This window comes from Camponotus floridanus, unplaced genomic scaffold, assembly GCF_003227725.1.
Source record: "Camponotus floridanus strain SB8 unplaced genomic scaffold, Cflo_v7.5 scaffold60, whole genome shotgun sequence".
NCBI lineage: Eukaryota > Metazoa > Arthropoda > Insecta > Hymenoptera > Formicidae > Camponotus > Camponotus floridanus.
Genome location: NW_020229770.1, coordinates 636,902 through 1,213,617, shown reverse-complemented (window position 1 = coordinate 1,213,617; position 576,716 = coordinate 636,902). Strand labels below are relative to the sequence as shown.

The window sequence follows — 576,716 nt, the reverse complement described above, 5'->3', positions numbered from 1 at the left end:
AAAAATTAATATTACTGTCGTATTTATCAATCGTATTAACAAATAATATTCATTGAACAATATTTAAAATCGTGTGAAGAAGAAATAAATTTTAAAAATTCATAATTGTTATAATGATTTATTTAAATTCATGTTATATTTTTAAAATATTATTATGTATAATCGTGATAATATTATCCAATCAAAATATTTGACTTTCATTTCAAATTAGATTCAAGCGATTTTAAGAAATCATAATTTAAATGTTTTAAAGTGTTTGTAATCTTTTCGCAGGCATATGAGTATATATTGTCTGATTGCACATCATAATTTGTATGCTGGAAACATTATCATAAAAATCAAATATACATACTATAGATATAATAGTAAATTTCTTTTTATTTTTACGATTAAATTTATTTTATTTATTTCTAACATTATAATGTAAAATATATAGAATATTCTAGAAAAACCCAATCATTCGAATCATACTTTACAATACAAGCAACTCGATTTTAAGATAAAAAAAAAGATAGATAAAAGAATTAAGAGAGATAAAAATTTACGAATTCTTAGAAATAAATATGACTTAAATTCAACAAACGTATTGCCTTCATGTATACATGTATATCTCGTATAAAACTATTATATTTATTTTCCTTAATTATTATCGCTATATATATTTTATTGCTGTGTCTTTCTCCTGTTTCTTTCCCTTTCTATTGCTTTTGATGTAAAAATATATTTAAGAAAGAAATATATATTGTCTATTTCAAAAAAGTGAAAATTTTATAATTAGTAATAATAAATTAGATCATAATACATGTATCTATACTTTTTTAGTTTAGTCTACCATCAATATGTAAAATGTATCTATAAACATATTTATATATTATTAATTATTTTACAATTTATAAAATTTTTAATTTAATTAATAACTTACTCCAATTCCAATAAGTATTTAATATTCTTTAATAAGTACATTTATCTATTTACTCTAATATTATTATAAAATTATTGTGTCGTTTATTAAACGTGCGTATAAACGTCTCTCTAATTGAAATTATTAATATTTTCAATTTATATATCTTCTCACATTATATTGATTATTGTTATTGATTAACGCATATTCACGTATAAATTCTATTTTTATTCTTCAAGAGTAATAACATATTCTATTTTTCTTTTTTTTAGATTCTAGTTATGAACATCGTAACATCTTTATAATCTAGCGATTATATAGTATAAATCAAACATGCATGTGATAAATGAACCATTACCACCTGCACCACCTCCGTACACGGAGTCACAGTCGAATTATATTTTGAATAGTGCATCCCCATCTTATACTCTATCAGATCAATAACACCGATTGAAACTCCATCCGCAAATATATCTCAAAGTATAATAATAATGGATGTAAAAAACGATAAAAGTAAGTTTAAATAAACTATAGATATTTACTAATCATGATATTATCAAAACTTGATATACATGCAGGAAGCAAAATATTACAAAATTGAGAAAGAAATTCTATTTAAACTTATATTTTTAGAGACACCAAATTTTACGTTTAATTTTAAAATGTTTAAAAAAAATTAATGAGAAATAATTATTCGTTCTTTCCTAGTATGAATAATTTTAGATTCTTAACAAATAATTTATAGTGATTGTGTATAATTGTCATATTAAATAATGACTTTTATTATGATGGATATGCATATATTATTGTCTATCGATGCATTAAATGTGTGTTATTAAATTTGGGAATTTTTAAATCACATGCAAATCATAATCAATTTTTTTCGTCTTTATTTCATTATAACAAAACTTTTTTATGTTTCAGCCTGTTGTAATGCTCAACTTGTTAAGATAATATGCTACATGCTAATTATTATAATGAAAATTATCATATTAATAATAGCTATCATACTTATCACATCATATATTTCTTAATTGTAGTAGTAATTTATATGTATATTACTATCGTAATATGCCTAATTAATGTATATTTATGTGGAGTTCTTAAAGTTTTATATTTATAAAAGAATCTGTCCACACATTATAGCTTTATATAATTTTGTAACAGTTGCTAACGATAGTCCAAAAGATACTGAAATGTGCGACATAAATGATTAATGATCATTAAACAAAAATTTACGCTTTGCTTAATGCTCCTCAATTAACTCGTTTTCTTAATAATGAATATTATATATCAAAATCTTCAACTTCGAACTTTTGAATAATTTATTAAGTTATTATTTTTAGTATGAAATAAAGCAAGAATTTATATTTTTGAAAAAGTGTTATATCTATGATATATATACGAATATATAGTAAATATAAATATATAAATATATAGTAAATGTGTACTTTGTTGTTAATATTAATACTAGCATTATGAATATATTAATTAGTTCTATAATAGTTCTAGAATTAATGTACCGACATTTTGCAATTGTTATATCAATAATTGGAGAAATTGTTGTATGATTTTATATAATTAAAATCACATAATATATAACATAACAAAATATTACAACATCTACTCTAATGTGTAGTCTTAAAGATAATAAAATTGTTTGTGTCTCTGCTTGAGAGACAGTCGAGAATAAATTTTGCATTGCGAACTTCGTATACGTTTGAATTGCGTAATTGTTTTGACGAGTTATTACTTTTTATATTAAGTAATCTATAGTATGTCTCTTAGAATATATATACATATAAATACTAGTTTATACGAGAATAAAACAAAATAATATAATATTCATCGTTTGATAGGTATCACAGTATATCAGATATTAAAAATAAATAGGTATTAAAATTATTTATTTCATTTATTGCTTTCGTACCGCATTTAATTTATCTAGTCAAAAATATAAAATATATTTGCGATAAAAATATTTTATATACATGTACACATTGATTAATACATTGACGAGATGTTAATAATTTACAAATACAATGTTTTATAATTGTTTAGTAAGTGTGCTCGATGTAAGAGAAATATTCCGAAAGACTAACGTAATTAATAATCATTCATACGTTTATCATATGACTCATTTAGATTACAGTTTTCAAGATCGTTTTTCTATATATTATATGAAAAGTAATATTTTATAGATTATATTTTATTTTAAATTAATTTTAAATTAATTTTAAATTTTAAATTTTTATTTTAAATTATAAGATGTATATTTTTTTAATAAATTTATATAGCATATATATTTTTATAAATTTATATTTTAAATAGAAGCATTAAAAATAGGAAAAATATAAGAAATAAATAAGACAAAATATTATTATATTTTCATTGTTATACTTTTCTTATTGTTATTTATATATGTATGTACATGTTGATTTGCTAGTTTCTCTAACCTCTATATATTTACCAAAATATCAATAAATTTTTCAAATTACTATACAAAAGTAAAAAGAAAGAAGAAGTATTGAAGTTCTTTAATATCTTACATATCCTTATAATTATATCCTTTTATAAGTCAATCGTTATTTAAACGTCACAAAAACGTATTACATTTTCATCAATTCATTTTCACTGCCGCAGTTGTTACTATAAAATTATTGCCACTGAAAAAACGATGAGAGAATAGTTTTCTTGTGCACGTAATTCTTTCATTTTCCCATGAATGTTAGTGTAAAATATTGTGTAATATGGAAACAAAGGTAAATAGAGAATGCAAAGGGAAACGGAAGGTCAACGATATCCTTTATCAAAATCGCAGTGCAACAAAATCCCATTTCGCACACTTTTTGGCCTTGTACGTATTTTAGTATCACGAGCATTAAAGATGTTGGTCGATGAGATGTGGGCGACACGTTAAAGCTCGCAGTATAAGTAACGACCATATTTCGCAGCTACAACAAAACGTCACCCACACATGGGGGATTGTGCGCGGAGAGCGAGGTGGAAAGGCCGGCGGGTTGGCTGTGATATCGCTCGCTTTTATTATTAGCGCAATAAAACCCTGGTAACTGAGTAATAATTTAAAAGTTTGAGAGCTGTTCACAGCTCAAGTACCTTCGGCGTCGCGCCGCGCCAATAAGTGCGATCGGTAAAATTCGCGAATATTTCCCACTACAGGATCAGAATAGCGGTAACCAATGGTAGTTTGATTTTACAGACTATCCTGTATTGAACCTGGCCATTTAAAATCATGTTGAATAAATATAGATTTGGGAGACAAGACGTATGCGTTTGAATCTAATGGTCTTTTTATATGACAAATATAGATATAAATACTATAGGAAAAGATAAAAAAAAAGAAAAAATAAATAATGACAACACCCGATATTGATAACACGTTGATGACATTTTATCTGTAGCGACTACATTATGACATTTTATCTATAGTGACTACATTAATTATGTAGTAGATGTATTAGCCTTCAAAATTTATTCAAATTTGTAATAATAATAAGAACATTAGACTAATTTTTTCCTGCAAAATAATGTATATCAAATCATTTTCCTCTCTTTTACAGATAATATATTTATAAAAAATAGAGAAGAAAAATTTACCGTACAAAAATATACAATGAAACTCGTATAGATTCGTTGATGCGCAAATATTTTGATTAAATATATATGTGTAAATAAAATATGTAATAAAATATTTAATTATTATAATTAAATATTTAATTGTTAACAATTGCATACATTTGCAAGCAAAATTATTTAATAATTCGTTTACGTAGAATTTCTCTCACATATATTTTATATAATAATGCGTTACAGTGAAACTATATTTCGCAAACCCCACAAATTTGATATTTATCAAAAATTACGCGAAGCGTAATTAATTTATATACGTACGACGATTGGAATTACGTAATGAAGCTTATCGAAAACTCATCGCGCCGTTCGCTCGTCGACGTTGAATTTACGAAACTGCTTTTGTGCGATTCCGACGAAAATCGATCAGAAAAGCTCGAATAAGTGAGGAGGGCGCATTGTCGAACCGAGCAAAGAATACGGCAATTGTCGTTAGCCCCCCGGTGACACGTCTAAGTTGTGAATCGGAGAAATGGGAACTAGATATACGGTCCAACGTTGAGAGTGTAACAAGGTTTTCTGTTATCGAGTCTAAGATATCTCTAAAAAACGAGCGCCGATCGCGATGCATCTCCACGTTACTACTGGAGAGCCGGGAAAGAGGGGAGAGAAAGGGGGAAGAAACGCCGGGGTTGGAGTCGGGAATGCGAGGAAAACAGGCGGCTCTCACCCTCACTCCCTCCCCCCTCCCCCTCTTCTGTAAAAATAGATCTTCCTCCGGATCTGCCGCGCAGCTGGAATTCGATATCGCTTGTATACGTTGCACTCCGCATCCTATTGTGCGCGTAAAACGAATTAAATATTTTCTCGCAGCGGACGGATCCGGAGAATTCCAATGAAACGATAGCGCCGTACGCAGATTCGCGGGGATTTCGCTCGCAAATTAAAATTAATAGAACGCCTATCGACAGAATGATTGCACGCTCGCGCGCACGTGTGCGTCTACCTTGATGATACGTATACGTACGCGCACGTTTACGCGGTTCGAGATTATCGTTCGATCGTACGATCGATCGAATCCGAATGTATATGTGTATATATATATGTATATGTGGAGAGACGATTTCAAATGACTGTTGGAAAAGCAGGTTTTTCCCGCTTCACTTCGGACTTTCAAGCTCGACAAGCAGCGAGATGCGAGCTCACATGAGCTCAACGTTTTTGCCGCACCTTTTTCCGATAATTAATGTTCGTTCCCGCGCACCCGCAAAGCGAACGGAAGAGACAAACGCGAAAGAGAGAGGTAGATCAGATTAATGATTGTTTTACTCGGCCCGTCATTACGTGAAAGGTGGCGCTGGTTATCGCCAAGCGAGATAGCGAGAAGAAGAAAGGGACAAAGAAAGTGGAAAAAACGTGAGACGTGTCGGACGAGAAATCAAAGAGTGTTGTGCGTCATTTTAACCCTGGGGAAGGAAAAGGAGAAAAAGCCGAAGCGAAAATCGGCAGGCGAGATGACGTTTTCGTTCTACGCGAATTATTTTATAGATTCCTACCGCGGGGAAAAAAATACGATATGTTAAAATACTCTTGCACAAAGGATTTTGTGATCAAATTGTGAATTATGTTTTTTTAATACACGCACTATATGATATTACGATGTAAATTTCACGTTTTATTTGTATATCTTATGATGGTACTTTTTGCCATTAGTTAATTGCTTAAATAATTAATTTAGTGTTATATATTTTTACAGTTAAATTCTTTTTCTATTAAATATTTCTGTTATCTAGATTTCAAAAAATGATAAGACATAAATACATAATAAAATTGCATAATATATATCTTAAATATTTTTATAAAAGAGAAATCAACTAGTACACAATTTGCAAATTTCTAAAGATGTATATCGACAAAATTTCATGCTAGAATTCGCCATCAGACACATTCTCAATTATTGGAAAAGTTATCGGAAACTTGTGGTTTTCGGTTCCAAAGACAGAGAGAATGAGAAAACCTGGTCGAACACAGAAGAGATGGCACGACAAAAGGAGAGGAAAACTATGCGAAAAGTCGGTTTAGATTCCAGAGGAACTTATTTGTCTGAATCTATATAACACCGAATTTAATCAGGAGGTCAGAATCAAGTCAGTGTTTGTCCCAGTTTTCTATCGTTCCCTTTCATGATGAGATGTAATTAGATATCATGCGGCTTTACAATAAGTTGCTTGGAAGAAAGTTCATCTTCTTTCGAAATGTTTTGATATCTAAAAATATTGTAAATTGATTTGCAAAAATAATCAGCTCGTTTTACAAGTGTATGGCCATTCAAAATGAAATTTGTTGGCATTAATTTATGTGCATAATTTTTCTGTAAAACGAATTTTTCAGCTCATTTTATAGATAAGAAAGATTTAATCTCAATAAATAATTCTCTAAACGTGTTTTAATTATTATGGGTTCATAAAGAGATTTATAATAATAATATCTTCGAGAATCATGCAGAGATACCGCAGTCCTCAAGTTAAATTATCCATTATACGCTACTCCATTGCACAAATGAGAAAAGTCCGCATTCCTCTGGCGACGTACATTTTAGCAAAATTTATATTGATGGAATGGTTCCCGGCGGAATTTGTGTGTGCGAGAAACTCGCCCGCGTTAAAGTAACTAATTTAACGTGCACGTTTTACTGCAGACGCTCGGGCGTTCGGGAACTGTGACGGCGAGCAAAGCGGACCCACATCGGAAAATTATGTGCTCGAGAGCGCGACAATAGCGCGACAACGAAAGTGGCCACGTCGCAGCGTCGAGAAAGCCTTAATCCACAACATAAACCGATATAAACCTCAAAACTTATATACCGCTGTAACGGCGTTGCGAGTACACGTTCGCCCCTCGAGATGGAAGTGGCGCGGTCGCGGCGAGTGCTAAAAGGGGTTGCACGGACGTGAGAAGTTGGTAGATGTGGTCGTCGGGGGTGGCGCGACGGAGACCGGGTGAGGGTTTGGCAAAACGTGCCCGCGATCGTTTCTTTTCTTCTTCCCTATCCACACATTTACGCTCTCTTAGCCCTTCGACTTTCGCCTCAGCTCCTCCCTTCCCACCGTTCGTTTTTCTCCTCCGATCTTCCTCTCGTCCCGACCGACGGCACATCGTCGTGACAACCGGAAGTTGAAGAAGCTGCTGTCCTCTCGATCGATACCCCGGGGCGCCGTTTGATTCGCTCGCCCGAACCGCGTGAAAAAAAAAAACGCGGCCGCAGGACGCGACGTTCCAAATTGAGGACGATAACGATAATGCGGCGGGACGGCTTAAAATCGGGGACGACCGAGCACGAGGAAATCATTGTGGATTCTCGCGGCTCGAGTTTATCCGACGAGACGTGCACCGAGCAAGACCGACGAAGAAACGCATTTCTATCGGCCACACGTGACGTGATGTATTTCTTCTTCGCCAGATACTCTTTCCGCATGCGATTTCGATATCGCTTGAAGCGATACGACATACAGACGTATCGAGATGTAGAGATATACAAAATCAATTTTAGCTGTTTAAGAGATCTAAGAAAAGAACTGTTTTGCACCAGATATAGAAAGCATATAATTTATGTATAATCCAGAATAGTCTGAAATTAATTAGACAAAATGCAATTTTTCAAAGATTTAATCTGAATTTATTCTAAATTTACAGTATCTTTTATTTATTCTTTAATTGATATAATTAATCTCTCCTCTAAATTTAATAAGAATTGTCATGTCAGTCATTCTGTTTTTACAATCAATCCATAATTAATTCCGATCCGATTTTTTCTTTAAAAAAAATTTCAAAATCCTTTAAAATAATAAAAAAAAATCTTTAACTCATTTTTATATACTTTTTATTCTTTTTAAATTTAAAGCTCTACAAAACTCTCTATCATCTTTTACAAGAAGTATTATTCGCGATTATGTAAGTATTTCATGAAATTATGCATTCGGCGATTGTTTCACAGATTATGAATACAATGGTTGGAAAGCGTAGGCATTAAAAGTCCAGTTAAAACTTCTCGTCCGCGATTGTAAAAGCGAGACCCTCGGAAGGTCAAATGGAAGAAAGTACTTAAACGAAGTGCTAGACACGCGACGCCCTCGGCAATTTGCATACGTTTCAATTAGACATCCCTTAACAAACTGTTCCGAATCAGCATGATCCCGTTACGCGCCCGATGCTTTGCATAATTTTGCCGGTATGCCAATTTGCATGTGTAATACAAGCGGCATGAAAAAATATCGAGTATTGGGAAATGGATATGGATGGAATCACGGATGGAGTGCGGACAAATTACGATGAATTTGTACGTACTTTGCGAGCGGATTACGATTCATTCGCTTCATGCATACTTTTTCATACGAAGTACGAACGTTTGTCGTTGCACATTGGGTGTATGGTGATGCAGACGAAAGAAAGGCACGAAACTCGCTGGTGAAAAAGAAAGCAACGAGGGGGAAACGTAGAAAAACGTTTCGCGTGTACGACAAGTCGCCAATGCGCACATCATATTTTAAAACTCGATGCAGTCTGTGTCGGTAGACACGTTTACACTTGCATATATGCAACAGCGATACGTACATAGATAAACATATGAAAGAACTCATGTAGCTTGTATACTCTGTCATGAGTTATGCAAATGTGTGAGGAATATATTGTACATGCGCACCTATATAAATGAGTAGTGTACGTGAGCATATCGCGTATAATCCATGATCGGTAACGTAGCTGAATCCAGAATCCCTTGGCAACGACGTATTAAAGTTTACGAATCGCTTTTTCGGTCTCCGAAAACTTTTATCGAAAGAAACATCTTTGAACTGTGATAAAACGATCTCTGCTCGGATCAACGAATAATAAACCGAGAGGTAAATCCTACCGTAATTCGAAATTACAGACTATTAGTATATTTTCATTAATTATAATTATGTAGTAAATGAAGCATATATGGTAAAATTTTAGATAAAATAAAACAAACACATACTTCTGATACATTGTAATAAATAACAATATGATACGCGTCGATATCGATATTTATTATTTGATAATAATCGAGATCAAAAATAATCTTGCGTTTCCGGTAAATAATTCATTATAATAATATAAATATGGGCATTAAATTATACTAATTGGAGTTTGAAATATTTGATTATACATATTGCATAATACAGGGAAGAAACTATTAGCAACAATGCATGATATAACTGAAACTTCTGTCTAATACAATTCACAGTAATACGTTATAAAGGGACAGCGCACAATCAAGTTATATATGAAATTCATTACAAATATGAATACGTAAGTCACATAGAGTAGATGAAGCGCACAATTCTACGTCGCAAAGTTCCAATGCCATAGGCGAGAGTGTTTCACGCAAGTTGAGCTTTATAGACACAGAACTGACACGACGAATGTATCATAGCGATGGAGTTAAATGCTCCCTTCTGACTTCTCTGAATAGTTAAACCGCGGGCAAATACAAGTTCGGAGATAAGTACACAGTCCAACATCTATCTCTCGAATGTCAATGCTAGAGATGGGGATATTTTGCGAAATTATATTCCGCCCGTTGTAATTCGCCACAAAAGAGAGAAAAACACGAAATTCGTGAGAAGACAACAAAATATACGGGCTTTTCTGATAACAATCGTTCATTCTCTTCTGTTGCTAGCGGTGAGTTTATATGCATTTACGTATGCATGATTGTATCGAAAATATTCGGAATTATAATTCACCTGCTGAATCATTCAACTGCCGTATTATTTGCGCGCCAATTAAGTGCAAGCATTGTAATACAGGTTCTATAACTCATTTATTTGATATCCGTATTAGTTGACTCTTACAATCGTAATACAAAAACAAAATTACAGGGCTCTGATATTGAATATCTGATATTAAATTGAAAAATAGGAAATACATTCTATTGAAAGTCAAGCGTGGTAATCAAAGCGCCAGTTAATTCTTTTTCTTCAATGCGATTTATTAATTGCTCAAAATTGCATATTTCGGTCTTTTATTTAGATCATGATCAGCAGTTGAAACAGCATGTGTGTAATAAATTAATTCACAATCAATTACCGTTTATCTATTTTATTCAATTTTTAAACAAATAACAATTTATAAACTATACAGTATATAAAGGAATTATACAAAACAAAAAGTGTAAAGTATTTTACTTGCAATTTAATATTTAAAGCAAGCTTTATAATTATGGATCTCTCAGGTACACTTTTATTCTTTAATATCACAGATTTATACGCATATTTATTGCACTTTTAATACTTCATGAGTTTTTCAGAAAACTCTATTTTAATTATCTTCTAATGTACAAATAGCATTTTTTAACTTTGTTAATTTTTATTATGTTATTATTTTCTTAGTAATTTAATAATTACAGAGAGAGAAAGAGAGAGATTGAAATTGAATTAAAAATTAGAAAAAAAATATGTTTGTACATTTGTGTTAAGTAAGTTGCACTAGATTATTTAAATTTGCTTGTTAAATATTTTAGAAATGCAGAAATAAGTCATATTTATATGTTATTTTATTATATAACAAACACACAGAATATATACTTATTTTTTATATTATATTTATAATTATATATATTATCCAAAAAATATTACTTGTAAATGTAATCGAATTATTATGAGACGACGATTGTATTTGAATGCTGCCTTTTGTTAGACGAGATATGCTTCAAAATCAATAATAATTGTAACTAGTTTATGAATATCTAGATCCTGTTTCGAACTGCGATTGCATGTAATTTTGATTGCGGGCAATTCTGTACTTTCAATATCCGAGATAGAGATGCGGAGATTATAACTACGAGGACATACAATTAAAACACAGTTTGGTAATAGAGCGAACAGAACGCTTCTTCTCGCAATCTATATGTACATAGCATACAAGCCGTAGATATGCGAATGTGCAGCTTCTAGACTGCTGTAAAGCACTGCATTATTTGCATATGTGCATATTTGTTTGATATATCCTAAATATGTGTTGAACAGATGCAGCAATATGTGTTCGATCTAATATCATAGTGTACATCAAACAATAATTTTGTGACGAGTAAAATTTTATTAATTTTATTAATTAATATTTATCGTACTTAATAATTAAAATTATTAAAATATATAAACTCTTTCGGTTTAAAAGATTTAATCAATACATTAACATTATATACGAATAATGTGAAATATTTTATCACAAAACTCAATAATGCTTATTACTTTTTCAACTAATAAATGTTTAAAAATTTTTGTACATTAATTTAATACAATTAATAATAATAATTACACATTTAATTAATCGTCGATATTATTCTAATTATTTATATTGCATCATGTTGCGTAAAGCTTGCCAAACTGCTGGTTGCTTATTCTTTCACAAGCTTACGTAACAGTAATTTCGTAACAAAATGAGAGAAATATAAAAAAATTAAAAATCTACAACATACTTTCTATTTCATGTATTCGTTTTAAATATCAATATAATTTATCCTTAAATGCGTTAAAAAGTTGCACAATTATCTTTATTAAATGCAATCGCGTACGTAGAAAAGTTACTGTCCTCATTTCTAATTCTCGCAAGGAGATTTTCACCTGCACATCGTTGCATTTCCAATGATTGCGGTCGCTTTCATACATGACCACCTGTTTGGCAAGCACAGCGCTATAATTTCTATTATGGTCGCGCCATAGGCTGTGTCGAAATTTCACTTGGTAAGCGCATTACCGTAAGGCGCTTATCCGATTGCTGACCAATGCAATTAGATACATCATGATTAGTCGCCGACACCGGTTAACGACTTGTGACCTGCAAAGACTATGAAATCAAAGAAAGCGTATTTTAAGCTATTTTAAAGAATAAAAAAAATGGGAGAAAATAAAATCAGAAGAATATTTCAGCTCAACTATCTTGTTCGGCGTTAGAATGATAGAGAAAAAAGAAAAGTAAAAGAGGTCTTCATTAAGATCTACTGTTTTAAGAGCAAACAGATAAGAATAGTTAACAATGAGACACAAACGCTGTAAGAGAGTATTGGCAATGTCGACGAAAAAGAAATTAACACAAATTTGTACGTTCTACGTTGAAACAGTTTCTTAAGTGTTTACGCTCGTTCTAGAAAGACACAGAATCAAGTTAAATTTAAAATGAACAATTGAGTATAAAAAAAGAAAAATATCACATTAAATAGAATCGAATAAATTCACTTGTATATGCAAATCTTTTAAAAGATAGAAAAAAAATCTCAGCAGTTGTTTGCTGTTTAAATATAACGCTGAAACGCTCTTTTCATTCCAATTTGCAGCAAATAAGCGATTTTAGCTTTGCAATTAATTAACACTGAAAATTCCGCTATTATAATTTTTTTCATATTTTCATCGAAAGGTTTAAAATTTCTATTTAAAGATTGTGTCCCACTTACTAACGCCACTGAACGGCGCGAGTGTTTCTATGTAAATTTTCGCATTGTATGAATAATGTCGAATAGAATGAAACAATCGATCGTAAAAAGATAAAAGTCACACAAATACCACAGTGACATTCGCCTACAAAGCGTAGACGAGAAATAATTTCCGAGCAACCGGAGAAATTTCAGCATTTTTTTCTCATGCATTATGGAGCAGCGATTATTAGACAAGAGATGAGGAGAGAGCCGGGGTCCGTTTCCGATAGTCTTACTACTTTGCCGTCTTCTCATCGCGGCCGACACTTTTGACGAAATATGTGATTTGAATCTCGGAACGCGAAAGTGCTATCACCCTCCATCCGTCCCACGCCCGTACATCGATTTCCAATTCAGCCAGATATTTTCAATATCGTTGTCGTGTCCGTGCTGTTCGCTATATTCTTCTATCTTGTCTATATTTGACGCAACTTCGGAAACTCGGAGCAACTCGACGAAACTAAGAGATACTTGACTTCTTTTTTCCGTTAAAATTAACTCCCGCGATTCTCGCTCGACGCTTTTACCAATACTTTTAGGATATTTCAGAATTATTAAATCATTCAACAACATATTTTCTCGATACTACCTGCTATTCTGATACTTCACATGCTATTTGAACATTTTAAAATCATATGAATTTTTTTTAACACACACGTATTATTACTTATTTTATTGCAATGAAAAATTGTTGCAATAATTGTAGCAATCTTATCAAATCGTTTCTATCAGAATTACATGAAAAAAGAACGAGAGCCATCCATTAGGAACTATCTACCGGGGTCGATGTAGAAAGCACGCAATCAGCAACATCGCGGAATCGAAACTATCCTACCGACAACGAGACAGAATTAACGTCCTACTGAAGGTGGATTGGGTTTAACCCTGAAGAGGGGAAGGCTCGAAAGAAGCCGGAGGAGGAAGACGCTAGGGTAGAAGCAGGAAAGATAATCACGAGAGAGAACTCGTGACCATGGGCCCTCTCCTAGTTTTCGAGTACTTTACGGCTCTTGCTGGTTAACTACGTACGGCCGACGTTTGCCATCGGCACACGTAAAGTATATATCGTAAAGAGAGCACGCGGGGGAGCGTACGGGGAAGGACGGATGTCCTCGGCCGACTCGCCAGTTCAATCAACTGTACGCCCGGCAACAAACCACCGCCGTTAATTGGATCCGAGCAGACCCGGCTTTACGAGGGCCAATCGCACCGAATTATCCGACCTGCATTTCCCGATCGCCTGCAAGCAGCGGCGCACACCGCCGGATGCACCACTCGAAAGTTAAAGCGCCGACCGCGAGCAACTTCCGCCGTGGGACAAGGAGAGTTCGAGGGCAGCCTAACGGCGGATTAAGTTGCCCTGTGCCGTGGAATGCGAGAGCTGGTCAATGATAGAAACTGCTGCCTGGAATTGGAATTGTGACCGTAATAGGGAAATAAATAAAATATTGATCATGTTTATATATTGCTGAAAATGATTACGTGATGTGATTACATGAAACAAATATAAACCTTTTTCGTTTTATATGAGATTGGAAATTGTTTTGATTGCTGCATGGAACATGCATTGCATTCATAGTAAGAATTTATAATAATTTTGCTGATATATTTTCAATTAGAATAGATTTCTGTTCTGATTCTGTTAATTAAAAAGAATAATATTATTAGAATTATAATATAAATGACAATTATTACTTAATTATTCTTTCTTTAATATTATATGTTGAGTATTTCATATACTTTCTTTGATTTATTTATATTTACTTGTCTTTGCTTTCTTATATTTACAAATTTTTATCATTTTTTATATTCTTTAACTTTTGCAATATTTTTATTAAAAAAAAGATTTTTATTTTCTATTAATTTTTTTTAATCATCATAATTTTTCAACTTTAGAAATACATCCTAAAAGAGGAATTCTAAAAATTTAACGATTCAAGATATAATCGCATAGAAGGTAACGGAACTAATATTATAAGTTGCACGAATAGTCAACTAGGCCAATACCCTGCAAATATCGCGGAAATCGAACGGGAGTCCAAATTTCCGGTATACCCTAAGCCAATTGAGAATGGCGGGGTGAACGAAGTTTCGTTTTATTTTTTTCCGTGAACATACGTATACATATACGAACCGTTTCTTTCCCCTCTCTTCCCCCGCCATCACATCATTCCCCATAGAAACGCTTCCATCGTACGAAGTATCCTTTTTGCAACGACCCTCCATTTCCGAAAACCTATAGAAGGACCTCTTCACCTTGACGAGGCAGGAGGGTACCAAGAAAAACGAAACAACACTCAAACATCTCGCAGCTACCCTTTATTTGCCACTTAGTTTAAACCCTTTTACCCATCCAACGTGCCTTCATACTGAAACATTAGACGGCACATTGTATGCATCGTCGCGATTGTAAGTAACGTGAATAAGTATGCGTAAATATTAAATTGCATTCATATCAATTAAAAAATTCTACACATTTGATTTAAACGAAAATGAAAATGCAAGCTCGTGTGAATTTTGATATTAACGTAAACGATGATTAAGAATTACATTACACATATATGAATCATAGTTCTCTCTTACATTCAAGATCATCTTAAGTATAGTCTGAAAATACTATATGGCTATTTCATTGGCTGAATGGAATCTTAAAACGATTTATGATCATATTTAAGATGATCTTAAATAAAACAGATTGTAAGAATACGACCTAGTATTATTGATCTTTATCGATAATAATATTAATATTATTTATGCTCAAATATACGGAACTTCATAATTTTCTACGAATTGCATTCAACACGAATGGCGCGTAACGCTTAGCTCGGGAATCTTGCTTCATCTTACAGTAGCAGTGGATTTGATAATTGAAATACGATGCACACGACGTACGTTCTGCACTCTCCGCGAAATTACGACCGAGTTGTTTAAAGTGATTTAGTTTAGTATCTCGTGCAAGAAAGAACTCTGCAAATTTCGCACAACGCGAGGACAATTTTGGTCACATTTAAATAATGAATTAGTGTTTCAAAATAATCATGATGAATGATTATGGAGAGTGAAAATGTTTTTATGTTTAAAAAGTTTACTTTGGAGCAACTTTTGAAATGAAATTATCATAAATATGCACATGCAACATTACTGCATTATTAATTTGTGTACATTTATGGAATTTCTTTTATAAAAAGCGATTTATACAAACAAATTGTAATTACGTAATCTCTATGCATTTACATTATTTATTTTTTAATAATTATATTTCTCATTTAGATTTATAATAATGTGCATATTTTTATATAGTAAAATAATTTCATATAGTAAAATTTTATGTAGTAAAAAAAATTAACGTATTTATTATATATTTATTTATATAACTGCAGAAACTACAAGATATAATTTTATATTTGATAATATTTTTTAAAATAATCCAAGAAATTAATAATGCAAATTAATAAAGATTAATAAAGATAAATCAAGATTGGATAAGATGGGATTAAAGAGAGTAATGAAGATCTGAACCATTTTTTGACAGTAAAATTTTTACTTAATGTACTTGTATATATATAGACATTCTAATAAAATTATAATTTTATTAGACTGTCTATTATTCGTGACATAACATAATTAGCGTAAGTACTAAGGAACGGCTGATATAAAAAGGGATAATGTTCACCTTCTTATTGTTATTATCGCTTTTCGTCTCCTATCTCAATCAACCTCCATATTTTTCCCAAAAATCTGATTTATAGTAACAATACAATATTATGTGTTGAAGAACAGTAAGACTTAATTCTCTTTTGTTACTTTACAACATATAAACAATGTATATTGGGAATAATGTCAGGATAATAGAGAATCTTATCTTATGCAAATACATTTTGAAATACGATTAATAAAAATTCGAATCTTATTTAAAATTATGTTTAAGTACGGTCGATTATATCAAAAGTTATTTAAAAATTAATATAAATTAATCTTTAATAAAGCTTTATTTGGCATATGTTGATTATATTGAAAACTTTTATAAATGTTTTAATACAAGTGTACTAATAGAATTTAAAAAGAAATTCGAAAAAAGTTCAAAGCATGAGAAAAAAAATATATTTAAAAGCGATGGTAGGAAAAATATGGAAGAGCATAAAAAAGAAATTAAAACTAAAATAAGAATCTACAAACAAGTTTCTCTTTGCAGTTATATTGATTTATTTTCCACCTAGCAAAGATAAAGTTTTAAAAATATTTCAGATTATGTAATCGAAGCTTTTAATAATTACAGAATTGGAACGATATTTCCATTTCCAATAACAATGTGTGTATTTTACTATCAATCATGTCATTGTATAAAATGCCAACATATTTCCATCTTATAACAAAGACGGTAGAATTAGAACATAGAAATGACATGCAAAGAATAATCATTGAAAACAATAAATAAATTTAAAAAATGAGAGAAGAATAATTATTGAAATAATAAAGAAACTTAATTCTCTTGTCTCTGAAAAATTTATTTATCTGATAATATCGAAAAGTCGAAAGCACCGCGTCAGCCATGCGCCACAAGACGCGAGTACCTGGTGCGGAATTGTTAATCACCACTGGTACAAGCCAGCACTCACAGACCCAGGGGAGCTTCTTCGAGAAGGTAAGGACGTTCCCAGGAGCAGTCGGGGAGAGATTGTGAAGGTGGATCTCGGAGCAGAAGGGTGACAAATCAATGGCGGATGGTAGGGTAGGTAGCGGCATATGAGCGCTGGTCTCCTATCTTATCAACGCATTATTCAACGGCGGAGGCTGCTCGGGACTCTAACTGCCTGCATTTGCATAAATCCATAGATCTCCCGGACCTGCTCGGCTGCCCGGCCGTGTCTATCCATCTCTGGATGCATGCATACAGCAAATTACAGTGCCCGCAAGCGGAATTGTGGGTGGCGGACCGGTATGTTTCTCTCTCTCTTCCCCTCTCTATCCGTCTCTCTCATCTCTTACCGATTCCCCCTCATCCCCTTTCATGAAAGGCCGAAGGGTACACTACAGAAGTGACATCCACTCTAGTTATAGCTTTGTATTGGATCGTTAACGACACCTTGTTGTCTTCTCTTCTTGCCTAGCCCAAAAATATCAGCACATCCATATCTTTTAAAAAGTTACATACACAATATGATATAAATTTTAAGGCAGAGCAATTAAAGAGATTTTTCAATCTTGTAATTGTTGTTTAATAGAGTACAAAAAAATAAGAAATATTGCAAGAAGTAAATGTGCTTCTTGTAGCTTTGTTACAGAATATCTTTGTGCCTAGAAATAGAAATCGTTATTTATAAAATTTACTACATGTGATAACAAAATTTGATCCTGCTTTGATGATGTATTCAAGGCACAATTGTCGTCAAATCACTAATCAGTAAGAGAAACAAAAGGATTGCTCCAATGTATTAAGGTGCTGCAAGGAACCACCGTTTCACGGTGTCAGGATTGCAGTCGAGATTCCTGCCATGGTGGTTCGTTAGCAAAAGGAGACGAAACTATGAGTTCTGGTGCAAATACTGTCGATTACGTGCCAAGCAATAGTCTCGATCTTTAGTGGATTTTCGTGCGAGGGCGATATTGATTGTTATATACGTGAGTTCCATGAAATCAGAAACCACTGACTTATCATGTGCTATATATACAGGCAACTCACTGAATCATTTCTCTACAATTATGTAATTAATTTGCACCGGGAGCTTTCCCGGGAATGCAAACCCTTTGAAATGCGCCTCTTCGGAATGTAAATTAATACGTAACTTCACATATACATCTATCAGCGTTTCGGTCGTCGTTAATTAGTAAATTTATATTCGATGTAAATTTTAATTATACCATATTCGCGTGATATTTCGTAATTTTATTAGAAATTACATTTTCCGTTTTTTGAAAACATATTATTATCATTAATAATCATCTAATTGCCTTTCCGTTATGCAAATGCAATTAGTAATGCGTGAAAAATATTAGAAAAACATTTGACAGAGATAGAAAATTTACGTATGTTGAAAGTAATAAAATCTACAATTATTAAATGAACAGCGAAACTTTCATTAAAATTTATAAAGCGGAACTTGTGCTCATTTCAACCCACCGCCTGTTAAAAGTTCTCATTTTGTTATTTGACCATTGGATGATCGCGCCAGTTTCGAGAACGACTGAAACCGATTCTCGACTTCTCTCGTGAGTGGGGTGCAACGGACGCGTAATAAATTCCAGGTTTACCTATTCTGCTTGCGACAGGAATTATTCGGCGAACTCGTAGGTGTACGATCGATTAAACCAGGAGAGATGAAATACGGGGGACGCACCAATTCGTTGTGCCGGTTCAGTAGTTCTACGGTAATCTACGATTATCTCTCAATCCTCTTCTGATTGTTTCAACGGACCTTCTCTATTCCGGCTTTACGCTTCGTCCATTGTGATTGCATTATCGATTACATTTCATAAGTTAAAGCGACATTTATTATATATTAATATGATTCTCTATGTTTTCCTTATTGCAGCGAAAAATAAATTAATTATTTATCGCTGTATAAGAAGACAACAGTTTCATGTCTCGAGATAATCAAGTAAATAGATGAATATTATAGAATAGATTTATATTATCAAATAATCATTCTCTAATTTACTAGGTAATGAGATTTGTCGACGTCGTGGTGTTATTTTTTATAAAAAAGTAAAACAAATTATTTTCTTTTTTTTTATACGATTATATCCCTCCTTAAACGCCTATTCAGGTGCAATATGGAAAATGATGAAATGGGCCGAGCAAGTAGTTCGCACTCCAATTTAATGCAGCACGCTCGAGTTCGCCAACAACTCGCGGGAAAAGCCGCATCGCATTTTCCCGAGCCCACGTACGTTACATCGCGCTCGAGGGAACACTTCCGCGAAAGCAAAGTACGGGAAGGGCCGGCGGCGGAAGTTGCGCGCTTAGTCGGAGGTTTAAAAAACTTCGTTTTGCCTTTCCTCTCGGTGTATCATCAACAAGATATCTTATGAGCGTTTCAACGAGCGGCGGAATGACTGCGGAGTGGCCAACTTAAGTCGAGTCCCTCTCGAATGTCCCTGACGGCGACGGGACGAGCAGTTAATTAACACCTCCACTTCCTGGCAGTTGGTGGCAGCCGCAGCAGACTGTCGGCACTTCTCGCGAGTACCGCCAGTCTTTTCCACCCCCTTGGAAAAGCTTCCTTCTTCCGCGAAAAGGCCCTACTCGACGCGCTTTCCTTTCCCTTTCCGTCCTCTTCGTCTATTCGCTCCTTTCTGGTAGCACTTATCGAGTTTCTCCTTCTACGCTAGTATTCGTCGCTTTCGCAGGATCGGTTGGCAATTAAGATGCTCTCGCGGAGTAAAAAAAGGAAGTCACCGACAAGCACGAGACAGATTCTCATGTATTTTTAATTTAAATAGTGCCTCTCTCACCATTGCACCGTTCGTGCCAAAAAGGTGAATAAAAGACCATTCGCAAGTAGATAAAAGAATGTACTTTCAATTAATTTCATTCCCAAATATTTTCTGTTCATAATTTCCATATTGTTTTCAGTGATAGATTTTTCTTTCTTCGAACTACAAGACAATCAATCTTGTGTAAAAGGAGCTCAATCTATAGCTCATCCCAAGGAGAGAAACATCTGCTTCAGAATTATTCTTCCCTAAGAAAATCAACAAAACCAATACATGTCACCCTCGAAAATGCTGGAACCGCCGGCGATAAAAACTTGTGTCTTTGCATACGATATTAAGGAATAATCCAGCGTGTCTGGATCCCTTCGCGACGAATTTCAGGTGTCCACGACATAAATATTTCCGAGGGTATTCGCGCGCGCAGTTGGGCGCAAACAGACGTGACAAGAACGATAATATTCGGGCGTCTGGGCTCTACTGCTGCGGCTCGTTATCCGAGATGTTAATGGTTTTATAATATCGAGATGCTTGAGACGCGCCAGTGGCAGAGGTTCGGCATCGAATGCATTTAGCAAGGGGGAACGCAAAATCGCGCGAAGAGATCGGTAAGCTGTTGGAAGGGGACGGACGGTCTTTAATCCGCTGGCAACGCTAGACGTCGTAGCGCTCTGAATAGATCCTCGCCGGAGGATATATCCAGACCGGTTATCGGTTTTCGATCTGTGCGACGAAGCGTGAGAAACGTCGAGTGATAATGCAGCGGCGGCTAATATCGTAAACGATAATTTAACGGCGTTCACGTCACACGCCGGCGCGCTCGGACCGATTCTTTCGACGTTGAAACACGGCGCCAGGTACGATTATCGTTGCCGATATTGGTTAGCATTACAACTACATTCGCACACAATTTTATAAAAAAAAAGAAAGAAATTTTTTTTACAAAAAAGAAAATAAAGAAAATTTGAAACTACCCGGAAGAAAAAGAAAAATTTTCATACGATAGAATCTAAAGTAGAAATGCAGTTGAGAATATTTATGGTATATTCGGAATCTTTTACACGTGTTTCTTACATAAATTCATGCATTAATGTTTGGTTTAATATTTAATGTTAGAGATTTTAAAGAGTAAAAGTTGGAGACTGTGTTTAATTAACATATGAAGAAAGTTTTGGAGAAAGTAAATAATATATAATAAATATGTTTTATATAACATATAATAGGCGGAATAAAATAAGTAAGTAGAAAAAGACAGTCAAACAAAGACGATTTTTTTTGTTTTAATTACATATAATAAAACAAAACTTGGATATTTTTAAATTTTATCATTTACATAATTTTGCGTATTTTTCGATATCATTTACATAATTTTGCGTATTTACAGATGGTATTTTTTTCAACCATGTATCATGTATGGGCAAAGCGCAAAACCATTTATGCAACTCGTTAATTGGTGTAAACGGAAATCGCACATGTGTAGGTTTATATATAAGAGAGTAACAAGCAACATTGCTATAAATAAACTATTGTGGTGCATCTGCGCGTTATAATTATGTGTTAACTATCTTCTAAACAGACACTTCATTCTGTAATGACGTCATATAGGTCCTGCTAACGACGGGATAGCAATATGCGCGTCGTGCACAATACCAAAACCAGAACATGTTACAGATCACTTGCATTATCTTGTATCACGCTCAGTCTAGGATTATCATCCATCCCATTCCAATTTCATTGCTTTCAAATAAGCAAATGAGAAACTCCTAGTTGAGTAATATAATTACATATTTTTAAAAATTTATCAATAAGTACATATATATATATATATATGTACAACTAAATAATTATTAAAATAGATTGCCCTTTATATTTCAAATTTTGAATCATTTTGATAATTGTTTATTGCAAATCAATTGCAACAAAACAAACTGAAACAAATTGAAATATTGTATAATGACAAAGTATCATCGCAAGATATAATTTATTTTTAGCCTAAACTTAATTATTTAGACTGAAAATATGATTTATTTATTATTAATTTTCAGCCCAATGGTTCATTATTTTAATTATTTAATTAAATAAAGTATATAATTATTGTATTAATAATTTTATTGTTATATAATCACAATTAAGTGTTGAATGACTACATTGTAAAAGCACGATGTAAGCGATTCAAATTACATTTATCGAAATTAGAAAATTAAATATTTAAAACATTGATTAATATCTAAATAAAGATTTGAACATACGGCAAATGTCAATGGTCCTTCGCTATCTAGTGGATGGATTAAGAGCACAAAACCCAAATTTTATAAATCAGTCGATCCATTAGTCAATCGTGGATCCGGAGTACACTTTCAAGTACAATACCCGCATCGCTGGCAAAACTGACATATCCCGACGTAAAGAATTCTCGCGTGACGTGCTGCGAAATGCAATTTCCACGTATACATGGCGCGTCGATTTCCTACACTGCAACGCGCTTAAGTAATTACTACGCGCGCAACGTGCAACCCTCAAATCGGATTCGACGCATCCGCCTCGCGTCCCGTTTATGTCGCCTCGCAATCCTCCGCAACCTTCGCATATAACTATAACGATAGATAGACAATGATTCTTTGCTTAATCTCTCGAACAATAATTCTCCTCGATGTTCGCGGACAGTATCAATCGCGAGATTTTCAATGTAGAATCGTCAAATCGCGATCGCCGATCGTAATCGCGGATTGGTTAGAACCACATCATTCTGCGGCTGCCAGGTATTCCACGTCCATCCGATGTAATCACCCTTGCACAACCTAGCCCACTGCTACCCCGTGTAGCACGGCCGGCGTTAATTGATCAAATTACAGGACCGTGAGCCGCCATCGAAATTGCAGGACTGACGGACGCCACGTTTTCGGACCCGTTCTACTCCGAAAGGGGGCCGTCATGAGGGTACACCCGCGTGATGCTACGTGAATTTCAGCCTCTACCTCCGGATACCCTTCTAACCGCCCTCGAATGACCCTCCGTCTGTAAGCGGAAGGGGAAGATCGAAGCGGGGTGGAGGATCACTTCAAACCGATCGGGATGATGTTCCACGAGGCTGCTCGACCGGTCAAGTGTTCATTGCCGGTTCATTCGTGCGAATTCCGCTTTTAATTAATGACTACCCAAACTCAATGATTGATCGACAGTATCGTTGATTGGCGGCATTGCCGCGTTGGTTAGAATTTATCTCCTACTCGACAGAATGATCTTATTGTTGAGGACTCTCCTTCAGCGCGTCTCGTTATTTGTCTTCTTTAAAACTTGGTACAAACAACGAAATGGAATGGAATTAACGGATTATTAATATATAAATCAAGTCAAGTTTTGTTGAGATGTAATTAAATACAGCATAAACATATGTTTTTTAATTACACACGTGATAGAATGTTATAGTCGTATCATGAGTTTAAACTGGAATTATCTGTTGTATATAATTAAATAAAAATTGAGAGATATCATTATTTTCATAAGAGCTTATGAATTGTATATAATATACCAAATTCGTTGAATTTTTACGAGCACTAATAAGATTAATGTTATTATCCATAAAAATATATTATTTATATTTATAGAATAAATGCATCAATTAGGTTTATGCTAATTAATGTTGCATCTACAAATATATTTCCATTTTTAAATAAATAAATAAACTAATGTGTGTTTTCAAAATAAGTGTCTGGATATCTTAAATTTTTGATTTACTTGATATTTCGTGAATGATAAACCATATCAAATGGCTTGACATATCTCGGAACACGTTCGTTGCCGATCCTTTAGTCTGGTAGACCACTGGCCAACAACAACCAGAATTTGTTGCAACAGTGACGAGGGTCGACGTAGTTATATATGATCGACTTAGAACGAGTACCGTCAACGCCTGTACTCATGTATGTTTATAGTTGCCACCGTTTATAGTTGTTTCGGACCTGTCGTGTTTGTAGGAAAGAGCGCAAGCAAAGCTTAAAGCAGATTGCAAAGCATGTTCAGTTTTCGACAAAATTAAAATCACATTTTTTCTCAACACGTTGAAATAAATAATAAATAATAAATCGCAGAGATTTGAACTGCATTTTCTCAACAAATTAATATTTTACGCCCGAATGCTTGATGCGTAAACAAAGACGAATAAATTTTCCAACGAAACATATAATTTTACAATCAAGGTTTATATCATTTTACGTTCCGTCTAGCCTCGAGATTTCTATTCTTTTGCGTATAAACTTGGTCGGACATGATTTCGTACAAATCGTACGGTAAGATGGTCGGCCTCGAGCAATAGATGCGCGCGTTCGAAACATTGATTCGTACTACTCGAAACTCCGCGAACCGCCGCGAGACATAACTTTCACGGATGTTAGGTACACGAATGTAGACGGTCAATAACATTGAAAACTAGTCTCTGCGAGACGAAGGGAAGACCGAAAGGGAAAACTCTGACGTAATGAAATATGACCGACGTAGAGCACGCGAGTGCCATCGCAATGGAGTTATCCAGCTTGGTTTTCGCACAACGGGCGACTTGGTTGAAATATCTGTGCCCCGTCGACGTATACGCGGCGCGTATAACACGTCAAACGCGTAAATATTGATTCGGCCGCTGTCGAACTCTTCTCTGCACGAGTTATAGATTGGCGTGTAACGCGTGACACACGCGACGAACGTTTTGCGAGCCGAATTGTTATGCTCGTAATCAATGATAGCCAGATGACCCTCTCAAGTATGACAGGCCGATGACAACTTCGAGGTCATCTGCCCAAATAGCTCGATCAAAGCAACAGCGTTTAATTTTTTTCCACAAAGCTTTGCGCTCTCCTTTGTAATATCGTAAAAATTGCGTGGGCGAAATTGCCAAAAATTATTTAGCCTATGGCGAATAACGCACAATTGTGCATGACATTAAAGTGATATTGGATATAAGTTTCTCTGAAAAAATCGAGAATTGTAGCGTAAATCAATTTATTGATTTTTATTTATTGATTTTTTACTATTTATTAATCTCTATAATAATAATATGATAAAATTATCTATCTCTACAAAAGAATGAATAAAAGGATGCACATGCTTTCTGCGCGAGCAGTTATTAAAAACAAAAAAAAAATTAGGCAATCAACGCAGGCGCCGACCCGATATTTTCGAATCGCATTAAACAATTTACATGACAAGCAGCTGAATAGGAATATACGAGTTTCATAACTCGATTCCCCTATTGCGATACAAACGAAATCATTCGCTTTTCGAAGTTTCCCGGGCCAACGCGACCGGAAGATCGCGCAATTCCCGGGCCGTTTATCTTCGCGAATGTACATAGAGAAACGCGAGCGATTGAAGTCGAGGGGAAGAGCAAAGAGTAACAGGGCTCGTCAAGGGCTAAATCGATTTGCCTGCACGTGGAAGCCGCCGGCGCATCCATCTCCTACCATTGGTGCCGTCGACTTTTATTTGCCGGTTCAAGACGGTTCTGCGCACATCCCTCGTCTTTGTCGTCGTCGTTCTCGTCGTCGTCTTTGCCGTATGTGTACGCAAGTTTTTAAATTCAGTGCACCGCGCACGGAATACAACGCGAAAGTCTACGAGAAACGGCGGACCAAAGGGAAACGATAAACGCAAAGAGAGAGAGAGGGAGAAATCGTGTGGCAAAGAGGATCCAAGGAAGTAAAAAAGAGAAAGAGGTAGCGAGAGAAGGGATTGACGGAAAGGAGGGTGGAATCTTGGGGAGAAATCGAAATTACAGGTTTTCGTCGAAATGCTGGACTGGTCAGACGTGACCAAATTGACGAAATAAGGGACGCCGCATCTTCCACGCCAAAATAAATAGGATATTTCGAGATAAATGCTTACCTACGTGCTTTCAAACGGTATCGAGTGCTATCCGAAGCTACCGTGCGCGAGGTACTCTCGATCACTCTCCTACCCTATTCTATGCGGCAGGAATTTACTTACGGGAGAGCTCGAGACACACACACACACACACACACACACACATACACTTTCATGTCGTCACCGTCGTTCTCGCTGCAACGCGAGCATTACTCAGTCGGCGTTCCGAGAATTAAATGAACCGAATAATTGCATAGAGCACCTCGGCGCTCATGGTGCCCCGAATCTCCTTTGCCACCCTTCCGCGCCTTTTCACCCTTTTATAGTTACTAAAGTAACCATTTTATCTCGCACGACCGACTTGCTCCGAATATCGATTCTCGAGAACACGGACGTTTTCTTGAATAGAAGACTTTATTAATCTTTCTTGAAGTCGTCTAGGCGTGTTTAATCAATTAACGTCTATTATTCTTCCAATTTCAGAATAAAATTACTTCATTGTTAAATAAAAGAATAAATTTATTTAAATATAGGGAAAGGAAACTATTATATTATATTATAATGTATATATTGTTGATTGATTGGTTGTAAGAAAGATCTTCGATTCCTCATTGTTGTAATATAATGCGTTGTAACAGAAATCTGATAAATATTTTTAGCATTATCAAATTTTTCACACATGGAAATAAACATTTCTGCAAATAATTTTAAATATTTCCATTATAAATACTGAACGTAAATTTGTCGAAGCAGCGAAACGCATGTTGTTAAAACTTGCTCAAATACGAAGTATTGTTTCTCCGTTATTGAACGAAATTTCAATGCTGCAAAGCGATAGAATTTTTTGTTGATCCGGCATGCGAATTGCCTCAAATTTGACACCTACACACATGCGCTCTAAAATTCTATCACTTTTTTCGAAAACTACAACATCAACAACCATCATTGTCAAATAACGCTTTATACTGTTTTTGTTTTAAGTAATACAATCAGAGTATTTTTCAGTATTTTTATAACATCAATATAATTATCTCTTAAACATTAGGATTGTGATTTTAACGTATTCGATTCTACCATGTAAATATATAATAATATTTTAAAAATCATGCAAAAATTTTTATGATAACAATCTTTAATTTTCATATCTCTAACGAACAACGTATTTGAATTTTTCTGTGGATGACTTAACACAAAGATCGAGTAAACATTAATCATAGTTGAATATACCGGTCATATTGAATATCCAAGAAAAAGTAAAACTTCTCTCATTTATCATTTGACAATTACGAGTAAAATTGAGAAAAAAAATTCTCGGAGAATGTTTTAAAGTTCTTGATAAAAATCGAACAAGTAAATCTTCAATGTTATATCGCAATTTCTTAATATGATAATGTTTCCCAACAAAATTGCATCACCTCTTCTCAAGATCTTTCAACGTCGTTATCTTGTCACTCCTCTATCAGATAAATTTTAAAGAAAGTGACAAACACGAAAAAGTAGTCGCACAAAATTGTTTTATTGTTGCCGTAAGTCACATCACGAAGAAATTTAGGGAAAACCGTCAGTGACGAATTAGTTCTATTTGCTTATTCTTTTCTTAGTGAAACATACAATAAAGCGATATCGAATGATATAGCGTTTTTATTAGATATTCAATTCTTTTATTACATATTTAAATTTTTTCTGTTTTATTTTAAAATGTTATTTAAAATGTATTTTAAAATCTTTTAAATTATATTAACATAAGCTAATATAATTGCTTTTATAATATTCTACTAATAATAGCATAATAATATGGATTAAATTTTATAATAACAAAATGTGTAATAAAGAAAATTAAACTGTTACAATATAATATAAAACAGAAACATTTACCATATTTAATTTAAACAATTGTAAAGGTGATTATTCAGCATTTTTAGTCTCTATAATAATTTATAAGTTTGTTAATAATTTAATTTAGTGAAATAATTTATTTCAATATAAAAAGTACCACAGTTCACAAGAGACAGTTTACAATTTAAAAAATTATTTAAAATACCATGTCAATATATAATAATATTTTAAAAATCGTTTGTAATTTTTTATAATAATCACAGAAGAGGAGCATCAGAATAAATTCACTTTACTTATGCATACATTTTGACGAAAATTATGATCTATTCAAAACGAGTTTGTAGAAGGGATGTGAAAGTGGGAAGGCTAATTGCTTGATCGACAGCGACGTTGCTCGGACCGAAGGAGGAAAATTTCTACCTCGATCCTTCAACGTCGTCGTCAACGTCACGTCAACAACATTCCATTATGAGGCCCGCGACGGTGACAATGTTGGTGTTTCCCTCGATCGATCTTCCTTCTAAAACGATGCACTTTTACTGTCGCGTCGTGCTGACGGGTAAATATGGATACTGCCAAAAATTCGAGGGAAGTGCTCAAACGTAAAACGCGATAAACATAAGACAATTGGATGATTCGTGAATTTTTTACGGTCCTCGGTGACAGTTCGAGCGGGGAAAAGTCCATCTCGTGATGGTTACGAGCTAACACGCGTAACAAAATGCTTTCCTCGGCGAAGCATCTGCAAACGCGATGTGCTCGCAGCTTGAAGAGGCATAAAAGTCGTACAAACGTTTCAAACTCCAAAGAGCATTTTCGGTGAGTGAGTACAAGCTTCGAGAATCTAACTGTGTTGCGATTTATGTTCGAGTATGCGAAAAGTCACAAAATCATATAACTGTTTAAAATCAACGCGAGAACGTTTGCACGAGTAACTTTCGATGGTTTACGGGGAGGGGGACCCTAAATTTTACAGTCACATCAACGCGAAACGACATCTCCTCCGACCAATATTCTTTCGCGCATATATGACACTTCAGAACTGATGCAAAACAATGAAATCTTAAACAACGAGAATGCACTCAAGTAAATCGAAATAACATGTAAAAAATGACTTTTTTTTGTCCCAAATTATATCATTAATAAAATGTTATTCTATTAATGAGAATATATTGTTGAAATATATTTCTAATGCTATTTATATTAATTTATATTTAAATTTCTCGACATACAGATTGATTTTTATAACGCAACGTTATTTAAATCTGCGATTTTTGCACCTATCAGTTTCTTATTTAAAATACATTTACATTATTTATTGTATTGATGACCCTAAGATTATTTTTATCATTTCGCTTCTCTTTTTTTTAATATACAGCCAGCAATTTCGTTGAACGATTTAACGATACCTTAATTTGGTATTCATTCAACCGCGCTTCGTCAAACTTCACATCTTCCCCGGGCGAAACACTTTGCGCCATCGTGGTCGCGTCTTCGCCCGTTTTCGCTCTCGATCGTGATTTCACGGAGGAATATTTGCAATTTAGATAGAATAGCGTATATATAGCGACAGGGACAACGCGGTATTCAGTGCATCCTCTGATGTAACGGGTGTGGACGAGGCGCGAAGGGGCACCAGGAGACAAATGTTTCGGAGGGTAGAAGAGGGGGAGGAAGGTTGGTCGCTTGCTTGCTGGCGTCGCGATGTTAAATAATCGCGTCGCCGGCACGTTTTCGCGTAACGAGGACGTTTATCAGGATCCAGCAACCGGGAACTGATTTACAAATAGGCCCCGAGAGAGGCAGCTTCTCCATCCTCCCCTTTTCGTTCCTCTCCTCTTTCCTACCGACACCTTCCCCGCTCACTCACTCGCGCAAACTTCCCGGCGTCCCTGTTCCTTCTCAATCCTTCTCTCTTCTACTCACCGTTTTTCGCTCGTCCTTTCTCTGGTGGCAGAGACGAATCTGTTTGAATTTTCGGTACATCGTCAGAAAACGTTTTCTATTTCGAGCTTAGTCGTGAAGTTCAACCAACGGAGGAAAGTTTTCCACACTGGCAGCCTACGCCCACTCCATTCGTCAAATAGAATCTTGAAAATGCATTACAATTATATTAGTTTTAGCGTTAATCTTATTATTATTACATGCCTCTTTTAAAATGATATAATTGATATAACTTAATATTATATTGTAAAAAATAATTTCTAAAATTTATTATATTTAGATATAAATATCACAATAAAATAAAACGGAGATTACAATAATAAAAAAGTAATACTTGTTATTTAATAAAATATAATTTATATATGCATATATTTATAGCATCATTTTATTTTACAGTAAGATAAATGTTGCTTATATGTATATTTTTTCATAAATCCATGAAAAAGCAATCTCTTTAAAATGAAAAACAAATGTGCATTAAAATCTTCCATTTCAAGAGATGGGAGGGCGTGAGTTCATTTCGCCGACAACCACAAGTAGAATAACACATTAATTCGTAAGAGTTTATATTCTTCTCATATTTTCGAAGAGAAATGAACAGCAAAGCGGATGCGGTTCTTTCGAGAGATCTGAGGGTTAACCTAAGACGTTCTCCCTTCCCTGGACTCTGTCCCTTCGTCGCGCTGCTCTACCCAGCTTTTCCTCTCCAGGGAAATCATTTTCATTTAAGATCGTATATTACGCCCACACGACGTGAAGCCGAAGATGAACTCTCACTTTCGCCTGGACTAAATTATTTCTCGCACTCGTTTCTTTAACATCGATGTGTGAGTAGCTTTCTCTCAAGCGGAAACAGCTTTTGTTAAGAATTTTGAAAAAATATAAGCTGTTTCTTCAAACGATAACTCACGATTCATGGATTTTTTTGAAAAGAATAGATAAGTAATATTTATCTTAAATTATAATAAAATAATGTAAATATATGCATATGTAATTAACATAAAATTATTTTTTATTATTATATATTATTTAATGTGTGTTAGTTTCTTATTATGCATCGTTGGCGCACATTGTTATCATTTAAATGTCGAATAAGCGTGATCCGAAACAACAGAAAACAGTGGGCCTGCGTGACTGAATGCCACAGATTGCTAATAAATCCCTACGAAACTGTGTCGCGTAATTCTTTTCCTTATAAATGCGTTATTACATCTTCCTTTCCCATCAACGCATATCGAGTACAAAAATAAAAAATTAAATTAAATATTAAAAATATCTTGCAATGGAAAGATAATATAATATAATAATGGACACACGTGCCCGTTAAAGAGTGCAATATTTCAATTATGACACTGAGATATCGAGTGATAATAATCAAAGTTAAACGACGCAAATAAAAGTGCTATCGAATTTATCGTAATCTAAAATAAACGTCCTACAAACATTAAAAAATGTCAAAGTGCGTCATCAAAAATTTAACAGCATTCTCGCGTTCAAAAATCCAGTTTGACACAATTGAACGACGTTTTATTTTAACAAAGTCATGCACGCTGCATAGAACGAGACGAGGCGGTGCGGTTTTTGTGCAAAGAATCAAAAAATACACCTGTCACACACGGCGTGAAATCGGGAAAAAAACATGGTGATCCGAAACAACAGAAAACAGTAGGCCTGCGTGACTGAATGCCACAGATTGCTAACAAATCCCTACGAAACTGTGTCACGTAAAACTTTTGCAGTATCGCCGTTGACCGCGAAATATACGATACACAAGGGCGCACTGGTGCGTCATAATATTGTATAGACATCTGTAACAAAACTGCATTTCAATAGCTATCTGCAATTGTCTCTGAAAGCATAAAGAAAAATTTGCCGTTTCAAAATATATAGTTGAAACTTTTCTAAAATACATCACAATTACTAAACACAATTAATTGTACATTTATATTACAATACAAAAGAATTAATTAAATGTCAGAAATAACAGTTCTGAACAATATACAATAAAAAATGCAATACAAATTTATAGTATATTATTTTATTAACTGATATCTTTTTTATATATTATATATTTTATTAAATCATGTTATTTTATTAATTAATATCTTATTTGTATTATATTATCATTATTAAATTTCAAATCAATTATATAAAAACTCTTGAAATATTTCCCATGTGAAATATATGTATGTATGCATTTCTAATTAAAACATATATTTTTCTAATTATATTAAATATATCTATGTAACTTCATTTTTATTCTTTTTTCATTTTTATATTAAATATTGAATTCATATGATAAGTAATTTCATCTTTATCTCTCACATCTATCACATTTTCTTTTTGCAGTCAGAGTGTTTTTCTCAATCTTCACAAAGATTGACCAAACCGGCAACGCGACCGTCAAAACGATCGATGTTCCCGAATAATAATTCGCCTGTCCCTGAAGATTCGACGGTTTCCCGACAAATCGGTGCGGTTGAGCCTCCGGGAGTACCGGGACGACCATAAAGCTTCTTGCCACGGGGTGAATCGAACGCGCGGTGTCCGCGATGTAAATCTATGCATAGCTTTTGTTCCCCCGACGTACACGCGCCGCCCCGTCGAAAAGTTTTCTTATTGCTGTATCAGAATACGGCAAAGATGTATAAGAAAAGAGATGATATATTTATCATCCTACTATTTTCTCTTCTTTGTAATTTACAATCACGCTCAATTTGCATGAGATATAGTACACATTTTTCGATAAAAAAATACAAATTTTTCTATATATTTAATTTATATTTCCCTCAAGAATCTCACATAATTTTAATTCAAAATATTTTATAATTAATAATTTTTTAAATATATATTTTACAAAAGGCTATCGTCTATTTATTTAATTGAATATTATAAATCAATAAAATGAATGTAAAGTAATACAATTTTTCATTATCTATTTATTTCGATATATCTTTAACAAATATTATAATATTTAAATAATCAACGCAAGTGATTCTTATAATTGGATATATCATAACGGATATATTAATTGTAACTAAATTTGATTTATGAAAAATTGAATCGAAAAGCAATTTTTCTATGGATTTATCAATTTACGGAAACGGAATAACCCATTAGAAGTTTATTGATCGCGCATGCGAATTATAGGACCTGCAACTTTTGCACAGCAAAATAACAGATATTACAGCCTTTGAAACGCGTGGACGAATTACTGGCTAAATCATTGAGTGCTTTCGAGTTGTCGCGTTGACTGTAGGCTGACTGCCGTTTAGTGAACGTAAAATACATGCCACTTTTGACATCATAATGAGATTGAGCGTCGTTACAAGCGCATAAACATGTTCGATGCGCAAAAAGGGATAAAACGCGGCTTAATTATATGCAATTAAACCCGGATGGGGACGAATAGATAACAGACTCCCAGTGGAAACGATTTAACATATCCGTTAATGGATTAAAGTTTAATTTTCTTTTGATACAAACAGCCTAATTCGCCTATTATTGGCGAGTATCATTAACGAATGAATACACCCATCAATGACAAAATAAATGATGAGGCTTAAGAGATACAAAGCCATTAAAATGGTACAGTATTCAAGCTATGTGTAAAGAAATAATTTGCATTGCATTGTGTTTATTTACGTGTAATACTTAATAAAAACGTGATTATCTAATAAAGATAAAATGTAGCAGATTATTATATTATTCTCTATAATTATTTAATGCTAAATGTATAATTATTAATATATAATGTGTGATATACTTCTCTATCAATTGAAATTTACATGTAATTATAATATACTACAATCTCTGTTAAAATATCTTTGTGGTGTTATTTATATGGAATTAATCTATAAAAAATGTTCAATAAATATAAATGTCGAAAAGTAGATTAACGTGAATACCCAATACAAGCAATTATAAAATATCTCGCTGCGAGAAACTTCTCTTACACAAGGATCCTTTACTACTTTACGATCTTGCTGTAAAAGCGCCGGTCGGCATTTGAAATTGCGTGTGCAACGCTTGAAGACTCGAGTGAAGAAACACCGAGGCAGAGTCGTTAAACTTATCGTCGCCGTTAATGAGTAGAGACCTGTAAAGAGACAGCCAACAGCATTTATCTCTCGTCGCGGCTCTTTGTGACGCGGACTGCAATCAGCGGTGTGAAGGAGTTCGGTCTACAAACCCCTTTACACGACTAACTTTGTTACATCGACTTTCCTCCTTTATCTTCCACGCGCAAGAAATCCCGAAAGACATTCGGCATTACGCGCTTAAGAAACTTACGTCTTCTTCTATACAGGCCACGTATTCTCTTGTGTTCTTTCTTGCATTTTGTTGCTTCAGTCACGTCACGTCTTTAATCATCGGATGTAGAGGATAGCTAAAGAAAAAAAGAGCTAACTTTTCTTCGGCTAAAATATTCAGAGAACAATACTAAATCATCCAAGGAACGATTAAGATGCAATTGCACTTTTTGATTATCAATATGAGTGTCATACACGGTTCTTACACGTAATGCTTATGAATATGGACAAATGAAATTATGAAATTATTACATATAATATAAATTCTATAGAATATAAATTTTTTACAGACTACAAAGACAAGTTCCACGACCCGCCATGAAATCCAATAACAATGCCTGTACATTGCAACCAAGTACTTTCCACGATGTTTTTAACCACCGACGGACGCAAAGCCTTTTTATTTCTTTCGTGAATTGATCGCGGCGACGGTGAGAAGTATAAAAGAGCGAAGTAAAGGAAGAGAAGCCGCCGTTCGAAGTCGAAGAAAGACAAACCACTCGGTCGTGACGACTCGTAAGTTTCCGCGCCGGTAGTATCGGGACTCTGGAACGAAACTAATCGAAGAGCATGACGCAGAAGCCTCTCATCCGTGGAGGGTCGTCGCTATTGACTTAGCAAAGTTTGGATTGCCGTGCGGATAAGACGCACGGCAGAGTCAGCAGCCAAGCCGCGAAAGCTTCAGCGAGCTTCAGCTTCGTCCTCATACGTATGACAAACTTTCAATCGTGTACTAGTGGCATCTAAGTGGCCAGCTATGAATCGATAATAATAATGAAAGAATACAAATTTATACTAAGCTGACATTAACATTCGGCTTGTTGCGAATCGTAAAAGTATTAGAGAAATTGAATGCCAATATTTTCCAGCAATCATCTTGGGTACACTTCTTCCTATATTTTTTACAATATGCATAATTGTATATTATATATATATACATATATATAAATTTAAGGGGAAAAAATCTTTTAAAGTCTTTTTAAAAAATCTGTTTAATTAAAAAAATAAACTTATTAAATTAATTATTAATAAATTGTAAAAAAATACGAATAAAAAGGATTCCTTTTTAATTTATATAGAAACAATAATTATTAATGAAATATTAAATGGAGAAATAATTTGGAATTTATAGAAAATTCAAACGAAAGGATAGATATTAATCATCCGCGCTGAAAAAAGAATGGCTTGCAAATAACGAAAAGAATCGAGCCAAAAACGGAATCGGCGACCGTGTTGACATCATTCGCAGAAGACAATACGGGATTCGTTGTCTCGTTAAGTCGACAGAGATCGAGCGTTCGTTTCCTTTGCTTTGCGAGAAAGAACATCCCTTTTCAATACGTCAACCCCATTCAACCTCTAGGGATCCTAGAATCTTTTCTCCAAGCAAAGTGACTCACGTGAACATTTTTTTCATAAAGGAATATGGCTGGCTTTGAGAGAAAAGAAGAAGACTCCAACAAATAATGATGTTGGATAATTCATATATGGAAAATAGCTTCCAAACGTGATAACGATTTTTTTCTATATTTTATTGAAGCATAACAATCTGCAGCGAAAAAAAAATTTTTTCTTTCAAGAATAATGACAAACATTGCAACAAGAAAAATATGATATAAATATTTTCGATATAAATTTAATATTGCAATTTGTATTAATGTTAATCGTACAATTATTAACGTATAAGAATTAAATTGAAATGTACGCATTGGAGCAAAACATTTATACCAATATTTACATCAAATTTAAATATTTTTCAAATTATTAAAACAGATTTACTCATCAATTCTACGAAAGAAATGTTTCTATCATAATTATTAAATTAAAGTTAAAATAAGCCACTTTGGCAAAGCCCAAATCGATCAATCAGAAAGACGCTCAAGAGATTCCTGAGATAAATTACACGGAATAGAAATAGAGAATAGACTTGTCTAGACGTCATTTAGGTCGCAATTCGCTAATAAAGCGCTCGGTATAACTTGATTTTCGTGAGCAGATCGAGGCCTGATGGCGACTGAGCACGTGAAAACGTGGGAAGGAGCGGGATGAATGCTATCATTTTGCGCGATAATGGCCGTAATGACGACGATAATGCCTCAACACACGCGCCGCGCAACCGACGACTTGATATATCGTTTAAATCACGACCGGCGTCGTTACATCGCGCACGGACGCTCGTCGTCGTAACAACGGTTCCTACGGTAGAGAGAGAGTATGCTGAAGTTAAGCGCACCCTATGGAGAAGACGCTCGCACGGTGTCGTTAACAGTGTCATCTCGTTGTCATCATCCACCCACATGAACGGCTGAATATGAAATAAGCGGAAATACTCCAGCGGCGAGTCGTTTGCGGCGATAAAGATAGCCTTGCAGTGATAAACCTCTTCGTTGATAGGGAATTACCGCTATTCGAAGTAGGTACGCACGTAAAATTATGCTTTGTCTCTATTCAGTTGTGGATGGAAGTGCTTTCACTCTTGCTGTTGCTTGTTTGTTACATGTATAAGGTGATATAGATTCGGTGAAATCAGTTGTTACATATGTTTCATAGAGAATGGTTTAAAGTTATCGTCTTCTTTTCCTGCTTTTGATATATTATTATATATTTTTGTTAATTATTTCATCTTCCTTTATGTAATATCGTAATTCTAGTCCTTTACATCATACATTAGTTCTTATTTCGAAAGTATGAATTTCCAAATTATCGAATTATTCTTAATTATAATTTGACATATCTTTCCGTATTCTTGAAAGAAGTAGCCGTTGTTTAAGGCTATTGTAAGATCTCCTACACAAGTAAAAATGTTGGCAAAGATACTTCGAAGAAACTTTATCGATAAATTCGATATGAATTTTCCAACCGAGCGGCGAAAAAGTTATGTATCAGTGTCGAAGACAGACTTTCAATTCCTACAATTAAATATTCAGGGATTTATCGAAAAACGATAAATCCGGCACGCGTGCTGGATGATCTGTCGTTCGTATACAATATTTATTCCGTACAGATAATGGAAAATAATTTATTGAATTTTAAACTATATTAAATATATAATTTTTTTTAATTAACTTTTTATAATTAACTTTAATTTTTTAAACTATATTAAATATATTAAACTATATGTATAAAATTATATTAAATATATAATTTTTTAAATTTTAAGCTATATTAAAGCGCTCTGAAATTATCTTTTTATTTTTTCACAATATAAGACTTAGAAATAGATAATGATTTGATAGCCCGAAGTTGATTATTTTTCAGAAATATTCAATACATAATATGATCAAATATATATTATAGGAACATTACCATTATTTGTTTATAGTTTTTAATAAATACTTCACTATCCATACACATACACGTATGTACAATATATATCTATATAAATGATTAATATGAGAGATCTGCCAAATATACAATATACTTAAATATATTGTATATATTTATATAAATAATTAATAAAAAAATCCATATAGTCATATTTCAACAAAAATTGACTTGTTAAATCCTGTCGATTTAATATCTCTATATTGACTCTTGCCAATGAACTACTCTCGCAATAGATTAAATCATGGCACGCGCGGGCGCGTATATTTCCTCCGACTGAGCGAAATCACGATCTTTCCCGTTTTGGTATTTTCCAAGCGAAGTAAACTTATCTACATTATTCAAATGACACTTCTCTCAGATTTCTCCTTTTAGTCTCATCCAATATTACTAACAATACAGACCGACGACGGACGGAATTCATCGTGTACTGCGGGGATCAGCGTCGCAGTGGATTAAACTACGCGCGGCCACGTCGGGAATGCGTTGATAATATTATGCGCATCTTTTTACCTCATGAATGTCTCCGGGATACGGACGAATGAAACAAGCGGATTTATATAACGGAGGCGAAAGATTCTTCTCTCTCCGCTTTGCGTTTGACAAGAACGTCCATAATATTCATCCTCAAAGTATACGCCTCTTGTAACAAAAGCGAAAAATCAAATCCTACGCTGCAAGTGATAATCGTCAGCTGTCCTTCTTGCCGTCTTATTATCCGCATTATACAAATGATCCTTGCTTCAGCATTGCGATTTGCCACGGCATTACACGTGCGAATCGCGTCGAATTCGACATCGCACGGGGAACGATTAAATTCATACTCGCCGGGCAAGAGAGCGAACTATTCTGCAACTTCTCCTCAGTTTCGCAATTGCAGATTATGCGAGAGGAAATAGACGGGGGGCAGCGAGGAAGGAAATGGCGGGCGATGAGGTCGTTCGAAAATTTCAGGGGTTAGCGGAGCAATCGACGAGATAACACATAAAGCGCACGGTTTAGACTGTATTATCTAAACCGGTCGTCGACGAGAATACGCGCTAATTGCAGTTGACGTTTTAGTTGCTGTATGTGCGTACGCGTCACATTACATAATCGTGTAAAGGAAAGCGTCTTTGCCGGAAGAAAACAATTAAAAAGAGAAAATGCGGCATTTCTAATTTAATCTCTCCTTTTTGTGCAATTTAATACTTGAAAATCTCGTTGCATAATCAATTTGATAATATTTTGTCAAATATCTTATTATATTCGATTAGAAAAATAATTAAAGAAGTTGCAGCGTAACATTGTTTTAATTTTCATATTAATTAAAATTATCTTTTATGCATTTTACATATTTTATGCAATTTTTGGATAATTATTGAATAAACATAATTCGTCAAAATTGTATAAAAATTTGCTCACAATCTTTAATTATATCATTATAATTATAATATTATATTTAATGAGATTTTTTGCGTTTTCTCTATTAAACCGAAGGAAAGGGGAAATTAGACGGCACATTCAATTTATTATACATAATTCCGGTTCCTTAGCTTTTCTATTGCATGAGATTTACAATCTTAAAACCTTGAACTAGTGACATCGACACGAAAATTTCACTGCCGTCTACCTCTATCAGGAATATGCCCGAATGCATTCGGAACCGCGCAATATAGTTACCCCGGGAAAATAGCTTTCATTCGCGGCGGAATAATTGAGGTCACTACCGCACCACCACGATGAACACGGAAATCGGCCGAAATCCGGGGAATCGAATTTTCCACCTTCGCTCCAATTTCAGCCGGCTTTTAATAAGTCAACAGACGGGCTCGTTCGATATTCAGCCCAATATATGTATGGCTCCACGACACGGGCCAATACGTCGAACGATCGTCGTTGTCGTCGTCATCGTCGTCGTCGGCGAAGGTGCGCGTTTAGTACCGACGCGTCACGTGCACGCCGTCATCGCGAATCACTTCAAATTTGACACCGCATTGACGCACGTACGCAGTCGGTTTAAGCCGTGTTTGCACTGCCACTGTTCCGCTAACGAACCTTCTGCAGGCACCCCCGATCCCGTCTAGCGAACCCTTAGCAATCTGACTGACTCCTCGTTGTCGTCGTATCCAGCTGCGCGCCACGTTTCGCCCTCCGTCTCGCAGACCCGCTTTAATGAGACAAGTCAAAACTTCTGATGCATCGAAATCATTTTTTCCGACTCTCAATCGCGAGGCTTTAACTTTGCGCTAAACAAAATTCGAAGAAAAATATTTCTTGATTAAATATATATGTAAAGAGTAACTAAAGTTGTCATTCTTCTTTAATGATTCTACTGTAGAATTATTTAAATCTGTTTCTTTCTGCCTTCTCTTAAAAACAGACATAAATAAAGAATTATTACATACAAAACTGTGCACAAATTATAATTAAATTTACAAGTATTAGTAAAAATTACTCGATTAAATTTTCGATGAACAATTTATCATTTTCTTTTGCATTATAATTAATTTTCTTTAGTTTCGATTTCTAAAATATTACGTAGATTTCATCAATGATAGTTTTAATAAAAAATGAGATATATAATAGTTGCTCGCATTAAAAATTTGCTTTTTAGACTTCAAGTCAGCAAATAAAAAGACGGAAAAATATAATGCAAACAATATTCTCCAAGAGAATCGTATGTACATATTCATCAATTGTTTAGACTTACAGAAGATGTACCCAAAATATATACTTTGAGACGTATTCAAATGCGCGAGAACTGCAGAAACACGGTCAAACAACTGTTAGCATACAGAGTCAGTGGAGAAGAGAAGGTGAGTTGTTCCCTGTCAGAAACAGTTACGAACGCATTTAAGGAAGTTAAATCGGGATGTTTGTTCCTTAACATTCAGTGGCTCGTGTAAATTCAGGAATTCGCGAAATTAGTTTAAGTTTTCGAAGCAATATAATAGCCTATACTGCAAATAAGGAATGTTTTCCAACCAAACCACTATTAATTCCAGTTTACATACAAGTACATTGAATTGTTAACTAATGAAGCGACATTTTAAATCTCTATAATAATTTGAGATATTTAAATTGCACAATTTTATGTTGCACAGAAAAATATCTAATAATCCCAACTTACAAGATAAATTCGTTGTTATAGAATGTAAACTAGCTATAAGCGAAGCGTGGCAGAATTTGGAAGCATCAGGTGTTACTATTTGAAAATAATGTGAAAGGCATGAAAAAACAGTAAATGCAAATGTTGCTGGCCATGTAAGTGCTCTCTCGCGCTTTCTCGCGCTTTCTTGTGCTCTCTTTTTCTTTCTCTCTCTCTTCCTCGTAAATAAAGAAATAATTTATGATCGTTACACAATGATCGTCATAAATCGCATTTCTGCCGGTCGACAGAACGTGCCGTTATGCGAGGAACTCCGCTTTCGCCGTCAGCCTCAACCCCTTGCCGCGCGTTGTCGATATTTTACCGCGGGAACGCAATACACGGCCGGCATAATTTATCTGTTTTCAAATATGCCCGCGCGCCAATAGATTTACATATTTTAATATAAATTCCTAAATACCGGCCTGTCCATACAGACAGCTCTCTGAAGCGTCGAGTACGTCTTTATCGATCATCATCCCGCTGCTCTTCCGCGCTTTAAATCTTGCTCCTCTTAATTCCGCCTCTTCTTAATGTAACAGCTAAAAGCATTTAAAAGCGAAAAAATAGAAACTACGGATTTTAAATTTTATGTAGTTCTCCAAATATGTATAGTAAGTTTAAAATAATATCTCATTAAAACATTACAAGAAACGAAATATAATTACAAAGTTGGAACTTGAAGTGTGCACTTCAATTTTCGGCAAGTCCTGACCATTCGACGTACGCCAGAAAAATTGATTTTTCTTTCGCGGCGACGTGATTTTCCCCTCACACGAATAGCTCTCTCGACACGAAACACGACAGAATTTGTTTGACATCTTAACTATCACTTCAAATGCTGCCCTGGTTGACAATCGAGCTCGATACAATGTGAGCTGCTATCGTCATCGGAAATTCACGTTTAGAAACACGAATACGAATACGCAATAGTGTGTAGGAAACACGCGTTTTGATCGTTCGTGTAAATGCTATATGACATTGCTGTATTTGTCATGCGCCAAGCAGGATGTAACCACCACAGTCACATATACAATTACTTTGTCGGAATTTGAATGAAGCGATAACATTTGAACGTATTAGTGATAACGTTGCAACGATAAGCAAAATATGTCGCAAATTTAAATTTTTGATGTTTCGATGTATCTTTCTAAAGCGATAGTGAAGCATCGCACACCAATAAACACGATAATAAAAAAGTAGAAAGTAGAAATATAGAATAAACATAGAAATTTCATTATTTTCACAACTTTTTGTTACTTCTTTTCACAATAAATGTAATTGTAACTTGTAAATATATATGTGTGTATGTGCGTATGTATATAAAAAATTATATCAGCAAAATATATGTTAGGAAAAGTATATAATACATTTCGAGCACACATACATACATACATGTACACACACAAATTACATACAAAATTTTATATTCATGCAAAAAAATACAAAGCAATACAAATTTATTTTAAATAAAAATCTCTTTATACTATATTGAGTGAGGTGCTAAGAGAGGTGGACATATTGCTAAAAATATTTTTCATGGAAGTGTCCCGGTAGGTTGAATAATAAGTTCCGTAATCTGGAATTCAAAAATATGTGAAATAATGTTTTTATTAGAAAAAAGTGCGAAAATTAACCTCAACTTCCGGTTTTAGTCGAAGAGCATAAATAAGCGCATCCGCTACATCCTCTGGCATTAAATTATTAGACTCATTCAAAGGTATATCCATTTTCAGACAACTAGGACTAATACTCTGAAAAGAACGAATTAGTAAGAATCATAGAAATAAAATTTATATTCATGAAAATACATTTGATATAATTATACACAGATAACACCTGGCATCAATTCATTGTTTTTGATTTTATATATATTAATATTCTATGAAATACTTATTTATGTAACACCTACGTAATACTTATTTTTATATAAAAATTCTTTTTTGCCCTTATTTTTTTATTGCAACATGATTTTTCAATATATTATATTATTGGTATCACACATAATGATTAAAAAACGTATGCGTTTTTATCATTACAATTTTATATTATATATATTTCTACTTAGAGTAATATTTTTATATAACAGAAAAAAGAAATAGAAACAGAAAATAAGAATTTATTTGATCGCAACTTACCGTAACTCGAATAGGAGGTTTAACGCCTTCTACGTCATTTCGTATCAAATGAGTTAAAGTAATACCTGCGCGGTCACAAGCGACATGCTGATTAAAAAGAGATATATATTCTTTATCCAAAGCTTTATCCAAAGATTTTGTTGGAAGGAAATGACCGTAAATACTATGAATATCAAAATTATATATGTTATTTTAATTGCTAATAATAAAAATCATTGTATTTTTTCCACATCTTTGTTTTACTATAGGAAACCAACAATAAATGCTTAACTTATTTATATTAAAAGTATGTCCAAATTTATTTCAACACTTGTCGTAATTAAAGAATAAATTAAATAATAATACCTGTTGATATTGAAAATGTGCCCTTCTACTTGTCGCCTGCGCATAGACTCTATCGCATCATTTATAAACTGATCATATAACGACAATCCTATACCTAAAATTGATGAAGTTTTCAAATCAGTATCTGCAAGTATGATTTATAGAATATTTTAAAACGTGCAACAATATATAAACGTAAATCGAAGTCTTCTAATGTGAATAAAAGTCTCTATTCGCCATTGCGAATTGTACATGATACGTAAAAGTGATGCATGATGTAGAAGTATGCGAGCTCTTCTTTCAGCGATAACATCTTTTGTGTTAGAAGTTATATTTTCGAATGAACCTAATTATAATTTCATGCTCAAAATTAAATTTTCAAATGAGACCAAATATTCCCTCAGTACAAAAAGTATAAAAATAATAAGTGCACAAAAATAGATGCGTGTTTTTTCAAGTATATTATTACTAATGTGTAGCGTTCTTCGATACAGATTAATAACAAAGTGTAATATAAATAATAAATTTAGTGAAAACTGCTCGATCTATACAAAATACTAAATTTCAATACTAAAAGCTTATTTGAGCATGTAAGTTAATAAATATAATTAATACGTTGATAAAAATATTTAATAAACTAAATAATCATAAAACATTTCTACATTGTGCGCGTTTTTTTAACCACATTGAATTATATAAACAAATGTATAAAAAATATGTAAGATGAAAAGATGTATAAAGTGAGAGAACTATATTTTGTCACGGTATTGTCAATATTATTGTTCTTACATTTATCTTATCACGCATTTTGATCATCACAAATCTCTCTCAATTTAAACATATTAATCTATATGAAACGAAATGTCATCCTCAACATTTTCTTGAATTGATTACTCATTCTAGATCGTCCATTTCATAAAAATATCAAATTTTATTCCGTTAAAATTTTGTAATCAATTTGTAATATGTAATCTGTCTTATATCAGAAAAACATAAAAGTGATAAAGAAATTGGATAAATATCAAAATATCTAAAATATGAGCAAAACATTGATCTTGTATGTTGTAATAGAGTGAGTCAAACAAATAAAAGACTTGTTTAACTCGCTCTCTGACACATTACAATATATCTATGTATAAGATCAGTGTTTTGTTTATATTTCTTATATTTTGATATTTATTAAATTTCTGTATCAAATATGATTTGTTTTTCAAATGTAAATACAGACTTCACATTATAAACTTGAAATAAGATTTTAACATAATAAAATTTAACAAATATTTATGCAGCCTGGACAACTTGTAACCAATCCAAGGAGATGTTGAGGATATAATTTCGTCGCATATTAAATAGAAAGTGATTTATGGTCAAAATGCATGATAATACATAAAGACTATAATATTGAATTCTTATATAAACAATATTATATAGTTTTCTTATATTACATAAATTTTTTGGCGGTTAGGTTTTTATTTATGTAATTCCTTTTGTGACTGAAAAAACACAAACAACGTAGAAATGTTGCACGATTTGCTTATTAATCATTCGTCATATTTATTAATTTACATGCTTAAATAGACTTTCGTTATTAAGATTATCAATTATAATATATTGCGTATGAAAATGTTATGCATAAATATATGTGATATATATATATATATTAGTTCGCTGTTTTTAATTAATGTGAAATCAACCAATTATATAACATTGAGATAAAATGTATGTGGGGAATCTAATACAGCAAATTTCGAAAAATCTCTTCCATACGTGTTACACGCACGTTTATTAAAAGGTTCTAATATATTATATTTCTATTGTTTGTTACTAAAAAATACTAATTACTGGTTTGTCATAAATAAATAATTTCTGTCTCTCTCTCTCTCCCCCCCTCCTCTCTACCTCTCCTTTCTCTATTCCCCTCTCTCTTTCTCCATTTCTCATTGTAATATTCTATATAAGTAATGTTCCAACAACGCACGAATACTTACTAAAAGCATTGTGATTATTGATCAGAATATCCACATCCTTCTTGAATGTTTCTTCGATATCCTTCATATAACATTGAAGTTCTAATTTACCCGTATGTGTATCAATTATTTTCATCTTTTTGTATTTCGCGTTAATTTTATTTATTCCTTCCTTCGTATCTATAGCAGATACGTGTATTCCATCTTTCAAAAGAGCGAATGTAATTGCTTGGCCAAGATCGGATCCAGCGCCGGTAACGATTGCGGTTTTATTTGCCCAGCGACTCATAATTGCCTGTCTGCAAATACGACATATCTTACGGTTGACGTGTTACTAATAATACTATCGAGCCGAAAATAATTTCAAGTACGCAAAAAACCCAATTATTAGCCTCTACAGTCACAAAGACGTTGAATTCAACCATAAATTTGTGGAAATGACATTTCTATTAACATCAACAATGTTAATTCATAAATTTACCTATATATCTTTTATTTCCAATTATCGGCGAAACTAATTCATAAGATTTGCTGCAGAAAACGTATGAATTCGCGCAATCACTATCTTAAGTAAGTATGTAGCAGGTAAACTAATCACATTGAAAGTCGACAGGAATAAACTCAAGCAAACTCCAAACTGATTTTGGAGACCTCACCCGACACCCGACAATACGAAACTCCGATCTCAGGGTTACCAATCTGAAAAATAAATTTTCGATCTTTATGGCCCGAATTCATAATCGTTCCCAATCATCTTAGTCTCCTTTATCTCGTCTCTAATCTCAAATTGCAGTTTTAAAATGATTTTTCATTAAAATATTGTAAGAAATAAAATCTAATTATAAAGCTAGAATTTGAAGCGTGCACTCAAATTGTGACAAGTTTCGATTCGACGAACGCCAGGAAAATTGATTTTCCCTCATACGAATAGCCCTCTCGACTTGAAGCGCGACGGAATTTATTTGACATCTTAACTATCTCAAATGCCTCCCTGGTTGACAGTCGAACTCAGTACAATGTGAGCTGCTATCGTCATCGGAAATTCACGTTTAGAAACACGAATACGAATACGCAATAGTGTGTAGGAAACACGCGTTTTGATCATTCGTGTAAATGCTACATGACATCGCTGTATTTGTCATGCGCCAAATAGGATGTAACCACCGGTCGCATATAGCAATTACTTTGTCGAAATTTGAATGAAGCGATTACATTTGAACGTATTAGTGATAACGTTGCATCACAATAAAAAATATGTCGCAAATTTAAATTTTTAATATTTTGATGTATTTTTTAAAGCGATAGTGATGTGAAGCATCGTGCGCTGATAAACACGATAATAAAAATGTAGAATATAGAAATATAGAATAAACATAGAAATTTTATTATTTTCACAACTCATTGTTAGATTACTTCTTTTCACAATAAATGTAATTCCAACCGGTAAATATATATGTATGTGCGTATATATATATATGTATATATAAAATATATCAAAATATATATTAGGCAAAGTATGTAACACACTTCGAACACACACATATATACATATACACACATAAATTACATACAAAATTTTATATTCATGCAAAATAATACAAAGCAATATAAACTTATTTTAAATAAAAATCTCCTTATACTATATTAAGTGAGGTGCTAAGAGAGGTGGACATATTGCTAAAAATATTTTTCATGGAAGTGTCCCGGTAGATTGAATAATGAGTTCCGTAATCTGGAATTAAAAAATATGTGAAATAATGTTTTTATTAGAAAAAAGTGCGAAAATTAACCTCAATTTCCGGTTTTAGTGTAAGAGCATAAATAATCGTATCCGCTACATCCTCCGGCCCCATGAAATCATATAACAATGGCAACTCCAAAGATATATCCGTTCTCAGACAACTAGGACTAATGCTCTAAAAAGAACGAATGAATAAGAATCATAGAAATAAAATTTATATTCATGAAAATACATTTGATATAATTATACACAGATAACACCTGGCATCATTCATTGTTTTTTATTTTATATATATTAATATTCTATGAAATACTTATTTATGTAATACTGATGTAATACTTATTTTTATATAAAAATTCTCTTTTGCCCTTATTTTCTTATTGCAACATGATTTTTTATTATATTATATTATATTTGATATTGATATCACACATAATGATTAAAAAACGTATGTGTTTTTATAATTATAATTTCATAATATATATATTTCTAATTAGAGTGATATTTTTATATAACAGAAAAAGAGAGATAGATACAGAAAATGTAAATTTATTTGATCGCAACTTACCGTAACTCGAATAGGAGGTTTAACGCCCTCTACTCGAAGTCGTACCATATGAGTCAAAGCAACATTTGCGTGCTCAGCAGCGACATACTGATTAAAAAGACATGTACTTTCTTGACCCAAATCATTCAGAGATTTTTTCGGAAGGAAATGGCCGTAAGCACTATAAATATCAAAATTATCAATTATTTTAATTATTAATATTAAAAGTTAACAATAAAAATCATTGTATTTTTTCAAGATTTTCCACTTTTTGTTTTACTATAGGAAACCAAGAATAAATGCTTGACTTATTTATATTAAAAGTATGTCCAAATTAATTTCAAAACTTGTCGTAATTAAAGAATAAATTAAATAATAATACCTGTTGATATTGAAAATGTGCCCTTCTACTTGTCGCCTGCGCATAGACTCTATCGCATCATTTATAAACTGATCATATAACGACAATCCCATACCTAAAATTGATAAAGTTTTCAAATCAGTATCTGCAAGTATAATTTATAGAATATTTTAAAACGTGCAACAATATATAAACGTAAATCGAAGTCTTCTAATGTGAATAAAAGTCTCTATTCGCCATTGCGAATTGTACATGATATGTAAAAGTGATGCATGGTGTAGAAGTATGCGAGCTCTTCTTTCAGCGATAACATCTTTTGTATTAGAAGTTATATTTTCGAATGAATCTAATTATAATTTCATGCTCAAAATTAAATTTTCAAATGAGACCAAAAATTCCCTCAGTACAAAAAATATAAAAATAATAAATAAAAACGCATAATAATACATAAAGACTATAATATTGAGTTATTATATAAACAATATTATATAGTTTTCTTATATTACATAAATTTTTTGGCGGTTATGCTTTTATTTACGTAATTCATTTTGTGGCTGAAAAAATACAAGCAATGTAGAAATGTTGCACGATTTGCTTATTAATTCATCATTCGTCATATTTATTAATTTACATGCTCAAATATACTTTTGCTATTGAGATTATCAATTATAATATATTGCCTATGAAAATGTTATGCATAAATATATGTGATATATATTAGTTCGCTGTTTTTAATTAATGTGAAATCAACCAATTACATAACATTGAGATAAAATGTATAGTGAAGAATCTAATACAGAAAATTTCGAAAAATCTCTTCCATACGTGTTACACGCAAGTGATTTATTAAATGGTTCTAATATTACATTTTCATAGTTTGTTATTAAAAAATACTAATTACTGGTTTGTCATAAATAGATAATCTCTCTCTCTCTCTCTCTCTCCCCCTCCTTCCCTCCTTCCCCCCTCTCTCTCCTTTTCTTCTTTCGTACTTCTCCTTTCTCTATTCCCTTCTCTCTTCCCTCATCACTCTTTGTAATATTCTATATAAGTAATTTCACAACAACGCACGAATACTTACTAAAAATATTGAGATTATTGACCAGAATATCCACATCCTTCTTGAATGATTCTTCGATATCATTTATATTATATTTAAGTTCTAATTTACCCATAAGTGTATCTTTTTTATCCATATTTTCGTATGTCGTTTTAAGTTCATCCATTTTTTCCTCCTTGATATGTGTAGCAGTTACATGTATTCCATCTTTCAAAAGAGCAAATGTAATTGCTTGACCAAGATCGGATCCAGCGCCGATAACGATTGCGGTTTTATTTGCCCAGCGACTCATAATTGCCTGTCTGCAAGTACGACGTATCTTACGGTTGACATGTTACTAATAACTATCGAGCCGAAAATAAATTCAAGTACGTAACAAAAGCAATTATTAGCATTTACGCACAGTTACAGTGACATTAAATTCAACCATAAATTTGTGGAAATGGCATTTCGATTAACATCAACAATGTTAATTCATAAACTTACCTATATATCTTTTATTCTCAACTATCGGCGAACTAATTTATGAAATTCACTGCAGAAAACGTGAATTCGAACAATCACTATCTTAAGTAAGTACGTGACAGGTAATCACATTAAGGGTCGACAGGAAACTGGCAAACTGCGAACTGTTATTGATGCCCTCATACGAAACATGATAATGCGAAATTCTGATTTCAGGGTTACCAATCTAAAATATAAATTTTCGGTCTATGGCCCGAATTCATAATCGTTTCTCAAATCTTAGATCTCGGCTCCAATCTCAAATTTCAGCTTTTAGATTTCGAATCTTTAATCTAAAATTTCAGTGCTAATCATTAAATTTGATTCTTCCTGACTAAGCGAGAGTAGAGATCTGACTATTGAAAAATAGAAAACATTATGCATATAAATTAAAACATGCATGCATACATATTAAAAAAATTTTTGATTAAGAACTAGTTTTAATCAAAATGAGAAGTTTATAACAATAATTTGTAATTGTATTTTCAATATTAAAAGATTAATATTGTTACAGTTCGTAAATTATTTATAATATAAAACTTAATATGATATAAAACTTATAATTACTTACTGATGATGATTTTTGATCACAAATAAATTAAACAAGTAAGGAAGAGACGTGAATCAATCAACCAAAATAATTAAAGATAATTTATCACGAATTAAAGAAAATGAGCGAATTGAGAAGCGAGAAAATAAAAAAACATGAATCGTTACAAACACTTTTGCAGCTATGATTTTTAATTTTTCACCATTATTTATTTCAATAGTTAGGTCTCTACATTGAATAAAAGTAATATTCTAAGGATCCCTACTCTCATTTAGTCATGAAGGACTGAATTTGATAATGAGCCACTATCACTGAAATTTCAGGAAGATTCGAAATCTGAAAACTAAAATTTGAGATTGGAGATGAGACCTAAGATTTGAGAAACGACTATGAATTCGAGCTATGTAGAGGTCTATATGAGGATATATGTTTTTAATGTTTTAAAAATTATTCTGAAATTAATATAAAAATGTAACAATTTTAATAATTGAATATATTATATTAAAATTGTTCATCAAAATAACTACATATCAATAATTATTGATTCAAACTTGATTTTTAATATAACGTCTACTCTTTTCTTATTATTAATATTTATGCAGTAATGTAATTACGCGGCGAAATATCAGCAAAATTAATGAGAGGGACAACACACAATCTATATTATAAATTAATCATAATCATCTATATGTTGAATATATTGTTGAAAATATTGGTTTGTGTCTATACGGACGGACGTTAATATATGAAGTACAAGAGAGAAAAATATAGAGCGATAATCTTTCCTTGTCAAACCAATGTTATTATGGAAATTTATTATCATGGTAGTATTCGTAAATCCGTCATTTCTTTTCGAAGAAATGATAATTTTCCATAAATTTTTTTTTAGCATATTTCTTATAAAATTTTGCATTTTGCCTCATAAAAATTTATAATAAATAAAATTCGCGAAACTCGTACCTAGCTACACCTAACCCGTTACTAGGCAAGTGTTTCTCACATTTATTAGTAATTTTATTTTGACTTTTTATCCAAAAATTCGTTCTGTGACATTTTGCAGACGATTCTACTGATTACGGATATCATAATTTTTATATGCTTCTCTCTGTATTTTGATCAAAATAATTGATTAACGAATTGGTAGTTTTCTAGTCTTCATGGTGCCTCCTTTCGACTTTTAACGATATGATGTTTTAGTACAAAATGAGCAAAGAGATGTAATAAGAGAATATTATGAAATTCTACTGGTAGAGAGCAAAGTTAATTTATTTCTTCGTGTATAAAGTGGGGATACTAGCCTCGGAAAACACATCTCATTATTATATAAATATGTATGATAGATTTCTTATAGACTAATTATATGATAATATAATACAAAAATAATATAATAGACACTCATAATTTTTAAATTTTTGAATTTTCACATTTAATATAAAATAAAAATATAAAATATAGAAATCTGAAACAAAACAATCTAAGACATTTGGATTTTATAATGTTTTTAGTAAGATTATTATATTTTTTCTTCGTACACAAAGGAGCAAATATTTATATAATTTATATTTATATTTTTATTAAATGCGAAATTAATAAGCAATATTTATTAATACATTTTTTTATATAAACGTATTTTTATTAAACGTATTAGTGATAATGTTGCATGACGATAAGAAAAGTAAATCGCAAAATTTAAATTTTTAGTGTTTTGATGTATTTTTATAAAATGATAGATTTTTATAAAGTGATAGATAGTGATGAAGCATCGCGCGCTGGTAAACACAATGATAAAAGAATAGAATGTAGAAATATAGAATAAACATAGAAAGTTTATTATTTTCACAACTTTTTGTTAGATTACTTCTTTTCATTATAACTTTAATTGCAACCGGTAAATATATATGTATGTGCCTATATATGTATATATATATATATATATATATATATATATAATATTCTATTATTAAAATATATATTACACATTTCAAGCACAAGTAAAGTATATTACACATTTCGAGCATACACATACATGCATGTACGCACCCACATTACATACAAAATTTTATATTCATGCAAAGAAATACAAAGCAATACAAATAGAATCTTATTTTAAATAAAAATCTCTATAGAATCTTATTTTAAATAAAAATCTCTTTATACTATATTATGTGAAATGCTAAGAGAGGTGGACATATTGCAAAAAATATTTTTCATGGATGCATTCCGGCAGATTGAATAATAAGCTCCGTAATCTGGAATTAAACAACATGTGAAACAATGTTTTTTTTAGAAAAAAGTTGCGTTAGCAAAAATTAACCTGAACTGTTGGTTTTAGTCTAAGAGCATAAATGATCGCATCTGCTACATCCTCTGGCATTAAACTTAATTCATTATTAGACTCATTCAAAGTTATATCCGTTATATTCATTTTCAGACAACTTGGACTAATGCTCTGAAAAGAACGAATAAATAAGAATCATAGAAACAAAATTTATATTGATGAAAATACATTTGATATAATTATACACAGATGACACCTGGCATCATTCATTTTGATTTTATATATATTAATATTCTATAAAATATTTATTTATGTAATATTTATGTAATACTTATTTTTTTATAAAAATTCTTTTTTTCTCTTATTTTCTTATTGCAGCATAAATTTTTCATTATATTATATTATATTATTGATATCACACATAATGATTCAAAGACGTTTGTGTTTTTATAATATAATTTTTATATAATTTTATATTACATATATTTCTAATTAGAGCAATATTTTTATATAACAGAAAAAAAGAAATAGAAACAAAAAATAAGAATTTATTTGATCGCAACTTACCGTAACTCGAATAGGAGGTTTAACGTCCACTACTTGACGTCGTATCATATGAGTTAAAGTGACACTTGTATGCTTAGAAACGACCCACTCATTAAAAAGAAATACATCTCTTTCATTCAAATATGAATTAGGAAGTGTCGGAAGGAAATGACCGTGAATACTATAAATAACAAAATTATCTATGTTATTTAAATTGCTAATGATAAAAGTTAACAATAAATAAAAATCATTGTATTTTTTTCAACATATTCCACATTTTTGTTTTACTACAGGAAACTAAAATAAATGGAAACCAAAATAAATGAAAACCAAGAATAAATGCTTGACTTATTTATATTAAAAGTATATTCAAATTTATTTTCAACTTGTCGTAATTAATGAATAAATTAAATAATAATACCTGTTGATATTGAAAATGTGCCCTTCTACTTGTCGCCTGCGCATAGAGTTTATCACTTCATTCATAAATTTAAGATGTATCGAAAAATGAAAATCTAAAATTAATGAGATTCTTAAATCAATATCTAGATATATAATTTATAGAATATTTTAGAACGTGCAACAATATATACATATATACTCTCTCTCTCTCTCTCTCTCTCTCTCTCTCTCTCTCTTTTTCTTCCGCTCCTTCTCTACCTCTCCTTTCTCTATTCCCCCTCTCTTTTTCCTCATCTCTCTTTGTAATATTCTGTATAAGTAATTTCACAACAACGCACGAATACTTACCAACATCAGCATCGATATTATTGATCAAAATATTTACATCCATCTCGAATATTTCTTCGATATCCTTTATGTTTAGGTCATCATGTTTAGGTTCTAATAATTTACCCGTAAGTGTATCTTTTTTATCCATCTTTTCGTATTCCGCTTTAATTTTTTCTTGTTCTTCCTTCGAAACTATAGCGTAATACACGTGTATTCCATTTTTCAAAAGAGCGAATGTAATTGCTTGGCCAAGATCGGATCCAGCGCCGATAACGATTGCGGTTTTATTTGCCCAGCGACTCATCATTGCCTGTCTGCAAGTACGACGTATCTTACGGTTGACATGTTACTAATAACTATCGAGCCGAAAATAAATTCAAGTACGTAAAAAACGCAATTATTAGCATCTACGCACAGTCACAGTGACATTAAATTCAATCATAAATTTGTGGAAATGGCATTTCGATTAACATCAACAATGTTAATTCAAAAACTTACCTGTATATCTTTTATTTCCAACTATCGGCGAAACTAATTTATGAAATTGGCTGCAGAAAACGTGAATTCGAACAATCACTATCTTAAGTAAGTACGTGGCAGGTAAACTAATCACATTAAGGGTCGACAGGAAACTGGCAAACTGCGAACTGATACTGGAGACTTTGCACGAAACATAATAATGCGAAATTGCGGTTTCAGGGTTACCAATCTGAAAAATAAATTCTCACTCTCAATGCCCGAATTCATAATCGTTTCTCAAATCTTAAATCTCTCCAATCTCAAATTTCAGTTCTTAGTTTTCGAATCTCCAACCTAAAATTTCAGTGCTAGTGACTAATAATCAAAAATTTGCTCTGTGGCATCTTGCAGACGATCCTACTGATTACGAATATAATTTTAATATGATTCTCTTTGTATTTTAGTAAAAATAATTGATTTAGAAATTGGTAGCTCCTGGGTCTGCACGGGTGGTTTTTACAGTGTCTCCTGTTAACCCTTAAAGATATGATGCTTTACGAACTGGGCGTAATAAAGAGAGGTAATAAGAGAATATTATGAAATTCTACTGATAGAGAGCAAAGCTAACTTATTTCTTCATGTATAAAGTGGAGATAGTAACCTCGGAAAGCATATCATCGTAATATAAATATATATGATAGATTTCTTATAGACTAATATTATATAATAATACAATACTAAAATAATATAATAGAAACTCATAATAATTTATAAATTTTAAATTTTCACATTTAATATATAATAAAAATATAAAATATAGAAATCTAAAACAAAACAATTTAAGACATTTGGATTTTATAATGTTTTTAGTAAGATTATTATTATATGTTTTTTTTCTTCATAAACAAGAGAGCAAATATTTATTATATATAATTTATATTAATTAAATGTTAAAGCAATATATATTAATATATTTTTTTATAATAAAGATGATTGATTATTTCTTATGAGTCACAAACAATGAATGGCTACATTACAAATTTTGGTGGTCACTATTTTAATAAAGAATATTTCGTGAAACATGGTAACTATTTTTCGTTGCGTGTATGTCCTGCACGTTGAACATGTATAGGCCAGACGCATCATGTAGGAGGACAGAGATCCTTCGGCTTAAGTTTATCCATTTACCCACTCTGGTGCTTCCGTCCTACGGTTTTGCCGCGGCCTTTACTTGTTTTAAGTGAAGCGCGACGTGACCTGCCGCAATCCCTTCTGTATCCACGTACAATCACATTGGCTTCTGCGTACCGTCTCTGAACCAATCTCTTTCGCGAAGACATCGGGCGGAATATCAGGGTATTTCGAAATCCCAGAGATTCCGGTAGACGACTCTCAGAGATTCATCCCATAAAAGGAGGATCTTATTGTCAAAATATATAATACAAATATCTCAACTTATGACCATCAGAAATTTGTCTAGATGTTAGCTATACTTTATATATATAGAAGGATATTTTATTTTAAAAAGAGAATTTTTTAAATTTTAGTGCACATCTTGAGCATGTATTATACTGTATACATATGAATAATAAAATAGAAATGTCGAGTGATAATTTAATAATTTGTCAATTAATTATTTATATTAAATATTTAATTATTAATTTGTAAACAAGATGACTCAATATTAGTGAAAAACAAGAGAAATCGAAAAGATTTTACCTTATCATCCCTAACGCATCCGATATGTAACTAATCAAGTCCAATGCTTTAGTAGGTTTCCAGCATTAACATAGAATATCATAGAATATCATAGCAGGTTTCCAGCATTAACATAAAATAACATACGCGATTTTTGCCTTCATCATCAGTAAAATGCTCAAATGAAAGCAATTAAATTATCTTATTGTGTTGATTAATTTATCTTTTATATGAACAACGTCCTTATCTCGGATTCGTTACGTCAGTAATCTTGAATCTCGCGAAATGATTCATCTCGCTAGCTCTTGTTCGAGTAAATGATACCCGTTTCCGGATGCAATAACAACATCGTGTATCGATCTTCGTAAACCGACATCTGGTACTGGGTCTGATATCGGGCCGAGAACATTATTCTTGTTCACGCGGGACGATGAGGGAATCAACAAGAAAATCAGAGGAAGCTTCTCCCGCCTTTCTTCCCGGTCCAGTTCAACTCGCCAGATGCTACAGCTACTCGACCATTTCTCAATGTTACTGTGATTACGCGCATCGTTCTGCACTTATCACTATGGCCTCATATTTTTTTCATAGACAGGAAATTACATAACAAAGTGCAAGCACATAATATGATCCCCATGAAATTCACGAAATGAAAAAATATGATGTAAAACATTGATTTCCATGGAATAAACAGTATCATATTATATTTATACATATAGAGAAGCTATACGTATATACGTTTCTTGTAAAATTATTCTGGTTGTTTCCAATAAAAAAAATGTCTACAAAACATTAAATATAAAATTATTTAATTCTAAAAATTAAATAATTTTAATCAAATAAATTTCAGGATTAATTACAATATTTAATAAAAATATTAATGTTTTATTTAATTAAAAAAAATAAAGTTTATGTTTTAATAAAGTTCTAGTTTGTATAACTTTATTAACAAAATTTAATGTTCATCAATTTAAAAAATTAGTATTAATAATTTAAAAAATATCAAATTCATGTTTATTAAGCAATTTTAATTTAAAAAAATTTAAGAAGTTCATATAAGTTTATAAAACACATATTCCTTTAGTAATACGCATACGTATTTTAGATTTTATTTCTAATGTTTTACTTACTCTATGGAATGATTTAAAATCGATGAAAAATGGACGATATTTCTTAAGATATCAGAAATATTCGAGCACATGGCTTAAGAAGTAATGACCTTCGAACCAAAAATATTATTATACTCCGCGCCAGCTGACGAGGAAATCAAAAAGAAACGTGAAAGAAAGCTGTTCTTCGATTCGGAGCGCCATATGCTTCTCTACCTCTTGGCTATTTCTCAACGAATCGTGATGACAATTCGTATTGCTGTAAGCTTTATATGCGCTTTCCTTTCTTATAACATAATCATGAATTACATATATATTACATGTGAAAGAAATTAAATTTATATGTGAGAAGAAGATATTTTTCCTTGTACATTATAATTTATAAAAAATTACTCTTTCTCTCTATTTCTCTCAAAATAGAGAGAAAGAGAGAAATAAACGAATTTTTCATCATAAAAATTTTAATATAAAAAATATAATTTAATATAAAAAAAGATTTATTTACTTCTTTGCTTATATATCCTTTTGCTAATTCCAATAATTTTTATAAAAACATATAACAGTTCGACTTGTGTCTAGAATCTCCGATTTTGCGGAAGTTGGCTTTACACGTCGTTTCCGCCAGCCAGATGTTGAGAAACGACCATTGGGCACTCATAATTTACGAGTTATCGAAAAAACTTCTTCAGATCTGGGGCGAAGCGGGCGCCCGCTGAGAATTTCCGAAACTTTTCTTCTTCGCCAGGTGCAAACGAGATGCAAACAACCCGGCTGTCGGACCATTTCGAACATTCCAAGCGGGTCATCCAACTAGTTCCGCGTGCGGGAAATGCGAAATCAGCCGCCCACGCGTTCGCGCGAGCATCCAATAATTCGGAAACTGACGACGAGAAGGCTTTTAAAATTTTAGCGTGACAAATAAGGCTGAAGAGGAACATGAAAGAAAATTTTGAAAATCTCGACTCATTGACCTACTTCATCTTAAAGTTGAAGTTGCTGATGGCGCGATAAAACGCAAACGAAGTGCGGCGACTCCGCGCAAAAACTCAGAAACTTAAGACCGAGTCCATCGTAAAGTTCTCCATTACCGGTCCTCGGAAAACTGTTTGCGTAATACATAAGACACAAATGCTGACGAAATTTAAGAAAGTTGCTACAAAATTATCTCGCGCCTTTTTTGTTTGTTCGCTTAATTATTTTTCTATTTCTCTTGGGGGAATCCATATTTATTCGATGCGAAAATAAACTCAAAAATCTACGATGTTTGCGGCAAGAAAACGCTAACTGGAAAGCGCATCATCCCAGACAGGGATGAGAAAAATGAGAAAAGATTTGCCCGTTTTCCGCTTCAAAGCACCAGATGTTCCCGCTGCTCGGCCATTTCTCAACGACGCCGTGATTACACGCATCACTTTGTATTGCCGCAACATCATGGATTTCTTTTTTTTTTATAATCACAGAATATGCATAATATGAGTACGTAAAATTTTTTTAAGTTTTTTATCTTGCGCGTTATAATAAACAAATATAAATATTTCTTTAAAAAAAAATTGCACTTTTTACATAAAATAAACTGACATACATTTAATTGCAATCCACAAATATATGATAATTTTAATCATACACAGCATCAATATGCAATGTTATATTTTTTCATAAAACTATAATTGATTTATCTACTTTAGCTAAAAAACTTAATTCAATCATTTTCAATAATTTATTGCTACTAGATTTTTATTGTTTTTCTTTTAAAAAAATTAATTCTAAGTTACTAAATAATGTATCACAAAAATTAGGTATATACAAAAAGTAGGTGTATGGACCATTGAACGAATTACAATAATAGTGACTTTATCTGTATAAATTAAATCGAAAAATTATATAATTTTTAAACTGCAAATGTTAATTTACGAGCAATTGGTAAGATTAAAGGCATACACAGATTATACAAAAAAAATGTCTATAATAATGTCGATTGTCAATATCCGAAAGTATCTTTGATTTCATTTGACCAGGATAAAGATTTCTGTAACAGCACACAAAAAGCTTATTTCTAACAACATAATTAATATTCTGATAGAAGTTATTTGGAAGATAATTTAAAAGTTTAATGAAACTATCGCAAAGAATATAATTAAAAACATAAAGCAAAAAGTGGCATTCGACTTTGTCTGAGGCAATAAATGATGATGGACATCAATGTTCTTCCAAACTATCGAACTAATGTACAAAGTAATCGGTTCGGCATTTTTGTGATATCGATTTTATATATTTACTCATAAATCTCGCTTCTACAACTAAAGAATAAATTAAATATTTTTGCAAATATTTTACAAAAGTGATTATATTTCTAATAATATTAAATATATTTGTACACAAATAGTAAATATTTTTATCAGCTTAATAAAATATTTTTTTAAAAGTTTATAGAAATTATACTCAGAAAAACAGCTGTATGAAAAATAATCTAAATTTATATAATATCTGCGCGTGCGCTTTTGAGAAAATTTTAAAAGAAAGAAAAAATGTAAAATAATTTTTTTACAATTAAAAAGTTAATTCAATTTTCTAAGAAATAACATATCTAAGATATTATTTATCTTGCATATAAATTGTATCAAATATACATATAAATTGTCTCGCGATGATTCTTTTCAAATAAAAAAAATGATTGCAAATTACCATAAAGTTGCCCTAGAATAAAGTGGAATAACTATCGAAATTATATTGAACTCTTTCTATCAATTAAAGCATTGATGAATAGTGCCAACATTTTATTTCGATAGTTTTCTATAAAATATCTTCCAGACATTTAATGACTACCGTCTTAACATTCGTTATTGAATACATTTCGTATTGAACATATTTTACAAGATGCAGAAGGAGCGTTTTCTACTCAATATTCTAATGAAAAAGAACTAGCACAAGAGCAAAAAAATGCAGTATACATATATAATTTTTGATTCCGACAATTCAACGTCAATTTTAATTTGCTACTTTAATTGTTTCCTTATCAGTTTTATTATTATTTATATATTTCACCGGTTATATATGTATATATATTAAATTATCAAAGCATGCAACTATAATTCCTTCCTTATCATGTATAATATATAATATGTAATAATTAATAAATGAAATAAAATTTGATGAAAATAATATATGTAATCAATAATTTAATAATATAATTGAACAAAAACTTGTATATTTAAATAAAGAACATTTGAATATAATATTGTAGAATAAAATTTACAACAATATATCTATAATAAATATTATATCACAACATTATATTATGACGGAAGATGTAAAATACAAGTGCGATACTGTTTTATTTTAGAGGCGATTATTCAAGAAATAATTTAAATAGCCATGCATACCTATAATTAACACTAAATACTTCGACAACTGCGTACCCATGTATTTCTAGTAGCATCAAAATACCTCTTCGGCTGATTATTCCTCTACATATAAGAAGCAAAAAAGAAGACGGGAGAATTGTGCAAGCCCGTAGTTAGCTTCACACACCGCCCGGCTATTTTTACAATCTGCATTCCGAAGTGCGGGCCCGAGACTCTCTTCCACCTGTTCCCAACCCTTCTCTGTTTATCCCCGCGTATAATTTCAGCCGACCGGTGACTCGTTAATTTCTCGGTGCCTCGTTCGCGGTCATTCCCATCCCCTGGAGTCCTTCCTTCCCTTTATGTCCCCGAGCCCCCATATTCGTACGTTGGCGCGTCTAACGACCGGGCGTCATTGCGCGATACAGCCCTGAGGAGCGATCTCGCCTATACATATTCATGAGGCAATAAGCTCGCCGCTGATCTTCCGGGGAATGGAACAACAAGGGAAGAATGGAAAGTAGGAACGCGACGGATGTCGGCCCTGAACAGACATCGTCGAGACTCTCGCCCGCTGGGGAAACGCTCATCAACCCCTTTTCGATTGTTTCGGCATTCTCGCGCGTTTACGGGTTGGCCCGAGTACGTTTCATTTCACGGGTACGTTTTATTTCTTCTAAACGAAAAAACGAGAGATTAGGAGAATCGTATAGCTATATATGTGTATAGAAGAAACTTGCACGATATTGTTTTATAAGCCATTTCGTACATGCACGACAGCGTCCTGCGACGACAGTTGTCTTCCCTTTGAATCATTGAATGTAACGTTCAATCTATATCAATCCAATATCGCGGAGAGGCTGAATTGACGACTATCATTTCTATCTCCGTGATTGTTACGGTTTCAAAGCCACGAGAACATGAATGCAAAGTTACTTTAAATATTTGAAATATCGCATAAATTGGATATTTGACAAAAACAATTAATTAATTCAAATGTAAATTAGTAAAGATATAGATAAAACTAAGAAGTCTTTAAAAATATGAAATTGGTTTTAAACGATACTAACATCATAATTTTAATAGAAAAATTAATTAATACTATAATATAAATAATGAAAAGCAAGAGAGAAAACATTCAATAGTATAAAGAGAATAAAAAATACAAAATATAACGAAATATTTAATAAAGATGGGAATTTAAATCAAGTATATATATATATACATTGCATGAGAGAGGAGTACTTGAAAATAATAAAATTTTACGTATTTCCTCCTTGATATTTTAGATTCTCGCGTTATCGGATCACTATGATGCAGGTCACATAGAAATCGCGAGATATTTCGTGCGCTTGCATTCCGATGCAAATTGAATAAAAGCCGCGCCAACGTATATCTCAACTTTGAATTCGAATTTCGCGCACCGATCGTTCTGCATTAACGGCAGCCTTCTCAAAGAGTCCACACATCGAAAGTATTTGCGTCGCAAACATCGTGTTTGTCGGAGGCACCTCCAACGCCGCCGATCTAACTATCTGCCCCTCACCGCGTCTGTCCTACGCTTTTTCAACATTCCCTATCTCGAGCTGTCCTTCTGCCTCCCACATTCGTGGAGCGTCGTGGTGTGAATACAAAACCGTTTGGTACCTCTGAGCTGAATTCCAAATTCATTCGACGACAATGTGGCGATCGATAGAGATAGCACGGTCCTAATCTTGCCTTTTCATTAACCGTGTTTGTTATTCACGACAGCCCAGTGTTGGCCAAAAATTATTGAGAGAGCGGATGCGGCTTCGAATTAAAGGAGGGAGATGCAGAAATTATGATTCACTCGAAATTTACAATTTGCCTGAACTGCACGATCATTCATTTTAAAGATTCTTTCACACTGAAAATTCTTATATCAATTATTAATGATTAATTATAGCAAGTTACGGATGCGGAAGTGTAATAATCGATCGCTTTTGTTGCAACTCATGCCGAAGAACTCTGAAGAATTTTTCGTGACATGCAATTTATTCCACCCACGTTAGCGGACTTCCCCTGTGGATTTCTAATTAATTTTGTATTAACTGTAAGAGACAAAGTTTAAAATAACTCATCCGATATTGTGTCGATAGCAAGGAAGTCTGTCGTTGACAACTTCTCGTTTTTCCATAGCCAAAGGGTTCTCGACTCGAATAAAGGGCGGTTGTTATCAAGTGTCTGCGACTTAAAGCTTCAGAAAATTTCCTGCCCAGAAAAATGCATCGTTACCATTTTAGAGTTACATCTTAATGCCGTATACAGAGACCCATCTATTACTGTTCCGTTAACTTTATTAGCTACAGAGAAGATAAGAAAAATCTCATTCAATTTTAAAATTAATTAGCTCTGCGCCAATTCTCCTGTTTATCTTGATTATTGCCGCATTTTTATCTCGAGTCGTTTGCATAATATGCTCGATCGTGCGGTTTAACGTCAACTGCTTTCACGGGAAGCTCAATTTTGTTAGAATCAATAGTACTCTTTTTTTTCCGCTCGTTCATTTGCCGTCATTCAGTCTTCCTGAGCAAGACGCCCTATGTATGCATACAATTTTCAATCAGCAGCTTTCCCGCTAGTGCACAGCACAATGCAACGTCATTCATTCAAGGGACAATATATCTCGGATTCCATTGATATAAAACGTGTAAAACTCACTTCGAGGGTTCCCCTTTCTCCGATATGCAAATATTTCCGCATTCTCAGATCGCTCTGCGTATCGCTTTTATTTCCTCGTCGAATTAATATTATAATGTTGCACATTTATATTTAAAGACAATTATTTATAATCACGATAGCTTAACTAGCTACGTAGTCAATAATAAATTACTTAGCACATATAGAATATTTGGAGCATTTAAAAACGCATTTTTAAAAAATATATGTATATATATAAAAGATATATTTTGATGCATTAAAACGTATAAATATGTTAAATCAATCAATTTCTATTTTTCTATTATGGAATATAAAAACATGAAACTCTCTATTCAATTTTTTTATATTGCCAGAAAATATAAATAAAATGATCTACGAACTCTTGTGTATACCTGATGTATATACCTAATACCTTTTGATAGACTTAAATTATAAAATATTTTAACAATTTCTCACTGATTAAATTTATATTATTTTGCGATAGATGTAAATCTCATGTGTTCGACATTTTTTCACAAGTGTCCCGTCTGAAGAACTTTGAAAGTTTCTTTTTTCAAGAAAAAGAACCTATCTTATAGCTCTACTCTCGTCTGGTAACACTCACGATATTTGCCGCTATAATGATGCTCTTGACGAAGCATCGATCGGTCTTGTTCGATTCTCGCGTCTTCGAGTGACGCAATTATGTTGCCACGATTCCTCTGCATGCGGGGTGGTTCACCAGTTGCGGTTTTAGGTAAGGGCTAAGTATAGCTCTACGGCCTTTTCGCACAGTAATTGGTCCTTGGCGAGTGCGGTCTCACTGCTTCATTACGTAAATTGACTGACCGAGTAAATGGCATTCCCGAAAGCTACTCACTCACATTCATGACGTACAACTCTGTCTATTATGTGTTACCTGAATTGAAAAGGATTTTAAAAGTTACACTACATCCTCTTCATAAATATTTCTCCTTCCTAGTCTGCCTCCTATTACCTAAACCTTAACAGCAGTTGTTTTATTCTTGCTTCTACTAAAAATATACGAAACCACGAAAACAAGACTTTATTATTAAATTTCTTATACATTTATCAGCAATTTGTGATTAGTAAAATTATGCATGGGGTTTATAGATTCTTAAAATCTTTAAGAAAATTAATGATTAGATAGATTACTAATCAAATTTCGTCGAAGAATATTATCAAAGCGTCGTATAATAAAATGTGCTTTTAGTAACTGACTCAATGTCAACGCAGTATACCTTCCATATAAATACAAAAATGATTGACATTCGTAATTATCAAGATTACCATAATTATTAAGTATCGAGAAAATAAATGTACTTCCCCGTACTTTTTACTGTGACATTAAAAAATTAATAAGATGTTTCGTAATTAACATAAGCAACGGCCAAGTAAGCCTGCAATCGTCGTCGGACGAAGCAAAAGGAACAGCAAAAGAAGGGAAGTACTTGGAATATCATAAATTTGTGGCTACGGTTGTGCAGCGACCGCGATAACAAAAAAAAAAGCGACAACTTACTTCGTAAACGCGATTTTGCATTAACCACTCGAGGGATAAGGTTCGCGGCGCGTCAAGCGGTGGGAAAGGGTTGGCATGGGCGGACAGGTATCTCAACTTTTCTCATATCGTTTCACGTTCGTTATTACGCGCCGAGTTGCCGCGAGGCGGATGAGTAAAATTAATGGCTCCCATTTGGAACTATTCCCACGTACTTTCGCCTTTTTTTCTCCTCTCGCTACCTTTTGCGCTCCCTCCAGCAGGCTTGCTCTGGCATCTCCTATATATATATATCTCTTGCTCTCTCTTTCCTTCTCTTCGTTATTGTTACACCACCGGGATTTATAATTAATGTTAGCATTCCTCGACTCCGTCGCCAATCGCGAAGTACCGATGTAAACTTTTATCAAATTATTCGAACACAATGCTCTCTTTATTTTGACGTTCGATATTTTATTAAACATTATTGGAATTACAGAAGTATTATATGCGCAATATATATTGCATAATATATTTCGAAGACAATCATTAACATTTCATCTATTATTTTTCCGAATAATAAATTCATCCACCATTTTATCCTTTTGGCTAATTTGACAATGTTCAGTTTAACATTGAAAAATTTTTTGTAATGCAATCTTATCGTAATTTGATTGTGCTTCTTTCTTAAAATAATTTTTAAAAATATTTAAAATGATTATAAAATTCATTTAAAAAATTAACTAAAACATTTTTATTTAATTTAAGCAATTTGATTAATCTCTATTTTTAATTTATTATATTTTGACAAGTTGTTTCATTATCAAAAAATCTATTTTATATTTATTCGTCCGATGGAATACGTAAATACATCTCAAACTAATCGAAATTTACCACAGAGACGTAATCACGGTAACACGTTCACCTTGTGCATCCCGTATAGGTATCTCGCTCATCCAACGCAATTACGAGATATACGTGACAAATTGCTCGCATCGCCGATAAGTTATTTACATTTCATTACCGGCGTCCGAGTAATTTGTACTGCCGGCGTATCGGAAATTTTTTGCTATCGTACCGCTGAGGAAAAAGTACGAGTTGAATAGAGAACAGGTGCAGGTAAGGGGTGACCGGGAACGTTGAAAAGAGGAAGGAACGATCGGCTGACAAGTATAGAGGGAAAAGGATAGTAACATCGATGCGGATGGAGACGCGACACGTTTTTATTAATACCTCCTAGCACACCCTCGTTGGTGGGCACGTGACGCGTCGAAGGAAAAAGTTAACGAACTTCTCGGAGCGTCGCGACGAAGGAACCTGCCTGATAAATAGCGGAGGATGATGGAGAAAACGGCTGCAGGACCGCGCATAGCAGCATCTACCGGGCGAACCAAGAGTGTCTCCGATGATATATAGGACAGATAACTCCGAAGGGTGACTGGGTAATTCATTCGTAAGTCATAAGTCCGCGCGATAAGGGTTATTTATCGATCTTTCTCCGTTCTCTCTCTCTCTCCCTCTCTTTTTTCTTTCCTTGCTCTTACGTAGGCGTGTGTCAAACGAAGGCCAACGGAAACCATCGCTTGATATTGAGTTCGTTAGAGGAGATGAAAAAAATGGGGTAACTTAGACAGCCGGAATCAATCGAAAAGCAATATTGGAAATACTGCTCATTTTAAAATATTAAAGATAAAATTAAATAAGACAGAGAGAGCAAGAATTGTATTCGATGTTGATGAATAATTTATCTATTTAATACATCGGGTTTATTTAATATCAACAAATATTTTTATAATATAATATTAAAAACAAATATTTTTATAATATAATATTAAAAACGTATAGCATTGTTTTAATCGTTACAATAAATTTCTTTCATTTCAATTTTCACAAAAATATTAATACATTTTGTAATAATATAACATCATAATTAGAAAACGGAATAGATAAGAAATGCTTGACAGTAATCCAAGCAGCCGAGGAGAACCGGAAGGATAATGCACGCCGTAAACAAACGTAAACACTATGTTCGTGCTTATTCGTGGACGTATACCGGTAATAAATCTAAATTTAGCACGGGTACGAAAAACTAAATCCTCTGCAATTTCTGCCTCGACGAAAGGCAAAAACCTAGAGAGCACCGACAATGTGTCATAATAACGTTTCTGCAGCCGTTCTCCAGGCACGATAACCATGGGTCACGATCTCGACGCGGTAACTCGTCGTCTTTTCACCATGGAAACCCTTAAGCCTTAAACCATACCGAGACTAAGGAATTTGTGGTTCCACCATGAAGCTCTGGCGACATTGTTGCCTTCTGTCTCCTTCATCCTTCCGCCCTTAACTTTGATTGTCCTTCTCTCAGTGCATCCTGCAACGTGTTTACGTATGTGTACGTGTAAAGAGACAGAAGATAAACGCGCAGCAACTTGAAAACAATGTTTACTCAAAGCCATAGTTTACTCAAGTGACAGAAAGAGAGAGACAGATAGAGTCGCCCAGAAGAAAATTTTATCAAAAAAATTTTTATCAAAACATAACAGAAATCTTGCAGCTTTTGATGCTGTAAAATATGTGTATCTTAGAATGCAATTTTTTTATAAATATATTATTTATTAAATAATAGTTGAGTTTTATTTTAATGAAGTATTATTCACTAGTTATATCGAAAAAATGCAGTATTAGTTTTCCGGAAGAACGCGGTTAATGACGGAGAGATGATTCTTAATCAAGGATCGCTCAGAATAGAAAACCGCTCCGGAGCGTGAATTGATTGGTTCTGGGATGAGGTGGCAAGGTGGTAGACCTGATCGATTGATTTGCCTACCAGGAGTGCCTGTGGTACCTGTGGTACCAGCGGAGAGTGCCTTAATTAATCCTGGAGTGGGGAGATATAGTATCCTGCGGTATACGGCTGGTTTCCAATAGATGAGATTTCTATTTCCGAAGTAGCTCGCGCTGATTCCCTACCATGGAATGACATGTAGTACGGAATTGAACATTCCTCATTGTATGAAGATGCCTAGAACACACGATATTTTCAACCCTGACCTATTTATGAAATGTTATCCCTAGCATTTTAAGCGATTTGTAGAACTCATCGTAAACGAATTTCATATCTTCATGAAGATAATTTTGCAGATAAGTTTATCTAACAAAAACTCGATTTTTAATTTGAAGATACAAAGAATTTTCAATATTAACGAATTATTTTTAATTAACATTAACAATTTTACTACACATATTTATATATTATTCTTGTACTCATTTCTATAATTATATAATACAAACTTAGAAACAATGATGCTTTGCGAGGAAATATTGCGATTTTTGACAAGTCAGATGCGGATCTCTCTCTCTCGAAATTGTTCACCTTTGAAGTATTATTTCAGAATATTTCCCTTCTTCTCTTCTTCTCTCGCCATCGCTCGTACATCTAACTGAAACCGAAATCACCAACTAAGATACTTTTGACATTCAAATAACGACTACTTAATATGCACGATGCCATTCGAAGCCAATCGAATTGCGAAAAGCTCGTTTCCTTAAGTCAAAATCTTTCCACTAAGAACCTTTCATCCTTTTATCTGTCTCGCTAGTAACTTTCTTATTGCCTATCCAACTATCTTGTCAGTTTACTAACAATAAGCTATAGATTTACGTATTCATTTTGAAAGTCGATAATCGAGCTTTATAACAATTAAAATTTTTGCATTTTAGCATTTTGTTATTTTAATTTTAATTTTTTATATTTAATTCATTAAAAAATATATATATATATAATTCACTTTTTCTTTTGCTTTTTCTTTCACACATATAACTAAAAAATTATTACTTGTTATAAAATATTTATTTCAAAAGAAAATGTGTTTATATTATATCATATTTAAATTCTTCTATAATTATTTTATAAAAATATATATATAATATATACTTATTTATTCATATATATGTACATCATTATTAATATTATCTACCTCATCATCAAAGTATCAAAATATTGAATTCCTTACAAGTTGCTCATATCTGTTACAAGTTTTACGTTTAAATAAGAAGAAATTAAAATAGAAGAAACGTCAAGAGAGGGCTTTAAACAAGACACTCTTATCTTCATTACTTCTTACTCGAAGCAAAGCAACGAATCGCACTCCCTTTTCAAATTCTGATTTCATCGTCAAGAGAGAGAATTTGTTCACCGATGAACTGAAAGTGGTTCTTCTCGTTCTCGTTGCAGCCGATAGAGACTCTCTCGGCAAATCGAGCGGCAAATCTGCCCTTTAATCTCGACCCTTCCTGCATAAAGGGTTAAAAATGACTGCCGTTACCCCCGATGGTCGACTTTCCCCTACCGGACCCTTTTGCGAGTAACCACTGCGCCTCTGTGAACGCGTGTAAGTGCGCTCGTACGCTCGCTCACGCGAGCACTTGCATCGTTTCGCCCTCCTGTATGTAAATGAGTAATAAAGTGGACCAGATTGATATGCGAAATTTTATTTTTTTATGAACTACCACTACAAACGCCAAAGAATATCGTAGACGAATTATTAACCGTTCTTTTTAAACTCCATTACATGTCATCGCATATATATATCAAAAATCGATAACTAGTATGTGAATTATTGCGATCATATTGTGATTAGTAATATCAATTGACTGCAGTAAATCTAAATCTAATCATTGATTCTGTATTCCATCCAATAGCTGATTACTTATAGTGTGTTTTATTGTTTTATAAAACATATAGTGCGCTAAGTATTATTTTATCTAATTGTTGTTTTTATAAGTAACTAGCTACCGAATGTGATATATAGGATTGATAATTAATGTACAATTATAAAATGAATCCAACAGCTTTCTATAAGAAAGAGAAAGATAAAGCAAAAATGAAAAAGATATTTGAAAAAGACTATCATTTATTATATAATTATCACAAATCCAGATAAAAATGAATTTAGTAACTTAATCATAATTTAACAGGGAAAGGATTAAATAATTCATTTTATATAATTTTATCTCGCGCCATCTCTCTAAACAGATATTAAATTTTTACATCATGATTATTTCTATAAAACAAAAATTTAACGATAACATGAATTTCCAAACAGATTCATAGCTTATCATTATCTCTCTATTTCTTTTCTTCATGATTCAGTGTTTCTCATTATACGAAGCAGGACGGCAGATCGAAAGCATGCTACGCAAAAGCAAAACAGAAAAAGCTCCAGGCGTTAATCTCTTTACGAGACACATGATAATCGTTTATAACGCATGATGTCGCGAGGTGGGCAACCGGCTCATAGGATGACACGAAGCGCGGAGGCGCATTAATTAAATTAAAAAACATTGTTGTGTATATGTATGTGTATATATTATTCGACGACCGACGAAATACTGAGACTAACTACTGTGAAAAAGTATAAAGAGAGCAATAATGAATGACACAATGATAAAGGAAGGAAGAAAAAAGGCAGCGAAAGGGAAGTAAGAGAAAGACACAGAAGAGATATCTTTTTCACGATTAATTCGACAAGAGTTGATTGCCAGAGGGAACGGAGGGCGAAAGAGTTACAGCGACACGAGCATAAAGGCATTGCAATATCCGTAATGGAAATTAATGAGATTATTGGAACGGCTTCGACGCGCGACGTAGGGAAAAAAACGGAAGGCCTTTCCACCGGAAGATAGGGATCCTTGATTCCGCTACGAGCGAAATTCAGCATCGCCAATATTATTAGTATCCGTTGATTTATTAATTGTCGGAAATTCCTCCTTTTTCCCGGAGCTTCTTAATCGATGAGATTTAGACTGCTGAGAACGTTAATATCTCACCGGCATCGTACGTTTGCGATATCGACATAAATGTACATGTAGGTATCAACATATGTGCCGCAATTTTCTTCTCGCTCGCGTGAGATGCAATAACGTGAGGTAATCTATCAAATTTAGTATGTTGTAAATTAAAAAAGTTTATGACCAAAACTTTTTTAATTTTTGCTACGTTCATTGTGAGATAATAGTTTACATATTTATACCCGCTGCCGCTGCTATTAATAACACGATATTAACATAAAAGATGTTCTCACCCTTTTTATCGTTACGGGAAAAGATTACACGCGCGCCAGACCGCTATCTCCCATGAATATTCCCTCTAATATAGTGTCCGCGAATAGATTTCCTAGAATATATAACTGTACGGAATGTGCGTATGCAAAAAGCAGCTCGATTAATTAACCTTCTTTGACTGCGCTTTGACTCCTGGCCGAACGCGAGTAGTTTTTGCGCACTCTATGTAAATCCCTAAATTTTCGCTGGCGCCGCGATTACCTCCCCATTTTAACGCGGCTATAATGCTCGACGATAAAGTTTGTATTGCACAAATCGAGAATCCTGCATTACGACCTAGACAATCGTTTATTGCTCACCGTGCACAACCATCCCGCATTAATAATGCTAATCGTGTGTGTATGCCGTCGACGCATTAATTAATGCCGCTGGACGATTGTGCTCCGTAAACAATGAAACTCGAACGTGATTGCGAGCAACGTGCTATTGCACGACCATTAATGATTACCTCATATAATTTTGCGCGATCGGGAATCAATAATTTATTTATCATCACGCCGGAAGTCATCGCCAGCCACGTTAACATGGCGGGATGCCGATATTTTTGCGCGGTACACGCGAAAAAAAAATTATATATCTACCATTTCGCAGGGATATGCGCGCAATAAATTCGCGTTGGACGTTTAACCGTCATCGACGGATTTCGCGCGGCCGATTATCCGATCGCGTTTCGCTCTCGATCGCTCTGCGATACGATTGTTTATTCGTTAAACGGATCGGGTTTAACTTTTGGCGCGACACCTTTGACGCCGATTGAATGTTTGATCGGCGTGTACGAGGCAACACGATTATTTAGCGTACACTAGCTAACAATCGCTTTATCTCTCCTTCAACGGGTCGCTCTGTAGTATTTGTAGAGTAGGTTACGAGAGCGTTGAAATTCGAAACTCAGTCGACGGACCACGTATTCGCCCACGCACTATGCGAGAGAGAGAGATAAAGAAAGATAGAGAGAGAGAGGTCGACATATAAAGTGGTTTTCGATGGCGCGCGCGTAAACTGAAATCGACGCGAGTGTGCTCAGCCAGTAATCTATGATCATCAGCATCGGGTAACGAGTACTTGTTCGCTGTGGCCAGAGTACAACAAATCAGATTATTCCCATGGCTAAGTGCGTAACTCGTAAGTGATTTGAATGCAAGGCGCAGAATTATGCGCGAAATTGAAGACACATACACAATGCTAAAGTCATTCATATCGAAGATTATATATATGTTAATTATATATATGTTTTACGCATGGCTAAGCTAAATGGCATAGAACGTGTATAAATATGACGAGAATACATTAGCACTGCATAAGTTCTGCGACTGCCAATAGATTAGCATCTGAAACTGAAAATTGATCATCTATTGATAAACTCGTCGGTTTTCATACAAATGTTGAGCATTATAAAAATGCATTATGCAAACTTTACCTCTGGCTCGCGATGTATTAGTGATGAATTCAATTGCACGTCTGTTTTTTTAACATCTTGATTAAACATTCGGCCGTTATATGACAAAGTGAAATAATACATTTTGCAATCCGCAGTCGCGCTATGTCCATATCGATGCTCGGGACCAGCGTAGAGAAAAAAAATGCTAATAACTTGCGGAATATTAATGACGGCGGAAATTGAATGAAAAAATATTTACATAAAGCGATTCGTTGAGAAAAGCCGCGCCTGGTGCACGGCTCATTAAATGTCCTGTCGTCTAACGCGAATTATTATTAGCATTTACACGTTATGATTATCGAAGCTCCCATTATATTATACATACATACATTAGCAGTTAAGTTTTATCTCGATTCTCCTCTTGTTTATTCGTGGCAATTATGATTCGCGGCAAGATAGCCGAAACGCGATCTCAAAATTCAGCATTCGCCATGTGCGCTCATTGACTCACACGTTTGAATGTCATGTGTATGTGTGTGCGTGTGTACGATGACCCCCGCCCCTGGATCGAGCTTGAAACGGTCACTACTACGGTTCTAGTGCATTTATGATCCGCTCTGATCGACGAACGCTTGGCTTTATTGCCGGACCAAAAGTATTTTCTACCATCGCGTACTGATATTTACAGTGCCGCGACGTTTCAGGAGGCAATAATATCGGCGATGAGCTCCGTCACGGGATAGAAAAGCTATCCCGCATTTACGTCACTCCCAATTCCAGGAGTTTTCTCTGGAATATCGACTGCGTGGATAAAAAAAAAGAGTAAAAAATGTAGAGGAAACTCAGATTTTTTTTTACTTACATAATCGTAGAATCGATATATAATGTTCGATATGATAAATGGGCATGTGACTAAATTGTGTAAAAATAGGGAATATAAAGTTACAGAAATTAAATGTATTTTCTGTAAAAAAATTAATCTATTCTTTATATAAAAAATTAATAATAAATGATAGTTATATATTTTTATTTCATTCAAAAATCAGTCATCTCGTTGGTCAAACAGACTTATTAATTATACAAATAGGCTATTAGAATGGAGCTCCTATTAAAACTTACGCGTATAAATTTATTTTACGCGCTTCTTAGGGTATATAACGACAATGCGGACACTTAAGGGGACGCCGTGAGTTTGCCTTTAAATTTCGACCCGTCTTATCGTCGTCCATGCACGCACCACGTCGCATGGCTATTTGTCACTCTAAGCGGTAAGAGTTATGCGAGAAAACGCACCCCTTTCCTTTGGTGGTTCACGCACGGGATGACGGGGCGTATCGTACGCGCGCGTAAATAAGACTTTGTTTAAGTGCGGCCATCGCGATACGCGAATCCAGTCTGATCCGCGTGCAAACATCAGGTATCATGGTTTTTAGCGGTTAATGCACTGCATATAGATATTCGTAACAAGTATTATCACGGCTACGCCAACTTTGTAGAAACCCCTGTCTAATTTCTTTCTTCTCTTTACGCATAAATTTAATTCGCGTTCGTTATTATAAATTTTAAGACATGTAAAATATCTTGAGCAAACACTCGAGCCAATCAGATGTGAAAAATAAATGTTCAAAAGCATCGATATTTTTGGGAATTAATCAAATAAGAATCATTTGGAAATGTAAAAATATTTTATTAAATTAAACCAAATGCATTCAGTAATATGACTAATCTATATATTCATTAATATAATATAATATTAGTAGCAGCTCATTTTAGAAAAAAAGAGAAAAATCATCAATGATTGATTCCTTGTATGTTTGATATTTAATCATACGTTATAATTTTTTACAGACACATGCCCTAATCATTTCTTGTGCCACGTAAGCTTGGAAAAATATGTATCTAATTATATAGAATATATGGAATTAAAAAAAAAAACTATTTGTCCTGATGCATACACCTGACAGTCACATTTCTTAAGAGATATTTCTCAGTAAAGAAAATATGCGAACGTCATTATATTCGAATGTAAGATTAGATGTAAGATGCGCGAGAGAATGGCATTAGCAGAGTGTCGGTAGTACCATTACGTAATATAGACACGAACGCGCTAATAAAAATTCTACCGGCGTAATTGAAGAGTGCATGACGTTACGAGCGTTAGATGTAGAAGGGGGATATTACTTTATTCGCCGGCGCAGCAATGTAACACCGCGTCGAAGATTATCAAGAGCGCTACATTCCGCTGCGAGTCTCGAGCGTGAAAAGTACAAGAGCAGGCTCCCCTTTCTCTTTTTCTCGCGCAGGATTAATACACTCGAGCGACCGGAACGGGTGAAGAACGTGCTCTTAGAACGCTGTGTACGTGACGTTATTCTCTCGTCTTCCTCCTCTGTATCATCCGGTTCGGATAGTAGCAGCTTCCTCTCCTAAACTTCTTGCCTTTCCATTCGGCTTCTTCACCATTTTACTCCTCTTTCTCCGTTCCCCGAAGATCTACGCTATTGCTTTACCTTGCATTTCGCGCCTTGCACGGTTACTGCGAGTGTCACATCCTCTTCCTTTCCGTCATCACCTCGAGTCATCGCATCTCCTTCTCTCTTTCTCTTTGAGATTAAGTCGTACTCGGAGAATAAGGGGAACGTGAGGACGAACGTTTTCATTTCCATAGCAACAATCCGGGAAGCACGTTTTCCAAATTAACCCACGCGCCGTGCAAAATTAACCCAACCTCCCGCAGCATCCTTGTCCTTTTCGTTATCCCGCCGGACGAGTCTCTCTCTCGTCCTCCTCGCGATTACGACGCGCGTTAATTCCGTTCCTAACGAACGGCGCGAACGCAGCGCACGAATTGAAATCTTTAATCGCCGGTTTAGAACCTTGTCCGATTCTCGCGTAACACAAATAGCATTTAGTAGCTTGCAGCATCTACTACTGGTATCGCTAATTGCGAGTAAAAACAGTTTTACGCCGCATTCGCCAAACATTAAGCAGATCTTAAAGCCTTAATCTTGAATTTCTCGTAAAAGAACCTTCTCTATATAAATATTTAATGAGATTGGCACTTTATATTATAACTAAGTAATAAAAATTTTTGTTCGCATGAATTTTTATGTATTTTTATCCATATTAAATTCAACCAAGTTTATTTATAAATAGTTTTTTTCTCCTAATAAAGTCAATTTATATTAAATTAGAAAAAGTTATAGAAAATCTATCTATGCTTAAAAATAAATCGTGTCAACGTTACGATATTAATAATTATGTAAAATAGTAACACGTAAAAATAACATTTTACTCAATAAGCGTATAAAAGACGGATATCGAAATTTTTCAATGCACACAGATTTTTATACGTTCAATAAAAGGAAAAAGGCAAATGCGAGCGATGGCGAGAAATGGGTTATCGAGCACAGCATTTTGAAGAAAATTCGATAAAACCACCAGCGCATTTTTTGAGATCCTCATCTTTTTCAGATCCTATCGGTCAGAATCGACGATCGAGTAAAATTCACGAAGGACAGTAGAGAGTAGGGTCACTCTCATAAACCAAGTAAGTTGACCTTCTCGGCCAACTTCGAAGCTTTCTTTGTGTACGCCCAGCCTCTTCTAAAGTAGAATGTGAGCGGCGAGAACGCGTTTAGTGGAAGGTATTGGACTGAGATAGAGAAAGGGAGTTGTATTAAAGAGGGACGATTTCTCGACGAAGAAGACGCAGGAGACGGAAGAAAGGAGAAACGAAGGATGCGCAAACACTTCGCCCGAGAAACGACCCTATAGGCTTTCACCTTGCCGGTCTTCCGTGGAGACGATTGATTATTTAAGTCCTCTCCTGGCTTATATATCTAATGTTCTTCCGTTATTTCTCCCGCTTCGGAGACTCTGCTCCTGGGTTGACCCGTAATCCTTTCTTTTTACTCACTACCAGTCGTATATTTGTAAATTCACGGTGCGCCCCCATTCCATCGTGGCGTACAAAGAAACTCCGAGTATCGAAAATCGAAGTCACGCCATCGGGATCGAGATCGAAGACACAATTTTCGCACTCATCGTCGTCCTCGTCGTCGTGGTCGCTACAATTTTACGCTGTACAAAGTGCCACGCCACAATCCTCCCTTTTCTTCTTCGCTAGTCCTTGTACTTCAAGCCACATAATGGTTGCTGGGCTTTACACCAGGCACGTGCTTCCTTGAATTAAAGACCGCCTTCGTACTGGTATGTTACACCTTAACGCAACCGGATCGTATACAAGGTTTCGCAGCCTTAGAAAAAGCTATCGGAATGAAAACTTTAACGCGCGCATTGCACAGTGTGAGCATTTCGCCAATGCACATGAGTGCGTAAGTTGGCGCGAACGCAACTCAAGAAATGGGAATATACACGCGATGACTTGCAAACGCCACTAACTTTTTGGATTAAATATATATGCCAATTTTAGTAGTCAATGCATAGCTTCTTGCAAGAAACGCGATGCGAAAAACGTAAATATTTTATTGTAATTAGTCTATGGCAAATAAGTCTACAAATAGAATAAGAAATTAACGAGAAAAATATCAATGTTTTCTATATAAATTAATTAATGACAAATTATAAAATTAAATTAATATAAATAATTATTGCAAATATACAAGATATATCATTGAATGACATATTAATAACAAAAATTTTAACTTTCGTTAAGCGAAATAGATGTATTAGACTTAGAAAGTGAATGTATTGAGTATGTTAGATATAATATAATTATAATTATAATTTATTTATGAAAATATTAGATTTATATAATAGAAAAATTAATACAAAATGATAAAAATCTTCTATAAAAAATATAATAAACTTCTTCGAATACAGAAACACTCATAAGCCTACTAAAATCTTCAGTTTAATCCGGCAACTTTCCAAGCTACATTGTAGTTTATATATATTCTATATTCCCTATACTCTTTTGCGGTCAACAAAACGGTTAACGGATCTTCCACGGGGCCGCACGACCGAGGGCAAATCCGATTGTTCCGATGGCATCGCGAATCGTAATCGATTATATGTATACAGTACGTATATACATATATCTTGCGGGATCCTTGGATGTACTCTCGTCATATCGGCCGGTTCGCGAGCAACCAGAGCGAGGGGATGGAAGGGATTGGGGATCGGACGAATACATCCGCCTCAAATTGATTGGAATTGTTCCCCGGCTGATATCTCGTTCCTAGTGGTTCGTGGCAGCTTCAGATAGACGGTAGGCTGCACCTTGCAAAGGGACAATGCTTTGCGTTCGGTTAGGCTAGTTTAACCCGGGCTATATCCGTTAGATCGCCCTCGTATGTTTGCTGAAGACTACGGGATAAGCGGGGTAAGGGCAGGCAACGACGAAGGGGTTCTTCCCTGGAATTAATTTTGAAGCTTCTACAGAGAGCACTTACTCCACGCTTATCATATCGCTCGATGGAAGGATGTTAACTTCATCCGCGGAAAATATTGAATGTTTATGTTAATGGATCGTCGATGTATTAATAGATCGACAACGAATCCTCGATTGAGATATTTTTAAAACCAATTGCGGTTGAAATTATACAATCCAATAATATTTCCTAATTGTATTATTTCTCTCTCACATGCAAGATATTTTCATATGTGAAAATGTAATTTTACGTAAAATCTTTGATAAATATATGCATTCAAAATAACTAAATCTTGCATTATATATGTATTTTTTTTTTAAAGACAGACTCTGATTAGAATATAAAATTTATTAATTATTTATATAAAAATGTTCAACACAACTTGTTCAATGTAATCTAAAAGTAAAAAGTTTAAAATAACGTGATTTGTATATACATTACATTAAAAGTTGTTTATAATTCAATAAATCTATTTCAAATAAAATAATGTGTGCGATTTTATCGACACAATTTTAAACATCCGTATCATACTCAAGAGAATAATTCATATTCATAAAGCATGCGAAACATTATTTATAATTGTTTAAACGTTTACGAACGTTTTACTGAGAACAATTATGAATTACTGCACGATAAATTTCCCACAAATAGTATCCATCGCGCCCATCGTTTGTAAACGTTGATACGCGCATTACAAAGTATTACAAGTTTAAAACCGATATCGATCATTCAATACGCGAGATAAATAGACGATAGTCTATCATATATCATTTCCTAAATGTAATTAGAATTATCCAATATCTAGAGGGAGATAAACTCTCTTTGTTATACGAAGATATTTATCTATCAAAAAATCTATTTATCAAAAAGAAATCTATTTATCATTATCAATTACAAATTTTACATAATAAATGTTATATTTATTATATAATTTCATGAAATTTTTAAAGGTAAAATGTACAATAAATAATGAGAGACTTTAAATAGTAAATAATAAGAATAATTAAAGGATTTTAAATAAAATTATTTAATAATTAATATCATATTTATTTTATAAAATTTATAATTGTTTATTTATTATTTTCACTTTTATATCAATTGTTTTGTCACATTATTATTGCAAAAACAATCAAGACAATCAAGCATTGAAGAAATATAAAATAAATATTTGTGCATTAATTACAATAATTTATGCATTAAATTATAAGTGTATTACACATATTAGGACCTTTATAAATTATTTTATTTATGACTGAATATTATGAGCACAATAACTTGAGATTAGAAAATTGTATTGCCTGCTACTGCATATAATCTTATAACGCTGTTCATTTCATTTATTGCTTTACAACTTACAATTTACAATGATAATGAACAATAGGAAAATAGTTTGTTAAAAATTAAGATAAAGGAGGATTAAGATAAAGATTATGGAGATTGTACACTTGGATTGTGCCGATATGAAAAATATGTTGAGTATGCTTTTTACAGTTTTCATTAAGGCACCAAAAGAACTTCTGAGTTAAGATAGTCTTCTTATCGAAAAGATAATAGATCATAATCATACATTAATCATATATAACATATGTGCATAAAATTAACGAATATATATGTATATAAAATTAATGATTATAAGCCATTCATTCGTACAAAGTAATTGATATCATAATATGACTTTATATAATGTCAATGTTGATTTTATCTATGCAATTTCATATATGTGATTGATTTAAATGTTTCAAAAGTTAATAAGTTTTCGGTGATCGTTGATTCATGAGAACGGCTCATATATCATCTATGCATTAATGACATTAAATTGCACAAAACAGGGAAATGCTTTCAAACTTAGCAGCTATCGTATCATCACGACTTCCGTCATACGTCACGGCTAATATGCACAGGCGCAGTCTCTCTATAACCGTAACAATACGCCTGCTTTGCTTTATATTGCCGCAGGCAATAATTACCACAGCAGCAAGGTGAACTCCAGTTTCATGAATCCTCCAAGGAAACCGCCGCTGCATTAGATTAGGTAGTTTGACACTAAGGAGGTGAACGTGCATCCAAGCCTAATCTAGAAAGCAATAGTTCGCGTTTACGTCCTTGTGTATCCTACCTTATAATGTTACCGCGTTTGATATTCAAGAAAGACTTGTTTATCGGATTAATATGAATTACAGGAACTACTAAGTACAAATTAGTAAACGATAACAAAATTAAACAATAACAAGTACATTTATTACTTAAAATAATTCGAATAAAGAATTTAAAACAAATAATGTAAATATATATATGTAACGATTCAAATAAATAATTCTAATTCTTTATAAGAAGAAATTTCAATTTTTGTCAACATATTAAAGCACTACTTGCACAGCCATTAATGTCTCATTAATATTTTAATAAAATAGAGAAATTTATAAATATCTGTTAAATAGATGTAATAATTATATATTTTTATATGTTTTTCTAAAAAAGATATTTTTCTTTAAATTAATTGGCTGTATTTTAATTTTCAACAATCGCGTAGAATACAATGTCCACTATTACTAGATATTAATTAGTAATTGCATTAATGACTGTTTTATCATAACATTATTAGTAAATATACCACTGATTACATTATCGCAATTTGATACTAAATTGCATCGATTTCAATAAAATATACATATAGCTTCACGACCCGTACTTCAATAAAAATCTAATTGCGTAATTAACGAGAATAATAGCCATAAAAGGTATTCGTGACTAGCATCGACAATTATTATCCATTCCTCCAATTAATTGATAGTATATACATACGCATTCGAGTAAATTCGTAAATCTTCCACGTGCGTTAAATTAAATAACATCGTTAATGATATCTTTATTAGTATGTATAATCGTTTAAATAATGTCACCTGCAATTAGGGTTAAGCAGTCGAAGTCATCATCTTTTTCTCGTTTCTCAAGAAAAGGGATGATTCTATGGTACGTTAGAAATACGCGTGAGGGATGGCTTCGGCCATTTTATATGACGTGCCGTAGGTAATCCCCATTGCGAAACGATCTGGGCCACGAGCCGAGGAATGATCTTTTTATTTCTCGACCGATTTTACGGCGAGCTCACTTCCGCATTTATCTCGGCTCTTCCTCTCCCCCTCACTCCATCCTGGTTTTTTTTCCCTCTCTCTCTCTCTCTCTCTTTCTCTTCTCTCCCCCCATCATCTTCCTCTTTTCTTCGCTAGCTCTCTATTTCTCCATTTTTCGTACCTTCGTGCTACGGCTTCTATTGCTGCGACAGGATTTATAACGGTGTCTTCCCCCTTTCCCATTGTCTTACTTACTCCGGTTTTTTATCGAGGAATTCTCGACTATATAAAAGTAATCGACAAGTATCGCTATGCGCGAGAATTAGATTCTTCCGATGGAAATTGCGAACTAATTTTCAATACAATAAATATAAAAGATATATCTACATTAATTTAATGAATTTTAAATATTATTTCCGCGCGTCATAGACGCAGTATGTAATCAATACATTGCACATATATTGAAGCAGTATAGATACCAATGGATGGCAAATTCCAGCATTGGTAGGCATTGCAAGACGTATTCAGCATATATATCCTGTTTCTCTATGTAACTAGCTCGAAGGATTCGGCCAAATGATAGGACGACAACCCCAAATCCTATCTGCGTGTATTCGAGATGAGAAGCTTGTGAAATAGATAGGATCTGACTGTAGGGTAAATCGCACTAGATATCGAAATCATATATAAACAGGTAATGAAATAATTTTATCTTAAAATAAACATCAGCTAAACAATAAATTTTTTTAATGGAGATCTTTACTCTCTTCAAATAATATTGATACATTTTTTAATCAGAGAAATTGAATTAAAATTGTAATCTCATTTAAGTGCATTATAAATACAGAATATCTGAATCACTCGAAAATAAAATAAGTAGAATTAGTGATATATTCTACATCAAAAATAATAAAAATATCAATAAATATCAATAATTTATAAGCAATCAAAATTATTACTAAATATCTGAGAGAGAAATATTTTCTTTATTATTTGCATAATAATATTATGCAAATATACAGTAAACGACTAATTTTAATCATATAATTCGCAATGCTTATAACAAATTGCTCATAACATTTCGGCGATTCATTCTTTTTAGATTGAAGAAGATTTAATGATATGTATCTATCTATGTGTAAAATCAGAGTTACGTTTTAACATCAATACAATATTATTTGTTTCGTTCATCTATCTCGTGCGCGGCGACTATCATAGAATAAAAATGGACATTGCAATTTTTTTCATATAAAAAAAAGGAGAAACGGACGAGCCTTCGTTTTTCTCGATCCGCCACTAAACTAGGCTGACTGACGGAGGGCGACGCACCCAAATACATGACGAGCTAATAAAGCTCGCGCACGACTTGTCTTTATTGTATGTGAAGAAGAAATAAAGCTTCATTTTGCCACGCATAGCCTTGAGGCTACCGCAGTCTCATCGAGGGACAAAAGAGGGACAGAACCAATGGCGAGAAGCGAGGAGGGTGCGATATTATTACGCGATACGAACAGACCTTTTTTGTCGTTTGCTGTTAAGGGCGTCGCAGCAAAAAGATCCCTTCGTCCACAGATTGCGGCTTCTAGTATGCGGAAAAACCTAAGAGCTTAAAGCGATCACCTCGTTGCGTGCGCCATAATATAATACATGTTAAATTCGTAAGCTCGTACTGATGTTAACTAAAAAAGATCAGCTAAATTTTTATATTATTTTAATTTCCTATAGAAAATTCTTTTCTGTATGTGCTTCCCACATATTATTTTCTTTATATTTGCGAATTATTGACTGAAAGAAATTTACTGTGCAAATGCAATTGTAACAAAGTGTCATTAAGTCTAAAGCTTTATTCCATTCGTTTCCTTTCTCGACATAAATTAAATCTTACTACTTTGTTAGAGGCGAGGAGCCAATTAAAATGTACGACAAAGCGTCACTTCATTTGTGATCCCATTATTTTCTAAGATAGTCATCAAAGTTAATACAGTGGTGCCATGATTATTTTAGATCCATAGGAAGTAACAATAAGTAATAAAATTTTAAATAATATTCTTCAATATTACACATGGAATATATTACATTATAAAAGACGCGCATTAAATATTGACGATAATCACGATGATAATTAACGACGTAAAAAGTAATCTTGCAATGTCGCAAAAAGACAATCATATTACAGTCATGATATAAATAAAATTATTATTGTACGTATGATATAAATAAAATTATTATTGTACGTATCATATACAATGACTAACGCAAACTTTTGTTTTTAATGATAAATAGTATCTCATGAAATATTTCTTAAAATTCTGCAATTATTTAAAATTATATAATATAAGGTTACGTGAGAGATGGCGCATTTACACATTTAAAAAAAATCATAAGAAAAAGTTATCGTAATAAAATATTGCAAAATATATACAAAATCGCAAATATTAAAAACATGAGAATTACATGTATGGAAATAAATATGGTGCAATAACTGCATATCGACAATGGAAATCAAACAAATTGACCATTCAGTTGCATCAAAGCTATCAGAAAGTTCGGTTAACTTTTTTTTAATCAAACGATAAATCGAGTGTCCTATACTGCGAACGAGCGAGCCAACAATTTCGCAAACCGAACTAGGTCGACATATTCGAACACACATACACATCATGTACAATATATGTATATATGTGTTTACACATCCAATGCAATATATATATATATATATATATATATATATATATATATATATTGCATTGGATGTGTAAAAAGTGAAAAATCTATTATCAGACAAAAAATATATATTCCATCACGCAGTAACGGAAAGAAAATCATCTTCACTTAATGTTTTTATTATTTCGGATGAAAATTCGGATTTAAAAAATATTCGGATTATTTCGGATGAAAATTCGGATTTAAAAAATGTGAAATTTGAAATTATTCTTTCTTCTCTCATATTTTAACGAAACATAATATCTACATAGCACTTTACGAAAAAAAAATGAAACATAATATTTACATAGCACTTTACGAAAAGAAATACTTGTCGCATTTTCATAACTTGTAATCTTTGTAATTGTTTGCACATTTAAAAAATGAAAAATTTAACATTTCTAAATATTAACGTTTTATTACAATTTTATCATATATGTACCAAATTTATATCAAATATATATTTAAATATTTTATGGACGCTACAACTATCTACTGTCATAAATTTCCCGTGTAATCAAACACCTCCCAATAATTTTACCCTCCCGATATTTCGTTGAATTAAGTCCCTCGAGCTTGAGAAAAGTGTCCATAATAATTATCGATCGGTTAATATAATTTACGAACTTACTCCGAAGTGCGAAGTGGTTTTACGTCGTGTGCCAAAGTCCAGAGTCCGCGTGGATACCCTAAGATTCAATTAGAAGCCGATGGGGTATGCAGTTTACCATCAGCTCTCTCTCAGCCCTCCTCTCTGACTTCGTGAACATTTTCCGAAACCCCATAGAGACACGCGCGCAGAGCCGTTTGATGCCAGATGCTGCCATGGATATTGGATAAAAGTTTCTCGGTTCGCGGAGGAAATAATTTCACAAGCCGCGCGCGGCCAGGGCTGCCGCCCCTCGCACCCTCTTTCTTCGTTGCGCAGCGCTCGTCGTCCTTTTGCAGGAAGCAACGCTAGCTCGACGCTAGGAAAGAAACTCTTGCAAGTATCGGGTAAGACTCTCCTTCGGATTTTCTCGACTTGTCGTGTTTTTCTGTAGACAAAACGGTCGGCGACGCCACCTGGCACTTAACATATATGGAAAAGTCTCCCGTTTTATATTGTGCAATGGTGAAACTTTCCTCCCGACCGATTAAGAGATGCAGAATTCGCGAAGAAGCAATCTCAAGAGACTGTTTATCGAAGGAAAAAGAGGCACTTATATCTGTGATTAGGGAAGAGAACAAATTGGCAAAAAAATAATAGTGCTGCATATAATGCAAAAATATTTATTCGCTCTTAAATATTCTAATAAATTCTTGAAAAGACACTCCTTATTATGAATTAAAAATATGCTTCATATGAATATTTCAACAAAGGATGTTATCTCGTCGTATTAGAGCATAGTCGCTATCTCTCTTCTCTACTAATACAATGTCTTGTATCCAGAGATACAAGTACCATATAATCGAATCTCCAAGACACTATTATAGCAACACCACCTATCCACATTCATGTCCTCGTTAACATGCATTCCGAGTTGCATACTGTTATTTACTCAACACAATTGTCTTATCATTGATAAGCTAGAGCAATTTCGTGTAGAGTATGACAGGAAATCGGAATAGAATCGAGAATGCTTTGTAGCATTCGGTTTATTATTAACAGTAAAAATAAATGTACATAATCGAGAAATGTAATTATCGTAATAAAAAGATTATGACTTGTAAGTTATATAAAATACTATCTTAATAAAATATAATTATTATTACATGTAAATATTAATTATTCAACATATATCATTATTTTCTTTGTCGAAAGTTTGATAAATAAATTTAATAATTAAAATAAAACAAATAATAAAATCAGACTAATAAAATTAATATAATAGAATTAAGAAATTAAGAAGTTATAAAATAGTTAAGTATTGAACAAAATGATATAAAAAAGTTCTATTTAAAAAAAACATTTTGCAAGATATTTCTTTAAAAAATTTAAAAAATTCGAAAGAAATAAATGGTGTTCTATTTCATCTTTTTTTACTATAATTACTTTCATTGAAGGAATAGAAAGATTATTACATATACGAAATACATATACACATATTACGCCAGCTTCTGATAAATGTACGAGTTATATTCGGTAGATTAAAAACCTCTTCTCTTGAAGGAAATCATATAATTTTTCATCTACTATTTTTGAACATCGATGATCTCGCGATAAATACGTCATATCCGATAGATCGTGGATCCCGATCATCTGACGCGATATCGAAGAGAATTTTTCGTTGTTACGGACAATTCCTCGATACACATTTCAGTTTTACGTAGCTGTTCGAACAGACTATTTTTGTTGCGGATTTGTTTTTGAAGCACGATAAACAGCGCTCGATCGGCCCAGCTAAGTGCTCTCGGCAGCAAGCGAATATTACTCTGTCGCGGCGCTTCAATAAGCTACGGGTAGCATTGAAATAAATGTTTTTTTTTTTAATCACTCATAGTAGAAGAGCAAATCGCGATTAAAAAATGATAATAATATATCCGGTGATTTAAAGCGATGTCTTAATATTTTTATTTAAAATATAATTCACTCACAATTATTTTAAAGAGATCCTCTCTCTTATTTTAATGTTGAAAATAATTTTTTTACTGTAAAAAATGTTGCTTTTTCTTTTCTCATAGATCAAAAATAATATCTTCATCATAGATAAAAGATAAAAGATATTAGCTATTGAAAAGAAGTAATAATAAAATAAAATGTTATAAAATATTTTTACAGTTATACTATTGTTACAAATATTTTTCAATGAGAAAAATAAAAAATTTTATAATAATATTTTATTCACATTGAATTCAATTATTAAATCGTAATTACTAATTTTTAAATAGTATATAATAAAATAATAATGATAAATATAAAAAAACTCTCAATATATATTTTATAGATAATTTTTTATCTCTATAAATAATCTCGTTAATATTTATTTTTAATATCTATTTTTTATGCTTAACAATTTAATATAAAATAAAATACAAAATAAATTAATACAAAAATTATGTTAGATATAATTAAATCATAGAAATGAAATAAAAATAACTTACGATAAAATTTTCCTATATATTACAGAATATCAGACGGATGAATATATATCCTCCTGACATTTGTTTACACTAGAGAGCACTGTGTCACCACAATATTGATTTATTCTCTTATTACATATAACGAATCTTTTATAGATTACATCATAAATCAATCTCTCTCTCTCTCTCTTTCGCGTGCGCGGGTGCGTTATTTTTTTAAATGATTATTTTATTTTTTCCAGCCTCAATTTCTCTGTTGCTTCCGTAGAAAAATATAAAATCAGCGTGTAAATCAATTGTATCAGCAAAGGAAAGAAATATTTCACGTGTGTCATCAATATTAAACGATTGCGCAATATTGAATGATTTTCATCTCACGCTTATTCGTTCGAAAAAATATCATTTCAAAAACGATAAAAAAATGTTAAAAAACATGATAAATAGAATAAAATTGATATTCTCATTTATATAGTCTATAATTCTTAAATAAAGCGCTATATAGCTTGAATATATTTTAATTTAAAAAAATTAAGAATTGTCATGGCTATTTTGAGTACTAGACTATATACGTTTTCATGACAAATAATAAATAACAAAAAATTTATTTTTATCAGTTGCGATAAAAGAAATTGTGCGAGATATTTTATTTTTTCATCGCGCAGCAAAGATGATTATTTTCACTTTCATAAGTCTTTAATCTATAAGTTTTCTCAAGCTTTATCGAAAACGTTTCTAGATTTGCGTAAATTTTTCAAATTTTTCGCAAACATTGCATAAACAGAATATATAATATACTGAGTACTCTTAAAAAATAGATTAGAATCAACAAATTATTACAGCATAGATGAAAAATAAAAAAATAGAAATCAAATAAACTGTACTACATTTATGTTAAAATTTTTTTAGATCAATACTGATACGCGATTTAAGATTATTATATAGCACGCGACATGAGATTTAAGATTATTATATGCACGTGACATGCTCATAAAATAGTTTTAGCAACCGATAATTTGTTTGACTAAATTTAATTCCGCAGAAACGATGTTTTGACAGTCGTGTATGACTGTTTTCTTGCTGCGCCCTCGACATAAAGAATATATATCGATATGGGATTTTTACGACAGCTCCGGTATTCTAAATATTTTGCAAGATTTAATATTTGTGATAAGTCTGATAACTTTTACTATTACGTTCTTCCGATTTTGGCAGTTAATTGTCATATATATATATGTACGTATTTAATCTGTGCAGTTGTGTATATCTGATACAAATTTTGCGAATCTAAATAAAAATAAATAATAAATAAATAATAATTAAATCATGAGATTGAGGAAGAAAAAGGATTTTAACAAAATCAATGTACTTAAATCTGTGTCTTTCTTCAGAACTACTGTCAAAAACGTTAAACTCAACTTTTCTTATTGAACTTTTACAGTAAATTAGAATGTTGATCCTTTTTTCGTTCGCGATAAAAAAGCGTATACATCGCATTTTGAATTTATCTTCATTCGTGTATGCCCTTTTCAGTCGAGCCAGTATTAGCATAAACGTGACCAAATCCGTATTCAAGATTGATAATATGTGAATTCGGTCATTAGCAACACAACAGTTATGTACTACTACCTATATTCACCGAAAAAATTATTTCCGTTAACCTATCGCTCCTCTATTAGAAAAAATCAAATTTGGTTATGGCATAATTAAGTATTAATTTATTGCTAATCTATTGCTAATTTGCTACACTAATTCTGAATGCGGACATCAAATTAACGCACGTTTCAACATTTTAAACTATCTCAAATATTGTTTAAAATAAAAAAATATCAAATGTTTTATTTTTAGGATTTAATATTTCGAGAACTTTTTTCTATAATATTTTATTTCATAAATTCTATTATATATTCTATTTCTTCCTCTCTACATATAATTTTAAGAATAAATAATGCAATTTTATCATTGCAAATTTAAATTTTTAAATATTGATATTTGTGATATAATATCATTATAAGATTAAGGAAATATAATTTAACACTCACCAATATATAATGTGGGCAGATATGGAACACAACGTTAATCTGTAAAATACAAATATATTCAAATTATACAGTGTGTCTAATGTAATTAATGTATTGGAAAATAATTATTGCAACTAAATTTTTCAATTATTCATTTTATACAAATTTTATAAAAGAAATGACAGAAATTTCAAAAATAATTTTTTTTAATGCAAGATATTTTTAGATATAAGATGTATCTATGAAATATATATGGATAATATATATAAATATGGTTGATAGATAAATTTAAGTCTTGTATAAATAATCTACAAAAATATTATAAATTTAAATAAGATTTTAAATACATATATACTATATGTATGTGATATTTAAAAGAATATATATAATATTTTATATGTATACATTTTTGTGTTGTTTTAGTTATTATAAATTCTAAAAAAAATACTTTTTAAATAGAAACTTTTTTATAGGATTTATAAGCGTCTTTTTTCTTGAATCTCTCTTGTTTAAATCATTCAAATAATTAATCAAATTAATACAATTTATAATGATTAATATACAAATAATAATGCTCACCCTAAAGTTGTTCTGCCGATGCAGGATACCTCTCCTAGGCCTGTTCCTCCTCTCAGACTATCATAGTTGATCTGTAATAGACAAATAAAAGGCCCAAATTATAGCAGCAAAATAATTAATATTTTAAAAATTTATTATTACGCACATTGAATTTTATATTCGATGTATATAAAAAAAATAGTAGATAAAAAAAATAATTTTACAAATTAAAAAGAAATTATATTAATAATTCTTTGATAAAAATAATTCTCTCTATATATAAAAGTTATAATTATATTATAACTATAATTATATTATAATTTTCTAAAAGTAGAAACTTTTTTACTATAGTTTTCATATATACAAATCTTTTCTTTAATTTTCTCTTGTTTATAATTAATGTAAATAAAAAATCGTGCGTGCGTAATTAATAAATAATTAATATACGAATAATAAATTCACCATGGGGTTGCTCCATCGGCGCTCGATACCTCTCCTAAGCCTCCTCCTCCTCTCAGATCAGCATCCATCTTGGGCGCGCGATACTTTTATCGGCACTCCCGCACTTATACGTGCGATACTTTTATCGCTATCTCCGCACTTGTACGCGCGATACTTTGACGGCACTCCCGAAATTCGGTGCAAATAAATTTTGTATAAAACAAAGTATCTAAATTAATTCATTATAAAATTATTAATTATTATGCACAATCAAATTTTTACCTTCTAAACAAATATTTAATATTGTAAATCGTAGTTATCAAAAGATATTTTTTTAACTATAAACTTTTAATAAATTTTTTTTCTATCAAAAAATCTAATTCTTATATATAAAGCATATAAATAAATAAATAATCATATTATTATAAAATATTTTATAAAATACTAAACTATGTAAAAATAGAAAAAATTAATTACGAAAAATATTTTATTGTAGATATTTGAAATATTTAAAAATATAAAAACTAAAATATTTTATATATGCATTATATTAAATGATAATTTAGAATAAATTATTTTCAAGAAAATGAAAAAAGAGCAAATAATACGTTTGAAAATAATATGAATAATAAATAATTTATGAATTACTTGTCGTATATTTGGTTGCTGTGTATATTATCCATATTATTTAAAATTTACAAAAATATTAAAAAACAATTTCTCAATTAAAATTTAATGTTTAAAAATTATTTTATTATAATTATATTCGAGAATAGATGATGACTTTTAATAACAAAAGAGAGAAAAGGAAAAGAGAGAGAGAAATTTCATGTATTTTCAATTCCTCAATTTCTAATTAATTATTGCTTGTTATATACTGCGTATGACAGTTACATTTTTTCTGTCAATATCAGGAAAGTGAATGCATAATACCTAATAGTAATTTAATTTGTTTAATTAATTGTAAAGCGTAAAATCATATTGATAATTCCTATGAGTTTGAACAGAACGAAAATTGACTTCGGTCTTTCGGGTATAAATTGTATTTCTCACAACTACTGTCATGATAAAAATCATCATATTTATTGTATTTAAATATTTTTAATAAAATGTATGTTAAATACAATAAGTTGATGATGGTCTGTCGGAAACAGAAATCTCGTGTATTTTTCTTCTTTAAAATAGCAGATAAATTAATCGGTTAACAGATATGAAAAAATATTTTATTAAACAATGAATTACGATTAATCATAGCAAAAATTAGTTTGTAAATCACACAAGTTATCCCATTACATATTAAAAAGATTTAAAGATATTAAACAGAACGCACACGCGATATTTTTTCTTGCAGTAGCATTTCACTAACATTCGATATCGTTTTACTCTGATACAATCCCTATATTTCATAGTCATTTATCAATTCTACGCCGCAAACGACGTTAAACCTACATCGATTGAAACTGTCCTGACCTAACCTACCTATCTATAAAAGCGCATAAGATTTTGTCCTGAGGAGAAGACTGCCATCGACAACATTCGTTAATATTGGTATCTGGCGGTGATTGCGAAAAAAGAAAGATGTTTCTGTCACTTATCGCCAGTATATTACGAAATATTTCATCGATTATCCGATGGCGACAAGGTAATAAAGAAGCAATAATAAAAAAAATTAGTCCGGATATTAAAAAATACGATAAAATTAATCCAGGTATTAAAAAATACGAGGTACCGTGTAACACAGATGATGCTCACAATGCAATAATCGATACGATAACACTGCAATCAAAAATTTCATAAACTAAAACCACTTACACTTTATTCCATAAATTCCAGATATGAATGGCGAAACTCATTTTAGGTGGCAACATTTGTGCAAATGTCACAGACGACAATATGCGTCATGTTGCTGCGTTGAATTTCACAACATTGTCATTTGGACCAAAATGCTAAAATCGTTACTAAAAATGCTACAAGTTTCTGCATCGAAAATGTTATTCTCGATATTGATAATTCGTGATGACGGATTATCGAATTTGTCCTAAGGCTGTATTTTGCGGGAATGTTTTGTTGTATAAAAAATAAAAAAATCTATTTAATTAATTCGTAACATGTGTGCAACAGGATGTGCGTATATAACAGGATGTGAATTTGATTCGGCAACCGCAATATCGACAATAGTTACACGGTACAAAATTACTGACACGTGTACTGAGAAATATTTGAATAAGTGCAAATGTGTGGAACATTACCTAGAACGTACGCAGCAAAGATTAGTTAAACGGTCAATGTTTAACTACGGCGTTGTTATACAATTACAATTTGGTGACTTCGAGAGCAAGATAGCAATAAAATTTACTTTACTAAAAGCATAGCCGAGAGAATTAATTTGGACAGACTATTATTCTCCAGTCGGATGTCGCGTCATTAGCGCTCTTCATGCGTTACTATGTAGCTGTACTAAATTATTCGTAAAGCTGTTGCTGACAGTGAAGTAATTAAAGTACAAGGTATACACTTTAATATCTCTGTTATTGTTATGTAATTATTAATATTAGAAATAATATTATTATTATTATAAATAATTGTTATAAATAATATTATTATTATTGTGCCTTTCTTATTATTATACTTTGTTATTGTTATTATTATTATTGTATGACTTAAGATTTTTCTTCTCATATAAACCACATATAAAACGCCGTGCACGTAAAATATGTATATTTATATATACATTTGATGCACATTCTATTTGTTGCCATGTATTCATTCTCATCTGTTTATTTAATGTATCTATAATATGTGTGTTTACAATCTAACGCAAGAAAGAATATGAAAAATCATTATAAATTAAAATTGATTTTTTATAGTTTAAAGTTAGTTATTGATTTGTCAGCAAAATAATTAATAATAAAAAATAAATAAAAAATAAATATAAAATTGCAAAGAAAAGATAAAACACTACTAATGCCTTTGTGTATATATGAAAAAGGAGACATTGTCAAATGCAATGTTGATTTGCAATTAGATCGGTGTATTTTAACATTAGAATGACATAACGTTAATTTAAAAAAAATTATGTTATTATATTATATTTATTATATTCTGGATATTAAAAAATTTATGTTATATTTATTAGGTATATTAAAAATAATTTATGTTATTATATTATATTTATTATTTTTATTTTATTAAAATGTTTCAATTATAATATTACAAATTTATTTTTAAGATATAAATATTATTATTTCGCTAATAATATGAAAAAATGATAATAATTTTATTTTACGAATATTTTATTATATATATATATATATATATATATATATATATATATATATGTATATATATATAAAATATTAGAAAAATAGAGAATATAAAATAAAAACAGTTTCTAACCATTAGTAAGTAACCATTCGAATGCTAGTATGCACGTGACTTTGTTACGAGACAATGCTACTTCCGAATTTATATCTAACTTCCGCCTCAGGAACTCCGAATTTGGATTTCCTAATTAACGAACGAGAGGAGACAAAACGCGATCATCGTTCTAGTAGCATGTATGACTGTCAGATATAATTAATTATACATATTCCAAATACGCGAACCAACTCACAATCAGTATGAATAGTAAATTGAATAGATATATTCAGCAATTTAATTCCTCGCGATTTAATATTTTTTTATAAAAAATTAATATCTGATTGAATTTTAAACCTTTATATTTATTTAATGTGATCAATGAGAAAGTGACAGAATAAATCAATGCTTTTTTAAATACTATTAAAATAATATAATAATTAAAGAAATAATTTAAAAATCTTAAATAATTTAGTGATGTATATATATTGTACGCATGCATCCATGCATGTGTGTGTGTGTGTGTAATTAATGTAAAAAATTAAAAATTAAAAACACTTAAAGTAAAGCTATGTAACATTTCTCGGTATACAAAATAAAATCGCACAAGAGACACGCAATAATTAAACTCAAGATTAGTATAAACAAATGAATTATTTTTTATTCATTTCTTAACAGAGAATGACAGATGAAATGGACGATGTTAAAAACGTTTCTAAACGTCCAGTGGCAAAACGTCAAAAGATCGAGTATCCAGATAACGGTAATTTGAATGCGGTTGTTTGAAATAAAAGGTCACGCAAAAGCAGGACAAAACGGATCTCTGTGTACAGACGACGTATAGCGACTAATGGAAGCCGGAGGAATCACAGGAAGAGGAAGAAGCACAGGGGAACGGGGAAATCAAGGGATAGAGGAAGGATGAGATGGATGGAAGGGGGGAGGAGGGAGACAAAAGGGCCGGGAGTGGGTGGCGAAGCGACAGAAGAGAAGACTCGATTACACGTCACCAGCAGTCCGGAGCCTATTTGGTCGCAATCGGTTTTTCATTACCAAAAGCCTCACCGGCTTTATACCAAATTGTACATTCGCGGCGACCCTTGTAAAACTCATCGAGATCTCACGGATGCACGATCATTGGAATTGCGGGATGACGCATAATTGATCACCTCTTAATACATACATAAATTCTCCAATTACTGCCTATAACTTCCGTCAAATGCGAGATGAAAGAACGTGAATTTCGAGTGTCCTTTACGTCAAAAATCTTCGCTTTGTATAAATAAAAATTATGTATCAGTAAGTACATGATGCATAGTAAATCGATATATATATATATATATATATATATATATATATATATATATATATATATATGAACTCTTTTTGAAATTTATATAGTTTTCACGTTTTTTTATATTATAAGTTTATGAGATAGATTATGCAGATCATAGTTTCTAAAATTTAAATTAATTTAAAAAAATGTGCAAGCAGCACAAGAGAGTTATTCTGCATTGACAAGAGTACTGAAAAATAACGAAAATAAAAATAATATATAATCATTAAATGTATGCATGTACATGTATGTATATTATAAAACATTAAATATGATTATTATATTTTGTATGATTTTGTACGATTTTATATGATTATTATATTTTTCAAGATTTTTGTTATTTATTTCAAGATATTATTGGATTTCAATATTTTAAGATTTTTTATTAAATATCTAAATGTAAAATTTACACGTACATTAAAAGTAATCTCAATTTAGAATCATGACGCAAACTGATTAAACATAATAAAATAAAAAGAAATCTATTGTAATTTAAATATGACAAGAATTTTAGAGATTCTTTTTAAACTTAGGATATGACACTATTACAATTTAAATAAAAATAAGATATAACATAAAGCTATGATTGTATGAGCAAAATGCTTGATGCTTAAAAAATTCATTTTGTAGGTTATATATTTTGTATTTAAGCTAAGGATTAATTATGTAACCTTCATTAACGCGCGTGCACATTCAACTGTCAGCGATATTAAAAAGCCAATCCTAATTATTATACATGTACCTCCATTTATCCGATCCATATTTTTAATGCTCGACTGCATAATGTACAAGATGGCGATGATAAGAACATGCGACAATGATTTTGGATTTTTATGTTGTCGATCAAACATCCAAATACACGGTTACAAACGACACTGCGAATTATAATGCGCGCAAATGTACTTATAATACTTATCACGCATACTGATTAACATTCATTAAACAATCGTACGACACTTTATTCGGCACTACCGACACTTATACACACGCGAAACTTTTTTTTCAACGTGAAAACCGCGGAAATTGCTTGCACGATAACGCGCGGGAAACGTAATAAGCGGCAATGGCCGCGCATGCGCACGCGCACTCTGTGATCACCCGCAGTCCGCTAATTGTAAAGAAAAAGGTTTCTTATTATTGCAGCGTACCTTTTTGAAATTGTATCACGTTACTCAATATTTTAATTGATATTTTTTTACACAATTAATGAGAACGCAATTTAAAGAGAACACAATTTAAAGAGAAGTCGAAGAATATTTTTCTATTGTTTGAAACGGGCTCAGTAAACTTCGTTTAGTACAGCTACCCACATCTATTTCAGAAGTGAGAATTACATATCCAAAATTTCCTACACTGTCGATAAAGTCAATGTTCGGTGTATCATACTGTTAATTTATATTTATAAATTGTAAATGAGAAATATTTCTTGTATATGGATTGATAAAAATTGAATTATATATTTCATTAGCTGTGCACATACTCTGTCTTTCTATTTTATATTCTATGCATCAATATTGTTATTGGAATATTTTGAAGAGATTTCTCTTTGCTCCTATCTCTGTACTACAGATGGCAAAGCAATAGCATTTTATTTTTACAGCTGTGTTTGTGTACTCGTGTTTATATACAACAGCTGATCTTGAACAAAGACGGGATATGTGCAATTTAGTGAAGTAGTAATAAAACATTAGCACATTATTTCGTATTATTAGCTAATTTCATTTATCTATATAAAAATTCTATAGTAAAAATTAGGAGGATTACATGAAACTTAGATACATATGTAAAGAGTGAATTTTAAGAGTAAAAGAGATTGCCTCTTATCATAAAGATATAAATTACGTAGGATTATAAACGCGTGAACAACACTTTAGCAAAAACATGTCAGCCTTATCAGAGAGTATTACAATCAAACAACCTATAAGACGTTTGGAAATTCAAATTAATAATTTCAACGTTGCTATTCCACATCATGTAAATTTATTAAAACGACACAAGAACAATATTAAAAAAGTAAGCATATATACAAATTTTTTTACATTTAAAGCATTTTTCATGTGTGTATGTAAGCAAATTATATTTCTGCAGTATCAAAACCAACATGATTGGGAACGGATGAGGAAAGAACATATTAATGTATCCCGTATTATTAAACAATTAAAGGAATTATTGTATCAAATGGAAACTCTCAGAGCACAGGTTCTTGATGTCGACATTGATAAATTTGATAAGTTGACAAGACATGCACGGACTAGTATCATGTGTACAATTGAGGAATATTTAGGTAAGAAACGTAATACAATATATAATATTCCCTTAAATTAATTTTGGTCAACATAAAAATCTAAGAATCAATATAGATATTAATATCAATTGCAGAAATGGAATTAGATGCATCAAAATTGTCATCTGTACCATCAAAGAATGAAGATCAAGAGACAAAACATTCATTCAATGATAATGATATTCAATTGCAAGTAGAACGAGAAGATTTACAATATCAGCAAACCTGTATACGTGTCTGGAATTGTTTGCAAGAGGAAATACAACAATTACATGAGCTCTTTACTGAATTTAATAAAATTGTGCATGTAAGAATATATATATACCATTTCAATTTGTATTACATAATATAATTTAAGAAAAAAATAGCTCTTAAATTTTTTTCTTTAATTTTTAAAGGTAGAAAAAGCATCTTATATGCATATGCTTTATTATAAGTATGTATATAAATTATACATAAAATATATATAAAATTTTTTTACAGCATCAGAAAGAAATGGTTGACAACATTGAAGAACATGTTGAAGAAACTCAAATAAATGTGAATGAAGGTACGAGATATCTAGGAATAGCCTCCAAATATAAAGTAGCTGCGTATCCTATAGCAGGTGCTATGTTAGGCACATGTATTGGAGGACCAATAGGTTTATTAGCTGGAATGAAAATTGGTGGCCTTGCTGCTCTAAGCTGTGGAATTTTAGGTAAGTATTATATAAATTTATATATATATATATATATATATATATATATATATAATATTAGTAAAATTTTCTAAATTTTCTAAAATTACATAAGACAAATAACAGATAGATAACAGATAGTGAATATATTTCCCTTTAGGTTTTACAGGCGGATCATTATTAAAAAAGAAACAAATAGAATCACAAAAACATGAAACATGTGCAAATACATCAGCAGTCAATCTTAAAAATGTTAAGAAATCTATTTCTTGTCCTGATAATTTAAAAGAAGATAAGAAAGATTTGTGACAGAATTTAACTTGGTCGACATGTGATGTAATCTATTTTAGACATAAAAAGAAGTGCACTATTGTGTAAATTTTAAATTGCTAAAAGATACTTGCACATTTTTTAACTTCTAATATGCAATATGGTTTTTATTTGTACATAAATATGATTTAATTTTACAAAACTACATAGTTTAAGAATTGTTTAAGAACTTTTTTAAAAGAAATTTTTTAACACTTTTAATATATGTATATATATATACTATATTTGTAATTTTATATGCTTAAAAAATATTGACTAGATCTTGAACTTATAATTGGCTAAATAATTTATGAATCTTTGTTAAAATATGCATGGTCTTTAATACGCAACGTATTTCGATAGAAATTGAGTAAATATACGCACACATGGCCAAAATCAGGTTAAGACATATCTTTTTTGTAAAGCAATGACTTTTTTTCTATGCCTTTCACGTGCCTTGTAAATTATTTTAGATTATTAAAGATATACATATACTCTGCGTGCGCAACAGTTTACAGACAACTGCTTATAATTGCTTACCTATAAATTAATATATTTATGGCTCCTAAATGAAACTTAAACACTCACTATGAACATGCATTATGCACATTAAGTGATTATGTTTATAAAATTAAGTTTTTTTTGAAAGTATATTATTTACAGTTTAAATACAGAACCGGATTGTTTTAAAGAATGTCATTTTTTTGCATACTTATTAAGGCAAGAAAATTATATAAATAGAAAAATACCTTACATTGACCAATTGACATACAAATTATTAAACTATTTGTAAAAAATTATTAAAATATTTTAAAATATAAGGTACACGATATGTACTTATAATAATCAATCAAAACATGAATATATTCTGGCAAATAATTATATAATAGAAGTGATAGACATATGTGTATAATAGATAATATGGGATATAATATTTTAAAAAGATTTGAATTCTCTACAAAAGGCACCCAATACAGTATATTTAGCAAGTAATAAAATACATCGGTGTTAGACAACAGTACAATACTGAAATAAGTGTGTTATTAAATGTAATATATACATTTTATTCATAATGGAAATATTTAATTCTAAGGACTAAAGAGTGTTCTACTTAAAAAAATATTAATAAATATCTAAGAACGTGTGTAATATTAAGTGACTATCGGCATATTTTCTTATAAGGTACTATGTTGTTATTGTTATCCAACATCCCTCCATTCAAAAGCAACACCAAACACGCATTGACAGATTGTGGAAAATAGAAATTGTTTACTTTCTTTTGTTTAGTTTTACTTTCGAAGATCGGGATACTCAGCCAGGTGCACCGATGTATATTTATGTTATAATTTAAATTCATGTGTAAACGCAATTGATTTACTTTTGATTGAAAATGATTATAAAATTGCAAATAAGATATAACGTATAATAAAATAGGGTGCATCGGACTGTGCCAAAATTCTTTGTAACACACTCTATGATCTACATCTACACTTCTAAATACTTTAGATTTTTGTCCTCGCACAAAAAAGATAATGATACGAAATAAACAGTTTGGTCACTATCTATAAGGTATACTTACAATACCTTGACAGACCTTGGCATTATGAATGGCTAATTAATCGATTTACTTGGAAGCAGTGTAACAATGCAGAATCACATAATGACGAATAGCTATTATTTCAATGTCATATTTACTCAAATTAAAAGAATTAAATGATATTACTTTAGAAATAAAAAATAAAAGTTTACAAAATGATATCATTTTTTTATTTTAGAAAAATAAAAAATAAAGATTTACAAAATTGATCTCATTTTTTTCCTTCATGGAATATAATTTCGTCTAAAATTGCTTAAAGTTGCAAGTTTATAATTGTTTTTTTTTAACAATAACATGTATTATACTTACAAGGCGGATATCTCTCCGGTTAACCATTATTGCGGATAAATCACGAGCGATTCTGCATAGTTGAACTAATCGATTTATTAATAAAGACATTGGAATATGGAGTGTGGATTGTCTTAAGGCAAGCTTACCATTTTAATTGATCTTAAGCTGTTCCAAAACATTTATCCACACATATATTAAAATAACTTTATTTTTTAAATGTAATAAGAGAGTACTTTCTAACAGAAATTTGGCTTTCGAGTACAGGCCAGAGTTAGATTTACATTTATAATGGATAATAAAAGATTTTACAAAAATGACTGACATGAAAAAAAGAATATATAATACTTTATATATATAATCTGTAAGTAATATATAGACTATTGGTTATATTACTTGTCTACATTGTATAAACTTTTGATATTACATTATATTACAAATTAGTATGTATATGTGCGCATTGATTTGACACACATTCCTGAACATATAATCCACAATCAAAACTTGTTAGATTCATCATCGAGATAGCGTGATGATTAAGGAAAATATATATTTTCTCCAACTTCTGTACGATTCGTAGTATCCATATATTTTCCTTAATACATAGTAAACGCGAACACAATGTGGAGTTAAAGTATTATATTTATCAACTATAATATAAATAAAAGTGTATAAAATTGTCATAAGTTATCGGGGAAGATTCACAAAATTTTCCACCGCTGTATCAGGAATGCCGATGTAAATGAGAATAGCGACCAGTGCATACCATTTATGGTACCATATATACTTCGATAAAATCGTACATCTGATAGAACATATCTCTCTAGCATCGTGTCTTGAGCACGTTGATAAAATAAGACAGAATAAGAAAATACATATTGCTATTACTTCAGAAACCAGATATCAGTGAGCTTCATAAGTAATAGCTCAATAGCTATATGATCACATAGATCTGTGAATTTCGAAGCGTATCAAAAGATAAATTTACAGAGACAGATTCACTTGAAAGTTAAATGTTAAAATTCAGTACCATTTCTGTAGTTATAAGATAAGAGAATCTACATTTATATGTAATACGATTACAAATTCCGTAGCTGGGCACACGTGTTAAGCGTAATGCAGCGACCTATCGGATTGCAGATTTATATTTTTTCATGTCGCATTAAACTATAAATTGCTCACAAGAATACGATGGATGATTCGACAGTATGCGTGTGACGATATACCTCATAATACTTAATTAAATATGCCGCGACGATGTGTTACATCTTTGTAATCGTAACACAAACTTGCAAGTGAATCAATTATAGATTCGCGTTTTCGCGATATTCTCTGTATAGAAAGAGAAATTCATAGATTAATAGACATGTCTTGGTCATAAGATGTGAGATTCGTGTCTGTTGAAGACACGGGAGTAATCGTTGCTGCCGTTCCGCTGGTTGGCGACTGCAGAGGAGTCGAGGTCGTAGGTAAGGATGTAGGACTCTCCAAGGTTGAATTCCAAGGACTTCTCTCAGTGCTGTCACCTCCGTCATCCGACACGATTGAGATATCAGCAATAATACCACTTTCTATAAAATGAATATTAGTATTATAGATTGGTTTGATTGATTATCAAGCTCTCTTCAAAAAATTATTGTAGTCAAAGCATAATACTCACCAACACTACACTGACTGTTCAGTGTGGTACTACGATGATGCGGACGTGGACTCGTATCTAATCCAAGATTAAGTGTAGTAGGAGGGCCGCTACTTCCACCACTGCTCGAAGACGAGCTAACGGAAATTACGCTGTGCGGCCTTCTGCTACAGCGACTGGAGTCCTCTGCCATTGACACCGCTATAGAGTTTCTAAATCTGGGTGCTATGCGAGAAAAATTCAAATTTTTGTCTTAATATTCGAGATCATCAACATAAGCGAATATATTTTCGATAATTTAAATTAGTTATACTTACTCTTCGAAAGTTGAGCTACACTGATAGAACGATCGTTAATCTGATCTGCGCTAGGCCTTATATCTAAACACGGCTTATTTCCAATACCCATGCTCGACATCTCTGCCAGGCGCACTTCTAAAAATGTGATATAAAATATCAATTGTAATTCGCTGCCATACTTTTTTCCCTCAATTAACAAAGCAAATATGATAAATTACCTCTGTTTCTAAGCGCCTGTTTCCATAAAAGGTTGCTAAGTTCCTCAGTCCAGGCTTTCTTGATGTCTTCACTCGCGCATTGCAACGTATATGTGTCACCCGGTTTCCTCTTGCGGAACCAAATTTCGAATTTTGTGGGTGAATCCGCTATAACAGCGGTCAAGCCAATGTCCGTCGTTTTAATGCTATGTTTATAGATGTAAATATCAAGGTTCTGAAAGCAAATATATTTATATAAATAATATCTTTTTCTAATAAACTAAAGATAAATCAACATATATAATTTAATCTGAAACGACATTCACAAAATATTACCTTTCTGTCAGGAAACCTTCTTGCTTTACTGAAAAGTATAAGATCTTCGAACAAAAAGACTTGTCGTAAACACTTTTTGCCTTTTCCTTGCCAAACTAAAAACTCGTTTTGCCGCAATAATCTTCCTTGCTCTTTTACGTTTACCTATGAAATAATATTACAACTTATGTATATTCGTGTATATTCATATTATAAATATTATATTTATGAAGATCATTATCAGAGAACATATGTAAGAGAGATTTAATTATTAAAGTAAATTATTATTATTTTGATATTATTAATTTTTTATGTTCTAATCATGAGAAATGTAACGTACGTCACAATCGCGAAGCGAATCCATTGCCAAAAGATCGTTTCCATGTCGAAGTTGAAATCGCACCATTTGTTCAGCAGCTCTTAAATCCGCTTCACCTTCGACTACGGGTTTCATATTATCCTCCTTCTCTTCCTTTTCTTCTTTACCGGACAGTTGTTCTGATAAATCTGTGCCGGCTTTAACTAGCTGCTGAAGTAACAAGGCATATTTTCCCATTCGTTGGACTGGTTTCAATAAATAGCTAGCCAAGTCCATTTTATCCCCTAATTCTAGTTGCTTCTGTTTGAAGAAGTTTGTGCCGTATTCCGCCATCAATGAATCCGAATTTGGTTTATTTTTATTGTACAAAGCGTATAGGTAAAACTTTTTCTCCTGTAAGATATTTATATATATTAATTATTATATATTTTTAAGATATTTATATAAAATATTATAGAATATTTATAAATATATATTATAAATATTTATAAATATTTATTTATAAGATATTTATAAAATATTTAGAATATTTGAAATATTAAGATGTTTGATATCCTATTGTCAAGAATTGATACATGGTTATATTTACGTGTCTGAGAAAACATTGCCCCACGAGCATAGGCGATTGCTCGCATTGCTCCAATTCGCGTAGAAAGTGTTGACTGTGAAATTCGTATATCTTCTCGACATTCCCGAAGATTACGTTTCTTTGTCCTCTAAGAGCCTGCGGAATATCCTCTCGTACGAGTTCCGGGATGTAGTTCTTCAAGAAGCAAGAAAATTTAAATGTGTTATCCTCAGTATATGCGATAATAAATAATAAAATTACGCATGAATAAACTTTAATAACGCACATGGCAATTACCTCTATTATGTACTCGAGTGACTTGACGTAGTCTCGTTCAGTCTGTATCATCTCCCTCATAATGAGCAGTATTGTTCTGCAAGGTGAAATTCTTTATTAATGGCATTGCGACTGTATAATAACGAGCACGATAGCATAAAGGAAATTTCACGGAAGAACAATGGATGGCTACTTTAGTAAAGTAGTGAAATGTCATGCGTAGGATACGTGCTTTTATAATTTTATCATTTCATTTTACAATTATATTTCTATTATATTCTCAATTAAATTTTAATATTAATTTTTTATGCACATCGAAAATTCTAATTAAAAATTAGTCTTATCCGTGCGAGCAACAGAATAATAGAATAAAAATCTATTTTAAATTATTAAAAATATATAATATATGTGAATATCATACTTTTTTGCCTTCATTCCTGGCGCAATGCTGGCTGATCTGTGAAGGTGCGAATTCACCGGTGGCTTAACCAGTCTTCTCGGAGCCGGGCTTCGCGGAGGTGTTCGCGGTGGCGAGCAGTCCAAAAGTTGCTCAGCACTCTCTCGAAGTTCAGCGATATTATCCAGCACCGGTCGACCACCGCTGCCAGCTGATCCGACGCTTTCCATCGGACAAGCGTAAGAAGCGCTGCTGTCGCTATCATCCCAGGATGTCCCTGGAATATGTTTAATTCCAATTTATACTTTTATATATTTTTTTGCGACGATATAAGAATAAGGAAGAAGGAATCTCACTTTTTGCTAAAGTATCATCCCAAGAGGTCGATTCGGAAGCAGCGAAGGATCTTCTTCTCGCTGGACTTCCCGGGGCAGATGTAGTCCTAGCGATCTCAAGGGCTTCCGCGCACTTATTTCGCGCGATACGACATTGCTCCAAAAGGACCTCGTTGCCGAGCTTCTCCGCCAGAGCCATCATCTCGGTGAAATGTTCGGGTGGCAGAGGTGGCCTCGCCATCAAAAATTGTTGTGATCTTCTCTCGCTTGCTAGCCGTGCCTCCTGCGCCCACTCGTAGGCGCGATCCTGAAGGAGACAGCATCTCGACGTGTCCTCCAAATACTCCCGTCTGTCCTCCAAGCGAGACCCGAATCCTCGCAGATGCTGCTTCAAAGATCTCGCGAGCTCGCGAAGTCCGCTCGCGCTCGCCGCCTCAGCAAGGTCGCTTCCTTTGTCCAGGTGTCTCTGTAACACGAAGAAAGAGAAGACAATCAGTGATAAATAAGTGTACTTGTAATTTCGATCGTAATCGCGAACATTAATCTGGTAAGTTTGTATCTTCTTGCTCATTTACTTTCAGAACTCGGTCTGAAACTCTATCTAGAATTTCATTTAGAACTTTGCGAGCAGTAGGCTATAACGGAAGTCAGCCAAATATTTCATCTACCAACTCATAACGAAGAGCGATAAAGGACAAGGGTCTCTCATCTCTCGAGACGATATCTCGGTATCCCTTCTGGTACCGCAGAACTGCAGGACTCCTGCGGCGCCCAACAGACCCGTTCCTAATAGAGGGGTCATAAATCGACATATGGGGGTAAATAATGTCACGATAAGCCAAGGGGACCGTGCGGACATCACCATCCTGCAGAGGTCTACAACACGTGTTTGCGAAGGGACGAGTAACACGCGCATTTACACGGAAAAGCCTGCGTGCACGCTCGGAATCGCATCTCGACGCGATGATACACGTACTCTCGCATTCGCGTGAGCGTGAAATCCACTTAGACACGGCTCGACTACATCCTGGAACACGGATTGCTCGATCGAGTATCCGTGACGAAAGACGTTCCCTGTATCTCATCCCACGATCGCTCAAGATATAATGGCACGATCGAAGGAGAGAGAAAGAGAGAGAATCGCCGTCGATAGGGAATTACGTCGATATCATACATAATACGTAAAGTGATTGAAAAAGCTTTCACCAGACGAATAATTTATTAGATATAAATAAATGATGCATTAATATGCGATCGAGGACGCGCGAAATGAAATCGGTTGAACGTTTAAGGAAGAAGCGCAAGAAAGGCTCCTGTATAAAGAAGAAAGTATTTCGTCGGTAGATGCAAGATATATGTCATATTGTAACCCTGATAAAATATCATGTGTCCCGCAGAGCTGAGACACTTTAATATCGTAAGTAGAAAGTGTGTGGCACGTAACTGCTTTAGATATATAATACTGATGTGAATTGAAGGAAATACGTAGAGTTCGAATATAAATGATTCGGAGAGGAGTGTCAATTAGGAGACGTCAATTATTAAAAATGTCATTTCACTGCATTCTATATAATGATTTAAATTGTAATGTGTAAACATTTTAAATGCGATTTAAACAAATTAGTTTATCATATTTATATTGAAATGTTTTATTTAAAATTTTAATTTAAATAAGAATGCACATTAATTTTTCAATTGCAGTTAAATAAGCCTTATTAAATTTAAATGAATCGCGTATTCTATAAATATTTGCAATCCTATAAAGATATCCTATAAATATTTGCAATCAATCATAAATTGCTTTCTTGAGAATATTATTACATGGAACGGCTGTATTTATTTTTTAGGGCAACAACTTACTGTATCGATCGTGAACAGTTCGCAGTCCGGGGTGTTTCTCATCTATCCCGATGGCATTCATTTACGTGCACGTGGCTGATTCCCCCAAGATTCTCAAATTATCGGAGCTACTTTTCTCTTGTTGAAGCATGACACTCGTGAGAAAATTTATAACACGTGCAATATTATATTTTTTCACGCTAGTGGCTTAAGTATTGAATAGCATGCTGACATTATTTACACGCATCGATACAATCTCGCATCCGTTTAGTATAAAAAATATTTTATCAAATTAATTTTTTGTATTATTTTATAGATGTAAGAAGAGAGCACATCTTATTAATTTATTAACAACAACACGTTTAATAAAAGTAATAAAACACTTGATTTAATTTTTTATTATTATAATATAAATGATTTGATACTTTTAATATCACTTAATAACAATCAAGATAGAATTTTCAAGAAAAAAATCGTTATTTTAAAGATAAAGTTTTAAATATAAATTTAATTCCATTCCAGCAATTATCGTGATGCAATGTAATTACGCTGATCCAAATTGAATTATGCAAAATGACTGTCGATTATAAATTATTCACGCGTGTCGACATTATTTTTTAATCTCCATGATTTGCGCACTTTTCAATCAGAATATCGCGATCTTTCTATCGAAACAGATCAATTTGCACCCGGTCCATCTTTCTGATTATAAGTGGTTTGCAGAGCGCATAAATTATTGCCTTCAGGGTCGTGAAATGCCATCTTTCTCTCTCTCTCTCTCTCTCTCTCTCTCTCTCTCTCTCTCTCTCTCTCTCTCTCTCTCTCTCTCTCTCCATTTTTCTTCTTGAATCGTTTAATCAGAGGGATCGTTTCGACAGGGTATAATCCTCTCCTCATAGGCGTGCGATTCTCTTACGTACTCGTGGATGCGCGTGCATAGGGGCGATTATTAAATTTCATGTATCTAGATTATCTCGCAGCAAGATCCTTTAAAGATTCATGTAGCGTCGCAGGTGTGTTCATTATTTCCGCTTCCCAGACAGTCCGCATATCTCGCGGTCCTGTTAATTGTTTATCTACACGAGAGAAAACTAACCCGCATTATTATGAAAGTCTGCCAGTGACTTGTTAATTTATTATCGCGCCCTCATTGTGACACGCATATCTAGACCGATGCAAATCCAAGATCATCGTGAAAGTACGTTTATTTTACTATATTTATGTATTTAAAGAAGATTTCAAGAAAGATAAAACACGCTATTTCAAGATTGACATAATTGTATAAACAACATAAATGTAACATAATTGTATAAACACCATAAATTGACATAAATGTGACATAAATTGACATAAATGTGACATAAATGTGACATAATTGTATAAACAACATAAATTGACATAAATGTATAACAATTTTCTCAAATAATTATATGTATATTAAACACAAATAATTTATACGTGTTATCAAGAACGAGTGAGATAATTGCATTTAATTGATATAAAAAGTTAATATCAATATATGCATAATTTATCGAGTATACATAATTTATACAGTTAAAAATATATGTTAGGTCTATAATTATTATACAATATGAAATTATGAGTACAAAAATTCCTTAGTATAGCACGCTTGTGGTTTGTTATTACGATGGAATGTGAAAAGATGCCTCTCGGAGCATAATTGCTGGAGCGTGAAACTAGATTAGCTAAAACGTGACCAACCTCGCGGATACGTAGATTGCCTGCGAATTACCGTATGTGTATATGTTTGTATGTGTGTGTGTGTGCACGCGTTCATTAATTGACACTATCGTTGATTATCACGATAAATTGTCAATTAATATAGAAACTTCGCAAGCGCAAAGACCTCTACAACATTGAACACGCGGTGCCGATTATACTTTCTAATTATGGCAGCAGCACACGAACAGTATATCGTACCTATCGAGGATGGAAAGTCTCGTTGTAGGCAGAGGTTACTTTTCAGTGTCGGAAAGATTCCCCTGTGACATATCTCTTCGAATGCGAGCGTCATGAAAGCACCTAATTAACATACCCTGCGACTAGGATATGCGCGATCTTTCGTAAGCTCGAGCGCGCGTGATTCGCGATCGACGACTGGAAATAATTACATGCGGCGTGCACGATTCCTCGGTATCGTTTGTGAATTGAATTTTATTATAACACGGATATAGGCAAATGCACGGATTTGCAAAAGACAAGCTGGAAAAAAACTAAGAATGCGTGATGCGGTAAAAGTCTAAGTCACGAGGTATTATTACAACATTCTGCGGTATAATTAATTATAGATGAGTTCTATGGACTGGTAGAGCTGGATTAGTACAATGATTCACACCTCGTTTGAACACGGTAGTCTTATAAGACCTGATATAATTGGTCATATGTGTCACACTTTATGCAGCGATGGTATGCTAACAAGTTGAATTCCATTTTGTGATTCAATCACGAGTTATTTGTTTCTATTGCAAACTGCTCGTTTGTAGGCAATGACAAGCGCTTGGATCAGCGGTATTATTATTTATATACATGTATAAGATCATATATACATAAGTCATAATATATAAAAAATTTCAATTATTAAAATTAAATAAATTTTATATGTATAAATTGCTTATCGCGTTAGATTATTTATTTGACTTAAAATTCGCAAAATATTTCAAATGCTGACACTTGTTTTGAATAGTTTGAATAATTTAAACTATGAAATATATAAACGCATGAATTAAAGCAATTCCTTTCGATAGAATCATGCAATGCCAACACATCGTGAATGAGTTAACTGTGTCGATTTAAATCGACCTATCCTCTTCTTGTCTTATATTCGATATTATAGTTCCTATTAATCTTACACAGCAAGAAATAAAACTGACGTAAGACATAGATGCAATATTATCCGATTGTTGTTATATATTACGATCAAGTTTCAAAGCGATTCTCAATCTTCTTCTCTATCAGACCTTGCGTGCTCCATTAAGCAACATTAATTAACCGTTAAAGTAATCATACACTGTCGCTAGTCATAGGCAGACTCTTATGTTAAGCACACTGAGAAAAAATCTGGTTGCATTAATTAGAATTCTGGTAGATTCAACCAGTATGTCTGTTGGAAAATGGACGAACCAGAATTCTTGTAGGAATTACCAGATGAATCTGATTAATTTCTTCCTGTTAAATTTACCAAATTTTCTGGTTAATAATACTAAACTCCCCAGCACCAAGTTGTCTAAAATTTTTTCCATCTAATCTCTAAAGTCTATTTAATTTTCTGAATTCCAACACGATTATTGCATAAATTCAGTCCAAATTATTGAATATTTAATAATTATTTTAAGTTCAGTTTGTTAGAAATTAAACTGATAAACAGTGATGCAAGAAGAGGATGCAGTTCAAACACACACAATCAGAGAGTCTAGCGTCCTCTTTCTGGCACTACTGCTCGTAAAAAAAAAATACACTTTAGATTTAATATTAATACTAGTTCTTTATATACATTTCATGGCAAATATTGAATACGAGTTAAGTTAAGAAGCAAGCAAAGAAATTAATGTAACAAGAAATTTTATAGATCCAAGAAAATACTAATCAAATCCTTATAGTAAAATCTATTAAACGTTCTAGTTATAAAAGATCGAGTCTTATCATTATAACTAGAAATTCTTATTTGATTTAACCAAAATGCTTTCAATTATATATGTCTTGTTGGTACAATCAAACGATTTTTCTCAGTGCATACTTCTTGATTCCGACTTATACTAATTCTTCCGACCGGTATTTGCGATATTTTTCTAACTGTTTAATGATTGATAAGAAGACACCGTTCGCGGATGTGAGCTGACTATTAAGCGGTTTTCCCAGTTCAACCGGCTCTCTTCTCGCGAACAATAGCCGAGAGAACTTTCCTATTGATATGGCTAAACTATACATCGGTTTCGCATCAGCAACACGTTGTCGACCAATGTGGAATGTCACATAAGAAAGTTGCAGATGAGGATTTAACAGAATACAATATATTATCAACAATGACTTTCTTTGCGCACCCGCAGAATACAAATATATGACATGTAAAAATAGAATGATCAACAGATCCTGTTGTGTTGGTTGCAATCAATTCAAAAAGTAGTTTCACGACAATAATCATATAAAAAGGATAGATAGTTCAATGAAGTAGAAAACGGAATTTATTATAAAACAGAGATACTTTCGTTGTATAAATTTTCTTCTGCTGATAAATTCCATGCTGTACATGAAATGAGACAAATTGTCATTATTGAAAGAAATTACTTTCCCGCTGAAATGTGCTGGAAAGCTTATTTGGCCGAACAAAAACAAAAATTCTTGAAGTATATAATTGCGATTTTATAAATTGCAGGTGTAACGTACGCTTGCGATATTGACTATTTATAGCTGCAACTTTCATTGCGATAAATCACGCGAGTATCTTGCCTGGTACTTGTTTAGAACTCTAATAGCATTTGCTATTCGAGTCTCGAAAGTTATGTTAACGTGACTTCCTTTCCTGCGTGACTCAATTCCGGATACAAATTTCGGATGACGATGATGTGCAACCTCTCGTTCTCGACATAGATAACCGAGAAGATTTCGTTCTTTGTATTCAAGGCGACGAATCCAACGCCAGTTTCAGCGGCAACAAATTACCTGTCACGATACTTTCTCCTACTGCAATCCTCTATTGCATATACTACAGAAAAGGTAGAGTTACGCGGGTCATTGCGGCGCACATGCAGTCAGAGATGCATCATCTTATTCGCGAAGCTTCGCTTTGTCCCATTTGACTCGATTTATGATCGGGGCAGATAAGTTAAATAAACAAATCTCAAGAGAGAAGATGAAGTTAAGAGACTATTGAATATTTATGAAATTACAAGCAGATATAGTGATGCTCAGCGTAAAAGACTTAATTATGTCTACAAAACATGTTAATTATGTTAATTTCTTATTGTAATTATTTCCATGGCAATTACATTACTTAACTAAACGAATACGCGAAACTTTATATGTTAATTAACTGTAACGAGACTTTAACTTTTTTTATTTAAAAATAGTAAGATTTGCATTGTAAATACAAGTGTTATTGTTCGTATTATTATAAGTGTTTCATCTAGATAAATGTCAAATTTAAATGACTGCCACACGACGTTAAAAATTTCTCTTGTTGCGTGAGAAAATTGTAACAGAAAATATAACGTAATTAATGCAAATACCAAGGTTTACATATTTTTCCATTAATTCAAAAACGGAACAATCAGGACATAAATGAGTATACGCAATGCATTAATTTGCATGAATTGAGAAGAAAGGTAAAAAACATCGAGCTAAATAAAGTATTATTTTAAATAGGGAAACAAAAACACCAGCCGAGATGTATAGAGTGTTTTATACATAACAGCAGACTATCACTTCGTTTACGCTTGTATATGACGATCATATAATTTATTAAGCAGTAAAATCTGACAGCGTACTCTTAAGCCTGACATTTAAAGGCAGAGAAAGTACTTTATTGCATATGGTCACATTATTTTATAATAGTTTACATTAATGTCTATGTAAATTCTCTCTTTAAGTACGTATTAGATGCATATGTAACATATAAAATATTTTTTGTTATTTTTTTAAATATATATTATACACTTTTTATTTCTCATGATATTTAACATGATATTTTTATTCATGATATTTTTATTTTAATAATAAATGAAAATTATTTATATTAATAAAAAATACATGTTATTATCAATATTATTTATATAATATGATTATATACAGGGTGTATCTTAAAAAGCTCCCACTAAGCAAATAGTGTTATTCCTGATTAAAAACCGAGTCGAAAAGTCCTGAACCATTTTTGTCCATAATGCTTAATAAAGCAGTAATTAATGAGTAAAGTTGCGCCAATAAAAAAACAAACTTCCTCGTTATCAACATATGAAGATTTGGATAAGCAAAAAAATAAACTGTTTTGTGTTAATTTTTAAACAATTCATCTTTTCAGAAATCTTTTTAATCTGACTTAAATCTGATTAATTATTTAATGAATCTTGGAAAAAAAATGGTTCAGGACTTTTCGACTCGGTGTTTAATCAGGAATAACGCTATTTGCTTAGTGGAAGCTTTTTAAGATACACCCTGTATATATTATCACAGATAAAATCTGTTGAACGCCTCATCTGTTTAATTATTCAAAAAAAATATGCATATCAAGATTTTATCATAAATGCGTATCAGACATTGATCAGATCGTTTCGATATCATACGTATTATTCAAAGTTCAAGAGTACTTTTATTACTTTCCCTCCTGCCCTTCCCGATCGACCACTTTCACTTCTTCTCTTCCTGTCTTTTTGAGCGCGCGCCGCGCGATTAGCTGCAGAAATGCAGGTATTCGCGATGAAAACTGGTACCCGTCGCACGTGAAATCGATAATCGCCACAGCCGATAGTCCAAGTATCTTGAGATATCGCATTCCACGGCTCCAAAGGTCGTATCTCTCGACCAGTCGTACGCGTTCGTCGCCACGTGAACTCTCTCCTTGCATGCTCATCTTCTTCCATCAACATAGAACGCTTGCCTTAATCGTCGCGAGACTTTACTTTCTGTACCCGGCAGGTCTTTTACGACCAAACACTGTCCAACTTTAAAGCAAGTCGTAACTTCATTACGGAAAATATGCAGGTTCGAGAAATTACGTGATCTTTTCGAGCCTCGGTAAGAAACTCCAGACACGCGTCATAAGACGCAACCATTAGGCTGAAGGACCATGTAAATAAGGTCTCATGTTTTATTCCCGGCGACTCCTCCTCAGGATTACTGGAGGCGAGTGGCCGCTAAGTTGCAACTTCAACCGCGAGCGGTGAGGTTGATTCTCTATGCTTTTGCAAAGTGATTCGTTGGTAAATTACTGTAATACTCGTAGTTAAACATCGTTTAGTGATTGAAAACTTGCCTGCGGAAAAGCTCTTTAAAAGCATCTTAAAAGAATCTAGTGCGATTTACATTCACAATTTTTTTAATCTTATCAAGAATTCGAGTTAATTTATGTTCGCATAAATTTACATCTTTCTTCATTGATACAAAGGTACAATCAATTCGTGATTGCTTCTGAATATTTACAGCATCATTTATATATTCCATTCTTAGATATCGCTATTTCACTAGAATAGAAATTCCTGAAGATCATTTTCACCGGCAGGAAGATATGCAAGAATTGTAAAGAGTGAGAAAAGATCGATCCGAATCGAATCGAGGTCGGTCGTTCGAAGCATGATCGATCGATCCGATCTATACTTTACTTTATGCGCTTCGCGATTTCCATCGGCTATTTTTACTGTTCATTTTATTGATTGGCCATGATTCTTATTGCCAATACAGATGCAGATAGGAATGCGTATAAATCGTTTATGAGAAGTCTGAGATTCAGTACCTTTGCGACATTCAAAATGATTTTTTATCAAGATATATCTGTGTATATATTCTATATATATTCTATACATTCCACGCGTATATCAAGTAACGCGATCTGGAAATAAATTTTGTGAAACATAATCGCACCGAATGCTGTCATTCATATAAATCATGATAAACAACCTGATACTGTGTCATAAAAATAAGAAAATCTTTTTTTTTTGATCTTACAAAATTAACAAAAATTAAATATTTTTATATAATATGAATATTTAATTTTTATCAAGCCTCAAGAGATTTTTTTATCATTATATATATATATATATATATATATATATATATATTATATATATATATATATTATATATATATATTATATATATTATGTGAGAAAGGGGAGGAAGAGAGAGAGAGAGAGAAATAACAATAAAAAAAAATTTGGTGCTAAAATTATGTTTGCATGATAATAGAAGGTTTTAATGCAAACCACAATCATCAAATTTTATAAATAGTCCCATTTATCTGTTATAAAATTCTGCTGCGAATTAAAAGCCGAAGATACCAACGAGAATCGTGAGAAGTCTAGCACTGCAACCGCAGTCGTGGTCACATTTTTTTGTCGAGGATAACCACGTGAACGAAAGAATGATTTTACGAGAGCACGATCTCTCGCTGAAACGTATATAAAGAGTGATTTATGACCGGACGGGACACTCAGGAAGAAGATGAGGAGGAGGACGCACCCTCAGTGGTTACACACTCGATTCTCGACCTGTGGACCACGCATTATTTATGCACAACACACACGGGGTGTCGTTTTTCAGTCGTGCACCTTTACGGGCTTCTTACATGCACTTTGGACCGGAGGAACCACAAGATTGCATTCGAATGTTTGACTTTCGTGGTTGATTTTGCGTGTCATCACGCTATTGAAAGAATCATCAAAACGACAGGAACAAAGTGGCAAACGAAGATGTATTGCAAGTATCTTAAAGTTAAATATATTCGACCTAACTTTTATTAGATTTCGTTCATATATCGAAAAATATAAAAGAAATGAAAGAAAAATTTCAAATATCAACATTTAATCTCTTTCTACGATAGTCGCCTACTGGACAAATTTTTAATATATTAAAATCTATGAAATTTGTATTTATATTGAATAATGTACATCAAATTAAAAAGAAAACAAATATATATGTAATATACATGGAATCTATTAATATACATTTAAAATCTTATAGATTCATAAAAAACATAATAAGTATTTCATATTCGCATTTTTTTTCATTTATATTAAATATAGTTCTATTTGTAATAATTAAATATTTTTTTGTAATAATATAAAATTTTTTTTTTAAAAGAGTATCTTTCAATATCTTTTTAGAATAAAATTCATGCATTTTATTTTATTGACACTTGAAATATATGTTTGTTTGTCTCGATTGAACTGAATGTCGTACCAATTATTTTTGTACACTCGAAACCTATCATAACTACACAAACGCTATTCTAACAGTCCAGAAAATATTTGGCATTCACAATGAAACAAACATGGCCACAATATCGCATTGATACAATGAGGCATAAAAAACTCTCACATCTGTCATTCTAATTTGCTTTGGGAGGAACGTTGGTCTATCGAAAATTTTGACAGCATGTTTCGTGTTTAATGCGAAAGTTTACAGCTGCCAGATGATCCTTGCACGGAATGAAAAGCGAGAGCTGCTGCAATCGATAGATCATGCACATACATAACAGCGCTAAGAGGCGATCAGAATAAATGGTCGTAAATAATTTTCGTATAAACCACCTCTTAGATTATTACAGCCGTAAATCTTGTATAATGTGCTTATAAACACTCTTGTAGAATTAACTGTATTTTATAGTGAAGTTGTTTGGAATACTTTCTTCTTCTTTATCATATTAATATATAATTTTATCATGATAAAAATTAGTTTATTAGTACATTATATTATTTATTTTATTTTATTTTTTATCAATTAATTATTTTATATTAATATGATGATTAATTACATTTGATGAAAATGTAATAATAAATTATAATTTATAAGAGTTTATATTGCTTTATATAGAAAATTATCGAATATATTAAGAGAGAATGCAGTCGAATAACTATTTAATCGAATATAACTCGAGTAATTATAAAAAAAACATATGTATGAGGATGAAGTATACAATTATCGCTTTGTAGTTTGCTCTACAAGTACCCTCTCTCTTTCCATGTTTAATTCAATGTTGCCCACTCCAGTAGTTAAAGAGTAAAAGCATCGAACATATGTCGGCGCAGCAACCGCTGCGTTGATGGCAAAATATAATACGGAAATCACTCTATGGCATGCTCGAGTTTCATCGACGTGTATGACCATTAATCGTGACCACACCTGGTAACGGTTCAAAATGATTATCCAATGGAAAATAAGTAGTAGTCTAAACGTGCTACATAATACCTTGCTTTCTATAAAATGAGATGTATAAATTGACCTGTATGGTATTATTGCGTATCGTACACCTTGTCTTCATTTTTACATTCACTTACACTTTTATCGCCTCAGAATTATTGAAAAGAATATATGGTATAATTAATATTCGAAAAAGATATAATCATTCGATATCGTATCGTTTTTTTTTTATTTTTTTCAATATATATTCTTAAAATTTCAGTCTTAAATTAAAGTGAAAAAAATATCTCTTCTGTCTTGTAGTAATCTTTTCACATTTTCTTGCTCTTAATTAATTTTGCTATTATTAGTGAATCACTATAAAGTTGTCCATTCTCATAAAAATATCACATTTGTGTCTGAAAAAGACGCTATAACCGAGTCTTTAATTAATGCAATGATGGAATGCGAGATAATATTAATAATTATTGTGGACCACCTCTTGATATAGCATTAGCCCATAAATTAATCATTAGTCATTAGAATTGGTAAAATGTCTTGTAGATGGACAAAATCATATTAATTGTCATTCGCAACTTTGTTACTCGTTTGTAACAATGTCCTATCGCGCACACAGTTTTCTCTCTTCTACTAAGATCTTTCTCTACAAGCTACTAGGAGACAATTCTACGCATCACTCTTGGTTGCACGTGACTTGCACGTCCTATGCATCGCTCGGTTATTCTTAGATCATAAAACGTTTATTTTTCTCGGCTTAAAAGGTTTCGAACTGTGAGGTCTACGCGCGCTCTAATAACTCGACGATGTTACGCACATCATCAGCGATGCGTGTACGGAGGCCATAAATTCCCCAGCCAAGATTCCTTAACACTCTCTCAGTGATAATGAATTTCATAATATTATTTTTTCTTACGCAATTCAATTGCGACAATGATTAATAATCGTGCACGTTTCTCAGTAAATAATTACTGATAATAATTATTTTGACACTTTATATAATAATCATTATTAAAATATATAAAGATCTCTTGTCTCATTTTTTCTAACAATACAGAAATCTCAGGAGGAGAAAGAAAAAAAGAGAGAGTATTATTATAAAATTATTATTACAAAAATGTACTTTTTAATTAATTTAATTATAAATACATAAAATAAATTTAATTAATAAACATAATTGTAGGATCGATTGTTGAAATATTTAATATTGAAATTCTCATGCTTCTCCGAAAATATCACGATAAATCATGTTTGTTTATTCGCGATAATAGCTAAGATTTAATCATTTTTTTAAAAAATAAAACAATATCTTAATCCACACGCATTTAAGAGCTTGTGCAAACTAAAGATTTCCTCTTCAGTTGTGGTGAATAAGATAATATATTGCAATGAAATACATATGCATTATTACGAGACAATAATATCGCGAAGCATCGCATACATTAGATTCAATGATAAAAGTTATATCACTTGCAATAAATTTTCACGCGCGAACGCTCCGTCGACAGATTGAATCACTTCGGGCGTCACGATTGGATTTGCCTCTCCAGAGACTACGATTAATTGAATTTCTAGCGAGTATCACGAAATATTCGGACATGATCAAATGGATAATTCTGCTCATCGATGCTGTCAGTCAAATCGCTGCGTCACGGTTGACAGATAATGTCACGATGCTCTGCTTTCCAATTACATAGCATGCAGTTATTACGGATAGTGTAAAAAATTTCAATAAAATTACTTTTAGTAAAGGATCGTCTTCTATTACTATAATCTGTAATAAATACATTTATTATAATATTTTATAGTGATTTTTGACATGATAATTTACAAAATATGTATACAACATACATATTTTGTAAATTATCATGTCAAAGTATGTAGTATAAATTTTCGTTTCAAAGAGAAACAATTCTCGAGGTTACTTGAATAAGATTTTGTCATATTGAGAAATATTAGTTACACCTTGCACTTTATTTGAATAATTATATGTCTAGAAGCACAAGCAGATTGCAATTACTGCAAGTATCGACGCAAGTATCTGAAGTTGTTGATGCGGATCGAATATAATCGGTCTCGTGGATTCAAACGTGATATCAAAGAATGCTTGAACGTTGCTGAAGGTGAGACGAGAGTATCGACGTTTATATAAGCGTCTCTGATGTAATTGATCACGAACGCGGTGACTCTCTCGGGCGGCAGTCTGCAGATTGCATTATTGTGCGATTTATCCCGCTGGTGATTCGCGTAGGAGGATAAAAAAAGACAAGCATAGAGCGAGCGTGGGATACAATCCGCTCGCCCTGACTTAATTGTCTAGCGCGAAGCAGCCTGTAATCCGTCTCTGATTGAGTTCGGTTTAACGAGCAACGAGCAAAAAAGGCCCCCCAGATTGACCGCACCTATACTACACGTCGCGGAATTCTCAGCCTCGGATAGATGATATTCCGCGAGTGTCCTAGGGCTATGGAATAGTTACCGCTCCACTGGAATCTCTTAAAAGCATCCGCTGAGAGTGGATAGGGTTCAAGTACACCGATTACTTTGCATCCGTCAGACGACGGCGTTGAATTGACGGCAACCGCAACCGCGGTAAAAGCAAGGGCCAGAGGATGATTCGGGATTATGCATTAAAAGCCGTTTCACTTCCACTCGCTCCAGCTCAATCTATTAACTCTCCCGGTCATCAGGAAGCAGTTACTCTTATATCCAATTATGCTTTCTCTGGAGCATGAGTGCTTTAACCTTAATGCAATTTTAGCCTGCAGTCACATCTTCACTCGAATCTTTTCGAATAAATCAACAAATCGCTTTCTTCGCTTACTAAATCATTTATTAATCATTTACTTCTTTAAAAAAAAATTGCAAGGATTTTTCTCTGCTCTCTAGAGCATTTGAAAATCGGTCAATAAACTTCCAACGAAGCATCAAATTATCCGTGACACGTCAAATAGTGCATATCACGATGAACCCATAGATGCTGATTTCGAAAGGGAAAAGATCTCATCACCGGTAGCATTATTATTTCCTGTCTATTGGCGACATATACATATATATATATATATATATATATATATATATATATATATATTTGCCATTTCGATAGTAGCAAGATTTTAACGGTATATTCGAAAACGAGTCACGTGGCCTCCAAGAGGCCTTCGCGCACGTTCGCGGCATACCATACCGATATTGGGGCCTCAGCTCCGGCTCCGTCGCCGTGCCCGACTCGACTTCATGCGACACGAATAATAACTAACGGCAAAGTATATTGCGAACACGCCGGCGTCTGAATATCACGCTTTGTCACGCAAATAAGCACAGACTTACGCGCTAATACGCGCCATGTACTTACAGCGGATACATTTATTACGGTACGCAGCCGCAATGCAGAATGCATAGTGCAACGAGAGAAGGCTCGTGCACGTAAGGAAATGCGTGATTGATGGACCGGTCGAGAGTTATTCGTACCGTCCACGTAGCATGATGGTAATGTGTATATAAAAGTACGAAAGAGAGAGAGAGGAGAGAGAGAGAGAGAGAATACACATTTTTACTGTGCTAAATACCGGGATGAGTCGGGAGAAACGGTTAAAATCGTCGTAGACGGAAAAATGTCAATGTAAGTGATCATTAATGAATTACACCGCTTCATTTCAAGCTTTCATCTTAACAGAATATTCAAGAATTTTTCCTCTCACATTTTTTTATATAAGCCATGTCGCGTTTATAGGAATTATGATGAAATGTATGTATGCATTATTTTATGTGGTAATTTCCATCATATCTACGACTTCTCGCACATCAAATTATTGTCTTATATAATATATATATAAGCAGTTATTATAAATATACATATTTTATATTCAAATGATATATGTATTATATTTATAAAGAAAATAAAATTTCACGTAAATATTATAATAAGATAGGTAGAAAGTATTAAAACAGTTATGTTATCGATGTTCGAGTGAAAATATATTTAAATATTTCTTCTATTTTTCTTGAACATTTTACAGGAAATGATCGAGTGAAATTATTACGTGTCGATCTACACTTTTTTAATCAAAGTCTTTATAACAAAGCTATCTACTCTCGAATAAAATGATCCACCTTCACCCTTCTCTCTCTCTTTTTCTCTCTTAATAATAGGAATCTCTCAATCATTATCCTATACATTACATATCATAATATCGGCGTCAGACATCCTGTTTGACATGATATAGCTCGATTCGGGCATGCATTAATTATCATCGACATGTGCATTAATTATAATTGACAGATAATAGCACTGCCTACAGAGACGGCATGCGATCGGGAACAGGATCACGTAGGATGCTTTTTTTCGCCTTGACATTTCGTAGACACTTCTGAGCGCACTTTTACGATTGAACTGATAATGAAGTATCTGAATTTTATAAATGTAAATGTCACAAGAAGGCATTCCTTTTCATTTATTATATATTATATAAACAAAATAATAGTGTCACATGAAATTTTTATATTTTTGTTATTGCATACATGACACTTAATAATGGGTACACAATTTTATATTCTTTGCCAAAAAAACATTAAAAAAAAAACATTGCACGCCCAAATCAAGATTGATCTCTTAAAGAATCACAAGAACGAAACGGAATGTCCCTGTCGAGCAACAAAATACTTTTACTCTCGTTACTAGGCATCTACGAATAATTAGATGCGTAGATTGAACGTAGAATTACTCATAAACGTCTTTCTCGAGGGCTCGTCATCTCAGCGAGATGCGTCGCAGCATGCATGCACATATGTATGTACACGCTATATTTATCGTGACAGGCGGACAGATGCGTAATAGAAGCGCGGAACTGTCTCATTAATTAGACGCAAAATCGACGGGGATTTCCTTCGGCTGTTCCGTCTGCGAAAACGAAAGCGAAAGGTCGAATTGGCACTGGCGAGGAGACTGTTTCGAAGGATAACCGGCGTATATGTATCCTTAACGATACCGATTTATGCAATTGCACCGGACAAATCGACATGAATTTTAATAAGACTCGAGCAGCACTTGTTCCCTTTTGTATATATTTATGCAACGAATGACCATCTATTACGCGAGGTATAAGCTATTGGTATAATAAAAGTGCCAACGTAAATAATAAATTACAATAATAAATAAAATTATTTTCCTCAACAATTTCTGACAATTTTTAACGACAATGCAGGACGGAATATATCTTATAATTTTATAACATGCTATTCTTATGAATGATCAAAGTATGCAACAAGTTGTAAGCAAAATATTATAAGTGGATTTTAAATTTCGATGGCAAAAGTCGAGCGAAATGAGTTATGAGACTGCACATTGGCAGCGAAAAAAATATTTCCTTTCAGCTTTCGTTTCGACACAAAGATCCACGATGAATCCACGGAAAGATGACGTTACGTCTGACGTTACGTTGCGTTATGTTGGCGCTGTTTCGCGAGCTCGCGTTTAATCATACGGCGCTATTCGCAGTGGCAGCAGCGCGAGAGCGAGTTTACCTTGAAATAGCACGGTGACGTACGCAATTAAAATGTGCGCGAACGGGTGCAATTTCGCGCGACAGCTGCACCCGTTGGTGCGATGGTGCGATGGTAAAGGGAGGACGTGAACCGCGAGGAAAGCGAAGGAGAATAATAGCCGGGACAACGTGGGGAGGATGCGGCGCAGAGGAGAATGTTGACCAGCCGCAACGCTAAAAATATATGGGCGTAAAGCGATGACTCCGCGCCTCCCCGACATCCGTTGCCGAATCCGCTTTTACCCTCGAAATTGCTCTGACAGGAATTTTTGGCACGCGTGCAAAGCGAGCGACACAAGGGAGGAGAATTCCGCAACCTTAGTCCCGAATAGCGGTTCTTGTACGCAAACCCTCAAATATAGTACGCCGCTAAGTCGAAAGGAATCCCCATAGGAGCAGTGAAAAATAATCACTTGTTACCCCCGTTTACTCGACGCATTTATCTGCATCATGAGTTGGTACGATGCAAAAAGAAACTGTTACTATATCATAAATAGTCTCTTATAAATAATGAATAAAAATGAAATTCTTCTTGAAATTAAAACACAAATCTTACAAATTATGTAAACAATCTTAGAAAAATGAATTACTTATTATAAAAAATTTGTTTAGAAAAAGGACATTCTTTTTACTTCAAAAATTCTACAATAGAAATCCCAATAAAATCGTTAATATCAGTATAAAAAAAAAGAAAGAAAAATTAATATAAAATATTTTCATGAGAGTTTCTTAATTAAAATGCGAATATTTTTGAGATATTTCGAATATAATTTCAAACGTAGTTTGACAAATAATTTTTACTATGTCATAGATATCTCTTATCTTGAATTCAAAATTTTTTCTATAAAATAACGACTATATTTTTCTTAAAATTAAAATATTTTTACAAATTAGGAGTAATTGTGAGTAATCTTAAATTTAAATTACTTACAAAAAAATTTGTTTGAAAAAAACAAATTGTTTGCTCCAAAAGCCCTACAATAAATAGAACAAATAATCCGTAATTGCTAATATCAACATAAAAAGAGAAAGAAAGAGAGAGAAATCAACATAAAATATTTTCATGAGAATTTCTTAATTGAAACATGAATTTTTTAGGTGTTTCGAATGCAATCCCAATGTAGTCTGACTAACAACGATATATTGCAAATTTCCGTGCAACGTGGAGCAACACGAAAATTGCGCGTGCAGATACGCTTGACTTTAAAAAAGCGTTGCAATTCCCCTCGTTACGCAAAGGCATTCGCGACATGTACTCATTTACCAGCTCTCGCGTGCGTTTCCTGAAAGAGTGCGGTCTCGAAAGGAGTTTGCCAAGATTGAAAACTCGTTCGCGCGACAGCAAATACATCTGCAATAAGCAATTTGATCCAAAAGGTTGATTGATATAAAAATTGAGCTACGCCCGCGATTCGATCAATGCAATCGCGTATACGCGTAAGATGCAACGAGATGTAACGCAGTTTCACATTTTTGCTCGCAGCGGGGTAACTCGCATAAATCACATGAGTCACGTGCGACTCGTTGTGTAATTCGAAATTACGTTCGGCCGCAGAGGGTAATTGTGCAACGTATCGATAATACCGGACGACCATCGCGACGCAACCGATCGACGTTTTCACCCGTTATTAGACCATAATTATATGTATTACGCAGGTGTATATTTAAAGACGCGCCGTCCACAAGCGTAGAATATTAAACGCATATTATGGAATGTTACAAAGAAATTGAAGATTCCGTGACGTTTATTATTTCCGCGAGATTTTACAACCGATCAGAATTTTCCTGATAACAAAGGAAATTATTTTTGATCTCATCCAAGTTAATAATAAATTAATTAATAATCGTAAAAATGTAACGAAAAGCTAATAAATATTCTAAAAGTATTGAATAAATTATTTAAATGAATGCACTTCGCATTAATATTGACTTGATACATAAATCAAGTTCCTTTCTCTGTCAATAAGTTGTTTCAGAAAAATCTACAGAGCGTTTTTTGCTTTTTATCGAAACGGATTGAAAGATATTATATTTCTTGCAGCCGAATTTATCTTGATGATCTTTTTATTTAACAAGAAAATGTAATTATTTTGGAGAATTTGAGGTAAAATTATATTAAACTTTATCAATAATATTATACTTTTTCTTTCTATCGTATAATATAAAAAAAAATGTATTTCTTCTCCAATATTTCCTTCTTACTTATAAATTCATTGCCTAATTGAATATGAACGAGATAATTTTGCATTTGTAATTTTAATTTTTTTACACAATTTTAATTTTTTTTTCATCAATATTGCAACAACTGAACATTTTTTTGCGTTATCAGCACAAGTTATCAAAAAATTTATTTGATGAATAATTTGCGATCGAAACGACCAAACGAACAAACAAAATGACATTTAAAATATTTGTTTACTCTTTTAAATATACCACATTTTTGACTATTAATTGGCCGAGAAAATCAAATATATTTCATTCAATGCAAAATTTTCGAAATCCTGAGTCGAAGTGATTGCTAGCTTAAGTTTCTTTTTCCTGTCAGCAAATTAGTTCAGAAAGAAACCTGTTATCGGTTATGGGTGCGTGCTGATCCAGCATATCAAGTTTTGTTTTGCTTCGTCGAACTTGCATTATTCCGTTCGATAGACACGTTCTGGAATTATATGTGGATGAATTCGCGGAAGTTAAGACCTATCGTATAAACGTAAAGAAGCGAATACGTGAGCCAAAGCGAACGATTTGATTACTCGAAGATCTCATGGCATGAGCGATATCGTCAGCTTCTTTCCCTATCGGTCGTTATTCATGCAACTTTAACCCTCCCAATGATGGAAATTGCACTGCGTGCACCATGAAGCTGAGTGAAAGTCGCGTATATGGATAAATTATATAAAACTATGGATAATTATAAATAAGTATATGATAAAAAAAATTATTATAAAGTGCGTATAAAAATATCGTTCTTGAAAATTATTTTATTATTTACCTCTCTTAGAATAAATATTGTTTATATAGACGTCTCTCAATAGAAGAAACAAGCAAGAAAAATATGTTAAACGCGATATCAAATATTTTTTTCAGTATTTGCTTTTGTAAAGTCAACAAGATATCTGCATAATGCGATTTTTAGTGATGTTGATATAGGATATTTTCGAATGATGATAATGTAAATTCGCGAAGATCACAGTGAAATTACATTTTAAATATTCCTTAGCAAGGAAGCATAGATCTGATAGAAGAGTTTTTGCGAAATCGAAAGTCGAAGTGTTAAATAATGGAAAACAATTTATTCTCAGCTTATTGCATTGGGAAGGGAAAGTTTTCTTTAAAAACATCGAAACGCTCGACAAACATATCAAAAAACGTCGATGAATTTTTTCATTTATCTTAGCAATTTATAGAGCAATAACTCAAGAATATAAGGCATACACACACACGTAACTCGTAATACTTGGCGAATAAGAAAGAAACCGTACGTCGCTATACCTGCGTAAGCTTTCTCCTGATCAATCATCCTTCCGACCTAATTCACGTAATCCATTGTCTTCGTTCATTCTCGCAAGACGCCTCTTTCGTGAAAGAAAAATGCAGACATGTATAAAAAAACAAATAATTTCGTCTATTGTGAATAAAAATAACCGACACACATACACACATCCATGCACGCATCCATCATTTTCGTTACGTCACTACATACATTTCGAATTTTCATGCAGCATTATGTTGAGATTGCATACTTTCCATTAATGTAGCTGTACTTTTCTCGAGGACATTAAACCGGGTGCATTTGCTTTATCGCTATTTTACGTCATACATCCATGCAAAAACGGATGCGAGATTATTCCCGTTGCAGATAATTGCTGTGTAGCTGTGAACATACATGACCGTTGCTTCGAAATGAGATTTTTATGTCTTTTTAAAATTCAGAGAGATTCCATAAAATAGTAATTATCTACAAAGCAGACTATAAAAATTTTGAATGCATGCATATATATAAAATATAACAGACACAAACAAATATAATATAACAGCGAGAGAGAAAGGGACGTACAATTTCTAATTTCTTTCTAATTTTCTTCGAGATATTGAGGGTTAAGAGGACAGAGCAAGATAAGAGAACATATTAAGGTCGGAAGTCACAAAAGTGCAACGAAGAAGCCTTTTTAGTGATCGCCATCAACAATTACATCCTATCAATACAAATGCATCGTGATATTTGAGATATATTGTGTTAAAAACAAATAATATATATGTTAAAAAATTTTAGTTAAAAAAATTCAAGTATATCTTATATAAAATTAAATATATAATATCCAAGAAATTATTGTAAAAAATTATATATGAATTTATTCTAAAATTAAATATGATATCACAGAAATTTTACATAAAATACATATAGTAATAGTGTAAAAACATTTCACACTGTCATGATCGTAGACTATTTTTCTCATAATCGTTTTAAACGGCGCCAAACCAAAAACTGAAAATTGTTTCAAACTGGATCGGAATGTTAGACCGGTCCTAGAAGCAACACATTATTTTCCCTCGGCCACGAGAAACCACTTCATTGGGCCATTAACATTCCTCGAATGCGTAGCCTGAGATTTCGTCGGCCGGATTTGCATAAAGTTCCGCAGGATCCCCGACTGGTATCGTGTACCAGAATAAACGGCGATAAGCTTGCACGTTGATGATCATTTCATTGGTTTAGTAACCTGGGGCCTTTGCATATACAGCGGTTATTCTGTTTGGCTAAACATCGTATTTTTGTCCGATTAAATTTCGTCCTCCCCAGTCTCGCCGCTTTTTGAGCAGATTTAAAAAGTATATATATAAGCTTAATATTAAATAAAAAATACACGTTGCTAAATAATTTTTTACAAAAATATATTTATAATGCAAAAGTTTGTATTAAAAATTTTGGAAAATTAGCTTGAATTATACGTTATGATACTGAAATATAATAAAATTAACATTTCAATTGCAATTCCAATTAAATATAATTTATATTTCACTTTAAAATGTTACTCGATTATAGCAAATATAATGCAGAATCTTACGCCACAAATTTATAAATTTTTTGCATTTATTAATGTATCTGAAAACACACTATTTATAAAACAAGCGTATATTCAATATTTAGCTAATACATGCGATCGTTAAAATAAATAAAATGGCTTCCAAAAACTGTGAGTCACCCATTGGAGCTAATAAATAAATATAAAAAAAATCTCATTATAAAATAAATTTAATTCAATTAAGCAAAAGTGAGAAACAATCGAACTGAAAGCTACGAGATTGCACTGCCAAATGTGTTCTTTATCCTTAAACAAATATAGTTAAATCCTTTTCACAGACAAATGTTAAATTATCTTTCTCATTTATCTGGCTTACTATCTATAAATGAATGTATTTATGATATCATATTTATTCGCGGTTATCGCGAATTCTTGCAAGTCAAAATTGTTTTATTGATTCGCTGCGTATTTATTTCAACAATAAATATAGCTTGAAATGCTATACATATGATAGCGTGGTATATTAATTGTGTATTTTTAAATAGACTAACGACAAAACAGGAAAGAATACTTGCTCCATTCCACAGAAGGCACGCACGACAGATAATACGAGTGTCAATACATAACTAAAGGAATGAATTTCATTTCGTAACTTTGATAAGCGAACGTGTCTTTTTCACACGTGCAACGCGTAAATGGCAAGCAAACATGACGCAAAAAGCAAGAAATTTCGAACGTTGCGTAATCCTACACGATTCTGCGAAATATGAACTTTATATTTTTAGATCGGGACAATACAGTCTCTGAAAAACAGCTCACCGTCTCATAATGACGCATAATTTTATAAAATTGAAGAACCTGTTTCTGCTGATCGTATGAGACAATGCGTAATAAGAAAAAAAAAAGGAAAAATAGTCATGCGGCAAAGCATATATATCGATGCATTAACACTACGTTACTATATTATCATAATCTTGTTTCAATTAGTTTTATTTTAATTTTTTTTAATAATTTTTTATAATTAACGAAACCAAGATTTATCGTCGCTGTTAATATTAATGTTACATGCAGTTGTGTAAATGTATTCGAAAGTTATTATGCTAATGAAGATAAAACTCTGAAATATTCTAGACATATAATTCGAAATGTGAACGAGTCAATAAAATATTGCGATTAATATAGCAATCATCATAATCGCTCGTTTGCAGATGTAGACAGTAATATTCTTGGTAGCAAAAACGAACACCTGAAGAATTATATATATATTTTCATTTGTCAGGTAGAAGTACGACTAAGATAATAGTTATCGCAATTTTACTATGTCGAAATATATCTAATGCGTGAAAATTTTAATACAGTATAAATACTGTGACAAGAAAATGCGCCTTTCCATAGCATTACTTTACAAATGCGGGTATTATCGGGATAGGCTTTTAATGCCTCTCGCTTACCGACTATACGCAAACGACGTTTCGCAATGCAGCCTTATTAGCAACATTAGCGTACTCGTCGGCGATAAGTCGCATGCCAATGCAGATAACAGACTTGAGGTCAGCCTTTTCAAGCCGTTCGTTTATTGCTCGATGATCGGCCCTTTAACATTTCCGGTATATTTATGAGCTCGCGGTTCACCCACGCATCTAGAGACGCACTTATGAGTTCGCGATTCAAGTACACGTATCCCGCAAAGTACACGTGTTTTGTCAGGTCGGAATTGAAAACGTGCATATAATTGCACGTATGGAAGACAGACATAAACTACGCCAAATAAATTCAAGAAACTATGACACTCGCCGAAGCATCGATATCGAGAAATATTCGCGAAAGCTGAAATAACACTTCGCCGATTGAAATGCAAAACGCAATATATTGATGCAGATAAGTGCATCGCGGAAAAAATGTAACAAGAAATAATCATCATTCTCGAATCAATATTGATTTCTGTGCAAAAACTTTCATAAAAGATAATTTTCCCTTACGATTAATTTATAGAGTCGTCTAACATGATAATTATTGCAATAAATACATCTTGCTGAATAAATTTAATATAATTTTCGTATGTGTTGATTTAAAAGGAAATTAATTTTTTTTTAAATAATTTAATAATTTATGAAATAAAATTCGTTGAAAGAACAAATTTGCTTCTCATTAAAATTTAATTAATACCTCTATTGAAGTCTGATAATTATGCATTAAATTAACGGGACAGAAGCATTTGCAGTCACGATCGAATAGAACGAGAGGATTAAAATATGTAAGAGGTTAATGGATGCGCAATCGCCAACATTTCGCAACACGCGCAAGCTATATTCATCCCTTCCCATGCAAGAAATTCAAGTGCACATTCTGAGCCGGTTGCTAGCAGCACGTTCATGTCAAGCGCTCGCACATCAAGTCAGTCGCGCCAAGCCAGGTAAATTCTCGCTCGGATCGAGACGCTCGCCAACGCAAATACCCGAAGGAGCTTTGCGCAATAGACGAGATCGACTCGCATCTAAATACCACACGTCGGCCACATGTGTGGGTGCATCTTAAAAGCGAGCGCAAATCGCAATCCGCGAGAGATTGACAGCGGGAGGGAACGAGCGTCTTTTCGCGACAATGTATCGCCGTTATTTGCATGTGATCTCGAGAACGCGCCTTCTGAATAGAATCTATCTCTAACGTATCTGCGAAGCGATCCGCCGGAAATAATGCGTCTCGACCTGCATCCATTCAGCCAGACGAGACAGATTCGAAACACCCGAGACAGTCTCGTATCTTATTGAGAGAAGCAACTTGAGTTGTTCAAACGCTCAGTCAAGTATTCTCATGTTTCGAGTGGAACACACTCGGATCGCGGAAGCGTCGCGAAACTTCAACGATAATATTTCATCATCAGGCGAATCCTTCCATTGCGAACGTTTATCTTGTACGATATGTCGTTACTTCTTTTTGCCAAAACCGGCAAGCGAATTATCCCCTACGAGCTACTCAGCGGATTATTATAAATCACGAGCCAGTAAGACGAGTTCTAAGTACTCACTCATGCTGATCGTAATTCGAAAATAATTACCACCTATTACATAGATTGCAGAAATGACATATCAAATTATCGACGCCAGGATGCTAAGATTTTATAAAAGTTTCGAATCTTGCAATTTTTGGGCTCTTACTCTAAAATATTTAATCAATATAATTAAAAATATATTTGAAAAGATATTTTAAATGTAATTAAACTTCGCTAAAAGCAAAATTTAAAATTAACATATATTTCAATCCAAGTATATATAAAATATAGAAAATAATAATAATAATTAGGAAATATTATTTATTATTTTCCTGTAGATGTTATTATATATCTAAAGAAATAAAAAAACAACTATTCTTTTTATATACTTGTGTATCAATATGTCAAAAATGCGAAAAATGTGGCCCTTGCGAACCAATGGCTCAATAATAAAATTACTGACAGCTGATTCGGATGTCTCACTTATGAAAATTTCACTCACTTTTAATCTGGGCACCGAAGCCGATCTGCCGTTGATTCTTCTGCGTCTCAAGATTCTTGCCCGCTCGCGATCCCTCCTAGTGCACCTGACATCTTGCCGCGGCACCAGGCCGGTTTGAGGCGCGTCCTCGAGGGATCGCACTCCGAGCAGGACGCAGCCTTCGTCCTCGCAAACGCCCGCCACGGCGCTACCGCAGTTCCGCATTCCATCCGCACCTGTGTCGCTCGTTATTGTGCACTGAGACAGATCCTCAATGGACCTCGAGGACGTTTTCGCGCCAGGCCGCTGTCTCTTTCGCTCGATCACAAAGGACGAGGCTCTTGTGCGCCGCGGGAGATCGATCTGCGGCGGAACACGCTTAGCAATCAATTGTTCCGTTTTCGTTACGAATTCCTGCGATCTGCTCGACCGCGATTCAGTTCTGGAACGATACCTGGTTGTCTGAACCCCATCGATAATGTCGCGAATCGCTGAAGACACGCTCCGCTCTAAGTTCTCGGAACGAATCTGGTCTTCGGTATCCCTGGTCCTTTCTCCTGGAAACGATTCTCTTCTTTCATTTTGATTCTCGCGCGATTGCTCCTCGATCCTCGTGGAATCGTCCGAGATCTGCTCGCCAGTTCCTGGCGCGGAGGCGGTCCTCCTCAGAGCGCGTCCTCGTCCCTCTGTCTTGGAGGACACCTGGATCGATCGCGTCAAAGTATCGCGATACTGCGGCTTCACCACCGTCGTGTGTCCATCCTCCTCTACGGTATTCCCGCGATTGACAATCTCGTCCGACACTTGCCACGTCGACCTGTCAATCTCTCGAATCAGGATGAAACTCGCGCTTCTTCCCCTGGACCCGTGAACGTCGTAAAGCCTCCGGGAGGGACCCTTCCAGGATTGATTTTTGCGGAATTCCCGCGGCTTCTCCGGAGGCTCGAATGCTCCGATCTTCTTCAGGATGCCCGGCGGCACGATGCGCTTGTTGACCTCCAGCGTCGTCGCACAATCGTCGCCCTCGCGACGCTCCGAATCGTCGACTCGTCGTTTCTCGGGTCGCGACGACGTCTCGCATGCCCCATCGACGTCGACGCACTGACGTATGGAGATCAGACGGCAGCCGCCGCCGTCGTCCCCACTATCCTCCTCGCTGATATACATCCGAAATAACTAGGCGTCGCGCGTCATCGTCGAGCCACGAAGCGACGATATTTTATCGCGAAACTGGACGCACCAACTTCCTTCCTTTGGACAGAAAAATTGCCGAATCTCTCTTCGGAATCTCTCATGTTATCCTTCTTTTCCGAGGTGAAATATATTTGCGCGGAGTTTCGCGGAAGGTCTGCGAAGATCACGAATTCGAAGAACGAAGTTGAAAACGTCTCTCCGCGACGTCCGTGATAAATATTATTTATGACGGGCTTTCGGGAAATTTTCTTACACCGTTTGCTTTTCCTTGATCTTCAGGCCTTCAGCTTCAAACCTCGAACGTCATCAGTGGACGCTGCCGTATGCTCGGGCTATTAATTAACGTCTCGCCGAGATGTCTCGTTTCGGTCGTACGTTTGAATGATCTTCCGTGTAATTAATCAAAAGAAAAGCAATACCTTTCAATATCATCTCTGTTATAATGTCACAGGTTGTCTCTTTGCATGAATAATGTGCAGAATTAAAAAATTCAAGTCCTGAGAATAAGGCCGTATATAAATTACAATTTGTTGCTTTCCCAAAACTAATTAGCGATCATTTGTTTTATTTTTGTCTTTCAAGGTACGTAATATAATAATAATATAAAATATGCTATCCCATTTACATCTCACTTTTACCGTTAATATCTTGATTCGAGACTGCAAGATTGTTGATAAAGAAATATAATTAGCAAGAATTACATATATTACAATTATTCAGGCTAGCTTCCTTCGAAACGAAAATCTCGCAGCATTTTTGAGTCTTGAAATATGACGTTTGGAATCTCGTTCGCGGATACTTCTTTCGAAATAACAACCGTCTTTACGTTCGGCGCAAATTCTCATTGGAATTCGCACCACGTCGAGTTATACGCAAGAAAAAAAATACAGGTGCTTTCAAACGTAAATTAAAGATAATAAAGTCTCCTCGTTTTCTTTACAATTAGCAGATAAGTATGCAGCAAGTATTGAAATTTTTCACGATAAAATGAAGACCTTCAAGATCTTCCTGGAATCGAAAATCAAAAATTTACATTTCTCATCGGCTCAGACAATTGGCTACAGATTTACATGGTAGATTATTTCGCTTAATGATAATTCGCTACATGCATTATCCATCCGAGGATCGTTAGAGACTTAATGAAGGGAGGCAATATTTGACAGTTTAATATACTTATAGCAAGAATTCTAAACTTAATGCGAAAGCAATTTGCCGGTGAGTACCAGCGCGTTCGATCGATCTTCGATCAGAAGAGACAGCGCGTGCTGCGTCACGCGTATAATTGTATTACCGTAATTAATGCTCATTAGATTCCTCGCGACGTCAGCTGTCGTAACGTTGGCGCTTCGTCCGTAATGCAAATCACTATTATAAGGTATATACTCGTGAAAACGTGCCTTACAAACTCGTGAATCAAGCCGGCCAAAGTAAAATAACAGATGAAAAGACTGACGAAATTCATCAGAAGAGAAAGGAGGAAACGTAAACCTTACGTAATACAATTTTTGCAAATAAGATTTGCATTAACACCGTCATCCATTTGATCGTCGCACTCACATAAGAGTCTTCGCTGAATGAAACGTTTCACGTATTAATTACAACGTCGCAATTTTCCTTCGTCGTCTGTTTTGTTTTCAAAGGGTGGACCGGTCCCGATGAATCGAACGATCGAAGGGGGTTCTTCAAGGGTTAAAAGTCTACAAGATCTATCATAACTTTTCGCCTATCGCCGAGGAATTTTGGATTTTTTTCAATTTTTATCTCGATCACCAACAATAAACAGAGAGGGCTAGCACGCCCCCGACTTAGCATAAGTCAGACACGCGCGAGCGGAAAAAGAGACGCACAGGCGTCGAGCGCCGTTGGCCTACTGCGCCGGCACCTAATCCCATAGAGCCGGCACAGTACACCGTGTGCACAGTGCGCGAGCGCGTGTACGTGCACACACACAGACGCGGTCGTTACGCGACCGCGTACGTATACAGGCAAATGCGCGACACAACATATACGCCAACTTCCATTCCATTCCGTTCCATTCCATTCCATTCCATTCCATTCGAGCCGCGCACCTCGCGTCTAAACTCTCACCGGTGTTCGGATCTCTCGGCCACGCCACGCTGCACTGGTTTCATGTCTCTTTCATGGTATGTGCACGCGTGCAGTGTATGTATGCGTGTGCGTGAGTCTGTGTGTATTGACGCTTCGCCGCCGCCGACGTCAGGATCCAATCGGGGACCGATTGCCAGCACTCTTGCGGCCTGGAATGCCTTTTCCTTTCGGAAACCAGCTCGGATCACGGACCGGTTACTGCGCATGCACGCCAGAGAATTATTGGGAATTATCGAAAATTGGTACTAGAACAGGAAGGGTCCAAAAGAGGCACCCCCCGGAGATGCGGATAATGTGGAGTTCGTGCGAAAGTATCGCTTGTCGAGGTCATGTTCCTAGAGAATGTCGATATCAAGAAGTCGCGTATAAAAATACGACATTCCTTAGAGCCATCCTTTAGATAGGACTTTTTATATGGATTTTTCATAAAATTCTGTATATATTTTCTTTTGATTAATATTTCCCATGACGCAAGAAATTCAAAGTTGTTTTAAAATATCATTCTTTTTGTTATTTTATAACATTTTATTGGTCTTAGAAAAAAGTTAAGCTTTAAGAAATATTAATATTGCATATTAATATAAAAATATTCATATAATGTTCGTATGAATTTAATTATATTTACTTTCCATATTATTTTAATTAAAAATATATACGTGTTTCAGAATTATATAAAATTTAAATCATATAGTATAATCTTTTTATATATTTATTATCTTTTTACGATATGTCATTTTCATATATAATCAATAAAGAGATAGCATCTCGAAGAAAGTGTGCATGTTTTATTAATAAAGGTAGCATGTTTTTGCGAAAACGTCAGATAAAGTCTCTCAGACATCATTTTCCATTCGTGGGTTTGCATTCAATGCAAAGTTTCACTTTATGATACATACATATTTGCAGTCATTATTGATCAACCGTGATATTATTTTTGTTAATTTTTTTTTTGGTTAACCACACAAGATGTCCACGAAAGAATGTGTCATACTTTTTATCGAGTTTAAAAAATATCTCACTTTATTTTTTCAAGAAAATTTATTCGCAATGGATATCAAATATTTCTTGACATATATAATAAAAATAATAAAATTTTCTCAAATAGAGAGGAAAATTATAATATAATTAGCTTTCAAGATATTTATACTTGTATCATATTCTACATAAGAGATTTATGCAAAAGGTATATTATACATCCATAATTATGTTTGCTTGATTTTTATATTAATTATTTTTATTATTAAGTATTCTATAAAGATTTACATACATTCTTGAATTATAAGTAATTATAATAATAATGATAAAGTTGCAAGTTATCGCAAATTTAATCAGTATTCTCATCTAATAAAAAGAGAAACGTAATAAAAAACAAATTAAAGTTAACTCAATCATTTTCCAGTTTTTAATTATCATCTGAAAAATCCATTTCTTGGCACAAATTTTCAATATTTCAGAATATGCTTAGTTTATGACGTAAAGAGACCGCTTCCATTTTAATTTCTGAAAGGTACTTAGAATTATTAATTAATATTGACACGCATTTATTACGGTACTGTTAACTAAACTGTACAAAAAAGGGGAAACTTTTCAATATAATGTTTATCGATATATGCCTGATAAAAGGCTTCCGTATAAGAGGCTGCTACATGTATGCACTCCAAGTGAAGAGCTGCAGCGAATGCTCGCACGTGCCGCGAATCCGTCTACGCACGTGCTGACGGGATTTTATTAATTGTTGGGCGCAGACCGCCCATTCGCTTTGACACGTGATCCCACGATGTTCCACCTTAGGATCATATATGTCACCATTAATTATAGTACGAGCAAACATCGATTAATCCATGTGGATAATGAACCCGTGAGAAATAATCGCCAGCTTATACTGAATTATCGTAAATTCCACCACGCTAATAATAATCGTTCTTAATCAGCGTGCTCGTTACCTGCTTCGTTGAAATGTGAAATATTAAAATAATTAGAAATCTTGATGAGAATAAATATTTCAACACGGATTTTATTTTAATAAAAAATCGTTAAATATTGATTACTAAACTTAATTTTCACTAAAATTAATTTTCTTGAGTCTCAAGTAAGTTTAAGTTTATATATATATAATATACATATATACGTCCATCATGATAATTTTAATAAATTTAAACTAAAGTTTGAATAATAAGTTTGAATTAAAAACAACAATAAGTTTAACTAATTGTAATAAGAATTATTATATATACGGATTAAAATGATATATTAAATATAACAATTATATTCTTTTCTATACATTAATGATAAAAAAAATTAAATAATATTAATTACGAAAAATTTCATAACATAATTATATGAAAAATATAGATTAGGAGATAACAAGCATATTCGTTTATGAATTGATGGACGATCGTGTGTTGAAAGAAATTTATGCTTTCGTATAGTCGTGCAGCAACAACTCATCCGCGAAATGTACAAGTCTCATTTAACATGATTAATTAATTTTAACTTTGTATTGTGTCTGATTTAGCCATTCGATAAATAAAGAAATTTACGCCGATTTGTTTGTAGAATTATAATAATTAACTATTTTCTGATGTGCAATAGACGAATAGCTGCTGAGATCACTGTCTATTTATCTAATCTATTGTTGGATATATTTTTCTTCAGGTATATCTGATCGGGATGTATATGAAACTTGGTTCGTTAGTTTTTTCTCCCGTTATCTGACAAAAAAAAGCAGGAAATTCAAACTGCTGTTTCGTCCTTGAATCGATCATGTTGAGTCTGACACGATGCGAACGGCAGAATCTGCTTGATATTTCTATGTCGGAGCTCTTGGGGATTATTATCATGCGATACCTGATGCGACAGTAAAAAAGCTACGTATCCGCATTAATCGGGTATTATCACCGAAACCATCTCACGTATTCCGATACATATAACAGTACGACGACATATACCTGCGACATATTTGTTTTCGTGCATTAAAAAAGACTTCGAAAAATGTATGATCAATAATGTACTTTTGTCTCTCTTGTAATAATAAAAATATTATAAAAATTAAAAAATTGATATGAAAATGAAATGAAAGTTAAAAATTTGACATTATCTTTCCAATCTATCCAAAAAAATGGATGTGTATATATATGGAAAAAAATTTATAAATTAAAAATCAGGAAAACAATCCAGAATTTTGTAAATGCTTTTCACAATCAACAGAATGCGAAATATGACAGATAAAATAAACCGCAAAAAATATTTTTCGAAGCTTTTATATTATTATTCTGGAATATGAAATATGGCAAAAATAATAAACTGCAAAAAATATTTTTCGAAGCTTTTATATATAAAAGCTGCGAAAGAAAACGCGTGTATAATTATTAGAGAATGATAAACTACTCGTTAATTAATTTAATTTTGATACACGTTTACGTTCGCTACGTTCACTTTTATTTCAGGGGAGCGATCAACACCGAGCGTGAAAAAACGCAAGAGTCGCACGGTGTGTTAATGGCTTCTTTTTGCTAAAACAACGCTATCTCGCATTCCTTTGATCGAGCTAACGAGGCGCTCAAGTACAATTCTCCAGGTGGCACACAGGTCGGATTATACGAACGCTTTCATCGCAACTATGCGCCATTGTGTGCATGCGTGAGCATTATATGTTACACGCAGATGCCGCATTATTTCTTCGAGTTAATAAACTGGTGTCATCGGCTGCAACATCAACGCCCTTGAGCGAATCCATAAACGCTCAGCGTTCTCATTACGAAATCGCGAATATCCAACTATGAAATGCAAATGTAGTCTACATCGCATTCTTAGACCTCGATTACCGACATCGATCATATCGGTGATCATTGCTTTCTATGCATTGCGGATTAAAGTGATTGACGGTTGATCTTGATTATCTTGGCACTAGAAAGGCCTGCGTAAGAAGGGTTCCAATGCGGAACGAATCGACCATCTGTGTGTAAATAAAATCGAGTTTTCCAATGTAACAGTAACATGGAATTTTAAAACAGTATTTACATACGACAAAATGCATCAAAATAAAAAGTAACAACATGAAATTTTATATACCTGAAGGTACAAAATTATGATATATGTTTTCGTATAATAAATTTCAATTTTAATTTTCCTACATTTTTATGTTAATAATCAAATAATAATATGGAAAAAATTGGCAAAAAAAACAATGATATGGAAAAGATTATGTAAGCTTATGAGACATAATGCGAGAATTATATCGGACAAGAGATTGGCTCGAGAATCCGGCTTATGACAATTCATGAATAATAACGTCGCGTAAAGAGGAACTCGAGTACAGTTATATTTTCCACTCATTTCTACGCGATACAGGTAGTATACGTTTGAACGGACATATATGCACGTATGTCGGTGCCGCGGGTCACCCACTTCGTTTTTCATGAAGAACACGTATGTAACGTTGCCCGGACTGACCAGTTCAAGATTCCCAAAGTAGTAATAGAATAAAACCTCGGGTTGTAGCACAACATTAGTGAAAAACATACCGAGTTATCGGCAAATCTGTAATTTATTCCGCGGTCTGAATGAAACGATTGGTCAAAGTCTAAAAATTTCAAATCACTTCTTCAGTGTCTAATAAATATTTCAAGGCTGCAAAATAACTAATACTAACAAAAGTCAATTCATTTGAATATACATGTAATATGAAGTTTGAATTCCATGGTTACAGTTACTTCAACACACAATAATAAGTTCTTATTCCATAACAATTATCTAAATGACACGTTACTAACTTACATGTGTTATTAAATTTAAACGTACATTCCTAATTTACCATTTCGTAATGGTGCATGACAAAATCCCGTAATATCACCTCATTCGTCTCGCGTATGCTTAGATTTAAAAATGAGTAGAGATTAAAACAAACTACAATGTAACGATCATCAATCGATTGCTGATTCATGCCAATAATAAATCTGCGATACGGCAAGGTGTTAGACGAATTGAATCTTTTGAAATTATGCCAAGTTACATTGTTATTACATTGTTACGATTAATACGTATCGCAACAACACACGGGCCGCTCGTTTATTCGCTTAAGAGTGCAATAAAGATAGAGAAAGCGCGTTACGCATAGCTGATTACGCGGATAGGTGCGATAAAAAAATAAGATAAGTGCACGCAATGCACTTTGAGAGATATGTGGGTTAATCGATGATTCCAAGTGGAGCGAAAAAGTCAGGAGATGAGACGTTTCGAGATATATTGTATGACCTACGCCGGATGTCACTTAGTGTTTCATCTCCCTTTCTCTACCGTTTGGCACTGAGCCGTGCGTGTGACGTGCGTGAGAAACACGTCTCGTATACGCGGAATGATATTTCAAACACGGTTCTTCCGGACTGCCATCGCCTTGGGCCAAATGGACTACAGACTTGGCGCCAGTGTCTCAAAGCGCCGGTTACTCTCACAGTTACTTTCTAATGTTTAGCTCCCCAAAATTTGTTTTGTAAAAACATTACGTAATTTTCAATAAAAACATTATCATATATTTTATTAATTTTTTTAAAAATCACGATATATTTACTTCAGTTTGTTAATAAATTTAATAAATTTAATAAGCAAATAAAAATTCCATTTATTTATTTAATATAAAATATAATAAAGAATCTATTCATCTATTTAATAAAATATAAAAAAGAATTTATCTAATAAATTTAATTTAACTGACCTATCATCCACAGTTTAGCTCGTATCAGGCTGTTTATTGTATTTATGTTTCTAAATTTAATTTAATTTAATTTAAATTTATTTATCTAATAAATTTAATAAAAAAATTACTAACTAAAATAATTTAATAAAAATTGTTTGCGATGTGCAAATTAAAAAGTCCCTGCTTTTTCTTAAAATATTTGTGATAACATCCTTTTTAAAAAGACAGTTTGCTTTTTATAAATAAATTTTCTATATATTATATTGCTAATCTATGATAAACACAAATATAGTTTTCGCAGTAAATTGTGAGAAGTCAAAACTGTAAAATCGTAAAATTTTATTAACACATTATCGACTTGCTATTGTTCCCAGTTAATGCATCATTAAATTTCAGCACACGCATTGGCCTTCATTCTATTTTTTTTTTTTGCGTAGTCATGTATGATAAGTTTGTTAAATACGGGCGCAAATTTTAGTCACTAGAAATTGTATAATATACTGTCAAGCGATAATGAATCAAATTTATGATAAAAATGATAATTAATGCTTTTCGAAACAAGTAAGATTTCATAGAACTAAAAACAATGATAGCATATTTTATGAGTAAGAAGCCTAATTTTTTCTCGCGCATAATCGTATCGTTTCAGGACTTTCTCGGAAAAAATACTGCTCTCGAACTTTATTTATTAAGTTTGTCACAATCCATTACATTAATATTAATAAAAAAAGGCGCGGTATTTTATGGTTTCTCTCTCTTTAAACATGGGCGTGAACCGCACGTATTGCGTAACGCAACTATTGTATTATGCATCATGAGAAAAAGGTAACATAAGTGACATTGAGCCGCCATTTTTACGGGGACGCGAATAATCAAATGGCTCTAGGAAGGTCGTGCGAACCAGTTTATAATTGCGTCGGGTTTTGAGAACTGTTGAAGAAAATGCTATTTTCGCACAAACTAATTGCGACGCAATTTGTATAACAAACTCGTAAAAAATTTAAAAATAACAAACTCGTATAACAAACTCGTTAAAAATTTAAAAATTCCAACAAAAATTATGCAACAAATTGCGCAGAAATATTGTTTACGCGAATGGTTGCTATCGCGATCACTGATACATATTTTGTCTATAATTTGCAATGAAAAAGAATTGTGTTATCCTTATAAGTAAACTATTTCGTCATTCTTTTATCAACAAAAAATATATGTGCGACTTATCGTTTTATTTGAAAGTCAATTGCAACTTTATCAATAAATTTACATCACGCAATTTTCATCGCGAAAGCCGAAAATGTTGCGAAGCAGCTTGCAACGATTTCTGCAACGTTCCAAATCGAATAAACCACTATCGTACAACAGATGTTGCATTCAGATGAGGGCCATCTTCCTTTTACTGACGATAAATCTATCGTATATTAAGTGGGTGTTACGCGTGGGGTCAAACGCGATTATTAGGCGATTACGCACTTTCGCACTGGTGGGCAGTTCCGCGCGATAAGCGAAATCACAAAGGACACAATAAAAATTGGGGACTATGTAATAAAATTGAAGACTATGCAAAAAGCACCCTTGTACCTTTGTAAACACACCCGATTAAATTCATTGATACCGATCGATCGTAAATAATTGAAACAAGCTAGGAGGACGTTCCTTTTATCTTTATTCTTTTGTAAAAAATATATATATAAACGTTACAGAATAAAATTTATGATATTTAAAATATTAGTAATTCTTAAAGAATTTATTTTTAAAAATAAATTTAAATTATTTTTATAAATTATATAGTTTTTATATATATTTAAAAATTATATTCATATTTTATGTAAACTATAGTAAATGAAACTAAACTGCATCGCAAAATTACTCAATAAAGAATTAATATTTTGATATTTACTTTTTTAGAATTAAACTTGTTTACTAATTTCCTTTTTTAAAGAATTAATATGAGATTTAACTTTAAAACTTATTAGAATACTTAACTATCTGATACAAATTAAGTAGTTTGGTAATCCTCTTTCTGTTTTTGAAAACACTTAATGTATGAAAAAAATGTTTCGACTGTATGCGATACATCATATATCGAACAGCATCGTCGTCTTGATCATCGCGTGACTACCGATTATGATAGAAAGTTGCACCTCGGTTAAAAGAATACGGCGAACTAACAACCATAACCGCCTTGTGCCGATTTGCGCTTTTGCAATCAGATTTTAAAACTGATTTGTTGATCGCGATTCTTGACACGAACCTCAATGAATAAAGAATACTTTGACCGGATGTAATATTGTAACCTATTGGCGGATAGTTTTCATGCGCAGATATCGATGCAATTATTATATCAAGATATACATTTAAAAAAGCCGATTCGTACCAACACTGTCAAATTATTGCGACACTATTGATTTATTATACAAAAGGAAGAATATTTGTAAGATGTAGCGTACTTGCAAATTTATGAATTTAATCTGTAAGATTCATCTGAAAAAAGGCATTTTATTTATAAAAAAATAAATTATATTGACAAATTATAATAATACATAAAACATTTTCTATATTAAATACGCGGTTTTATTACCTGTAATATTTAAAAAATTTTATTGTATAATTACAAATCTAATTTAGCGTTTATATTTGTTATACATTTGTACAATTGATTAAAATAGTCTCAATATTATTTTTAAAATGTGTTTTTTTTATTTTTACTTATTTTTTTGATTTAGATTCAAGATTATTGTCTTTGATTTAAGATAATTTCAATATTATTTAAAAATGTGCTAATTTTTAATTTTTTGATTTTGATTTCTTCGATTTAGATTCAAAATTATTTTTCTATCTTAATTATTTTTTTTCCTTTTTCCATCTTGATTATTTTTACTTGTAAGATCAAGTAATTAATCAAAACTTTAATGGCAAAATATATCATGAATAAGATTCTATTTTCTTCTACATTCAGTTACATCAGCTACATTCAGTTTCAATCGTACGAATTTTACCATTTTTATGATCGATCGATCATAAAAAAATTCAATTAAAAGTCATCAAATTCCTCGGAGTACATTAAACTCAACGTCGGATGTTCAATAACAATCGTGCGCGATCATACTTTGCTTCGCGAAGTAAAGACAGCGGTTTCTAAACTTCTAGAACTTCTTTTCAAATAACCGATTCTGATTTCACGAGTTCGAGATCGTCCCCGCAATAGTTTTTAATTTTTTAATTTTTATTTCTTCGATTTAGAGTCAAGATTATTTTCTATCTTAATTATTTTTTTCCTTCCTCTGAATAATTTTTACCTGTAAGTTAAAGTAATCAATCGAAACTTTAATGTGCAAAGTGTACCATGAATGAGATTCTATTTTCCTTTATATTTAATTATACTTCAATCGCAAGAGTCATTTGTATGATCGATCGTCATTAAATTCCTCGGAGTACATTAAACTCAACAACATGTGATCAACAATCATACTTTGCTTCGCGAAGTAAAGATAGCGGCTTCTAAAACTTCTTTTCGAGCAGTAGAATAACCGATTCTGATTCCACGGGTTCGAGATCGTCCCCGCAATAGGTGGCAACATAATGCTTCGTTCTTATTCTTGGCATGACTTCTTCGCCTTTTTCGCCGATGGTGTGCCATGTAATTGGGTTACGAGAACGGCCGTATACGTTATTACGAGCCTACCTTGATAATATTCCACGACATTATCCTGACCGTATTCCATCGGAACTTTACTAACGTTTCGTACTTTGATCGCGGTTCGACGAGGCTATTTTTCGACGCTTACCTCACTCAAAGTCTACGACGATCTTTACTCTTCTTATCAACGACTGCAATGCGCGTGCTATCTATCGTCACAAATATTTGCGTGCAATCTTTGCTAGAAAAAAAATCGAAACAGACTTGAAGTGGCTGCGAACTGGCCTGGCCTTAACGTAAGATAAATTGATCCCGATTATTATCTCAAGATACCGCGTCTTTTCGAAATAGTTAGATGAGCACAATTTTCATCGCCATTAAACTTACGGCGACTTCAATTGATCACTTTTCGTCGAACAACTCTGTCGTGTAATTATTCGATGCTCCATATACCGTTCGCTCGTCGTGCAGGATCGAAACGCGGATCGTTCAATAATAAATCGCCAATAATTTCGTTCCAGTTCCGTCAAGATGACCCAAATAACACGCTTTTCGACCATCGCGGCAATAATCGGTGACAATTATGACAGCGTGTAGGTAGCGCAATGGGGGTCATTGGGCCGCGAAAGAGATTAAAAAAAAAAGAAAAAAGAAAAAGCGAGGAAAATGAGGGAAGATACGAGGGATAAGTACGTTTTTGGATAATGATCCACGCGCTCGAGCGTCCCGTACAAAAGATAATTGAAGTGGGTGCAACATGATTAATTAATGTCCTGCACAATCGACCGGCTTTTACATCTCGCCCGGATCGTTCCTTTCGCATCGCCGTGAAACTGATTAATTAAGTAACAACTGTCCGTTGGATCATCGAACCTTCGTTGCGCCCTAAAACTGTCTGCGCCGAGACTTGGACATTGCCGTCGAGGAGAGAAAGTTTAGCCTCTCGCAAAAAGGAAAAACACTCGCGGAACTCGGCGATTTCGTTTGCAATAAATTTTCCACGACGTGAGAGAGACCGGTCGTGGACCGAACGTGTTATTATCGCGCTAAATTGTGACTCGTCGCGTAACGCAACGTTCCATAGCATAACATTTAATACGGTCATTCCCGTTTAATTGCCGCACCAAATTTCACGTAATCGCGTTTTATTAACCCGACGAAAATGCACGCTGTCTGGTCGCAGAATTTTTACTTCATTTTTTTTCACGATCATTTGAATATTATCGACTTTACCTGTAATGTAACCGCGCGAATACGGATATTAATATGTAACGAGTAATTATTGTCGACAAATTAAACACGTACTTTCACTTTATGTTATTTCTATGAAAATAGTATCGCAATTATGAAAGAATTGAAGAGAAGTGAGTACCTCTCTGCGCAAATAATTAATGCGTAAAAAAAGAATCTACGACAAATTAATTGCAACTTCGGCTCCAATTAATTGCTGAAAAATTAAAAATGTTGAGGAAAACTGTATAGTGTCAATAATTTTGAGAAAGTTTCGAGAAATCACGCCAGTTTGCGGGTCGAGAGTAGAACAAGTTTCATCAATATACGTTATCAAGGAACGGAAGCAACTTCTCGTAGGCATCAATCGCGTTATCAATTGATAAGAAAAGACATCGGTACTCACTTAGTAATGGAAACTCGAGTTTCACTCTGCTAGTTCTCCTTTATTCGGCTCAGCTGGTAGTATGTATACGGCTCTAATTACGGAACTTATTCAACAAGACGGCCCCTGCGTCCGTAAATTAATGACCACGATCGAATCGGCTCATTAAACAGCGTTGGAGAGATTCTAATTAACTAGGTGCCGGGTGTCAAGAGGAAAATAATTGCCGCTATTTACGACGCGCTGACAGTTCTCGAGCTATTCTAATTTACGCGCCACGCTTGGTAAGTCGCCAACAACTAGCTGCTTTGTGAAACACTCGAAGGAAACCTCAGCAGGCGGCGCCACGCGATTGGTCAATTGACTTACCGATCACAGAGAGAATCCTGATAATCAAATTAGAGATAACTGTTGCTGATCCCAAATAATTTTTTAAAAATCACTCCAACATGAAAGTATGTCGTAGAGGAACAAGATGGATTTGAAATGTTACATATTAATAAAAAATCTGTTATCGACTGAGTGGAGGGATCAGCTTTGTAGTTAGCTAGTTAGGTACCTAACTAAGCAAGTAGACAGGTGTAGGCAGGTGGATAATACAGTGATCTGTTCTCATAGTTATCAGTGCATTGCGGTGGATTTAAAGAACCGTATATGACTTAAAATTTCCCTCTTAATTTTAAAAATCCAAAAAATTATCTCTTTATGTCAGAAAAAATTATCTCTTTATGTCAGAAAAAATAACAGCACAATAAAATTAATAAGTCACTTTATTATGACGTTCTATTATTCTCTAATTCTAAACAATGAGATGAATCTAATATACTCGAGCGAAATATAAGAAAAATTGAATGCATATCTCTGACAATTTTTACAAATATTTTGAATAAAATATTCAACATGTGTTCGTATTTTTTTTCTAGGAAACAATCCATTCATATACTTAATAATTTACACTATATAAATGAATTGCCAAATGAAATCATGGTCGGTTACATTTTTTAAACAAGTATCAGCTTTATGCTGACGACATACGTGTCATATAAATTACGTGGCACCGCCTTCGAGGAACAGTGATAATTAATGCAAACGAATGATCGGATACATCTCATAAAGACCTCAAGCATACCTTGTTTCCACGAACTAACCAGCGAGAGATAAATCCGTCCAAACACGATGGCATAAAACTCTTAAATAAACATTCTATAGGTATGAATGTATAGCTAAAGTTGCTCAATAGAAATATTTATCGCTCCTGTCTTTTATCACTCTCTATTCCATACATTTTAAAGATGCTTTCTTTCGATCTGACCATATTAAGTCTATAGGTGCAAGACAAATAATCATTTTCGTCTCCTTCTCTTTCAGTTTCACGACTTCTTCCACGTTAGTCGTTCTTTTATTTGGCAGATATGTAAAAAAAAAGAGAGGTGAGAGAGTTGGCAAGGGTCTTTATAACAGTTGGCCTGTCACAAAAGAATCTTTTATTATCTCGCGCTTATTGCAACCGCCTTTTGAGTCCTCGACGGAATTTCTTTCGCATCGAAGCGTGACGGGCGACTCAATGGGTCGCGAAAAAAAGTGAAATCGTCTCTTAGGAGAGCGACTCAATTCTTGGGGCTCTCCTTTTAATTCCATTAACCGCTATGGGACAATCGACGCGCGCGTTACTTACCATCGACGTGAAATAAAATTTCTCGAATTCGCGCTCGTGAAGCCGCGCTGACGTCAGATTCGTCGCTATATGTTGTGCGTGCTTCGACAGGACGTCCTCGCCTTTCTTACAGAGCCACGATAGTATCTGTAATTAAAAAAAAAATGTTAGAGCAATATTCTTAATCTTCGTCCAGTCAAACATTAGCAACAACTTTAAAAATTTTACTGGAGAATTTTTTAAAATTTAATTAGTAAAACAACGAAATGTATTAAATGATTGAGGAATATCTTGATAATTTTCAAAATGAAGTACATTCAAAGATATTTAGCTCACACATTCAAGGCTAAATTATTTTTATCTTATTACGATTATTTTCTTCGACGTTAGTTTCGGAAATAAAAGCGATAATAACAAGCGAAATAACAAGCAGAGAAATGTAGTTGTCAGTTGATGGTCTGTATCTGCCTTTCATTCGCACTTCATTTCGCTTGCTTTGCTTCCGTATTCTTGAACAAGCCGTCGAGTAAGTCGCAGACAAAACTCAACGCACATCAAATGATGTTTTAAAGCGTAACCAGACATAAAAAAAATTGAAGAGATTTTACATTGGACGCAATAATAATTTTACACTCTTTCTTTCTCAAGAAAATTCGCAGATTTTCTTCTAATATTCGCGAAATCATATTCTATTTCTCCCTTAATATTTATACCATGTTTGTTAACATCGAGGGGGAAAAATTTGGTTCTCGTGAAACGATGGGCAAACCTATCTCGAGCAACGGTTAAAACGCGAAGCCATTCTCGTGAAAACGATACGTACAGTTTCACCCGACGTGGTGAGAACGTAGTGTCGGTATTTAGTACAGTTGGACAGTGAATAATCGCTGGGCATCCGAATTCGTTGGATAATTAAGGCTCTCTGGCCGGCTGTCCCCGACTTGGCAGCCGCAGGAGAGTTATTTATGGTAGTTACACGGGATACACACATCCGTGGATTATGAAGGATATATGTGTGTCACTCCATTTCAATGTAGATATAATACGGTAAATAGCCGATCGACGACTCCCGTCGTGATTAGTCATGTCTTACGCAATTTCTCCGCAAGAGGATCCCTACCGATGCTCGCGATGTCTCTCGTTACGCAATCGTACAATTCTCATTATGACATAATCGTGATGGCAGGAATGATTCTTTGATAACGATCGAGCCATATTAAACGCGTGCTCTCGCTCAGTATTGCCACATTTTCCGTCATGCTCCAGAACCCTCAAACAAACGATAGGGAATTATTGCTCATGACGACTTAATGCTTGTTTGGTCAACATATTAATTATCTGTACGATGATTCGAACAATATACATTTATAGCATTGAACAATTATAATACAGAAAAAAATTACAGAATGTAATAGATTTAATATTAAAATGTCAAAATATATTCTAGATATTTATTTCTGGATTTATTTGCATGAATGGAAGAAAATGATAAGAAATCAAAGATTTGCACGAAGCGCAGGATATTAAAAATTTGTAATTTGCAACCATTAAATACTATAACTGGACTTAAATATATTAAAATATTTTAGAGATAGCAGCTATCAATTGTCATTAATATTTTCTACTAGACAGAATAAAAATTCATCAATAAATAATAAATTCCATATCATTTAATTTGATATATTTATCTCGTTTCTAAATTGAAGATTAGCCTCATTTACGATTTAACTCATATATGATCTCTGGCTCGATGCCACTTTGCGCTTCTTCATTGCAATAGTTTCACCTGTCACACGCATGCCATTGAAGGCCGAAGCGTGTCTCTTCGAAGGAATCTACAAGTACGATGCGTGCCTCGAAGATCTTACTGATAATTAGACCGCCTGTACGTCGCGCATGATAAATGACTAATCGACACATCATGATGTACCGGCGAGCAAAAAATATGCCAGGTTAATTAACGGCAGCAGAAGCGAAGTAAAATCTATTGCCAAGGGAAGGAGGGCGAGGCAGAGACGAGCAGGAAAATTGTTGATAGAAGAGAGAAGAGAGAGTGTAACAAAAGGAAATTTTACTATAAAAGGCTGTGACTAGAATTAAACTTATGGATCAAGAGCATTATCGATCTGAGAAATATTATTTAAAAAGACAATCCAATATCATTTTTTAATAGAAAAATCTTACAAGTTGCAGTCTTAAAAAGTTCCCGTCAAGAGATAGAGTAAAGTATCTGATATTCAAAGATAATATCTCACGGTATTTTCGAGATTACCATAAAAATTGGATTAAATAGACTTCAGTAATTATGTTCATCATTTGTAAATATGGAGTATGGACATAAGTATACACGGTCATCGGGAAGAAAGCGACACCGCCTCTGCCGGTAGACCTCATCAAAGAGAGCACGATTGGGCTCGAGGAGAAACGGAAACCACTTCGATCATAAGCAAACAGTGTCTTATTTGGGTCACTGGGCCGCGTTAGGTGAGCCGACGATCGAATGTCGTGCATAAGGCTCTACAACACGTCGGTCTTTCGAACGCGCGAGCCATTTGTGGGATAGTCATATAGAGGAGCGAGCAGCGATTTTCGCGTATCGACTTTGATCTTGCACGGTAGGATTTATCTCACGCGTAAATCGCACCCGGGAATCACGCACACCGCCGCGATTTCTAGGTAAATATGCGAGAAACGGACACGCGGATGTGCATTGTATAGATTAGAGGTGATATTTGTGCCTTGTGCAACGGCCATTTAAACGTCATGTTTAATTTAGCCGAGCGCACGTGTCTTGTGTGACGATAATAGAACATACGAAAAAATTATAAAATATTATATATGCTCTAGAAAAATAAAATAATAAAAATAATAAAAGAAATGAAAAATAAAATAAAATAACAAAAATAATATAAGATAATAAAAAAATATGTGCGCGATGAATAACATAAAAAGAATGTAAGAAATAGTTTCAGTAGAATTTAAAAGTAAACATTTCATAAGATGATTAATGATAATTATTCTCCCGTAAAAGTTTGGTATTCTTTTACGAATGCAAATATATCAAACGAACATTGATGTTTCTGCAACTTCTCGTCTTCAAACATTGAGTTATCGATCGATGAGAGAGGCAAACGTGGGAAATGAAAGTTAAATCACGTGCTAACTAATGTACACGCTAGTGCCGGCTATATAAAAAAAAAATTAGAATATATTATCATGAGGGAATTATATGCATTAAAAGTCGCCGGTATTTAACAAGCGAGCACGTACGAATATTTCATGCAACCGTGATGCAACCGAAGCGTGACGTTTAACCCAATAACGAATTTTTCGGGACGCAGATTCTATCGAGAAGCGTGAGGCCACCGACACATCAATATCGATCCAAAGTAGGTATCGGTTATAGAGCAACGCGTGAGGCGCAGACGTGGGAAGTAAAAACTAAATCGCCCGCGAGAGCAAAACGTGCATCTCTCGTGGCCGTTGCAAAATTATTGCCGTAAATCATCACGCTAGAGTTGCATACATCGGCATTAGCGGAGGAAATCACTCTCGACATCGTGCACGCATTCCGGAACCATAAGAAGCGAAACACGCGATGAGCACCTCATTATTATCGCAATATATTTCTTATTTCCTTCCTTCTTTCTTTCTTTACAAATAATATAATACTTCTTGGAACTTACGACTTTCTTCGAAAAGTCCTAATTTAATATCATATTTTTATTATTGTTTTTAGGGACAAAATATATATATATATATATTTATTATATATATAAATTAATATATATAAATAAATATATAAATTAATATATATTAATATATATAAATTTAATATATTATGTAAATTAAATAATTATATAAATTATATATATAAATTTCAAATAAGACTTACTTTATAAACTTGTATAAAAAAATCTTCAGAGACAAGCATGAGATGAATTCTCTCATATCGATACTGTGCGAACACAATTTTGCTATTCAATACAGGTCAGGTGTAAAGTGGAAGAAAGTAATCAAGCATTCACGCACTAGAGAAAGATCACTCGCACTGATTTGAATATTACCTTACGCGATTCGCATTATTACCGAGGCGATCCAGCATGAGATGCAGCAACGCGGGATCCTATGGCGTCCCGTTAAGGGAAAAATTCACGGAAACCTTCTCGATCATAAGCAGACCTTAGGTTATACGGGTCACTGGGCCGTGCTAAGTGAACGACGATCAAATACCGTAAACACGTGTGTGCACGTGTGCGTATGCATGTGTACGCGCGGCGAGAAGGTGAGTCAGGTGCGAGAGCGTGCGCAAACGAACGTTGCACCATGAGAGCCACGTCTTCCTCCACCCTCTTCCCTCCACCTCCTCGTCCTCGTCGCAACATGCAGCGATCTCACGCGCCGCGACCTCGACGTGGACCGCGTGCGTTTTATCTCGCCTCCACGCGCGCCAAGCGTGCAAACGCCTAACGGGCGATAGGTATTTAGGTTCCGTCGTGTGGCTCTCTACTGAAACGCTTCCGCGTGGTGCATCTTCTCACAGCGATCGCTTATCGCTTATGGAAAACGCGCGACGTGTTCGATTCGATAGCGCGGGCTGTGATTGTCGTTATGCGACTCCGTCGACTTACAACATCGGCCAATTACACCGATAGCGTGTGGCGTACGGTTTAGAGAAGAGAATGACGCGGACCCCAAGCAAGCGTATGTATGTATGTGGGAGTGGTGACCGCTTTTGGCCCATAATATGCGCAGGAAGGTTGAATAGGTTGATGCCTTTCGGATAAACGCGTCGTCTGTGACGTACAAGTCTATCTTTTTGTATATCTTCGATATTGATTATTCTCGATAGGAGAACCGTTTGAACGAACGAGTAAAAGACACGTCTGTAATATTGAAGTACTTGTATAATAATCTCCGTATTGAAAGGTTTTCAATTGCATTAAGTCATCATAGTTAAATATCTAAAAATACTTAAAAATGCATTTACCTTGATATGGAACTTATTCACCAATAAAAATAACTTTTAATATAATCCACAAGAAAAAGATTATTTTTTTTGGAAAATATGATAATTGTATATCTCAAAGAAATTTTCGAATTCGATTGAGAAATATAAATTAATTATAAAAAAGAGAAGAAGGCCAATTAGAATCTGGTCACAGTAAATAGTGCGTATTAATTAATAAAATTTAATGTGTTAAAATATACAATTAATCAAACGATCCTTTGTGGATTCTTATCAATGGTGAAAACAAAAAAACGTTAGATTAAATTGAATTGAATTTAACATTTCGGGCTCTAATTGACCCCCTTTTTATGATTAATTGTTATTTATGAACCTTGCATTCTTATTTTTTTTTATTGCAAAATACAAAGTAATCTCAACCAAATTAAATGTAGGTAAATTACTACCCACAACATACGTAATCGATCATATCGATAAAACGATCGTCGACTAGTCATATAAGCATCTCCGCTCTTCGCTTAATTATCTGGGCGTATGCATGCGAAAGTAAACCGAGAGCTAATTCGATCGAAAGTATCCCGAGTTTTTGCCGCGAAGCTGGTTTTATTCGGGCAGTTATGTCGGAGCGAGACACGCGCATGACTCCCGATGAAGATCTCCGTCGCAATAACGACGCACCTTCCCGAAACCTGCGTTTTACGACGCCGCCTCGTTTGAATTTCGGGACGCGAGCCTCGTTTTATCGTCCCAGATTCGCGGCAAGCGCGGCTCGCCACGTCGGCGAACGGAAAGAAAAGAGGACGTCGAACCAGGAACACGTTGACTTAGCTCGGAGGGCTGTCGAGACCCGAATTTTTACCCGCGATGACAGGACTATCAGCCGCGAGGAAGCGGCTCACGCTACTTTCGTGCACGACCGATCTTTGCGCACTTTGCGAATTAACACGTCGCGCGATCGCGATGGCGTCGAGATGTACGAGATTAGCACGTGTCACTTTTGGCAAATTCGCAAGATAGCCACAAACTGAAACTTGTATAATAAGCTTCGGCGGTGAATCCGTTCGCGTACGGGTTGCCAAGGGCTGCCGCTGGAATGGACCGGGGCAATTCTTGCGGCAGGTTGGCTCGATGATTCGAAGGATTCGAATCCTCAAGTTCGACGTACGGTTAATTTGAATTTTCGAGATGCCCGAGATTGATTAAAAAGCGAATGGCGCGGCCGCCGATATTCAAAAGCGGGATTAATTGAAAGTTTCGCCCTCGACAAGTAGCTCCGTAATTTATCTTCGTCCGCGTGACGCACGCGCGTATTCACCATGAATACGGCACGGATATTCGACCAAGGTGCCTCTCGACTGCAATCTAACGAGCAAAATTAACACCTAATTTCTAGTTATACATCTATAAAAGCGTTGTACGTCTATACATAATCAATTAACCCGTGAAAGTTCAGCGCGCATTAATTTATGATAGACACAAGTTTAGGTTTCAGTTAACTGGAATCAAGGATAAGACTGATGGCTTACAAATTATTAGTTATCGCCATAAAGCATAAACAACGCTAATAAATGTGTGTCGAAACACAAAGTCCATTGAAAATGATTAAGATGTGCGTAATTGATGGAGAATATCTCATTTATACATTTATATATAATTAAAGATTAATTATACGATAACATCAACGTTTCTCGCAGTCAATCAGCAAAATCGTGAATCATAAAATGCTAATAAATTCGACGATCGTAAAACGCGCAGTGATGTAGGTACAAAACATTTCTCTTGAAATTCATCCGAGAAAGAACTTTGTAATGTCGTGGCGTCCCGCGGAGTCGGAAAGGATCGATTGTCAATAGAGAACAGAGTCGAGAGGTACCGGGTTCGTCGAGAGGGACCGTGCAGTGTCAGTTTCGACGCGCGATTTATTCGTCCGACTATTTTTCGTATTTTGACGTTGATACCATCTCTCACTCCACGGGACAAGAGGTTTGTTTCTCCGACCTGTACCGCCGAGTCCGGCCAGGATTAATGACTCTACGCCGGTGCGGGTCGCCTACGCGAGAATCCGCGATTCGCTATCATTCAAAGCTTGATTTCCGTTTCACGCGACGTATACCCTGTCAATTGAACCGTAACGTAAAATACGCGCGGATGCTTGTCGGCGCGATCGATGGTGATTGACGTGATAATTTAGATATTAAGTCGTTGCAACACCCAAGTATCGCGAATGACGAATGAAGACAGAGATACGTAATCTAAACATATATGACATTAATAATATATAATCATTGTAATTATATTATGTGTAATATATAATATCTTTATATGCGTATCTAATTTTGTGTAAAATAAAGGACTATTTTGTTAACAGAATTGTATCCCCCTGAAAAAATTTGCGCAATTTTTCATAATAGCTTTAAATTAATTCAAAAGTCAATTAATAATAAAAACAACAATCAGATTGGTACTGAAAATTAGAATGACATTAATCTATATTACTCGATTGCATTTATAAATGTTGATTTGATCAAGATATCAAATGCGTTTTATCAATGACAATGTAACAATTTCATAGTGACATTTGCCACATCACATCATATGTATTCATAAACGGTAACTGTTAATCATTTTCCTGCGACTTGTGTCGTACTTTGACTTACAATCAGTCCTTGAGGAACTCGGAAGATCGAATCGTCCGTCGAATCAAACTCTTCGATGCCACACAGGCGCGTGCTGTCAAGGTGAACGCGAAGTTGACAGCACGCTATCAATCAGCGGGAAGATACCGGGAGATGAGATGTAGGAATATATTATATGAGATGAGATTTATCGACGAAGCTTCGATTATAAATAAAATCTAAAGCGAAGATAGCACGCGCACCAACACATATGCATACAAGTATAATACTTTTGTCTGCTAAAGATTGATTCACCGAGGATTTAATTCTAAACGTTACGGGCGTAACATTACATGTATAAATCGCGAGAGCCAATGATTGATAGAACGTGTTCCACCACGTATTCGTACTAGTCACTGGTCATCGGAGACAAATTGCAATACTTAATTCATGAGGCATTTGAGATTTTTGGAGACAGGAATGCATGTGCACAGTGGGATTACTTCATGCGGTCGCAATTTAAAAGGCTCCTCATCTCGACTTAAAAAGTAGGAGCCGAAATTCAAGTGGACGGTCGGTGACTGAAAGTATCGATGGCAGGGCCGTTACATGTATGTATATGTGTGTCATGCACGCAATCAACGTCTCAATGAATAATCGCACCGCCAAAGGCTGCTTTTACCATGGTCTCTCATCCTCCTTCTCGTCGCAGGAAAGATGGGAGTGCAAACGAGACTCGGCACAGTAATCTGACACATATGACAGTGAGAACCATTTTATCGCCAATATCGATAGAGATCTAAAAAAAAGTCGAACAATAGATCCCAAAATATTACAGTTTGCTTTTCTATCATTTTTCTACTATAAATTATCTATTACAAAAATAATGACACTGAAAAAGTAAAAAATATAATAAAAAATATAATAAAATAAAATAAAAAAATGTATATATACCTGAATATTTTCAATAAAATACATTATGTTAAATCTATTATTACATTGATGAAAATATAAAATATTGAATGTATATACTAATTTGAAAACTTGTTTTAGTGTAACTCGATAATTTAATTTAATTTGTTATTGATAAAAACAGATGTTATTACGAGCAAATTATGGCATTAAGTATCGATTTATGCATGCGAGAAAATAATGTTTTTATCATCATGATCATTACACACATTTACGCAAAGTGAAACGCGTAATGTGCAGTACTTAGTCGAAAACTTAATATGCTATCACATAATATCGATTCTTGCAAGTGTATTCATATCATATACTGCGTAACCTAGTTTAATAAAAATTCCATGACGTCGCTTTCAATTTATATAAAATAAAATATGCCGAAATTGGAATCATATAAATTTGATTATCTCTGATCAAATTTACTAGGTGCAAAACATAAAAAGCATAATAATTTTAATCATGTCAAAACTCATCATCGCTATAATTGTCTCAAGAATTATGCAGGGTGCTCATCACGCAAAAATTTAAATGACATTCCATGTGTAACACGCACATAATATGTAATATTTTCAATGGGCAGATTTGCAATCTTATTGCGGAAAAGTGCGAAATTATAAATCTATTCGTATACATAAATATTACTTATATCACTTATCTCACACACACATATACATAAATTTCATTAGATTTTCGATGGATTATATCTCGCGTCGCGAAAAATGTCATTCCATCGAAATTACCGTCTAACACGGCTTGATTTAATTTTAATGAATCGTCTATAAGATAACCGATAATTACACGATCGATCCATCGCGCATCGCGCGATTACATAGTTTTGCAGTCGATGAGTCGTAAAGTCACGAACAAGCAAATTGATTGCAAGACGTCATACATAGTAAGCAGGTCGGTCGAGGAGACGCACGACAAGCGCCATTCCGATGGGGACGATGCATACGAATGCATCGCGACACGATAGTTATCGGTATCGTCGCAGGATCTCTTTGCAGGTGCGCCACTGATTGGCCGTGCCACCCGATCGCGTTAAACAATAAGACGAAAGCAAGCCGGGAAGTACCTGGCATCACGAAGAAATGCAAGCGAGGTAATGAGGATATTCCAATTTACTCCTAATAAGAAGATACGCATTATATTTTACGAGCGAACTCCCTGCTTCCATGCTGTATATTGCGTCTCTTCCCATAAAACCGTTGTGCATAGAGTCTTGGCATTAAAAGGCGCGAATATCTTAACGAATAGACCCGTAAAAACGACACATTTTGATATTTTTCAATCGTATAATAAAGTCCTTATCTGAAAAATAATTGAATTTTCTAAATTGATATTTTGATATATTTATAAAAAAATATCTCATTTTATGTAATCGCTCTTTGCGCTCTTTTATAAAAACGAATATCACGGAATTATTTTAAATATTTCTATATAATTCTTATTTTTTTCTTCTCTCGTATGAAAACTGGAAAGTTTAAATTGTGAAAAATTCTCATACTTGTATTTTCTACAAGAATTTGATATGTCTGACATATAAGAATCTAACATATGTCGCTATACAAACTAATTATTTAGTGAGGGGAAAAAACTTTTATTCGTTCCAAGACTAATTCTATAGGAAAGATATCGTGTAACGATGGGCGAAAATGCGACTCGCCGAACTCGGGTCATAGATAAAACGGGCTTCCATTAATCGCGCTATTAAACTTCCGGTATCAGCGAGTTTATCGGGGCCTCTCACTCTAATGGCATCCAGACTCTACTCCACTACCGAGTTCACGTCTATCGGTGGGAGCGATTCAAGGGATCTGCGTTTAGTAAAGTAGACGCCACCAACTGATTACGCAGCTACGAAGAAAAGAGTCTCTCTCTCTCTCTATACATATACTGAGAGAACCGAGATTATAGTTATTACTGTAATAAAGATACATGGTTTGTTTGTTCTCCGATCTGAGAAAGAAAGAGCTCCTCGCTCTCGCCGGCGAGATTCGTTACAATTTATTTGCTCGCGAGTCGAGGAAGTACTTGTGTAATGTTCAAATCTCACGCTTGAATATCATCAACTTGTTAAAGTCTTTCTTCCGAATAATTTGTCAAGAGGCTCGTACGCGAGCAGGCGCGTTTCCAGGTTGTATAAAGGAAGGAATGTAGAATTCTGAGGTATAATAGGCGTGTCTATCTCTTCGCTTCATACCTTCACCGTCCGAATGCAGTTGCATTGCACGCAGATACAAAATGAGAACTCGAATTGACTCGAAATGAAAGCAGTATCACGTTCTACGCGAATATTCGCCGAAAGCGGTCTTATCGAGGATTAAGCTCTCGAAGGAGAGAATTGCACTCGCGATACGTTCGAGCTCGCACGTCGTTACACGGGAGCGAGAGTTTTGTTGAAAATCTAATTTACAAGCAGAGATTGCGATCGTGCAGATTACGGGCTATGGATTACAGATTACAGGTTACGGACGCTCGTTACGAACGGTCTGCCGGTTGTTCGCAGGTTCTAATTTGCGGTGCAAAAAAAGACGCCGGTGCCATCTCTGACTCGATGGAAACCGAGTGTTATCCGCAACCGGCACCCGTTAATCGATCGCATTCGATCTGCTTATCGGCACTTATGCCCCACGATCGCCATCCCTGCGACATTTTTCCTCGACAAGTACTTCTCGGGAAATCGTGCCCATAAAATTTGTCGTCCATAAAATGTGCTGTCACTTTGCACGAAATTTACACGCGTATAAAAATTGGTGATATCGAAAATAAGATTCTCTGTCTCCATTTTCTTTTCAATTGTCTCGATATCGCGATCCAATAATCATCAGTCAAAATGATCAGTCAGAGCATCTCGGGAGACAATTAGCAAATAAACATGGAATGAGGTGTTTCCCCGAGAGATTCTAGAGATATCCTATATATAATTTAGGTGATATTAAAGCTTGATTGCATCTTAATGCACAATGTCAAGTCTCGTTCCCTTTTCGCCCGACTATTATTTATGAGGGGGCGGATTAAAGAAGCAATTTCAAGGAACACGAAGCGAGATAGAAGACGCTATCATGCGCGACACAACGTGTTCCTTCGATAAGATAAGACCAGCCTGTAACACAGGACCACTTATGTGACGGCTCTGGAGCGCCGTCAGGGTCGGTGCACGAGCGTGAAAACTAATTACACGTGTACACGCGTTTACATATTCGACACGACGGTTTCACAGCGCTCGCTTTTCCTGTTTACAAAACAGCGCTTAATAAGAATGGAGGCTATTGTTCGTATAGGCGGATGTTGTCGTTCCTTCGATCACGCTATGAGAGGCCTCCTTGTATCGCATATAATGTGCTTTAATAATTCCTTTTTAAAGGAACGCTATGTACAATGATACATGTTCTCACAGAATGACAAAATCAATATTAGGGAAGGAAAAAAAAGAAAATTGAATTTACATCGTAACTTTACTATTCAAATAAATCATCAAACTTTGCAGCTACAAATGCAAATTATTCCGAAAGCGAAACAAAGTATGAATTATTTTTTTTATTCATACTATTCTAGTTACTTTTAATTTTATTTTGATTAATTACTTTTAATATAATTTTATTTTGATTAATTACTTTTAGTATAATTTTATTTTTCTCAAAAACTAAATCTCCTTTTTTCGCAAAGCGTGTTTTCAGATCAAAGTAGTTTATTCGAGATGAAATCACATGTATTGTGAAAGATAATTATCGCCGCAATTATATTGCTCAACCGCGCATCGGCATCAATCGATGTATCGCTGCCTCTAGACGCTACAAATCATAAGTTTCTCCAGAGAGCATGCACATCGGATTCATTTGATTCGAAGATCGAGCCACTTTCGCCATTCGACCAGTCGCTATCCGCGCAGCGTGGGAAGCAGGATGTACGCCGGGAAGATCCGCGACAGCCGGCCATTTCCGATATGATCTATCCGCGAAACATCCGAAACATTAACGCTGGAGCAAGCGAGACACTCGCGTCCCCGACCGGTCACTATGGGCGCCATGAATTATCATCGCGACCCGGCCGCAATATAATTCGCCGCGTGCGTAATATATTGCGAAAATCAAACACGGATGACAGGCAGTTGACTAGACAAAAGGCGCCATTGGCGAGGCGTAAATCACCTTAGGATCCGCGACTCGGAACGAGAGAAAACCCTTCTCCTCAGGGGTCATGCCACAGTCTCCTCTTGTTTCTGTCCATCTTTCTCCTCCTCTCTTTCTCCCTTTTTTCACCTCTTCATGATGCGACTATGCTCGACGTTCCCTCTCCTCCACTCCGCTTTGTTCGGTGACTCCGTCAAGTTTTTTAAGAGACCACACACGATCTTCGACGACCGCGAACTCCTCGGAAAGTCATCGCGGGCCGCCGAGAACGACCACAGACCGGTGGACAGACCGGTCCACGTCGAAAACCGAACTCGAGAGTACCTGTCGCGTACCCCTCGAGAGTGGCGCGATCGATATCTCGTCGGCAATTCGTGAAGGATCTTCGTAACACACTTTTTTCCCCTGAAATACGTCGCCTCGTAACTGCCCGAGGAGAGCCGCGATAAAGGATCGACCGTAAGCCTCGTATGTCGAGAGAGAGATATCTTCGTTTAATGATACTTAGATGTTCCCCGGATAAGCGATACGCGAAGGACGATAAGTAACGGGCGTTGTAAATTGTGGGTCATCGAACGTGAAATGCCCCAGAAAGGAACGCCGAGCGCGATACTTTCCCCATGACCAATTCATGAATGGAACGCGAGATAATGAAAGATTATGCGGCGAATAGAGCGTTATCGAGTATCAATTATGCGCCTATGTTCATGCTTCTTTTTTCTACAAAATAATAATAAACTATACAACCACTTATAATTGAAAGAATAATCGCACAAAGAAGTATTGTGCGATCAGTGTACGGATCGAATGTATGGATTATCAATTTAGGAGCGGGAATTAATCACTGTCAACGACGATCAGAAATGAAGAAGAAAAAAACATGTCGAGAACCATTACTTAGAACGCTATACATATCATGCAGCATGCACAGGAAGATTCTTAAGCTTGGGAAGCTTGTATGAATTATAATCATGATAAGCAATCATTTCGACTCACTTCGATTCACTCGTATCTATATGTGTCAACGGGGAATGTCCGCGAGATATTCCGTGATCCGATCTGGTAGAGACACATTTTTCGATCGTTTATCGCGCGACGTTTCGACAATTTGTTATCCGCTCGCGTTCTATCAAAGTATTGGCACCTGGGAGACCTTGCTCCGAAAAATCATGTTAAAACTTCGACGATGACGGCGACGACGATGTTATACTTTCTTGGACCGATTTCATTAAGGAAGCCAGTTCTAACGAGTACGATGCACTCAATCGTGCGTTTATTGACGATACACAAACAACCAGCTCCAGATTTAATAAGCCGGTTTTCGTCTCGCGGCGCGACACTCGCTACAGTCGGATGCTGCGGCAGAGAAGGAGTTACTGAGCCCGAACTGATCTCGGGTTAAGACATACCTACGCCACACCGGGAACCATACGCCCCACCTATCTATCGCGACATATGAGACTCCGAGCGCGTTGCTCCTCATGCCCCTTTAATTTTCACAGGCAAAAGAGATCAGAAATTTTGCAATTATTATATTTTTCTTTAATTTATAATTGTTTTTCAAGAAAAAAATCTTCATGTTTAAAGAATAATTTAGTTTGTATAATAATTTTATACGATATTCATTAAAGTATGGATGTGTTTGTGTATGTATCGTAATATGTTTTTTTCCCTTAGAATAAATTTAGGATGAAGCTAGAAAAAATGATAAAATGGAAAAAATATTTTAAAAAATGTAAATTAATACCTCATTTAATTTTAATAGAATAGAAACTAAATATTCTTCATTTTATATATAATAGTAATTGTATTTATATATATATATATATATATATATATATATATATAAATCGAAAAGATACCTATTATTCCTTCTATCATAAAAAAGTAATAATAATGATAATAAAATAATAAAAATAATAATAAAATATTGATTTTTTACAAATTCGAATATATAGAATATATAAATAATATATTCGAATATATAAAGAGAAAAACAATGTACTCTTATACACAAAAATAAATGCAAATTAACCCAATGTAGTTGTAAAAACAGCTGAAAATATGCAGAAAGCTATATCGCTTAAACATTATTATCACTGCATTATCACTTTTATCATAATGTTAACGAGGAATATTGTAAAAGGATTGTAATGCGCATATTAACATTAATTTTACTCCACGACATGAAGAAGATTAAATTTAATGTAGAAACAATTTTATTCCCCTGATATTGAGGTGGATGTGCCGTTAAAAATCTTAAATAATTAAAAACATAAGAGATTTCTTGGTCATATCACGAAAACGTAGAGGATAAGGCCGCAGTAGATCACAGGGAGATTAGGTCTCATACTCCGCAAACATCTCGAGACGCAGAGTCGTGTCTGCGGTCTCGGGCCACGCATACTTAATGACGCGACCGGATCTCGTAAAGCTATTTCCTGTAATAAGGATCTTCCAGCGAATGGATCTCGAATAAATATGACCACCGGCGACGAGGATTTCGAGAGATCTCATGTCGTATAATTCACAAGCGAACCATGTTTAATATACAGCATTTTTAAGGAACGCTCCCTCCCTCTCTCCTGTTTTCTATTGTATATCTAGTAGAAAAATTCTCCAAATAAAATAAAAATTTTTGAAAAATAATCTGCAAATCGCACATCCATGAAGGTCAAACGCCCTTCTGCGTGAGATTCGCATAGCGGGTGCTTTACTCCCTGAGAACGAGCGTCTCATTGTTAACACTTCCGGCGGCCGGATACCTCACCAACGTTAATTAGTCTCTCGTGAGTGATTAAACGCCCGCGCGGGAATTTTAAGATCGCAACAAATTTTCAACACGTCCCTCGATTCTTCTAATGAACACTAAAATCTTTGTTCTTATCACGTATTACATGTATTATTTGTTTTGGAGCATGAATTAAACATTGTATCGGTAGGTTGTTAATGCAACTCGTAAGTCGACTGTGCAACGATAATATACACCGAGGGAGATTTCCTCGGATGATCGTCTCGAAGTCGCGAGTGTGCATACGTAGCTTTGTCTGCGATGAAATTGCAGATGAGGCTTATGCACGATGACGCAGCGAAACCGACCGGCACCGCCGATGAAGATCGGCGTCGATTAAGATCGGCAGAGACAACACCAAGCGCAGAAGCAGATAATAATGAGCTACTTGCTGCCGATACCGTCGGGAATTTGTCACAACCGACTTCGTGCATTCCACTTGGAGAGATTAATTATGATAGTATCGTTGCTTGCAATGAAGAGAGCTCCCCTCACGAGTAAATCCTCGTGGCTTCCCAAGCGCCTGAGTGTTAAGAGCGCGATAGCATCATAATTACAATTGCGTTATCAATTAGATACCAACTTTTCTATCAATAGCGAAGTAAAAATAATAATAGATAAACGAATATAATCTTTTCAATTTTTTTCTTATCACTTGTTCCTCTCTTGATTTTTCGAGACCAAAAATTTGAAAGAAATCGGAAATGAATCTCATTTACTTGTCATTCTCTTTTTACTGTCGAGCAAATCTCGTTCACATGCAATGATCTATTCCGTTTATTAATGCATCTAATTAATCATCTTTGACAACATCTTTGACAACAGCTTTATGACGGAAGTTTAAAAACGCAAACTCTCCATAATTTAACCGCATCTTTATGACGAGTTTCGTGTTTCAAAGTGTTTCTCTAAAAAAAAAAGAAATAAAGGCGTATCTAAAAAATTAATCTTAAAGCGTATCTGAAAATTAATAAATTTATAATTAAGGTACAAACTCATCTATTTCGATGTGATATTTTAAAAAGCGTAAATTATGTATATATCGAGATAGATTAAAAATCTCAAACTTTTATCACCAACTTCTGAGGAAACCTAATACTCTTGAGGAGAAAAAATAAATTCTCAGTTATATGATTCCCTTGGAATCTTTGAAAAGTGATAGTTTCGAGTTTTAAAAGCTCGAGATTCATTTCTGGAAAAAAAGAGAGAACCGACTAACCGCAGGAACGACGATAGAAAGAGTCGGATTAGATTATACACGACGTGCTCTTCGCCGAATGGTCACCCTGACTCTGCGCTCAGGTGATATTAATGCGTGTACACGCGTCGTGCATGCATGGAACCCTGCACATACGCACGTACACGCTTACGCACAGGCATGGCAATTAGCATACCAGGGCATTCCAGGAACTAACCAGTCATTCCGCTCATCGCCGATTCGAGAATCGTGCGCGGGTTCGATGACTCACCCTCTCATCGCGTTAATTTGTAAGAAACCACTAATATAGAAAATTCCATCCATTAATATTTTCTTACTGAAATTAAAAATTCCTATAAAAAAAGTCCTACTATTGTTAGAATGCAATCTGATGTGAATTTAATCAAAAAATGCTGCAATCATCAAGCAAATAATTTATCATGTTAACCTGTAAACATATTTCCATCAAAAATAAAAACTTGCTATCCTGAGAAAATTTATTTCATTCGAAAAAATTAGGATTATAAATTCTTTAATTAAACTTTTTTTTATTCATATTAAATTTACTTTATTAAAAAATATTCTCTCGCAATTTTTATATCTAAAACGCTGCATATCTCTCTTTCTTTTTCTAACAATTTTAAATTCACATTCTATCAATATAAACGAAATGATTTCTACGTAATAATAAAACTAAAATTTCTTCAAAGAATCTTTGCATGAATTAGTTGTATATTTTGAATAAGTTTAACATCAAGTGCTCTCCTTATCTTGCGCAACAAATTAGAGAACAAGTTTCGTGTATGAGACACAGCATCCTACGCGAGTTGCAAATGAAAAAGATAGTCGCGGGAGGAGGATAATGATAACTCCCGGCGAGGAATCCCGTGAAAATTACGATCACGCTTTTGCGATTGCGCTCTCGATCGACCACAAGTAATCGCGATATTCCATGCTGAGCAAGAATGTCGCAAACGTTCTCGCGACAAAGTGGACATCTATATATTTATATATACGTGTATATATATCTATACATTTATATACATACGTTACGATGGAGATTACAGTACCAGGCAATAAAAGTCGCTCGCGAAACCCATCGAGAGGGAAGAGAGAAAAGCGAGAGCGAGAACGAGAAGAGAAAGAGAGAAAAGTGTCGCAACGACGACGGATAGAGAAACGTGGATATATAATTTATATACGGGTCTTAAAGGATTGCACAAGAATGGCCGGTCTGCCAAGAAAAACGACGGCGACAGCGGCACCTCGTGATTCGACGTGCCTTATCGTCGCGAAAACAACGTTTGTTCTGTACAGGAGACAAAGGATCGACAAAGGACCGATCGGAAATCGTGAAACTTACCACTGTTACTGCGCGATTGCGTCGCCCGGCAATCGTTATGCAGGTCGACGAACTCGATAAGCCTCCGAGATCAATGCAACGTCCGAGTCATCGATCCAACAAAGCACGCGTGCCATTAAAAGTTCATATACAAATTTATATACATATCGATAAAAGAAATTATGTTCCATAATCGAGGGTACTTTAGAAACCTGATTATATAAAAGAAAATTAAGCATCATTCCTGATACTATATTTTTAAATTCGGTGTTTTAATTTTTCCCCAAAATATATTTAAGAGACAAAGTACCGCTAAATCGAAGTCTTTCAACTCTTGTGTTATTCATTATAAAATTTTACGAAATTTTACGACTAATGAAGAATTATTTCCTTCGAATTTTGAGACGCTTTTTTATCATCAGTTTATCGTTCGATTCGGAGCGATAATTCGCACCTTCATCGTTTCGTACGTTTTCATTTCTGGACATCACACACAGCTGCAGCTTTGCGGATCCGTTTTGCGATAAAGTCATTACGTGATGATTACTGCGGAAACACTATAATCTCATTTTGCAGTACAAGCAATGCGGACGATTCAGATACAAGTATCACATTCGACACGCGGTTACAAGTTTCGCTCGAAACTTATTTCACGAGACGAATTAATAATATCGAGGGATCGATTTCTCATCGAAAGTTAGTGGAGCACAGATGACTTCCCGATATAAATGGAAACATCAACGGTGGACAGCGAGCAATCACTCTGAAAAAACAAGCAGAGCCCCGTAAGATAACGACCGGGATTGCGGACATGTTGCGAATCATCGATTCGACCGCAGGAAGCAGTATTTTCGGGTCCTCTTTTTGCCGCGAACAGCGAGTTACGCTATCGTTGCAGTTCCGCAAATCCGTTCAAGAAGAAAGTCCTCGCAATTATACCGCATCTCGGTCTCCATTGGTAATCCAAGGTCGTCAAGTAAAGCGCCGAGACCCTTAATAATCACTTTCATTCGGTCTTAAGGTTTATTACCTTGAAACCGCGTAATCTCTCTCACAAGGATTACGATCTCGTTACAGCAATCGACTTTTCACTTTTACTCAAATGTGATATGTTTAACAACGCGATGACGCAACGCGAGATTTTACTTAAGAATAGAATTTACTTCTTACTATTTTTCTAAGAAAAATTCTGATAAAAATAATAATTATTTTTATTAGAGTTACTCTTTTCTTAGGCTGCCTCAATAATTTTGCGCAATTAAATTTAATTGCTTCGAATATGAATTTAAAGTCCCTTATTTAAAATGCCTGAAATGTTGCTTATATTGTTACATGTTAAATTATCATATATATGTACATACACGATTGACGTTTCAAAGCTCACGTATAATCAATGCAATACGCATGTAAAAGATTCGGGCCTTCAAAGTGACACGCGTGGTGCTCTCGAAGCGAAGGCCAAATTCCAGCGGTAGTCTCGCTGAGAAAATAATTACAAAGTAACGAGGGAACAGGAGCGGGAGAATGGTGAGTAACGACAACGATACGGCCAGAGGTATGGCGGTTTAATGTCGGCGAAATATCGTCAGGATTATTCATTGGCTCGCGGTGGGCCTGATTGGAGATGAGCGAACTCGATAAGGACCCTCGGGCCTCGCGAAAGAATTTTCAGGTCTGAGAGCAGGTGTCGCGTACATGGCAACCTGTTTCGATACCGGCGAGAGAGAACACGCAGTCTGGTCTTGTCGTCCTCTACAAGCCGCTGTGAGATGCGATCCAATATAAGCCGCTTCGTATAAATTTGTCCAGAGTAATGTACGAAAGTGGACTGATGATCGTAAGTAAATCTCGCGTGATCGCGTGATACTTTCCTGACATTGACAAATCAAAGAAAAAACACGAGTAATTACACCTTTTATCGCAATTGTGTGCTGTATATATAGACATATTTTGCATTCATTCGACCTGCTTAGAAAATCTTTATTTTTAATATTGCTATATTTTCTCTATTACTATTTATCAATTATTTATCATTTATTTAAAAAATAAATTACTATTAAAATAATTAAAATTGTCTATTATTAAAATAAATTATTATTTATTTAAAATATTTTCTCTATATTTTCTCCATTACTATTTATCAATATTTATTTAAAAAATAAATTATTATTAAAATAATTAAAATTGTTCATTATTAAAATAAATTTATTATTTATTTAAAATAATAGATGAGCGCTTAAATAAAAAAAATCTTAATAAATTATCATCAAGTATTATGCTAGTGCATTCACTCTATCGAACGTAAGTAGTTTCATCTTTCAAAATATTAAAAGCGTTATTATTTCGACGAAGCGTGATCATTTTTCCGTGATTTTCATACGTTATGGTAAAGATGATACCAAGGTACGAACTGTATGTGTAAACGGCACACTATACATCATATAAATATTTACAAGACATATGCACGTGCGATATGCTCCGCGAAGTTACGACGAGGCATTGGTAGCAAGCGTGATCCATGGATCGTGCACTTCCTGCAGGATGAAACGTTCGCCTTCCTGCCGAGACCTATGAACTTTTAACGTTTATTTTTTCGTAGACTCGGAGAAATAGATCGGCTCGCACGAAGGATAACATCGAAGATCGAAGACGTGTACAAAAGCAAACGGCAGAAGGAAAATATACAGAGTGCAAAAAATAGGCATCAAAATTCAAAATTTTATGATACATTATTTAAAATTCTCTTTCTCTCTTTCACATATATATATATATATATATATATATATATATATATATATATATATGAAACGTTTTGCAATACATTAAACTTACTTTTAATCAGACATCTAATTTTCTTCGATTTTTAATTTATATTTGATTAAAATATCTTGATGAACTCTCGATTAATATTTTTCAAAAAAAATTAGATTTATACACGATCAATAATTTTTAAAAATTTAATACTCATAGTATATCCTTCAACCAGTGACAAAATTAATAAATGCAAACAATTTTAATTCTCAATATGTATAAATCTGAACTAGTCAAAAGTATCGATATCAAGAGCCGATATATTTCCATCTCTCTATAACGAAATTAAAGTCAGTTTTATTAAAGATTATATTTATATCCTCGCAAACGATGATTTCGCGATTCGAATCGAAATAGCTTCGTAGCCATGGTTCATTTCCGCGCGCTATATTCGAGTCTCGTATAGCAATCGACAAGGTAATATTTATTCAGCCGGTATCAAAATCAAGGTTCCTGTGGCCGAATGATAGAGAATACAGGATGGGATTTATTATTCTGCGCGCATATGAATAAATACATGGGTCTATCATAGGACAATCTTGATGGAGTTACGATAGAAGATTCCATAAAGAGACTGAGAAGAGGCGTTATTCGAATCGACTGGTTTGTATTGCGCACAGTTTATCGCCTTTACGTCTAATTACGGAGTTAATTATCGATACGGACATAATGTATTTCGATGCAGCGCTCGCAGAAGAGTCGGTCGAGAACAAGAGAGAAGGAGAGGGAGAGAGACAGAGCGTTTGCGCAATTATCACAATTAACGATTACATTATCTATTCAGCTTGTCTCTCTCGCTCTAGTATTTACTTTAATGAGAAAACCTCTCAATCTCTCCTAATAATTTTCCTCCTATCTCTCATTTCATTTGACCATAATCAACACTCATAATTTCCTTGTAATAGTCTCTCTCGCTCTCGTTGAACCGGCTCTGTTTCTCTCCGTTGGCTTTATAAACATCTTAAATCAGTAATACAATATTAGTGGTGTCAAAGTCGGATTACGAGACGCAAGAGATAAACTCTCTCTCAAGGTTGGCGTGATCCAATAACGTGGGAATTCGCAAGCGCAAACGTGCCGCTGCGCAATTAAATTGCGCTCGATTCAATTAGCGATAATTGGTAAATTACATCTCACACCGCGCAGTAACCATTTAAATGTCTATTTCGCATTGAAATTACGAGCGTTGTTTCCTTCTCATCGACCAAACAGTTACACTGTGATAAAAAATGCAAGATGTCAGTCTCATGTGAAACGAGTTTCATGAGCAATGATTTATCATCAAAAATATGCAATGTAATGATAATGTCTAATATTATAATATCTAGTATTACAATGTAATCATAATTATAATATGTAATTAAAATATCTAGTAATTACAATGTAACCATAATATCTAAAATCATGATAAAAATATTTTTTTCTCTCTCTTTCACAATATTATATATAGTAACTATCATTTCATTTTTGGTTTCATATATCTTTATTAATAGATTATAAATAGAACAAGATTAGTAAAGAATTTAATTTTACATAAAATTATGTCACCAGTTGAACAAAATTATTAATCCTCCAGTAATTGTGTAAGTCTAGAATCAATTGTAATTCGTTGCGATTCTTTTAAGAGATTCAGTCCCGCGAAATCGCCATTATTTGGGTTGGCGAGAGCGTTAATCCCATTAATTTTCGTTTTGCTCTAATTGCGCGAGGCAGACATTCGATACCGTTTTTTTGGCGTCCCTTTCAGCGTTCCCTTCTCACGAAGAGCTCCGAAACTTGGTTCACGACCTCTTAACGAACGCGAAGGATAATACTTTGGTAAGCGACTGGTAAGTCTAATGGTGCTGACGGTTCTATTACCTAATATCGGCCAGTCACGCTATTCTACCGTTTCCTCTGGTACGGATGCGGATGCATAAATGTAGTTTTCGCACGAACGAAAGAAGCGCAGAAAATATTACCATATAATTTTCTATTATAATATTAATAATATTAATATTGTATTATATCAGAAATCCTATATGAAATATTTTTTTAATTATAATATTATGAATAATCTCGATTTGTGATGACAAAACTGCAGGAAAAATGTAAAAATAATAATACATTTTTTTTAATTACTCTCAAAAATATTTTCATCGATAAAATAATAAATTACTAACAATTAATATTAATAATTTTATTTTTATTACTTTTCAAATAATTTAACTTGAATTCAGTTTTATATATTCGTCAGATAATTTAATTTGTAATTTTTTTTTAAGACTAATTAGAATTTAATTGAAGTTAGATTAATTAGAATTTAATCGAAACGTTGCGCAATCTTTCATCTTTAATATATATAGTCGAGTCAAATGGTTAAGTGCACAGGAAAATCACAATAAATCATTCTCGACATTGGAAGTAACAAGTAATTGATGAAAAAATAGATATCGGCCTTTATAAACATACGATACGCGAGGAAGAGATCAATTTTAATCTAACAGTTTTATCATCGCTAAGGAGGATGAATACTAAGTGAAAGGTAATCACGGCGTATCATCGGGCGGGTTCTAAGCAAAGCTCATAACGTTATTATTCACGCGTAATTTAATGCAGGAAGCAGCAAGGTGAAAATAGAAAAAAACAGAAGTGAGGAAAATTCTTGGAACCCGTTTCTCACGTCTGATTCAGGAACCAAAGGGCACGTGCAAAGTGTAAGGTGAAGTATTCGTTACCTTGTGCTTCCGCAAAAAGAGAAGCCATTCATGAGAAAGTTCTACATTCTGTGTTGAGAAAATCACGGAAGACATAGATCGAAAGAGTGGAAATTACGAAGCACTAAATAAAGTAATCCTGAAGAATGAGACAGTCCTACTTTTCCTCATTTCAAATCCAATATGATGGTCAATAAATAATTGAACTTCTAACGCTGACTTGCCTATTAACGCGATCTAATCTGTTTAAGATTCCTCATATAATTCTTGATATTAATTTAAGTATGCAAAACACAAAAAACTTTATTAAAGCTGCTTATTCCAAAGATTTTTCATATAACTATTAATATTAATTTAAATATATAAAATACGAAATGCAAATTTGATTGAATTTAATTTGAAAAGGGAATAAGATATTAAATATTATATTATTATATTGTCTAATATAAAATAGAATATTTAAAACATAACTTTGGAAAATATACAGATCATTCTTAAAATAGATTATTTAATTTCAACAATTGAAAAAGATTCCAATTGTTGACAAAAGAGAGATAAAATATTTTTCATAGATTTCATAGACCTACAAAGAGGAAAGAGAGAGAGAGCAATTTTTCAAAGTTCACATTAATTAAAAAAGATACAATTACGAAAAAATACATAACGGAACAAAATAAAACCTGCTGTCTTTCTACATGTGTTTCTACGAGGTATCTTCAGAAGAGATTCTTTGCACACGGCGAGTCTGCGGCGAGGAAAGAGAGAGAGAGAGAGATCACGGAAGGGTTATAGGAGAACCACCAGAGGGAATAGGATCCTCGGAAAGGAGACTCAATGACCCGTGACATCCTGTCCTTTGTGGGATCTTTCGTAGAAACGATAAACCGCGAGTCGCGACGTAAGAGAAAGAATGAGAAAAAGAGAGAAGACGAAAAAAAGAACGACACGAGACGACGACGACGACCGACTCGTCGCCACTGTGGCAGGAAATACAGCCTTTATACCTATAAGGCGTTATGACACGCCAAAGAGGTCGCCGCATACTTATTTGCATATGCTTCGGCACAACAATGGTATCAGCCTTACACGAGTCTTGGCTAGATCCTGCGGTGGCCGTGCAATACGAGGGGGACAAGACATACGCTGTCGGTTTCTTAATGGATCACATTTTTCGCCAAAATCATTGAGAGTACTCGAAAACCCGAGACCCCGATGTATGAAATTTGCATTATTACAAATAACCCCAATGTATTTAATCCAATAGTTTCATAAGAATATCTATAAAAATACATATTAATTATTTTTTTAAGAAAATTTTAATTATTTTCATAATTATTTTTTATCAAAAAAAAATAATTTATATAATAGGAAAGAATTTTAATAAAGTATTAAATTATAGAGATATTTCGCTTAATTAAGTGACGCAATTATTTCTTCACATCTCTTAATCATTATTATAAAATTAAAGGATATGCCTTTAATAAGAACAAGATATAAGAACACGGAAGACCGACTAAAATATAATAGTTAATTTTCGTCAATTATTACTGCATCCCCTATTTAACCCGATACCAATCCAACAAATCTAATTAGCTCCAATTTTAGCATTTTTTGAAACGTCAATGTATCAAAATGTATAATCTACCGCGAAAAACGTCTATCTGACGAAAGTTGGAGCTTGGAGGCCGCTATCATCCCAAGCTGCGTAGCGACAGCGAGATAGCGGCTACTCGAGGGGACAACGAAATTGCAGGAGTAACACGACGCTTAGCAATGAAGCAACGCACAATACACGCACAATAGATAGATAAGAACGGCGGGCGGTCGTAAGAGGTATGCGGCCGGACTTGTCTTACGCGTTTATATGCACCGTGAAGCGGCTTGTAGAGAGCAAAGAGAGCGCAGAGGCCCTTCCCGAACGGGAAAAGCGTCCGCCTCGCTTGTGCCGTGCCCGGCGCGTCTCTTTATCTGATGGAAAGAAGCCGCCTTCGGAGACTTTTGCCCTCGCGCGAGATCGAGTCCGAGTCTTCGTGAGTCATCACGAAGCGTGGCACCGAGGGCAATGTGAACCTTCCGCTCCTCGGAGCTCAAGTCCGTAAACTCACTTTCTTGCGCCGCTAACTGTTCAGGAAGATTGCAGTGAAACTGTACGAGTCGGAGCTCACTTTCGTTTGTCCAAGTGGAAGTTCGTAGGTAGTCAAAGTACGCGTTTAGCGCTATTGATTTATGGTGGAAAGGTTAACCATCTTACTTTCTCTCTCTTTCTCGCGTATTGTTACCCAAAAAATGTAAATAAATTCAAATAATCTACAGAAAAAAATTTTAAATCATCAATCAATATGATACTGAAATTTCTTAATCAATGAAAATAATAATCTTTAATAAGATTATTCAGATTGAATGGTAGATTCCAGCTTTACTTGATCTGTCTTCAAAATCTTGTATACATTTATAATTATATAAAAAAAGGAATATTTTTCTCTAGCAATTCTACAAACGATAGATAAGCGAGTATTATTTTTCAGCAGTATCTAACTAGAGAAATCTCGAAAGTTATACCTAGATTGACGATCGAACTCGCATAAATCTTCTATAACTGACACGCTTTTAAGATTTTTCCCGAGGATCACTTTCATCGCGTAAAACTCGATCTCCTTTATTTTCCTTCGATCTTTCATCCATCTTCCAATAACAACAATTTTCATTCCATCTGGCGCTTCGACAGAGAATAGATTAATATCTTCGCATATGATTATTAGCGACGCAAATGTCAAATAAAAATATCGCAGAAATTAGAACGATCCAATTATCGGCTTCTAATCGCGTCATTTGCGATTGGTCGATCGCGGTCGATTATTCGCTAGCGAAGTCACGTCTCACCCAGTTCCAATGGAATAGACATCGTCAATCCGATGCGAGCGCTTATTATCATGGACATGGGCGTTTGACCGTGAAACAGGCCGTTTGCACTAACGATGTCTGTAATAGTCTCCGCGAGATCAGCGTACTTCCTATCATTAAACGAATGCGGTCTTCACTGCACTCTAATGAATTCTCAGATGACCAATATTTATCGCCAATCTAGGTACTAACAGTTTTCTAATGCACCGATATACATCATACTTTGACAATTGAATTTCACGTGGTCAATATCCGTTGCCCCTCTTCCGAATGACATATCTTACGTCAAAACTTTACGATAATATTTATGGATAATACGAGAATTTTACATCATCTTGTAATAACTTTTTAATTAACAGCACGATTTTTCAGATATTTTTTACAGATGTTCGCTAATACCGTCAACATTGAACAAGAAACATTCCCTCAGAGAGCCTTACTCGAGTCAAGATCTTATTAAGTATGAATGTCGCTTTTTTGTCTCTTTTAGTTGCCTTTCAGCACGGTAATTGGATATTTTTTTGGGCGCAAATTGCGAGGCAAATTACTTTACTGCTGCACCGACTGTTCCTTTCTGCATAAAGAGATCGAGCGAAATGGAAAGTTCGAGTTCGAGATGAAAATTTCGCCATATAAGGCGACAAATTTGAATCCGCAATTTCGACTGTCGATATAGTTCTCCATCCGGAAGTCCCGTGCCGACAATCGTGTAAATACGGTGCGTAAGTGGAAGAAAGTCGGCGCTTTTAAGAGGGACAAGAGAGAGATTAGGGTATTATGCAAAGTGCCTGGACGGATTGTTGCGACGCGATCATTTCGCCCGGGCGTGCACATTATTCGCTGTTATTTACTCGCTCCCTGATCGCATCGTGAAAGTCTGCTTTACACGCATCATTTCGAGAACTGTCGGCACTTCCTTATTAAGATTCATTCTGCGGGAATCGCTGGGCCGTGCGTGACGAGAGCGTACGGATTTACACGACAGCTGGAATATCTCTTTAGCGCTGGGCTATATAAAGCCCTTTTGAAGCAATATAAGAGAAAGGATAATATATATTAAAATTGAAAAAATGTATATCATTACAAATACGAGAAAGCAACATATACATATCAATTGACTTAATCATAATGTTGCTAAGAACGAAATCAATTATGCGATAAATCCATGTAAAATAATCATAAAATATAATATTAAAAAATTTTAATCTCTTTTTAAAGAATGATAAAAAAGATTGAATAAAAAAATATTTTAATCTATAAATAATGCTGTATAAATAATTTAATGTATAAATAATAATCTATGAATAATATCTGTAAATAAATAAATAAATAATATAAAAAATAAATTTCTTATAATTTAGAAATAAATTGTTTATAAATTAATATTGAATAAACTTCTTAAGTTAATATTATATTTTTCGATAATATATTTAAAACTGCATGTACAGATGCATATGAATACAATGCGTAATCCTTAGAAGAATTAAATTATGTAATCGATGGAAGCGGGTCGGATCTTTTGAAAGGTAAATGTCGAGAAGGAAAGTTAACCCGATATTTCCTCGGAGATATGAAACAAGGCGGAAACCGAGAGATGGAAAGAGATCAAAACCGGAAATTTGCGTCGTGGATAGAATCTCGGAGCATTTCTCGAATCTCGAGCAAAGAGATCTTAATGCGCCGTAATCGTCAGTCGGGAGGAGCTCTGTAATACTGGCCACCATATCTCTGGCAGGCCAATAGTTAGAGGAAAGTGCGGGTAAATGTAAAACGTGACGCGGTTTCAATCCGTCGCACGTAATTGGGTGTAAAAGTCGATTCACGTCCACGGAGACAAACGAGCCGAACGGAAGGAGCAAACTGGCGGGAATACGCATTTCTCTTTTTCTTCCTCTCTCTTCGATTCGCATTAATTCTGAGTCTGGAAAACCCTCCGCATCATGATAAAAAATTGCGAATGCGTCTAACATAAGAAATGCACGATGATCGAGGAAGATGACCGAGGAAGCTTACATGAAAAAGAACGATAAATGAAAGTTCATTTTTTCAGCAAGCCCGCTTTACTCTTGATACGCGTACATTAGACTGACGTCGGTAATAAATCTTTGTTCGACTTGCTACCTTTTATGGTAGCAGGCTCTATTTAATGGACAATTAAATGTCGATCGGCAGTTTCTATTGTTAAAACAAAGTAGAAAGTTATTTTGAAAGTATAAAGCAAAGGGCAACGAAAGAGTAGCAGGGAAGAGATATTTTACAAAAGGAGAAGACGCGGAAAATTAACAGGATTCTTCGCGGAAGGAGTTATGGTAATGTTTCGCATCTTGCTTCTTTTTCTCCGAGAATAAGAAGCATAATAATCTGATATTAGGTATTCGTATTATGCTCGTGATGGTTTCGCAAAGCGCGCGTTTCCTTTAAATGTAGAATACCTCGTTATATCGCAAACGTACCGTTATAAAAGTTAACGTAGAAATATTTTCAATAAAATGTCATGGTCCACCGCGCGTTTACACATTGTATCGGAAATTTCTCACGTCGATGGACACGCCTTAACACGTGCATAATATGAAATAAATATATCTTAATCTTGCAGAAAATATTCAAAATTATAGCCACGCGCGCATGAAGCGAGTAATAATTCACAGCTACTTTCTATGAAACGGTAAGGAAATACGATCAATTTTATACATGAAGCAAATTCTCCTTGCAACGTTTTAAATACCGCAGTGTCAGCATCTCCGATATTTTCTTATCATTCATTTGTACATTGATATAGGGAAGTGTCAGGAATTTTTCATACACATAAAGTAGATCTGGAATTATTATTCCGCGATATAAAATCCTATTTAAAAAAAGCAGGAATATTAATAAACCATTTAAAAATATTTAAATTTTAATACATGTAATTTTTTTCATACACAGATGGATCTGAAATTATTATTCCGCAATCCTATTTAAAATCCTATTTAAAATCCTATTTAAGAAAAAAGTAGGAATATTAATAAGCCATTTAAAAATATATAACTTTAAAAAGGTTTAGATATAAGGTTTTTGTTATCTATTTTCTTAAACCATTTGAAGTTTAAATTGAGTTTTTTCATTACTCAAAAATCTCGAATGCGAAAAGAGACCGCCTGATGTCAGGAACGAATCAGCACACTTTCCCATACACGTCCGTAATTCCGTACGCGGCGTTCGCTCTCATCGAGAGGGAGGAACCGGTGTTACGGCAATTAATTCGAGTCCGATCGAGTGCGCTCCTCTTTTCCCGCACGAGTTCTCATCTTCTACCGTTGTTGAGAAGACGACGCGCGCTATTTCCGTGAACCAAATACGGCGTTCGGTCAAAGAGGAGCAACAGAGAGTTGCCGACTACCTATCACGCAGCGGCATGAACGATTGATGAGCAGCGTCGGACTGATTTTCTTTCGGATTTTTGACGTTCGACTTTAGCTCAAAGACGATAACAATTGCACGAAGAAATTCAATTAGTTGCATCGACGAATGCTTTATTTAATTGTGTAAACAAAAATGTAACATAGCACTCTTATTACGATATATAAAAAATATTTTATCTGCAGCATAAAAAAAATAAATAAAGAATAACAAATAAAAAAAATAAATAAAAAAATAAATTTTAATTGTTTTTCTATTTTTTATTTATTTATTTTTAATTCTTTGATTTTCTATCTTTTATTTTGGAAAAAATTTTTCTTATTTTAAGATATTAATATTGAAATATAGAAAGGGGCAATGAGGAAGAAGAGATTTTTCGCGAGCCTCCATCTCATCAAAGTAGAACGCGTAATAACGGAATGCACGACGAGATTTTCGCTTCGGGCGATCATCGTGATTATTGTTGTTGTGCGTATTTTCTAGATTTTTTCTCTCGTTCTCCTCCTCCGACAACAAAGCGTGATAATTTTATGGTCGATCGAAAGGCGCTGCCGCTCGCTCGAGGTGAACCACCGATCAATGTTAAACGAGACTACTTCTCTTTTATAGACGAATAGATTCGCACGTATCAATCACGTGTATCAATCATTTGAAATTAGAGCGTCTAAGAAAGAGAGAGAGAGAGAGAGAGAGTGAGAGAGAGAGAGAGAGAGAAAGAGAGAGAGAGAGAGAGAATATTCTATACCTTAGAGGCAAAAAATAAATATCTTATGTCTATATAAATATGTAACAACTGCAGTCTATTGTGTGATAGAAATTTTTGTCGTAACTATGTTTTTATAACAGAATTATTTATTAAGAGACACGACATTGAGAGACAACGTCGTTAAGATTCCGTCGAAACATCACAAGAGTTTACGAAATAGAATATTCTCATTTAGCAATGCTGATGAGGCAACTCTGAATAAAATATATAGATCTCCTCCCTTGATCGTTCGTAACGTGAAAGCGAAATACGCTCGATGGAAGTGCTTCGATCGAACAATTAAACAATTGTCAGAGCCGCCGACCCACTTCCAGGATACGTCGTCCTTCCTCATGCGTGCCACTGTACGGAGCGCACTTTCGATCTACTAAATGGCAATCATCCAGATTAAAATCGCCGATTAAAATTGCGTGCGTTGAGCTTATTTGGCAAAAGAATGATCAAATACAGTATGGTCCTGCATCCCAATGGAAATCCAATAAAAAAAGGGAGAAGAACCAACAGATGTAACAGAAACTGCTATCTCGATAATACATATGACATACTCTCGGTAAAAGTAATATAAATTACTTGTAATAATTTTTCTCTCTTTTATTATAAGTTCTTTTTATAGGCTCATATGAAATTATGAATAATAAGAAATATTACTTGAATTTATCCTAAAAAAAAATTACGCGGACATATAATTTTAACTGACATGTAATCTTTCAAATTATATTATCGAAGCAATCGAAATATATATTTATATATATATTTAATATTATAATATATATATATATATATTTACATATATATTTAATATTATAATATATATTTAATTTTTTTAGACATGTAATTATTATATTATCGGATTCTAAATTTATTCTAAGCTCTTTGCTTTAGATATCACGTCAGGTAAGATGCTAACGCGCTTCCAATCGTAAACATATCAACGTGGCGCTTACGGGAAAATGATTCCGATTAATAATTAATCAGTTCGATAATGTTGTCTCGCGTTATCGCCCGCGAGCCGCTACCTGCTTTCCTTTATTACCACTTGCCTTATGATAGATGGATCGATCCAAGCGAAGCGCGTTAAACTACCTATTACCACTACGCGTTCCTGATCACATCGCGCGCACGCAGTTAATAAGATAATAAGTATCACGTGGGGATAAATAATCGCGATTGGGCGCCATTGCGCCGCCGGTCCTAGTGTAGGTATCCCGCAAAGAGGAGCCCGTTATCATTATCCGTACGTCGCGAGGCGGCGATTAACCGTAGCAATAAGGAAGTGCCTACGTTACGGATTGACGGCCAGCTCCTTTTATGGGTTTTCGTTGCGCCAGCGTAACCAAAGTACGCACTTAGACGACGAATATCGTTGATTAATAAACCGGCCACTCGATCGACGTTTATCACACACAACGGTATTCCAGTTCGACGGGAATTCAAACGTCGGGGTGCGTCCGTTTCGAGAAACTATGGAGGCGAGAGAGACGCGTTTCCTTTCACGAACAAAATCCATCCAAGGACTATGCTTATCGGCGGATCGAAATTATAATCGTGACGTTAAGTAGCGGTTTCGTCAAAGTGAAAGTCCAATGGCGTGGCGACGATCGTCTCGGGTGTATATCGGGTATACGACTTCGCGTACCTCGCAGCATCCGAGCGTTGCACGCATCCCGTATCTAATTATCGAGGAATGCTTTGTGCGTGTAGGAAGGAGCCGCACGCCTCAGCCGTGTTCGGGCTTAACGACTCGATGCAAGAAAAAGAATCGAGAATAGCATGCGAGATTGAGCGGTATGCGATACTATTTGTGCGATTTTTCGATCGATCTCGCACTCGCGCGATCTTTTCTTGTACTGTGCGAATTTTATACATATTGGGAAATATACGTGCATTACTTGCTTTAATTGTCCAACGAATTTGAGAATTTTCAATTATTAATATAATTAAAATTGTTTTTATTTCACCATTCTTTGATCTCCTTTATAATAATTCTACATCTATTTTTTCCCATCCAACAGGCTCCTCTAAGAATCGATGGATACTAAAATAAAATTCCTTTCCATTTTTATTTTGCTATAAAAGGCAATTTTGAATGTTGATTTTAATTTTAATATTCTGAATTATTAGTCTCTTAAATACACTATTCAAAGATCCCAATAATTTTATGCCTCCACAAGTTCTTAGTCATAGTAATTTATATTCATCTAAATGACTTATCTATTCGCTCACGTTACTTTATAATCATTTCTTAATAAACCAGGCGGAATAATTATACTTTTATATATTTAATTATTTTATATATTACGTATATACACTGCTTATATATTGCGTTATTATAATTTGACACCTGGAAAAGTATTGCGCGATCTAATTTGCATCTTCGATAATTTCAAATAACAGAGATTATCTAATCTCGAAATTCGATGAATATTATTACTACGAATACTATTTCTATGTTGATCGTTTTGGACACCCAAATGGCTATGGGGAGATGCGAAAAAAACGGTGAAAATTATACACTAGCGAGCATCGTGAACCGCCCAGGTCATTCATTCACACTCAGGTTCCTAAAGGGCGGGCCACTGCTATTCTTTACATGCGCATGATGGATAATTAATAATTATAAAGCGATCAACGAAAGGGCGGCGTTTGTGTGCGATCCATCGTCGTAATTTCTGATTTGCTTGTGCACAAAAAAATGTGATGGCTCGATTTTATTTTTGCCCTGAAGGACTCGTTTTTAAAAGTGCATAAAACGAATTTAGATTGCGGTTCGTTTTGCGCGATGCAAACGTTGCAGAAAATTACGCGTTCTCAAAGTGCTGTATACATAAAGAGAAGAGATGTAACGTTATTACACGTAATGGTTTACAGAAAATATTACGAAACAATTTTCACAAACATAATGTAAAAATATACTCGTGACGTTTAAAAACAGAAGAAATAAACTACATACAAAAAATACAATCATCAAAAGAATTAATTTTCATTTTTACAAAGCTAAAAACATGTTTAAAAAATTAAAACAATAGTACATCTGAGTCTTCGTAAGAATATATAAGAGAGAAAAAAATGAAAAATTTAGTTCTTTTTAACGATGAATACAAAATAATAAGCAATATAAAACATAAATGTTTCAAAATAAGCGTATACGTTAAAAAAATTAATTCTTTGTGCAAATGAATTAATTTGTATGGGAAAATAGGAGAAAATTTTTAAAAGTTTTAGTAAAGATGTGTCGAATATATGGATTCTGATAACGATTGGATCGATTGGACCTTTCCCGTGATATCATCGCTTCCTAGACTGTTCATCGATTCGCACGATCCTCCCATCACATTATCGATTATACTCGGGTGCGTTAGTAAACGCGCGTCAACCACGTTCTCTTTGGTCGTCATTATGAAAATAGCGAGTGTAATGCATCGAAGAGGCACAAGATTGCGTCCGCCGATCTCCATAGCATCTAATATCACGGGGAAAACACGTTAACACGTGTTTACTTTAAGCATCTCTCAGAACCAGTGATCGGATAATCACTCGGTCCGCTAAAATTGCTAGAGAAAGCATCGAGTGTAATTTAAAATACTTCCATGCAATTAGGTCTACATATTTCTAAAAAAAGTCTCATTCAGACAGAATTGAGAACCCAAGCTCAATTAAAAATCTACCTTTAAGAGTATAATATATATCTTATTTAAATAATGCGTGTAATAGAGATAGAAAACATATCTCTCTAAATAATTATAAATAAATGCAGCCTTCCTCGACGTAGAAAGAGCTGAATTCTCTTGATGCTACTTATACAGTCTCATCGTATTTGCAAAGGACGAAAGAATAACAAGCCTCCGGGTCAGATCGATGAGAGATCGAACGTTAAATCGAGAGACCGTTCGACGATCAGGTATACGCGCCGCAATCTTCAAAACGAAAGCTCGTTCGTGAAAGCGAGAATAGGGAGCTCTTTGTGCGACTCCCCCTTGTCGATCGAGGGAGGCTGACTTGCTGAATTCAATGGACGAATCGTGCTCGACACAAAATGGCCACGCGCGGCTCAGAGGGAGGATGAATCGCGTGTATGCGTCATATAAGCACCGCGTGCAATAACTCCGTAATCGGATAATCGAGACGGGAGAGAGGGCTTTCATGCACGCGGAATAATCAGCGCACACCGGCAATCTTTTTCTGGTTCAAGGCCATCATCAACCCTTGAGCAACCTTCACATCGTGCTAATCTAAATCTTAGATTTTTTTAAAAATAATTTTACCTTATTTAGATAAGGAGATCAATTATTGTGCATTATGTTAGTTAATTCTCCTTCGTAAAATAATAAAAATAATAACATTTTTTTTACTTTTAATTATAAAATTAAATAATGTATATCATTTCGTTTCTATTCCCCATAGCAGATAAATATATTACGCATTTAAGCATATCTCGTGTATTAAAAATATAACTGTAACATGATTAATCGCAATATCTTTACTGATTCATTCAAGCTGATACTAGCATCAGAATTAATGTTGGTTGAATAAGCTAATGATTATGGATTAATCAAAACAGGTTACTTGCAGACGAGTAAAATTTACGAAACTTGTTGGACGACTTGTAAACATATTAATTTTGTTGAGACTTACCTCGTGGGCTTGATCCTCGATGCTCCGTAGAACCGCGAGATTGCGAATAGTCGCGCGTCGCGACTCGAACGAAGACTCCAATCTGGTGGCGGCTTTACCCACCTCCTCCACCAATCTGTGGGCTCGTTTCACCGACAATCTGGAAAGATAAAAAGAAACCATAATCGTGAGACACGCCGTTAGAAATTCACGCAACCATCTCCTCTCGCATCCGAAATATCAGAAAAAATAAAGAAATCAAATTTCGATCAATATTTTTATTTAAAAAAATTAATTAAAATAATTAAAAAATTATATTTCACAAAATATATAATAAAGGAAATAATCCATAGTAGTTGGTATTAAATGAACAATGCATTTTATGCCCCTCGTTATGGATACAAAATTCCTTTACCTAACGTGCTCGATGTGCAAAAGCGGAGCCGCGCGTTCCTCGAGCGCGGCGATAGCTTCTTCGGCATCTCTAGACGTTCTTCTCAATGTGGGGTCCGTGAGGAGCCGACCGAGAGGCGTCAAAGTGCCAGACAGGCTTGCGCATTCCTTCAGCTCCGACATTTCGAGGGCCAACCTGCGACCAGCCGATTGCCACTCCGTCATGAGGCTGTCGTACTCCTACGGGAAATCAAAATACCAATCATGTTGAAACGTCGATCTATCTACTTCTCGATAATATTCTCGCGATCCAAACGAAATATGCCTGATCGACAACCGGTATTCGGAAGGAATGTCAGCGACGTATAAAACTGGGCATGTTTGATACGGCGATTGCGCGATTCAATGAGCCGTAATCGATCAAACATAAATCTTATGGAGAGCACATTGTTTAAAGAGATACGTAATGAATGACGCATAACTGCTGCAGAATGTAGAACAAATAATCCCAACTATATTATCTCGATGATTTCTTAGCTCCAATTATTCCTTCGCTCGAATCGGATCGCGTACACGCAAATACCAATCGCGTTAGATCAACTCGCGACGAATGTATGTTCACCATAGCGATATCAGTTCCCGCTACGATCAATTACACACATACATATCTATAAAACGAGATATATTAATATTGGCTGATATAGTGTCAAGATTGTCTCGCAAGAATGCAAAAAAATAGATTATCAACTTTCGTATATTAATCTAAATGAAATTCCGAAAAGTTTAAATTAAATACATTTATCTACTCACGTATTTGAATATATGTTTTAAAGTTAAAATGTGTAATAAAAAAGCAAATCGATGTGATTCTATTTATACCGATAATTTAGCTAATGTGTTATTTTTGCAAAAGCACACGCTTCCAGATCGATTAAATCGAGATTAATTAATTGGCAAATTTCTATCGCGTAATAAAATTGTTTGTCGTAAAATAATTTGATCGCTCTAGAAGAATGTTCATAAAAAGGATATTACAAATTTAAATTTAATATAGAAATATTAATTACAAGAAATGATCGGTTAAAATTCTCTCTATTCTCTTCACTCGTTCTCTTTTGACTAAGTTTCTTTTTTGCATTATAATTCATAACTGAAATTTTCCAAATTTTCTCAGAAAAATTCTTATTAATAAACTTATTCATAAATAACTTATAATAAAAAATTGAAAATATCAATCTTTAATTACTTATATATACTTATATATACTTAAAAAAACTTGAAAAACTGTTATTTTAAAAAATAAAATTAACAAATCCGAAAAAATATGAAATATGAAAAGTATATGTATTTGTGAGATCTCCATCAAAATTAAAAAAATAATTGATTTTTTAATTCTCTTTTTTTAAATAATTTTAAAAGATTCTAACAATTAGAATACAAATATGAATAATCTTTATGATACGAAGTGCTGACAAATTGATAATGTCATTCAGTACCATAGTCGGACGATAAATTCTCCGACTATCATTGCGGAAGATCATCGAAGCGAACAGAATTATTTCGCTCGAACAATTTCCAACGTGTATTTATTCTGCCAAATCTGCCGAATCATTATCATGACATTAAGCTGATCTAAATGATTTTCGGTTGCATGACGTTAAACGACAAGTTGCGATAACAATTTGTTCACCTTACTAAATATTATCCGCATTCACTTTCGGTCGTTAATCTTTATGAACTTATACAATATGATGTAACAACAACTTAATCTTTTCTCTATTTCTATTATATATACAATGTTATAAATGCAAACTATAAAAAAATTGGCAAAGAGAATTTCTAAAATATTCCAAATAAAAAAATATTGTTTAAATGCAATTAATTAAATGATTTAATTACTATATCGCCATTGCTATTTAAATATCATTGATACGTATATTTATGAAGCGTTTCAATTTTCGTATAATATGTTGGCAAATTTAGACATTCACCATAAAGGCATAATTACCTTGTAAAAAGCGATCCATTGCATCTGATGGTGATTTTCTTCCCGCCTGGAAATATACTTGGCGAGAGTGGCGTCATTCACGACGACGGTCTGAAAGGAAACGTTTATGGGTAATTATAATGTCGCTCAGTGCTCGCATTTGTGCGATCGTAAATTACATTTATCACAAACACCGAGTTCTCCAGCTTTTGTATCGATATTCGTTTCGCGACGACAAAAAAGCCTCGTCTCACAATGGAAACCTCCCGGCAATAATGTACCAAGCGACACGAAGTATGCGTGTATGTGTGTACGAGACGTACGAGTATCCATACATTCGAGAGACCGAATATAATGCACCGTTGAATCTAGACCAGCAGCGCACACAACAAGCAAGCAAGAGCGATTGAGCATTAACTACTTTCTTGCCCGTAAGAAAGTGCGTTCAATGCCGTTTAAAGATCCAATTGTCCGTCGAACTCACCTGGACATTACTAAGAGGTAAGAGAGAATCGATCGGTCCATGCGTTGTTGCGGCATTTCGAAGCACGAGAGTCTGGGCCACGTTGATTCTGCCCTGTAATAGAAGCAAGAATTGCGTGTAATTTCATGACGATAAAGTCTTTATTCGTTCGATCACTTGATACTATTCTTACCTGCAGCAAAACCAACATTTTGTCCATGAACTCCAGACTCTCCTTAGAATCGCTGAGTATGAAGATGGTGAAGCCATCTTTCGTGCGATCGGAGCTGAAAATAAAAGATACATATCAAATATTAAATTATGAAAAAAAATACACAACTCTGGATAATTAACGATTTAGTTACATAATCCATTCGAGCAAAATAGTCGAAATTTATTATATTAGTTTTTTGCGTTATGAGGCAATTTATATTGTTAAAAAAATATTTCCAAGAGAAATATAAAGTAACAGACTCTCATTTGTCGAAGCATCAGCAACATTCAGAGTTAACTTTGCGTGATGTTATCATTTTTTAAAATAGCCGTCTCGCATTAACTGAGTAGCCTGTTGCTTTCGAGTGCTTATTGAAACCGTATCCCGCTTGCATCGGATCTTATTTACAAACGTCGAATTTCCTAAGCAAATATTATCGCTTCCGTCCAAGAATTCTGAACGCACACGTGAGTCATGGCGTGTCACATTAATATACACGTAAAGTAAAACGTGTGTGCGGCTACGATTTCTCCTTCATATCGTCATGACGCGTGTCGTTCGTCGCTTTTGTAAATCGACGTACACGTGCAAGGCCCGTCAAACCAGGCCTCGTAATGTACGTAAATTGTATCGTTTCTCACGACACTCGCAATTCAGTTGACGGGTTAAGATTAAGAACAAAGCGCTCGAATTATACGACTTTATTCTTAAAGTCATATATTGGATCCAATTAAATTGCGAATAAAAATTATATCAGATTTAAAAAATAGATAATATTAATTTTTTTTAGAAAATAGGTAATATATTAATTCTTTTTAAAAATCTGCCTACTCGTGAACGCTAAAGTACGCGAAATACAAGACGATTAAAATATAATTGTATAATCTCTCAATCACATAACGAAATGTTTTATCGCGCTAAATGTGAGTATATTTATATTATTAAACAAATATCTTATAGAGTGAAAAAAAACTGCTGCGATAAAATTTGATCATGTGAACGAAGCAATACTATAGTTATAAGATCGTATCCCCGGTAGCTGAAAAGGTGCGTAAGCGCAATTTCAGCCGGCTAACGTAACCCAATTGTATCGGATATCGCAAACGGCATTAAGTTATGACACGTGGGTGGCTGGCATTAAGCATACGGCGTTTCTCACGCGGCTCCCATGGCACCCACATCCCCCTCATGCTCTCGCCTATACAGTAATCATGCTTCTGCACGGTACAGTGGTGCAGTGTCCAATCACAATGGCGAGCTTTGTATGCGCCATGTGGCGGCGAGATCTATCCTAAATTGTCATCAGCGCGACAGGCTACGCGCATATATTTCTCTGCCTTCGTGCTCTATATTTTCTCCCTCTGTTTACGACTAGTCGGCGACTAGTTTCTTCCGATTTCTCCGTCGCGGTATAATTGATATGCTAAATTTCTCGAGCGAAGGGACGCCTATGTAAATGCTTCGTGACAACCTTCTCAAATTGCACGTGCAACCGAACGTCGCTACTCCCCGTAAAACTCGATAGCGCAAATCATAGAGTTGACCGTGAGCGAATGTATGCGAATCTTGTTGGGGAGGTTAGTGAATAAGATAAAATCAAATCGCTGTCTTAACTTCCTGTCGTTAAACGTCCTGGTGCACAGTCACGGTAGAGGTAACCTCCGAACCCAGGAAGATTATGTTTCTGGATTTCAATGCCGTGAGATATTCGTAATAACCATCTTAAATGATGTTATCATTGGCGGAGAAAGGGTTATCAAAAGATTAAATATTATATCTTCACACACAATTGATTTTTAATAGTATTTGATTATTTGTTTTTATTTTCCATATCGCATATTTTAAAAATAATTTTTAATTAATGTCTAAACTTGAAGTTTAATGAAAATAATATTTAGCTAGAAGAATGGTCCGATAATGGTCCTCAATCAATCATCATCGATGCATATTCGACGCTGCATGTAATCTGCTAGACACAGCTGAATTATTCCCTATTTTATCGCACGATGATCGATAAGAAGACGCGATCGCACCCTACCTCGTCGGAATCATCGCGCAATCTATTATATTATCGAACCGGCCGTTTTCATGTAACCGTAATGACACGTACGCGAAACTCAACGGCGCGGAACAGTTAGATCACAGCAGCCTCCTCGCAACTTGCGATCGTGTTGATAAGTAAATCACTTTGATTCCGCCGAGTTAACATGACGCCCACACGTCTCGGGTTCATCAGCCCGCGATGTAACCGTCCGGTTGACGTATGATAAATATAGGTGTTAGCGAGCATGTGCGCGATCACGTCCCCCCTCGTCCCCCTTTACGAGGCAATTCGCCGGCAACGGAACGAGATCGATAAGACGAGGCCCAGGGGTTGCCGTGTCGACACTGATCGCCCGTTAGCGTGAGTAACAGTTAGCGCTTCGCCTAAATTACACGTCCCACACGTCGAGAGAGCTAATGAAAGGGCGCCGCGCGATAGGTTTTGTCGCTCGCCGGAGATCCCGTTGCGATGTCGAGCGGGCGCTTCCTCTAGTAATGACATTGGTAAACGGAGACTGGATGCTAACTCTCGTGTCTCCCTTTTTCAAGCGGAAGTCAATGTCACCGAAGAGCGCATGGAACGGATCGTAGACGACTTTAATTATAATCGCTTGTGCAATCTAATACATGATTGTCGAGAGAGTTGGCAACATTTATCAATCAATCGCTAATTTCTACTTTCTAGTTAACGATTTGATGGTTCAATACCTCGCGCTTGACGTAGGCAATATGTTATCAAGTATTTAAGTCACTTGGATTTTTGTTGAATAAAATATTCAAATTAAATATTAAATCCTTCGAAACTATTTTTTTCAAAAAAAAAAAAAAAAGTTTACGGTCCAATAAAACAAGACAATCATATAAAACGTACAAAATATCACATCGACTCTCAGAATGAATTTGAACATTAAACGCGTGCAGGCGTGGATTTATCTGACACTGTCGGCGGTCTCTGCCCACTCTCGGAAGAATCTCTCAAGTGTGCATTAGCAACCATTGTCAACCTAGACCCCGGTAGAACCGGCGCATTCGGTATCGCGCGAGTATGTCGCATGTACACATCGCTGCGGAGTCTAAAATCACGACCGCGTCCTGGGTGGGCGAAAGGTTGTCGAATGGAGGCTGCGTCACGACCGACTGTCGGCTCGCAATTGACACTGACAATGAGACGTGTTCTGGTGTGACGACAATTTCGCGACCCCGGAACCGCGCGAATACCATTTTTGCGCTAGCAAGAACGTCGATCGTCATCGTCATCGCCGTTCAACTCTGCTTATCACTGCTGCGACGATCATGTTGGGTAAATTTCTTTTTCCTCGCGAACCGAGAGAAAATACCTGCGGCGAATCATACCCGGAAACATCTTCCGGCAAATGAACGTGAATTATATTACGGTTTCGTGTGGAAGCGTCTAACTGTTATGGCTTTGAGAATCCATGTTTTTTTTCGTCGCGGATTCGATCGAGCCAAAGTTCCATTCTGATGCTTAGTCACGAGCCATAAAGTTTGGATAAATATAGAAGACAGCGTTAGTAATGTCGTCGGCCATGATTTGCTTCGGTAATGATAATGGACAGTGCGTGGTTAGAGCTATCTATTGATCACTCAACTCGAAAATATCTTATATTTTTAAATACTCTAAATATTTTTAAATACTCTAAATAAATATATATAATCTACCTTTGACAAATATTTCATTATGTTATATACGTGAATTTTAAAAAATCCGAAAAGAAATTAGAGAATAATAAAAATTACTGATTATAAATTAATAAATATTTTTCGTCTTATTAAAGGTTGTTATTTTTTATCAATTCATATTCAGTAATATACACTAATTTAGAATTAATTAGAATAAATTATACAGAAATAAATAAATCTAAAATAAATTTGAAATAAATTGTACTAAAATAAATTATATAAAAAATCTGTACGTGTGAAGGATAATAATACATGTATCATATAGTTAAGAAATATGTAAGAATTCATAAAAGAACTATTAAACTGAATCTTACTGTAATATCAAAATATTCGATTGACCGACGATTATAATACGTGATTAATCGCAGCGATTGGTTCTTGAAAGATCGAAAGATCGAGAATTTCGAATTGTTCAAAGAATGAGATGAGCTTGTAGAAAGTCGACAAGACGTTGAGATCGACATAAGTAGAGCATAAGTCGTTCGCGAAACGTCGGTAGGTCGTGTGAACTGACACTAAAAACGGGCAAACCTATATTCGTAATAATATTTTAATTACGTAAATAGTGTCTTAACGATATTAAACATTATATCCCGATTATTAAACATTACATGCCGTTAATCGCTTCGCAAACGAGAGTCGATTACGCAAAAATCGCGTGGCTTTTCCCGCCGAGAGCGAGAAAATGAAGCGAGTTGCAATTATATATCTCGTTATGAAAAATGTAAACCTTCATGTCCACAATAAAACATGTAGACATGATTATATGTTATATACTATGTGAATAAATTTAAACGAATAAAAGACCAATGGAATATAATTTCTGTAAAAATATGCGATCGCGGAGTAAAATTTTCTTATTTTCCTCTTTCTTATTTAAAATTATTATTAAATGCGTTTCTACTTAAATTTTATATTATATTATTATACATAGAATGTCGTAAAACCAATAGATTAATCAATAGATGTGTTTATTCATAAAAATTCCGCCAACCATCCGTTCATCCATCAAATGTTAATTATAATTCATATGAATAAAAATGGCAAAGTAACACAAATCGATTGGCAAAATCACGACGGTTCGCATCGAGACGCGCCTAAATTAAGGAAATAAAAGTCCCGAGAGACATAAATATGATGTTGAAAAAAGAATAAAGCCAGAAAATATACCGAGGAAGACAGGCCGGACAAATAAAAAGGAAGCAATTAAAGAAAGATAAAAGAGTGACACGAAAAACGAGAGAGATACAGGTAGTAGATACAATCTCGGAAGTAGGTCAGTAAACTGCAGTTACGAATCTTCCTCCCGGAGGGAAAAGCAAGCGCGATAACAAGGAGGGACGTTTCGCCGAAGTCGTTACCGTTATCATCGGCTTGAAATAGAGGGTGGTTCGTGGGAGGGAAGGACAGAAAGAGTCGACGATCCCGGCCTCTCGAGACGGAGGGTGAGAAAGAGAGAGAGAGAGAGAGAAGGAGGGCAGGATAAGAGGATTGATGCGCGTCCATAACTCATGCGGAAATGCGGTCAGGTGCACAACTGGATCAACGAGAGATTCCTCGCGATCCTATCGTTCTGCGATTTGCCGCTCGTGACTTTCCGTCCTGCGTGATATACACGATACATACGCGACGGATTGCCAGCCACCGAGATGTTTCTTGACCTACCGTTTGCTCGAGCGATCGTCCATTAATTATCAGTCGCAATGTATCTATAATCGCGGCGAATGCGGACATGCTACTAGACTTATCGATTTTTGCGAATCATTTAAGTTTCAATTCTTGAGAGAAAAAGACAAAAAATTGTCTAGACACCTTTTTTACCATGAATAATTAGGATTGTATAAGTATATCCGATGAATAAAGTATCGCTAATAAAACATGGATACCTATAAGCTACATGTATTTTTACGCGAGTGTCCATCAATTAATTTCTCACCTCCCTCCTTAATATAACGATCAAAGCTCCGATGTTCAACGCTGGACAAACCGGTGATGCGAGTTAACGGTGAAAGACGACTCGAGGTCAATTTCGCCTGGCGATGCATTTGCGAATTACTTTTGGTGATTCGACCTTTCACCGCGACCAATCAAGTTATTACGCGTAACGCAAACCGCGGGAGTCTCGCTTGACGCTTAATATATTTCTCCCGTGTGAGATATAAGCTTTCAAGGCGGCCACTGCAAAAGCGACTGCCGTGAAACGTGACTTGTTATTTCACACTATGACAATCTTGAATTAAGAAAGTTGCACGGATCCGTTACACGTGTATCCTCTTAAGATTGTAGATCCGTCGTTATCTCGTCGAATACATTATCAATTTATTGCTTTTAATTAAAATGATTTCATTTTGTTTTTTCTGACATTATTAGACAAGGATTTAAAATTTATTTAGCAAATAAAAATGTATGTATTTATTATATCAATAATTTTAATCGCATTTTATACTGATTCCGAAATTATTAATACTTTTTTAACAGGAATCCATAAAAAAGTATTAAAAATATTTTAAAAAAGAATATATAAAACTTACAAAAAAAATACGTTCCGTGCAAAGAGTAAAGGTCAGTCTATGTAAGTAGACGCATAAATATAAATGCAACCTCAGAAAGTTTAATTAAAACGGAAACGACTAGCCGATAAGCCGCCTATCTCACATCTGTCGGCAAATTTCAATCAATAAATATCGATAAATATCAGACATGCACGATGAATGCACTCAATGCACGATATCGCGCTTTCGCCACTTCACTCTCCGCAAAAATTAAGGCGCGATCAAAGCACAATTTTTTATTCATTCCACACAGATTCATTTTCCTCTTAAGAAGCGAAAATCGACAATCGATAGTTAAATAGTCTCATCAAGTGTCAATATACTGTTAAAAAATATTGGCGATATTTGTTTATGTCAAAATATCGCTAGCTTATATTCACGAGTATTTAAATATTATGCGAAAATTACGAATCGCGTACATGTGTGCCTAATTGGAGTGCATGTGCGTCCCAGATTCGTAACAAGCATCTATCTACCCATTTATTACGCGCGATTTGTCCATCGATTAAACGCTCTTCCGCGTGATTGCATGATGGGATGAAAGAGTGCCGCCTGTTTTTACGCCTCGTCGACACATTACACGGTACGATAACGCACCAACATAAGTGTGTACACGTAAAGTTGCGTTCAACTGCCTCGTATGTGGAAATTCCGGGGTCAATTTCACGCGAGAGGAGGTTCCCAGACGTTTTGTCGTTTTGTTCGCGATAAATCTGCATCGTCGGATTTATCCACGTGTAATCTGCCACCGATAAACCTGCGAGGCGCTATGTCAACGTCGCGCTTTCCCACCGCGGTCGCGCGAAAAAACGCTAATGAATCTCTCGCGCGGCGCGTACAACCGGCGCGTACAACGCTGATTTATAACGATCATGTTCCGCTTAGAGAGTCATTATGACACCGGCTTTCGTCGCGGATTCCACGCCGGGAGATATAGTCCACGTGCGTATTCGCGCCCGCCTTTCTTCCGGCAAACGAAAGATATCGACGCGTAACAATGCGTATTGTGGCCAGCGCGGGATGATAACTCGGCTGCGATAAATTACAAGTATCGCCCCGGCTCGCTTACACCGATCCTGGGAACGCGAGAGATAAATCGCTTTCGCGAGTTTCGGTATCGCCAGCGCGTTTCTTACATTTTATCGACATGGAAAATCGTCGGTCAGCCCGAATGCATCTCGTTAACGCGATCTTTTCGTCGTAAATTCGTATTAATTCCCGCGCAGCGCGATCGACCAAAGAGCAAGCGATATTTTTCCAGGGTTCCCCTCAATTATTCCCGCGGAGATACATCGGAAAGATCCGGGAAGCCCGCGGGGACGGTCTATCAGCTGCGTGAGTTAAACTTCGCACCGAGGAGATACCGATGAAAGGTATATACATGTATAAACGCGGCTCGGCATCGATGAAATCGCGGAAATTTTCCGCCTTTTTCCCATGAACACCGACGCGGCATCGACGGGGAAGAGTCGCCGACGCGGAAACGACGCTCTGCCTCGCGTCCAAGATGCTGAAAGATAGATCTCGACGGTATTTCTTCTCGTCGAGAAGCACCCCGGGCGTGATAGCGCGCGCTTTTCTCGCTTTCGTCCTTTCTCGTTCTTCCCGCCGCTTTCTTTCTTGCCGTTCGTTTGAGCACGAGATTTCCTTCGTTGCGCGGAAAATCGTAAAGCCGCGGGATGATTGATACCGGTGCGAGATTGCGACTATGTTTTATCGTACGTGTGTTTTACGAGCTAGAAAGTGCGAATGCGCGCGATCAAGAGTGTCGGGAAAATCGCGAATGACATCGATCAAAAAGCATCTCTGAGAAGTAAAAATCGAGAAAATAATTTTTGCAAGAGACACTTGTTAAAATCCTTCCATTTCAATTCACTTTCAAGCCACATTATGACTTTTACGTCGAACAAACTCAAGTAAATCAACGTGACATTAAATTCGAAAGAAGATGGATGTCGCGAACAAGCGCGTAATATTTCATTCGCTCTCTCCTTATCAATCAATTAAATTTAATTTTCGATATTTTAGTTAATTAATGACTCGAATAATTCATTGATAACTATCTTATCGAGTATTAGGTCGCAACATGCATACGTTTTCCGTAATCGAATGAACGTCGATTTGTTTCGAATCGGTTCTCACGGTATCTAATCGGTGTTGCACCGATGTTAGAAAGTGCTATATCGGTGGGCACGTCGTAAACGCGTTAATTGAATAGCTTACAAATGAGAGGAAGCTTCGTTAGAGAGCTTGTAGGACGAGATACGACCAAGGCCAGGAAGAACGGTGAGCCGCGATTTTGCTCCGCATCGGCGATTATAGTGGGCGTGTCCGCGATTTCATGACGGCGGAAAATTATAATTATTACCGACACCGGCGTCGATCACGTTTATTTAGCGGAAAGCTCGCGCGCTCCTTCCTCTCTCGCCGGCACGGGATTAATAAATTGCCAATTCGGAGTCGGATGATTTCAGTGATTATCGGCTACAACGGTCTCGTTGAGGAGCACAGGATGCCGTTCGTAATAAATGGGTGTCTCGCGCCGGCACGCCGCGGCCGTAAAGTGTGAATTCTTCTCCGCGGGTTAAAAACGCCCTTCGCAAAAATGATCGCGGGCCGCCGCTAATCGAATTCATAAATTATAGCCACGGTCCAAGGAGCGCGCACGCGCGCGACTCATCTCCCGCGATATGATCCAGCTGATTTATCGATATCCCGCGACTCCGTAGGCTGATTTCGATGTTCGCCGACGTTGATGCATTATGCGAACGTTATATGAGGGGCGAGATACGTACCTGGGTAGACGAGCGAGGTAGAGCAGAAAAGACGATGTCTCTCTAACGGAGAGGTCTTCCCTTGTGGATACGTTGTCCTCGAATTCGATAACCGGTCTCCCGACGACGTCTATGTATCCTGCAACAGACAGATAGAACAGTCTTGGTCAATGTCTTGTTTAAAGTTCAACGTAGGAAATTTATCAAATATATCGACTTGTATTTATAAAGAAATTTTGTTTGCGCATTGAGAAAAATCGTTTGATTGTACCAACAAGACGTATATGATTGAAGGCATTTTGGTTAAATCAAACAAGAATTTCTAATTATCATAATAAGACTCGATTTTTTATAACTAGAATGTTTAATAGATTTTACTAAGGATTTGGTTAGTATTTTCTGGTTGGATCTATACAATTTCTTGTTACATTAATTTCTTTGCTTGCCGCTAGACGAGCCACTCTTAACTTAACTTGTATTCAATATGATGCTCTCTGATTGTGGGTGTTTGAGCTGCATCTTCTTGTATCACTGTTTATCAGTTTAATTTCTAACAAACTAAATTTAAAATATTTTATTTAATAATCTGGATTGAATTTATCCAATAATGTTGTTGGAATTCAAAATATTAAACAGACTTTTGAGATTAGATGGAAAAAATTTTAGATGACTTGGTGTTAGTGAGTTTAATATTATTAACCAGAAAATTTGGTAAATTTAACAGGAAGAAATTAATCAGATTCATCTGGTAATTCCTACAAGAATTCTGGTTTGTCCATTTTCCAACAGACATACTGGTTGAATCTACCAGAATTCTAATTAATGCAACCAGATTTTTTTCTCAGTGCGCGTACAAGTATAATAATGAAACTGCATCAAAGTCCAATTTGTCTCTCTAAAGAGACATAAAAATTGTTAACGCTCTGGAAGTTGATTTGTTCGCACGTACGGTATTATTTTAATTTGCGTTCCAAGTAGATACATGCGATTGTGCAACATGAATTATTTCAATGGGGCAGTAAATGTTGGCAAGCTCGGTTGATTATAGATCATGATTCGATTCACGATGAGCGATTGCCGATTGCAATCTTCCTGCCCGGTATAAATTATTAAATGACATCCTTTTAGAAGTTGTATCTACCTTGGGAGTAGGTCATCTCTTTCTGAATAAGGTCTTTTAGCTACGGGGTAAAATATGTATCAGCAGTGACATTATAAACAATTCCGTGATCGTAATAGATAACGCTGAGTAACAGTTCGTTTTCATCCGTGTTACCGCGGTCGTGATGCCGGGGTCGTAACCCTGGCTATATACTACTGATCATTAAATACAGCCGACGCCTTTTAGCATTGCTTCAAGCTGATCTATGTTTAAGAACCTAATAATGCTCAAAAGACACCATAGGTAAAAGTCGTGAAAGTTAATTACTAATTGATCTCATACTCTTATTGTCTAGATAAACATTAGATAAAAAGGCATTTATAGAAATCGATAAGAAAAAAGATAAGAAATAGATATCTAACTGTGGGAGAACATCTTGTTAAATTCAGAATACAGAATATTCCAAGATCGATTGAAAACTACATGTAAATTTAAAAATAACATTCTCTTATTGTTATAAATTTATTTATAAATTTAGAAAGTAAACAAATATTTTATCAGAATTACATTTAATACCATCTTTATCCCTAATAGCCTAATTTTTCATATTAAAAAATATTTCCAGACTAGACAAGATCTTGTTTCTTTACATTAACAGATAGTGCGATTAGTTGTATATAAATCACATTGTAAACACAAAATCGATATATTAATACGCGAATCCATTAGTCTCTTACTGGATAGAGATGTGCAGAATTTTACGATATACAGATATAAACGCATCTCGTTGCCAGTTCATAAATACATGCATAATACTTTGAAGCTCTTCCGAAGGTACTTGCCTAAGGCGTGAATGATAATTCGCGACGACATTATTTGGTTGCTTACAATAATATCCAACGGCAAGCAAACATCAGATCAAAGTTATTGAAGTTTTTAAAAACTCAAATTTTACACTTCTTTATTTTTTTGATAATGTCAGGAGAAAATTGCAATTAATTTCGCGCATAAAATTCTCTCTCCTCCTGTCTCTTCTCAATTTGCAGTTATCAGTTAACTTTTCATACAAATAACAGTAATACTATATATAGAATGCGTTCTAATTTTCTACGAGTTTCACCATTACTATCATTATTTATCGCTCAATCATTTTGATCTATGACATATAATCCTACAATTATAAATAATTTTTGAGATGATAAATTAATGAATAACAAAATGATTTGTCAATACACTAAAAGTTTAATTTTAATGTATGTCGAATATCTTAATATGTGTCAAAGAGATGTAACAATATCTTTATTTATATAAATTTCTAATTTCTAATTTAAATTTATAATTTATAGTTTACTTAATAATTTTTATAATTTGTATTGTAACACGCGTGTTATATAATATCATAAAATCTTACACATGCATCATATAATTCACCAAAACAACATTTGCGTTATATCAGAAGAAACATTACACGAAAAATTCAAATATAATTAATATATATAATAATCTTGCAACGAAAAAATCACATTTCTTCTGCATGCAACAATAAATTCATTTTTTTCATAACTTAATTATTATGATAGTATTCATCTTTATTATTTTCTGGCTAAAGTGTCAATCGTTCTATGCAAACACGTGAAATTTCTCGAATCAGCGCATCGCCTCCACGATCAGCTGTGATCGTAGATAGATGGCTGGGCGTTTCTTCCGTGGGTTTCTCTCTTTTCACGCACGACGAGCGACCGATCGCGCACCCGTTGTTGCGTTAATCGAATTGCACGCATCGCGACCGCTTATTGCCGCAAGTACGTGGCAGTTGTACCAGGTATACTGTAACCGCACGGTTGGCACGCAGCTTTTTTAACGATCGCGCTCGACGCTCGCTCGAATTACCATAACCGATCGATTACCGGCACAGCATTGCAAGGGGTTTCACGTGGAATGAAGACGTTAATCCCAACTGCCTGTGCTCGCTGGAGAATATTGTATCGTCTCCGCCATGTGATGAATATATTCAGTAGTACTGTTATACATATATGATGACATTCGAGATAGAATTCAATGGGCCAGCATCAAATTGTAATCGACATTAGATATATAATAGAATATACATATCTCGAGTTGATGTTCCCCGATTCAACTATATAGTTCATATTAAAATTAAATTTAAATTAAATAAACAAGGTCTTTCTTTTATATATTTTGTGCTTAGAGTTTTAAAATTAAAATTAAAATGGTGTGTTATGCTTAAATTAAATAAGCAAGAACTTTCTTTTATTTGCTTCTCTCTCTTTCTGTTTAGAGCTTTAAAACTTGGTTTTAATCATATATAATATATATAATAAAATTAAAAAAATATAATAAACCATAAAATATATATAAATATATATTAAAAAATATAATAAACCATAAAATATATATATATAATAAATTAAAAAACTATAATAAATCAAGTTTCAAAGCTCTAAAAAAAAACAGATACAAAAAAATTCTTGCTTAATTTAAACACAATTTTAATAGATATAAAATATATACATAATTTGAATTTAAATTTTCCACAAATGCATTAAGAATTTATAGTTAATAAAGAATCCGTCGAGGAATTCATTGGAAACGACAGCTGATAAGATTCTATACCACACGTAACGAACTGCTGAAAGACGATTGTGATTGCAATTTTTCTACCGGCATAAAGCGATCTTCTCAAAGCGCGTTTTGTGCACGCGGGATATGGGTTACGATGATCAGCAAGATTCGTTCGAGCTCATACACATAAATATAGATACAGATCCGTTTCGCATATGCGCGCATTCGACGATCACCTCTACAAATCGCCGATCGTTCATCATCATCGTCTCACTCCTACTCGATAAAGACTCAATGCGGGGTCCCTACTCGGCTTTTAACGTAAATCAAGCATGCTTATAGTCGGCGCGACGTCCTCCCTCTCTCTCCTTCTTTCTCATCCCCCCGAGAAGAAAGCCCCGTAGTTCATTCTGGAGGCGTTCGATCCTTTCGTCCCCGCCGCGTGAACGAGCGAGAGCGAGTAGCCGCGAGGCGCGCGTCGCGGATACGGGGCGTGCACGCGATGAGACTCGTGAGAAAGATGAACGATAGCCAGATGGATACGTCAATATGCGTGCTATTAGCCGTTACTTTTTGGATTTATTGCCCGATGCCCCGTAAATCCCATGATTTCTAATTACATGGTCGCGTTTGTCCTACTCCCCCTCTTTCTCCTCCCCGCCCTCGCGCGCTGTTCCTCACGCCTGTTCCATCTTACCTGAACCCTCTCTCTCTCTTTCGTCTCCTAAACTTCCTACTTATTCATCGCGGCTCTACGTCCATCGATTTCTATTGAAATGAAAACATCGAAGCGGGCGGCGGCCGACAACAAGTTTATCGATAATAACTGGGCCATATAACACTTGATTCGATGGATTATTATTCTTCATTTTGCTAGTCTATTTTACCTATACATGGTCGCAATTAATTACAAAAATTAATGCTTCGTATGATTAATTAGTCGATTAAATGGATTATCGAGAGTTTCTGTGAAAATAATGACTTTTAGGTACACGTGATTATTTATGAAATCTTACGACGCGTCTGATCGTTTCAATACATTTTCTCCTTACGATTTTAATTGAGATTTCTCTCAAAATTTCATTCTATATTCTTATAGATGAGTAAGCATATGCATATTCTTATTATATTATAAAAATTAATGTAATGCAAGTAAAATTTATTGTAAAAAAGCGCAAACATGTAAAAAATAGAATCAATGATTCCTTAGAAAAATAATACTAAAAAAGATATAAATTTTTGTCAACAAAATATTATCTCATATATTTTTATTATTTTAGTTATTATCCCTTAATAATAATTCTCTTAATAATTCTCTTAATAAATCTAATAATTCTCTTAATAATTCTCTTAATAAATTTGAGAGAAAATTATGGAAAGCGAGAAAAGAATTAAAATATCTATAAATAATGATCTTTCTTCTTTACTTTATGTTTCCTTATTTATTCCACACACAGACATATATTTATCTATCCATTAATTAAATAAAATGTTTCTCGAGAGTACACGAAAAGAAAGAAACTGCAAAAAAATCGTAGATGTTTCGCGTTTACATAATCGCGAAGAGAAGAGCAATGCTCTTGGCCGCGAAATGAGGTTTTCAGCAAACACGTTGATAAGCAAGCTCGTCGTCGTGCTCGGTTAGGCGCGCAGTAGATTGACCCCCGTGAGCTCAAACAGGCACGACTCGCCTGTGGATTAACACTCGTTAGCTCACTCGAGATGCTATAATCGCTTAATTAGTCGCCTCGATGCACTACCACGTACTTGTTAGGGTAATCGGCGATTATACATTTGCCGCGGCAAGTAGCATCGTAAGTTTCTCGCAATGCAAGTCCAACGAGGAAGTTCCACGATCGTAACTTCGCCGCGACAAATTAATGACCGCGACCAGCTAGCCTCCCGTCGACTTCAACTGTGCAACGTCGAATCATATGATCATCCGTGCGATGAATACTCACTTTTGCCAGCTAATCGTTAATTAAACCATTACTCAAACTTATATATTTATTTGATCTTTGTACTGAAAAAACTATAAATAATAATAGAAAAATTACAAAGAAAGAAATTATAGAGAAATTACAAAAATTAATCCCGCTTTTAAAATTAAATATAATTATATTTTATATATTAAATATTATAATACTGAGGAAGTTACTGCACATTAGGAATTTAAATATGTAATTTATTCAAATTTAGATTCAAATAAAAAACTTGAACCGTTAGGTAAATATAAAATTATTAAAATATATAAATATATAAAATTTTATAAGAATTTTTAACCTGTTCGAGAGAAACAATAGTAAATATATTCGAATTAATGAGAAAACGCACAACAAACAAACAAATCTTGGAGTTACATATGTATCTGATATTTAAATTTATTCAAAAATAATGTAATAATTTGTAAAAATTATGTCAAAAAAAATATATATATAAATTAAATAATATATAAATTAAAATTTTTGATCAAATATTCGGATCGTGTCGCTATTTGAATGTTTCGAATTCCAAGTGTCTACGTTGACACGAAAGGATCAATGAGATACGTCGTTCTCCTTCAGACAAGTGTCCATGATAATGTGGCGAAGAAAAATTTCACCTCTATTAACCTTGAATCTTTCACCTTTCAATGGGCCATCGACTTCTGCATACTGGTCGTCGATCATACGCGATGTATGTATGCTCCAGGTGTTCTAACCGATTGCGGGAACGATCCTTGACCCGAGTCTCTCATGTCGTGCGCTCGCATCGTGTACACTCGTCGCACACATATCGCGACGCTAAAATGACGTTAACCACGCCTCGACGTTATCATTCCATCGTGACCGCTATTGAGGACCCATGGGAGAGATCGGCCGGTCAATTAGTAGACGGCAGGATGGATCTCCGTTAGAAACCCGCTACCGAATGGATCATCATCCGCGAAACCAACTCGTAAGCTGACGTGGCTTACGAAATCTCACATGTTTCAATCGCGTGAGGAGAAGCGCGTCATTAACGAGTCTCAAAACGTATTCATACACCGTACATTTCTACGTATGTCTATTGCAAAGGTAAGCTTGGAGAAGCGAGAGGTCGAATCGCGCAATCTCCCTCCCTTTATCTTAAAGAGGAAAAATTCACGTCGTTGTTAAGTCCCGCTTGTCAACACGTGGAGGCAAACTTGCCAACGAGGACTCACGAAACCGGTAATGAAGTAAATGCAAACTTTACAAGCGTGACCTTGACTCTCGATCGCACGGAACGCGGTTGCCGTAAAGATGGCGAGATCACGCCCTCGTCTCTCGATCTCATCCCAAAGTATTCCGTCGAGCTGGGGTCGAGGCGATACGAAATGTGTATGCGGCGTGTATGCTCGGTTCGTGCGTGGCTAATGCACTTGATCCAATCGTCGACGTGATAACCATAATCACGTGCGGTCCAAGTATACCGGGAATACGTATATGCACGTACGACCGAGCTCGCGTATGGCCGATTGCACGTCCGCCGATGAGGATGCAGTTGCGCTGCGTGATGCAGCGTGATACACGCGCGCTGACGCATCGGGCATAATGCGAATCGAGAAAGCCGAATCATCGTGGCATCCGTCTATTTTACAGGATAATACAGATTTATGTGCCTAGTTACTCTTACGCTATTGTACCACGCATTGCGAAGAAAATAAGTGCCTCTATGCGAAAGGATATTTTCAATTGCATAATTAACTATTGATTAACTTCCTGACGGCCGTTCACTTCTAATTGTGCCTTGAAATGTAATATACATGTACATAAAATACAGTAGGTTTCGTAAATTTAAAAAGATAAATGAAATGATATTAAAATATAAGAAATAAATATAGAAATAATATTAAAGAATATTAATTAAATAATATTAATTGAAATAATATTAATTAAATTATTACATTAAGTTCTTGTTTTTTGAAGAAAATGTACATTTCAAGAAAATTTCGAAGAAGGTTAAACGGATTATAATTTTATTATTACGGACTTTACATTAAAAACGTTGAAGATACAAGCCTATCTTTTGATCGTGTGTTTCCAATTACACAAAGATTTATCAAGACTGTTTCTCGATTTGTTCTCTGTTTGCTTGCCTCTCACTCATGCCATTCCATCAATATTTCTCACTAATATAACGACGATACACCAAGGTCCCTACGGTAAATCTCACGCCCTCGCATCAACATATACCCATTACTATCTACAAGAAAGAGATCGACCAGTCGCAGCATCGTTTGCATATTTATTATTATACATATTTATTTATATTTTACATCCATACACATTCCATTATAAATGCATACAAAACACGTTAAAAAGTGAAAATTTATTGATTCTTTTTTATTGATTCTTTTCTTAATAACATTTTTTTTAATAATCAAGTTGTATATATTTTGAAAAAATAAAAAAAAAACAATATTCAGAAAAAAAAGTATCCATCCAATTCTATATAATTATATTTAAATCAAAGTATTTTAAAAAATACCGTTTTATTATAACTTAAAATCAACAAAGTTCAAAAAATTCTGAAGGATTTTATTTCTTTTGATTCTTTTTCCCATCATTTTCAAAAATAAATTAAGAGCTAATTTAATATTAAAGAAGCAGGTCTATAGGAAAACAATCTAAACATAACTATAAAATTATAAACTATAAAATTTAGAGTAAATAATTTGCATTTTTTTCAGATATGATAATGATTATATAGAGTGGCCATTTTTTCGAAAAAATTAGCGAGCTAACCCGACGAGTTCGTTCGAATCCTTCGTACTGTGGTCACGAATCTTTTCTCCATGCTCGATGCTGGTTACCGTAGGAAATAAGACCAGGTTTCGAGAAGCGACTCGTTCCACGAGCGCAGATCGGTGTGATAAGGGAACGGTCGATAACGGGGCTCTGGCGGGTGGGCGTATTTACGTTTGCAGAAGCAATCGAGAATACCTCCCGGTTATATGCCGATCGGAGATCGTTCGATGTAAGATTATTTGGATCCTTGTTTACGAGCGCAACATTGTGTACGGACGCGAACAAACACTTCGATAAAGGGATGCGTGCGTTCGATCGAGTGTATGTACATGTTGGAGTATCGACAGCTGTTAGTTAAACATAAGTGGCCAGAAGCCCGCACCCGCGTTTCAAACAACAAATCTCATTAATTTCATTGATCTTACTTCAACAGAAATTTATAATTTTTCAATAATCAATATTAAAAACCTTATGCAAGAATTTAATTTAATTTAATTTAATTTAAAGCAAGAATTTAATTTAATTTAATTTAAGGATTCATTAACTCTTAATAGTTTCGGAAAATTTAAAATTAAGAGAGGGAAAAAAGCGAACACTAAGGAATACAATTATTTTAAATTTGTACGTATTATTATTATTATTATAAATTCAACGATCGAGAGAAAATCAGTCGAACATTGTAACATTTAATATCCGTTTTACGATTGTGATTCTCGCGAACTTGTTAAAAGGAGCGGCTAAATATCATCTCTCTTAACTCGTAGATCTTGTTTGCCAATAATAAAGAAGTCAACGGTAAAGGCGAGAGTCCGGCAACGAACGGTTCTCTCTCTTTCTCTGGGGTACTCGACGAATATCGATATTTACGATCCTCTCTGATTATTTCCGATCGAGTCGAGAAAAGCATTAGGACATTAGTTACCACGTAGCTGCTGGTCAGACATTACTTACGTCCATTTGGACATTTCTCATAACAACCGGTCGAATACGCAGCGGCAGTTACTACTTGCATTCCTCGTTGGCGAAGCAGCGACTGCATTCACTACTTTCTCGCCACCGTTTTAGAATCGTATAAGACGTTACGCGCTTACCAGGCGAACCAAATCGCGTATTTTATGTACCTCATCGTCATCTTTATTGATCAATAAAGTCACGTAATAATAAATATATGGCAAAGTTGCTGAATAATATGCTTCGATTAAATTTTCTAATCCGTTGCATCTGTAATCTTGAATTATCCAAACAATAATACAACACTGTTATAAATAGCCTTAGATTCTGTTAAATTCGCGTATCGTTTGCTGAAATAAAGTCATATAATATGAGCAAAGTTGCTGCTAAATACTAAGTAAAGTAAAGTTGATAAAATAAAAGTTAATAAATAAATAAATAATAAACTAAATAAGTAAATAAGTAAATAATAAACTAAAGTTTATTTTAATTAAATTTTACGACCTATTATAACTGCATCTATAATTTTATTTTAAATTATTCGAATAATCCGTATTCTTTTTCTCTGCTCTCGCAATAAATTCAGATTCTGTTGGAATCATATGCATATTACTTTGTTAAATTACGTTCTTGTAATCTCGCCTCCCTTCGTTTTAAAGCTTTTGTAAAAACTTCGTATCAAATTCATTTAATGCGAACAATCATATTTTATGTAAAGCTAATTATCAGGATACATAGCGGTTTTAATACGTTGATAATCCTTCGATAAGCATAATTAACGTTCGATGAAAAATTTATGGTGAGTTAATAAATCATATAAAACATCACAGTCGACGATGATGATTAGAAGCGCATTGATCAGTTATACCAGGAAGGAGTTATCTAAATGGGAGAAATATTGATTGGGCATACTTGTTGCATTGCAAGTTTAATCTGCTATTGCGTTTACCACTTGCATTCCTCTCTGACAAATCCGCGGATTGCATTTATTACCACGCAACTATCTGTATAAATAATATTTTAAGTTGCGAATTTTAAATCAGCGATATACATCTCATGATTAATGATTAAATCTAATGATCAATTAAGTGCTATCATACAAAATAATAAAATTATGCAATTTTTATTATTAGAAATTAAAAAACAAAATAATAAAATTAAGCAATTTTTATTATTAGAAATTAAAAATATCAATCTCCGCGAAATTAAAATTCTTAATTTGTGATATTTTTTCGATAAATGATTCAACTGATAAAGATATTTAATTTATCATATTTTGATAAGTTTATTATTGATCTCAACTTTCTTATCGCGATTTTCGTTAATATATTTAATAAATTACAATTAGTAAATTTTCATTCAAAACGATATTATTTCAAATTATGATATATTTCAATAATTACTGTATTATATTTTTGATTTGTTCATAATAATTCGCAACTTATTCTCTATATTAAAAATTCATATATTATATGAATTTGAAGCAATGTTTTAATATAGAAAATAAGTAGAAATACACACTGAAAAAAAACTTGGTTGAAAAAGACAAAATTTGTTTTGCCCAACTAAAATATATTGTCCGATACGTTCAAATAAATATAACTAAAATATTCCGAAATAATTTGTTGATGTAAACAAAGCTTATTCAAATCATCAAAACAGAGAGTTCAGTACAACGATGTACAGTTACTACAACAGAATATTTTTTTGGTAATATTCAAATTTTTTTTCAGTGCAGAACACAATTTGTGCAGTAAGATAAATACCAAATGCCCAACAATTGAAGCGAAGCGACGAACACGAATTCGCATTAAAGACAGACGGGTGAGCCGTAAAAATTGGCGAGACACACCGTATACTTAATTAATCGATGAATGGGCGAGGAAGTTAACACGGTCAGCTCCTTTATCACCGTTTCCAAGACACTTAGTCTAGTCCGTACGCCTCTGCAACTTTCTACAGGCGCAGCAACGAGCGCGTTCGCACGGCGCGAATAATGGCAGCCGGCCCGTTTCGGGACCCGCGCAATTAGTGCCGCGGAAAATCTGCGCGGCTGTTAATAACGCGAGCCGATAATCGGGCGAGGCGCATCGATCACTCGGGGAGGCATTATCGATTGGCCTCGGCGAAACCTCATCCCGCATCGATGCGGCACATCGTCGTCGTCGGCGGCGGCGGCGGCGATTGGCAACTCCTCTCTTCTCTCTTGGGATCTGGGTCGTACCCTGAATTCAGGCTGCGTGCGCGATATCTACGATTACCGCGTAATTGCCTGCGTGCCCGGGCCGTGGCCTAAAGAGCGGCCTAAAACGAGGGCCGGGCCGTGATTATCGAGTATCGAAAATTATAATCCTCCGCCGTCTCGCGTGCACATCGCCAGTATTAAATGGCGAGAGAATACGATTTCACGGCGATTTTTTACGAGAAAGCTCGCGTCGTGTGCGCGCAACCGTAATGTAGGTACGTTTCAATGACAAAGGTTCTGCGATACTGCCGCAGATTACTGTCTTAAGGTATTAACCCCTCGAATAATGCTACGGTTTCATGTCTCTGCGGTTTTTAGGCACATTGACCTATATTTCGATCATATTTACGGTGAAATGTATCCATCTGTTTCCGTTCGCTTAACATTGAATCGATATTATTAAATTGAGATTAATAATTTAAGTTTTTAAAATTAATATTTTTTTTTTAAAAAGATTGGCATTCTTCAAAATTTCTATCTTCTCTATTGGATAGCGAGATCAATATACATCCTTCATATATATATATATATATAAGTTAAATAAAATTTTAAATGCATGTTACTTTGTATTCTGATGTAAGCATTCAATGTTCAAAAAGCGAAAAATATTCGCATTCCACAAAAAATTAATATATTAGTGTATTAAATATAATTATTAATATTAATACTAATATTAGCATATTAATATTAATATATTAAATATAGCAGCTTCATAAACAAGTCTCATTTTCACATCCGTGTACGTTTGCAGTATTCAAGCTTCATTAAGTTCGCAAGGTTAATAAATAACATCGGAAAAAAAGCAGAAACTAGATTCTCTGCTTAATCTAATCACACCGACCCTAATGCGAGATATACATTTCACGTTTTTGCTATAAACGTAGATTGCGCGAGTACTATTAGTTATTATTACTATTCGTCACAAGTTTATTGCTCGGCTATTGCTATAACGTACATGAGCGGAAAATCAGGATTACACGCAACATGAGTAACATCGCATTTTAAATCATCTTCAGAGACACGTGCGAGAGTTCATCGTTGAAAGACGCTTTATTCCATAAATTTTCTCATTTATACCCATTTTTCAAAACTTACTTTATTAAAACTCTTTATAATTTGCTTATTCTTTTATTTTTATATAGCATTTGTTATCATTATATGTTTTGAGGAATGTGGACGTGTAATGTTTACTAATTTACATATTCGCGAGTAACATTTACTTTCTAAAATTTATTTCTGTTGATCGTGTATTTTTTGTACACTTCACAGAATATATGCAGATTTCTTAGAAGATTTCTAGGATTTTCTAACTTTCTCATATTACGATACGCAAGATTGAATTAAATATGTAATTATATGAATTTTGCTAATAAAATTTTTTCATTTATATTCATTTATTTTTTTAAATTTACTTTATTAAAAAATCTCTACAATATTTATTTATTCTCTAATATTTATATAGCATTTATCAATGACTCCTTACAAATTTTAGAAAACGTTTATTAACACTTATATTAATTTACATCTTCGCGAGGATATGTACGTAACCTTTATTTTTTAAAATTTATTTCTCTCGATCGCCGCGTTTCTGTCACGCGCTTCCCGTGCACTTTGCAGGATGCAGATTTCTTAGGAGATGTCTAAGATTTTCTAATTTTCTCACATCGTGATACACACAAGCGGTAAAGACGTAATTACATGAATCGGGCAATCGGGATCTTCCTAATAATACGAGAGACGCGATGATCGCGTGGCGTAACGAGCCGTTTCTAAATCGCTGAAATCGTAACCGGAGTGTTTTGCCCCGCTTTGCGCACTCGCGTTCAGATATACGCGTGCCGATGAAACGAGATGATGCTTCACAGAGGTGGATCACATACTAGCTTATCGCATGTCGAATGTAACGGAATGTATGCCTATCTTTTTGCGTGCTCGCAGGCACACATGGAACCCCGGCGCAGCCACGCTTCGATATATTCTCAAAGTAACAATTTCGTAATCCCCTAATTACAAGGCAAGCGGGGTTGAATATAGACTGGCGGCCATTAAAGGATATCTTACATGCTAGACTCGAAACGTTGAGGCACACCGTTTTCTCTCTATTCATTTCGAAGTAGCGTACACGTGCATATGTTTACATGCACATGGGGATTTTAAAAAATATAAAATCTAATTTAAAGATGTTTTGTACCTATTTTCAAAATATTGAGAATTTAATGAAAATTGTACAGAATATCCTTACATATGTTTAGAATCTTCAGTACAATTTTTAAATCGATTCACAAGTTATAAGAATTTTAATTTGCACCGAATTAACATGTGTTCTTATGGGAAACGTATAACCATGTTGATTCAAATGACAAAAACACATGGAAATAATATTCAGAATTTGTCTAAAATTTGCAAAAGTTTAGATACAGAGGAAATAATATTATAAATAATAATATTAAAATAATATTAAAATATTTGGTCAAATAATATTATACAAGTACTAACTGGTTAAAAAGATATTAAATATAATTCAATAAAGTTAGCATGTATCTGTCATAAGGCAAAATTCTCTGCCAAAAGTTAATCATTTCGATTAACAAAATTCGGAATATTTCAGTAAAAACACAATAAATATTAAAAAATACATCTCTGTACAGTAGCTAAGATCAAATTGTAATATTCTACACAATTTCTCATATTCAAAATACATCAAAAGTGGATATTCGTTTTATCAATATTGATTTTAGCTACTTTTTGCTGGGATTGTACAATAGAATTTAATTTCTCATGTATAAAAGGAATAAATAAAATATTCATCTAGCAATTTACTGTATGCAAAACGCGTTTCATATTAATGTATCGCAATCCCGTTTCAGTTTACGTGTATTAAACTCCGTAAAATGTAAGTGTGTTAAAAATTATCGCACTGACGATGCGGCGATCTTCGCCTTCTCTTGTTACGTATTTAATTATCATATCGCTCGAAGCGCGTACGCTCGGAAAAACGCACAATGTACCGTAAACCACGCATAACTAATTAGGCTAATAAACCCGAGGGGGAGGGAGTGGACACGATACGAAAGCAGCGCGAAAGATATCCTTTGCATAAACACATCCATTATCGTAATTTGTCCATACATGCGACGTGGCGCACAGGAGATGTAAATTTTCACCGTTTTCTGCGCGTGATAAATTATCGCGACCTCGATATAAGAGTACGGCGATTTTTCCATGGCTCGGCCATGGCGTGTGAGACTCTGGTCCATTCCACCCACGTGAAGGCCAAGAAGCTCTTGTTGTTGGTCAGGTGATACGTCGAGGCGTGTGCGCGTTAAACGACCGTCGATTCATCGCTCGGTGTCACGATAATAAAATACTTCCATGTAATTAGCTCCGCGAAAGTACCGGCCGATATGCTCGACTAGTTAAACGCGATCGATCGATGACGGCCACGAAATGCCGGATATGATGGTACTCAGCTTAAATACCCGCATGTATGTGCACTATTAGCGTGGGTAGACCTTTGTAACGATCAATGGGATTAATCTGGAATCTATCATGAGGGAAAAATCGCGCATGTTTTATTATATTCAAATATATGACCTTAATTGATATTAATGCGAAGAGGGCCTAAATACCACCGCCTGGATTCTTATCGCAGATTGAATTAATCGTTCCGACTGTGCGCAAGCACGTTTTCCCGCTGTATCTACTTAATCACTTTTAGTATATCTTCAGTATCTACCGTTCCAAAGTACATCCACCTATTGCAAACGTTCATCTAGTAGCATCGGCCGTAGGCAATGATATGGATCTTTCGTGCCAGATCCTCGTTTCACTTCCACTTTTACGTTCTTTATACATCCGTATATTAAAAGTGCCTTGCTTGAACAGTGCATGTCTAATCGCATATCGCGATTTTGCTTGTCTTGCAATAAAATAAAATCCCGAAGGAGAGAACGATCGTGCAATTAATAAATCAATTTGCAGAATAAGGAATAGTTTCCCTAACGTTACAACTAAAATTAGAACAAGGCAATGTTTTATATTCTTGCTTTTTATTTAAATTTTAAAATGATTATCTAACATTTATATTATAAATATAGTGTCAATAGTGAGTTATATAAAAAAAAATAACAGTTGGTTTAAAAATAACATATCGAAATATTTCAATGACACACGCATAAAATGCAACTAATTGCATTTAAAAACTTAATGGATTTAATATGCGGATGATAGAAAACAATCTAAACGATAATAAATAGCACAATCAGACGTATAACTTTTAATTAGATTTTTATAAATAGTCGCACAATCCATTGAAATTAAAATTAAAATTACAGTTAACATATGATACAAGTAAAACCGGTCTTGAACGCGTATATTTACCTTTTTAAGCGTGTAAATAATAATCCTGCATTACGCTAAATTCGCCGTCAATTGTGCGTATTACCAGGTCAAGATTAGTCTCGGCCAAGTCACTGCGACGACTTTATCGTCGAGCGAATGGTCATAAATAGCAGACCGCTTTCACGTGCACGCTCGAGTTTGAGTTAGGTGAATCGGTTTGATCTGCGCATTAGCTTAAACTCCGTGAACAAGGGGCGCGAGCAATCGTCTTTATCACACGGCACATCCGACCTGCATAAAATCGTAAATCACATCGTGTGTAAATACATGGACTGTCGCGATTCACGCCGTTGCTCGATTCACCTCGTCGTTCGTTTAATTTAACGAGGATATCCAGCCGCTATCCGTCAGCTGACATATTGCGCTCTTTAGACAACGTACTTCTTAATTTTGCATCCAAGTTTTCATTTATCAAACGTTTGATCGGATCGGAATATCTCTCTTTGTTGCACGATCAAGTCTTGCATACACGGAAAAAAAAGAAGTGCCAAATCAAAACTTATATACTTAAACTAACGCGTTCATTGTTTCGTATATACGCAATAATTTATAGTCTTCTTAGAAGAATTTAATAATTTTAAATTTCAACAATATTATAGTCTTATTTTAATATTGTAATTGTCACTTCAAGAATATATAATTATTTAATTCTACTTTAAGAAAATTATAATCTTTGATTTAAAAATGTTATTTTCTATCCGACATTGTTTCTTTTCCATTCAAGAAAATTAAATCTTAAATCATAAGAATATATTTTTCTTGATTCAACTATATAAAATGGCTTCATTCAAGTAAGCAATTATATTTTTCTTTAATTAACGCAATATAATCTCATTTCAAGATTTCCATGTTAAAACTAAATATTTTCAAAACAAGAATGTCCTTTTTTTGTGTAATCATACCGTCGAAATGTATGTGTAATTAACTTCTATAAATAAATAATTAGCTTTTTTTTGAAACTCAATTGCTTATGTTTGAACGTTAAATCTTCTTGGGTCGAATTTTGTTTTGAATTTTCGGGCAAGAAAATGATTTCAAATCTATCGAAAAATGCTTTTGAAATTCAGTGTAGGCTCGCGAAACACCCTATATAATTTCTCACCGCCTCTCTCGAAGATTCTATTACAAGCTCCATTCATCGGTTGCGACCGTGTACGCGTCATGCGGTGAGCTACCTTATAAATCTATGATTCCTGACATAAATCCAACCGAAGCGATTTCTCCCGACGTGGTAACATTTTCCGATAATTTATGCGAGCACGCCTAATTGAGCCTCGACGAATGTCCGTGCCAACGAGCTTGGTAATTCGAACCATCTCGCACATCGATTCGACTTAATCACACGCGACGGCGAATTAGAGATCGCGATCGCGAAATTTATCACGCACGCGATTCTCGCTTCTGTGAAAATCCCCGCAGCTGCGACAAAAACGGCGATAAGAAAACAGAACGCCGCCAAAGAGGACGTCATCGCACTCGGGGACTCGTTAATGCTCTCCAATCCCCGACTCTCTCTTGAACTTCGGCCGCGGTCGTTTGTCGTATTTGCACTTCTTTGCCCGGCGGGCGTAAGCGCGACTCGATGCAGCATCTCCTGCGCTTCCTCTTCCTGCTCGTCCCGCCTCTTTTAGGCGACCGCGCGGTGCAACGTCAGCCAGCTAATCGGCGACAAAGCGGCAGCTTCGCCAACTACGGGATTACAGTTAGGTACTCGGTGATCTCCCCAGCTGGGAATCCATGGAAAGAGGAAAGAAAACGACAGGGAGAAAGAAGGGGATATAACGAGGGGATCTCCAATTGCTCTCTTCAAGAACGCCGAGAATCAATGACGAGGAAGCAGAAGCATGCTCGGATGACGGATCGAGGAGATCCATATCATACACTAAGAGACTTGTAATACTAGACAATGCCTTTAAAAAAAGGTGGATACTCGTGCAATTTTCAACGCGAATTTTTTTATATTTTATACTTTATATTTTATACTAATATGTGAATTCGCAAAATAATTTGTTTGCAGCAAAAAATAAATAAATTAACGATTTAAAAAATAAATTAATTAACGACTAAATCGATTTTACACTGAGAAAAATCGTTTGATTGTACCAACAATATTGTATTCAATATTTGTTACGAAATGTATATAAAGAACTAGTATTAACATAACTAGTATTAACATTAAATCCAAAGTATATTTTTTTTTCTTACGAACAGTGCCAGAAAGAGGACGCTAGCTCTCTGATTGTGGGTGTTTGAGCTGCACCCTCTTCTTGCATCACTGTTTATCAGTTTAATTTCTAACAAACTAAATTTAAAATAATTTATTCAATAATCTGGATTGAATTTATCCAATAATTTTTTTGGAATTCAGAATATTAAACAGACTTTTGAGATTAGATGGAAAAAATTTTAAACGACTTAGTGCTGGCGAGTTTAGTACTATTAACCAGAAAGTTTGGTAAATTTAACAGGAAGAAATTAATCAGATTCATCTGGTAATTCCTACAAGAATTCTGGTTCGTCCATTTTCCAACAGACATACTGGTTGAATCTACCAGAATTCTAATTAATGCAACCAGATTTTTTCTCAGTGTAATATATTTCTTAACCACATATTGTTCTTAATATTACAAGTCTTGTAATTTTATATAATTTTCGAGGAGAAAATAATTTTCAAAATTACAAAAATTTCCATTACTTTTATCTTAACATGTAACTTCCAACTGTCATCGATTTTCATATGTATTCAATGATTTACCGGGTCCTTACGTGCATTATTTCGAGAATAAATAGCCTGACTCATGCGCATAAAATCTTCGCGTCCTGTGCATTTCTCCATAGTTTGCACAACAGATGATTACCTAAAAGACCGAATTTACATTTCTTGAACAGACAGTGCACTTGTGACGGATTATCAATGGACTTTCTCGTGAAATCCTACGTTCTCATCGCGTATCATACCGACATTAGGGAGGAATCGCACATGCAATGCAAGTCTGTAGACATTAAAGTGTAAAAGCTAAGTGACGTGAAACGGTCGGAAAATCTCGCCAAGATTACTCGAGACGGGTTGGAAACTTAGCCGCGAGGCAGCTCCAACAAGATCCCACGAAACTAAAACAACGTTGCGCTTTGTTGCAATCAAGCTGCGGAATGAAGGAAGTGAACACGACCAGATGAGGAGAGCACCGCGAGCATCGAGCTGTTCAAGGCAGAATCGATGGATGAAGAAAGAGGAGCAGGAGGAACTTAACGAGACACGCGAGGAACTACTACCAGGAAAGAAAGACAATATAAATAGATACTGGTAGGAATGTATGAGGATACGTGGGTCGAGTCAAGGTATAGTCATCGATGCTACCGTATGAATATGTCTTGAAACGAATTTGCGGTAAATTGCACGCAATGAAAAAAATTGAATCGTATAAATGACTTTCAGAAAAAAAACAGAAAATACGAATATATTATTTTTAAAAAAATATAAAATTATTTAAATATATAAGATTATTTAAATTACTTAGATTATAAAATTTTTTTAGAGAATATTACATATTGATTTGAAGTGTTGCGTAATAATTTATAAATTAATTCCACTAATATATTTTTTAAAGTCACATTAAATTGTGCTGTTTTAAATAAATCGCTTTTCTGTCTTTTAAACGCCTTGATTCATTCATTGCATTTAGTTTCATTCTCGCGAGAGATCGAGAACCAGAGGTGAAAACTGTGTAAATTGAACTTTTACTTATGGAAAGCGATTAGCTCCTCGATAAAAAAAAAAAGACCGCCTACACTTTATTAATTAAAATTGACAACTCGCGGCATGATGCACTTTTTTATCGTTTATTTTCATCGTTCAACCCATTGGTTCCTCGCCCATCGACTTCCTGCCCATATACCGGTCAGTTAATCGGCGACAAAGCAGCGGCTTCGCCAACTACGGGATACAGTTAGACATCCGTGGATCCGGCCAGCTGAGCGAGCCACGAGGATGAGCGGAAGAAGGGGACGAGGTAGAGCACGAAGCTCGAAGGGAGCACGAACATTGTGAGGCGATACCGGGAGATAGGAAAAGGTAGCGGGAAGAGTGTATGAGATAGTATACGGAAGAGTGTACGGTACATGTATGAGATGTAGAGAGGAGCATTTGGAAGATGGAGAGCGAAAGAGGGATAAGGAAAAAGAGAGGAAGAAGGGACCGTTGGCCCTTTCACGAGGAAAGCCGTATAAATGGACGAATGCACGAGAACACGAAGGCGTGTGAATTGAGCATGTAGCTCATGTTCGAATAAATGGATAGTTAACGTTAATGTTGCTGCGAGGGGTCTCTCCTTTAATCGAGACACAAAAGAGTCGCGCATATCCCACACTCGGTTGTAATTAAAGCGGCCGAGAGTGCGCTTTTCCCTTTCACCCGGTTACCGTTGCAGAACGCCGTCTCGTAAGAGGTGACTGTTACACGAACAACGTCGATGTCGAAAACGCCGAAAAAAGAGGCTGATTTATTCTCGATCCAAAGTAAAGTTCGATAAAGTGATTTCCTTCCTCGTAGTATCGCAAATATTGCCTTTAATCGATCTTTGTAGATTGATATCACCTCTCTCTTGGGCCTATTATTACGAGATAATGTTACGATAACCGTTGTGCTGCTAAAATAAAACAATACTCGGACATATTATTTGTTCGACAGTAGCAGATAGATCTTGTAATTTATCGCGCTGCCCATAAAATTTCAATTCAAAGAAACGCTATTTATATTCTATATACGAGTATCCTCCCCTGCGAAAAATTCTTTTTGTCTCGCTGAATTTTCAGCTTTCTAAAATATACACGCCTATTTAAAACGTCCCAGACGATCATTATATATTTTCTATGGTAATTTCAAACACGTACATACACAAAGCGTGTGTTTCGTGACGCGAACGCTCGCGGGTTAATCTTCGGTCAGACTCCTCAAGTACCGTCCAACGACTACCTTCTTCCTGCCGTGCGCTAATCGACGACAGAGAGTAACAACTGCGCCAACTACGGGAATACAGTTAGACATCCGCGGATCTGGCCAGCTGAGCCTCGCGGAAAGGGAGAGAAAGGGACAAAGCGGGACGAAAGGCAAGGAGAACGGTCGAGAGAGAATGGCGGTACTCGAGAAGGCGGAATCGCGGCGGAGAGGAGAGGAGGGGGAGGATCTGCTCTCTAGGAAGAAGAGGGTATCCGACCAAGTACGTAAATAGATGCACGGAACGGGCAGAAGATGCGGGGGCGTGTGAATCGACCGAGCTTAAGAGCCCTACGTGGTGGGTGTGTCCCAGCTTCCGCATACTCCTACGCGGTCACCGCGCGTTGTTATCTTCCGCGACGCAACGCCAGGGTCGCGTGTTTCTGCCGTTGCGTGTCCCTATGTGGAGCACGGTAACGCGAGACAAAGGCTTACGACAAAAGCGTCAGCCGACCATCGCACCGAAAGCGTTCGAAGATGACAATCTCCGAGCGTTATTTCACTCTTAAACGATATATCTCTTTTAAATCAGCGACTTTCACTTGCGTGTGAATGTGTAGATCTCGGATAAATATTTGACAACTTATGATTTATGTATTAAGATTTATCTTATAAACAATTGAAGATGATTTTGAATTGTGTGTTTCGTTTTCTCGACAAGAGTTTCGATGATTTATATTACGATCGTTTTTAATTGTTAAATTATGGTTATTTTTATTGTGTAATTCTATCTTATATTTCTTTCACACTTACGGGCATCTCAAATAAATATTTGACAAATAAGATTTATCGTAAAAAAATGGAGATTATAATTTTAAATTAATTATTTCTTTGTCTTGACGAGAGTTTCAACGATTTATATTACGATTTTTCTTATTGTCAAATGAGATTATTTTTATTGCATTACTTCTCATATTTCTTAAAAAGAATTTTGTGTTTTATAACTTACCGGGAAGTGACAGGCCACACGTGAGAACGCGCTCCGGTAAGTCGTGAATAGTCCTCGGCAATGCTACTTCGTCGACTCGCTTTTTGGTTCCTGAAACAAGAATATAAAGAATTTCACTACACCTGCATCTTTGTTAACGAGGATATTGAATTTTAATTTGACAATTAAATTCAACATACGCATACACACATACAACAATAAGTAATTTAACCGTGATGTTCATAAAATTGATGGACGGATGTCTGTTAATAAAAAGATCGAGAAATTCTCCCTTGTAATAAACTGACAACTAATGACTAACAGAGCATTTTTAATTATTTAATTTAATCAAACGTTTTAATTCATGATTTGGGTAATTGTTGTCAATAGCGTTTCTGTTATTTTATTCAAATTGCAAAAGTGTATATTGTATATCAAACATAAAATGAGACTCGAAAAAAGAAGTTTATTTTTTATTTTTTTTTTTTACAACTCTGCTTTAATTTAAATTATTGTTGGAGCAAATTACTAATTATTTAATATACTTGCAGGTCTTTTAACTTTAATCTTCTTACAAAAAGCTCAGTCTTTCTATTATATAAAAAACTGAATATTAAAAATTTAAAAAGTCTGGTTTCATAAAATCCATTTCTACAACATATCTCTACAATTAAATATTAAATATTAAGATATTAAGCAATATTACTTAATTTTGATATATCAATTCAAATTTTCATTTCTTTTATTAGGCAAACATACATGTTACGCTACTATTAAAGAAAAACATACATATCTCTGCAGTGAATAATTTGCTTCATCGATCCATTAATCGTTTCTCGATTAATCTCCGTTTCACAAGATCGATCCAAGATGCGCCCTCGCTACCGAAAGCAAGCTCATTTATCGATTAATCGCGATGCGAAACGCGCGTGTATATCGGTGGCACGATACGAACACGTATGTATATACGTGACGCACGTGTACGCATGCAAGGAAACCAAACTCGGACTGTGCCGGCCCGCGAGCTTGACCTTTGCTTGAAAGGCCCCCTCTAATTCCACCTTTTAACCCTCATCACCTCCTGCCAGGGGGACTGGCGAAGCTAAACGGCAAAATGCGCGCGTACGTTCTCATCTCCTCGAGCGTATGCATCGCGATGCATCTCGCGCTCTCGACGAAGCACTTTCTACCTCCGAGACTAACGCGTCGAATAATATGTATCTCACGTCGGCAGTTTTAAATAGCGTTACTACCGCGAGTAGCGAGGCGCGAATACCGGACGTCTCATTCATGACGGCGCAGAAATAATCGAAAGTAAGCGAGTATGAGCGGCGTCTCTCTCGTCAAGGCGCGCATTCACTTATGCAAAGTTCTCGAGGAAAATTTAATCAAGCGTAAATCTCAACGCTGATTAGTTCGCCTTTTCTCTTTCTCCTTCTCTCTCTCTCTCTCTCTCTTCTTTTCATCTTCTGGAGAACGGCGTAATCATAGATTTCAATAACGCTGACACCACTCACGCATTATTAAAATAAGCGATTCTCCGCGAAACGCGCGGAAGAAGTTTGTCGTTTACACCTGCGAACGTTTACTGGCGGTCGTTAAACCGGTTACGGTAAGTTTCCCCGGAGAGTATCGTGACAACGACGATCATCATATTGGGAAGCTCTTCTATGCACTTCGCGCTAATCGTCGGCCACGCGACACCACCGCTGCACGTATCCAATTAGCGGCCGCTATTTGCACACAGACGCTTATTAAGCGATTATAAGATTATTTCACCGCGAATGCTAATTGCAGGTTCGAGCACAGCCTCCCGCGACAGCTCGACTTTATCGCACGTCCCCGCTTTTATTAAGTAAATTGATCGCGAAATCGAGACGACGCGATTGCGCCGTCCGCGACCTTAAACCGATAAAACGCCTGTGTGCTTAGGCAGGTTAAATGTGCCCGAAGATACGATCGATTGATATTCACCGTGAATACGAGAAGTGACGATGGACCATGTTTGTTCCAATGAAAACATATCTTTCGCGAATGCCACGCAAAACGCGCGAGGACCGGTTTGCAACATGCAAATGAAATAAGTTGTATCACGGACGCGATTTCTGAAATTGCTGGCAAAAGTTATACGATACGAAGGAGATTCAGACTTTGATAAAATAAAAATTCCACTTAAAATTAATTGAAATATAAGATCGTTTTACTTGTTTGCATTTCTGAAGCATCTCTTAAGTCACAAAATTTTTTAATTATCATTTTAATTATTTGTGAGTCAATAACTATTTATGTTTCAATATTATCAAATTATTAATTTTTGCTCCTAGTATTACGTAATTAAAATATTACACGTAAAATACATACATGTAAAGAATAATGTAACACGTATAAAACTTGAAGAAATTTTTAACATTGATAATTATTTATATATTTAATTGATTGGAATTATATATTTGATTATATAATTATATATTTATATATTTGATTATATATTTGATAAAAAAATGTATAATAAAAAATATATAAAATTATATATTTGATAATTGTATAATTGTTGCTATTTCCTGTATAAATTCTTTAGATTGTTTGAAAAGCTTAATTCCAAAGTACGTGATCATTGATTTTTGAGGTAGAGACAGATATCCTGAACAAAGAACGTAATAAAACATTCACTAAAGCGTTGTTAAACGAGGAACAATTCCAATCAATCGTCATGACGTTATACTAACTACTCATGCATATCGCCGCGGCAATTACCGGGGAATCCGCAATGACTGGCTACCTACCTCTCCTCGTATGGCTATCTATTCCGGAATTATTCTACCGTAGACTGTATTCAATCGACAATCAATAACTAATATCGCTTTTTTCGCATAACTGAATGACAATCGGCCCGTTATCGGCATTCCCCATCGAAAGTACAATCGGACATTATTCTTATATTTGCGAAATGACGATGATTGGCGCGACACGCGACCCAGTTTAGCTTGCCAGGTGCATTCACACGACACTGTATTCGTATGTGTATGAATAGCTCGGAGGGAAGAATAACTTGGCGAATGCGATTTGCGGTATGTCGGCAGCCTTAGCGAGATTCGCATGCAAATTTTCACGCTCGGACTCATTACGCGGAGGAATGGGGAGTCGAGGGGAGGGGGAAGGGAGGGTGTTAATTACGCAGTTAATGACGTCGATGAGCGCGTGCATTTCGCGAGACAATGAACCTAATATATCAGCACCATCAAAAACCCTCTTGTCTGTGTCGACGCAACAGTGAAAACGAAGACAGCCGCGCTTAAGATGCGCCTGCGAGAAAAAAACCGCGATTATCGGTGATTTATCGACGACGGTTCTCCGAAGAACTCGTCGATCATTCCGACGGGTCCGTAAAAAAAAAAACGCATACGCAGGACTTCTTCCCTCCTCTGCTTTCTTTCTCTGCTTTATCGCCTGCTTCTGCAGAAGACTGCGAAGATGAGAAGTTATTTGAATAAATACGTAAATCTTCATCGCGCTCTTATCTTCGAATTAATGGCCAAGTATTTACGTAATAATGCTCTTTGGATCCAATAAAATGATATACGCGCCGTATAAATGTTGCAGAGAGATTTATTTGTCGATATTTCTTAGCCTCTCTTTAGTTTCATCACTTGGAATGTTTGAGATAATTAGAAACTTATCTTTAGAATATCAGAAATAAATAGAGTATCATAATTCTTACTTTTAATACTTCTAAGTTTTATACATTTATTTTTATTGAATTATATATTTTATTCAAATTTATCATTAATATTATCAATTAGTTGATTTTGTAAAAATTGTATTAATCGAACAAATCAAATTGTCACCGGAGTTTTATGTACATGATTCTGTTCCGATAAAAAAGTAATATACATCATCATACGCGATATCTAAAATAACAATTAATGTACCCTTTCTGCCTAGTTGATTACAATATAAAATATCGCTCCCCTATCCCTGAATTAACGGAAGTCTGTATCATTTTATTTCTCGAGATAGAAACTTCCGTTAGGGCAAGTACAGTTAGTACATTATTATTATTTTATCAAACCATAAATCACGTTCGATCATATATCCATTTTATTACAAAGATACAACACAGTGATGATACGAGTTAGTTGTAAAAATAGTGCCGATGTTTTCCTTGATTTTTCACGATAATAAATGGCGTCGTTCTTCCGCCTGCATAATTATATTTATTCAGCGTGATAGAGACAGAGGAAGAAAGAATGTAACACGAGGTTATTATCGTGTAGCGACCCTAACAATTATACGTTAATCGCCGATAATAATTATAATTAAGGAAAATTCACGTCTTTCAAGGTAATAAGCGGGACGCAATTATCGCTGATAGATCAGTGGATATTATTTATGCAAATTGCGTTTAGCTACCGTCGCGAATCCGCCGCCGCCGTACTTTCGCTTTGTTCAGACAGGGTTTCTAATTCCTCGTGGCTGTCAAAACGGACAAGATTTCAAATTCATTGGCAGATAATCCGCGCTAACAAATCGGCGCTGATCGATACAACGTCGCTCGGAATTGCCGGTTATCACGCGAGGGAAACAGCTGATGAGGCCAATCGCCTCCGTTCGGAGATAATGCGCTTTCTTTGTTCGATGCATCGAAGAAGAAATGATCGAGAGACACGCGACTGCATCTATTAGAGCCATAATTTAGAGTAAACAAATTTATACGAACGAGAACCAGGCATTTCGAGCGGGATTTCGCGGAAGAGAACACGATGGCATCATGTGAGAGAGCGTGCAAAGCAGTAAATGTCCAAGTGATTTGCGATAGAAAATCGCAATTATACCTCTGTTAATAGTAAAAGCGATTAAAAGAGATTACGCGTCTGAATCGAGTGTTAAATTAAAAGCTGTCATATCGTATAACTTCCGCTCAACTTGTTTTGGTATAGACGCGTTATGCAATTCATTTAATTTAAGTTTTAAATAACATATCTAATTCAGAAAAAAACTTGATGTTAGCAAAATTGAAGCAATAGAAAACTATTAATTAGAGCAGATGAATGTCGATGGACATAATCATGTGTATAAATAATCATCGAGACAAATGATAAATGTATTAGCGAGAAATAATTTTCTAACATTATTAATTTGTGTAACGTTGGAATTCACTTTAGCAAATAGTTTTGTACGAACTTTTTTCTCCCGAATCTGAGATCATTGATAAACGAATTAAATGGACAGAAAGAAAAAAGAAAAGAGAAAAGTAAAATATAAGGATGATAAAATGACATAATGAGATAATCGAAATTATATATCGAATATTGCCCGTTGTATCTAAGCTCAACTACCACAACGGGTTTCTAAAAAATGAGGTAAAGAGAGAAGCCGTCTTTTACACTATAATAATTGTCCATCATTCATTACTGTCGACTTTGCGGCTAGCAATTTGAAGATTTGCAAGATCTATTGTATAAATTTTATTGCGGAGAAAAGTCGGTAATATTTTATATCTATCATCCTAAAATTTTCGTTGGCGATTAATGATTGGAAAGAAAAACCAATTGCATTATCCAAGAGTACATCGTACCCATCATAAAATAAATATTAATCGTATTTTTCAGAAAAAAAACAAAATGATGATTGTTTATTTTTAAATCATAATAATAATATGGAAGCACTACAAAGTTCAATTAATTATAAAAATATTTTAATCAAATATTTTTATAATTAATCGAACCTTCTAATTATTTTTTCATACTATTATTATGATTTATTGTGATTTATTTAATTATAAATATTTTAATAAAGTACTTTTGTATTTTTTATTATTTTGCAAAAAATAATAAAAAATACATATAAACTACAAAAAATATTACAATTAGTTTTTGGCAATTGTTAATTAAATATTTTTCTTTCCAAACAAATTTTATACCGATTATTTTTAAATAAATGCGCCTTCCAAATATATGTGCAACAATTTTTTAAATTATTAGATATATGTATGTATGAACGTATGTATATATGTATCTACTATGTGTGCTATCTAATATATATTTATTAAGTACTTATATAAAATTTATATAAAATTAATATTGAATTAAAATTTTAATATAAAATTATGTTAATAATACAGCCGCACTCTTAATCTAATAAAGATAGCGTGACTTGACGTCAAACTATAATAATAATTATCTTCAAGATAATTCTATTTCCCATGACTTAAGCAGATTAATCACATTAGCGTTGGGTCAGTTTAATCCCAGTTTTTAGCCTTTAACTTCCACGCGATTCGACGTGCGCTAGCACGCGATTTAACGTTATAATTTATACCGCGAAAGCGCAATCAAGCGGTGCGCGATAATTTTACTTAGCGAGACCTTTCTTCAAGCACATCGGCCGACGGTTATCACGATACGGGATTATTAGGAATAGAGGATTGAAAAACGCCGTAACAAAATCCATCCGCCATTTTTACGCGACGCGCGAGTTAAAGTGTATCGGCCGGTTTTTCGGTTTTTCCTTAACTCGGTTGAGTGCGCGATGTGTCCCTAATCGCTTCATTTTATATGGTACCTCGTTCTTCGCACGCGACCAATCTACTTCAAGGATCTATCAGGCTGCAGACCGGTCCAAAGCACGAGAACGGAAAAACACTCCGGTCTCGTTTCGCCTGCGGTGGATGCTCTTGTATTTGGGTTAATGCATGTTAACGCATCAAGTCCGAAACCACTCCCACTATCATAAATCTTCGTCCACCGATTTATTGTCGCTGTACTAGACACAGTGTATCATCCTGCGAATTCTCAACGCGAAAATGTTGCGAGACCTGAGGCATTACTCGCCGAATCATTCACTCTGAACCTGATTCTATTTGTATCGTCAAGCTTTCTTATCTTAATTTTAATTAATATATATTCTTCTTTTTATTTTAATTTTTTTCAATTAATATTCTTCTCTGATGATTTTTCTCTCAAACTACTCGCTCCATAAAATATATGAAAAATTTATAAAAACATGATATCTCTTCCTTTGCATGCGAATTAAGTAAATTACACGCAATATGTCAACGAGTCAAGTCATCTGAATGCAGATTAGCAGCGTGTTGCAACTCAAATACGATTCTCTAGAGATTTTATGGCGCGTTTTGCTTATTATGCAATTACTAAAGAAATGAATCAAATTAACCGACAAATAACAGGATTCGGGTTGCTATTGGCAATATTATTTTTAATGTAAAATATTATTTCGTAAATATTTTTTATCAGATGAATATTAATACTATATATATAATATTATTTTTAAAATAAAATATTTTAATATTGATTCTCTCCTTACATTTATCACGTATTAGCAAATCTATTTTATAAATGCAATATTAAGCATTTTATCTCAATTTTAAAATCAACATATTTAATTAAATTTGTAGTTATTTCACAAATATTAATTTATTATATATACGTACAAGAGATATTTACAATAAATTGATTATTTAAATAAGCTATTCAGTCTACATTTATTTTCCCTGATCAATCTATATACACTGTTATTATTTTTAATGAATTATTATATTCGATGAGTTTCGATTAGTGTATTGATATAAATATAAAAGCAAATGAATACATGAATACACGTTTGGAATTTGCATGGTATGTATTATAGTATGCAGTGCATTATAGATTCTCTCGAGTCTTTCAAATGTCATGCATCAGTCGTCTGAGAATTCTAAGAGTTTAATAATCTTCGCAGGTTCATCTTCGATGGCAGTACGAACCTATTTGCGGAGACGAAACCGCCTTTATTAGCATAAAGCGATAGGTGTCGCGGACTGACGACTCGATTGACTTGTAAGTAAAGGTTGATTGGATACCCTCGCTTTACGATGCGCCGTTTGCAATTTAAACGTTTCTATTCGCAACGTCTTGTGGTCTAGCGCAATGTTTCCGCGTGCCTATGCTCTCTCAACATTTTCTCGTCGTTTTTTATTTAGTACTCAAGATTGTACAAGAACAAGACCGCCAACAATTTTAACATTAGAAAAATCCTATGAAATGTTTTGAATCTACGAATATCAGAGACATGATCATATTTCATATCAAGTTAACGCGCGAAAAATTTACTTGAAATAAAAACAGATTATTTAAAGGAAAAAATATAATTATATTACAATGTTTTCATAGATATAATTTAATACCTGATATTTAAAAAAATGTACTCTAATAAAATTATTTTTCTCTTGAAAGCCAAATCTGTTAGATTATACTGTGCATCGCAATAAGTATAATTTAAATATACATTCAAGAATTTCAATATAAAAATTATCACAATAATATACTGTTAAAATTTGCGATAATTTTTTTCTGCAAATATTTTTATTTATTTATTTAAACAGTTATTTATATAAACTGAAAACACGTTATTTATGTAAATTTATGTAAAATGAAAATTTCTAAAACAAAAAATTTTATTTTAAAACAAATTTTTATATTCAATTTATATTTAAATTTTTATACTTAAATATTTTAAATATATATATTATTTTATATACATTGATTTTGAATAATTAATAATTAACTGACCGTTTACACAGTTAAAATATATTGCATTTTTCCTCACATTTATATAATATTTATATTATATTACGTTTATACATCTCATCATGAAAAATATTAGGAGAAAATCAAAGACGCAAAAACTATGATAAAATATGATAGATAATAAATTAAATAAATGATTTAGATTACTCACAGAATGATTTAGTCGTTGCTCGATGCCACCTCTTCCTCTTCCTCTTCATTTATCTTTTTGTTCCTTCATGGCACTCACACAACACTCGTGAAAATACAATTAATTACGATCGCGCATATAAATCAACAATGATTACGCGACATTTTGCACGACACTCCCGTTATATCACACGTGACGAGCAAGTTTATCATATTGCAACGGAGGAAAATAATTTAAAAACTACGATTCGATTGATACTCGAGAAAAACGCGATTAAATTTACGCACTAATATCGCTATATGTGTGTGACAATATTACTTTCATTTCTAACGAACATATACACTCGCATTTTAGGACATTTTCACTCTATTTCGCTATTATAATATATTAAGTAGATAAAAATAGGTTAATGTAATATAATCCGCGGATTGCATACTCGAAAAAATATGGTTGAATTTGCCGAACATTTCACGCGACATACATACGACAGATTTCGATCAAATAAAATCACGAAATAACGTACCTTGACAAATTACAGTGATATGCGAACACTACATTTATGTGGTACGCGAATGATAAATATTATTAACAATTGTCTCTTCTAATTAATCACTTTTGCTTCACTTAAAATCAGTCCGTATTGTACCCGCGACATTTTGCTAGTGACTGGAAACCTAACCTACCATAACCGACAGAGAAAATGAGTCGACTTCACTCTGATATCACGCGAGTCAAATCAACTAATTAAAAGGAATTACTAGTTAAACACGAAGAATCCCTCGAAAATACATAATTGAAATTAAACATCAAGTATAATAAATAACCCAAGGTATAAATCCCGCAAAATATACGTATTTAATATATATATATCGTGCTTTAACCTTACTCAAATTGAAGCCGTTACCGAGACGTTCTTGTCACTTTAAGATGCGAGCATACACTTACTTATCACGAGAATCGATCAATTATGAGATTCGTAATCGTTGATTGTAACAATCGTAGGAAATATTCGTATTCCGAAGAGTAATATAACATTACACACGGAGCGATCGACACCGCTGCCCGCTCGAGTATAAGTGAAAACAACGCGGCGAGACGTAAATCCAGCGGGCTACTGCGACCTTGTTACCGCGCATCTTGTGACGTCACAGACAAGGTCGCATAAAAACAATGCGCGCTGGAATTTACGTATCGCTGTGTGTTTCGTCAGTGTTATATTATATTCGGAACGCGCGGATGTTTCTACAATTGTTTCGCGATTGATAAATGCAAATCCGTATAATTTATTAATGATAAATAGTATACAACATTCTTATCTTCTGATAAATAGTATTACGCTCGCATTTGAAAAATTTGAAAAATTTCATTGACTTCAAATAACGAAACATATATTTATTACTAATAATTTGTGTATATATATTTTTTCTCTCATAGGATTTTTATTTTTTAAATACTGATTGTCTATTTACGCGCGCGCGATATTAAATTTTAATTATATATTTTTTTCTAACGATTCCTCGTGTCTTAATTAGTAATTAACTTGACTCGCGAAGTATCGGAGTGAAGTCGACTCATCTTCTCTGTCAGTTACATTCAATTAAGCTTTCTGGTCACTAGCAAAATGTCGCGGGTACAATGGATCGATTTTAAGTGAAGCAAAGGTGAGATTAATTAAAAGAGACAATTGTAAATAGCATTTATCCTTAACGTACTACATAAATATATTCGTTCGTATATCATTGTAATTTGGTAAAATGCGCAGTTCGCGAGATTTATTTGATCGAAATCTGTCGTACGTGTGTGTGCGTAAAATGTCTGGCAAATCCAACCATATTTTTTCGAATATTGCAATCCGCGGATTATATTACATTAACATTAATTGTTTATATTTTTATCTATTTATATATAATAATGGCGAAATAGGAAAAATGTCCTAAGATGCGAGCATATCTATTCATTAGAAATAAAAGTAATATTGTCACACACACACACACACACACATACACACACACACACACACACACGCAGCGATATTAGTGCGTAAATTTAACCGTGCTTTTTTAGTGCCATTCGCGTCGTAATTTTTGAATTGTTGTTTTCCATCGCAATATAATAATAAAATAATATAAAATAATAATAAAGTAATAAAATAATAATAAAATAGTAAAATTTGCGTGTCGCGTGTGATTAACGGGAATATCGCAAATATCGCATAATTATATGTTATTAATTAGTGCTTACGCGATTATAATTGACAATGTTTTCAAAAACAAGTGCCGTGAAGGAACAATAAAAAGTGAACAAACGAGAAGGAGGAGACCGAGATCAACAATTGCGAAAGAGAGTGAGTAATCCATATAATTTATTTACTTCTTTTATTAGTTGTAAAATTGTTTATTTATCTCTGCGATAATAATATATTTTATCTATTATATTATACACGCACACATGCGCATACGTAATATTTCTATAATAAGATTTATAATTATTTAACTTATTTATATAATAATTAAATTTCTATTATGTTCTATAGAAACTAAATTTTTTTTTTCAAGAATTATGTAACTTTGATATTAAAGATTTAAGAGGACTAAATAAAAAGTTTAAATGTGCGTATAATAATTGTTTTTTGAGATATGAATTATTTTAGATTGTTTTATATACAATTGAATATATATTTATATTTTACAGATTACAACGTGTACCACAACTCTACTGAGATTGTCTATTTATTTCTACATCATATTGGTGAGTGATAAATTTATTTTTACATTATGATTTTTTAAAAGTAATGGATTTATGAAAGTAATTTTGTATGTATAAAAAGATAGCATATATAAAAAAGTACAGAGAAAAATTAAAGTTTTTTTTTGGATTGAGATAGTATATAAAAATTTTAATTTACTATAATAATAAAACAAATAAATTAACAGTAACAACAATCAAATGTGTGTGTATATTTGTATTATTTATTTTCATAAAATCTACTCAATATATATTTAAATACATAATAAGTATATATGTATATAAATTATATTCCTATAAAATTACTATACTTTAAAAATTTATCAAAAAATATATAATATTTAAGTTATCTAAAATAATACAAATAATACAAATAAATATATATAATATTTCATAAATTCATTGTCTCGTACGAAATGCATAATTTTAGATCTAATTAGGAAAGATCAGAAAATTATATATAAATTTATACAGTAATTAGTCTTTCTATATTCGCAAAGGAATTATTCAGTAAATTCATTGAAAGAAATATTTAACTTTGATGAACACACTTGTTAATTTAAAATTTACATATTATATTTTAGCAAAACATGTTATTTGTAAAAAAATATGTAAATTAATTTTTTCTCACATACGTATAAACAAAATAATTTTTTTCGAAACGCTATGCGTAATAAAAATCTTATTCACAATAAGTTGCAATAATAGGTAATAATAAGCAATAATTAATAGCTTCATGATTATAATTGCTGCGATTTATACGAATAACGAGTGAAACTTAGAACTATTACTTTTCAAAATAAACATGAAATAGTAATACACGATCTTTAAATATACATAATTTATATTTCGTCGATCGTAATAAAAATTGATTCAAATTCCTATTAGTTTAATTCAAATAAGAGAAACATATTTCTATTTGAATCTTTTGGACAAAACACCACATGATACGATATTCATGCGCATAATTCGCTAAACAGTTACTTAGAATATTATGATAAACGATGTTCTTGTCAAATCCGGTAAATCAGATACTATAGCTCGTTGGGTGGTCTTAATCTTTTAGTCTGTGCGTTTTCATAGACTTTGCAATTTCCTTCTTGCAATCTCTTCGTGATTCCACTGCCATAGAAATTCGCCGTGTATGTATTAGAAACTGTTTACGATCCTTATACGGAGTACAGTCTTATATATCGTAGTATAATTGAATAAAACGTTATTGTGTTATCAGATATTCCTCTGCATAAAGCTTAATGTGAAATGCACGAAGCGTCACAAATAAATAAATATTGCAACTTGAATCCCCATAAAATAAGATATTTATTTTATAAAAATAATGCATGAAATTAATTTTGAAAATTTTGTTTTGATATAGATATATAAATATTATTTAATTAACTATGTATATATTTTTTCTATAAATCAATTATTTTATTTTATTTGTAATTTGATTCATGCTAATATTTTAATTATTTACATAAATATATGAAATTAATTTAATTTATTATTTTTAAGAAAATCTGTTATTATAAATATTGTTTATCATTTAATAATTAACAAAAAATATACAATCAATATAAACAATGTAGCGTTGCAATTAAATTCTCAATATGACCTGAAAGGATCGGTATTTTCGATTGAAAAATAATATAATAAGATTTATCGCGAGATAAATCGGTCAGGTTCAAGAAATTGAATTGACAATGAAATCTAGTGCAACCGACTGCTAACGGAAATAGTTAATGTCACAAATGGAAACTAGAAACGATCTATTCAAGAGTTGGCTTCCAATCTTGGGAATCTTTCTGCACATTGATTTCTTCACAATAATGTACTGAATAATTTTCCTTTGCGAATATAGAGAGAAACTAATTACTGTATAAACTTCCATGTAATTTTCTGATCACATTCCTAATTACATCTAAAATTACAAGTTTTATAATCTAGAAGTTCAATCTTCCATATTTCTTCATTTGTTACCTTATAATAACTGTTTTATCGTTATATAAATTTTATCTCATTTTATCTCGACTAATTTAATGAGTAAATTGTAGATTTCGCAATTAAGTTTCAAATATATTCCAGATAATTTTTCTGCCATGATTTATGTCTGATTGAAATAGATTTATCAACTATTTCATTACAAGTCTTCTTTTTCGAACAAAATTTTGTTACTTTAGATATAATTTTTATTTACTTATTTTTTTAAATAAAATATCTTCTATTAAAAAAACGCGTAATATAAATTTTATTCAACAAATCCATAATAATTTTATAACAAAAAACAAAATAAGCCTAAAATTTAAAATATTTTAATATTAATAAAATTTGAAATATTTTATTTTATTAATTACATCCACATCTCTATATTAACTCGTAGTTTACTTGTATACATATACATTTGCATGAAAATTATCGAAAGCAATATGCACATAAAATGCACATAAAATAAACAATAAGAAAAATGATAAAGATTATGTCTCCCACACACATGTAGTATAAAATTATAAAAATTATGTCACACATGTAATATATCCCGCGCTGAATACTAACTATAACATTTTATTCTATTCGTAAACGTTGTAAACTTTTTTTACACGTGCATATTATGGCTGATGCCAATCAGGTAAGAGATTTTTTCCGTACAAAAAAGACCCCGCACACAGGAGGCCGCGTATTAATAAGAGGAAGCGTCTAATGGACTTCCGCTGCGTTGTTCTTTATTTTCTATAGTATACGCGGCGTTTGTAAATAACATCATGGCGTAATGGGCCGTGTAATGTGACGGCATTTATTCGGCTCGTTGAAGATCGTTTTATTCACGGTCGGATCAAAAGATCTACCGGCGGCTGCGCTACCAGATTTTACGATGTCGTGTGTGATGGCAATTTGATCACTATCTGCATTATGATTAATAGCGACAACTTCCCTTTCCACGATCCAGGATGCATTTTGACAATTGATAATACGGGAGTTTAGTAAAAGTAAACAGAAGATGATAATCAAAGACTTGACATTAAAAAAAATTTTTAGAAAATTAAAAATTTTAGGAATATGCAAAATAAATTTTTCTAAATAATATTCCACATTTTTATTCCAAGAAATGTAGAAAAGACTATTCTATGCATTTATTTTGTATATATTATTAATATTATCACGTATTTTAATAATGTTAATCTACATAGAGTTTTAGAATTTAAGATATACATAAGATTATTTTTATTTATGGAATATTTTCTTCCTATAAAGATAATTTTAAAAAAATACATGAATGTGATTTTTATATATTTCTTTTTATATTATATTTTTGAATTAAAACAATGATAGACGTCATATATTTAGGATGAATTTAAGAATATACTATATTAAATTTTTTAATTATAATATTAAAATTTAAAATTTTAATTATAATATTTAAATTATAATAATTGCAATTTTTCCAAAGCTTATAATCGGCAATAATCTAATAGAAAACATCACGGTAATGATCTAAAAGACGACATTTACAACAAATGACTGCCGTGAAGCGAAGCTCATTCAACTCAATCATCGTTGACAAGCGTAATAAAACTCGGAATTAATCGAATTATCTTGCACCATAATTGAATTGCGTAAGGAACGAAAAATCGATAATCGTCTCGATAGACAAGTACAGTCTTGGGCAAACGGCTGGCAATCATTCTGTTAGTTCGTGCAAACAAGCGATCCCGCGGGATTCGACACGATGAGTGTAATCGGGAAGTACGGATTGTCCGAACGAATGATTCGCTTTCTCGTTCTACACCCGACGTGATGTAGCGCGTCGAACGACCGCGAGAGGTGAACAGCCTCCATTGTGGAAGCCGCTTGATTCCCGCTTAAGTAGATATGATTGAGGGCCGCAGTGGGGACGATCAATGAGCTACTAAGTATAGCCGATCCGTATGCTCGGGAGACGTTCAATCAACTCGCGCGCAACATGGGTCGCTCGTCTGCTCCGAAACGCTTTAGTCCGATCGCAAAACCTCTAGATATGCACGATGGCAATGCAGAAACTCGCAGCGATACCTCACGATTCCTTGTTTATTCCCCTTATCCCGTAAAGTCGCGTTAGACAAAAAAATATCATAAGTCGCGATCAAGTAATAAAATAGAAAAGGTGGCAATTTGACGAGAGAAAAAGGAAGTACGTGTTTGTAAATGTTGCAAATAAAATCATAATAAGTATAAAGAGACATAATTTTACTAAATAAATAAAACTAATAGCTTCACATATTGTCATCAATTTGATATAAAGTATATTCGATAATATTTCTTTCAATGCAAAATATTATAAATTTTAAGAGTTCCAAGACAATATATTCCAACTGGAATATATTTCACAAAAAAAGACAATTTCTTTATACGAGTAAAGGTTAATAACGCGACCAATAAATTAATACGACAATCAGTGGCGATGATAGAAAAACTCTTTTAAACATCGGCGGCTTCAGAGACTCCGACATTCTCTTTACGGGAAGAAAAAGCGTGAGAATGGTCGGTCATTCGATAAGTACATCTCGATAGCGAGTTCCATAAAATTTACTAGCTTTCACATGCCTCCAACGACACCGAGCAATAAAATTCCGCGATGGAGCGCGAGAAACAATAAAATGGACGAACTAAGTTGCATCTTCGGTAGTTTCTCTTCAGAGTATAATAATCCCCTGTGAAAAAATGACGCCGCATCGATATCAGCTGATCGTTAACACCTATTTATATTTCGTGCTATTTCTCGCTTTCGCGCGAGAACCTTTGACTCTAAACCTGCTACGAGGAGCTCAACGTTGCTCAGCAACTATAATTACCGTTATTGCAAAAGCACGTTTTGATTAAATTAAACTCATTTAGCTAATTGATAAGACTCATTCCAGCTATTTTAAATGATTTTAATCATTAAATAAAATTGACCGATTAGCTGTTTTCCTAGCTAAATTATTTATTTTTAAATTATAAATGTAGATAATGTATAAGCAATAAAAAGTAGGCCAGTCATGTAAATTTTGCTATAAACGAAAAAAAAAATATCTTTAATTTATTATTAATTTCGTATTATTATTAATGATTTTATAACCGTTAAATTTTTTAAACTTTTTTTACATTTTTATATAATTTGAATAACATTCAATAGATATCAAAGAAAAATAAAGACATTGGTTGGACATTTTATTTTATTTTTATTATATATAAATAAAGTTTATAGAGAATTTTATAGCATCTTCGTAATATTTTTCTAGAGATATTAGTTAGATGTAATAATGATTACGTAATATTCGTGCCCTCTAAGAAAAAAAATAGAGATGAATTAGAAGATAGTGAGAAAGGACATTTTCTAGTTCCATTTTAGGAATGGAAGAGAATTTCTTCTCAACTTCCTTTCGCCTCGCTACTCTTCGTTTCTTTTTTCTGCCGATACGAAGAGTATGCTTTGCGGTTATTGCCGTTGTTAAAGTCGATGATTTTCTTGGGTCGGTCGCGACAACGCTAGATAACTCGCCGCATTCTTCCTGCTCGTGTCTTGTCGACTGTCTGAGAATTAACCGCCGCGATACGAGATTGTTTCTTGTGAATCTCTCGCGCAGAGCAACGCGTTCAAAGAATTTCCGCGAGTCGCGAATATTTCCGTCTAGACTGGGAAAATGCGTATCATGAATAACCGTAAACATAACTTGAACTCGCGAGAGAGAAATATTCGCGAATGAAAACAGTTTCCAGAGACTTGTATACGAATTGCGAGGCAGAAAACACATGTCACGGCGTATCGAATAAGGTCGTCGAACTTGGAAGAAGGATGTGAAAATGTGAGAGTTTCCCAATATAATCTCGTAACATCAATCTCTGGTATTGTAAAAATGGCAAACTTCCAATAAATCTGCTGCAAATGGAATTCAATGGGAAAAAAGTCATTTTATAAAGACGATCAATTTTCTCAAAGAACATTCAAGGGGTAGTAAATTTTTCCTTTTATTTTTCCACGGTCTTCGAGCCGAGGTCGAAGGAAGCTAAATCGAATGCATTCCGCGCTGTCACGCGCTGTAACTCATTCCCGATGGTATTCTCCTCTCTTACCCTCGAGTGTGGGCATTGGCATTTATATCCCACAACGGGCAGATTATGTTCTGCGGTTCATGCCGACAAACCTGGGCGCGAAAACGAGTGGGTCGCGCCTGACGAGACCGAGCTGCCGTCAATGAGATGTCCACATGCTAATGAACACGACAACCGGCGCAAAGTCATGTCCGATCGTGTGGCAATGGTGTGCCATAAGTGTAACCATGTCGGCTTTGCAGGTTACGAAACGATGACAACAAAACGGACGTTCCGAGCGAGAATAAGAATAACGACCGGTTCTCGGTACTTGATCATCGGATGCCAAAATAGAGATAGGGAAATACAGATAGAATTATTGATGCTATACCGTTATTAGTCACTATCACGACTATCTTAATTCATTCATTATTTATCTTATTTACAAGCTCGAAGCATGTATCATATCCGCGTGCGAAAGAATATTTTCTCATCTCTCACTTTGACAATCGAGAAAAAACTTCAACTAAAATGGAAGTATATTTTAATATATTTTCTCTATAAATATAAGTAATAAATTAAAAAGAGATATAAATTTCAAAGAGATATAAATAAATTTTCATATATTAATATGTAATTTAATATTTAATATATGTATTTTCTCTTTGATACTTTTGATTTATTGCTTATATTTTTTTCTTTCGTCTAAAAATATTTTCTTGTTCGCATTTATAGAATCCATTTATTTGACGAGAAATCCTAAGCTAAATTGTTTCGATTGAAATAATTTGTGTTGTATTGAAATCCGCATCTTCATTATAAAATTTAATTTAATATTTTCACAGTGTTCATTCGCTCGATATTAATTCATTTACGCAAAATCTATTTAGATAATTTATTTAGACAATTAAATTGCGAAAAATTGATTATATCAACGTTGTTCATAAATGTATCTCGATTCCTCGCTAACTTTTTTTTATCCGATGGTTTGCTCTCAACGCTGCAGAAAAATCGCCGCTTTGTTGCCGTATGTCATTAGCACGAATACTCATTGACGAGTTCGTTACTCCGTTCATTCACTGTCGGAGCAGGTCGCTCGCCTCTTGCACCGCGAACATAAACATCGCTGACACACGTCCAGCACACCAGCCGCAGAAAAGTCAGGAAACGTGTTCGAGCATATATACCGGAGCTGCCAATTGCAAGCCGTAACGGACGCGCGATTCGGTCGTAATAGTACGCAACGGTCCGCGGTATTTGCGGTTCGCCTTTGCCGCATGTGTGGAGGGACTTAGGAAGCCGCGAACTAAAAAATAATTGTTACGATGATTACTCGCGCGTTTTACGCGAGTCATTCCTACGACGAGTATAATCGACATGGTATTGTAACATAATATTCTCGTTTTCCATTCCGCAGGAAAAGGGAGAAATCTTGATTCCGAGTGTTCAATTCATTCAATGAAATTCCATTTTAATAGGAAGAATTATATTCTTTATAACATAATGTTACGTGTTTTTTATAGAATCATATCTCGATCAAATTTTTTGTATTTAAACCATCGTAATATATTTTGTGAAAAACATTAAAATTGACTTCAAAGCGATAAATATTTATTAAATTTGTTCATAAACGAGCTAATATTTATCGAGAAAAAAATCTGAATTTATTATAAAGTGATTGCAAAAATTGTGATTTTCATGTTCATATAATTTCGTATATATTTTCGCATGAAACTGTTTTTTATTCTTGATATTTATTTATTAAATCACGTTGTTTTAAATTATATTTAAAAAATCACAGTTCAAAATGTCTATAAATTAATTTTAAACTGACAATTATGACTCTAAACCATGTATTTGCACGTGACAAACGAGAAAGAGATAGATTTATAATTGAGAACATTAAGAATAAAGAATCCGCTTGTAAGGTGACAAAAATTACGCGGCATTGTGTAAAATGTCCCGTAACGGAACGACGAATACTGTAGGCTCACTTTTAACGTCGACGCCGCCGACGTGGCGACGTTTCGGATAAAGGCTCTTGACTTTGCAAACCTGTCGGCGCGGCAGTTACCAAAGAGGCGCGCCGAGACGAGCGTGGGAGGACGCGAAAGGAGATCGGCAAGAGCCGCGAGAGACTTTAAAGTCCGGTCCGACTCGGCCCGTCCGGGCCCGCGAGTGATTCGTTTGGCGAGTTCCACGACGAAAGATCGAGTGACAAGCGAGCGCGCCGACAATTTGCATACTCGTCCGTTACAATTACGCCTGCGTCGCCGACGCGAGAGTCATCGCTCGTTAACGATGCCCCGGGGAGACGGATTAAACCCGGATTGTGACACATGACTTGAAAATTTACTGCACCGACAGAAAGAGAGACAGAGAGATTCTCGACCGATTTAAATAAGAAGCTGTATTATTCGGCTTCAATTGTTTGACGCAATTCCAGAGTAAAACAGCATGTACCTTTCTAAAGATTAATTGATAACTGTTAAATGCAAAAGAAAATAAAATGCAGTTAAATAAAATTAGGGTGAAAAGACGGAATTGAAATATCGTAATAATATTTTTTTCCAAATCCATCTTTTTATGAACATTGTTATCTATCAATTAAAAAAACAATTTTGTTAAATAATAAGTGAAAATAATAGTTGACGTTTTTTTTGTAAATAAAAAATTAACACATTTGTGTTCTCAAAACCTAATTAACTACATCCACATGTGTGAAGTCGTATATATGTTATATTATTGCGGTATAAATTACGAATTAACATGGAAGGCTCTGTTAAACACACGTTGCGGCTTTTCGGTATTTTATTCAGCAGGAAATATTTCCATCATAAATTTCGTCGCAGCTTCGGGCTGTAAAGGCGCGTATTTGCATGTCACGCGAGCACATGCATATCGGAATATAACATCACTAGTACACAACGATTCTATTCACACGCATTGGAGTCTCTCGCTGCGGAACTTTTTCACACCGCTACAAACGAAGTGCAAGCACGCCGATTCGGTGCACAAGTAGCATTCGGATTTTTCGATAGACGGCATGACATGAAGTAGCCACTTTACAAGGTACGCCGCCTACGCCGTACTTCGACCAGAATTTCAAGTTCGACGTGCTGCGCGAGTTTAGTTGCCGCTAAATCATACACGCATGCACACACGTGCGTCTCGGTGCATAAGAGGGTTCATCGAATGCGAGCAGCTGAGCTTGGCTTGGCAAAAATCATTCCCGGGTTTTCACAAACCGCATACGCCGGATAAACCGCGGTTCCGGAAATGAAACTTTGCATCTGCGAACTCTCGACTATTCGTTAATAAATCATACGAATAAAAAGAATCTACTTTTTTAAATAAAGATATTATTTGTGTGAGAGAAGAATATTTCATTATTAAAAAAATAGAATTAAATTGTTATTTAAATCATTTAAAAACAATTAAAATTGAGAATTCGAGGCGTAAAAAATTCTCATTGTTATTTCACATAAGGTCCGTGTAAAATAGAATTCAAAAGATTCAAAACACTGATGATTACTTACCAAATCCCATCCGAACTTCCTCTTCGTCGTCACTATCGATATGCTTGATTCCTGCCACTTCGAAGCTCTTAGCAGATTGTTCTTTCCGTGAGACGAGTAGAGAGGAAGGACAGTCGCAGTTATCCTCGTCATCGCCAGCGCATCTGCATCCTAAGAGCGGATCATCCGTGTCTATATTCCTACACGCTGGACAAGGGAACGTCATATCGTCGAGGGAGACTCTCTCGATTTTTCTCTCGACGGTGACAAGCAGACTGCCTATGTACGCCGGCAGATCTTCGTCACTGACGTCACCTGGACCACCTACGTTCCGTAATCTGTCCTCGAGATCCTTCGGCGAATCGTTAGCGCCGTTGTTTTGCCACAAAATGCTTTCTTCAAATTGCAACGGGCTCTTCAGATCTTTCGGCGCGATCGATCTGCTGCGCGTCTCGCACCTGCTGCTCTCCTTCCACTTTTCCATCACTGTAGAGGAGACGACGTTGGCGCACCGCTTCACTTTGACGCGACTCTCGTCGCCAGTGGGACTAGAGGAGTTCTTGGAATGCGCCCTGCGACTCGAACCTCGATCGAGTTCGCCGTCGAGATCCTCCTTCCAAGCGTCGACGCTGGATGCGGACTTGGACTTCATCACCGTGTTGGTGTGACCGGATTTGCCGATCGTGCGATTCTCACGACAAGATTGGTGCTCGAGCCTGTCGATGGATCTGGCCTCCTCTCGACGATGTTCAGCGCTGCTGGTCTCGCGTGTCCTTGGACGAGCATCCTCGCGCGATCTTCGGCGCGGACGACTGGTGGCCTTCATCACGCCAGAGGATTGCGCCCCGCCGAGATTCGCGCTCGTCGTACCTGCTGACGAGCTCGGCTGACCCTTGTTGGTCAATTCCCGCCAGTCCATGAACTCGTCCTCACGATCCCAACCTAAGATCCCCGGAGCCCTCATCGACGTGGTTCGCCAGACTACTGCTATCTGCGAACAGCAGTATATAACTTTATTTTTAGCTCTTTGCATTTTACCTATTTTGCTCGTTAGCAGATAATTAGCACAATTTACGTCAAAAAATTCTTGATACTATAAATTGGTTAAAATTTTAATTTAAAGTTCATTCTTTTCCTATAATAAGAATGTTAAAATAGCAGTAGTTTCCCACAGTTTAAACTATTAAATGATTTTTCACTAACTAATAGGATTCTGAATAAATGAAAAAAATCAGCTATAATTTATCGTCGCGGTAAACCGGCTTGTTCGGCACAATTCTAAGAACGGGAAAATGTTATAAGCGTGACAATGTCGCCTCGGCGTTCTTAAAGAGACATGTCTTTTATTGCCTGAGGAGGAGGCCTAAACGGACATCTAATAACGCGCGTCCCATTATGTGCCTGTAATCCGCGTATGCATGACTGGTATTTATGCTGAGGATCGATCACTGGAAAGAACGCCAGGAATTTCAGTCTTCGACTCGGTCATTAAGACAAAGTTGTCATTCTCTCGCGACGACACTACTCGGAGGACATCACTCGCACGATCCTTTCGCGACGACCAGGAATAGAGAAGAGAGAAGAGGGAGAGAAAAAGAAGGAAAAAGGACGTGACTCACCTCAACGGTATTTTGCTCGGCGGTTTTACCGGCAGTCTTAACGCCGTTGACCGACGAGGTGGTTGCAGTTGCAGTTGCAGCAGCCACGCTGCGTACGCAGAGGTAACATTCCCCGAGACGTAGCGCGGACGCTTCGAGCTCACCCAGATGCAGGATCAGACCGCTGCCGCCTAATGTTAGGGGCCAACCTTCCGGCACCACCGCCTCGTTCCCCTGCAATCAGATAAATGGATCACGTTGCATCTCGTTTCTTAGTCAGCCTTAGATGCTTTCGCGCTAAATATCGTAATTTTCATCGTACATAGAAGTGCATAGAGTAGAATCTCTTCCTGCAAATGTAATTTTTATCGAATATTCTGTAAGAAACTTCTTTTCTTACAAAGAAAAAGCATAAAAAGAAAAATACAATTGAAAATAAAAAAGATACACATGATAGCAGATACAGTGCGAATTAAGCTAATTAAAATTTTCGTAAATAAATTGCACACGAAAGTGAGAAGAATTACAACACAACGCACGTTAATCATGCTAATTGCAGAATAATTCACGCTGTGCGGATACACCCAAAATTAAGAGAACGTGCAGTCAGCCAGTGACCGTCCGTTCTGCCTTTCTCTACTAAAGAACGCGCCCTGATGAGTAAGAACGCGAATAAAATTTAAACGAAGTCAAAGCGTTTCACATGCGAAAGAAGGTGCAGAATATTTCGCGCGGAATGTCGGAGATTGCATCGTGAAATACATACTTTTATACATCAAGATGTTACAACATGGACCGCAATAAACCCGACGATTAGATAGACAATTAAATTATGTAATAATGCTTGAATATGATTTGAAATTTTAAAAAACATTGAATTTTTTTTATATAATTATTCTAAAAAATAAACTTATAAAATATATTATTTATAACTTATAAAAATAAGTTATAAATAATATATCAAATTTTTTATTTTTAATAAAGATGCTAATCAATTTGATTATAATAAAATACGTATAAATAAAAAATACAATTACATTTACTGTGCAAATAAAAAAATGAAAAAGAAAATTTATGCAACAATGAAATAAACGCAAATGAAAAAATAAACTAATGAGCGATCATTTCTATAGTAACGTAACATGTTCGCAAATATATAACTGTCGGCAATATCGGAAGTGTTATCGCGATTTATTCCTAGGCCACCTCGATGTACTGTAACGTTTAATTTAATATCCAGCTTCACTGCTCATATCTTCTCATCTTCGAAGGAGAGAAGATCGTCGAAGGTGCGAAACTCTCTCGAGACTTGCACCTTGCAATAACGCCTACATGTGTCGGCTCGTGACTATGTGGTCGTGTAAGTAATTAGATGGTAGGATAGCGCAAATAAAGGGCGCTTAACGAATGAATACAGTATACTTTGTGTTCGTAATTAAAAGCGCGTAGCAAACGGACTCGTTCGGTCGTCCGCGATTTTCATTATCGAGAGGCGGAGGATGCGTGATTGCATTCCGTAGCAAAATGAAACTGTACCAAATAAAGTTAGTCGATTAAAAGATTTGACAATCATCGATTCATCGACATAATATTAATTAACTCGCAACAAAATAATAATAATATTGATTGCGTAATTTAAGAGATTTAAAGATATTCTTTATTTCATTGTTTTATAATATTTTATTTTTTCATATATATATATATATATATATATATATATATATATATATATTTAAATTTTTGTTGTATATAACATATACAACATTAATATTTTACTTTAAACATTTATTAGTTTATAAAAAATATTTCTAATTTTAAAATATAATATCGTATAAATTGTCATTTTATTTTATTCGAAAAAAAATATTTTTGATTATATAAACAATGTACCCTATTTTTCAGAAATATCTTTAAATTATAATTCTGAAATTGCTCGTATTGTAGTGTAAGCCTAGCATACATTTATGTATACACAATCTACAATCTGTAGATGATATCTACAGTTCCTGTTACGAAATCGTAACGGACAATGTATTCCATTCATATTTACTAATCAAGTCTCGTCAATAAAATTTAAAAATGTTTCGATGATATCTGGTTTTTCAGAAAATAAACTGATAAAATAGCATTTTAATTAAATATAAAATAGCATTTTAATTAAAACAATAGCAACAAAAAATTAACAATAAAAAAACTTTATATGAAGGAATTTCTTTGCGATAAATTATAATCTATATACTTTTATCTAGGATTTTTTATTTCGAGCAAAGAACGAAAGCACAATAGAAAACTTTTCTGTGTATACATTCTGCAAGAACGTATATCTGTGAAAAATATATGTACAGTAGGAGCTTTACACACAATATTGCATACAGCAAGATTTAAATAGTAGCAAAAGGTCAATAGCAACATAATCTAGAGCGGGCAGAAAGCATTGAATTTAGACGTAGGAACTTTTACACCTGGCATTGATTTTTCTATTTCATTAAAGCGGACTTGCATGCGACTCATGTCGCGTGCCACGTATCGTGACTCGTTGCATGTTCATTGAACTGCGATGTACAAGAACACGAGTTGCCCCAGTTAGATATCCTCAATTATAAAAAGGATATGCATGCGAATTTTATTATACTTACAAAAGTTCTTCAAAGGGACAAAAGTTCTCCAAAGACGTAACAAATACAAGAATAAATCGAGTTGTGCTCCGACAGATCGCGTGAAATAAACTTTCAGTTACATTAAAATGTCACGCAACAGATTATATGGTATGTTTTCTTTTTGGCACAAATTGTCAGCTGCCGTTGATAATATCAGTAATACCGTGAATACATAAGACCATTGCGCATTTTCAACGGAAATCACTCCGAAATAAAGTATCAAATCACGTAATGAAACGCAAAATAAATATGTCATAAAACTAGATAAAATAGCGACGATATTCGAAGGCAAACACAGTACGAGGGGAAAGCGCGATATCGCGAAATTTCATCGAACGTCCGGTACCGCATTGTCAGCGATCTAATTGTAAGACCAATAAGTGCGGAGGCGACAACGAGAGAGAATACAAAGCCAGTCTGACCATGACGACAGAACGGACGTTTATGATGCGTGCGATAAGGAGCCGGCGACCATCTTGCCTGTCAACCATGTGTCTCATTAGCGGTATAAAATGTCGCGCGGGAAATATATCTAGCGCCGAAACTAAGCGACTTTCACTGCGTGATTTACGGACATACCTCTCCCCTCGATTTAATTCGTACGGTTAGGCTTACGCTCCGCACGCGGAAAACCCGTGTGTGTTTTCAGCGATCGGCATAAAACGGGAGATTCCGACGAGAGCGTAAATCAGAGCTTATCGCCGAGGAATTCGCATCAGGCCGTTAAGTGCGAACGCGGATACGTTAAATTTCATCGATCTCGATATCACTCGTTTTTTGCAAACTTTATCGTGCGCGTCGCGTAATAATTTCAATTTTATCAACGATTTTTCGCGACGCGATTGCGTGCTCCGTTATGTGCGACTAGGACGATCGCGCGTTGGTACGTACTACTAGTATATATTAAGACTAGTTTGAAAGCTGCGTCTCAAAGGACATTTCACCAAATTAGAATCGCTCTCTTTTTCATTGACAAACGTCGGATGCAAAAGAAGACATAAATCATACTTTCTACTTTTATTTAAAAGAAGCATGAATACATTTGAAGAAATAAGAGACTATCTATTATTTATATACTAAAATAAAACATGTATTCAAGGATCAAGTTATGTATTTTGGAAATCGATTCGAAAAATGAAAAAAAATATATTTTTATTAATTATGTGAATTAACCCATTCAGACCCTATGCACACAATTATGCACAAAACTTTAAAATCATGTGAAATATTTATTTTTTAGAATTAGTTTCCCTGCGATCTCTCGATGGACTGGGAAACTAATTCCTAACAGTAATAAATCATAAAAAAAACCCTTAGCATCAATAAAAATTAATTCAATAATTTACAAACATTACGAGAAAAAATTCAGGTCTGAATGGGTTAAAACAGATTCATATACACTTGCATGTTTCTTGATTTCTAAAATCGCAAATATACGTGACTTGGAAACAATTTCTTTCCATTCGATTTGACAAGAGTAACTCAAGTTTATTACAAGCCATATTATAATCGCCCATAAATGAATTAGCTCACATGCGAGAGCAGCACGTGGTTGAACACACGTTCCCCGATATCCTTGATCGGAAGAAAAAATTCATAATGGACGATTAAGGAAGAGAGAGAAAGGTAGACACGAGAGACGCGGTGGCTGCCGTACCGGATGCTGTCCAAGTGACAGACACACGTGCACGCGACTGACGAGGGCTCATTAATCGCTAGCCGCGCTACACGGTGTACGCATCGACGCGTCTGTACCTACTTGATCCCCCCTTTTATACACACATACACGCAACAAAAGCGCTCGCGAGTCGAGTAACACGCGCGGAAGTAGCGGAGCGGGTAGTACATCGAAACATACATTTCGCAGCGGCCCGATCTGATGAAAGTCCCGGCAAGACTGATTGCGATCTGGCTGCCGCGAGGAAGCTGGAGCAAGAGAGAGAGAGAGAGAGAGATTCACGAACTTGTTACATGAACCCGGTTGAAAAACGCGCACGCGCCCCGCCGACCGCCCGTGGTAAACACGCTGTGTGCGCGATCAAATTAATCGGCATGACATCGTTACTTCTCCGAGTCGGACGTCTTTCACTCTGCGCTCCCGAGGCGTCTCTCGCGCACCGAATAGGGAAAATAAGTCTTAAGCCGCGATATCGTTCTCGGGGCGAAAAAATATAACGGTTGGGAGGTGCAGAGGCTAAGAGAGCTAAAAGAGAGAGCGAGCGCGGACTTACGGTGTCGAGTTACCGTGCATACATGAATTGCGATTTACGTAAATTCGCGTGGCACGCGCGATGCGACTAATTTTTAAAGAGCACATTTTCGAAAGTATTGAGAAATCGCGCGGTTAATTGGATGAATCGCATCGGTTAATGAGACGAAGGAAATTATGAGCACGGCTTATATGGAAAACGATAGAAAGCCAAGACGCGGAAGGAATGATTTGTCAAATGCACGTGAAAGATGTTTAGTGCGAGCAGATTTTATCGGATTTAAAATACTTGAACCATAAACGATATGCCTTATTTATCATCTTAAAAATAACTGAATCGTATAATCAATCGAATCAATTGAATCGTTTAATCAATGTATTTATTCCAAATCATATCATAAATCAATAATGATTAATAAGGCTGAATGATCCAATAAACAGTGTCTATCCAAATCTTGCAAAAATATTTTCTGATCTTCCAGGTATTTTTGTTTAAAATTGCAGATAAAGAAAATACTTTTTAAGAATTTTTTAAGTATAATTTTCTAAAAATTTTTATATTATATGTATTTTATAGCATTTTGCACTCGTATGAAAGAAAAGTATAGAGTCTCTCTTAAGATTTGTAAATGTATTAAAAAATATCTAAAATAATTTTCGTTAGAAAAGCATCTTTTACTTACATAAAATTTTCATTTTTGATCACTAAAAATTATAATAAAAAACATGTATTTCTCATATTCAATACTTGTTAGGATATTGAATATAGAAACAAATATAAAAATATGTATTCATAATATATTTTAAACAAAAACATATACTTCATTTAGCTTGTTGACTACAATATAAGAGTCTATAAAATTATCAAAGGAAAGATTAATAAAATAAACATTTCCTGATTTTTCCAGAGAAAAAAGAAACTAAGAATTTTCAGGTTTTCCATTTTTTTTCTAGAGAATAGATACCATGCATAAAGCACCAAGCAATTCAACGGAATTGTTAAATCCTCTCTGCATCAATTAACATAATGTGTTAATTGGAAGCAAGAGATAGAAATCATCATCATTCGCATTTCGCATAAAATATTTCGGAATATCCATGCGAAAGGGACCTAACTCAAGGTGGAACGCGCAGAGATGCGATCTATCCAGCCTGCGGACATGGCTTGGGGATCTCGGATGAAGCAACGGATGTGTGTATATATGTATGGGGCTCTCTGGCCGGTAACACGCCGTGAATACAGGCGTGCACAGACCGATTCCCTCTTTGCGCGCTGTGGCATGGCTCGTTTAAAATGCAGATTAAACCCTACCCCGGCGTCCTTTTAGCGCGAGTTGCCGCCTGGCGTCAATGTGCCAACGGCACTGATCACACAATATTCGGCGTCATAAAACAGCATCTACAATTAAGCGCGTAGATGGACGGACAAAGAGAATTTTATTACACTCTAGAGGAAAATCCATTGAAATAAAAATAATAATACATGAAGCAAAGCACATTATTAGCTAGAAATAATAATAAAAACAGCATATACCGTATGCGTTGAGGAAATCGAATAAAAATACAATGAAAAGTGAAAAATAAATTGTATGATCTACATCCAAGAATTTATTGTATCGTCTCTTAATCGTCAATTTCGCAAATTGAGAAGTAATTTGGTGCGTGAGCGTGCATTCTCTATCCAACTCATTTCGCATGTAAAAAGTGGCTAAATAGATGCAACGACGACATTCACATTGCGGTCGCACGAGCACGAAATTTCTTTGAGTATAAGACAGAGACCGGTTCGAATCGGCTCACGCTACGTTCGCAAACGTGGATGCAATTGAAGGCCGTGGCTTTTAATGTGGTTTCACAATGAACCTTGTGGGACTAAGGCACGGAAGTCCTTTTCGGTAACAGGCGCCGTTGTTATTTGCGTTTTTTCTCGGTGTCTGCCACGCGAAGCATTTACCAATCGATGGCATAACGTATCGACAGAATATTCCTGTAAGCAATATAAGAAACGATCGCTTTGATAATTTTTTAGATTTTCAAATAAATAAATTTACGTTCAGCGCATATATTTTTCCCATCTTTATTTGTGATTATAATATTATTTTCTTGCAATTTCGATTAATTTTTAAATTTGCTTCTTCTTTTTATTTTTTTTTAAATGGTTCTTCCTTTGAATCGTTCAATTATATTTTTGATAGATAATATCTCGTTACTAGTGTTGTTGAATATATTCATGTATCATATAAAAAATGCATAAAAATTTTTACACAACAGCTCGAAAGAATAAAACATCATGAATATAATATAATCTATGTGTGTCCAACACACGTTTTATTTATAAAACGTTAACCAATCATCAATATACATGATAATGAAAAAGACCCGTTTTACATTCATCTTTCTTTCTCATTTTCTTGACAGGTTCAAGACTTATTTAGACTTTATTTATTTTATATCCTAAAGAAAATATTCCGCGTAAATAGAATTCAAAAATGAACCAGAGAGTAAATATTTCTTGGCAATCAGTTAACAATGTAGGATCCTGAGGAAAACGCGAAAACGAGCCCGAGCGGAAAGAAGAAGTCTCTCCATCTTATTCGTGTCTTGTCTGTCAAGATATCTTGACTGGCGAGCTCGACTCTGCCAGAGGTCGATCTCTAGTACAGCGCTAAACGGTTTTAGAGAAAATCCCCGATACGAGTTCTTAATTTTTTTTTACTATATCTTTTGTGTTCTCTCTCTCTCTCTCTCTTTTTCTTTCTCTCTCTTTTCCGTTATGCAAAATAAGGGGATTTTTAATATAACGGGATTGATAATTTCCAGAATTGTAATTATGCATACGTATATATGTTATTTTTTAAATATTTAATAATTTTATACGATATATATAAAAGAAAAAATTAAATATTTCATAAATTATTATGAATTGTATATTCTCTCTATATAATTCATTTTAAATTCTTCTTACGCTGAATATTTTATCCAGCATGTAATAAATAAAGTTTAATAATAAATCTAAATTGATTCAAATGTCCGTCTGGGAATATCTTCTTTTTGCGGTATAACTTCCGCAAAGGAATTACGAGATCAATGCGCACTTTATTGCGTGGAGCCAAAGGTTCTCTCGGCATTCTCTAACTGTGATTGGCCTATGACCGGCGACAATAGAAAGCTGGATACGCTCGTAAACCCGACGGCTTTTGAAAACGTCACTCGGGAAGAATCATGGAAATAGCGAACGGATTGAGGAAGCGTCCACCAGCGAAAAGGTTCGAGGAACCTCGCTGGTTGACGGTCACTTTCCTCGAAGATCGTCCTTTCACATGTGTCACGTCGCAATCACCTGCGCGCCACGAGTCATCGCCTTTGCCATCTACGAGAAACAAACTCCCGCAACTGTTGTGCGAACATCATCCACCTGGATGGCAAAGCGCCGAGAGGTCGATATTACGGTATCGGACAATGATTTTCTGCGGGATGAATGCAACATCAAATGCGAAGGAAAACGACGAGGAGAAATATTCACAGAAAATATAAAATCTACTAGAATAATTCGACAATAAAAAAAAACAAATTTAAAATTGTGATAGATACAAAGCTCAACATTTTTTCCGCATACTTTATTTTAGAAATGAAATAAAGAACAAGATAGTATTTTATTATTTATCAGATCATATCAACAAGCTGATATTCCATATTTATTACATCATATTTCTAAAATCACAGATCAATAAGTTTATCGCAAAAATTATTTATAAAATAAAACAAGAATTTGATAAATCGTAGGAGTATCGTAGGAGTATCGAGGAATGAATTAATTAATAATCGCATGCGTGAAATAATCGAGACAGAACGCATATTTCTCAATCAGGCAACTCTATCGAATTAGAGCGCGAGCAAAGATCGAGAGGCGGTACTTTTCGCGTTTATCTATCTCCGTGCAGCTGCATTGTGACATCGCATCTCGAGCGGTCATATCGTCCATCGGGATACATGTTGCAGATTCTTTCCGGCTTCTATCGCAACCTACCATTATCTGATGTGACATTTCATGAAAATGTGTGACGGCGGCCGTTTGTTATTACGCGGCTATCCGTGAACGTCGCGTCGTGCCAGCAAGTAATTATCGGTCTCACGGTGTAATTATCGCAATTGTTATCCGATCCCGGGGCGAGGCCAAAAAGGTCAGAACTAGGGGAAGCCTCAAAGGGACTTGCGATGTAGATCCGTCTTCTCGATCCTCGTCTCGCTATTGTAAAAGCACGGCTAGTTAATAGGTGGAAAATAACGATACGAGCAAAAAGATGGAATAAAATTTGCTTAATTAAATTTGAAACATCTATTACTTTAATCTAAAAGGTATACTATAAATTACTTGAAAAATACCTTGCTTATAATTAGAATATATTCTTCTATATAAAATATACTTTCTTTATCGTGAATTTTTCTTGTCTTTTTTCGAAAGAAAATTTGAAATACACAAAGACCAAACGACAAGGAGACTTTACCGACTATTTCTAGAGAAATTACGTGTCTCGCCGATCGCAGATTATGGATCTAAATATAGCGAACGTTCATAAAGTACATCGTTTAATTAGCTAACTGTCAATCATTTCCTTATCAATGTACTTTGTTAATGTAGCACAGTATGTACGGTCTCTCTCTAGAAAAAAAAAACGCATCCCGTCTCCAAAGCCTCTCTGCTTCTTCTGAGCAGAGTGGCAGGTTCGTATCATCACGACGTTAATCTTCGAAGCGTTCTTTCACGATGCATATGCGAAGAAATCGACGACGAAATTACAAATATCGTTCGATACGATACACAATGCGTGTACAAGACAAGTATATAATTCCTCCGTTATAATTCATCGTGAGAATAGGAAATAAACGGCTCTTTCTCGGCGTGGAAGAGAGTAGCGTCTCTCATTTGCCGGTTCAATGAGTTATCATTGGAAGACCTCCCCAGAATCGCCGGAGGTGTGTTGTCGTATCTTTTAGACGCACACGCGCACATTGCTATCCCGCGCGTAGTAATTATGATAATGTCGCGTGAGTCACGATTACAGGGGAGCGCGACAGCGGAATTAATAACGAAGATTCACGATAGATCCGAAGACATGTCAATTTAAGACAATCGCAACCGACGCAGAAATAAGTAAACGCGCACAGGAAGCGAGGTGGAAACAGGTACTTGGAGGACGCCAGGTATCTTAAGAGCGAGGTATCTTAAGCGCACGCGAGTCTGCGATCAACGTCGACGACCGAGTTTCTGCTCTACGTGAAACGACTCAGCGGTCACCAATTTAAACATGCATAAGTCGAGCATAAATGTATCAACGCGACGAGTCGCTAATGTTGCATGATAGCACAAAATTTTATTTTCAAACGATCCGGATAATAGCTTTAAACTTTCGCAAATAATTAACAGCTTAATTAAGCGTTTTGATGTTATGAATAAAGTACTGTTTTCCCAGGAAATAATAATAAATATTAAAGAATAATATTTTCAAAATTGCGCAAAAATACCTCACAGTATTCATTGTGATGTAGCTTATTTATTTCTGATTTATATTATATTTAAATTTAATTCAATATAATTTATTTCGTATTCTCCATATTTTGTATATTTTGAGCCTTAATTAAAAAATGAATTTTTTTCAAACAAATCCCAGCAATTGCAGTTTTATCAAAGCATTATAGTATTATTTATTCACTTGAAATCTTGTACAAGTAATGGTCCTTGTAAAAGACTTTAACGTCGAAATATAAATTCAAGATAAAAATCCTAATACGCGTCGGAAAGGTAGTGCCAGTATCTCCGAGCATCACGAACGTTTATCTCGTGCCTTCGTGCATAATTCCGCATACGAGAACTCCAATTATCCGGTACTTGCACCTCGAACATCCTCAACAATGCATCCATCTAAGAGACTATTCTTTTTCTCTCGCCGATACCGTAAGACAAATATTGCTTTCGCCTTCTTCTCTCGAAAAATCATCTTTCGATTAAAAATGAAATCAAATCTCGATATATATTTTCTTAAATAAATCTAAAGTATTTAAGTATAATTCAATAAAAATTTAAAGAGTATAGAATAACTTGCATGTAAATTTAATAAAAATTTACAGCGCCTTTATGAGAAAGCAATCAATTTTAAGTGCATCTAACAACAATTCTGAACCAGTCATCGTTCATTGGTGCAGCGCCCGTTTGATGCCGATCGAAGCACGCTTCATTAGATTTCGATAGCGCAGCAAGTAGTTCATTTATTTCCTCAAGTCTACCGCCATGTGTTGCGAAACCGCTCGCGAAGGGTTTGATTCCATCTTTAGTCTCGAGCTAACGTCGTTCCCGACGGGGGATGATGCTGCGAACTAGTCGTCCGGAGCGTTATCTCTTTCCCGACCGCCGTGTCGGTCACCCGCGGGCTACTCTTCTTCCAAGTGCACGCATGCATCTTACCGTGCCTCCCATATAGTCATTACCAACACTTGCACCGATTCGCCGGGCGTATGAGTGCGTGCGTGCGTGCGTGCGTATGCGCGTGCTACCTCGCCTAGCCGCCGATGCGTGACTGTGTCGGAGGAGAGTAGAGTCTGTCAAGATTATTATGCAAGCTCGTGGTGCTCTCAGGTTGTCGGTGCTCCGGGTTCCGGGTCCGATTGTTCGTTCACTTGGACGCGATACGACACCTGATGTTAATATCGAACGCGCAGCATTCCTCTGCTTATTTGCGTATCATTTATTATACTTGCCTCTCGTATATTTCGATAATGTCTAATATAATTAACTTTTTTAAACTTTATTCATTTATTTAATTCTCATGCTTAACACGAAAAAATTTTGTTAAGGATGTTTTGCACCTATTTTCAAAATATTGAGAATTTAATGAAAATTGTACAGAATGTTCTTACATATATAAAACAAATAGACAAAAAAGCAAGTAAGGCCACCGATATTAAAGGTTAACAAAAAAAGATTTAATTGTAAACGCGTGTTAAATTACAATCATGTTTAAAATTTCAAGATACAATAATTAGCGCAAATTATTTTATCACAATTAAATCTTTTTTTGTCAACCTTTAATATCGGTGGCCTTACTTGCTTTTTTGTGTATTTGTTTTATATTTATTATTCGGCGCCACCTATTCTTATAACATTTGTTATTTTTTTTGTTCTTACATATGTTTAGAATCTTCAGTATATTTTTAAATCGATTCACAAATTATAAGGATTTTAATTTGCACCGAATTAACATGTGTTCTTATGGGAAACGTATAACCACGTCGATTCAAATGACAAAAACACATGGAAATAATATTCAGAAGTTGTTTAAAATTTGCAAAAGTTTAGATACAGAGGAAATATTAAGTCAAATAATATTATACAAGTACTAACTGGTTAAAAAGAATTAAATATAATTTAATGAAGTTAGCCATGTATCTGTCACAAGGCGAAATTCTCTGCCAAAAGTTAATCATTTCGATTAACAAAATTCGGAATATTTCAGTAAAAACGCAATAAATATTAAAAAATACATCTGCACTATAGCTAAGATCAAATTGTAATATTCCATAATTTCTCATACTCAAAATACATCAAAAATGGATATTCGTCAATATTGATTTTCAGCTACATTTTGCTGGGATTGTACATACAAAACATCCTTAAGCAAATGTCAAATAAAATCATACGTAAAATAATACAGTTAAAAATGAAATTTTATACGCTTATCAATTGTCATGATAAAATGTTACGTCAAACGCGTGTCCCACGTTAAATCCAATCTATATTTCCAACAAGCGCAGCATCCCACGGCTACACGTGCGATGGCGAAAGAGAATCACTTATTGTGATTTAATATGCTCGATTGCGTCTGTGTCGAGAGTTGTTGGCATGCATTATACGCAGAGCGGTTCTCCTTGGTCGCGTGCAATTTGTCATTACGCGTGTCATCCTCCCGGTAGAACTGTCGGGCAAAAAACGCGTCCGTCAGGACGGCGATCTCTCGTGCGCTCGTCAGCGCGCGATGAAAGGAGCTTCATTATTCATCAGGTTCGACCAACCGTGCGAGCTATGGGCGGTGTATATAAATACTCGGTTCTCGTTTACAGGGAGAAGCTCGACGTCTCTCGGCGAGAGTTTCGCAAACTATCATTCCGCTTACGCAAGCACACCTACGCACGCAGCTTACGCGAACGGGTTGCACTGCCTCTCGCATTTCGCGAGATCGAATCGATATACTTTCTCTCCTTCTCCCGCGGATGATCGTCCAACGTTCGAGCGACATTAAGCTTTGTTCGAGTTATTTCAGCGATACCATCAGGAACTTGAATGATACCTCGAGAGATAAGATAAGCGAGATTTTATCGCGTTAAACGTGATCGCGTTAAAGCTTCCCGCTACTGTACTATTTTTAGTCGTATTGATAATGGATCTCCTCTCAATAGCATCGATAGATTATTGTTACTATGTAGAATATTGACGATATTACGGAGATAATTAGATTATGATCGATTGATGATGAAAATGGAAGAAAATTACGAAATTATAACTTATATCGAGAGATTTGTCGAAGGAAAATTATTGAATTGTTTCTTTTTTTCTTTTAATAAATCAAATTTCTTGAAATCAAATTTCTCACTTCTAATAAATATCAGTTTCTCCTATTTCCCTGCCACTAAACAATAGCAAAGTTAGTACCTATCATACGCACACGCGTGCAATCGGCGTTTATAACCGGATCCGGAGAAAAACGGCGTGCACCGACTGCATTTTTTTGCTATTATCGCCAGCTGATTTACGAGGGAATGAACGAGCGACAATCGATATGTCGGTTTTACGATCGGCGATGGTGATACGTGCGAGTCACAGGGCTGTCAACCGATCGAGCCGGTGCCCCGTCTCTATAAACGTCTTCTCCCCCTTTTTTTTTTGCACGCTCGTCGAACGACGGACACGCGGATGTATTATTAAGCGCAGATGCTGCCGCTGCAGCTATCGTTTAAAGCTTTATTTACGTCTGCGGGCAAAGCGATAAATTTACGTAGGACCGAAGACTTCCTGCAACATCCTGCTCGGGTCGACGCACCTGTTTCGTGCCCGTCTATATCAGAAAACACAACGCGTAATTTACGAGCGATTCGGGAAAGTACATTTAAGCGCGACAAAGATCTCCGCCCCGCGCCGTCAGTAATTTATCGCGAGGATAACAACCGTACGAATACGGCATTACATTATATCGTAATAAAGTAATCGTATTTGATCTTAAGCCGCTTATTAACTATCGTAAATTAGCGTTTACGCGGATGCATTAAACCTAAATTGACCGTAATTAGAAAATGAAGATAAATCTTCTGCGGAGAGTTTCGATGATTTCACAAAAATTGAGAGCTCGATAATAAAATAAGACAACATATGAGCACAAATGCAAACAGTTAATCGTATCAAAAACTTTTTTATGAGCTTGATAATAATTATCCTTTTCGATTATACCCTTAATTAATCATATGCACTCTAAAATGTTTGTATCATTTCATACTTTGTATTACGCAGAGGTCTCGCTTGGTTACACAGAGAAAAATATCATTCTACTGACACGAAAAGCGATTACTCAGTTTATTTTTCTTTTTTGAAGTAATAGTTATCTTCAATAAAGAATATATTGTTGATAATAATCTTAAAATATGCTCATCACAAGTGTTAGAAAATCTCATTATCGTGTACTCGAAAGAAGAATTTTCTCTTCAAAAATATTGTAAAGTTGTATCAAAGAAAAATCAAACTTACTTTACGTCAACTCTTACAGTAAGCAAACCAAATTTTTGTTTTAATTTAATATTCTTGACTAAAATACTGTACTTACTAAAATTCAGAATATATTCAATTAAATTTAATGCTTGTGATAAACTTATGATATATATTTGCGGGTATACAAACTTATGATATACTTAAAATAAATAATATTTACTTGAATACAGTATACATTTTTCTCTGTGTAGCTAAAATCTATCATTAAAAATTGTCATTAAGCAAAGGGATAATTACAGAGATACACTGTGTTAAATCAATGATTCGATGCAAATAAAAAGAAATGAGATGCTATCGGCAAAATCGACTGGCGCAATGCGCTTTTACGTGACTTTCGTAATGCATCGGTTAATCAGCTTAATAATTGCGTTCCTTATACGTGCGCGAGGATAATTGTTTTTGCATAATCGAGATGGCTTCGATCTCTCGTGGCACGTTCATTTGGTGCGCGAAAAGAAATCGGACTATACGTGTGCATGTATGCACGTGTCTATATAAAGGAGCTATATACACGCCGATTACATAATCCTCAGTGTAATTACACGCGATTCGGAACAGATTTTGATGCCACATACGTAATTTCCCGTGTGGGATGATGGTGATGACCTACGAAGTAGGTCAGTCAAGAAATAATTACTCGCTGATCGATATTGTATAGGTGTTTTAAAACACGTCTGTCTAATTATCTCACTACTTTACTGCTAGATACTTGTGAAATAACCGGAAAGTTTTTATCAGAATGCAGCAAGAAAAATTAACAGAATCGTCTTTTTAAAGCAAATATATAATTTTGAAAATCATTAGCATTCATCAATTAACGAAATATGAAAAATTAATGAGCAAAATAATATATATTAAAGGAATAATATATATTAAAGAAAAGAGTATACATGTTCACAAAAATATTTATTTTCATATATATAAATAATTTACTTTCATACATATAAACTATGAAAATAGTTGTCTATTCATAGACAAGAAAAAACGGTTGTATATTTTTATGATGTCGCTCATATGAAAATTACATGTGTAACAGACGTGAAGCCCAAGACTAGAGCCTTCTTCTTCATGAATGATAAAATATTGATATAATAACGAATATAGATATTCGCTAAGTTTACCAAGTATGGTTGTAAGCAATGGTAATAATATCTTATTGAATCTTTCAAAGCAGTTCAGAGACATCATATGTTATCTTGACAGATCGTCGATAGTACAAAAAATGTTGCTAAAAAGATATTCGTCTGATAATATCAGACTTCATTGTGAACTCTTGTTCTGACGTTAGGAAAAGCGAAAATGTGGCATTATTGCATTGTTAGTACAAAGCAGCGCATCAATGCTATATAGCACGTCATCGTAATATTTCAAAAGAGCTGTCATGGTTTGAGCTGAGCAACGAAGCTATTCAAAGCGCCGGCATGAAAAATGAGCAGTTTATATGATGCTGAAGCTGTACTTTCATCTTCTCGCGGATCCAAATTAGTTAAAGGATTATAGAGAAGTAAATTGATTTTCAATGTAATAATTAATTATGCCTTTAAGGTGCTTTCTTGTATAATTCGAAGAAATGATTTGTCATGCATAAATGTATATGAGTATTCACGAAATAAAGTGAACGATAAAAACTCTGGCGTACAATCGAAATAATAAGAGAAAGTTAATAAAAGCCAAAACGCAGGTGCAAGTGGTCATTTATTTATAGTTCTGAAAATGAAAAAAAAAATTATATTTCGCTTTGAATTCTTTTTTAGTGACTAAAAAAGATTGAGAAAGAAAAATCAGAAGAGAAAAACTGTACTTGATTTTAATGAAAATACGAATGTGGCTGTAAGAACTTTCAAAAAGAGAAAGTATATTTTGTCTCTTCTATTTTTAATTATTTATTCTACGTCAGAATATGAAGACATTTAACCGCCGCAGTTCGCTTAGATGCCGCCGGGATTATGTTTCGCGTTCGTCGTGAATTCCATACGTGAAGAAGCCACGCGACGCAAAAGCGCGAGAAAGTGACGGCGGGATTGACAGCGGGAAGAAATACCTGTAAAAACGAAAGCGGCGACCGGAAATTTAATCAAGTGAGTTGATAGCGAAGGTCCTACCGCCGATGGCCCATCCGGTGGTAGAGAACTTGGCAGCACGCGCTAAATTACAGGTTTTGAAAGGCACTGGAAGAAATCGCTGTCTTCCCTGTGCGCCGCGCGTACTCTCGCACGAATTATCGATCGTGCGATCGAGTCGCCGATCGTCGTGGTCGCCAATCAGAGGCGATTTTCTAACGACAATGAAAGTGCTCGCTCGACGAGCGATTTTCGTGCGGAAACCGTCGCGGAAGGAGTCACTCTGGAGAGGTTGACGACACGCGATTGACCCCCGCAGGCTTTACATTCGCGTGGATTTATCGAGGGAATTTAAACTGTTGGAGCTCGAAATGAGATTAAAAAAAAAATGATCGATAGAGTATAATATCGAAAAAAATATTTTAGCAACATGACCATTTTCGTCCCTCGCACGTTATTTCTTTATTTGATTCTAAATTCAACTACGCAAGAAATCGCAGGAATTGATTGCCGTGGTAATTCGAGAGACTATTGCAATGCAACCATAAGAGTAAACACTAGTAATTTTCTACGATAGATTACTTTGACGTAAATTAGAAAAGCGTATTATTTGTACCGTGGCATCAAAGTTACACGTATACTCTAATTTATGCAATTGAATAAGTTTTCTTCGGAGTGCAATCACCGTCCAGGGTATAAATTTCTTCGCATTTCTCGTTAAAAAATTAACATGCACAGTTTATAAATCGCGACATAATTAGGCAACAAGATGTAACAAAATACATCCGAACTTTCACGCTAAAATTTCGCTAGAATACGATATAACTTTCTTTTTCCGAGAAAAAAAAAAAAGAAACGTATAAATACAGCAGCAGCAGCACGACTGTCGATGGTATCGATTGCAATCCCGCGTGCAACGTGTAATTTGGGGGCGTATATATGAGCATGCGACGTTAATGATAACGTTACGACACACGTCGTGCTATCGATCGGGGGGGTTAAACAGGTGCGTTCGATTATCCGTCAATTATACCTTTCTGCTCCAAATGCCGCACGATCGCGACGTGGATGCGTTAAAAGACAGAAATTGACGTTTGATCTTTCGCTTGTGGGGAACGTGAGAGGCCGTAACCGGCCCCCGGCAGGCCACGAACGGTCGCGTGGGAACTCGTCGGTTCGCTTATCCCGGACACCCTTTCTTCCCTCTCAGAAAATTGAATGGTACGACGCGGATGAGTATAAGCGATCGTTAGGTGTCAGTTTTTTAATAATAATCGTCGTCAAATGTGATACGAACGTCGATAACAAACAGGAAGTTCGAAGTCCGATTCAGATTTCCACATTTTCTTCCGTCTGTCAATCTTCTTAATCTAAAGCGATTAGATAGATTTTTCTTTATCGGCGTTAGTCGTTCTCCTAAATTACAAACGATTAAAAAATTGAATTATTTCAAGTTTCAAACTAGAAGTAGCGTTGACCAGATCTTATTTTATATTTAATAAGTCCATGTGGACTTTTTACTTTAACAAAACTTTGCTTTCTCGATAGGTTTCTCGAGGACAATCAATATAATCGGCGGTATATAATATGGTTACCATATATAGGAAGTAACTACAGGAAGTAACGGTCCGTTTTGCCTCAATTGCACCGAGATCGTCCGCGAGCATAAGCCATATCGCGCGCCTCATTTTCGGGATCGCTGATCTGGATTCCATATAATGGTCTCTTAACGAGCTCAAATTTAGGAATAACCGTGCAACGATTTATCAACGAGAATTCTTGTATTTGATAGATCCTTTTAAAGGATCTGCTTTCGAAATGCTTTCGCAAGGAATAGCTATTTAGCACAATACACAAGTATCTGATTAAAAAATATTAAATTCTGTAATTCTGTACATCCATAAATTTTGACTTTATTTTTAAATGTATTCAATTGCTTTAAATATTGCGTAAAATTTGTTTGTTTGCAATCATGGAATATTTATTAAAATTATGAATGAATGAGAAAAATATAAATCTAATCTCTACTATGATTAGATATAAGAAATAACACCAAATTAATCATATAACATAAATTCAATCTGGTTAAATATTAACTGATACTTCAATTTCTAATGCAATGAATGCATTTCTATTCATTTTATATTTGATATTATGAGATTTATTTATGTCTCCATGTTTTAATTTAGTAAAAAATAATTAATATATAGGCAGAGCATTAATGAATGCTTGTCTTCATGTCGATGCGATTTTATTGCTTAATAGGAATAATATGAAATATTATCTTTTTTTATCCCAAAAATTTTATCAATATTATAGATTTCGGGGGAAGAAATAAATTTAATATATAAAACAAAAGGAGAAATTAATAACGTTAATAAAAATTGGTATAACAATTATGCCGTTAAAAATTGTAAAAATTATCCTGTTCAAATATATAGCAACTTGTCAATTTTGAAATATTTAGAATTAGAATTTAGAAATTTAGAAAATCACTAGTCCTTAGGCGAACTTGAAAGGTATAAAATATTGATATTCAAGAAAGGCCTGCGCAAAACGCCATAAAAGAATGGAGATTTTTCAATGCGTGATATCAATATGATTGTACAATAATATAAATATTATACATCGAAAAAACTTTTACATTGTAAGTTCATAATAAAGACAAGATCCCCTCATCGCAAAGTCGCACGGTATGATATGTGGAGAAAGTTACTTCTATATATCGGCAGCAAAACGCGCGAAATAAGTGTGGCTTATTAACCTTCGACCGTTCATTTCTAATTATTATTCTCCCGTATAACGGATAATAGCACCGAGTTAATAATGCGAAGAAAACCATGTGTTTTCTCACTTGTATGATACCTCGAGAGCAAGAGACAATCGCGGCCAGGTAGAAAGTATAATGAAAGAATTCGTGCAAATAGCATGGGAAGAATTTCTTGCAAATCTCTACGCTTCAGGGACATCGCGTTAAGTTCTCCTTTTTGCAATGAATTTCATAAAATTTTCTCGACATGCTTAAGCGATATCTCGAACATGATGGCGCGTGCACACGCTATGCGTTCATAATAAATCATTATTTGCGATTAAACCGGTTGAAGATAACGCGAGAGTACATATCAGTAATAGTATACATCGTATTTATTGGTCGGCAAGTGCAAAAGTATCGTAAAATACACGACGAAATTCATCGAGAGTACTTTCAAAAGTACCATTATTCGCTTCGTTATCCCCCTTTATACTAATCGCCCAAGATGTTTATGACGTCTACTGCAAAAGATAACTATTCGTTCGATCGCGCTGCAATTTTCGACGAATAAAAAATCATATTTTAAGAAATATATAGTGAAGTCTCGCTAGCATAAAATAAGAATGCAAATATCAAGAGTGCATAAAGTATAATGAATATTATAATTAAGATTAAAATATTTGTGAAAACTTCCAATTTTACTATTATCATAAGCAGAAAATACATAAATATGCATATATGTAAATTTTTAATGAAATATACTTGTCAAACAAGTCCAAAACAAAAATATAAAAATGATGAAACAAACGTAGAAAAATTAGCGGATTTTCGCGGGCCGATTTCTCTGCCGAAAGTGAACCTCGCCGGAAAGTCGCCCGTGAAGTTTACGTAATGTCATCGTTCACAGGCGTCGCGCTGAGACGACAGGACACGAGGGAGAGACGCGCCGAACAAATTATATAAAAGGACCACACACGGTGTACGAGGGGGAGGGCACAAGTCGCCGAGGAGTACGCCAGCGTGTGGCGCGAGCGAAATATATACGACTTCGCCGTGACTATGCCGGGGGATTTACCTTACGTCCAGCTTTGAATCGCTCGTTTAGAATGAAAAGGATCGGTGGCTCGACGGCCTCGTCCACGTGGGTGGTGGCGCGAGACTGAGCCGAAAGGGTCTCCGCACGCGTGCGGGGGTTTAGGGATTCGTCCAGGTTTAACTCGAGCCCACACCTTTTTGATTAAGGGACGACTCGTTTAACATTTTCGAATGCAGCGATCGTGGCATTAATGCGATGGCACTGTGACACCATGAAGTGGAAATCAAAGGAAAATAGAAAAATTCCATTTTAATTTGTGTTAATTTTCATATATATAAAATGTATAGTTCATTTTAATATTTAATATATAAAATATAATTTCAGAACGACACTATATCGGTTGATATACACTGTTTTCTGCGTTTTTTGAGAAGTATGAACACATTTTTGAAATTTTTTTATGCGTTATGGGTGCTGAAATTACACAATTTGTTAAATTTATTATTTGTGTCAACAGAAATTTTTATAAATTTTTAATATACTCGTAACTTTTTAATGTATATTAAAAACATAGAAATGTTGTTTTTATGATTATAGTCAAATGGTTAATTTCATATATAAAAATGTATTCACATCTGAGACACGCTTATACGTGTGAAAGCAAATGAGAGAAAAAGCGTCATAAGTCAGATTGATTAATGATCTGCGGAATCTGATGCATAATTTCATGCAAGATTATTTTCAAGCGAATAATATTCCCGTTTACATAGATTACACATACTTGTATTCATTTCAATACAGTATTGCATGCATCCTAAATAAAGTTCATACATAAAGATGAATACATTTTTTTCTTTTCTATTATCAGGTCTGATTAAACGCACTGTATATATGATATAAAACAATTGGAAGCGCAATAATAAATTCACTTTACATTATTGAATGATCTAATAACTTCCATATACACATTATATATAAAATTATATATAATTGTTTCTCTTTCTCACAAATTATATTATATTATAAATTTATAATTTATAACCCCCATGGGTACACCTTAACGCGGTGGGGTGACTCACTTGGATGGTGCCTTGAGGTTTATCTTAAATTTTTTTATTTAAGATAAATCTTAAGGAGTGGTACCGTCAACGTGTCACGGACGGCGACGTTTCGTTACCGTGTTTTCGCGTTGGACCTTCTCGCAATCCCACTAACGCACAGTGTGTGTAACCTTTTGAGACTGTGTCGAGTGGATTTCCTTAGATACGATTTTCGTTCAACGAAAAAGCCTCCGCTCCATGATGTTTCTATATTATTTCGATCAAAAAAGGCGTTTAAAAAATTCTATCAATTAAATAAAAATAAAAAATTGTAACGAAACATTCTTGAAGAGCGAAGAGAACGTTCGTCGGTGAAACTTGAACGCGACGCATAAAAATTGGTCAATAAACGCCTTGAGATCCGATCTGATCTTCCGAGCCATAATTTTCGTCTCGTCGAGCAAAACGGATCGAAGGGGAGCCTCCTTGTCGCGCTCGGCGACGCGCCTGCCGCAAACTCGTGTCCGTTCCTCTCGAATATAGGTATTCGCGCGGGAAAGCACGAGAGATTTCGCCGATCGTTCGATAGATCGATCTATCGCGCCTCTCTCGCGAAAATGCAATTACACTCACGCGTGAAATTTCTCTTCCGGCCACCGCTGCGACTCCGTCCCTTAGGGGATCTCTCTTCTTCTCTCTTGCGCCAAGCGAGTAGCTACCTACTGACAACGACTAACGGACATAAAGTTACACTCGGAACATGCATAATAATTACTGTATTAGGATTTGATTGCACAGTGCAGCGCCGGTGAGCGAGGAGATTGTAGTCGTTACGACTTGTTGTCGAACGTGGAATCACGGTCAGAAAATGACGACAATCCCCCATGGGCTGATCCTATTATATTATTCGTTATTAACCCCGATAAACGTTGAGTTATTTTATGACTCGACGTGAGCATTCACGCTGTTATTACCGCTCTCTCAGTCGCTAAAACGGATTTAAAAGCCGTACGTATTTAAAGGGCGTTACCATCTTTTTCTATTCTGCTTTTCTCCATTTCGTTGTAATTTTTTTCTCTATCTCCGTTAAACATAATATTATAATTATTATAAGCCTGATATAAGCGTGTATAATATATCAATCTTAATCATGTACGATCTCTATATAATTGCCGTAATTAATTTTCATATAATCTAGAAATCTGCTTATAAATCTTTTATTTTTCAACCTCAAAATTATTGAATAGTGAACATAATCAGCTTTTGTTAAATTTAGTATTAAAATCATACCATTATCCAGTTTTTTTACAGTTTAATTCGTATGTTTATTTACCGAAAATGATTTTAGATCGATATAAATTTTACGCAAATTAAAGAGGTTACGATTTAATTTAAATCCCTCCGTACGATTATTCAAATGCTATTGAAAAGAATATAACCGGAAGAGAGAAATGGGCTATAGCCAATAATAAATAAACGTAATGAGATTTACGCGTAGTTTCGCGATATTATTAGAACAATGTTATCAATATATTCCACATCCTATTGTCTTCCGGAAATTAAGCGAAATCAATCGAATTTGCCTATTGACAGTGACGGATTTCAATTTCAAACCGTAGAAAATCGATAGATGAAAGAATTTAAATTTTAATCATATTTAATATACATATGTGATTACCATATTATTTATTTTATTTTAGATTTTACAAATATTATTTCTGCATTTAAGATTCACAGTAAATATAGATAAAATTGTATGATATACAATTTTACACAATAATATACTTTTATTGTAATATTCGTATGTATCATTTATTCATCTATACTTTTATCTACAATTATCATAATAAATATTAAATACAGAAACATGTAAAGCTTATAAAAACCGAAAAAAGTCCAAATATTTATTCAGATTTTTTCATAATATTACTGCTCCAAAAATATCTAAATTTCTAAATAATTTATCTCTACACTTGTGTCAATAAACTTGCTTATTAAAAAATTCGCCACCGTGTCGGTCAAACTTTCCTCATCATAATGCATGCAGCGGATTCCAGAGTCCCGGCTTTCCTTCGTACCTTTCCTACCTTTCCGCCTACTTCTCGTACGCGCGTGTAGATTTATTATCCGCGATCCTCCTCGCGTGCGAGTCGCAAGTATGAGGAGAGATCCCGGCCGGTCTCACCCACCCACTGCCGGCGCAATATATGCATGCACGCATGCATCGCATCGCATCGCATCCGTTGCACCCATCCATGCATATTTATACGTGAAACCGCGTGCGAGGTGCATTACGCTTCTAATTGAATACCGGCCGAGCCACTATTCAGAAGAATATTGCCGCCAGTCTCCGTTGGCTCCCGAGACTCTACGCATCATGCATGATATAATACATTGCATTGTTGAGAGATTATGCACGCGTAACGAGCAAGTCATTTGTAGTGCGCTTCGATTACATCGGCATTAAAGAAAGTCCCGTAGTTCTCGATCAAGTGCACGCGATTATGTAATTTTAGTTTTAATTGAAAATGCACACGTATATAGCGTTCATTTATCTGTAAAATATAAATCTTTCAGAATAGTTTATACGTTGACACATCGATGACGCGAAATAACAAATATAATTGTGAAAATATTTCAAGTTATAAGGCTAATAAAATCTATTCTTCCTCATTTAAAATCTCCAAATAAAAAAAAATACCATTCCTCAAAAATAAAATTGCACATTTAATCAATTGAAAGCGGAGGATAGCATGAAATCAATGCCTGCATTATCGTACATTGCGAATAATGAGCGGATACTCGGATCAGCGACGAAAGAATCTGTTCGCGAACGCTTCCGCTACAGGTACGAACGCGGTGTAAACGCACCTTTAATCGGTATACAACACTCGGCAATCTGCTAGGAAATCTAAAACCGACCGGAAGGGGAACCCGATGCGCGATGAGAGCTGGCGGCGAGTACAGGCGCATCTTCTCGCGCGACTCGCCGCCGTCCGCGCGCGCGCGAGCGCTACTATTAGAATCGCATTAGGTGAAGGTACGGCGCCGCCGGCAATGAATCATGCCCCGCGATCTTAAAGGTTAACGGCCGAAACAATTTCTTAATTGTTTCAGAGTTCTCGCGCGCGCGCGCCAATCGTATACTTAAAGAGCCCCGCACGTTTATCCTTCTCCTCCTCCTCGCGCGCGCAAACTCGCCGCTAATTATCCGAGATACATTGTATGAACTGACTAAGTACGATGGTCATGACCGCAGTTGCATTAACCGTTGTAATAAATTCTTTCTGCCCCTCTTATGTCGAGGTTGTTATCTGCGAACGTTGACTATACTCCGTATTTATTGCGAACAAATTTCATTTGAAATGCCATAATTATAATTAATAATTATATCTATTTAAATGCAAAAACTGATACATACATGTTTTGTGTATATAAATTCATAGTATATGTATGAAATTTTTATTTACGTAATTAAAACATAACATGTAAAATATATATTTACATACAATATTACATAATTACTTCAAGGGATACAAATACATTATTAGGGAATAATATAATAATTAATTATTACTTATAATAAAAATTATGACACAAGATAATAATGTAGAAATAAATTAGATGAATAAAATGCTGTTTTATTCTCTCTATTTATATTATTACAAAAATTTAATAAAAAAAATATTATATTTTTAAATTACAAAATAATTATATTTTTGAAAATTGTGATAATCAACAGCAGCAAAGGATTGAGGGAGAGCGAGAGAACGCACACTCTAATTAATACATTTATAAATCTCTTAAAAGATTAACGAGTTTCCTGTTTTTTGTACAAGACATTTCATTAGTGTTTAAATATCCAAAGACAATTTTATTGCGCGGAACAAATCTCAAATTAACCAGCGGAAGCGCTTCGTATAATTTCTTGATTGTCTTTAATATATGGCATCCCTAGTGAAACGCCTTCTTTCGAGGTGGTTACCTTCCCACGATATATATGATATTTTTACGAGAAACTTAAACGCGCAAAGTTTTACATTTGCGGATTGAGAAAGTTTGACAATTTCTCTATTTTTTGCGTTAATTTATCGCGACTATTGTCACGAAACGGTAAACACGATTATATCTAATTTCAGAAGCGTGTATAATTTGCAAACGAGAAAGATTTAAGCGAATAATTTCTTTCTTCTTCTCTGTTTTTCTATAATGTTTTCTTCGAACCACTCGGAGAAGCACTAGAGCGTATACACCTACACATATACATTGTACATAGCATTGTCATCTTAGCGGTACCTCGAGAAAATGAGGAGCACACGTAGTTACCGATCGCCAGCGATCATATAACTAGGCAGAAAATACGTTAAAATTGTCGAGAGAAATCACTGACCTATACGTCCTACGGCATTACATTAGAAAATGTCCTGTTTTCTTCCATCATGTGACTTACCCTCTGAAAAATTATCTCTTCTCTTTAAAATAATCGCGACTCGACGATTACCGCTCTTATACCTGTCTTCTACATCATGATTTCTGTTCTGTAACCCTGACCATGTTGTCCATTCTCGTTTTCCCATCATTTGTGTGACTGATTCTCTTAACCATAAACAACAATTTTCAAATATATATTCCACCTATTATTTTAAAAGTGATGTATGTAAATCAAATCTTTTTTTTTCCAAATCTTGTAAAATTGACACATTTAATTTGATATGTATATCTTATGCAAATTCATATACTTTTAAGCCGTATAAATTATCAGATATTACATTATATTATATTATATTATACATTATTGATATATTTATAAAAAAAGTGTTAATAAAAATAAGAAAAAAATATTAATATATTAAAATATAAAAAGAAATATATATATTAATAATTACAATTAAATTGGAATATAATATAGCATTAATTTAATTTAAAAGTCAAGAGTTTTTTTTACCTTTGTTAATATAAAATTCAAGCTATTTTAATGCCATAATTTATATGCGAATGTTGAAAAATTGTACAATTACTTGTTTCTAAAGACAATCGTAATATTTGTGCTAACCCACGCATATCTACAACTAACAATACAGAGAAACTTCGCAGACATGCTGCAGATTTGCCAGATTGCAATGTCTTACTTTACGTTCATGCAATCTTACATTGTCCCAACTATCGTACGATCATACGCAAGAAAATCCCATCGAGACACTAATTATCGCTAATACACGACGTTCTCGCGAGACGGCTGTGCAATTAACATGTTCGATCACGAAGAAGCGGCTCCGCCGAGGACTTCCGTTAACGAAGGAAGTCCGTCAGAGACAAGGCGTTGATCATTTAACCGGCACGTGTAATTGCCAATGAACAGGAAGTCGAGTCGCTTCTCAGAAGCCGATGACAAGTCTAATGTATACGATCTTGCCTGAATTATGAATATTGCATATATTAATATGTGACATCTATACAATTTCTTTCTTCTACGTTAAGTACTAAATTCAGTCATAACTTTTTATGTTACAAAAGATACGAATATAAGAAAAAATATATTAATAAATATATTAATAAAAATATATTAATATATTACCATTAATAATTAACATTAATATATTTCTAAAAATAAGAAAAAATGTTAATAGAAGAAAAAATATATTAATATATTAATATAAGAAGAAATATATATTAATTTAACGCCGAACAATGCGTTCCTTTTCCTTTTACGTTTTTTGAGAATAAAAATTATAACGATTTCTAACAACATAATTCTTGGTGTAAGGGTGTAATTTTTTTTAATAACATAAGAAGAGACCTCTGTGGTAATTCAAGATGATGAATCTCGCAGAGGGTTAAATCGCGAGCGATGTTATATGAGACTCGCAAGGCAATTTCGCGATCTACCGGATCGGTCCGTCATAATGGCGTCCAAGTGGTTTGTATAAATCACGCGTCGATGGTTATGTGTTTGTTCATTAGTTTCTTTCCGGCGGCATGTGCATCATACGCGATTATCTAAGCGATTAATCTCGCCGTCGGTCACAGCCGCGAATCACCCCGCGGCACCAAGATTCCCGACGTCCATCGCTAGAGCAAGAACAGCCAATGTTATTCTACGACTCGCAGGCAAGAAGAAAAAGAGGGTTGACTGTACAGATATAGAACATTCGTCACCCCGAACATTCTTATGCTTCAAAGTTACAAAATGAGTTGTTACTCGCTCGCGTTATTATAGATCCGATGCAACGATACGTGCAGAACGTGATTCAAAAGTAATTAATACGGCGAGGACAAATGATCCAGATGGTCCGTACGAGATAGAATCATCAAGATTGAGAATTTATTCGATTCGCGCTCGAGCAAGGAATGAGGAACTTTTCATTGAACGGAGATTTTCGATTTATACGATTTCTCGCCTGACACGCAAGAGCAGTGATTTCAAGTTCCGATAATACAGCGGGCGGTGCCAGGTTAATGAATATCGCAGATAAAATCTCGGTTCGTTGCAACAGTATTTAATCGTTCAATGCACTCTCGGTCGCAATAAATTTCGCGCCGTGCGGGTGCTCGATCGTGTTCGGCGAGAAATATGGCATGGCTGATTATGCGTTATTGATCTCCCCGAGAGTGGGTTTTGTCGGTAACCGAATTTACATTAATACGTTAATGTCAAGATGCAACAGAGGTTGATGCTTTATCGAGTCATTCAAGGTCCATGAGTCGCGAGATTCTCAGGTACAACGTGATTCTCAAGTAACAGATGAGTGACGCCACTCCTCTCTAGCAATGTACAACCTCCACTAATAATTACTCGGTGAAATGAACGAGATTTTTTCGAGCTTCTTTCTCTTTTTCCGTCTTATCTCCTCCGAGATATGACAAGCTCGTACGCACAAGCGCAAACTCGGACGCGCAAGAAATCGATCGGTCTTTTTCATCAATCGACGTTGGAAAAAAGACATCACCGGTTAAGGGCCACCTTGAACTGATTCATCGTCGCGCATTAGTTTCCGTGGAAAAGTTAATAAGCTCTCTCCACGAAAGAGCGCGTACGAATAAAGCAATTATTATTTCCAACATAACTATCATCCCTTCTTCAGCTCGCACGCACATATCGTTCTCAAGACAGATTACTACGCTGCAACGTATTCTTACTATAATTTCAAGTCACAGAACGTACATCGCGTGTGTTCTTAGAGTCCTATATACAATAGCGACGACTCCGTAATAATTGATCATGTTTTACAGCGATAATTGCTCAATTCGTATAAATCAAGAAACAAAAATATATACGTAAATAATAATTAACTCGTAAATAAGAATTAAAGTTCTCTACGTTCATCAATGTTGAATAAGTAGCATCTTAACGAAATCATCGAAAATTGATCCAACATCGAAAAATTTCGCGATTAATCGAAATCGAGATGGGACAGTTATTTAAGATTGAAAAGAAACAAGCGACGATAAGAAGAGATATTGAATGAGATGATGGTCACCGATCTTGGGATGCTTCCCAAGAGATTTATCATCGCCTCAAGGCCCACGGATTTCTAGATGAATAGTGCCGTTGTCGGTTTATTTGCATCTCGTTAATCCCGACCCCATCGTTTATAACTTCCTTAATTCTCGATCCAATCAATTTTTCTCGGCATTTTACACTCTATCCACGTCAATTACATAAGTCTACAATAATTGATTTCAATGCATTCGTAACTGCAAGGGGATTTAAATTTGCTACATTTTTTATATATATTACTTAAATGTTTTGAAATAGCATATATATATATATATATATATATATATATATATATATATATATATATATATAGAGAGAGAGAGAGAGAGAGAGAGAGAGAGAGAGAGAGAGAGAGAGAGAGAGAGAGAGAGAGAGAGAGAGCATACACACATACACATACGTTTTATTTAATATTTATTATTTTATTTTTTTATTTATTAAAATTATTTTTCTGGCCTTTTAAAATTACTTTATCTAATTTTGATATTTATTTTTTTAAATATTATAAATGCATAACTTTTTTTAATCATCTCTATGTTTAATAAATGACTCAAGAATGCATTGAAGTAATATATAATTTTAAAATTTATTAAATCTAATTTGAAATCTCCTCTATATCATTTTTCCTTACAATATGAGAAAATGTCAAATAATCAAGAAACTTTGTATGGAAGAAAAAATTAACTGTTTTGAAACCGAGTAGATCGGAAGCAAGCCAACTAGAAAATTACATCCTGCTTCTACATGAAAAGGGAAACGCGTGTAGACTGAATTTAAAAAAAAAATGCACGTTTGTAACCACTGAAAGATAGTGCACGGATTATAATGTCACAAAACGATGGTTGGAAATATGGAGTAGCTTTCAGAAGATATGCAAATGAGAATTTTTTCTTCGAGTCTTCGTTCGCACGACTCGTCCTTAAAGAAGCTTACGCGCCAGTTAACGTGTTAATCCGCCAACAGTTAATCTTGGCATTAGATGCCGGTGCGCTATGGTAAGCAGCATGGTAAGCAGCTTAAATCATCGAGCATCGTCGAGCTCGCGTTCTTTCTCCCTCTCTCGAAATAGATAGAACCAGTTTTCATAAAATTCACATCGAGCTCGCAAGAACAAGTTGTTGCGGCCGCAAAACTCGTGCGCGACACGAATCTGTGAGAAATTCATTAATGCCTTAATAAATCTCTATCATGCACTATGCGAGCGTATTTCTCGGCGACGAATTAATTCGGTTGTTGCGATCATGACTTCCCGTGCGGATTTTAAATCAAATAAGTCATCTTCTCACGACGAAAAATTAATTAAATTATTAACTAATTTAATTTAATTTAATAATCTTTAGCTCTCTAAAATACATATCAATTATGGCAATAAATGTACATTATTTAAAACATTGATGGAAATTAAATCAATCAATTTTCAGAACTGTTATCAATCTTGATATTAAATGCTGACAACATAATATTGTCGCATTCATGATCTTTCTAGAAATGTACGACAGTATAATCGTGAAAACATCCATGGCGAAAATGTAAACGGCTTGTTCTCTTCCGTCGTGTAAGCTACGTTCTCTGACGCGAACTCTGAACTACGAGGAAAGGTTGGTCGATAGGTAACTGTATGGGTCATCAGACAATTTTCATTTTTTCATCCTACGGTGCTCGAACGGTGCTTTTCTACGAGCGTGTTTATACCAAAAGTAAAAATCGATTGTGTCTAATCATGACAACGGATCGTAAATAAGTATATAAGAATCTTTCCATTGTCTGTTATCAGATTTTATAGCTCTTGAAAAACATATTCGATGATGAAATTTAGATAAATAAGTTCGTTATCAAAAAGAAGTGTTTTAATGTTGAAAATAACGCTATCTATGATTTAAGATATTCTTTAAGATGAAAGCATTATGATAAATTTCTTTTAAATTGGATTGAATTTAATCATTTTTTTCATGATTAAGATTCTTCTAAAAATGAGAACTGATTAAAGTGTTTACATTTTAAAACATTAAAATATAGTAATTAAAAAACTAAATTATTAAATATTTTTATTCCTAAATAAAATATATTATTTTTAAATAAAATTATATTATCCTTTTATATATATATTTATATTTCCTTATCTTTTTTTTGCTGTGCACTTTATATTTTTTTAAATTTGATTTAATCTCGTCTTAATCCCTCTATATTTGTCTTTTAGAATTTGCATAATTGCACGAAGGCAATTCATATGATTCGTTTCAATATGTTTAATAATCTTATTAATTGAATGCAAATGAATTATAAGGCTTAATTTTTTTAATGATTATTCATATAGTTCATATAGTAAAAATATTTAATAATTTAGTTTCTTTTTATTTCAATTGCAATGTATGCAGATATGCTAACAAAAAATGAGAAATAATAATTTTAATAAGTACAAAAAATACATGAAATTTAAAAATAAACAATTTTATTTTAATATTAATATCTTTTTTATTCATTATTTTTTATATATTTTTACGTTCAAATTTCCGATATCCAAAAGCAATAATTTTAATCTTAAATCAAAATGTTTTGTGAGAAGCTACGAGATTAAATAATGTGCGATGATGGATAAAAGCGTTTTAATTTTAAACATGTGATATGAATCACACGTAAATGTTACCTTCGTACACTGATTTAATGAAATGACGCTCGAACAGATTAAATAAAGCGACTATCGCGTTATAAACAGCGCTCGTTCTGCCGTAATTAATCGCCCTCGTTAATAATCGACTGATAAGCAACTACATTTGAAACCCGTTGGCTGAAGCTCTCATACCATGTTTGTTAATAATACATAATAACGATAATAACATTCGTGAGTAATGATATCGCGCGATTGAAGGAAGCATCACGATTTTTCGAATAAATGCACTCGAGAGAGGTCCGCTCTCTCTTTCTCTCTCAAGGGACGATAGTAGTGTCGTACGATCGTGCGACTGTGTCTATATTCTACATATCCGTGCTCTTAACCCGGCAAGGGAAAGGTCTCGACCGGCGATAGTTGGGAAACGATTTGTAAGCGTCGCCACAGCGCAATAACCATATCACTTGCCTGTTACCTTCGTGAAATGTTAATCACAGTCGTGGAAACTAATCGACGATTGCTCACGCGCATGGACACGCTTTCGTTCGCGTAGGAAACAGTTCCTTTCTTAATCCCAGAATGCTGACACGACCGTCGTGATTATCGTTCATACGTTACCCGTGATACTTTACCCGTGAAACAAGGAGATTAGAGGTAGACAAAGCTTGATCATTTGACAAAGTGAAACTTTATCACAACAATGATATGAGTGAGATAAAAATAGATTGAAATTTCAGAGAAATAACTACCGTTAAGAGTTATTAAAGAAATTAAGATCTAGGAATTTTTTAATAATTTATATACATTTATGTTTGACATTTCACTAAAATTTTATTATCAATATTTATATACCTATTTAATAGAAAATTATATTTATTATCTTTATTATTTTCATTTTCAGAATAAAATTAAATGATATGAAGAATAAATGATGTTATCGATAAAAAAATGAGGAATTTGTATTATATAATTGAATAATTTCTTTAAATTTTATCTAAATAGCTTATAAATTTAAAATTTAATATTGTAAATATTAAGAAGACATATAATTTATTTTTAGATAGGACGCGTGTAAGTAATTTATAAATAAAAATATTATTTTTATAATAAAAATAAATATATTTTTAATAAATTATAAATAATTATTATTTGTACAGTTCCACCAGCTGTTTTATCTGATAAATAAATTGTATATTTTAAAAATTATATAAGTGTTATAAATTATAGTGAAAGGTGATAAATTTGTTATGTTATAAAATATCTTAATAATAAATTATTGTGCGGTATTGATAAAATTTCGAAAGTGGGTTTACTTAGAAAATAAATGGCATTACGGATAACAGAGAGATCATCAGCAAAATATCATAAATCATTGATTAATTATTCGTGTACATAATTGCGGGGAAATACGCAAATAAAAATAAGCGCGCGAAAAACCTAGCACGTCCTCGTAAATCAGAGCGACATGCAAAAGCATACGTGTCGACGTGCTAAGAGACACTGTAAGAGCTGTAATTGAATGTAACGCAATTATTAAACTCGCGAACCGCGTGAGAATCGACACGGGGCGAAATTACTTTATCGCAAGACTTAACGGATCATTAAACAAATGCCAGACACCGTATTTCTCATCCGAGTGATAATTCTCCTATCCGGATTACACATGTGTACATAGGCTTCCACACTTGTCGCGAAAGAGAGAGAAAAAGGGAGACGGCGACAAAATCCAGCTTCTCACCAGCAGCTTTATCGCACAGTCTCACTTTAATTTCTCGTAGGCGATTTAATTTAATCAAGAGACATCTCGGCCCCGCGCGTGTCCACTTTTCACGAGTGTCACCAGCGCGTACCGTGTACCTGCAACCAACCGGGTACCGGGCCTTATCGGCGATCATGTCGATTATCATTGAAGCATGGGAAAACGTGATTTATTAAGCGACCACTTCGTGGTCCGCGTGCTCACTGACCTGCCCGCCTCGTTATCCTTATCGGAAAAAAAATATCGCTTATCCCGCGAGGTCCGAGAGCGGCGACTTCCTGCTTCGCCGCAGCATCACGTAGCCGCGATCGCAATTTGCCTTTGCAAAGTCGACGCGTAAATGCGCGCGTTTTTCTTCGTCATCTGTCGTCCATCGGAACCCGCTCTCGCATGGGCGCCGCGAAACCGAACATAAGAAAGTACATTTTTCATTCGGCAAAGAATAAGATTTGTGAAAATGAAAGGTTCAAAGTCTTTTTAATTAAGATTTCTTTAAATTTCATTTACTATATCTCTTGATAAATAAATAATAAAGTAAATTATTTTCGATATTAAATCACAAGCATAAATATGTATCTTTAATGTATTAATAGAAATAGATTTTTCCCCTAGGAAAATTCGATTCTATAGGTATTCGGTACATTTGCTATGAAAAAGAATGATGATACTGACGCTCATGGATACACAAAAGTTTTGTTTATACGCCCGGAGATGTGCACATATGCATTCTTTCCTCGTTCCATGTGCGGGACATGAGTAAACGTCGGCAAACGTGTCTCGCATAAGTACGACCTGAAAGAAACTCGTATGCGAGTCACATGAGGTACCAGTTTGGTGTCTCGCGTGAGTGACGGTCTATCATGCAATACTAAATTGCCATATTCTTAATTAAATTCGTCGGTAAAGCTTAACTAAAAATCAAAGTTTTACTCGTAGTCAGATTTAATTCATGATTAAATACTTTTGTAATTATATCGATAAGCCCCTCTCCCCGATGGTAAAATTAATTAGTCTACAGAGACCTATTCAATCTACAAATAGAAATGAAAAGGAAATTTATTTTTTAAAACATAGATTTTAAAATAGTATCTCTCAGAACTCGATTCGAGCCGAATACGTTCGCGCTGAATTGAAATGCATAAACCCAGAGTCGCTAGTTTTCTCTTCATTTCGATGATGTGACGGTGCGTACAGGACACGTCTAACTTTGATCGTCGCCGTCCTCGTCATCATCGTCGTCGTGTTTTGTGAATGCAAGGCAAACTGGTATCGCGATATCTCGCAGCGGCTGCCGCTATTAAGCGCGGATTGCGCTCTCGCGGTGGTCTACCTATGGTCGGGTTATTACCGACGACCTGCCACCCAGGATCTCGAGGTGGGTGTGCCGGGTATTCCGCGACGCTCCGTTATGCTAAGCGCAACACACAGACGAGGATCTCTCGTCTGATTCTCGCGATTCCACGAGAGAACCGCCGGAACCGCTCCGGAAAAAATCTCGACATCGATCGCACTCTCGTATGTTTCTAGCTCGTTCCCTTGACTCTCCCGAAGGTACTTCGATACACGAGACCACGAAGACGCGACGTTTATCGCTCGAACGTCACGCGCCACCCAAGATGTCAGCGTCTACGTCTGACATTTCGTGCGTTCGACGATTTCCTGCGAGCATCGGGAAAATTAGTCTTACATTTAATGCGATTAAATAAGATAAGGGCATCTGAATCGCGGTTTTCTTCAAGAAAATAATAGTACACACATGCGGAAATAAAAAAAAAATCACATATAAAAGTATTTAACATATAAAAATGCATTAAAATTTTATTAATATTAATTGCGACAAATATTTAATAACACACAATCTCTCTCAGTAATAACATTTATTTACGCATATTTTTATAATAAATATTAAATTATAAATCAAACTTAGCTAATCTGATTCAATTTACTTCAAATTAAATCTCCAAAGAGAAAATCTAGAAAATTAAAATTTTTTTCAACAATTTCACGAAATTTAAAATGTCGCCGTGCGAATCGCTACGAGATATAATTATAAAGACGTGATATATAAATGCATGTCGGTTCTCTTAATTTAACGACAAGCAATCTAAAGAGAAGTCGCCGAGACATCGCGGAGCAACGTTCTAATAGCACCGTCTAAAACCGCTGACCGATGACGTTTAACTCTCGCGTGCGCGATTCGCCGCGGTCGACAGCGTGTCCGACGAATTCCGTAGTTGCACGCACGTGAATAATGCGCGTACGCCCACGTTGCGACGACGCGCAAGAAGAATGCGTGCGTAATGGACCGGCGTGAAAGGAAGAGGACGATCGTCACAGAACGCGAGTCGGGACGACTTATCTTTACGCGTAGGCGTACGCCAATAAAATCGCTCTGCCTTCACGATCGAGCACGTGTGCGTCGGCCACATGTCGCTGGGTTCTCGTCTAATTAACGCGCGTTACCAATCGCGCCTTAATCGTTCTCTCCGCCGGCGATGAGCTTTCAAATAACAATGTGACGAGCGATTTGTCAAAGACAATTTGAAGAAACCGTCATATCTGTATTCTCCATATTTTTTACGATATGTCCGTTTGATTCAGTTGAGATCATTTTCTATAGACGAAGATATGTTATTTATAGACTATAATTTTATAAAAATTATAAGAATAAAAATTGAGAAATTTTATAAATATAGCTGCTTATCTTCAAACATTTTATAATCTTGAAAAAGTTCCTCTAACAGACATGTAGGTAAAGTTGATAAATGTAAGCATTATTTGAAAGAAAAAAAAAGAAAAAAAAAGAAAAAGAAAAAAGAAAAGAAAAAAAAAGAGAGAGAATTAAAATCAGAGTTTTTGTACGTGATATTAAAATGTTCGTATTTAAGCCATATCTGTTTATTTTCATAAGACATTACAACTTTGATTAAATAAATATATCAATGAAATTAATGATCGATCTCGATCGACTGTTTGAAGCGGAGCGATTTGAATCGATCTTTCTGATAATTTTGACACGTTCCTTTCTTTATTAAGACAGTTGACTTTACATTTAGCAAGAACCGGAGTTATAGTCTGCTTAATATCTTAGAAAAAATATGCAAATAAAGGCAAATCTGTCCAACTGGTATCTAAAGTATCACGTACAGCCATCTGAACGACACACCTGTGCTTAATCCGATTATCAAGTTATATGAGTATATATATATGTGGGATCGACATTTCTGGTCGGTTTACGATCACGTTCTTAGTTATCTCGACAAAGGAGAGTGATATTGAAGTTTCAGATCATTGTTCAGTCTCATGCAGGTGCAGCGTGAATTATTTTCGGTAAACTTTGATAATACACGTAGCAAAGAGAGATAACATCGGAATGACTCCAGAAACTGTCATAATAAAATTTACAGAAATTATAATACATTGATCGAAAATTATTCAAAGAGCAATGTCGTATTAAATAATGTGAGATTACTATCTACAAATTGCTCTTATTATTCCTGTTATTACAAAAGTATTTATATTTTTAATACATTTATATATATTTTTTATTTTTTCTCAAATTGTGCATAATATAAAGGATTGAATCTCTCGGATGTAACTGATAACTTAAAGAGTACATGTCGAGAAATTAGCTATATAAATGACTTATAATATCTTTTCGCAAGAATAATTATCGATGAGACTGGAAATAAATTTCACGAGCGTCCACAATTAATCATTAATGACAATTTCCTCCCGGAAACTCAGTGTGTGTTTTTACACCCGCGGCAGTCGCATATACACGTAAGCGTCACAAAGGTCATCGAGGGAGGGATAGGCGCATTCATGGTATGTCTAAGGGAATATACATGTTCAGCTACTCTATCGCGCTTTCTATCGTTAATCATCCTGGCAAATTAAACGGAAACGATTCATCTACGACGTTCCTAGAAACGTCGGGGAAGCTTGGAAGACGAAACACTAAGCCGCCCGTGTGTCAGGTCGGTGCGAAGAGAGGGCTTTATTCGTGACAACAAATCGAGATTATGCGTCCCCCTGTTCTATGATCCCGCATTTTACCCAGCGAGATCAAATGGCCGGCCGAATTTTTAGAGGCGACGCGAACGTCTCATTCTGATCCGACGCGGCTGGAGGACTTCCGGCGAATGGACCACCCGCTCGAATGGGAACAGGCATCGGATCTCTACCTGGAACCGCTACCTGAAGAGCAGCTCGATGACTAATGGACCTAGTCGACGAGAAACGTGCGAGCCTATATCGTGGAAGATGCCCGACAAACGGCTCTTGGTTTTCGAATTCATTGAGCGGCCGCTTGGCATTTACTTGCGACGACGACCTTTCATTCTCAAGTATTAATGGAGTCTGCCTATGTATACCGCAATCGCGGGACGTGTTTCTGTCGGTTTTGTTTCGCGGAGTCGCTCCCCGGATTCGTCTCGGATGAGCGATCGTGATTCTTGATTCTCGCGGCAGACGCATTCGTATCCTGCAAATTCTATTATATCCTGGCGCGTCGCTCAAAGGTGATTGCCTCGAATGCGATTACAATCACTTATGCCGCGAGTATTATGTATATATTGAAGAAAATACCGATCTAATCATACGCGTGATAAATGTAGACATCTGTTTTTCTACATCTAAAATTGACATATACTTCAGGAAATATTACAAGCGAAGGAAAATACGTATATATGTAAATTTTCTCTTTCAGTTATTTAAAAGGTGTGTGTAAAATTATTAAATAATTAACAAAAGCTCCAGAAAAATCACAAAAATTTACGTGGCATTTTATGTCCAACTTTTTCTTTCACATTTTTAGAGTCGAACTCATACATGCTGTGGAAAATCGTGCGCTATCGCGGTAATGAAAGAGAACCAGCGCCCAGTTAACGCGATAATCGCCGTTGAAATCGCAAATGCAGACGAGAACTCAAGAACTGTAATTCCACTTCTTCGTGCATTTCTAGAAAATTGGAATAGATGAGAAGAGGGAGAAAAGTGAAAGAAGAGGGACGAGGTCGATCTCCCGAGGATAAGAAGTCTCGTGGATTCTCGCACCGTTAACGAAGCGAGAGTGAAGACCAGACCTCGTCACGGAATCATCCACGATTGTATTATGTAATCGCCGCAAAGATAGTCTTGTCACCACTATTTTTGCTCCGACGATCAAAGCGGCTCCGGGCATCGTCGCCGATATATCGTAGAGTTAACGACGAGAATAGAGTGACGTGAAATGACGTTAAGCGCTTTGTCTATTACTTCGTGTAATCTATCAGAGACTTCAAACGTCCCGAGTCCTAGTCTCTCGCTTTTGCGGTTAATTGACGCGCGCCCTTGAAATCTTTACAATACACATTGCATTATGCAGCCTAAGGAAGAAATACACGAAAGTCCAAGAACAGGGCTATTAAAATATGATTGGCGCTGTCACGTTTGCGAAAGCATGCCGGCATGAACGAATGCGCAATATATTTTTTCTCAATCTCGTACAGCTTACTGATACACAGTTATTCATTTCATTTATATACAAAATACCTCGTATAAAACCATTAAATATTAAAATTATATCTAGCATTATTTCATGCTTGTTTTTTAATAATACAAAACTTGGGCTAAAGGCCAATGACAGCTAACAGCTGTTGACAAATATTATGCGTGTATATTAAATTGAAAAAATTATCACATCTAAACGTTTCAATCTTGCGATTTGCATGTATACTATTAAAAAAAATGCAAGAATGCAACATTAAAAAAATAATTACATTAATTATTCTTAAATAATTATATTAATGCTTGCAAAAATATGAAAATGAAAATATTAGAATCTTTGTTTACGTTTCAAAAAATAGTTATTCGTATGGCTAGCATCAAAGGATAGATGTTTCCAGATATATCCATTTATTTAAAAAAATATTACATCAATCATCATACAACAAGCACACATGTATTTGTCCAGATCATGAAATACTAATGCCCGCAAAGTACGTGTTTTCCAGGAACTCTCATGTCGGACTTTAAAGAGGAAGAAAACGATGGAACAAAAGGGTGAATAGGATATGGAGAGGGCGAGTGTAAAAAATGAGGAAGACGAAGAAGAAGGATATACTGACGTGTTCTCGAGGCGTCGGGTCGCGTGGCCTTCGACGTGCATTGAATGTGATGAGCGCTCCGCGATTCTAAAAGAGTGGAATGGAAGAAAAGGAAAAAAGGGACTTTCTACGGATGATAGGAAATAGCCCCGGGATAGTATCGATGCGGGAAGGAGGATCGAGGGATCGAAGAAAATCACCAGTTCGTCGATGGTAATTAAATCCCTTCGCTCGAGGAAGACCCTCGTCAGGGTTCTTCGCCACGATTTCGCCGAAAGGAACGCAAACGTAAAATCCCATCGTATATAATGAGAGATTTTATATTTAGAAATGTGAAAATCACGACTACAATTTTGTTGAATCGAGATTTTGATGCTAAAGATAAAAAATACAAGTATATATTACTGTTTCACTTTCAGTAAAGTATGTACGACGACTAATCGATGAATGTTAAAATAAGAGATCTGATTTTTTTTATTTTAATCAGCTTAGAGAATATTATCTAGAAAATATTATCTTGCAAAAATTAATCACATCGTAAATTATTAATTAATATTAATTATCTAAAATAATTTTTTGCGATTTTTTTAATGACATGTGAAATTGTTTCGCAAAAAGGATGATTCAATTATTAAAATAGAAATATTAATTTTAGCCCAGCGGCTTAATTCCTTAATCCGGTGCTAGAAACATCACGTATAGATTATCCATGTCTCTTGTCGTAATTACTCTCCCAAGAATGCTTAATCCTACAGAAATGCAGTAAAAAGTATGTTGACGTAACCCTGGTTTTACTGATTGAATATCAGCAAAGAGTAATCATGCAATATGTATAGAGCAATCCGTCATCTGGAGCCGAGACGCCGCAATAGTCGAAGTAATGAACCGTAGAAATGCGAGCCCGTTTTTATATCCCTTGATGAGTCGCTGAAGGATCCGCTCTTTTTATTGAGCGCGAGGACTACTGGACCTGTTTACAAATTGATTGCATCTGACATCTGAACCCAAACATATGATGACGCGTTGCGGGCGTCGATTCTTTGAAATTGATCGTCATTCATCATGCGGAAATGTCGCGTTAACGTCGAGATAATTCTCGTGATGTGCTCCATTAATTCGTAGAGTTTGATCCCCTTATCGAGATTTCACTTAAATCGTCAATTGATCGATGAATAATAAATTATTGACGTCATATGTAAAGTACGCGGCTCGATTTAATTATTCAATTCACATAAAGTGGAGATAAGGATGGCGAGATAAAATTCTCATATATTCGACGAGAGTTCGAGGAACCGATCGCGTTAAAGATTTACGATCGTCGGCCTCCGTAAATTCGCGTTTAATGCTGTCTGCCAATTGGATAACGCGAGATCCGAGAAGTCAGAATCTCGAGCGAACCGACATTATATTATCTCGCGACTTACAGTGAACGATCCCACTGTACTTTCACGAGCGTTCGTGAATTACGGAATTTCACGTGGGCGGCGACACTTTTCTATCTATCCGCGTGCGAATGTTGCACGAGCTCGTTCCTCAACGTTTAATTGATCGTCCCACTTCGATTAAAAAAAACTTGTCTCTGCAACCGGACAGCTTTCGCGGCGTACGTCATTTGATAAAACATTTGCATGAAAATATAATTACATTTACGAACCCGCCTGGAGGTGTTTTGAGATTTTAAGACTTCCAGTAGGTTCATTGTCAGGTCATAACAGATACACTGGCGGAATAACAGATACACGCGCAATGAAGAATATATTGATAATGTGCAATTCATGCATACGTGTGCAATCTGCTAGCTAATATAAGATCTAGAAGGAGTCGGCGAGTATTAAATCTAGGAGTCAAAGGTTCCGTTATTTTTTTCAACTGGCATTTCTCGCAACTGTACTTTCTCCGGAAACGACAGATTAAGTCTAATTAAGTTTATTTAAAGCTTCGAAAAAAATCAACGTCAAACTTATGACACTCATTATCAGACTCCAATGTAACTTAATATAAAACCGTATTAATTATGTTAAGCTTCTTATAACGTTAGATTGCTTAACCTTAAGCTTTATTTCTCAAATTAATTTTAATTCTATAAAGTCACTTAAATTGTGGTTGAAATTAACATCAATGAAATCGAATAAAAACTTGGAAAAATTTATCTCTCTCCCTCTTTATTCCCTAATTATTGACAAGCAATTTTTTTCATTTCTTTAATCATGTATGATCCTATCGATCACTTCTCAAACGAATCAATGTATCAATTTTTCCAGGACGTCAAAAATTGTTCATATCACGCGGGCTTTTTTTTGTAAAAACCCTCCGATTTTTTTTGTAAGAACCCTCCGATATAATTCCAGCTAGCATAGTGTGGTGTGTTTATGAGAGCCAAAGCGCCATGTCGTGGATATGTCATACGCGCCGAGAATCATTGCGACTCTTTCCATTCGCTTCCCTCATTTTCTCGTCGATATTCATTCGTAGACCCCTGCGGCGGCCAGGCTATACGTATCGCGAGACAGGCCGCTTTCTCCGAGATTCCCCTATCGCATCTTTATTGGTCGATCGAGTCCAAGTACCGCGCCAGGTGACATTAAACACATCGCGCCTTGGCTCTCTAAATGGAATTACGTATAGTTCTGATGATCGATAACAAGCGTCGCTTTTATTGTGCCATTAAAAGCAGAGTTTAAAGTTTAGATTACGAACTTTGTCACTTTTGGGCTCGATTATCGATTAATTATATGCATGTGTCGAGTAAATGGCTCAACGACTTGAAAAGTCTTAACGATATTAATTAACTGTTAATTGACAAAGACATTCTACTTAATAGTATTATGCTTACACATAAATAAAATGCAATATGTAACAAATGGATGTATATTTTATCTTGCAAATAATTTTTAAATAACTGAACGCTTCTGTATCCAGCAATTATTTATTATAACAAATCAATTTTGTATCGCGTGACATGCAAAAAATGGAAATGTGCATAATATGAAGAGATGTTCAATGTATATAAGTCTATTGTCTATTGTTATTATCTTTTCGAAACAAATTTATCAAATGATTATCTTATTCTCTCTACTAATCAATCAACCACAAGTATTACGCTGACGTTAGATGCTAAACCGCAACAAGCTTCCTGACGATCATAGACATGTGTATGTTTAAGCTAAGTGAAATTTAATGATTGATCGACAATTTTTATTTATCGACATGAATGTTTGTACTATTATTGTAGAATTTGATTGCAGTAATTACAACAATTAAATTTCAAATTAAAATGATGTAACATTCTCTTTCTCTCTTTTTCTCTCTCACAATTATCTAGCTTTCAAAATTATTTATGAGATGAAATATCGATTTATTAATTACATATTGCATTGAGAATAAAAAAGGGTTATTACTAAAATTATTTATTACTGAGTAAAGCTTATTTGTCAATAATAATTAATTAAGTTAGTACCATTAGAATTTTTCAATTTTTCTTTGACTCATCAATTTTTGACAGCAATTATATTTAAAAACGTATATATTGATTTAAACGATAGAATGCGTTTCTAAAAGAATAATTGAATAAAATATTTATTAATCAATTACATCTCGAAGCAATGACATATTTTGACATATTTAATAATTATTTTACATAATTTTATGTATATATAATTTCAGCATAAATAAAATAAATTAGTCACTAAAGTCTCCAAGTTAAATGCACAAAAAGTGCAATCGTGAAACTGCATCTACCGCGACGCGTTTTACGTCGAAAGAGGATTATCGAATCGTGATAAATCTCTTGCCTCCTACACATCCTGATTTCGATCGCGCCCGCGGCTACCGGTCCTAGAGAGGATCCCTCGCCTTCTCGCGGAGCGGAGAGGAGGGTCAAAGGACGAAAGGCACCCAGCCAGCGTGGGATCCCGGGTGAGATAAACACAGCCTCCGAGGTTGCGGGAGAGGGAGAGCGGGGGAGCGAGCGCTCGCTCTCGATGGGTCCTCTCGATGGCCGGTTTCTAATGCCAGTCTTTCGAGAAGCTGTGGAACGCTTCGCGATCGTCCGAATATATGAATGCCTTATGAGGGAAGGACACCGAGAATGGGAGAAGAGAACGAGAGAGATCCCGGCGGAGATTTGGAACGGCAATGGAAGTGGAAAATCGCCGCGCGAGACCATCTTCGCTTCTGCGATGGCGCATCATAAAGGTTGCGGCACCCGGGAGAATCGGGCACGCTCAATGCAATCTCACTTGTTGCAAGAAAGTTCCTGCTTACTGCTTACTCTGGCAAAAAGCGTTCCCGCGACCGATGCTCGAGGTAATCGACGGACGAACGAGTAGCGCGTTCTCGACGATCTCTCTCCGCCTTCTTGAACTCTCCGCGTCGTAACCACGCGGAAAATGCATTACATACGGATGCACGCGTTCAGGGGTCAAAAAGAGATTGCGAAAACTTTTATGCTCGATTGTTTCCGTGCATACTTTCCATTGTCTGGATCTAATTAGAGATTAAACAGGCCCGTTGCTAGAGAGACAGATGGAGGGACAGAGACCAAACCCATAAGAGTCTTTAATGATCTACGAAAATATTCGCAACCGATCGTATCCGTAATTCTGTCCTCGTATACCGTTTTCTCGTGATTCTCACGGACTTGTCTCGAGACCCTCTTTCTCTTGTGGTGCTTCGAAATCGGTCAGAGAAACTAGTGCAGCGGAATAATGGAACAGTGACATAGTATAGACAACAACGACAACAATGACGATCGACGAGCAAGCGAATGGCAAAGGAAGAAGGAACAACGATGCAAGCAACTATGCCATCGACGTGATGATCCCATAATAGTTGTATGGTTCTGTGGCTCATATATATATGAACGGGGTCCAAAGAGCGTTTATACGGCGAGGAAAGGAGGCAGGATCGACAGTAGGGATCAGCAAGATCGAGAACCGTGCGATCGTGTGACGGGCGTCGCGCCGGTCACGGTCTACAATCCCTGCGGGACCAACGAGATATTAGGCTATGTTCACAATGACAAGTCCGTCATACTGTTTTATCGAATCTTAAACTTGCGACGCGGTGCGAAATCATGTAGAATTCTTAGAAATTCCGGGCTAATTTACTATTTTTTAGCTGTAGAAATAGGTATATTTAGCTTGAAGAATTATTTGCTAATTAATTGAAATAATTTTATTAAAATATATTATAATGTGTTTTTACAGTTTTTATTTAATCAAGAAAAATGTGAAAATTGCACCGATAGATCTCGTGCTGTCTCTTATGTTATAGGTACATAGCTTTCTCTTGGAAGTAAAGTGAATTTATAAATTCTTATAGAGAGATAATTTAATAATGTAGAATAAAAAATGGATTATATGAGATAAAAAATATTCTTACAAATAAATATTAATACTTTCTTGCCATTAGAAAGTTGCTGTCTTTTCTAGAGAAATAGGGCTAAAAGTCATCCCTATTTTTACATAGTTTGGTATCTTATTGAGAAAATGAAATATCACGATTTTCTAAATACACATCAAAACCATTAATCAAGGAAGATCGAAACGGTTAATCATATATCATTAAACGGGATAAGAACTGTCTCCTTAAACACTATTCATTCTACTTGCCATTGTATGGATATTATTCGCCTTTGCATTTTGACTTAGAAAATATATCGGTCGCTTTGTTACGAACACTTTTAACCCAATGATATTTAAGCGTCTCGTTATGTATTTTCATGATGTCACGACTACTGCCAATCATCCATAATTATTAGATACGAGGCGTAAAGATCACGTCGGTAATCCGCTTCTATTTTTATCATTTTAAATCTAATAGAGATCATAATTCTCCTTTCCGACTTTGCTCGATCAATGTTAATCATTTATAACCTATACCTTTCTATTTTAATAACATTCTATTATGATGAAAAAGTTTTGTAACAGTAAGTTAAAGAAAAACAATGCAACATTTTTTTATTATAAAATTTATAAGAAAAGTTTAATAATAATAAATTAATAAAAAATAATATAAAATACATACTTATTATAAAATATTTTATATAGAATCTTTTATGATTATTTATAAAAAAAAACTATCTTTATTCTTATTTCGCGGCTATTGCTGTTGCTTGTAATATCCATTTTATTATCGAAAACAAATAATCGATACCGTAAGTATTTTTAATATTAAAAATCAAGTACATAGATATTTTTACATTATAAGAATGCATAAAGGATTCTTCGAGAAGCAGGGACCAATCTCGCTTATACGGTCACGTAGAAAGGCAAAGGCGAAAATGTGCACAGGTGGAATTTCCATCCCACGGTAACTCGAGGAAACTCAGCTGAGAGATCGATTCCTCGGAGAAACCGCGCGCGGATTAGACAGTTATCGGGCGACATTACGTCGTAATTTTCAAAATCGATATCCGCTATGCGCGCATGGGACTACGTGACCAATCTTGATCTCGGGATTCATTATCGATAAACGCGAAGTGACAAGACGTGTGGTTGACTGGCGTGTTTCATATTCGTCATTTCGTACAGGCCGGATCGTGACAGGACTTAAAAACGAAAAGCGTGAACACGTATTTAAGATAGAACGGACTCGGTCAGGATCACGTACCAAGAGTGAATTCGAGAATGCTTCACGATTCATGAGAATTTCACACCCATCTGATACATATTTCGAAATATATACACATATGTGTATTTATAAATATTTTTTTAACCGACAAGGATAGCAATAATATTTTATTATGCAACATAAAAAGTTATTATTTTGTTATCTCTATGCTTAGATATAAATGCCTTCTTCAAAACAATTTTATGTCTACATAGAACGTCTATTATATTTTTCTGGTGTTATAAACATGTAAAAATTTATATTAATATTAATATATTTATATTAATAATATTTATATTAATGATATTAAAATTAAAAAGAAGAAAAACAAAAGGGCCTTGATTGCTATCTCGTCGTCTTGTGTACAACGCGTGGGAAGAGAGGCACGTGAGACTGAAGGTGTTTAACCGGGATCCCATCATCGTGGCAATTGTTCAATTTAACGGCCGTAATGACCGTTCACACGGATTACCGAACGTTGTCTTAAGGGCTGTTAAAGCCGTTACTTAAGTACCGACAGAACGGATCAAGGTCCGAGCAGTATTGGCGGTGCTCGTTACTGCCTCTTAAAAAAGATAACAGTGGTACCGTTTCGGGTCGCAATTTTTATACTCGACTCAGTTGTACGTACAAAAAGTGTGTAAACTCGAAAAATTTCGACCGAAACGTTAAAAGCATGTACGCATTTGCCGAAATATATGTTATGTTCCTAATTATATTCTAAAATTTACGATATATTTCTTTCGAGAAAAGACATTCGAGAAAAGGTCGCTATTAATGTGATCCAATCGTCGTGGCCACCAAAGGCTCTTAATGATTTTTTTCTTTTTTAATGCCGTAAAATACGCGTTGCCGCGCATAAAATGCACGTCGCTTTGGGCGACAAAGCGCAACGTGCAGCATGATACCGAGCAACGTATGTACGTCACGTTCGTATGCAGGAATAGTAATGAAAGCATGTTCTTGTCTCAATGAAACATTTCACGTTCACCGCATATATGATGTAGTGAGGAAAAGGAAAATAATATTCCTCGCAATTAAATACACAAAGTAGTATAAAAGATTTTATTATGATAAACATGTGAATAAATTATGCACCTTTTGAGCGAATTCTTCAATGTTTAGAAAATCTTGCTCAAATCGAAACATGTATCTTATTAGTTTTCTAATTTATATGTTTATTAAATCAAATTTTTCATGTTTAAATAATATTTTAAACTTATTTTATTGCTTATATATTAGATTATTCAAGAAAGTTTATTGAATATATTTGAAAACATTGTTTTATCAATAGTATATTATTTCTTATAGAAGCGATCGTTAATCCTTATGATAAATATTCATAGGCCACAAGGGAATTGCGATTAGATATATGTCAACATCGTGAGTAAACTTCAACCGTTACTATGACTGAAACATTTACGCGATAAAAGAACCATGTAAAGATATATTAGTGCGTGTTTAGAGTACGCAAATAAACATGGAAAGAGTAAATGCATATATATATCCTTGGCAGAATGCCATCTTAGAATAACTTAGGGACTAGTTGAAAAATTGGATAAGGCTAAAGTTAGCTAAAGCGTGGCCTTGAGGACACTGCACCCTGAGTCGTGATATTCTATGCAAGATGTAAACAGTAATCATGCATGTGCATAATTTATTCTGTGAATGTATGATATAAAGATTTTTAAAAAATTAAAAAATCTTGAGTAAAAATTTTTCTATAAAAAGAGAATAACTTTTTTTTCATTTTCAAATATAATGCTTCAATAAATATATGAAATTGTTTTAATTTTTTTAAATAAAAATTATTAATGTAATAGACAAAAATTATAAAGTAACATTAACACATAAAGCTGACGAAAACAATTTTTGTAAAATCGGAGTAGAAAAAAGATGCATTTGTTATATTATGCAAATTCTTTTGCAATACATGCTTTAATTCAATATTGATGACATTAAATATTTCGAAAAAATATTAATATTTATATTTATGACATGATTATATTGATTACAATCTAATGTAATGTCTAATAAATCTACCTATTTCAAGTTAACTAATTGTTAATTTTATTTTTTCTTATTAATTCTTCATTATGCATTTTGATACGGGATTGTACAAATTCATTAATTTTATATGGATTTATATTTCATATGGATTATCTATACTGTGTTGCAAAATTAAATTTATTATTTTATGTTAAAAATTATACATAAAAATAATTATAAATGTTAACTATAAAAATTTATTTTTACTTGACATCAAGCATACATATTAAAAATTGAAAAAGTAATTTATCAATGCAATTATTTAGATTTTTTTATAAACAATAAAATTATTTTTATTTATATATACTTCCATATATATCTTCATTCGGATACGATATAATCCTGTTTCTCAGAAACAGTATTCAGAAATATTTGTTAGCGAATATTTGTAAGCGATTTTTATTAAAAAATATATCAGTTAGTTTTCATTCAACTTTTTATTTCTCCTTCGTATCGGTGCATCCATTTTTTTCTCGCGCTTCCGGATTAAATAATTCTCACAATTAAAATTTTCGTAAAATGTTTTCGTTTATGCTAAATGCTGCATCTCGCTGGTGCAGCGTTCTCGATGTTCACCGCGCAGGTAGCCGTTATCGTTTCGTCGAATCACGTAAATCACGTACCGTTGTAAAACGCGGACCAGTTCTTGCGTGCAGGTCCGGAGGGACGCGTGTGTAGTCGTTTATGTGGCGTACCACGTCGTCGCGATGAAAACGCCGATGCGGAAACGGGAATCGGTACCTGGTCGGCGGTTCCTGGTCCCGGATTCAGAGTTATAAACGGCCCACGTGGGCATCACGTTTGATCGAACTGGTCGCGAACCTGCTGTTGTTGATTATATAATGAGAATGTTGCATTACTTGAAATTAATATTTTTTTCATTATTTAAAATTTATTATTCAAAGCGATGTATGTCTTTGATTAATGCATTTATAACATATCGTTTGCAAAATATTTTAATTCTCTTAAATGTTGGTTCTTTACGTTATGTAATAACTCTATAACTTAAGCTAGAAATATGATTACAAAACAAGTAATCGTGATTTATGAATATAATGGAAACGCTTGCAAGATAATTTCTTTTCTTTACTATTTGACAATTTATCGAAAAGCACTTTAATAGGTTCATAATTCTGTAGCGCTTTGAAAATATAATGAATTTCTAAATCTTGACTTTTACGATTCTACCTGACACTTTGGCAGAAGTTGAAGATATATAGAAAACATTTATAACTCGGAACGTATTACAGCAGGAATATAAATTAAGTATTCTTTCGAACACGTTTTCTCCAGAGTCTTGAAAGAGTTAATGGTACCAACTCTTACGTGAATGTCCCCGGTTCTCACAGTTTCACGATGCTAATATTTCATTCATTTTAAACTCGAATGACTTGGACGTATTTAGTTCTAATTTATTTTTGAGTTGTATAAAAGTTAAAGAACTATGAAATATACATATATTAGTATCGTTATAATATAATATTTTGCAATACATTACAAAAATGCCTAAACGGAATTTGTGTCGAGAAATTAAAACATATAAAATTGAATTTAAGCTGGATAGATTTTGTCTAATTTTTTAATTTATAGATTCGACATTTTTTAATTCTACATGAGCATCTTAAATAATTTCCCAGGGAACACATTTGTCAAATAAATATAGATCAATTAAATTGTGCATATACTATACCGATCTTATTAAGATAATAGTATGAGCGATATAGCTGTAAAAACTTTCAATAATAATGAATCAGCATATCACATAAATATTGAGAATGTACATTTTCTTTGGCATGCATCATGCAAATAAAAATTTAATTCAACATCCGCATTGAACTGAAAAAGAATGTCGACACGTTAAATCGAACGTCATATATTTTTGTTTCGTCAGCGTTAAATTTACGTTTTTCGATATTCATCGTTCTCCAATAAATCATATGGCGTGGTTCACATTTAAAAGTATCTAATTACAGGTATATAATTACAGGTGATTACCAAAGAGAAATTTAAAAGTTAACAGTGCTTGCGTATAATACGTTTTAAGAAGATATAAAACAGCTCTCTCGAACGCATATATATATTTTTTACGACAAAATGGCGCAATAATTTTTTATTACGTAACACAAGAGTTATCATTCTGTTATCTCTACGCTTCTACCCGAAGCATGAAACGCGTTTTATCGTCGGCGATGAAATCGAATCCTGTTTTAGAAGATACGCGGTCACGTCGTGGAAACGATTCAAGACACGAGGTTACTATCGCACAGTCGTGTAACGTAATATAACGAATGCAAATTTTTTCCTCATGTTTTATTCCACGAACAACTGGGCGGCCCGTCTTAAGATCGATTGCTAAATACGCATACGACGCATATGCGTACGTGATGGGGTCGTCGCGGCAATGCAATATGCGGAGCCATAATGAATAGAGAGCATAGTCGCCGAAGACAAGCAGCTGGAAGGAGCAGGAGGAAAAGGAGTGGACCGACGCGGTGCGACGTGATGAGACGCTGCCCTCCTCGTGGTTCCCAGCAAATGAATTCCGCCATGAATATGTATCGACCGCTCGCATAACTGAATTCATACGGATACGGATCGCGTAGATGTACAGCCGACGATTCATGGTGAACGGAAACGGGGAACGGATCTTTCCTCGGAGAAACGTGGCGCATGAGCTCCTCGAACTTGAAGATCGTCGCAACTATGTGTCAAACGAGGACACGAGTGGCGTGACTATGATCTCAAATGTAAGACAGTTGTGTCAAGTCTGTAATTCATTGATCTTTCCGCTATTTTGATTTAAGAGAGGGATACGACATGATTTAGCTTTCAATTTTATACAATATGAGCAAATTACCAAGTTATAGTTTATATTGCATGTACATATGAACTATTGAATAAGTCTCTTTCAAATGAAATTCATGATTTTCATGTCTATTGAATATAAATAATCGATTTTATGATGGTGATAAATATCGCTGTTATAAATTATTGAAAGATTTGAGTTTAATTATTTCTTCACAAATGAATTATCACGAGAAAGGTCAAGAAGTATAATATTTAATAGTCGTTTATTATCATTCTAATGGATTCGAAAATTGATAAATTTATTAGTCAAATATTTCATACTGTTTCACCTCGCAAAAATTCTTGACATTCAATACGCTTATGTAAAGCGGCGTGAGCAACGCATTAGTTTTCATTGCAATGGAGGCTGACCAGCTTTAACTTTCCAGATCGAGCTGCAGATTTTAACACTCTTCTGCAACCGTCAACGAGCAGATACCCGGAATTTCGCCAAGATTATTGTCAAGAATTACGAACCGAGATCCATACACTATAAATTTGCGCTTTTTATAGCTCGATCCGGGTCGTCAAGACATCCGACAGATTTTTATCCGATAGCGTTGCTACATAACGAGCAGTGCAATACATTTAATTGCTATACTATAATAATGAACAGACGCGCCTCGAAGTTACAATGGAATAAAATTATTCGCGATGACATTGAGCCTTGAGAAAAACAAAGAATAAGGTGTCGCTGAATCACCAGACTTTCTCTTATTGTTAGACTGAGAAGAATTCGCTAATTCCTTTATTAACTCTTTCGGTTATTCTCAATTTTATTCACTTAAACATTTCGAAAATTGTTACGTATTTATTTTATTTTAACAAAATAAAAGACGATGATCGCCTTTTCCGTAGCCTACAAAAATTATAGAAAGGAAAAGCTGATATGATTTACAATATTAAATCAAATGATTTGTAATAAATTAGTATTGCAGTGTACTTAATTTATTAATTATCTATGAAATTATACTCTAATCATTAAAGATAAGGACAATAAAGAATAACTGAATCTCTCATTTAATATTTATCGACCGCTGAGCAATAATAGTGAAATTGTAATACGAATTAAACATATTAGGGAAAGTGTGATAAGAGATGGAATATATGATACACTATTGATAATCATGAAAAGAGACTCGATATATTATAATTTTCACGGAGCGAACTATCGCAGACAGTTTTGTTTCTATTTAAAATGTCTCCAATGATGAATACAGTAAGCAAGACTAATCGATATATTCTTATCGTTCAATTCAAGTGAAACTGACTAACAAGATTTAATGCAAAGAGAGAGAAGATTTAATTATCAAGATATTAAAATTTCTAAATCGATCGACTTGAAATTCATCAAAAAATCTAAAATTAGAACGCCTACTTAAAACAAACTAATTTACTTAAATTCAAGTGAAATTTAGCAAAATTTTAATGGAAAGTTTAATTATCAAAATACTAAGATTTGTACATTAAAAAAATTATAGTCTCTTCCCCTCTAAATCTTTCTTCCGAAAAAATCACACACACAACTGGAAACTCATCAAAAATCTGAAATTAAAATATCTATTTAGGAAGACGATAGTTTTGCGATAAACAAGGAAGCATAACAAAGGGAGCTTGATCGCAAGCTCCTCGAGTCAGACGCAGAGATGTATGCGTTCGTCTGTGGCCACATAACCGGCGGGGACCCTTCCGATCCAGCCTTCGAAGAGGTCGCAGGGTCGGCGATGTCGTGTCTCTGTTTTGCAACGCGTAATTACCGATAACGGGCAGCAAGCACGCCGAGTGCACGGCCGAGCGCGCGCGGCATTAGACGGATTTTTATATGCGTAACGAACGGCGTTTTGCATACCCTACGACGACGAACAGCAGCAGCAACAACAGCAGGAGCAGGGAGCAGCAGCAGTCGCCGCCGCGAGCGGACTATGTGTCTTCGTTCGGTAGATGTTACATATGCCGTCGATTTATGCCGTTGTTGCCGTTGCTTCTGCTGCTGCTTCGTCACGCGCGACGAACTGGAAAGTGATAGTTGGCAGTCTTAAAGATACGGCCGATCGTCGCTTATGATCGGGATGATCGATGCGAAACGCGCAGCACGAACACGTGCGCGGGCTCGAAGGATACGCGTGTGATTTACAGTTTAAAATATTTCCCGACTATTATTTCTCCTTGATCAATAGCGTGTCCGTAGATCGTCCGTTAGATATTTCAAAATGAAGATGTACTAATGCGAGATTTATTTCACAATGTGCAGACAGAGTTATATTTTAATACTTCAAATGCATCAGAGTTAAAATAGATTTTATGTAAGTAAACAAGGGTTAAATATATATCGGTAAAATATCAATCGTTGGGAATATTTTTAGATATTGCCTCGCACTTTACTGCGCACTAGAATCCTATTCACATCAATTGCAACGAACAGTAATGCTATATATATAAATCAAGTAAACATGAGACCGAGGGAGACGTTGCGATGATGCATTTACGAATGACTCGTAAAATGTGGAGAAGCAAGGGCGCATTTTTCGACATGCCCATTTTCAAAAATTTCTTTTGAACCAACTAAAATCGTGTAAAAACGGATGTTTCTATAAATACCTTTTCTTATTCAAGAATCGTCGATTGAGATAAAATAAAATAAGTAAAATAAGTATAATAAATATAAAATAAAATAATAATAAATAATGATTAATAAAAATTAATAATAAATATAAAATAAAATAATATAAATTATATAATAATACTATAAAATAAATAAAATAAATATAAGTAATATAATAAAATGAAATCACTGACGCCAAATTTTTATAAGTATAATTATTCGTATCAAGGGGACGTTTGCTACAGAGGAAACATGACTTGATGCTCGAAAATTCGTCGCACTGTCTCAAAGATTCGCATTTAAAAACTCGTTGAGAAATAAGGAGAAAGGAGAAAAGAACACAAGTGCGAACATATGTCGCACGGTGCCGAAAAGAGCGGTCTTCAAAGAACATAAACGTATGACTTATGGCTTGCACAGGCGGCCGTATACCGTGAAAAAGCCCGAGCGCGAGTGTTTTCGCGTCACGTCGACGGAATTTATGCAAATCGTCATACGTTACAGCGCATTACACCTCGTTAAAGGTGGCGTTGATGCGTACGCGAGGCGTCGGTCGTAGTTACGTGTCCGCTCGAAATAGGAGACGACATTCTCCCTGGTGCTCCAAAGATCGTCCGCTATCGTGCGAAAGTTATAAGAGAGCGGGGGAGAGGAGGAGAACGTCATGCGCGAAATACCGTATTCCCGTCACGCCTTCAACTAAATGCGGCTGTACTACGACTCTCATCTTGTGTTGGCATTGAATGCAATTCTCGTGCATTAAGCGCATAAATCTTAGAATCATATGGCCGCACGTAATGTCAAAGGAAACAGTACAATGTCACTGTCAGGAACACAAGCACGCGAAGAGGAATTAAAAAAAAAAACGTATGTAGTAGAGAAAATGATGGAAAATTGCCTTACAATTTCTACAAGTGTTATTTTTTTATTCAAAAATGTCGATTGCAATCTATAAATAAAAATCTATAATAAACGTCTAGAATAAAATAAAAATAATAAATAAAAAAATAAATAGAAAATAAAATAGAAAATATAAAAAATGTAATAAAATAATACAAAATAATTAACTAAATAATATAAATAATATAACAATACATCAATTTTTATATCGATGCTCGATTTTCACGAATTGGACGCTGACAAAGAGATTTCGACTTAATAATATATTTAATTTCAAAAAATCAAAAACTCTCTGGATAGTTAGTCCTTGATCTGAATTTAAATCGCTGGTTTTCACAATGATGCATAATGAGAACATCGACGGACTACAAAGAGTCGTGGCTGACCGTCTAAGATACGAGAGTTCCACAAACTAGAAAATACCGATCAAAAGCGAAAGAATCGGCGACGAAAGTCCGCGTGCTATTTTTACAAGGGACTCGTGTGCGATGGGAGATCCTATTAACATACAATAAGGACATAATTCTCTGGTACTCCTGAGCGTAGATGCCGCAGCATACTGCTGAGTGCTCTTGTTGTCCCTCTTCATCCTCTTGGAATCTTATGGACAATGGACAAAGGAACCTTGCAATTTCGTGAATTGTCAAGAAAATATTTATAGGATTTATGATTGCCAAAATGTGCTATTTTTAAAGGATCGAAGCCTCAACGAAGAATATGTAAAATAAACTTGAAAAAAATAACATCGCAAAAGAAAGATACCTAACAAATATCTTTAGTTAATATTAGAAAACAAAATATTTCATTATATTTTTTAAAAAATTTTTAAACTTTTAAGAAATTGCCTAAAAGTGCAAAGAAATTAAAAATTCAAGAATTTAAACATTTATACGACATACTAGTATGTGAAAGATAGTTTTGTTTGTAATGCGAAAGATGTAAATCAAAACGATAAAACCGATCGATTTTTGCTTTCAAGTTTCCAATGATGATCACAAAGAGACGCGTATCGGTCACTTTTATAGTTCATCGACATCACAGTCATCGAGAAAACGGCCTGCACGAAGATAAAGCGTGTCCGCCGCGCAACAGACGTCTGAAATAGGTGAAGTGCATCTCGTAGCTGGAGACAATCATGAGAGAAGAGAGAAACGAGTTCCAGAGTCCTCGCACTTTGTTATCGGCGTGATGCTATTGACCTCATATCGACAACCCCCTTAGGCTACGGTTCAACATATTTAACGAGCTTGCATACCAACGAGAGAACCGTGTCGAAACCATCGCATAACAAACACTGGAAAACTTATTGTTATTATCGACCAAGCAATGTCGATCGTATAACTCATCATCACTCGTTGAACTCACAACGCGATTTGCAATCTATGCTTTGCGAATACGGGGCACTTTGTTCAAAGAACCGATAAGAAAAATAGATATGGATGATGAAATTTTCCAATATGAAATAATAAGACAAAAATGCGAAGAAATAGAGAGGATACTCCAGCGTTTTGTAAAAATCACAATCTATCTTCAGACTATTATTATTTAAAATTGAAATCAAGCTTTAAAAGCAAAATAGAAAAACCTCCTAACTTTTACCTATTATAATTTTTTTAATATATATTAATTGATATATATTAATTGCATAAATAATTTTAATATATTTAATAAATATATTTTTTAACACTGCATTGAAAGAAAAATTCGCAAATTTTGTGATCTATTTGCTTCACGCATGATTCGAAAAAATATTTTTATCTTGTATCATGTCATGTCGCAATCACGCTCTTGTACGATATAAAGCTAGGGAAAGAATTAATTCTTATCACGATGCATATGAAGTATGTATATGAGATATAGTGCAACAGGGATGTGGAACATCCTGTATCGCACGTCGGGTATCGATTCGACGAATCGATCGATCTCATAAAATCGCGGTGCGTAGCGCAGAACACGTCGTCATGCAGCACCACGAGGACGTAGATGGACTACCTGTTTCTACCGGTTTGGTATCGGCGCCAACGCTCTGAAAGGCGCTGTCTGCTTGTCGCATACCAAACTGTCCGCGTGCACGTTCTTGCGGCAGGGGCAACTCATAAGAAAAAGTCAACAGATAATAGATAAAACGCTCGCGATTACACGATTCTCTTCGAACATGATCTGCGTGTATTATCGAAAAGACGAAGAATCTTGGATAGCCCCCTACAATAGTTCCAATCATCAGCGAATGAAATTATAGCAAAGTTTACAAATTTACATGAAAAGTGATGCAATTTATTTGTATTTATTTATATCGCTAGAAAAAAATTTTATTATTGAAATTATGAAGAGTGCCATATATTTTGCAACATGTAATCATCACTATCTCTTAAAAATCAATTTCATGTAGCTAGTACGTCACGGAATACTTTATGAATAAAATATCACCAGTTCAATACACGACTCGTGATATGATTATAGTGTTTTGCAAAAAATTGCCACAGTAGAATGTACAATTAATACATTGTCTGCTAAAGACAATGCATTTAAGTGACGATTCACGTTGCTGCGCAACCTGCTCATGCAAATGCGTTATATACTCTCGTATTCGGAGAGACGTGCGATAATTTGATAGCGCGTGTGCACCGCAAATAAACGATCCCACGCACATGTACGCGGAAATGCGGGGTCTGTAATAACCGCGTTGCCCTGGTCAGTGACACCGACACCTTAAAGGCCATTGCACAATGAAAATGGCAAAGAGATAAGCGACTTATCCGTTGCTCGCACCGTACGGAGTGCAAAGTACATTAGTCACTCGGCGCACGTTCCCCTTTCTTTAACATCGTTTCGCTCTATCCCCCACCGTTCGATTCAGCGTAATTACATTTATCTCAGTTCTATAAAATTATCACGTTACTCCTTCGTGCGCTCATAATCGCCATTTCAATAAGATTCCGCTAACGCGGAAGAAAAAGCTCTCGAAAGATTTCAAGTGACTGCGAATCGAGTCGCACCCACTTGTCAATTAGATTGTCACGAATTGTAGCGCCGATACGTGGAAACTGTCTAAATGTGCGAAGAAAAGATTAAAGGGAAGACACTCGCTGAAAAAAAGCGCGTATATTCGTTGACAAGTTTGTGGGACACCACGTGACAAATTGTGCGAGGTCTCAAATCGCGTTAACACGTCGGTGGCAAGTGCGTACACGTGTTTTTATCTGATTCCCGGTCGCTGACACGCATGACGTATTTACTCGCGTGCTCGGCGCGAGATGCGTGTCTGCTAAAAAGAGAGAGGGAAAGAGAGAGAGAGGAGGAACTGGCGAGATACATCTCGACTCGCCTCCGAGGAATCGCGGTACGACGTGAGATCCAATTGGGAAACTACGAGAGCGCGGGCGCGAGTGAGAAATGACGAGCGGTGGAATAAATTTTCGATAAGACGCGTGCGCGTCTTGCGACTTGAGTAAAGGATAGACGCGTGCTTAATATGCGCATACTAAAAGAGAGGCGTCGGGGGCCTCTCCCTGATTTATTGGAAATCGATTCAAGTCCGACGCCTGTCCTTAGCACTGTCGCGGCCGCTTTAGCGACACTGACGTCGATTACATAATAATTACGGCCGTGTAAATGAATTTTCTACCTGCTGCTTGCGTGATAAGTGTGTCAAGCAAAGCCGTTTGTGATAAGCGCGAGAGATGAGTGTACTTTCTCTTGCATAAGAATATGAATCTGAGTAATTGATTTTCGCACGCTGTGATTTTTGATAACTCTTACATCTTATTTATTCTGCATGAAAATGAAAATGAGTATTTTAATATGAGCAGAGGCATTTTAATAAAATGCCTCTAAATATAATTAAATATAAATATTTTGTTAAAATGCCTCTGAGTATAATTGAATATAAATGTCGATACATATTTAAGATAAGATATTTTTTTAATATAGCAATTATTATGCGCAGATAAAGAATATTTTAAAAAGATAACTTTTAATCTATTTCTAAGATGTGTGTAGTCTTTGCTATAAAATATTTCCTCAGAAATATTCTGTTGAACATCTTCTAAAAAATATTTTACATTTGAAATGGCAGATTCAATAATTATAAATAACAATAAAATGTAAAAATTATCCAGTATACGTAATATAACATAATTAACTTTTCAAAATTAAGACTATAATTTCCGATATGTTAATATTTTCACACATTATGTTCTTTATGCACAAACATTCTATTCTAATTGAAAAATAACGCTTCTAAATATTAAAATATTCATCAAAAGTAGCTGTTAAATTAACTCGCGTTTAAACAAATGCTCAAAAGCAATGAAGCGGCTCTCCAAAAAACTGAGGGCGATGCGTGAAAAGCGCGTAAAACGCGAGCCATACGTAATAAGCGCAGTGATACAAGATAAGCGACCATGTGCATATATAAGGTAGACACACAATTACGCACGCGCGTCTCTGCCAGCGCATTGTTCTAGAGAAGCGATCGGATGCATTGCGTGTAACAGGCCAGTTTGCAATACGAGACTATCTATGCAAGTTCCGCGATTCGAGACGCATGGAATGTCAGTATAGGTAACATACACGTGTACTACACACGCGTAAGACAATACATAATAGTAGGACAGGAAATGGCGCAACTTTGCCGCAATGTCCCGGGTACATATTCCTGGTCTCCGCGCTCACAAAGCGGATCCTGCGAGCTCCTTGCGCGAGCATTTACGAGGCGGTGGAGTGTATCATATCCCGTCTTATGCAGTTACACGCGTCGCTGACTCGTAGTTCTTCGTGAGAATGGCAAACCGAACTATTCTTGCCTCGGCCATTCGAGTCCATTCCCAATTAGCGTGACTCATTACCCGTTAAAGAACCGCCGCAGCCTCTCGCTGCGGCGATCAAGTTCCTGATCCCTTTCCATCTTGAAAGGAAGCATCTTATCGCCTCGCTCCCTCTCCCTCTTTCCCATTCGCTCTTCTCTCTCGAACCGCGTAGTAATTGCGGTCTTACGTTACAAGTATCGCAAATTGCCGCCCGGTTATACCGTTAGTCTATAAATTCGCGCGCCGACGTCTTTTGCGCCTCGCCGTGTTGCTAACTATCCCAAGAACGCTCATTTTCTCACCTATCGCGATGTAAACGAGACGCCGCGAAGTGACGGGATTATTGAAGACTATTCGTGTTGGGTACTAAAACGCGCCATCGAAAACAATACACGCAAATCAATATCACGAACTATCTCTGACAGTACACGGTACTGTCAAAGATGGACGAGCAATTCTAACAGCTAAGAATCAATCTATTTCCTTGCTCTCTCAACGTTGGTGTCATATGAATATTTTATCGAGTGCTTGGATGCAATAAGGACGTCGTAAGCAAGTGACGCTCTCAGCTGATTCCGATTCCATTGAGATAAATTGTGTCATTCATTGTCGGTACGAAACTAATAAGCCATCGTGCCGCGGCGATTCTTTCTCTCTTTCTCCCCCTGTTGATGCACCGATCTGTTATACACACGGTGCACTCGACCCGAACAATGCATAACAAGCATTGTCTCTTCGCTCCGCCCACCAATTCCATACCACGCTGGCATTGCTTTTATATCTCTTACTCCGGTTATTCAGCTTACACTCCACTTACACACGTGCGCGGTGTATACGGGGGCGCGTAAAAAAATATTATCTATCGAAGTAATGCGGCCGGACAGTTAGACATAAGAATAGACACAACGAATCAACGTAATCTCGAGAGATTGAACTTTAAAGTGAGAAATTTAATATATTTATCGTAAGCAAAAGAAAGAGCTTTATTACAAGTATCTACTTAAATCTTGTGAAAAAAATTCCCTGAAAAATTTCCTGACTTTCCAGGTATTTTTGCTCAAAATTGCAAGTAAAGAAAATATTTTAAAGATTTTTTTACTGTAATTTTCTAAAATAAATTTCTTTATTATATGCATTTTTTAATTCTTTGCATTGATAGGAAAAATATACAAGTCAATTGAATTTCAAAAGTGTTATATATATTTATAAAAATGTACGACAAAATGAAAAAAAAAACTGAATAGCTTTCATAACATAAAATTTTTTTTCATTTGAATATCATTTTCGCTTTTCTTTATTAAAAATCACAATAAAAAGAATATATACTGCATATATATTTTGTTAAGCATTTATATAAATAAAGATAAAATATATTTGATATATTATAGATGCATAATTCATAACTTTGCTTATCGGTAGATTGTTTAATATGAAAACATCATCAAAGAGAATTTTTAAGAAACTTTTCCCGATAAAACTTCATGAGAATCTCCTGATTTTTCCAGGTAAAAGGAAATTCCAGATTTCCTATACTTTTCCAAGGAGTAGCTATCTCTTGTATTACAATTATAGATTCATACAATACCGAGTGTGGAATTTTGGACTCTCGTATCTTTATAATTCTTCTTATATCTCCATCTCTCAAACTATCTCTTCCCTCGTGGCGACTACGTGCCAATCGCTCCATTCAGACAAGCCCATTAACTGCCATGCGCTCGATAAACAATCTTTGTCTTGTCAGTACGGTCTTTGCACCGTAGCTCGCTCGAATGGCAGCCGATCGGGCGACAAAGAGCCGGCGGTGCACACACTCATCCATTGTTGCGCAAAAGTGGTCGTTATGCAGCCGCCAGTCGTTATCGTCGAGCTGATCGAGGCATTCTCGGAATTGCTATTTTTCTTTTTTTTTTCTTTCTCTTTCCCCCTAATTAAAGCTGTTAAGTAATTTCGCTCCCCTCGCGAGGCACGCACGCGCGTTACACGCATCGTTTCGTCGAAATCGATTCTGCCGCACAGTTGCAGTCGCTCGACATGTGTGCGTCTCGATTATCCGGCCATTGTTTAGCAGGCATCCTCTCGTGTACATATGAATTACCGATCAAAAAGGCCCTCGAAAAGACCGAACCGTGCGTGTTTCTCCTCCTTTCTTCCCGGGACTGTCCGTACGCCCACCCTCGAATTGTTTGCTTCATTCATGAGCTCGCGGCTATTATGTACACGGCATGCGTATGTACAACGCATGAATAGCAATTACGATCGTACGCGGCAGGTCAACGGGAATTAGAATTAAGTAATGTAAGCAGTGAATGAGAGCTTTCTTTCTCTAGTGATGTACATGCTTTTCTCTCTGGCCGTTCCCAGAATTTCAAAACCTGACTATTTCCTCAGCATTCATTCATGTTTTCCTCTAAAAGCAATCATTACATATTCATTTTGTTAACAAATTTGGAATTAAATATATATAAATTATTTTTGTTCTTAAATATTTTTTTGATTGACCTTATAAATTTTGGGGTCTTCTTTTTTTTTTAATTTCTCGGTTGAAAGTAAATTTAATAATTAATTAAATTTCCTTAATTTTTTTTTCATTTAACAATTAATGAATTAAAAACATGTTAACAAATTTTAAATTAATTAATCATTAAATTCGCCGAGAAACTCAAAGAAGAAAATTTAAGATCCGTCATTAAAGAATATTTAAAAAAGAAAAATATGCAAAACATCGAGTAAAAAGAAAATCTCGCGCAAAGTTCTCAATTTTGATTAATTAAAAGTTTAATTAAAAGATGCTTGTACACAAGTTTTCACTTCCGCATAATTATAAATTAATTCTTACACAGTTGCACGTTAACCGTTTACATATTGTTTTGCATCACGTTATCGAGGAGATGCGGTTCATTGCGGTTTACCAACCGTAAAAAGCGAGCATGTGTTACGCCGTTTAAGATCGACGCGACTTTTTATTTCCGTTCGCTTCACGGCGTTTCCCGTTGAGCCTTGTTACCAATCGTGTGGACACAGGTGGCTGTCTGTCGATGCATTTTACGTCGTCAGACTCTGTAGACTCCATATGTAAACTCCCAAGTCGCTCGAGCGCCGTGCAAGCAAATGTTAATTACTATCGTCGAGCACGTGCTCGAGGTCTTAGGCTTCGCAGAGATTTAACTCTTTCCGAGTACCGAGCTTTTACTCTTATTAAGAGGAAAAAAATGTAAATTCGCCTCGAGATATTTATATACGTACATATGTGCGACTACATGAGTATCTTAAAAATTACACTAGACTAGCGAATGATTCTGAGCTTGTGTATTTGCGTATCATAAATAAAGAGAAAGCAGACCTGTTTTGTGTCTTTGACCAGAGAGATGCTAGAAGGAAAAAATGATTATCTAGTTTTATGGAACTGCCGACCACTTACTGTCAACGGCAAGTTCACTTTTTCAAGATTTGATTTACATCGTGATCCCGCGATCTCGATATTTCGTTTGTGAAACGCAATGAACCGATTAACGTCGCCATCGAGTCGCGCAATCCAACATTTTAATGGACCCGCGAAATGACGGTTGCCGGCACGTGTACTCAGTTTACTACATAATGAGTGCATAATACTCAACAGGCCCGTTATGAAACTGTTGCTGATTATTGCAGTAAGCGATAGCGCGTAATAAAACAGCAAACGAATGTTTATCCGACAAGTCTCATGTATCCAATCACCGATGTTTTTTGGGAGCCGGGTATAGTAGTTTGATCGATAAAGCGCGGAAAATGTCATTCAGTCGCAAATCAATTATTTTATTTATTTGCATGAGTGTGAAAACGCGAACCGGTTCCTGTCACATCGACAACTATCTCCATTTGCAACAACGAATCTCGACTTGCGAATTCTTTCTCTTCGTGTAAATCTAAAAAATGGCCAAATTTGGACTTCTCCAAGACGGTCAATTATGCAATCGTTGCTTGCACAAGATCAGTGACTCGACCATATATTATTGGCAAAAAAAATGCATCGAGAATAAATTTATTGGAGAGAGCATTCATATTTCTTGCCATAAAGTATCTTCGGTCACAAGAGAAAAATAAGTATTTTCTTATATAATTCCGCTTTAAAAGCTACCCAAAGCTCGACATGTTCAATCTAAAACCTACTGACAGGAAGTCGGCCATTTCTTAATTGTATCACTAATTACCATATATACCTCCTATAGCGTTCGCGATAATTTAATGCAGGCAATAGGTGCACATATACTCCGGCAACGAAACCAACCGGCTTTGCGGTACCGATCGCGCGTTCACGATTTCCATCGATCACCTTCTTGATCTCGTGTCGATCGCGAGCTAATCTTCGATTAGCTGGAGGGCCTTTCTCCCTTTGCCTGCACTTACGGCATTACGACGTGACACGCAAATGCCGAGCAACGTGTTATCGCATACCTGAGAGCGGCGGCCGGGCAAACGCTTGATTCGCTTGCGAAATCTGAAACTCCGGGTCGGCAAACCGCTGCGTGAAAAAAATATACGACCGCTGACCCGTAATACATCGTTGCTTGCATGAGAAAAGAGTGCATGCATTAAAATTTCATTCGGTAAACGTAAGAGAGGAAGGAATTTTCCTCTTCCGATTCTTCCAAGATGCGCATATTTTCAAGATTTCTCTCTCGACATTCTATTTATTTAACTAAAAGTTATGCACAGTAAACCTCTGTATTCTTGAAGAAAATTAAATAGCGAAAATATTATTCAGAAATTAATTATAAATTATTTTATATTATTTATTTATTAATAAATATTATTATTAATTTATTATTGAAAAAATTATTAAATTCCATAAAATTTAATTTTTGCGAAAAAGATGTAATATCTTTTCATCTTTGTGAAAAATTAATCAATTAAGAAGGATTACGTATTGCATCTGTATTTTTCTAATCTTAGTGCTTACAAAACCTACCGTTACTTTTGATATTAATCACTATATACTTTGCAATATATAAAAAACGTTATATTATTTTCACAACGTATCGAGGCGTATTGTGATAAGTCAGACATGCAGAGTTATGTGACTTTCATTAATTATATCTCAAGTATCATTAATCTTTTCATTATATACAATGATGAAATATATATAAGAGGAGTCTCCATTCATCACTAAAGTAATCACTAGCATAATTATGGCAGTCATATATTTATCATTAGTTAATTATCTGAATGAGAGAAAAAGAAAAGAAAAATTACTTTTTATCATTCCATTCAAACATATCTGAAAATAATTGAATTAAATCTGATTACTGAAGCAAGAATGGCGAGAAGAATTTTTTAAGATATATCGAATTTACAGACTATTTTCAGAAACCATCGCATTTTAACCGTTTATTAACGTAATATTTTTAAATGTATTATTATTAAAGTTTTTTCTCGGAATATAAAAACCAGGATTTCCTTCCAGTATATTTCGAATGTATGAAAATTGCGAAAAAAAAAGGAACCCCGCTAACCCGCGACACTCGCATATTATTCACGGGATAATCAGAATTACAGTCACAAAAAAACCTTACATAACATTTCCGTCGCGAGAGAGGACCGTCCGCTTTGTGCGATGGCTGAAGAGAAAAGGACATAAACGTGGCGCCGGGGATCGTGGGCTAAAAATGCTGTTATGACGGTGTGCAATCAATAACGCGGCTAAACAAAGGGAGGCTTTGTGGCGGCGCGCGCGAAGGAGATACTCCGCGTAAGGTCAGACAATAAGTACAGCGCCTTGCAAATGCGCGATGAGGCTGCTATGATAGCCGTTTACAAATTGCGGCGGATCTTTCACGCGGTTCGGGCTGCTCGAGGCGGCCAGCAAAAAGGAGAAGCACGTGAATCGCGCGAGGCAATGATCTATAACCGTAAAAATTCTCTCACGATACCGCGCAATCAATGGAGAGACTTGCGAAAAGAATTGCACACACGTTTGAACTGACGAATATTACGATAGGAAATTTAACCACCACCAATTAGGACAATAAAAATAATTAAAATTTTCATGATTTGTAAATAAAGATTAATGTTAATTAATGTTAATGATTACAAATCATAATAATAACGAATTTGTGAAGTAAATATGATCGGCAAATATACGAAACGTGAAAGACTAGACGTAATACGTTTTTCGTATAAATTGGAATTGTAATACGATATATGGAGAGAAAAATTCCAAAAATATAAGACCGTTATATAATGTATCGAAAAATGATATTACGACGGTGCGCTGTTAATAATATGGCTGAACAAAAAAGCTTTTGTGGCACGATGATGAGAATATTCCGTATAAAGTCCGACAAAAAGTATTACGAAGTTACATTGTAAAGAAAAAAAAAAAACAAAAACAAAAAAGGAAAAGGTTTGAATGATGGAATAGCTATCTCATTAGATGAAAATGTATATCAAGTACCGATTAAAACAAGATAAGTTCTCTTTTTTACAAGCTTCCCTACAATCGTTCCGTGCCCAAAATGATACAATGAACTCTGTCTAATTACTTATGTATCGTAAGCGATGTAATCGTGTTGCGTACAAGCGGATGCATGTATTGACGTGCGGTTCTCGCATGTTACTTGTTAAATCCGAGATAGCGTTATTAATCGAGGCGGTTATCCAGGCGCGTTGATACGATTCATGTTACTCGCTCATTCGATGTAATGCCGTTAATTTGTCAGGAGTAACGCTAAATGTTTCATTATTTATTAATGAGCTGATTGCGATATCAGTCGATAGAGAATGAAAAATTCCGCCGTATCCTGTTTCCTTTTGCAGTTAATTGCCATCAGGGTGGTATCGCGTTTTTATCATTACCATTGATGCACACCCATGGATTCCTACGATTCGTAGAATCATTGATAATGCGACAAAAAATGATAATATCGTATCGATTCGAAGTAAAAAATAAGAAATGTCGATATTATTCACCGAGAAATCGCTATCTGTCGACATATGTGGCTATTGTTTTTCCTTTACATCGTAGTTTTAATACGTGGTCTGCAGGCCATATCCTTCGAATCATGACAAATGATTCCAATTTTATTGAATTATACGAACGTAATATAGAATTATTTTATTTTATTTTAACAAATCCCAATAAAATAGAATACAGACTACTAGAAAAGAAGTCGAACGTAGCTAGTCATATTAAATATTCGAAAACATTCGGACTAGTTAAGGTAAATTTCATATTACGGTATGGTATAGTAACATAACGAGCAGGTGTGACGTTAAGTAGGGGCATGGATACATTGTTCAAGAGGCATTCTAATCCACGCGTAACCATATCCCATGAAATATCGAACCGCGTGCACATGCTGGCCAGTCTGAGGAAGCTTATTTCCATTATGTCGTCAGCATACAAGAATATATAAAACTGTGATTTGTGAGAAGAGTATTATAATAATTTTCATGACAAATTTCTGCTCTTAGTTTTATGGAGCCTTTGAGAAAATTCCACCGCCTCTTCTTAGCTCAAAGACTCCCAGTTGCTGTGAGAACATAGGACGAATATTTTGACCAGGGTTCTCTTTCTCTCAAAGAATTCTTTGATGCGGGATCTTTCAGGTGTACATTAGAAAGTATATATGTATGTGTGTACTCGAGAATTACATAGCTTTAATGAAAAGTTAAGAAAGCTAGAAGAGAAGAAGTAACTATGTATTACGAGTACCTTTAATAAATTATATATCTCTTGTTTGTAGTTCCTAAAAAAATTATAGAAATTTAAGAATAATTATTGCGAGAGGGAGAGAGAAAAGAGAGAAATAATAAATTTAATATTAAATTATACGTTGCGAAATTAAAAGACACGGTATATATAACGCGAATGTACAGTTTGTGGAATCTCCTTTTTATGCAAGATATAATGAACGCATATCTCAAAAGAACGGTACACATTTATCAGCGACCGTTTCATGGAAAAGTCGCGATAACTATAGTTCGAGCCCCTTTCCCTGATTTCCATTTTTTTTTCTCTAACTCAAGATATGCAGTTGCATCAACGAACGATTATAGTGCGTTACGGTCACAATGTGAGAAATTGTCCGAACCGGAAACAGTTGTGATGAGAGACGAACAATGAACGTGCTCGTGGAACATTATCGCATCGAACCAAGAGAGAAATACGATGACATAAATTTAGATAAAATTTACTACTTAGAAAAAATATAAGTGTATAAAAAAGGAAATGGTAAAATATAAGAATAATATATATATAATAAATAAAATTATAATATATATGATGAATAATTATATATATATAATGATATATCAAAAATATATATTTCAAAAATAAGTTTAAATTATACTTTTTTTATATTTCAGATATTCTATTACAATATATATAATTATATTAGCAATAGAAAATGTTGTAGCGAGATATGAAAAGAAGATTCATGGAATTGTATAAAAAAGGCAATTAATAAAAAAATAATTATTTTAATATTAAAAGATTATTCATTATTATTTTTTATTTATTTTTATTATTTTAAAACGCTGAAATTATATTAGATTCAAAATAATTTGTAAATGTATACATTTTGAAAAATTTTAATGAATATTTATATAATTTATAAATTTATATATAATATATAATAAATAAATAAATAAATATATATATATATATATATATATACATATATTTGAAAGACAAAACATACACATATTAAAACATAAAATAGAAAAATAATTAGGTTGTTTTAAATAATACTAGACAATATATTTTTTTCGTTAAATTATTATACATGTATTAAAATAAATACATCTACATATTTATATTAATATATATATTTTTTTATTAAATTTATTATATTTATATTTTCTTCTTTCTTATTTGTAAATTACGAGAGCAATAATAAAAGAGATTAAATATCTGTTGCATTCCGTGTAATATATCTCTCTATAAAAGTATGAAATATATCTATATTATTTCTCTATAAAAGTGTAACACTCTCTAATATAAAATAAGTTAACAATACTACAAAATAAATCCATATATAATTACCAATGACATTTTTAAAATATAAAAAGAGAATAATTCTTTTCATTGCAATTGTTTTATTGCAGTCCAGTTGGCACGAGATTGACATAACGAGAGCAAATCTCGAGCGCTTACACGTCATACGAGCCGCGAGAAAACTCTTGGCAAACTCATGAAGAAAGGAAATAAATGGATACGCAGGATTGCATCCGTATATACCGTTCCCTTTCGATCATTCCACTTGAAATTATGTTAGAGTTATTCCCAGCTAAAAGATATTTATTGTTTTACCTTGCAATCCTTCCTGTTTCCCGACATACATGAGCAACAAAATCCGCGTCCCACAACTCGTTACAACATCATTACAGACCTTCCCGATCGAGGATCGTTTCTGCAATAAATCGAAAACGATAAAAGAAAAAAAAATAGATTTGTCGGCGAAACCGTCTTTTCCACCTGCGCGCAACCTCGGAAATATATTGATGATTGGATCGATAATTGGACGGTCTGCGATTCGTTACTTCCGATCGAGTGGGCTCGTTCGATTATACCAATCAAGGAAACTCCCGATCTCTCCGTGCTGTGTATTCTACCCGATCGGGATAATACAGAAGAAACGAGAGCTTCCGAGGTGAATTCGACCGACCGATATAAAGAAGGAAAAGATGGAAAACGAGAGAAAGCGGAAGCGAGTGGCATGATTTTCTTTGCACAACCATCCGCATCCACAACATATAAAATGCTTTGCGAAGGGTATGCGTGAAATATATTCAGTGTGCGCGATGTACACGTATGTGGTTATAAGTCACGAGACAATCATTTCGAATGATCATTGTGAACTCGAATTCGTCCTAGTGGCTGACTATGATTGTAGAAAAGATCGAAGATCCGTCAGATGCACTTTGCGAAACAATAGCAAACGCATTCAGTGAACAGGTATAAGTATAATATAACAAGACATTCTTTGCAATGGAGAAATACTTTTGTTTTCAACTTGTCAGCAGACATACCGATCAAATTTATTAAATTTGTTTAATTAAATTCATTAATTTAAACTGATATTTTACAAATTTGAGCATCATATTGATCTAATGATTCGATTGATTATTTAATGATTTGATATTTTGGAATTTCTAGAAATTTATCTAAACATCACTTGCTACAGCTAATTCGTTAATTCAATAGACAGATTTTAATATAAATTTTTCACAATTTAGTAATAGATAATAATTAAACGCAATTCTTTTTTATTGATCTTGTTTTTTATTTACATGGGAAGTATCTAGAAATCTTAAAATATTAATCAAAATTATAAATATTAATCAATATTATATTTAATAATCTCGATTATATTATATTATATATAATAATTTCGATTTAATTTTATAATATTTCGTCGAGAATAAATACATTCTTCTAAATCATATAACAAACAAATATAATTAACAGATTATAAGAATTTATAGAATAAGATTAAAAATGTTGATTTTTTCTTAAGGTGCAAAAAAATTCTAACGTGGTAATTGGTTTTTTCAAGATAAAAACTATATCTCTTGTCGACAGAGGATGATATTTTTTGATCGTTGCAATTGCACTAATAGTATCCGAGAAAATCTTTATGACTTTATGTATACATATATTTATATACTCGTATTAAATAGGTCAGTTGTTATTATCAGCTGATTACTTCAAATTGTTATTCTTAAAATTGTTATTCTCAAGATTATAATCAGAAATCAAAGATCACTCTATAAACCACACCAAAGTCCATACCGTTAGATAATCGATAATACATCGTTGATATTATGCAAGCCCGCGGGCAACACAAATTGCAATAATATCATTTATAAAGAATCGCTCCGCAAGATTCGACATATGTATATGTAACATCTGCTACACGCAACACGCGTACACGCTTAATGTACATACTATAACATTTGATTAATTTTGATACAGTCGCTCCTGTTATGATTTAAAATTAAAAGTAATTTTTTTCTCAGTCTTATCTACAATTCAAAGAATAAAAAAATTTCTCGATTATTTTTTGTATTTAATAAATAGTACGAGTTCTTATATTTAAAGACATAGATTTTTGACAAATACAATTATGCTAATTAATCTATTCTAGTCAGACTACTTATGCAAGTTTATCGTGAAATCGATATAAAAGAGGACGAAATCATATATTTTGCCGGCATTATTTTTTCCGATAATTCCAAATTATGGAAATAGCCCAGTCTCCGATTTTACAAGCGGCAAAATCACGGTTAAAACGTGTTCCACTACACATCGTTTATGACAACATTAATATTATTAATCGTTACTTTAATTACCACTGTTCAGTATTCATTAGGCTTGTACTTTTCTCCAATATTAATACGGCTACGAGCGTGCATCTTTTTAACACGTACGAGTTAAAGTAGGGCTCGATGCTGACTTCGACTTTCGCCTTGAAGATTAATTGCGAATTAATACGATGACGAAAAAGCGGTACAAAAATTATTTAAGATGCTATCTCGTTCCTGTGCAATTATATGCGAACGGGATCGCCAATCGCGGGTGTCGTCGTGTATATCGCCCCGATGGCAAAGTCATAACTCTCGAATGTCGCTGAAATAATTACGGCGAATGGCGTGCTTAATAAGTCATCGACGGAAAGTCACTCGAAAGTATCATCGTATTAATTTAATTCAAAGAAGAGTTCATGAATTGATCTCATTAATGCATCGATAATTTTATAGTTTTAACTTGAGATCTTCGACAAATCTTTATCATAAATTTTTATTTAAGAAATGTATAATAAAAAAAAACAAATTTAAATTATTATAATTTATTCGTATAAAAATAATAAAATTATACATAAAAAAATACCGCATGATATCATGATAAATAAAAATCAAATTATTGCATTTATAGGAGATCCAAATTTTTTTTTATTTTTAACTTATGTTAGCATTTAACATGACATTAACATGACGTTAGCATTTTTAACTTGAAGTTTTCGACCAATTTTTATCTAAAATTTCTACAAGAATTATGTGATAAAAAATGTATATTAAAATGATACGAAAATAAAATTGATGACGTTGAGGAAAAAGAATCCTGATGCCCTAGTTTTTGCTGAATTATTATAATCTTTAGAAATACTGCGCGAGATACACGTAAATAAAACAAGCGTGGGAAACGCGCAGAAGTGCGAATAATCAGACTAACAGATCGATATAAAGACAACGAATGTTTCCGAAGGCAATTTTCCAACAAGATGTTTTACGCTTCAATGAGCCACACGCACTGCGTTTTGCAATTCTTCAATAATTCTGCGGAAAGATTTATCCTGAAAAGGATAATATAATATTCTAAAATCTTCAATTCTATTGTTTTTTAAATGATAAAAATAATAGATAATAATAACTTTTTTTTAGAAATATTTGAATGATTTTCTAAACTTTTGAATTTCCATCTCGAATTGAATTTATTTCTCCAAAAGAATAAGTCAATCAGACTTTAATCAATTTTCTATCGTCCGCAGTTCTTAATATCCCACCCGCATCTGAGGGTCTTACTACTTTTCGAGGTAATTTCTTGTTGGAATATCAAATGGTCGCCGATCTCTCGGGAACGCTTTCCGCTTTCCAACAGCAATCTAGAAAGCTTTCAGTTGATTAAATTTTAGTCGCGCGACTCCCAAAATGCTTTCCATCTTCTCTGCAACAGCGACGTTACCTCGGTTGTTGACCCGCCCAATTTGCACAATTTTATTGCTTTGTTTCGCAACAACTCATATTTCCCAACCTTTCGGATCGATGAAGCTGCGCAGCATGTTCCGAAATGTCTCCGCAAAAAGTTGAAGTTGGCGAAGCTCCTATTATTCACTGTCGTGTTGTACGAATAAAATGCGCGTTTTATTACGCGTTTTAAAAAAAGAAGTTGTTTAATCTCCTTGCCTCGCCGTTTAAATCACTTTTTTTACAGCCGTAGAAATCGTTCGTTTGCATTCGCAAAGTGCTCTCGCAACGAAATGAGTTTAACTTCGTCCGTAATTGTAGTCATTGTTCGGCGCAATTTTGTTACATTTTGCGGGGGACGCGCGCGCGAAAAGATTCTTTTATCGGAGGTGGTTCTCGACTCTCGCCTCTTCGTCGATGGCTCGATTTTATGACTCGTAATACGCAGCCGAGACACGCTTTGCGAGCGGATGAAAAAAAAATGACGAAGAGATTGACTTTTAGTGGACACTTCATGCATTGAACGCGTGCATCTTAAGCAACAGACCGAAGCGAGCAGGGAGAGGTAGGCGGAAAAAAGCGATTTTGGTGCCATTACGTCATCTCTTTTGAAAGATTGACGTGCTCGTCCCGCCGTGTCGAATGGAGCAAAGAGCGTGCTACCCTAGATTAGCATAACAAACGTGTACTGGAACACTTTAACCGCACGAAATGCTTGAATGCCGACTAGCAGGATAGGGTTAAAAATATAACTTCGGTCGAGCTTATCACTCGACGTAATTGAATGAGAAAATATCCCAATTAGAAAGTATCTAATTTAGTTTCCAAATCAATTTCAACCTGTCGATAAAATTAAAAGCTTGAATATGAAAGCTGGACTCTATATTTTAAATAAAAATAAAGCATCTGTCTTAATGTTAATGTTCGATAAATAATAAATCGATCATTGCAAGCATCAATAATAAAATTATTGCAAATAAAGTAAACTTTGATAGAAATAAGAAAGTATAAGAAATGTTAAATCTTAATAATAAATTTGCCTTAAAAACGTGTTATATTTATTTAAGTTAATAGATACAGAACAAAAAGCTGATATATTAAGATGATTTATTGCACGCAATTGTTTCTTTGGCAAATTTATTTATCAAGTCTGACTTAACTTTAAAAAAATGCTTTTACGACAGGAACAACATTATTCCATTTGGCGAAACACGTGTTCGCGCCCGACAGCGATAACGAAAGCGGAACTAAAGCGTCTAAAATCGACGATCGGCGAGGCGTGAGATCGAACATCGAGTCCACGATCGAAAAGCGATTAAGGAATCAGTCAAGACTGTATTTCCTCGTCACAACGAGGTGCAAAGGGGCGATTTCTCACGATTGCGAATTATTATTCGCTTGCATATATTCTGTGAATTGTCTTTCATGAGCACTGATCGACTCTTGCGATCAATACAGAAATGATTCGATTGGAAATAGATTTTTCTTCTCGACGGATTAATGAGAGAAAAATGGCCCAAAGCTTTCGATACGTCCAGAGATAAATCTCGTTATTTTCGTGAAACGAAATCATTTCCATGACGAACAAATCAGGAATATTTAAAAAAAAAACGGAAAAAGAATAATAACAATTCTTAAACAGATTAATGATGAGTAAACGAGCATATTACAAAAATATCGGAAATAATTGGCGCCCAATTTAACAAAAAAATAAATAAATAAATAAATAAATAAATAAATATATATATATATATATATATATATATATATATGAATTCTGCTGAAGGCACTATTTATCGTCATTAAGAAATGGCAATCAATGAAAATAAAATATAAAATAATGGCAATAATGGTAATTAAAAAAAAGATAACTGAAACAATATAAATTATATTAAAATAAATGATAAAAATTTTCACTTAATTTTTTTATAGCGATATCCTATCGAAATTTCATCGAATATAATTATGATCAATGTAATTAATTAACACAATCAGATAAAATGAGAGAAGATACGAAAAGAGAAAAAAATGACATATCACGCAATGCCAAAAAAGAGATATTTAATTTACGGATTTTCTTTGATCTAGACGATGATTTGATGCACTAAAAATAAAAGAGATGGGAAGAACGAACAATATCATCAATAAGACTATTTTATTAAAAGATATGGAACATGTTTCTGAAACGCGTTTCCCGAATTTATAACAAATTCAAATTAAAATCTAATATAAATCTAGTAAAGTATTATATTATTATATTTCTTAGTTGAGAATAGAAAATGTAGTAGTGAAATTTTGAGAGAGAAATCCATATTATTTTAAGTTTGTTCAATGAATATTGTTCATTATTTATATCATATGCCATTTAATTTAGCTCCATGTGGAATAATATCCTAAAATATCATCCAGAGTTGACAAATGTTATTATATTTGATAAAACTCTAAAAATAAAATTAACTAGAACAAGATGTATCACAGAGATGTTACATCAATCCCATGTGCTTTGAATGCATTAATTTTTTTTAATAAAAAGCTTTTCGTTTTTTCTACTTGTTTTTTTCTTTCTTATTTTAAGAGAATATATATAATTGCACACATACATACATATACAATTGATTCTGGTCCAATAATTTTATATATGAAATTAAATTGAAATACATCTAATAAAATAAAAAATTAAAAAATTATTGGTTAATTAAAACTTATTAAATGTATTTTATATACGCAAATCTTTACATATGCAAATCTATTGTGTCAAAATAATTTTACATTAAACGAAAAATCTTCTATTTTAATGATAATCTGACTCATTGGAAATTTTTATCGAGTGATATGAAGTAAAATAATTTGATACTAGATAACACACCTGCATCTTATCAATCGATTTTAGAAAAGATAAAATACAAATTTAATTCATATTTTTAATAATTTTTATATAATAAGGAATTATTCATATATTCAATATTAATTTTATATCACAAAAAAATATACATATGTACATTCACACATATATATACACATATATATTCTAAGAGATTGAATTTTTTAAATCTTCAACCATTTAGTATCCCAAAAATATTAAGATTTAGGAGAATTTTCCAGTTTTTATCTCTGAACTGATAATAATTACATACATCTAATACCTGATATTTATCAAAAAAGATCATTTGTATCTAAAATCATTGCATAATTCTGTACATTATTTTAAAAGTGTTTTGACTTTAAATCAGGTACTCGTAGATAATGCATAATCTTATCATCGTAGATCCAATAAACAAGATCTAATTTTGTGTATATAAAGTCGAAAAAAAAGTGCAGAGCATCAGTTTTCGGAATCATCAGTAGAAGTACAGCAGTATTCCGAAGGTAAGCGTCAATTGTCTGAGTAAGACATTTTAAGCATTAGTTATAAATGTAATAATAACGAATAAATAGTTAGCAAAAGTTATAGATGTAATAATAACGAATAAATAAGTAATGTGAGTAATATTATAAATAATTTACTTTCTATTTTAGTTATATTATTTTTTTAAATAATCAAAAAAATTAAATAATATAATTAAAAAACAAAAATATTTTAAGTATTGTACACTATCATAATTTTGGAAATATTTTTCTACTAGAGAAAAAAATAATCCTTTATGTAAAAATTAATATTTAAAATTAATATTTTTTTCATTAATATTTATTATTTTATGATCACTAATTTTGTTTTATTAATTATCAATGATTTCGTTAAATATTTCGAATTGGATTCATATTCTGCATAATAGAGAGAGAACATACATATTTTTAAATGGATAGATTTATTCATTAACAATTATAATCACCAAATAAATAGATTTCTACTTTTATCAGTTCCACGCTTAATTAAACTAACTTATACTTCAAACAGATCAATATGTTACGATATATTTCAATTAGGAGTATATAATAGAAATGGGAATTATGTGAGCAATATTTGCAATTTCCATTTCCAATTTTTATTAATATTTAACCGATATTTGTTGATGCACACAATAAAAATTTATTTTTAATCTAATTGTTGCATAAATCCAGTTGAGTAAAATCAATTTTATTTGTTATTTTCTAGTCAATCTATTAGTTTATTTATATATATATATATATATATATATATATATATATATATGCCCTATATATGTATACATATCAAAATATACACATAAATGCGCACATATTTAAATATATCAATAATTCCAGCGAAATTTATTTTTGTAGATGAAATTCGCATTAGCACTCTTAGCTCTCGTGGCTACGGTTTCCGCTGGGAAGATCGAGCTCCCTAATTTCGGTAGAGGCCAGCTTCATAATGACATCCAAGATTTCATCGACCTGATAGATACGGATAAAGTAATCAACATCTTTCTTCAATACGTAGCTGAAGATGCTGAAGTCAAGGACGCAATTGCATTCTTGGAATCTGATGAATTCAAAGGGTTGGTAGTGAACGTCGAGCATATGTCTGAGGTTAAAACCTTGATGGATTACATCCATCATGCCGGCATTGACATTTACCAAATCGTAAACTTGTTAAACGATTTTCTTAAACTCGGTCATCTGACTCCGCCCGACTTTACTCAACGTGTACATAAACAACTCACCGGTGGAGTCCGTGGACTCGTTGATGACATTCTGGCCGTTTTGCCCAAGGACGAGCTTAACGACTTATACGAGAAGAAGCTGAAGAGCTCTCCAGAATTCGCCAAGTTTGTCGACCAATTGAAGTCCGATAATTTCCAACAAATTGTCAATAAGGTTTACGCTAATCCCACATTCCAAAAGCTCCTGAAACGTGCCGATGAAGCTGGAATTGATCTTGAACTCATCAAAAATTTGCTGAAGGTTCTGTGGGGCATTGATGTTCCGCCCCGCCCCTCTCGTTTTCATGTACGTAGATTCTAGACGCCAGCGCATTGTATAAAAAACAAGAATTTCCACATACTACTATATATATATATCGAATAACTTTCAAAAAGATATTGTAATCTCGCAGAAATTATAAATTCTTTGGTCATGTAATTTTACGCGTACTTTACTTATATGAAATAAAAGCAGCTTTCTATATATTCCTACATTTTTTCCTCCGATAAAAATATTCCCCTTCAAAACTTTTCTTAGTTTACTCTGTCGAAAATTGCTTCGGACATGATCCAAATTACTGGACCATTCATATCGCGCGATGCATTTCTTTTTGCATTGCTCCGGACCGTTCCCACCCGGTCAGGCCAGGTCGAGATAAGCGAGATTATGCTGGTACGACCGGCCGACCTGCCAAACTCGTTTTCGCGCGCTCACGACAGCTTAACTCCGTGAATGGAAGTGAGATTGGGACGAGTCTTCTCCCTTGCGTAATTATCCCGTCTTTTGCGTCTACCGAACATAACATCGGGAGAAGGGAGCAAGGGAGATATTTATTTTATTCTATTATAGAATAAAGACCACCTACGAATAATGATAGAATAGTGCTTAAAGAAAAAATAAATTGCCAAAAAGATTTCATATAAAACAGAATAGCAGAATATACATGTAGAAAATTTTAAAAATATAATCACGCTATATTATAATTTTTATAATATAACAATAACTATATATATTAATAATTTATTAATAATAATTCATCAATAATTTGAGAATAATTTATTAATATTAATTCATATTAATAATTTTAGAAATAATTTTTAATAGTAGGAAAAATTTGGAAAAACAGACATTGATATTTATATCAGAAAAAATTACACGAGGGTGATCTTTGTGAAAAAATATTCTCATTATTCAGCTTTTCTCTCCTGGAATATTTTACCTGATCGATTACGAGAAGTGACAGCTTGTATCGCAGGCGCGCGTATAGACGACAAATCCAAGTTTAGAGCGTCTCGTAAAGATACCACGGAATTGCATATTTTCAAGAAAGGAAAGAAGGGGGTGCTCTACCAACGAGCGTGGCTTTTAATTAATGGCGCTTTAGAGTATACGTGTCGCGGGACCGATTTACGAGCCGGCATGCGCTGGCACGTCGTGTGACTAGGATTTATGGTACCGCACCGGTGTTTCCCGCTAATATTTAACCGTGTTGAAAGAGGTTAGCGAGATGCCGCGGGAGGTACATACTCTACGCGGATCGTGCGTGTTCTCAAACGACGACGATCGACTTTCTCGCGCAACCCATCGGGCGTGCGCTCCTCGCGATGCTCGTCGAAGGCGGCGGCTGCAAAGGATATATCCGCTGATCGGATATTCCCTAGACTATTTAAATAATATATTATATAAAATCATATCAAATATGATTTCGCTTAATTAAATTTTTTTCATTTATACTATATAGGTGACATGATTCCTGCTCGTTGGAGCAGATTTGACCCAGTTTATTAATAAATTTTGGAGTTCTAACAATTTAGCGTTAATATTAACATCTATTTCTTTTCCAATCTGATCATTCTTTTCAATACTCATTAGGTAAGAATGGTAGTAAATGAAAAGAATGAAATATTTTCCGTATAAGCCAAAAAATGGCATATAATAATAATAGTTTATGTAGAAATTCGATAAATTAACAGAATTATTTTAGATTGACGCAGATACTCCATCAATGCCATTTAAATGATTTCGCTTAATTAATTTTTTTTCATATATAATTAAGTAACATATAATTTCTAATTGTTAAATTATTAATCATCGCATTATTAATATTAATAGACTCCAGTTAATCAACAGATAAGCCTTGCAGATAATTCTAATAACTTGACATTAATATTGTCTGTTTCTTCCTAACAGCTCTAATCATTCTTTTTATAGTCAATACTCAACGTAAGAATAATGTTAAATAAAAGAATTATTTTCCATACATAAACAAAAAAGTAATTAAAAGAAAATAGTGTGCATATCTGTCTATGAAAAATACTTTGTAAATAGCATATACCTCACAGAATAATTCGATTTTTACAATAAATGTAATAATCTGTCCTTTCCAAGACATTTTTGACAAGTTAATTACTATTTAAATTATGATATTTTATTTGAAATAATAACGAGGGAAATTGAAAAATTATACGTGCCATATTTTTCGAGCATATTTTTATTTTAACAAAACAAACAACGTTTTAGATAGATAAGACATTATTAAACATTGTTATACAATTATTATTGCATGCATGTTAGACATTAATTCTAGGACTTACCAGATATGATAAACACTTTATAACCCAATAATAGCTCCACGTACTCAATGTAGTGCTTATGAGTTGTGAAATTTATAAGCTTCGTATCTCGCTCTTATAGCACTTATAAGCTTCGAGAAAAACTCCATGCAAATCGAGTTCCATTCACGATGTACAATTGACACTTGTCACAATACTACCCACGAGGTTCAATCGCGTACAGTATGTACCACGAATATAAATAATCTGGTCTCACCTGTCAGACGACTTACATAAACGAATAGCGATATATCGCGAGGAGATTCCAGTGTTCACTTACAAAGTCGATTAGAAAATTCGATAAAGACGATAAAAAAACTGGCCTCCAATGTGTCTCGTTATCGCGTTTCGATACAACTCTGACGCAATTAATATCTGACGTAAGACAGGTTTCTTTCATCAATCGAGCGATTAATCAGAGACAACACTCGATTACAGTGTACCGACCTACGACAAAACTGTTTCGCTTTCGTAAGATGCGAATCACCCTTCATTCATTCTATCGCGCCATCGCGTAAATGAATTATGGAGCAAAGCGTGCTCCGAAAATTCCGACGATTCCTTCTGTATCCCCGATACGCATATCATATGATTCGAATTTCCCGTCCGACATAACAAAAAAGGAAAAACTTGAAGAATGAGGAAAACGAAAGAATTGTTCAGTTTTTCCTCTCGTGCGCTGCATCAATCCCTCACGCACGATCGCGTGCCATCGCGCGACGCACCCTCTCGGGAACCTCCCCTCGCTCGTCAACGCGTATTTGTCGTCATCGAGAGAGGAAGCATTTCCCTGAACAATCACACGCGCACCCTCGTGTGTCCATTATCGCACCCGTAGCACTGGAAGTCGATCACGATTCGTCCCGGGAGGATATTCAGCGCGATCGAAGAACAGAGGAGAAGATGAGATGACAGTCTCTCGGCACGCCAAGATCAACCGACAACACGTGCGGCACGAAGAACAACGCGTAGACTGCGTACTGCGAGACAGCAGCCGGATCGTATCGTACCGCGGCTACGACGGCAATGCCCCCGCGTCGGAGGCTTAAGCGCCGCCGACGCGGTCGGGAACCCCGACTGCGGTCCCCCCACCACGGGGAACCACCGGCCGACCGTTCCCCACCGCCGGTCTCTTTCGGTGACATACACAACACCGGTTTCCCCGGCCTGGTACGTCGACTTGCGCCCGACCGACGATGCGTCCGGGGTGCGCGAGCAGCTTTCCCTGCTTCGGGTAAATCGTGGCGACGATGAGTTTTCGTCTCATGGGATCATTGGAGAAAGCATCATGGACCGATTAAAATTTTACATCATTTTCTTTCTTTCTTAAGTCCACCAAATTCTCGAAAAAAAATTTGTAATAGATCCTAAGACTGCTTCGGATAAATCGTGGCGACGATGACTTTTCATCTGATCATGAGATCATTGGAGAAAGCATCATGGACCGATTAAAATTGTACATCATTTTCTTTCTTTCTTAAGTCCACCAAATTCTCGAAAAAAAATTTGTAATAGATCCTAAGACTGCTTCGGGTAAATCGTGGCGACGATGACTTTTCGTCTCATCATGGAATCATTGGAGAAAGCATCATGGACCGATTAAAATTTTACATCATTTTCTTTCTTTCTTAAGTCCACCAAATTCTCGAAAAAAAAATTTGTAACAGATCCTAAGACTGCTTCGGGTAAATCGTGGCGACGATGACTTTTCGTCTCATCATGGAATCATTGGAGAAAGCATCATGGACCGATTAAAATTTTACATCATTTTCTTTCTTTTTTAATCCACCAAATTCTCCAAAAAAAAAAAATTTGCAATAGATCTTAAAGCTCGGATAGAATCAAATTCACGTAGCTTGCAAATATACCTCGAAATGTCAAACACGAAAATCATTATATAATCAATATTGATCAAGTACATTAAGAAAATGATTTTGTTTCTGTTTTGCGCTTTTTGCAAAAATATTGAAAATCGTATGATTTTCTTGTAGGAATATTTATTATATTGCACATCATTAACTACAAATTTAAGAGTAGAAATTATTAGCTTTGTATCAATCATAAGTCCTAGTATAAATGCTGAATCAAAATGAAGTCCTATGGTATTGATTATATAAACCTCTTTCATGAAGATGTAAGATCAGCGAATGTCATCATGTTACTATATTATTATGTTATTATACTATGTTTGAAATATATTTCATGGAAGTACTCATGAGACATCATTTCACTCATGAAATTTATAAGATGATGAAAAATATACAAGAAATTGTTGAAGATTATTAACGAATTGATACATGCGAATAATACATACGTAACTCTCTATAAATTAATTAAACATTGCTTCTATGAAATATTTTTCTAATTCTAGAATTCTGTACAAGTTTGAAAAATCTAAAATTTATGTTATTCTATTACTAATCGTCGGAAAAAGAGATAATTTTATAAGAGAAATATGAAAATCATTAAACAAGAAAATTTTTTACAAAAGCATAGCCATTCTTACATTTATCAGCTATTTATATTAGCATAGATTATTAGCACATTTGCATCATGACCGATGTTTTACGGAAATATGATTACAGAAATATACAAGTTGCTAGAAATAACTAACAAACTAACAAGCGAATGAAATATGTGCTATCTATCTAAAAATTGAATAAAAAATTGTAAATAATTAATTATTTAATAATACTCTTTCTTGTTTAACGAGAAAAAACAATATTGGCAAGATGTAGTGAGGAAAAAAATATTTAAAAAGGAGAGGAAAAAAAAAGAAAAGATGGATAAAAGAGGTGTAAAAGAAGAAGATGGAAGAAGAATCGTCGAAAAAAGATAAATTATAAATTGAATAAAACTCTTGCAAGAGATCTTTTAATATGGATCTCATAACTATGAAAATTGTTACAAGTTCTTATTGCTTTTTATTGTTAATATAACGAGATAATTTGTTTAGAATCGGTGCAAATGAAACAAGATTCAATATCTATTAAGTACATTATCGCACATTGCTTTTGCCAATATGAACTAGAGAAATGGCTTTTCGATTTCTATGAAAATGCCGGCGAAATATCAAAGAGGAAGTAGATAAAAGCGCGATATCCGACATCGGAATAATTATCGAACAGCAGCATGCCATATTTTTCTTTGGGGTTTGCTGATACCCTCTTCCGTATTAACCAAAGAGATATCTGCCATGAATGAGGAAACTTGAAACTTTCTGCTTGAATAAAGATACCACATACATGCGTGCAGTATTAATTATTGAATAACAATCAGTATCAATATCAATCTAAAATCATGAATGAATTTTTTTCATACGATATTAATACTCGTGTTTTCCAATGCTAAAGAGGAGATGGATTTTTTTATTACATTATTTTTCTAATGCAGAAAAATAAAATAAGTATATAATTAATTTTTATCATAGCTTTAAAGGTTTTTATTTTATTTTATAAACTTTCTCTCTAGGAAATAAAGAGGAGCTTTTAAATTACACTCATCATAATAAAAAATAGAGCTATTTCGAAAATAAATTATAATAAAAAAATGAATAAGACAAATATTTTAAATCATGTAACAAAGTTTAAAACAAGTTTAAATTGTAAAGAAGAAAAAAAATAATTACATTTTAAATAAAATAATAAATATAATTTTCATTTTTATGAAAGCGCGAGATATAGATGCTGAATGATTTTATTACCAATTAATACACGTATAAGATTCCATAAAAATTCCTGAGATTTATCGTGCAACACATTTTGGATGAGACAGATTTTCCATGGCATACGAGAATTAATAATATATCTTTTTACGCTCCATCTTTAGAAGTGCATTTCCGACGACGAGTACCAGAAAGGGCGGTCGGTGCCGCATTATCGGTAATGGTGAAAGTGGCGAGGCGATCGTGAAAAATGACCTCGGAGTACGGCCGCGTCTGGAAGGGTAGTAACCTCCGTTCACCCCGTCGCCAGGACAGCAGACGGTCACCCAGCCTAACCTCGTTCTTCCGCTACATAACGGATGCCGGAGGCTTTAGGAATATCCCGAGAGCCGACGGAGTCCGGGTAGCCGGAACAATTTTCCATTATTCCGGTCTAATGTAGATTACCTCCGCCTCCTTTCGTGATAGAGAGAAGAGAGAACAATGAAACGCGCCTACTCGTACACAAGTCTCAAATACTCCACGTATGAAGGCTTCAGGATATCCGTGAAACAATAAATATAATATAATATAATTTATTTTTAAATAAAAAAATAAGGTAAAATTCAAGACGACAGGAATAGGACAAAAAGCTGTATAAAGTAACTGTCATCATAAGATAAACGTGCCCCACATGCAGTATATAAGCCAAAATACTTTCAGTAAAATTTATTTTAGCCAAGAATACACATGAGATAACGCTAGGCGAAATTAGCGACTAGCTAATGTAAGTGAGTAAGAGGCTAAGAATAAAATTTTATTGCCGCTATAAATAATTCTCATTTCAGAGATTATATATTTCAGGTCCTAATTTTACATGCACGGCGACACGCTAAACTTTCCAACTTTTTACGAAACGATGTAAGTGGAATAAATGAATAGACAGAGGTAAGCTTGGTACAACTTTGTGTTAGGCTGTGCCTTGCATGACCTACTCGTCTTTACGACACGAACATCGAAAAATATAATACTTATATTAAAGTATAGTTATTAATACTATAAATTATTAAAATATATTCATTATTATTAAATATATTATTGAAATATATTTATTATTAAAATATAGTTATTAATATTATAGAAAACTTTATTAGAAAGAAATCAAAAGAACCACGTATAAATTTAGCAAAGTTTCGATAGACAGAATTTTTTTTTAAAATAATACACGTACATTATTTTGAAAAATCGATAGAGAACATTTTTTATAAAACTTTTGAGCAATATACTTATAATTTAATGACAGCTACAACATGTACTTTTTTTCATTGAATTGCGAATTAGAATATAAATCGTAATCTTTGAAAAAGGGTTTAGAGGAGTGCCATTGAGGTAGTTTGATGAATTAATTCTTGTACGCTGTCAATTCTTAATGATACCAATATAATTACGCAGGTCACTACAGAATTAGAATTTGTATTTTTGCTCTTGAAAATTTATAATGAACCTAATCTACTGCTGCTAGTCATGTGTTCTCTATATTTATTGGAAATTCTATTTTTGTTTCTTCAAAAAAATCGGTCTATAATGACCTGTGTGGATGAGCCCATTAATTATGAATATCATGATTTTAATATATAATTCTTTCTGTATTTTGACTCAAATATGAAAATTGTGAATTTGTAACTTGCTCACTGAGCGACAAAAGTCTCTCTTCTGACTAAAATACTTTTTACGTTTTTTATAATATTCTATAGATATACAAAAATGATCATTATGTTGATTCCTGATAAGAACAGTATAATAAATTATAATTTATATCTTATGGAAAAAAGTTGACTCATCGAAATTATATCGGTTTATTATCGATTATAATATAAATCGCGGGCTAACAGTAATTTGCTGCCCACACAATATAACATTATTATATTTTTTACCATAACTAATCTACAACAGCCAATAGTCCGTCCTACGCACTTTCCTCAGCATCAATCCAAATACGCTGCACCTTTTTCCCGAATGTCATAAATCGAGATAAAATGGTGCGGCAATAAAATTGGCATCATCAGTGAAGTAATTAAATCGATATTGCGCGGTATCTTTTTACTAGAGGGCAATAAATTCTTCCTTCTAATGTTTCTCGAAGCCTCAGTCTAATTTATCGTCGATTATACCTCATCGTTTAACGCGAGCGTCGGTCAAAAAAAGAAAAAAAGAAGAAAAGCGGTCTTTGACAGATCTAGATCTTTGCCAGATGTAGATGGAAAAATGGTGGGAAAATCAAATAGTGGCGATAATGGATCCGTCGATTTTTCGTGATCGGGACGAACGACGAGGAAGCGCCCGTGAACGACGAGAAACATACGTGATACGAACGCCGATGAAGAGAGGAGAACGAGCGGCGCTCACACAGTGAAAGCGTAGCAGTAGTTCCAGTTCTGATTGATTGTCAAGGAGATTGAGTATCTCGGATTTATCTCGCGTATGCGCCAACGACGCCGCGTAATGACGCGAGAGCGTATATCGCAGAAATTATCCGCGCTGTACACATGATTACGCCTTATCGTGCGAAAATCAGTTTATCGACGGGCTTATCGGATTTTCCATTAAAGCCGCCAAGACAGATATATGTAGTCGCTACCGCGACTTTGACGACGGCGTGCTCGATAGAAAGGCACGCAAATATTTTCCTCGCCTTATATATCTCTCACTGGCAAGCTCCGTACTTCCTGTATATGGGAGTAATTCGCCCACGCCATGACGAGCAATCCTCTGTGCGTTGCCGGCTAATCGATCGAGAATTTATGCGACATCGCGGAATCGAGTTCTCATGAGCCGCGCCGCGCAACGAAAGTTGTAATTGGAGAAATAATGACGCGGTTGCGTGGGCGCGGGTGGAATCTATGGCTGTCATTGGAGAAAGTGTAACATACGCGTGGCCGACGCCGACCGATTCGATTGCCGGACGATTTTCATGCGCGCCGGAGATTTTCTACACCGGCGTCGAAGTCACGCTTTTCCCGGTGTGTTTCTTCTCGTCTCGCGACCGGGAGATAAATCGGTCGAAAAGTGAAACACGTGCCGCGCGCATTCGAATTTCATTCGTAGGCCGATTTGATTTATGAAAATTAGTATCGATTTTTTTCCTCCCCGCCGAACGAATCACGCTGCTCGCTGCACGCAACTCGAATCAATCTGTGTCCCGAACCTATTATTCAACGCCGCCGCAGTCGTTGGCGGCACAAGTGCGTTGCAACGTCGAGCGACTTCGATGCCGGTCGCGTTGCTTAATAAGGGACGAATTTTTGCTTCTTATCAGCTATTAGTGAAGTCGGTTATTTGAAAGAATTAAAATCGAAATAAATTACTTTACATAACGGAAAGTTAGTAATCGATTTTTATCATAAATTTCTCATCCATTTTTTATGGAAAACTATTGAGATCGTATCCAAATCATACTAAAAAATTAAATAATTATACAATAATTTACACCGACATTTAAGAGACATTTAAGACCGCTAACAAATTCGAAAATTGTACAGAAAACTTGTAATGACTGATACTCAGGAATAATTTAACATAGGGAATATCTTTAGGAAGCTACCGAAGTAAAGAAAATTTTGGTGTAAATATCGAGTCTCATCCCCGATAAAAGAAACGAGAGAGCAGGAAGAGAATTTTAAGATCGGAAAGTGCGACGACCCGAACATGCGCCGCAGTTGTTGTTTCAGCAACGCTGCGCATATCGATTGCCAAGGAACCGTGAACTTTGAACAATTACTGAACGACTGCCACTTCTTTACTATGTGACTTTACGGGCGATACGTCCTCGTTAGAGCACAAGCCAACTCACGCCTAACCCGTCATAAGCAAAGGCAAACAACCGTAAAGTTATGTTTTCCTTTACGGTGGGAAATATTTTGATCATAAAGGGATCGCGGCAAGATTGATTTAATAAATTTTTGTTTAACAAAAACGCCAAATAATATGGCAGATCCTTATGAAAAATACGGATATAAATGTTATTGATTTTATAGCACTCTTTTGAATTCTGAAATGTCACGATAAAAAAATTAAAAATAATTAATGCAACAAAATATAACAGCAAATTTTTGTCATAGTTTGATAAAATTAATAAGCTTTATCAATTTTTAATATTATTCTTGGGTTAAAAGATCGCGCTTATTAGTATAATTTTATTTATTATATAAAGCATCCCCTTTTTTAATCAACACGAAAGTTTAAGATTGTAAATCTTTTTAAATTAATTCACATTATAAAGTCATATTGTTACATTAACGTTTATATCTAAAGATAAGATTGCGATGGAAAAATTATTTGTTGACATTCGCAAAACGCAACAGATTTCATAATTTATTTAACTTGTCAATGATTCAAATGGATATGCGATATGCACGATCTATATCCGATGTCTTATCACGCGTATTAAAACACGTGTCTTCGTTTATCGTGTCTTAATTCGAGAGCGAATCAATTTTCCGGTCGAGGGATCGAGAAAAGTATCGTCGACCGGTCCTTTTCGCGCGATAAAAACGAGGTGGGTCCCGCCCACGCAGTTTCGACGATCGATCGTCATGGTACGTGTTGGATTGAATTTATTATTCGTCCAACTGCCGGAATACCTCTCGAAGGCCACGCGTTGAAACACGGCCAGCACCGAGATATTATAATCGCCATGACGACGTGATACGCAATTAATCCATCGCGCGTCAGCGCTCGCGTTCACGGCGGCGCATACAATAATAACGCGTATCGACACGAGCGAAGTGGATGCGCGAATCGTGCCATGGCAATATGATTAATGATGCCGCCTATCAGTGCGTGAACGCGGCAAAACGAAGACAAATAGCCGTGCCGGGGCACTTTAAAAGCGCTCACCGCGGATCCGTTTCCGTCGAAAACGCGCGCACCGCGCAAGAAGACGTGAGATCGCTCGCCATCGCTACGAAAGTCCTTCTCGGCGAATCAATTAAGCTGCGAACACATATTACACACGATTGAGAGGAATTTCGAAACTATTGTAGATAATTTGAGGCAGTTATATTATCGATCATTTTATAGTAGAGATGTCGGAAGACATTATCGATTTTTTTCGCAATTTTCTGATTCATTAAAAGTAAAATCAATCTAAAAAGAGTTTTATCATTTATCTTAATTTTAATCAACTCTCATTTAATATATTTTAATTCATACTTATAATTCATATATATATAATTTCATTAATCAGTAAAGATCCATTTCTTCTAGACTCATACAATTTTCTAGCTAGATTTTCATCCAAGAATCAATATGACAAGAGAAATAGATTTATAAAATTTATACACATGCGTGCAGTTTTTTTAAAATTCGTATAATTTTTAGCAGTTCATGTACGCAATGTCTCTCTTAACTATTGAAAAGTGTTTGTAGATCAGAAAGGAGCGAGAGTACCTTTCTCGTTCGTAAAACTTAATTTTAGTGAGGATGGATTTATGGAGGGAAATATAATTTCGCTGATAGTGCACAACGTGAGAAAGAGAGAGTTGCGCTAATAGTGTATCGTCTACATCTGCTTTATCGTATTTTGCAATTGCCACACTAATAGACCGTATTATAATCACCGGGACGAACGCGTAATTTGAGATTGCGAGTTATCGTCAATCTTGTGAGGGATATTATTTATTATCGTACTTATCTCATGATTCTACGCCGATGCTACGTACATCCTCTACATGTTTTTACGTAGAGTTATGTAGTTACCTTTATGATTATATATGCCATTCATTCTTCAGATTATTTATAAAAATTAAAAAAAGATTTGTTTACTTATATAAATTATCCGATAATATATAAATTATCCAATAAAATAATGATTTTATGTAACTTTTCTAATATATTTGATACATTAAATTATATTAATATTTATTTAATTTATTTCTAATTTTATAATACATGTAATATTTCCAAAAAAATTAATTTTATTTTGATCAAAATATTTTCGTATAATTTAAAGATTTTTAACGATATTAAATTTAATCGAAAACAAAAAACTATATAAAAGATAAATAATAAATAAATTGAAATTAATCACTCATCATAGAATTTATTCTCGTTTTCGGAATTCTTTATTCGAAGCGTTGTTTGAAAACAACGTCGTTTATTAGCGGACATTAACCTAACGAAAGAACGGTGCTCCCTGCGAAAAGCTCGTTCTATCGTTATAAACGGCACACGCCTCGTAAGCTCCGATCCATAAGGCTCGGAAGTGGGGAACTTTCGCGAGCGTAAAAACCCACAGAAACTTCGAACTTTCGCGGCGCGATGCGAGGCGAGGTGCGCCTTTCTATCTCTACCCTTAAGCGACAGAAGGGCGGGAGAAGGGCGGGGGCAGAAGAGGCTCTGATTGACGACGGCGGACTTTTAATTACTCCGCCGCAAGTTTTAGGGCACGTGGAAGCGAAAGATAAGCTATGAAACGAAATGAAACGGGCGAAAACGGCGCTCCGGCGCGTAAGTTATGCCGCAAATTATGCAATTAAAAGTCCCGCGGACAGATGTGGGTCCCGCTTTTCGCGCGCGCCTGTCTTCCGTACTAACGACTTCCGTTGCGTGGCTACGATCGTGGCGGATGCGTGTTGCCGACAGAAACTCTTTCGGACAAATTTGCAACAAACGTCAGAATAAGTTAGATGCATCAAAACAATAAAGTGCATTCGCGTAATAAAAAAAAAATAATTAAAAGAGATACCAAAATTTGTCATCTTTCCTCAAATATATCATTCTTTTTTAACTTTTCATTAGATATAATAATTCCTTCCTATTTCGATTAATTTATTTATTATTAATTAATTTATATTTGTCTCTTCTTTTTTGAATTTATATCAACGCGAATTTCCATCACAACATTTTGCTACAGATGTAAAACGAATGTTTACCTAAATCAGTACGTGTACTTGCTAATTTAGACTAATCATGCAATCTCACGCATTCGATGTACCGCGCGTCTGATGTGAAAATTAATCTGTCGGAAACGGGGCAAGATTATTACATATTATATGGAGGAGGGTGAAAGTCTCATGGAAAATCGCGTTTCGTGCAAAATGATTATAGAAGTGTTGAAACGGGGAGCTTAACGTTCAACCACTTCCGCATGCAACAGCATGTTATGGCAATTTCTCGAATCGACTGTAAAATATGAATCTCGATACGGTGTACGGCTCGCGCCATAATCTCGCATAATTTATACCAAGGCGCGACGTTACGCGAGAGAATTATGAGGAGTATACCGCGGCGAGAGAGCGGCGGGAATTAAATTGTATACCATTCGCATATGAGATTGCTGCGAACCACTATTGATTCGCGTAGCAATACCCGAGGAACAATGGCTTACGGTCCGCCACATCCGAGAGTAAAAGTTATTCCTTGTCTCTCTGGACGTTGTTTATCCGATTACGACATTGCTATACATCGGACGAGACAGCTACCGAAACTAATTATATCGGTAGCCTTGATATACTTATTGTTAGTCGGTCAAGCTAGTTGAATGTACCATGAGAATTTAATTTATCATTTTAAAGGATATATATATAAAGAGAGAGAGAGAGAGAAAATATATATAAAATATAAAAATTATTTAGAATATATGTATTTAGAATAGAATATATATTTATAATTCAATTATATAAATTAAATTCTAAATTAAAATATTTATAATATTTAAATAAGATATATTTTCATTTAATTATATATTTGATATATTTTGATTAATGGTTTTTAGTTTATTCTAACAAATATCTTTAAATAAAAATCCATCTACTCATTTGTTTTATTAACTATAAAAGAAAATTTGCAAATGTATTAATAAAAATAATAGCCATGCGGAAATGATCTTCCTCGAAGCAGCAGATAATATTCTAAAATTTTTGATCAATTGAAATATTGTAATACAAAAATTTTTGTGATTTTTTTCCGACGATTGCAAATATAAAACTAAAATGTTTTTAAAGGCAAATGTAAAATATTTATCGACGACTAAGAAATAATAATAATAGTGAATACGTTGTAATAAAATCATCAATTATGTAACAGATGAAGGGGAATCAAAATGGCAATATTGCTACAATAATCAATCTTAAAGGAAAGAATTGTTTATGAGCATTCAATATTTAAAATTGCATATGCATGCTGGATTGAAAATTTATTCGAAATCGAAATTTCCATCTACTACGGATATAATTGAACGTCTTCCTCAGCGATTACGGACAAGGTGAATAAAAGGTTCGGCGAAACGAGGCGAATAAAAGGTCTGGTCGATCGATAGGTAAATAGGTTAATCATCGTCGCTATCATTCGTCCTCCGAGCATGCAGTCTCTAGCCGGCAGTTGCATGTTGACGATTGCACAAACGGCCTATTCAGGTTGTCGGCTCAACGGAAATCGCACGGTCGATAGACCCTAAACGTCGACCCCGACCCATTACGGAACGACAGTGGCACGAACACACATGCGTGTATATTTTTCGCGCTCACGCGCCACGCGAGAGATTCGCTTGGCCTTTGTAAGAGCCGCAGCTAATGACACAGCTGGTATGCCATACGATTAAGATGGATGAGGATCTTCCTCGTAAAGAGAAATCAAGAGTCAATGAGATGGACTTAAATGCCCGATCGTCAAATGATAAAAGCATCCTCGCCCATTCGTTCCACGACAATGAACTATTCGACATTCGACATATGCTTGGGATAAATTTAGTGTATTGTAATAAAATCCATTAGCAATTAGTCATTGTCCATTGTTAACATTATTTTAAGCTGCTATCGTGAAAAATATATAATATATAATAAAAATATAAAATAAAAAACATAATAAATAAATATATAATAGAAAAATATAATAATAAAAACATAAACAATATAAAATTTAGATTTTATTATATTTAAAATTAATTATATTCAAATTACTATTTTATTATATTATATTTAAATTCTTTCACATTTTTTTCTAAGATTTTTACGACTTTATTTTTTTAATTTGAGCAATAAATTAATTAAAAATAATTACAATATAAGATTATATACATATGTATATTAAACGCAATTATAAAGATTAATTAAAAATATTAAAATTAATATTTTAATCTATATAATATTTTATTGATACTACGATTGATAAATTTTTTCATCACGTTATAAATAGTTTAACAGTTTAAATCTGCCTGTGATAATTTATGTATGGATTAAACTTATAACCCCCGTAGGGGCCTTCAAAAATTGCCGTAGCCGATGATATTTCACATCGTCATGGCGGGGTATTGGTAAAAGTTTTCAACTAGCAATAATCGCACCTCGGTAAAACCTCATTGGTTACGATATCGCCTCTGCGCAAAGCTGACGAGAAGCGTTCAAGTCAGGCAACATATAGTAACTCTGTTGGATTTCGATTACGAGAAATGTCTGCCTGCTCTTGCCATCTAACGAAGCGCATTGGAAGCTTACTCGGAGTATATATACTCTACTCATTCTATTTTCATTACACGTTCGCCAGTTTTCTCATAATTATAATCAATAACTGAGTCATTTCATTAAACAATACAGTCATTTTTAATAATGGAAAATTGATTGTCTAGAATTAAAATTTTTTAAATTTATTCGGTCAGTTATTAATCGATCGGTGCATTACAATATATTTCTAAAGTACGAGAGAAGAATCAAATTTTATTGAATTGGAAAATTGGATCTCATTTGGAATCATTGGACAGATGTCAAATTATATTTTTATTATTATTAACATTCGTGCTTTGTTCGTAACTAATCAATTTTAGTGAAAAATTTTAATTTTCCTTTCAACTGACACGTCTGGCTTTTATTAATCTCCGGGAGAAATTAAAATTTATATTATTTACAAATTACATATAATCTAAAAATCATCTATCAAAAAAAAAGAAATTTTCTCTCTCTCTTTCGATTACAAAGACTTAGAAGAAAGTAACTTACCGTTTCGGAGACGATACTCTTGACTTCCGCTAATAAAGCTGCAGCAGGTGATAGATAAGCCCGAACAAAGTTCTCCAAGTTACCATGATAAGCGCAAACCAGGATATCCCGTGCTTGTCTTATCAGTAGATCCATAACATTGTCGCCATAAATCGGTCCGAGCAAATTCCGGACCAGGGAAGCGAAGTCTCCACGATCCTATAAAATGAAAAAAAATAATGTACAATTAAAAAAAATCAATAATTAAATAATTTGAAATGATTAGAAAGCTTTAAAATATTTATGAATTAAAAAATAATATGTGGAAAACAACAATGTTTGGTAAAAATCACATAATAATAAATTTTGCTGGATAATGTATATGAGAAAAAAAAAAGAAACTCTTCGAAAAATGTGAAATTGGATCATGTAAAATATATCAAATATTTATGAAATTATTATATATTATTGCAGAATTCTAAATTTTTGTAACAATTTAAAGAATATTAATTAAAATCCTCGAGAAAGAACTTATTTCAGCCAAATAAGAAATATTAATTCGTCGAAATTATTTTTTATTTTATTAAAACTTGTAATTACAAATCAAACAATCCCATTTGATATCGAGTCGCATCGCGAAAATATTACACTATGCAGTAGCCGTACGATTTCGACACTTGTCCAAACACCGGAAGCAATAGAGACAAGAGACCAAACAGTTTCGCGAGTCCATTCGTATCGTTACGAAATCACGGCCATCGCTTTCAAAATCTGTTACTGGCAGTTATCTCCCTCGACGCCAGGATAAACAAGGGGAACGTGATTTGGATTCTGTGACAAAAGCTGGCAGAAATTCTGGCCGAGGGTGCTACAATACCCATGGGAGAGAAACATCAATATTCCTCCCAAACGTATCGCTTAAACTAAAGCTGGTTCTTCTTCAAGCGCATCTGTGCAAAATCGTATAAGCTATATACTATATACACATTGCATATACATTGCATGAAAATATAATATATTTTAGCTTATCATCATCAAAGAAGAATCGCCCGAAGAATGGTAGTAATCTCATTGAACTTTGTTTATTTAATACATAATGGATAGAAATGCACGCGTTCATATATTTAAAATTTCGACATATTTCTTTGATTACTCAAGTCTTTTCTTGATATACATAAAATCGATAAAATATCACAACTTGTACATTCATAAACAAGAATATGCTTAAGTGCATTTTAGCAAAATTCCATTTTCAACAAGCGATTCTTCGCATATTTCCAATAAAAGCGACGCAATCTTTTTTGCGAAACATCGATATTGCATTATTGGCACTGTCTTTCCCATTACTTTCCCACCAAGATTCGAATACCGAGGTGAACAAGTGTCGTCTTGCATTCGATGTGGGTGCATTATATCGAGCTGCATCACCGCATAAACATTGGGGTTTAGCGAGGACATACAAGAAAGTGGAGGAGGAGGGAGAGAGGAAAACAACGCGCCATGTAACCATTATATGTGCGCCCGATCGCCCACGTATTTCCGCCCTCATGGTGCGTGTGGACGAGCGACAATAACGCCAAGTGTTGAGAGCGTGCGAACTTGTATTTTCGGAGGAGCACATACCACTGCCGAGGGTTTCACGTGGGATCTAGGTGATTGAGAGCGAAACCGGATGTGACGAGTACGTACGAGATATGCAAAAAAGTATTACTGTACTATTATACAGTGCCCCAAATAGTTCGTTTAAATTCAAGTGAAATTTGCAATATAATATTATTTCAAGAAGCTTATTTTCCATGATAATTAATATTAAAAATTGAAAGATTGTCATACATTTTCTTTACACAAAAATGGAAATCCAGAGAAAATATTTATTTTAAAAAATTAACATAAAGCTGAATAATTTATAGAGAATATATTTGCTTATGTGAATATTTTCTCGGATATTCTAATATTAAACAATATAATAATAGTAAAATTTTTATATATTATACAAAAAAATACTACAGAAAATATTAGTTTATTAAATATTAGTTTGCCACATATGTAATAAATATTAATTTATAAAATTTATGAATATTAATATCAAATAAATTTGATTGTAAATTTGGTTTTGATTTTACCTAACGAAACTTCAAATTAAAGATTAAGTATAAGAAGTAAATAATAATTTAGCAGTGATATATAAATATACTTATAGTAATTTTACATGTGTGAATTCTAGAAAATATTCTATACCTACATTATATAAAAATTCATATATTTCATTTTCTCTGAGATGCCAATCTAACCGATTGCGGAATATTAATATTATTTTCTAAAAAGTACATGAATGGCATAAATCATCTATCGCATTACAATGCGTTAGTAAATACTGTCAATAATTTTTGTTCTATCACGTGTGTCATCCCACGGGATGTATCGGTCATAACAACAGATCAACCCGTGTCGGTTCATCAGTACCAATATTTGGTCACCCGAAATTTATGGCAAAAGGGTAACTCAGTATTGCATAAAGAGCTCATTAGGGGAGACGTACGTCTCCCGCAGGGAATTCGTCGGGATGGAAATACACACGCAGTCTGAGTCCACATATAAATTAACCGCGATTCACGTGCCGGCGGTTTTAATCGTCTCTACTTTATGGATACACGTTGTTTATTAATGTATTTACTCGTATAAGTGGGAGAGAACCCAGATTTAGTATCATTTATTCATGTACTCGGATGCAAATGCAAAATGCAAAAATCTATCTTAGGCAAAGAAGCTAACATATCCTTTTTCCAAAGAGAAAATATATAAAAAAGACTTTATGGTGAAAAGAATTTTATAAAATTTTATATTAACTATACGTATAAAATAGATTTTTTTTTTTTAGAATAAGCTTAGCGTAAAAGATAGATTAAGTAAATTATGTACGAAGAAACGGATGTCCATTTTAACTCAAAGAAGGGAGAGAAATAATAAAGATATCTATATCTATTAACTTATAAATCTGTATCTAAAATATCTTTTTATTTTAAAAATTGCTAATAATACAATTATATGTTATGATAGCATATCCTGAAATATTTGCTCGAGCAAAGAAAACTGCAAATAATTCTGCAATAATTAAAATAATCAGGCGCATTTTTTTAGTACGATTAGATATTTAGAATCCAATCCGTAAGTATGATTGTAGAAATTTAGTAATTTTTTCTGCTCACTGATTTTATCAAGGGATAAAATTCTATCGAAGATCCTGCTACCATTTTATTCGACATATTTTATAACGTTGAACTATTTTATTTGACATAATTTAATTAAGAAAAAAAAAAGAAAAATACATCATGAGAAATTTAATAATTTGTCAACTGTTCTTAATTTTTGCAATTCTCATTTATGATTCTCTTAATAAATTTTAAATTGTGCCAAAAAATTTAGCTCGTTTTAAGGCTTATCTCTTTGATTAATTGTATTCTTTTCAAGGAATCTCTTGATAAATGTACTCTTTTTACGGATCGATGACAAAGATATATCGATACCGGTTGCATTCGCGAATTCTGTATTGAGACATCTCGTACTCTCGCACCATATGTTTCAATCGAGGACTGATTGCTTTCGTTTTCTCGAGAATAAAAGACTGGAATTGTCGGTCGCAAGGACAGATATTAACCGCAAGTTTATTTCTTGCTTATGTCGCTTGAAGAGCTGGTTTATCTCGCAGCATCTGTGAAAACGTGCTGTATCATGGCATCGAATTGTTCACTGACGTCAATACTTATCGTTTCTCGTTCCAATTGATTGTTGCGTGCGATTGCTGTAAGAAACTCATGTAATCCGTCCTTTTGTTTTCCTCATCTTTTGCACATTCACGCCAAATTTTTTTACTGCAAGAACTGTTACTTTCAATTTTATTTTTTAAATCTACAATAAAAAAATGCCCTCGTAAAAATGCTCTCGTAAAAACACATATTAAAAATGTATATTTAATCATGATACAAATATAGACTTTGAGAATATATTACATGATTAAATTAGATTGAATCCAAAAAGAGATAAAATAATTTTATGTAGATAAAATTGTTTATATTACAATAAATCGTAAATCTTTCGAAACTGCACCGTCATAAATTTTAGAGAAACAGTGGGAATTTTCGTTCCAGATCAATTTGATTATTATACTATATTGTTGTGCAAATATAGCGTCATTCAATGTTACTTTATTACAGTAGTGCACACATTAAGTGGCAATTTAATATTAATAAAAAATTTAATTAAATCATAAAATCATCGACGATTGAAATAATTGTCGTTTTCGCAAATGATATGCGAGACAAACGTGTCACCGAAGACTCTTACTTCGGGAGCCCATCTACAGTCGATTCGCCATCTTCACCGCGGGATCCGACGCCCACGCAAATATTTATATCTCGTGTAACGTCCGTCCATCTCCTCTTGCCATCCTTTCGTCACGTTTTTTCTCATTCGTCCCTTGTATTTTATCGTCATTCCGTGGCGAAAACGTGGCGCGAGATCTGCTCGCTTTTCGCTCTGAAATATCTCTTTACATACGAGAACGACTGGGCTTGTAAAATCTATTTGCTCGGGCTAAACATCCTCCGCGTGTTGATCTACTTCATTCCCAATCTTCATGAATTCTACTTATCAATGTTCTCCATGGTTACGAGGGGGGCAATCTCTCGGCGAGCTATTTCACGTTTCACGTTGTATCACGTTTCTTCCTCGCTGTTGGCACACCTACGTTTATATCTAGGAACAAACGTCGTCCAGTGTCGTAAAACAAGAGGAAGATATCCAGGTCTGAATTGGATATCTCTGGCAATGCTATATTTGAAGTCGGTCTTTACAATAGCATCTTTTTTTGTGTCTATCCATTTGCTCTGAAGATAATTCTTCTATTTTAAGCTATTTTCTTTGTTTTTTCCGAATTCATCACGCAAAAAATGTAACATTATAAGTCTTATATATTTTAAGTATTTTACATGTTAATATATTTTTATAATGTATATTTATTTAAATATTTTTATATATTCTAATCTTTGTATTATAATATACAAAAAAATGTATAATTACATATTTCTATAATCATAAATTATTAATTTTCTGATGGCTGTTCCATTGAAAACATTTCTTTTATTTTCTTTGTCCTTCTCCTAAATTCATCACACAAAAAAGGAATAAAATTTTTGATAATTACTCCATAATTTTAATATTCTAACTACCTCAACTTCTAATATAAACATAAAAAATATAATTATATTTCTACAATTATGAATTATTAATTTTCCGATGGCTGTTTATTCGCATTGAAGGCAATTCTTCTCGTTTTAGAATATTTGTAATTATAATTATATTTCTATAATTATGAGTTATATATTAATTTATAACAATTCATTATAACAATTCACCATTTTTGTATAGTAAAATAAAAATTTAAAAAATCTTTTTGAATCGAAAGCCGAATAGCGTGTGTCTTATATTATAACGCCAGGCGTTATAAATATTATTCTCTAGACGAATACGTATAAAGATTTCTTACACAATTGCTAATATCTTCCCTCTTCATTTTTTAAAAATCTCAACGGAGTATATAACGCATGCAATACGTGACACTCATGATCTCTGTCAGATGCGCTCTCGCAAATATTCGCGAAGAACGGGACTGCGTGGTTAACGTAGGAATGTTGCCAAAGAATCGTAGTAGGTGGAACTTCCTATGGGACGAGACGATAGCACGAAGACATCATAACGGTGCTTCGTACGAACCGATTGACAATGATTGAAGGCTGCGGGCCTCGTTCCGGACCGGGGTCTCAACCTTCGTGTAAACCATCGATATATATCTCCACCACGCTATCCGTTGATCTCCTTCTGCCTTAATCTCGCGGGCGCTTGAACCCTGACGCCGACAACAGAAACGGGAAACGCCGGCCCACGCGTTCGTTATCGCACGATTTCGCGATCGCTCCAAGTGCGATGATACTACCTCCCATGGTGCTTCCGTTTCTCCAATTTTTTCAAGCGTCCATTACTGCGATTCGACTTCGCCTCATTATGACGCTTTTAGCTTTTACCGAATTAAACAGAGCAAACTTTTTATCCGGAGAAGTAGCGTTTATTTCGAAAAAGAATGATAAAAGAAGTAATGGCCGATCAATAATGTCACTTCCCTTTTCACTCAACTCTATCGAAACATGTATCATTCGTTCAGCTTGATGGTCCCGTTTAAGCATCGTGTAATTACTCTACAATTTACGTAATAATTACGAAAGTAATGGAATGCCTGTTTATTGGGGCACTCCTTCGCATAAACCAGGAAGGCAACGGATTACGTGATCGTTTGTTACCTCCGGCGTTGATCCGCGCAAAAAGTGAGACGAATTCTTAATGATACCCTCGGCCATCGTCGGATTGCCAAGCGGATCCGGCAAACGACGGTGCGGTTAGATTTCACGCATGCTATGCGTGCATACGCTCGGGGAACATAGCTATAAAATGCTTAACTACGAGTCGCCTCGATAGAAGATCGTGATAAGATAATCTCTGCCGATTGTCATTGCTTCTCGCGAAGGTAACGGCGAAAATAACGGCGAAAGTAGCGGTGACAACGTGGCGGTGGTAATTGCGAGAAACGGGAAATACACATATCAGTCGACAATTTATTTCCATCAATTGCATCCTACGTTTCATATTATTTTATTTTTTAATTTTATCAGTCTTTCTCTGTGTGTTGATGGAGATGGTTGACATGACAATCTTGACGAAGTGATTTTCTTATTTCTCATGATAGAATAATTAACTAAATTATTTTCCCTCGAAAAGGACCAAAACCATGGTCGAAACATCGTGATTCACTTTAACAAAATTTGCCAGTATGGTCGTTTTTAATTACTTCTTGTATTTTAATTTTATTATCTTATTTTATTATTATATTTTATTTCTTTTTAAAAATTTATTGAATGGATCCCGAACGTTTCTTTTAGAAGTATCAGTTGCATTTTGTGCATCTCAAATATATCTCCGTAAATTCGAATTATATTTACGTATCATACTAGGAATTTTAAATTTAAATAAAGGAATTTTGTGTGAAATAAATATGATTTTTAAAATATATACCGTATCACATTCGAAAATTATAATATGATAAAAAATAAATAATTAAAATAATTAAAATATTATATGCACAGAATAATGTTATTCCATTGTTAATGTTAAAATATTTAATTTTTTTAAAGAGTTTATTGCGCTAAAAAAAAAGATGGCATTATACTTAGAAATATAAATATTCTTCTGAGAATCTAAAAAAAAATTAATAATTAATTTATAATTAAGATGAAATGATAATTTGACGTTTGTTGGTTTTAGCTTTAAGATATCGACATAGTATTCGGCTTTCCTCGGTAAGAAAGCGACGCGGAGAAATCTCAGGGATCGAAGCACTTATACTTTAGGAAGATTGGAACGAAGATTGAGCGGTTTCTTGCGCTTCCCGGGGCGCGCGCATAGAACCGCCCGAGGAACAGCTTCGTGATGTTCCATGTCTGTGCGGCTAATAAATTAGCTTTATAAAACTATGAACGCCGCAAAAACCAAGCGGCTACTTCGTAAGTTCATATAGCCGCGTCGAGAAATCCGCCTCGGACAAGCCGCACGCGAGATATCCGGCGGTCCTACTGAAGGTACGATTTAATTGGTAGTTGGCCTCGTCGTGCCTTTCACCTCCAAGCGCATCCTTCAGCCGTGAATTGCGCTTCCTTAACGAGCGGAGGGGGAACGAGGGAAATTGTATCCATTCAGTTCGATACTGTTCTATTTATAATGAATCCATTTTCAATTCGTGCTAATAAAAATATTAATTGCATTATATTAATATTCTTATTAAGTAAAAGACGAAATTAAAATTTAAATTTTATTACGGTTAAACAACAAAATATTCAATTAAAATTCTATTAAAGAATTCAGATTGAAATGATTGAAAAAAAAAGAAATTAAATTTATTCACATATAACGCGAAATTCAATAATATCCTCATTGATAACTAGATCGAAAGTTAGAGTTTCAGATTGCTCGACTTCGATTATTTTCTGTATAAGAGAGATCTATTTAAATTTTATTAAAAACTTCTCTGATTTTCCAAATGTTTGTTCAAAATTCCAGATGAAAAAAAAGTAAAATATATTGAAGATTTTTATTCAATTTTCTAAAGTAAATTTTTTTATTGCATGCGTTTTCTAATGTTTTTCGCTCAAAAAAAAATAATCTTTTAAATTTCAAGCTAGCTTTGTAATGTACTGAAAAAATGAGTAACTTTCATAAGATTACATTTCTCACTTGCATAACATTTTCATTTTTTATCACTAAAAATTGCAATAAAGAATATGTACTGTATATTCAATACTGTTAAAACATTGAATATATAACTAGAAATAAATATAATATTTAAAATATATTTAATTATAATTCTTGACTTGTCTATTAACTATTTACAATATAAGAGCAAAGTTATCAGAGAGGGAATTTTTTTAAATTCCTTTTTTTAAGTTCCAATAAAATTTCATGAAAGTTTTCCCTGATTTTTCCAGGTAGAAAATAAATTCCTAAGAATTCCAGTTTTTTCAGGAATTTTTAATATCTTTGAATAGCATAGAGATGTGAGATAAAAACAAATACCACAGGGATTAATTACAACTCATTGGAAAGAATTAAAAAATTGAAATAAGAAATTCAATTCCTGACTGACCTAACCAGTTCGAAGTTATCCCGCTTACTAAGGAATTATAAGAATTATAGTTAGGCTGACAAGGCGAAATTCCCGCCGTCATTCTCAGCACTGTATGCTTAAACGATCCTAAATTACCGTCTCGCACACGTAAGGACACATTTTTACGCATTTGCGCGACACATTAGACACCGCGATCCATCAAATAATTACACTGGAGGACTGTGAATAATAATGATAATCGCTCGCGTTATTGCGGTGATATGAGATAATTTTTTTCTGCCTTCGGTGCAGCTCGAGATTTATCGTCGCGTTCTGACTCATCGTCGGTGGAATCGTGTCTTTTTTGGGGTACAACGACCGCATAGGCGGATTATGCGGTGCGTTCCGCCTGAGATAACAACGTAAAGAGATACGTTTACGAGCTTATGAAGTACGGGTGCGGACGCTCAAGGAAAGGGAGACTGGAAGAACACGACCATTGGACGGATTAAGCAGAGGATATTCATTGCATTCGTTCAGTTTACTTCGGCTCGCTTCAGTTCGAGATGGAAAACTTGGCGTGCGCGTTAATCTTGGAATCATAATGTGCTTTGCTTGAAATGGAAATCACAGAGATATATGTATCGTGTACAACCTCGTATATTTTCAAGCCGTTAAAAGATTTTGTAACTAGCAATGACCATGAATCATACATAAAATCAGCATTTATTATTAGAGTAATGCTCACTTACAATATTATTTCTTATAGTTTTTTGTTAGATTTTTCTCATCGTTACTTCAAGAAAATATAGGTTTTTTTTTATTTTAGAATAAATGATAGTTTATTAAATTTATTTTATTTTTCTATATTCGTTATGTTTTAACATATATATCTCTTTTTATTTATTTTTTAAAAACTTTTTATAATTTAAATATTCTGGAATAAAAATCATCTCTTTTAATTAAAAAATAAAATTAAAATTAAAAAATTAAAATTAAAATTAAAAAATTAAAATTAAAAAAAATAATAATGAATGAGCATTAATTTATTTTCGCATTGATGCAGTTTAAGGATGGTTGCAGTTTGCAGCATCCCGAAGAAGCAAACCAACGTAGATTTCTGAGGAGGCGACCAGACACGAGCAATCTCTGACGCGCACACACGCAACGTGCGTACATAGCTGCGAAGAGGGTCGGTAGACACTTTTACGCCCACGACTTACGATCGAAGGAGCCTTTGTACACCGGTACTCGTCGGTACATGAATACCGTCCAACGACAACGGCGGTGATGGCAGCGGCAGCTGCGGCTGCTGCTTAACGACCGAGAGAGTAGAGGAAGTCATAGTGCGTAGCATGCCATACGCACGCACGTATGAGTTGGCACATGTGGGCCTTGCCAAGTCGCGCATCCATAGGATCCGCAGGAGAGACGGTCTCTCGCACTTGTATCTATAACGGAAAAGCTTCCGACATAGCCGGAATTGCAGTTTCCGCGCCCGCTTTCTCATATCTAACGGTTGCCACCGATCGATTCGCCGATTTACGGTAGCTACTTTCACCGATTTCCAATTTGATCCCTCGTATTGTGGCGCGACAGCGAAATATAATGTATCGTGCACGCGGACGATTTTCCACGCGTAATGGATCTCGCAAGGCCACGTAAATCGAATCCTCGTTTGGAAAAGGAAAGAGAAAGAGAGAAAGAAAGAGAGAGAGAGAGAGAGAGAGAGAGAGATTTAATTAAATTTTGTTGGCCGGTTCGTGCGTTTGACAGTTGCAATTGTCCGCTTTGAAAATTAAATCTCGAGATTGCATATAGATTCTAACGTGATATAATTATTTCTGAATTCAACGTTGATGTAAGTACGTCGATAAAATTTCCATGATAAAAATCTCAACTTAAACTATAAAAATAAAAACAGCTCAAGACAATATATCTGAGAAATGACGTAGTGACTTTCAGTCGAAATCTTAAAAATATGCGCATTTACATTCGTGTCCTTTTATTCTCTTTTTTAATTGAATATTATCTAGCACATGTTAGTTTCATAAGCGTTTTCTAAATGTATTTAATATCATTATATGCGTTTAAGAAACTTTTATGAAATCAACATGTGCTATCTCGATTAGACACAATAATTTTTATTCTTCTCTAGCTTTTTATAATGATTAATCGCTATCAAGTTGATAAAATCAGAAAGAGTTTTGCTTCTTTTAATCAGTCTTTTATATACTCTTTAATATAATATTAATTGAATGTTTCATTGTGTGAGCATTAACATTTAAATAAATTTAAATTTGAATATTAATTAATTATTTATTATATTAATTTATTATATTATATTAATTAATATTATATTAATTAATTTAATTTAATTTTTGTATTAAAACTTTATTTTTAATTTTAATTGGAATTTTAATTTGATTTATAGTTGAGATGATTGAAAATGAAATAATTAGAAATAAGAAATATTAGATATATTATGACTTCTATAAAATGTTATTATATCATACCATTTCTACAAAATATTAAAATGCTAAAATATGCAAATAAATTATGAAACTCTTAAACGTCAAATTGCTGAATATTCTTTCATAAAAAAAATTTAATTTTTTCTAACAATAAATCTTATGTATTATTTAAAAGAAAAATATTTTAATCCCTTAATTTTATAAAAAAAAAAAAACATTATTGTAACAAATAATTAATTTTCAAATAATGAAGATTAAATTACATATCTTAATTTTTATGTGACATGATGATAAAGGGATAAGAACAGAGGTTATAGTGCAAAGCCATAAAAAAGGGATTAAAGATTAATGACTTCATTAACAAAGATGCATCTCGGCGCACCATATCAATAAAAGAAAAAAAATGGAGTATTCATCCCCTGTCTTTCATACACTTGATGCACTTGATCCAACGTGATGACGATAAAGCGTTCCGCCCGTGAAATTGGAATCACGCCTTTGTGGGGTAAATTTTGATTAGCCTCTTTGTTTAGTGGACCGCCTTGTATAATCGTGCCACTCCTTGTGAGTCCATTGTACCGTAATTTGCATTTTGATCATCGGAATCTCATTTCTCAAACCACGAAGTCATAGAGAATTTTAAACGGTGGAGATCGGCATTTATGACTAAAAATAATATTCATCGATGAATTAAATAGAAATAAAATAGACTTTTGCAGATAATAAAGAGAGTCTAAATTAATTTAATGAGAATAAAAATTATTTGAATAAAATAAAATGCAAGTAACTTTAATTTCGTTGCATAGTTCATATTAATTTCATCTTCGTTATTTTGAAATTTTTTTATTTATTATTAAATAAATTTTCGAAAAAAGTTATGTTGGATATAATTTTAATAATGGACGTCATCTCATCGGCAATTTTTTATAAATTATTAATTTTTATATAAATTATTAATTATAAATAAATATATATATTATGTATAATTTGCTATTTGAAAATCGAAATGAAGATTTAGAATTGTGAAAATTATTTTTTTTTTACTTTGAAAGTGTAAAAAATAATTTTATATACACACTTTTGATTTTTTCTATATGAATAATGATAGCTGTATGATTCATTGTATAATTATGCAACAGTCATTCTGGATTACGAGTAAACGTATGGTCTAGTAATGTATGGTCTTGGAGAAAATTCGAGCCGAGGAAATGAAGGGGGCGAATCGTTCTTTGTATATTTGAATTAAATCCACTTTTGTAGTTAATCGGGGATGGGTACACAAAATGGTGGGAACTTCGGAAGCTGATTAAACAAGTAAACGCGCCATAAGCGTGTGCGTGAGATGAATTTGACATGTGCCTAGCTAATTTGAAATTCGATGCGCGTATTGTAATGGGAACTCGAGGAGGGACTTGATCAATATTCTAGGGAGAACAAACGTGGACCCTTTCGCAAACTAGATACAGTTAACTATGCATTAAAGTTTAATCAATTGTCGCGTCAGCTATTTTAACATTATTTTTAAAAATTCGTTTGTGTCATCTGTATAAAAATTAGACATAATTTATACTTAATTTTTGATTTTATATAATTAGTATATAAAATGTATGAAAAAAATCTTTCGTTAAAATTTCGTAAATAAAGAATTATTGTATCTCGCTGGATATATTAGAATTAATATATCCAGCGTTAATTATGTGTTTTTCGTATTCGAAGACAAGAAAGTAGTACACATATGTACGTGTTACGAAATATTAAGCCTAGCATGACGTAGTTTTCGACGATATTTTCTCGACTGCTGAGAGAAACCGCGCATTTCCGCGGTCGCGACGCAGCGTCCCGGTAATTATCGAAAAATGCGCGAGGGGCGGCCGTCGTTAATTAAATAGCTACACGAATGCGGGGGGGAACCTATCGGAAGCGAAGCGGTCGCACGCCGTTATACAATACACCAGAAGCAACCGCAATATCCATCAATGCTACGCTCCGTTCGGAGCTACGATAATGCAACGGACCACCACTGCGAGCTGTTAGAGAGAGATTCGCGAAAGGGAAGCTAAGTCGAGAAGAGGGAGAAGAAGTCGAGAGAGGTACGCGAGCATGGAAACGAGCATTAATCAATCCGCGCACGTGGAAAGCCACGGGTTGGCGGGATGGAACGGTGCCTCACTCGCCTTAATAAAGTTGCAAATCGTTTCTGCGCATGTACACGTCGTGATTAAACGCGTGACACGCATTACACTATCCGCGTGTATATCTAAGCGAAGACTGTTTACGCTTGTTTAAAAAGCTCCACGTGTCCGTCCGTCACGTTCTCCACGCGAGCGTATCATCGTACATGAACACCTCTCAGAATCTGCCTGTCAATTAAAAGATCAGTCTACCACGTGTCACAAAAACAAAGAGAGAGAAAGAAAGAGAGGGAGGGAGCAAGAGATGTAATAATTTCTTGGAGTAAAGTACGTCAACAATTTTAATACCCTTCTGTCATGTGTCATTTTTTTTTTATATTTTCTAGAGTTTTTCTCGAAATTGATCGTACGATCCCTAAACGTGGTCATATGAAATTTGGCATTTGTTTATGGTTGATTCTCGAAGATAAAAAATTTTTTCCGAGAGCAAATCCGAGCAGACTGTTTTTGTCGCGTTATAAAGAGATGACGAGTGAAATGGTCGGCGAGAGATTTCGTCAGGTCATGGCTGCTGTACTTGGTGTATAGGACGATGACGTCACCACGGATTGTCTACGGGAACGAAGTGTATATATAAAATGCATCCGGTGGGTGTGTCGCTCCCATACCCTTTGTGACTCCGGCTGGCGCTAGGAGCGACGAGGCCGCTATTATACAAACGCCGCCGTTTAACCGCGGCACGCGGAAAAGGAAGGGGGAGGTAATCGTACGCGCGCGAGACGGAATCCTATTTTGTAAGCTTTAAATTATAAACCTAAATAAGGGAAGAAGCGAGAGAGAGAGAGAGAGAGAGATTAATATAATTTTGCTTTCGAGACTTTCTACGATAGAGTTTTTGATAGTCTTTTAAAAATTACAATTCCCTATCAATTTCATAACTGCAAAGATTGCGACTATATTTGTGAAATAAAAAAAAATAAATTACTAAAAACTCATTTTTAAAAGTGCCGTATATATTATTTTCCCTTCCATATAGATAGAAGCATATATAATATGTGTAATAACATTAACATCGTTTTTCATTATGATGCAATTATGTTAAGCGAAATCTAACTTTGACAATCATGTAAAATTGTATAATTTCTAATTGATTGAATTAGCCTCGAATTTTTTTAAATGTCTAATAAATTGCTAAGTATTAAATTACGCAAAACAACAAAATTTTTAGAACATTGAAAAATTACCGTCGAATTTTTTAAAATAGCCGGTAAACTATTATTAAATTGCAAAATTTTTTGATTGCCAAATAGATTTATTGCAACTCAATTGAAAATAATGCAGTAAACTATCGTTTTCTCGAAATGCGCAAACCTGATTAGAATATCAACTTGTATAACGTTTAAGATTGTTAGGATCAGTTTGTTCCAGAATCCTGCAAACATATATTCAACGAAAATTATATAACATAATTCAAACGAAAATGATGTAATCACTGGATATATTCGTAGAAGACAAGTGAGAGAAAAACGGGACTGAAGAACTAATCGTGAACGAAATAGGCGCTTTAATTCCCGTAATTGCATGCTTAATTTGTGTTACACGCCAAATTGCGTGACGCCAGCGGATAGGGGAACCGATCTCGCATCACACATCGGCAGCAACACTTCCTGAAGAGCGATTCTTCGGGGTCCGCTTCGGCCGCGTTTGTATTCACGAAAGAGAGAAATTTACTCTCAAATTAAACTTACTTTCGGGCGATTTTTGTTGTATCCGTTTGCAAGTATAGTAATTTAAGCGAATACTGCGCGATCTCTCTCTCTCTCTCTTTCTCTCACGATATGATTTACCGCTCGTTAATTAACATTACAGTTGATGTAATACAGACTATCACGAGTCTGCAATAATAATAGACATTTCATCTCATTGACGGGTTAGAAATCAAAGTATAACGGACATAAACAAGAAAGTTAAACGAGAGTGAATCTCTTTGCTCAGGTTTCAGAAAGATCGGAAACTTAAATTTTGTAAAGGCGTTCCGTTTCCATCTTTATTTGCTCGAAAACGATATCATGTTAAGAGGTAATGTAAATTCATATATATTCACACATATTTCGAAATAAATAGGGGAAAGTTGAAAAAAAGTTAAAAACTTCGAATAACAAATAAGCAATAAAAAAATATGACAGATCGTACAAGACACTCATTTACGAATCCCTGTCAATCAACTCTCTCTCCGACTGTTCAAAAAATTCAGGAAGTTACTCGCAAATTTAATTGACAATCTTAATAAGGAAGTCTCGTTTGCAAAAAGAAATATCTCACAGAACTTAATAATAGTAATTTGACCACGCATTTTGTGACGTTGACGAAAATGTGTACCTATATATAAATTAAATATGAATAATTATATATGAATTAAAATTACTATAATTTTAATATTAATTATAAAATTATTTTATTTTAATATTCAATATAAAATTATTATGTTTTTTTTAAATGCTAAAATTTTTATGTAGTCTAAGCAAAACGACCTGAAAAAATTGTGAGACATATCTTAAGCTATATAAGCATATATGAATTCTTAAAGAATTGTTATACTTCATTCTTATCGTTTGTTGCACTCTTTTATCTCTAAGAGTATTCTAATCTTGCCTGATCTAAATCTAAGGTGTGTAAATATAATTACAAAACGTATAGATTATCTCTCTGTATTCTAGCATTTTGATATAATAATAGATAAAATTCACTACATATTAATAATAAAAATTAATAATAGATGAATGCTGAGATATATGCTATGTGCATGAGGAATATAATCCGTACAGGAGTGAAGAACGGGAAGATTCGGGTTTCCATCGTGCATTTTCCGCGAGCAGGGTATCCTCTTTCATTTTTAAAGCAAGGCAGACCTCATCGCTCGAAAGAAGAGAAAAGGGAGAGACTTTCACCTCGGCCACGGCCTCGCGCGCGCACAGTTGGCACGATGATCACGAAGGATTTACTCTCGCACATGAAGGAGAGGATGAATCCCTCGATGCGAGCGGCAAGCAGCTCTTCAAACGGAATAGCATGCGGAATGAAATTCCTCCTCTTCCACTAGCGCAGCGGATCGGCTCGGTGCGCACGGAAACGTCCCTCCTGGCGATTCGTAGGTGGAAACTCGAGTCTCGTGCTCATACGGATCGACCACAGGAGCAACCACCTCTTGAGTGGCATGAGAGACGAGTGCACCGTGTTCACCCGTCCGCTCTCTCGCTTTCGCTCTCTTTCTCTTTCTCTGTCTCTCTTGTCTTTCTCTCTCTCTCTTTTTCTTTCTTTATCTATGTCTCCCTCTTGCTTCATCTGCTCTCTGCTTCTTTCTATCTCTTTCTAGCTTCTTCCGCTTGCTCCGGCTGCTTTTATTAACCCTGAACCAACCGCGCACGCTTCTGACAGCGACGATACTGCAAATATTTGTCCACCGATTCTACGCCGTTCCCGCGCGGGCTGGAAGCGAAAAGGTCGCTGCCCTTCGCAAACATTGATGACCACGATGGGAATTATGAGTAATGAGCCTGGTAATTTTATGTATCTGTATCTTATGTGATCACTTTGTCTCCCCAATTGTTCAATCACACAAATAAACACAAAAGGTTATATCCTTGATATCGATATCACTGTGTTATATATCTAAATTGTTACGCCTAATTTTAATTTTTTTTAATTTTGTTTATTGTCACATTCCCACTAAATATATTTCATCGTTTAACTTTGAATTATAATTATAATAATAATAATTATTTTACACTGACTGACCAAATATTAATATAACAAAATTGACATAGAAATTTTACTGGATTACTGGGACACAGAATCATTCTTATAATAGAGATTTAAATTTTATGATTATGGTCCGCTGCTACAGAAAAAACTTTTTTGATAAATGCAATCTTTTTATAATAAAAAAAATAAATTTTTAATTTCGACTTGCAATAGATATGCGACATGATAATGTTTAGTTCATATTTCTATATATTAGTCTCTTATAATCTTATAGTATATTATTTTTCACCTAGCATTTTAATTCAAATTTTTTTATATTACTAAAGAAACACTAATGACTGCTGAAACATCTCACGCTTTGTATTTCTTCATTGGTACATTTATAAGATTTATTAAATACAATAAATAAAAAGTTTATTAATGTAATCTTTTTATTTAATATAATATGTCATAAAGTATTTTGCAGTGTTTCATACAAGCAACATTCAAAATTAATATTGAAAACTTTACAAAAAATCTCAAAAGATTAAATATATCTGAAAAAAGTACAAGAAAATTATGTTCAAAAAGAAGGCTCGATGGATAATAAGCCAAGGCATAACTTCACTGTTTAGAAATGTTTGTATTCTCAATTCATTTTACACTAAATAAAAAATATCGAATGTTAAATTATTAACCTATCAAAACTGATACTTGTGAATTGTACACCAAGTATCGTGTTCACCAGATGCAGCCTTGACTACTTGACGATCAAACATAGTACTTGGCAATAGCGCTCACTATTTGCGATCGTATAAAAAATACGCGGAATAAATCTTAATCTTATTAATCTTAATATATTTGACTATATTTTTCTTATATTTTAATCGATTTGACAATAAGATTAACTCCTAATTAATTACTCCTTTTAATTATCCAATTTTAATTATCTACTAAAAAAGGGATGATTATCTCCTGCTCATAAAATATTTTAAATTTTCTTAAAATGCACGGTATAAATTATTTCAATATTTTTATGCTTGTATACGGGAAAAGAGAAAGATGAGAAGAGAAGGAATGTTTCTCCAAAAAAAATATAAAATTAAATTAAATTTTACAATGAAATAAGATTTTCATGATATTAAAATTTAATAATTCCAGCTGTTTTATTGAACCGATGTTAAGAAAACTGTTAATTGTCAAAATTACCCAGTTATAGAAAAATATAATAATACATCAATTTTTCAAATGTTAGCAAACTCATTATCTTTGCAGAGATTTGCTTTAATATAAAGTATCTAAAATCTTTTCTCGAGAATGACAAGTCAAAGATATTTATTATATAATTTATTTTTATTTTATTATATCGAAATAAATAATGGGGCATGTTCAAACTTCAGTTATGAACCAGAATTTGAAGGCACTTTGTGACAAAATCTTCTTTGTTTATTGAGTAAATTAATCAGATTTCATCATAAAACTTCGTCAGATTCTGTAAAGTGCAACATTGAGTCAAATTACTGATATAATATCTATGTTGCGACAATAACTATGATTCTTGTTTAAGGTGCGATTAGGTCTAAAATGCGATTACCAATCGCTGGAATATTGGACTAACTTCTAGAGGAGCAAAAAATGGAAACGATGATTAGCAATAATCGCGTGACAATCATAATAATACATTTCTAGTTTCGCCTTACAAAATTATGCTTGTGAGTGAATCACGATACTCAGTTGCGACACAAGATTCATCTTTCATTAGAATTGCTTTATTATGAGAGCAATAACCACTTTTGTGTGGCAAGATGCCTTTGATGAAATCGAATTACTTTTCCCTGACAATCTCGATCGCCTCGATCAAAATTCAACACAAGAAATTCATCAACTGCACATTACAACTTTCCCTGTCCAAACGCTTCCGCATCGACGAGAAAGTTAACACCATCGATGATTCTAATCGCGATATCTTTTCAATAGTATTTTTATCGCGCAAACATATTAAAAATATTTTATGCCACTCCATTTATCTCACGGCCTTGTATTGAGATTGAGATGTTATTAGCTTCCCTGATAGATAACATTATTATGACACAAATCGTATCCCATTGTTGCTCTGCAAAATGTTAGTATTGCCTTGTCTCTCTTTTCTTAACAAGCAATTGCATGCGCGATAGAAAGTCAGAGAGCGATACATATTTTTTTCACGTGTGCATTTACAATCGATGACATCAGCCACTTCTAGATGAAGCGGGCCTACCTCTTCTTTTACAAATGGAGGCCTACGAAATGTTGTATGAAAAAATGACGTCACTCCGCAGGCGTTGAAATTGTTACGCCTCGCGACATTAACAAGAGGATGACGATCGCTCAATCGGAATTTCAATTCATTTACCAGTCTCGGCCTCTCTCTCTTCCTCTTTCTTCTCCTCTCTTTTCCTGTCGGCGCGCCCATTTACGACGTATTACACCTGGTAACGGACGCGAACACACTACAAGAGAAGTACGGGTAGCTCAAGAGAGGCCATTCGCGCGAATAATTAAGCGAGACCACCACCCAAGCGGCGTGTCTTGAGTTCCGAGCGTGCCTCCAGGTCTTGAGAGATTATTAATCAACACCCTTTTAGAGTCGCAGAAAATGAATCGTATATCGGATAAAAAGGATCAAAAATATAAATATTTCGATGTATCTTAAATTTGTAAATTAATGTAAGGAAAAATTATAATCTGTCAAAAATGAAAATCAAAAATGTCAATATTTATTTAGAATTGACGAAAAGCAATTTGATTTCTTGTTTCTTGTCTAGTCTCTAATAGCAAGAATAAAACAATCACTCTTGTACGTTATATTTCAAGTTTGCGAGATGATCGTCTCGCGATGGCAATATTTCGTTTCACGATAACTGATAGCGGCGCGTACGTGTTAACGATCGCACGATAATCGCGCGTATTCACAATCTACAACAGATGATCTATCATCTAGAAGATTATCTCTATTTCTTCCAGTCTTAAAAGTCATTTAAATAAATGAAGACATTACGCCAGTGAATAACAAAGTTATGTTTCAAGCTAGAAAGCGAAACTCGCGTCAGATACACGTAATAAAAATATTTTTTTTTTTTTTAAGAAATGATCATCTTCAGCTTTTTAATCGCTACTGTTTATTATTTCGCCCTGGAATTTATATTTATCAATATGACAATGTTTTATAGATAGATCTGTCGCCGCTAATAACTTTGCAAACAGTCGATCGATTTTTAAGAAAAAAGGAATGCAAAATCTCGTCTCGCGAAAATTAACGCTCTCGCTTCGACGCCGACGCCGCGATTAATATGCGATTAAGTCCTAATTTATGATTGAATAATTTATTGCAATGTACAAAAAGATTTTAATTAATTTAGATAATACATTTTTGATCTGATTTTTGATCTGACATTTTTACACTGATCATTTATTGATTACGTCTAAGTATGCTTCATAATTTGATTGTGTATATTATCTTCTTAAACTAATCTTTGTTTAAAAATTGCGCTAGTTATTGTAACTGAGATGTAATTGCTTTCAAGACTTTATATATAACTTTTTGATACGAGTACTCTCATAAAAAAAGTGCTTTTTGTCGGTTTTGCCACTTTTTGGAACTCGAACGATCGCGAATTTTTGGGTCTTCTAACATCACTTGAGTTTTGGAGAGTAAAAAGATACACTTAAGAATGTTTTGCATGTACAATCGGTGCAAATTAAAATCCTTATAACTTGTGAATCGATTTAAAAATTGTACTGAAGATCCTAAACATATGTAAGGACATTCTGTACAATTTTCATTAAATTCTCAATATTTTGAAAATAGATACAAAACATCCTTAAGAGCATCAGGCAGAATTATTTTATTTTTATTTATGTTACGCTATAAATATATTCACGATGTACATTTCTCGACATATTAGCGCCCACGTGCCATTGCGTTAAAGCGCAACTCCTCGAAGCATTTACAGTCGGAACGATATCATACAAACTCGCAAAGTAACCACCCGTATAAAGTCAACCGCGCATCTACCGGCCAGCTACCGTCGATGAATCATGAAATTACATCAGTCGCACTCTTGTCGTATCTCATTTAACCCCTTCATATATTCTCTAAAGAACGACTACGGTCGACTGACATATTATTACGTTCTCTGTATATTACGAGCGACCACAGTCGTCCGGCTGAAACTAATATCATGTGGTAACCTCGTATGAAGTTCTTAATAACGATAGAATTTTATTCCTATTTTTAGAACAGCTTAAGTATACCGCACAACGTTCTATAGTGACTTTTAATTTATTTTCGTACCAGCCTCTAGCATGATATTAAAAATCTTGGCGATACGTATTTAACTAAAGAATTGCAAACCATTGTTAATTTTTTATTGATAATATCGATATCTTTGCTATCACTTAATTTAGTGAAATTATAATTATTATATCATTTAATTATATTTAAATATATTATTATTTAAATATATTATTATTTAAATATATTAAATATATTATCATTTAAATATATTATTATATTATTATATCATTTAATTTAGTGAAATTGAAAAAATTTTAATAAATTTATAGCACAATATAAACAACATATACAATTCCGGAGATTATTCCAAATTTTTGAAAATAAATCGAAAAATTAATCTACATGAGCGATAAAAATACGGCATAATATTTAATGTATAATATGGCCATTGTCAGAGCAAATTCGTAATTAAAACCCTACTCCGTGATTAAACGTCAAAGTCACTAAGATTAAAGAAGACAGATGAGAACTCTCGGGGATTAATAGAAACACATTCATCAAGATATCTCAATAAATACTTGATAGATTAACTATAAATACGATAAAGGTCAAATCGCAATGGAAATCTCGACATAATGTTCGAGAATTTTAAGAATTAGGTTTGAACCTTGTTCCCAGTGTGGCATTTCTCCAAGACGATTATCGCAGAACCCGAGAGGTGACCTTTAATTGCGGAGCCAGATACCGATGTGACCTCGAAAAACGCCAACTATCGGGAGCTTTCGCGTCTAAAGTAAAAGGTAATAGCTAGAAATGATGAAGAGAAGATAGTACAAGAGGAGGATGTGATATCCCTTCGTTCCAGGATCCGATTGAGCCGTCCAGGTGAACGTTCTGACACACCGGGACGCCAGAACGGACTTTAATGAAGAGAGACATTCAGCGTCGCGATGCTTGACGGACTACAAGCGTTGCTAACGTGGCAGCGATCTCTCTTCCCTCGTCCTCTTATTCCTTTCCCATCTTCCCGCTACTCATCTTCTCCTTTAGTCACCTCCTCTCCTCGGACTTTCGAACGACCCTTCGCGCCTTGGCTGCACGTTTGGCTTTCTTTGCTAAAGAAACCGCTGATGTGCGATCAACTTACTGCCAGATACTTTCTACCGGTCACGTCTTCCGAGCATAAAAAAGGCAAGCGAAGTATCTTGGATCGGAAAAAAAACATGCATATAAATCCCCCTCCTTTTTCATTCTTCCTCTCACAACCGTAATAATCTGCTCGCAAAGGCTTCTTTATCATGCTTTTTACCGACAATAACAAAATTTAAAATGACAAAAGGCAACATACTTTATCATAATAATGCTTATTGAAGTTAAAATATTTAATGAAGCCAATAATTTAAAAGCCATTAATGGTTTTATATGCAATTTTTAAAATTCACAAGAAATTGATATTTATTTTAAACATCAAGAATTTCTAAAAATAATTCTGAGGGATCCATTACTATCCATGAAAATAAAAAAAAAAAACAAATTTATTTTAAATAATTTCCATTAATTGTGCAAACAATAAATGACGAAAGACTTATGATTCGTATCGAAATATAAAATTTGAAGTTTCTATTCAATAAATAATCGCTTGTGCTATAAATTTACAATTACTCTCTTTTTACATCTAACAGCACAGCATTTACATTACTCTCTTTTTACATCTAACAGCCCTTCTTTTTGCCGTCATCGCTTATATCAGTTCTCATTATCAAATATTCGCGTGAATCCAATCGTTTAAGACGCCGAACGCGTGACTGCGCTTTCTATCAAATATTGCATTTCTCTGTTTTAATTCAGAAAAGAACTACAGGCCGCTCCAGTTACAAGAATCACTGTTGAGCTATTATTCGAAAGACATGCAAATTGCAGTCTTGAAACTTTCCGAGACTTTCGCCGCGGCAAGAACAGACTGTATTCCGGCATACCGGGCGATTAGCTTATCGATATTCGTTCCATTACACTCGAAGGCGAAGGCACGTTCCAATTCCCAGGCAACGTCGCGCGAAACATCTGCGAAATTCCATGGCGAAATTAAAGCTCAATTCCATCCGCTGATCATCGTCGAGCGGTATCGGCAACCCTTTGTATCACGGAGATAAATACACCGTTCCACTTTCCTTGCGGCACAATAGCCGCAGCGTGTCTTGCCGTATCGTCGTTTTACCGGGCTCTCCTCTACCGCGTTGCGTCCCATGGGCTTCAATCATAACGGCGGAGATGGCTCCATAAATTTGTCACAATGTGTGGAGATAGCGAGCCGATGTACGCGAGCACGATCCCGTCGTGCCGCCGTGCGAGCGAAGAGGTCGTCGACGAGCAGGACGGCTACGACATGGAAAATGTCATCCTCGTGGCGGAAGAGGAGCTCCAGCTCCGACGTGTGCTCCAAGCGTGGGATGTAGGTCGCGGCGTCTGGGTGTGATCATCGGCGAGAAAGAAGAGGAGATCGAGGCAGGCGGCGCGCGAACAACGGCGTTTATACAACACGCTGGAAAAAGGCGCGACCCCCGGGGACACTCACGTCACGCTAATAATGACCGGTTATCTAATACCCGTGCAAGAGCCAAGCTCGTGATTTCCGATGCCGCATGGACGACGCGTTACCGTTGATACGATACTGCCAATGTCTGACCACTCTCAGTCGACGGTCGTATAACTTCCTTGTCGATATTTTTTATTCGCGCGGATGCTATAAAAAAGCTTATAATGTGCGATTAAAAAATTATTTTCTTATATTATTTTTAAAAATTTTATATCTGGAATATGTGCGGAATAAAAGTCACTCGTAAAGTAGCCATTGCAGTCTCTTGTAATAATTATTATATATTTTTTAAAAATTCTCAAGGGAAAAAATTAAGTATATTAACAAATTAAAAACAAAATGAATATATATAAACCATTACTTAAATCGTATATAAATATTAATTGGCTTTTATATTCCCTTTAAAAAAACAATTAAATGAATTGAAGAGAACCATAAATTCTTTTAAGATTAATTTTAATTTATATCATTTTTTTTGCTCATATCTATTTATTTACGTATATAAACTAACATCTTATTTAAAACTGAAATTATTGATTTTATTTTATTCGCCGCAATTCCATTTCCGATGGATGTACCCGTTCGTTCTGCTCTCGGCGTTGACGTAGGCCATTAATTACCGGAAACGTGACTCGCTCGATGCGCGGCAGTGACACGCGGCAGCAACGGTACGGTACTCGCGTGTGCGAGATCGGATGTGGCTTGAAAGATATCGTCATATCACGACTATCACGAGAGATCCGCACGCGTGTGTATGACGAGAGATGTTTGCTGTCAAATCACTTTCTCCCGTCAAACGCCCCACATTTCGGACAATTCTTTACATTAAAAACATAATATATATCAATATATAAGTTTGGGCATATTTATTCCCTTGTTTTTTTTCTTTATTATTCAGAATATGCAGAATGTAAAATCTTCTCAGTCTTTCTTTCTCTTTTCTTTTCTTTCTATATATTATTGATATCATTCATATTTTATCACATTATATTTTTATCACGTTATGTTTTTATTCTTGTATAAAATATAGAAAAATATAACATATAATATTGAGAAAAAATCAAAGGAATATATTATTTTTAACTATTTTTCTTCTTTTAATATATTTAATAAACTTTTCTCTTTTTCTATTGTACTTTAATAAAAACTATGATTTTTTGTTTCAAATTCTAAGACAAATAAAAATGTCTAAAAACTTAATTCATTAATATATATTATGTTTTTAATATAATCTAAAAAATGTCCAGAATATAGGGAGTTTGGCAGGAGAAAGTGATAACAATTATTATTATTATTATTCATAGGATGACAGGCATCGTATAACATATGGTATAAGACGATCTCCCATCACCAGATACTATCTCCCATAATAATTATCACTACATTATTTTTTAAGATCTTTGACAGAATAAAAAAAATAAAATAAAATATTAAATAAGATATTTTTAAAATAATATAAAATATATAAAGATATAAATGATTTTATGACACATGTATGATTATGTGTACATATTTCTAAATAGCAGTCTTGCATTTTAAGATATCGTACAAAATTGTTTTGTTTCTTGTCAAATTCAAATAAAGTATCAAGTTGTAATTATAATTTTGTTAAAAATACAGCTCTGCATTGTTTACTTGTGGCTAATGGTTAATGTGTGTATTGTACAATATTTGGCCAATTTGGTTTTCGCCTAAAATAACGAAGTATACATAGTTGATTATTTATATGAAAATTTATAGAAACCTAAGTATTTATATAAATATGAATTTATATAAATTATATATAAACGTTAATTAATTTTGTCTGTTCTTTTTTAAACAAAAGAATTGGAAATAAATTAAAAAGAATTAAATTTTATTTACAAACAATATAATTATACTTCAATAATCATACTGTATAAATCTGTTATTATTACTGTTTTTTATTATCTGTTATTTATACATTTATTTTTATTACTGTTATTATTTTTTAAATTTAACAATACAATGAGAAGACAAAAGCGCAGGCTAAAAGGCGCACATGTCAATCGTTCGAGTTCCACTCGCGGCTCTTTCGCTTAATCGAAGAGAAAAGACGCGGTTGGCCAAGCAGAATCAATTACAACGGTCGCATGCGGTAAGCCACGTAGTCGCTTTAACTCGTGCCATGAATACGAAAACAGCCGGTAAACCGCGAAGTTTAATTGGTTATTAGTTCCTCGCCTCCTCTCTTTAGCTCGCCATCGAATAGGAAAAGCTCGCGACCTTGAAAGTCGATTCCGAACCAGCTGTTCTAATCGGCGCGATACGTACAACACGATGTGAAACATATAACACTCCTGCTGCTCCTTGATTCGACTCGAGCCGAAGCAAACACCATGTAAAACATATATTTAACGGTAGTCGGGTACCATAGAGAGGATTGTAATCGTATACGTTTAAAGTGGTGGGTATCGAGTGTTGCTGTTTCGCAGTCGGAGAATATTAATGACGAGAGCGCACAGCCTTTTCGAGAAAGTTCATCGACTTTCGTTCTCTTCTTCTAAGCAAGCAAAGCATATAAAAAATGTAATTACCGCGGCGCAAGGACATCTTACGCAACTAATCTCGCCAGGTGGAAAACAGTAAACGCATCTCATCGGTCGCTAATCATACAGTTCAATTCGAGCGTGCGATAAATAACTCATATTGATTCGTAAAGCTTTAATAAATCTTATATCTTATAAATTATAAATAACAGCGGCTTTTATTATATGTATACCTATTAGGCAAAAGTGTGTGTTTAATTATGGTTACTAATCTAAAAAATAATTATTGATACACTGGAGATCAATTGTACGATTGACAATGACAGTGCAAATTCTAGGAGACAGTTCCAATTAAAATGATATTAAGTTACGTTACAAGAAAAATCAAATACAGATGAATTTGGCCCGCTAACAATAATTAGTCGCGGTACTTTGCGTTTCCTCTCATTTTTTGCGTTGTTTCGAGTGTGAATGTCAATTATTTAGTTTGTCGCTCATCCTTTTTAAATATTCAATAGAACAGATAACCAGGGACCATATTTCTCTAGTCACAAAAAAATGTATAAACTTGTGATCTCACTCTTTTTAAATATATCTATTTTAAGAAAAAAAAGAAGCAAAAAAATAAAAGCAAAAAGCCGCTTTCTTGTTTTAAGTTTCTTTATATATTTAATCCTTGAGATTAATTTCTTGTACATTTAATTTTCATTTCTTTTATCGTTATTTATAATTAAGTTTCTTTATATATATTTAATCCTTGAGATCAATTTCTTGTATATTTAATTTTCATTTCTTTTATCGTTATTTATTGTTTTATTGTTTTATATTTTATTTTTAAATTACTTCATTATTGTATAGGCTTTTATATATATTATTCGAGTGCAATATCGCATAACAATTTTATATTTTACATGAATGTGAATGTGTTGGGAGAAACTTTGTTTTATATTTTTTTTTCGTGTGCGCGTTTTTTGGGATTTTTTAAATCTTCAATCATTGCTTATATTATGGTTATGTTGGTTAGGTAAATAAAATATAAATGCATTGCATCAATCAACCGAAACAATACATTTTCTATTCACGACTTGGAAGAGGCCTTCTTATTTATTTTCTTTGCTTACTAAAGAGGGGATACCCAAATATCTCCCGCCAATAAAGTATTTTTTATCACACGCGACAACAAATGCCATTAAAGTATATTGTACCTGCATTCTTGAAATTAATTAACGTGAAAATAAGCAATATTTGAAATTAATTAACATGAAAATAAACAATATTTGCTTATCCTTTATGACGCGTGCACTAGGTGTGATCTTAATCATTTGTTATGGCTCTCTGCGAACTTGTTGATTGTTCGTTTACTCCGCTCGTCGCAGCATGATTTTGCAATTACAGAGCGAACGATCGAACCATTTGGCACGAGCATAACCCGGAAATTATCCGACATCGGGGGTCTGATATGTACTGGGGTCCGCGAATGTTGACACCTTATTATCGCCGCGCCTCGGGCTGCGATCGTCAGGAAGACATCGGCGCTTTCTGCGATCTTCGCGTTGCACCGCGCCGCGGCGAAAGTCCCGGGAAGAAAAAAATGGCCCGCTAAACTATATACCGATCGGAAGTCACGCGAATAATCCCCGGCTCGGCCTGTCGCTCTTGAGACTCGCGCGCCGCGCGATTCGATCGCGACGTTCGGCGAGTGCCCGATCATCTCGAGCACCAGCCACGGTTCAATAAGAGAACAATTCTTTATTTGACTCTCGTACCTCGGAATATCGAAAGAAAAAAGCGAAAGAGAAACTCGGTCAAGTCTCATCCGGCGTTTCTTCGAGAATCACGGGAACTAATCTTCTCGAGAACGAAGTGTATAAATAAATTGTTCTCTACCCTCGACAACGCTTTTGAAAAAGACTTCAAACGCACTATAGGAATAAAAATAAATTAAATACTTCAAGTAGGTAAATTTTCCCTTTGTATGAAAATTTAAAAATGTTCTCCTTCATCTGGAGACTTTGGACCAAGAGCAGAAAAGTTGCACATCTGCTTATATTATATATATTAAAAAACATTTGAATAAATAGCTTAATATTACTAATATTATTTTTCAATTAAGTTAATTAAATTATTTTTTAATTAAATTTATTTATCGAAATATTTAATATTAAAAATTAATAAGTATTAAAATTCAAAAAAATTGTAACACATTTTATTCAAATTTTCAAGAAATTGTGGAAAATTTCAGGATTCTCCGTATAAATGCGTGCTTTAAATCATTTTTGCGAGAGGGACGAAGCGAAAGATGGAGCAAGGAAAGAGAAATAGAATAAGAGATCGGCAAAAAAAAAGAAAAGTATATGTGTGTGTGTATATATATATGTATATATGTACAGCGAGCATCGGGTAATCATTTTCCACGGATACACTTTCACGACTGATGATCGGGTAGTGTTTCAGCGGCAATCGGCACCGTCAGCCAGCTAGATTTACTCTATCCGCGCGTGTGCGTATACATATGCGTGAGTGCATGCGTGCATAATATCTCTCTCCGCGCGATAACTGTCGACGCGCTCGCGCGCAGTCAATGCCAATGTGTAAGAGTAACCACCTTGTAGATACTATTTCGTCCTTACTCGTCGAGCTCCGCTATACACCGCCTCGAGACTTCGCCGTCGCTCGTCTAGAGACAAGTGGAATGAACTCGCACACACCCATAGGACTTCCGCGTCTTTCCGCGAGAAGCGCGTTAGCTCGCCCATTAATAAAACCGAGTCCCGCTATATGTAGATGATTTGTACGTTGAATTGTAGCCAAACGCCTGACGATCGACTTTGAAAAATGCGCGAAACTGTGTATAATAAAAAAATCCATCAATTATACAAAGAGAGTAAAAAATTGAATTCTACTATTATTTTATCATTTTCAAAGAATACATGTGATTCTTTCAAATCTCGAAGATATCTGGAATTTATGTTTTAACGAATTCATATATATATATATATATATATATATATATATATATATATATATATATGTGTGTTAAAAAATGAATCAATCAAAAAATATATTCTGTGCGAAAGCATTAAGATTTTATATTTGATTTTAAGCTGTGATTAATCACTAGATTGAGATCTCGAGTTTAGTATTGTCATTATAATGCTCGATATATTTCCAGAGACTTTTACAAAATTTTTAATATGTAAGATGTATTCTCAGATTATCATAATTTGCATTTAGTCATTTTTATTTGCAAAGAAAGTTATCAACTTTATATCTGTAAAATAAAAAAACATAAAATAAAAAATAAGAATATTACTAGATTTTATATTGCATACGTTTCCAGTTGTATTTAAATGTAATAGATTGAGGAAAGCTAGCAATGCTAGATTTTAAGAGGCAACTCCTTTGCAAAATTGATTTTATTTTCATCATATAAGCCGATGTAACTCAAGAATTGTATTCATTTCATTCATTATTAAATCTGTAATGTTACAGAAACGAGAAAATAAACTAAGCAGAGACGCCAATCGAACGCTTGCCACGATTTTGCCTCTTGTGAGACTCCAGTAAAGCGGCGTGCACGACGTCCACATCGAGGTGCACGTGGTGACTCTCCAACGACCGCGCAACCAGCCGTGATCCAGATAGATCACGTCCGATATAATTAATGAGCACGACCCGCAATTCCCATACACACCTCCGGCTCGCCGGATCCGCCCTAACAAGTACCTCGGCGAACCTAGACTAACCTGTGCAGTCGAACTGTTTTCCGTTCGAAACGAAGAGGTATTATATAGGTATCTAAGCCACAGTGTTGCGTCCTTAGTGAGACGGCAATCTATGAGGAAGAAAAAAATAAGAAGAAAAAGATATAGGTATATGGATGAGAGAGTCGGCGAGTCTTTCTTGCTCGTTATCTTCACAATAAAAATTGATAGTTATGATGCGGACAATCATACATCAGACATCATCGTCAGATGTATAAATAGAATATTATTTTGTTTGAAATGAAAAGATTTACTATATCAAAAAAGTATTATCCTCATATTTAGTATGATTAAGAATTTGTTGCTCGAACTTTCGTATAAAAATAGAAAAATTTTAGTTAAAAAATAAATTCCATAAAAAAAATACAACATTTTTATGACCAAAATATCGTTTACATTAAAATTACATTTTATGAAAGAAAATCTCAACATGTGGGATCACTTTTTTTTAAGTGTAATAATATTATATATTATATTAATATAATAATATACCATTTGATTTAATATGTGCACATGCACTATCGATTGGCCTTTTTTTTATCTTATTGATCTTTCCACAATTTAAGTTTTGATTTTTAAAAATTGTTAATAAAGCTTCTCAAACTTTGCAAGAGAATAAAAAAAGTAAAATCACAAGATACAAAAAGAGATACTTTTATATGAATTGCAGATAAGATTGATAAAATTAATTTTAATATATATGTTAAGTTTTCACTTTAAATTTACTAATATACGCACTTTTATCTGCAGATCAGCTCTATTTATTGACCCTTTTCTTTACTCTTCAATATCGATTATTGTCAATGTTGATTATTGTCAACCTTTAAGTCAATTGACTTTAGACTATGCGATGTGCATAAATGCGAATAAGTCAAGTAACGCGCAAGAGGCATGTCTCTGGATGAGGTCGTGCAGAGAAAGTCGAGATGCTTAAACTTTCAATCATGTAATAGTGTTAGACGAAAATAACGCTCTATATTCGACATATTCGCTGACAATGAGCCGTGTCTCTTTGCATGAATTACCATTGAAGATCGATAAAGGAGACAAATCCTGCGCATTGCGCCCACATCAAATTTCACACGGCGCACGTCATCAGCTAAATAAAACCGATGTCACGTATGATCGAGCAATACAATTGATATGTATTTACTAATCATGATGATAGCTGAAAATTTAAACTCGTAAAAATAAAAGTAAAAAATAGAAAAAAAGCTAAACAAAGATTATGAAGTATTATAATGTATAAATTATAAATACGCAAAGTAAACGCATCATTAAAATACAAAAAATTTATATTAAAAAACCAATTTCATTACAATCATGAAAATATTATTTATAAACATCACTGTTTCGTATAAGTCTTTCAGGAAAATGAAGAAAAAATCGTAAAAACAAGATAAAGAATAGAGAGATATTTTTTATGTGGACTGCATTAACGTAGATGAGGTAAATGACTTTCATTCTAGACAATGCATAAATGCGAATAAGTCGAGAGAGATACGAGTGGAGTCAGTTTAGATGCAAAATGTGTCGACACAAATTACAAAGTTTGTTAACTTCTATGATAAGAAAAAATGAGACCAATGAGAATGAGGATTGAAAAGTACGGAAGGAAAAGTAATATTAAATAAAACACTAAATAAATACTAAAATAAAGTTTTACAAGAAATCAAAGTTGGCTAAAACTAATTGAAAGTTAAATTGCAGCAAAAAAATTAAAAAATATACAGAGATTAAGTTTCTTATCAATCCTTTTTTTGTAGTGCTCTGTTTTTAAAATAAGAAAATTATTTCATTTAATTAAAAGTAATTAAATTATTGTCACGCGATAAAATTCCAATTAAATGAAAATTTTGAGAAATATTATAAATATCATCATCTCTGCATCGATATAAATTCTTATAATATACGATAAATTTTTTATAATTGTGCGGATGTGATATTAAATTTTCATTTATATTTGATATGTCAAAAATGTGTCCGGCAATTGAAATATCGGATCAATATTGGTACCATCAAGAAATCTAAATGAAGAGAATATATTTAAATAAAACAAATCACAATTTTGATTATCACGCGCAGAACAATGAAGCAAATTGCGACACATATCGTGTATGTGCAAAGGAAGACTGCCCCGTTTATAATTTATGTTCTTGCTCTTAATGCGCTTCTAGCAATTATTAAAACGTAATTTCCACGGATAGGAAGAAATACGGCGCACTTGCATTTTCCTTCGCCATGATTTACGGCGCTTTATTTTTCTTCGTTATGATTTATACCGACGATCGTTCTCTCGCAAACGCTCTCGAGAAGCACCATATCCGGATATTCATCGCGTTCTTCATCTAATAAAACCTAATAGCATATTAAGCGTCAGTCTTCATTTAAAAAAAATCAATATTATATTAATCAACCTTGAAAACAAAACTTTTAGCTACCAAAAACAATCACTGAAATATTCACAATTGTATTATAGATTTTACTATTTGACGTTTAGATAGTGCTCGCAAGGATTGAGTCCCATTTCTGGACTATCCCGTATCTCACCTCACCAACATAAGTGACATGATAACTGGAGCACTTTATATTTTACGCATGAGTCACGTCCTCGAAAACCGCGTATCGTCGTATTTCAGAAAGTGGGAAACCGAGAGGCTGCGGGACGCATTATGAAATCGGAGATATTATGGGAGGAAGTTGTATTCCCGGCGATATTATGGGCGCACGCTTCGCAGGATCGCGGTGTAAAATACCAACGTTATGCGCTGCTTGGAATTGATATTAACCGACAACGGTACCATTGTCGTTGATATTTACTATAAGCTCATTGTTTTACGCGTCACGTTGCAACTAGCCGGATAGTTGCCATTGTTACGGTTATGTATCTATACTTTACCTAACCGTTGCGCTACCTAAACCGATCTAACAGATGATTACGAAAGCGATCGAATGACCGGTCGTGTCGTATCGTTCAATTTACCTTTGATCTGACGCAATTCTTGTGGTGACTTTTTTCATCAATTATATAAATTAATCAGTAGCGAAAGGTGAGCTTATTGTGGAAGAATTTTCCTTGTTGCTTCCTGATGTCAATTTGATAGATTTATTATGATCTAGAGATATATAATAGATCGTACACTAATAGAAATAGCAATGACGACAGAAAACGCGGACAATTAACTAGTCTATAAACATAACTGCTTCTACGAAATAGTACCCGAGTAATAATAGATCGTATATTAAATTTATTACTGTTCCAGATAAATTATCGAAGAGGAAGGAGACATTGACCTTAGTTACAAATTCAACAAGATCTGATTATCTTCTTCGACAATCGTCGATTCCAAAGTGAAAAGGACATAGAATTTCGAAAAACTGTTATTGCAATCACTCACAGAAATCGATTTTCGAGATGCAAACGATAAAATAAATACCTAGTCAAGAAACTAGAAATATTTGTGCGAAATTTCTAATTGAACTTTCTAAAATTTACCGATAAAAAAAATTAAGTTATAGTTCTAAAATAATAATTTTTTCTTATACAACTGCAATTATTATTTTCAGCAACTTCCCATGGAATATCCTACATGACATTTTTATTAGAAATTATTTTTCAGAATTATTTAATCAATTATTTTTACCATCACGTTTGATTCAATAAACATGAGATAGATGATTGTCAAGATTTCGCGATCTCATCTTTAAGCTTTCTTATAAACGTGCGAAAGTTGCAGACGAATATCCCTTGCTGAGTAAATCTTAGCTTAAGCAGAGTTTGCATGTTTTTGCGGCGGGCAAAAATAGCCGCGCGAGCGGATCGACAGCGAGCGGAGCTGGTTTTATATCGTTCCCCGCGAGAGAGGAGAGCTTACGAGCCCGACGAGAGATTGAATCTCCGCGATGATGCGATAACGAGATGAGGCGTGGGAGCCGACTCGGGCTAATTTTTTTATAAACGTAAGCAGCTCTCATTCGTTCTTAACGTTTGTCTCCACCAGTCGATGTGCCATCAAGAGGGAAAGTTCCCTCTTGAGTGTCTGGTCATGTCTATTCTCGCGTTGTCGGCGAAAAATGCGTGCGAAGAACACATGTATGTACAGAATATTTCAGGAGAAATGGACAGTATTCCAGGACATAATTGTACACATCATTTTAAATATATAATTTATGTAAATATGTGTCTATTCTAGACAGTTGTATTCAATCTTGAGAACGGAAATATTTATTATCTTAGTAGAATCAAATTTTACATTTGAAACAATTATTTTAAATCTTAAGCTTATAATAAATTTGAAAAAAATAAAATTTATTTTATTTGTATATTTTATTTTATTTATTTAAAATTTTACTTATTTATAATATAAAGTTTTTTAAATTTGTTTAAAATAAAATGTATAATTATATCCTAGGATACTGAATTCTTTCTTCTGAAATATCTTGTGTATATATATCGAGAAACACACGGAAAAAAGCAAAGAGCAGAAAGCCAATGCTATTTACTGTGTTGCGCAAAACGATCGAAAAGACACGCGGCGATCGATTATCCTTTCTCTCTCCTTCTCTCGATGCGCGATCAAGAGCGCGTTTAGTGCCTTAATCAAATTATTAACCGGCGGCGAACCGGTGCTTTCCCCTCTCTCGTAAATTTTACTCTCGTTTCCCGTGGCGCGACTGTTAAGTACTTTATTACAATGAGATCCGAACCTATTAGAGGGACTCGAAACAACCGGACGCTGACTGGTCGGACAGTTAAATAAGTCGATCGATGGGCCCGTGCTAACTATCTCGGTAATAATAATTATTTCTTGTATGTTCCAACTAGATATACATATATATACGCACATATATATATATATATATATATATATATATATATGCGTATACGTCATGTACGCCATAATTCATTTTCTTTCTTGATACGTGAAATCGACGCGTGCGTTGCGCTCCAATCTGAATCGCCATAACAGCTTGATCTATGGATAAGAGATGTACATATGTATGCAATTGTATGATATACATATAGCTATGCTTGCGCGAAACTCGCTGAAGAAACGGTCGTTTGTAGCCTACGGTAGTTCCAGTAACGAGAAGTCACCGATCGTCAATAAGCGGACATATAAATGGCTACGGTAGTGGATATGTACGATTACTACGCAACGTCATGTAGAGATATCAACAGATACGAGTGTGGATAATTATGCAATTCGGAACTCACAAGCGTACAATGGAAATCATGTTATCGTAAATATAATCTTATGAGATGCATTTAACTCCTGATTAGTAATGCTACGTCAGGATCAAGCGCGATTCATTAACACCGTGTAAAAAATGAAAAAGAAAAAATTTGAAGTTTGAAAAAATGAGATGTATGATTTGTACTTCGACGTTTGTAATCGACGAATTTTTCTCAATATCTATTACACAATTGATTGTATTTTTCTCTTTTTCATTATTGCAAAATTCAGGTGTCATATTATTGAAGTTACTCTCACTTTTTTATTGTATTTAACTTTTCATTTCCATATAATGGCACATGATGTAAAATTAGAAAACACATCCATCGCAATATTTGATATAGATATAAATATAAAATATCGATTTAAGAAAAAATGGATATAATATAAATGTGTTAAGATACACGCGCAAAGCGTATAAAAATACTGTGTATTTGATTGAACTTGATTAATATATTTTTTAACTTATTTTTTAAAATAATTTTAATAAGTAAAAATAAAGAAGAAAAGATAAATTGATAAATTTTTCACTTTGCTCAATAAATAATAAGACTATATAAATAAATAAATATATAAATAAATAAATAATAATTAAATAATACCTGCAAATACTTTGCTCGATATAATTTTCAAAAAATGTTCAGAAAAGGATATCAATAATTCGGTTTCTTAAGAAACGCCATTTATCTTTATTATATATGCGTAAGATAAATCAATGTCTATCTAAATTGACGCACGATATGCGATTCGGGATACATTCTGCGTGAAAGCACCGCCGAACCTACGAGCATCTTTGACAAGGTATGCCGAATCACGAAGGCGCGCAATTAATCTTCGTATCCTCTCGTGTTACCGCGAAGACGTTCGCGCGATGTAGGCAACAATGCTATTTAGTCCGCGGGATAATTTACCCCGGCACTCTATCGCCGTCCAGAAGCGGAACGAATTAGTGTAGGGAAGAGCAGAAGAACGCTTCGGACTTGGACGTAAATCACGGGCAAGATGTGACGTATGGAGAGAAGTCTGACCCTCCTTGTCTCGCTCGGAAGCATCGCCGGTTAAATATCGAATGAAGATTCCATCCGTGTACCTACATGTATGCGGGTATATGTCGTGTATACACGATTAGTATTTCCCCTACGGTCTCGATCTCCTAGACGATGTTACCGTTCAACGAAGCATACCACGGCAATAACACCTACTTTATTACGGCAGCCCTAAGTAAGGGTGACATATTTATCAGCTAGTGAGCCACTGCTTATCTAGTCTCGCATTAGATTATTACAAATTTAATCTGGTCCTTAATGAATATAAATTTCAAGAATTAATGGGAATTTCTCAAAATAATATTCTGATTATCGAAGGTTTTGATATAGCTAGATAAGATAATATTCGTGCATGATATATTAATATTTAAATATGGTTATACTTCGGGAAAATAGAGAATAATAAATCAGATTATTTTCCAATTAGATTATTCGAGCAGGAATGAAAATCGGAAAAAAGAGAAAGGGAGATAAAGTGTTTTGCTACGTGGCTGTTCCCATGGCTGCTGCGCATTCGAGAGCTCGGGTGGAAACTGTGTAGCGCACGCGAGGGTTGCGATCGATGCTAGCCCCACCCCGATGCGATACAACGGGAAGCGGAAGTAGTGCCCCCGATTCGTTTGCACTTGGCTAAACGATGCTTGAGGCGACGAACAGAAAGCTGCGTGTTTTTTTCAAATATAACTTCATGCGGCTCTAAAAATACACACTCGCATACTTTTCACTGATACATACATATATTACATTGTAATAATATATATAATAATATCATGTATCAAAATAATTTTGATATTGTAATACATGTGAAATGTCATAATATTTTTCAATTTAATTTAATTTATATTTTTACATATTTTTATATTACATGAACAGTTTGGTTTAATTTTTTTTACTAGGGTTTTAGCGACTCTATATGCTAATAATTTGGCAGTATTTGCTACTTTGATATTTTATCAATTTCAGTAAATATATATATACAAGTGTGTGGGAATCGATCGAATAATTTGCCAGTCTAATAATAAATGTTTGTTAATGTATTTTTTACAATCTACAGCCACGTTAAGATTTATAAATATCTGTTGTCCGGAAAACAGAAATAAAGATAAAATATATATTATTGAAAAATGTTCAGACTTATATAGCTAACTGCAGACGAACTTATTGATTTCGAACTATATCGACCCTCCTCTCTTTCATTCTTACCCCAGTGCCGGGCAACGGCCGGTTCCATTGGCCTACTTTAAAGCACGTACCAGCACGTCATATCCTTTTGCAGTCACGACTGTAAGGCATCTCGCAATTTACACATTCGACGAAAAAGTCAATTCCGTTCATATTACCATAGAGCGCGAATTGACGTCGATATAATAATCGTCTATTTCCATCGATTTCTATCATGCACCTCAAAGCCATATCACGAAATTATGATCTAAATTTTTCACACGCGTGCAGCTATCGCAATTCTTTCTCTCTCTCTCTCTATCCCTCACTTGGTTAATGAGAATAAACATGGGCCAAGGTGAGCGAGTTAATTTCAATTTGTGGTTGATCGCGGATCTGATAAGTTTTCCATTATCCCGCGTACTGAGAATACGTGGTTACTTTAACCGCAATCCAGATCGACATTGATTATATATCTTGTCCTAAATCTCATATAAAAGATCGTCTTCATCTCGTCGTTAGAGTTTGCAGACTTGGATTGTCGTGATTTAAATATCGGGATATTGTTAAAGCGGATAACGAATAGATATGCACGAATGCGCGAGTAAAGAATATTTATTTTTACGAATGTATTAAGGATGCAAAAATATTTTAAAGCAGCTAGACCTAAGCTAAGTTTAAAATGTTTAAAAAAATTTTCGCAACTATCAACTTTGACATAAAGAAAAACATGACGATATATAATTCTCTTCTCACGATAGAAAAAAAAACGAAATTAAAAATTATTTAAATGAATGCAATGCATATATCATGTGTATTGTCATGTTTATCTTTAAATATATTATATAAAAAAAGATATGTAATAAATTTAGATATTTTACATTAATTTACATTAGTTTACATTAATTTTACGATTTATATAACATAAACAAACCCTTCATATAATTTATATGTATAGTTCTCGGTCACAGTAAACGCTTGTACAATATTATTTTACATATTCATAGTTTGGAAGGGAATTATTGCTCCCCTGACGCATAGTTTCATCGCTCACTAGTCGGGAGGAAGTGGGAGGTGACAAATGTTTCCCGTTAATGAAATATTTTTTTATTGGGCGCGATCAAAGTCGTACAATTGTACCTGCAAGCGAGAAACCAGTTTCGAAACGTGTAATATAACAATCGCATCTCCGCTCCTACGATTCGCGAGAAAAGGAACACGAGATCGATTTGCCATCCGTTGTAGCGAATCAGCACTCCTCTGCAAAATGTCGCAATATTCTTGCAATAGTTCGCTCTCCTGTCTCCACTTTACAACACGGTCTCGTTAATTTTCCATTCTCCTGAGCAAATTGTGTCCCAGAGCGCAAAATAAATAATGCTCTTTCTCTTAACAATTTTCAAATACACGTTATTATCCCACCAATGCGAAAAAGAAAAAACAAAAATCGTGACGATTACTTGATCGGCGCGACGCGCTAAATGTCACGAGATAAATCCAGCCAGAAGATTGATTGTGAGGGAGAACCCATCGTTGATTATGTCTCCCCACAGTAAATACTCGTCCACGCGGAAAATCGCTCTACTTACGAGATCGCGCACGATATCTATCGATTGTGTCTGTTATGTCGGTATGTATTTTCCAATTTTTACGCGAATGACACTTTACGACGCATTAATAACGCGGAGCGCGATCGTCCGACTTCATGTAACGCGTCGTGATAAATGTCGCGCGATTAAGATTTTTGCAGGGAAACCGTTTACGCTCAGAGAACCGACGGCGTTTCGCTATTCGTTGTTGCGCGATTTCGTCGCCAAGTCAATTACACGGGTAAATTAGAGTCAGCGAGCAAATCATCATACACTTGACGCATTCAATGCAAATGATCGGGGCCCGATTGAGCCGCGGGACACGTATAGACAATCCATTAATATGCGCGTATGAATGTCGCTCTTCGGATCGCGCATAACTCACCCGGGTTAAAGTCTTACCGCCGAGGGCGAAAGCCGTTTTTATCAATGGCGATAAAGCGCGCCGATAGCGCAAACAGACAATGCGACAGGGCGACAGGGCGCCATTACGACACGACGGGCACCTCGAAATGCCTCCATCGGGTACGTACGGTAATTACCGGAGACGCAAGAAAGGACCGCGGGGACAGAAAGCCGGACGCATTGATGCCTGAAATTTAATGCCGGCCGCGGTAACGCCTTCTTTCTGTTATGCAAATCCTTCCGAACGCGTTCGCGCCCGTACACGCAACGCAGGCTAATATCGCCGGCGGACAAAACGCAAGTAACTTTACCGCGAGTCGCTGCTAACACGCCGAACAAATATATCGAGAATACACGTCTAATCCAAATAGAGTTCGGTGACGCAGGCGTATTGTATTGTATTCGCGATCCCGTCCGCAATCCGGTACGCGGTTATTTAATTTCTATACAATCACTAATTAAAAATCAGCCTGTTCTATGGAACTATTTTTACTATTTTTTTGAGCAATTGCAGGATAATTTTTAATTAATAGGCATTTAAATAAATGTCTATTAATTACAAATTATTCTGCAATTGCTCGAAAAAATAATTTGATTAATAAATTCATTTTTTAAATGACAAATCTAAATAATGACAAGTGTCAACTCACAGCTGATCGAAACATATACATGATTTGAAAATTGATAGTCAAATATTAAATGGCTTTTCTTTTTTCCATGGCATGAGGGCAAAAAATTAAATATAAATTTAGACTACATATTAAATATATAGATATAAATAGCCATAAAGATAATAAAATATATAACATTAAATATATAGATATATATATAGCTAAAGATATATATAGCTAAAGATAATTTCCGGTACTGATTCGCTTCGTTTATCTTCAAACAGCATAAGACAGCTTTTGTGATCATTTCCAACATCTCTATTATTCGATATATGATGGCAATCATCGCGATGATTAGTATTCGTCCTCACCTCTTATACCCCCCAACAATTATCGAATCAAACTGTCAACGGAAACATATCATTAATCTTCTGATACAGTTTAGGGAATGAAAATGATCCTATTTCTAACCATTTCCTTACATTTTTTCCATGTATTCGCACACGTACCTTAGATATACGATATATGTTAAACGCTAAATAGTGTATCATGACACTACAGAAAGTAACGGAATATCACGAGGTCAAGGTTTTCTAGTTTCGCACGTGTCTGTTAACAATGCGAGATCAGCAGAAATTTGAAAGACAATGACCGTGCTTTCCGAGCCAATGGGAATAAAAACGACGGAAATGAAACTCTGAACTCTATTGGCGCACAAAGTACACGTAGAGAGTGAGATTCTTCATATTTCTCAAAAAGGCAATTCTCCACGTTTCCGGCCATCTCGCTCTCCCGGTGACTAATGGATCGTCATTATAGCGGCACTCGGTGTCTATTATTCTCAACTATACATCCATCTACGTGCGAAAACGAGCAGCTTGCTCTATGATGTACCGTCGCACTAATCTTTCCGCGGGTCAATGAGTCATTTTTTTATGAGTGGCAATTTGTAATCACGACTTACTTATATTCATTATGTTTAGAAATTGACTAATAGCACTTTTAACCCACGAGTACGCGCATAGTTGTTTTTCAACATAATTACACGCAGCGGAAAAATAAGAGATCATATATATTGTTTTCTAAAGATCTTAAGTATACATATATCTAAATAAAAAAATAATGCCTTGTTTTAATAATATACAATATAATTAATAAATGTTTTTAATATAAAAATAAATTAAAAATTATAAAATATTTATACGCGTGCCCTTCTCTCATATTAATATGGTACACGTATTCAATATTTATTTGTACATGAAAAATCTCGTACAAAAATATGCTTATACATATATAATTAATATATATAAGATTTATACTTTTATAGATTAAGCAACATAAATGAAGATCAAATCAAATAAAGCTCAATCTAATATTTGCGCAGCAAAATTATATATCTACAATAAAAAAGTAATTGATGTTCCAATGTATTATACATCAAACTGTCAGAATGAAACATATCTAGAAACATAAATTCAAATCTTCCAAACTCACACTATTCTAAATCTGAAAATTATCTTCGTGCTAACTTTGCGAAAAATTAAGAAGAAAATAATTGACACAAGGAAATCGAAAAATCGCGAGAAATATATTACACTCGATTTAATAAACTGTACCTTCTTCGGTCGCAGTAAGTTCCAATCAAAATTATTCATCCTGTTCGATTCGTCAATCTCTCCTTATCCTCTTTTCTCTTCTTTGCGTTTTTTCGTTCCCTCGAATCGTCATAGACGGACAAAAGAGAGTCTCACTCGACACTCTCCTGGTGAATTTATTCTCACGGGATGCAAATTTGCGATGCAGCTAGGTTTCGTTTATGCGTTTCAGCGAAGCAAACGACGGCGACGATACCGAGGATGACGACGCGAACGAAGGGTAGAACGAGACAACTCGAGTTTTGTATTCCCGCCACGACATCCCGGCATCGCGCAGCCAAACGGCCATTCTGAGATACTCATTGTTCTCGGATCCCGCGCCCGAGGATACGTGTCCTTGGCACGGACAGCGGCATCCGCCCACCTTCGAACGAATGCACCGGGATAGCTTGAAACCGACCGAGAGCGCGGGAACGAGAGCCCGTCAAGGTCCCAAACGGGATTTCACGTTAGAGAGACGCTCCTGACAGATGGACAGTTCCACGTTCGTGAGGAGCGTAGCAGGTTTGTGGCCAGAGCCGCCTAAGGAAAGACCTCCGCCCTTCGCAAGGAGAATCACGAGACACAATCACGTTACCAAAGTCACCATTAACAGTTTCACGACGGAGTGTCCCGCAGCACAAGCTTATTCCTCGCTACATACTTTCGAGTCGCACGCGATTCAAAACCGCCAAGTGTAGAGGCGGCGTTGTTCCGTCAAACCCCGCTTTATGTGATGTACAACACATGTAAACATACGCACACAGGGAGACCCGATCCCGGAGCCGTCGCGCGAGCGCGCCGCGAGATTACTTTGTAATTTTCAGGAAGATTTACACGGCACTTTGGGACGCCCGCGCCGCCGGTGATTCGACGATGATGCCCAGACAGTCAGCCCCACCTCATCGAGGAGGTATACATGCCCGTGAAATCCGCATACTTGAGTTAACGCAACCACCTTCCCGCCGAGCCGTGCGCAAGTCATTCAAACACTTCAAGTCCCGACTACACCCATCTACCACTTGGCTCAAAAACGAGTCGATGTCTTGCTCCGAGACGTCGCGAGGATTCGGACCCGCCGCGCTGCCATTTCTCTCGGCCACCCCGAGAGCAGTAACTGAAAAACGGTACCGTCCACGCGAATCGTGCGAGTCCTCGGGGCGATTCAATTCAATTTATCCGTAATCATCACCTCTTTCTCTTTGCAACCGAGCGAAAAGCTCCGGAATCGAGAACAATTCGTCTCGGAGACTTGGAACGTTGTTCCAGATTAAAAGGCAACTTCATCCGTGCCTCCGTAGCTCGTTTTCCCTTCCAGAGAGGGTACACTCGGGACGCGCACAAACGCTCGCTCGGAGTTTATCGACTGACCCTGTTCCGCGAGCGGCGCTGTTAAACGCGCACGTTTAAGCGGCGCATCCGATGCGACTTCCTCGAGATGCGGAAGATACCGGCGGCAGTGTCGCGGGATCGCGGGCGAGCGAGCGAGAGCGAGGGTGGCCGATGCCGACGTCGACGAGGGTCCAGATGCATCTCGACGCGGAGGATGCAGGGCGGCGTACTGTCAAAATCTCCGTCGGGCGATTCCGCGGAACGAACGAGGGTGCTGGGGAATACGGGCATGCGTGATGACGTTTTCCTCTCGTTGTCGTCGACGTCGACATCGTCGCCGACAACGCCGACAGGGGGATAATCGAACTCCACCGGTGTCGAGCGGCGCGGAACCAGGCAGCCTCAATGAAAGTAACGATGCGACGTATGTACATATATACCTAGCTCTGGATGGAGTCGTTACACTCTCACAATCAGTTTTCTACGCACGAGCGACCGCGTTAAAAATGACGGATAACCATGGGGAGATTGTTCCGGATTCAGCATAAAACAATTAATGCTGTAATTGAGATTATAATATGTACGAATAAAAAGTAAATCAGAATATTGTGATATATGTACAAAAAGGTAAAACTATAGAAATTTAAAAAATTATAATGACATATTTGTTATTAATTAAGCGCGCTTTATACAAATTTTTGTGTTTAAATACTTATAACACATTAATTTTTTATTGTTTTGATTAAAACATGTATAAGTACATGTATAAGTACATACTACGGACTCTTAAATTTTTTAATTAAGATTATTGTAGAAATGTTAAGTTTTGAAATAAATAGTTTCTAATATTCTTGCGAATATAGTAGAAATATTAAATTTTGATCTTCTAATATTTTATTCTCAGATATATAACATTTTCGAATATGTGAAATTAGCACATCTATCCTTTGAAATGGGGAAAAGATACTTTAAATGCAATATGGTAAACCACTGCGCGCGCGAAACTGAAAAATTAAACATAAATAATAACTCAGACAAAAAGTGTTTTATTTGTAATAAAACCAAACATATTTTTATGAAACGTACCTAAAGAAAACAGATAGGAAATCGAAATGTAAAATTGATAAAAAAAAGTAATCAGAAATAAAAAGTTGCTTCTATTTATATAATTTAAAAATATTTTTAAAAATAATTTAAATTTGAAATCAAGTCAGAGACTAAAACACATAGTCACGCGATCGCGAAAATTTATCTTTGATGTGTTTCTTGTGTAACAACGAATACTTTAAAGACTTTTTACAAACACGATGAGAAAAATGATAAATAAAATTAAATAATATTATAAACAATAATGCATCCTGTTGACAAAAAGAGTTCAAAAGGAATATTATATTATTTGATATGAAAATAGCTTTCTTGTAAAAAGAAATAAACGAAACGATTTATATTCTTTCTCCTGAAGTTTATGAATATAAGAGTAAAGTATTCGAATTGAAGAAATCAACACGATCCAAAATAATCACCAATAAACTAGAATAAAAAGTTGACGAAAAATTATAAATAAAATTAAGAAATTTTTTGAAGAAAAAAATTAATACAATTTAAAATAGATCAATGCGTTTTTAACATTCAGATATCGATCTATATTAAAGTAGCTCTTTCTTTCATCATTACCAAATAAAGTCGCAATTATTTTAGTATTAACAACATTGATATCAAAATAAATCTAACTGGAACAATATAAGAACAATATAAGAACAAGTAATCGAAAATGAAGATATCAATAGCATAATGAAAATTGTTAGTTTGGAATACAATAAAATATACAAAATAAAAGACGATTAATTAAAAAAATCGCGATTTGAATAATGCTGATAACTGATCAAGATAAGAACTCTTTCGTAGTATATAAAAGTATGATTAATCATATTTCTCGTTCTTTTCTACATTTTTTTACTAAATTTCTTAAATGTGTATACGATGTATATATTTGGGGGGCTTCCGTTTTTTTATATCTAATATTACATATTTTTTTACATAAAAACTTTGTTTTATTTACGTATATTATTCTGAATTTATCTGACTGTTTAAAATAAAATAAAATAAAATTTTTTTAACAAAGATTTTTATGCAAAGATGTAAATACCAAAAATTAATTTCGAGAAGTGTTTCATATATGCAATATTAACAAAATTGTATGCAAATGATTCTAATAAATTGCAATGCAACTGCATAAGCAATCTGATGCCATCTGTTGGTGAATGCCTGGACTAACGGATCTTCTCGTTTGATCAACAATGTAGAATTTTATATTTTTTAATAAATAAATAGGACTTTAATAACATAAGAACAAATTAGATAATTTAAACTTGACATAATTAAATTGATAATTATTAAGTCAGATGTTCAAACGTATAACTTCATCGAATATAATTTGTTAAATATGTAATATTTATAGATTCTGAGGAATGTAGACAACAATATATGTATATAACCCAAGATAATTTGAGAGATATTTTAATAATTTGCATTTTCTCCAAGAATATCCTTTTACTCGTAATTGTTTTTATTTTATTAATTAAAATTTCAGAATTGATACTACAAACTTCCCTATTATTAAACTGTCTCAATTATTTATATTATAATTTATTAAATTAATTAACATAGCTGTTTCGTTTTCAATTTTCTATAGAAAGATTTTATTTTTATTCACAATATTATATATTTTATATAAAAAAAATCAATCTGAAAATTGTGAGCATATTTTGTAATCAATATTTTTTGCTTTTTAAATAAGCGAAAAAAGAATATTCTTATATCATTTCGATTAAAAAAAAAGAAGCATTATTTCATTCGCAAGTTTGAGAAAAATGTAGAAAATAACAGAAAATATGATTAGCTAACTATAAACAAAAAAATGCAATGGAAACACATTTATATGACGAAAATACACAAGTAGTAGCTTCCTTTATAAATTTTATTATGAACAATGTACTTTTATAAAGACAACAGGTACATATTTCTATGAAGTTAGTTTCTTTTTTAAATTTGAAAAAAAAAATAATTAGAATTTTTTATGTTCCCTAGAAAAGTTCTACAGTTCTCAATTAATTTTAAAAGAGTTTTGTCACTTAAAGCAAATACCATTTGAAAAACTGGGAGGAAATGTTTTCCCGTTATGTAACAAATGCATTTTTTTTAAGTTCTGAGAAGATTTCAGATAATTATATCCATCTTGAACATGATTGATGCTTGAAACCGTGTGAAAAATATTAATATTTACGTATTTTATACAAAATTAATCCGAGGTGAAAGCCGCATGATTAGTAAGAGTTATAATCGCTTTTGCAGCTCATTATCACGGCGAAGCTTACTAAATTTCCAGCCAGGATTACGTGACGATATCAAATTGCTTGTTCGATCCCAACATTGCAAGAAGCAATTGCAGAAGCAAACGTGAAGAAAAATATTAATGGAACGAAAACTCTCAGTAATCGAAAATTAATTACGTGTACTCACGCGATAATGAGACATTCTTGTCAAAAATGTAATAAAACCACGATCATAATTGCTGAGCGAGCCGATAATACGATCGATTTTCATTATCAAGGCCGGATAGACAATCCCGCGTAAATACAGTAGATATAAATATTATAGATAGTGTAAAAAATTTACTCACAAGAAATACTGATCATTAAACCGATGACCAAGTAAAGAATAAACGAAACGAAAAATGAAATAATTCGTAAGGACATAATAAAAGTAGTAATCACAAGACTAACTAACGAAAAAAATTTAATCCTACTAAGCGACGATAAAAACAAAGAGGAAACAAAATAGCGATAAAAAGCTGCAATTGAGTATCAAATTCGAATTCAAAGAATGCACTGCTGGCACATATAAGATTAAAAGCTAATACAAATATCTGGAGATAGAGCGTATCAAAAGAGGCACTGTGGAAAAGATTTCCAAGAGGAGATAATAAATCCTATACAAATAAAAAATCATATAAATATATAAATTACATAATGGGAGCAAACAAATCGATAGAGTGTAAATTTTGTGTATTAATTTTAACAACGGACGAATTGGTTACAATCATGATTGTAAGTCACAATTATTCTCTCGAAAAAAGAGAATATATTCATACATGAAATGCTCTTGATAAGGAGTAAAATATTAAATATAAAAGATATTGCAAAAAGCAAATAATCGAGAATGAAAATGTCAACACAATGAGAATTGTTTGTCTATATACGACAAATGTACGAAATAAGAGAGAATTTTTAAATAATAATATATAATAATAAAAATTCATTTCAATAAAATTCCATAAGAATTCTCGGATTTTTCAGGTATAAAAAAATCCTTGAGAATTTCATAATTTCCTGTCCAGAGAATAGACGCCTTGTTATAATGTACAATAATATTCAAAAGAGAAAGGATGTTTTAACTCGATTATTTACGTGAATATTGAACATTAAAATCATGACCTTTCACGGATGCTTATCGAATGTCACTCCAACACGAAGGATCCCACGTTCTTATTGCGACAAAATCTATTGTGAGAAAATTAATAACTACTTATCATTGAGACAGCGCCGTTATAACGCGCCTATCTCCTACGCAAACAATATCCGCGGCTGAATATCGTCGCGATAAGCGTCGCAGTGCATTATCGTAATGCGTAATGCGATTTTTCGGGCCCGAGAAATTATTTGACATCATTAACGGTACGCCGCGGAATTTACCGTAATCGAAAATGAATGAAGAGCCACGTGTATCACTTTTCATGCGCGCCGCGATGCGAGATTAAATCGAGAAGCATCATCTTCACACGCCTCGCTCGCGATCCTCGAGAATACAAATATTCGGGAAAAGATAGCTATCGCGCGCACAGAGAAAACCCGTGCCCCGAAATACAGGTAAATATATGAGCGAAGCATTAACATAGCGCGGAATAAAATATTGGCGCAGTCGTACAATTCTGGCAAAAAAAAAAAAACGTGTGAGTCTTCCTGAAAAGTGCGATAGTCACTTCCTCATTCTTACGTTCTTCGAAATCCACGAAGGATTTTATTTCGTCGTCAGATGGATACTTTTTCGTTTACTTTAACTTGTACTTTTATTTTTACCGACGTCCTGTTTCGTTATCTTTTAAAAAAATCTATGAATATTTTTATATATAAAAATTATTAATATTTATTTTATATATATATATATATATATATATATAATATAAATAATATTATAAATTTATATAAATATTTTAGTATTTTATTTTTTAAATAATTTTATATATAAATCTGTATTTTAATATTTTCTAAAAAATCTATAAATATTTTTATAGATTTTTTTATAAGATAATGTACCGCAAATTTTTATCTGCTCCATTCTATCTCTTTCTTTCTCTTTCTCTTTTCTTTCCACCTGAAGAAATATAACGGTCATGAGAAAATAGACGATTATTAGCAATTGCATCCATTGTATTTAGCAACTTATTTCATCAATTTCATATTTCGCTTAATCAATCTTAATGTGAGAAATCATTTAACGATGTAATGAATCGTAGAAGGCACACATGCGGATCATGTATTTATACATCACCAAATACAATAAAGTCACAAATTAATAATAACTATGTCTAATCATTATTAGTTTTTGCAATAGTTATTTACGAATCACATGTAATTAACGAATTATGAGAACTTTGGACAATCACATCTGTATCTCCGCAGGATTGTTAATTATCTTTCGCCACATAAAACTGTGCGACATTATACACATCTTGAACCCGTTAAGCCATTCATATCATAATACGCATCCTGCTTTTATCAAATACATCTCTTTTATCTTTACATCATTTATATAGTTAATTAATTTTTTAATTTAAATAATTATGTTAAGGGACAAATAAATGACTTATTTTTTTCCTCAGCTTGAAAGTTAAAGAACCAAAGGAATAATGAGAAATATAATTAAGGAATAGAACAAAAAATATAAAAAAGGCACGTATACAACTATCAGACTAACCTAAGATAAACTCTTCTCTCTCTTCCTCTATAATGCTATAGATTTAAAACAATGGCCATTTCCGTCGTGAAATTATTCTTGTTGCGATTAAAGTTTTTACGTACTGTTCCGGAATTAGTACGTTGGAATTTCCGTTGGTGGCGGAAGATTTCTCTCGCGGAAGATTGTCATACGCTAAAACGATGCGAAACGAGCGGACTTGCGGTGTATGTACTTAGAAAATGGTTTCCACCGTAATTAGGACACGGAATTGTAAATCGTTTTAGACGGTACACGCTAGATCCGCCCGAATAGGGGCACTTTCACGTTTTTGCTCAAACTGAATAGCATTCAGAAACTTTAAAAAAAAGTTGCATGAATATCCGTGGCTAGAAACGCGTGACGTTCCAACATGTATCTAATGATCGAAAATCGCGCATCGCGAAAATACTCGTCTATATCACCGGTATCGAATGACGCTGAAACTATCTAATAAAATTCTCGAGAAATTTCGAATCTAAGAGATCGAAACTATAAAAGAAATAAATAAAAAAAGAAAAAATAATACACGGATACCATTATGACTAAGAATGATCTCTTGATTCAACTAATAAAAGATCTTCAAAATCTATTATCAAAAATGCGCCTTCAAGAAAAAATTTATAAGTATAATATACATATTTCATATATTAATGTAATGCACAAAATACAAGAATTAAAACTCTTGCCATATGAAAATCCGTAAAGTTAATTATAAAAAAATACAAACATAAAAATGTATTTTTTTATATTTATATTTACATTTAATATAAATTTCTGACTCTCTAAATTAAAAATAAAATTATATTAAATTAATTATTAAAAATAAAATTTATATTTAGAAAAAATTTTTTAATTAAATATATTTCAATCTAAACCATTTTCTATATATTGATACGATCTATATCGTATTATTAATACGATCTATATCGTAAAAGCATTAATATCAAATCACATAAAATATTATTTTGCACATAATTTTATTTCGCTCATATTTTTAATTTATTTATATTTTAGTTGTACACAATGAAAATCTATTCTTTTGTTTTAGTCTTGAAAAATAACGTGTCGTATCGCGAAATGCAATTATAGCAACCAAAATAGAAAACGATAAAAATAGAAAACGATTTACACCGTTGATTTTGCGGTGAAACAAAGAAATGGAGATAATGAAAAATACAATTTAAAGGATAAAGATAAACCAAGAGAAAATGATCGCTATTGTATTTATCACTATAGATCCCGAAGTCTGCACAATGCGAAATACGAGAGGGAACCGAACGAACGATCCCTAGAAACGAGACGCGATATGGTGCAGGTAGATTTATGGGTGGCAACGGTGAAGGGAACTGAAGAGGGAAGGAGGAAGGGGGGCAGAGAGGGTCCAGTCGAGGAGGAAGATCGTGTTTGTGTCGCAGGTCAGCCGGATGGTTCACGGTCACGGGGACCGATCGACGACCACTAGCCAACTAACCCAACGTAACCCGACTCAAGTAACCGCAAACTAAATTGCACCCTCGCGTCTCCCTTCCTTCATCCTCCCCCTACGAATGCACTATACCTCCTCCTTGCCTCCCCTTATCTTTCGTTGCCAAAATATTATGTCTCGCGCGTAAATGCAGGCGTCAAAATTTATTAAACCTTCCGATAAACGCTGCTTTATTGATTGATTGCACGGTGACTCATTTTTTTCACGTGGATTAATTAAATAACCGAGATATGAAGATATATATATTTCATGATTTCATGATAAGATCAACAATCTTATCAAAGATCCAATTTTATAATAAGACATTCTTATACGATTAATCGGTAAATATTTAATGAAAAAGAAATATGTGTAAGAAACAAATGCATAATAGAACAAAAAATTAATAAAATTTATACAAAATGTTTTAGCAATTTCGTAAATTTAGAAAGCGTATTTTTTGAGAATTTCGAGTAAATTTTTTAATTATTTAATTATGTAACGCAGATATACATGTAAGAAGTTAGACCTACTTTAACAAAATCAAGTTTTCAATATATGTATAAAATGTTAGATAAATTATTTATGTGCATTTTAATTGACACATATTAATATCTATATGGTAATTTTTATTTTACTCGTTTGCATCTTTAAAACATCTTGTATCATCTTGTATCTCTTGTAGCATCTTTATGACTTAGAATTAAATTTTCGTTTAGTTGAAGAAAATAATCGTCGTATATTAGAATAAAAATGAGCACTATTAATTGCATTTATATACCTTATTTAAAAAAATAAGATAAATAAATATTTAAAAAATCTAATTTTCTTTCTAATTAAATTCTTTCTAATTCTAATAGATATGATTTCAATGCTTTCTACCTTGTGTTCTATGTAATACATCGAATTAATTTTTTGCTTCTTGAACATTCACAGATCAGATTGTTCTCTTAACAAGCTAAGATGAAGGTGTAATTTTAAAACATGTGTTTATAAGTTTTTAATATTTTTAAAGTTAATAATGAGAAAATTAATTTATGATGCATCGTAGAAATAAGTTTACGCACTTTCTTAATATATCTAGAACACAATTCATTAATATTCTTATTTATTATCATGCAATTATGATATATTTATGACCTAACTATCAAGTTTATACCGATTATATATTTAAAATTTCATACAAATAATATGCTCAGCTAAAAATATAAAACACGAATCTCTATTTGTTTAATCATTTCATTTTTTAATTTTATCTAAACATTCGCAATTAATTGACATATATATATATATATATATATATATATATATATATATATATGTCAATTAATTGCGAATGTTTAGATGCATACATATATATATATATATATATATATATTATATGCATCTAAACATTCGCAATTAATTATATATATATATATATATATATATATATATATATTTATATATATATAATTAATTGCGAATGTTTACATGCATATATATATATATATATATATATATATATGCATGCAAATAGTTAAAATAAAAAAAAATCCACATTCTTAAAATCAAAAAATATTCACATTAATATTTTTTAGAAAAGATACGGGATGCTTTAAAGATACAAATGAATAAAATAAAAATTATCACTTGATATTAATACATATCAATTAAAATTATTTATATATTGCTGAGAATTAAAAGAATATACTTATTTCTTACACTCATAAATATTCAGAATTATATCGACGTTATAATGTATATGTATAACTAAAATTATTTTATTTTTTTTTATTTAATCAATTACCGAAAGAAAATTCTTTAGTGCAAGAAAATAATAGTAAAAATAAATAGTAAAAGTAAAAACAGTATAAAATAGTGTAATAAAATGTATAATATAAATTTATGTAACTAATTAAGACATAAATCTTTACGCGATGAGAAAGTCGATACGACATGTAAATAATGTTATTTTACACTTTTGATATGACGTGTTTAGAAATATGGTTGAAAGTGTTGAAAAGTATTGGTATAATTTGTTTCAGTTTTTTTATCCGCGTGCAAAGTTCCCGGAAGCCAAACTGTGCTCGCATTCAAACCTTTTCCAGAAATCAGAGATAAAATAACGCGAGGTTGCAATAAGGATACGAGAAGAAAGTCCGAAACGCCAATAAAATTCGAAAGATTTCTCAAATCGGTAAAATCCGAATTTTCTTATTGAAACAAGAATTAAATAATCTATGATTATTAATTATCGGTCGATGATTTCACAAGAATTATTTAATTCAAATAATAAGAGATGCTATCAAAATCACGAGATTTATTCAGAACGATTATGATTATTGCTCATTAATCGATGTCTCTACGCGGATTAATTAATTAATATACACATTAATATTAAGGACCCGTTTTAAAACTAATTTGGTTCTTGCAGCTCTATTTTCATTTCAAATCATTAATATTTATTCTACTATTTATCGATAAAATTTTATGTAATCATGTGACAATTTAGCAATGTTAAAATTGAATGTGTTACGAATGCGTTTAATAAAATATACATTGTAAATTTTACGCAATTACTGCATCATTTATATTTATGTTGAACAGTGAAAATCACTCTGACAAATTATCGCAATTTTGAGGGTTGCGTTTAGATTGACAAAATTGATTTTATTGTCTAAAAAGAAAGCGTATATAAAGTAATGTAATGTGTTTATTAACAATGAAATAGGCAATTGTGATTTATCGTATTTATCATTCAATTAATTAAATCGATAATTGATTAAATCGTAATTAATGTTATGCTGTAATATTTGAGATATCTGACAATGTGATTTTCATATTATGTACTTCGCATACATTGCTTATGCACAATACTTTAAAAAAATAAATAATGAGAAATTGTAATGAACTAAATTTTAATGAATTTATATCTTTTAGGTATGTTTTGGAATATCACTTTAGTTAGTTATATAAATATTAAAAATTTTCAAACTTATTTACAAGATATAGAATATTTTAAAAGTAAATAAAATAAAAATCACCAAGATAATATTAATATACATCTATTAAAATATTATTTTTAATTATTTAATTTTTAATTAAAATGCAATTATTGCATAATTATTGCACGTATTTTTTTAAATTATTATGTAATTGTATATATATTACATTACAATAATGTATTACTATGGAATTATGATTAATAATAACTATCGAATCTAGGAATATTTAACCTATTGTTAACATTATTCAAAATTTAAAAAAAATAATGATGCACACACGTGTATTTCCTACATTCATAGAAAATTCTTGGAACTAGACCGATCTTATAATCGTATGTGTAAAAAACTAAAATGTAAGAAATAAATTTATGTAACTGAATTGAAATACGTATTTTTTACTTATACATAATAAAAAATTGATAATAGATCGATGTGTAATAAAACATGATATTTTACACTTTTGATGCGATATGTAACATTTAAACAGCTAAAAGTTGTGAAAAAGTAAGTAGGTATTTTGTCTTAAGATTAGTTCTTTTTTCTGCGTATCGAATTCGGAAAAGCTCGTTGGAGCGTGCCATTTTAGGAATCAAAGTAAGATAGATAAGATAACGCGGAAACGTAAGAAGAATATTAGAAGAATGCAAGAAAAAAGTCTGTAACATATTTATACGAGATGTTTCGCGAGTTTTGAAATTCGAATTTCCTATTTGGATCGAGAATCACAAAAGAATTATGATTATTAGCTATCGAATTTGCTTGGAATATTTATCCTATTGTTAGCAGTTTATGAATTATTTAACTCAAAAGATTTTAAAACGTCACATCTAGATAAGATGTATAATATATACAAACATATGCATGTATACTGTGTATATACAATTACTATAATTGAAAAAGATATGTGCAATAATTGTTGCATTAAAAATTAAATAATTATAATTAAAAATGATTTTTATTTATATTTATTATTTATTAAATATTAATATATATATTTTTTATAAATCAGAAAAAAATGTTTATTCTTTCCATATTTTTTCAAATGATGTTTTTTAAAAATTTATAAATATTATTGTTTTATAAATATTATTTTTAATGTAAAAAATATATTTCTTTCAAAATTTAGTTTTGCTTTATAGCATATATATTAATGTATTTGTAATTTAAATATTTTAATAATATTATATTATAATAAAAATATATAATATATATTATAATATATATAAATTGAGAAAAGTGTTTAATGTAAATCTATTAGAGCTAATCGACTTGTATAAAATAAAATTTTTATTCAAGTTATTTTACCTTAGTATATGCTATAAAAGATTTTCAAAACAGATTGATGATGAAATAAATATATTTTTTATATAAAAATAATATTTAAATTATTAAAAAATATATAAATAAAAAAGTTATTAAAAAAATAAAATATATATAAATATATACAAAAAATACATATATACATATGAAGTTAGTACACTTCATTGAATTACGCTGAATTACAAAAACATAGCAAAGACTTACCGGTACATTCCTGATTCCTAACCGCACCTTGCAGTACTTTTTCATAAATACTCGCCACAGCACGTAAGCCATGACGATGATGAAGATGATGATCGACGCCGTTGTCTCGAATATTCCCGCCGTCCTAGACGCCGGCAATCCTTCTTCGACGAATCGGATCTTCTTCGAAGATCGGATGATGGCAAATGTCTGTGGTATCACTCACAAATCGTTTCGACTTCAAAAATTCACATCGCGGACACAACGCGAATACGTGGCTCAAGATTGCAAGGACACTGACCTTGATGCGAACGTTCAGAGATCGTCGTTCGATAAACAAGGTTACGTCACGGTTATAACATGCAAGTCGCACTGAAATCCCGCGACGTCACGCGAACAATGACAGTTACCTGGGCGATAGCTAATCTCGTTTACCGACGTCGAGTCTGCCAAACAGGATCGACGATTCGTCGATGCAAATTATGCTGTTTTTACCACGAATCGCAATTCAAACATGTCGACGACACTGGAAAGTTCGTTTATGATTTTCACGCCCTCTCGTAGACTGTCGCGTGACCTTGTGAATTTAGCATCAAAAGACGTGAACATCGCGCGAGTGACAGAACTTCCGCAAAATGGTGAAATATTATTAAAATATTTAAATCGATATTCACTGCGTCTTTTGATGCAAGATTCACAAGGTCACGCGATAAAAACTCGCGTGAAAATCATAAACGCGTATTTTTCTGCCGCGACAGAAACTAACTTCTCTGCCCTCGGATAGAAAACTGGGTTCGCGATCTCTATTTTGCTCGTCCACGATACTCCAAGATGATCATAACAATCGCGTTTATTGCTCCGCGAGAATCGTTCGTACTCGATGGCCGTATGTCCTTGCATAATCCAATATAGTTTACAGTTTACCCTGCGAAACGCACGATGTTTAAACGACACTTCGCGGACGCGAATAAAGCACTAAAGGCGCGAAGACGCGATACATTCACGGCACATGATTCGCGACTCGATTCACTCGCGTACTTTTCGAGACAAGCAACACTTTCAATCGATCGCCAATTGAATATGAATGAAAAGGATCGACCGGCTCGTTTAGCGCGATGGCAACCAAGATTCTCGCGGATCACTAACTAGACACTAGACGCCCGGCGGCGTTCGCTGCCGCGATATAACTGACACGCGACACACGCAACCCACCGCTCTCGCGACTACCGCCGCCGATGCGAGTCGCCCGGCGAGTGAAGTGAGCGTCGTGTGAAACGACGAAACGGAACGTCCCGAACGTTGAAATGACGGAAACGAAACGACGTCACGTTACGTCACTCGACGTTCAAAATTTGAATGATGAATTCTTTTATTTAATATCAGTCAACATAGGACGCACATGTACACTTTCATGTGTTTAATATTTATATATATATATTTTTGAAGGATAGCTTTATCAAACTACAATCTACTACTTTCAAAATATTACAGATCGCGCCAATAGATATTTTTTGTTATATTTGTTTACATTCCATATTCTATTACGTCAAAATAAGATCGTATATAATGTTACGAAATTATAATGTTACATATAATTAAAGTATATTTCATAATTATATAAGCATATTTTATAATTATTAAATATTTTATTTTACAATTATTAAAATAAAAATATTAAAAGTACTATGAGATGAAACTCTTACTTTAAGAAATAAAATTGAGAATTTTTTAATTAAAAAAAGATAAACATCAATACATTTCCGAATAAAAGAAAGTTAAATGTTAATTTTAATATTAATATTATAACATCACAAATTTCTTATTCATATTCTCAATCAATTCGTATTATAATTCTTTCTGTGTTTATTGAATTCTTATTAAATTTATTTATTATTATATTAATAAATTCTCAATTTATTAATTTTATATTAAAATTTAATAAAATTATGAAATATATAAAAATTAAAATGAATGTATTAAAGAATTGATATTATTACTAACATAAAACTAATTATTTATCAAATATATTTATATATAGTTTTATTTTTAATTCGCAAAAATATCTTTATTAATATCAGTGAATCTAGAATTATTTTAAAGTAATCATTGTTTAAATATTCCCAAATATGTCACATTATAAAATATCAAAATGAACTTTTAATCTTTTAAAAAATGATGATTCATGTATATAAAATGAATTTATAGAAATAAAATAGACTATATTGTATAAAAGACAATTTAGTTTTGTACATTTATACATATTTGATGTTATTTTTAGACATAGGAAATAAGAGAAATAACGTCGCGATGGAATTCTTCTCTCGTCTTTCCAAAGTTGGAAACTTTCGATATGTGCTTCCGCTTCTCCGCACGCTATGTTCTATCGTATTAGATCATAGCGTGCTCTTATTTCCTCATCTTTTTTATATTCAGCCATCGTTTTCGCAACCTGTGACGCCACAGAACAAATACACAGGTATTACAGAGAGATATATGCGGCGTTAAAATACGCTTATACACACGGCACGCATCCTTATCCCTTACCCCGCGAGAAACACGTGGGTGTACTTGCCTCGTACACACCCTCGAAAATGGCTTTCTTGTTGCCCGACGCTCATTCATACAACAAGTCGGCCCAGTGCCCGTGGGCGGCGATGATGACTTTTAAACTCCTTCAACCAAAAGTTCGAGGAGAACCGGGTTTGGTTACGAAAAAAGGGCAGAGAAATGTATGGACCAGTCGTATGTACCGTTTAACGAATTAACGTAAAAACGCTTGACGTATGAAAATGCGTCGCCTCATTTCTGCACGATTTCCAAATATGTGCCTGATGAGATCTCGCGGACATAATTAATTTCCATAAATATATTTTTTTATTACGTCAAAATAAAATGCAACAAATTCAGCTTTATGTTTATGTAAAACTATCTAAAAGTATAATAACTAAAGTACCAAGCTTAACAAATAAAAATACATTTGACACATTAAAGAGTTCAAAATTTATCTTGTAAATTTATCTTAAATTAAAAAAAATAATATATACATAATATATATGCAAAATATATGTGTGTATGAATGATATATTTTTAATATTTATATTTCTCGCTATTATAAATTTTGTTTAAAAAAATTTTTTGTAGTTTTCTTTATATTTATTTATTTATTTTCGTATAATTTAATTAAAATCTTTTAAAATCTATCGTGACATAAAATCATTTAAATAGCTGTGTCTTAAGTCACTTTGTAATACATGATCTCAATTCAAAATGTTCTTGCAATTGCAATATCGATCAATGCGATCGTGCATGCCTAATGGCTGAGCAATCGTAGCTGATTTTCTTTCTTCTCTTTGATCGAAAATCTCTAACCCGGCAATTACTTAATCGACAATTTATTTCGACAGTGATAGACCTCAGATCCAATTATTTTATTTTCCGCTTTCGTGGCGAGCGTGATCACGCACGGTGCGCAAATGCCGCTCGAGATCAGCTCTATCTTATTAATCGATCCCTATCGGACACAACACACGCGCGCTAAAGGTGCACTTTAACAAAGCTAAGTAGATGTCAATGCGTTCCCACGTGTTCGTACTGTCCGTGTTTCGTCCGGCGGCCACTTTCGTGTTCAGGATCGATAGAAAACAGACGTCTTTCATTTCGCAATGACTAGCTATCCTACATAGTGAGAAAGATCTGGACTAGCCAATCAAATTTCGCAAATTGTAATTACTAGCTAATGAATGTTGTACGCCAAGCGGCGCTACGAATTAGATTAATTAAAGAATGTGTCCTTTTGTGAAATGTTTTCATGGGTGTTTTTTTTAATTTTAAGTATTCTATATTCTGGCCATCCATAAAAAATTTACTATTTTTTCGCTTCTATGGTCGTGAGAAATATAATTATCTTAAATCACTTTAGATACTAGATATGGGAAAGAAACCGCGAGTAATTAGAGAACGGATTAAATCTGTCAGACAGATACATCTGTCTCTACTTTTATGTATATATCATATTAAAATCGTAACATGCCACACAAATCATGAATCATTGGTAGGATTTTATTGAGCAAGAGAAATAAAAAGAAAGAGAGAGACAGTTCGTTACGAATGTACATCATGAATATTGACGATAGATAATGAGAGAAAGGATCGCATTATCCCTCAATCGCATTATTCCAGGTTAATCGGAGGGAATAATCGGTGTATATAATGACGATGATTATTATTCAATTATGATTCGAGATTCTAGTATGCATATTGTTATCTCGCAAGGATGCTTTCGCTCATCTCTGTAAAATGCGGAACCCGAGCACACGTGTACGTATATGTGAGTACAATAAGAATGACGATTAGTCTAGCGAGAAGTAAAAATTTCAAATACCCCGAGCTTACGATTCTCATTCTGAGCAGCCTGACTTATGGCACCTTGTACCCCCTGCTGCATTTACAAACCCGTCGTGAGCTGCACACGATGCGCAGGTTTTGCGCGTTACACTTTATACACGTCTCGAGAGCACGGTTACGGCCACGGTTGCAGGTATTTACATCGGCAGCCCTGGTGTAAGGTTACCTTGAAAATAACCAAGAAACATTTACCGCGGACCTATGGCCGGCCTAACAATTAGGATTTACCGTTCGTCTCGTTCTCGTAACGTAAATCTCTCCGAAAACGCGGAGAAATGGCGCCCGGACCGTAAAATCATCTTTATCGACTCCTTCGCGAACGGTATCTCTTTTTCGGAACGTCAAGTCGCATCGCGATGCTAAAAAGGCATGCACGTTCAACGATATGCTCGTCGAATATAAATATGATTTTCCAGCTTTATTTCACGCATTGCTTGTGTACGTGCCAATGTCATCATTCTTCAGCTCTCCTTCTCTTTGCGTTCAATTATCTATTTGTCTTCCTCGAATAGAACACGCGATACCGATGATAATTCATGTTCAAACCATTATATTCAACATGCGACTGACTATAATTTTAATTTCATTATTAAGTATGATTTTTAAACAAATAAAAATTAAAACTCTCTAGAAAAATTATGAATAGTTATATTTTATGTTAAATTTGTCCATCTGATTTGTGTCTTCACAAGAGTTGTTTTGTATTAGAAGAAAAAAAAGTTGATTATTCACATTTTTAGCGGGTAAAATTGCGATGTAAAAATACAAAACTGGATTTTTTAAGGCCTATTATTGGAAACCTGTCAAGGTTAAACACGTAAGAAAGAGTTTCCGCAATTTGCAGCGCGACCGCGGTTGCATCCAATGCATCCGGGGACTTACGCGTGCATGTCAGTTGACTAACGCACTTATGCGTTACCAAGGACTGCATGCGCGAATAAGCGCGTATAGCTTCACGCATCCACGAACCGCGATTATCCGCGAAAATGTCTGCGGCTTCGTAAATGAAGGATCAAGTGGGTAAAAGCGCGTGTCACGTTTACAATATTCTAAGATTACCGACATTAAATTTGCAATTTTATGATCAGCGTTGAGATCTAATGGAGAGAACCTAATACGTGCGGATTATATTCTCTCTCCATTTACGTTTCATATACTTATAACAGCATTCAGAAAATTCTACCACGTGCTACCAAATAAATAATCGCATCGAATTATATACATAATACTGAGAATTTCCTTCCTCTATAGTATTTTTCATTACAAATATTTTTTTGATATAAAAAAATTATTTTTGATATTATAAAATACAATTAGTTCAATTTTTATTATACTTTCTATATATTTTTCGTTTACTAGTCTCTTTAAATGTTGCGTTTAGAAATGCGGCGACGTTATTACCTTTGCTCTTTCTTCCTCATGAAAATATCATCAATATTTCGTACTTAAACGCTACATCTCTCGTCGCGGATTTTTACAGTCGTTCCTATGTCGAAGCAACATTTACGACATGCGTTTCTTGTTTCGTATTCTCGCACGACGTCGTGCCATGCCGACCAAGAGCCTGTATATGCATTCGAAACCTCTTTCAGAGTCTTTGTCTTCTGTACTCGCTCTTGCTCGCGAGAAGCTATTTTCTTTCTCTTCGCTTTCTTCTCGACGCACGCGGCCAAAGAGCGGACACGTTGCATGCGAAAAGAACAGACGAAGCCGCGAGACGAGAAGAAGAGTTAGCCTGGTGGTATAGAAAACGGCGATAAAAGGACAAGATGAAAAAGACGATGAAGAAATGGCGGGAAAGACTCATGGTTGATGACTCATCGCAAAAAGAGGACCGGTAGTCTATCCCGATTCGTGTGTGTGTCCGCAAAGCTTTTTCCTCTTTTTTTCTTTCTCTTACACGTATATCGCTTCCCTTGCCATCTTCTTTCATCCGCTTCTTAGCGACGCCGCCGATCTCTTTGGACGATGTTGCGCTTATGTTAGGCAAAGCAAAGGCAAAGAAAGGCGGAAAATCTTGTGGTGGTAATCAATCTGATAGCCTCGGTTCGATGGATGATCATGAGGCTGTCGCCGATCAGATGCCTCAAGGGACTATGCTTAAGGAACTAGGAATGCATGCGCTGTACAACACTTATCGATCTCACAATCAAATGGATAGGAGATTTTACACGGTCTCAATTTTTATAATATATATGACTTGAGGCTATCCTGCAAAAAGCATCTGAAAAAAAGAATGAAAAAGAATTAGGGAAAGTCTTAAAATTCAAATTTATATCTTAAGAATATTATTTATCTTTTTTTGACACAGCGAACGGAGAGAGAATTTTAACCGCGATAAATGATAGATTAACGTCTAATTTTCATGCATGAAATTAAAATCTTCGAATAAATAATATATATTTTTTTCAAGTAAGTAATAATATTTGAAAAAACAAAGTCTGGCACATAAACTCTGGCTTTTCGGAACGATTTTTGGATAATATTTGAATAATACTACGTAATTATCTTCCTAAATTAATCCGAAATTCTGCATTTTTCCAAAATATCCATGAAAATTAAAATAGCTTCGTTATTATTCTCTGTTGCAAATTATTTCTACTAAAAATTCTAATATAAATAATGTTTCTAATATAAAACTAAATATTTTATATAGGCAAGCCTTCTATAAAATACTTATAGATTAATCAAAAGTTATATTATTTTTTTAATACAGGTGTATATATTACAAATATAATAATAAGAACTTATAGAATAGGAAAATGGAGCACAAGGTTTTAAGATCGAAATCTTTTGAAGGTTCGAGTTTCATAGAATGAACTAATTTATCTGCAGCTATAAAAGTGGCTATACTTTTTATCGTCGTTTCTTCAAAGTCAGAGATATCCATACCTACACCTGAGTCGCACTTTCGATTTCATAGCACCGGTTCCAGTGAGCTTTTTACTTTTTACTTGCTACGTAGGCGAGACAGATCGACGAGTAGGTATCACAGGATACAAATCGTGGTGCAACGGGATAAAGTTTAATGTCTCTGTCCTTGTGAATCTCGTTGAACGGCGCCACGCCCTCATTGCAAATTGGCGTTTGGTTTTTGTACAGGGCTTACATGTAAGCGCGCGAACACACACACACACACATATGCAATTATATGAGGCGATAAAGACGTAACGCTGCACTCTGTTATGGCATTGCTCGTGGGTGTGATTATGTTCCACGTACCACATGGGCACGAATTCATTCCGCTCGAGTCGACGCGAGGTTCTTATAAGGATCGAAATATTGAAGGAAACATGCTCGCTAGCCTATCTCGAATTTCACAATAATAAATGGTCAACAAATCCATTCTTTTATCGTCGAATAATACGATGACTTGAGACTCTTGCTTGATTTTGTTAGAAAATTGTCGCCCATAAAATTTCTGTCCGAGAAACGCAAGAGAATGAGTGCAAACTTATTGGTTTTTATTTTTTGTATGAGGAAAACGAGTTCTATAAGTTACAAGATAAGATCAAATTGAAAGAAGCGATCAAAAATATGTGATGAATATTTGTATTGTTAGTAATATAAAGCATAAAATTTATGTTAAAGTAAAAAATAATTGCCTTAAATTTATAAACCATTTATATTTTTAAATAAAAACTATTTAAATATATATCAGAGATCTATATTATAATATTTGCAAAGAATTTATAACCTAATTATTTCCATTAATACTAAATAAATAAATAATTTATTTATTTAAATTATTTAAAAATATTTTTATTATTTTAAAAGATTATACTTATTTAAAAAAATTATCTGTTAAAAAGAATTTATTTTGAAAGTTATATATAAACGCAAACATTTCCAAATTTCTTTTAGAGAATAAGTTTTTAGACTAATATTTTTTTTACTTTAATAAAATATAGAAATATTTAACATATTTTGAAAAATGTGTATTTTGCATATTTATTGATTTATCGGCATTTTTTATCGACCGATAATTGAATGATTAGTTTGCATACACAAGTGTTTTAAACTAAGTAGATACATTAATAGATAAATATAATTATAGCATCGAATCGCACGATACAAAGACTATCTCGTTGAAGCGGATGTTCGGTCCATAATGGCAGATCTCTAGACAATAGAGATGACTACCACATTTCTCGATATGGAGATAAAATATGCAGGCATTTATACAAATGATAGGAAAAAAAGGAACATATGTGTGCATGTGCGCTTTTCTCGTATATCTTAATGGCTTATGTAGTAATGTTAATAACTTTTATTACTACTATTAATTTTATTATAGTTGTATATATTGTATGAACATAATATTTTACTTTATTAAAAGTGTCATATCTATAACTAATCCTAACACACATGTTATTATTACTTTTAATCCAAAAACATAATAAAAATTTGATATTGTAATGTATAATTATATAATATATATTCTGAAAGATGTTTTCTCACACATATATATTAAATATAATTTTTTAAAATTTAATTTTAATTTAATTTAGTGCAATTTTTTAATGGAAGGACTTTTTAGTAAAATTTTATCAGATGAGATGTGAAATGCATTTAAATATTCACGCAATTAGATAGTTTTGCAAAATCAGAATACTAAATATATATTATATGTAAAAAATATCCTATTATATATAATGCGTTACGCAATGGATATACATGTACATATATATAGTATTTTCGCTGACAGAGTGCTTTCATATAAATTAACAAGATAACGAAAGGGCATTGTTCTCGAATAATATCTCCAGGAAACGTACGTTTTCCAACAACTGACGCGATCCTGCCTGTCAGATTACGTAACGCGCGTTACGCAATAATCGCGAGAACAACACGAGATTGCAGTCATCGTCATTGTCTCACTTAAAATATCGATATTGTCTATGTGTTTATTATCATTTCATTTTGGTCGCTCCATCCCTTCCTGCTCTATCTTGTTCTATTGGTAGTCCATTCTTGATAGGATAGAATAATTATTAAAGATCGATTGTATCATTAAAATGTTGAACACGAATTTTATTTGCATTTAGAAATCGTTGTCATAAATATTAATTGATGAAAGTTTAATTGATTTTCTCCACTATATGATAAAATATTTTTCCTTCTAGAAATATATAAATTTTTTATATTTTTTTAAATAAACGATACATGTATATAATAAATGTAATAATTAAAAATTATTCCTAAATTATATCTTTGTTTTATTTTCTGTATAAAACATATGCATGCACCAGGGGTCCAAAATATTTTAAGTGCATTATTGCAGGCTGATCTACGAAAATAGAATGAATGATTAATAGGGTGGGTTACGATAGGTATTTACCTGCCGTCACGCATCATAGATGAAGTCATTCACGCGGCTGATTGTCGCAATAAACTAACGACATCCTGCAATTAAAGTACTTGCTCTAGTAATATGCCAGGAGATCCGGCACAATGAATAGTCGTTAATCGTACATGATGAAATCCAGACACGTCGATTTCTCATCTGACACCTATGTGACACATAATGTTTCCGGTTGAAGTAAGTAAAACCGGCTATGCAGCTTATGCTGCTGCACGTTTTAAACCGTATGCATATAAGATTGCTCCAAAAATTTTTCCAGATATTATTTCAAATAATATAATTTTATTTTTACTTCGTTAAACGCGGTACATATATTTTAGCGATTTGTTTGGCACAATTGCCTTCATCTAAAAACAAATCTTGAAATTCACATGTGGGCAATCAACAAAGACGGACACCTAAACGCGAATCTTGTTCTTTTCTGCAATTAAATAAACCGCAGAAATGTGACGGCTGGCGGATTTCTCTTAGGAAAAACAAGCTTTCTGCTTGGAACACCTTCGGAGTTATAAATTGTAACAGTACATACACCTGCTGGGTGGTGAGTCTAATTGAGTGAGATCCCCGACTGTTTCTCGCTGTTCTTTCGAGCATTATAAGAGCCAGATAGAAGATAGAAGAAAATTAAACAACTTTAAAAGCAATTTCTGCGATTTCAAAGATTAGAAATCTATTTTGCACTATTAATCTTTTACGTTCATACACTTTCGCTTTTATTGCTTTCTTCGCGTATCAAACTATCTGGTGCAGTTTAATTTTTCAAAACGACATGTCTCTAATTGCGAAACATTATTGTGCTAAAATAAAGAATGGCATTATCATGGTTCTTCGATATTAATAGAACACGTCTTCTCTACACTTGACGTGTTTCGAAACCCATCCGGCTACACGTTTCCGTCTCGATGCACGATCGATCTTATGACATGTACGTACACCACGATAAGGCACTCTGTCGATCTTGTATACGATGAAATATTATCATTTGATATTTCTCGGCTGGGAGCGCACGCAAAGTGCGACCTTTGTCACGCGAATCGGCGCTCGTAAAGGGATTTCGAAAGACCCGTACACGTTTGCCTCGCACGCTTGTATCTGCTTGACCGTGTATCTCATTTATCCGCTCTCACTATCCGGGAATGATAGCCGTGTGCGTAATTTACGTACGGACGTCGTGTGCACGCGCAATTTTGCGTGCGATCGTATGCGTGCCTGTACACACGTGGATGTATTCGCGAACACGTAGATCCTTGCAACGTCGAATCCGGTTAGATCATCGTCACGGTCCGTCTAGGTGGTCCTCGTGAAAAGGAAACTGCATATAATATATGTACGCGCGGTTTATTGCGACACACGTATGCACGTACGTACACGTGCATACGCGTGGTCCGAGACCGCGATTATGCGTGCACGGCACGAGTTCACCGACACGTGAGTTTATCTCACGCGTCTCCGCGTTCTCCGCCGAGCGTAGCATAGATTATAGCGGAGGTAGCGAGATTGTGTCTAGCGATGGCAACAAGACGTTTTCGATTTTAGTTTCAAAGACAGTAATAAACAACATGGGCATAAAAAGGATATAAAAATTCTGCCTTGAAAAGTTTATTGCATATGCGTGTGCGTGAAATCCATATATTCTGTAATTTCTTTTTATCGTTTTCTTTCAATGCGACTCAGTGTCACTAAACTGTATGTAATTTTTAAAATGTAATCTGCTCTCATGAGTAAACTTCAGTAAAAATATATTATACAGAGATAATATAATATTGTCTTTTATTATTGATATATTGCCTTTTTTCAAAAAGATCGCGTTTGTAAAAAAATGTTATGAAAATAACATACACGTTCATTAATATTAATTTAATAATTTGTTATTAAGTATTTTCTAAGAAAGATTATTGTGAATCTTAATAGATATTAATTTGCAACATTAAATTCTTTTTATTTTAAAATATCTAAATTTATGTAATATCAAACATTATTTTTTCATAATGAATGGAAAAGTTTCAATAATAGATAATAATTATGATATCTCCATCTTATTATTTATTTTTCTTTTATTAATTTTTCTTTTAGCAACGTTTATTTCGACTTTCTAGTTTTCTCACATTTATAATTGAAAAAAATTTCCTTACACTTTTAATAAAATAAAAGAGCAGCTGTTGATTTTATTAAAGAAGCTTGCTCATTAAATTCATTTACTCATTAAATTTTATCCTTTCTATTTTATTATAAAATTAATCCTATGATTACTTATCGGTTTTTTATATCACACTTTTAATCTGCAGTTAGGAAAGTCTCTAAAATATGAATATTAAGAGATAATAATGCGCGTGCGAGAGAGAATTATATTAATATACAAAAAATAAATTGTGTATGCATGTAAAATTAGAATGATAAATATCTATATATCTTTTTCGACGTTGGAAACATTTATATAACTTGTTATAGTATATAATGTATGTAAAGATATATATATTATGTATGTATAATTTTTCAGGTAAATTTACTTAAGACATAGCGCATTTTTAGAGATCAATACGAGGGAACTTTGGAAAAAACTATAGTTTTTTTTAACCAGATCTATAGGAAGAAATTTCCAGTTGATTCGTGCAACATCCTTACCTATGTACAGAGCGGCTCGCCAGGTAAAGGTGAGGTCGTGGGAGGCCAAGAGAGTGCATTCGCGTGGGCCTGTACCCTGTGTCACATCCATTTGTCCCCGTGTCTGTTTCGTTTGTCGACAGTAGTATGTATGTGCTGTCGACCCGAGATTATCTCTCGGTCAAAAGAGAGTTTACTCCGTAAATCGTTTTCAACATTACGATTCTTTAACTAGCCGATGATACACAACAAAGCACTTTCACTCTTCTTAATCAGAATACTTGCCATTGATAATTTGCTGAAATTGAAAGAAAAATAGAAATAAATAGAAAAAAGAACACACAAATTTTACAATAGAGAAGGAAAAATGAATTTACAATAAGTTTAAGATTAAATCGTTAAGATTAAATCGTAAAACTCAGCTTCTAATTAATTTATCTTTATATATATATAAAGATATGTATGTACATCTTCATTGAAACATGGGTCACGCAATTCACGTCGCGTGTTTTAACGCTTTAAATACATCCCCATGAACGAAGGGAAACTTGCCTATGGGGTTAATGACCAAGGGTGCATTTGGGTGTGGTCTTTTCTAATAACACTAATAGAGGGGAGTGTAAATATAGATTGGTAAACGTTGCCATTTATTGACAAACGTGAGTAAAGTAATGTCGATAGAAAGAGAAGATCAAATTACAAATTTGAAAGCTCAGTGAATCTCAATATTCATTATGTCACTTTAATTAATCTTAATTAATTTTATTCTAAATTATTTCTTAAATTTAAATAATGTCCGAAAAGAATAAAAAAATTAAAAACGTAAGAATGTGAACACGACGAATGATCGAAATAAATATTATCGATGACATAATGTTTATTATTGAGAAAATGTTACACCGCTTTTTTTTATTCTTTGGGATAATGTAAGAAAGTGCAGAATTTTAGATAGCATATAGTAATTAATCACTAAATTACAATTGTACAATTTGTATGTAAAAAAAAATTATACATACTTTTTACAAGATTTATTTCGTTACCTTGAATTCTATAAGGTAAGCGAAATAATTTATTTCATGAGCAACATTGTACGAGTATTTAATTACACACTGTTCTTCATTTTGACATATTTATATAAAGATATATATTTCCTATCGCTTTATTAACAAGACAATTATTAAAAAGATCCGATCGATTTTATTGGAAAATTGTAATGTTTCCAGTGATAAAAAGACATGAGCTTATAAAAAAAGAAATCCATTGTTTCAAGAATCATTTTGTTATACTACTTTTATTAAAATTAAATTGAAATCTCTCATGTATGTGCTCTTATTTTTAATTATTTTAAAGGAAATTATCATGCCTCTAAATTAATTTGGAAACATTACGTGCGAGGTTGTGATTATTAAACAGTATATATGTGTATTAAAGACTATTTAAATATACAAGATATGAATTACCTCGCGACAATTTTATAATATACATAGAGCACAAATCTAACAGTAAATTTGCAATATTAATTTTTTCCTATAAATCATGTTTAATCTATTATATATATAAAATGATATAAATAGTACACATAGAAGTTTGCCAAAAAATATTATGCAAGACTTATTAGCGTCTAATTAACGAATGACAAAAAAAATGCATTGTTTTTTTTTTCTTTTTTAACGAACTTAGCTAACCAAGAATAAAAATATTATATTTTTTACATATAATATATCAATCTCCCATGAAACCAATATATTTCAATTTGCATAATTCTATCTATTTCTCGATTTTTAATATAAGAAAAGATTACATTATAGATAGATAATATAAAATATTTAATACAATTTTTAAATTATTTCCTTCTTAATATCTCGCATTTGCGTTGAAACATTAAAGTGATTTCTAATTCGAAATATGACAATAAGCATTTATTTACACTGCAGCCTCATATTATTCCCATTAATTGGAGTTTTGCGAGCTACTTTTAACAGAACTGTTATTCGTTCTATCCATTCATTTAGCTAAAGTCGTGATGAGCTTCTATTTTCATATTCATAATTATAAATAAACTTAGAAATATTATGCCAAGATATCCTATTGTTTTTCCTTATTATTAACATATGCAATCTTACCTAATATTCTTAATATTTTTAAGAAATATATAATTATACATATCATAATTGTACATTTGCTTGATATTTTACTAAACCACAAAACTACAATAATTTTATAAATTATTATGTGTACCTAATGCACTAATGGCAAAAGAAGTTCTTGTACCATGTATGTGAATCACACTGCAGCTCTCTATTAGAGATATGCAAAGTATTTTGATAAACAAAGTTGAAGATTCTGATATTAAATATCCACAAACAGAAACGGGCTAATTGAAAGCCAGGCGCGGTAATCGAAGTAAAAATTCTTTTCCTTTCTAATATAATTTATTATTTAAAGGCGTTTCGATCTCTTGGATCATCATCAGCATCAAATAATATAAGCTATAATATATAAAAATACATAAAAATCCCTTTTTAAAAAAGATATGTTACGTCTATTAATATGTAATACTCGAAAATCTCGAAGTTTATTTAGTATTGTTGCCTCTTTTTCGCGATGCCGATTGATTTATGCGACTTGCTTCATTCATATGATTTGTGGCTGTCAAATCAGCTATCAATTTTGAGTGTGAAATAAAATTATAATTAAAAATGTGTAGTGAAAAAAACTAAATGGCGCGCACAAAACGCGCGCTTTGTATGTTATTCTAATAATATAAAAAATAATAAAGTATAAATTATAAAAATAAAAATTCACAAAAAATATAAAATTACACATAAATTATATTAAAAAGTGCAAAAAAGTGTGTTGTTCTGTATTTTCGAACAAACACAATATGCTTCCCTCCGGCCAATATTTTTATACATTGATGACATTAATGATGCCAAGTTTAAATTTCCAACAAATTTTTTTTCATCCTAAAATACGCGTGTAGGCTTTCCTTATAATTCTGAAAGCTACTTTTTTGTCTTTTATGAATATTATCTCCGATATTAATCACTACCATAGATAGACTTTTCATTCAAGATTTCGTCGTTCCATGTAAATTCAGCTTGTAGTCAGTGATAACAGAATTACAAAGAGATTTTTTTTGTAGAATTTTGAATATAAGAGCCTTTGTTTATTAAGCCATAGATCACTGTATCTTAGCAAACATTCGGCATAGTAATAAGCTCTCTACTCTCTTCAATCATAGCAAATATCACGCTTACAAGACTTGGAGATGAGGATGATCAAGATTTTTCTTATTATTCTTTTATTATAAATACGTAGGCGATGTTGCATTAATGGTTTTTTTCGATGTTCTCTTTTTCTCTTTCTCAATATCATTTTTAAAAATTCAACTCATTCCATTTAAATGATAATGAAGAAAACTAATGATTGATGTTACGATGATTTTAAAAAATAGTTTTATACAATTTCACTTCTTTTAAAAGATACTTTGAGTCTCAACATTTTTTTCTACTAAAAGAGATAGTCATCAACCTAATTGACAAAACAAAATCTTAAATTTGTAATTGATACATTGTTAAATAATAGATATCTGTTCTCGTTTATAATCCAAATATTACAAATGCACTATTTGAAATATATAGCAAAAAGAATTAAATTTAAATATATCTAACGCGAACAATAAAAACTAAATATCTTTTATATTTTAACATCTTATACATTTTTATATTCTTTGAACAATTCAAGTCTGTGATCTACAGTTTGTACACAAGTCTATCATATATTAGAATTAATCAATTATAACAGTTTATTCTTATATATAAAGATGCTCTACCAAATGAACACAGCAATGTGGTATATAAGATCTTCCGTAAAGATTGCGATGTTTCATATGTTGAATAGACAAGTAGACTCTTAAAAACACAATTGGTTAAGTATCACAATCACATCATTAGAAATATATCGTAACATTACGTTCTCATGGATCATAATTGAATAATTAGTTCGCACGAGGTGGAAAGCGATTGATGTCAAAAACCAATAAAATAGCTTAAACTTCTAGAGTTCAAGAAAAGTTTGCGCCATATATCTCAATAGAGAATTTATCGAAAGTTAAACTTGACGTTTGTCGTAAAAAATGTTGACTTATGTTTGTTTATACATCATCAATATCATATTATTGTCAAAGTTTTGTTTGACTGACAGTTGCATTCCGATTCATGTGATTTTCGGTGTTTCGTGATGGATAAGTCGTATCCTTTTAACATTGAAAACCAACCTTGGTTTCATTTTTTCTCTCTTTATGCTATTCCTCAGCTTATAAAATGATTTGTCGATTGTTTTGGCAATGCTTCCGACTATTGTCATGTATTTCCTTTCTTAACAACTGGAACTGGAGGGAAACATATTGCGCTTGTCGTGGAGGTTGCTGAGATCACAAAAAGGTGCTTGCACTTTTTAATTTAATTTATATATATAATTTTATTTGTAAATTTTTTATAATCTACGCGTTTTTATAATCTACGTGTTTTACATGTTATCTTTACGTATTATTTATATATTATTGAACAACTGTCAATTATGATTCAATTAATAGACTAAAACATGACTTTAAGCAATTAATAAATCACATTTTAAAAGAAAAAAAATTCAAATTTCAATTATCATACCTGAATCACAATTAGTGTCATTTTTTGGATATTTTTAAATAGCAGTACACTGCACTCACAGTTTTTTTCTGTACACAGTATATATAATTTTTTTCGGTTTTAATGATTTTTTTGGGGGGTACGTACACTAACACTGGGACCAAAGTAAAACATTGGACTATTAAATAGATACATTCTTCTTATATTTGTTATTACGAAATTGTCTGTAACATGTTTATATTACTGCTTTCTTCTTCTTCTTCCTCCTAAAAAAAATAAATGCCATGGTAACATGTATTCATCTATAAATAAATTCACATATCTTTTTCTCTTCATGAGTATTGTAAGCAAGTTTTCAAAAAATTAATCAATTAAAAAACATGAAACTATGAAATTAGAAAACATGAACTTACTTCATCAAAACCAAAACAGGTTTCCATTTCCTTTTGCAACTTTGGATCACTTTGTGTGTTTTGTGTAGAAGATTTAGGTGGACTGGAGGTAATAGATTCTATTTTTAAATCTTGCATTTCTATATCTTCATCTGCTTCATCAACTTCTTCTCCTGTTTCTGCTACTATACCACTTTCTTGACTTAAAGGATCTTGCATTACTAATTCTCCATCTTCATTTGCAACTACAGCCATCTGTTATAAATATAAATGTAATCATACATAATTTATTCCAAAAGATAAATTAATCTTTCAAATTATTTTGTGTTTGACAATACCTGATCAGTTCCTTGATTGTCAGCTAATTGGATAACTTCAAGTACAACATATTGTTGACCATCAGTGCCTTGGACTGCCATCATGTCATCTTCATCTTCTTCCTCTTCTTCATCTTCATAACCTTTAAGTTTAGAAGCTAAATCACCTGTTGTCGCAACATAACACATGGATATTAGTCAATGATCTACATTTAGATCATATCGTAAGTGACCCTGTGAGTGTAATGTTTTTATGTACATATATCATATTTTATGTACATATATATATGTTTTTATGTACATATATGATTAATATCACTAATATATTAATAAAACCTAATTTCTAATTAATTTTTCATGTGGAGAAACAAATATAGATCTTTGTTAAAGATATACATCTTCTAAAAAAATGAAAATATATATCTTCATTAAAGCATAGATTATTCAATTATATGCTAAAATAAGATAAAATATTAAAAAAATTACATTTTATCAATAAATGATGTAAACTATAATGCATCAGATTTAAATATTTATAAGATATTTTACCTGTCATTACTTCAACACGTTGACCATCAATAATTTGTATTTTTTTCTGTCTGCCAATTTTCAAAGCCTGCTGTTTTTCTTGAAGAGATGACTCTGGATCATGAACAGCCATATGTCGAATAAGATTACCTTTGTGTCTATAGGACAAAAATATATTTTATTAGAAAAAGTTATATCAATTTAATATTTTATATCATCAATTGTTTCAAGTAATCACACACCTAAATGCTCTTTCACATTCGGGACATTGATGCGTTTTTTCTTGTGGTGGAGGAGGAACGTACGAAGGATTATGATAGAGATTGCAGTGCCGTTTGAGTAACTGTTTTTGCCTAAATGATTGAAAGCAATGATCACATTGATACGGCTTTTGATCGGTATGAATGAGCATGTGACTCTCCAAATGACGCGCCGATATAGACGCATACGGACATAAATCACACTTGTAACATTTCTCTCCTTCATGAGTTTTGCTATGCAATTTATAACTATATCTGCAATGTATAATATCTATGTATTAAAAAATATAGTTTACTGTCAGATGCACAATCATATTATGACTTTTTTCTAATTCATTCATATATATTTGCTTGTTCAAACACATACACATTATCACAATATAAATGAAGTTTTATTAGTCAAAGAAATTATTGACATACCTATCCGGGAATGTTTTTCCACAACGTTTACATTTTAAAGGTTTATCAGAAGTATGTAATTTTTGCACATGGATCCTGAGATCCGTTTTCCTGCCACATGTAGCTGGACATAATTCACACTGAAATACTGGTTTATCGCCTACTGTAATATACATTATTAACATGAACAAATAAGTTTTAGCAGATAATACTTAATTTCTATACATAAATGATACAAGTCTATACAAAATATAAAATAAGTAGTATGCATATAATACACTTATATATATAATTTACCATTATGAATTAATTTATGTGCTTTTAAACTGTTTGATTGAGTAAATCTCGCTTGACAAAAATCGCATTCATATGGTTTTTCTCCAGTATGAATGCGAAGGTGACGTTTCAATTTAAATGTATCTGGACTTGCATATGTACAATGTGGACACTAAAAAAATAATTAAACATTATATTTTAATTAGTCAGCAACATAGAATTATTTTGTAAGTAAAAATTTATAATAATTTTATATATTTAAAGATATTAAGTACAAATAAATTTTTTTCACAGATAGAATAATATAAATAATTATAACACTTAAGAATAATTGATCAGGAAAAATTATATAGAAAGCCATAAGTTATGTGTTAATATTATAAAAACTACAAAATAATAGGAAAAAAAAATAAATTTCACATAGATGTTCTCAGATATATGTAATTTTCATATTAGCAATCAATGTTCAGTTGTAGCATAGCCTCCCATGTGTGTACATGCAATTGTAATTTATTTTCTCCATGCTCTCATGCTCATATCATTACAAATAGAGCATTTTCATGTGCATGTTTATATTGAATGTTATGTTATGCATGTATGATATTAAAAATAAAGAAAAATATGATAAGATATACCTGATAAGGTCGCTCGCCTGTGTGACATCTAATATGTCTTTTCAATTTTGATAGCTCAACAGAGGCATAATCGCACTCATGACATTTGTGAGGTTTTTCATGAGTGTGTCTGTACCGAACATGTCTTACAAGTTCACCTGTATAAAGATATATTTAATAATTACTATATTTTCTATAATTACTATACTTTTTATAATTTCTAAAATTACTATACTTGTGCATATATTTGACAAAATAAGATATTATAACTCATAAATTTTGAGAAAATTAAATATTTTTATTCTATTTGTGTAACATAATGATTTACATATTATATTATATTATATTATATATATATATATATATATATATACATATACATATACATATATATACACACGCTAATTTTGTAGATAAAATTTATATATATAAATTTTATCTACAAAACTTTCATTCTCAATATCTATTTTAATGATACAAATAAAAAAGTAAATAACATTAAATTACATACCAGAAGTCGTAAATGCACTCTCACAAAACTTGCAATGATGAGGCTTGGTCCCAGTATGAGTATTCACATGATTCTGAAGCGAAGCCAAAGTTTTAAATCCTCTCTCACAAACACTACATTTATGTGGTCTTTCCTCTGAGTGAGATTTCATGTGCCGTGATAAAAGATACCTGTTACATATGAAAAGGAAATTTAAAAATATAAAAAAGAAATTTTTCTTATAAACAATTTTTCTAAAAGATAGTTTTAATATATAACAATAAATTCAAAGATAAAAATTAGAAAGATTATAGCGTAATATGAAAAATTTAAAAATAATATAAGAAACATAAGAAAAATATAATTATGTGTGAAAGCAGTACCGTTTTGGGCTGGTGTAATTGCAGTAGTTACACATATGGGCCTGTGTTATAGTTTGAGATTTTTTAGGAAGAAATTTAACAATTTTCGTCTTATCATCTTCCGCTTCGGATTCAACTGGAGCTTCATTGTCTTCATTATCTTCAAAATCATATACAGTGAGATCTTGTTCACCTTCTGCCTCTTCTCCTTCTGCTGCGGTTGCTGTTGCTGTTGTTGCTATTGTTTCATTTTCTGCAGGTTTACTTTCTTTTTCTTCAGATTCAGGTTGCTGAACTATCAGAACATAACTAACTTCTCCAGGATTTGTGTCAGATGGTACAATCGTGACAGTTTGATATGCATCAGCAGAATTAATTACAACTTGATTGTTTTCATTAGTGGCTACTTGTCCCTAAAATTTATTCTTGTATATAAGATATGTTCCTTACTTTAAAAATATAATTATACCACAGTTTTCTTTTTTAATATTACTTACATCTTCATCACCATCGGCATTTTCAAGCTCTTCAATTTCATGATACTGTTCATCTTGATTTGCTTCCCCTTCATTTTGTACATCAGTTTCTTCTACTTCTTGTATTTGCACTTGTGTCATCACAGGCGGTTCATCGCTATTTGCCTGATAATAATATTGACCAGATTGATCAACAAAGTATGTTCCACCTTCTTCTCCACCAGACAATCCTTCCACTTGTTGTACTATAAGACATAAGTATATAAGAGAAGTTAGTAGTACTAAATCAGTATTAAGAGAATAAATATTATTTAACATAATAAACATCTACAAAACAAAACTATCATGGAATACCAACATTGCACATGCAGTTGCTCTCCTTGTCCTCCCTCTATTTCCTTATTAAATGTTTCTAAGTAAGTTTGTATCTCTGTGACAGATTCTTGTTCCTCTTCCAACTTTATCGTTGCTACATTACTCGTCATGATTGAAGCATTTAATTCGTACAGTAACACCTATATTCATTAATCTGAAACACATTAATAACATTAATATATTAAAACATATTCATGGGTCAACTTAAAGATACGTTTGATATCATTCTAAATATAATCAATGTTAATATAAAATTTGTGTCAACAATTACGCATACATTCTAAAAATAAAGTTGGCAATGTCAAGTATACATTATATATAACATATAATGTATATTTTAAAAAAAATTGAATTCTTTTCAAAAATTTGTGAATTTTTCCTCCTAGAAATACTAATTGCTACTGACAAAGCAAAAACGCGAAGCAATTTCATTTTTCAAGATTTTAGGGGACAGGAAATTTGTATTAATTTAGCCTTCTACCTTTCATCATCCACCGGTTTTGAAATCTATCTTAAATACCGCGAGTCTACATCGCGAGGAAACGCCGAGCGTGTCTAGAAAATAAACCATTTCGAACATCGACAAAACTGAAAACATCCCCGTGGCACGTCGACGACGACGTCGTTCTCCCCGGAGCGCGTCGTCCGTTACACTCGCGCGAATTAAGGAGAAAAAAATCAATAAAGCGACAATCACAACACAAAAACGGGAACTCGCACCGCCGAGGCTCGGCGCTCGACGCTCCCCGAGTGTCGGCGTCGCGGCGCCGATTTCTCGGCGCGCGCGACAAACATCAGGGGTGCACGCGACCACGGGGGACACGACGAGCGCCGCGGAGGCGACGCGCGCCACATGACACGAAACGAGACCGAGGCGAGAGGACGCGCGTGGCGATCAACGGTGCTACGGGGGATGACGAGCAACGCCGTGGACCGCGGGAGAGAGAGAGGCGTGCGATGGCGCGCCATGACGGGCGACGCCAGCGGCCAGCGAGGCGAGACGACGAGCCGCGTGGAGACGCGGGAGATACCTGGGGGGCACCGTAATCGCGGACTCTCGTAGCACACGGCGGGGGCCCCACGAGGTCGCGCATTCTGTCGGGGAGCTTTTAAGACAACGCGGGTGCTTTCGATCTCAGGACACAGGGGGCATTAACGACAAAAATTTCAGAAAATTATCACCGTCGGCGCTGTCATCAATATGGAGGACATGGGGCGACGATGCCGCCGTGCCGTTGCGTCGCGTGTCACCGACGGCCCATCGATCGTTCGCGGACACTCCGGCCACTTCCGACCGGTCGGATTATTCGAGTAGACTCACCGCTCGTAATCGCAGGACAGAATTGTGCGCGCGATGCGGCACGAGGCGACGCGAGGCTTCGAATTAATCACATAAACCCACGTTCGTTCGCGTGAGGGCGTTGTGTAAGAGGCAATATGGCCGATCGAACTGCGACGGTTCAAATGCTGCGCTGGGATGCGCGTTGGCAGCTGCGCAGTAGCACGCTGCGCATCGCTCTCTCGTGCTCTCCTCGTGTTTGTATACCTCCTTCGCTATTTCCGAGTGCCGTCGTAGAGGCCCTGTGTCCCGAGCTCTCGTCCTGGATTCTCGACACGGCTCTGCCATTATTTTCGAACCTATCTCCGCGTATTTGCGTAACCACGCGTCCCCTACTTATACGAGCGAGAAATCAATTGATGGCCTGTTCAAGGACAAAGGAGCGTTGAAAGGAAGTCGCATCGCTCCTTGCGTCGAGCGCATGATTGTTTATTTTTTTTTATGCGTATCACGGCTATGTAAATACGTCAATTAGCCTTTGCCCTTTGATGAATCGTCGAATTGTTGTAATTATGTACGGAATGTATCCTGTGCGTAAGAGCGACACGATAGCCAATCGGTCTCTCGCTTTTGCTAAAATAATAGTACGTAATGAAAAGTGATTGGCTATCGCGTAGTTTCTACAACAATTGGTTCATTTTTCCCTTCGTGTATATACGTCATATTGCGCGCATCTTCTGAATAGACCCTAAAAATTCTATTGGTCGATCAAAATTTGCGCGAAAACTGAATCTATTTGAATATTTGCTTCCCACCGATTAATTTTTATACAATTAACAAATATAAAAAAAAAGATATTATCGATTCTTGTATAATACTTGACAGATTTGCTCGATTTTTGCTATTATCACATGTCGACAAATTTATCAGAATACATAGATAAAAGTGCAATTGACACACTGATGTATTACAATTATTGAACTATATAAGACTCTATGTTAATTGAAAAAAATTAGTGATCAAATTCGCTGCTAAACTGTTCGTATATAATTTTGTCAGGCAAATATGAAATGTGTTGAAAAACTAAAAGGCTTTCATCAGTTTGATTAAAACATTTTTTCAAGTTATACATATTTTTAAAATTGCTTATCTCTTAATAATTAACTACAACCATGTATAGCAAACAATACCAATGATTAAATACAACAATGTCCAAAGCAAAATCATTAAGAATATATACAACTTACATATATACATACATTAATCCGCATTTAAATTTAATACATAATTATCAGGGTAGTTTTGTAGTTGTTTTCTTGTAGTGTGTATAAAAGCTTACAAAAATAGTGTAGTTTTATAATATAGTTTTACAATATTGTAAAGTTAATAGGTATAGTTATGCATATACTCTTTATGCATTGTGTTGCAGAACACAATGGTAACCATAAAATTACCACAATGGTAATAACTTTTAAAAAAATAATATACATATATATTGAATGTTACATAAGAAATTACAAAATTAATGCCTATAAAAACACAATTGAATATTTATAGACTTTTATGGGAGAGAGCAAAATAATAATTTAAACATATTAATTATATTGTGTATGGTATAGATTAATTTTTATATATTTATATGTTAGATTTAATTAGAATAGAAACATTTGTTAACATTTTTTTTCTCATATATCAAAGTTGTAAATGAGTATTTTAAACCATGAGTATTTTAGTTACCATGATGAATGTGGCAGTTTTGTTGATCCACTAAATTTTTAATATCCATTTTCAGAATATAAATCAACAGCATTCCTATTACGATTGTCAATACCATATAAATTAAAAGCATGTATCTTACAGTAACAATTTCATCACGCAACTTTTTACAATTTTCTTCAAGAAGATTTATCTGGAATTATGAACGATGAATCAGCATAAAAAAATTTAGTTTAATATTTATATTTTTATGAAATATATGTAAATGTACATATATATATATATATATATATATATATATATATATATATATGTGTGTGTGTGAAAGCATGTTACATTTTGACTTAAATACCTTAGAGAAAAATGCATCAATATTACGATCATTTCCTGTAGAAGTTAATATAGAATGAGATTTTTGGACTTCATTGTTTTCACTGTTACCATCACAACATCGTAGTCTATGCATTTCTGATGCTTTTTCAGACTATAAAGAAAGAGAGCACACAACAACGCATTAGCATCTTAATGATCTTGTTCATAAATATAATTAAAATTTATAGTTGTTGATACTTTACATAATAAGATATAATGAGATAAATATTGAATTAGAGAATAAAAAAAAAAAGAAACAATTTACCTTCCAGAGTGCAGCGAGTTCCTGTGGTGTAGTATTTGCATTTTTTAATGAAAGGCACATGACTAAAAATCTATCATTATGTAAAAGACCACGTATATTATAGCCAGGCTGTAATACAACCACAACACTTCGTTGCTCAGATGGTTGTAAAATTCCAGAACTTGGTCTTACTCTAAATTTTTCAGGGGATGTTGTCTTTATCTACAAATTATTGTACTTGTATGTCATATGCTATATATATTTGTGTATTTGGTTTAATATATCTTCATGAATCTATTTTAATATAATATAATGATAATAAAATAAATATATATAAGATAAAGACGGAATAGAAAATAATACCTTATAAGATAAAGACTTATCAGTTGTAATATTTTTAAGAGTAATTGTTCCTGTAATGTCATTTCCATCCTTATTAAATGTAATTGCTTCCATAGGTTCTATGGATAATACTAAAACAAACATAATTTAAAGACGTAGATATTTTTTATACCATTAGTGTTAAATCTTAATAAATGCTTGATTGCATAATAAATTTGGTACATACACTGTTCTTCGTTAGTTTGCTCTCCAATATTTGGAGATGGGCTTTGTTCTGTAATTGGTGAATTTTCTGCGAAATGCACCTAGAAAATAATATATAGCATGCTTAGAAAAGAAATCAAATAAAATTTCTAAAAATTATTAATAATTTGATGTACATCCTGTATATGTTCCATATTATTTAGTCTTTTCTTATGCATATTATATTATACCAAGGAGGTTAAGCTCTTTTATTTTGTTTCTATCATTGACACCTGAATAGATAGATAAGAATCTCGCGAGAGGGGTGGCTGGAAACTGATAAATGCGGTAAGGAGGGGTAGTGCATGAACTTCGGTTAAATCCGTCAACGTTCGACTATATTCGGCACAATTTGACATGACGATTTTATTGACATCATCGATTCTAAACCAGATTCTCTTCACGTAGATGTTCAAATAGTGTTTATTTATAAAAAAATGTTTATTTTTATTTTATTTTTATAATAATTAAGTTTTACATAAAGTAATATATAAATAAATATAAAAATAATATGAAAATAATAATATTTATATATTGAATATTAAAAAAATATAAATATAAAAATAATGTAATAGATATATAAATAATATGACAATATTCATAACACAATTTCGCACAATACACGTGAGCTGAATCTTGATGTTAATGATTCGAGTGGAATTAACCGCTCATTATCGGGTATAACAGAATTCAACCGAAAAGTCTCTCCTTATCGTGAATATCAAAGCTTCAATCGTCTTAATCAGTAGCTAATACTCCATCCATTCAGATCTCAATGGTTTCTATAAATATAGGAAGACTGATTGTAAATGAACCATAGCAATACAACAAAAGAAATAATAAAAGAATAGACTCAATAAAAAAAGAAATATGGCGAGCTTCATTAAATAACTTTAATAATTAATTCTTTCACTTCCTTTCAATTCCTACCTATGTTTCCTATCTATGTTTGTCTTAATTCTGTTGAAAGAAAAAGAACAGAGAGAGAATAAAAAAATATAGCAAAGTTGCTCTATCATATATAAAAACAAAAGAAGAATCTTAATATTTATTTTATTTTTTTAGTAATATTAATAGTATTAGTAGTTTCAAATAAAAACTTTAATAAAAGAAGAAAAGATGTATATGTACCTTTTTATTATCCAGTTTGCCATTCAATACACCATTGTCTCCATTTGTTCGTACTTCTGGCACAAATTTGAATACGTAATCACTGCTACCTCCCCAAGATTTTAACGCATCATTCGGATCAATAAACTCTTTCAATGTTGTTTTGTTAACAAGTTTGATTTTTGGAATAGCTTTAGCAGGTAACCATGATTTTATTAATTTAAAAGCTGTATTTAAAATCCAGGGCATTTCAAAAATTATGATATAATTTAAAAAATTGGGATAATAAGACTTGAATAAATTAATGAGGTATTTAATAAGCTCCATATCCATGTTGGAAAGTCCAGCTTCTGCCATATCAAAGAAAAGCGATACCTGATCTACTTCTCTGAAAATACAATCAAAATTTATAATGATATACGCATATTTGTAAGTATCTGAAAAAAGAAAGCTTATGAATAAAAAAGTTAGACCGATTGGAAGATTTCAATTGATTTAAGTATTTCATTTTAAGTAATTCGTCGTTTTTTCAAAAAAAGGTTGAGATTCAAAGATTGAAATCATAAACATTTTATTCATAAACTTTTTTTCTTTAGGCAAAATCATATTTGCTATTCTAAAATTAAGATACCTTTCTAATCTCTCAAACCAGTAAACTATACATCTCTGAAGTTCTGCAAAATCTTTCACTCCTTTAACATGCAACTTTAACTTAATCACAAGAAGTTTCTTGCCATCTTTATCTTTACCATAGCCATAGCATGATCCTTCTTCTAAATATTCTCTTTTCACATTATCTTCGGTAATATCTGTAATTTATCTTGTAAATGTTAAAAGGAGAAAAAGAAAGATGTTTTATAATATGTTATCAAATTACATATGTTATTCAAATTAATATAGATTTGCTAGAACAATCTTTGCCATTTTTTTACTTGTTACTAAAAATATTTATATGGCAAAAACTAAGCAAATACAGAATAGTAAATACAATAAAAATAGCTTTACCATTTGCTCCAAATTTTTTTCTCCAAGTACAAGTATCCCAAAGCATATTAAATGCCTCTTGTTCATTGAGGTCAGTAGCCTCTAAAAATCGTCTTAGCCAGTCATCAGTATTTTTTATCCTGGCTATATCAGCAGGATGAAAACCCTCTGAAAATAATATTTGTTCATCAAATTAAGCATATAGAATTCACGAGGAGATTAAATCATATCTTTTCTCTCTTCTTTTTTGATTTTTAATTCTTTAAATATTGATGAGATGTGCGTGTGTCTCATGCATTATTAATATCGCATTCTTTGCTACACATTGTCAATTGTTTTCAATTGAATACGCGATCGACTGGCACGACCTTTGCACATGTTACATGAGCACTGTATTACAACACAGTATACAATTTGTGTTACAACGCGGTAGGATTCGTTTTCGATGAAAGAGGAAGAAGGTACATACTAGGATCGGGTGGTCCCTCGTCGTCTAGCTTTTTGAAAAACTTGTCGCGAAGTTCCGTGATCGCCTTCGCACTCACTTCCATCTTCCTTCCGTCAAGCTAGTGGCCGGGAGAATGACACTTTGACCGGCACCGAGAACAAATTTATTCACACGCCTCATCTATGCGCGCCACGTCGCGCATGCCATTCGAACTTTCCTTCCACCATGCCCTTGTCATCAACAGCAAGTTTTTTCCGTATTTTAAAAAAGTGAAGTATATTCAGAAGAGAGGAGAGAAGAGTAACAAAGTGCGAAAATTAATTTGGACAACGTGTGTAACAATTGAGAAGAAAAGATTTTGCGCTTATCGCGAATTGATCGAAGGTACTTCGTAATGTTCGCTTATAATACTGTCAAATTTATGTGTATTTTTAAGAATTATCAATCTAACTTGATTCCTCATCTTCCTTGCAATTCTCTCTGCGTTATATTATGCAAAGCATTTATCATAAATAAGCAATTAGAGTGAAATTGCGTGCTTATGATCAATTATTTCTAGCGATAAAATGCGTCATATATATACTCCTGAGTATTTTCCGCAGCTTGAATCAGCTGTGAAAACAGCCATTTTGCAGTCATCAGCTGTCACAAGTGTTATCACATTGCGGAAGTATTTATTGCGTGCGAATCAGTATGACAATTTATGACAAACGTGACGTTTCGAAACAATAGTTTGGTTTCATGTGATAAAGATAAAAAATTGTAAATTAAGCACGCGATATCAAAATATAATCTATATGTGTGTGTGACACGAATGATACATACACAATATTATCATCGTAAATCATCGTTATATTTTCGCTTGTTTTAGGATTTATAGGATAATAATCCTAAGATAAGTAAAGATGGATGATGAAACATTAAACAGGTAGTTGTACGATTTTAAATTGTATTGTTTATAATTATTTCATATACATAGAACCTCAACGATATAATCTGTATAAATGTGTATAAAGTTTTTTCCTATTTTAAGAATATAATTTAATTTATTGGCTGGCTTTTATTTTTGTTTTTTATATTAAGAAAATTAGATATTATAAAATTATATTTCCAAATATATTGAATCATAACCATAATATGAGTTTATATTTGAATAATTTTTAAGCCTAATTCGAGTTTTTCACATTAATATATTTTAATATGCATAAAAATAAAAATTTATCATAATTTTTTAATAATTTTATCTCCATAAATAAGTTTATAGCGTTACTATGAAATATAAATATATATTATATAGACTTGCAGTTGAAGCTTTGCTGGAAGAAGCTAAACTCGGTGCACAAAGGGCTGAAATAATGGGACCTAGTGGATGGGTAAAACCTAAAGAAACCGTTAACAAAAGATTTCTCCATTCAACATTAAGAAATGCAGTAATATCGAACAAACATCGTACACTGAAGCAAGAAAAAGTAAAAGTTCAATCATATAAAACAGATACTGTTAAAAAATCATAAGTTACAATATATATATATATATATATTCTTGTTATACAATTTTGAAACATATACTTATCATTTTCCTTGGCATACACACATATATTTAAATTTGCTGCTAAATAACTGTTTTGTATTTATTTCTTTTATTACAATACACTCATGTTATAATTAATGTTACATCTTTTTACAAAATCGAAAAAAATTTCTTTACAAATGTACCAATAGATGTAAAAAAAATTATAAATCACAACTATCAATATTGTATAAAAATATTGTATAAAAATTTTCAAATGTTTCGTAAATATCTATATTTATATTCGTTTGTCAATATTTAATATTTTCTTCTTTGATAAATTATATATTTCAGTTGCTTATAAATTTTCATAGAAATTACTTTTATTTACAATGTCAATATTAAAGTCACTTTAATAATTGTAACATGTAAAATTCTGTTATACAGTTTTATATCTCTCTAATTTTTAATGAGACATCATTAAAACTTTAAATATGAAATGTACAAAATGTGTCATTTCTTTGTCACCTTGCACATTTAGTACTATTTTTTTACATACTTAGCTTAAAGATCAATAAAGATTAATTGTGTAATACCACCAAGTAATAACAAGTTTTATAAAAGCACCAATATCTTTAAACTTATATATAGCTTTAACAAATATATAGTGTAGAGAATGTAATCATACATCTTTTCTAACTATAAAATTACTTACTAATTAGTAATTACTTACAATTAAAACATTTTGCATTGATAAGTTGCGCATATCAATATATGGCATTGTTTAAATGTTTGCTTAAAAATCAAAATAATCACATATTCATAGTTACATATCTGTATATATCGCATTAGGACTGACAAGACTGATAAATCGAGAGGTCTTTCCATATTAAGATGCAGTTGATATTTTTTTACTACATATTATAAAGAAAATTTTTACTTATATGTATAAATTGCATTGCATTGTCTTTTTTTATTTAAAATTATAATAAGATATTTTTTATAATAAGATATTTTGTTTATATGGATATATGTATGGACGTATAGATATATCCATACATTATCCATAGATATATCCATACATTATCCATATAACATTAAAAATTTTAAATTCTATTTACACTCACAGTAGATATGTATGAATGTTCCAAATTCAATTATTAATAAATTTACAAATCATGATATTGATGACTATTTGATACTCTTTTACATGTGTGAAAATTGTTAAGTTTCAATACGTATATAATTTCCAAATATTAATTCTTATTATACATATACTTCTATAGTCATTTAATGTCAAAATATTTCTTAAATTTGTAGTATTGTACAAAGAGAAATGAGGATTTTTCCTATCTTATATTTCATTACTTATATTTTTTTGTTGTGAAATATTATTAGCAAATCATGAATAATTTGTTAGTTTATAAATGATTATTTAATGATAAAAATGCTATTTGATGATACATATGATAAACAAAAATAATTTTATGAAAAATTATCTCTATGCAATTGTCTATACTGCATCTTGAATTTTGGACCCATCATTTTCTTGTAAATTTTTATTTATCAAAATAATTGTCTATGAAAAGTGCCTTCAAAAAGTGCATTAAATTTTTCCCTATACCAGGCAAATTATTTTGAAGCTATAGATTTTTTTTCATTTGTAATCACTTTGCAAGATTAAATAATAAATTATGCAGATCCATTCTGATGTATTTTCTTCTTCTGGCCCAATAAGTTTTTCATATCATCAAGTGCCTTCTCTATCTCCTTTGCAAATCTTGCAGCATCCTATAAAAATTATAATTACTTAATAAATAAATAATTATATGTATATTATATGTATTATTGTAAGTTATAAATGCAAAATATACAATATGTAATAGATAACAAAATTTCAAGAAATAAATGATTAATGATTAATGATAACACTTCCTTTAATGACGCTAAAAATATTAATTATTTTTATGCTATATGTACCGTTTTTGAGGAAGATCGTTTACTAGATACGTGGAAAAATATAAGATTTTCTCCTGCAATTATGTAAGAAACACCATAGCCATCATGAGCTACAGGGCCAAATCCACCACCTGCTGAAATGCAATTCGGATATTTTTTCAAATCTAATTTTGCAGTTTGACCGTGCGGAGTTTGTGATGTTGATAATCTCCATGGTTCACTTAGAACCTCCTATAACAGAAATATAATAAAACATCTTGTTACATTTGTAAGACTGTTATTCAATTATTGTATTACATCTATTATTAACATATTGCTAATCTATTTCTAATATGATATAGTCACAAAACAATTACCTTTAGAAATGGCGAGTCTACTTCTAAGTACTTTGATACTACATACAAACAGAATAGATGTCTATCTATTCCTTTACCACACATGGCATCCTGATAACTTTTCTGATGTCGTGCTACCGCATCCATTAGTAGTTTAACTTTTTCATCTATCTACAAATCAGAAAAGAAGTTTTGTTAGAAATATACAAATAATCAAACATTTATATTTTTGCTTATTTCTTTACCGTTATTGTTTTATTCTCCATTGCTTTCACCCATTTAGAAGATTCAATAGTGCATGGTCTAACTGTTTCCGTTCTACCTTCTCGGAATAGTCTCGTCATAGAAGCTTCATAAGTTAAACTGAACTTCCCAGCATCGCGATAATATGCCAGTTGAAGTGCCATTTGTATATATGCATCTGGCGATACGGAATTAGCCTTCATTAAGCCTTTGCCGTAAGCATCGTGCACATAAATACGCAACTCAACATCATTCAATATATTGTGTGCTACCTGTATATTAAATATAAAATGTATGTATTAAATATAAAATCGATTTATTACATAATTGCAATATCCACTAAATAGTATTCAAATAAAATTTATTATTATTACTTGATAGGATTGCTCAATAGCTTCAATACATTTAGCATTCAGATCCCATTGCAATCGAAGTGGAGCTGGAGGTGTAAATTCTGGAGTGCCTATATTATGTCCATCTTGATATCTAAGAATTATGTATGTATATTATAATAAATTAGACAATTTTGTAAGTTAGACAATTGAATAATTTTGTAAGCTAATTATTCTTTATTTTTTTGTTTAACAAACTCACTGAAGCACACAGTTAACATTTATATTTTATATTAAAAAACATAAATTTTCATGCACAAATATATATATTCATAAAAGTCAAAATAATCATTATATAATTATAGCAAAACAAAAATTATATGATTGTTAGGAATGATGCAGTGTATGAGTAGTTAGTAATTAGTTAATATCCCATGAAAAATTCAACTCAATGAAAATAATGTACAAATTACCCAATTTCATTATCAGCAGCCATAATAAATTCCCATAGAGTTCCCATCACCGGTGCATCAGCCCTAATAAGCATATTAAAACAAAATATCAAAGTTATAATGTGAAAAAAATATATAAAGGACACTCATCAGTAAAAATATCTAATAGAAAGAAAGAACCTGCAGAAAATAATATTTAGGAGACTGAAACATAGACAGAAAAAAGAATCCTAAGAAACCTTTAAGGACGTTTTTAATAATTATTTTTAGAAGCAGAAGAAAAGAAATATACAAAATCATATAATTCTATAGTAATTCTTACTCTCTGTCTAGGAACTCCGAACATATCACGTACTCCCACAAGTGTGACATGACTGCAGCATCTGCCCTGCTCATTACTTATCATTATGTATTTCGATATATATATATATATATATACATAAATTTGTATGTTTAATAGAGTTTGATAGTATTGAAAATGTAAGTTTAATTGTATATAATACATTATATATAATGAGATCATGCTCTATGTTTGTCTCCGTATAAAATAGACGAAATATATAATATTGCGAAATAATTCTTTTATATGATAAAAATTAAAAAAAAATATCAAGATTTTTTTTTTATTATTAATATGTAATCTAAATTCTTTAAAATATACTCACCAAGAATGTTCCGCATTGAAGCCAATCTGTAAACAGAAATAATATATATAATCTTAATTCTCATATAATATTGTGAAAATATATTAGGTGTAATATTACTCACTCTGCCATTGGTCCCAATGCATAGCGTAAAAGATTTATCAAACCATCGATCATATCCTTTTCCATGTAATAAAATTCTACCATAGTGATCTAATTTTTCTGGATGATTCTAAAATATGAAATGTTTTTAACAAATATAGTAATCAATTTAATTAATATTTTCTCATACAAAATATATTTTTAAATTATTGGATAACATACTGGATCATATTCATAAGCTACATCGTCTAATGCGACTACGAATGCAGCTTTCTCAATAATATCCAAAGAAGCTTTATTTACACCTTTTGCAAAAAAGTCTTTTCTAGTCTGCGCCCAGATAGTTCTTTCACCAGCCGTTAATGCAGCTAGTTTCTCCTCTCCCTCCGCCGGTGTTGAATCATCATTTAAAATTTGTTGAATCTGACTGTAAGATGGATGATATTATAGTTGACATACAAGATAATATAGATAAAAATATAAGCTGATAAAAAAATAAAATATGTGACTTACAGTTCTATTTCACAGGCTTGAAGAATTCTATTTCGATAATAAATTAACACCTTAAAATATCTGCCTTTATGATAAACTACAATATGTTTGGCATCTTGATAATGCACAATTTTGTCAACCTCTATTCCTGGAATTCGTGTAGTATTAAAAACTCTTTCATATTGCCAAGAACATAATGGTACTAATCCTTGTACCAGAATCTAAAAAGGCACATTTTTTTTATATACATGTCATGATAAGCTTTATATTTATATTAAACAAAATGTAAAATATCGCAATTTTTTTATTCTTTTGCTTTATATATTTTTTCTCTCTCTCAATAAAAAATGATAAAAACAAAAAGTATCAAATAATTGAGAAAAATTTTTACATATTATTATAATTATATTACTTTGTGAAATAGGAAAATCAGTTTTAATTATACTATTTAATAGTGATTTTGGTAACGAAAATTTTTCTCCATTTTAGAAATAAAAATATAGATAACAAAAAAATACTAACTGGTTCTAATTCTTGACGTTCAATAAGACGTCTATATTTCAAGCAGGAATATATAACCGCTGCGGCTCGTGCAGATTGTAGATTCGTAGGATGCGAGAGAATGGCATCAATTCCATAAAAATTCGAATTAACCATCAGAGGTGATCTTCCACGTAAATAAACGTACTCTTCCCACCAATCGGATACATAATTGGTAGACCACCAAGATTTGAGGATTAAATAACGTTGCAACTTGACGCCGATGCCATTTTGGAATTCGGTAGCCAATCTTTCCATGCGAGCGTAATTCTCGTCATCTAGCAATGGCCGTACAGTCCTCAAATACTATATCATAAACAATATTTTACAATATTTAAACAGACATGGATATTTTAGACTTATTTACTAATTTTTTATATTATCGATAACATTCCAATATATTAATAAGAATCTTTATATTTCATTATAATGTTCGATTTGAAAATTAAATAACATACACATTATGGAAAATGCTTAAATAATAGTTGATACAGTAAGAGTCATCAATAACTCATAAACTCAATTTTAAAAATAAAATAATTATTATGTCATTATAAAACTTTTAAAAATAAAATTTAAGAAAATATTTTATGAAATAAAATGATATAAGCATAATTAGTGACATCGGATCCAATTTATATATGCGTATTTAATATAAAATAATGAAATATTGTTATTGTGATCTAACCCGTGTCATGGTATCAGCTACTGACGGTAGCGGCAATCGTGGCAGTGATCCTTGGAAGCTATATAGCATAGGTTTATGCCAACCGGAGAACAACTTTACCATCAAGAGCCAGATTTTCGTCAAACTTGATGGTTTGTAAGTCTTACCCCTTGATTCGTATATCCATCCTTTGTACATAAGCAGTAATTTCAACGTATATCGAATTGCGTATATGACCGCTAGCCATAAGAACAATGCGACTAGAAAAGAGCCTGCCAGGTGCGCGAGTATAGAGGTTCTGTCACAAAAAGAGAGTGATTAATTCCAGAGACATTAAATTTTTTTTCTCTCAATCTGCGAGTGTAATGAATCATAAATATCTTGTGATCGAGCAAAATTACATAGACTTACCCGGAAAGATATGGTGATACTTTTCCAACGAGGTCATACGGAACTTTATAACCAGCAAAATGTACCGCCGTTACTAACATTATAGTAATCCACAAGCTTTCTAAAGAAGCTGGATAAACGCCACTTTTCAGATTGTTCTAAAAATGAAACATACAGATATGTAAAAAAGACGGTTAAATATTCGATTCGGGAATTAAAGACGCTATAATTGGCACTTACCAGAAATCGGAAGAATCTCTTCTTCCATGATCGCACTCCAGAAAGCCACACCAAGTGAAGCACCTCCCGATCGAAGTTTACATCCCATCCTTCGTGTGTTATCGCGAAACTGAATGCTACGGCTGAGTGGGCTTCCGCCATCCTGCGTTAGCCTTCCTGTAAAATGCATTAAAGTTTAAGATTTTTTATTTAAGAATTAATATCTTAATTATAATTCGCGCTTGCTGTTAAAATTATTAAAAATTGTTTCATATAATCTTTAAAAAAGAAATCATTGAAATAACAGTTTAGAATACAAGTATATCAAAGTGCCTAGAATGTAAAACCTAATTGTAAAAAAATTAAAATTTTATGTGTGTGTGTGTGTGTGTGTGTAATAATAATAATAAAATTATGCACAATTAAGATTATACGAAATGCAATTTTAATTTTCATACGATTAGCATTCTAGGCATTTTAATATATTCGTATTTTAAATCATTATTTAATGATTTCGTTTTTAAAGATTATATGAAACAACATATATATTTTTAATATTATATTATAAGTTGTGTTTTATTAATATTTATATTTATATATTTTATTAATATGAATAAGTCAATATTTAAATCTGACATTTTGTAAAGAAGACCTGTCCGGAAACGGTTAATCGACGAGAAAAAAAGAGCAGCTTTGTCGCGAAAATGAACTATATGATCGTGATAATGATGCAGAGTAAACGCAGATATACCAGTTGACCTTACTTAAAGTTTCAATTGCGGTGCGCACGCGTGCATGCACGAATGCATTGTATAGATCGTGCCAAACTGGTAAATATGGACATTATGAAGAAGTCAATTCGGTGGACTTGTCGTTTACGATAAATTTACTTTAGTTTGGTCAAACGCATTCGATTCCCCAAGAAAAAGCTAAAGAGCCTTGAGTAATATCAGTTGTGTAAATATTATTTTTTTCCTTGTCTTATCAAAACTATTTAAAATTTACTTTAATATTTAACTGTAAACTCTTTTAATTTTTAATATTAATTATTATAAAATATATACGTATAATAAATTAAAAAAATTAATTTAAAAAAATTAATACAATATTATTAATATCAAAAATTGTCAAAAGTGATTACTCTTTTTATATTTCTTCATGCTTCCTAAATTGATATTATTCTTTTGGATTGACTTTTGTTATTGAGCAAGAATGAAATATTCATTGGAGGTCACCGTGAAGTGAAAGTCCCACGTATATTATAATAACCGACCGAAAAGTGTCAGATTAAAGTATAAAACACAGTTGTAATATAAGAATACAAATTAATGTTATGTGAATCGATGGTATCAAAAATGAAGTCTGATTCTTTCTTGCGTTATAATTTCGTTAATTACGCATTTTATTCGACTCGTACTGAGTGAGCATGCGATAATAGAAAGTCTTCGGCATTTCACTCGATTTCCACTCAAGTTACAATCGAGAAGGAGAATGGGAAAGAAAGATGATGGTAAATCCGAACTGATTATTAATTATTAATTCAACGCGCGAATTAAAAAATATTGGAAAATATACTTTATTAAAGAGAGAGAGAGAAGTAATTGACGATAATTTGTGGAGAATGTACGAACAAATGTATGTAGATCGTCACGCTTTCAGATGGGAGATTTTTCAGCATAAGAGCATGCTGTGATGTCTTGATACGTCATTTAAGGATCTCTCTCCGGCTGATTTCACTACAAAAGCCGGTTTACTAGTAAATGGTAAAAATATTGAACAATATAAGTTGATTAGTAAAAGTTTTATAATGTTATCTTTCCAAATTCTACATATAATTATAGAAGAATATTTATAATAAATTTAAAAATGAATTTCTTGACAAAACATTAAGAATGCAATTGTAAATAAACTGAGCAGCAAATATCGAGCTTTGTAGACAATGTACATATGTATATATTTATATAATCTTACGCAGCTGTATTTCTATAAATAATATTTATATTTAATTTCACACATAGTTATTAACACATATATAAATTAATAAAAAATTAATTTATTGTATATAACAATATTCCAGAGAAAAATCAATATTTGTACGCAGTCCTTTTTAGGAGAAAATTTGATGTAATAAAATCTTCAGTTTCTAATTATCAAGTAAAACCATTCCAATAGAAAGAAATTTTTTTCTTTTTTCTTCAATATTAGCCATTTAAATTTTGTACGTGTAACGTAATAACTTTGGACCTTGAACGATGACACAGAATTGTTATTTTAAGACTATAATAGTGGAACACGATTGTATACATATGCATTTATGCATTTAATTTTGTTGTTGAACCATCATGTTGTATTAAAGTAAATAAAATTGTATGCTTTACGTACTGCGACAGAATTATTTGTGTAATATGGAAAACATATTCATTCTATCACTGAATTTTTTGACGATAAAATATCTTTGTGTCATAAGGTCGATGATTTTAATGAAAACGTAATAATCTGTATGTGTTTTTGATAGGGGTATATCAGTTCAACAATTTTGTTGGTCGCCCGTTATTATTTCTATATTTCATGATATATTTTAAGATATATTCTTTGATCGTTTTTCAATAAAAAAATATTAATTTTTTATCAGAGAATGTTATGAAGTACTTATCACTTCTCATAAATTTTCTATGAAAATTTCATATATTTAACGCAAGTCAGGATGCAATATGTTTTATTTTTATTCTTATTTTTATATGCTTTATTTTTACTTTTCTATCATTTTACAATACATTAATTACAGTAAAAAAAATCGTATGCTTTACTGTGACAGAATCATATATCAATGCCATTGCGACAAATAAATTATATTAAGCAAACTTCTGCATAAGTAGGTCGTATTCGTAGGTGCTTTGCATGTATCAACTGCACATATATTTTGTTGACTAACATAAAATTCAAAGAAAAATAAAAAGTTCTACACGAAAAATATGTATTCTGGAAAGAAGCTTATTAGCCAACAATAATCTCGCAAGATCAATTACAAACACAATTATACGAAATTGATTATGTACAACGTTTTTTGAGAAATTCTAGATATACATACAACAAACTATAAAGATTTATCATGTTTCAAAAACAAATTGGCTTAATAGGTCAATAAATGAAAAGTTTAAAACGACAATAAATCTAAATTAATTATAAAACTCTACTTATAAAAACAAATTAATCCATCCAGTAATTTCGAGTAAATTAATTTAAATTGTAATTTTACAAATATATATATAGACAATTATTTAGAAACAGACATAAATTTTTAATTAATTATACGTATAACTTGTTCAAAATTTTTTTTATTGATAATTAATTTCTTTCAATTTTGGATACTTTATATTTTCAATATAAAGTTTCATTTTATGTTTACTAGCAAGTTATTACGATTCTGAAACAAATTTATAATTATGCCGCAATGAAAGTTTTCGTTTGCAAGAGCTAAAACATTATGAGGAAATATGTAAACTGTCGAAATGTAGGTTATAAATAAAATACATTTAGATCCCATTTCGCAATACTCATCAATATTATGTATTACGATTATTGGAGCATATAGCGGCACGCGAGTGCATATCTTTTATTACGGAAATAAAAGAAGATTAATAAAGACAGCAATTTTTTTATAATGTAACAACAAACGTGAGGTATTTGCATCCAATAAAAAATATACTCATGTAAATATAAGTTCGAATTTATTATTATACAGAAATTATTATGAAAGTGCGTAAAGAGTCTTCATAAACATAAAGAATATTGAAATATGATTGAATTTGAAAGATGATCATTAATAAATTAAGTTAGCTTATAGGAACTTAAATCCAATTTACTTTTGATATGAATCACGTGCAGTCAATAGTCTTTTTTTACCTTTCGTTGAAGTTATTAAATAATTACCTAGTGTGTAATTCTAATAAATAAAATATCGATTGGAAGCAGTCGATTTTACATCCAAATATGAATCTGTAAATTTGTTTGATGATTTTAATCTGATTCATTTTTATTTCCATTCCTGGCCAACGTAGATTTACTCATGATAAGATATGTATATGTATAATATAGTATATGTATAATATAGTATATAAATTTGCTAAACCATATAAAATGCTACAAAAAAAAATATTTAATAGAATTTACATTGGATCTTATTAAAAAAATTAAAGTACTTATACTACATTATTGTAGTTATATAACTTTGCATACAACAGTCAGAGTCTATATTGATGTATGTATGTATGTATGTATATATATATATATATATAATACTTAATATGTCCGCTCTATAAATAGACATTTTATACAGTATATCAAATTTTTTCAACATACGACATTTGCGACATGTGCTAAGCAGTCCAGCTTTTTCAAATCATTACTTCTTTCTTTATTAAAGCATTGAACATAATTTTCTTTGCTAAAATGTAAAATCAATATCAAAATATAATAATTTGAAGAAATATCCCTTTTCTTATTATATAAAAATCCATGTCTAATTTTTGGAATGATTTTCAATTTCGTTCGTTACTTTGAGAACAATAGTTCAATATTGCTACCCACTGTATTTAAAATTTGAAAAGAGAAAAAACTATAGTGAAGAGAACAACTTACGTTTTATATTATCTATCTTACATTATTCACGATTATAACATTAACTCATGTTACAAAAATTTGACTATCAAGAGAAAATTTGCATTTAACGATATAGTTAATTATCACTGAAAAATTAGATATCTATCGATCAAGCACAATCATGATGCATTAATCAGAAAATCATGTTCTGCTTCACATATACAAATAATAACACAAACTTTGCAATCGCATAAAAAGAGTAATGTATTGAAACGTACGTATCAATTCTTTGACGTCAATTATAATTAAAGAGAAAAAAAAGAGAATGTTAAAACGTTAATATTGCCGTTTACAAAGTCCATGCTTCAATTGATATTGATTGTTACGAATAAAATTGCTAATCTTATTCTCTTTAATATATCTATGCATTACAAATCAAATATGTGTGATGTATATATATATATATATATATATATATATATATATATAGTTAATTTAATTTTTACTTATACAAATAATCAATAATAAAAATATAATATATATATATATATATATATATATATATATATATATAATATTTTTGTTATTGATTATTTGTATAAGTATATATATATATATATATATATATATATATATATATTTTTTTTTTTGTTCTGTCTTTCTTTATTATTTAATACATGCATCTCATACTTTTTAAAATTTAATTATTTTTAAATCACTATTTTTAATAGTTGATATCTTAAATTGTATGTATATATTTTTCCATTGTAAAAATATAAAAAAGAAAATTTTTGTTCTTCGAAATTTAAGTATGCCTCTTTAACTCGAATATAATGAATCATAAAATGAAAGACGTTATTGATCGAGACGATGAAGACGTGATTGATGAAGATATCAAGTTCAGAGACTTCTGTATCAATATTTTAGTTTGGAAATGATAATGTATCAATATTTTAACTTGGAAATGATATGTGCGCAATATTACATAAGATAAGACGTGCCTACTTTTGATTGAATAAACATATATATTCAGTTGCGAATGTATTGATAAGAATCAGAATCAATGTCGCTAAATAATCGTAAAAAAATCCATTAAATATGATTCATATACGGAAAGTATGATACATTTGCCATTATAATTAGATAATAAAATAATTATGAGTTATATATTATTCGACATTTTTAGTATCTTAAAAAAATAAATAACAATACATTTTTATGTTTATTATTTTTGAAAAAACATATGCATCAATATGTACATATTTTTCCAAAATACGAATGTTAATGTAATGCTAATATAAGTGCTAATAGCAATAAATCCCAATTTTAATGTTATTTTATTGTTACTGGATATTGTGTAATTTCCTAGAAGAATAAAGTAATAATATTATGTAAAAATAATAATATGTAATATACAATATAACTATATATACTATAACAATATATACTATAAAAATTTGTATGTAATTTTCTAATATATGATATAAAGTAACAAAATAATGCACTCTCATAATATTATTCATATTTTCCATTATTACTTACATTTTATTTTTATTCCTTTTCGTTTTATAATTGTAACATTAAAACTAATATAATGGTAATATAGTTTGTTTATTTTAGTATTACACACAAATTAAATAAATTGTGCATTATTAGTGATCATTTTTTCCTCTTCGTTTTTGATTTTTTTTCTCTAATTGTATCGTTGCAGATGTTTCAAAGAAATATTAAAAGTTATAAATTATATTTCGTGTTTAATTAGAAAAAATATATAAGTTTGTGGCTGATAGCAATTCAATATTACTACATTCATGTGAAATGAAATTATTGATTGCGTAGCAGTTATCAAAGTAACTGAACTTCTCCAAACTTTTCAAAGAATCGAATAAAAAAACTTCGATTTACATATATTTAAATTTTTTCGATTTACATATATTTAAATTTTTTCATTTAAGATTATAAAGGTAAAATATATTTATACACATACACACATTCTTTCTCTCTTTCTCTCTCCCTCTCCCTCTCTCTCTCTCTCTCTCTCTTCATTCACATTCTATAAGAAAGGTAACAATAACTTTGATAAAAATAAAATCGATATAAATATATATATATATATTTGTATAATGTTATTATATTATGTATAGAGAGGAAAAGAAAAGGAGCATAATCGATTATTTACATATATAATATATATTTACATTTCTTGGACTCATCGTTGTGGTATAATTTTACATCTATTATTTGCAGCATAAAAAAATTTATGTTTATTTATTTAACTTCCTGTTATTAAGCACATAAAAATCCTAATTACAATATTATTAAAAATATTATATATAAAATCTTATTAAAATATTTCTGTATTTGGACAAAAAAGATTAATCTTAAATATATGTATATTATAAAGTATTATATTTTATATTTATTTAATGCAAAATCTCGGATCATTTAATTTTAAATTTTTTTAAATAAAATCTGTATATACATATATAAGTACATATATATGTTATACATATATATTATCAAATTGAGAACCCTAAACATTTGAATTTTATTAAATATATGTGATATAAATATTGATATATTTAATTTAATTAAAATATTATTCAATAAGTGATAGTTTTTTATTATATACGATATTTAAATAAATAAATGATAATCTAATACAATAAAATATCATCATTTTTCTTGTCAGACAACGGCAACGTGATTATCTCTACTCACAAGTTTACTCCAAATTTGACAAGTGCTTTCGTTCGATAATCTCAAGATAAATTGCACGAATCAGACAAGTAATCTGTATATCTACCTTTATTAACATATCCATCTAATCTATTAATGAGTTTCATAATTAGTGATAATAATAATTAATTGGTTATTAATTTCATAGCATAAAGAAAAAAAACATATACATATACATATGCTATTAATTTTTGAGTAAGATAAAGACGAACGAAGAAAACGATTCTGTTTTCAAGATAGAATTCTTACTTTTTTTGCAGAAATCCACAATAAAAATCTATAAACAAAACGCGATTCATGACTGTGGATAATTGCAAGTACTTGTATATCATTTTAAAAGATGCAATATAAAGATGCAATATAAGATTTCGCTGAAACTATTATGATGAATCGATCCAATCTAATAAACCGAATAATATCATTAAATATCACTAAAGAATTAGATCGCAAAAAATATTCGCGTAAAATGATATACTATATAGTGTATAGTATAATAGTGAACAATTTTGAAGTCTGAAGTATTAAATTAACTATTAATATAGGGTATGAATATTTAGGTACGAATATTTAGGCATTAGATACGACCAACTGATTTATGATAATCTATTAAATATTTAGATAATTGCAACAAGTAATTAAATTTTATAATCTAATGTCTATATTTAATGTTAACTTTCATTATTTAATTCTTTATATTTAATTAAGTTATTTATTTTAGATATTATATTTTATTTAAATAAAATATTATATAACGTTAAGAGTTAGGCATGTGAGAAAATAAAAAATTGATTTCTATTCTTCTGATTTCTGATCTTTGTAATAAATATTATTTTATATGTAATATTATGTATTTTTTTAAAATTATTCTTGATGTTTAAATTGTTAAAATTTTTTAAAAATATCTTGTCATTTAGTTATATGATTGTAATACAAAAGTTTGAAATAATAAAATTGCCAAGTTTCAACATGCATTGAAAATTATTCTTTGACAATTAATTTCAGAAAATAAAAATATATGAATTTTTACATCAAATGTTTGTAATCCTACAATTTAGGAATTCAAAGTGCATTACTATTTTATGCTATTAATGCAAAAGCATTATCAACGTAGACAAAATTATATAAAAAATACTTATTTCTGATAAGATAAAATAAAGACTCTTATTGACGTCATGGCGATACTGTGTTGCTTCTTGTTTTTCTGTTTGATTACACAGCAATGATGAAGACGTACATCATAGCTAGACATTCATTAAAATAGCTTATCGCACTTATTATAATCAACATAATATCGCGCACCCACGTCATTTGTCCATAGAAAATATGTCCTCATCGCTAAGAAATAATTACACTTCGCAACTGTTGCAGTAAATTACTTCATTATGGTCCTAAAGCTCATCTCACACTAAATGGCGATTAAAATCAAAATTGCACATTGGAATTTAACCAATGAAACTGGTAAGAATTGAAATCAAGAACATGTTCCTTTCTTAATGTACGCAATTTAATCTTATCTTTATTTTTAAGTGTGTATTATATTATATTATCGATATATTTATTGTAGTATTTTTTTGAAGCTAAATAAAATTCAGTCGTGAATTATATGTCGTACTACAAATATAGATGATATATACATATATGATATATCTGTTTAGTATTATTAAGTTTTCAATAAAAAAATTGATATTAAAATGTACTCATTTCTGTGTTTTTTATAACTTTTTATAATATTATTTATTTTATTTATTTATTTTTGCTGGTTTTCATAAATTATTTTAGTGATTTAACCCGTTAAAAATATTTTTATTTTAAAATGATATTTTATATAAAGGAATTATTTAAAATAACTCTTACATAATACACAAATATATTATTTTAACCTATCTTCGGTTAATATTATCAATTTAGTGTGTTGTTATTAATTAAATTATTCTCTATAATAGCCAGTAGCGTAAATTTTATATGTTTTGATTATATAATGATTTATATGATGATAAATCTAAAATGTGTAGCATGGTATAACCCTCAAGTTTACTATAGAGATAGCTCCACGAGAGATATATGACAGAGCTACTTTCTATATGATAGCGCAAGACTTTTTTTTGTACACACCAAGACATAATAACTTTTCGCAATAGAGACTCTCGCTAGACATAATAGTACATAATGCAATCACAATATATGCTATCTAATTATAACTCGAAATATCCAGTTGTACATAAAAATATAAGATGTGCTATATTTAAATACATTTTATTATAAATCTATATAAATGACAAATAAGCTGATAAAAAATCTTGTATTATTATTATAAGTATAATACAACTGAATTAAAAATTAAAGCTTTTACGATTATACGAGATTTCAGAGAATTAGAGACTTTAAAAATGTAAATTTTTAAAATTTACATAAAATAATGTGATTTATTAAAAAATTATATATGAAATATAAAATATGTTTGACAATACTTTAGTAATCAAGATACAAATATAAATTCGCATTTAAATATAGATATTATCAAATAAGAAACCTAAATAAGTTAAAAAAGATAAATTTGTAAATTACTAAGATATAAATATAAAAAGGAAAAAAAAGAAGAAAAAAAAAATTTGTAATATTTTATATAAAATTTAAGGCACCTGTCCAAGGCCGAATTCTGTTTTATAACTAGTCTCTCAGCATTTTGCTGTTATGTTGGACTTTGACCGTCACATGGCTGCGATCAATGTATGTGTTAATCATGTTTAAAGAACCGGACTTTGTCATACGTCATTCGGAAAGCTCTGGCTTCAGTGGAAGCATATAGCTATGAGCAACAGTACGTTGTAAGTTATAATAATAAAAAATTGCATTAAATTTACATTGACTTACTTGTCATTATTGTTTTTATATATATACATATATATATATATATATATATATATATATATATATTAATTAATTGACTGTAAGATTTATAAACAAGTACTTGTAAAAAAAGTATGTAATGCATATGTAATGCAAGAACAATTTTCTTTAAAAATAAGTTCATTGGATAATATATATTAAAATAATACTAAATTAAATTATTTAAAAACATCGATAAATAATGCTAATATTAGCAATAATTAAAATTCTTGTTTTTAACACATTAAAATTATTTGCGATATTCTAGCAATTTTAATGTTATTAATATATTAATTTCTATAATTATATATGTTCATATAATTATAGAAATTATACATATAATTATATAATTTTAGAAATTAGTAGAATTCATTAATAGCACACAGTAATTAATAACAGCAATAAAATTACGCATATTGAAGATTAAAAAGGATCGTTAAGATACTGAATGAAGAGAAGATCATTACTCATATTAAAAATAAATTTGGTAACATGCAAGTTTCCGTATTTCTAGTAATCTATAAAATATTCGACCTAATGATTAAATTTGATATATAATTTTTAAATTAAGTTTTTAAAACAAGAAATTATAATATTTATTTTTAGTTCTTTGTAATAACAATAATTTTATCAATCATAAAAAATACAGCATTTTGAAAAATAATTTTTTGTTCAGAATTGTAATTTTAGAATTAAAAAATAACTAATGTAACTTGATTTATTATTATTTGTAGTTGCGTATAATGATTTTCCTTTAATTTCTATATAATTATGCCATTTATTAAAAGTTACGACATTTTAAAAAATAACGCAATCATAAACAAAAAAAAGTCATATGCAATAAACAATTTTGAATCAAAACATATCTATCGTACATATTAGCGCAAAATTTATAATGTTATTATGTTATGTAAAACATTTTGTTGACTCTCATTTTCTACATGCACTTTAGAATATTAAACGAATATATAATAAAATCTTAGCAGAAAATATTTGAAATAATCTAATATGTTAGAATTTCTATATTTATTTTTTATCTGTGAAAAGCTACAGAATGAAAATCAGTCGCAATAATCAAGAAAATAAATTCATGTCAATTATATCGATTAAATGTATTTACATATTTATTTATTTATTTTTTTAAATTGCATGACTTTTCTAAAATAGTATGTTAAATCTCTTTACTTTGTTATTTTTATTATACAAATAATTTTTACTATATCTTTTTTATCTAATAAATATTATATCATATTATATATTTTTCCCTTTCCTTTGCTCGAATGACTCTTTTAATTTCACGATATGTATTGTCTAAATAAATGCAAAAGTGGTGCAAAAGTCAATCTTTTATATCTTTATACACGAAACATGCACATATGTCGTTAATCACGTAAATATTTCACGAACGATTTCACAGAAAAAGAAAATCTGACTTCAAGAGAGTGGACTTTGACCCGGAAAAAGCAATAGGTTCAACGTCAGATATTTTAAGATACGGATCTCAAATACGTAGGCGGTGAGCCAAGTTGTAGCCAAACATACATACATACATACAAACATAAGTACACACCTATATTCTCTACATTTGATCCATCTTTCTTTCTTCTTTTGTATTAATTTTGTATTAATTAATGTGTTAATTATTATGTTAACTAAATGTGTGATTTAAGATTTAACTGATATTAGTTCTTAATTGATGATTTAATTGATATTGATAGTATCATATCATTTTATGATATTGATATTATTATATCGTTTTATGTATACATAATAATCGTTTTATGATACATAATATTTTTTGTATATTTTTGAAATATAACTCTTGTCATAATATCATTTATATTATTTTTTTCTAAATAACTATATTATCTTTTTTCTCTTTTTTCTTTCTTTTATTCATAAATCAAATTTTTTTGAAAATAGCCCTGCAGATATATTAATTTCAAAAAAAATTTTTTAAACTTATTATTTTAACTAGATTTGTATTTATTAATTCGTATCACAATTTGTATTCTCATTATATATTTAATTATACAAACAACTATAAAAATATTCAGATGATTTAAAACGCAAATTCAGATTTAAAATCTAAAGTATAAACAATAGTATGCGTAATATAAACAATAGTAACGTTTTATACGTATAAAATTTATTGATATAACAAAAATTTTATCTTAAATTTCACAAATTTAATATTTTAATGATATTTTAATGATAAGGTAACAAATAATTTCAAAATGTTAAATTTGTAAACATCAAAACATTTTTCTTTTCATTCAAGAAATTATATTGTTCATTGTGTACTATATGTGTACGTCATTATATTATGAATATTTTGACACATTTGACATAACTCTGTAATGAACTGACAAATTTTTTGCACATATTTTAGAGAGGATATGACCAAACATATTCGCAGATGACCATTTACATTTTAGACACACAGCTTGCAAATAATTTTGCATACGAAATGCAACGCATTATGTCATAATTCATTTTTTTCCATTTCGATATTAGAATCTTTCTTATGTTATTGTTAAGTTTCTAATAAAGGTGATTCAGCGCGTAAAAAAGCATAATTATGTAAAATAAATTTACTTATTAATAAGTATTTGATGTCAAAGATTTCTTATATTATATTCTAATATGGCACTCTATTCGAGCATTAATGCAGAATAAATAAATGTATCAGTCATAATAATGACCAATTGTAAAATTACAAATACGAAATATAACGTGAAGCTTTAGACAGAATTTGAATTTACGAAAGTTAGAACAGTAAATAAATTTGATTTTTATTTGAAATAATATTCGTAGTTCATAAAGATTCATTAAGACATTAGTACAATAATTAATCGAAAAGACAATTGTTTATAATTTATATATATTCTCATTATATATATATATATATATATATATATATATATATATATATTCTCATAAATTATCTTCAATTTATAAAATAAAAATAAAATGTAAAATTTATAAATTTTCAATTTTAAACATATAATTTATGTAAATAATTTAATTCTGTTTATGCTATAAAGAAAAACAATAATGCGAGAAAATAATGTGTTGTAAATTATATATCCGAATCGAAGAAGTATCGCACGGTAATATGGTGTACAAAAAGTGCATAATAAAATACTCGACAACAAAGTGCGAATTTACTCATTGTCTGGAGTTTCTATTATTCTATTTCGATACAGCTGACTATATACTTTCTACAATACAAATGTTAATTATCATTTTTTATCGCACAAAATAATTATACAGTCAGTATCTATTCATTCCCCTTTACATTTTCAAGATTTAGAATATCAAGTTATCGATTTATGATAATTGTGTCAGAATTCAAAACATGACAATTTGGCATTTTCATCTTTGTATATAAAATATTTTATATATAGGATTAATAAAGTAATTCAATTAAAATTAAACCAATTAATAAAACTGTAATTTTTAATTTTTAATCTAAAAGATATATATATATATATATATATATATATATATATATAATATATATATATAATAAATATAAATATTTGACACTTGAATAAAAATGCTTAATTATTCTTACTAAATCGAAAGGAATTTATCTTGTTGTTTAATTATTCTTAATAAAATGACTCAGAAGTGTAACAATATTGTAAAATTTTTGTGTATATGTTGAGGAATAGCAAATCTACTGTTTATTTTTTCTCTTTTCGGTTTTCCTTTTTTTAAATTATCAAGTTACATTCCGTGAACTTTGCTGAACTTTGCTGAACTTTTTCTCATTCATATAAATGAGACTATGAAAAACAAATCTAATGATGTATGTAATTGTATGTTGCGCGATACTATAAAAGCATTTGTTTTCTTGTCATTAAAATATCTAAATTGAATTTTATCGAATTTTATTATATATATATATATATATATATATATATATATATATATATATACAGAGTGACTGACAAGTATTTGCATGCATAAGACTTATAATTTCAGTATTTTGAAGTTTTTGCAAGTGATTAATTTTATGCAATTATCAGAGTTGAGCAAATTCCATTTTTTTTTTAGATAAATCATGTCAGTGGTAAAAACTGATTCTGATCGAGAAAAAGATTGTTAAAAATTATTTTCTTTTAAAATTAATTTCTTTTTTATTAAAAATATTAAAATAAAAAATCTTTTATCGATATTTATCAACTGAGTGTTTTTAATTTAAGCTTTATCAAAAATAAAATTTACAGTAGATTAGGAATCAATATAGCAAAATAAACTAGGTTTTTTTTTAGGAGACGTTGAAAGATAAACATAATCAGATCTATATTGATAAGAATTCTTCTTTCAATTTTATTATTATGATGATGATGTGTTTGCTAACGTTTAAGTTTTTGTTAAGACAATACGCGTAAGTGTTTCGTATTAATTATCACGAGTAGTACAAACTACAACGCAATTAAATTCACGTGAGAAACAAGCGTATAGGTATACCTAAATATATCGCTACATATGTATACATATACATATCGCCGTTACATTAGACTAGAGAAAGCGCAACTAATCCTTGACTTTCCTCTCTTCAAACACTAACAAATTATTAACATTTGCAAGGTCGATCTCACAATTTATCTTAAACGAGAACTAAAGAAATGATATCTCCGAAAGATATAAACATCTGTAAAAGAAGGAGAGGCTACAGCTCGTAAGCGATTGGTTGGAGCACGAAGGCGTGCGACCGCGCCTCCGACCCGAAAAATAAGCCACGCTTTCTCCAGTTTCTAATAATAGAACACGATCTTGTTACGCGATTGTTGACAACATCTGGCTGTTACTTACCTGTATATACCTATGCTGTCGACGATATTAATTTACGTCTAGAGACGAGTCAGCGTTTCAAGTAAATACGAGACGTTTTGTTGCGACGTCTACGGCTGCGATGGCTATGATTAACGCGACGCAGAATCGTCGAGTCAAATCAAAAGACGCACTTCCTGTTACGCGGTACGTCGTTCTAGTATTACGCAAGAAAAGAAGATACCGTACAAATCGAGGCACCGACTACAGCACAGATACGAAACGCACTAAACGAGACGACGGATGGCAACGCGACGCACGCTAAGATATTCTACCTTCATTCCACGCATGCGTATCCACGCGCATGCGCGCTTCGCTCCATGTCATCTGGCGTGCTGCGTGTTCTGACATTTGACGGCTGTAGGTGCAAGCGGACTGTCAGTTCATTCGGTTGCGAGTTGTGTGAGGTTAACGAAAGATGTCGCTGACATGATGTTATATAGGACTGTTTGAGAAATCGTCGAAGTAGGAGAATATCGGAGTATTTCGGTAAGAAACGATAAATAATTAAAATTTTTGGAGAACGTGGAAATTAAAATGTAATCTTTTTTGTATCCGGATTAGACGTACGTGAAAAAACTTTAGTAATAAGCGAATTAATCGAATATTTTTCTTAATCTAATTATAATCAGAATTTTTCTGTCTCGAGAATCCTCAACTGAAATTGATCGATTTATCTACTGCGATTCCACGATTATTTCAAAAATGCAAGAAGCATTATATAACATAAAATATTGTTTAAAATATTAACTTTATATTTTCTCTCTCGAGATAATATTGTCACTTTAAAATTCTTTATTGTGTGTAATGACGGTTTGATTCGCTTCCTGCTTAGACTGTATTCCGTTTTAACCACAGATATGTAACCTGTGATTTTAACTGGAAGTCATTGTCACGTCATATATGAATAAAAATATATTTACATATAAGGATACAATGCTTTAAATTTAAATTTATATCGAAATATACATATATACATTCATACATTTTTCATATATTCTAAAATGCGCCTAAATTCATGGGTCAAGACATTCACGTTCCTATGTATGACGTAACACGAATGATTTTCCAGTACTGCCACTACTGATAACTTGTGACATTTTTGTATGTCATTGGTCTTACTGTGTTTACATTTTTACCGTGCCGTTGACCTTACGCGGCGAGTTCAGTGATAATGAAATAATATCAAAAAATTATGTTTATTTACTTTGTGCGTTATTAGAATGAGATACCATATCATATACCGTATAGAGTATATTAAATAAGAGACGAAAGATTTTATCCATCGAGTAATTTACTGTGAATTTCCGCAGAGCACCGTGAATGTCGTTGAGAACGGAAGTTGGATCTTGAAAAATTGCTGGATTCGCGGAAGTGTAAGTATATAATAGAGATATATATCTTTCAAATTAATTTTCTAATTAAATTTTAACAAAAATACGTTTATATGATAGTTCATTCATCTATATTTTGGTAAATAAGTACAACGTATTAAGAATTATAAATAATTTGAATTTTGAATTTGTTAAGAAGAGATTATTAATAAATTTTTGATTATAATTTTTCTGAAGATTTGAAAAATTTTGCTTGGAAACTTAATAAGAGTAAATAATAACATATCAGTTATCATGCAATAGCATTGAATAATTTGAATTTTGAATTTCTGAAGAAAAAGTTATTAATAGACTTTTAATTATAATATGCTCAGAAAGATTTGAAAGATTTTTAACTAAATAAGAATAAATAATAATGTAGCATTATCTGATGTCATTTGCATGATATGCTTAATATTGAAAAACATCGAAATTTTCTGACATCAATTTAAAGGCTCTATAATAAATCTTGCATTCATAAAATTTAAATTCACTATCTTTTAATAGATAATAGTAGGATTGCCTCAACTTTTCCCATACATACATGATATTTTTTTAGCGAAATCTTTCAATCTGATACACGAATAGAATGACGTTTCACGGAACATAAATTAAACCCCATTCATAATTTCCTCAGGTAGAATTAAAAGCGGAAATGATGGAGTCTCCACCCATATTGTTTCTACCCGGTTTTCCTGCAAACGCATCTCGCGAATGTTGCGAGAACGGTGAAAGCAAAAGCGAAAATAGCGACGATAACAATTCTGGGAGATGCGGAGAAACGTCGTCGATAAATGCGATCGATAGAAATTACCAACGGTTCCTGCGGACGGAGAGGAAGCTTCATGTGAAAGAAAGGTAAGATCAATTTTGCTAATGCCAAACAGAACGGAGACAACCGTGGGAATGGATGAGATTCGATTACAATCGCCATCATTTCTTATTTCTCTAGTCATTTCCTAAACATTCGATCTGCATCTCGGAAATTGTACATTTTAAAATGAATTCTCGATATCATGATTTCGCAGATTCTTCTCTTAGTAAATTTGTCTATTCTAGGAAAGAAAGGGGAGAGAGGGAAAGAAAGTCTATTCAAGTATAATAAATAGATGTACACGAAATTATCTTTAAGAAACGCAACAAATTGTTATATTATAAATTATTAATTATTTACGTTAGAATGTATTATAATATTCAAATTAGAAAATAAATATTTTCTGATAAAGATTAACTTGTCAAATAGCGAAATAACGAAATATATTTACTTAGATGATAAAAAATTGGGAAAGGTATTATTTGATAAATTCGTATTATCAATCAGTGAAAGAGACGAACTGCTTTGAAAAATTTTATCTTCTCAAAAATAATAACAGAAAGTAAAGTAGTATGAGATCTGAAATAATGTTTTCAAATAATAAATATGATGTTTTCAAAAAATAAATATAATAATATAATAATAATACGATGAATTCTGTTTTTGAAAACAAATTATAAAATAAATTATTTGTTAAATAGTTTTATATGTTATTATATATGTTATATTTATCATAGTTATCAATGCAATTATTTTATATTTATTTATTATTCTAACATCTCCCCATCTTTTAATATTAAAAATAAGTAAATGAGATGTAAGAAATGATTGACGCAATTGTGAAAGAATCAAATTTATTAAGAAAACTGTATTTATTTATTAAGGAAAATCTAATTTCTATTTCTTCTTGATATAAATCGCAAAATCTATTATTTCATGATATATGAGATATTAACAGTTGCATCTCCATTTGATGTTCATTACGAAAGGCAATTTTGTTTCTGTCGATTAGACTAAATAAGTCTAGAATCGGACAATCGCTAAATAAGGTAATTCCGCGATAATTGTCGATGAATGATTAATGATTTGGTAACATCACAGAAATGTAACTGCATCTCGTGTTTTTTATGCGATATGCAACGCTCTGCGATTAATTGTGAGTGCAGTGATCACGTATCTAATACGCATTGCATAACGCATATCGGGGATGGCGTTCCCTCTATCCGAACCCTTTCAAGGGGGAGAACTTTCACGGCGCGCTATATTCTTCGGACATTATCCCGTTTCGAGCGATTTGATCGGTATTCGGTTAATTTAACACGGTGAAACTACCTGCTGCACCGTCGTCGCCTTCTGCGTTCCTCTTCGCTAGTCGCTGATTTCGAAGTCATTGACCAAAACTACTTGTCTGATGGTAATATTCAAATTAATCGAACGACCTGCAATGGATGATAGAAAAGAATTATGGTTTATAAGATATTATAAAATAATTCTTTCCTGACCGCGTTTAACAAATTCCATCGACGAAATCTTCCTTCTATGTGTGTGTGAGACTCTCTATCTATCTACATATATTAATTTATCGATCATAAATTTTGATGATTGCATTATAAATATACGTTTTTTCCCAAGATTATAGTCTTTCATTTCTGCACAATTTCTATCTAGATAAAATTTAGAAATTTTTATTTAAAAATTTCTTGTTTTATTTTGACTTTCTTGTAACAAAAAATTATTTTTTTTCTCTTCAGTCTATACAAAATCTATAAATCTCTAACTAAATCTTTATAAAATTCTAAGAAAGCCACGTATGCAATTGTAAATTGTTTAAATAAAAAATGAATCAATACACACAATAATCAATACATATGTATGAAAGAAAATAATTTCATTTTTTATAATTAAATACGTTCCATAATATATGGATAATTCATGTAGCCATTAATTTTTTACTTTATTATAATCCATCGTAATAATAAAGGGATCTTTTTATTTTTGAGATGATTTTCATTACAAATTCTTTAAATTTTCTAAATATAATATATATTCCTTAACATCTTGTATCACGCTTAAGGCTCAGTAGTCTACGTCATCACGTAGTACATTATAAGTTGAACAAATCGGGTCGTTGCACCTTTCATCGAGACCTACTTCGACATTCGTCGTGGAAGGATAGTGAAACTTCTCGCGACGCATCTCGCGCATCAATTACGCCTCTCTTTTTCTCTCTTTGAGACAAGATCTTAGCTCTATTCCCAGCGCACAGAATTTCCAGTGAAGCGTGAAAATCGCGTCTCTTTTCGCAAGGCGTGAGAAGGCCGCGCATAAAACGAGGTCGGAGGAAATTGATGACAAGGATCTCGACGAGATGACGCGTATCTATCCCTGGAGTTTGACGATTATCGGAACAGAGAAAGCGATACACGTAAGTCGACAGTATGACTCATATATGTGACATTTTTTTTTTAATCTTTGACTCGTCGTATCGTGATATCCTTCTATTGTAAGCTGACAATGTCGTGATCCCATACGTTCAGAAACGTTACTGATCGTACCGAGTTTCACTTTGTCATTTCGATCGATTTGATCTTAGACACAAGTTAATTGATTCTAAGTGTAAACGGATTCGCTGTCACCTACTAAATTGCAGTTCTACTTGCAAGAATACAAATAGAAACAGAAAATTTAATCACAGCTTTCGCAATACCAGTTTCGATTCTCCTTACGTGCTCAAGACGACTTTTCCCACAATCTTTGACATTGATCAATTTAAAAATTCTCTTCTGTAAATCTCATTCTATGTTTAGACAAGCTAATTGGAAATTCATATGTTCAAATTTTGAAGAGATTCACAAATAATAATAAGGATAATTAGATATATATTAAATTAATATTAATGATTCGAATATGATGATTCTAATATCAATATCTTTTTTTTTATTATAGATTATATTCTTAATTTTTTAAAGTACAGTATTAAAATTTTAAAATATATATATATATTTTTTGCTTTAGTTTACTTTTTTTAAAAATGCTATATTCACATTAATAATTCTGTTGATTGCTTCTATATTTCAATAAAATATCGAATAAAGAGAAATATTAAGAAAAGCTAATTTAAAATGTAATAAAAATAATGCAAAAAATATACAAGTAGTCTTTCATCAAGTTAATGCTTATATTAAATTTTAAGACTATTTGAAATTATTAATTGATCTTATTAATGAATTGTTTATTTTGATTTTATACATATAATTCGAAGGAAAAAAAGTTTTTATTGCAAGAAAGCCAGAATAAACAGGGAATTTTCAAATTTAAAATTTTAAATTTTTATATTCCTAATAGAGAGGAATTGTGTGCAGAAATAAAAGACTATAATTTTTCTAGAAAAAAATAGTAGTACATTTTTACAATCCTTTTTTTTCTGCGTAAATATTTATGTAAAAATTAAAAATTTTTATGAACAAAATATCGCATGTGTGTTTCTAATTAAAAAGATATAATAACTTGGCTTCTTCAGTTACGTGTTAGAGGAAAGAGAAGTATCTCTCACGTACAGTTATTCGTTTGTTCACTTTACGAAGACATATTGTCTCAGATGAATAAATTCAGCAACAGTGTGAGCAACTGTACGCATTATCTGCTGAAGAATCGAAACTGAGCATGATAACGGTCTTGCATCTGTTACCTGCGTGCTACAGTCTATGCTATGTTAATGCCCGCAGGACTTTTCATCATATAAAAACACCGTTTTACGCCATTGCGCGTCATATCGATTATAGTTATATCCGACATTATGAATTTTGCGAAGCAAATTTTGCAATTTGTGAATAGTACTTTAACAAGCTTTCATTAGCTGTACGGATTATTGTGTTTCATAAAGCCGACAAGTTCCGCTAATTTTTTCTTCTTCGTAGGACGAATTCTTCGTTGAGAGAAGCGTCGGTATGTGTTATAGTTGCTTCCTTTTTAAAAGTCTTTGAAAGCGTGCCGTCAGTATAAGCCCAGAAGAGAAAGCGATGATTCTCGTAGTCTTATCATGTTCGACTGGATTCGTAGAATCATGAAAGATTTTTTTGTACACACGTCGAACGCGTTAACGTCATCTCTTTTTAATCATATTGCTAGCAAGTAACTGTGTAAGAGCCGGATATAACAGTAATGACTTTTAGAAATCAATATTAACGAACCGTTTTAATTAAAAAGTGATATAAGTCAAATTCTTATTTAAATTTTGAATTTACAATGAATTGATTAAGCATAAAAGAATAATTTTAAGACTCATTTTACAAATTTTTAAAATACATGAATCATACGAAATATATAATTATGAAATATCCAGTGCTATACAATGCAATGTCTTAAAATAAATAATTACGCGTTTCATAAAAATCTTTTATTGTTTTTTGTTTTTTACATTTTTTATTAAAGATTTCTTTGATCATTTCAAATGTATAAAGGCAATAGAAATATTTGTTATCAGATAAAATTTTGTAGGTATATATATATATATATATATATATATATATATATGCTCTATCTCTCTTTTCTGCCCTTTCTTTTATATAAATATATTTTTATCTCAAAAAATATCTTTTAGGAATCATCTGCTTTCTAATTAGTTGAGAAAATCACACATACATAAAGATTGTAAATACTAACCTTTTAAATGATCTTTTTTGGATGGTATGGTAGAATTTTTTTGCAAAAAACCAACTAAAAAGGTTTAATAAAAATGATCCTACTAAAAACTCCAACTAAAAACAGAAAGATCGTTACAAACAGAAATTTTTTAACATTTTTACAACTTGACACTTAAAGTACTAGTTGCGACAGTGACGGAGTTAATGAGGATTTTCAACGATTTGACTAATAACAGGTACGCTTTGTACTCTGATTACTAGAGAAAGCATGTAATGAGGAACTCGATCTTTGAGAGACTGAACGTGTCATTTTAGACATTTTGCGTTAGTATACTCGATATTGTACATATATTGTTCTTATATATATTGTATTTACATATATTGTACTTATTCTATCTATTGCACATACATATGTTGCAATTGTGAAAATAATACGTACTGTTTTAGAGACAATCTTTTTTAATATTTATAAAAATTATGAAGAAGTATATTAGAAACACATGTTTGGTAAAACACTCTGTATATTATTTTATGAGTTCGCAATATGTTGATTGTGCATTTGAACGCTTATTATTTTGAACAGATCAGTCGTATAAAAATTTATATGTAATATTTGATGTTAAACTAATTAAAAAAATTTTATGGTATTTTCTTGTCAAGCGCTTATAATGCATACAACATGATCTCGTTACTTTAAGTCTACAGAGAAAGTGGAGTAAAGGGCACTATTAGATGAAAAAGGGGCAAACGATACTACATGCATTACGATATCTTCATTTGAATGCATTATTGTTGCACAGTGCAATGCGCACTGACCTATATTTGTTACAAGATATTATCATATTATTTTTTTTAATAATTATACAAATTTCACAACGTGTTCCGTTACGGAGGAAGACATGATGCAACGAACAAAGAATGAAATCGATGAAAAGAAGTGTATATAATAATAAACAGAGATAAAGATATTTTAACATACACAGGAAAAAGTAATAATAATAAAATAAAATAAAATTTTATTTTATTATTATTACCTTTTTACATTTTTAGAATTAGTTTATAACATTCAATCTATACAGTTGTGAATGAAACATTAGTAGTTTTAGATAGTATAATAGTAGTCATAGATAGTCTTTTTCCGATAAAAATTAAATCAAAATTGAAATTATTATTTATTTATTTGAGTCAAATTCTTAATTATTAATTTTTTTCCTTTTTCCGATGTTTGTCATTTTATTTCTCAATTTATATATATAAAAAATGTACTTTCGCGCGTAATGATTTTTTTCAGGCTTTATTTTAATTTCGTATAATTAAGAAAGACTTAAGAAAGACTTTTAACGGAAAATGCTATTTCTTTATTCTTGCCCATTGAATCGATTAGTCGCTATTGAATTAAATCCTTACTTGATCGATCGATTAAAGTTGCACAAGAGAGTATAGCTGTACAATGATAAGAAAAAGAAAAACATGACTGTGTGAGAAAACTTACGTATTGCGCATGCAAACGGACAATAATATAATCGTAGCTGTATCGCACTCTTCCATCTCTTCTGTTTTGACTTTCCATAGCCATCGACTTTCTTAAGGAATTCCCTAAGGCTAGATCGGGGTCGCACGAAGTACCAGCAGATGATGCACGTACTGTATAGTAAGCAGGTTGCGGGAAAACATACGCGCGCAAAGAACAATTTAAGTGTACTAACAATATGCACACATGTATACTCTGAGAAAAAAAGTACATTACAGTTGTGTTGCAATCGTAAATTTACGTCCTTTGACTTCGTGGCAAAATTGAATCTTTCACATCATCCAGCATGATGTAAATCTCTTCGACATTTTTGATTCGCTTGCAGATAATTTGCACACTTTATAATTGCTGGTTTAATCGAATTCTTATCAAACAGCGCTATTAATCTGTTTTCACAAATGATTAAAAAATATCATAAATCGTATGAAAACATTATCGTAGAAAACATTATATGTAAAAAAATTAGATAAATATTAATATACGTATTACATAAGCATAATAAGTTTAGGTTGTTATAATGAAGCGACATTTAATTTAAAAATTTAGGGACTTAATTTTTTCCATTTATAAAACGTATAAAAGAAAAGATCGTGAAAAAAAAATAATCGAAATATGGATTAAAATTATTTATCATTAAAGAAGAGAAATCAGTTATAAACACGAGCTTACAAATTTGCTGTTCGATACCCGGAAATTCGAGGACGACATTTCAATCGATTCGTATGCACGAAATGAAGAATGGTTATGGCCAGGTTTGCGATATACGACTAACGGAGAAGCACTTATTGGGTCCTACCAGATTAGAACACGCCGGTCGACGACCTCATCTTTATACGCGCTTGAAATCTGCGATAATTATTCAGCGAATTTCGAAAGTTAATAACGCCCGCAGAGATGATGACGCAGTAGAGAGACTCGCGGAATTCAGCTGCGAGTCATTTGCAAGTCATTTTGATAGTCGAAGTGTAAGAGTGAAAAGAAAGACAAAAAAATTTATAGTTCCTGTTTTGCAGCTAATACTTAGTCCAGATCACGGGGGGAAGTTCCTTTTATGGTAATCTTATTACATCGTTTCGCTGGAAGATTAAGATGATAAAACTGTATCTTGAGTCGTCCTGCGGAATTACAAAATATTAAGCGATAAGACCGATTAATATAATTGATAAATTTATAATGAGAGTTTCGTACTTTTAAAATTTTCTGAAAGGATATCTTGTAAGGAAATGACTAAAAATAGTGTAGCAATGATTTAAAGCTTGTAATTAAATTCATTATACTTCTTTTTCCTTATTTCTGTTGATTCATAAGATAAAGGCTCACTTAAGAGTTATATCTTTATAAATCTTAATGCAGAAAGTGCGATATATATTTAGAAAGAACAGTGTTTCAAGAAGAACAATGTAATTATTTCTAAGAAACTGATATGTTGTACATACGAATTGTCTAAACTGACAGAAGAAAACTTTTCGCACAAAATTAAAAGTACCGCAAGATAATTCACGCATAATACCATTTTGTGCAAATCTCTGAAGCGGATAATTATTGTAAGGAACTCGTATGCGCGAAATATATATATCATATGTCCCTTCTCCATCTCTCTCATTAGTTTTTAATTAATTTTTTATCCGTATGCGGGGAATAATATATATATATATATATATATATATATATATATATATAGAGAGAGAGAGAGAGAGAGAGAGAGAACAAACAATTTAAATGAATAATTATGTAATAAATAATAATTTAATTATTATTTAATAATCTTCCCTTTAATAATTATCTACTGTGAAGGTATAATTCACACATTCGCATATATTATATTATCGCATGTTGTATTAATCGAATTTACACAACATTTGAGAGCAAATTTACAAAAATGAAATTCTATCAACGTTTATTCTATGTTCTATATGTATTTTATTCTGAAGAAAATATTTAATGATTATTCCATAATGATCAAATTCAAATATTATTTTTTTAAATAATCGACAATGCACGATTTATTCTATGTTAAATTTAAAGATCATCGAATTGTGTGCCAGAATCGTCGGGAATCTGTACTTGAACGAAAATCTGATCGTACGCGATAGTGAGCTGTATTCGTGCATGTGCATATGCAACGCAGACGTATATCGATGCATTCGTGTGTCCATTCGTGAGTCCACGCGACTACAAAGTGTTACGTTTGTTGTATGGCGGTCGTGGTATGTGGGTCAAGTGGCCGGCGTTGCTAACAAGTGACTCGATTCGAGTCGATTCGTGAAGCGACACACACTGTTAGTTTTCGTTGCACCGAATTTCCAACTTTTCACAAATTTTATTTTACTACTCTTTGATTTAATATATCGATATCGTATAATTGCACTTCGTAAAAGTAATTGTAGAGACTGCCTTGTATTCCGTGATTAACGTAAAGATTTAGATTAATATTAATTTATCAGAGAAATTACACAATTAATTTAATGCGCATAAATATAGCGTAATCTATATTTTATTTTAGATGCGCCAAAAAATGACAGATTGGAATAATGTTAGATAATTCTATATTTCACAATAATATTTGTTGTAGCTATTCGAGTACCAAATAATTAGAAAACGCTAAATGGATATTGTTAATTTTTACATCAAATCGTGTATGTATCACACACTTAAATATTGAAAAATATAATTAAATATTTCAATTTTTTAATTTTTACATTTAATAGATCAAAATCGGATTTAAAGTATAATAAAAGAGAGAAGAATATTACAGTACAACTACTAGTGAATCATTATTTCTTTCAAAATTTTTTTTTAAATATTTGGAATAATGTAACGTATATGTTTAATATAATTTTATATGTGTTTAAGAATAATTATGTGAGTTACTGTTATAAATCTGTCTTTTTTTGTAAAAAAATATCTAAATATAATTATATTTGTTCTAAAATAAAGAGAAAGAGATATAATATATATTTTTAATATATATTATATTAATATATTTTTAATATATTTTTATAAAAAAAAGACAGATTTTTAACAGTAACTCACATAATTATTCTTAAACACATATAAAATTATATTAAACATATAATAATATATTAATATATATTATATTAATATTATGACATTAATATATATTATAGTAATAATATTATAACATTATATTAAATAAAATATACATTGCGTCTCTCGAGATTTCAACGCGTGATGTGCAACGTGGAGATTTGAATGCTTTTTCACGCACATTGCGTTCTCTGCATCGAATATGCAGCCGACGTTTTGATTTTCATTATGCGACCGAGCGATCGAATATCCGTTCCATCGCAAAATAGGTTCAAGTAAACAAGAATTACGCAGGATAATCGAAAATCACATTCAGTGCCTTGATGGAGCATGTCATAAAGCAGTCGGTCGTCATGAATGCGATGGATGTGATCGTATGATACGCGCATACGTACGCAATTTTGCTCGCCTGTTCACGCATTTCATTTCTAATTGAATAATCAATCGCGACCTCTTCTTGATCGAGTGACATGGAATGCGGCAGACGAAGCATACCTACGTATGTCCTTGCAAGAACCCGGTTAGCTCTTTTTGTATTCCTCGTTTGCATATTAAGAGATACTCAAAGATAAGATATCCTGCGCGAATAGAATTCGTTTGCAGATTTTGAAAATTATTTGTGCTCAATCTTCTCATTATCATTTCTAAAAGAGACATCTTTGAATTAAGATTATCTTCTATGGTGTAAAATTATATAAACATAGAATAGAAAGTGACCTTGAAGATATTTTTTTGCAATTTTTTAAAGGTTATCTATCGCGATTGCACATTAAAACTTGGATTCTAAGCACATGAAATACTCTTGATACATGCATGGACTCTATTAAATTTCATGGTTGCGTTAATCAGTACGTATGAGGTGCTCTATAAAGATACAATTATGGATGCTCTTCATTGTTAGCATCAAGAAACCATAATTAACTCGAACAAGGAAGCGCCGAGGGCTAACCGAGCTGGTTTAGGGTGACGCGGTTGGGTGCTTATCTTCCTAGTCCTTCTTTCTTAAACGCAGACATTATTTCTAGATTCTTTCTGACCGGAAAGAAAATGAAAGAAAATTATATATCATATCTAAACAAGAGGTTATAATTATATATATATATATATATATATATATATATATATAAGTATATACATATATAAGTATATACATAAAAAAAGAATGTCTTAAGAATAAAATTAAAAACGCTCGAATTAAAAATATATATAAAATTCCAACAAATATCTTACATAATTTTCACATAAGATTTGACATATGGAGATTGTCTTTTTACATAGTTTTGCAAGAAATATCTTTCTTGTTATTAATTTAATTTCATATTACGAAAAAGAAATTATTTAGGTACGATCTACAATTTACCCACTTATCCTTTCTGTAAAATTATGCATACGTTGTTCTTAACTCTTAGTACATTGTTACAAATTACCGTAGAATTTCCATGAATTTTCGCGATTGCATATACTTGCGGGAGCTCTATATATCTATTATTTTCTTTGAGACGCCTCGTTTTCATTTCTATAGTTTCATAGCTTTGCTCTGTGAATTTACAATTATATCCCACATGACAATTGTAGTTTCATGATTATCAATTATCGCGCAGAATAGAAACGCCAAGAATTATGTAAAAGCGTGAATTGGGGAAATTTGTACGTATATGTATTTGTTAGAATTAACTTTTATGTAAAACTTTGATATTCAACTCGTATTAGATGTTTTCGACATTTTATCATAATAACAACGCGTTACGCGATGCACGTAAATTGCGTGTAATATTCTTTCGTCATTTGTTGCAAAATTACCCCAACACTTTCTTATGATCTCCATAAATGTATAATTACGCGAACAATCGAATCTAATGTATTATATCTATCAGTATACACTAATTAGGTTAATTGCTGCTTGATCGTTTAAAAATAATTTATAATTTTAAAATGTGTCATATAATTAATTAAGAATTTTTAATTATATATTTAATATATAAATCAATACTTCCTATTTATAACAAGGCACTTTCTGGTTAATTAGAACATTTTAAAAATATGAAATCTTTCTTCCGTTTATATCATTGAATTATATAATTAAATCATATAATCTCTTCATAATTATATCAAAATATTTTATTTATTACATATAATTATGTTTCATCCTCTATATAATTTCTCTTTCGGAAAAATGATCAAAAATCAGTTTTTTTGATGAAACAGCTAAATCAGCTATCCCACAGGATAAGGCATGTTCTCGGTATTCGATGATTGGCACGCAGGTTGGCCTGAATTCCAGAAGAGAGGCAGGTAAAAAGGAGGAAGGATGGACAGTCAGTCGGCCGCACAAACCAGCCTCATTCCTGATAGCAACCGGCACAATGTTCGTTACCTGTCGTGGTGGTGGTAGCGAAGGAATAGCAGGTGGAGGGGGGAACAGAACACCTGGTCGACTTCCTGCCAGAGAGTAAGCGTCTCAGTCCTCAGGAAAGAACGTTCGACATCGGTACATTAATATAAGTCTCGAGAGTCACACCACGAGTTCTGACAGAAAGCGGAACTGCACAAGCACCGCTATTTTAACCCTGTTTGAAGGTACTTGAGAGATAGATTCGCACATGCGTTTCTCAAACTCGCGCTTCGAGCAAACATTCGCGTCCAGTGCTCGGAAGAAAACATAAAGAGGGTCGGCCCGTACCCTAAAATAATGTTTTTCTCGAAGTGCATTCGGTGAACTTCTCTTGCGGAACCGACAAAGTGCGATTGTTACGGACGTATAAATTAGATCTCGGAGTTATACCGGAATAGTTTCTTCATTTTTTTCGGAACGAAAGGACGTACAAGTTAAACATTGAAGTTCCATGCGGAAGCTCGCCAAGGAAATGGAACGCAAGACACTTTGCTTCCTTCTCATCGCTCTGTTTGCCAAAAGTGCGTAAATTTCTTTTTCAGCTCTAATTATCAGTTATCGAATTAAATACACACTATATATTAAATAATAATTATTATAAATAATAATTAAAATTTTCTAAAAATAATAATTATCAGAAGATATTCTTCTAAACATTCGATTTTCAAAGAACAAATAAAATATGTAAATTATACATTTTTGATTGTTAATTATATTTCTAAATGAATGTAATAAGTTGGTATTCATTGAATGCATTAATATATGTATTTACAGTCTATTATATATTATAATTGAAATTATTAATTAAACACCCATGATAATTCCACATAATATTACGTGCAAATAAATGAGTTCTTATATTCGCGTTGTATATGAAATAAAACGCGATATAAAATTAACTATTTTTATGATAGCTTCTAATCGAGTTTTTGTAACGGTTCGTTATGAATTTCTCTCAAAGAACATAATTGGATATTTTCTAAAGAACTTTAATATACTGGATAGACATTTTGTGCAAAAATGAATTAATCTCCCGTGAAAAATATAATGCCTCATTAATGTACTGGAGATTATTATAATCATTATTGCACTCCATTCACTTGTCGCTTTCTAAACGCCAAGAAATTTAATGAGTTGACTGATTATGAGACAATGCTTACAGTTCGTAACGACATTCTCTACTTTACGTATCATTGAAACTTTATTTTGTAGAACTTGCAACGAAACTGCCACTAATCAAGCACGCTTATGAATATAGCATAATCGAATGTGCTTGTTGTAAGTTAATTATAGGATTATCTAAATTAGCATCACATACAGCTTTCGAATTATATATTAATAAATTGTAACATTAACGTAAATATGAACAGATTTCTCATAAAATAAATAAAATTCTCTAGGAAAAAGATGGCTTACTTTATCATAACAATGTTATTGCATCATTAAAATAATAAAATTTTTCGAAACATGCATAAATTTAATGAAATATATTGTATACGAGATATTTCGTGAATATAATAAATGAACATATAATAATTTTTTGATACATATATAATGTCTCTTTCTCTGTAGAGTCTTTCTCTTTTCTATTTTCTCGGTAATTCACCTCGGGTCAAGATCATCCCACGCTCGCGGTATTATTGAACTTAATAATTATCAAAGCACACTCGATTACATATGCAATTTGCAGAGAAGTATCTGAAAATAAGCGAAGCTTATCCATCAATTAGTGCATGATGTATAATGCGTGTGCGTTACAATGCATTCATGAAAGGATATATCGTGCGATATATTCTTTTTTTATTCGATTTGAAAATTTCACATCGCGTGATGATAAATTGGATCTGCATCAAGCATTATTTAAATGATAATACAATTGATAGCTTCGAAAAAGTGTTTTCAATTAACGTTAAATAACTTTTCTTTTATAGGACCATTTTTATAAATATTATAATCTAATTATTTTATACTTCTAGAATTTTGCTACGTCTTCGCATAATTATTCTGCTAGATAATCCGCCTATAATTGTAATTTCTATCTCTGGTCTGGTTAAACGGGATAATCCTTCAACGTCGTCTTCGCTTTAACGAAGATACTAGACTCGTTCCGAGGAAGCGCGTGCTGACCATTAAACGCATAAATGCATATCTCGTAAATGAAACGCGGCATACTCATGCAACACGGGCTCTCATCTCCATCGTGCATGCATATAATCGACTTTCCACGAGCTTCGTTCGTTTTTCCACGGTGTGGAAAGTGATTGGCGAAGAGGCTTTATCGCGGCAACATGTAAGAAAAGTTCGCGAAAATTCATATGGTCGACTTACGAAGAAACCTCGTGAACTGGAAAATTCTGAGTTTGATGAAACTTTACATACATGTAGATGGAATAGATAAATTTAGAAATTTTTAGTTGTGGCTTGAAGATGATTATTCTAAGGGGTGAAATCTTATATGTAGAGCGATTCTTTGTCTGTATGAATAAATCTTGAAAATTATTCAAGATATCAAAAATACCTTAAAAATATCCAAAAATGTTTTATTCAAAAATTCCATGATAAGAATATTTCTGTTTAACCACATTAATAAAATATTTTTTTCAAAGATTTTGAAAAATCTTTTTCAAAAATTATTTTTTTAAGATTAATGTGTTTAAATAGAGGTATTTTTGTCTAAAACATTTTCGGTAAAACTTTTATCTAAAACATTTTCGGAAAAAGCAAAAAGTTCTACATATGAGGGATAATTCCACCTCTTAAAATCGAAGTTTTGAGTCACAAATGAAAATTTTTAAATGCATCCATTTACTCTTCCTACTTGTGTGTAAAGTTTCATGAAAATTAGAATTTTCCAGTTCGCGAGGTTCCCTTGTTAGTATCATCACTACCGTAAAGAAAGTATTTACTCGCATGTTTACACGTTGTTGAAATGTAAAAAACTTATTAGAATAACGTGAAATACATTTCGCGAAACCCAATACAGATATTTTTATATGTCCCTATATAATTTAACAGTATCGGCAATTTTATCGAATATGTTTTACATATCGAATTAATATTCGAAAATATTTTATTAGTAAACTTTAATATCTTACTAGTAAATACGGTATTGATATTTTTTATTACTTTTCATCAATAATTATTGATTTAGCAGCATAATATAATTTCTTGAATACAACAACTTTAGAAGGCTGGATTACCAGTCTTAGATCTAAGAAGCTTGTCGGGAGATACGCAAAGGAAAGATTCCCGTCTCATCGTTACTCGACTTTACATTTTATTTTAATAGTACATACGAAGTTACTTCTTCCGTACAAGTTGGGTTAACGACCGAGATTGTATCTCGCGGTAAATGGTGGTTACTTGCATTTCCCACATGTCGCCGTGTGCATCATTTTTTTTTTCTTCTGTACACTCTTCAAACACTTCCCTTAACTGCACATTTCTCAAGCTAGCTTCTTCCAAGCTGTGTCGTTGAGTCATATTCAGTTATTGTCCTCTTGAATATACATATATGAGCGGTTTCCTGTTGAAACTATAAAAGATCGATAGTAACGTCATCGTTAAATCGATCGGTGTCAAGTATTAACTGGGACGCGAGCAGATTTTATTATTACTCATTACTTTGTCGAGTTAGTCGTTCATCGATTATTCATTATTTGATCAGATATCTTATTTCAATCAATTATAAATTAAAAATGTTCACACATGAATTTATTACAAATTAAATCGTAATCTTTATTTTGGAAATTCGTATGATATTATAAACATGATATTAATCTTATTATCAATTGCATTCCAATTTATGATATAATTATAATATCATTAGAATTAGATTTATTACGTAAAACAATTTGCAACTATTACATTGATTTATCAATCACGGGATTAATAGAAGTGTTGGTTGTGTTAAATTATGATTTTTGAAAATTTAATCAACTTACTTTTTTACTCATTACTTATCATAATTACAGAACGATATAATCAACTTTTGACTTTCAATCATCGACAGCTAACTTTCGCGATAAGTGTATTCATTTCCGTTATATTGTAGGATTAGTTGCTATTCCGCGTATGTGTTGATTCACACATCGGCATGCCTTGAAAACAAAAGGTTGGCTGTTTAATTAGCTTGGCTCAGTACCCAATTTCCCACAATTCCGTGAAATAACGGGAATATCAGGCGAATGAACAGGAAAAAGAAGGCGAGTCTATACATTTCTCTCCTACTTTTGCCCTGATTATCCACTTTTCTTACGGCGTGGGCGAAACTCCGAACATTGAAATCACATGTTGTACTACATACAGATAAAATCCGATGAGTGCAAGTTAGTAGAATCTATGACGGAGAAAAAGAAGTTTAGTCACAATCAAAGGAAAAATATTTATATATTGTATATATACATAAAAAAGAATTTTTATTTTATCTTATAATTCTTTTATTGTGTAATTCTAAATTACTACAGCTAAAACTGAATCTCTCTATAAATGATCTTTTATAATAAATTTGACAAATTTTATAATTTAAAATACTTTATAATAGATCGCATTATCTATATGTATTGTAACTCAATAATTTTAATTTATTGATGTTATATATTTTTTACATTATATATAATAATTGAATTAATATATTATCTCAATTATTATAATCATAAATAAAAATTAAAACACGCTATTTATTTATTCATCGGAATCAAAATTTGTTTATAATAACATTATGCAATTTTAAATTTAATTTCAAATTAAATTTTTTATTACAGAAACAGTTATATTTAAAAAATATTCATGCAAATTAATTTATAATATAATTATATATTTAAATCGAAAAATAATGAAATAATTATTTGAACAGTTATATTTAAAAAATGAAAAAGTTATATTTAAAAAAATGAAACAGTTATATTTAAAAAATATTTATGCAAATTAATTTATAATATAATTATATATTTAAATCGAAAAATAATGAAATAATTATTTCATGATTATTCAAATGTTTTAATTTTGTATATATATTATTAAAATGTTTCAATTTCTCATATATTAAAAGATTTATAATTGTGCGTTTTCTTTATAATCATGTAAGGTTTTAGGTAAATAGCACAAAATTTGAAAGTAATATCAGTAATTTATTATGTGTATTTGTCACGGTAGTGAGATAAGATGATAGACATAGGTATGACAATCGTTTTAGGGTAACGGTGAAATAGCAGTGACCTGATATTTACACCGGAATAATTTTTATCCTTTCCATGCGATTTTTCGACGCGTTGTCTCCATTCTATTGTCCTACATAGGCTAATTTACCCAAGGCACGTACTACTTAACATCGTATTTTGAATAAGATATATTGAAACATTTAAAAGATTTTATTTTAAAAACTTTGACTTTATTTAAAAGATTTTATTTTTTTTTATGAAAAAGTTAAAGTAATTAAGCAAGAATATTTATAAACTATAATGAATATGTCTTCATAAATTAGAGTAAAAAATAAATTAAATTAATGAATTGAAAAGAATGTATATTTTTTAAAATTTTATATGTATATACAAGTATCAAACTTATTTATTTCATAAAACTTGGTAAATATTAATAACAAATGATTAAAGAATTGTAATATATTGTAATATATTATATATATATATATATATATATATATATATATATATACATATATAATGATTGAAAAATTCTAAACTCTATGATATTACTACTAAATGATATTCGATATTATATGATAAAACTGTATTAAATGATATTCGATATATTGCATATAAAATTATCACAATAATTTAATAATAATAAATTATTAACAGTAATAAATAAATTCGTTAGAAAAAATTGAGATCTAAATTTATTTAAATTCATCTAAAGAAAAAGATTCTTTAAATTAATATTTATTACTTTTCTTATCTTTTTTATTCTTAACAATTAATTTGCCAGTGTATTTCATGGATATTCTTTTCAGCAAAATGCAATTATTGGATGTATTTTATTTGTCTTATTTTATAATTATCATTTTTTGATCACTTTCTGTCTTTTAACTTTCGTAATGTCGGTGATATTTTCTCGTTCGCAATAATTTACAGCTACAATTTAGTGTTCATTTTTCTGCGTCGTAAGATGCGGCTGGTTGCCAGTCTCTAATCGATTTCTCGGTATCTTACGATTCACGTGGCTGCTTACGTTGATGACGATCATGTACGTCGGCAGAGGATAAAGTATTTTTCAAATCAGACCTCGGCTTCAGGTTCTGCCCCGATTTGCGGCTTAACAATTACGACGATGCTAGCAACCTACATTAAGCGGATATAATGAATAAGTTGTTGTTTGCGACATTTATTTCGAGAATGTAACACGAGTTGCGCAGATATAAAATATTTTTATAGATACGAACAATCTTTTATTTAAGAATTACATGCACGACATTTAATTATTATAATCATAACTCTATTTTTAAAATTAAATGGCATATTTTTTGTTTCTTTTGCATGTTTATATTAACATTTTAATTGAAGAATTAATCGTTTCTAAGAAGAATAGATCGTCGTTGCTGCTTATGAAGTATAACAGTTACTCGTTTTGTTATGTGTAAGTTATAAATGTACCGGTGGTTACTATGATATTTATTCTTTGTAACACGTGCACATAATGTATCCTCGAGAATATGAACACATGTAATATACGTATCATAACAGAAGACAAATAGCTTGCGCACATAACACCTGCTTTGAGCGCGCTTTATATCGTCATTATCTTTATCAATCGACTTCCTCCTTCTTAGAAAATATATATACAGGATATTATTTAATGAAATCGATATCATAACAAGTAATATCGAATTCTTTAATAAATGACATAATTTTTTTCATAAAATATTAAAAGACAAAGAAAATTAATACGAAAAATATGTTATGGAAAGAGACAATTTTTTGTTATCTTAATATATAATTACGATAAAAATTATTTAATTATATAATATGATAAGGTTTAAAATTTAATTTTTCTTTATTTATATTTTTATTGAATTTTTCTTTATTCTATATCATATTTCATGAAATAGGTAGGTTTTGCGAAAAACATGCGTGTGTGTCACGATATATAGTAAATTATTTAAAATAATACATTCAATGAAATTAACGGTGTTTATGTCACAAATTACTCCGCCTGCTGGCCAACCATCATTGTCGATTCTTGTTGGCGCGTCGTACGCGTGATTATAAGAACGCGTGATAAATATGTTAATTGAATAGTGCGAACCGTTACACAGTTAGCCCACAAGACGTCACTTATGCGTCGTCAACGGATAGCACCGTTCGATCACGCGTTCCGAATGAAATGCCATTCGTGAGTCAAACACTCATTCTATCGTGCCAAATTAGGCGAGTGATGTACGCGTACAACTTTTTTTAATCTTTTAAAATCTATATTTTAACAAAAATCACATGTATATAATTACATACATATATAATTATATATAATATATATATATATATATATATATATATAATTATGCATATATAATTTCATATTAACTTTCACACATACACACACAAATGTATGGTGAACTTCTATGAATCTATAAAGGTAATATGGCCTCAAAATTTACTATTATTATATTAATTGTAATATTGTAGAGTTATATAAAACAGATTATATTTATATCACAGAAACTATATCATTTTGTTGAATTTAATAAACGTAAAAATCATTTTTGTGATAATTGGTTTATTTTATGATACGCATTTCTCCGTATTAATGTCATCGCAAACTAAACTTTCGCTGCTTCTAACTTGAATTTTACATTGATAAATCGAGCAACTAGAATTTTAGTTGTTTCATAAACAAATAATAATTTATGCATTAATATTCGACGATAGCGTATACAGGTTGCATATATCCTACATCCAAAGTCAACGACCCTCGCGCTGCAACGTCCGCTTTTGCCAAGTGCATGCGTGCAGTTACAGCGCGTTTCTACAATTCCGTTGCATTCGATGCATCCATCTTTTGCCACTGTTAGACCGATGCAAGGCGAGATGCTAGACGATTTCACTGATTTCAGGACACGCTTGTGTATATCTGATGAGAAACGGTCAAGATTTGCGTTTTGCACGCGATTCGTGTGCGCAGTTCTTACGCAATGTGTAAATTGTCTCAGAAGTAGTCGATTATACTTTACATCGTTGAAAACCATTCAAGAAAATATGAAAGAAAAAAAAGTAGAAAAAAACAACAGGGAGGAGAGAAAAATCTTATTTTACATATATATATTTATTTATTTATAATTAAAAATTTATAAAAATTTTTAACATTTATGATATGTATTATATAATATTAATGCGAAATATGAGATTTTTATAATATTTCCAAATTCGATAAGCTATACATTTAATTAAAGTTGAAGAAAAATTATTTTTCTTTGTAAATATTATTCGAAAGAAAATTCGCGCATTTTTATAATTTACGAAAAAAAGATCTTTTGTATCAAATGCACGATTACATATAATATATGCATGTATGCGTTACATCTTATTCAACCAGAAAAAAATTTTTTTGAGATGAAATAATAAAGAACGACGACAACCGATTATGCAACGATTACGAAACGTGAAATTCGTCATTGTCAGTCAGTTAAAGTTTACTTCCTTTTTTCGGATTGGCACATATCATGTCGGCCATGGGCAACACACATGGCTGCATAGCCGATGACTTCCTAGACGATTGCGCGACCGCCGCAGGATGTGAGCAGCTTGCGTTATCGCTTCCGTTACGTATCTTACCAGCGTTTTACATCCCTCGCTTTCTCGCGACTAGCTGGGTACTTTACTCTGTTCGAAATCGCTGATAGCCGCGTGTGCACGTAAATGACAGGGTGATGATAATGATGGGTTACTATCGAAACGCATGTATGTTTCTGTGTTTATTTCTGTCCACGTAGCCAGCGAAACGTAACAAGACGAAAGGGTATAATATAATCAGGGCTATCATGTGTGTGTGTGCATGGAAAGGCATTTCTGCATTTTGACTTAAAATTGAATTATGCTTTTATTATATTCATTATACAAAGTAATCCAGATTGCTAAAGAAATAAAGCGTTGTAGAATTCCTCAAAAACTCTTTCTGGAATTAATTTCTATAATTAATAATGAAAATATTAATTAGTTTCTGAACTGTAAAATCTTAAGAATAAAAGATCCTTTGCGATTTAAATTTTAAAAGCGAAAATAATATATGTACTTATAATCTTTATTACGATATTTTGAATTAAACTAAAACGTTTATGAATCATCTTCTTAGACATTAAACAAGTTATTGTGTACAACATTACGCGTGTTTGCAAACTTATCCTACTTTGCACCTTTCGTAATCGCTAGTAACGGATATGTACTTAGACCAAACCTACGTTTTTCATTCGCGTCAGGAAAAAGCGAAGCAACATGAAGTATTTACGACTGGTTTCCTGTATTCACTTTCGTTGTGCAAGAGACGATATGTAAGATCAGTTATGTAAGGAAGATCTTATTTCGTACTTAGGGTAATGTAAAAAATACTGCTACATTGCCTCGGTGATTTGAGCATTTTGCTCGAGAAAGGTGACGAGACTCACCGCCCATTGAAATCATCAGCAGCAATCCGATGAGGCAACGTACATCCGTTTTGCATCGTACATGGTTGATGCGCTCAGTGCGTGATGATGTGAGATTGCGTGTCTTCGATATGAAGAAGAAGTTGAAAAGAGCATGCTTGCTTAGCGCGTGCGATGCACTCGCGATGAACGGTCAGAAAACTTGTTGCATTACATTGTGCAATTAGTCATGAGAGATTGAACTGTGCAGATAATCGAGAGTGCATCCTTTTTGAACAGCTTAACAGTTTTCGCGAGAATTTGCTCATTTGAGTATTTGAGGCAATTTCGTGAAATAGATGTGTGATTGGACATGATGATTGAGAAAAACACATTTAAATTATCATAGCGAGAATATGCATGATTATGGAAAAATGAAATTAAAATGACATTTTTTCTCATTTTTTGAATTTTTAGAAATGTTTAACAAAACTTTAACCTGAAAATAAAATTTCTAATTAATTTATATTATATTATTTTTTCCGTATATATGAATATGTGAGCGGGTCAACTAGAAAAGAAAACAAAAGCGATCTGCATTAATTAGTATGTCATTCTGAATAACTATTGTCGCTCTATGAAAATAAAAATGAAATCTATCAACACTTAGGAACTAGGTTTATTCAATGCACAAAATATAGTAGAATTAATCTTATATATAACTGTAAAAAATAATACACATCAATTGCATTAAAATAAAAATTAATTAAAATATAAAATTTGCATTCTATTAATTTTAATTATTTATTAATTATTTATTTTAATTATTTTTAAATATTTATATAATAAATAAAATTATATAAATTAATATCTAATAAAATATCTTTATATGCTGCTAATATGATAAAAATTTCTTCTTACACATTATATTTTAATTCATGAAAAAGGTTATATTTTAATATAAATATTGGAAAGATGTAAAAAAATAGATTTTTTAAATATAACTTTTAATATCTATTTTTACTCTTTAATATCTATTTTTGATTATTTGCGTCATTATAAAAAATTATTATTTTCACTCAAACAGTAGTTGCAGTAATTTAATTTTTTGTAAATCTACATCCTTTCTCATGAAACTTAAAAATACATTTATATTGAAATAAAGTTTATAAAGGAAAATGCGAAAATATAAGTTATGTATAAATTTACGAGAAGTTCAACTGTTATAACGTTTAAAGGAAATAGTAATTTTTTATAATGACGTACAAATAATATTAAGGACAGATATTAATAATAAGATAATATCAGACAAAAATCTCTTGCATCTTTTCAATATTTATTAATATAAATATGTATATATATATATTAATCATAAAATATGTATTAATCATAAAAAATTTGGAAATAATTAAAATAACAATCAATTTATAATTCAGTTTCAGATGCCAATGGCACTGGATGCGGTTATCCGGGTGCACCAGCACATAGCAGTGTGCGTTTCACCTACCCAGACTTGGATGATGTCATAGATGAAGAAGATGCCCTTCTTAAGGATACTACTTTTCCGTTGGGCACTGTAGCTACGTATTTCTGTGAACGTGGATTCGAGCTCTTGGGACCAGCAAGAAGAGAATGCCAAGCCGATGGGACGTGGACGCCGGAGGGTGTACCCTTCTGCGGTAAGTATATGTATTTTGATATTTATAATTATCAAATATAAACTTATATTTTTTCGATTGACAAAACTACACACAATCGTATATTTATGATATTCGATTAAATAATATTTTGTCAAAATGTGGTAGTTGTAATAAATAAAAACTATAGAAAAATAGGAAAAGTGAGGGGAGAAGACTTGGAAAAAGAATGTTCTAATTAGAAATATTAAAAGTAATTGAAGAAATATGTAATTAAAAATATTTATATAATTGAAAAATATCAAATCGATAAAGTTATCAAAATTAGAATATTAAATTAATTTTACGACAACATTACGACGTTGTAGGTTGACTGCGATGATAATTTAGGGATAACTGTATAATATGATATAATGGTATAATGATGTAATAAGAATATTTGACCGCAAGCACCACTAGTAATCTTTTATACATTCAACTCTAAGCAGCCTTCTTTTATCTATAAATTCTTTGACCAATTTTGAATTAATATTTTTGATGGATTTTTAACATTACATATAATTAATTCTGGAATTACAAAAATCTAATAAAATAAGTTACTATCAGAATTTAAATAAAATTTATTTTCCAAACAATTTACTTTTAATCATTTTAATTCAGTAATTATAATTTTTATTTATGTAATTCCCTACAATTCAGTAATTACAATTTTTATTTTTAATCATATAATTCAGTAACTATTAATTTTTCGCGAAGAAAACATTTGCACGCAAATTGAACAGAAAATTCGTAAATAAAATATGACGTGTGCCACGTGTCTGGGATACGTACGGAAGAATCTCTTGTAATTATATACATCGCAGAATCATTCTATGTAGAATTACATGGGACATACGATGATATATGGATTTATTTCCACGATGTTTCGGGAAGGCAAGTGACCTGGTTCCACGTGTCCTTGACCGAGCAGGTCCAGATGCTGGCACGAGAAATGCCGGAACGCGTCGGTGGGGGCAGTGCACCGTTAACTCTGAACCTGTTACCTGCTTGTAAGAGTGCCCGCGGCCTTCCCAATCTCCTATGCATTCCTCGTACAGGCTCTTTCAGACTGTTTCTTGTCCTTGGGGTTGTATTGGGCGAATTTATCCTGTTTTTTGTACAATCCGTCCCGGAAATATCTTCGATGTAATGCTGCTTCTATTATCGTCATCTATCGCTTATTATAACTATAAATTCCTTTTTATTTTTTATCGTAGCTTAAATAAATGAATTAGGAAAAATATTTGATTTATTTTACGCCAGATGGAATGCTAATTTTTTTTGAACGACATACTTCGTGAAATCCGTCGATTCCAAGAAGATGGTTATTGCGCTCATTAGCGAGTTATGACTAAAATATTTTAAGTATTTTCCTATATTTGTACGTGTATATACTAATTGTAAGACCTGTGCTCTTCCCACTGGTGAGATATTTGAACGAACTATGTGCTGAATGTCTCATATTCAATATATGCTATGTATATCTAGGTATTATTTATTGCGCGGAATGCGTTTTCTAGTCTTGTAGTCGATTATCTGAAGAATGAGGTGACCGGTTTTTTCTTTTATTGCTTCTCGACTTTTCGAAACATGCTAATCACAGAATAGATCAAATATTTATCATATCTAGTTGAGAAATTTGTATTTTTTTACATATCAAAGAAAAATATCTTTCAAATGAAAATCTTATATTATAAACATTTTGTTTATCTTTTTTTTTAATAAATAATATCTATAGTTTTTTATTAAATTTATTAAGAGAATTCTTCCCTTTTTACACATGTTAGTTCTAAAAATATATTTTCTTAAAATATAATGAATCAACAAAGCGAATATTAAGTCATTTAAAATTGAAATTATTTTGAGAATTTTCATTTATTCATCAATTATTTTGGAAATTTTCTTTGAAAAGATTTACAAACATATATTACAAATTTATTAATTAATAAATTCTAAGTCAGATAGTTTGATTTGTTAAGTAGAATGAAACAGTATGATATAAATTATTATTAGTAAATATAAAGTTAGTAAATATAAATTATTATTAGTAAATATAAAGAAATATCATCTTAAGTTTTTTCTTATTAAAAAGATTTTTTTATTATACAGACTTTCGAAATTTAATATTGCTTTAATATTAGTTAATTTTATTTGTCTTTTCATCTTCGTTTAAAAGTAGAATTAGAATCAGAGAAAGGGTAAAGTAAACCGTGAACCGACCTTATTTCTATTTCATCAGAAAGTCATGCAATTAACTGATGATTGAATAAAATGCGCTCACTTCCGGATGCACACGATACGTTCGTGCTCTTAGTAATACAATTCCTGCACGTATTCTCGTGCGAAACGTATCGAAGTGAAAGAGCATGGTTAGAAAGAATCATTCGCGATGAGATCTCACGGCCACGCTTCGTGAGCTCGATGACAGACTAAGCTGGTCCAGGATCACGAGAAGTGGCGCCGTGACGTGGGTGGAAGTGGGTCGCGACGTGGATTACGAATACACAATATCGACACGCCTTTATTATCGCGAGGACGTTTCTTCATGATGTGAAATAAGAAAATGCGAAAAAGGAGAAACGAAGAGAAATGCTCTTATTGAATGCTTTATTGTTAAATAACCCATATAAGAGGTTAAAAATGTTAAATTTTTTAACCTCCTATCTTTAAAGCAAATTTTTTAATCAAATTTAAATGTAAAAGTAATTTTATTGATAAATAAAATGGCATAAAAATGAAATATAAGTTAAGGAATTGATTTTTTTATAGGTAATTCACAATCAAAGTATCACACATAATGTTAGTTTTTTTTACTATTATTATACAATAATCAAATTAATAAATAAATTTGATTAATATTTCATATAGTGAAGAATTAATTCTGCAGCATATAGAAATAATAAAGTTCTTATATCAATTCAATGACTTTATAAATAAGAAATTGCATAATGAGAGAGAACAATAATTAATTCTAATTAATCCTTGTTAGTTAACTTCTGTTGATTATTAAATTTTAATTAACCATCTACATACATTTTTGTAGAAATAGATTATACACGTCATACGTTATTATTAACGATGAATTATATTTAAGAAAATAATCTAATATCTTTTTTATATGTAGGATTTTTCTCTTTTTTCATCTCGTCCTCTCTCTCTTTCTTTTTCTTGTATGTATTAATGCACATATAATGTTTTAGATATTTAAATTATATTAAAATTATGGGTCATTGGATTCTCGACCGATTAAAGCAGAAAGAGACACAAGTGAAATTGTCTTGATCAGAAAGGCAGAACGTAGTCTCTGAAGTAATTTACGCATTTCACTCTATATAAAAATCGTTACCGATTTTCTAATCCAAATATTTTCAAGTATTCGATTATATCTTTGTGATAATATTGCTAATTATCTTCAACAATCTCTAATCTTTAATTATATTATTTATGACACGATAGTTCTACTACATTTCTGAATTTAGATTTAGATTTTATTTATATCATTGTGTGTTTTTTATTTCATCTTCTGAATAAATGTGATATAAATATTTTAAAAAATAATCAAATTTTGATTAATTGAATGGTATTACATTGCAATCGGTGCATGTATTGTATGTATGTATTTCATCTTGAAATAAGTAATTTCTCGGCGATTAAAATCCTACAATTCAAATATCCAATAAATCGTTCTTAGATATCTCTTAAATATTTAATATCTTTATCTAATTCTTGAAACATCTTAATGTTTTCATATTTTATCAATCATATTATAATTATTTAGAATACGAGAATAATTATGTAGAATACAAAGGTTTATTTCACATGAAACAAAAATTATATATTCCAAATAAATTATTATTTAACAAATACATTAGAGAACAAAATAAGAATCTCAGGAATAAAATATCGCGTTCAATAGTAACTTATTTAAAATATACAATTTGTTTCATATAAAATGTACCATCACATTCTACAATAAATAAATATAATATTGATTAATACAAAGATAATAAAATATTCTAAGATATCTATATAGAAATGATTTAGTGGATAGGTTTGAATAGTATTGATGTTGTATTCATTTGTCTATATATAATAATTAAAAAAAAACATCTATATGTAATAATTAAAAGATTTTGGTATGCGTGTATATGTGTGCATGTATTCATAAAAATATTCTGAAAATTACTAGCGGAATATCCAAGCATTTTTGTTGAATATTTACATATATCAAGAATGTGTAGGTTCATCAATTCGATAAAGCAAAATCTTACACATTCCTATATTTATTTCTCGAAGCAAGAAGAAATACCGTATAATAGATTGATGACCGCGCTATTTTTTGCACAAAGCAATAATCATTATATATTTGCAGATGTTTTCATCGTCGTTTTGATGATTACGAGGCAAATATGGGCGCGAGCAATGTTTGTACGAAATTGCTCGATTGCCCACCCAAGACAATCGCAATAGTTTCTCGTGATCCGCCGACCGCGAGAGCAAGTTGCCACTTGTGCAGCTGTGCGTGAACTTGACTTTTCAAACGCACGTACTTCTCGTTTCTTCCACGTGCCTTCCATGATAAGTGCACGATAATTTTATAGAGAACTCATTTGCGAACAAGCTTGATTTGCGATTGATGATGTTGCGATGAGGATGTATAAAAAGTATAAGGAGAAAAAATAATTCATACACACAGGTTTTAAGAAGATTATATGTCATACTGAAAAGAAATAAAAGAAACATTATTTAATTTAACACTTTATTTCACTTTGACACTATTTTTTAGTACATGACATAATAAAATCCCTAAATCGGACATAAATTTAATCGAAAGAGAGAAAAGCTCGGTAGAATAATTTCTGTTTTTCAATTTTAAGTTTTCAATTTTATAAACGACATAAGATATTGCAAAAGTAAGATTTTTTAATTGTATTCAACATATACTTCAATAGATTCAAGTTGAGGAAGAAAAAAGTGTGAGAGAATCATGTATTATTATTATCATAGAAAAACGGTTTTATGAATTTAGCAATTTTACGGGCGAATGTATTTTTTATTGCAGCGTTGATTTTTATATATATATAATTGATATTCTCTCATAACTGTAATATGGCATACAAGGATATGTATAGAGAACGATTAGTAGTATACATATGTCGATGTGGTATATTTTATGTCGATGATCAAACTCGAAAAATCGAAACTTTAGAATGTAAAGTAATATACAGATATGAGATAAGAAAATATCAATTGACTTTATAGACGTTATAAATTACAATAATACATATAATAGCTAGAAAATAAAATATAACGTATGCAATTATTATTTATTTAAAATTATTTTTTCACATATATTATTTATTTATTCGGACAAAATATACTTTAAAGATTATAATCAATTTTTTATTGTTAATAATTGTAAAATCTTGATATTATGTTCATTTTTTTGACTTGAGTTATATATATATTTCTTCTAATATTCTGTACAATCATACAAAATCTCAGTTATAATTAAAATAAATGTTTATAAATATTAATAAATAAATGTTTATAAATATTAATTTATAAATATTTGAATATTGAACTAACTTTTGGAAAAAATAATTTTTAAAAATAATTAAGAAAAATTCAATCTTAAAATAAAAGGTACAATAAAAAAATAATAAAAGACACAATTGTATATGATTATGATTCGGAAATATATGACAATCAGACTGATTTTTGTCTGTATCTCTCGTTATGCGATACTGGCGGAAACGATACGGCAATATATAAAAAAACATTCGCGTTTGCGTGTATAAGAAATAACTGTAAATTATATAAAGTAAGCATGGTGCGCGCTTATATACGTATACATCTTGTGGGAACGTGCGTAGACTTTCATGGAGGTGCTAGCCAGTATGTAGGTTTAGGTCGAGAATGCATTGATTATCGTTTTATGTGTCAAACTTACACCTACTCGATAGAATCATAATTGCTTCGTTAAGATAATCGCACACGAAAGACACGGCTGCGAACGTACGCATTGATGAATATTTTAATTTTTTAAAATATACGAATTTTTTAAAATATACATATATGTACATTTAGTTAAAATATTTATAACAAAAGCAAATGGGATCTTAAATAATTTATAGCATTATTTTATTGTCTGTTTATTATGACATCGATAAAGACAATTCGTTATCGTAATCCATTTCTACTTTCTATTTCCCATTTCGGCAATTTCAAACATTTTTATATATCGTAATTAAAAGTTATTAATTTCAATTTTAATTATACTATGTATTTAATATTAAATATAACACAATGATATAATTTTTAAATTTTTCATTAAACAAAATGTTAAAATACGATGACTATACAAATCTTTCGGAAAACATTTTGGGCATAAAAATAACATTCATCAATTTCATTGTTTTAAATACATAAAAAAAACACAAGTGAATAATAAAAATTATTAAAAGGTAGTATTGAATGAGAGGAAATGTAATTGCAATGATTTTTCATTCTTAAAAGGCTCGAGACACTGAAAGTATCCTCGAAGTTCAAGAACGATGCACCTAAACGATATCCGTATACCCGCGATTGTTCTCAACGTTAATTTAACAATCACTGGCTTACCTGAAATCAATTGTGCAACTTGACACTTTTCTATCTTCAACTGTTCCATAAAGGGATGCGGAATACAATTAAAGCTGGAGATTAACCTTACCGCATAAACCTGACCGCTATTTCCCAATGCTTATTATCAGACTATCTTGGAGATGTGCTCGACGAATGTACTTTCAGACAATCCTTTTGTTCGCGCACCGGTCTTCTGCATACGACGCGCTTACCGTATTGTCTGTGCATCTCTCAATTGTTTCGTACAAGATTCCGCGAGATACTTTGGGGCCGTGGTAACAGATTGCATGCAGAAGCTCGTTGAGATATCTCAAAACAACGTCACAAAATGCTTCGGGTACGAATTATGCCGACCACGAAGAATATTACATATGCATGAGAAATTCATTAGCGCATTGTGTTTCTGACGCATTGCGTACTCCCAAACAAGTAATCGAGAAATATTTTGCAATGATAATTAAATTAGATATCTCGCCTACACACTTATAATACTTATTATTTTTTCCTGAATGCATATATTTAGAATTTATTGATTGATGTTTATAACGTTGTAAAACGATTATCGAATAGAAAATGTTGATGCGAATCATTACGTATGACTCATTTATGAATGCAAAGAAGCCATTATCTCATGTAAAACACTTGAAACGCGCGCAAACGTCGCAAGGACTCTTTCAATTGTCGATTCTGATACAAAGAAGAATGCATCTTGTTGGTTGCCAAGCCGGATTCTTTGATTACACATAATTAAGACAAGTGCCAAGGCAATACATATCGAAGGTTACGCACATCGGTGTATTAACCGATAAAATTCTCACATTACGGTACAGTAAAACTACCGCAAGGCCGACAACTTGTTCGCGAATGGCATTTACTGCACATACAAAACTTGGCGGCCACGACGATGCTTGTCTGCATCTGCGTGCAATACGGCTATTCACCCGCAACGACGGTCGACCTTCTTTTTTATGCCAGATATGGCAATGAGCTACAACAATCTTCTCACAGAGAATTATCATTGCATCATTACGATATGCACTATGAAAAAGAAATAAAGCTTGCACGTTGCATATATGTAGATGCATGCCCAGTGCAATCATTTGTCCCTTTGTAATTATCTTGTCCTTGTGTTAAATCAATAGCTAATATGTCGTGTGTGATGTAATCTCATGTCTTCTATTACAATGTTCTCGTTAATCGGAACTGTAATCGAGCACTTCGTATAAAAAAATTGGAGTAATCAATGAATAGTTTGCTAGAAAGCAAGAATAATATTTATAATAATTAATTACCGGTATAATGTCGATTTTATATTTTATTTTATATTTTACATATTTTATATTATTTTATTTTATTATTTATCTTTCGCCAATTAAAACGAGCGTTAAAAAAATGTAGACAAGACTTTTCAACTTTTTGTTAATGATGTATGATTTTATGTAGAGGATTTTATTATGCACTTACAAAAGGGGGTTTGCAGTTTAATGTTTCTTGAATCTCACAGAATTTATTTATGTTGCGAAAAAGTTTAATTACCTTTCGACACACTTACGGGAATATGTCACTCCAATTTTAACAAGCATTTAATGATCAATTGTATTATTTATTCATCTGCAGTTCTAAACGTGGCTGGTGGCAAAGCGCCGATGCAGTCCAGTAGCGCGGAGAGCGGAATTCCTCAACGTGCCGTTGACGGAAGCAGCAGTCAGATTTACACACCGCAAACCTGCACCCTGACAAGGCCCGAGCGTAGACCATGGTGGTATGTGAACTTGCTGGAACCGTATATGGTTCAGCTGGTGCGATTGGACTTCGGCAAACCGTGCTGCGGTAAGTAATACTGTATATTTCTTTGCGCTTCGCCGCTTGCAAGAATTTTACCGTTTTGCGCCATAAAAGATTTTTTACAAATTAGGAAATAGTTTTAAACTCTATTCAATATTTAATATGTTGAATCTAATGCGCGTTTCATAAAAATATTGATCATTTTAAACAAATAGCAAATTATAGGCAAATAATCTTTTGAAGGAAGAAGGTAAAAGTATTAGGCAAAAATAGATAGAACTTTAAGACATTAAAAGATCGTTGGAAATAATATAATCGACCAAAACTAGCCAGAAATTTTTTGTTTATTGATTACAACAAAAAATTTCTGGCTAGTTTTGGTCGATTATATTATTTCCAACGATCCTTTGATTAATTGACTAGCGATATTAGGATAATTTATGTTGTTTAAGACATTAGTGTAATTTTAATTTTTTCAGAAATATATTGCATATATAATAAATGTAAATAAACACGCGCATACTCAAATCAAATTAAAAATCTTACTTTATAGCTCAAAAAATAAAAGTTTTTTTTATTTATCTACATTATTGAAATTTAATTTCTATTCTAACAATTTAGAAAGTTTTCGAATTTTATATTGAACAACATTAAAAAAAGAATGCATAAAGAAAAGATGACTTGCTTTCTATTAAGTGCTATTCATTATGTTCTGAATTAAAAATTGTTTAAATTTTAATTTCGTTAGTAGTATGTAATCAATTACAATTGACTAAAGAATTTATATATAAGAAAAATAGAAAACATTTTAATCAAACATTTTTTAGATATTTTTAAGAAACACATTTTTTATATATTCTTTATATATAATAATAATAATTAGATTTAACACTAATTACTAAGAATAGAATAATCAATGCGTTAAAATATAAAATTAAAAAATCTTAGTGGGAAAGTTAAAGTTGTCTTTAAATAAAATCTGCTCTGTTTTAAATTGTATGATGAACCGTTGATATTCTTTCTAGCAAGACATAATCATTCGATGATCAACGATAATTGAACATTTGCCATTTATCCGATGATTTTATCAAATCATCTATTTTCTTTATAATGTCATTCTCACGGATATTGAATCCGATACTCATTACGATATTATGTCTCTCGATGAATTCGATAAAAAAATCGATAAAAAACGACCAAGAGCTATCCGCGCATTATAATTTTCTAGAAAATGATATGTTCTGAAGTTGTTACTGATAAACGCGGATGATAAAGCCTCTCGTTTATGAATTTTAATGCGAAACTTATTGTTGAGATAGATACTGTAAATATCCTGTTCGTCATCCGGTACTTTCGTTTCCATGACGCGTTTTCTCGACTTTCTATCGATAAATAAGCATCACCGGCAATTACGTGAAGTAATTCCCGCTGGCGAGATGAATTTGCGATTGCGTTGCTCAGAAGCAAGTGCGAATGCAAAGCAAGCTGAGCATGAAGCCTGACGTTGTCCATCTCTGCATGAAACATGATCAGATCAGATATAAATTAAGTGAACAACTTATTTTTACGTGCGATTTTTCTAAAAAGTATGAAAGTATAGATGATACTAATGCTGCATCTCTCGCCTTCTTCTTTTGGATCTTGAAACTTGCCTTTCGCTTAAAAGAAATAGAATTATACATAGCTTTTTGATAGTTAATGCTAAACTGAATTACTTAATTAAACTACTTAATGCAAAACTGTTCGCGTTTTGCGGTCGCGATAAATCTCGACACGATCCATTCTCTGAAGAAATCGATGCTTCAACGAGCATTCGATCTGAAATTATGATTGCGGATGATGAATCGCCTGGGGCCTGAGCCTCATGATGCTTTCGATAGTTAAAGTAAATCGCTCGAGAGTCTTGTCCACGGATGACGGAGTCGCGGAAAAATCGTTTCGCAAGCGAGGCGTAAAATCCCACCGTAAAATTCGCACTTCCTTCCCTTTTCTCCAACCCGGTCGAAGGCCCTGCCTGCATGTGAGATCGTTTAGAAACTCTTCCACGATGAAAGTGAGAGTCTTTCTACTTTCAATTGTTAGAAAATCATCGCGATACGTTTCTCGCGGTACGCCGCATACATTTTTCAGCAGCGTTTTATTAAGAAACGCGAACTCTGTCATCAATCAAACTGAAAATTACCGCGGACATTCAACTCCGGAAACATCCCATCACTTTGACAACTTTCTTCTTTTAAAAACGTGCTTTCAAATCTGTCGGTACAATGTATAACAAAATACAGCATCGTATACGTAATTAAATGTATAATTACTTTTACATAAAAAGAAAAGATTTTCGATCTGATCGCAGCTTTCGCTATTCGATTTTGGCGATTGTATTTATTTTCTTCTTCACTAATTGACCTCCGTACGACATTTAAAAACTCGTATTGTCATTTCGAAAGTTTATTCATTTCATTCGCCGTTCAATCGAACGAGGGGAAACTTTCACCGTTAAACGGCTGATAATAATGGCATTGTCGACACATTGAACATACGCTATTCGCATAAACGGGGGCAAAGAAGAACATTTAATTAAAAACGTTTCATTGCACTTCCTGGAAAAACGTTCCCAGCAGTTCCTTTCAGAATAAAAACATTTCCGTCCTTTGGCGAGTCTCTCATCCGATAGATTAACGAGATCGTGTTTAATTTTATATCTGAAGAGGCAATTTTGAATAATCATCACGGGAGCGAGGTGAATGACTAAATCGTATTAATCTCGATATAATCGTAGTGGATTGTTAACGACTTCCGTGCCGCTCGCGTAAATTCTTGTAGATAATCTGCATAATCGGAGAAATGAATTATTCAAGTGCGATAATTTTGACGATCGGCTTTTGTGTGCCTCGCAAATAGATACGTGCGCGATAGACAGGGAACAATGACCGGTATAACGTGGCCCATCTCAAGCAGCTATTTAGTTACGGCCCAGCACCGACGAGATCATTGCTGACGATCATTCTTGATCTACCGACTCCAGCCAGGGCTTATAATTAAATAGACAGCGCATTACAATTGCTTCGGTTCCTCTGCGCGAAAGAGCAACTTTCACGTCATGCTTCAGCAGCGAAAAAGAATCGTTCAATTTTGATAATAAATTTTTTTTGCACACCTCTTGTGCATTATTGATGTTCACGCACGTCTATATTGTCATTCGCAATGTATTTAATATAAATTTAAGAAATTATATTAATAATATCGAATGTATAATGCTTATTATAAGTAATGTGATGATGCTTTTCTTTTGAAAATTTATTCTAGAATATTAATATTTTTAAGAAATTAAGATGTAAGAGATTAGGCTTTATCGATACAAATAAAAAACAAAATTTATACACTTGAGTAAAAAATAATTTTCCGAAACTCAAGTTTTATTTTTTTATTAAATTTTAATTGAAGGAAAAATTAAAACTTTTGAGTTCCTCAAAATATTTTGCACATAACACGAAATGCCATGAAGTGAAGGACAAAGCTGGATAAAATGTGCAATCAAATTGATGAGCATGATTAGCAATCAATATTCATGATTAATAATAAATTGTTTTTTATAGATATACGGATTTTTTCGTTTCCTTATGTGACACTTGGCAAAAAACACGATAGTTTCTTAATTTTTTCTCGATGTTATGAGTTTCTCTTTTATCTTACATTGCTCCTCGTTCATGCGCTACATGTTCACGCACTCATTAGAGGCGAGAATAGAGACTTGCACGTACAATAAGAAAGTATGTACGTGCCGCGTGTATGTATCTTTTAATGCGAGTTTGAGCCAACTCGAGAGACTGTCGTGCTAGTTCAAATCTGCAATCATGATTGCAGGAACAAAACATGAAAAGCATGTAATTGCGCGATTTATAACTACAAACGGGCGGATGGACGGTTGTCCATAGCCGGTCACAGTCGGGATATTTTCTGGGTCAGAAGATATAGCGCGCCGGATTACTTGAGATGATTTTGTGTCCAAATACTATATTTGTGATTAATCGCTGTAAAATCCACCTTTTCTCGACTTACATTAGCTCGAGTATATATAATGCGATTAAAATTTATTTAGACAATATAAAAATACATTCTTGTATGATATTATCTGGTTTCTATATCATATTATTTTTACAGACTGTTGCTAAAAACTAATAAAAGTGCATAAAAATGCATTAAAAAATAAATGCAGATATGAAATTAATTAATCTAATTAATTAAAGTGTCACGTCTTAATCATTTTGTGACAATTTTATTATCTGAAACTGGATTATATTATATCCCAATAAAATTATTATATTAAAAAAAGTAATATACAATGTAGAAAATAGTATAATACAAAGTAGAAAAAAAATTATATAAAATATTGGTAGTAATTTTATATATTAAGCTAATTTACACACACACACACAGATATGAAAATAAATTATTAATTAGTGATTTTATATATATAAATAGATAGATATTTTAAAACAGAAAATTATGACACGGATGTAATGAAATAAAACTTGAATGAACTATAAATTGTATAGAAGCTGCTCTCTTTTACACAATATTTGAAAGTCATGTTTCATCTAAAAGAAGATCTTTAATTTAAATCTACTAAATATTAATTTCATGCTATTATTATAATATTGACACAGGTTAAACTTTTATATTATTAATGTTTATCGTTAATCAGAGTCTACAAATAAACTTGTTATATAATGATGGTTATTGTTTAATCTATAATTTTTTGAATTCTCCTTTGTGAAACATTTCCATTAACTTATGTATTTTAATTCATAAAATAATCCAAACTAGTGTATTTTATCTTTGTAATAATCTGTGATGATATTTTGTATAATATAAAAAATGCTTGAGAAAATATTACTAAATAAAAATAAAAATACGAAATAAAAATATTACTAAATGAGCTTTAATAAGTAAATCATTTAATCGATTTATAGGTGATAATATTCCCGGCACAATCATCGTTCGAGTCGGTAATAATCGACCAGATTTAGGAACGAATCCTATTTGCAATCGGTTCACCGGTATTCTAGAGGAAGGACAGCCTCTTTTCTTGCCGTGCAATCCGCCGATGCCCGGTGCTTTTGTCTCGGTGCATCTGGAAACTGCATCGAGCGATCTCGTGCAGCTGTCCTTATGTGAAGCATTCGTCTATACTGATCAGGTACATTCAACAGTTATATGATAAAACTTTTAAATTATAATCCAGAATATGAAAAGAAATTTTTCTTTGTTCTTCTACAATGGTGATTTATTGCAAAAATGAATGCAGGCTTTGCCGATCGAAAGATGTCCTCAATTCCGGGATCAGCCACCAGGCTCAACGGCAACTTATAATGGCAAGTGTTATATATTTTACAATAGTCAGCCATTGACATTCAGAGAAGCTTTAAATTTCTGTCACGACCGACACGGCACTCTCGTGGACGAGAGCAATCCTGCTCTACAAGGATTCATCTCATGGGAGTTATGGAGACGACACAGGTAACATGAAAGCATTTAAAAAGATGTCATTTTGAAAAGTAATTCTAAAGAATTTTTTTTTCAAGAAATATAAGACAGCACTAATATAACTAACTGATAGAAACATTTCATTAGCATCTTATTTCTACTTTATTGTTTTTATAATATAATGACTAAAATTAAATATTTCCACATAAACTCGGAACATTTTCAGAACTTTCCGGATATAAAGCCATTTTTAAAGTGAATAATTCAAGTGTTTTATAGTCAATCACAGAATCAATTAGAGAATATATTACAGTTAGATTCTTGCTTATTAATAATGTGTTAGAGAATATATTATTTTTTTAGAAAATAATGAATTAAATAAAATAATTAATATATAATAATAAAATATGTATATAAATATATTTAAAATATTTAAAATTAAATATTTAATAATTTAAATATTTAAAATTAGATCTGTAGAAAATAATAAGATATTTCATCTTTAATCATTGATAAAGGAGTGACACATCCAGTCAATATTGGATGGGCGCAGTTAGGGATCAAAAAGATCGAACAATATGGAGGTGGATCGGAAGCGGCGCAGTAGTGTCTATCTCGTTCTGGGGTACACCGCAGGGCACGGAAGACGATTGCGCTCGGTACGATGGCAGCAGAGGCTGGCTTTGGTCCGATATATCTTGCTTAGCACGACTTAATTACATCTGTCAACATCGTAAGTCTTCCAATATATCCGCAGTCTTTATAATTTATATCTTTTAAATTATATTTCGGAAAAGATGATTTGTGTAACTACATATGAAATCTTATATTCTATATCTAATCAATATAATAAAGTCATACAATGTATATGATAAAAGCTTTCTTTGGCAATATTTTATTTTATTTTTTAAAATAATGTACTGTGTGAAGATCTAAGATGAAACTCATATGAGATAAATTTCTAGAGAAATTAATTGTAACTTATTGATTGATTAAATTTTTCTAAAATAAATCTCCCTTTTGAAATTCATATATCTCATATTGTGTTTGCATTTAAATTCTTTAATCAATCCATTATTATATGTTCGATATCTCACTATATATTAAGCTTACATATATTCTTTTATTAAAAATGATTTTTTGTCGATTAAAATAATAATAATATTTTGCTCTTTTTAGAACCAAAAGCTTGCGGCAGACCTGAGCAACCGCCAAATTCTACGATGACGGTGACTACCGCATCAACCAGGACTCCTAGTAACGTGTACAAAGTCGGAACATCGGTGGAATACAGTTGTAATGTGGGTAGTCTTCTGATTGGACCGGCAACTCGTACTTGCCTCGACACTGGTTTTTACAACGAGTTTCCGCCAGTGTGCAAAAGTAAAGAACACAACTGTTATACAATTGCACTCAGACGAAATCACTATGAATGCGATTCACAATGTAATGCGTTCTGATCGTTTCAGGTATTGAATGTGGTTATCCTGCGAGCATAAAACACGGTGGCTATACGCTCATCAATAACACCGTTAATTATCTCAGTCAAGTGCTTTACTCCTGCGAGGAGGGATACGAGATGACCGGTAAGCATTATCGCAACTCGATACCTTTAATTATGCGCAATGTGTTCAAAAGAGACTTTGTGAACATCTTATATAAATCTATAAAAAATCATTTATAAAGCTAATCTGCAATCGCAGGTCGCGCCCGATTGACTTGTGATATCGACGAGCGTTGGAATGGACCACCGCCGCGATGTGAACCGATTCTTTGCGACCCACCGGCTATAGTTGCGCATAGTTCTGTCCAAATAGACGAGATCGATGAGAATGGAAGTGTTTCATTAAAGAACTTCAATCGAAGTCTGCTAGTTGGTAGCATCGTTACTTACACATGCGAAAAGGGTTATCGACTTGTTGGTTCCCGACAAATACTCTGCTTAAATACCGGATTGTACGATCACGTCGCACCTACTTGCATAGGTATTTGTTATTTTTATTTAATTTTATAATGAAGATTATGATATATATTTAATTATATATATTCAACATATGGATTTTCTTTTATTAGAAGAACCACGAACAACCGTGACCACTACTACTCGAGCGACGATACGGTCGTCGACACAGAAAGTTCGGCCATATCTTACCTCAAGAATCAGGACCACGACAAGCTCGACAACAGTTGCTACCAGTACAACTTCCTTGCCAGTTAGAAAAGTGTCTAATACCGCGGAACTTCCAGCTACAGTGAGGGAGACCATTTCGAAAAGACCGAGCGTCGGCCTGAATAAACCCACATTACCTTCACCGGTAATTAACGACGCTAGTAATGATCATCCGCAGGACAATGAGATATCCGGAAGCGGTGTGGATCATGCTCAAGCGGGAATCGGCGCAGTCGTACCGGAACCTTCCGGCCCCTTCCGAGTTGACGAGCAGCCTAGCAGTGCTCATCAGGCCAAGTTGAATTTAGGTGCCGTGATCGCCCTGGGAGTGTTCGGCGGCTTTGTGTTCCTTGCCGCAGTGATCACAACAGTGGTTATACTTATACGCAGGTAAAAAAATAACGTCTTATCGAGTGATTCAATTTCGAGGATTATATTGCCCGCACATCCACTTCCGCGAATCTTTGCTATCTCTGATGATATAACTCTGATATACATAGACGATGTTCGGTCAGATTGTACATTGTAATGCTTACTTTGTATTTGTATTTGTTTGATCTACTTTCTATTCTCTGTTCGTTTACCTCTATCTCCTTCCTAACTTGTAATACGTACATACATGCTGCATTATCTTTCCTCTCGTAGAGGATTTCGCTTGTATAATGAGTCGCGTGTACATGTCTCTTGAATAACGAGTTTTCTAACATTCTGCAATATCATCGCGGATAAAATCGTGCAAAGATAACAGTATGTCCCTTTTGTCCCTTCATTCATTGATCATAAGCTTACTGTAATTTAGCCCAAACTTTTAATAGATTACGCTTTGCAAAAAGAAGTATATTTTCTCTGATTGATCTATAATAATTTTATTTAATTTATTATTGTCCATTAAACCAATGGTTCTCAACGCAAATCATCATGAATCACGGCATATTTTGTATGCATATACGTACAAGTAATGTAAAAGACACAATGTCAAACATTATGATAAATTTTTCAACAGATTAATGGAAATTTATTCTGCCAATTGACCATTTGAAAGCTAATGATTAAAATAGTCACAAACGCAGATAAAAATAACTCGGAAAATGGTAATGACTAAAAGAAAAGTTGAGAAACACTGGTGTAAATACATTACGAGATCTAACATGTAAGAGAGATGCGCGCGAGTCCCGTAGATTGTCTTGTCCACCACGATGATTATTAACACTGAGTCCATTTATGCGTTGCGGTGGTTAGCGGCAACGGCAGCGTCAGAGGAAGGCGCCGCAGGGGGCTCGGTGGGGTTGGTGCGCTGAGGGGTGGCGGTAGTGGTGGCCTTGGGAGGGGCGACACCGGAATGCCCTCGCGTTGGTATACGCTACTCGCGCTGCCCTTCCCCGACCAGCACCTGGGGCGCCGCGACCTCACGGCTCGCCGCGGTAGCGATCATCCCTATTCCTTCAGCCTTTCGGCGGCTCATCGTGCCGGCTACTTCTCGAATCCCTCTCTGTAGACTATTATCGCCGCCCCTCCCTCTCGCCTCCACCGCCGAAAATGAGAGAGAGAGAGAGAAAAAAAAAAGAAAAAGAATCGCTCCCCTAACAAAGCCCGCAACCACTACTACCACCCCAACCCTCCACGCAACCACCGCCCACCAACACATCAACCATCATCACGTACCACCACCAACTACCACGCGCCACCCTTCGCGAGTGATACTAGTCAAGGTAAACGAGAGCAAGGTTTCTACTGAGCACTTTCTTTTAGCGATAACTCGTTTTGCCATCACGTCGCATCACGTTAGATCACGCCTATGGAATTAGAAGTGCATTGTAGTGCATTGCACTCACGCGGACACACCGACACTACACCCAATTTGGATGGAAAAAAAATCTCGCGTATATTCAAGTGTTCTAGAAGGTAGTCATATGTTCGGAACGAATATGAAATAATGTCTAAAAAATATTAACAGTTTAAGTAATTTAAAATTAAATAATTAAATAGATACTTTTACAATGTCTCATGGTTTATTTATATTATATTATATTCTCTGGAAAATCATTTTATTTTTTTGTCTCATTTCTTGATAATTTATGAAATGAAACAAAATTGCATGTGACTACGATCTAGAAATCCCGAGTATCAAATTGCACAGAATAATCACGGCAGAATTTAGTTATGTACATATTGTACTCTTCTTTTTTTCTTATCTGTATACACTTTATACACTTAATTACATTATCTCTTTAAAATTGCACTAGTGTATTAGTTGTTAGATATTTGTGTTATATATCACTCGACATTCACGAATTTTTCAATATATCTTTTAGAATTGCAATGTTAATATATATATAGTGCTCACTTTCTTTTCTAGCTATTTATCTTCATCTTTTTATCAGCGAATTGAAAATTGCTTCAAGCTGTAATAAAAAAAATATATATATTTTAAATTTTGACTTATATTTAATGTGCATTCTAATCAATGCTTACTTTCAAATTCATTAATAGATCACCTAAACTTTATACCTACAAAATGCATGTCACTATGAACTATACATGTGAATGAATAATAAATCACACGAATAATCGAATTGATTATTTTTCCATTACACATAACGCTTTGCCTATCTATGTACGCCTATATATGTTTAGTGCTATACAATAGAAATGATATGTAATTAAAATGTGATAGTTTGACATTTAGAAAAGGATTATTAACACATTTATCTTCTTATATCCTTATTTAGAAACCGCGGAAGAAGCAGTAAACACTATCGTCATCGTGCATCACCCGATTGTAACACCGTTGCCAGTTTCGATAGCAGTTCCTCGGAAAGTAGAGGAGGTCTGAATCGTTATTATCGTCAAGCCTGGGAGAATCTGCACGAGACCACCGGTCACAAAACCAGCCATCCGCCGCTTCATCGTAAGGAGACCCTGGATGAACCAGGATATCGAGAGAACTTCCGCGGTAATAACAACACTGAGCGCGATGGTTCGGAATTAGTCGTTAGCGATGTCGCCGCTTACCCATCAAGCAAACATGCCAGCATCTCCGATAAGAAGCGTCATCATCATCATCATCATCATCATCACGGCAACGCGACACCTGATTGGAGACAATCACAGTCTCACCACCGATATTAAACGGAAGGTAAAACTATAAAACATAAAAAAATACTTTATCATTGAAACGTATTCGCTACATCACCATTTGCGATCATGTAGATGATGATTTGTAGAGAGACTGTAGTGAACATTTTCACAATTCTGTCGCGGGTCAAAAGATCTTCCTTAAATGAGGGAGCATAGCGAATCTTCCACTAACAAGTTGTATCTAATAATGAAATTGAAAATAAGAATAGCTGAAATAGATCATATATCATTTTAATATATTATAAATATTATTTATCGTCATGTTATTTTATATATATGAAATGTGTAAATATTATATACATTATAACTTAAGAATAAGATACGATGGATTGTTACTCGTCGTAAGGAGGGTAGTATAAGCTGGTCAAGAGATATGCCAAAAAAAGCACAAAAGTATAAATATAAAATAACGCGATCAAACGAATATATAGTAATTTAACCCTTAAAGATAAGTTATTGTAGGATTGAAGTTTGTGTAATTTCTTACACATTTGAAAAGAGATTTATCTAATGAAAAATCGGATTGGCAAAATTTATATCTGTGTCATGGGTACCTTGGCCTCACTTTAAATGGATCACTGTTTCCAGAAAAACGGAATACTGTATATAAGTATCATTAAGGAAAGGCCGATGTTATCCATCTAGGAATAAAACAAATATTATAATAACTGTTGTGCGTGTCTATACAAGTAAACGCGAGGAAACGAAGACAATTATATATTTAATTATAACAATTATATATTTATATATATTTAAATCGTGGATCGCTGTTATACCTCCAATATATGCTACTTTCTCTACTGAGAGTTTGTATTATATAAATACGTAACATTTAACGATAGTTTTTATCTATGAAGTATATTTATCAAATTTATTATATTAAAATATAATTAAGAAATAATGCAATTATTTGCAATAACAATTTTATTTATTGACTGAGACAATTACATGCGACATGACATATATGTATATGCATCTTTATGATTTTATTTATCATAATAAATTATGATAGTGCCATTTGGGGCAAACTTGTTTAATCTATTGAAAAAGCATTTTTGTCACTTAAACATGGTACTTAATAAATATTAGCGCATATATTTGTATATTATATATATGCGAATAATATTAGATTTAATATTACATTGTATAAGAATTTAGAATAAACAATTCATAAAAAATTCATATTTATATGAATATATATACATATTTTATACATATATATACATATATATACATATATAAATATTTTTTATTCTACGAGAGAAGTAACAAAAATAATAAAAGAAAAAAAGATCAAAATGCATTTTCTCTAAATATTCGCGATATTAATAATTGTATAAAATAATTTGGAAAATTGACATTTTTAATGATATATTGATTTAAATATTGATGCGATATATATATTGTTTATCATTATCATATATATGATGTTTTACACGATGGTGTGTATATTATACGAATTTTTTAGCCATTCTTTAATTAAATTTTTTATTTGTATTCTAGCCTTCTTCAATTGAGGCATATCATTTTCCGATGAAGGATACATGTTTGCACAATGTGCAGTGCCTTCAAATAAATTAATAATTAAAATAATGCACATATATATGTATAATAAATATCTATAGTTTATATTTTACTTACCATCGATATAGATAGCAGGTGCTTGCGGATTGGAGGATGTCGTAATACCTAGCACATGCCAAGGATCGATTGAACCGTGTACAAATACTACATTTGTAACTTTTAAATTTAATCCACCATATAAAATATTCGTTCGGGTCACAGCAGAGTTCAATAAATCTATATTGTATCTGAAAGAAAAAAAGAACTTTATTGTTATTTTAACATTTTGTACGTAAATTACATTCAAAATATTTTATAGAAATTTTAAATGGAAAAACAAACCTAGGTCCAAAAATATCAGTGCATTGCTGTACAAAAAAGTTTACTGGGAAGTTATTACTGAACAAATTAGGCTGTGCAGTTGAAGTTTGAAAGAATCCAAACTCTGTACAAGTTTGATACATCCATTGACGTCCTACAAATAATATCATTTATGATCTATATAATATTATACAAACATTTGCAGGAATAAAATAATTTAAAAATTAAATTCATATATAATAAACTTAAATGTATTACCTCCTTCTGCTTGTTCATTAGTCCAAGTAGTATTTCGAAGCTCGCGAATCATCTTATCATATCTATAATCCAAACACTTCTCTTTAGTGGCATTTAATATCATGTTGCTTACATAAGCAAGTCTATCGATAGGTATTCCTATTTTCTCATCTACTAATATATCACATACATTTTCAATAGTGATATTAAGAGTTTGGGAGCTTTGGCGATTGTCTTTATTATATTGTACAATGCTAGCAAAGTTATCTGCTAATGTTTCATACAAATTGGAAATGTCCAATTTTTTTGTATGCCCAGGATCAATTGGGTCGCATAATCTGTGGAATATTATTTATATTAAAAAACAGCACATCACATTTTATTAAAATTCTATACCTTTACTATATTTACTCACTTGAATTTTTTTTCTATTTTCTGTTGGCTACCAACATGACGCAACAATATACCTAATTCTCTGTAAGCTTCTGCTATTGTGTCAACACATTTTTGAGAATAATCTTTCAGAGCATTTGCAACAACAACAAAATATTCTGTAATTCAAAATTATTTGTATACACATATATTTAAAATAGCACTAGTTAAAATTTTATATATATTACCTTGAAAATCAATTTGTGCTAACAATGGTCCACTAGTAGACACAGCTCCATGTACTAAATGAGGATATTTAATACGCATCCAAGCAGCTAGAGATCCACCATATGATCCTCCAAATACTATCCATTTTGTGTTATTTGAAAATTTGTATTCAATATTAATATTTTGAATAAAGTATGCTAAGTCTGCTAATGCCTGCTGCGAGTTCAAATATATCAAATTCTTCACACTAAGATCCCTGCAATATATTTGCAGCATAATGTAAATTTCTAATTCAAATAATTTTCTCTTGCATTCATTTATTTATATTCTACATACGGAGTAGGATGACTGTTCCCATAAAAACGATGCTCTAAATAAAAACACATTGCCCCAAACTCCTTGGCATATTCAATCCATTGACCTTCTACCATCCATTTAACATTTGCGATACCTTCAGCCCCAATCATTAAAAATATTGGGCCATTTGGTTTATAAAAGTTGGAATTGACAAAATATTTCTATCAAGAAGTAAGAAATCAATGCAACTAAATATAATCTTATCAAAGTTTACTTGAAAAGAAACTTCAACAAAAGCTAATAAAATTTAATGAACTGACAAATATAATGAAATCTTTTCTTGTATATAGTACCTGCTCCCAAACACGGGCATCGGTTGGATTAAAATGATCTAAATATTGTGTAAACCATTTCTCCTCAGGAAGCATATATATTTTAGATGATAATGTTGGCTCTCCTAAATTGCCATATTTGTTCCGACCTCTCAAGAAAGTACGCCATGCTGTACTGGTATTTATGGCACTCAAAATAATTGGTAATAACAGTAGAAGTTGCATATTAAGATGCATTTGAATTACTTTTATTCTTCAATATAAATATAATTCTGAAAGAAAAAATGGATAAATATTAATATAATAAATAAAACTTTATACACCTTGCTATTATAATACAGACATATATTTCTGATAGAAATTTTGATAAATACAATACAAGATTAGATTTACACAAAGAGAGATAAGATATAAAATTAAAGCATGTATAAAATTCTCTTACAATTGAGATTATTTACTTGTAATAACAAAGAGAAGATTGTAAAATGTCAGATTATTATAGACTTTGCAGTAAAAAATTTGAAACATACCTTATGAAAGATTAATTTGTGCGAGGAATGTACTGATAATGTAAACACAAACATCTGTTCAAGGACTTGCCCCAGAATTTTAAATCTAGAATATATATATCCGTATTTCAGAGAATATATATATACATTTTTCAAGAGGAAATATATATATACTTTATACGTATATGGTAAGAAATAAATGTGTTTTTAGAGAACAAAGAAAATTTCAGAATAATGACATTGGTTCGATCTTTATAATATGAATAAGAAACGTTGCTGTAGAGAGCTGTAAAAACCGAGGATGACAAGACTTCGAGTTATACATAAGTAAGTCGCGTGTGACGTCTCGTGAGCTGCCCAGCCGTCTCGCAAATGATCATATGACAAGTGTCATAGCAAGTTGATCTGTGAGAAACACAATTATTTTAATTAATTGTCTTTATGAGAGTGCCTCTGCGTGATTCTCCAAGAACTTTGGTTAGCTAGATCAACGACTCGGTTAATGGATAATGCGTGATAAGGCGAGCTGGAGAAATTCTCTTGGCAGTCGCAGACTCTTCTTGCCGGCAAACGCCAAGTAGTATCTTTTATCTCTTCCCAGATATTACGGTTGACTAAATATTTATCACGCCAAACAGCAGTGTTTAATAAACCGTTTGATCGACCGCCGCCGACAAAGTTCCTCGGTTTGTTATAAATGTTATCTATAACCTCTCTCAGGATTTAGATCGGTCGAGACGAGTACCAAGAAAGTTTCAAAGCTCATCAGTTTCTATAGGTACGTTCTTTACATGATTTCTCTTATTATTTTATGTCATTTGTCATCTTGAGTTCCAATGTGTATAATTAATTTTATTCGTATCTTTTTCTTACAGATAGTTCTACTACTGTGTAGAAGGCAACATGAAGTTTGCAGAACATTTATCTGCCCACATTACGCCTGAGTGGCGTAAACAATATATTAGCTATGAGGTATAATTTAATTAAGTACAGATATTTTAATTTTTTTAGCTTATGTTGCTATTAAATGCACTTGTGAAGCAAACTTATCCAAATGAAATCTTAGTATTATTAGTATTACACAGACCTTCTTTCTTGTTTTTAATTGCTATTTTTTTGATTTTGCAGGAAATGAAAGCAATGCTTTATACAGCGGTAGAAGAGGCACCCTCGGATGAGAGTGTAGAACCAGAAGTGATATCGCGTCACTTTGCTTCATTTGATGAAGTGTTTTTTACATTCTGTGATCGTGAATTAAAAAAGATAAATACATTTTACTCAGGTAAGAATTTGTTTAATACTAATATTGTTTTTCATGATTTTATGACTTTTCTATGAATAATTATATTAATTATTATTTATTCATATTGTAGAAAAATTGGCAGAAGCCACACGCAAATATGCAGCACTACAAAGTGAATTAAAAACTGCAGTGGAGCTGCAACAAGGAAGTGGAAAGAACAAAGGAAAGACTAATGTGAAACCAGTTTTGCCTTCCAGAAAGCTTAGAGATCTAAAACTTGCATTTTCAGAATTTTATCTGTCTCTAATTCTTCTTCAGAATTATCAAAACCTTAATCACACTGGATTTCGCAAGATTCTCAAAAAACATGACAAGGTATTTATATTGCAATATTTGCATGTTTTTGTAATTTAACGTTTATTAGTCATAGCTTGTATAATTTCAGAGACAACAATCTAATCATATCCCAATATCATTATTACCATTTTCTCCTATAAATGAAAAAAAATGTGCAAGAAACAGCTGCCATATAATAGCTATATTCCCTGTATTATTCAAGTAAAAGCCAGTAATTGTCTAATGTGATTTGTGTTTTTATTTTATATATAGTCTTCAAGTTCTAATATTTCCGTTATGCATTAAAAATATTTTCAGTTACTCTCAGTCGACGCTGGTTCAAAATGGAGAGTTGAGTGTGTAGAGACGTCACATTTTTACACGTCCAAAGATATAGACAAATTGATACAAGAAACAGAAGCCACAGTAACAAATGATCTCGAAGGTGGTGATCGACAGCGCGCTATGAAGCGTCTTCGAGTACCACCGCTTGGCGAATATCAAAGTCCATGGACTACTTTCAAAGTTGGTTTATTTTCTGGTAGTTTTATTGTTCTGTCTATTGCAGTCGTCCTTTCAGGTATATCATAAATAATATTTATGTTATTAAAGAGAATTACTATGTATTCATATCTATATTTACCATTTATTTTGCTATTTCAAATCTCATTTTCAGCAATCTTCCATGATAGTGGAGAAAATTTGAAGGTCGCATTTAGATTATATCGTGGTCCATTCCTTATTATCGAATTTTTATTCCTTATTGGAATTAACGTTTATGGGTGGAGATCTTCTGGTGTCAATCATGTTTTGATATTTGAATTGGACCCACGAAATCATCTTTCAGAACAGCACCTTATGGAATTAGCAGCTGTCCTTGGAGTTGTCTGGGCGCTTAGTTTATTAAGTTTCTTATATAGTGCAAGCCTAAGCATTCCACCATACATAAATCCATTAGTACTTGTCGGCATCATGGTGATATTTCTAATAAATCCGATTAAGATTTTTCGCTTTGAAGCTCGTTTCTGGCTGTTGAAGATTATAGTAAGTATAATTTGCGGAACATTGCTTTTCTCTCTCGTTATATGAATGAACAAAAGTTGAATATAATCCTTTGTGTTATTTTAGGTGCGGATTTTAATATCACCATTTGCATACGTAAATTTTGCTGATTTCTGGTTGGCTGATCAGTTCAACAGCTTGGCGACAGCGTTTTTGGACTTTCAATTTTTACTATGTTTTTATATTATGAACGGGAATTGGTTACAAGCAGGCGATTCTATGCAATGTATGTCTGGCTCCCTCATTATCAGACCTATCGTAAATTGTCTACCCGCGTGGTTTCGCTTCGCGCAATGTATTCGTCGATATCGAGATTCCAAAGAAGCTTTTCCACATTTGGTGAATGCTGGAAAATATTCCACAACTTTTCTCGTCGTTGCAGCTAGTACTTTATACGCTTATCATGCAGGTAGATTGCATCTGCATTACAATACTTTAAAAATGTATATTTTTATATGCATATCAATTAATTTGAAAAGAATTTAAATATGATTTTTGTATAAAATAATTGTGTATAATTTTATAAAAATTATATTTAATAAATAAATTCTTTTCAATTATATTTAATAAATAAATTCTTTTCAAATTAAAATTTTTAATTTTTTGTAAAATAAAGAAACAATGTACATATTTTCAGAAGAATATACAAATCAATGGGAGAATCCATGGCTGTGGTTATGGGTATGCAGTTGCCTCCTTAATTCGATATATTCATATACATGGGATCTCAAAATGGATTGGGGTCTTTTAGACAGTAATGCTGGCGAAAATCGTTTTTTGCGCGAGGAAATGGTTTATTCGGCTTCCGTAAGTAAAACATATTTAACAAAAAAAAAGTATTAGTTTTATATGTAATTTAATATTTATATATGCATTTTATAAAATATATGTACATATATTTTATATATATATGTACATATATTTTATTTATATATTTTATATATATTTTAGTGGTTTTATTATTTTGCAATAATCGAAGATTTTATACTACGATTTATATGGATCGCAAGCGTTATTCTCGTTGAATGCAAATACATCTCTAGCGACTTAATGACTTCCATTGTGGCACCTCTTGAGGTTTTTAGGTAAATATTCTCTTTAAATTTATTTGACAAATTTTTTGTATCTTCCTATTTTATTGTAAAATTGTTTTTAGACGATTTGTATGGAACTTTTTCCGCTTGGAGAACGAACATTTGAATAACTGTGGTAAATTCCGTGCCGTACGCGACATCTCAATAGCACCCATAGAAAGTTCTGATCAAACGCAAATTTTACGCATGATGGATGACGAAAATGGCGTAGTTAATAGAGGTAAGCGTAAAAGCGGCGGCAAAAAACAGAGCAATACAAAGGAAGAGAAACGAGCGCTGTTGAAAGAAGAAACCTTAGACATTGATATATCGAATGCAAGTTGAATACAACTCAACATTTTTGTACAATATTATTTTTAACTTGTCGTAATTACAGGCTGTTATTGGAAGCGTCTGAAATTTAGTACTTAGACAATAGATAAGTCACACGATTTCGTTAATGACACATATTTGATTTCGCTAGAAATCGAGATATAGATAATTATAAAATGCTTCAGTTAAACATTATGAATTGAACATTTGAAACTATTACAGTGCCTTTAATATTGCTCTCATATAAAATACTTCATGATAAATTATAACACAAAATATCTTAGATTCTGCACTGAGTCTTCCAATATAAAAACAAATTATAGTTTAAATTAACTTTATCTACTTTATAGTACACTGGCACATAATAATAAGACGAGATATATTCACAAACGAATCATATGAAATGTGTTTTGTATGCTTTATGAATTATTAATGAAGATTTTGTCTGCCATTTAGATACTCATGATTTTATTGACTATATAATTATTAAATTTTTCTAAAAGAATGCCATTTTTTAGTAATTAATCAATTGGTGCTATAAATAAGAATATTTCTACAAATGTAGGAAAATAGACTATTGATGCATCACACAGTTTGGTGTTATCATGCTATTAAAATACATTAAATGATACTTAATATATTAGACTAATATTAGAGGATGTTTTTTTATATGTATTAAACATACTTATAGTACTTATATCATATACATTACACAGTTATATTGAGTTATATAAATTATTTTTTGGCAGTAAGAACAGATATATCCTTTATACATTTAATAGTTAATTTACCAATATTAATTCACCAATATCTTGTATTATTTGGATAATTTGAAGCATTTTGTAAATGAAGCATTATTATAATTAATCAACTATTTTATATAAATATATTGTGAGATAATTATAAGATAATATTGTGTGTAAGAATATTCTATTATTAATTTTAAAGATACATTAGTGATATAATTTTTGTAAGAAAGACTATGCAGTATATTCAATAATTACATATACTTAAACATATATTTATGATAAACAGTAGATGTGTATATTATTATTTCAAATTATATTTATTATTTCGAATATATATATGTATGCACAACTTGCTTTCTAAATTTTAATTATTTATACAGGTGCTACAAAAGTTAATAATTTGTTACATCAGAATAATGGAAACTGAATATTTTAATGACAATCCGATTTTATTTTTTCGGTAAAAGCATGCTTATATATAAAATGTTATTTTAAATACGTATATTACTGTAGTAATATTATATTAAAATAGATTAGTAAGAGAATTTATATAATTCAAGAGAAACTGTGATTAAATTTTTTTTAGTCTCGCGAAATTTTTTTGTAGAAAAATGGGATTTTTATATTTATACAATTTATATTTATATATATTATATAATGATATCATTATATATTATATAATATATGAATATTTATATATGATATTTATATATTTATGATATATATACATATGATATATATACATATATAAAAACATATACATATATAAAAAATATATTTCATATTCCCTATCTTGTACTTATCCATCAGATGTGCTTATCTATGTAAATGATGACTTATCTTAATGAATAAACTGTGTTTCTAGATATAAATTTTATATATTAGATTTTGTATTGCAATAATTATGATTTTATTCATTATTTTTAAATACAATAAATAAATAAATTTTTGAATAACCGGAAATCGAAAGATTGTGATATATAAGTATTAAATATTTTTATATTTTATATATAATTTCTGATATTGTTATAAAGTATAATGTATATATGCAGATATATTACACATTTGTTACATTTCTATATAATTACATTTCAATGTAAAAAACATTTAATCTATACTTTATCTCAATATGTTCTCATATAACATTGATTAAGTGTGTTAACAATTAAGGACAACAATTTATTTGTATCTTTTCTATTTAGATTTATAAATTCTATAAATAATCTCAGATACTGACGAGGTACTGTTAAAGACAATCAGACTTACGGGTACTTAAATAGTTTGAAAAATCCGTTTTACATTAACGCTTTTTCAAGAAGTATAACGGGCAAGCTAAGAAATATACATTGAAAAAAAAGTCAAAAAATGTTTGTTTGCAAAAGATTTCAAACCATTGTTTAACATCTTTTTGACTTTTAATTTCGATTACATTCGCGAGAGAAAAACAAAAAGTTTCTTCACTTAAGTCTGTTAATAAAAAATGAACTTAATAAATTTTTTATTATATTTATAATTTGTCAAGTTGTCTTTGTGGGCAAAGTTACTCTCTATTTCTGAAAAATTCTTTCATTTTCTAATGAAAATTTTAATCATTAGCTGCATTAATAGATTTTTTAAAACAACATATTTAATACTTAATTTTTGAAATGAAGATTTATTCTATATATTTTTTTATAGCTTTAATAATATTCTTTCATTTTTTAAAGACTTCTAATCATTCTAAGCATTCATTAATTAATTAGATTTTATAATAGAGAGAGAGAGAGAGAGAGTATATATATATCTACTGTAATATACGCATAATGTATATTTACTATAATAATAAATTATATTTAACATAATGTTTATATACATGTAATATAATGAATTTAATAATGATACAATTATTATTTTATAATATATAAATATAAAAAATTCATTAAAATCAAATCAAATTAAAGAATTCAATCGCTCAAAATATACTTGCTTTTAAATTTGAATTTAATTACATAACGCAAGCGTGATATTAAAATAAAAGTTAATTTTTTGTCATTGCGACGACGGTGTTACGTTCACGTGAAAAAAGAGAGTGGGAGGACGGAAGAGATTTAATTGTACAGGAATGCGAATAGAACGAATCTATAAGAAAATCCGCTTACTTTCATTACTTCTTCGGTAGAATCTTGTTACAGAGTCTTCATTCGCGATGTTCCCTAGGGAAACGCACGTGGAGGGATGCGCCGACGGATTACCTCGTTTCTCGATGATCATGTAATTTTGCGACCACAAAGACGACGTAAAATCACACATTAAAAATTTTAACGATTATTTATGTGTGTTAATAAATATTGCTTTTTTTCTTCAATTGATCGTCGGAAAATGTTTTGTTTCTTTCCCATGGTCGTCATGTCGATAATTTTTCTTTCACTGCAATTTTATCATTGGTCACATTCGCGGCAGGCCTCCAACACGTGATATTGTCGCAATCTGATTAGAATTGTTAATATTGTCGCAATTAAAAAAAAGTGCAGCGAAAACTTCGCTTACGTTCGAGCTCACTCAATTCCTTCATTCGTATCTCTTACTATCACATGCTATTCCAGTAATTTTAATTTGGTTAAAAACTTGCAAATAGTTTTCTTAATATGTATGCTTTACAATTCCATAAATATTACTTTGATTTAACGTATTATATGCATACGTATAACTATGCATACATTATAATAAAATAAAGGAGAGCAAAAATGTTTATTTTTGCTATTTCTGGCATTTTTATTGCTAATAATTTTTATTAAATTTTTAATTTACTAATGCCATTTGAGCTACTTTAAATGTTTTCAATTCGTACAATTATTGTAAAATACAGTATTTATATCTTTTAAATTTAATGTCAGTTCTGCTATTTTATAATGAAATTTTATCCAAAAACTATTTCTCTATCTCTCTCGAATTTATACCTTATTAGCTCATTACACGAAAGAATATTTATTTATAATTTTACATGCACAATTACATTAACGACTAATATCTTTTTATGAAACTAAGGACACGATAAAAATGCATCACAGCTTTTAAATAACTAGGTCGCGTGAAAGCTTGGAAAATGAGTTACCAGCGTGACCAGAAAGCTCTCCGATTTCGTGATAAGGGGTTGGAAGGAATGGACGAAATATAGCATAAGCGACCGAAGAGGGATGTTAAGTCTCCACGGAGACCACCCTCATACTCTGGCTTAAGGAAAGCTTTGGACTTAGAAAGACCATTTATTTCTTTGTGATGAAGAATAAAAAAATCGTAGTGAACGCAAAATTTCTTACCGTCTATGACTCTCTCTAATCTTTGTGTTTTATATATAATTTATTAAATAATTTTGACAATTTGTAATTATAATTATAGAAGAATTGTTATGAATTTGATATTTTGAATAGTTATTTCATTGCATTCATATTTCTTCATTTTTATTTTTGCGTAAAACTTCAATGTCATAATAATTTATGCATAGATTTTTCTACATTTTATTAATTATAATTTACTATCGATTGCGTATTTTTGAATTATAATAAAAACTTTCTATCCAAACCGGATATTGTTTTGAAAGACAACCTTAAACAATTTTGTAATATATATTTATTATTTATTTTCCGTGAATTTTATTGCGGCTACTGAAAATAATTCGTTTTTTGCAATCATGAAATATGAGCGAAGATTATCTATTTTTTATTATTTAATCATACACGAGAAAGTTTGATTAGAGAATAAAAAAATATGATCAAGTCTGTCATAATAAATTACTGGCACGCGCACAATGACACAATGACGGCATTATGATCGATGTCGTTAAAACCATATCCTTGTCCCACGTATGATGTATATGGAAGTATATCTTGCCACTGTAGACATTTTCACAATAATGCGTAACTATTACTTCAATTTCCTTAACATTTATATTTAGAATTATTAATGATCAATACATAACACAAATATTGTCCTATTTTTCATATGAAAAGCCAATATAATTTTCTTTTATTAGTTTTATTCTTTGTTCTCTAGAATTTGTTCACATATCTGTTATTTGAACAATTCAATGTTATAAATTATAATTTGCTCATTTTGCAAAACAATAAAGCATCAAGGCAAAAATATTTAATGTTTAAAATCTAATTCTACACTTTATATCTTTTAGATATTTTCATGAAGGAAGAAGTATAGAATTTTTTATATTAAAGCTATGTGTGCAAAAGTTAATTTATATAAGAAAAAAATTTTTATGTATATTATTGAATGGTTTATCTGTAGCTTACATTAGTATAGAGTGATATTATGAATTTTAAAACTATTTACGTTTTATTTATGAAAACTTTTACAACGGTTTGATATTTAGAATATATTTTTGAGATAAGATAAGATTTCGAAAAATCGCGACATGCAAAATGTTTAATCATATGAGAGAGTGACGAAATAAATTTCATAAACTAATATACTGACGGTTACAAAAAATTCTAGCCTTGTATCGTAGGTGTGGTCTAATGTAGAATAATTTTTATAGCTTGACGTTGTATTGCGATATGGCTAATAATGACTTATCGGCCAGTTTCTTGTTTATTATGGAAATGAAGTCTGAAAAATTACATATCTGGAATTAATTTCCTCGAAGATACATAATCTCTTAGCGCATGATATTTTAACTTGTTTGCACAATTCTCACAAAAAAACAACGAAGTAATTAACAATCTTAAAACGTAGTACAGAAAGCACTACTTTTTACTTATTTTTAATGACAAATTTATTGATACTAATTATTGCTAAAATTATTTGAAATTCTTATTTATATTTTTTTATATTTAAAAAAAAGAAAGCTTTTAATAATAATTAATGACACACAGATGCAATAATCGATCACAATGTAATCTATTTTGAAGATTCAGGAAGCAAACTATGTTTTATGGGTCGATAGATTTCTACTGTATTAATAATTGTTTATAAGTTAGAAAAATGCAAGTGCATAGGGTAGTGATTGACCTTAGATTAGTTTCGCCGTGAAACTTGCTTTTCCATTATATGCAAGGTTATTTAATTCTTCTTTTATGGTATTTTAGAAGTAGGAAATATGATGACGCAATAGAGATCTGTCTCCTTGTTCTACATAGCATTTTTATACCATTGGTGATTTGCTTGATAAAAACAATGTCTAGAATATTTGGTGAAGGAAATGATTTCATTTTTCAGTATTGCTCGTTCTTCAATTGTAGTGAAATGACACGAGCGAATATCATCGATTATTATTAAGTGACAATTAAGCGGAGAAGATTTAACGAGACGATTTACAACAAAATCTATTTAACATAATATATTATAAATTAAATATTAATTCTAGATATTAAATATTAATACCAGAGTGGTAGAAGCTTAATTGCTTTCAAATATATGACGAAATTATTAAAATTAATAGCATAACGCGTTTAATGAATATTTGACTGACTATCTAATAGCGGCATAATGAATATTTGACTGAATATTTGATGTAGCAATTATTATATATTTAAATGCGTGGATTATTCTGTATTTTTTCGATAGAATAATATACATCGTACGTATAATATCTTTGTGGTGAATACGATTCGCTGATATTATATGTCATATATATATATATATATATATAACATTATGTACATATGTATATATAGTAATAATACCAACAAATCATACATAAGACGATACAAAAGAAGAAAACAATATAAAAATATCATATTTTCGTTTTCTTTACGGATTGTTTGGCCAAGCTGATTCTTACTTAATAAAAACATATCAAGTTACTAATGATTTCTATGTTATGAGAATAAAAAACTTTTTGGAAGAATTTCTCAAAAGCACAAAAACGAGTAGTAAAATTTTATTCCTTATTGAATTTTCAATCAATCAAAATAAAAAAATTCTTGAACAAAGATTTATCAAAGATTATATGTAATATATAATATTTAGTTACAATCTTGAACAGAGATTTGTCAAAAATTATATATATATTTAGTTGATAAGATAATATTAAACATTGATAATTTACAAAATAAATAATGCTTTCAATATTTTCGTTTAAAAAAGTTTGAGATTTAGTGTTATTTAAAGTATCTGTAGTTAAAAAGAGAGAGAGAGAGAGAGAGAGACTATAAACTATGAAGTATGATATTATATAGTATGATCTATCTACCAATAAGAAGGGTCTCTAATTATAGGATTTGAATTAATTACGATATCAGCAAAACATGATTATTTGAGTAATTGTTATAAATATGCTATTTTACAAAGAGATCCAATCGCTGGAGATTTCGTTGGTTGGATGAGTGAGTAGTATATTACAAACAGCTAATCTTTTACAATTATCTAGTGGGATATGCAAAATCTAACAGCAGTTTTTATAAATTTACTGATGTAAATTATAATTTTTTTATTTTATATCTAGATATTTTTCATGATATGTAAATTGCTATTTGATTAACGTGCTATTTGATTACGTGATGTTTTTATCGTGTTATATTTCTTTATTATCAATTATTGCAATGGAAAATGTCGAGTGATTATAAATTAAAATAAAACTAAATAAAAACGGTGTATATTAGTTATAAATGTATATAATACATCTACTATAATGTATTTTTCTTTTCATAAATAAAGAAGATATTTAACTTACGACATTTATTGACAACTCTTGTTAATTTTTTTTCAAGTTATTACTAATTGTAAGTAAATATGCATACATATATAGAATATATAGAATACATTTTCTTTTCTTTCTTATTTTTCTTGGTGCGATATAAAAAGCGCGAATCAAGAATGTATTGAAGTATTGCGTATTTTTTCCATTTGTGATAATTACTTCAAATTAAATTACATTGAGAAAAAAGATCTGGCTGCATTTAGAAATTTGGTAAATTCAACCAGTATATCTGTTGGACGAATCAGAATTCCTTTAGGAATTATCAGATAAGTATAATTAATTTCTTCTTGTTAAATTTACTAAATTTTCTTGATAATAATATTAAATTTAAAAAATGGCAATTGTGTCCATATTTAGTCAATATAAGAAGAAGTCTTATAGATCCAACAGAAAATACTAAATAAATTCTTATAATAAAGTTAAACGTTTTAGTTGTGAAAAATCCAGTTTTATCATAAAAACTAAAAATTTTGTTTGGTTTAACCAAAGTGCTTTCCATCATATACGTCTTGTTGGTACAATTAAATAATTTTTCTCAGTGTAACATTTCTATAATTTTAATGGCTTAAAAATTATATATATTTATATTATTTATATATTAATTATGTTTCTCTTTTATATTCTTTTAAAATCTTTTCTTATTCTTTTATATTCTTTATATATTCTTTATATTCTTTATATTCTTTTATATTCTTTATATTCTTTCATATTACAACTAAATATACATAAAAGTAAAAATAAAAATATATTATCGAATTCGCTTTATTGCATTCTTTATAAATTTTTTTTGTAAATATGTATAAAGAATATAAAACAACATTTTGATTCACATGTACTGGAATAAAGGAGTTTTACATGTGCAGCAAAATTTTATAAAAAATTGTTATATAAATCGAATCAAATGTTTATTATTAACATTTATTAGTACTTAAATTGCTAAAATTAAGAAATGAAAAATAAATCAATTTTATTATATTATGCTCTAGGAAGACAGTATGTAATCTTTTTTAATTTAACATATATACTAATTCAATTGTTTAAGATAAAGTAAAAGAGACTTAATTCTTTTTTTTTCAGAAAATAATAGACAAATAAAATTAAGTAAATCAATATGATAACTAACAAGTAATTTCAAGTGTCAAATTCTTTATTCATTAAAAGAAAATATATCAATTAAATTAAATGGGTTAATATCTATATGTATATACATATTCAATTATATATAACAAATACATTGTTGAATATAACATTAATGCTAACTATAGTTAGAAATGTGAAGCGAATTTGTCATCACTAATTAAAAAATCATTAATCTCTTGAGAAATACCAAGGTTTTCCTCGCAATTAATGTTATAAAATAAATAATTCCATGCAATAATTAATTCCTAGGGTAATTTGATAGGCGTGTTCTCAAACACTGATATAATAATCCTACTAGCGATATTGATGACAGCTTGATTAGTTTTCATATATGCATCATATCGCATCACAAAAACTTAACATTGTTGCGCATATGTTGAATTCTAACGGAATTAGTCAGAATTGTATTACATATGGTTTCAACTTTTGTTTGGATTTTTGGAATAAAAAATTACTAATTAAAAATCTATAAAATAATTTATGTGTATAAATATTAAGATAACAATCACTTGAATTATCCTTGCTTGCCAACAATGTAAACATAGGTTTGAAATTACAGAAATAAATCTCATATTCATTTCTTACACTGCGCAATTGCACTCTTTGTTACATATATATTTTAAGAAAATACGTACGTGGGCAAAAAATTATCTATATATTTACTTACTAAATATATATTTACTTACTAAAATTTTGCATTAGGCACCAAAAATATTTTTATTTTAAATCTCTAAAAAGCGTTCCAAAATATTTAAATTCATATTCAAGTTTATATTTGAAAATTCAACCAGAAGCATTTTTTAATATTGCTTTATTTTTTATTCTGTAAATTGTATATTGCGATGTAATTGCATAATTGCATTTTTTGTATAACTTGTTGTCCGCTTTTTAATAGTCGCTATTTAACATCATTAAATATTCATGCCTATTTTTTTTTTGATTAGAAAATTTTGAATAAAAAATATGCGTTTAAAATATATCGATGTATCGATTTAGTACATATCAAAACCGGCATCAGTAGTCTGGACAATTTGCATTTCATTCTTAAAAAAGCAAGAAAAGAATGCCTATGTTCATAAAAATAATGTATGCATAAAATTTTTATATTAATTATTATGAGTGTTATATCTAATATTCTTATTATCGCAGTTTTTAAATGCATATAGTCCATTTTATATCTGTAGATGTCTGTAATTTAGTATCTAACAGATGTAAATGAATAAAGTTAATTAAATTGATAAATTATACACATATATGCAATATCAAGAAATAAAACGATTATAGAGAATAGGAAATAATATATTTTATTTCGTTTATCTATAAACAGTTATTCATATTCCACAAAATCAATATTTTTACCTTTTTTTATTTTCTTCACAGATTTGTTATCTGTAATGTATGTGAGTCTAATGTATGTGAGTTATATTGTATTTACAAACAAACCTTTTGTTATAGTTCACTGTTTATACTGATTTTGATACAGTCAACGATTTAATCGAATGCTGTGAATTACTGCTTGAAGAAGTTTGAGTTAAATTATTTAGTTTTATGTTTTAAGTTTCCATGTTAATAAAAATGTTAATAAAATTTATAATGCTTGGCAGCGCAATTTTTTGTGCAAAAATCTTGTATTTTACATTATTACAACACTGTAAAACAACTGAAAGAAAAAAAGAAAAGGAAATTGATGAAAAAATGTGCACAGATAAATTAGAAGGTATTATAAAGTAAATTTATATTTTGTAATTATATGTAAGATTTATAAAATAAATAATAAATAAATTTGTGACAAATAACGAATCTCTCGACTGCTATCCATTGTTTATAATTGAATGAAAATTTAAATTTATATTTTATTAGAAATAAAGAAAAAATTGAATTAATAAATGAGTTATTATATTATTTCTTTATTAATTAATAACAATAAATATCTAATTATTTTAAGAACAGTAATTTTAAGAACAGTAATAAACAAAATATGAAATCGGATTTTCTTGTTACAGATACAATAAATGATCAAAAAAGAAATCCACCGAGAAAACCACCTCGCGTATTTACATTGATACCACCTATAGAAAGAAATAATAATTCAAAAAATAGTTTACAGGATACTATTTTGAATAATGTACATTTTGAAACATTGGCCAATGACGACTATATAAGGTTATATATTATGTAATACAACTTAATATTTAGACAGCATAGAAAGATTAAAAGATGTCTAAAAGATATCTTTAAATCGTTTTTTTAAATATCTTTTAGGGACATGTGTTGTTTGGATTGAGATTACATTAATTACATAAAAATATTTAACAAAATTTATGATTTGGATTACTTATGTATAAAATATATTATCATATTTACAAAATTTATTAAAATAAGGTATAGAAATATTTAACAGAGACTTTAAACAATTGTTAATAATAATAGGTCAAAAGGTTATAAGGTTAAAGGTTCCAATCAAGGAAGAGTTCAGATTGAAAGTCATTCTAATGATGCCTTGCTTATCAACAATAAACCACAGGAACAAAAACCATGTGAAATCAGTACTGATGAAATCAGTACTGTAGAAATCAGTACTGATTTATCAAAATCAGCATCGCAAACAGAATTAATAAAATTGCTACAATTAAGAATCCTCGTGACGAATTCGTCGGGATCTAGAAATTCGCAATATTCTAAGTAAGATTACTATTTAACTTTATTAAACTTTTCTTTATTTTTTGTAACTAACAAAAAGAGTCGATATTTCTAAATTACTATTAATATCCATTTAAATAATATTAATTAAATTACTCAACTTTATGTAGAAACAATGTTAAATTTTGAAAGCACATTACATTTATTATAATGTTTTCATTAATTGTAATATTATATTATAATAGTAGTAATACTATATTAAATTAAATGCTTCATTTTTTAAGCACTAGCAAAATGATTACTAATGAAACCCAGTTTATGGATTTACCAAAAATGATGTGCACAGAAGATTTGCTAAAAAGGATGTCCACAGAATTAGGAAAAAATATAATTTCTCCATTAACATCCACAAAAATAGGATCAAAAAAATTAATATTTCACAAATTACGTAAGTATTTTATAGGAAAACTTCATTTAATCTTCAACCAAATTAAAAATAAATAAGTGATGAAAATAACACATATATATGAATATTTGTTGTTTAAGACACTTATTAATTTTTATAATTAATCTAATGTTAATGTTGGGATAATTGATAAAGATGTATTTTACGTTTTAATCCACTGTAAATCTCAAGATTAACAATCAAACAAACAATTCAGTTGTTTTGAGAAGAATAAAATCTGTTCAACTTTTTGATATTACTTTTGAAAGTATATAAATATAAATGATACATATAAATATGTGATATCTTAAAAACAATAATATTTTAATGCATTTTTTCGATGCTAAATATGTTTAAAATAATTTAAATAATAAATGAACATAAAAAGATAAATTTTATCATAATTTTTTCATAATACAATTAATTTTGAAATCTATATATATACATATACATATAATCTTCATAAATACATTATGTCTAAATTTGCCTGTTGCTGCAATTATTTCTTTTTATTTTCATTACTATATTATAGATTTACTTTGAGACTAAATACTCTTAATAGTAATAATATTTTTGTATATTATCGGAAAATTAATATACAAAAATATATTTAGAAATTTTATGAACTCTAAAAGCTTTAAATATTAATTGAAATTATATTATAATCGCATTTGTCATGAAAAATTTATTTTGACTATTTTATTGTATAAATAAAAATAATTTTTTATAAAAATTAGAGTTTTTATTCTTGATAAAGGAAATTGAGTTTTAATTAATTGAAATTATATTGTATAATCATTTGTGCTGAAAAAGCATTTGTGATGAAAAATTGATTTTGATTTTTTTATTATTTTATTTTATAAAATAAATAATTTCTTTTATAAATAAAAATAAATATTTAAAATGTGTCAATTATGTTAGAGCATTTTTAACACTATTATATTAAAAAACACTAACTTTATACATTGGCGCTTAGAAAAATTAATTTAATCTACTATTCAAATTGTTAAGATTCCTTTCAAATAGCTTGATCACATTTTCTTCTAATAATAGAATGGCAAAAACTAACAATGCTTTACATAAACTTCTCTTATACTATAATATAATATTTAATAAAATTAATTTAAAATTTTTTTCTTAATAAATCTATTAAAATTAATCAAACACCGTTTAATTTAAAAATCCAGTAATATTTTTAAATAATAATAATAATACTTCTAAAAAATATGCTATAGATTAAAAAGAAAAGTTAGAATTTATAAATGAGATTTGATGTAATTTTGCATATATCCATAATATGTTTTTAATTGACGTCAACAATTGTTAATTACAAAATTCAATCATGACATTAATTCATAATCATGGCATTAATTGCGTTAATGGACATAACATGAATGATATTAAATTATTTGAAATGCAAATATTTGCAAAGATTGTATTAAACATTAACATATTATGTATATAAAATGCTTCTATTTATCTTAATTTTTCGTATACCAGAGCATTAAATTTATGTTATATACATATCATATTCAATGATAAACGCTTTAAAAAAAGTAATAAGAGAGTATAAAAAAAATTATATCCATGATTTTGCACTTAGATTCTTAAAGAACAATTATTAAGAAGCTACACTATCGTTTTCTTCTCGTGTTATTGCAATTATCTATTTCGCATTTCCTGTTGCGATTCATAAGAAATTATTTGTTGGATAAGTTGTAAAGATATTACTCTCAAATGTGAATAAATTATCTCTTATCGATTTGAGATCGTTTAAGAAGGAATCTCATTCTTTTCAAGGATCTTTTTCTTGTTAAAATTCGGTAATATACGTAGTAAACGTTACATTGTTGTTTTTGTAGGAAATTATTAATACTATAACTGTGTGTACGAACATTTGTTACTCGAAGTAAAACCAAGAATGTGATTTATTCGATTGATCTACAAGATCAAGTGTGAAAATCGTTCAAGACATTGATCTGTAAATCGATCACGTCGGCTAATTAACATTAAGGATATTCGTCATACGATACATATAACGATTAGCTCGACTAGAAAGTAATTCAATGAAATCTATTATGACATTATGATATATTGGTTTGGATTAATTACAATGTGCAAATTTGAATTATATAATAACCTTTATGAGACGTGACATGTCTTTTCTGAGCAATCATTTGAATATAGAGATCATCAAAACATTTTTCTATACTTAAAATTTCTAATATTATTTCGAAATATAAAAATTGCAATGTCCTCCTCTATTTCTTTTCTAATTAATTCTAAAAAATCTATCGTGCCAATCAATATCAACGTGTGCAATGATTGGAAAAATGAAAAGTAAAAAGAAAGGAAAATGAAACCTTTATATCTATATAAAATTGTTTTTTACCTGCTTCTTCTCTTTGATTATACTTTTCTAATTTCTTTACAAAGTAATCATTGATATATTTAAAAATTGACGATAAAGATTGACATATATTGCAAATGAGAAACGATTTATCAATCGGTTAAAATACTTGTAATCGCCATGCACCGTTTATAATACCGAATGCTTCGATCAATGAATTATGCATACACTTGAACGTGCGAATGCTCGTTGTTGCAGCGCACGATTTGCATACGCGTGTTCGCGAATGATTAACGATTGGCACGTTACGTAATGAATCGATCTCTAGCGATAAGAGATAGTCATTCATACGTGTGTGTAATCCTGATTTATCCCACACATACGTATATGTGCGTACCTCCGTTAGTTGCGCGCGATATTTCCTTTTTCCTTCTATTGGAATGACGCACGTGACGTCCATGTTCGTGATTGTAGGTGTGGATCTACGTAGTTTATATATATACGGCCGTACAGGCGGGCCCCTCATGGACTTCGGTTTCTCTCGCGTCTTGTGCAGGCATTCGATCTGTGATGAATGCTTGTCGATACATCGAAGAATCTGAAAACTTGCTGCAGATTCTTCGACGATAATACAATTCCTCTTCTCATAGTAAATAAATGAATTTTTTAAAAGAAATAATGTCTACTTAATCTTTTTACAAGAAAGATTTTTTTTCGAGACCCACTTTTAATTAATATTTATAAGAAATATTTTGAAATGATTATTTTAATGAAAGAGATCTTTCGAAATAATTAAAAAAAAATAAATTATATTGATTAGTTAAAGATTTATATTGATGAATTATATTGATTAGTTGATAGTTAAAGAGTTAATAAGAATTGATAAAAACAAATTTAAAGTTACTATAACATTATCATAATATTTTGCATTTCTGTTATTGTAAAAAACATATCTGTTTTAATATAATTTACATAAAAATGTAAATCATCATTTATGTAATTCTATTGACTTTATTTATAATTACAATGTGCTATTGAGATTATGTTAATTCTATATTTTGCTATAAACTTGGTGATAAGTATACTTTTCAATGTCAATATCTCTGTGTTATTTTTTTGATATAATTAGAGAGAAAGAGAGAGTTCCAATCATAATTACATAAGAATTTTCAATTAATCATTATCTACATGTGTCATGCTTCCACGCTAAAATATCATAATAAATTAATTTTATCTAGGACTTTTAAAATTTTTTTTACACATATTTCGGCTTCTCTTTCTGACTTGGAATGTATATAGAGAAAAAACATGCTTAGATTTGTTATGGCATAAACAGTCATTAGACTTAAAGTAAATTGAAAATTCCAAATTCTAATTTTAACTCGGATGTAGCTCATTAAAGGAAGGAATCCCGTTCTTTCTTTTTTTTCATAAGAGGTCGGACAATCACCTCGCGTTAATAACGTAGCGACGAACAACATAATAAATATAACTGTACTTGACAATGATATCTGCATTTAATGTCATATGAGTATTCATTAATATTTTTATTCGCGAGAAATATAAAATGTTCTCGTCGCACAATATATATCATTCTGTATCTGGTTTCTTTGTGGCTTCCAATCCTCGAGTACATTTAAAAAAGTTCTAAAACATTTACAATAAGTGAGATTTTTCTAAGAAACTTAAAAATATAAAAGAATGTAAGAATATTCTCAAAATCGAGAAATACGCAGTTAAATTCGCTGAAAGTTAGTCGTTAAATTAGCAGAAAGATAAAATATAAGAAAAATATTTCACATTTTTTTTTAACTAAACTAGTGATCACCGATTAAAACAGTAACAAAATTTCATCAAAGTTTAGTAACTACTTTAAACTTTTTTGTCTTATATCTTTCTAATTATAACAGTAAAATTTTATATAATTATAATACTACTCTTTTGTTTTATATTTCACTTGTAGCAATAAGATTCTGTATAATTAGTATTTAAATTCAGATTTATATCCACATATATTATTTCTTTATTTTTAAAAGATGATAATCTACAAAAAGTAAACAAAATTCTTGATCAAAAACTTAGATATTTATAAAATATATTACCATGAATTAATTATATACATAAGACTTTTAAATAATATTTTATTTCGTAATATGCACAAACAACTACTCAATATATCTTTTATTTCTTTATTTTATATTTTGTTTACATTTCTATGATTTTTTTATACAAACCGCAGCGAGAATGTGATTAATGTGTGTCGTAGTCGATAGCGAGGTATTTTTGGTTTTTATCAAATGTGTAATTTCTCTTTTATTTAAAATAAAAAAAAACTCGAAAACGAGAAAAAAAGATAGTAAAGAATTTAAGTGTAAATTATTACGAATACAGATAAAACAAAATGTAAAAAGAATTTACATTTCTTTGCATTATATTTCTACTTTATTGTTTTAAAAGATCAAGAATCAAGATCACATAGAAACAACAGACATTTTTGCTTTATTTATTAGTATTAGTCTTACACATCAAAAATGCTTCAAAAATATCGTCACTTAATCTATTTCGCCGTGATATTAGAATTAAAATTTGACCACCAGTACTAAATTACCGCTCAACTGGTGCTGATGATGGTATAATTGTATTAAAAACAAGTGTTTTATATTAGAAAAACGTGTTATTAATATAATATCTTTTTGTTTATCGGATAAGTAAGAAAGCACCTCCATACTGATAGCACTATCCGTTGTAGTTTCTATGTGATCTTGATCTTTTAAAAATTTAAAGAATTGACGCAAATTTATGTGACGCCATCAACGACAGTAAAAGTTATAGGCAGATAAAAAAGAACATACTTATTTCCATTATACACACAAAAGTACATGAAAATCTAAAAATGTATCTGAAAAATAGTTCAGATACTATGTTTTATAGCTAGATACAGATATAGATATTTCAATTTGAATATATCTCAGATACAGGCAAGATACACAAAATGTATCTAGATACTGTATTTAGATATATGTATCTAGATATTACCCAACACTGTATATAAGACGGATTTTGAAAATATCATTATTTAACAGCCATTAACTGAGTTTTCATTGAGATTTTACAGTTTGCGATATTATATTTAATTGAAATCACTGTTTATGTGTTCAGTGACAATACACTGATTCCAGAGAATATTTAAAATCGTAGAACCACCTGCTTCCAATTACTATTATAACAATGATTTGTAATCATATCATTATCAGCATCGTCATGTTAGAAAAATCTTTAATCTCGATAATTTCTGTACATTCGCTAAGTATAATACCTTGAAACTTAGCTCGTGGCATATAAAAGAGAACTGAGCTGTCGATCAAAGATACGCTGATATTTCCTTGCAACAATGTGCACTATTGATTTATGATTTACGCATGGAACGTTTCATTTCAATGATAATAGTGCGCACTATTGAAGGTTACAAAGTGTTTGAGATTATTAAATAATGAGAGAAAAAGAGAAACGTGAAAATAAATTATAAAGTTAAATGCAATTAATTCATTTCACGCAATCGTACACGTAAGCAGGTATATATGTTTTATGAAAATATGATAGATTTCAACTGTATATCAAGAAAACGTTCTATTTAATTGATTATTACGTGAAGTAATATTCATCAGTTAATCTTTAAGAGTTTTCGTAATTTTTTATTTACAAAAAGATATATCTAAAATATTACATAATATTCCAATAACATTTATGAAAATCAAAACAATATTTTTTGCATTAAAAAAATTTTGTTGTGCAATTTCATAATTATGCAAAATTATGATCGTAATAACTATGCAAAATCGCAAAATCTCCGATCTGATAAATACCTATCAAACCGCAAATTAATTTTTAGCGCACATGGAAGCGTCTTACATTTATCTTACGTATTTATCTTACATATTTATAAAACATCGCGTAACGGTCACGTATACGGGAAATCACACGACGTTTACAATTCTGCTATCGTGTTTGATCTTGGACTATGCAATGTATTCCATTGAGTGCAAAAACTCGCCGGATCAGTAAGAGAAACTGCGGGTTTTACCTAGTTTTACTCGATATCGAAACTTCATCGCACTTCCTTGAGTGATTGGATTTTTATAGAAAACCTTGACAAGTTTCCTAGAATCAGAACGTTAAGATACGGAGAATGCAATTACACATCAACTTACACGACGACTCACCCGTTTCCGATATGTCTGTCTCTTTACTACAAACAATATATTGTATGTTAACGAAAAGTCTGAATTATAATCAAATTTATTACAAACTTTAATTTATAATAAAAATTAATTTAGATTAGTAAAATAAAATAAAATAAAATTTATAGACACATAAAAACACGTCTATATCTATTTCAAACATAAAGAAATTTGCAAAAATAATTTTGATTCTATTTTCATCATATTATTAATATAAAAGTTTATATGTATAAGAAATTTTTAGCAGATTTTATTTTTGATATTATGTAAAAAAAATATCTTATTAGTTTCCACACATTTAGGAAACAGTTGACACACTTTACACGAAAGTTAAAATATGCCGCAAAATAGTAAAATTATCCTAATGTAATATTGCGAAAATAACCATCATGAAACAGATAAATCGGATATATTTGTCTCTATACAGACGTAAATATCACGAGCATTGATCCTTAGACCAATTTTAATCTCTTTATTCTTTTAATAGATGCACCAAGTTATAGCCAAGATGATTATTTCATTAGAATAACATTAAAATAATATGCATATAATTCTAACATAAAAATCGTGACATATATAAATCTAACATATTAATCGTGACATATATATATATATATATATATATATATATATGTCACGATTAATATGTTATATATATATATATATATATATATATATATATATGTCACGATTAATATATTAGATTTATATATGTCACGATTTTTATATGATATATGTATATATATATATATATATATATATATATATATATAAATACATATATAAATCTAACATATTAATCGTGACGTATATAAATCAAATGTAGTCAATTGTTCAGTTTTACATTAGAAATTTCTGCAATAGAAACCGCCGATGGTGTATGTTGCATGCATCCAAAATAATTACAATAATTGAAGATTGATTTAAATCTTACGTTGTCTACATTTTCATTCGAGATTTGCAAGGTCGTCAAGCATACGTACTACACGTGAGTCGTTATATCACGATCTCTATATACGTATATATACTATCAACATGTATAATTTAACTTGCTATAACGTCGCATGACAAGTATCCATTCTTGTCAATCCGTCATGCTTTAAATAAGGCTCCCAGGATTTAATAAAATATTTCCAAACAAATAAATATATGAATAAGAGAATGAATATGAATAAGAGAATAATTATAAATAAATTATAAATTATAATTATCTGATTTTAATTGATTCGAGCAAATTATTTAGATGAACAAAATAAATTTATAGTTGCGTCACGCTTTCGTTAAAAACATCTTTTATTAATTAATTTCGATTATATATATATATATATATATATATATATATATATATAATTATTTTTTTCATTGGCACGATTTACCCATCGTATTACAATAACAAAGACTCTCCATACACATAAATCGTTCATAACTATTGCGACAGAATGTACTTGCACATGGTTACCATCATATCAAAGAAATAATCAATAATAATTCTTTTCTTTTCTTTAAATTAAGATTTCGATAACTATATCGTGACATCTTTACCGTGACATTTTCGTTTCAAATAATCTGTTATTTAAAGATCGATCGTTATATTAGTCACGAACACCAACCTACTTGCTTACCTATGTGATTACAATCTTTTGTATAGAAGTATATTATTTAATATGACTGTTGTCATATTAAATAATATACCTATGCAAATATAGATTTATTGAGAAAAATGTTAAAAGTTAAAATTGATGAAAATATTTTAAAACATCAAAGATATCATTCAATATTATCTCATTTTTTATACATATATGATTATTACATATATATCTTCAAATAAAGTTTGACTAAGAATTGATTTAAGAATTGATTAAATTAAATTAAACTAAATAAAATTAAATTAAATTAAACAAATTCCGTTTTGAGACAACGATTTTGATTATTTTAGAGACTAAACAAAACATTTAGCGTATATTACTTTATGAAGGAAATCACTATTTAATTAAACTCATGCTCGTGTTTCATATCGTCACGCATTACATTATAAGCACAAGATTTTGCGTTAAAGGATGTAAGGAAATGGTGGTGACTATCGCTGTACATCAGAAAACTTGGATGCGGCTACTTATCTAGAATAAGCGTTCCCTAGCACGTAAAGCGAAGATCCCTCAACGTGAATCCGTGCGAGATATATCGACTCTTAGTAGGGGTTCCCGACCGTAAAATGTGTCGCATTTCGCAGGCTCAACATCTTTCTTTTTGAAATTATGATCGAATTGCGAAAATATTTCAAAGATACATTATGTTCTGATGGTGTTCTTGCGTGATTTTTACTATCAAATAGTATAAAAAATGCAGAAGTAATATATATATATATATATATATATATATATATATATATATTTTTTTTTTTTTTCTTTTTCTTTCAAGTATACATACTTATAATTGTATAATAAATGTAAGATATTACATCTATGTATGTCATAACTCGATAGTGTTAAGAAATGATATCTGATGTTTTTGAAAGCCACGAATGTCAGTAATGCGCAAGGACATTGCTTACACACCTATCTAATAACGTTCTCAGACACACTTGCGAATTAGACGTGATCGAGGTGCGTCATTGTCAGTGTAATGACAAAGCTGGCACGCTTCGGTGACTTTTGACTGATTACGTGCGGTGTAAAGGAATAATAGAATTTCTCCTTGGATGAACTTTCCTTGAACTCGTTGGGTCTCTTCCCGCAACTGGGATGGCCTACGATTTCTTTTATTATTGTCGATTAATATTCATTATAAACACTATAACGTTGCAATTTACAAGTTTTGATAGCACAACGAGAAAGATAAGGCAACAAGAAAAATACGGCAACGAGAAAGATAAAGCAACAGAGCACGAAATATAAAAATAATTATCCATTAGACTATGATGAAATAATTTTATCTTTGCTAAACTGATATCTAAGTAATATCAGTTTTTTTATTAAAATTTTTCATACACGAGGCATATATTCTAATTTTCTTTCTAATTCTAATTCTATTTCTAATTCTATTTTTTAAATGTATTTTATCTCAAAGATTAATATGAATATGGCTTTTCCCTTTTACAAATGTATAAAAGTTCTATTGCGTTTTGATCGCGACAGCAAATGATTTATCTGACTTGATTTATCATTTAATCAACCGAAAGGGAATTATGTATCCTACAATCACAGATATAACATAATATAATTAGTACACGTGTAATAAATTGCTAGCAAAACTTAACTTATTGTTAGAAGCAAATCTTGTTGATTAATTGGAAGCGTACAGAAGGGAAAAAATTTTTGCAATGCCCTCATTCTTTTGAAGAGTTACAAAATCAATCGAACGAACATATAATTACCAAAATCATATTTGTTTATTACAAACGAAAATATGCAACAGAGAAAAGTTTGAATGAATATATATAACATGTAATTTTTATTATTTTATGTCAAGTTGCGTTATATGTAATGTTATAAAAATGTAAATTAAATAATTTGATAACAAAATATATATTCTATAAAATACACACAAGAATGTATGTAACCCACAAGAGCAATTTGTTTTTTATGCAAATATAGAACAAATTAAAATTTTAATGATATTGTAACATCGGGCAATCTTAATAGTTTATGCTGGATCGATTTCACACAAAGGGGCTATAGATTGCTCTCGCGTGAATCCTTCATGGAACAAATCCTAAACTCTCGGCAGATTATCCTGGTTATCGGTTAGTTGAATTGCATAGATACGCACAGACGCAGATCGCAGATCGCTCGTTTTCGAACACTTCGCTGTTATCGATGAACACGCTGGACGATATATAGCGAGCCCTCGTAATTATTAAAATCCTCTCAATGGTCTGACAGAGTGTCCCTCGTGCCATTGGCACGCTCATTGTTGGCCCGTCACTCTCAGAGCGACTTCCTGCGTTATAGAATCGAAGAGCTATCGATCGTATGTGCGAATTCGTTCATAAAGACGTTTTCATGATTCGCAAAACTTCGCCAAAATGTTTCCATTATATTTTTTATTCACTCTAAATGAATATCACTTTTGTACTCTTGATAATTTTGATGAAATGATGTTTCAGATTTTCTCTTAATTTTGACAAGAGATGATATTTAATATTAATTTTTTCATCTTACGAAATTCAATCTTTGTGTGCTTACGTATATGTGTATCAAACGAGAGAGAATTTTTTTTTAAAATATATATTATTGCAGTTTTGACAGTTTTTTTGACAGCAAAAATAATTTGATTGGCGCGTTTATATATATTATATTAATTTTTTTTAAATTTTATTAAATATGGATTTAAAAAAAATTAAAATTTCTCTTAAAAATAATATTTTTTCTTAAAACATGTATTTGGTAATTTATTTAATGATATATTTTGATTTACTTTTTTTCTAATTATTAAGATAAATATCTTAATAATTATAATGATATTTATAAAGCTATTTTCTAAGATTATACATGGAAATTATTGCAAGATTCTAAGAATTTGAAATTATATATTGAAGTATTATTCACTTCTATTACGTGTATTCTTGAGTAAATAAAAACGATTTATAAAATGATGCTTTTTTGCATATCATTACCATATAAGATATAAGAGTTTGATGAGTGAACATTCATCAAGGATTGACATAACTGTCAGATTGCTATCAGGAAATATAAACAAAATATAACAAAAAGCCACGTAAAAATGATTATACATACAAGGAGAGCCAGTTCATTTTTTCTATATTCTTTTTTTCTTCTCAAGTATGCGAATTAAATACAAACGTTACATTATTCTATTTAAGAGGATTTTTGTGAATGCGAGTAGATAAACAAGAAGATTCCGATGAAGTGCGTATCTGAATGAGAGCGTATTTAAACGCATTCCGTTGTTTACCAGGATAAAATCTTTGAATTTCACAATCTTACGACTGTATGTTAAGTTAATTAATAAGGTACAATAATCGGTTGATAGTATCGCTTACAGGAATTTATCCATGCTGTTTTCCTGGCTATTGACTCTTGGATCGATACTTTCCTCCATTCCTTCGCATGAAGCTAATGGTTACCAAGAATCTGAAAAGATAAACTGCAAAAGATGAGATGTTAGTGAGAATAATTAATAGATAAATACGAATTGCGAAATCTTTCACCACATCTTGGAATAAAATTATTTGTTGAATTAAATATCGATTACTTCAATGCCCAGCTTATGGCCAATGCAATTATTGAATGTAGACGTCTCTAATAATTTCTAATACACTTCACAAATAACTATATTATTATATCTAATAACTTCTAATTATTGCAATTACCTGACACGATCAACATATAACCTATAACCTTATATAATAAGCGTTTTAATTCTAAGCGCATTTGTATTGCTTAAATATCATTCATTAAATATAAAGATCGAAAAATGTACAACAAAGAATTATACATGTGCTTGTTACACATGTTGTGTTATTATACAGAAGAAATAAATAGATAGATAGAAGAAATAAATAGAAGATATAAACGTAAAGATTCCATAAAATGTAAATAATTAGATATTTAAAATTTTTAATATAATGCTTTATAGTTTCAAATATATGATTTTAAGAATTATTTTAAGAAATATTATTTAAAAAATACTATTTTGCTCCACAAATGATAATGTCAGATCTCTTAGATCTCTTACGGATATATCTAATAAGATTCTATCATGTGTCCTGAAATGTAGAAACTATGATCAACGACACGTGTCACATGTTGCATTGTAATAAAATTTATATTTAATTAGAAAAATTAATATGTATGTCTAAGGTAAATGCAATAGAAGATTTTTTTTTAAAGATTCCCATTTTGATAGCACAGTTAGAAAACATGTAATCTTTTACTGATATATAAACACCTTAGAGAACTTCAACAATCTTTTATCATTAATGCAATCTCTTTGCACTTTTGCTATAAACTCTTATTACAAAGATTTATATTCATAGCATATATATGATTTTTTAATTTATTGCAAAAAGACATATGAATAGCGCTTAAATTTTATTTGTATTTTTAAGATTCAAGCATTTTCAAAAATATTTTTTAATTAATTGTTAAAACTGTCGTTTCTCTCTCTCTCTCTCTCTCTCTCTCTCTCTCTCTCTTCTCTCACCGATATTTTTTTTTATAAAAATTGTAGAAATTATATCTAATTTTTATTATAATTTCATTAAATTAGGATGAAATATACGATTACATTATTACATTTAATGTTATTCGTGTGCTATACACATATTTAAAAAAGTGTCTTTATTCTATTATGTTAAAGTTTTTCGCACAATTGTCGTAAACAGCGGCAACGGTTTGCGGATAAAAAATCGCTTTTTCTGTTGAGTGTGCGGTCCGGAACGAATCAATTATAGAAATATTGGTTGGCAATACGAAACCAGCTCTACTGTTGTCATTGACTCTAGATCGTCCAGATGAGATCGCAAAACGATTTGCGCACCCGTCACTGGATAATTGGTCCTTGGATTTGGTTCCGGCCGAGGTCGAATTGCTTTCTGTTTCGCGACGTTGTGAGTAATCAACGACTTTATCAGTGCACTCGTCGCTCTGATTAATCGACCATTGCGTCGCCACGCATGTCGAATTCGGATAAAAAAAAAGGAGAGACATTGAACCCGGCAAATCTCAATCAAGGAAAAAGTTCGATTTCTTTTGTAAAAAACTTACGGGAGTATTTGAGTTTCCTTTACGGACGAATCGTGTAGATACAGACTTCTTATTTTCTAATCGCTATTTTTTTATTCGCGATTTTGCAACGATTTGTAACGATGACGTTGCCAAAGTTTTATTCTTCGTTCGTTCGGTATCCTTTCAAATTGGCCTTGTACGCAACTTACAATTTACTGGAAAGACAATGCGTCCGAATAAATCTATTTTGTTTCTTTTTTTACAAGATATTGTCATACAATTCTAAATTATTTGTTTATAATTTCTACTACTATATGTAATGTATTTATAAATATATATATATGAAATACAAATAAAATTAATATTGTTAAATTAATGTAATTAAGTAATGTAATTATACTATGGTAAACTCATTTTAGAAATAGATGACTCGTAATCATTTATATTAATAAATTAGCAAAAAACGTCAACAATTTTTTCCACGCATTATTTGATCATATAACTAATTGAAAAAATAATCGCACAAGTAGTTATGCAGAATTAGAAAAATATATGCTAATATAAATCAATTGCGTACTTTTTAACATTTATATATATATATATATATATATATATATATATATATATATATGTTTTGTAGAGTATATCTATTACAATTATGCACCCACACATATACAATTATATATATATATATGTGTGTGATAATTTTTAATTAATTTAAAGCGTTCGACACAGCATTAATTATCAATTGAGCACTATCATCGGGATTTCCGATCAAAACGCTTTTAGTTATTTCCTTAATTGTATAATCGCGATTGCGTAAACTCTATTATATAGAGATTTATAAACCACAGACGATATTTCTGATAAAAACGATCAAAACAAGTCCATTTACTGTCGGTTAAATAAAAATCAATTACGTCTTCGTTAGATCTATTTGCGATTGTTTCGCGATATACATATAATGAAATGAAGATATGCAACTTTATCCGCTCAACACGCCCCTAATGATGAATATTAATCTTAGCATAATTATGCGCAATCAGTTTCTTCACACATCTTTTTTTTACAATATCATGTATCGATAGCATTTGATTTTTAATACAGATTATGAATACTAACCATTGAATTTGCTTGTATATTTAGCGAATAATAATGCATCGTGGCTATCTCCGTCGTTTCATGATAATTCCGGCTTATCTAATAAAAGTGAAATATTGTATGATAATTATGCGATGCAATATTGCGCGTCTGCATTAATAACACTTCCTTTTTCTGTATCAATTTTCTGCGTATTTGGATGAGTACGATGCTAGAATTGCATACAATATAGAAATTCCTAGTATGTAAAGTACATAACCTATCAGTATGTGAGTTGCAAATATACTATGTTATTCACTTTAATTGTGGCAAAACATTATGATAATGTTAGAATTAATTATCTCCATCCACTATGATCAATAAGTAAAATTGCAAAATAAATGTACATGTGATTCAATTATTAAATATTAAATAAATTTAACCTAAAAATTAAGTTGTCGCCTTGAAAGAGTTAGCAAATGCATTCTCTATTATTTACAAGATAATATCGCGGCAATTAAAATAGCTATTTAATGACTTTATTATTGCGATAATTAGTATAATTGAATTTTTACATCGCTTGTGAAATATCGGCGAAATCGCAACAAGGTTTGTTTATAATCGATCTATGTACATTAAGGGCCTTATTACTCGGTTTCTATGTAATATATCGCCCGAGCACTCATTAGCATATGATAATTAACGACATTGATAGAGACTAATAACTGTAATTATAAAAATAAATATTTATAACTATTGTGATTTGAACATCTTTTTCTCAAGCAACAAAATTTCTTTTAACTGGAAAGAGATAGTTGCTATCTCTATATAAAAAAAAAATATATATATATATATATATATATATATATATATGTATATATGTATATATAGATGCAGAATGATTTTTTAGATATCATGTAGTACTAAACTAAATTATATTATATTATTTTAAAAATATTAAAAAAGCTAAAGAAAATGAGAGAAAGTTAGTTAAGATAAGATAGGTAAGATAAGAAAGTATTTCTATAAACAGCATTAAAACATTTTGCTATATTTTGCTGTGAAAAAAAAAACAATAAATTTTTAGTTGCTATTGATAGAATCTTTCCTTTATAAATTTATATAAATTTATATGAGTCATGACTATAGAGTTTTGCAACATATTTATATATTTTGCTGTATCTATATATCTTAGACGATCAATATATATGTTGCGATTCTTTACATAAAAATATTAATTTCGTGATTAACTAATATAGTGTGTAACATTCAATTCTTTATTAATAGATATAAGTATAATACATAAGTATAATACAAATAAGTATAATACAAACAAAAATTACCTCACAAAACGCAAATATAATAAAAATTTTTTTGTTTTTGCTTACTCAAAAGATGAAAAGATGCTACTGACTATACATTTAATATAATAAAATAAATATTATATGCATCTTTTTATTTAATTAATAAATATAATTAATAGACATATAATTAATAGACATATTTTTAATATAATTTTAATTTTTTAATATAATTTAATATAATTTTTAATATAATTAATAGACATATTTTTCGTGATTTTTCATTTACTATTTTCGTCAAATATGATTACTTTTTAATTTTTAATATTGTAAATAATCTTAATATTGTAAATAATTTAATATCGTAAGTTAATATCTATAACAATGGGTAATCTTTTGAATTTGTTTAAGAAAAGAAATAATAAAAGATGTTACATATAATTATTTATAGTCTCTTATTTTAATTATTTATTCGAAATATTTATATTGTAAAGTATCACTATGTTCTAAAATTGAGTTCTCGAAAGATAGTTTTGGGGATTTTTCATAAAATAACGATAATTTCAAGCATTAATGATTCAGTTAAGCAACATTATATCTACAAAATGAAATTATCCTATGATGAGAAATGTGACGCATTTAATTTCCTACTGAAGAAACCTATAGCTAAGTACATAATTATATTTTCTATTACATTATTAAAGATGTTGGTCATTTTTAGCATATGATTCAAGACAAAGACTAGAAAGGTATAAGAAAGGTATAAGAAAAATTTGCTATTTGTTTAAATTATATTTTTTGTTGATTCCCAAATATATATTCCATGAGAAAAGGAAAACAAAATTAAAAAATTGTTATAATTAATTTTTCCGCCTTTGTTTGCGATATCTTGACAATTATTTGTAAATATATAAAAATATGTTCTTAATATGTTAGTGAATAAAAGAAAATAAATTATTTCTTTTTTAGAAATTTTAAATACGTTGAAAATATATTAGATATTTTCTCGTTTACTATATACACAACGTTAAATTAATTATATTTTTAATTCAAACTATCAAATATGAATCTTTATCTTAATATATATATGTCCAAATATTTGTTTCTTTTTGTGTTATTCAAGAAATGTTAAAGGATGTCTTAAATTTAATGACAGATAATAAGATTTCTAACATTATCATCTCCGCACATTTATCGATGATTAAGACAGATCAGTTAGCGTTTTCTGTTCTCTTTTACATCGCGGGAATTTATATAAAAGTCGTATAATAAATTAATAATAAATTTATAAATTGTATATCTCTTTTACTAATACATGACATATTGGTGTTGCAAACCTCTCTTAGGCGAGATGTTTTTAATAAATTTATACGATAAATTATATTCATGTGATTGCATATCCGATGTCGATGTCTTGTGTTTGAGTTTATTTAATACTAATCTTTTTTTCATTTATAAATAAATGCAATTAATTAAATGCAAGAGTTTTTATTCCACACAGACGGAGCATATTCATTTAACTTATGCAATATTCAGTAAATAATATTTTTATCGTATTTTTCTTAGAAATATGACATAAGACTGATAATACGTCTCTGCTAACCCTTAACAAAAAGCACGAGTATAAAATCAATTACCGGATATATATATATATATTATATGTCTCGCATATGTGTGAATTAGTGCGCTACTAATTGAACAATCAGTACAATGTTTGATACATTAATGTAAAAATATGACAATTATTCTATTGATCTTTATTAAAATGCTTATGCGACATAATATAATTTTTTTTCATGAAGTTCATCTCAAATCTATCATTTTATACAAATTACAATATGAATAACATAATGCAATATTTGCTTTTGCATTCTTTAGTTGCAAATTCAAAAGACATGTATGTGATTTTATCAGTTCTATGAATAAATATCATCTTTAAATATATATTAATGTAATAACTTAAAAGTATGCATTAATTTAAATTATCTACATTTGTCGTTTATTTATTGTTATTCGTGGCTACTTTTTAATCTTTTTTGACGCTTCTTCGCTCTAATTCGTCGGATTTATCAATTCAGAATTTACTAAATATTTGATTATGATCTAGATCTTAACTACGTAGTCTTGACGTAGAGCAAGTACCACTTCGTCTCCGGGCACGTGAGGCGGCCTTGATACATGAAAGTAAGATTGCGTCTCATGTTTGGTATAATGATGGTGTGTACGTTACTGTGCATTGTATACTATATATACACACAGGCATTATATGTATATATACACGTTCACGTGCTATTTAAAATACTAAAATATTTTCGTATCTCTGACACGCTTTGTTGAATAAAAACTATTTTTCATAAAGTGCAATATAAATCGATTCCATGAAATTCAGTTCTATAATTTGAGATAGACAAACTGCAAACTTTGCTTCTACCAATTTACAAATTTTTTAATCACGTTTATATAATATTATATTATATTTAAAATATAATATTATATTTTTATTATATATTATTTTATATTATATTTTATTATATATTTTTATTATATATTTTTTATGTTTTATTTTATATATATACACAATCGAGTAAAGATATATTGTGTTGAAATATATAAATTAATATATTTATATTGAAGATAATATGTTGGATGTTTGGCACGCGATAAATTGGAACATTTTAATTATAAGATCATAGACATTCGAATGGCCTCAGTCACAAGGATTTCACAACGCGAAACGTAATTCCGGAGACAATCAATCCCATTGTCCTTAGAATTTGCTCTGCGTAACAATAATTTAAGTCGTGGCCAAAGACTCTTTAATGACTCATTTGCGTCGAGTGACTTATTCAATCATAATTAATACGAAATTAATTATTGATCGAGTTTTTATGATCGGAAAATACATACTGAATCTTCAATAAGACAAAATTCAGGATACGTAATCAAGATATTTAAAATATTTTTAATAAAACTGTATTTGTTTTAAATATTTTCAATAGTTGCTTACAATTATTTATATGTGTGTATTTCTAAATAATTATTTAATTGTACGTATTAGTATTTAATTAGTATTTAATTATTTAATTGTATCTTAATTATACTTGCTAAATCATTTAATTGTTCTTATTCTTTTATTACTAATTTTGTAATATTTTATTTCGAAAGAGAGAGTAGAGATATAGTTAATCTTTTTATTTCCAAGATTACTAGATCCTAGATTACATTTCACGATAAAGTTTATTAATTAATGAAAGAGATTACATTATGCAAATATTCTTGAGTGTTAATGTAAAAAGAATTCTAAACTATTTTTAACAAAGGCAATAAAATGTTAGGAGATATAATACAATATATCTAATTTTAATCATATCATTAATTTTAATTATTACATCTAATTTTATCTTAATTTTTAATCGAGATAAATAAAAAGCGTTAAATCGAATTATATATGAAACAGAATATTAGATTAAAATCTTTAAATTCCTATCTCAAATTCCTATCTCAAATTCTTGTCTTTTTCTCGTTTTCATGTTTTTAGATTTCTGAGGTGATATTTTTTTGTAATTTATTATGCTGTTTTAAAATTTTATTTTCTGCTATCTTGAAAGTAATTAAAATATTAAACTTGTTCCTGTTTTTTTATAAATAAATTTCCATTTTTAACTGTTAAATCGAAAATAAGAAAATTAGAACTAAGTATTTGTGTTTTTCTTGTATTTTTATTCACTCAAAAAAATGTTTTGCTAATGTAGGTATATTTTTAGATGTCGCAACCAAAATTTATCGCTATTTTTTGTATCTGATAGAATATCGTTTGTCTCAGCTAGAATTTATAGCAGTAACATTCTAGCAATATCTGCTAGAAAATTTAGGATTATATATTCATTTGTTCTTGCTGCTAGTATTTTCTGTGTACTACAGTCAAACTTTATAACAAGTATGGATTGATTATAACATGGATAGACGCCACAGAAAAACTTTCTTTCTAAATTTCACAAACAGTTCAGATATAAATTCTGTCTCTGTCATTTAGATTGATTACATGCAACATATATACGATATTACAATATTTGCTAATCGTTTATCTGCCTCAGTTAATTTTTGGCACCTAGAAAATTTTTGCTATAGTTGCAAGATCATTTTTTTGAGTGTTGTTTTCGAAAAAATTTAATTTCCAATAAAAATAATTTATTCAGTTTATTTATATGCTTGATCACATATGTCGGTAATTATTTCTTTTTTATATGCATGGAATTATTTCTTTTTTATATGCATTAAATCTGTACACACTTCCTCTGGGAAATAAAACTATGTTAATGAATGCGGAGTGAAAGTAATGTATGTATTAGATTATTTGGAATGTGATTCACGAGTGGCGATTATCGAACGATTCTTTCGCTGGGTGAAGACGATAAAATGATTATAGTTGGAAACTCCCAGTCCGGGAATCCACACTTCGAACCTGGATTGCCCGTTAAGGAAGTTGCCAGAGAATTCAACTCGGCCACTCGGGGAGTTTCCCAGCTATTCGTGCCTCCAAGTAATGTGACTTGTGACGTCGACCGCGGCACACATGAATGACGTCTGAGGAAGAGATATCTTTCTTTAACATATTACTAAATCGGCAGTCGTTGTGAAATTATCGTCCATTAACTGTAAATTTTTGTCCGTCTTCTTTTTATTTGATTTATGATAAGTTCCAATCAAGTATTGTCGATTGTAGGACCTTGAATGTTAAAATGAATGTCAGGAAGTTCTAAGCATTGTCTCTTCCGTATTGATCTCGTCGAATTCATCACCAAAGTACATTATTTCTTCTTGAATTTTTCTACTTGAATTCTTCTTGAATTTTTACGGATCTTTTTTCAGTGTTTTGAATCGAATACATATATGTTAAATATTCAAAGCCCATCTTCCCGAGAAAAAACATATTTTCCTGCTTCGAATAACAGCATCGTATTTTTTATTTTGCATTCAATTAATAAGTTTTTCGAAGGCCATATATCATCTTGTTTAAATGATCTCACGGCTGCTAGTTAAGAAGAATCGAATTTCTAGGTCTCTATTCAACTTCCGTTATGCAACGCTGTGTAATAGTACGCAAAGTCAATATTTTTTTATTTCCGCATGCGCTCATGTACACATCGTGCTATTATGCAGATCAAGTTCTTAATAATGCTGATAATGTTAATACTTATCGTCGATGTTAAATACTTATCATCAATACTTATCACAATTCCTCATGCATCCATCGAACGCAGCACTATGTCGGCGAATATATAGGTTGGACCGTACGCAGTTGAATCTTTAGAAAGTCATAAAAAGCGATCGCATGTATGGTATTTTCTCTCGAAAAATCTTTCTCTGAACGATCACTCGACTGTACGCACGATCGCTCGTACGTGCGTAATGTACATGAATGCGTGACGCACAGAAGTGACGATTGAACAGTGGAATCAATGCCGAGGATTGATGCAAAATACAGGATCGTGCAAACGTCAATGTCCAGAAGCAGGTTCCGATGACGTCGACGCAAAACCAATTACGGTTTTACTTTTAATACACAATTTGCGCAAAACTAGAGGAAAAGTTGCAAAAAAATTATCTATGTAAAATGCAATAATTTGTTTTCACAGTTTAACTTTATATATTAGCAGTATAATGTTAAACTAACGAAAAAATGAAAATATGAAAAAGATAATAGAAATTGGTTTATAATAAGGATTTTATGAATATGCGATATATAATTATATTATTTAAATTAATGCTTAAATATAATATATATTTTTAATATCCAACTTGTCTTCTTCTTTTTTTATTATCATATAAAATGTATATATTTGATTAATGTTCTTATTTTTACTTCCATAATTATCCATATTTATAAATTATATGAAATTAGAAATTAATAATTTCAATAAACATATAATAGAAATTATATTTCAATAAACATATAATAGAAATTATAATTATTTGAAAAATAAAATTAAGTGTCGCGATACATACATTATTAAAACAATCATGTAAAAACCTAAAGATTTTTTTTAGATATTTTAATCGCTTATTGATATTGTCAATTATATATTTTTATCGATATTCTTAAATATACTTTTTTTTAAGTCATCGAAATACCAATTTTCACCGAGTTAAATCTCGTATTTTAAGCTTAAGCTATAAATATGGTTAAATAGCTACAAATATGGTTGAATCCAGAAAAAGATATTGGCAACTCAATCATTCACATCCTAAAATGATATCCACGTTTTAAAACATCACACGCTTATACGTTTGCTCGAATTCGTCTCGATACACGACTTATTGTCAATTACAGTTACAATATAAGATCGAGAGCTATATATTCTTTAAACTCCTTCCAATCATTTTGATTATTAATATCATTAAAATGTAAATAGTGTTCTGCTAGAATTCTTAGGCAGTGCATTATTTAGCATGTAAAATATATATTGAAAAATTATATATTGAAAAATATTCATTATATCACTAGATTATGTATATTAATTAATTCTCTGATATGTGATCAATTTTTCTTCAAGCAAAAAGAGTCGATCGATTTGCATGTAGACTAAGGAATTTCTCACAGATAAGCAGAGTTGATTCCATGTGAGTTCCTCTTAATTATCTAGATAATGGGACATTTCGTGTTATATCATTCATTAATAAAAACGCAATTTCTCGCGAAGATCCGATGGGAATTATAAAAATGCTAAATGAGGAACCACCTCGTGGTCTTCGTCAATGACAGCAGCGTCGGCGCCGGCGACGTTGGCGGCGGTGGCGGCGGTAGTAGTGGCGGTGGCTGCTGCCGATGGACCATCCGAAACGACGATAGGGTGGGGGCACCCCGGCATTAGCAGACGGTGAAGGGAGGTAACGTTTATATGCGACGGCAATCCGCCCCGTAAACGCATTCGCTCGTACGCTCCGTCTAAAAGCGGACTTAAGTAGTAGAGGAGACTTGTTGTCGCACCACCGTCCTCATCATTTGTTGTAGTCGAACCGTACAGCCAAACGGATCGAGGCCGAAGAGGACGCAGCTGGACATTATCGTCGGAATATTAAAATCGCGTAAATCAACTCGAGGAATTCATTCGTGTAATTTCTTGCGAGCGACAGTGAAGACCTCACTCACAACCCTCTTGTTATTGCATCAGTGAGCGCTATCAGGTCGAGAACTTTTGACTTTTGATTGAAAGATCAAGTCGATTGATCAAGTCGTTGAGCCGAGGAACTTCCAACATTAATCGCTATCAGAAAAATCTGCCAGAAAAGACGAGTATCGAGGAAGATATGATGGCAGTCGCAGCCGCCCAGAAGAACCGTGAAATGTTCGCCATCAAGAAATCTTACAGTATTGAGGTAAATTTTGATCTTGTATCAATAATGTTTAAACTTGGCAAAACTCACATACTGTTAACATCTGAAAATTTTAATTTATTTATGAACCGACCCTTGTAATTTTTTTTTTGATTTTTATAATATTAAAGAAAAGTATCATAAATCAAAAATCGAAAGAAAAATTACGAGTTTTTGATTCATAAGTAAATTAAAATCCAGTTTATAGATTTGCTCCAATTTATAAATAAATATACAAAGGTTGAAGAAAACGTTCTATAAAATATTTGATACAATTATGTGCAAGAAAAAAATATTTTGACATAAGATGTTCTATTTTTATTTTTGTATACATATTTACTATATTCTTTAATTGAAAAATTATATTTGATAAATTGATTTGATACTTGCAAATTATTTGCGAGAAAAAAATTTTTATAATTCTTTTATCAAAATAATTCCATTATTACATTCACATGCATGTCGAGTGCAACAGGTTCAATCGAAAATGCTTTGTGATAAGCAAAGCGCGGGAACTCAGCCGTTCATTTAAATCATTGACATTTATATATACATCTGAATGTACATGTCTGAAAATTGCCGTCATCCTAATTTTTCAATATAGTAATTTTTCTATTTTGATGAATAAATATAATTGCTACAACTTTATCTTGTTTTATGCAACAGTTATTATCATAAAATTACGTACGCATAGTACAGAAAAGTGAATGTCTCTTTCGATTACACTCTAACTTAATTATATGATTTCCATACATAGATAAAAAAAAATGTGTTCTGTTATAGTTAGATTTTTATATTTTTTTTCTAACGGTACATTTTTTTTCTAACGGTACATTTCGAAATGTGAAAAAATTGCGTCAGAAAATTGTTCAAAGGTGCATGTGTGTCATTTCGGCTCTTTCTGAATCTCAATAAGTAGCGATCAAAGTAAGTGAAATTCTCACGTAGGCCCGGCGAAACTGAGAAGAATCCTCGCCCTCAGAGAAAGTACATACGCTCTGTTATTATCATTTACGCAATGTTAATGACCTTGCCGCAATATTGATGCTCATTTAATTGGCGAGATCACATTTTACATGAATTTAATTAAAGAATTTTTCATAATGGGAGGGGATTTATAGTTTCAGTAATTCAAAACCGGTCTGATACAAAATCTTGACATTTTCAAGCTGTTCGCAAAATCTAGACCTTCAGCAAAATAGTAAAACTACTTAAAAGAATATTTATACAGAATATATAAATATTACAGAATATATAAATACTATATACGCAAAAATATTTCTAAATTCATATTCATGTGAAATAATTGATAAATAAAGATTAGAGTGCAGTTATTTTTATTTGTTGCAAATTCATCGCTTTAAAAGGTCGAGATTTGTTTTGTCCCAGTTACTATCGAATACAAAACAGGAAATAAGAAAGAAATAATCAAAGTAATGGGTGTGTGGTATTTTGATGAATTCCATTTAATGATAAATTTGACTCATATGCATAAATCTTTATTCGAGAAATTCGAGAATTAACAACAAGACAGCTCATGCAAGATTAAGATACACTTAAAGAGCAGGAAAAATTCAATCTGTCAGGGAAATAATTCCGATAAGATTATACGAGGAAGTAGCCAGTTACGAATCAGCTGTTTTCAATTACGGAAAGACACGCGAGAGAAACCGGTGATTCTCTCGACATAGATTTACTTTCCTGTCGTCTGCAGTCGGTCAAAAGATAAATAACGTTCTTTCTTCTTGTCAAACATTACGTATCGTATAAAATTATTTTCACACCCCTTTCTCTTGCGAATGTTTACATCCTCTGCAGCAGCGTTCTGCAAAATCGTATTTGCACAGTTTCCACGACGGTTTGCATTTTCTCGAGTGTGATTATTAATGACAAGCTCGAAATAAACGGTTGCAAATAGCTATGTAATTATCGATCGTCTTTACAAAGGTATTCTCGAGTAAGTAATATTGGCTATAATTGTCGACGATATCTTGTAATAGTGTACACGTGTTCATCTGTATTTATATACTTCTAGCCTGCAAATTACAGCTCGCAAGGACTTGTCTTTGCGTAATGACATTTTAGCGTAGAATCGCACAATAACGGATTTTAATCGATATTTTTTCGAGGTTACTGCTTTTCTTTTTCGATTGCGTGCAGATAACGCACATGAATTCTCCAAATGCCATAATCATAAGGCCAATTCAATGTTTATTCGTTTCTAATATTAGATACTTTTACGAGGGCATATTTTTCGTTACGTATGCGTATCTGTAAACAACGATGCAAAATTTAGTAGATTGCGTAAGAATCATAATCGGCAAAGTTAAATATTTCATTTCTCACGCGATAGCGCATTTATCTCTTTAATGTGCTAAAGATACATCACATTCATTCCCGGATTGTGATTTCCCGGAGAGAGATTAATTTATTGACATAAAAATCCCATTATCGTAAATGACTTACAAATCGCTGATACTTGCGAGTTCGACTGTTAATCGCGTAGTTTCCCAAGAACGTTGTATTTTTTATTTATACATAATGAGATATTATGCGTATCAAGTATTGTTATCGTAGTAATTTAAGAATTTAATAGTTTTGTACGTGATGCAACATTAAAATTTAAAAACCTAAATACATTTCTATACGATTTCAATACTTTCTTTTCGACATGATACTTAGAGAGAGACTTCTTCTAAACGCCTTATAACTTATTCTTTGCATTACGTCTGTATAAATACGACGATACATGATGACTAAGTCAATCTTACACTTTCTCCGCATATTTTATGAGCCGGAATCATTAATGTTTGTAGACAGACGTACTAATTAGTGAAATTCGAATTTAAAAAAAATAAAAAGATTAATATTTTGAAAAGTAAATGCTTTTAAAATAGTTAAAAAGATTTATCTATAAAATAACTAAATGCGAATGTGTGCATCCTATTGTATATAATAAAAATTGAAAATTTCCTGAAAAAAAAAAAATATTTTTGTTTCTATATTTTCTCAAAATGATCTGAGAATATATATATATATATATATATATATATATATATATATATATATATATCTAATAATTTCAATTCGAAAAAACAATATCTTTTTTCTATTTTAAATAATAAATCTTGGAAATATATTAACATATATTAATTGCATAAATTTAAAACGTATTCAATTCACACGATTAAATATACTTCATTATCTCGAATACTGTTTTGACTTTAACTTTTTCTATTTGACGATCGGACTCATTCCAACGGATCGTGCGCGAATTAGTCCGGATTTCAGATACTGGATCGGATTCAGAAGGAGTTATACGAGATCGATAAATATCGCGCGAATAGCAGCGATACAGGGTGGAAAGTGAACCGACCTTGAATAAATTTCTTATCGATTCACAAAGTCAATGCGGATCTTATTTTATCTCTTTTTCAAACATTCAATAATTAAATCATTTAATTCAGTGATTAAAGACCTTCATTATATTTATTATTTAAATTTAAATTAATCAATTAAAAATTTGTTGTCTATATTCTAAACAGCTGATTTGATCTAATACGGTTTGAACGATTGATTATCGTGAATAATTTTTCTCGAGATATAATTCAATTACTTTACGATCTATCTATACAATTATTTGCTTAAATTCTGTTTCTAAAAGATTATTTGCTTAAATTCCGTTTCTAAAAGAAAGTATTATTAAATAAATCGCGAATTTGTAATATAATTATTACGGATTTATTCCATGAATATATAATGAGATCCGGTAACACCTTCTCGATACTGAAACTACTGCTACTGTTACTATTATCGTTGATCGACTATTGCAAAATTGATCTTCGGCCTTGATTCTTGCATATGATAATTATGAATATCTTATAAATATGATAGAGCGGAATAATTATGTATATAAAGCAGGCCGCACACGAGCAAGAGAAAGAGAGAGAGACGAAGGAGTCCCTGAACGGTACACCCGTTATTCGCCTTTGGAGGCTTGCTACACACGTATTGCACTCATGATTCGTAAACGCTTGTTGCATTCATGATTCTTCTTTGACATATACAATTCGAGTGTGTGTGTGCATTTACGTATACGAATCCGTTATGCTAATTGCTTTATTTAAACGCCAACTGCTTCAACTGGATTAATACGCACGATCTGATTAATCGACTGGATTAATCGTACTTCTTGCTCTTTTTTTTTCTCTATCGAAGTGAGAAGAGTCACATTAATGTCGGGATTTTGATGTGTGCGCAACGTAACATGTATTGCCATGGTTCGTATGTTTTCCGTTCGGATCGATACTCGAAGGCTAATTATTTTCGAATTTCATCATACCTGACATGCGCTTTTGCATTCTTTCTTAATTCTTTCCGCACGCCTCAAACTTGTCGCATTGCTATTTTAATTTAGTAACAAGTTGAATTATGCAAACGCAATTTTAATGCTAAATCAATTCTAGATATATCATATTAACATTATTTGCTACGCATTAAAAACGTGTATTTATATAATTGACTAAATCGAAACTTTTGATAGAAAGCAATCGAAAAAATTACCCGATGCTGTAAATGCGCCTATAGATATTCAAATATCAATTCAAGCTGTCAATTCAAAGAGAGAGCAGATTTAATTTATCAATGTCAATTGCAATAACTATATGATTATGTCTAACTTGACGTGTTTTAATTAAAACATACATACATATATACATGCGCAATAAATATTTTTTAGCAAAGGGTTAATTAGATGTTAGAGAAGCACGAACAAAAGAGAGAGAAAGATAAAAAGAAAAAGAGAGAAAGAGAGAGATCCTGTTCGTTTAGAATATGATTCCATCATCATACAGCAGGTAATTACTCGACTTGTTGACTCGAGGTCAGTTTCTTGTGCATCTTCGGCATGTTCGTACGTTTCTACAAGGTCGACAACAACATTCCTATGGTACCTGCCGTTTGCTTGATTCGCGCTGTCGAGTTGTCATCGCGCATCAGGTTTCCATTCTTTATTCTCGCAGATGACTTATCATCACCTCAACCGGTTAATCGACAAATATTTGCATATATTTGTCACTTTCAAACACAACAGTCGCAATTCATGATGCTGAATGGCCGTCTTCGCACAAGCTTTACGACGCGAATTAATTAATTTCAATCTTTATCGTCTCATTGAGATGAGATTTGTCACACATTCGCTGTTCCTTCGGTGCGTTATCTCTTCATGTCGCAATTTCCCGACATAGTCATCGTTCATCCATTCCATCAAAGTACTTGGCCCACTTCACGACTTGGGTTGTTAAGGGATTGCTAAATACTTATTCTAAACTGTGCCAACCGACGACTCTGCTAGAAAATGCAACTAGGCTTCCGATACGACGGTGAATACGTGACAGCCGGGAATTTGAATGATCGGTGGCGCATGCTTGTCCGCTTTCCAAGATGTTAATATCTTTGTCTTTCAGAATATTTTTATCTTTGTCTCTTAGAATATTTATATAAATGTTTCTTCTATTATATAAAACCTATTTAATATATAAAACCTTAAAATATGCCAATATTTCAAGTAAAAAAATTTCAATTTCATGTAACAAAAGATGTATTAATATTTAAACATTTTTAATTACATTACGTAATTACATTATATTCACACGATGAGAATAAAAAAAACTTTTCCATATGTTATCTACTTCTAAAGATTGAAAGGCGATCAAGCTCCTTTGTATCTCTCCATCTCCTGCCGGAATTAATTCATTTCCTATCCTTCAACAGCAGGACGGATGTCGCGAAAATTCATTTCCGTGTCTTTTGTTCCTTGTTCGATTTAAGCGATGCCCAATCGAGCTGACAGGCAAGATTTCCGTGTCGCTTCATGTCAAAGGTGGCCATGAACAGACCACGGAAAGCGAAACCTAGCTAATTAAGGCAAGAGGATATCCGCCCTTTAAAGTTTTAAGTCAAATCTATAATTGCTTATGCATGAATAATAAAAGGCATCAGAACAAAAATAATTTTATACAAATAAAATCTAAAACTTAATTGTGCACAAATAACGTTAAAACATTTTCGATGCTGTTATTGATGCATAATGGTGAATAATAAAATGACATTCTTTATTTATATTTATAGAATGGGTATCCAGCGCGAAGACGTTCCCTCGTAGACGATGCTCGCTTTGAGACATTGGTCGTCAAGCAAACAAAACAGAGCGTACTCGAGGAAGCTCGACAACGAGCGAATGGTGAGTCTTGCTCTTGAATATTTTTTGGTACAATCAATATTTTTAAATTATATGTAATTATATGTTTTTATCATCATATTATCAATGTATTTGTTTGAGACAAAGATAGAGAAGTATGTATAAAAAATAGATAAAAATATATGCATGTTTAATATTAAGAAATTATTATGTATCAATATGTTTTGCACATACACATAAATAATATTAAATTTTATAGGCGTGACATTTTATAAAAATATGTGTATATATATGTGTGTATATATCGATGTTGCATGACATGTTTCTTTGTTGGATTGAATAGACACGAACGCCGATCAGACAATCACTTGTACTCAGGAACAACAAGGCCAAGAAGAGCATTATGTTGATGCTTCATCGAGTGACGATGAACAAGTAGAGTCGTTAATTTGTGCAGCAAAGAAGGAAGGTTTGTACATAAATATTGCGCATAAATTATAAGGATCTTTGGGTAACTGGAGCGTGAGATACATGTATAAGATATGACTGCATTATTAACATTTACAAATATTTACTTAACATATTACAGCATTATTAATGTACGACAATTTTATCTAATATGACAATGTTTGAATATATTTATAAAATATACTTATTACATGAAATTGAACGACATATCTCAAATGTATCTATACCACCAAGTGTATCCAAGATAATACGACTTTTCTTATAAATGTTTCTTATAAATGTTGCATATGGCATGAGCACGAATTCACTTGTAATTCCAGAAGCGAAAGCGGAGGCTTCATCGGATAGCGATGAAAAACCAGATGACGACGACGATGACGGTAAGTGTACCTTTTGATAATAATCGGTTACTTTTATTTTTCGCGTCGCGAAATATCACGCTATGATATATCACGCTATGATATATAAGCGAAACAAGAAATAAGCGAAGAAAGTAAGCGTATGATGTACGCTGGATAGGATAGAACGACGCGATAAATGGAGGGTGAAACGGTCGCCATTGTCGAGGCTACAGGACGAGTGCTCGACCGACACTTGGGATAAATTACGTCCGCGAGCTTTTTCCATCTTTTTCCAAGCCGCCCCCGCTTTCTGAAGCCGCTTTGTGCATTTAGAATCGTATTACCGGGGCAGAGCCTTTCTCGAGATCCCGCAAGCGAGCCCGCGTAAAAATGTGTAACACGGTTATTCCTTTTCGCATTGCCTTCCATCTCGCCGGCACGTTCGCGCCGACGACAATGAAGGCTACTTTGCCACTTTTTCGCCACCCCCGCGGTCGAATAGAGACGGTGCCGTTTCCGACGTGACGGTAAGGCGCTATGCGGAAATGGACTTTGAATTGCCCGATTATTACCGTCCGCGGAAGTCACTTAAGATATTCGCGAGAAGTTACGAAAAGAGTCATTCCCGCAGAGTTTTATGGTCGAAATTACGACACGAGCACTTTTTTATTTTATCTATCGTGTATAACATAAAATGTTCACGTTCCCTCGTATGTTAAAATAATGTCACTTAGTGACGAGAAGTTTTAAAAAATTTGAGAAAGATGATAAAATAAAACATTCCTTTTGATAAAACCATCAAGCATAAACTAATTTTTCTAATAAATTAAACTAATTTTCCGTAGATTCTGGATTAACCGAGGAGGAAGTAGTACTTGCGAAGACCATAGCGGAATCTCCGGAGACTGAGCATAGCGTGCAGAAAGCGGCGTTGGTGCTGAGACTGCGAGAGGGCATTGGTTCTTTGGGTCGAATTTTAAAAACGATCGAAAATTTCAAGGGCATAATTACGCATGTCGAGTCGCGACCTTCGAAGAAAGAGGGTCTGCAATTCGAAGTCTTGGTCAAGATTGACATGAACAGGCAGAGCCTTCTTCAGCTGATTAGGAATCTGCGACAGAGCTCGGCTTTGGATGGCGTAACTTTGCTCGCCGACAATTCCGTCAGCATCAAAGATCCCTGGTTCCCCCGTCACGCTTCCGACCTTGACAATTGCAATCATCTGATGACTAAGTACGAACCGGATCTCGACATGAGTCATCCGGGCTTCGCCGACAAGGAGTACCGTGCCCGTCGCAAGGTCATTGCCGAAATTGCTTTCGCTTACAAGTATGGCGACCCGATGCCCAACATTCCTTACACCGAGACGGAGAACGAGACTTGGTCGCGCGTTTTCAACACCGTGCTGGATCTAGTACCCAAGCACGCGTGCATAGAATACCAGAGAGTCTTCAAGAAATTGCAGGAGGAGAGGATCTTTGAGTCTCATCGTATACCACAATTGCAGGAGATTAGCGATTTCTTGAAAAGAAATACAGGATTTACTCTTCGACCGGCCGCCGGTCTCTTGACGGCGCGTGACTTCTTGTCCAGCCTTGCCTTTAGGGTATTCCAGAGCACTCAATACGTTCGTCATATTAACAGCCCGTATCACACTCCTGAACCGTAAGTGTTTTAAAACTTTTTATTTCTTATTCTCACTCTCTCTCTCTCATGTAGCTTATCAAAAATTTTCTTTTAAAAATTATGTTATTTATTCAGAGATGATGGCATTCGAATATATTACGCACGTACTATTTTACAAATTATCTTATAAATTTTTATGACATATGTGTTACAAATATTGTGCACGATATATTGAGACTTGATAAAATATCATGTCGCGAGAGCACAAAACTGCAATGCATCTTAAAAATCGCACATTGTAAAGATCGGTCGAGGTCCATGTTACAGTTGCCCCTTCGCGTCAAACTACAAGGCAATCGATATTGCGTTATGACGGGAGCCTGCACCCGGTACACAGAGAACGATGATAATAAAATTACTGCACCTCTCTAAGCTCGTAATGGAACTCTAATTGGCTTTTAACGACACGATGGCGTTGATAACTCAGTTCCGCAGTTACAAAATCGTTTCTCCGCGTAGCGAGTCGCGTTACAGTTCGATTTTCAGGAACCGTCGATAGTTCTGCAGATTGTAAGAATAAAATAGCTCTCTGAAGTTTCAATTTGATTCGCGCCATTCATCTGGCGATGCATCTTAATTGACTTTAGCACGTTCGACTTATGTTTTAATTAAAATCTAACAGCTAAATTGAACATTGCTGAACAAATTGTATATTAAAATTATTCATATATTTAAAGTGGACAAAAAAAGAGTGATAAATATGCAAACGCGAAATGTCAGATTTTTTAAAACAAACATGCGATGTAGATCTTCAAGTGCTTGTTTCTATTTGCAGAGATTGCATTCATGAGCTCTTGGGTCATATGCCGCTTCTGGCCGATCCTAGCTTTGCTCAATTCTCACAAGAAATCGGTCTGGCATCCCTCGGTGCCTCGGATGAGGAAATCGAGAAACTGTCCACTATCTACTGGTTTACGATCGAGTTTGGTCTCTGCAAGGAAGGCCCCGAAGTCAAAGCTTATGGTGCTGGTTTGTTGTCAGCCTATGGTGAACTCTTGCACGCATTGAGCGATAAATGTGAGCATCGACCATTCGATCCTTCAACTACTGCTCTCCAGAAGTATCAAGATCAGGAATATCAACCGATATATTACGTAGCCGAAAGCTTCGAAGATGCCAAGGAAAAATTCCGTCGCTGGGTAAGCGTTAATTATTTCTATCATATGTTAGAATGATTGCCTGCTCATTAATTCATAGAATGGATTTTCTGGAATTTTTCAAAACTTGCTTTAATTTTATTATTATTATTGATTAGCTCGAAAATAAGGAAATTAATTAATTGAATAATAATTGGAAATAATTTTTCTTTTCTGTATTCTTTTCACAATATTCTTAATCAATCTATCTATTAATTTTTCATAATTTATTGTACAAGAAGAAAGTAATCACTGATAAACATAACCAATTTTTTCCGCTGTCTGTAATTTTTTTATTTGAATAAATAAGCTTAATCACGAGTCTTTCTCTCGCAGGTGGCCACCATGAGCCGGCCATTCGAAGTTAGATACAATCCTCATACGCAACGTGTGGAAGTCCTCGATAGCGTTGATAGACTGGAGGATCTGATTTCTCAACTCAACACTGAGATGACCCACCTCACAAATGCTGTCAATAAAATGAAAGCGAAGCATTTTGCGTAAGAATGAGAACTTCTACTGCATCTTCGTTATATTGATTCGATTATTCCTTTTGCGAATCATCGAACCTTGAAGTCGATCATGTGTTTTAGATTAATAACTTTCTTTGGTAACACTAATTCTTGATAATCTGCTGTGCTTATTTTAATAAGATCTAGTGACGCACCTTTGAATGGCATATTTTGAGAATGCTTGGTGATTTTTATAAAATTATAGGTTGGAAGATATATTAGTTTTAAATAAAGTCTTTAATTGCATCAAGATTTCAACTTCTAGGTTCGATAGAATTTATCATCATCCTCGTTGCGCTCATCAATTTATCTGCCATTGTATAAAATCGTTCATTAATGTGTTGTACGCGTGTGCGCGCCTCAGTTACGCACGTAAAATACAACAAATCTTCGGTGTACGCGAATGTCACTCAACATAATGTATTGTTGCGTCAAGATAATCGCACGGATTTATTGAATAATGAATCATTTGTGGATGAAGTAATTCCATGACAGCCCAATCTTATGCCCTCGAGTATTCTTTATGAGGCGCCAAGTGAACAAAAGTACATATCACAAGGTTATCTTCGCTATAAAAGATAGCATTATTTTTCTTTCGCCACGTGTACGCGCGTATGATTCGCATACATTACCATTATATTATTACTCTATTTTATTTTATTATATAATATTGTATTATTTACATTATTATGCATGAATTCGCTTAATCCAGTAAACTGATGATATTTAATAGAGCAGTCTGTATTTAGCAAATATTGTAATGTGTAATGATTGTCGGTAAGAGTTATCGTAGTCTCAAAACTTATGAAATTCGCGAAATCGATTCTTCGTCATGACAGAATTTCGTCATTTGAATGTGAGCGTTCAGTATTTTGTTTTTGCGAATAAATTGCTAGATGGTGGTGATATGGAATCTTTCTGGACTAGCCGACACGGATGAGCGTTTAACAAATGTCCTTATCAGTTTGTCATACTTTATTTAGAATTTATGTATATCGAGTTAAAACAGTATTTCGTAAAAGATAATAATATATCTTTAAATCGTGTTCTTATTAGATAGTTCAATATGTCGCTTCTTCTTCGATCGAATTCTGTGGAGATATTAGTCTTCGGGTAGCCTTGCGGAAGTTACGAGAAGCGACGTTGCTTTACTTTAGACTATTTTAGAGAGACACTATTTAGCGAGTAGTGCGAGTCCCCGCTTGCGCACGCTGTGTTTTCAATCTATCGCGCCGATTCGTACGAGACAATTTTTTCGTACGTTTACGTGTGTGTGTAACCCACCCTCGTTAGATTGTAGTAAAGGCGGTTGATACATATGACATGTTTCCTTTGTATTATATTGTAAAGTTACAGAGCATAATAAAAAATTAAGATATAAATCTTACATGATTTACTATTTCTTTACGCGATATATTAGTGTAATTAAAACGAAAATATTACTCGTTACTCTAAAAGTAAAGTGTATTATCAGTATATTATCACTGTAATCAGTGTTGTACTTATAACTGCTTGTAATCAATGAGTATTTACTGTTTTTCAGTGATAATACATTGATTCTCTCGCTCCAGTGAAAGTAGTATATATATATATTACTTTCACTAGCGTGAATCAGTGTATTATCACTGAAAAACAGTAAATACTCACTGATTGCAATTATTAAGTACAGCACTGATTAAAGTGATAATACACTGATTCACTTTTAGAGAGTATGGTTACCAAACCAAAGTATGGTTAATTAAAACATAACTAATGCATAATTAATGCATAACTAGCTTGTAGCTTGACATGAATGTTCAAAACGAAGCCTCCTATGTGAAACTGCCTCCTATGTCATGGACATCTCTTCAGAGTGCACACGTGTTCACTGTTCAATCTCCTTTCTTTTTTCTATTCTTGGAATACCAATTGATTAAGGATCAAAACATGAAAAATAATACTTAAAAAATTGCATATCTCGTCGATCATGAAATTTACAGTGTTTATCGTTACGCTCGCTATGCAATGCGTGTCTGCTAAATTGCATAATGGATATGGTAAAAGAAAGTAATGTTCTCTCGTATCATCCAAATGACTTTCTTATTTACTTAGGTTATTTTGATGAGAAATTCAGCGTGCTTGAGTGGATCACTTACTTGAAGCGCCTCTCGTTAATCGTGTTAATGTTGTGTAGCGTCCTTTTGTATTATGTGCCCAAGTCACGCTTGTGTGAGTAGTAAAAAGAAAAAAAAGTCGAAGTAAAAAGAAAAAAAAGTTGAGTGAAAGGAGAGAGAAGAAGAACTTTCATTCGTCACTCATGGATTTTTTTGATAGACTTTCGAATATAATTAAAAACTTATGTAATATGTAAATATTACAAGAATATTACCTAATCATAAATCTCTTTTCACTGAAATATTACAGTTAATTTTTTTTTAATAGCAAAAATCTCTCTCTCTTTCTGTCTCTTTCTCTATCTATTTCTTTAGGTAGTTGATATATTTTATTGTATAATCAAAAAGAGAGAATATGATTTTGTAACCAATTTTAAAATTATTCCTGTTATTCTTTCTTATTTAGAGTCATAAATATGAATTACATTTATACATCTATTTTACCTAAAGGAATAAACACGACTTTTTAGATGCTCGGAAAATATGCTGCGCTTTGATAGATCTAATTGCAAATGGATTGAAATTTGCCCTAACTGCGACTGAAATTGAATACGAAAAAATGATGATAAAAGAGCAAGATGAAAATAAAAAGCCAAGAATACAAGAATTATACCGAAAAGTATGCGAAGAAAATACAAGAAATTATGAACAGAAACACATTGATAAAATAAATATTGATGACAATAACTATAAATTTGTTAGGTCAGATATATTTTTGTGGATACATCATTTCTTTTATATTTTATTTATGAAATTGGTTTATAAAGAACGATATACACTTGCATCGAGAATGGCTTTATTATTCAAATATTACTAAGTTGCAAATATTAATATTCTAAAGCCCTAATAAATATAAAAATCTTATAGCAAATCCGAGAAGAGGAAAACTTATATAAAGCATAATACTGAAGAAAAACATGAATGTCATCCACATCACAATCATCGTCATCCAAATTCAATCCTGAAGGATATATCATCAAAATCTGGTGCAACGACAAGATCAATCATGTACATATATCTGATTGAACACATTATTTAAAAACATTATTATCGGATTGTTTATGAAATCAAGTATTCCGATTTATAAATTATTGAAAAACATTTTCAATAAGAACAACACATGCTCTCAAATCACATACTTGACCCTTTATACTTATATATTGTCTCTAAATCACATCATGTCTCCATGACATTTAACCGATATATAGAAATATGAACGATCAAGTATATTATTTGATCGCAAATCTCTCTTATTAAAAATATTTGCGTTCTTATATGAAAATTTATAAAATTTTATCATATGTTTTTAACTACTTGGTTCAAATGTTATGTGAATTGTATTTATCGAATTGTATTTATAAATTTAGTTTCGAAATTTTCTTGTCATAATCATACGAGGTAAGTACAATGATATTATGAAATATTAATAAGATAAAGATAAGATAAAGATAAGATAAGATAAAAATAATAATAATGCTTACAGTGATAGCTCACAGCAGAAGTCGATAATCGATGAGAAATACAAAAGGAAGAATGTAATAACTTTGAATGATTCTCCTCCGAAAACAAAGATTACGATACGTAAAATGTCAGATGATAGGATGAATGGCAATACTGATCTGCAACAAGAAAAATTCATTAGAAATCATAAAAATTATGTTGCAGAAAATATTGTAAGAATATCACAGTGAAAATACTTTAAATATTACATTAATTATTATTATTCGCGTATATTAAAAACTAAACATTACAGATGTAATACAGATTAAATTATGATATTAAAAGCATAAATTCGTTCAGTCTACATAAAAAATATTCACATAATTTATTATTTATTATGTCATAATATATAACTCAAAGACACATTAATTTATAATACAATACATATATTTATATTATATTTATTATTAATTATATTAATTATATTAATTAATAATATAATAATATAATACATATATTTATTTCTAACGCAAATTTTTATCGCAGGAAATAGAATCATCTTCATCTCAAAAAAAAGATCACATTTCAAAAATTATTAATAATAATGACATCGAATATAAATCAATGTGCGAAGACAATGATCATCAAGATTACAATAATAATTATTTATCAATGACGAAACAGGTAAAAAATGCCTTTATGAAAAATGTACATAAAAGTTATGAAGAAATTTATGAATTTTATGATTTATAGTTATTATACAAACATACAAATATTTTTTTCAAATCAAAATAATATGTCAAGTTCCATAATTTATGTAAAAGATTTTCTTGTGTTTTTTCCAGAAGCGCGACAAAATTGCAGATGGCTGCCAACATCAATCTAAAAAAAATTGCATGACAAGAATTATAAATGGGCAAATAGTAGATTCGCATTACGGTATAATTTATATTTCGCATGTATATATTGCATAATAGGAATATATTATGGTAATTTTTTACATATAGAGGAAGTCTTTACAAAAAGCGAGTTATTTGATAGTCGAAGAGAAAATCGCCAATTGCTTCATGATACAAATAATATCATTCAAAATTGTTACGAGAATCCCCCAATTATAACGAGTATGTAATAATTGAATGCACTAAAATCTTTTAATAAGAAATGAACACATATATTAGTATATATATTAGTATTGTTATATAAGAAAAGACAGTAATTTTTCGCAATATTCTAAAACAAACTTAATCGATAGCTAAAAAAATTATTACATTTGTAGTAGAGTCTTGTGTTTTCTGTTTGACGATACTTTTAAATATAATAATGTATAAAAATAATACGAACAAACATTAAATGTTTACATTCCAGAGGAAATTACATATTGAGGCTGTTTATTAAGATGATATTTTATAGCCAATTATTATAATTATTACGGCAAATAAATGTAAATTAATTCCAGGAAAAGTCTGATTATAATTAAATTGATTTGTTATTTAGATCGAATAAAACCAGTTCTGCTGCGAGTTGTAAACTGGTTCTTTGGTGGTTGTCCAGAAGCCTCGAGACGACACCAAGAGCAGATCGATGAGATCGAAAAAGAGGAAATTTTCAAGTCCACCAACACGTGGCTCCTCTAAGCGAACGAATTGTATCTATTGTAGTAAGGATGTCGATAAACGTAGAGAATCGTATCTTTACTTTTATTCGTGAAAGTAACATAAAAATAATTTTAACGTTATATCACATTGTTAAATTATCAACAATTGTAGAACAATATTTTTAAATTCACATAGCAACAATTCTTATTATATCCTTTTCATCATTTGTCATATTGGAGTAAACTTATAATTCTTTTTCTTCTTTATTCCCCTTTTAACATAATAAAATACAATTATCCATAAAACAATATTACATTTATCTTGTGCTTTATATATGCATCAACAATTTTATCATTAAACAGAAAATATTTCAAAAAAATGGCATCTTCAACCAGATCATAAATTTGAATCAATCTTAAAAGTCATCGTATCAGTATTAGATTTTTATTCGCTATAAATGTTATTCCATCAATTTATTAATAGATGTAATTTTTATAATTGTCACTAATTGCAATATTTAATCAAGATTTGGCGAAGCTTCCGCGTTTTCAAATAAAAATAATTGATTACATACTGATTTCTCATTTCAAATCGTGCTACGACGCGTATGTCCACGACGCGTTCCAATTTTATCAAGACGTGAAGACGGCACGTCGCGGCACTTCGGGGACATCGGCCGTTTCGAATCTCTCGACCTTCGTCTGCGCGCACATCTGTACCGGAAGCGGATACCGCGTGTACATAAGAGCAATAAGGGAATCGGCGGGTCTCGCGAGTCTCCAGAAGAGAATAAGACGAGACAGTCGCGCCAAGACCAAGAGCCATAGCGGTTCGCATCGCGAATTCAAATGAAACGTTTGAATCAGTCCACGTGATATACGCGCAATCATCAGCCAATCTATTTCTTTTCTCATTTCCATATGATTTGATTGTGCAATCTGGCAAAAATAAAATACAAGAATGCTACGTTTGATCGTCAAAAACAAGTTTAAGCGTTCGATTTTTAATCTTTGATTGCGATATTAATTAAATAATTCTTTGAGCGACACACTTTATATTTCACACTCGAATCACAATTATATGTACATTCCTAATTTGTAATATTCGTTATTCGGCAAGCAGTTTGATTGTGATATGAATCATTAGATGAACGTGTAGTAAAGGAGGATAATTAAATAATATTGATAAGTGTAGTGTGGTAAGTTGCAGTCAAATTACTTATATGCTTTATATGTTAATTATATATAATTATATGTATAAAAAAATAGTATTGTTATTATTTTTTTTATATATGTACAAATAAGATGATTGAGAATACATTTCGAGCTTCTCTCGTCTAAATCACCGTATATTGATAATCATTTATACTTTTATGTAATGCAAAATTTTTATCGAGTATATACTTATTTTAAATTCACAAGATATTATATTATTACAATAATGCATATTATATTTAAATTTTTATATTTAAATTTTTGTATAACACAATTTTTTATGCGATGATTTAAATTCTTATAATATTATAATGGATAAAAAACTATTTTCTTTAGTTGTATGCTAATAAAAAAAGTATTTTTTTTTATGAAAAAAGGCTGTATTTAGTTTTGTTAAATATTGTCTACTTATATTAGATGTGCTTGTTTCCATATTTTTATGTCCTTATAGCAGCGTCTATTTATATGTACGCTATATGATCGCAGCTACTTTGTTATGCAGTGAAATGCTTCGAGAGACCCGTTAACGTGCATTCATTTAAGAAAGTATATCGTTAAATACAGGTCGGTGCAGACATTAATGCTTTAACAATTAATAGAAGAGCGCTTAATTTTGCGTGCGCACAAAGTCAATTTATCTCTCGCAGATTTATTAATTGTCAGTATTTAATAAATAATAAATAATAAATAATAAATTAATAAATAATAATTAATGACATGTTATCATTAGATAGAAATTCCATGAAAGTCACTAAATTTTAATAAATTTGATTAGAAATGGTATCAAGTCTACATCATTGAAATTTCAAGAGAATTTCGTAATAAATCCCACTATTGTTACAATCTCGTATCCGATATTCGTAACTTTGGTACATTGTTAGACAGTGGAAGAGAAATTCTTAAAATTCCACGAGACATGTGCGTGCAAACTGTTCTATTAATGTACCCGTCACATCTTGCCTTCTCTTCCTTGCGCTTCTCGCTCTATCCTTTTCTCTCTCTCTCTCTTTCTTTCTACATCTTCCTACAGACGTTCTTTGCCACTCCCTTCCTCTTCCGAAGTATATAGCACGACTTATTCAAACACGCGCCCAAAAGAGAAACAAGCGGCGGATGCCACGAAGTACTATAAAAATCTTCGCTTTTTTCTATTACGTTATAGAGGAAACGGAACACTCGGTAAATGGACGTGGCTCGATAACTCAAAACAACGAAGTGTTAGTTCTCGCGTAATAAAGTTTAATAATAAGTTAAACTTAAAAAGAGCACACGAATAATCTATTCAAAAATAATTAATTTTCTAACACAAGCATATAAATTTTTAAATTCATAATATTAATAATAATAAAAGTAGTAATAATAATAATTATAATAATTGCTAATGACTATAATATAATAATAGTAATAATTGTAAATTTAGGGATATCCTTTTGACAGGATAAAAAATGATTTAATATGCATTTGAAGACTCTGTTAGATAATTAGACATTTTCGCACGATAGTTTGACGACGTCCTGTCTAATTTTCTTTCCGGCAGTAACAAATGTTCATAGTATGACGTCAAATGCAATTAGAGGCATCAGAAGGAAGAAGAGTTCGCTGTGCGAAGTCAAAGTAGCTGTGATAGGAGCACCAGGAGTTGGCAAAAGCGGTAAGTGAATGCATTTCGATAGAACTAAAGTTCATAATGAAATTTCGTTGGACTTTCCATATCAATGTTGATATCAATATTAATGTGATAAAACTTTGAAGAATACACACTACGGCATCAATATTAATATTTTGTGATAAAAAAGTTTATTTCGATAAAATAATGTGTATCACGCATTAAGAAGCAAAAATATAAAGATTATTGAGACAGTTAAATGTGATAATAAAAAGAACAAAGCAACAGATCACTGAATAAAAAATGATGCTTGGTTTTTTATAATTATTTAACAATTTATACACAGTAATAATTTTTAAACAAATCCTAATGTTATGGATAGAAAAATGACAATGACAATGACAATTACATCAAACAAGATATCTTAAAATTTTAATGGCAAGCTTTTAAAAATATTTTATTACTTATTTCAATTTCGTGTAGTTGTTTTAATCTGTTGTTTGTATCAATATATAAATATATGCATATTAACGAGTGACGGATGAAATATCAAATAGTCGCGACAATTTTAAGCTCTAGTCTCGGACGTATGCGAATCTGACATAAATCGAAAAATCTTGGCATATAATCACGACTAAATCCATTTCATACACTGTTTATATGTGTAAAATCGCGTCATTGCCTGCATGTGTGTAAGCACTCGCAAGGAGAATAAAATTAAAAAATGTATTTCAAAAAGGAAAAAACCTCGCGTTATAATATAACATAAGAATAATAAAACGTAAATATTAACGTTCTAAATTCAAATACAAATACTCATATAAGTAGCACATCAAGCGTGATGGAGATATGCGTTAAGGACTCTGAGAGTGCCAACCGTATGTATTTTTGGTAATGGCAAATGGTAAAGGCATAGGTGAATAAATAATTGGTCTTCGTTAGAGAGATGTGCGTTTCTATCGGTTGCAAAATACATGACTGCTATTTATAAAATTTTGCTAAAATTCCTTCTTGAATCATCATTGAGTCTTGAAATTTCGTTATGCTTTCGATATGAGATTTCTCGATCATACAGAGAGATAACATATCTCTCTATGATCGAGAAATCTCATATCGAGATATTATCTTTTATACATTTGAGGCAACTGTATTATTTAATATAATAAAATAAAAAAATATAACTTACAATAAACAGATATTGTTTAAATAAGAAGTTTCAAAAGAGATATCCATTCAAAAGAGATTTTTATCTTTTCGAGATTATTATAGTTCCTTTTTTTAGATTCATACAATATATAATATTCTATTTTGAATACAGTAATTTTTTATATTAATGTATAGTTTTTAAATTCACTTAAAAATTATGTGTATATGTTTCAATGTTCTATTGATTTCAATTTTTTTAAAATTAAATTTTTCCCAAAAATTTGGCACATCCAAAATTTCTAAATTCTGATCTGACAGATTAAATCAAGGAGAAGAGTAACATCCCAATGTTTTGAGTTACAAATTCCGATGCAAATAATTTGATCGTTATACTAAATTTCAAAACGTTCACATGTTCTGTCGATCAAAATTAACCTACATTATAAACAATGTATAAATATCTCAAGTAACAGATCCCAATACATTTTATGTTTCATAGAAATATATCTTAATGTACACTTTAACTTTTGAATCCATGGAATATATACATTTATTTTGTTTATATATTCAAAATATGTATATATGTGAAATAATAATAAATTTACTACATTAAATTTACAGTTTGGCTTAAAAATTACCTTTTTGTTTTTTCCAATATATTATCCAATCTATTTATTTATAAATTCATTAATCTTGCAAAATGTAAATTTTATAATGTCAAAAAATTAAATTCTGGCTATATATCACTCAAATGTATATAGATAATTTATGTTCGATAAAAATTTGGTGTCCATCGCTTTTTGAGATGAAATAAACCATAGTGGCGTTAACGCATCATTCGCGCAAAATTTTATGGCGCCATGGCAGGTTTGGGTTTGTGATAAAAATAGTGTGGTATACCTCACAGAAGCAGGTCACTAGGTTGTTCTCTCGTTTCCCGAGATCGAATCGCAATATGTTTAGATGCAGTATCATATCGTGCAAAATCGTATATCAAAGTAATGATCAACCTTTCTTTATCACGTTCATGTGAGACATTAAGACTAACGGAATGGACAAAATCAACGCGTTGAAGATTGAGCACTATATAGCAGTGAAAGTCTCGCTTTGATGTTTCAATTTCGGATTCATACAAATTTTTCTATAATTGAAAATTGTTATTTTCAAAAATTAGAGAAAAAATATCAACCTTTTAAATATGTGTACACATACATAAAATGAATTATATCATCAATTAATTTACATTAAAATAAAACATGATAATTATAATTAAATATATTAAAGAGAGAGAGTTACATGATAATGTCCATAAAATTTCTTAATTAAAATAAAAAAATTAGCTTAAATAATAATAATTAAAAAATTAATTATAAATTGACAAGTAAATTAATTATAAATTCACAAGTTTTTCTTTCTCCTTGCGCTCCGATTTTCTTTTTCCTATCGCGCTTTGAATTTTACTTGCTAATTTTTAATTAATTTTGTAATTAATAAAATTTCTTGCTGCGATTAGAAATATATTAATTAGATATTAATTATTAATAAAATTAAATACTAATTTTTATATTACTTTTTTTTACAAAAAATTAAGTAGTTAAATATTAAATTACATTTTATTATATAAAATTATTGCCTAAAATGGTATTTCTACGTTAATTTTCTCTAAATAGATACAACTGTAATAAATGATGGATGAAATTACTGTGATATATGCGAGTTCGAGATATGAGAGTAGCCTGTGGACTGTCATTACAATTTACCAACTCAATTATATTATATCACGTACAACATAATTATGTCGCGCTTAAATTAGTCATATATATAAGATATATTTTAATCATATTTCAGCATTGACAGTAAGATTTTTAACGAGAAGATACATTGGGGAATACGATCATCAATCAGGTGAGAAAGATCATAATGCCAATATCACCAATTTATCAATTTGTATGACTTATAGAACTTATGTATGTTAATATATATATATATATATATATATATATATATATATATGTGTGTATGTATGTATGTATATACATACATACATACATACATACATATATATTTTTTTTCATATGATAGAATCGCACAAGTTCTGAAAAATTGCCAGCAGCTGTAATCCGCGACTACAAAGTTGCGTATATTCTCCTTCTGCATACCTCAGGCCGTGTCTGTTCTAAATTTATCGTCGACGAATTTGACACTAGACAGAACGAGTACTAATACAAAGTTGATACAACACACTCGAACAAAACTTATCGTTTTATACAAATATAGACACGGTCATAGGTAAAAGAGGAGTACGTGTCAAGTTAGTCATGTTAAACTAAATTCAATCTGAGAGACTGCTTAACGATATACAAATTTGGCCAGTTAGCTCTTAAATATTTGCGTAAAGTATTTATGAAAAGTTGCATAGATAATTGTGTTGAATTCTTTTTATTCATGTAGTTAAATCTACAAATCACAAATATTCTTTTCGTTACATGAAAAAATTAGAAGGTTGTCAAGAGAGATTTTTATATTCTGATAAATATAAAAATTATTTTATTATTTTTTAATCATAAAAAACAGTTGTAAGAGTAGTTATTATTATGGTTTAAGAAAATATTTATCAAATCATACTATTGTAAATAAATGAAAGGAAGAAAATATTATTAATTATTTGATATATATATAAAGATATAAGAATAAAGCAATAATAAAAATATTAATTAAAGTGTTAATTTACTTTTATTGATGCATTTTCTTTTATGTCAAAAATTTATACTTTGTATTTGAATAAAATATAAAAATAAGCACGCGTTGAGTTAAATCTAATAAATCAACTGGCAATTATAAACAATACTCGTTGTAAATGATAAGAATTCACATTAGCTGATTTTCAATCTTCTTTATATAAATGAAAGAAAAATTGATTAAATTCATTTAATGAATTCATTTATTTATATAATTATTACTTATTGGTTTAATTTTTTTAAAGAATTAAAAATAAATTTAAATTATGTGTTGTAAAATGTTTTGTTATAATATTATAAGTTATCGCAATTAACATAAATTTATTTTTAATCAAAATTTCATATTTACACTATAAATAAAATATAGTTATTATTAATATATTTAAGTGGAAATTTCATTATAGTGTAAATTTCATATTTACACTATAAATAAAATATAGTTATTATTAATATAATTAAGTGGAAATTTATTTTATTTTCTAGAAACCAGATACAAACATGAAGTTTTAGTTGATGGAGAACCTATTCTTTTTGAGATTTTAGATACATGTCCAAAGGTAATTTCTTTTTAAGAAAATCTCAGACATATATTAACTAACTATTATTATAAAGAATTTTTCTTATGTACCTTAAATGGTATTTCAGAGTGAGGGTGAATTGCCAACAATGGAAACTTTGCAATGGGCCGACGGTTTGTTGCTAGTTTATTCAATAACAGATAGAAACTCTTTCAATTTTGTTAGAAAGGCAAAAGAAGCTTTAGCGGTGGCTGATCCTGAAGCTGCAATGCCTCTTGCTCTTGTTGGAAATAAAGCTGACATGGTTCATTTACGGCAAGTCAGTGCTGAAGAAGGAGAGATATTAGCGAAGGATTTTGAATGTTGGTTTAGTGAAATAACTGCTGCTGAGCAGGTAACTGAAATTCTATTTAATATTTAGAATTGTGAATTATAAATTTCTTAAAACAGTAACAATAATTTGTATAGGTTGCTCAAGTCGCAGAATCCTTCCACGAATTATGCAGAGAAGTTCTCGCAGCTAGAAGAAGAAATAAACAATCTTTGCTAGATAGAATGCTTGGTAGTAAAGCAACGCGTGCTTATTCGCGAGGAAAAAGTGACTCTGCTCTACCAAAAGAATAACATCATTATTTTAAGTATTTGCATATTGCATGTATAAAAAAATGGATGTCTTATGATAAAAGACCAATACAACTGTTCTAGAAAAGTAGCAAAGTATGAAAAAGAGGACATTTTCAAAAGTATAATTTTTTATCATTATGTAATAAAATTATAATTTTCAGTTGTCCTGTTTCTCACACTTTCTACAATACTAAAAACGCCAAAGAAAATATCATAGTTTCAAATTTGTACAGTAATAAGATTTATATATATATTGAATAACATATAGAATGTACAAATCTTTATAAATAATATATATATATATATATATATATATATATATATATATAATAAAAAATTATCTAAATCTCAACTTAAAATTAAAATTCCAAAATGTACTAAAAAAATCTAGAAATTAAAAAAAATTAGAAAAAATTCAGAAAAAAGCATAATATACAAAAAAACAATCAACTGCTTTTAATTTTTTAAATTTCTGTATATTATACAAAATAATATATTTTGTAATTTTTTATCATACTAACAAAATTAAGCAAATATTATAGTATATTATAAAGAAAGGCTGATTATAAAAGTGTGTAATCAATATATAAATAGTTATATAAATTTATTATATAAATATATTGAGACTTAAATACTATATTTATTTTGTACTGATAATGAAATATCATGTAACAATAAATATTTTATTTATTTATTATATCTAAAATAAATTATAACTGTAAAATCGTAATCTTTTTCTCCTTCTCGTTCAAATAAATTATTTATATAATTTCCATCGGAAAATTTTTCAATTATTATCTATTATAATTTATAATATTATTTATTTAGAATTATTTATTCAATATTTTAAATACAAAACATTAAAGAATTATAGCTAAAGAAAGAAAAAAAAATATATATAGACTAACAAAATAAAGTATAATAATAATAGATAACAATCAAATAGAACTGTTGATTAATTTATTAATTCATGAATAAATGCAAGAATTATAAAAAAAAGTAAAGTTTTTTAAATCTTATAATTCTTAATTATTCTATTAGTTTTGAATGGCAGTGCTGTGTTCTTCAAAGAGATAAAAACTTCTTTGTATTCTCCAAATTTTTAAAATAAAATATTGTGTTTTTCAAATTTTTTATGAAATATTATAAATCATGAAACATATTTATTAAAGACCTGAAATACAAGTGCAATTATACAAATCTAAAAATCACAAATCTTTGGAAGATTTAATGTGACAATATGGAATAATGTATAATTTAATAATATATAATATGATATGGCACTAATAATTAATCAACATCTACTCTAGTACTCATACTGTTTAAAGTTGCATAATTTCATTTAATTGTAAATCAGGAGAAACTAAAAGAGATTAAATATATAAAAAATTGATGTTATAATAGAATTAATTATATGTATAATATTTTTAATATCAAACAAGAGATTCACACATATCTGAATATGGACATGATTTTATTAATTCCATTATATATCATTTTTTATATATACATTTAATCTCTTCTAGTTTGCATTTTCTGATTTACAATTAAATGAAATTATGCATATATTGTGCAATGCAAACAATTAGTCAATCCAGCATTTATATCAGCAATGAACATTTTCTTAATTGTAGGCTCACTGACATTGAAAAATGAGACTAAAATTATATTAAAAAAAAAAATAGAACTTTTAATATACTTTTAATATACATTTAATATACTTTTTTATAAATTGAATAATGTTAGTTTTATTTGATTAATACTAATTATTTCGAGATAATTTTTACATTTTTATTTCACATTCCTTTAAAAAGTGGAATATACTCATCTTTCTTTAATCGTATGTTTCCAGAACATCTGCTAAATGTTCATTATCTCTTGGCTTCTTAAATTGTTTCCTTCTATTAACAGGCTTTTTTCGTTTAATTGGTGCTGGCTTTTTGAGTCCATGATCTTGCATTGATCTAATACCTTGTTTTTCAAGATATTCATCTATTTTCTGATCATCCATGGCATCTACTGCAACAGCTCTCCACAGTTTCTGAAATTCTTCATCTATAGGAAACTGTGCCGTCTTATCATTATAAAAGACAATCTTTTTCTTATCGAGCGGCCGTGTAATATATAAAATTTCATTTTGTAAACTCTGAAATATATTATGTAATTAATATTTTTAATATATGTAATTAATATATTTATCAAGACAAATGGCTACAAAATAGATTTCTACATATGTTTTACCTTTAAATGTTTATCACAGTGTGGTAAACTCTCCTGTATATCTTCCAATAATATACCACCAAGGCCCTTTAAATCATGTTGTTTCAAAAGTCTCAATAAAGACTTCTTATCTTTTATTTTATACATAGGTTTAAAGGCAAATCTACTATCCGATGTTACTTCAATTTTAGGATTTTTTAATAAAGCTTCAGTTTGCAGCCATTGTTTAACCTGAAAATACAAGGAAAAACAACTTGCTTTAAATGAAGAAATAACATAAAAATAATCAATATTTAAAATTAAATATACATTACATGATTATAGAACACAACACAATGCAATACAACAAAATATCTTTCTGTAATATAATTAATAAATAGATTCATTCATATAAATTTATAATAATATATAAAACAAATATGTTTATACTTATAAAAGAATATTTTGTCATGTTATACTGTGTCATATAGTACAAATCATCATTTACTTTTGATCCAACATCTAATTGATTAGTTTCATCTAAAATCTCTTCCATCGTTAATGGATGATCATCTCCGTCCTGATGTCTTGCTTTCATGTGCTTCACTATCTTTGCTAATACACCAAACTTGTATTGTGTACTACCAGTCATGGTCTTATAATTGACCATATCCAATTTAGGACCCGTAGATATGGACGATACTTTAAGTTTCTTCTTTGGTGGTTCATTTTTCTTTGGCGCTTCATCTTTTGTAGTTTCTTTCTCCTGTTTCTTCTTTTCAACTCTACAATTACACATAAAATATATATATAAGATACATATATAGATTTTTGAATAAATAAATATTTTAATATGTGAGGTTACAAGTACGATATTGTGAGATGCACTGCATATTTATATCTCCCAATTATGAGCAGAAATAATTAAAACAAAATTAAATTACACTAAATTCCTATAAATTGTGATTGAATTATACAATTTAACTCATATATATATGATGTGTATATTGGTTAAACAATCACATAATAGAACAAGATGAATATACTCACATTGGTGTGGTTAGAGCACGTTTTTTGAAGAGCTCTCGCTCTCTAAGTAAAGCTGGATCCATTATGTTACAAATTTATATAACATTCATGCGTTTTACGATCGTTTATTTCATAAAATTATTGTACACTATCACTATGTTAACCTCTCACCGGATTTGACAGCCACTGAATTGACTGAAAGCAATGTGTATTGCGCATGACACGACTGTGGCTACGGTGGGGGAGACACTGGATCTGTTCTTTTCAGCTGCACTGCTGCACTAGTGCAATAAATTAGAAAAAGACAAACATATTTTCTTTCTCTAACTAATTGCACTAGTGCAGCAGTGCAGCTGAAAAGAACAGACCCACTCTGGATGCTTTGAAGCGTTTTCCCGACCACAGCCTGTGTTTAAAGTTGCCGCGCTACAGGTTGCACACACACTAGCGTATTAATTTCTGCAAAATAATAAATTTTTGTATGAGAAGATACGAAGATACTTTTATCACACTGCAGGATCAGATCATTGGCATTGCTACTTATCACACAAGGTTTATATTTTTTATTTACTCAGGTATGTATAACGATATGGCCAATTTAGATTGAAACAGAGATTTAAGTATTTAGATTGAAACATTGTAAGATACAATCTGCATATATAGTATACTAAAAGAATAATCCATAAAAAGGTTATTTTTAATTCCAAGTTGAATATATATATATATATATATATATATATATATATATATATATATATGTAATAGTAATTATAAATATATAAAAGAATAGAGGTTAAATAGAGGTTTGTATTAAAGTTTATTTTTTTAAATGTAATTTCTCTTAAATATCGCAATTTCTATTTAAAATAAAAATATATACTTTATAAATGTGAAGTAAAAAAAAAAGAGACAAAGTAATGCACAAGTAAATATAACATCAGACGTAATTTGAATCTCTTCTCACGAATTTAAATAATAGTATATTCTTTTGTAAAAGTAATTGAATGGACTACTCCGTTACGTATGTTCTCCATCAAAGTAGTTCGAAAATCCTACTCATGGGATAGAGTACAATTGAATTAACCAATCAGAATAAAAATTGCTTTTTTATTCTGATTGGTTAATTTAATTGTACTCTCTTATGAGTAGGATTTTTGAACGCACCCTAAGTGATACCAGCTATGATACTTTTATCGCGCAGTCTCATAAAAGGCGCGAGAAACTATCGGAACATGTCGAACGTTGCAGAAATAACTTTTGCCATCAGATCGTCCTTTTTCGTCGCAAAGAATTCATTTTCGATTATTTCTGACAGAACACGACAACAAGAGGAAAGAGAGAGACGAAAAGTATGAAAATTGGCGGAATTAGCGGCAAGACGCGATCAAATCTGATTGGCGTTAACGGTTTGGGCGCGAAATGCTGGCCAATCAGACACCGATTGAGATAATTTGGCTGCGTAAAGTGTTCAGTCCTTCCTTTTTCGTTCGTCGGAATGGAGCTATCTGTCGGCATTAATCTCGACATTAGAAATTCTACAGCTACCAAGAACACGATATTGTTGCACGAATATACTAAGGAAAACATCAAGCATTTCGAAGATTTGTCGTAAGTGTCGTGTATTCATTATATTATTTGTTATATTAGAGTACGCTATATATTTCAATATATATACATTGAAGGAAAATGGCAAAGAATATATATAAAAGAATAGAGATTAAAGATGTATAATATTAATTAAATTAATAATATGTAAAAGAATAGAGGTTAAAGATGTATATGGTATTAATTAAACTAATAATATATACAAGAACAGAGAGATTAAAAATGTATCTTATTAAATTAATAATATATAAAAGAATAGAGATTAAAGATGTACATGTTATTATTTAAATTAATAGTATATAAAAGATTAAAGATGTATATGATATTAATTAAATTAATAATATATAAAAGAATAGAGAGATTAAAACTGTATACCATTAATTAAATTAATAATATATAAAAGAATAGAGATTAAAGATGTATATGGTATTAATGAAATTAATAATATATAAAAGAATAAAGAGATTATAAATGTATGTGGTTTTAATTAAATTAATAATACATAAAAGAATAGAGATTAAATATATATTTGGTATTAATTAAATTAATAATATATAAAAGAGTAGAAAGTAAAAATATAGTATTAATTAAATTTAAAATATACAAAAGAATTCAGAAAAAAAATAAAGTTATATATTGATTAAAGTGATTCTCTCTTTCTCTCTCTCTCTCTCTCTCTCTCTCTCTCTCTCTCTCTCTCTCTCTCTCTCCCCCCTCCCTCTCTCTCTCTCTCTACATTATGATATTTAAAGAAACTGAAATAAAGTGTTTAATTATGAATAGCAAAAAGAGAGAAAAATAGTTATATCATACAGTATATTTTTGTATTTAAAATCTTTTGATTGCACTCTTAAGTTAAAGGCATAGCTTTCTATTCAGCCAATGAAATGATCGCACAGTATTTTAAAATTGTACCGAAGACCAATCTTATGTATAGAGTATAGTACTAGGTTTTCGATCAGTAAAGATAATTTTGAACATAAGAATTTACTATGTAAATATTGACCACTATAAAAAATGCATTTTTATTTATATCTAGGATAATTTCTGAGGATATTTACGTGATTCTGAACATGATGCGGACGTCTTTCGAGCGACACAGCACACGCGGCTTGCTTTTATTTCGTACTTGGTATTATGACTTTCCCATCGAAGAGCTTAAACCCAAATCTGTGAATTTATTTTTCATCAGTTGTGAACGGCAAACCACCCATAAATTACAACAAATGTTGCATCGCAGGTATATGTGAATTTGTTTAATAATAGATTGTTTTTTATTATCTCATTTAATAGAATTCTATATAATCAGATCATCAAATTACAATCAAATATTATTATATTCTTTTATATTTCTTAATAAAATAATTTTATTCTTTTAAAATACATTTTTAAGGCAAATAAACAATATAATCGACATCCAGATAATTGAGATTTTTATTTTTTGGTGAACTTTGTAATGTATTTAATATCCAAAAAAAGAGTTTGAAAAAAAGTTTTTTGAAATTTTTGAAGAAGATTACTGATGCGTAATGTTTTTAACAAGTAAATTAGTAACTTTTATAAAATATTTTCAATATTAACCTCTATTCAAGCCTTTAGTCAAATCGCAAATATATTTGTTAAATTAGAGGAATGCTATCGCGCCAAAATAATAATGTAATAACGTAGAAACAAACATTAATATTTTTTGTCAAAACTTCTGACGAACTTTAACAACGACTTGCACCTTTTGACACGTTAGCGTCATCTCGCCGCACTTTGAACTTTTTCAGGAAGGATTTCCATAATTCGCCAGCGCGGACGTATAAAGTTGACCGTCCGACCGCTTAAAACCTCGACGAAGAAACTTATTCGAGCAACGAGCGAAGACGCGTCGCGCATATATTAGATGAGACTGTTTGCGACGCTGCGCTTTTTCCGGTAAGTTATACCTTATTCTTATGAATTTTCCGGCAAAGAGAACGTTACGCATGCATGTAATATCGGATACTATTACCATCAAGACTAAAACGACATTACTTGCTATATCATAGCATATGAAAATTAATAAATATTTTAAGATAAATATTCTGTTTCATCTAATGGTCATTTAAGTATACAAAACAATAACGTATCTAAAAATTCCTTGTTATTTTGAATTTCTGAATTTCTGTGTTTGTTAAAATAATTATAATTTTAAAAATTTGAAAACTGATAATTAATATATTAATTAAGAAACTTTGTTATCAAAAAATTTATTTTTTCAACATGGATAGTAAAATATATATTTGAGATTATTAATATGATAAAAATCATAAATTGATTTTAGATTCTATATAAAATATTCTATATAAAATAAAAATTTTATTTTATGACATAATATATGACATGACATATATGATATGATACATGATGACCATGTAGAATAAAATTTAAATAATAAGCAATGTAGTATATATATATCCTTGCTATATATGTATATCATTGAGTAAAATTTTTTTATTTTGCAATAAAAATTTAATCTAAGGTCGCATAAGACTCAAGACAAGAATCATAATTTTAAAAATTAGAAGACTAGTAATTTTATATTAATTAATTAAGAAATTGTGTTATAAAAAAATTTATTTTTTCAACATGGATAGTAATATGTTTGAGATTATTAATATGATAAAATTAATATGATAAATTGATCTTAGAATCTATATTACAAAATAAAAATTTTATTTTATGATATATGACATGACATACATATATGATATGATATATGACGATCATGTAGAATATTTGTTAAAATATCGTATTAATATTGAAAATTTTTGAACACTTAATCTTTTCTTTGTCTTGAGTGAATCTTTGTAGTAAAAATCTAGTTTTGTACTGTTTTATCTTGATTTTTATCAACGAGTTTTGTCTGAACTAAACAATTATAATTATTACTATTTATATCATCTTCCCAAAACTCTTTCTCTCTCTCTCTTTCTATGTATATATATATATATATATATATATATATGTTACATACACGGAAAGACAGTTGTATATAATGATTACAGAATGTACATGCAGCTCATACGCATACACTATCAGAAAACTGCGTAAATATGCTATATATAAAGTTTTTTTATAGCTAAATGATTGTGTAAAATTGTATATCATTTATTTTATTATATTAATTGTTTTTTAATATAGTTTATTAATATAAATATTTTTATTTATTAAATAAAATGTTTATTTTATTTAATAAAAAAAAAGTTTGTATAATATATAATGACTTTTTCTCATTTAATTTACAAATATATATATTTTAGCTTTTTTTAAAAGCCAATCTTGATAAGATCAATAACCTTAACAATCTTAATTTTGATATTGTCTTGATAACTGATTAAAAAGCTTGTCTTGATTTTGTTTCGAATTTTGAGACAAAACAAGACAATATGAAGAATTTTAGTATCTCGTGCAATCTAATTTGAGCGATCAATCGTGATTGATCAATTGAACAATCAAACGCTTGCAACAAAGCATTTGTAATGTTAGCATTAAATTCCATTTAGATGAAATGCACTCTTTCTCTGTGAATATATGTATTATAAACACACATCGTGCTCGCACAAATAGTGAGCGAAATTGCTCGTAAACTCATTCGTTTTTTCTATAAAATTCATAAATTCCATAAAATCCATCGCGTTTATTTGTGAGATGTCATATGTGCCGAGTGGATCGTAGAAATCTCTAGTAAAAGTATGAACACTGTCTGTCATTAATAATGATCGCTTCAGATAATATATTTTAAATATAAAGCTAAAAAATAAATAATAAAATATAAAATATATTTTAAATATATTTTAAACAAGATTAGCATTTTCTGTGTAAAATTGCTGATTAATTTATAAAATTAAAAATATTCTTTATTTATCAATATACAATAATAAATTTAATTTTTCTTCTATTGTTAATTTTTTCTCTTTCTATTATAAATGGCGAATCAAATCAACAGTATCCATACTAGAGGTACTTTAGTGGATGGTAGCTTTTTGCGACCGCATCTTCCTCGGGTTATTCTTCGTCGCAATGTAATAAAGTGTGCGTCGCGTGTGATCAACATCACGAATGCCATAAAGTGTCGCGTGATCATAACTGTGTTTTCGGGTTTCAGACATGACGGACTGGATTGTATGTTTTCTGCATTATTCTTTCGTCATAATGTAATAAAGCACATGACACGTTGAGAGTGGTATGTCTCGCAAAATATCGCACAATCATTATATTCTAATTAATAGTGCGTGCGCGATCGTAATTATGTTTTCGCAAATAAATATTGCAGCAACCCATAGTAAAAAGAAAGTAACGAACGTGATAATAAAATTTACTTAGGGTAAATAGTAAATTTTTATTTGCTGTTTGTGTAATTAATTATTTATTCTTGTGATAATCGCATCTGACGTATTCTTCTAGCCTTATTTTATATTTTTAATAGAATTTAATGAAATATATATATCTAAAATTTTTGTCACGTTAAAAATACTTAAAATAATGTTATACTAAATATTTGTAATACTTATTATGTATATGTATATAATATTTTTAACATGTTCATGATTGATAATTATTTAGAGTATTCATTTAAAAAAATTAAATTTTTAATTGAATTATTTAATTACAAATCAATTTTTAATTAAATCACAATTCACAATTAAATTAATTTATTTTTTATTAAATGATTATGTTTATAAAAAATTCTTTGGAAATTATATAATTAGTTTATTAAATATTTGCTTAAAAAAATATGAATATAAAAATTAATTATACATGCAATAATTATTACATACATGGAATATTAATAATTGTTTTTGACATTTCCATATAATTTGGATATACTTTTATTTTATAGTGATTGTGTTACAACTTTATTATTATACATCACCTCTTAGAACGTACATTATTGTTTACATTAATTTTTGAGGCAATAAATAATACTAATCGTTTTAAAATTTTAACGTTTCTATCAGAAATTTTCAATTGCGTTACAGTAGCTCATTTTATTATCGCTCATTTTATATTCGTACCGATTATATATCTTGATGATGTATTGTTTCAATATGCGTATGGATCGTCGTGCTCGAATCGAATCGATCATTAACGAAGTTGCGAGCGAAAGTATCCTTGCGCGTCGATTTAATGCCGGTCTATCGGCATCTACATCGGTGACGGTATCGGTAGCGGTGTGACGCCAGTCAGCAGGTGCGCGAAATATTTCCGAGACGAACACGCGCGCCGCGACTATCGTAACATGCGCGTTAAACGTACGCTTCCATCCCGAACTACTGTGGTGAAGCACGAGGGTGTGACAGAGAAAGAGTGAGAGAGGGTGAGAGGGAGAGAGGCTGGAGGATGCTCGCGCGCGTCGGTGGTGGCGGAAGTCGCGACAGAGGGAGAGCGGATCGAGAGCGAGAGCGCTGCAATGCATCGAGGGAAGGGCGAGGAATGGCTGGGGTGGCTGCTGGTTAAAGGGGTCCACGAACGAAAGAGGAAGGGAGAGAAACGAGAGGGATTCAGAGGGTGGGAGTGGTAAGTGGGGAAGAGAGAAGACGAGAGGGATGCTGGGGCGGTTCAGGCGAGACCGAGTTCACGCCAAGTAGAGTACGACAGTTTGTGTCAGACTACGGAGCTCGAAAGATGCTCTCGGTTGTTCACGAGACGGGTGGACCACCCTCGTCGCGACGACGGTGTCGCGCCATCGCGGTCTCCCTCGGTATCGTCGCGTCGGCCGTTCGCGGAGAAGCCGAAAAGAACGCGGGAAACAGCGGTGCCGGTAGGATCAGCAGACCAACATCTACTGCCACGATGATGACTATGGCCTTAACCGTCCTTTTGATCCTGGTGCCCGCGGTATTTCCAGACAAGATTTCCATCGGTGAGTGTTTGCGTGCTATATATATATAGATATATATCGTTACTTATACGCGATGCCGTGTTTTCCGGATGGTACTGAGCTCATAGCTATAGATGTTTCGTGAGAGACGCGCCGCGTCGAGTGCTCGCCGGGCTCAGCCTCCTTGTCGAGCACGTCTGCCGTCGGCAGAAGGGTTACTGAACTCGCAGATGCATATAGCCGTACGCAAACATACCATTCGCTTATGCATTCTAAATACTAGCGTGGTATGTTCCATCATAATATCGGCTTTCTCTTTGATGCAGCGTCACGTCGATTGCGATTCCAATAGAAAAGGGTGCTCATAAATAGTTTCGCAATATATGATCACCACTACTACGATTGCTACTTCATCAGTGCCATTATCTCAATCAAGGTGTGCATAATGACAATGTTTGAAATTATATTTCACACAATTGCAGGATAGTGTAATACTTGAGATATTTGTTTATGCGCGAGATAAATGATATATTGCGAAATATATTAGTAAAACTGGGAGAAAAATAAAACGGAAATTCTGTGTCTATACAAAATGATATAATAATCAAAAGAATGTTTTCTATTTCGCGCGTTGTTTATTTGTGTTTGCGTATTGGTATCGTTATGAAAACGCGGTATAAAATATAGCTAAAATCCATTTTTTTCAATATTCAGTACTCTCTTTATTCTTTTTTGTCGTTATTCTTTTTCATGAAAAACAAATGATAATTTACAAATGGTTAAGCTGATTATTTAAAACAATTTTCGAATTTTTTTCTGCTTATTTTTATTCATTTACATTTTTTACCATTGCGATTACATATCATGTGTGAATGATATAAATTTAATAGACATTTCTTATGTAAAAGTTATATTAGATCAGAGTTATATCAGAGAATAAATTAATCATATGTTTTTGTGCAATATGTGGCATTTCCGTAAATTGAGCAAATTATTGATTTTAATTTTCCAAGTATTCTATTTGTTGTTTTTGTAAAAATTTCCTTCTTATGATTTATATGCGGCTACGTATTGTTCTCAATTGTTTTACATTTATTTTAATTTAATATATGTTCTATTTTTATATATATTTAAAAAATTTTGTTTTATATACAATATATTTTCTTTAGAATATATCTGCAATTTCAAAGAATCTACTAATGTAAAAATATACTTAATAGAATCAATTGAATCAAATAGGACTTTTAAATTCTTCTTCATTTTAAAAAGAGAGTTAAAGGAATATCGCTCGTCTCTATCATTTTTTTTTAAATCTCTAGTTTTACGAGGCAATACGAATTGCTCTTATATATAGATGATTTAGTTTCAACGAATGCGGTTTCAATCAATTCCTTTTTACGATCTAAAAATGAGAAGATAAGAAAATAAGAAAGTAAAGGGAATACGTAAAAAGAAGAGACGGACGATTGCTAAAGTTCTCATTAGAGAAATTGACTTTCACATATCATAGCGATCTCGAATGCTGATCTCACGCACAAAAGTTTTTTCCTCAGGCAGCGGCCAAAATTTATTTAGAAAAAAACGTAAAGCGCGTTTTTACAAGCGACCGTAACGATATTCGAAAAATATACAAATGGCATAAATACTGCTGGACGCAGTTTGCCCCGTTCTGATAAATATTGGAAGCTTACAAAATATTTTTTTTTCATCGTCAATAACATCGTTGAATATTTAACTTTTTACGTACTTTTGCAATACGTTTATTTATATTTCAACATACGACTCGCGCAAATATTGTCGAGGCTCGCATCATTACCAATATTACAGATACAAACATTTTATATTTTTCGCAACCGCCTGTTTTCGATGGATATGATATTACGATATTTGATGTGTACTCAACATGGTTGCGTTACATTGCAGCAGAATATATCGACACGTCGAGATTGCAGTACGCATATATATAATAAAGTAATAGAGGTTAATCAATTGATTGTACCAATGTATTTGTTTGAGATATGTACTTTAACATATAAATACTCGATGTTTTTAATCCGATATATATTGCTAGATCTTCATAACACAGCTTACATTCTGTTATATTACATTATCTTCTGTAGTTGAAAATAAGTTTCATCGATGTTAATTGAGCAGTTTGAATTATGAAGCCGTGTTATTTAATTACAATTGGATTACCTGAAATTACAATTGGATGAATATTTACATGATTTATCTGTAAGTTTTACTTTCCATAATGTTAAACTAATTACAGTCATCGCTATAATGTAAGTCATTTATTATGCGGGAGTAAACAAATCGCAAAAACAGATTTTACGATACCCGTAAAACTCATATAATAAATAGAGATGTTTTCCAAATGATTAGAGAGATGTTTTCAAAAAAAATACCTTACACTTTTGTACAATTTTTGGACACAAAATAGCATAATATGTTATTGAAATAATATCGTAACAAATAAAGCGGTGCAATTTAATCGATTTTATAAATGTATATCTGCTCGCTCATGCTCGAAAATCGAAGCGTATTGTAATTAAATCGCGCCATCAAAAAGCGTTTAACGCGGTCCGTATGAATTGTGCAAAACATTACTACCCCGATGGATTACTGCGCGCGAACATTTGCCGTCGTTCTTCCATCCTCATGAAATATTCCGTCTCTCACCAGGCATTCGTCGACGTTCTCGTTCTCTTCCTTTCTTCTCAGCTGGCTCTTTCGTCGATCAGAAATCCTTCGACAAAGTCCATCGCTTGTAAAACGGTGAATGATGCTCGTTTAAAAGCTCGGCGGATTATCGCCATTGCCGATTTTAACGGACGTGAGCGATAGCCCAAATGGCGAGAAATAGAGAAACTAGTGGAAAACTGAAAGAGAGACAGGCAGGTTTAGGGTTGTGCTGAAGTGGAGGAAAGAAAGGGTATGGTGAAGCACGTTGAGTGAGCAGTGAATAATGAATGTCTATAGAAATGAGACGGCATTTCTCTTCTGCAGTTATGCGAATGAGGAAGAATCGACGCGACGAATAAGTCGATGAAAAGACGAGAAAGTTGTGGCAGACGAGGGACGATTTGACGATTGTGACATTTCGACACAGGGATGACAGGAAATATAATGATACGCAGAGAGGGTTCGTTGCTTCATGTTTAAATTATATTATGGCGCGTGCCGTGTTTCTCCTCGTCGCGTGAAGGATGCTCCGTTATTTTTCAAAAATACTGTACGTAGCTGTATACTTTTAGTAGAATTACGCGAAAGGGATAGTGAAAACATATCGGAGAGAGAGAGAGAGAGAGAGGAAAATAGACAGTTGACCCCAATTTACGACGCATCGGATATCAACGCTCTAGTTAACATCAGTGCGATGCATACGCGCCGTTGGCGCGTTTTTTCATTAAAGCTGTAAAATTAATGCGCACGCAAGCATACATTTGTAAAAGCGAGTTTTAGATTTTGTTTTTCGCGTTTAAAACCACGTTACTATAAAGTAATACTGAAATAGTACCAAGCAATTGTGTATCTCGCAAATAATTATTTTTCGCTTGAACAAGTGAAGGAAACACGATTCCCATAATTTTTACAAAACGTTTTAGTGTGATAAAATATTGAAATATATGAATAATATTGTAGTAGAAAAATTCTAAAGATGATTACAATATCATGTATGATAACAATTAAAGTTTCGAGCTATGAAAGATTCCTCCCTTTGCGAAATTTAAAATGTGTACGATAGTATTTAATAGTAAAAGGATTAATTAAAGACTTTTTTAGCTGCAATCGGCAATCAATATTTTTTTCTTTTGTCAATTAAGGCCATTGATAATATTAATATTTTTGTGACGTAAAAAGTGATTTTTAGAAAATATATAAAATTGATTTCGATTAATAAAATTATATTTCGAGTTTGGATACATATTTTCAAAGACCTTGAAAAATAAAGAAAAATTTCTATTCATAAGAAATTGTGTTAATCGCGCAATATTCTCAAAATCGAAATGTTTTTCTTATATTTTTCTCCATATATCTAATATACTTTAAAATTTCATTTTGAAATGGCCCTACAAAAATACATATATACTCTTCCTATTAAACAAATTATATTCTTCAATTATTGGCAATATTTAAACCTGGTATTAAATAGGCTCATTTTCTACCAAATTTTTGTTTTTCTGAAAGAAATAAATTGCGAAAATCGAATATATATGTGCGAATAATATACTTCTCTGTAGATAGTTAGAGATTATTAAAAGATTTAATCGAGTGACAGAGAGGGAGAGAGAGAGAGAGAAGGAGAGAGAGAGAGAGAGAGAGTACTCGGCGGAACTCTAAGCGTTCTTGGTATGTGATTGATATATACTCAGAATGCGCGTCCACTGGCCGTATCATGGTACACGGTTGAAGATACCGGCGTGTGATGCCTTTGTGAAGGAAGGCAAGGGCATCTACCACTCAAGCAGACCCGTCGGTCGCCTAATGCGATTAATAGCATGATGCTGCCAGACAAGGGAGACAGAACCGTAGCCTTTCCATCGCCTGCGCCTTGCCGTGCACACTGTCGAAGAATTTGCCTCCCGTTACCAGAAGCCGGCAGATAGGAAGGCGAAATCGAATTTTCGTGCGTCCGAGATATTGCGCGAGTTAAAATGAGAGTCAGAGTGAGAGGGCAGAAGAGAGAGAGAGAGAGAGGAAAAGGGAAATTCTTGCCGCTACACCGTCGAAGTATCCCCTATCGCTGTTTGAGTACGGCGAGCGATTTAATGGTCAAACGGTCGAAATGAGTTCTCAAAACTATGCGGGCAATTTTCTTACTTCTCGATATACGTAAGAAAAAAGTTATATTTTATTGCATAACTAGTATTATACATATTTCGCTATAATATAAATCTCTATATCTTTCGTTAATAAAATGGACGTTTGAAACTTTGTTAAGGGTGTATAAGTATCCTTTTTGAGATTTGAAATGTGTCTAGCTTTTTGCTAACGAAGCATATTTATACATATACAGATCCGGGAAGATATGAAAATTAAATTTAAAGAGCTATGGGAGGAATGAATTAGCGTTGACGTTCGCGCTGCAAGAATTTCCCTATTATCCTTATTGCGATATCGGTACAAAGGAGAAGCGTTCGACGCTGGGACGTTGAAACGTCGGAATGTCTCATGCATGGTGCATCCGACTGCCAATTTATTGTTCGCATAATCGCGCGCAATCGCGGGCCGCGTTATTCGAACGGCCATGTAATGCCAAGCCGAGCCGCACTGTGTTTCTATAATTGATGCATTGCCCTCCCTATTATAGAATGACAAAACCGCCGGTTCGTATACGGTCATCGACGCGTATTTCGCCGGGGTTGAACACGACGCGGTATGCCCCCCTCTGCGAATCGAGCCCTATAGCATACCATCGGTATTCGCGCACAGAAACCTTCGCATTCTGTGTGTTAAAGCTATTAATATAGAAATTCGAGGCCGCGAATTTGCGAAATTTACCGCGGCCGAAGATTCCGCGGTTTCATTTCTACGGCGCAATCGCGTTTCGGATGATCTGCTTCACTGGCGTATATTTCAAGCCGCTATTGGCCATCGATGAACGAGTGGCCTTACGGTAATTTTATTTTCGGATCATTAATTAGTATTAAAGTTATGCACGGAAAAATGTTTCGCATATAAAAATACGTGCATTTAAAATCGCGTGTCCCATCGCCATGAAAAGAGGATTATACGGCTTTGTTGCGGCATGAAAATAAAAATCGGCGAGATAATCTGTAGCGTGTGTATCTCGGTTATATAGTAGTTATACGATAGCTCTATTAATTTCTATTTCTTCGGACATAATGCAAGTATTACGCGATTTACTAGAATCTGATAAATCGTATTGTAATAGCAAGTAAATTGGATTCTAAGTGAAGAACACTGATTTACTTCCGTTCTCTTCGATTTGGTCTACTAATTCTCTTGGACGCCACGAAACAATTACTCTTGCGCCCCATGGCTATAATTTACTTGGGTCGTGAGTTTTAACTTCAATCCAATTTGCCCTGCAATCCTCGTAACCTGTGACTACACCTACTGTTGAAAAGATATTATAAAATTTAAAACTTTTGCAAAACTTTGTAAGAAATGCTAGGGAAAGAGGTAAAGAGAGTAACAATACATATTTTCATAACAATTACAGAGTTTTGCAAAATCCCATGGAATAGACAATTTTGGTTTACGGTCAAAATCGATGCCTGCTTCAATGATATTTGTATAATTATATTTTGAAACGCACACACACACACACTCATATGTATATTTGAACATCTTGCATGTACAATATATTGTACAATGTATGCTGTCAAGCTGTCTGGTTGTTGAGCATCAATGTCGATGAAACGCATATCCATTCGTGTCGAGGAATAACGTTACCCTGTCGTCATGCATGCACCCTACGGTGCCAAGCTGTAGACTGTACCCACCATTACTATCGTTGCGGCAATAGCAGCAGCATAGAAGCATCAGAGACGACCGCGAGTAATCCGATATTACGGAGCCGCTTTTCCTCATGGAGCCTGATACGTCTTCATAGGAAACGTCGTAAGGGCGTTTTCAACCAATAGGGGTTTATTGTTACGAAAAGCATATTTACTATTGTATTCGCACAACACTCTCGCGATACCTGTATCTATCGCTATATAAAGTTATTTTTCTCGTGTCGTATAGAGAAAAAGCAATTATTTCTGTTGCATGTACTCTTTCCTTTATTTCCTAATTCCTGTACATGTTTTCTCTTCGAGTTACTTGTGTTTAGAAGATATGGTTATTTTTTTGAAGATATATTGCTCCAATATATATATATCATTTATCTTTACGGATAAATAGAGAAATGTTAAATGTTATTGAATATGAAGTTTGCTTAGAAAATGAAAAAATATTATATCGCCTAGGTAGCCATTGCGTATGATATTCGATCGATTTTCTTTTTTTCGTTGCGTTTCGAAACTTCATACTGTTATTTTTACAAGAGTCGCTCACGCATCTCGCTTGAATATTTTTCGAACATGTGTGCACGTGCATGTTTGCTTGCGATGCAACGTGTATCCATCTATCGCACATGGGAATAATGTTACTGTTAGGTACAAGTCCGCATACGTGTCTTCTCTTCGCATGGATACGCGAATACCGCATATACGTTATCCCTGATAGCTCGCAATGGAAAATGTCAGTGGCTCGACCACCGAATACAACCACCTCTACGATACCGCAGAAAACACTTGGAGGATGTTTGACCAATAGTCTGTAACAAACGCACAGAATACCATTGCTTTCACGACGATATTGTATTTATATGCAAAATTTAAAATTTTCATAATAGTGACTCGTTCAATGAAACAGTAATATATTTTTATTATTTATAAAGAATAGAAGTTGTAAAAAAAAAATACAAAATCCAATTGTTTTGTTTTGACGGCAGAAACTACGTGTATTCTTTCATAAAGTAATTATTTTAACTATAGTATTTTAAAATAATTATAGATACATAAATTTTATTTTTATTTTTATTCTATATAATTTTTTCTATAAATTTTATTTTTATTTTTATTCTATATAATTTATCCTATAAATTTAAATTTTATTTTTATTCTACATGCATAATTCTATTCATATATCTGACTTGCGTTCATTATTCATCATTATGCTCTTTACAAGGGCGTCTGAAGTAAAGAATTTATATTCTCCACTATAAAAACATTTTTTTTATACTCCGTTTTGTGGCCAAGATGAGACGATTAAAAAATTCGAGATTCAAGATTAGACCGGTACGCGAGAAAATTCCTCGGAGATAACTCGCCACGATTACGTAAGATATCGTACCGTCTGCCGCGAAGATTGTGAAGGGGTTGGTAGAGTCGGTGTGGGATATCGCGCGGTAAGAGTAGCGGGAAATAAAAAAGACGAAGTAGAAAAGGCTTCGGTGGAATCAAGTTGGGGCGGAAGTAACGCGGGAGCAAGTAGTAATGTCATAGACCGACTTGGAGACGTTTGCACAGGAAGCCAGACTAGATGGAAGGGAAAGAAGAGTGAAAGTGAACCACGAGAAGGAGTGAGATCAGGGATAGATCGGCAAACGAATAAATAGGATAGGGAAAAGGAGAGACACGAATAGACGGATAGATAGGCGAGCGGAAAAAGGGGAAAAAATTACCATGAAAGTCGGAGGCGAGAAGCACGCGGAAAGAGACTCTGTGGAGAGTAAGGGAGACATAAGGCGCGTGGGAGCTTTCTTGGAGGAACGTCAAAAACGTATAGAGAAAGAGAGAGAGAGAGAGAGAGAGAGGACGGTGAACCGGGGGTAAGCGAGGAGGTGGCGAGAGACGGAGATACGTCAGTGGTTGCGTGAGGAAATAGTAGAGAAACGAGCAGAAACGGGACAGGAATAAGGGGATCGATGTTTGACTCCCTGTCGGGGGTTGGTATACCTATATCCTTCTCTGCTCTTCTGGCCCGGTGGCTTCCAGAACCGCTACCGACGCCACACGGCCATTTGCCAGCTTCTTCTTGCTCGGATCCGGGACGGTTATTAAAACTCGCGTGGCCCGAGTCCTGCGAGCCCCGTCACCGGCTACGGTGGGAGGAAAGGGAGCGAGAGGGAGGCTGAAGTTTTCCTTACTTCCGATTCTTTGCCGGAATTTAATTAAGGCCGCGACAAGGAGCGCGTCGTTTCGAAGAGATCGGCCGGTTCGTCGCCTTTATAATATCGTGCTTATATTACCTGACACCATCGCGTTATCACGAACCGATTAATGCCCGAGGAAGTAATACGTCGTCCGCATGCAAGAACACTGCATTGTCGTCATACGATGCTCCGGTATCACCTTCTTGTGTTTGTACTCGAGTCACGTACCTCGAGAATTCTCGTGGCTGCTGATAGTCGCTTGTCCAAGAAATAGACGTAGCATATGCTGGAATGCTTATCTGAATATCTTATTTCTTCGCAAGGTATAACTTGCGCCTTGAAATTTTATTATTATGTATTCGCGTATGATTATTTTATTAAGAATAAAGTGAAGAAAATAAATCAAAATCTCCAACTTATATATACACATATATATTTTTTATTTATTTCCTTTATTTTTAATAAAATAATGAGTATAAAAACAATATGCTATCTCTATTCTTATTTATCATGAATTTTTAAAAAGGCAATTTTTTGTTTTCCGTGGCTAAAATATTAACTTATGATCGCTGTCGTGTTTAAGAAAGAAACGGCTATTATGTATAGACGAAAAAGAAATCATTTTCCGGCCATCGTGAATCGACCGATGTGCAAGAATCTCCATTCAAGTTTAGACGAGAGTGTATGAAAGCAGAAATAAACGGAAACGGGAAGCGCGGAAGAGATTCACGCGCGCCCCTTTTGAGAGAGGCGGCATGCTTCATGTTGAAGAAGAACATCCCAAAAGCTGGCGTCCCAGTCGTAATTTTCTCGCTTTGGTGACTCTGTTATGAGTTACCCGGCGGGTTGGCGCGGAACGACCAAAATCCCTCTTGGCAGACCACTGCGGCTTGGGAACATGACAGGGATGCGCCATCCTCCCTTAGAGCGGAAAGAGGGGGACCTTGCGGACCACATTACTGTTCCGCGCGCGATATTCGTATTTACACGCCATACGTCAGGATGTCCAAAGTGGCTCGCGATACACGCTCTGTGGAAGGTCTCGAAACACGAGATCGAGCCGTCACGCAGGCTTAACGTCTGTACGCGCGCCGTTACCCAAGGGGTCCGCAAATATTTATCAGTACACAGGATTTCGGTTTTCCGATCTTGAACGTTGCAGGATATTCGACGTCTGATGGATAAAGCCGGAGAGGAATGCGACGTCTAGAGGATAACTTTCGAAAATATAGGCGCAGTATAACATCTGCAGCAACCCTTAGCAATAACTATAATTATTTATGCAAAAGACTTTATAATAATGTATTTTGAATATATGCTAATGTCACACCACGTCGATATATTGTGATAATGAACGAGGCAATGAACGGATCTCTAAGTGAAACGTTAACAGAATCACTTACGTTATTTCGCGTTTTATCACGTATAAAATATCGCACTGCGAGATACTCTATTAAGGAATGGAAAACATAATGATAGGCTAACGTCAGTATATAATTCCACAATAAATCAACAACGAAGAGCTCATGTGGGTTGATATTAGTGCCATAACGAGTATTGCCACATTGTTTCTGCCAACCGAGTGGTATTTACTCTAAGTGCCTCTCTCGCGGGGAGAATGAGCATTCTTGTAATAGCGGCAGAATTTGGCGTAGCGCATAAGCTTTTATCGTAAAGCTGCGAACGAGATAGAGAGTGAGCAGTATCCGGCCGGTGGCCTTTAATGGCGGAGATTATCTAAGATAGTAGATATCGCGCGGAGAGTAAATTCCATGGATGGCCAAGACTCTACACGACCGGAGGATATTTCCTACGATATTTTATCGCCCACCGTGCGTGATACGACGGCCCATTAATCCTGTTCTTGTTTCTGGACTCCCGTCTCTGTCTCTCTCTCTCTCTCTTTCTACTTTTTTCTTCTTTTCCGTATCATCTCTCCTTTCTCGTCGCGTTCGAATCGCCTTCCTCTCTTCTTTGCTCTCTCCGTGACTGTCCTCAGTCGGAAAGATGATAGCAGGGCCATGGAAACAGTTTGTTACGCGGCACCAAAAAGGCGCGATGTGAGAGAAACAGAGCGGGGAGGGAAAGAGAAACAAAAGGAAAAAGTGAGAGAGAAGGAGGCTTGCGCTTTTCGGGACGGTTAATATTTTTAAGAACCTCCTCTCTCCTTCCTTCGTAGCAAAGTAAACTACGAGACTGAAATGCTCCCTGAATCATTCGAGACAACTTTATTTGCGACCGTCATACCAGCTTCGGCGACTATATACTACGTCTTTTCGCATCTCGATATATATATAATAATGTCATAAATGTCATTCGCAACTTTTCGATCAAGTGCCCTGAAAAAATGTGTATATATATTTATATATATCTGACACATATATGCACACATTCCGTCTGGAAATTGACATTACACTTTTATGCGACGCCGTTTCAAAAAGTCGCACGGGCATCTTGAAGCTGCGGGACTCTGGGACCATTGAGACTTTGCATATTGTTACCACAAATTCTCAGTCGTAGCGTGCACGTTCTACATATTGTTTCCACAAATTCCAACGCGGGTCCGACCAGAGATCCCAGATGGACTATATTTCCGGGCCGGAAAGAGTACCCAAAAGTACGTTAAACAAGAATAATACCGGTGCATTCAAGATCAAGCGGTTAGAATACAGAAAATTAAATAGCTTTATAGCGGCGTGGAGGCGGATAGAAGAGAAAAGAGACCTTATATTTCGCATGTGCGACCATTGCCGGCGCGATGCGTGCGGGTTGTTTCGCGTTTTGCGTTTCCCGTATGTAATGGAAGGTTAACTCGCGAGTTACAAGCACAGCAAAGTTGACTCCGGTTTTGCCTTTAGCGGCGGATTAGTGCGGCTTCGCTAGGATTCACGGCGGCGCTTAATCATTTTCATTGCCCTCGGTATGCTGCCATCTCGAGAACGCGGAGGATGAGGCATCGGGTGGTGGGATTGGGTTTGAAGAGGGAAGCCGAAACTCTCAACGGCCGTCTGTCGCTGCTGCGTCGTCTACAGACGACGTAGGGAGTGTTCCTGCAATCGAATTATCACATAGATGCTGGAAAAACGGCATAAACTTTTAAGCGATATGCAGCAATCTTAGAAAATTTTACCCAGCGCGCTCTTCGCTCTTTATGAACTATTCTTCCCGTGGAATACAGGGAAACTCTAACATTTTATATTAAACATATATATATATTTTTCGTATAATTATTAAATATTTTATATCGATAAAATAAAATACTCTTTTCTCCTTTCTTTCTCGTTCTACGTTAAAGCAACTTTTTTTATATTAAAAAATAAATAAATAAATAAGTGCATAATAAATAAATCTGTGAAAGAGGAAATGGGTTATTCAAAAATTAGATATTTTTGTATCAAGCGTACATAAAATTATTTGCTTGTCTGATATTAATAAGTTATTTTATACTGATTATACATAATTAAATATCATTTCAGATTCTTTTGCTAAATAAAGAATGACATGTGCATGTGAAAGATCTCGTATTATTTTTTTCTTCTATTTTTATATAAGCCAGTAGATTCTCTTGAAAGACATTGAAGACGCAAAAAGACTTAATTATTTCTGCGGGATACCAGTTAATAAAGCGGATGCGTTTCAGCTGTCTTGTGCTGTTTCGTGCGCGTGGTGGCGAGTTAACTCGCGAATTAATTCGCGAGTTAACTCGCGAGTTACAGCACCGCCGATGTCTCTGATTTTGCCTTTGGTGCCGGATTAGAGCGGCTTTGCTGAGATTCAGAGTGGCGCTTAATCATTTTCATTGCTCTTGGTACATTGCCGTTCCTAGAGGTAGGTGAGCAAGATGGTGACGAAAGTGAGGAAGATAGGGGGAAATGATAAAATTTAGTCTTAGCTGGATCCTGTGGTAGGAGAGATACGAGAGTAACGCAAACAGTAGCTGTAGACTGTAAATGTCCGCGAGAGATATCGTCCGCATTCTATGCGCGCAGATCGAAAAAGGAGTCCAGGGATTCCAGCAGTAAGCGATGATTTTTTTTCGAGTCGATGCGTTTTTTCACATTTGCATATGCATCTCTATTTAAGTTGAAAGTGTAAACAAATGTTGATGTAACATTGGTGTAACTGGGCATCATCATTAGGACGTTTGTTGGTTTCTAAAATTGCGACGTGATATTTAAAGAACGATAATGCACATCGGAATAAAATACACAAGTACCGCAAGAAATATGTATCCGGCGCACTCTTTATGGCGATATATGACCAGGATTTCCTCTGGGATCGTACCTACGGTAAAAGACACAACTTTGTTGCAGTTTGAACTTGTATTCGAAAAAAATCATCGCGAGCACAAACTAAGCTTGAGCATTGAATGATTTTCAAATGACAAATACTTGACAATTATCTTAAAGGTAGAAAGTTCAAAGCACAAAAATAGGCTAATGAGCATTTAGAAATATTATTCCATTTGATAGATAATAGTATATGAGAAAGAGAGAGATTTCTCTCCCTCTCTTTTTTACTAATTTTAAATTATATATAATAAGGAATTGGAAACACGTTCCAACTATTACATCGCTGCAAGAATAGAAATATTAACACAATAATCGTATATTAACACAAATCAATATTGTTTCTAGTTGATATTAATCAATATTATTTCTTCTTGTTATTTTTTTTTATTTTAGTATTAAAATATTTTCCGAATTATTTTTGCTTTCGAAATCTATCAAAATGCAAAATTTAGTGCTCATAGTTTAACTTATTGTTAGAAAATTGGATCAAATACATAGCAGTAGATTGCTATAATATAATATATATTAAAATAATTAATAATAAAATAAACGTATTAAAATAAAGCATATTAAAAAATTAATTTTTTTTTTTTCAATATTAAATTATTCTCTCTCTCTTTCTCAAATATATTTTTCCAGTATTTTTTAGATTATAAGATATATAAAATATTTTATATGTGTTATTATATTATGATATATAAAGTAATCATATTATGAAAATAAGTGAGCAATTAATTTTACAATAAATAAATAAATAAATTAATTAATTAATTAATAAAGTTATATTGCTTAACTTATGATTGCTCCGTTATCGTTTGATACTTTCTTGAACTTTTCATCTTTTTTTATTTGTCCTCTTCCTTTGCTGCTTTTACATGATCCCCTCTGCAGAAATACGATTAATCGTATATTAAACTTATCAAAATATGATGATAGCGTAGCATTTTATCGGCATACTCAATGTTAATCGTATATCATGCAAATTTTATTTTTTATATTACAATGGAAAAATCACTTTGAGAGATAATACGATGACATATATACGCAAGACGAAGGTCTCACGCTATGTCTCTTGCTATGTTTTTGTTCGAGTTGCGCGGAGAATAACAAGGAGATCAGTTATAAACAATAACACGATATATGATGCGTGTTCTATGCGGAATGTATCATGCTATTATTTAGTTAGCTTTGTCAATTGTATTGTTGTCATTCGCCCGTCGAGACTCGAGACTCGAGTAGGAAGATAGCGAGACTCGCAGTGTGTTGTCGTATCTTTCAAAGCATATATGTAAATTACGAGTTCTCCAATTGTAATGTATAATAAAATTAGCATAATATGCGATTAACGTCGAGAGTGTCGATATAGAATGTCGCGTGATTACGTATTTTAGAGTAATTAGTACGTGTCTGATCATAATTAATCGTATTTTCGCGAGTGAGTGTCTCATGTGTGTGTTGAAGAAACAGCAAAAGATAAATAAAAGGGGAAGAGGGGAAAATCCAGGAAGACATCGTACGATGGCGTAGCTGTTAATCAATCAATGAAATAAGTATTATATGATTTTATTAATTTATTTATTATTTGCAAAATTAATTCGCTCGCTTATCTTCGTAATATTAATGAATCACTTCACATTAGTGTATAAATATAATGTATATAAAATATTCTAAATCTTAATCTGAAATACTTAAAATATTTATAATTAATCATATATATAGCATTTTAATATCTCTTTTATATTTAAAATTCCTTAGATAATTTATACAATAGTTTAATAATTATGCATCTTAAAATTTTCTTTAATCTGGTATTTCTTTTATGAAAAATCAAATTCGACTAGATAGCATATTGGTGTTACTGTTTAAAGTGTTATTGTTGTTATTTATTTTTACGATATCGATATAATCGCGGTATTTCTTTTATCTGTATTTTTTAATATACTTTTTATTCATAAGCGCGTAAAAGGCTTTTAGTTCGTATAATCGTTGCAACAATCCAAGCAGCTGTTAAGAAATTTCTGCGAAAAGCGGCGACCCAAAACTTTATCTAATACGAATTCATACGCATAGTTTCTTCGTATGAATTCCTAAGTAGGCCATGCTATATCCTAGCGAGAAGCTGACTATTGCGCGGCTGTAGATATCAAGAGCTGTTTTGGATTCGCAGCGAAACCGCGTAGGATATCGGGATGAGGTCGGTAGAATAAGGGGACGACAGAAGTAGGTTCGGATGAGAAAAAGGTGATGTTGCGGGCGGGATGAGAAGAGAGGGGTAAAAGGGATGAAGTCGTGTGTATGAAGGAAGAGGCACTCGGGATCGCGTTTTGTATCGCGGCAAGATAGCAAAGTTTTCCAGCGCGTACATACATATTTGCCGCATCGGGGAAAGAGAAAGAGGAAAGGATGAGAAAAGAAAGGTCGGCATCCCGGAGCAAGCGGCGAAGATTGAAATAAGGAGGTTAAAAAAGAAAGAGAGAGAAGGATGTTAAAAAAGAAAGAGAGAGAGAAGCATGGGCGTCGGTATGTTAATAACCGCGAAACAGTGTATTTTTTGAGAGTTTTAAGATTTAAGAAACGCAAACGTGTACGCGAAAAGAAAAACAAAGCTGAAAAAATATTTCTGTATTATTACTCGACTGTCATTTTTTTCTTTTTCTTTTTAACAAATCACGACCAACGGTAATAATAGGAAAATATTGCGGAGGCTGCTGCTGTTGCTGCTGTTTCTCGTTTGAACAAGTAACAAGGCGTGAAATTACGAGTAGCATTATCTCGGGGTGCGATTGGCAGCGTTCGCTTGCGGGGGCGGTCGCGAGGGGAAAAACCAGTGAGATAAAATAATAAATCTGAATGTTTATTTGGTCTAGAAATTTTCGGGCAAACGCGACAATGAAAATTTTAATGACTTCCTGCGGATGCTCGCGTCTCCAAGTACTTGCCGAGTCTGCGCCTCTGATATAGATGGGGAGGGACCAGGTTGGAAGGAACCCAGAGAGGAGCAGACTGCTCGCGAAGGGATGTCTCTTCACCCTTTCCTCCACCTTCCTTGGAAATTATAATCGCGCCACTTACCGCGGCACGGCTCGCTCGTTTCTACGTTTCTCTTTCCGTCTCTCTTTCTCTCGTCTCTCTCTTTTAGCGCAGTCTATCTTTGAAAGCCGTTGATTTCGTTCCGCGGTAATTGTGTTTACGGAACGACACGCGAGTTACAGGGCTTTGTAATTCCATGGAATTGTCGGCCCTTCGTCGAGCCGTCAGGGGAGATCAGAGTATCCTTTCTCTCTCTCTCTCTCTCTCTCTCTCTCTCTCTCTCTCTCTCTCTTTCGTAAAATAGCAGAGTGTCCATGTGTTTTTCGGTGGGTGGATTTTATAGCGAAATGTGCTTTCTAGCGGAAACGTAAAGTCTACCGTTTTGATACGTGTTCGGGAATTGTTACGAGAAACTGCGCCAAAGTGAAGACTCCCGCGGGAAAGATATAAACTTCAAGTCGCTTAACGTTGCGGGGAAGGAATTAGCTTAGATTCCAACGAGATACGTATGTAAAACGAGAAACGAGAAAATAGGGAAAAACAAAGACGAGATACAGCTCTCCGCGATAAGAATGTGTATCACGCAAAGCAAAACATTTTCGAGCGCGTTGTCCTAATACGCGAAGTAAAATTTAGTTTCGCGAAAAGAAGTTGTTTCTTTCTTTTTTTAAGATCTCGCGCTCACGGTATATTAAAAGTGCTTTTAAAGCGAAAGAGTTGATAATGCGCGCCCTAAATTACTTTTGGCCCTGAGAGCTTTTTGCGAAAAAAAATCATGCCCAAAAGTCGCGCACGTCGTTTCGCGTACGCGATGGTTGCTCCGAAGTATCGTAAATAAATTCAAGTCGCCCCCCTCGGTGATCGATAAGTTGAAACTACACGATACTTCACGGTTGTGCAGGTTTAAAGGCACGATGTAATCTGCCGTTTTCGGTGGCCCGGACGTTTTTACAAATTTTATACGAAATAAAGAGTGACGAGAGAGATGGCCGCTGGGCGTTTCGGAGTCTACTCGGTCGCGTAATGGTATCCTTAATGGCATCGGGATTGAAATAAATATCCTGAAGTCGTTAAAGCCTATGGCAAACGAGTTTATTTTACGTCTTCCAGCATATTATATCGCATCCGCCATATCATCCGGCTGAGATACGCAAAGATGTTATTTCGTTACGATGCTTGATCAATAGCTCATAACGTGCCTCCATTTACGATCAATCGTTATCGCGGCACGTATCGGCCATCGCTAAATTTACATTTCTATATGCGACTTAGTTACACTTATCGATTCGACGGAAATCGCGGTGATGTAAGCCTGCGGCTGTTTGAAATCGACCCCAATGTTATTTGGACGGAATCACGATACGATCGGAGCCCTTGTTTTTACGCGTCACCGTTCGGCCCACGTTGTGTTTCCATCGAATAAACCACGATTTGACCCACGGTCGTCGACAGCCAAGCGGAAATCCGTTGAGATCCTACTATGGTGAAACAGCTTCAACAAGGTTCCTCCATCTCTCTCGCTCTCTTTCTAGCGCAGCAAAAACGTCTTATGTCGGAGCAAAGTAAATCTAATCTTGATTCAGGCACCATAAAAGCTAGCGTGACATCTCATTTTACGATACGCCGAGTACATATGGTACGTACTCTACATACCAGAGCTAGAACCGATGTGCACGTCACTTGGAGTCAACCCTGGTAATAAGACGTATTAAGTATGGCAGCGGTAATATCTGGCCGTGCGAGCTGTACAGCAAAATCCTTAATCGAGTGCTTAGGTGACACGTTCGTCGACGATACCCGTTAAAAGACCTGCCTCGGGGATCTATACCCTGGATCCCGATTTATGCCATTCGCAAAATAGCAGCTCTATGCATGCCATAGACTAAACCGTTATCGTGCGCGAGTAAAATATATGGAAATCTACCAGTCACTTTAACGCGGATAAGCCAAATAGAAGAGCGTGTACTTGTATAACTGTTATCGTATTCCTAAGAAGTATTGCCCGTAATAGGATAGCGTGTCGTTTTAGAGACTCGAGATTCTTACACGTATAGTTCAGTCGGAATATCGATTTACCAGTCTTTTTACAAGTCTTTGCTTTCGTGAAGCTTGTCACGTAAGAAGACCTTAGATTGGATAAATTTCATTTTGATTATGTATAATAATTAACATAACTAGTGCACGTTCTTGTAAGAATAGAATGAAATGTATTTTTCATTTTAATCAATCAATTTTTTAACGAGATTTATTTGGACCATGCGGATAATTATGATTAAACTGCTGTATCATATAATTTCGCAAAGAATGGCAATTCGCTATCATTATTAAATGATAATTTCCTATCACATCCTTGGAAATGATCTAGTATCTCGCTCGATGTCTCTCAGCACTCTACCACCGCGTAACCTCGAAATAGCGCATCAGCATCCATTAAGGTAGCTATTCTGTTGCTTGCTAGAACGTATATACGAGAGTAACTGCGCGAGTGGTACGTCCAGTCAACTTCTACGTTAACTCACACGTTTGTGTCGAAATACATTTATGTCAACTACTTCTTTTTTATAGCTCAATATTAATCTAGTTTTATCGCTTGTACTTCTCCGGTAGTAATAAAATTGAAATTTAAAGATTTAAAAATCTCAGATGTACATCCCATTGATAAAAAATATGAAACATGAAAATAAAACTAATAAAATTCAATAAATTAAATCAAGTTAAAATTGTCATTACGTCCACAGACATCTGAAAGTAATAATAAATTTTTAAAATATTATATTACATTTTATATAGCACTTGCATAATATTATAATAAAGTATGTGTATGTAAATCATTCAACTATTTAATTTGCAAAGGTTTGAAATTGTTAACTTCGCTCTTGCGTCAAAACATTGATTTCCGAACTACACAGCTGTATCGGATAAATTCATATGATAACTAATGCAATTAGTGCACCGAAAGGAATAATACATGAATGAATTAATAAGCGATAATTGAAGAACGTTGTCACTGGCTAGTCGTATTAATGATCAGTTGATGGAAGAAAATAAATAATTTCGTAATCGAGTGGATTATGTGTCGTAATGATTATGGGAAGATCGCAACATTGGTATGTGCTAAATTCATGTAAATAAGCTGCAAATATTGACAATACGTGATGTTGTTATTCGTTGTTACCCGAAAATCTATAGATGATAGCACTCTGGGTATGGAAATGATTCCAATTCGATATTATCAGTGATAATGCCTCCAGTCTACACAAGCGCGTTGTACTCAAAAATTAATATCCATGCGAATTCATTGGCACACTCTGCATCGGAAAGTGAATGTAATCAAGCGTTCAATATAACGCGGTTACAATCACACACCTCTTTATTGTCTAATTAAAACCAACTCCCTCGCCCTGCCTTGATTTGTATTTGCTGACTCGATACCGATATAATTTCCGTGCTTGGATAGAAAGTTAGTAACTGTTAGAAAGTTGTTACGTGTAAAAATGAGAATAGCTGTAAGTAAGAATACAATTTAATTACGAAAATTTTCATTTGAATTAGTTTACATACAGTAAACTCTCTCTCTCTCTCTCTCTCTCTCTCTCTCTCTCTCTTTCTCTCTCTTTCTCTCTCTCTCTCTCTCTTATTAATTCATTTAATTTTATTGAACATTGAATATGTAGTTTTGTCAAATATAAAAAATGTAAATGTTGTATACCAAAAAAATA

General features: G+C 32.8%; 20 protein-coding genes and 1 non-coding gene across 45 annotated transcripts in view; 11 read left to right on the top strand and 10 right to left on the bottom strand.

Annotated features, from left to right (window-relative positions):
* Positions 1 to 42,238: 42,238 nt before the first annotated feature.
* On the bottom strand, positions 42,239 to 45,900 carry LOC105248933 (farnesol dehydrogenase). Its single transcript, XM_020026783.2, has 6 exons — positions 45,719 to 45,900; positions 45,259 to 45,536; positions 43,292 to 43,385; positions 42,947 to 43,109; positions 42,446 to 42,562; positions 42,239 to 42,387 (listed from the first exon to the last, which is right to left on the bottom strand). Exons 2-6 carry the CDS (start codon positions 45,524 to 45,526, stop codon positions 42,346 to 42,348), a joined length of 684 nt encoding a protein of 227 aa, XP_019882342.2. The 5' UTR covers positions 45,527 to 45,536; positions 45,719 to 45,900; the 3' UTR covers positions 42,239 to 42,345.
* Positions 45,901 to 46,822: 922 nt separating this feature from the next.
* On the bottom strand, positions 46,823 to 49,596 carry LOC109609829 (farnesol dehydrogenase-like). Its single transcript, XM_020026784.2, has 6 exons — positions 49,433 to 49,596; positions 48,968 to 49,248; positions 47,908 to 48,001; positions 47,547 to 47,706; positions 47,028 to 47,153; positions 46,823 to 46,969 (listed from the first exon to the last, which is right to left on the bottom strand). Exons 2-6 carry the CDS (start codon positions 49,236 to 49,238, stop codon positions 46,928 to 46,930), a joined length of 693 nt encoding a protein of 230 aa, XP_019882343.2. The 5' UTR covers positions 49,239 to 49,248; positions 49,433 to 49,596; the 3' UTR covers positions 46,823 to 46,927.
* Positions 49,597 to 52,035: 2,439 nt separating this feature from the next.
* LOC105248924 (farnesol dehydrogenase) lies at positions 52,036 to 54,238 on the bottom strand. Its single transcript, XM_011254004.3, has 6 exons — positions 54,055 to 54,238; positions 53,575 to 53,870; positions 53,246 to 53,339; positions 52,846 to 53,005; positions 52,315 to 52,449; positions 52,036 to 52,249 (listed from the first exon to the last, which is right to left on the bottom strand). Exons 2-6 carry the CDS (start codon positions 53,861 to 53,863, stop codon positions 52,208 to 52,210), a joined length of 720 nt encoding a protein of 239 aa, XP_011252306.1. The 5' UTR covers positions 53,864 to 53,870; positions 54,055 to 54,238; the 3' UTR covers positions 52,036 to 52,207.
* A 41,131-nt stretch (positions 54,239 to 95,369) lies between these two features.
* On the top strand, positions 95,370 to 97,208 carry LOC105248923 (syntaxin-17). The gene is made up of 5 exons (XM_011254003.3): positions 95,370 to 95,782; positions 95,858 to 96,053; positions 96,149 to 96,360; positions 96,537 to 96,753; positions 96,893 to 97,208. Exons 1-5 carry the CDS (start codon positions 95,651 to 95,653, stop codon positions 97,039 to 97,041), a joined length of 906 nt encoding a protein of 301 aa, XP_011252305.2. The 5' UTR covers positions 95,370 to 95,650; the 3' UTR covers positions 97,042 to 97,208.
* A 2,049-nt stretch (positions 97,209 to 99,257) lies between these two features.
* Positions 99,258 to 386,091, bottom strand: LOC105248921 (puratrophin-1). 6 transcript variants are annotated; one of them, XM_011254000.3, is made up of 23 exons: positions 385,666 to 386,091; positions 384,921 to 385,425; positions 329,706 to 329,903; positions 236,824 to 237,036; positions 235,226 to 236,195; positions 214,206 to 214,295; positions 192,252 to 192,369; positions 183,140 to 183,233; positions 182,968 to 183,060; positions 182,505 to 182,594; positions 180,519 to 180,736; positions 180,125 to 180,263; positions 144,927 to 145,052; positions 103,293 to 103,737; positions 102,961 to 103,213; positions 102,561 to 102,636; positions 102,285 to 102,458; positions 101,717 to 102,088; positions 101,398 to 101,541; positions 101,083 to 101,296; positions 100,883 to 100,999; positions 100,587 to 100,790; positions 99,258 to 100,497 (listed from the first exon to the last, which is right to left on the bottom strand). In XM_011254000.3, exons 2-23 carry the CDS (start codon positions 384,990 to 384,992, stop codon positions 100,277 to 100,279), a joined length of 4,641 nt encoding a protein of 1,546 aa, XP_011252302.1. In that variant the 5' UTR covers positions 384,993 to 385,425; positions 385,666 to 386,091; the 3' UTR covers positions 99,258 to 100,276. The 6 variants fall into 6 exon arrangements, with proteins under 6 accessions (XP_011252302.1, XP_011252303.1, XP_025268926.1 ...); XM_011254001.3 differs by having other exon boundaries at positions 384,921 to 385,345; XM_025413141.1 differs by lacking the exon at positions 144,927 to 145,052.
* On the top strand, positions 312,111 to 313,952 carry LOC105248920. Its single transcript, XM_011253999.3, has 2 exons — positions 312,111 to 312,225; positions 313,099 to 313,952. Exon 2 carries the CDS (start codon positions 313,099 to 313,101, stop codon positions 313,780 to 313,782), a length of 684 nt encoding a protein of 227 aa, XP_011252301.1. The 5' UTR covers positions 312,111 to 312,225; the 3' UTR covers positions 313,783 to 313,952.
* Positions 328,961 to 329,101, bottom strand: LOC112639376. The gene has a single exon (XR_003123483.1). It is a non-coding gene; the product is annotated as a U4 spliceosomal RNA (small nuclear RNA).
* A 14,913-nt stretch (positions 386,092 to 401,004) lies between the features above and the next one.
* LOC105248919 (transcriptional repressor CTCFL) lies at positions 401,005 to 408,024 on the bottom strand. 8 transcript variants are annotated; one of them, XM_011253996.3, is made up of 13 exons: positions 407,954 to 408,024; positions 406,391 to 406,561; positions 406,054 to 406,277; positions 405,578 to 405,969; positions 405,216 to 405,385; positions 404,726 to 404,862; positions 404,112 to 404,262; positions 403,836 to 403,977; positions 403,398 to 403,670; positions 403,177 to 403,313; positions 402,649 to 402,794; positions 402,332 to 402,565; positions 401,006 to 402,184 (listed from the first exon to the last, which is right to left on the bottom strand). In XM_011253996.3, exons 2-13 carry the CDS (start codon positions 406,515 to 406,517, stop codon positions 402,131 to 402,133), a joined length of 2,187 nt encoding a protein of 728 aa, XP_011252298.1. In that variant the 5' UTR covers positions 406,518 to 406,561; positions 407,954 to 408,024; the 3' UTR covers positions 401,006 to 402,130. The 8 variants fall into 8 exon arrangements, with proteins under 8 accessions (XP_025268916.1, XP_011252298.1, XP_011252296.1 ...); XM_011253994.3 differs by lacking the exon at positions 407,954 to 408,024 and adding an exon at positions 407,729 to 407,919; XM_011253997.3 differs by lacking the exon at positions 407,954 to 408,024 and adding an exon at positions 407,590 to 407,684.
* Positions 408,025 to 409,336: 1,312 nt separating this feature from the next.
* LOC105248917 (motile sperm domain-containing protein 2) lies at positions 409,337 to 413,359 on the bottom strand. Its single transcript, XM_011253991.3, has 9 exons — positions 413,167 to 413,359; positions 412,719 to 412,865; positions 412,345 to 412,522; positions 411,735 to 412,101; positions 410,587 to 410,665; positions 410,382 to 410,491; positions 410,040 to 410,240; positions 409,755 to 409,886; positions 409,337 to 409,595 (listed from the first exon to the last, which is right to left on the bottom strand). The coding sequence occupies exons 1-9, from the start codon at positions 413,246 to 413,248 to the stop codon at positions 409,416 to 409,418; spliced, it is 1,476 nt and encodes a 491-aa protein (XP_011252293.1). The 5' UTR covers positions 413,249 to 413,359; the 3' UTR covers positions 409,337 to 409,415.
* An 11-nt stretch (positions 413,360 to 413,370) lies between these two features.
* Positions 413,371 to 414,751, top strand: LOC105248918 (protein POLR1D). Its single transcript, XM_025413136.1, has 3 exons — positions 413,371 to 413,529; positions 414,017 to 414,073; positions 414,443 to 414,751. The coding sequence occupies exons 2-3, from the start codon at positions 414,051 to 414,053 to the stop codon at positions 414,657 to 414,659; spliced, it is 240 nt and encodes a 79-aa protein (XP_025268921.1). The 5' UTR covers positions 413,371 to 413,529; positions 414,017 to 414,050; the 3' UTR covers positions 414,660 to 414,751.
* A 1,353-nt stretch (positions 414,752 to 416,104) lies between these two features.
* LOC105248916 (carnitine O-palmitoyltransferase 1, liver isoform) lies at positions 416,105 to 436,370 on the bottom strand. 3 transcript variants are annotated; one of them, XM_011253988.3, is made up of 16 exons: positions 436,081 to 436,370; positions 421,051 to 421,206; positions 420,832 to 420,968; positions 420,442 to 420,718; positions 419,736 to 420,059; positions 419,235 to 419,434; positions 418,944 to 419,148; positions 418,744 to 418,851; positions 418,641 to 418,666; positions 418,298 to 418,363; positions 417,997 to 418,059; positions 417,566 to 417,677; positions 417,194 to 417,463; positions 416,970 to 417,119; positions 416,635 to 416,844; positions 416,105 to 416,445 (listed from the first exon to the last, which is right to left on the bottom strand). In XM_011253988.3, the coding sequence occupies exons 2-16, from the start codon at positions 421,189 to 421,191 to the stop codon at positions 416,347 to 416,349; spliced, it is 2,388 nt and encodes a 795-aa protein (XP_011252290.1). In that variant the 5' UTR covers positions 421,192 to 421,206; positions 436,081 to 436,370; the 3' UTR covers positions 416,105 to 416,346. The 3 variants fall into 3 exon arrangements, with proteins under 3 accessions (XP_011252290.1, XP_011252291.1, XP_011252292.1); XM_011253989.3 differs by lacking the exon at positions 417,997 to 418,059 and having other exon boundaries at positions 416,106 to 416,445; positions 436,081 to 436,369; XM_011253990.3 differs by lacking the exon at positions 418,298 to 418,363 and having other exon boundaries at positions 416,106 to 416,445; positions 436,081 to 436,369.
* Positions 436,371 to 436,542: 172 nt separating this feature from the next.
* LOC105248915 lies at positions 436,543 to 481,178 on the top strand. Of its 2 annotated transcripts, XM_025413134.1 has the most exons (13): positions 436,543 to 436,587; positions 437,412 to 437,474; positions 438,109 to 438,329; positions 460,904 to 461,146; positions 469,388 to 469,600; positions 474,526 to 474,752; positions 474,861 to 475,072; positions 475,558 to 475,772; positions 476,219 to 476,422; positions 476,509 to 476,625; positions 476,743 to 477,024; positions 477,113 to 477,599; positions 479,939 to 481,178. In XM_025413134.1, exons 5-13 carry the CDS (start codon positions 469,417 to 469,419, stop codon positions 480,336 to 480,338), a joined length of 2,328 nt encoding a protein of 775 aa, XP_025268919.1. In that variant the 5' UTR covers positions 436,543 to 436,587; positions 437,412 to 437,474; positions 438,109 to 438,329; positions 460,904 to 461,146; positions 469,388 to 469,416; the 3' UTR covers positions 480,339 to 481,178. The 2 variants fall into 2 exon arrangements, with proteins under 2 accessions (XP_025268919.1, XP_011252289.1); XM_011253987.3 differs by lacking the exons at positions 436,543 to 436,587; positions 437,412 to 437,474; positions 438,109 to 438,329 and adding an exon at positions 449,982 to 450,420.
* Positions 481,179 to 481,715: 537 nt separating this feature from the next.
* On the bottom strand, positions 481,716 to 484,716 carry LOC105248914 (putative serine protease K12H4.7). 3 transcript variants are annotated; one of them, XM_011253985.2, is made up of 10 exons: positions 484,530 to 484,716; positions 484,228 to 484,312; positions 483,719 to 483,969; positions 483,405 to 483,586; positions 483,089 to 483,324; positions 482,884 to 483,019; positions 482,490 to 482,806; positions 482,253 to 482,385; positions 481,989 to 482,158; positions 481,716 to 481,913 (listed from the first exon to the last, which is right to left on the bottom strand). In XM_011253985.2, the coding sequence occupies exons 3-10, from the start codon at positions 483,932 to 483,934 to the stop codon at positions 481,780 to 481,782; spliced, it is 1,524 nt and encodes a 507-aa protein (XP_011252287.1). In that variant the 5' UTR covers positions 483,935 to 483,969; positions 484,228 to 484,312; positions 484,530 to 484,716; the 3' UTR covers positions 481,716 to 481,779. The 3 variants fall into 3 exon arrangements, with proteins under 3 accessions (XP_011252287.1, XP_011252288.1, XP_025268915.1); XM_011253986.3 differs by lacking the exons at positions 484,228 to 484,312; positions 484,530 to 484,716 and adding an exon at positions 484,140 to 484,191; XM_025413130.1 differs by lacking the exons at positions 484,228 to 484,312; positions 484,530 to 484,716 and adding an exon at positions 484,021 to 484,041.
* A 91-nt stretch (positions 484,717 to 484,807) lies between these two features.
* LOC105248913 (xenotropic and polytropic retrovirus receptor 1) lies at positions 484,808 to 488,358 on the top strand. Of its 2 annotated transcripts, none has more exons than XM_025413129.1 (10): positions 484,808 to 484,984; positions 485,082 to 485,178; positions 485,335 to 485,488; positions 485,580 to 485,824; positions 486,104 to 486,365; positions 486,462 to 486,829; positions 486,914 to 487,256; positions 487,488 to 487,654; positions 487,799 to 487,932; positions 488,004 to 488,358. In XM_025413129.1, exons 2-10 carry the CDS (start codon positions 485,110 to 485,112, stop codon positions 488,263 to 488,265), a joined length of 2,004 nt encoding a protein of 667 aa, XP_025268914.1. In that variant the 5' UTR covers positions 484,808 to 484,984; positions 485,082 to 485,109; the 3' UTR covers positions 488,266 to 488,358. The 2 variants fall into 2 exon arrangements, with proteins under 2 accessions (XP_025268914.1, XP_011252286.1); XM_011253984.3 differs by having other exon boundaries at positions 487,485 to 487,654.
* Positions 488,359 to 498,337: 9,979 nt separating this feature from the next.
* LOC105248932 lies at positions 498,338 to 499,974 on the top strand. The gene is made up of 4 exons (XM_025413135.1): positions 498,338 to 498,547; positions 498,834 to 498,993; positions 499,261 to 499,512; positions 499,755 to 499,974. The coding sequence occupies exons 1-4, from the start codon at positions 498,394 to 498,396 to the stop codon at positions 499,972 to 499,974; spliced, it is 786 nt and encodes a 261-aa protein (XP_025268920.1). The 5' UTR covers positions 498,338 to 498,393.
* A 22,514-nt stretch (positions 499,975 to 522,488) lies between these two features.
* LOC105248912 (tyrosine 3-monooxygenase) lies at positions 522,489 to 534,195 on the top strand. Its single transcript, XM_011253983.3, has 7 exons — positions 522,489 to 522,950; positions 529,077 to 529,188; positions 529,490 to 529,615; positions 529,935 to 529,994; positions 530,801 to 531,620; positions 532,417 to 532,780; positions 533,114 to 534,195. The coding sequence occupies exons 1-7, from the start codon at positions 522,882 to 522,884 to the stop codon at positions 533,279 to 533,281; spliced, it is 1,719 nt and encodes a 572-aa protein (XP_011252285.1). The 5' UTR covers positions 522,489 to 522,881; the 3' UTR covers positions 533,282 to 534,195.
* A 2,906-nt stretch (positions 534,196 to 537,101) lies between these two features.
* Positions 537,102 to 538,708, top strand: LOC105248909. The gene is made up of 5 exons (XM_020026791.2): positions 537,102 to 537,115; positions 537,429 to 537,566; positions 537,728 to 537,821; positions 537,890 to 538,003; positions 538,377 to 538,708. Exons 2-5 carry the CDS (start codon positions 537,507 to 537,509, stop codon positions 538,514 to 538,516), a joined length of 408 nt encoding a protein of 135 aa, XP_019882350.1. The 5' UTR covers positions 537,102 to 537,115; positions 537,429 to 537,506; the 3' UTR covers positions 538,517 to 538,708.
* Positions 538,709 to 538,964: 256 nt separating this feature from the next.
* Positions 538,965 to 546,557, top strand: LOC105248910 (ras-related and estrogen-regulated growth inhibitor). Of its 3 annotated transcripts, none has more exons than XM_011253981.3 (6): positions 538,965 to 539,675; positions 541,229 to 541,342; positions 544,292 to 544,348; positions 545,665 to 545,738; positions 545,827 to 546,093; positions 546,168 to 546,557. In XM_011253981.3, the coding sequence occupies exons 2-6, from the start codon at positions 541,246 to 541,248 to the stop codon at positions 546,321 to 546,323; spliced, it is 651 nt and encodes a 216-aa protein (XP_011252283.1). In that variant the 5' UTR covers positions 538,965 to 539,675; positions 541,229 to 541,245; the 3' UTR covers positions 546,324 to 546,557. The 3 variants fall into 3 exon arrangements, with proteins under 3 accessions (XP_011252283.1, XP_011252284.1, XP_019882349.1); XM_011253982.3 differs by lacking the exon at positions 538,965 to 539,675 and adding an exon at positions 540,087 to 540,255; XM_020026790.2 differs by lacking the exon at positions 538,965 to 539,675 and having other exon boundaries at positions 541,112 to 541,342.
* A 1,527-nt stretch (positions 546,558 to 548,084) lies between these two features.
* Positions 548,085 to 549,763, bottom strand: LOC105248908 (transcription initiation factor IIE subunit beta). The gene is made up of 4 exons (XM_011253978.3): positions 549,573 to 549,763; positions 549,031 to 549,307; positions 548,565 to 548,774; positions 548,085 to 548,469 (listed from the first exon to the last, which is right to left on the bottom strand). Exons 1-4 carry the CDS (start codon positions 549,632 to 549,634, stop codon positions 548,158 to 548,160), a joined length of 861 nt encoding a protein of 286 aa, XP_011252280.1. The 5' UTR covers positions 549,635 to 549,763; the 3' UTR covers positions 548,085 to 548,157.
* A 1,094-nt stretch (positions 549,764 to 550,857) lies between these two features.
* Positions 550,858 to 553,104, top strand: LOC112639375. The gene is made up of 3 exons (XM_025413142.1): positions 550,858 to 551,159; positions 552,196 to 552,396; positions 552,929 to 553,104. The coding sequence occupies exons 1-3, from the start codon at positions 551,047 to 551,049 to the stop codon at positions 552,984 to 552,986; spliced, it is 372 nt and encodes a 123-aa protein (XP_025268927.1). The 5' UTR covers positions 550,858 to 551,046; the 3' UTR covers positions 552,987 to 553,104.
* A 3,481-nt stretch (positions 553,105 to 556,585) lies between these two features.
* LOC105248906 (glutamate receptor 1) overlaps positions 556,586 to 576,716 on the top strand; it is a 225,382-nt gene continuing 205,251 nt past the window's right edge. For 3 of the 5 annotated variants that reach the window (XR_889016.3, XM_011253976.3, XM_011253975.3), the window contains exon 1: positions 556,637 to 557,046. Coding sequence is in view for 4 of the 5 variants with exons in the window: in XM_011253976.3 (XP_011252278.1) it covers positions 556,809 to 557,046 (238 nt within the window). In the remaining variant the exon portion in view is untranslated. Of the gene's footprint in view, positions 557,047 to 576,716 lie in introns of all 5 variants that reach the window. The other 2 variants (XM_020026782.2, XM_011253974.3) reach the window with 2 other exon arrangements.

Bases quoted from the DNA above. Each gene is read 5' to 3' on its own strand.
- LOC105248933 (XM_020026783.2), bottom strand. From the start codon at position 45,526: ATGAGTCGCTGGGCAAATAAAACCGCAATCGTTACCGGCGCTGGATCC. The intron at 42,563-42,946 runs GTAAGTTGCGAT...CGTTCTTTTCAG, and splicing joins AACCTCCTATTCGAGTTACG to AGTATTAGTCCTAGTTGTCT. The intron at 42,388-42,445 runs GTTAATTTTCGC...TTTGAATTCCAG, and splicing joins GACTAAAACCGGAAGTTGAG to ATTACGGAACTTATTATTCA.
- LOC109609829 (XM_020026784.2), bottom strand. From the start codon at position 49,238: ATGAGTCGCTGGGCAAATAAAACCGCAATCGTTATCGGCGCTGGATCC. The intron at 47,707-47,907 runs GTATTATTATTT...TGATATTTATAG, and splicing joins CACATTTTCAATATCAACAG to TGCTTACGGCCATTTCCTTC. The intron at 46,970-47,027 runs GTTAATTTTCGC...TTTTAATTCCAG, and splicing joins CACTAAAACCGGAAATTGAG to ATTACGGAACTCATTATTCA.
- LOC105248924 (XM_011254004.3), bottom strand. From the start codon at position 53,863: ATGATGAGTCGCTGGGCAAATAAAACCGCAATCGTTATCGGCGCTGGA. The intron at 53,340-53,574 runs GTAAGTATTCGT...CATTAATTTTAG, and splicing joins TAATATCGATGCTGATGTTG to ATTTTCATTTTTCGATACAT. The intron at 53,006-53,245 runs GTATTATTATTT...TGTTATTTATAG, and splicing joins CACATTTTCAATATCAACAG to TATTCACGGTCATTTCCTTC.
- LOC105248923 (XM_011254003.3), top strand. From the start codon at position 95,651: ATGTCAGCCTTATCAGAGAGTATTACAATCAAACAACCTATAAGACGT. The intron at 95,783-95,857 runs GTAAGCATATAT...ATATTTCTGCAG, and splicing joins ACAAGAACAATATTAAAAAA to TATCAAAACCAACATGATTG. The intron at 96,361-96,536 runs GTAAGAATATAT...ATTTTTTTACAG, and splicing joins AATTTAATAAAATTGTGCAT to CATCAGAAAGAAATGGTTGA.
- LOC105248920 (XM_011253999.3), top strand. From the start codon at position 313,099: ATGAAATTCGCATTAGCACTCTTAGCTCTCGTGGCTACGGTTTCCGCT.
- LOC105248921 (XM_011254000.3), bottom strand. From the start codon at position 384,992: ATGGCTTACGTGCTGTGGCGAGTATTTATGAAAAAGTACTGCAAGGTG. The intron at 192,370-214,205 runs GTAAGTTATAAA...TGTCTGTTGCAG, and splicing joins GTGTGGCCTGTCACTTCCCG to GATACATAGACGTCGTCGGG. The intron at 183,061-183,139 runs GTAAGAATAGTA...CTTCTATTACAG, and splicing joins AAATGTTGGTTTTGCTGCAG to GGCAGAATCAACGTGGCCCA.
- LOC105248919 (XM_011253996.3), bottom strand. From the start codon at position 406,517: ATGACGAGTAATGTAGCAACGATAAAGTTGGAAGAGGAACAAGAATCT. The intron at 403,978-404,111 runs GTAAATTATATA...TGTATATTACAG, and splicing joins ACATAAATTAATTCATAATG to TAGGCGATAAACCAGTATTT. The intron at 403,671-403,835 runs GTATGTCAATAA...TATACATTGCAG, and splicing joins GGAAAAACATTCCCGGATAG to ATATAGTTATAAATTGCATA.
- LOC105248917 (XM_011253991.3), bottom strand. From the start codon at position 413,248: ATGGAAGTGAGTGCGAAGGCGATCACGGAACTTCGCGACAAGTTTTTC. The intron at 412,523-412,718 runs GTAAAGCTATTT...GATAAATTACAG, and splicing joins AAAAAAATTTGGAGCAAATG to ATATTACCGAAGATAATGTG. The intron at 410,241-410,381 runs GTATTATTTTCT...AATAATTTGTAG, and splicing joins ATAAGTCTTTATCTTATAAG to ATAAAGACAACATCCCCTGA.
- LOC105248918 (XM_025413136.1), top strand. From the start codon at position 414,051: ATGGATGATGAAACATTAAACAG. The intron at 414,074-414,442 runs GTAGTTGTACGA...TATATTATATAG, and splicing joins GATGATGAAACATTAAACAG to ACTTGCAGTTGAAGCTTTGC.
- LOC105248916 (XM_011253988.3), bottom strand. From the start codon at position 421,191: ATGGCGGAAGCCCACTCAGCCGTAGCATTCAGTTTCGCGATAACACAC. The intron at 420,969-421,050 runs GTAAGTGCCAAT...TTTCATTTTTAG, and splicing joins AGAGATTCTTCCGATTTCTG to AACAATCTGAAAAGTGGCGT. The intron at 420,719-420,831 runs GTAAGTCTATGT...TTTTTGTGACAG, and splicing joins GTATCACCATATCTTTCCGG to AACCTCTATACTCGCGCACC.
- LOC105248915 (XM_011253987.3), top strand. From the start codon at position 450,351: ATGCGGAAGCTCGCCAAGGAAATGGAACGCAAGACACTTTGCTTCCTT. The intron at 475,773-476,218 runs GTAAGTCTTCCA...TGCTCTTTTTAG, and splicing joins TAATTACATCTGTCAACATC to AACCAAAAGCTTGCGGCAGA. The intron at 477,025-477,112 runs GTATTTGTTATT...TTCTTTTATTAG, and splicing joins CGTCGCACCTACTTGCATAG to AAGAACCACGAACAACCGTG.
- LOC105248914 (XM_011253985.2), bottom strand. From the start codon at position 483,934: ATGCATCTTAATATGCAACTTCTACTGTTATTACCAATTATTTTGAGT. The intron at 483,325-483,404 runs GTATGTAGAATA...AATATATTGCAG, and splicing joins GGGAACAGTCATCCTACTCC to GGATCTTAGTGTGAAGAATT. The intron at 483,020-483,088 runs GTAATATATATA...TTTGAATTACAG, and splicing joins AGCACAAATTGATTTTCAAG to AATATTTTGTTGTTGTTGCA.
- LOC105248913 (XM_011253984.3), top strand. From the start codon at position 485,110: ATGAAGTTTGCAGAACATTTATCTGCCCACATTACGCCTGAGTGGCGT. The intron at 485,179-485,334 runs GTATAATTTAAT...TTGATTTTGCAG, and splicing joins AACAATATATTAGCTATGAG to GAAATGAAAGCAATGCTTTA. The intron at 487,933-488,003 runs GTAAATATTCTC...AATTGTTTTTAG, and splicing joins GCACCTCTTGAGGTTTTTAG to ACGATTTGTATGGAACTTTT.
- LOC105248932 (XM_025413135.1), top strand. From the start codon at position 498,394: ATGTTAATAAAAATGTTAATAAAATTTATAATGCTTGGCAGCGCAATT. The intron at 498,548-498,833 runs GTATTATAAAGT...TTCTTGTTACAG, and splicing joins GTGCACAGATAAATTAGAAG to ATACAATAAATGATCAAAAA. The intron at 498,994-499,260 runs GTTATATATTAT...TAATAATAATAG, and splicing joins GCCAATGACGACTATATAAG to GTCAAAAGGTTATAAGGTTA.
- LOC105248912 (XM_011253983.3), top strand. From the start codon at position 522,882: ATGATGGCAGTCGCAGCCGCCCAGAAGAACCGTGAAATGTTCGCCATC. The intron at 529,616-529,934 runs GTTTGTACATAA...TTGTAATTCCAG, and splicing joins TTGTGCAGCAAAGAAGGAAG to AAGCGAAAGCGGAGGCTTCA. The intron at 529,995-530,800 runs GTAAGTGTACCT...AATTTTCCGTAG, and splicing joins AGATGACGACGACGATGACG to ATTCTGGATTAACCGAGGAG.
- LOC105248909 (XM_020026791.2), top strand. From the start codon at position 537,507: ATGTGCGAAGACAATGATCATCAAGATTACAATAATAATTATTTATCA. The intron at 537,822-537,889 runs GTATAATTTATA...TTTTACATATAG, and splicing joins AATAGTAGATTCGCATTACG to AGGAAGTCTTTACAAAAAGC. The intron at 538,004-538,376 runs GTATGTAATAAT...TTTGTTATTTAG, and splicing joins GAATCCCCCAATTATAACGA to ATCGAATAAAACCAGTTCTG.
- LOC105248910 (XM_011253981.3), top strand. From the start codon at position 541,246: ATGACGTCAAATGCAATTAGAGGCATCAGAAGGAAGAAGAGTTCGCTG. The intron at 544,349-545,664 runs GTGAGAAAGATC...TTTATTTTCTAG, and splicing joins GGAATACGATCATCAATCAG to AAACCAGATACAAACATGAA. The intron at 545,739-545,826 runs GTAATTTCTTTT...ATGGTATTTCAG, and splicing joins TTTTAGATACATGTCCAAAG to AGTGAGGGTGAATTGCCAAC.
- LOC105248908 (XM_011253978.3), bottom strand. From the start codon at position 549,634: ATGGATCCAGCTTTACTTAGAGAGCGAGAGCTCTTCAAAAAACGTGCT. The intron at 549,308-549,572 runs GTGAGTATATTC...GTGTAATTGTAG, and splicing joins CGTGCTCTAACCACACCAAT to AGTTGAAAAGAAGAAACAGG. The intron at 548,470-548,564 runs GTAAAACATATG...AATATATTTCAG, and splicing joins ACTGTGATAAACATTTAAAG to AGTTTACAAAATGAAATTTT.
- LOC112639375 (XM_025413142.1), top strand. From the start codon at position 551,047: ATGGAGCTATCTGTCGGCATTAATCTCGACATTAGAAATTCTACAGCT. The intron at 551,160-552,195 runs GTAAGTGTCGTG...ATTTATATCTAG, and splicing joins AAGCATTTCGAAGATTTGTC to GATAATTTCTGAGGATATTT. The intron at 552,397-552,928 runs GTATATGTGAAT...GAACTTTTTCAG, and splicing joins CAACAAATGTTGCATCGCAG to GAAGGATTTCCATAATTCGC.